Genomic DNA, 576,716 nt, shown 5'->3' on the forward strand with positions numbered 1-576,716 from the left:
AATGCCATGAAGAGAGGTACATTTCACCACATGGATATCCATGCTGAGTGATTAAACTAAATTAACTATGATAAAAGGACTTATTTATAACTTCAAGCTCACCAGTCTGTCCTAAACCTGTGTCTTCAAACAAAAAATGCACACAAGCCCAATATAGAAGAAGTTAGTTTCCATTATAAAGTGCTGACTATGATAACTAATAATCAGAATATTTTAATGATATATAAAAAGTAAAGATGACCAGTAAACATTTTAGGGCCAGTTAAAATTTAGAATGTCGGCAGCTTAACAACATGCGCATTTTAGTTTGTCCTCCAGAACAACTACTAAATAACCAGAAACAGTACAGAACAGCTTCCAGAGCCACGATAGTACCAGACACACAGCGTACCCCAGTCTGGACCAGCTGGACTGGCTGTGAGCACCCCCCAGAACCGTGAGTTCCCAAAGCTGTGACGGCTAGCTCCCCTCCCCCACAGGTCACTTCCCAGAGGGGAAAGGAAAGGACTTTACCAGCAGCAGGGACTGGGCACAATCAAACGCCAATTGTGGAACTAATTAACAAATGCTGACTACTATAAATAGGCCCCCAGCTTAGGTGAACCTGATCAAAGTGGAGGTTGCTCATTTTTGCCCCAGCGCCAAGGGGGCAGGACTGACAGAAAAAGGGGGAAAAAAAAGAAGGAAACAGAGGTTTTTGTGGCTGTGTATCTACAAAGGCTTGACTGCCTCGGGATACAGTGGCAGGACTTTTCAGGTTGCAACTGCCCCAGGCAAAGGCAGAAGTGAACTCTTTTGGGGGCTTATCTGGAGCTTGCACCTTCCCCAGGTGAGGGGTGAAGCCCAACTCAGGTGGAATCCCTCTCTCAAGGAATTCAGAACTCAGGGCTTGGTAATTTGAAGCCATTAAAACCAGCCTACAACCTCTCCTCTGTCTCCACCACGCCCCCAGCAGGGAGAGTCTGCCAAAGTTAAAGGTACCGCATCATCTTATGCTGGTGGGACCTGCAGTCAGACAAGCGCCACACACAGGGCAGGATAAGAAAAACAGAGTCCAGAGACTTCACAGGAAAGTCTTTCAACCTGCTAGGTCTCACCCTCAGGGAAAACTGACGCAGGTGACTCTTTCCTCCTGATAGGAAGCCAGTTTGGTCTGGGAAAATCTGGCTGGGGTCTATAATATCTAAGTCGACCCTCCTAAGTGTATGTGGGGGAAAGCCACCACAAAGCAGGGCAAGAAAACAAGAACTGAAAAACTCTCCTCTGTTAAACAAAACTTAAGCTATAGGTCCAGATAAGCTGAACGGAATGTCAAAGAACAGATAGACAACAAATTCATCCAGCAAGAAAACTCTATATAAAAGAAGTGAAAGCAATCTCCAGATTAAACTAATTAAGGTAATTAAATGCCTAGACGCCAGCAAAAAATCACAACACACTAAGAAAATTGAAGCTATGGCCCAGTCAAAGGAACAAACCAACAATTCAAATGACATACAGGAGCTGAAACAATTAATTCAGAATGTATGAACAGACATGGAAAACCTCATCAAAAACCAAATCAGTGAATTGAGGGAGGATATAAAGAAGGCAAGGAAAGATCAAAAAGAAGAAGCTGAAAGTCTGAGAAAACAAATCACAGAACTTATGGGAATGAAAGACACAGTAGAAGAGATGAAAAAAACAATGGTAGATTTCAAGAGACGGAACATCTGAAATCTGACAAGAAACAGAAACTATAGGAAAAAAATGGAAAAATATGAGCAAGGACTCAGGGAATTGAAAGACAATATGAAGCGCACGAATATACGTGTTGTGGGTGTCCCAGAAGAAGAGAAGGGAAAAGGAGGAGAAAAACTAATGGAGGAAATTATCATTGAAAATTTCCCAACTCTTATGAGAGACTTAAAATTACAGATCCAAGAAGTGCAGCGTACCCCAAAGAGAACAGATCCAAATAGACATACTCCAAGACATTTAATAATCAGAATGTCAGAGGTCAAACAGAAAGAGAGGATCTTGAAAGCAGCAAGAGAAAAGCAATCCATCACATACAAGGGAAGCCCAATAAGACTATGCGCAGATCTCTCAGTAGAAACCATGGAGGTGAGAAGACAGTGGGATAATATATTTAAATTACTAAAAGAGAAAAACTGCCAACCAAGGATTCTATATGCAGCAAAATTGTCCTTCAAAAATGAGGGAGAAATTAAAACATTTTCAGACAAAAAATCACTGAGAGAATTTGTGACCAAGAGACCAGCTCTGAAAGAAATACTAAAGGGAACACTAGAGATAGATATGAAGACAGAAGAGAGAGGTGTGGAGAAGAGTGTAGAAAGGAAGACTATGAGTAAAGGTAAAAAGAAGGAAAATTAGATATGACTTATAAAATCCAGAAGGCACAATTGTAGAAGAAAGTACTACCCATGCAGTAATAATACTGAATGTTAATGGATTAAACTCTCCAATCAAAAGACATAGTCTGGCAGAATGGATTAAAAAACAGGACCCATCTATATGCTGTCTCTACTCAAAGGACACGAGGCCAAGGACACAAATGGACATTTACACACCAATGTTTATAGCAGCATTATTAACAATTACCAAGAGATGGAAACAGCCAAAATGTCCATCAACAGACAGTTGGCTAAACAAACTGTGACATTTACATAAGGTGGAATATTATGCAGCTGCAAGACAGAATAAAGTTATGAAGCATGTAACAACATGAATGGACCTTAAGGACATTCAGGTCCTTATTGTGATTAGCCAGAAACAAAAGGACAAATACTGTATGGCCTCACTGATATGAACTGACATTAGTGAATAAACTTGGAATATTTCCTTGGTAACAGAGACCATCAGGAGATAGAAATAGGGTAAGACATTGGGTAATTGGAGTTGAAGGGATACAGATTGTGCAACAGGACTGAATATAGGGAATCGGAGATGGACGGCGCAGTATTGCCTAGCTATAGTGCAATTGTGTTGGAACACTGAATGAAGCTGCATGTGAGGGTGATAGAGGGAGGAGGGCTGGGGCATAGATGAAATCACAAAGAAAGACGATAAGGATTGAGATGGTGTAATCTAGGAATGCCTAGAGTGTACAGTGATGGTGACTAAATGTACAAATTAAAAAAATGTTTTTGTATGAGGAAGAACAAAGGAATGTTATTACTGCAGTGTGCTGAAAATAGATGGTACTCAGTGTTTGAAAGTTCAATTTATGTTCAACTTATGTGTGAGATTAGGGCAGGGGATGTTTATTTGGTATACATCTATACTTTGACTGGTGCATCTCCTAGTATAACTTATGTGGAGAGTTGTTTGAACACCTTAAGTACATGGAACTTTGTATAGGACATGAGATTCTGTTAGTTTGTCCAGGTGATGCCCTGATGAGTCCCAGAGTGATTTGATCAGTGAGTGGAGAAGTGTTTGCAAATTCCCCTTCGGGGAATGGTGAGAACGGGGGAAACCTCAACTTCCCCAAGTCGAATTCTTGATATTCTCACAAGCAGTGTGGACAGCCAAAGCTATAGGCTGAGCCCCCAGTCTTGGGGTGTGTTCATATGAAATTTAACCCCACAGGGGATAGGTCAAGCCTACTTAAAATTAAGCCTGGGAGTCACCCCCAAGAGAACCTCTTTTATTGCTTGGATGTGGCCTCTCTCTCCAGCCAACACAGCAAGTGGACTCGCCACCCTCCCCCTGTCTATGTGGGACATGACTACCAGGGGTGTGGATCTTCCTGGCAGTGTGGGACAGAAATCCCAGAATGAGCTGAGATTCAGCATCTACGGATTGAGAAAAACTCTAGAATGAGCTGGGACCCAGAATCAAGGGATTGAGAAAACCTTCTCAACCAGAAGGGGAAATAGTGAAATGAGACAAAGTGTCAATGGCTGAGAGATTCCAAACAGAGTCGAGAGGTTATCCTGGAGGTTATTCTTATGCATTAAGTAGATATCACCTTGTTATCCAAGATGTAGAGGCTGGAGGGAACTGCCTGAAAATGTGGAGCTGTGTTCCAGTAGCCATGTTTCTTGATGATGATTGTATAATGATATAGCTTTCAAAATGTGACTGTGTGATTGTGAAAACCTTGTGTCTGATGCTCCTTTTATCTACCTTGTCAACAGATGAGAGGAACATATGGAATAAAAATAATAATAGGGGGAACAAATGTTAAAATGGATTTAGTTTGAAATGCTAGTGATCAATGAAAGGGATCAGTAAGGGGTATGGCCTGTAAATTTTTTTTTTCTGTTTGTTATATTTTTCTGTTGTCTTTTTATTTCTTTTTCTGAATTGATGCTAATGTTCTGGGAAATGATCATGATGATGAATACGCAACTATATGATGATATTGTGAATTGCTGAGTGTATGTGTTGGGAATGTTTGTTTCTTGTAATTTTTTTAATCAATAAAAAATTTTTTAAAAATTTAGAATGTCATAACTACATTTTGAGAAAATGCTTTCAGAGATCATCAGTCCTACCAACTTTATTTTTAAAAAGTGGCTTTTAGGCTCTTTAGGTTTGGATATTGTGAGTCTTGTGGATTTTTTATAGATTATTTTGTATCGTGAAGAAATCCCATTTTAATATTCAGCAAATAATAAGCAAGCAGTTAATTTAAGAAAAGCAGATAACATTTGTGTGGTCTTTATAAAAAGAAGTGTAGCATAGTAGTTAATAGCACAGATTGTAGAATCTTAGCTCTACCACTTACTGAGTGCCCCTGGGTAGTTTACTTAGGATTCCCTTGCCTCAGTTTCCTCATAAGTTAAATAGGAATGATATAGAACCTGCTTCAGCAGGTGGTCTTTGCCTGGCACAAGGGATATGAGTTTTTCAGGAGGAGTGAATTTCTCAGATAATTCTTGACAGATGATCCTGGAGAAGAAAGCAAGTTTGTTTGAAACAGAAGAAACAATTTGAACAAGGCAAAGATAAATAGTACTTTATGTAGTATTATGCCACTATAGCCATTTTGATGTTATTAGAGATGATGCTCATTAATAAGTTGAAAAAAAAGTGATGGAGGAAAAATATTGTCTATTGACAGACAAGGCACAGAGCTTGGGCTCCATTCTGAATGATAAAGAACCATTCAAAGGGTTTAGTAGATGAGTGAGATTCTCTTAGTGGCCTGTGAAAGAAATTTGAGAAGTGCAAACTTACAAAGAGGACAGTAGTTGAGAGAGGATGCAATTATCTGTGTTGGGTTGGTGATGACCAGACTGCTGGAATAAGGAAAAATGGACAGAAGATACTCCTGTAAAATGCAGGGATTTGTTTTTAATTGATTGCAATATTTTATAGGGCAGACATAACTCAACAAAGTACAAATTAAAAGACTTAAAGAAGTAAAAATAATCTGGTAAGACATTAACATTTGAAATATTCTTAAATAAATGGGTCTCAAATCTGGCTACACATAAGAATCACCTGCAAAATTTTAAAAAAAAGCAAAGTTTTTCTCCTTCCCAAAACTAATAACATAAGAATCCCTGGTGATGGGATTCAGGCATCTGTGTTTTTAAAAAGCTTTCCTAGTGATTCTCATGTGCATGTGATATTGAACACCACTGTCGTCTAAATTATTCTCCAGATGTGCTTTTGACTTATAAAATAAGAGTAAATGGGAAATGAATATAGTATTATGAACGAGTTTGCATCATGGAGTTATAATAGGCAGGATATGAATTGCATACTTGAGATCACAATAATACTATGCGGTTGAAATTATTATCCAGATTTTACAGTTAAAGAAACCAAAGTATGGGATGTTTAAATGAACTTCCTAAGGTCGTCCAGTACAGTTAGACTTGAACCAGACTTTACAGTTAGACTTGAACCAAACTTTGTTCAACTCCACATTCCATGTACTAAAACTGCCTCCCTACAGTATTTAAAGCCCGATAATTGGTTTGTTCTGCATTTTATTCCTTGTAATTACTTTTTTAAAGTATACATTTTTTTTGAAGTTTTATTGTTTTCTCCCTGTAGGATTTTTTAAATTCCATGTAAATATTTAATGACTTTTCCCAGCATAGTTACAGTAAACAGAAAAGTAGTCTGGGGAGAAACAAAAGTTTGCTTGATAAGGGAATAACTTTTTCCCCCAAATCCTTAGCAGTATAGAGAAGTTCAAAGAAGAGCATTAAAAATCACCTGTCCAAATCACTGAGAATTAATTCTGTCACTGACTTGGCACATGGTATCCCATATTTCCAAATATGCCATATTTCATGCCATATTTCCAATAGTTCTGTGAAATGGATTTTTTTCTATTTGTTCACTGATTTCCTTATGGTCAAGGAACAATAGCTATTGCACAGTATGTATTACACTGAGCATTCTGTACGAAGTGTCCCTGGAACAGAGTGCATGATATAAAAACTCAGATTTAGTTTTTTTCCTCCACTTATTTAATGCAAATTCCTTTGTAGTATATACTGATGAAAAATCTTTTCTTATCATCCGTTGATCCTCTATTTCAGGAAAACTGATTACATTTTTTTAAGTTCCTTTTTATTCCATATATATGTCTTTATAACTGCTTAATCAATCTGCCTTTTCCAGTTGAATTTACTATGATTTTAAGTCCTTAATTATAATAGCTCAGTTTTCTGTACTGTCATTGCTAATACTTTCTATTTTCAATCCATTTGATTAAATCTTTAATGATATTGCCTTGGTTTTTCATCATGTTTGGAATTTTACTTTTCTTATTTTTGGTTTAATCATTTCATTGTTAAGAATTTAAATGTCTATTTCATTGCCTTACAGAATTTTCTTGATTTCCTTAACTTGTTTTCCTTTTAGGGTAAGGTTTTTTTGTGTATCATTTTTCCTTTCTTCTTTTGGTGTAGGCTGTAATCTTAAAAATATTTTCTATTTTATTTCATTTCATCTTGCTCATGCTTGGGTGGTTATTGCATGCATCATTTTTCAAATTTTGATTCTCTTTCATTGTATCTTATACCAGCTTGATTTTCCCACCAACATGTCATTTGGGCTGGCTAATTTGTGTTCTGTGACAGTTCCATAGCTAAGGAGGGTAGGTGGAAGGGGCATTGCCTATAAAGAAGGTATATAGGCTTTGTTAAAATCCTGGGAATCCACTCTCAACTCTTCTTTGGCTTAAATTTTCTATAAGATGTGAACACCGCAAACTTATGTTTTGTGAACCATACCCTTAGGGATTGCATTGCTTGCTATGAAGACTTCATTTCTTTTTTATAGAATCAGTCTCATTATCGGCTTTCTTGATTTCACCATTTTTCCCCCAGCAGTCAGTTTCAACACTCCAAACATATACAGACCTCCATCCAGTTGTTTTTTTTTTTTCTCATGACTTTGGCATATTATTAAAACTTCACAGATTTAGCCATTTCATGTGGATTCTCGGAATTGATGCATGTAGAGGTCAATTTATTCTCTGGCTTCCTGTGCCAAAATGTAAAATCATTCCTTTATTTCTTTTATCTCTAGTTTTTACAAGTTAAATAAATTATATTTTGCATTTTGGGGAATAGTTGTCCAAATAGGTATTTTTCAATTCTTTGTGTCTTTGTTTTTCTTTTTCACCTTTTTTTCTATTTGGGGGAAGGACATTCTTTTTTTTTTTTTTTTTAACATGGGCAGGCACCGGGAAACGAACTTGGGTCCACTGGCATAGCAGGCAAGCATTCTTGCCTGCTGAGCCACCGTGGCCCACCCGGGAAGGACATTCTTTAAAGTACTTTCACTTTTGAGCTTCCTTTTTTCTGGAGGAGTGATAATATATTGCTAGTTTTAAGAGAAAGAATTAAGTGAGACTGAAAGGTTAAAGTTGTTGAAGGCTCTATAGGAAGCTACTGAAAACCTATATGAGCAGGAAAAAGTGGAATAAATGTAAATGAAGGGGTGTAGGTAAATTTCCAGGAGGTGGTGAGAAATATGAGGGATTTTATGCTTGGATACTTTTTTAAAAAATGAGATGAAGTTGATAGGGAAAGAAATCAGACTGTAGTAGAGTGCAAACTTTACTGTCTCCCAAATTCTTGTACAAATAGCTTTTTTTCTTTCCTTCCCACCCCATCTCTGCAATCTACAAAACCTTTTTTTTTTTTTCTTTTTGTTAATTGCCTCCCTTGCTCTCTCTCTTTTCATTCACTGCTAGCATACCCTATGCCGTTTGGGGGTCCAGACAATCAAAAGCCTCTTTACAAATTGAGATGATCTTAAGTGACATTGAGATATTGCATCATAACTCAATTATTCAACTAAATGGAGGGAAACATAAATGTAATTAAGAAAATAATTTGCTTTTTGCAAGTGTCTAGGGTATTGCTGGATGAAATATTTACTCTTGCAATTATGATTTTCTCAGATGATTATAAAAATTAATTCTCATTACTTAGTAATAGGTTCAATAATGGTGAGGAGGAAGTGAAAACAAATATCAATAATTAGAATAATTAAGAAAGCCAATTATAATATATTTTTACCTAAAATACATATTGAGGAAAGGTTGTAAAATTAGCTTTACACATTAGGAAAAATGGCCTTCAAAACTCAAAAAGATGTAGTAACATTTATATAAAAAGGATTTATTAATATCAATAGTAAACGGTGCTTTTGACTAGGAATATTTAATATTTCTTGTATTCTTAATCAGAGGTAAAACTAATGTAGTCACTTGTTTTCAGCGCTAATACCTTTGGAAAAATCAGGATCACATTTATCTAAACTATATATCTCAGAATTCAGATATTTGAAACATGATCAAGTGCGTTCATTTGTCTTCTTTTACTGCTATTTGAATTCTGACTTTATCCATAGTCTTCAGATGATTGAAATCATGATGCAGAAGAGTGAGACACTATTGCTTGGTATAGTGGCTCTGTATTTTTTATACCCTGCAGTAGAATGGATCTTTGCCTTTAGATTTGTAAAGGGCTGATTTCCACTAGGGAATACTTGTTTTCTACATTTTTTATTCTAGCATTCGGATAAGCTCTGAGGCATTTAATGTGATCTCAAAGGCATTCATCCATTGAAACCTCCTGTTGTGGAGAACAATGAGAATAAGGAAGTTTGTTTTTAAGCTTGAGGCGTACGTATAGGCTATTACTCCAATATTTTTTATTTGTGCACGATGTGAATGAACCATTTAAAACTATTTTGCCAAATTAAATTAATTCTCTGAACCAGATGTGGGTGGAGTCCACTTTAGAAAACATGATATTCTACAAACTGTATTTGCACATTCTATATACACATGGTGAAACTAAACAAAACAAAACAGAGCCTAATTTTTGTGGGTATGGGCACTGTGAAAATATATCTCTAAAATCTTTTTAGATGCACAATGAGAATAGATTGGTTGTTTGCATTTGGGGTTATTTTGCATTGTGTCAGGCATTATCAGAACTTAGATTTATTTTCCAGATACTGTATACATCAATGGAATGAAAAAAACAAACAAATAATTGTAACTGTTTTGCCAAAGATTAGAGATAAAAAGATTTTTCAGATAAATATGAAGGGAACACAGTCTTTCAGTGTGAGCATTCTCTTTCCAAATTTCTGGCATACTTGAGTATGATATGTGCTTTATGGTAAAGGAATATTTTGCAAGTTAAAGTGATCAAAAATCTTTGTGCGTAGGATTATGAGGGAAGAAGTAGAAAATTATATCAGAGAGCAAGTTAGAAAAGGTCATAAAGAGCCTAGAATTATGTGCAATAAAATTTGATCATATATTTCAGTAAATAGAGATTCACTGAAGAGTTTAAAAACAGAAGAGGCACTGATATGGTCAAATTTATATTAGATTGATCTCTTAAATTATATGGTTGAAGATTAATGTGCATTCAGTGAGTCCAAAGGCAAAGAAACTAAGGTATGTTTGTAACAGCCCAGGTAAGAAAATGAGGAACACTGAAAAGAAGGGCTCTAATCAAAGCTAGACTAAAGAAATGGAATCAAATGGATTTAACCATTAATTTTACGAGAGAGGTATCAAGTTTTTGGCCTATGAAGTAAAAGAATACTACTCCATTAACACAAATAAAATATTGGTAGTCTCATGAAATTTCACATAGAAATATTTAGTGGTTGAATATATGAATCTGATACTTAAGAGAGGATTTTGATATGTGGAAATAGATTAATCTTGTGTGTGACCAAAAGGGCATATGGGGCAAGAAAGTATTAAAACTAAGTATGGACTCTGTGCATAAATGGATCACAGATAGGAATACACAGGTGGATGTATTTAAACTTAGGAAATTTTTTATTTCTCCCACTCCATATATCCATTTCCATTTAATTTTTACCTGTCATACCTTATGATTTCCAAGATACCAGTCCTTTTCTTTGCCCACTGTTAAGAGCTACATTGCTTGGATATCATTTTTAAAAGAAATTTGTTTCCTTTAGTTTTGCAAATGTGCTTTCCTGGAGCCTCTACATATTTTTATAAGAAAGGGTACATGTCAGAATGCACTGACCATTCTTTTCTTTGAAATTATTTTTCTCTTATTTATGAGGTAAGCTGTAATGCTGTATGGAATCCTTTTCAGTAAAGTGTTATTCAGCAAAAAGTGATACAGAACACTGGATAGGCTAAACTGTGTTGCTGTAACAAATAACCCCCAGATCTCAGCAACTTAAAACAAATAGGTTTATTTCTTGCTCATGCTACCTGCTGACACTCTACCCCATGTTATATTCATAGCAGAACTTTGTGATGGCTTTAACACATAACTGTTCACTTTCATTCTTCAAGACAAATTGTAAACTAAGCTTATGCCAGTGGCCCATGGACACAGAATCCATCCACTGGGAGAAAGGCAGCAAGTATTTCAAACAAAAATACAATGCCACATATGGTCTGTTCTTATTTCTTCTATTATACCGTTAAAATACCCTCAACATACCTCTTTATCTGATTTGTCCCTCTCTGACCAACTTCCTGTTTTTTCAAAACCAAAAACTTCCAATGATTTGTGGGGCACTTCGCTATTTATCTCTCTTCTAATTACAGCTCTATTATGACTTTTGATAGTGCTGATTTCTTCCTGCAAAACAGAAGGGACGTTTAGAAGCCTTGCCTCATGGTAAACATAGTAACACAGAATCACGTCACAAGTTAAGTCATGACTACAAAAGAGGAATGAAATTTCTCTAAGCCAGGATGTGCCTTACCTTTTGAAAGATTATCGGCATGATGCAGTTCAATTAATCCACTATTCGGCTTTCCTATGAAACAGCTTTCTCCATATATACAATACCTAAAAGCCTGGTTAGGTTTAGCATTCAAGTAATAATTCATTATTGCCTGTTTTTTATTTATCTTTTCTGAATGTGAGTGTAAATGTCCCTTCCACTTCACAGTCTCCTCTTAATAATTAGAATTACCCCAGTGCTCAGTTCATATCCTCACTTATGGAAGAATACCATGGCCAACCCATCCTACTATGGAAATTTTGAATAGATCAAACATGCTGATGCTTATTTCTAAAGATAGAAATGATTTAAATTAATTGCAGAATATTTTTAAACATGTCATGGGCCCAGTCTTTCAGTGATTCAAAAAATTGTCTAATTAAATACGTATCCTTCTGTATATTACCCAAAACATTATTTTGGAGTGCTGTTACTTTAAATCCTCTTACCTCTTCTTGACCTACTTCAGACTTGTCTACTGACAACTATGTGGTCTGTTCCTAACCCAGCCCATTCTCCTTTACAATTTACTTTAAATTGGTTGCCTTTCCATATCAAGTTTCTGACTGGCCTTTCTTTTTCTAAACCTGCCTCTAAATAAAGTGATTTCCAATTTGACTGGATGGAAAACACATTTACTTTCAAAGCACTGAAATAGTTTTGTGTTTACATCTTCCCTCATTTCCCTTCTGTCTCACAGGGCGAAGTATTTGTATTCCTCTCTAAAGCTTTTATTTTGTGCCTTGATCTCAGCCCTCCCGACTCTTGACCTGTACAATCCTGTTCCCTGTTTTTGCTTCCCCTCACGTTTCTCCTTTCATTACCCTTATTTATATGCAAACTCACCATTTCTGATGATCCTTGGTTTTATATTCATTCCCACATCCTCATCCTTAAAATATCAGACGAATATGTGACAAATAATCAAAATTGGAAGTTGATAAAAAATGTATGGTTTAGACAATTGCCACTATTGCCTTTTTAATGTAAGGAGAGCAACATGATAATGAATACTGTATTATCAAAATGCAAATGTCTACTTCACAGAAACTGTAGACAACATAGTTCTTAAAATATGTATATAGCTATTAAATACATTTCTTTAAAAATATTCCATTAAACTCTTGGCAGTGAAGTATTACTCTAGTAGGGAAAGCAATTGGATACAGCAATGGTTACATATATTCTCTAATATTGCAAGGAATTATAAGTGTTATAAAACAAATGCTTTATAAGTTAAGAACAGCTCATATTCTAGCTTCAACTGGCAGGGATTTATAGGGCTTCCTACTTGCATTCACTTTATATAAGGATTTAAAACTCAAAGCACATTTTCATCAAATAAATGATTATTTCAATTTTATCAAAAAGAAAATATTTTATTAAGAAAATTAGGTCACTGTAGAGTACATAGTTATTTAAGCTCAAATTCTTTCTCCAGATGCCATGAAAATGTTGAATCAGTATATTTAAGACTGTCAGAGACCTGAGTTCGATTCCCGGTGCCTGCCCATGTGGAAAAAAAAAATGTTTAAGAGATTCTGGATGGAGTAGTAACTGATTATTCATCATATTTCCAATTATTAGGAGAAACAGGCTAGCTGGATAGTTGAAAAGAGCTGCTTTATGTTCAGAAGAGGTGCAACATTACTTTGGATAAAGGGTAGTGTGGTAGTTAGATTTAGTTGTCTACTTGGCCAGGTGACGGCACCTAGTTCTGTTGCTGTGGACATGAGCCATTGGTACATGAACCTCATCTGTTCTTCATTACATCTGCAGTCACTAAGCGGTATGCCTGCTGCAATGAATGATGCTTGATTTAATTGGTTGGTGCTTAAATGAGACACTCAAAGTAGTACAGCTCAAGCAGCTCAGCATAACTCATCTCAGCACTTGCAGCTCAGCCCAGGCCTTTGGTGATGCAGAAAGAAATCAGCTGGCTGCTAAAGCAAACACCATGCAACGGTTAGCTTAAACAATAGAAATTTATTGGCTCATGGTTTTGAGGCTAGGAGAAGCCCAAACTCAAAGCATCATCCAGGTGATGCTTTCTCCTAGAAGACTGTGATACTCTGGGGCTGGCTGCCAGGAATACTTGATCAATGCCAGGTCTTCCACTTGGCAAATTCTCCTGAGATAGCTGGCCCCCTCCAAATGCAGGGGTGAACCCATCCTTTTCACACACTCTTGGCCCAGGGAGATCTCTTTGGTCCAGACCTGTGCTTTCATGATTCTGCCCTAAAAGTCACTTTTCCTTCAATTTGTCACTTCTGTGTTTTTTGAAGTTGAGGATGGTGGTAGTTTCATTCGTACAACTTCCATCTATACCTTGTCGACTCTGTGTATAGTTTACATGAGCCCCAACCATCAGAGGATAGAAACTTCCACAGTTCCAATCCTGACTCTCCATTAAATGACTGAATGGATGTTCAGTTAAACCCACACAAGGAGCCCAGTCCTCCAAGGACTTGATTAGTATGAGTTTGGATGTCCCTGATAGAACCACTTCTGACCTTTTTCTCAGAGCACACTATCTAGGCTGGCTCAGAATTTTCCAAACCATCAACAAGGGCTTCCATTCCTCTAGTTTCCAATAATGCATTCATTTCCTTCTAAGGCTGCACTGGAAGTATGTTTAATGCCTATACATCTACAAACATCCTGTTCATAATCAATTATGTATTCTCTAAGTCAATACAAACTTTCTCAAGAGCTCTCAATCATTTTTATGCTTATTAAATGTTTTTGTTTTCTGTATTAAAGACAGGGGTTTTTGGAATAATCATATATAAAATATAGGATTCAAATACCCCACTCTATTATTAAAACCTTGCATTGGTGTGGAACATTTGTTTCAGTTGATGATGACACATTTAATAAATATAATACTATAGTCCATAATTTAATTTAGGGTTCACTCTTTGAGTAGTGTAGTTCCATGGATTTCTTTTTAAAATTTTTATCCTGTTACACTAAATACAATCTAACATTTCCTCCCTTTTAATAATATTCAGATATTTATTTTGGTGCTGTGAATTGTATTTATAATTTGGTGCTAATATCATCATCCATTACCAAAAATTTCTGACATTCCAAATAGGACTCATATACATTTTAAGCCTTAATTTCCCATTTCCTTTCCCTGCCCTGTCTCCTGGCAAACTATTTTCTCAATTCTGATTATATGTTTGCTTATTCTAATTATTTCAAATCAGTGAGATTATACAATATTTGTCCTGTAGCATCTGGCTTATATCATTCAATATGGTATTTGAGTGTAGTTGAGTAGTTCCTAATCGAGTAGTCTTTGCAACTTTGTTAAAATAAGTTGGCCATAAATTTTAATTCAATCCCATTGGTCTATATGCCTGTCCTTGCACCAGTACCATACTGTTTTGATTACTGTGGCTTTGTAATGTATTTTAAGATCAGGATGTGTGAGTCTTTCAAAATAGCCTTAGCTATTCATGGCCCATTACTTTCCCATATAAATTGCTTTTTTCCATTTCTGAAAAGGTTATTGGAACTTTCATTGGGATTTCATTGTATCTATAAGTTGCTTTGGGTAGTACTAACATCTTAATGATATTTAGTCTTCAAATTCATGAGCATGATATAACCCTCCATTTATTTAGGTCTCCTTTTATTTCTCTCAGCAATGTTTTATAGTTGTCTGTGTACATATCCTTTGCATCCTTGGTTAGATTTATTCTTAGATATATGATTCTTTTAGTTGCTATTTAAAGTGGATTTTTTTTTTTGATTTCTTGTTCTGATTGTTCATTGCTTTTTGCATAGAAATATTCCTAATTTTTGCACATTGGTCTTGTATGCTCTCACTTTGATGAATTTATTTACTAGTTATATGTGCTTTGTTGTGGACTTTTCAGAATTTTCTATATATAGGATTACATCATCTGCAACTAGGGAAGTTTTACTTCTTCCTTTCCAATTTGGATGCCTTTTCCTTTATCATATTGATGATGTCTCCACCTATTCCTAGTGTTGTGTTTTTATCAAGAAAGGATGGTATATTTTATCAAATGCCTTTTATATATTAATTAAAATGGCCAAGTGTTTTTTCATCATTGTGTTCATTTAGTGTGTTATATTAATTGTTTTTTGTATGTTAAACTAACCCTGAATGCCAAGGATGAATCCTATTTGATCGTGGAGTATAATTATTTAAAGATACTGTTGAATTCAGTTTGCTAGTATTTTTTTTAGGATATTTGCACTCATATTCATAAGAGATATTGGTCTGCAATTTTAATTTATTGTAATATATTTATCTGGTTTTGTTTAAGACTAAGAAAAGTCTAAAATCAAGGACTCATCTAGGTGATGGCTTCTCCCAGAAGACTTTGGCATGCTGGAGCTCATTTCTAGTGGTCCTTGCTCCTTGGCTTTCTGTCACGTGGCAACTCCTGGCTTGTCAGTAATCTTGACTTCCAGCTTCTGGCTGAAACCTGTGGTTTTCGTTCTAGTTGTCTGAATTTCATTCTGTTTGTAAAGAACTCAACTAATAAGATTAAAACACATCTAGATTCAGTTGTGTCATCATAATGACCTCATTAAAAATCCTCATTTACAGTGGATTCACATTCACATGAATAGATTAAATTTAAGAACATGTTTTTCTGCAGTACGTATCTCCAAATCACCAAAGTGTGCAAATGACATCTCACATCCTATTGGTTAGAACTTATGGCTATATGCTATACAATACAAGAAAGACAAAGAAATATTTTCTAGCTGTATACCCAGGAAGAAGACAAACAGATTTGGTGTAGGACTAGTCCTCTCTTTCACAAAGATGAATAAAATCTGGTATCTTAAATTTAAGGAACTCACAATCTATTTGATAAGTTGGCAGATAAATGTTAAACAGAGTGATAGAACTTTAGTAAACATATCTAGATGGTCCAACAGAAAACGTATTCATTCTGTTAAATTGGGTAGTTTGGAAGGTTTGATAAGAGTAAATTGCTTTATAAAAAGAATTTATGGAGATGGTGATTGCTGAACTGAAATTTAATGAAGAATGGATCTTCACTAATCAGATGGCCAGGGAGAAGAAAATTTCAAATCAATGATGAAGAAAAAAATGGGGCGGGGGAGGTATGAAATTATACATTCGGATATATTAAATTGTTCATATTTGTGATAACATGGGAATACAGCTCACTGCCCTAAATCAATATTTGTCTGTAGTTAATAATGCTGTTCCATTTGATTGGGGTTGAATTTACTTGACACATATTTATCAACGCTTTTTGGAAGTATTCTGAGTTATTTTAAGTGAGTCATTGGTAAACAGAATATAGTTGGATTTTATTGCTTTATCTCAGATAAAGATATGTCTTATGAAATAAAATTTATGTCATGAAATAAAATTACTTTCTATAATTTAAATGTTTGAAACTAGTTTGCTGCCTTATTTAGCATCTTTGTATTCTGATCATCTCAATTTTGTATTGAATTTTCTTTAATTATATTTTCTAGTGATTTGAAAAGTGTTGATTATCTATAAATAATAACACTTTTTATTATATATAAATATTTAGTTATGAAGGGATGGAACAAAAGTATATCATTTGCCTTTCCCTTGTATGAGATAATCCTTTTGCATTTTCTATAACCTTCAATAAAAGATTCACTGAATCAAAATGGGGTTGGTGATTTAGATATGTTTATATACCACTACTTTATTAATATATTATTTTTCAAAAATCTCTTAGACTTTTACATTTGATTGAAATTTATAATAATTTTATTTAATTGGTTTTGTTTGCTTCTACATATTTTTGTTTTCCATATGCAGTTCATCCATTTTACCCTATTTTCCCCATCTTCTAATATTCTAATTTTCTCCATTTAATATTTTATTTTAACAGAAGTAATTTTAAAATTAATGTTTTTGGAATATAAATATATAAAGCAAAGTGATCCAGTCTCATTCCCAAATCTCAATATTTAGGTTTCCAACTGTAATTTACTTTCCTTAAAATATCTTACTTCTTTTCTCTGATTTACATAGCTGATGTTCAGTACTTCTCCAATATCTGTATTCTATTGTATTCAATAAAATAACATTCATTATCTAAACCATCTTTGTTTTTGGATGGCCATCATGAATTCACAAACATGGAGCACAGAAAAGCAGATAGCAATGCATGGGCTAGAGTAGAAAGAAGTTCACTAATGACAGGTATTCTTTCTCATAGGGGTAGTTGAACTAGACATTACCAAAAACTTTTATTTATTCTTCCATCCTTCTGTGTTCTAAGCTCTTGCACATGAAATAAAATGGGATCTTTGGGTCACTTTCTTCTATTACCCATCTATTTTGCGGTGTGAATTTCTATCTTGGACATTTGGACTGAATGTTAATAAACTCTGATTTTCGTAAATAAAACTGTAAGTAAAACTGTGATACATTTTTCCCTGAGAAGCTTCTGAGGTGAATGATTCAAAGCTAGCTCAAGGACAAACAGCCCCTAACAGTGAGCTTTCTCTCTGGAGATATTATTTTAAATACAAAATGGCATTACTGGGTTAAATACAAACAAATTTCAATCTTTCGAAGAGCAAGAGATTGTAGTAATAGCCTCTAAATTAGAATAAAATCTCACCAGTCTCACATTTAATTTTGCACTCTACTCCATGCACAAATGAACAAACACCGACAGAAAAAAATGTCATTTTCAGCAGCACCAAGGAGATATTTCGATGTATCAGTTGCCCAAAGCAGAAGTTCCTAATTTTCTCAGTTCATTGACAGAATGCAAATTTGAATTTCCATGTCTCTGAATGCCATAATGTGAGTTTTCCCTCAAAACTAACAGCAAGCAAAGGACCAACTTCCCAGAAACAGTAGTTAGTTGCTTGGGGTTTAATGGTAACTGCCCACAATGTCAGAGTTTCCAATGCAGCTTTTTTTGTATATATCAGAATCTCCTGTTTACATCCTAATATTATGAAGTGATGATCTATATTAGCTGAAACAACAGTGGGAAATTTAAGATTTTTTTTCTATATTACAGAACAGAGGGATGTGTTTTGTCATGTAGCGTATTGAGCTTTATACTAAGAAGGGACAGAACACTAGCGGTTTCTTATTATATATCCCTGGTTTCATAATCAATTCAAACTCCGTTTCTATTTGTTGCTGTTGTTCCATTAATTGAAAGAATAATGTTGGCAAGCATATGCAGACTTTTCTAGCTCAACTGGGATCAGACTAAACCGCTGATATAGTCTTGCTGTATATCTGCGTTGTATAGCTAGTTGGTGCTCTGCAGAGAATAAAGCTGCAGATGGCAGGTGTTCTGTTGATCACCAAAGCTTTGATTCTTGAGGCAGTTATAAAACAAGTAAAGATATCGCTGACTTCCACTATCAGAGTGAATTATATTATACAGAGCAAATCCATTGTTGGTGAGACTGAGGGATGGTCAGTAGTATTTCCTAAGTGGGGTAGGAACACTCTCTTTTCTCTGGAGGATCTTATTATTCTATATGTACAACTCTAAAATATCAGGCCACGCAGCAGAGTGGTGCCTGAGGTGGACATATCATAGTGTCCAGATAAACACGTGTGTACACTTATTAGCATCATTGAAATTCCTCCAACGATGAACTTTTCCATTTATATGATCCGCTGCTGTGCAGTCTCCCTTTGGACGAAATGACTCACATGTGAAGAAATTCTTGATAATGTTTTCTTTGTGGATCAGTAAAAATCGGGTACTGCAGCAACATATTGTCCCCACTTCCAAAGGCAATGCAATTTTGTCACTGGTTTCTGTAACCCAAAATAAAGGATAGGTCCTTCACATCTATTTATTGGCTTGTTGATTTTGTCAGTTTAACTAAAACTAGCTAAAAGTTCCCTGTTTTTAAAAAATTAATCATAACAAATATAGAAGCCTCTGCGTAGGCAAGAGCAAAGAAGGCATAAAGTCTGTGTTCAGTTATGAAATTATGATGTCAGAATGCCATCTATGTAGTCCCACAGTTGAATATGACATCAGAGGAGCAAGCAGCTAGCTGTGAGGTGGTCATCAGGGTGAGCTGGAATCCTCTTACTTTGCTTCTGTCTCTGCAATATGTGTACTTATTCTTTTGTAGCTCTGCCTTTGATAATGGCCTAGGAAATACACCTGGATATTAGCCTCAAGTGGGAGAAATTTGGCAACCCTTGGAAGTTTCGGATTTCTTCTCTGCTTCATTGGATGAGCATCAGCAGAGACCCTTCAGTTACAATCCACATGGAATACCATACCCCCAGATTCTGCTAACTGCAACCACAAAGAACCACTTGAAAGGTGTCCTCCTCCATCATAGCTGCTGAGGTGAGGGAATTTCAAATTCTTAGATTTTGTCACCTGCCCACTGAAAGAATATTATAAGTGTTTCATCTTTTATTTGGGGGCAACTACCCAGTATTAGTGGGTTTTGTTTTTTCTTAAACACTAGTTTATTCTTCATTCTTTTTTCTTTTGTCTTCTCACAGAAGGGGTAGTTGAATGAGACATTACCAAAAGTTTTTATTTATTCTTTCACCCTTCTGTGTTCTAAGCTCTTGCACGTGAAATAAAATGGGGTCTTTGGGTGACTTTCTTGTATCACCCATCTCACAGAAACTACTCACTTAGATATGGAGTCCCTGGGGCATTATCCTTTCCACTGTAAACATTATAGATACTTTTGATGTTTGAATATCTGCTGGCATTTACAGATGTCAGTGAACGTTCTGAAGCCATTATGATTCTGTTTCTGTGCTGTACATAATACGTTTGGTATTAGATGTGATTTTATTGTTTACCCTGGAATCATAATCATACAGTACAGGAAGATTTTCTTCTATTTTAGCTTTATCAACTTTGTTGAAATTCTCCTGCCGTTTGTTTTGAAAAATTGTGTTTCAAAGTTTGAATATTTTTCTCTAATTTTATCTATTATCCCTCCTTGAACATTTACTTCTTGTTTTTTTCTGTTTCTTCTTAGACATGTTCTCATATTTTGTATGATAAAAATAACTTCTATAAGTGACTCAGTTTTCATTTGGAAATATTTTCTCAAAGCAGACTGATTTTGCTATTGTGATTTTACTTTTTTAAAATTTTTTCTTATTTCAACAATACATATATCTTTCCCCTCAACTTATCATGTTCCTGTTTTAGGAAGGCTGCTTGCATTTTTGCAAAATGCTCTTTTGAACATGGGAATAGGCGCAGTTCTTATAATTAAGATAGAACTCTTAACTGTGTTTTATTTTTTTCTTTATTTGTTGCATCATGGACATATTAATGAGAAATAAAGAAAGAGGATGTTTATATTTTAGGATTTTATTTCTATTTAATTCTTTATTGTAAATTAATTTTTAACATGTTATAATATTTGCATTTCTAAATTTTTCTTCATGTTGTATTAAATAATATGCATCCTTTTTGAAGAATGTTCAGACAAAGCAAAAGATGTGTTCATATTTTTAATCTAAAGGCATGCACTAAAATTTAACGATAATTAAAAATTTTCCCTAAATAAATTATATGTGATTAAATTTTGTAAGCAGCATATACTTGGATGGTGTTTCTTAATCCATTCTGCCAATCTGTATCTTTTAATCAGTATGTTTAGTCCATTAACATTCAAAGTTATTACTGTAAAGGTTTTTCTTGATCCACCACCTTATCTTTTTAACTTCATTTGTCAGATCTATATATTCTTTTCCCTCTTTCTCTTTGTATTCTTTAAATTGCCCTTAATGGTGCTCTTCAATTCTGTGCCTCCCTCCAGACCTCCCTCTGCTCTCTTTTTTTTTCTCTGCCAGCAGAACTCTCTTTTAGTATTTCCTGTAGGGATGGCCTCTTGTTGACAAATTCTTTCAGGATTTCTTTGTCTGGGAAAACTAGAATCTCTCCCTCAGTTTTGAAGGACAATTTGGCTAGGTACAGAATTCTTCGCTGGAAGTTTTTCTCTTTCTGGTTCTTGACTATATCATACCACTGCCTTCTCACCTCCAGGGTGCTAGTTGAATAGTCTGAACTCAGTCTTATTTGATTTCCCTTGTATGTAGTAGATTGCTTTCCTCTTCCTGCTTTCAGGATTTTCTGCTTCTCTTCAACATTTGACAGACTGATTAGTATGTGCCTTGGGGAAAGCCTATTTGGATTTATTCTGTTTGGGTTCGCTGGGCTTCTTTAACTTGTATATTTGCGTCCTTTATGGGGGTTGGGAAGTTTCCCCCCATTATATCCTCAACTACTCTTCCTAGCCCTTTTCTCCTCTCTTCTCCTGCAACACCAGCAATTCTTATATTTATGCACTTTGTTTATCATTTCCCTGAGTTCCAAATCTTTTTTTTACATCATTTTTGCCATTTATTGTTTTGACCCTTCGAAGTCAATTATCCTGTCCTCTAGATCATTTATTCTTTCTTCTATCTCTTCAGATCTGGCGTTGTGTGCCTCTAGTATGTTTTTCATTTGGTCAACAGAATCTTTAATCTCTGTGATATCTGCTATTTTACTATTTATTCTTTCAAATTCCTCTTTATGCTCTTCTACTGTCTTCTTGATCTCCTGTATGTCATTTGCTATCCCAATTATTTTATTAAGTCAAGTTGTATGAATATCTTTGATTAGTTGTTCCAACATTTGTGTCTCCTCTGGTGTTTTAATTTGGTCCTTAGGCCAGGCTTCATCAGTCTTCATCGTGATATGCTTAGTGATCTTCTGCTGTCTCTGTCACATGTAAATATCTTGATTGATTTACTTCCGGAGCTAATTTCTTTCAGTAGTCTAAGGCCTTGTGTTTGTGGGATGGTTGTACAGCAAGGAGCAGGGTACGGGGTGGAGCACTCAGTATGGTGCTTTGTTTCAGGGCAGGTATGGGCCCAGGTTGGGGATGTTATGCTGATGCTTGTGACCATGGGTCCCCAGTGGCCAGGGAGGATGTAGCTGTGTGGGTGCACCGGTCTTGGGGGCATAACCCTGGTGTGCACTGGTCTAAGTCATGGGGTCCTTTGTGCACATGCTTAGAGCTGTGGCAGCGGGTTGGTGTTATGCCTTCGTGGACTGGGGGCAGATGTGACCTGGCTGTGCAGGTCGGCACTTTCTCAGAGCTGGGAAATGAGGCTGAGGGCTGTGGGCATGGGTGGTTCTAGCACTGTTCCTAGTTCCACACTCCCGACCGTGCCCTCCTGCAGGCTCCACCACTCCGTACCTCCCTGCCAGACTCCAGCTCTCTGCCTCTCAGTTCCTTGGCCTCTGCAACCAGGGCTGCCCCATGAGGTGCAGAAGGCTCTCCCAGGTCAGCCACACTCCCAAATTGCTGCCCCAGTCGCACTCCTGTCCCTTCTCTAACTTTTCCATGGAGCAGGGCTAATCTCGAGCTGCTCTAGTCAGCCATCTCCCCGGAAGTCCTATATGTGATTAAATTTTAGTTGGCAAATTTGCTGTTCCAAAATAGTTGGCTTAAGTTTTCTCATGTTAGGCAAATGAAAACATTAAAACATTTCGAAGGACCACCTCATATTTATATTACCAGGATAATCTCTCAATACAGATAGAGTTGACAAGTTAACTTAATGAAGACAATGATCGGACTGATTTGTCATAGCTTGTGAGATTATATAAGCCCCGTAAACCAATAGGCATCATAGAAAGCATGCTCCCTGATTTCTTAGGTTTATTCCATAAAACATTTATTTTTCATAGGAACATCACACACACATAAACATACACATACTTCCTCCTAAATTTAATATATTTTAAACTAACTTCTGAAAGTAGTTTTTGGAATTCCTCTCTGAGTTCTAACATGAGTCAAGTTTCACCATTACCTGGCATTGTGTGCTCCTCAATATCTACCTTTAAGTGACTCAATATCTAAATTGGATATGAATAATATGAATAGCCAAATGCTAGATATTTATTAGTATGTTCTCATTGACCAATGGAGCTTATGTGATAATGGGGATGTTCTATGTTAGCACTGTTTGAAAGGATAGTTACTACTATATGTGGCTTTTCAATACTTGAGATGGGGCTGAGAAATTTATTTTAATTTTACTAATTTAATTTAAATGTAAGTAGTCCAATGTGGCTCGTTACCCTACTGGATTGTGCAATCTTAGCTCATTTCTTGACCAATATCAATAGATAAAGAGAAATACAGATCTTACATAGAGACAAAGGCAATATATAAAAAAGTAATATATAAAAGAAGGATTTAACATTACTTAATGAATTAAAATAAGACTTAACAATACTTAATCATGAAGAAGAAAAGGACTTTAGTAGCAATAGGATAAACATTCAATGTAAATAATTAGTTTGAAAATATAATTTAAGAACTATTTACGGGATAGCAAAAATTAAAATAAAACCTTATTGATAGATATCTAGAAACATATTTTTAAAAGGATGAGAACGGTATTGAACAAAAGCGATTATTTTGACTGTTTCTATAGCTACAGAGAGAGAGAGATGCAAGTTCATTTGCAATTAAATATAAAACATAGTTGAAATGCCAATTCATATTATAAATGGATGGTGATGTTGCTACATTTTGGAAGGCAATCCTTTGAGATAAGTTCAGTTCAAATTGTACAGTTGAAATATCTGTAAATTTGTACAATCATGTATGCATTTTGTACCAATTAAATCCGTTTGGAAGTAGAGAGTAACTAATTCCCTCCTTAGAACTTACAGTGAGTGAGACCTACTCTGGGACTTCAAATAAACTCGTAGTCTAACCAAGGAAATCTCATGTAAAGAAGGAATTCACAAGTACAGAATTGTAAATGAAACAATGAAAGGGTGGGACAGAAGAGGAAGGATTAGAATATTCTAGGTGTGAGATTTGGGAATGGTTCACTGGGATAGATGCATCCAGATCACCAAGAGTAGAAAAGGAACACTAGGCAGAGGTGCCCCTACAAAAAAGTAAAGAAATACAAATCACCATGAGTCTTAGACTAGAAATAGTTTAATATGCCTTAAATGAATGTAACATGTGAACTGGTGAGAATATTGCATACAAAACTGGAATATTAAGTATGGGTCACAAATACGCTTTAAATTGAAGGATTTCTGCTTTCATCCCCATAAAAAAGAATGCTGAATCTCCTTAAAGGATAGAAGAAAGATTTTATTGTGCCTTTGTTTGTTTCAATGTTTCAAAACTTTAACATTGTGAAACTTGATATTCATGAGGATACATGTTTATTGTTTCTTTTGCTTTTTTTTTTCCTTTAAGTAACCTGGGGAGGTTGATAGAAATGAGCACCTTTATAATATTTTTGATCATATATTTTACATTTACTTTACATGTTACTGCCATGAATCACTGTTTTCACCTTTGTATTTACACATCCATCCATCTCCCATACACACACAGTTTGTGTGTCTATAAAGCAAAGAGGAGAGAATATATTTTGTATTTTACATCTAAAAATAAATGATTGTTTTCCTTTTTTTGGTAGGGGAAGGGGCAGTGCATGGTCCAGGAATTGAACCCTGGTCTCCTGAGTGGAAGGCGAGCATTCTACCAATGAACCACCCGTGAACCCTTAACGTGTGTGTGTGTTTGTTTTTTAATTTTTAAATTAGTTTTAAACTTAACAACGAACAAACACAAGCATTCTTACCATATGATCATTCCATTCTATGTATATAATCCGTAATTCACAATATAATCATATAGTTGTAGATTTATCATCATGATCATTTCTTAGAACATTTGTATCAATTCAGAAAAAGAAATAAAAAGAAAGCAGAAAAAAAGTCATACATACCATGCCCTTTACCCCTCCCTTTCATTGATCACTCACATTTTAATCTACTAAATTTATTTTAACATTTGTTCCCCCTATTATTTATTTTTAATCCATATGTTTTACTCATCTGTTGAAAATTTAGATTAAAGGAGCACCAGAGACAACGTTTTCACAATCACACAGTCACATTATGAAAGCTCTATCATTATACAATTATCTTCCGGAAACATGGTGTGTTAGTTAGATTCAGTTGTCAACTTGGCCAGGTGAGCATACCTAGTCTTGTTGCTGTGGACATAAGCCAATGGCACGTGAACCTCATCTGTTGCTAATTATATCTGCAGTTGGCTAGGAGGCATGTCTGCTGCAATGAGTGACGTTTGACTTAATTGGCTGGTGCTTAAATGAGAGAATGCAATGTAGCACAGCCTAAGAAGCTCAGCATTCCTCATCTCAGCACTTGCAGCTCAGCCCAGGCCTTTGGAAATGCAGAAAGAAATCACCCCGGGGAAAGTTGTTGGAACCCAGGGGCCTGGAGAGAAGACCAGCAGAGACCATCCTGTGCCTTCCACGTAAGAAAGAACCTCAGTGGAAAGTTAGCTGCCTTTCCTCTGAAGAACCAACTAAATAAATTCCCTTTTATTAAAAGCCAATCCATCTCTGGTGTGTTGCATTCTGGCAGCTAGCAAACTAGAACACATGGCTACTGGAATACAGCTCTACATTTTCAGGCAGTTCCCTCCTGCCTCTCCATTACACTTTAACTAAAAAGGTGATATTTGATGCATAAGAATAAATTCCAGGATAACTTCTTGACTCTGTTTGGAATCTCTCCTTCATTGACACTTTATTTTGTCTCATTTCACTTTTCCCCCTTTTGATGGAGAAGGTTTTCACAATCCCTTGATGCTGAGTCCCAGCTCCTTCTAGGATTTCTGTCCCATGTTGTCAGGAAGGTCCACACCCCTAGGAGTCATGTCTCATGTAAAGAGGGGGAGGGCAGTGAGTTTGCTTGTCATGTTGGCTGAGAGAGAGAGAGGTCACATCTGAGGAAAGAAAGAGGTTCTCTTGGGGTTGACTCTTAGGTCTAATTTTAAATGGGCTTAGCTTATCCTTTCTGGGGTTGTTTCATATGATTACCTTGGTCGTCCCCATTGCTTGTGAGAATATCAAGAATTCTCCACTTGGGGAAGTTGAATTTTCCCCCTTTCTCACCATTCCCCCAAGGAGACTTTGCAAATACTTTTTTACTCACTGTTCAAATCACTCTGGGATTTATTGGGCCATCACTCTGGACAAACCTACAAAATCCCATGCCCTACTCAAGGTTCTATGTACTTATGGTGTTCAATTAAGCTGTCCATATCATGACTATATGCTAGTTGAAATATAAATTTTGTAACAAATAAACATTTTTTTGCTTTAGTCTCACACAATAAGTTAAAGTTATAAAATATCTTAACTTGTGTTTTTAAGTACTGGTTAGATTTAGATAAAAATCTTTTTTGTTTCTGTTGCCTATTATTTCATCTTTCTGGAGGAAAAATATGCTTTCTGGTCTCTACTTTCCAAGCCCCTTTGGTAACAACATGGTGTTTTTATTTTTTTTCTGAATTCCTTTTTGGATTACTATAGACTTCAAATAATCAGGATACAATCTCCATTTTATTAAAGCTTATATGAAAATCTTAAATTTTAGCAAAATATTATGACTTTCCATATTCAGAGATTAGCCAAATATTCATTTATTAAAATATCGACTAACAAAGTCAAACACTGTTTGACTAATAAAATCTTTGGAAATTTATTGCTCTGATAGCCACACATATAATTATATATGTCCCAACATATATGTTTTACATTTCATTTTTTCCCATAGCATTGAGTGAAAAAGGACATGGTCATAAATAGTCTGGGTTCATATTCTGACTTTGTATCATATTGATGTGACCTTGGGAAAATGATTTTTGCTTATATCAGTTGCTTTAACTGCAATGTGGAGATCATAATGTGCCCTAATGTGAAAACTAAAATAAATATTTAGCAAAACACATAGCAGAGGGCCTGGCAAATATTAAATACTTGGAACCTGTTTCTATCTGACAGTCCAGAATTTTGAATTTTTTTAGGTATATAAACCTGGAGAAGTTACCTCTTGTTTCTTCATTCATTTTGTTAAAGCATGTGATGGCTTCCGAATACTTCATTGGCAAATTCCTCAGTAGGGTATTTTCAAGACTCAACCTACATTTTTAAATTCATCTCTTCTTATTCTATATGTGTGATTAATGATCAGTGATGAATACCTGATCCAATTTTGGGATCGTATACCCTTTTTCAGGGTAAACATAGTGTAACCTTGCTTATCTTTCCAGTCACAGGTCAAATGTCATTTCAATACCATTATATTTTAAATATACACATAGTTTAATAGTTTTCATTCTGTGCTACATTTTGTTAATTATCTACATTCTTGTTTGGGCAATAAATTCCTTGAAGGACTGTAGCATATTTTTCACCATTTATTTTTTTGTAACACCTAAGATTGTTGAAAAGTGTCATGTTTGATACATACATGTTACCATATATGTCCAATATTCAGGTGAAGAATTTATATGCATAGGTGCAGATTAGATGCTTAGTAAAATCTATATTTATAGTACAGCTTCACAAAACATCACTAATTTAGAAGAATTAAAGAGAGGACAAAATATTGAAATATGACTCATGAAAAAATTGAATCTATTTAAATATTGTTGAGTTACATTAGATAATTTCTTACAATTTCCCAAAGCATTATGTGACTATGGCACAGATTAATGAGACTTTACTTGACTATATTCTAAGAGGAATACCTTTATTCTATTCTCTACATCAAATAAATGTTTTTTTTAAATACTCATAAAATAAATGCCTAGATAGCCATTTATTATCTCATGGCAGACTTTGAAATCATTTGAAATAAGGAAGAATATTCTGCACCAAACATTATTAACTTAATCAAGTTCTTCAGATGAGAATATATTTAATAGAAACATTATGCATACAAATGAATCTTTAGGAAAAAAATGGAATGACCACCTAAAAGAAACAAAGCAAATGCCTTTGAGAAACTTCAGGGAATAACTTAGAACCACACAGAGCAATAAACCCAATAGTTTCATGTGCAGTAAAGTGGTATTCAGTGAAAGCATTCTTGTTCTGTCAAGGTAGGCACTTCAATATTAGTCTAAAGTTTAAAGTTAATACTCAGAATTTAAAAAATGTGTTCCTATATACACTTGTTTATTTTTCAGCTCTCACTTAAATCAGTACTCAGATGTAATAAGAAAATTCTGAGGCCTTAACCCAGGTAGAGAAGGTACAAAAATTGTCCGTGAAATTACTTATGAAATATAAATATCCATAATCAAGAGTGTTTATGCAAACTGGTTTTATTCAGCTACTGCATATAAACAATTGACCATTTTAAATCTCAATATCTCAGCATTTTAATTTTGTCTTTTTATAGACCTACATGTAGCACGCTCCATCATTGGCTAACTGCCTGAACAATTTTAGCATTGTTCATTTTGAATTACAGGAACATAAAATACACATCAGATAACAGTGCAGGAGCTCAAAATGTAAATATGAAAAGACCCTTAAATATAAAGTTAGCACAGCTGACTATAAATACTTTTTCATACAACCTTTCTTCAAGGTAATCTGCCCTTCCTATGCCATGTGCTGTAGCAATAAAAACTTTAATTGGTATTGCTTGTCTAGGATCCTAAGAAAACTACAGCTGTTCATCAAGAGCATTTTAGTTTTTACCAAAGCTGCAGCTGTAACTCATATAATTCCTGCGGTGCTTTGGCGCTGTCCATCTGGGAGCTGAATTCATGGTTGACTAATCATCTGTAATAGAATTTCTGTCTAGCTGTTTGTGCATAATACCATATTCTAATGACTGCAGATCATTTATCCTGCATGGATTTAGAGCAAAACATCATGCTATTTCCTCTGGAGAAATGGTCTGAAAATAATATTAGAAAGTAATATCATTACAAGTAGAAGCAAAACTCCAGACATTTCAAATCATTCATCTTAGCAGTATTGATCAATTCATCAAACTACTAACATGGACTCATCTAACTTTACATCTTGCTGAAATCATTTCATTCCTGTGGGCTTCCAATACAACTTAATTTGGTTGATAATAGTGAATGGTAGCTTCTAACATTTATTGAGTGCCTATTTCGGATCGGGGGCATGCTATGAATATTATCAATATTGATCTATGTCAATCTTAACAACAAATCTATATTCACTGGTAGTATCATATTGATTATAATAATAATGATAATTAAGACTATTACCATAAATATCTTAATCAATATGCTATTATTATTGCAATTTAAGAAGGAAATATGACTGGAAACGAGGTACAATGATGTGCCCAGTCTAATGTTTCACTCATTCAACAAGTACTTAATTTTAGTTCACCGATTCTTTTCTCCGGCCACTTTGATGTTTGCTTTGGAAGCAACAGTGTGCAGGTTTGGCTCGGGTCCTTTTGTTCCTGTATAGTGAGGCAATTATAATATAATATGAAACCAGAAATAGAAGCTGTTGCAAGTACACAAAAATAAACTAACCCAGTATACTGGAAATTATTTGTTTTTGTGACTCAGTATCTACTTCCATTTTTCTGGTAAAAACATCCTACTTTGTTTAGGGAAATCACCCCTTTACCACTCTCAGTTTACATGGTTTGAAACAAACACAATTATCCTTCAAACATCAGGGATGGCCAGGTAAACTGTGCCTGTGTGATCAGAGCATGCTGTCCTTCTGGGCACGGTGACTAGTTCAGGTGGTAAGCCTAATCGAGCCAAGATGTCAATCCTTGGTTGGTGTTAATATCAAGAAGAATATAAAGTTTGTTTTTCCTTTAGACCAGAAACTAAGAGGATACTAAGCTGGAACTGTCGGAGTCCTTAATACAGAAAGAACTTCTAAGGAAAGCAGATAGCATAGAAGAAAGAGAGGAGAATAAGAGGGAAAAAGAAGCTGAGTCCTTTTAACATTTCTGAAGGATTGGATCCAACTGTGCCTTAGGCCAGCTCTGGGTCTGAAGTTTTTCCTATATTTTAAAAAGAAAAAAATTGTTTTTTTTTTTAACCTCAACCAGTTTAATCTGGCACTTGACTGCTTGCAATTAAAATCCCTGATAATTACATAGGGATTGTAATTAGGCTTGTACAAGGCAAGGGAAAGGCATGAAAGCTTAGATATGAAAACACAAATAATGAGTAGATGAAAAAGGGAGGAATAGTTCAGAGGAAATGAAGAGGGTATGAAAACCTCAGATATGAGCAAGAGAATAAGCCATAAATACTTCTCAGTCAAATATTTCATAAAATAACTATGCAGTGCCATTTATTTGCCAAGATTGTTAGGTGCTGACTAAGGGACACAAATCAAGATAAAGGTCCTACCATCACAGACTTCACAGTTTAGTAGTTGAGTATGAAAGCAAGAAATACCTTACATTCAAACCATCTAAAATTCATTATCAATCTAGTTTACAATTTGAGAAAATAATGGGAAGAAATTAAATGAGACAGATTTCAAAACCTACAGTAACAGCTAAGTCCTGTTGAGGTGGTTGGTTGTATGGCTCAAATATTAAGAAGAAAGTTATTAATCAAAAACATTCTCAGTGATGCCACCAGAGACAGAAAATAATCCACCTGACCCCTAGTTCCGTTTCCTTTCCACAAAACCCTCCTTGAGCTTGTCAGAATTGTTATGCATTTCTGACTTTTGCAAGTGTAAAAAAAGTCAGCCATAACTTAGTAGCTCAGATGCTTCTTTTTTTTATTTTTGTTTTTTGTTCTTTTAGTGAAAATCACCTAAAAATCTCTTTGTACTAAATGAACAAAACTGTGAATTCACTCTTAATTTCTTTCTCTTCTATTTCTCTCACCTTGTCTCTCTTTCATTTCTCACACAAATATTTCTTCTATATAACTCCCCGTTTTCCCTTTATTTGTTCAAATAGTTTAACAATTTGAAATTCATAAAAAATAATAATAATCCATCTTGCTTTCCTATCAATTTTGAAGTATCCATTGAAGGTATGCATGGGATTATGAAACTAGGCATATTAATATAAAAATGCATTTCTGCTTCAGTTAAACTGGATTGCCTGATTATATTCAAATCTGAGTAGTTTTAATAGGTGACACAATAACTGAAAGTCAGGTAGAAGTCTAAAATAAAATTTACAAATATGACAAAACCTACACTCACAGCAATCCCATATTATGTTATTAAACAAGATCATAATGCTGTCTCATTCAGTATGGAATAACTAGGACTTTCAACAAAATCATTATGGTTTTAATTGCGTTTGTGAGAAACTCCTCCAAAAGTCAATGTTGATGATACTTTAAAATTACTAATCAAAATGCTAGCCTCTGGAAAAAAAATTCTGTTTAAAATGTAGACAAACTTGCTTTCACAACAGTTTTCTAGAAATATTCAAATAGCACTATTTGCATAGAACTGATATTTGAAAAAAAAATTTCCTATATAGTTTTTTCAAGCTTCTTAGGATCTCATTAAGAGGTTTTCAGACCTTAGATATGGAAGACAGTTTAAGCTTCCCTTGATATTATGTAGCTTTTGCATAAAGTGTGTTTCAGGATTTAAAAATTTGCAAGGGTTTCATAGCGTTCAATTTTCAATAGTATACTAGAGGCACTAGTTAACCCCACACTAGCACATCTTTTTTTGTTACCTTCTAAAGTAGCATCAATGAGCACAAGTTCGCTTATTTCAGGATCTCTAGATTTCAGATAGTTTCTTATATTGCATTGGCTCATTTCTGTAATTTTATAATAGTTAATATAAACACTAATAGAGTTTGAATGGCTTCTATGAAAAACAAAACAAATAAAACAAACTATCTCTGCCTACCTCTCTCCTCTTATTATCAGACTCCTTGCAGGTTTATCCTCCTCCATGAGATAATTAGGTGCTATCAGATAGCAAGTTTCCGGTCTGAAAGACCTCCTCCTCTCATCCTACACTGCCAGCCTAGGTGATTCCATCTCACCACAGCTTCCAACACTTCCAGTGGCTTCATCTACTTATATCTCCAATCTTACCGTCTCAGATGCAGACTGACAATCCGATCCTCCATTACTGTCACAATGTACTTCAAATTGGAAATCTGCAAAGTAAAACTTAGGAACTTCCTCACCAAAATAGGTACTTCTTCTGAATAGCAGTATCGATCAATTTATCACACTGCAATAAACCTAGGCCTTACCCTTGATATTTACCTATCTCACACTTATTGTATCCATTCTTTGCAAAAATTTCATCTCCTCAATGTCTCTCAGACCCAGTTAGTTTCATCTCAGTCACTCCCCTAGACCAAGCTACCATTAGCTCTCACTAAGATGACTTCTTGTAATGCACTCTTGCAATAAATAACCCTGAATAATTTTATCTCCTCATATCCAATTTCTCCCCTCCATGTCAAATTTTGATAAAATACTTAAATACTTAAATAGGAAAAATAATGCAAGTATTTGCAGAATACAGGCTTGATTTCTCCAGCTTTTTCTCTATCCTTCTCTCTGTGTTTTCAGTTACTGTGGCAGATTGCACAAGATTTCCCATGCCACAGAGCTTCTTACAATGTGACGAATATTCCTCTCAGCCACAAGTAATATCCGTGTTTCCTCTGATTGCATTTGGGCAGACCTCTGACTGTGGTGTTAGTTTTTCAGTTACTGTGACATTATATATTGCACGATGGTCACAATCTCTGCATTGTCTTGCACCCACAATCAATAATCAAAATACTAAATCCACAGTAATATTGATTGCCAAGGAATGGAAAGTAAAGATTACTGCCACCATTGATAAGCAGAGTAGGAGGGTTCCTCATATGTCCCTTTAATTCACCAGTCTGGCCCCTGCAGTGACTGTATGGATCCTATAGAATGAGTGTAAACTTTCTGTCTCAATTAGGTAGTGGCTATGATCACAGATACTAAGCTGGTATAGATATTGGTTCCCAAGCAGATCAATAAGGCCTTAGGTAGATGGGATGTGGCTGTTTATCTGATAAATTTATTCTTTTCTATTCCAATTAGAAAAGAATACCAGAACAGTTAAAATGCTAATTTACATTTTTATCTTTAGGGATCTATCTCCTGTCTCTGTCATAATGTAGTCTGAAGAGATGTGGCTCATTGGAACATCCCACAGAACATCATATTAATGACATTATTTTGAGTGGAGAGGATGAGCAAGAGGTGGCTAGGACACTGGAAGCTTCAGCAGGACACATGTGCCCCATAAATGAGAATATAAACTGTGGGGATTTAGAGACCTGAATTTCTATGATGTGTTAGGAGTCTAATGGTCAGAGGCCTGAGAGGATATTCCCTCCAAATTAGAAGACAAATTGCCATGTCTAGTGTCTCCTACCACAGAGAAGTCTACCCTGACCAACTTATTTAAAATTATTGCCTCCATTACACCTTCTGGCATTGTAGATTCTACTTATGATTCTCAACTTTTGCTTTTGTCCATGGCATATTTCACCTTTCTAACAGGCTAAAGAGTTTATGTCACTGTATCTATTGGGCATTGTTTGCTTTATCCTACTAGAATGTAAAATGTACAAGGGCAGGAATCTTTCATTGGTATTCCATATACCTATATTTAGTGTTTGGGATGCAATAAGTGCTGAGTCAATATTTGTTGAATGAAAGAATGAAGAATGATCTTTAGTTTTTTTCTGATAATCTTTGTTGTTTCCTACAAGTGATTAGGTTAGAATAACCTAGCTTGTCATTAGTAAATTGGAAGTCTTTAATCTGCTTTATTTATAATTAAATTCTAAATTTAATATCGTAGAAAAATGCAAGACACTTATATGCTATATTTAGCTAATTGATTTGTATTCTGATAACAGAAGTTTTGATGTTATGTGTTTTTAGGCAAATATAACATTTTAAATTTTAAAATTATAGTTTACATTATATTTTAAATTAGATTAAAAGTATTTAAAATCGTGTTTTCCAGGCTTGAGTCAGATACTCAGGTAGTTAGCATGAGTATTCCCCAATGAAATTTCTCAAAGTAACCTTTAAATATATCACATTTCCATTCTCAGCCTTGCTTTTGTTTTCCATTATCAATCCCCAGTCATCAAGCCCTTAGTCACTGATGAGTTGTGCTCTAGCAATCTCTTTTTGGTCTATCACTTTTCTGCCTTTCTAGAGACCCTTATCTTCTCTAGACAAATGTATTTTCTGTTGATCATTGGTGTTCTAATTTGCTAGCTGCCGGAATGCAATATACCAGAAACGGAATGGCTTTTAAACGGGGGAATTTAATGAGTTGCTGGTTTACAGTTCTAAGACTGAGGAAATGTCCCAATTAAAACAAGTCTATAGAAATGTCCAATCTAAGACATCCATCCAGGGAAAGATACCTTGGTTCAAGAAGGCCGATTAAGTTCAGGGTCTCTCTCTCAAGTGAGATGGCACATGGCGAACACAGTCAGGGTTTCTCTCTCGGCTGGAAGGGCACATGGCAAACAGGGCATGCAAATCAGGGCATAACGGAGTTATCTGTTAGCTTTCTCTCCTGGCTTCCTATTTCATGAAGCTCCCTGGGAGGATTTTCCTTCTTCATCTCCAAAGGTCACTGGCTGGTAGACTCTCTGCTTCATGGTGCTGCAGCATTCTCTGCTCTCTCTGAATCTCTCTCTCTCCAAAATGTTTCCTCTTTTATAGGACTCCAGTAAACCAATCAAGACCCACTCAAATGGGTGGAGCCATGTCATCCCCTAATCCAGTTTAACAACCATTCTTGACTAGATCATATCAACCAGGGAGATAATCTCATTACAGTTTCAAATATACAGTATTGAATAGGGATCATTCTACCTTTATGAAATGGGATTTGTATCAAAACATGGCTTTTCTTAGGGGGCATGCTTCCTTTCAAACCAGCACAATTGGTCATTTGCAAAATTTTTGACAGGACAGAAAAAAAAAGATTAGTGATTTTTCCCTATTCATTATTGGCAGAACCGGGTCTGAAAGGAAAAATACTCTGCATCAGAAAACCTCAGAAGTGTAAGAAAATGGACTCTTTCTCAAGATGATTTTCCCACTTCCCAGTCTCGCCAAGGGTTTTGCTGTCTCGCACAGACAGTTTCCTTAGTGTATCAGCCTGGAGAAAAGCCTCCGGCTGGAAGCACAGCAATGCACTCAATTACCTTTCTCAAATGTGTTTATGGCCAATAGCTGTCTTTTCATTACAAACACTTAACTCCTTTTTCTCTCTGCCTCGTTTCTGTTTCTATACTTTCCTCCTCAATTCCTCATCTTTCTCTTCTCATCTACGCTTGCTACTCACACTGTAATATTTTGTTATAAATACAGAATCCCACTACCACTTTGCAGAAAAATGGTTCGCTGTAAAAATCGTTTTGGTAACAGTTCATGTAGCTCTGAAATACTTCACTAGAAGTAACTCATACTAGCAGCAAATCATTCAGTGTTCTCTGAATCCATATTCTATTTGGATATGTAATATAAATGAGGACAGGAACACATCCATATAAATAAAATCCGTTAATTGGTTTATGAATCGACAGTCCCCAAGGGTATATCACTAAACTGGATGATATTCCTGGACCCGCTTTTACATTTAGAACTCAGAATTTGATGAAAGATGGGTATAATTACATGGAACCAGATGGCTCTCTTGTGACTACATATTTACAGAAGCTTTTGCAGGTTGTTTACTCCAACTAATTTTGGAATAATTCAACCTCATTTGATTTCTTTCTGAATTTTTAAACAGAAAAAATTGGAAGAAGTTTGTTTATTTGAAATAAGGCATATGTGAGCATGGAACATGTACATTTGTAGTAATCACACATAAAACGCTTTCTGGAAAATTTTAAGTCAGACTAAATTTTTGATATATTGATTATTTCCACTTTTATCCGTAAATCAATTGCTAAGCACTTAAGGAATTTGTACTAGGAAATTAAACTGAAGTATGAATCTTTAAATAGGGTCAAGCTGTTTTGAATTGTGGATAAACATGATAAAAAATATTCATGGTGAAACCAGTTTGTATATACTGTGTTTAAATCTGTTACTTTTACTATTGTCATACATAATTAAAAATCAAAGCATTCTGAATAATTTATATTTTATTGCAGAATATATCTTATTTGATAAGAGTTTAGGTGTTGGTAATTTTTATTAGAAAAGTAGATTTACATAAAAGTCATACAGAAATTATGGTCCACAGATGCCTCTACATCCATACAGTTTTCCCTATCATTGCACATCGTGTTAGTGTGGTAGCTTTGTCACTATTGACGAAACAATATTTTTATAATTATGCAATTAACTTTAGAGCATAGTTTATATTAGAGTTCATTGTGCTATTCTACATAGTTTTTTAAATTTTATTCTGATAACACATATGCAATCTAAAATCTCCCCTTTTAGTCACATTCAAATATATACTTCAGTTTTGTTAATTACACTGCGCTGTGCTACTGATACCAATCCACAGCAGTGGGTTCTCTGCCCAATGTACTCAAATGACCAATTCATGAGCCACTGTGGTTTCAAAGAAAGAATTTATTGCTAAGCACAAAGCAGGAGATAGCTCCCTGAACTGTAGTAATTCTGGTAGTTTTATAATATCAAAAGATGGGCATGTTTTAGGATAATCTGCATAATGGCTTGAGATGACATGGCTAGTGATTATCTAATTATTGAGTATGCCCAGACAGATTACATGCTTAATCACAGAATGCATGTAGGAAACTGTCAGTCTTAATATGATGGGTGTGCTGGTTTGAAATTCTTACGTACCCCAGAGAAGCCATGTTCTTTTAATCCAAACTTGTGGGGGCAGACCTCTTTTAGGGTAAGACCTTTGATCACATTGTTTCCATGGAGATGTGACCCACCCAGTTGTGGGTGGGACCTTGTGATTAGGTTGTTTCCATGGAGATGTGGCACTGCCCATTCAAGGTGAGGCACTTACTGGAGTCATTCAAGAGAGGGACATTTTTGAAAGGACCCAGATATTTGAAGATGCAGAATTAAATGCCCCAGGAGATGCCAGAAAGCTAAGAGAGCTGTTTGAAATCAGAAGCTGGGAGAGAAGGACAGCAGATATCACCATGTGATAGAGAAACACTGGATGTAATCGGCCTTTCTTAATTGAAGGTATCCTCTTCTTGATGCCTTAAATTGGACATTCTCATGGCCTTACGATTGTAACTTGTAATGAAATAAATCCCATTTATAATAGCCATTCCATTTCTGCTATATTGCACTCTGGCAGTTTTAGCAAAATGAAGGAAGAGGTGTTATTTTTAGTATTATAATGAGATATCTGTCACTTACAGATTAAAGATTGAGCTACTGCATATGTCAGGTGAGCCAAACTTGGTTAGAACCAGCTCCATCTGACAAAATAATTTTGGAATTGGGGGTGGGTTAGTTCTGGGCTAATTTAAGACCCATCAGTAATAAACATTAGGTGCTGTCTTTAGTGAGCCAGAAGACTCTAAATTTGAAAAACATGGTAAGGGGGTACAAGTGAGGATCAGCCACAAGAGTTTTATAATTACAAGACAAAGGCAACAGGGTTAGACAACCATTAGCAGAGATCAGGGCAGCTGGATAACAGATGAGAGATTTCAGGTGTTTCCCTCTGGCTATTCTAATATACTAGAAAGTACAACAGAAATATCAATATAATGTTTCAGTAGTCATAATCATTTGTTAAATCCTGACTTCTCAGTTACACCACCATCACCAATACAATATTAAAAATTTTCCTTCATCCAAAACAAAAATTCTGTTCCAATTAATCATGAACACCCTATTTCCTAAACCTTCCACAGTTTGTGGAATGCTGATTTCTGACTCTGTGAATTTGCATATTCTTTATTATTTCCTTTAAGTAAGACCCTACAATATTTGTCCTTTTGTGTCTGGCTTATTTCACTCAATAGGATGTCTTCAAGATTCATCCATGTTGTCTCATGTGTCAGAACTTTACTCCTTTTTATGGCTGAATAATAGTTCATTGCATGTATACAACATTTCTATTTTTCCATTCTTCTGTTGATGGACACTTGAGTTGCTTCCATATTTTGGCAATTGTTAATAATGCTGCTATGAATGACAGTGGGCACATATCTATTAGAAACCCTGCTTTCAATGTTTTGGTTGTGTTCTGGTTTGCTAGCTGCCAGAATGCAGCACACCAGAGATGGATTGGCTTTTAATAAAAGGGTATTTATTTTGTTGGTTCTTCAGAGGAAAGGCAGCTAACTTTCCACTGAGGTTCTTTCTTACGTGGAAGGCACAGGATGGTCTCTCTGCTGGTCTTCTTTCCAGGCCCCTGGGTTCCAACAACTTTCCCCGGGGTGGCTTCTTTCTGCATCTCCAAAGGCCTGGGCTGAGCTGCAAGTGCTGAGATGAGGAATGCCGAGCTGCTTAGGCTGTGCTACATTGCGTTCTCTCATTTAAGCACCAGCCAATTAAGTCAAACGTCACTCATTGCAGCAGACACGCCTCCTAGCTGACTGCAGATGTAATTGGCAACAAATGAAGTTCATGTTCCATTGGTTTGTTTCCGCAGCAACAAGACTACGTATGCTCACCTGGCCAAGTTGACAACTGAATCTAACTAACACAGGGTGTATACCTAGAAGTAGGATGGATGAGTCATGTGGTAATTCTATACTTTGGCTTCCAGGAAACTACCAAAACATTTTCACAGCAGGTGAACCATTTTATGTTGCTACAAATAATAAATGAATGTTCTTATTTCTCCATAATCTCTCCAATACTTATTATTTGTTTTTTTTTTAATAGTAGCAATTCTAATAGATGTAAAAGAGTATCTCATTATGGTTTCGATTTACATTTCCTTAATGGCTGATGATATTGCTTTTCTTTTCATATGCTTATTTGCCACATGTATATCGTTTTTGAAGAAATGTCTATTCAAGTCTTTTGTCCATTTTTTAATTGAGTCATTTGTCTTTTTGTTGTTGAATTGTTTGGGTTTCTTTATACATCCTAGGTATTAACCCTTATCAGAAATGTGATTTCCAACCATTTATTCCATTCTGTAGGTTTCTTTTTTACTTTCAAGACAAAATCCTTTGATACACAAAAGTTTTGAATTTGATGATGTGCTATTTATCTATTTTTTCTTTTGGTGTTCATGCTTTGAGTGTAAAAGTTAAGAAAACTTTGCCTATCACAAAGTGCTGAAGATTTTTCTTCTAGGAGTTTTGTAGTCTTAGTTCTTATATTTAGGTCTTTGATCCATTTGAGTTCATTTTTGTACATGGTGTGACATAGTTCATTTTCATTATTTTGGAAATAGATATCTAGTTATCTTAGCACAATTTCTGAAAAGACTATTCTTTTCTCCACTAAGTAAACTTGGCAGCCTTGTCAAAAATCAATTGACCATTGATGTGAGAGGGTATTTCTGAACTCTCAATTACATTTCATTGGTCTGTATGTTTGTCCAGTGCAATGCTTTTCTGATCATTATAGCTTTGTAATAGGTTTTAAAGTTGGGAAATGTGAGTACTCCAACTTCACACTTTTACAAAATGTAAAAACAGCCAAATTTTTTTGGCTATTCAGAACCCCATAATTTCTGGTATAGATTTGATGATTAGCTTTTCCATTTCTGCAAAGAAAGTCTTTGAAAATTCATTTGGGATTACACTGAATCTGTAAATCATTTTGGGTATAATTGAGAACTTAGCAATATCTTTTTTTCCAAACCATGAACACAATGTCCTTTTATTCACTTAAGTCTTCTTTGATTTCTTTTAGCAATGTTTTGCGGATTTCCATGTATAAGTCCTTGGCATCCTTGCTCAAATTCATTAATAGTTATATGATTCTTTTAGCTGCTAAAGTAAATGGAATTTCTTAATTGATTTCTTCTTCAAATTGTTCATTGCTAGTTAATGGAAACACTACTGATTTTTGCATATCAATCTTGACTTTGCTACTTTATTAAATTTGTTTAAAACTCTAGTAGCTTCGTTTTGGAGTTTTAGGGTTTTGTATTCATAGGATAATGTCATATGCAAATAGGGAAAGTTTTATTTCTTCCTTTCTAATTTGGATGCCTTTTATTTCTCTTCCTTGCCTAATTACTCTGGCTAAAATGTCCAGGACAATGTTGAATGCAGTGGTGACAGTGAGCATCTTGTCTTGTCCTGATCTTAGAGAAAAAGCTATCACTCTTTCCCCATTGAGTATGATGATAGCTGTGAGTTTTTCATATATGCCCAATATCATATTGAGTAAGTTTTCATTTATTCCTGGTTTTCAGAGTGATTTAAAAAATCAAAATCCAGTGATGGCTGGATTTTGTCAAATGGTTTTCTGCAATGCAATTGAAATTATCATGGATTTTTTTCCTTCATTCTATTAATTGGGTGTATTATGTTAATTGATATTCTTATGTTGAACCAACAAGAATTATAATTCTTTTAATGTCTTGTAGAATTCAGTTAAGTATTTTTTTCAATTTTATTGAGATATGTTCACACACCATACTAATCATTCAAGGTATGATTAGTACATACCTTGTACTAATAATCCCTATTCAATACAGTGAAGGTATACAATCACTGACTCACAGTATCATCCCATAGTTGTGCATGCACACCCATGATCAATTTTAGAACATTTTTATTACTCCAGAAAAGAAATAAGAAAAAAATATAAAACCTCAATCCCTCCATATGCCTTATCCCCCTCTCCATTACTGACCCATAGTATTGGTGCAATAAATTTGTTACTGTTGGTGAAAGAATATTAAAATATTACCATTAAATATTGTCCATAGTTTGCAATAGCTATGCTTTTTCCCATATACCCTTCTAACATTATTATTTTACATTTGTAATAGCTCATGAAAGAAGTTATTTACATACATTCAATTCAAATCAAATTTGAATTTTGATCAAATTCACCTACAACATACCAAAAACAAGCTATCATCACCCCTATCCATTCTCAAACATTTGAATTCAACATTGTTAACAATTCTGTCCATATTAGGTAACTGCTGCCCCTTCTCTAGCTACTGTCTGTCTCTAGGTACCCTACATTCTGCATTTTAAGGCTCTGTGTTACATGTTCTAGTTAGTTCATATTTGTGAAATCATACAATATCTATCCTCTTATGACTGGCCTATTTCACTCAGCATTATGTCCTCACATTTCACCCATATTGTCACAAGCTTCAGGACCTTGTCCTTTTTACTGCTGTATAATATTCCACTGTATATATATATATACCATATTTTGTTTATCTTGTCATCTGACAGACTCTTGGATTGTTTCTGCCCTTTGATAATTGTGGATCATGGCATTATGAATATTGGTGTGCAAATGTCTGTTCATCTCACTACTTTTAGAGCTTCCGGGTATAGATACACTGAGTAGCAGAATTGCTGAGTCACAGGGCAATTCAATATATAGTTTTCTGATGAACTGCCACACTGTCTTCCACAGTGCCTATACTATTTTACATCCCCACAAGCATGAATTGGTGTTTCTATTTCTCCAGCTCTTCAATATTAATAGCAGCCATTCTTATAGGTGCAAGATGGTATTTCATTGTGGTTTTAATGTGTGTTTACCTAATAGCTAATAAAGATGAGTATCTTTTCATGTGCTTTTTTAGCTATTTGTATTTCCTCTTTGGAGAAACACATATTCTAATCTTTTGCCCATTTTATGATTGTGTTCTTGGTCCTTTTATTCTTGAGTTGTAGGATTTCTTTATATATACTGGATATCAAAATCTTATCAGATATATGGTTACCAAAAATTCTTTCCCATTAAGTTGGCTGCCTATTCACCTTTTTGTAAAGAATTTTGAAACACAAAAGTGTTCAATCTTGAGGAGTTCACATTTATCAAATTTTTGTTCTTGCTGCTTGCGCTTTTGGTGTAAGGTCTGAGAAGCTACCACTTATCACTAGGTCATGAAGATGTTTCCCTTTATTTTCTTCCAGGAATTTTATGGTGCTGGCTTTTATATTTAGACTTGTGATATACTTTGAGTTAATTTTTGTATAGAGTAATAAGGTAGCAGTCGCCTTTCACTCCTGTGGATAATGATATCCAGTGTTCTCAGCCCCATTTATTCTGTCCCAGTTCCCTGGATATGGAGGTCTTGTCAAGAATCAATTGAGGGTGGGCAACAATGGCTCATTGGCAGCATTCTCACCTGCCATGCTGGAGATCCAGGTTCAATTCCCAGTGCCTGCCCATGGTAAAAAAAAAGATCATTTGACCATAGATCTGAGGTTTATTTCTGAACTCTCGATTTGATTCCATTGATCAATATATCGATCTGTGTGACAATACGATGATGTCTTGACCACTGTGACTTTATAATAAGATTTAAGGGTGGGAAGTCTAAGTAAATGCACTTCATTCTCCTTTTTTAGGATGCTTTTAGTTATCTGGTCCCCTTTCCTTTCCAAAAAAACTTAATAAATAACTTTTCCAACTTTGAAAAATAAGCATCACATTGAATCTATAGATCAATTTGGGTAGAATTGATATCTTAACAACATATAACCTTCCTAACTGTGAACATGGAATATCTTTCCACCTATTTACTTCTTGTTTGATTTCTTTTAGCAATGTTTTGTAGTTGTCTGTGTGCAGCTCCTTTACATTCTTTGTTATGTTTAGTCCTAGATACTTGATTCATTTCACTGCCATTGGGAATGTAATTCTTTTCTTAATTCCCTCTTCAGTTAGGTCATTATTATTGTATAGAAACACTACTGATTTTTGAACATTAATCTTTTGTCCCACCACTTGCTGAGTTTGCTTATTAGCTCAATTAGCTTTGTTGTAGATTTCTCAGGATTTTTCCAAATATAAAATCATGTCATCTGCAAATAATGAAGGTTTTACTTCTTCCTTTCCTATTTTGATGAAATATTTCATATTTCTTTTTCTTGCCTAATTCCTCTAGCTAGAAATTCCAGCACAATGTTGAATAACAGTGGTAATGGTGTGTTTTCAAGTGGTACACTGGTGGCTCAGTGGCAGAATTCTCGCCTGTTATATTGGAGACCCAGGTTCGATTCCCAGAGCCTGATCATTCCAAAAATAAAAAAATGTAAACAGTGGGTTTCCTTGTCTTGTTCCTGATCTTAGGGAGAAGGTTTTCAGTCCCTCACAGTTGAGTATGATGCTGGCTGTGGGTTTTTAATATATGTCCTTTATCAGATTGAGGAAGTTTCCTTTGACTCCTACCTTCTGATATGTTTTCATCAAAGAAAGGATACTAAATTTTGTCAAATCCTTTTCTGAGTCAATCAAGATGATCATGTGATTTTTCACTTTCAGTGAGACTTTCGGTTTGTTAATGTGTTGTATTACATTGATTGATTTTCTTGTGTTGAACCACCATTATATGCCTGAAATAAACCCAACTTGGTTGTGGTGTATACTTCTTTCAATGTACCATTGGATTCAGTTTGCAAGTATTTTGTCAAGAATTTTTGCATCTATATTCACTAGAGAGATGGGTCTGTAGTTTTCCTTTCTTGTATTAGAATGTTGCTAGCTTCATGTAATCAGTTAGGTAGGGTTTCCGTTTCTTAAATTTTTTTTGAAAAGTTTGAGCACAAATGGTGTTAGTGCTCCTTAGAATGTTTAGTAAAATTCTCCTGTGAAGCCATCTGGCCCTGGACTTTTCTTTGTAGGGAGGTTTTGATGACTAAATCTATTTGTGAGTGGTTTATTGAGGTTTTCTACTTCTGGAGGAAGTATAGGTTGCTTATGTGTCTCTAGGAAATTTTCTATGTCCTTTAAGTTGTCTAGTTAATTGGCAGATAGTTGTTCATAGTATCCACTTATGATTTTTTTTTTTAATTTCTTTGGGGTCTGTGGTAATGACCCCCATTTCATTTCTAATTTTTTTTATTTGCATCTTCTCTCTTTTTTTATTTTGTCAGTCTAGCTAAGGGTTTGTCAATCTTCTTGATCTTCTCAAAGAGCCAACTTTTGCTTTTATTGAGTCTTTTTTTTTGGTTCTCTGATTCATTTATTTCTAATTTAATCTTTGTTATGCCTTTTCATATACTTGCTTTAAAGTTAGTTGTTTGCTCTTTCACCAGTTTCTTCAATTACTGAATTAGGTCTTTGATTTTAGTGGTTTCTTCTTTTTTTTTTTTTTTAAGTTTTTAAATTTTGTTTATTTTCTATATTTGTGTGGAAATGAAAACGATCCATTGGAGAGCCTTGAAGATCCAGTCAATTTGGATAGATCATGTTGAATGTCTCTCTTTGAGGGTCTGTTTCTTAGAGCCAGTCCTAATACCAAACATGCTTTCAGTCAGGGTTCCATATGTGAATGAAAATGCATTTTACGCAAAAAAGGGACTTAATGCAGCAAATGAATTCATTACAAAATGAGTGGAGAGACTAGAGGAACAAGCTTGGAAACAGAATTCCTCTGAAGAAACTGGACTGCCAGGAGTGTCACTCTGAAGTGGGTGGTGGGGCTGCTCTCAGCACTGCTCAGTTCAGGAATACACCTCTGTGACTGCAATCTGGTGACCAAGAAGTCAGTATCAGTGTACTAATTCAAACCATATTCCCCCAATGAGATTCATAGAGTTTGAAGTTTATTTGATACACCTAAGAAAACCAAGCAAAAGAGGAATTGCTCTACAAGATGGAAAAAGGTAGGGGATCCAGTAAGCCCTGGGCACTACAAAGGATCAATTGAAAATAATTCCACAGGATAATGATGAAGGGAGATCCTAGGAAGGACCCTGCATGCAGCACATGGGGTCCTGGGAGGAGGGTGCTTGTCAATTGCGTTGCGTGGAAGGCACAGGATGGTCTCTGCTGGTCTTCTCTCCAGGTCCCTGGGTTCCAACAACTTTCCCCAGGGTGACTTCTTTCTGCATCTCCAAAGGCCTGGGCTGAGCTGCAAGTGCTGAGATGAGGAATGCCGAGCTTCTTAGCAGTGCTATGTTGCAATCTCTCATTTAAGCACCAGCCAATTAAGTCAAACATCACTCATTGCAGCAGACACGCCTCCTAAACGACTGCAGATGGAATTAGCAACAGATGAGCTTCACATACCATTGGCTTGTGTCCACAGCAACAAGACTAGGTATGCTCACCAGGCCAAGTTGACAACTGAATCTAACTAACACACCCTCCTTTCCACTTAAGTAAATATCTATTTAGTTTTCATCAAAGGTTAACTTCTCCTTCAGAGTTATGGAATGGAACTGATCTTGTTCCATTGTACAGGGAAGATCCTTGTACAGGGAAGAAATTATTCTCAGGCCATGTATGCTGCTGAAGCCATGTTCCCTGAACCCCTGGTCTAATGCTGCTCTTGCAGTATTCCATCCATGGCTACATTGAACAATGCAGAAACTCTGGACATTACTGATAAAGGCAGGTCTCAGGGACTGCAGCCTTTACTGAGAATGCTGACCAATTTTCAGCCAAAAATCACCCTGGGGAGTGTGCAAACATCAAGACCATCACTGCTGGGAAAGTGTTGGTCCTCATATATACACCAATACATTCTCCCTCACTACCCTCTCCCCTCATATAATTAGGCATGAACTATACAGATCACAGGCTGTACTTATTACATTGAATTGAGTAAGAAATCTAGTCTAATTCCCTTAAGTCTTTGTAAGTCCTTCTTATCCTTTATAGTACTGACAGAGGGAAGGGAGAATAGAAAATAAAGGGTCTTGGTTGCTTTTGACTTTGTGTGTGAGCCCCCAACTGGCCAATTAGGTAGTGTGAGATGTCTCGTTGCAGGTACAAGGGATCCAAGTAGTGCTTTATTTAGGGTGATCAGAACCTGGAAACAGCTCCCATAGTGTTGGTGCTGATTTCTATAATGCTGCTTTTAAGAATGCTGGCAACCCTGGATTCTATTTTTTGTTTGTTTGTTTTGTTTGTTTGTTTGTTTTATTAATTAATGGAAAAAAAGAAATTAACACAACATTTAGAAATCATACCATTCTACATATGCAATCAGTAATTCTCAACATCATCACACAGATGCATGATCGTCGTTTCTTAGTACATTTGCATCGGTTTATGCCGCGTCCTCTTTTTCCTCCCCGGTTTGACACGGTTCCCTGGAAGGAAGAGCGGTGGCAAGGCCTTCAACGCCCCAAAAGAGGACGAGGCATAAAATGGTGTAATAGAAAAATACTGGGATTAACGACACTAATTGTGTGTTTCTTGTTGCTGGTTGTGCTCCAAGCATTATATCAAAACGAATCAGAAAGCAAAAGAATTGGAAAAAATGATACAAATTGTACAAATTGCAAAACCTTATTAATGACTGTTTGGCAAAAATTAGGTTGGGACGCCCCCATTAAACAAGTCATGCTGCAGATACAGCAGGCAGAAGTGCTTTTAGAACAAGTCACAGAAAAGTACCCCATAGAAAGTAAACACTTACAATTAAAAAACCCTGCATTGAGCCATCCTGGAAATTTACTCCCCACCACGGCACCGGTCCATTGCTATAAAACAATAAAAAATCTAAGTAAACAATGTAACCTTTTAATCGAAACAAGCTAACCTTTAACCAGATTAAAATAGGTCTTGACATATTGCCTCACCTGTAGAATAATAGGAAAAGAAAGTCTAAACTCAGAAAACTGCAAACACAATGTCTGTGGTTTAAGCCAATATCTTGCTGCTATTAAAATCTTGTGTAAGTGTTCCTAAGAAAATCAAAACGTGTACTTTCGCTTTGCTTCCCTGAACCTCTAACTTTACCTAAAACGTAAGCCATGACACAACCATGATTCTGTGATACCTGTTTCCTTGCCAAAAATAAGGGTATAAAATCAGTTAAGCAAAAATAAATCTAAGCAACTCTTCTCAGAGGAAAATTCTCTAAGCTGTCTCTTGGTGTTCTTCTCGCGCCGACGACCCTCCACACCTTCAAGCCTGTTCCCTCTGCTGCGGATGGACCGCGGCAGGTTTAGAAGAACTAGCAACACAACAGAAAAAGATATAGAATGTTAATATAGAGAAAAAAATAAAAGTAATAATAATAGTAAAAAAAAAAACCTATAGTTCAGATGTAGCTTCATTCAGTGTTTTAACATGATTACTTTACAATTAGGTATTATTGTGCTGTCCATTTTTGAATTTTTGTATCTAGTCCTGCTGCACAGTCTGTATCCCTTCAGCTCCAATTACCCATTATTTTACCCTGTTTCTAACTCCTGCTGGACTCTGTTACCAATGACATATTCCAAGTTTATTCTCAAATGTCGGTTCACATCAGTGGGACCATACAGTATTTGTCCTTTAGTTTTTGGCTAGACTCACTCAGCATAATGTTCTCTAGGTCCATCCATGTTATTACATGCTTCATAAGTTTATCCTGTCTTAAAGCTGCATAATATTCCATCGTATGTATATACCACAGTTTGTTTAGCCACTCGTCTGTTGATGGACATTTTGGCTGTTTCCATCTCTTTGCAATTGTAAATAACGCTGCTATAAACATTGGTGTGCAAACGTCCGTTTGTGTCTTTGCCCTTAAGTCCTTTGAGTAGATACCTAGCAATGGTATTGCTGGGTCGTATGGCAATTCTATATTCAGCTTTTTGAGGAACCGCCAAACTGCCTTCCACAGTGGTTGCACCATTTGACATTCCCAACAACAGTGGATAAGTGTGCCTCTTTCTCCGCATCCTCTCCAGCACTTGTCATTTTCTGTTTTGTTGATAATGGCCATTCTGGTGGGTGTGAGATGATATCTCATTGTGGTTTTGATTTGCATTTCTCTAATGGCCAGGGACATTGAGCATCTCTTCATGTGCCTTTTGGCCATTCGTATTTCCTTTTCTAATAGGTGTCTGTTCAAGTCTTTTTCCCATTTTGTAATTGGGTCGGCTGTCTTTTTGTTGTTAAGTTGAACAATCTCTTTATAAATTCTGGATACTAGACCTTTATCTGATATGTCATTTCCAAATATTGTCTCCCATTGTGTAGGCTGTCTTTCTACTTTCTTGATAAAGTTCTTTGATGCACAAAAGTGTTTAATTTTGAGGAGCTCCCATTTATTTATTTCCTTCTTCAGTGCTCTTGCTTTAGGTTTAAGGTCCATAAAACCGCCTCCAATTGTAAGTTTCATAAGATATCTCCCAACATTTTCCTCTAACTGTTTTGTGGTCTTAGACCTAATGTTTAGATCTTTGATCCATTTTGAGTTAACTTTTGTATAGGGTGTGAGAGATGGGTCTTCTTTCATTCTTTTGCATATGGATATGCAATTCTCTAGGCACCATTTATTGAAGAGACTGTTCTGTCCCAGGTGAGGTGGCTTGATTGCCTTATCAAAGATCAAATGTCCATAGATGTGAAGGTCTGTATCTGAGCACTCTATTCGATTCCATTGGTCGATATATCTATCTTTATGCCAATACCATGCTGTTTTGACCACTGTGCCTTCATAATATGCGTTAAAGTCAGGCAGCGCAAGACCTCCAGCTTCGTTTTTTTCCCTCAAGATGTTTTTAGCAATTCGGGGCACCCTACCCTTCCATATAAATTTGCTTATTGGTTTTTCTATTTCTGAAAAATAAGTTGTTGGGATTTTGATTGGTATTGCATTGAATCTGTAAATCAATTTAGGTAGGATTGACATCTTAACTATATTTAGTCTTCCAATCCATGAACACGGTATGCTCTTCCATCTATTTAGGTCTTCTGTGATTTCTTTTAACAGTTTTTTGTGGTTTTCTTTATATAGGTTTTTTGTCTCTTAGTTAAATTTATTCCTAGGTATTTTATTCTTTTAGTTGCAATTGTAAATGGGATTCGTTTCTTGATTTCCCCCTCAGCTTGTTCATTGCTAGTGTATAGAAATGCTACAGATTTTTGAATGTTGATCTTGTAACCTGCTACTTTGCTGTACTCATTTATTAGCTCTACTAGTATTGTTGTGGATTTTTCCGGGTTTTCGATGTATAGTATCATATCGTCTGCAAACAGTGATAGTTTTACTTCTTCCTTTCCAATTTTGATGCCTTGTATTTCTTTTTCTTGTCTAATTGCTCTGGCTAGAACCTCCAACACAATGTTGAATAATAGTGGTGATAGTGGACATCCTTGTCTTGTTCCTGATCTTAGGGGGAAAGTTTTCAATTTTTCCCCATTGAGGATGATATTAGCTGTGGGTTTTTCATATATTCCCTCTATCATTTTAAGGAAGTTCCCTTGTATTCCTATCTTTTGAAGTGTTTTCAATAGGAAAGGATGTTGAATCTTGTCGAATGCCTTCTCTGCATCAATTGAGATGATCATGTGATTTTTCTGCTTTGATTTGTTGATATGGTGTATTACATTAATTGATTTTCTTATGTTGAACCATCCTTGCATACCTGGGATGAATCCTACTTGGTCATGATGTATAATTCTTTTAATGTGTTGTTGGATACGATTTGCTAGAATTTTATTGAGGATTTTTGCATCTATGTTCATTAGAGAGATTGGTCTGTAGTTTTCTTTTTTTGTAATATCTTTGCCTGGTTTTGGTATGAGGGTGATGTTGGCTTCATAGAATGAATTAGGTAGTTTTCCCTCCACTTCGATTTTTTTGAAGAGTTTGAGGAGAGTTGGTACTAATTCTTTCTGGAATGTTTGATAAAATTCACATGTGAAGCTGTCTGGTCCTGGACTTTTCTGTTTAGGAAGCTTTTGAATGAATAATTCAATTTCTTTACTTGTGATTGGTTTGTTGAGGTCATCTATTTCTTCTTGAGTCAAAGTTGGTTGTTTATGTCTTTCCAGGAACCCATCCATTTCATCTAAATTGTTGTATTTATTAGCGTAAAGTTGTTCTTAGTATCCTGTTATTACCTCCTTTATTTCTGTGAGGTCAGTGGTTATGTCTCCTCTTCCATTTCTGATCTTATTTATTTGCATCCTCTCCTTCTTTTTGTCAATCTTGCTAAGGGCCCATCAATCTTATTGATTTTCTCATAGCACCAATTTCTGGTCTTATTGATTTTCTCTATTGTTTTCATGTTTTCAATTTCATTTATTTCTGCTCTAATCTTTGTTATTTCTTTCCTTTTGCTTGTTTTGGGATTAGTTTGCTGTTCTTTCTCCAGTTCTTCCAAGTGGACAGTTAATTCCTGCATTTTTGCCTTTTCTTCTTTTCTGATATAGGCATTTAGGGCAATAAATTTCCCTCTTAGCACTGCCTTTGCTGCGTCCCATAAGTTTTGATATGTTGTGTTTTCATTTTCATTCGCCTCGAAGTGTTTACTAATTTCTCTTGCAATTTCTTCTTTTACCCACGGGTTGTTTAAGAGTGTGTTGTTGAGCCTCCAGGTATTTGTGAATTTTCTGGCACTCCGCCTATTGTTGATTTCCAACTTCATTCCTTTATGATCTGAGAAAGTGTTGTGTATGATTTCAATCTTTTCAAATTTGTTAAGACTTGCTTTGTGACCCAGCATATGGTCTATCTTTGAGAATGATCCATGAGCACTTGAGAAAAAGGTGTATCCTGCTGTTGTGGGATGTAATGTCCTATAAATGTCTGTTAAGTCTAGCTCATTTATAGTAATATTCAGATTCTCTATTTCTTTATTGATCCTCTGTCTAGATGTTCTGTCCATTGATGAGAGTGGTGAATTGATGTCTCCAACTATTATGGTATATGTGTCTATTTCCCTTTTCAGTATTTGCAGTGTATTCCTCACGTATTTTGGGGCATTCTGTTTCGGTGCATAAATATTTATGATTGTTATGTCTTCTTGTTTAATTGTTCCTTTTATTAATATATAGTGTCCTTCTTTGTCTCTTTTAACTGTTTTACATTTGAAGCCTAATTTGTTGGATATTATTATAGCCACTCCTGCTCTTTTCTGGTTGTTATTTGCATGAAATATCTTTTCCCAACCTTTCACTTTCAACCTATGTTTATCTTTGGGTCTAAGATGTGTTTCCTGTAGACAGCATATGGAAGTATCCTGGTTTTTTAATCCATTCTGCCAGTCTATGTCTTTTGATTGGGGAATTCAGTCCATTAACATTTAGTGTTATTACTGTTTGGAGAATATTTTCCTCTAACATTTTGTCTTTTGTATTATATATATCATATCTGACTTTCCTTCTTTCTACACTCTTCTCCATACCTCTCTCTTCTGTCTTTTCGTATCTGACTCTATTGCTCCCTTTAGTATTTCTTGCAGAGCTGGTCTCTTGGTCACAAATTCTCTCAGTGACTTTTTGTCTGAGAATGTTTTAATTTCTCCCTCATTTTTGAAGGACAATTTTGCTGGATATAGTGGTCTTGGTTGGCAGTTTTTCTCTTTTAGTAATTTAAATATATCATCCCACTGTCTTCTAGCTTCCATGGTTTCTGCTGAGAAATCTACACATAGTCTCATTGGGTTTCCCTTGTATGTGATGGATTGTTTTTCTCTTGCTGCTTTCAAGATCCTCTCTTTCTCTTTGACCTCTGACATTCTAACTAGTAAGTGTCTTGGAGAACGCCTATTTGGGTCTAATCTCTTTGGGGTGCGCTGCACTTCTTGGATCTGTAATTTTAGGTCTTTCATAAGAGTTGGGAAATTTTCAGTGATAATTTCTTCCATTAGTTTTTCTCCACCTTTTCCCTTCTCTTCTCCTTCTGGGACACCCACAACATGTATATTTGTGCTGTTCATATTGTCCTTGAGTTCCCTGATACCCTTTTCAAATTTTTCCATTCTTTTCCCAATAGTTTCTGTTTCCTTTGGAATTCAGATGTTCCATCCTCCAAATCATTAATTCTATCTTCTGTCTCTTTAAATCTATCATTGTAGGAATCCATTGTTTTTTCCATCTTTTCTACTTTATCCTTCACTTCCATAAGTTCTGTGATTTGTTTTTTCAGTTTTTCTATTTCTTCTTTTTGTTAAGCCCATGTCTTCTTCATGTCCTCCCTCAATTTATCGATTTTGTTTTTGAAGAGGTTTTCCATTTCTGTTCGTATATTCAGCATTAGTTGTCTCAGCTCCTGTATCTCATTTGAACTATTGGTTTGTTCCTTTGACTGGGCCATATTTTTAATTTTTTGAGCGTGATCCGTTATCTTCTGCTGGCATCTGGGCATTTAGTCAGATTTCCCTGGGTGTTGGACCGAACAGGTTGAAAGATTTTTCTGTGAAATCTCTAGGTTCTGTTTTTCTTAACCTGCCCAGTAGGTGGCGCTGGTGGCACACGTTTGTCTGCGGGTCCCACCAGTAAAAGGTGCTGTGGGTCCTTTAACTTTGGAAAACTCTCGATGTGGGGGGGGGGGCGTTCGCCAGCCTAAGCGGCTTGGAAGAGTGCCAGCCGGCCTGGGGGTCTGAACGCGGGGAGGGTCGCCGGCTTCCGCAGCCCGTGAGAGCGCCCGTCTGAATTTACTAGTCGGCCCGGGGCGCCAAGCGTGGCGGGAGGGCGCCAGCCGCCGCGGCCCGGGAAAGTGCACCATTCCCAGCCAGACCCGGGAGTCACGTGTTTGGAAGGGACCCCCCCCCCATCACCGTTCTCCGCAGCCTGGGGATTTCCAATCCAATTCTCTCAGTTGGTCCGGGGGACCGCGCCTGGTGGGGGCGCCAGCCGCCATGGCTTGAGGGGACCACCTGCCCAATTCTACCAGCTGGCCCGGGAAGGAGGAAGGGATGGACTCCGACCACTTGCTGCCCCGCCCGGGGAAGCCTGCACCTTCGGCGATCTCACCGGAGAGGGTTCTCTCAGCCAGTCAGCCATTCTAGGATGGGGTACGCTGTCTTTTTGATCTCTGTCGTGGCTCTGTTCTGTATCGTTTCTACTCCTCTAGTAGCAGTTCTGGAGGAGGAACTAAGATCCGCATGTCTTACTAAGCCACCATCTTCTCCGGAAGTCCTCTTCTTTTTTTAATGTAGGCATTTAGAGCTAAAAAATTTCCCTCACAGTACTGCCTTTGTTGTATCCTGAAGGTTTTGATATGATATATACTCATTTTCATTCATCTCTAGATATTTACTGATTTCTTTTGCAATTTCTCCTTTGACCCAGTAATTGTTTAAGAGGGTGTTGTTTTACTTCTCTATATTTGTGAAAGTTCTAGTTCTCAGTGGCTATTGATTTCAGCTTCATTCCACTACAATCAAAGAAAGTGCTTTGATTAATTTCAATCTTTAAAAATTATTAAGACCTGTTTTGTGCCCCAGCATATGGTCTATTCTGGAGAATATTTCATGAGTACTAGAGAGGAATGTATATCCTGGCTTTGGGGTGCAACAATCTCCCTCCCTTTCTTGATTTCTCTCTCTCTCTCTCTCTCCATATATACATATATATTGTTTTTTTCTAATTTATTTCTTATACTGTTTAGGTTTTCTATTTTCTTATTTATCTTCCGTTGGTTGTTCTGTCTATAGAAGCAAGTGGTGTGTGAAATTGCTCACTCACTATTACTGTAGAAACATCTATTGCTCCCTTCCATTTTGTCAGTGTTTGCCTCATATATTTTAGAGCACTTTGTGTGCATAACCATTTGTGATTGCTATTTCTTCTTGGTGAATTATCCCTTTATTAATATATATGGTCCCTTCCTTGTCTCTTATGACTAAGCTTTACATTTAAAGTCTATTTTCTCTAATATTAGGATAGGTACCCCAGCATTCTTTTGGTTACTACTTGTGCAGAATATCTTTTTCCATCCTTTAACTTTCAACCTATTTGTATCTCTGGGTCTAACATGAGTCTCTTGTAAACAGCATATAGATGGGTCATATTTTAAAATCAATTCTGCTGATCTGTGTCTTTTAATTGGGAAGTTTAATCCATTAAAATTTAAGTTTTTACTGTAAAGGCAGTTCTTGATTTAACCATCATATCCTTGGTTTTTATATAGCAAATCTATTTCTCTCTCTCTCTTTATATTTTAATTTACCCTTTGTGATACACTTCAATTTTTTACCTTCTTCCAGAGCTCTCTCCTGTTGTTTTTTTCCAGGTGCCAGAACTCCCTTTGGTATTTCTTGTAGGGTAGGTCTTTTTTTAAAAAAACTCCCTCAACATTTGTTTATCTGTGAAAATTTTAAACTCTCCCTCACTTTTGAAGGATAGCTTTGATGGGAATAGAATTTTTGGCTGGCAATTTTTACCTTTCAGAATCTTAAATATATTGTACCACTGCTTTCTCATTTCCATGGTGTCCAATGACTAGTCAGTGCTTAGTCTTATGTGGCTTCCCTTGTATGTGGTGATTCACTTTTCTCTTGCTGCTTTCAAGACTCTCTCTTTCTCTTCAATATTTGAAAGTCTGTTTAGTACGTGTCTTGGAGTGGGTCTAATTGGAATTACTCTATTATTTGGAGTTCATTGGGTTTCTTTGATTTGCCTCCTGTATTATCTAGGGTTCTCTAGAGAAACAGAGTCAGCAGGAGATATCTGCAAATATAAAATTTATAAAAGTGTCTCACACAAAAGTGGAGATGTAAGAGTCCAAGATCTGTAGGTCAGGCCATGAGCTGACAGCTCCAAGGAAGGTCCTCAACAAGGTCTCAGGAGAGCCTGGCTGGCTGAGGTGGAAAGAGTGACTGTCTCTTCTGAATCCTCCTTAAAAGCCATTCAGTGATTAGATTAAGCATCACTCATTGCAGAAGACACTCCCCTTAACTGTTTGCAAATGTAATCAGCTGTGGATGCAGTGAACATAGTCATGATTTAAGTGCACAAAATGTCCTCACAGCAACAGACAGGCCAGTGCTTGCCTGACCAGATAATTGGGCACCACCACCTGGCCAAGTTGATAGATAAACCTGACCATCATATCTAATTATGACTTTTATAAGAGTTGAAAAGTTTTCCCCAATTATCTCCTCAAATAATCTTCTGAGTCCTTTACTGTTCTATTCTCCATCTGTGACACCAGTGATTCTTATATTTGTGTGCTTCATGGTGTCAAACATTTCCATGAGATACAATTCAAATTTCTCCGTCTTTTTCATGATTTGTTCTTTTCTGCATTCAAATTTAGTTGCTCTGTCCTGTAATTCACTTCTTCTTTCTTTTACCTTTTCGAATCTGTTGCTGTGTGTCTCTAGTATATTTTTAATTTGATCTAAAGTATCTTTCATTCCTGTAAGCTCTGCTATTGCAGTTCTTCTTTATGCTCTTTTAGTTTCTTCTTGATATCCTTTATCAAGGACCTTTATCATTGGTCTTTAGACAACCAATGGGATTTTATAGGAGATTTGTTCAATCATCTTTAATTATTTGTTCTAAATTCTATGTCTCTTCCAGCTTTTTAATGGTCATAACTTCTTGGATCTTCACATACTCTATAATTTTTATTCGTTTCTTTCACCAGCATTTGATTAATTCGTTTCACCAGCATTTGATTAATTTACTGAGGTTATTTTGAAAGTTGATTTCCCTTGCTTGTCTAAAATTTTCTAGTTGCTTGGGTATCATCCAAGGTCTCCTTTCGCATTTGGCCTGTCAGTTGTTTTCATCCAAACCAGTACAGGGCCCTTGCATAGAGGGTGCAGCCCTTTTTGGAAGTCTGCTAGGGACTGGGCAGAGAGCCATTTTGTCAGATTGCACTTTCCCTGTTTCCCCATGATGGCACCCTTGGGCCAAATCTTCCCCACAAACACACCTCTCCCTGAACTACAGAAGGCCACTTGGCTAGGACCCAACCAGACAATAAACCAGTCAATACTCCATGTTCAGTGGAAGCCATTGGCTCCATGAGTAGGGGATGGGTACTGTACACCTTGACTGAGACCCCACCTGTGGGCACAATGTGTTTGGTGATTCCCAGACATGGAAAGACCTTGGGTTGGGGGGAATGAGAGGTTCAACTTCCCCAGCTAGCAACCAATCCAGGAATGTTCTGTATTTTGCTCTCCAGCAAGACCTCAGTTTGTACTTGGTCACTCAGTTGACATTTGGTTGTCTGTATTTCTCAGCTGAAACAGGGCCAGTTGGGATAGGTCAGGTCCAGTGGGCAGGGATAGAGTATGGAGAGCCTCTCAAATGTTCTGTAATTCCCACTGCAGTTTCAGGCCTGCACAACAGGTGGCACTTTTTGGTAACTTAATCATGCTCAGAAACTGTCTGCCTCCTAGCAACAAAGCTGCATCTGACCAGATGGGCCTGAAACTGTGGGTTGCCTGTGCCCTCACTTCACCAGCCAAAATCTGGCTCAATATGCTGCTGTCTGCCCCAATTTACTTGTGGCAGAGGATTCCCCCAGCTACCCCAGTCTGCAGCCATCCACCAGGCAAGGATCAGGCTGTCAAGTGCTGTTTGCCTCACAGGCTGGGAAAGAGCATCATGACCCAGGACTGGAAACACAATCTCTGTCCACATTTTCTCAGACTCTTCATCCCATATGACCCAGGCCTTGAAATGTCCTCCCCTGTCCCTGGGTCCCAAAACAGTTGATGTGGGCAGTTTCTGCCTGGCTTCTTGCTGCTTTTAGGGAAGATTTTGTGGGTCCCTCCTATCTTAGTTTGCTAAGGGTGCTGGAATGCATTATACCTGAGATGGATTGGCTTTATAAAGTATATTTATGCAGTTACTAATTTGGGAAGGCACATGGCAGCATCTTCTGAGCTTCTCCCCCAGCTTCTGGGTTCAAATGGCTTTCCCGAGGTTGGTTCCTTTCTGCATCTATAAATGTCTGGGTCTGAGCCAGCTCTGAGCTCTGAGCTGCATTTTACTGGTCTGTGCTGAGCTCCTTCTCTCTCTTCTGACCTCTCATTTTAAGCCTCAATCATTGGGTAAGGCACTCCCCTTAGCCAACTGCAGATGTGATCAGTCATAGATGAATTTCACATGCTGAAGCTCTAATCAAAAGTTTCCACCCTACAATATTGAATCATGAATAAAAGAAATGGCTGCCCCCACAAGATTAGATCAGGATAAAAACATGGCTTTTCTGGGGTACATAACAGTTTCAAACCTGCACAATAATTGAATATGATTTCTTTTGATTTGTCCAGAGTAACTGTTCAAGTTATTCTTTTCAATAAATGCCTCAGTAAATATGTATATTTTCCAAATTCTGAGCTAAAAAGTAACAGAGGCAGATTATATAACCATGACTTTCTGAATTCACAGTCACTACTATTATATATTACTTTCTATAGGACTTCTCCATAGAATAATAGAATATACAATGTACTACTTAGGTTAATGGGTGTTAGCAGACTCAGTCGTATTTCCTTTGATATTATTGGATTAAACTGGATAATATGTTTCTAAACTTTTAATCATGTCTACATGATTTTTCTTACTATTTAAGTATTCTTATTTTGAGATTTATGGTTGTACAGAAGTAACGACAATGATACCCATTAATTAACTTAAAATTTACTTGGATAACTAATCTGAGATTCACATTTATATTTTTTATTAAGAATGGCACATATTTCAATATCGTCATTATATTCCAAAAAGTACTAACCTACTATTTGTTCATAAGTACTAATTTAAGTTATTATTATTTTATACAGCTAGTCTTTATGTCCATATCTATGATAGGAGACTCTAACATTCTGTTATTAAATGATGATGTATAAATAAAAAAAAGAGAAAGTAATGTAGGAAACTGTAATCTATTGACGGATACTCACAGAGCCATATAATGTTAGTTTACTGAATTTATGTAAATTTGTTTTATGCAATTTCAAGATTGAGTTTAGCATAAGACACTATGCTTGTGCCTTCACACACATATATGTGCAAAACACACATGCACACAGGGATATAAAATGCCAAATAATTTAGTGGTTATACAATTTGAGAATCAGTGAGTCATTAAGTGCTTTGTTATTAAGCAGGAATATAAATTCCAAACAGATGTATATGTCATACCTAAGATAAAAGAGATAAGAGAAAGCAGATACTATGAAGAATAGTGGGTTGCTCCAACATACTAAATGAAGGAAAAAGTAAAATTTTATTTTTAATAGCCATTTAAAAAATAAAAGAACAATAAATTAATCAAGGAAATATTATTTTTCAACATTTGTTAAGTCTATCATTTTCTCAGAAATATTTATTGAGAATGTACATGTGCCAGATATATTCTAGGCATTGGGGATACATTGATGAACGAAACTACATACCTATTGAAATTGAGTTACCCGTCAAGTGGAGAGGCAAGGCAAGTAAGCAAATAAATATTGTGACTTCATATAGTGGGAAATACAAATAAAAATAATAACATCAGGTGTGATCATGCTTGAGATAAGTAGTTTATATTGGGCACCAGGGAAGGCATCTCTGAGGGAGCAGCATTAGACCTTACACTTGAATCATGAATAAGAGGTGGGGTAAGAAGAAGTGAATGGAGAGCAGCTCTGGACTAAGAAGACCGCAAGTAGAGAAATCCTGTAACAGATACGATATTCGTGTCAGAGGCACAACAGAATGAACAAGCAGAGTCAAGGAGAAGGAATGTGGTAGGGAGTAAGATCAAAATTATGGACACAGTCCAGAACACTTGGCGCGATAAAAGCCATGGTGGAACAGTTTCTACTTCTGTCCCACCCATATTGCCTGCATACACATCTCTATATCTGAAACTCTGCCTGAAGGTGATTTTTTCAGTCACAGGCTCCTCCTCGCCCTGGAAGCACACACAGTTTGAGAGAATTAATCTGGAGCAGCCACAATGAGCAGATATTACATGAACAAATACCCAATTTTGGTTGCTCCTCAGGTGATATAACTCTTAAGCATCTTCTTGACTTTCTCCCATAGTTTCCCAGGAAGATTTATGGCTAGAAATTTGGATTTTTTAAAGTACAGTTTATGGTCATAGAGCACTTTTAAACAGGGAAGTGATGTCATTTATTTTATATTTAAAAATGATTCCAGCTGTGGGTAGAAAATATATTGTAGATCAACAAGCATGAATTTGGAGAAATCTGTTCAGCAGTCTAGGTCAATAATTCTGGCAAGAATCATCAGTGGCTGTGTGGATTAGGGTTGGAGGTGTTAAGAAATGATGAGATTCATAATTTTATCTTCAAAAGAGAACATTCAATATTTTCTCAGGAACTGGATGGGCAGGAGAGAATTGGTAAAATAAAGAAAAGAGATTTTGGTTGGGGTCTTGTGCTGAGGGAATAGATTTTATTTTGTTCCATTTTTGAGCAAGAAATGAGATTTGGGGGGGAAGGGAAAATAATTCAGTTTTGGATAATATATTTGAATTATTTATTGGATAGCCCAGTGGAGAAGTGAAAGAAGCAACTGGTCAAATATCCAGAAGAAAGGTCATATATGGAGATGTTAATTCAGAGTATAGAGCATTGTTAGATCTGTGGTATTGGTTGAAACATATAGAGAGAAGAATGGAGAAAGGAGAGCCCCAACTCTTCAACAGTTAGAGGTCAGTAGAGAAGAATATAGCCTACAAGGACTAAACGTGTGTGTGGACACATAGATATATTAAAACCTCTTTAACTTATCACCCAATCATTTATTTTTCAAATAAGTATTTTTGGTACACCAAACACATGTTAGCCATCATACTATACACTGGACATAAAAATGCTGCTCTTGATTTCAAAGTTAATGGAGGTTATAGATAAAACCATCAATAATATTCAGGAAATGAGAGGCATTTAGAAAGTGAAACATGCAAAAAAAAAAAAGGGTATTTCATTAAGTGCAAGAGCAGGGACCATAAATGTTTGCACAGGGTTATGCTCGTCCTGAGTCTTTCAGAACCTAAAGGAATTAATAGGTGCAAGGATGGAAGTATTCTAATCATAAGAAAGAGCATTTGAAAAGATTGTGACAACTAGAGAGTTCTGGGAGTTTGAAGAGCTGCAATCTGTTTGTGTGGCTTGAGCAGCAGCTGAGTTGGTCCACAGCGTGAATCTCCTGAAGGCTATAGTGATTCACTGAAAGCATTTTGGCAAGATTATGCCAATATTATATTTAGTTTTTTGAACATTATCTGTAAATAGTGTGTATATGGATTTGAAGGGAAGGATAGAGCAAATGAGAGATGAGTTAGAATGTAATTTTGAATAGTCTGGCCAAGAATGACTTTAACAAATAAGGAGACAAGGAGTCGAATGACCAAAATACAGGCATATCTGAGAGATGTTACAAATTAACTTCCGTATCACCACAGTAAAGCCAATATTGCAATAAACCAATTCACATAATTTTTTCATTTCCCAGTGCAAGTAAAAGTTATGTTTATATTACACTGTGATTAAGTGTACAATACCATTATATCTAAAAACAATATATGTACCTCAGTTTAAAAATATTTTATTGCTAAAAAATGCTTAACCATCATCTGAGTCTTTAGCAGGTCACAATCTTTTTGCTGGTGGAGAGTCTTGGCTTGATGTTGTTAGCTGCTGACTTATCAGGGTGGTGGTTGCTGAAGGTAGGGTGGTGGCAGCAGTTTCTTAAGTAAGATGACAATGAAGTTTGACACATCAATTGACACTTCCTTTCACAAAAGATTTCTCTGACTATGAGATCCTGCTTGATAGCATTATTTCAAAATTTGAGTCAATTCTCTTAAACCTTGCCATGCTTTATCAATTAAGTTGTTGTAATATTCTAAATTAATTGTTGTCATTTTGACAGTGTACATGAGATCTTTACCAGGTGTAGATTCCATCTCAAGAAACCTCATTTTTTTTTTTTTTTTTAACATGGGCAGGCACCGGGAATCGAACCCGGGTTCTCGGGCATGGCAGGCAAGCATTCTTACCTGCTGAGCCACCATGGCCTGCCCAAGAAAACTCATTTTTGCTGATCGGTAAGAAGTAATTTCTCATCCTTCCAAGTTTTATCATGAGGTTATAGCAATTCAGGCTCCACTTCTAGTTCTAGTTCTCCTGCTATCTCTATGACATCTGAGGTTACTTTCTCCACTGAAACCTTGAACCCTTAAATGCCATCTGTGAGGGTTGGAATCAACTTCTTCCAAACTCCTGTTAATGTTGATGTTTTGACCTCCTTCCATTAATCACAAACATTCTTAATGATATCTAGAATGGTGAATCCTTTCCAGAAGGTTTTCAATTTACTATGCTCAGATCCATCATAAGAATCACTATCTATGTCAACTATAGCCTTATGAAATCTATTTCTTAAATAATATGACTTGAAAGAATTCTTCCTTGATTACTGAGCTGCAAGATGGATGATGTGTTACTGTAATAAAAACTGCTTCTTTCCTTCAGAATGGAAGAGAGTTAGGGCCTTGGTCTGGATTAGGCTTTGGTTTAAGAGAGTGTTGCAGCTGGTATGATGTTCTATCCAGTCTACTAAACTTTTTCCACATTGGCAATAAGACTATTTTGCTTTCTTATCATCCATGTGTTCACCGGAGAAGGACTTTAAATTTTCTTCAAGAACTTTTCTTTTGCATTCACAAGTGGTCTGTTTGGCATAAGTGGTCTAGTCTTCATCCTATGTCAACTTTTGACATGACTTCCTCACTAAACTTGTGAGCTTAAATCAAAGATTTAACATGAGAGACATGGGACTCTTCCTTTCACTTGAAAAATTCAAGGTCATTTTAGAGTTATTAATTACCCAAATTTTAATATTTTTGTGTTTCAGTGAACAGGGAAGGCTGAGGAGAGGTAGAGTGATGGGGGGATGACCAGTCAGTAGAGCACTCAGAACACACACATTTATTGATTAAGTTCACTGTTTTATAAGGACATGGTTCATGGTACTCCAAAACAATTATAATAATGACATCAAAGATCACAGATCCCCATAGCAGATATACAGTGAAATATTACTATATATAATATATAATTGTGTAATGTTTGAAATATTACAAGATTTACAAAAATGTTGTGAGTAAATGCTGTTGGAAAAATGATGCCAATAGACTTAATGCAGGGTTGCCATAAACCTTTCATTTGTAAAAAATATAATATCTGTGAAGCACAGTAAAGCAAGGACCAATACAATGAGCCATGCAAGTGATAATAAAATTACAAATTGCAAGTTATTATTCTAAAATGTTACTATCTAATCTTTGTATAGTCATTCACAAAGTTCTTTACCTATAATTTTTAAAATTACCTCTAAATATTAAGATGCATATAATGCAAATATCCATGTATTATAGATAGGAAAACTGAGACATGGAAAGACTGATTAACTTACAGCCAGAAAGTAACAAAGCTGGGATTGGAACTTAGGCAGTATGTCATTAATATATATAAGAGGTAGAATATGCATGACTTGGGGACTCTTTGGATAGATGGCATTGAGGCCATTACTGTTGACCATAATCAGGCTGCTTTTTATTGTTGAATGTATGGTGGTATTATTTGTTAAACTATGAGGAATAGATGTAGAGAAATGTGGGTCATTAAATGATTTTCCAATTGGATTAAATGTGCTCTTGAAATATTACACATGAAAGACATAGTAATATAATTACAATAAAATGACATTTCTCTGTAATTTCCATTGTATTTCTAGAGATAGGAAAGTACCGACTGTCCTTTATGAAAGAAACCTCTCTCCGTGTCTGTTGGTTGATTGACAATCAAGCCTTTATGCAAAACAGAAGAAGTACAAATATATTGTTTTAGCTATGTGCCAAATTTACGTACTGTGATAAGTGGGCATGTTTTAGGAATTATGTTGCTGTAAACAAAATATGGTCTATCCTGCCAAATTTGAAAAGTATCTTGTCAAGAACCCTAGACTCTGTGGTTACCAGCTAACCAGCGTGGAAACTTACTAATACTAAGGCACTATACTCTGATGTGGCCAAGTCCTGGGTCTGGAGTCAGAAAGATGGCAGGATCTTGACTTTTATTTTCATTGAAATGATGCATAAAGGGCTGATGTGAGTTATGTGAATATTCTACACGTTCCATACTAGGTAAATTTTTGGAAGCAGAAAGAGTGTATGTGTGTGACTCTTTCTCCTCCTTTAGATCATAATATTGAAGATGGTAGTACTTAGAAAGCTGACAGGAAGAAGGACTTTCTCCCTTATTTTTTTTAAGCTCTGGGATGAGAACCATGCAAAAATGGACAAAAATTGGTGGAAATAATTCAGCAGTGACATGACTTGACTAGATAGAAGAATTTACAGCAGTATTCCCGAGGCTCTTCACCCTTCAACCTGGATGTGATGTGGAAAGGACTCAGAAGTTCCTCTATGTCATCATTTCAGCTGAGAGTTCAACTGACTACCTTTGCTGAACCATGAATGTGTAAGTGATGTGATTGGTCCCCACAGAGGTGGATTTACCATGAAGCTAATGAGGATGAAACTTAAAGGTCCCTCATTATATGGGCTTATTTAAAGGCACAATCCCAATTTTATATTAAAAATTATTTTCCTATTTCCCTTTAAAAAAAAGTCCCCTAAGTTGCACAAGCTTCTGAACCCCCCAAATCTTGGTCTATCTGCAGGTCCAGGAATTGAATGTGAATCATTGCCAAATCTTAGGGGTGTGTGTTTGTGTGTGTGTGTGTGTGTGTGTGTGTGTGTGTGTGTGTGTGTTTGTGTGTAGGGGATCTGAAGCCCAACCCAGCTTCTCTATTATGCTTAGAGACCTCCCATAGGTAAAATATGCCTCATTTATTGCCACCAAAGGTCCCCTATGAAGGGAGTGCAATGGAAGCTGTGTTGGGTCTCCCAGTGAAGATCTCAAGTCTCAGATGCTATATTTGATGTTCCACATTCTTTCTTAAGTTAACCTAGTGATAGGAAAAAGCTTATCCTGTCCTGTAAGTTGGACTGTCAACCTGAATCCAATATGATTGTTCATTTGTGTTTACTATATGAATGCGAGAGAATGAATATACAAATAGACAATGACCAAGAAACTTTGTCCCCATACCTGCAGCACTCATCCAGGAAACTGACCATTTCTATGGCAAATATCCCAAGAAGTCAAACCACAACCCCTGTAACAAGTAACCCAAAATATCCAGGACTTGGTTAATAAGTGACAGCTTCCCTAATTTTTATTCCTACTTCCAATGTAGAACTAGCCAGGCAAAGCTAAATATGCTCTTTAATCAAACACAAAGGATGCCCCACTTCTAGTTGCCTGCCTCCAGCTTCCCTATGTCATTAGTCTCTAATTAGGAAATGCCTGAAATCTTCCCTTTTTACCACTAGAACATTTCCCAATTCCTCTGTTTAACTTTAAGTCTGCCAACCCCAAGTCATGGTGGCTTACTTCCTTGCTATAGATATCTCTGAATAAATAGCCTTAGTTCTCATTTGGATGTTGTTCCAATTAAAGCAAATCTATAGAAATGTCCGATCTAAGGCATCCAAGGAAAGATACCTTGATTCAAGAAGGCCATTGAAATTCAGGGTCTCTTTCTCCAAGTTAGAAGGCCCATGATGAACATAGTCAGCGTTTCTCTGTCATCTGGAAGGGCACATGGTGAACACACTGTCATCTGCTAGCTTTATCTCCTAGCTTCCTGTTTCATGAAGCTCCCTGGGAGGTGTTTTCCTTCTATATCTCCAAAGGTCTCTGGCTGGTGGACTCTACTTCTTGTGGCTATGTCGTTCTTCTCTTCTCTCTCTGAATCTCTCTCTTTCTCTAAAATGTTTTCTCTTTTATAGGATTCCAGTAGACTAAAGAAATGGGTGGAGACAGGTCTCCACCTAATCTAGTTTAACAGCCACTCTTGATTGAGTCACATCTCAGGGAAATGATCTAATTACAATTTCAAACATACAGTACTGAATAGGGATTAGAAGAAACAGCTGCCTTTACAAAATGGGATTAGGATTAAAACATGGCTTTTCTAGGGTACATATACCCTTTCAAACCAGCACAGATGTTCTTCATTTATTCACAAAAATACTACCTTCAAATTTTTATTTCTATGATATGTGTGAAAAATTATTTTACTCTATTTTATGTAGTATGTCTTTAAGTTTTTGACAGATTTTATTTCATAATCTCTTTATTCTAAATTCTAATTACTCTTCTTCTTATAGGAATTGCATGTAGTGTTTTATATTCCATTTCCTAAATTCATTTTTAAACTTTTATTTCTAGTTTTAATTTTATGTTTTCTGATGCATGTTTTAGTTATTACTCTTGACTTCTAGCCACATATATATTTTTCATTTAATCCCATTTATTTAAAATTATATTTAAAAATTCTCTTTTCCTGTGGGTATATTTTATTGCTGTATGGTAAATACTGTTCTGCACATGCATATAACACTTACTGAAAAAGCTGAATACTCAGGAAAATTAGATGAAAACAAAAATTGTCCATAATCTCCTACTGCTATTTTTTCTTGCTCATTTAAACTATAGATAAATTCTTCTGCCCAGAAATAAGTGATTTTAAAGTATGAAGTTTTTAAAATTTTACTTTTTAATATGTTAAATATTCTTTATAAATATTATTTTAAGGGCTGAATATTTCAAAATTTAGGTTCTACTAATAATATATAAAACCTCTAACCAAATTTTGGATTTTATATCATTTCCTTTTTTTTTGCTGTAGAGAAACATAATTGTAATACTCAGGCCTACACAAAAATTAAATTGTGTAAAGTTAATTGGTTTCTGAGTGTATTTGGATAGTGATCAGTTTCCCATGAACTGCTATTTATATGGTTTCCTCTTTCTCACAGATTCTGTTAGTGCAATGGAATCAATCTTCCATATTTCATAAAATTAGAATTTAATTTTTTATACTTAACTAGAATTTTCATAAATTAAATCAATATGTTTTTTAAAGCCCACACTTGAATTATTTGTATTATTAGACTCAATCACAGATAGACTTTTGTGAAGGACAGAATATTGTGTTATTGATTTAGGTTTTGTTTTTATAAACTGAAAGGAATAAGAGGAATACCATTTTCTTCATTCCAAGAAGTTAGTTAAGCTTTGTATTCTGAATCTACTAGTTTAGGGAAGTCTTTAAGATTTTTTTTTTTTCGGGGGATGGGGATGGGAATTGTCAAATATTCAAATGAATATCTCCAGGGTCTTTTGCTTTTTTGCTTGTTTGTTTCAGATAAGTGTTTACTGATGAAAATAGTTTTGTTACTGTGTATTAGTTAGATTCAGTTGTCAATTGGCCAGGTGAACATACCTAGTTCTGTTGCTGCGGACACAAGCCAATGGTACCTGAATCTCATCTGTTGCTAATTACATCTGCAGTCGGCTAGGAGGCGTGTCTGCTGCAATGACTGACGTTTGACTTAATTGGCTGGTGCTTAAATGAGAGAACGCAATGTAGCACAGCCTAAGCAGCTCGGCATTCCTCATCTCAGCACTCGCAGCTCAGCCCAGGCCTTTGGAGATGCAGATAGAAGTCACCCTGGGGAAAGTTGTTGGAACCCAGGGGCCTGGAGGGAAGACCAGCAGAGACCACTGTGTCTTCCACATAAGAAAGAACCTCGGTGGAAAGTTAGCTGCCTTTCCTCTGAAGAACCAACAAAATAAATCCCCTTTTATTAAAAGCCAATCCGTCTCTGGTGTGTTGCATTCCAGCAGCTAGCAAACTAGAACATACTGCTTTTAGAATTTTTTCCTAATGCTGGGAAAATATTTGTATTTTCAGCTTTCCATATTAATAGAGTACTGCCTTTGTTTCTATGTATTCTACTGTGGAAGTGGACATATGTAATATGAAAATGCCTGCAATACATGACTCGGGAAGGTTGACATCCGAGTCCCAGTTTCCAAGTAGACAAATATCCTTGAGTTATTAAACATCCAAACTTCCCCTCAAGCACCTGAGTGTTAATGAGAGCAGCTGTGGCCCAGAAGGCCAGGTACTTCTCTGAATAAGCAAGACTATTGAAGACCCCTGAAGCTATTGGACGATATTAGGTATATGGAAGTCCTATCATCTTTCCATTAAGCAGGCAGAAGTTCTACCATCTCTCTGATGTTGGGAATGTAACTTCTTGTCCACCTGGCAGTTTTATTGATTGAGATAAATTTTTAAATGTGCTGTTGAATGGAAATCCAACTCTGATATGTTATTTTTAAGATCAGAATAATTAACAATTATTTTAGGAAAAGATCATGCTTCAAATTCCAAAGAAACACTTGTTTGTTGAGTAATATCATGCAATCTTAGAACACTCCAAAGAAAAATAATCCAACCTATAAATTACTTTTTGGCAGTTGTTTTCAAGAAGAAAATTTAGTCTTAAGGAAAATATTCAGGCCTATCATATAGCTTGACAGGTTTTTTTTTACAGTTTTTTTTATTGTAAAATATAGTATATTTGCAGAAAAGTGGTAAATTTTAAAGTACAGCTTAACAAGCAGTCATAGAGCAAATTTCAAAGTATGGTATGGGTTACAGGTTGCAATTTCAGATGTTTCCTTCTAGCTATTATAATACACTAACAAGAATATCAATATAGTGATTCAGTGGCATAATCATTTTTGAAATGCCGTCTTCTCTGTTACAACTCCTCCCTTTTATTTGATCCTTCTCCCAATCTTCAGGGTTATTTGGGCAATGACCAGGCTAACTTCTCCATGTGGAAAAGGGGTGTTAACATTATGGGGTAGGAGAATGCAACTAGTTGATGTTCTTGGAGAGACGAGTGCATCTTATTTTCAGGGCTTATCTGGCATAGGAGCAATCAGGACGTTTTAAATTTATGAGAAATAAACTTTGTGAGTGAAACTTGTATAGAGCCTTGGATAGAAGCTGGGTTGTTCTATAGGGTTTTCAGTAGTATTTTTGTTGTGGCTTGGCATGGTGTGGCAATTAGGAATATCTAGCTGAAGCTTGCATAAAAATTAATTTCAGGATAGCCTCTCAACTTTATTGGAGCTCTGTTAACCACTAACATCTTATTTTGTTATCTTTATTTTTCTCTTTTTAGTCAGTTGGGCATTGTCAATCCCATGCCAGAGCCAGGTTCATCCCTGGGAGTCATGTTCCACATTGTCAGAGATTTACACTCCTGGAAGTCATGCCTCATGCAGGGGGCAGGGTAATCAGTTTACTTGCAAAGTTGGACTTAAAGAGAATGAGAGGCCACTTCTGTGCAACAGAAGAGGTTCTCTAGAAGCGACTCTTAGGCATAACTTCCCCATTTCAGAAATAAGTTTCATAAGAGCAAGCCTCAAGATCCAGGGCTTGGCCTATTGGGAATCCCAATGGTAGAGAGAGTAGCAGGGATTTTCCAGGTGGGGATGTTTAATAGTTCCATATTTTTTCTCCAGTCACTCAAGGGACTTTGCCAGTACTTTTTTTTTTTTTTATCTGCCCACTCTACTCTGGAATATATCAGGCTATTACATTAAGCTATACAGAATGACAGTATCTCATTCCCAACTCTAGGTTCCATGTGTTTAGGTTGTTGAACTGGCCAGATGGGTTAAGTTAGAGTGTGTGTTAAAGAAAATTTAAGTTTTGGACAAAATAAATACATCTTCCTTTGGCCTCATAGAGGAATACAGACACTGCCATCCTTTATCCTGTATTCTGATTTATCTTAGTCCCAGCCAGATCAGCTTCATTCTTACCTCTAACTGAAGCCTGATATCTTTTTTGGCTTCTTTAACAGTTGCAATAGGGAGCAGAGAATTCCAACTCTGAGTCTTAGGTGTCCCAGGGGTACCCAAAATTCCAGTGAAATATCATGTAATACACATAGAACACAACATCTCAGAATTTAGAAATAAAACTTAAACTTCATGAATAAATGTGAGTGCTAGAAAAGCTTACAGTCTAGGTCCCAATTTTCTTCTAATTATTTTCTAAAAGAGACCATGCAATATTTGTCCTTTTGTTTCTGGCATATTTTGTTGAACATAATGTCCTCAACCTTCTTTCACCTTGTTGCATGCCTCATGACTTCATTCCTTTCTGCAGCCATGTAAAATTCCATTGTATGTATATGCCACATTTCACCCTTCTGCTTCTCAGCCAATGCATCCTTCAACCACCTCCATTCATGATATCCATTGGGTATCATGAATAATGTCATAAACATCAGTGTAAAAATGCATATTTGAGTCCCTGCTTTCATTTCCTCTGAGTCTGTTCCCAGTAATGGGATTGTCTAATCATAGGGAACACTATATTTAGCTTCTCATGGATTGTGGGCCTACTGCATTGTCCTCTGAAGGAACTGCATCATTCTGCTACCCTACCAACATTGAAAGATATACCTCTCAGTCCACATTTTCTCTAGCACTTGAATCTTTGAGTTTAGTTGTTTATTTTTAATTGGCAGATTTTGTTGAGATATATTCATATAGCATATATTTTATCCAGGATAAAAACAATTTCTCACCATATCCATACTTAGTTGTACAATCATCATCACACTCAATTTTAGACAATCTTCATTACTACAAAGGTGAAAATAACAGACATACCCATACCAAAGAGAAAATCCAAAATACCCCATAACTCTTATCCCCCTCTATTATTTACCTGTTGTGGTATCGGTGATATATTCCTGTTAAATATTGTCCATAGCATGACATAAGTATTTTTCCATATACCATTCTATTATTAAGATTTTGTACAGGTATCATGCCTTTGAGGTAGTTCGTGAAAGGATTTATTTATATTTGTCATGCTAATTAGTGAGATACATGACTTTGAACAACCCCTTTCAATCATACTCACCTTCAGTATGGCACTGTTACTTATAAGCCCACTAATGTACTCCCCAAACCACTATCCGTTTCCATACATCAACCTCGTTGACAAGTCTGTACATATTAGGTAACCACTCCTCTTCTCCAGCTACTGTCTATCGTTAGGTCCCCTATATTCTACCTCCTAAGAGTCTGAGTTTAACTTTTCTGGGTGGGGGGGGGTGGTTCTGATATGTTTTGCATGTGATTACTCTGGCAAAGTTATCTTCTGTTGGAGAGGAAGATGAATTTTGCAACCATATCTGCTGCTCCCAACCAAGGAATTAAGGAGAGACCTCCTTGTTAGACTTCACTCTAAAAATGAAATCCTATCCTTAATCTCTCAGAAATCTCCCTTCTCCTTGGAAAGTCCTTGTCAATCTTATTTGAAAATCAGTGGAGTGTACATGAAATAACTACCACAATGAAAATTTCAGAAAATAATTAGCATGTAAATTGTACCAAACAACATAAACTCTGAGTTTCTATGGAACCAGTGGAATACTTTCTTACCAATGTTTATCTTTTTACCCCAAGACTGTAGTTGATCTCTCTACCTGAGCCTCCTTTGTTTGAAGAAACAAAACTATGACTTGCTTGTTCTAGAGGTAAAACCTTTGAACTCTGGCAAAACTTTCCTCTTAGATCTCTGGTCCACAAATGTTTTTATAGCTTCCTTTATTCACTAAAGTAGAAGTCATCCCTATTTTATTATAAATATGTATCCAACTTTTTAAACTTACTTTTATATAGTCTCTTCCATGATTAAATTCCCTCATGCAGTCTGTTCTCTCTTATCATTTGAGATCTCTTTGTAATCAACTCTGTGGGACAGCTATATTTCATTCGGTTATTGCTCTATTCATTTTATCTCTGTTCAGAGAATATCTGTGTGAAACGACTTGCATTTCTATTAAATATACATAAGGAGCATTCATGTGGACTCAGCAGAAGTCTCTGTCTACAGGAAAAGAGTTGTATATATTTCACATGCATTTGGGGAGTGGATTATTTATCATATTTCCTGACGCATGATGGTTTTTAAAAAACAGTAAGTCCATGTGCTGAGGCCTGCATTGATGCAAACTGTCAATATCTGACACCAAACTAGATAGAAACTATTTTCTGCTACAAGCATAACTGAATCACCTCACCCCAATAAATCTCTTATACTACTTGCATCAGTTGTATTTTAAAATGTTGCTTTTTAAATTATGACCATTTAAATTTTAAAAAGGATTTTTTTCAGCAGGAAAAAAATGACCTGAACTTTGAAAAATGCTATAGCTATACTTTGAAGCTGTACTTTGAAGAAACATTTTAGCTGCACCCTACCTTACTCACTGCTAATAGAAGTTTGGAGTAATGCAGTGGTAGAATAATGCATGAAACATCAAGTGTCGACATATTCACAAAATACTTTCTGGGTTTGGAAATGAGAATCTGGGGTCTTAAGCAAAAGGATAGAACAGAAACTTCCTGTCCTTTGATTTTGCTTTTATGGATCATAGACAGAGAGAAATTGAGAAAAGGGTGTGAGGAAGGGAATTCAAGGCCTCACTTTAGCAAAGCATATGATAGGAAAAAATAAGCAATAAATACCTGTTTATTAAATACAGCTAAATGCTATGTCTCTATTAGATTGTTTCCTAAGGAATTTTATATTTAGGCTCTCCTAAATCTGTATAGTTCATTAATTTATTCTTTTGATAAGGAGACTTACCCTTGATTACTATTCTATTTAATGAACTAACTTCATTCTGCCAGCCGTGACTGCTCACCAGTCTTTGGTCTATTGGCCACAATCTTGGCTCTTAAAGTTGTTTCCAGCATGATCAAAGGCTGTGAAATAAGCCTGTGCAATGTATTTTAATTAATGCTATAACAGAGTCATGTGCAGAGCCTGAATATAACTCTGTCATTTTTACTGTAGCTTGGGTGTCATGCAATCACTCTGGTCTGAAGGTATTTTGTCTCCTTTTTGTACCATAATAAGGCGCTATTGCCCCTGGTGTTCATTACTTCACGTTGTTTGCATGAGGTCCAGGGAAGTGTATCCAATTCCAGGCCCTATGCTTTATCAATTTTATTTCATTACAGTTCTCAAATTCTGAACTTGTTTCCTTTATTGGATAGTGTGTTTTGGTTTCTCATACCAGCATTATAGTCTTGGAAGTTATTTTTTCCATTGTTCCTAAAGGCATATACCCAGTAGTTCCAGCGAACACTTATTCCAGCTTACCTCTGATAATAGTTCTCATCTCAAGTCAACCACAACTAGAGATAAATAGGAAAATGGATGTCAAAAATGATTTCTTATTTTTGTTACAATTCCCAATGTAAGGAATAAAATTAGCTGGTTTATGAATTAAAGCTTTAATATAATCTAGCTAATTAGATTGACAACAATATCTTTATCTGCTACTCCTCTAACAATAAAGCAGTGGCTAGCAATCAAAGATGATTTTTCCCTCCTCAGGGACATGTGGCAGTCTAAAAACATTTTTGGTTGTCACAACGAGGGGTAGGTGTTATTATCATCTAGTGGGTGGAAACCAAGGATGCAGGTAAATGCCCTCCAACGCATAGGAAAGTCCATCACAAGAATTATTCAGTCCAAAATACCAGTAGTACTGAGGTTGAGTAAACCTGCAACAGGTTAATAAAGGTTTTCTTAATATTTCAAAAGATAATTCCCAGCACTTGATCTTGCTCATGTAACAACATTAGCACAAAGACATTGGTATTGTTTTCATTAATAAGAATTATGTTTATAAGGTATGACATATTTGGAACTGGTAGGATGGAACAACCAATTTTACAATAGGAAAAGCCACCTACAGTTTAATTTTTGAAGCTTATGATGAGAAATTAAGTCAACATTAGTTAAAGATTCTAACTTCTCCACTAAGCCAACATTTTTGCCACTTGGTTCAAAATACTACCAGCTATTAGGCTGGCTGCCTAATACAAATTGAGGCTGCTTTGTAAATGCTGCTTTGCAAATATTTATGTGATTTTCGATTGTAGGGCAATATAGAGCACATTCAGAAGTAATTTTTACTCAGCTAGCTCTTTTGAAGGAGCACTCCATAGAACCATATAACTCTTCTCTATGTACCAAAAGACCAACTGATAAGAGTCATTTGAGATCCATCTCATAGAGTAACAATTTTTGAGGTTCTTTCATTTGACTCTTTAGGAAAATGAAATGATTAATTAGCAAACATCACATCAATAGCATGGAAAGAAAACATATTTTTCTCTATGTTGATTACTTTAATAAGGCCAGTAATTGTTATAAGTAATGTATTCAAAATAACAGAAGGAAAACAGCTAATATGCATACCCAATACCTGATTTTGAATGCTTAACTGGTTTAATGTATCTGGATTTTTTAAAATAAGAAGTATGTATATTAACAAAATGAACATACCCACAGAGTGATATGTTAAATTTTTTATGAGAAATGAAGTAAAGCTTAAATAGAGAACCTAAAATCTCCATTATCTGCATTGTCTCCATTTTTACTTTATGCTGATTGTCCTGATTTTGCTGAACCTTTTCTGTGATCTATGATAGAATTCTACAATCTATGTTTTCTGTGCTTTTCATAATCCAACTTGATAAAAATGGAATGATATTTCCTAATGTGTTAAGCAGAGTCCTAAAATGACCCCTGAGAATCTCATGTACTATTTCATGTACTGGTGTACCTACCTTGTCTACTGACCTCATCCTGATTGTGGGTGGGACTATGATGAGATAATTCATCCCTGGGTTGGGTTGCATCTTACAGTAAAGGTGATGGAGCCGTCATCCCATGATTACACACTCCCATGGCTACCCTATATTTTATGACTCCTTTGTAGCAGACTAAAGAAAGACTTTCTTGCTGGCTTTGATGAAGTAATCGCTCAGTAAGTGGCTCTCTTACAGCTCTTCTTTATCAGCTGTTTCACTAAGAACAGTTGTTCTCCTCAATATGGTCTATAAAATATTTCCTGTAAAAGTGTGAAAGGAAGGACATTCCTTTCTTTCTTCACGGCCCTACTTACTTAGCATTTCTGTCTGTGTGTCTCTTGCCCAGATGATTCAGGTCAGCACTTTGGCCACACTGGCATGGGGATAAGAGTCTTTATAGATGAGTTTCTCTAACAAAAAGAATTTACACATTATTGGCCAAGCTAAAAGTGCATTCTCCTGTCTGTACAGAAACAAGGATTGCATTATAATTCATATAAACTGCTATTAAATATCCCATCAGACACTTCTGTCGTCCAGGGAGGTCCTTGTTCAGTTAGTTTGTGCTTAACTCACAGTATCACAAAAAATAAATAATTTCATATTAAAACCATTTTATATTTCACATTAAAATGTATTTAGGTTTTTAAATACTTTCTCTTTCTATCAGAAGCAGGAGAATTAAGGAATGAGTCATTTTTTTTTTTTTTTTTGCTTTTGGGGAAACAGACTACTATTAAATTGTAGTTATATATTTTGGGGGAAATTAAAAATATGTATATTTTATTTCCAAAGATAAAAATGATTTGAAGAGGGACAAAGGTAAATAATATTACCTGATTCCTGGAATCACTTACTAAGTTTCAGTAATGCTGACATTTTGTAACTAAAGTAAAAAGGCATATGATTTTCTTAGCCATGTGTCTTCCTCTTTATTCCCTCTCCTTTCTGCTTACTATACTTTAGATTTATATTTAATAAACTTGATACCCCACACACCGAATGAATCAATTTTGTCAACTGAAACCTGTCCTTAAGCTTTTAATGATACAATGCAGCTTACTTCAAAGAAAGTATGTGTGTGCTTTTTGAGGCCAGTGTTTTTATAGTAATCTAACATGACCCATTACCAAGGGTAGTTTGTATAAATGCCACTGCCCTTGCTCAATTCTTATTAAAGTGCAATTAAATATACAGGGCAGTGCAATGGTGGCTCAGTGGCAGAATTCTTACCTGCCATGCTGGTGACCCGGTTCGAGTCCCAGTGCTTGTCGATGCAAAAAACAAAACAAAACAGAAAAAATGCATAAATATATATACACATGAATATAGACATAAATATACATATATGCACTCAAGATTTTTAATGTGCGAAAAAGTACTCACACACCTACACACATATGATTTCCTTTAAAAGTAAATATATAACATTTGAATATACATCATATTACTCATGTTGGGTGATAATACATTCATTCCAGTAAGTAAAAACAGTGTGATGCAGTAGAGAATGAAGCAGTCTGGGGATAATTGGCATGAATAACTGTCCTCATCTTTCTCACTAGCTTGCTATATGAGGTAGGGTGATTACCTGACTTATCTGGGTCCTGAGATCCACCCCCAAATATAAATTGAGGGGACTGGATAGGACCAGTCCATCCACATGATAGTACCTACAGGACATACATTCCCCTTGAGGTGGTAATAGTGCTTTCTAAGAAGAAAAATAGGGGTTCTGTGCTCAAATAAGTTTGGAAATGCTGAGTTAAGCAAAGTAAAAAGGCTTCCTATCGTGAAAGAGAGCTTAGAGTCCTTATAATGCTAACGTGCCCTGAAACTCTGTAAGAGGAGAATTTTAGTATTCAGTGATTCTCTAACTCATTTTACCAACTCAGTTTAGCACTTTTCTTTTTACATAAAGCCAAATAACATCCAGTAGGACCAGTGTTCTCTGGGACTCACTTAGAGAAAAATGGTTCCAGAAATCTTATTAGTAAATAAAAGACATGTTACACCCTAGAAATAACTACAACTGAAATACACCACTGATATAATGAAGGAATACTTGGTGCCTGCAGGTAAAGGAAATAGAAAATTATGTGTCCTCAGAGAGCATTTCAGTGTTCTTAAACACAGAAGATATGTTCCATAATTATCTATAATTTATTTTTTAGTCTATTTGATGATATCCTATTACATTGAAGTAAAATTTCTTAACTAAGGTGGCGATCATTAACAATTTCTGTGTTCTTTGAATAATCAATTTATTATCTTAAGGTTTCTACTTCAGCTCTGGAATGTGGCTTATCCATTTTATGAGCACAATTGAATACGCTGTATGCAGTCAATGATTTTACAATCACTGTTGATTTTCAATGATTAATCAAACTAGAAATTTATGATTCTTCAAAAATATTTCTCTCTTCCAGTATAGAACTGATAACCTAAGAAATTCTTAAGAAAAGTTAGCTGATAAAGCAAAAAATGTATGAAAGATATTTATAGAAATCTCTTTGTAAAATTTAAGTAACTACTTTAATAGTCATATAAAATAATCCAAAGGATAAGTGATAAAAATGAATTGGAAAGCCAGAAGAGAATAAAAAAGCAGACTAGCAACATAAAATCTGGTGTAAGGCATATTTTAATTTAGATACTTTGGGAAACATCTAAGTTTAGCTCTCATATAAGATGTAACACTTCAATGTGTTAAAATATTTTCAATTGCAAAGTGGATTTCTTATATTTTGAAAGCCCACAAAGTAAAACATGAGCTATGATAATTTAAAAAAAAAAATGTAGTTCTCAGCAAAATTTTTATCAACAGGTGCCTGCTTAAAATATGTATGTTTAAATATATTTGTTTATTTATTATGATTTTATTATTTTGTATATACCTCTTTCCTTGCTTTTTAGATTTTTAAAGAATGTAATATTCTAACTGTGCTATGATTCAACTATCCACCAATGATGTCTCCTGATCAAGGAGGTGATAGCAACTCACATGTAGCTAGGATGGATTGACTTGAGATTTTCTTCAGATCTTAAAACCTTAAGTCAAAAGTCTAGTATAATCAGTTGACTTCATCAGTTGGAAAACCTGATGAATTCATCACTGGAAAAGTCTACCCTCAAAATTAACCACTGGAAAAGCCTTCCTTAGAATCAAATAATAAAAGGACAAACTTTACTTGCTTGGGACTCTGAAGTACTATAGAGATGGAGAAGGACTCCAAAAATGGTGAATCAAAGAGAAAGGAAAGCAAACTCAAAAATCAGGTAGGATATTTCCCTCCCACACCGGCTAATCTGGATCCCCTCCTCACTCAGTGGGAGTTGCACAGAAGCAACACAGCCGGCATCCCTCCTGCCAAGGATGCAGGTGCATTGCCGCTCACAGCAATGAGTTAGAATCCCACACATATCCAGGCACGGGGACCCACGTCTGCAGGGACACAGGGTAGACCACAGTCAGCTGAGAAGTGCTACATAACAGAAGGGTCCCCAGGGGAAAATAAAAGAGAAAGAGAGAAACTACAACAGAATCGTTGGCAGGAGCCATACACAGTCAATCCAGGCTCAGTTGGTGGGACCACATAAAAGCAAGACGGACTTTTAAGGACTGACACATCTTTCTGGATTGACCCAACATAGGTCTCAGGAGTGGGAAACCATAATGGGAAAAAACTGGAGGCAGTAAAGCCCCATAAATAAATAAACAGCTAGCTAGCTAGATAGACAGATTGAGCTGCTGTGAAACAAGAAAAGTCCCAGTACTGAAAAGTGTAAGGAAAAGGGAACACTCAACAAGGGAGAGAAATTAAACAAATTATCATAGCTGGAGAGAAAATTCTGCACAAAACAAACAGAACAGATCAAGAATCCCAGCAAATGAACAGAGGAAAGGAAGCTTTCTCCTGGAGATTGAATAAGTTCACAAACAGTGCAACCTTAAAACTCGTATTTCATAGTTAGGGCAAGAACCAGATGAAGAAGAGCTGAGAAAATATGAACAGTTAAACACAAGGTACCCTAAAGATCCAGAATAAATTGGACCAAGCATCAAAAAAGACCTGTAACAAAATGCCAAACAACATAAATCCCTAGGCAAGATGGAGAAACTGGCCTTAAGTTAGCTCATCAAAATAATCAAATATCAGTAAAAAATTACAAACCATACTAGGAAATAGGAAAATATGACTCAGTCAAATGAACAAATTAAAACTTTAGAGGAGACACAGAATTTGGAGCAACTAATCATAGAAGTTCAAAAAAATCTCCCAAGTCAATCCAAAGAAATGATGAAAAATATGAATATAAAGCTAAAGAATACTAAGAATACAATGTGTAAATATAAAGAAGAAATGAAAAACAATGATGGAGATGAAAAATACACTGCAGGCATATGAGAAAATTTGAATAGGCAGAAGAAAGAATTAATGAACTAGAAGATAGGACAGTCAAAACCATACAGTCAGAAAAACATTGAGAAAAGAATAGAAAATCTGAGCAGTCGGAATTGAGTGACAGCATGAAACACACAAATATATGAATCACGGGTGTCCCAGAAGAAGAAGAGAGGGAAAAGGAGCAGAAAGAATATCTGAGGGAACAGTGGCTGAAAATTTCCCAACTCTCATGAAAGACACAAATAAACATGTCCAAGAAGTGCAATGTATTACAAATAAAATAAATTCTAATAGATCTGCTCCGAGACACATATTAATCAGAAAGTCAAATGCCAAAAATAAAGAGAGAACAAAACTCCCAGGATTTGCCAGGACCTGACATCACGGGATTGAGAAAACCTTCTTGACCAAAATGGGTAAGAGAGAAATGAGACAAAACTAAATTTCATTGGCTGAGAGGTTTCAAATAAAGTTGAGAGATGATCCTGGAGGCTGTTCTTATGCATTATGTCTCTATCCCTTTTTAGTTTGTGGTATATTAGAGTGGCTAAATGGAAGTACCTGAAAGTTGAGTTGTGTTCCAGTAGGTTTGATTCTTATAGATGATTGTATAAAGATATAACTTTTAAAGTGTGACTATGATTGTGAAAACCTTGTAATCTGATGCCTCTTTTATCTAGAGTATGGACAGATGAATAAAATATATGGATAAAAAATAAATAAATAAAAGGGGGGCAAGGGGTAAAATAAATTGGGCATATGGGAATATTAGTGGTAAATGAGAGGGAGGGTAAGAGGTATGGGCTGTATGAGTTTTTTCTTTTTATTTCCTTTTTCTGGAGTGATGCAAATGTTCTAAAGATGACCATGGTGAGGAATACACAACTATGTGATGATATGGTGAGCCATTGGACGCCATGTCTGGCCTGTATATGTGTGAATACTTGTCATTAAAAATACCTAAAAAATAAAGATTAAGAGAGATTCTGAAAGCAGCAAGAGAAAAGTGATTTGTACATACATGGGATCCACAATAAGTCTAACACTTAATGGTTTAGAGTTTCTGTTTGTGGTGATTAAAATGTTTTGGTAATGGATGGTACTGTCCATAGCACAAAATTGTGAATCAGTCAATAACACTTAATTGTATAAATGAAAGTGGTTAAAATGTGAATTTTTGTAGTGCATTTATTTTACCCTATAAAAATTTAAACATATTTTAATAGTAATAATAAACAGAGTTAGAGTGATGGCAACTGAGATGTTTATTCTAATATTTTTGTAAGGAGTACTACATTGCATGAAGGATAGATCTTGTGCAGACATCATTTGGTGAATCGTGGCACTTATCTAGCGTGCATACTTTGAACGCAGGAATTTTGTGTAAAAATGTGGTTTGGTCCCTTTACATTAATGTAACTCTAAGAATCAACACTTCTTTTACTATATATGCCACATTGTAAAATCAATAACTATAAATTAGTCACATCTATTGAATAGTTAATATCAACATAACTCTTTGTACACAAACACTACTGCAGAAAATAAATAGATTTCCTGTGAATCTACTATTAACATCCAATTCTTTTTCCTTGTTAACTGTAAAAAGCAACCAGCAAGGCAGGGCTGGACAAGATGACAACATAATGAAGTATGGAATTTAGTTCATCCTCCAGAGCAGCTAGTAAATAGCCAGAAACTGTATGGAACAAATATTGGGGGGACATCAATAACAGACACACATCCTACACTAGTCTGGAGTGGGTGGCATGACTGAGATCCCACACAGAACTGTAAGTCTCCCAAACTACCACGGAAGGCCAATTTCCCTCCACCGTGGCCACAGCAGGCTGCTTACCTGAGGGGAAGGAAAAAGACTTTATGAGTAGCAAAGAGTTAGCTAAACCAAGCTCCAATTGTGGAATTAATCAACACATTCTGACTACTGAAAACAAGCCCTGAGCATGAATAACCTGAAATAAGCACTGAAGGAAACAAATGTTTTCATAGGGAGGGGGTGGGGTTGATGGAAAGAAAGGAAAAAGCAGAGGCTTTTTTAGTTGGATAGCACAAAATACTGGAAAAGAGCTGGTCCTAAATAAAATGGGGCACTTAGAGCCTGGGAACACATAGAGCCATGTATCAACTCTAACTTTCATTTGGCAAACCTGGGGAGTGGAGGTTTGGCTCTGAAAAGGCTTTTTTTTTCAACTTCTTAACAGCTCATTAAATAGAACTGCAAGCATTAAATCGAACTCAGGCTCCAGCACTGCCCCAGGCAAGGTTGGAGTTAAGGCATGACTGAGAGGCAAAGTAAATAGTCAAGTGGACTTTTCCCTGAAGGGTGTGTCTTCCCCAAGAAAAGGGGGACAGGACCCAGCTGAAGTAGAGGCCCTTCTTTGGGGCAATCTGCCCACACGGGCTGGAAACAGAAGCAATCAAAGCTCACCTACCACATCAGCCTCAGTCTCAACAAGGCATCTGGCAGGAAGAAGCTGCTGAAATGAAAGGTACTGCACTACTTTAGGTTGGTGGAAAGCTGTAGGCAGACAAGCACCACCTACTGGGGAGGATAGGAAAAGCACAAAGTTTAGAGGCTTCATTGGAAATTCTGACAAAGTGCTGGGTCTAACCTTGAAGGAAACTTGATACTGACCACTCTACCCTCTTCAGTTGTGGGCTTGTCTGGTCTGGGAAAATCTGACTGGGGTTGATGGTAACTGAGGAGACTCTCCTCAAAAAATAAAATTAAAATAAAAAGGCTCCATATAGGCAGGACAAGAAACAGAAAAACAAGAAGTGGAAAATTCTGAGCAGATAAATAGGATTAATTAATGTAGAGGTCTACAATAAGTTGAATTTAATTCCAAAGAACAGATAGAGAACAAAGCCATTGACCAAGAAAACCCAAGGTAAGAGGGTGAAGGCAACCCTTAGAATGAATTAATTAAGAAAATCAAATGCCTAGATGCCAGAAAAAATTAATGAGTCATATTAGGAAAACCGAATATACTTCCCAGTCAAAGGAACTAAATGACAGTACAAATGAGATACAGGAATTGAAATCAGGATGTTCAAATAGACGTGAAAAATTTCAACAAAAATCAAATAAAGTGTCTGATGCACCTTTTATCTAGGGCATGGACAGAGGAGTAAAATATATGGATGGAAATAAAAACAAATAATAGGGGGTAGGGTTAAATATATTGGGTAGATGGAAATACTAGTAGTCAATGAGAGGGAGGGAAAAGGGGTATGCTATGTATGATTTTTTTTTTCTTTTTTTAATTTCTTTTCCTGGAGTAATGCAATGTTCTAAAAAATTAACATGGTGATGAATACACAACTATGTGATGATACTGTGAGCCATTGATTGTACACCATGCATGGAGTGTCTGTATGTTAAGAAAGTTTGTGTTTGTTGTTTTATCAATAAACATATCTTTAAAAAATCAAATCACCAAGTTGAGGGAGGATATAAAGAAGACATTGGGTAAGCATAAAGAAGACTGTGAAAGTTTGAGAAAAGAAATCACATAGCTTATGGGAATAAAAGCCACAGTAGAGGAGATGAAAAAACAACAGAGACCAACAACAATAGATTTGAAGAGGCAGACAAAACGATTAGTGAACTAGAGGACAGGATGTCTGAAATCAGACACACAAAATAAAATATTTGGAAAAGAATGGAAAAATATGAGCAGGGTCTCTGGGAATTGAATGACAACATGAAGCACATGAATATATGTTTTAGAGGTGTCCCAGAATGAGAAGAGAAGGGTAAAGGACCACAAAGGCTAATGGAGGATAACATCACTACAAATTTCACATCTCTTATGAAAAACATATTATTACAGAATCAAGAAGTGCAGCATATCCCCAAAAGAATAGATGCAAATAGACCTAATAAAGGCATTTACTAATCAGTTGTCAAATGTCAAAGACAAAGAGAATCATGAAAGTAGCAAAAGAAAAGCAATGCATCACACACAAGGTGCATTGGTTTGAAAGGATAATGTACCCTAGAAAAGCCATGTTTTAATCTGATCCATCTTGTGAAAGGAGCCATTTATTTTAATCCCTCTTCAGTTATGTAGGTTGATGTCATGGTCAGGTTCATGTGTCAACTTGGCCAAGTGGTGGTACCTGTTGGTCTGGTTGGGCAAGTGCTGGCCTCTTTGTTGCAATGAGGACATTTCATAGAATTGAATCATGATCATATCAGCTGCATCCACAGCTGATTTCATTTGCAATCAGCCAAGGGGCATGTCTTCTGCAATGAGTGATGCTTAATCTAATCACTGGAAGCCTTTTAAGGAGGATTCAGAAGAGACAGGTTCTCTTCCGGCTTCAGCCAGTGAGCCTCTCCTGTGGATTTCATCCAGAGCCTCCATTGGAATTGTCAGCTTTACAGCCTGCCCTGTGGATTTTGGACTCTGTTCCCATGCTTAAGTGAGACAATTTTGTAAATTTTATATTTGGAAGTCTTTCCTATTGATTCTGCTTCCCTAGAGAACCCTAACTAATACAGTTGGAAACTTGATTAGATTATATCCATAGAGCTGTGACTTGCTCAACTGTGGGTATTAATTTTGATTAGAGGGAGATGGGATTCTACCCATTCTAGGTGGGTCTTGGTTAGTTTACTGGAATCCTGTGGAAAGAGCCATGAGAACCACAGAGCTCATGCAGCCAGAGACCTTTGGAGATGAAGAAGGAAAATGCTCTCGAGGGAACTCATAAAACAAGAAGCCTGTAAAGAAAGCTAGCAGACATTGACATGTTTGCTATGTGCCTTTCCAGTTGAGAAAGAAACCCTAAACTTCATTGGCCTTTCTTGAGTGAAGGTAACCTGTTGTTAGTGCCTTAATTTGGGCAATTTTATAAACTTGCTTTAATTGGGATATTTTCATGGACTTAGAATGGTAAATTTGCAACTTAATAAAATTCCCCCTTATAAAAGCCATTCTGTTTCTGGTACATCACATTCTGACAGCTACTGAACTAGAATACGCAGGAAGCTTAATAGGACTATGTACGGATTTCTCAGCAGAAATCATGAAAGCAAGAAAGCAGTGGCACTATATATTTAAGATTCTAAAAGAGAAAAACTAAAAACCTAGAATTTTATACCCAACAAAAATGACTTTCAAAAATGAGGGGGGAAAATGAGGGGAAGAATAAAAATATTTTCAGACAAACAGATGCTGAGAGAATTTGTGACAAAGAGACTGCCTCTACAAGAAATACTAAAGGGAGCACTACAGACAGATAGGAAAAGTTAGGAAAGAGATGTCTGGAGAAGAGTATAGAAATGAAGAATATCAGTAAAGTTAAAAAGTGAAAAAATTAGATATATAAAATTCAAATCACAAAATGGTAAAAGAAAGTACCCCCTTTACACTGATAACATTAAATGTTAATGGATTAAACTCCCAAATCAAAAGACATGGATTGGTAGAATGGATTAAAGAACAGGATCCATCTTTATGTTGTCTAAAAAAGAACCAATCACAAAAATAGATTGAAAGTGAAAAGCTGTAAAAGGGTATTTCATCAACCAAAAATCAGAAAAGAGTAGCTATACTAATGTCCAACAAATTAGATTTCAAATATAAATCAATTAAAATAGACAATGAAGGACACAATATATTAATAAAAGGAACAGTGCAACAACAAGACGTATAATCTTCAATATTTAGGCACTGAGCCAGAATGCTCCAAAGTACATGGACAACATTGGAGTAGATACTTCTATCATAATGGTTGGAGGCTTCAATTCCCCTCTCTCATCAATGGTTAGAACATCTAGACAGAGGATCGATAAGAAGCAGAGATTTCAAATAATATGAAAAATGAACCAGACCTACAAGTCATTTACACAGTATTGCACTCCACAAGAGCAGAACACACATTTTCTCCCCAAGTGCTCATGGATCATTCTCAAGAATAGACCATATGCTGGGTCACGATGCATGTCTCAATAAATTTTAAAAAATTGAAATTATACAAAATACTTTCTTGGATCATAAGGGTATGAAGTTGGAAATCAATAACAGGCAGGGCACCACAAAATTCGCAAATATATGGAGGCTGAACCATGCACTCTTAACCAGTGGGTCAAGGGAAAAATTACAAGAAAAATCAGTAATTATCTCAAGGCAAATGAAAATGAAAACACAACATGTCAAAATATATGGGATGCAGAAAAGATGGGGCTGAGAGGGAAATTTATTGCATAAAATGTCTATATTTAAAAAAGGAGAAAGTGAAAAAAATCAAGGAATTAACTGTTCACCTGGAAAAAATAAACAACAAAGTAACCCAAAGCAAACAAAGGGAAATAAACAATGAAGATTAAAGCAGAAATAAATGAAATTGAAAATATGAAAACAACAGAGAAAATCAACAAAACCAGAAGATGATTCTTTGAGAAAATCAATAAAATCTTCGGATCCTGAGAGAGAGAGAGAGAAAAGGAGGGGGAGGATGGGGGGAGATAGATAGATAGAGAGAGAGAGAGAGAGAGAGAGAGAGAGAGAGAGAAAGGGTGCAAATATAATCAGAAATGGAAGAGGAGACATAATCACTTACACTGCAGGTATAAAAGAGGTAATGAGAGGATACTATGAGAGGATACTAATGAACTAGACAATGTGGATGAAGTGGGCAATTTCCTAGAAAGGCATGAGAAAGCAACATTGATTGGAAAAGAAATAGACAACCTCAAAAAAAAAAAAACAACAATCATAATAAAGAAATTGAATAAGTAAATCTTTTTACTTCTTGAATCAACAAACTCCCCAAAAAGAAAATTTTGGTACTAGATGGCTTCACACGTGAATTTTACCAAGTATTCAATAAAGAATTAGTACAAATCCTGCTCAAATTCTTCCAAAAAATGGTAGAGGAGGAAAAGCTGCCTCACTCATTCTAAGAAACCAATATCAAACTATACCAAGGCCAAACATACTACAATAAAAGAAAATTACAGACCAATCACTTTGGTGAATATAAATGCAAAAATCTTCAATAAAATACTTGCAAATTGAATCAAGCAACATATGAAAAGAATTATACATCAGGACCAGGTGGGATTTATTCCTGGTATGAAAGGCTGGTTCAGCACAAGAAAATCAATTAATGTAATGCACCATTTCAATAAATCACAGTGGAAAACCACATGATCATCTTGATTGATGCAGAAAGGCATTTGAAAAAATTCAGCATCCTTTCTTGATGAAAACACTTCAGTGGATAGGAATAGAAAGGAACTTCCACAACATGATGAAGGGAATTTATGAAAAGCACATAGATGACATCATCCTCAATGGGGAATGACTAAAAACTTTCCCTCTAAGATCAGGAACCAGACAAGGATGCCCATTGTCATCATTGTTATGCAATATTGTGCTAGAAGTTCTAACCAGAGCAATTAGACAAGAAAAATAAATAAAAGACATCCAAATTGGAAAGAAGAAATAAAACTCTCACTGTTTGCAGATGATATTATATGCCAAAAATACTGAAAAAAACTGCAGTGAACCTACTAGAGCCAATAAATGAGTACAGCAAAATGGCAGAGTACAAGATTAATGTCCCCAAATCAGTAACATTTCTATACTAGTAGTGAGCAATCTGAGTAGGAAATAAAAAAAAAATTCCACTTAAAATAGCAACAAAAAGAATAAAATATTTAGGGGTCTATTACAAAAGGTCCTAGATTGTAAGCTATTACAGTAGTCACGTCTATTCTGGAGTTGAAACTGTTATTTCTAGATTCTGAGATACTGAGCTACTTGTGTATGACCTGGTTATTCCCTGAAACTTTGTGTATTTGTGTGATACTTGAGGCACAAAGTTAAAGCTCTGAAGCTATGAAAGTCAGCATTAACACATATATAAACTAAAAAAGTTGAAAGAGTGATCAGACTTTAACTAGAGATATGAATGAAGCTGATTTGGATAGGACTAAGGCAAATCAGAATACAGGGTAAAGGGTATGTTCCTTATTTTAAAACTTCAACTTCTGTTTTGCACCAAAGGAAGAGATAATTATTTGGTGCAAAATTTATATTTTGGTTAGCATACTATCCAATTTAACTTGTATGGCCAGTTTATTTGAACACCATAATTACATGAAATCTTTAATAGAGCATGAGAGCTTGTTGGTTTCTACAGGTTAGTTTGATGCCCTGATATATTCCAGAGTAATCTGGGCACAGAATGAAAAAAATGTTTTTGCGAAGTCTCCTCAGGGGACTGGGGAGAAAGGAAGGAAATATTCACTTCCTCTTCACAAGCATTGCAGACAACCAATTTAATAGGCTGGGCCCTCATTCTTAGGGTTTGACACTATGAAACTTATTCCTGCAAAGGAGAAGCTAGGCCTAATTAAAATTATGTCTAAGAGCCACCCCCCAGAGACCTCTTTTGTTGTTCAGATGTGCCCTCTTTCTCTAAGCCAAGTTGGCAGGTGAAAAACTGATCTCCCCCCTATGCAGGACATGACTCCCAGGGGTGTAAATCTCCCTGGCAATGTGGGGCAGGATCCTGGGATGAGTCTGGAGCCAGTATCATGGGATTGAGAAAGACTTCTTGGTGCATTGGAGTGGCGAGAGGGAAGTACCTGAAGTTCTTAAACTGTGTTCCAGTAGCCTTGATTCTTGAGGAAGATTATATAGCTATATTGCTTTTACAGTGTGATCATATGACTGTGGAAACTTTGTGCCTGATGTTCCTATATCCAGGGTATGAGTAAAAAAAAAAAAAAAAGAAGTAGATATATAATAGGGAGGGGTAATGTGGAAAAATTGTATAAATTGAAATACTAGTGGTCAATGAGAGGGAGAGATAATCATATGGAATCTGACTTTTTTTCTTTTTTCCTTTCATTTCTCTTTCTGGAGTAATGCATATGTTCTAAAAATGATCATGATGATGAATATACAACTTTGTGATGATATTGTCAGCCATTGATTGTATACTGTGGATTGATTCTATGTGTGTATATATTTCTCATTGATAATATTTTTTTAAAAAAGCAATCAGCAAGAGCTAACATAGAATTCTGGCTCTCTCTCTTTCATTACCATAAGGTTTTTAATTATTGTCTGATCCAATTCTTTAACATAATTTAGTCTATTTTACACAGAATTGTGTGAGGTTTCATTTCATTATTTTGTCACCATTTAAATGTAAATGCCAGGGAGAACTCAGTCTCACTAGAATTGCTCTAAACTCAATATGAAAAGGCATAGATAAAATTTTCTTTTCTTTTTGGACCAAATTTAATTTCCAATTGCACCACATTGCAATTCTGAAGACACTTCATGTGATGGTTATGTTTATGTGTTAGCTTGGCCAGGTAATGGTACCCATTGATCTGGTTAAGTAAACACTGGCCTAAATGTTATTGTGAGGACATTTTATGCATTTCAATCATCAGTAAATTGATTGCATCTATGACTGATTACATCTAAAGTCAACTAAAGAGAGTGTCTTTAGCAATGAGACATTTAATCCAATCAGTTGTAGACTGCAAAAGGAGAAGTCAGAAGAGTAAATCTCTTTCTCCACTTAGCCAGTCAACCTCTCCTGGGGAATTCATTGAATACCTTCATCAGACTTGCCAACTTGGGGCCTGCTCTATGGAATTTGCAATCATGAATCCCCAGTTTGGTGAGACAGTTTTGTAAAATCTCGTATTTTTTAGATATCTCCTGTTGGTTTTGTTTCCCTAGAGAAACCTGACTAATACACTCTACAAATATGTTTGAACACTTTAGGTATATTTCTTTGTTTTACTGTATTTGTAGGGGCATACTATAATCTCACTGTTACAAACTCTATGTCTGGAATTTTGCCAATAATTTTGTCCTAAAGAGAACCCTATAATATAGGCATCATTAACAAGACAGGAAGGAAGTTTAAGCATTATATACTACACAGAGGATGTAGACTTTTTGGCTCTAGGTGTCAAAATCAAAACAAACTATTTTGTTTGCCTGCAAAATATTTCCTCAGAAGCCCTTTATTCGATCTTTTGAATTCCACATATCTGCTGCAACAAGAGTAGTTAGAAATATGCCCTCTTACTTCACCCATGAATTAAATACTCAATTGCCATATGTGTGCAGAGAAACATGGACATTTTCTATTTTAGATAACATATAGAATTTAATAGAATGACTTGCATTAAATGTCATATACAGATAACCAATTCAATGTTAAAGATGCTGTATTAGTTTGCTAAAACTTCCAGAATGCAATATACCAGAAATGGAACAGCTGTTATAGAGGGAATTTATTGCACAATAAATTTACAGTTCTAAGGCTATAAAAATGTCCAATTAAGGAACCAAGAAGACACTACCTTCACTCAAGAAAGGCTGATGCCATCTGGAACACTTCGATCTGCTAGGAAGCCCATGAGTGACCTCTTCTCATACTTGTTTCTGGTTCTGTTGCTTCCAGCTTCTGATGTCAGTGGTTTCCTCTCTAAGCATCTGTGGACCTTCCCCTAGCTCCTCCATGACAAAAATCTGGGTTCTGACCTACTTAGCATCTCCTGCAAAGGCACATAGCAATGTCTGATGGACGCTGGACATGTCTAAGCATCTGGTCTCTCTGTCAGCACTCCAAGCATCCCCAAATATCTATGTAAAGTCAGCTCTGAAACAACTGTTCTCCAAGCATCTGCATGTGAGGTTTCTCCCTTTTAAAGGACCCTAGTATACTAATGAAACTCACCTTGAATGAGTGCAGCACATTTTCATCCATCAAAAGGGAACACCCAAAATTATACATACAACATCTCCATGGTGATAATCTAATCAAAATTTCTGCCCTGTCATGTTGAATTAGGATTAAAACAAATGGCTGCACCCATAAGATTGGATCAATATTTAAACATGCTTTTCTGAAGTACATAATACTTTCAAACCAGCACATTCCACCTTCTATACCCCCAAAATGCATGTTCTTTTGATTTACAAGATACCTTAATGCCATTATGATATCACAAAAGCCTTAAAAAATACAGTGACAATGTCAATGCAATATAAAGTCAGAAACAATGCAAAATCTTATCAAAGGCAACTACAGGCATGGTCTGTTCTAAGGCAAAAGTTCTCCTATGGCTCTGGACCTGTGATACTCAGAATGAGTTATCTTCTGCCAATATATGAAGAAGAGATAGTCATAAGATATATGCTTGCATTGTCATAGGGAGAAATTGAAAGGTAAACAGGGGTCACTGAATCCAAGCAATTCTGAAAACCTGCAGGGCAAACTCCGTTGGATCTTCTCACTTTTTTTTCTTGGACAGGCACCAGGAATTGAACCTGGGTCTCAGCATGGCAGGTGAGAACTCTGCCACTGAGCCATTGTTGCCTACCCTCTATTGGATTTTAAAGTCTGAGAATCATTTATCTCCAGGTGATAGAATGCAGCAGTCCCATCCTTTCCAATGTCCTACACAATGGATCTGCTCTTTTTCCAAATTCTGGGTGAGTTGCAACACTGGGACATGCTGGATGGACTACCTTCCTTTCACCTCTACCCTCTGAAAGCTTTGGGACAACAGTCTGGATCTCATCCATTTCTGGGGTATATGCTCAACCCCTCTAGATAAATGGGATGGCAGCCAGGCTTCTCCTAGTTGTCATTTTCTGTATTCCACCCTCCCTGGAGCCTGGAGTGGCAAAACCCTTCCTGAGCATTGAGGTGAATGGTCTGTCCTCTGCCTGCAGGACACAATCACCCTCTCCAAGTATATGGGTAGGTCTGCTCTCATGGCCCAAGTTTTCTTGGCTTCAGATATTAAATTCCCTGGTTCTGCCTCTTAAATCATTTTTTCTTCAGTTTGTCCTTCTTCTGTCCCTTTTAGTGTAGACTGAAAGTGGTTCCATTTATACAGATCCTACAACTCTCTTGTCAGTTTTCCATGTAGTATGCAAGGATCATATCCATCAGACAAAAGGACTTTCCATAAATCCTTTCTGTATAACTCTGTGCTAGTTTGAAAGATGTATGTACCCTAGAAAAGCCATGTTTTAATCCTAATCCCATTTTATAAAGGCAGCCATTTCTTCTAATCCCTATTCAGTATTGTACATTTGAAACTGTAATTAGATCATCTCCCTAGAGATTTGATTCAGTCAAGAGTAGTTGCTAAACTGGATTAGGTGGAGGCATGTCTCCACCTATTTGGGTGGGTCTTGATTAGTTTACTGGAATCCTATAAGAAAGGAAACATTTTGGAGAATGGGAGAGATTTCTGACAGAGTGGCACAAGAAGCAGAGGGTCTACCAGCCAGCGACCTTTGGAGATGAAGAAGGAATATGTCCCATGGGGAGCTTCATGAAACCTGAAGCCTGGAGAGAAAATTAGCAGATGCTGCCATAAAATTGTACCTTGAAAACGAACACTTATCCGGCTACTACTACATTTCTATCTTTTCCTTTATTGCAGTAGTCTTCCAAAAAAGCATCCAAATTCATGGCTTCTATTTTTACTTGAATTCATTTTAATCAGCATTTTGACCCAACAGTCCCACTGAAGCTGCTCTTTATAAGTGTTTACCTTATTGTACATATTAACAGAGTTAGAAAAAGCAGAAAAATCATTACTCCTTTTGAAAATCTTCACTCACCTTGCATCTACAGTCATTGTTTGTTCCTTCTCACCTTTACCTTCGCAGCCTGCCTTCTGCCTAGTAGCTGAAGTGGCCTGGGGTTCAGTCCTTCTCTTTCTTTTGTTTATTAACTATATTCATTTCCTTGATAATCTCATTCAATCTCTTACATTATTATTAATTTAATCTCTTTGTATCACAGGTCTATTCAATTTAAATACCACCTGTACTCTGATGAGGCCTATCATTATATCTTAAACCTGGACAAAACCTCCTATCTTCCTACTTACAAATCAATTTACCTGCTTGGCATTCAATTGGATATCTAATGAGCATCTGAACTGTAACATACTCAAAATCGGGGTCTGCTATTATCTTTCTGAATCTGTCTCTCATGTAATTATAAGGCTTAAGTACACTTACATTCAGTTGTTACTCAGGCCAATGTTTTTTGAATTTATTTTTTACATTTATCTAAGATAGAAGCCCTTTAGATTTTACCTTTAAAATATAGTCAGAGCCTGACTGTATCTCATGATTTCCTATAATTACCACCTTGGTCTAAGTCACTGTTATTTTACTCCTAGATTATTCCAATTGTCTCCTAACTGATTTCCTGCTTCTATCTCCCCCACTGGACAATTTGCCCTCAACACAACAGCTAAGGTGATTCTTTTAAACTCTAAGTCAAATCACATTGATGGTCTGTGTATGATTCTTCAATATCTCCTATTTTAAATGCAAGAGACACTTTAGATTCAATGGCACAAATAGAATATAATTAAAGATATAGGATGAAAGGATGAAAAATATATACAGGCAAAGAGTAACAAAAAGAGAGTTGGGACAACTCTTAAACTTGAAGACAAAAAATGTTACTATGATATTTTATAATGACAAAGATGTTGATTATAAGTATATATGTACCTAACAACAGAACTCCATGTACATGAAGTAAAAACTCTCAATAATTGAAAAAAAAATAGACAATTCAAAAATAATAGTTGAGACTTAACTATCCCATTTTCAAAATTAGAGAGAATAACTAATAGGTAAACAAGGAAATAGAAAATTTGAAAAACACTATAAACCAAATAAACCTAATAGAACACTTCACTCGATAACAGAAGAATACACAATCTTAGCAAGCATACATAAAACATTCTCTAAGACAGAATATATTCTAAGCTATAAAATAATATTTAATAGATATAAAATGACTGGAAACATACAAAGCCTGTTCTTTGAACACAAGAGAAATAAATTAGAATCCACTTACAGAAGGAAATTTGGGGAATTTGCAAATACATCAAAATTAGGCAAAGCAATCCAAAATAACAATTGAGTCAAAGTAGAAATATAAAGCAAATTAGAATATGTTTTGAAATTAATGAAAATGAAAGCACAACATACCAAAATAAAAGAGTTGCTTTAGCTAAAGCTGGAGATGGGGTTCGATTCCTGGTGCCTGCCCATGTAAAAAAAAAAAAGTAAAAAATAAAAATAAGAAAGAAGAAAGATCTCAAATAAATAACATCTTCCTCATTAAAAAAAAAAGATGAAAGAATTTCAAGATAGGACTGAGCATGTAAAAGGAAATGGTTAATAAAGATTAGAGAGAAAATAAATGAAATAGGGAATAGGAAACCAATAGAGAAAATCAATGGAACCAAAAGTTTGTTCTTTGAAAAAAAATCAACAAATGCTTTCAGTTAAAAATCTTTACCTAGGCTGACCAAAAACAACAGAAACACCTCAAATCACTAAATTCAGATTAAACAAAGAATATCCCTACCAAATTTACGTAAATGAAAAGGATCATAAACACCATGAACAACTGTATGCCAACCAATTAGATAACTGAGATGAAATTTCAAAATCCTAGAAAGGCATAGCTTAATGAAAATGATTCAAGAATAAATAGTCTGAATAGACCTGTGATATGAAGCGATTAAATTAATAACTGAAAAACTATGCCCCAAAAAATGCTCACTGATGCCTTCACCGGTGAATTCTACCAAACAAAGAAGAATTAATACTAATCCTTCACAAATTCTTCAAAAAATATAGAAGAGGAAGAAACACTTCCAAATTTATGCTAGGAGGTCAGTATTGCACTGATGAAAAAACTACACAAGAATATCACACACAAAAAAGAGAATTAAGGATTAATATCCTTTATGAAATAGATAAAAATTCCATGACAAAATAGATGCAAACAAAAGCTAACAATATAGAAACTGTTCTATACCATGCCCAAATGCGATTTATCCCAGGAACGCAAAATTTGCTCAACAGAAGAAAATCAATGTAATATGATTTGTGCGTGGTAGACTAGTTATGTGTCCCAGAAAAAAAAAAAAAAAACATTTTCTTAATTTTGACCCACATTCCTGTGGGAGGGAACCCATTGTATACAGGACCTTTGGAAGATGTTATTTTTAGTTACGTTGTGGCTCACAGAATCAGGAAGGATATTAATGGAGGCCTTATGAAGGGAATGGGGTGGAGCTAGAAGCTGGAATTCAAAGGAACCTGGAAGAGGAAGAAGGCATCACCAATTGATGTGGCGCCTAGGGTTGTCTGTCAGTGCGAATGCTACTGACCTTGGCAGGAAGCACGCCTTAGAGCATCTGAGACAGTGAGCCAAAGCATTCCTGTTTTTAAGCCAGTCCATTGTGTGGCATTTGTCGTAACAGCCTGGAAACTAAGATACCATAATTACAGACAAAAGAAGAAAAAACATATGTTAATCTCAATTGATGCAGAAAAAGCATTTGTTAAAGTCCAACATTTATTATTATGACAACATTCAGGAAACTAGAATGATAGGGAACTTCTTCAACCTGAGAGTATTTGTGAAACATGCACAGCTAATATGATTAATGGTGAAATGCTGAATACTAAGGGATATATGTTCTTGCTGCTTCTATTCAGTACTATAGTGGAGGTTCTAGCTTGGGGAAGAAGACAAGAATAATAAATAAAATATATTCTGATCAGAAAGGAAGAAATAAAATTATCTCTATTTGAAAGTAAAAATATCTTGTGATAAAAAAAAATTCCAGGGCGGGCCACGGTGGCTCAGTGGCAGAGTTCTCGCCTGCTATGCCAGAGACCTGGTTCGATTCCCGTTGCCTGCCTAGGCAAAAAAAAAAATAATAAAATAAGTCCAAAGGAATCCACTTAAACCTATAACTAAAAGAGAAGTTTCAATATTTCAAAATACAAGGCCAAAATCCAGAAATTGTATTTCTATGCACTAGCAGTGAATAATCAAAAATTGATATTAAGAAACCAATTCCATTTACAAAATATAAAAAAGATAAGATGCTTAGATATCTTCAGGATCTTGCATTGGGCAAATTTTTCTTAGACTTTACACCCCAAGCACAAGCAATGAAAGGAAAAATAGATAAATGAGATGTTTCAAAATTAAAATCCTTTGTGTATGCAAGGACTCTGCCAATAAACTGAAAAGACAAGCTACTTAATGGGAAAAAAATATTTGGAAGCCACATATCCAACAACAACAACAAAAAGGTTTAACATCAAGAATATATAAAGTAATCCCAAAACTGAACAATAAAAACAACCTAGTTTAAAAATAAGAGGATTTGGATAGACATTTCTCCCAAAAAGATATATACATGACTAAAATGTTCATGAAAAGATGCTAATCATCACTAGCTATCAGGGAAATGCAAATCAGAGTCACAACGAGATACCATTTTACACCCACTAGGATGGCTACTATTAAAACAGAAAATTACAAGTGTTAGAGCAGATGAGGAGAAATAGGAACACTCATTGTTTGCTTATAGGAATGTAAAATGGTGCAGCCAGTGTGGAATACAGCATGGCAGTTCCTCAGGAGGCTAACTAAAGAATTACCATATGACCAGGCAACCTCACTACTAGATATATGCTCAGAAGAACTGAAAGCAGGAATGTGAATAGATACTGATGTTCACAGCAGCATTAATCACAATTGCCAAGTGTCCATCAACTGATGAATGGATAAAGAAAATATGGCGTTTTCATGTACAGAATATTATTCAGCTTAAAAAGGAATGAAGTCCCAATGTATGGGACAACATAGAAGAACCTTGAGGACATTATGCTAAGTAAAACAAGCCAGATATAAAGGACAAATGGTGTTTGATCTCGCTGGCATCAACTAATTATAATAAGCAAACTCATAGAGTTAGAATCTAGAATAAAGGTAACCAGGGGATAGATGGAAGGTAGAGAATAGGAACATGATGCTTAATTTGTACAGAATTTCTATTTAGGTTATTGTAAACGTTTGGAAACGGGTGGTGGTGATGGTAGCACATTGTGATTGTAATTAACAGTGTTGAATTCTGTCTGGAGGTATAGTCGAAAGGGGAAGTTTGGGTTATGTATGTTCCTAGAATGAAAGAACATAAAACTCTGGACTGCATAATGCAGTGATCCCTGTTATGGATGCTGAACTGGGGTTAACAGTACAGGTATAAGAATGTTCTTTCATGAATTATGACAAATATATGACACTAATACAAGGTGTTGCTAATAGGGTGGTATATGGGAAAAATATACCTAATGTAAATTGTGGACTCCAGTTAACAGTAATATTTTAATATTCTTTCATCATTGGTAACAAAGTTGCCATACTAATGCAAAGTATCAAAAATATGGAGGAATATAGGAGTCCTGTATTTTTACATGATTTTTCTGAAAACTTGTAACTTCTCTAATTAAAAAATAATATTTTAAAAACTATTATACTAAGTGAAAGAAATCAGATGTACAGTGTTGCATATTGTATGATTCCATTTATTTAAAATTTAAATATAAACAATTCTAGAGACAAATAGATTAGTGGTTATGTAGGGTTGGGGAAGTATAGAGGTGACTGCTGATGGGTTTGGGTTATTTACTTCTTTATTTATATATTAACATGGGCAGGCACTGGGAATTGAACTCAGGTCTCCGGCATGGTAGGGGAGAACTCTGCCACTGAGCCATGGTGGCCAGCCCGGGTATGGGTTTTTTGTGGGTTTTTTTTTTGGAGTGATTATAGTATTATGAAATTGAGTGTGTTGATGAATGTGCAACATTGTGAATACACTAAAAGCCATTGAATACCTAATTTGGATGAATTATATAGTATGTGAATATAGCTCAATAAAATGAATTTAAAAAAAAATTATTTAAAAAAAACAAAATGCTTAGGATAAATTTAGTGAAGGAAGTCTTACATTCTCTATACTTCTCCCTGCTTTATTCACATGCACAGCACTTATTATCATCTGACATACTATAGATTTCATGCTTATTTTTTAGCATTGTCTTTACCCAGTGCGGGGGTAAATATTTTGTCTTCTTTGTGCATTTCTGTAGATCCAAAATCTAGAAACACATGCCTGAAACATCGAATTTCCTCAGTAAATCTGCTTTCAAATACCAAGGGAATGAATGAATGGATCTTGGATGACCATTTAAAATAGCACAATTTGGACAAAAGAGCCACGTTCTTCAATCCTCATTGAATATTGCTTGGTGGGACTATGTTTATTGTTTCTGTGGAGATGTGACCCACAAAATTGAGGGTGGTGAATTTTGATTAGATGGTTTCCATAGAGATGTGCTTCCACCCATTCAAGGTGGGGTTGCTTACCTGAACCCTTTAAAGAGGATACCATTTCGGAAAAAGCTTTAGAACCAGCAGAGCCCACACAGTCAGAGACCTTTGGAGATGCAGAGGGCATGCCCCCAGGGAAGCCTTATGAAATGAAGAGAGAAGGCTAGGAGACATCATCATGTGCCCTCCTAGCTGAGGAAAAAACCCCAAACTTCATCGGCTCTTTCTTTGGACTTAAGGTATCTTTCTTTGGATGCCTTAATTTGGAGATTTTCACCACCTTAGAACTTTAAATTTGCAACTTAATAAATTCCCTTTTTAAAAGGCATTCCATTTCTGGGTCATTGCATTCTGGCAGCTTACAAACTAAAACAGATACCAACTCAGAGCTACTTGGTGTGCATATAAAAATGTGTCTTCATTTCTCGAACTATATGCCTTCATTGTTCTGTTTGTAGAGGAAATGTAATGATAAGCAATGTCTCTGAAGAAGGTTAAAACCTAATATGGGAGACAAATATATGGAGATAATCATAATCTAGGGCAGACTATATTAAATGCTTTCAAAAACAAAGTGCTATCATAGCACAAAGACAATATTAAGAGAAAATGATGCCACCATTGAAAATATAGTATGCCTCTGGGTCTCACATAATGAAAAAAATACTTTTGCCAAGAATGACATATGTTTATAGCCTTCTGCTGTTATATTTATTACTAAGGATAAGTTTTATGGATATAAAATTGCAGTAACATTGTTGAGGATAAATTTTATTGTGCTGATTTTTTAAATAAAAACAAACAAGAATAATAACTCCATTAATCACTGAAAATTGAACTAATACTATTAATAAATTTTCCTACTTCAGGTTTAAAAGAAACAGGAAAATAAAATTTTGAGGTAGTTCTTTTGGGAATATATTTATTTCTATAACAAAAGTACAGTAAAATATCAATAATTCTTAAAAGCATTATGAAAATTCTGTTTATTCATCATGCTTCCTCTCATGTGAGGAAGCTGCCTTTACTAGAGAGTTTTTCAAAATATGTATATATATAGATATATTCATTCCAGTAAATTTAGGTGATGGCACTCAGTTTATCCAGTGTATATTTCCTCCCCTGTAACTTGGTGGCAGTCTTTATGGTATTAGTATCATCAGATGTCCAGCTCCTAATTCACCATTCGCTCAGTGGTTTTAAAATAAATTGATAACCTTCACTTCGACAAAAAATTTCATTAGGGGTAATAAAATGCTAATACTCAAATTGTATCATCTATCCTTTATTAATTAGCTGTCTTTATTATGGAAATTAGAGCTTTCTCTCACCCAAAGGGGCGGTTTGGTTGATCCAGAAATACTGTTCCTGGAGGACAGACAAAAATGAAGGCTTAAATATTTTCCTGTAATTATCAGGCACTAAGTAGAGAGTAGGTTTTTAGCCATGTCAAAATATTCAAAATTAATTTGCATGGATTGCTATTTCTTTTAAATTTCCATTGATGTGGATGTTCAAATTGTCAGGCTTGTCCAGTAGGAGCCTTTTCTAACTGGATTCTGTTTATTTTAACATGATACTAATTAATATTTAAAATCTTCTTTATTCTCTGTCACTAAATATCCTAACTCACCTTCTATCCTCCCTCTCCCTAACCTGAAATCATGTATTTTTCAAAAAAACATTGGCTCTTTATTTTGAGGAAATCTATTACAGTTAAAATCTGAGCACTAAGGGTGCACGTGCTTACTTGTTTATATCATGCCTAGCCATTTCAGAGGCCACAAATTGAAAACATTGAATTTTCAAATGATAACCTTATATTCATATCTATAATTCAATTTACTGAGGTGGTTTTATATATTTATTCAATTTCATAATTTTTAATAATGATATTTTTTTCTTTACACAGAAAAATCTAATTCCTAATATTAAAATCAGGACTTGTTGCTTTTATTATACCATAAAAGTAAATTCTTTCAAATTAACAGAAATGATTACTAAAATAAAAATTGAATATTTAAAAAATTGTATTCTCACTCTCTAGTTTTTGGCCTTAGGATGCATTCAGTTATGAAAACATAGTAAGGTGATCAAAATGCTTTGATAACAAGTGGAGATGTTACCACAACACTGTGAACGTAAAACCACGGAACTGTGTATTTGAACAAGGATAAAATGGGAAATTTAAGGATGTATATATTTTACCAGGACAAAAATTAAAAAAAGAAAACAGTATAGAACTCTATAACACAAAAAGTGAACTCTAATGCAAACTATGGATTAGTTAATATAATTGTAATAATATTTCATCAAGTTTAACAAAAGTACTATACTAAGGTAAAATGTTAATAATAGTGAAAGTTGTACATGTGAGGGGAGGTATGAGTGATGGATGTCTATGTGTGTATATCCTATTCTCCCACACACGAGGAAAGCATAGTATACACACTCTGTATATATACTCTTCTGCAACTCACATTTTTATTCAACAATTAATCCTCATGATTTCCTATATAAGTATGTGTGTCTGCAGGTATGTATACAGAAAACTTTTTTCCCAGTGTTTAGCTCATTATAATCAACACTCCCATGAATACTTGTATATGTGATATATCACATTTGTGCTGGTTTAACTAGCAAGTAAAATCTTAGAAATGGAATTAATGGGTTAAAGAGAAAATGCACGTGCAATATTGTTGGATAGTGCAAAATTCTCTATATTGATTTGTATCCAATGGTTCCCTCCTCCCCACTAACAAAATATAGGAGAACCAGTTTATCCCAATCAAAGCACTCCTGTACTATCAAAGTTTTTTACCCTAAACTAAAAGAGAAATATTATTTCAGGATTGTCTTTAAATTATATATCCTATAGATATAGTTGATCATCGTTTCATATGTGTAAGTTTCATTTGTATTTTTTTTTCTTATGCACTCTCTGTCTACTTTCATTTCTCATTTACATCCCAGGCTGTTGACTATCCTTCTTGATTCATCATATTTTTTTGTATTAGAAAGATCAGTCCTTTCTTGTGTTAAGGGTTTTAATATTTTCTATCTTTTTCAGTTGTCTTTTACTGTCTAGTGTTATCTCCCTATTGCGTTTTTATTTTTACCTTGCAGAAGATTTCTATGTCTATGTTAACAAATTTATCAATATTTTGTCTTGTGAAATTTGAATCATGAGTGGAAAGACCTTGACCACTACTGGCTTTAAATGCAGTCACCTTGTTTTTTTATGATGTGAATATAATTTTCAATATTTAAACAATTGGTCCATTTGTATTTGGTTCTATCTGGACATTTTACTGTGGCCCATTGATCAGTCTTTCTATTGGTTTTGAAACCGGGGCAGGCCCCTGGTTTCAAAACCAATAAAAAGTGAGGATGTTCTCTGTTCCTATAACCTTTTCTCCTTAGCTTGTTTTACATGCAATTAAACATGGCTAGAGGTTATGAATTGGAGCATGTAGAAAATCACAAATCCTTGTCCCTTAGATGACCCTTGAGACAGTAGGAACAAAATTGCCTCCCTCAGAATCAAAATTGAGGATGAGGAGACATTGGGAGCAAATAAAATTCAAGGGGTCCTGCAACAAGGAATATATAGTTTACTGGCATATTATTACCAAATATTAACAATCTATAAAAATCTATCATAATATGCCAACCCAAATTCCTGTCACTGCCTCCACCTCCTTTTGTTTTCATTCCATAAATCTCTGAATTCTCAGATCTAGAAGACAGATTTGAACTTGCCTCCTGTCAGGGCCCCTTGCTGGTCAGTCTTGCAATAAAATTCCTTCTTAAAATCCTGGTGTCACACAATTGGCTTCTGTGTGCGTGGGGAAGCAAGCCCATTGCTCCATAACAGTTTGCCATACCAAACATCTTTTTAGGCTTTAGCAGTGTGTTTTATTAAGCTGTAGTCAGTCTATTTTCATGATTCCAATTTTGCTTTTGCAGAATGTATCATTTTTCTCACTTGTTTATTCTCTATAAGCATATTATAATCAATTTATCTTGTATTCTCAAAACCAATCATTTAAATTATATTAAACTTATATAACATTGCCATGAGAACTGACATATTTATGAGTTCCAGTCTTCTTAATCATGAATCTGATACATAGATAGACAGACAGACAGATAAACTTTCATACCTGTATTTTGGTATGCTTTAATGTCTTCACCATACAAGATTGTAGTTAGTTCCTTTAAGAATTTTTGCATGTATTTTATAAAATGTTATCTTCTGTTGCATTATCTCTTTGAGCCAGTTGTAGATATACCAAGGCCACTGATTTCTGTAGTTAAATTTATATCCTGCCAAATTAATGCTTTCTTATTGATTTTGGTGGTTATTTTTGTTTGTTTGTTTTAAACATAAGTCATATCCAAAATAGTGTTTGATCTTATAATATCCAATTATTTTACCTGGAATAATTTTTACTTACCTAATTTTCTTGGCTCAAAATTACAATACCATTTAAATTGATAGTGATGATAGAAGACATACTTTTACATAAAATCTGGAGATGCTATAGTTTTTCTCTTTAGGTCTATTAAGACAATAAGTTTTATGAATAGACTTTCAAATATTGTACTATTCCTACATTTTAGGGAAAAGTCCCATTTGATCATTATATATTTGATCATGCTGTGATATTGTTCATTGAGTCTGCTGACATCTTGCTAGTATTTTTTCATTGATATTTACAAATGACATTAACATATAAACTTACTTTTGGTGCAATTTTCAATTTGTTTTTATCAATGTTGCAGAATTTACAAGCAATAATTTGATCTTTCACTCCCTTAAATAACATTAGAATTATCTGCTTTTTTTATAATTTATCAGTGAACAACCATGGTAATATAATTTTCGAAAGGTGTACATTTTTGACCATTTACTCTAATTCTGCTATAAAAAAGTTTCTGTTTAATATTTATATTATATCTTGGGTGAAATTTCTTCTCTTGCACTTTCCAAGACAAATGCTTGTTCATATAAATTTTCTTATTTATTTGCATTGCAAAGATTTCAGGGATATAAAATAAGTATCACTGAGTATATCTTGGTTTGTAGATTTGAATTTAGAATTATATAAATATTTTACATAATTAAAAGGCACAATTAAATTTTTACCAAAAATTCTTAAAAATTGAAAGTAAAATTGAATGAAAAAAATCTTAATTCACGTGGAGTTGATGACAAAACATTAAAAAGCACGTTCCTCATGATTTTAAATAGATTAACTTACTATACATAGCTCTTTTTTTATTAATTAAAAAAAATTAACTAACACAACATTTAGAAATCATTCCATTCTACATATGCAATCAGTAATTCTTAATATCATCACATAGATGTATGATCATCATTTCTTAGTACATTTGCATCGATTTAGAAAAAGAAATAGCAAGACAACAGAAAAAGAAATAAAATGATAATATAGAGAAAAAATAAAAATAAAAATAAAAAATTCAAAAATATATAAGAAAAAAAAACAAAACAAAACTATAGCTCAGATGCAGCTTCATTCAGTGTTTTAACATAATTACATTACAATTAGGTAGTATTGTGCTGTCCATTTTTTTTTTTTTTTTTTAGAAATCATACCATTCTACATATGCAATCAGTAATTCTTAACATCTTCACATAGATGCATGATCATCGTTTCTTAGTACATTTGCATCGGTTTAGAAGAACTAGCAATATAACCGAAAAAGATATAGAATGTTAATATAGAGAAAAAAATAAAAGTAATAATAGTAAGAACAAAACAAAACAAAACAAAACAAAACAAAACAAAACAAAAACCTATAGCTCGGATGCAGCTTCATTCAGTGTTTTAACGTGATTACTTTACAATTAGGTATTATTGTGCTGTCCATTTTTGAGTTTTTGTATCTAGTCCTATTGCACAGTCTGTATCCCATGAGCTCCAATTACCCATTATCTTACCCTGTTTCTAACTCCTGCTGAACTCTGTTACCAATGACATATTCCAAGTTTATTCTCGAGTGTCAATTCACATCATTGGGACCATACAGTATTTGTCTTTTAGTTTTTGGCTAGACTCACTCAGCATAATGTTCTCTAGGTCCATCCATGTTATTACATGCTTCATAAGTTTATCCTGCCTTAAAGCTGCATAATATTCCATTGTATGTATATACCACAGTTTGTTTAGCCACTCGTCTGTTGATGGACATTTTGGCTGTTTCCATCTCTTTGCAATTGTAAATAACGCTGCTGTAAACATTGGTATGCAAATGTCCGTTTGAGTTTTTGCCCTTAATTCCTTTGAGTAGATTCCCAGCAATGGTATTGCTGGGTCGTATGGCAATTCTATATTCAGCTTTTTGAGGAACCGCCAAACCTCCCACAGTGGTTGCAACATTTGACATTCCCACCAACAGTGGATAAGTGTGCCTCTTTCACTGCATTCTCTCCAGCACTTGTCATTTTCTGTTTTGTTGATAATGGCCATTCTGGTGGGTGTGAGATGATATCTCATTGTGGTTTTGATTTGCATTTCTCTAATGGACAGGAACATTGAGCATCTCTTCATGTGCCTTTTGGCTATTTGTATTTCCTCCTCTGAGAGGTGTCTATTCAAGTCTTTTTCCCATCTTGTAATTGGGTTCGCTGTCTTTTTGTTGTTGAGTTGAACAATCTCATTATAAATTCTGGATATTAGACCTTTATCTGATATGTCGTTTCCAAACATTGATTCCCATTGTGTAGGCTGTCTTTCTACTTTCTTGATGAAGTTCTTTGATGCACAAAAGTGTTTAATTTTGAGGAGTTCCCATTTATTTATTTCCTTCTTCAGTGCTCTTGCTTTAGGTTTAAGGTCCATAAAACTGCCTCCAATTGTAAGATTCATAAGATATCTCCCTACATTTTCCTCTAACTGTTTTATGGTCTTAGACCTAATGTTTAGATCTTTCATCCATTTTGAATTAACTTTTGTGTAGGGTGTGAGATATGGGTCTTCTTTTATTCTTTTGCATATGGATACCCAGTTCTCTAGGCACCATTTATTGAAGAGACTGTTCTGTCCCAGGCGAGTTGGCTTGACTGCCTTATCAAAGATCAAATGTCCATAGATGAGAGGGTCTATATCTGAGCACTCTATTCGATTCCATTGGTCGATATATCTATCTTTATGCCAATACCATGCTGTTTTGACCACTGTGGCTTCATAATATGCCTTAAAGTCAGGCATTGCAAGACCTCCAGCTTCGTTTTTTTTCCTCAAGATGTTTTTAGCAATTCGGGGCACCCTACCCTTCCAGATAAATTTGCTTATTGGTTTTTCTATTTCTGAAAAATAAGTTGTTGGGATTTTCATTGGTATTGCATTGAATCTGTAAATCAATTTAGGTAGGATTGACATCTTAACTATATTTAGTCTTCCAATCCATGAACACGGTTGCCCTTCCATCTATTTAGGTCTTCTGTGATTTCTTTTAGCAGTTTTTTGTAGTTTTCTTTATATAGGTTTTTTGTCTCTTTAGTTAAATTTATTCCTAGGTATTTTATTCTTTTAGTTGCAATTGTAAATGGGATTCATTTCTTGAATTCCCCCTCCACTTGTTCATTGCTAGTGTATAGAAATGCTACAGATTTTTGAATGTTGATCTTGTAACCTGTTACTTTGCTGTACTCATTTATTAGCTCTAGTAGTTTTGTTGTGGATTTTTCCGGGTTTTCGACATATAGTATCATATCGTCTGCAAACAGGGATAGTTTTACTTCTTCCTTTCCTATTTTGATGCCTTGTGTTTTTTTTCTTGTCAAATTGCTCTGGCTAGAACCTCCAACACAATGTTGAATAATAGTGGTGATAGTGGACATCCTTGTCTTGTTCCTGATCTTAGGGGGAAAGTTTTCAATTTTTCCCCATTGAGGATGATATTAGCTGTGGGTTTTTCATATATTCCCTCTATCATTTTAAGGAAGTTCCCTTGTATTCCTATCCTTTGAAGTGTTTTCAACAGGAAAGGATGTTGAATCTTGTCAAATGCCTTCTCTGCATCAATTGAGATGATCATGTGATTTTTCTGCTTTGATTTGTTGATATGGTGTATTACATTAATTGATTTTCTTATGTTGAACCATCCTTGCATACCTGGCATGAATCCTACTTGGTCATGATGTATTATTCTTTTAATGTGTTGTTGGATACGATTTGCTAGAATTTTATTGCGGATTTTTGCATCTATATTCATTAGAGAGATTGGCCTGTAGTTTTCTTTTTTTGTAATATCTTTGCCTGGTTTTCGTATGAGGGTGATGTTGGCTTCATAGAATGAATTAGGTAGTTTTCCCTCCGCTTCGATTTTTTGAAGAGTTTGAGAAGAATTGGTACTAAATCTTTCTGGAATGTTTGATAGAATTCAGATGTGAAGCCGTCTGGTCCTGGACTTTTCTTTTTAGGAAGCTTTTGAATGGCTGATTCAATTTCTTTACTTGTGATTGGTTTGTTGAGGTCATCTATGTCTTCTTGAGTCAAAGTTGGTTGTTCATGTCTTTCCAGGAACCCGTCCATTTCCTCTAAATTGTTGTATTTATTAGCGTAAAGTTGTTCATAGTATCCTGTTATTACCTCCTTTATTTCTGTGAGGTCAGTAGTTATGTCTCCTCTTCCATTTCTGATCTTATTTATTTGCATCCTCTCTCTTCTTCTTTTTGTCAATCTTGCTAAGGGCCCATCAATCTTATTGATTTTCTCATAGAACCAACTTCTGGCCTTATTGATTTTCTCTATTGTTTTCATGTTTTCAATTTCATTTATTTCTGCTCTAATCTTTGTTATTTCTTTCCTTTTGCTTGCTTTGGGATTAGTTTGCTGTTCTTTCTCCAGTTCTTCCAAATGGATAGTTAATTCCTGCATTTTTGCCTTTTCTTCTTTTCTGATATAGGCATTTAGGGCAATAAATTTCCCTCTTAGCACTGCCTTTGCTGCGTCCCATAAGTTTTGATATGTTGTGTTTTCGTTTTCATTCGCCTTGAGGTATTTGCTAATTTCTCTAGCAATTTCTTCTTTGACCCACTCGTTGTTTAGGAGTGTGTTGATGAGCCTCCATGTATTTGTGAATTTTCTGGCACTCCGCCTATTATTGATTTCCAACTTCATTCCTTTATGATCTGAGAAAGTGTTGTGTATGATTTCAATCTTTTTTAAATTTGTTAAGACTTGCTTTGTGACCCAGCATATGGTCTATCTTTGAGAATGATCCATGAGCACTTGAGAAAAAGGTGTATCCTGCTGTTGTGGGATGTAATGTCCTATAAATGTCTGTTAAGTCTAGCTCATTTATAGTAATATTCAGATTCTCTATTTCTTTATTGATCCTCTGTCTAGATGTTCTGTCCATTGATGAGAGTGGTGAATTGAAGTCTCCAACTATTATGGTATATGAGTCTATTTTCCCTTTTCAGTGTTTGCAGTGTATTCCTCACGTATTTTGGGACATTCTGGTTCGGTGCGTAAATATTTATGATTGTTATATCTTCTTGTTTAATTGTTCCTTTTATTAGTATATAGTGTCCTTCTTTGTCTCTTTTAACTGCTTTACATTTGATGTCTAATTTGTTGGATATTAGTGTAGCCACTCCTGCTCTTTTCTGGTTGTTATTTGCATGAAATCTTTTCCCAACCTTTCACTTTCAACCTATGTTTATCTTTGGGTCTAAGATGTGTTTCCTGTAGACAGCATATAGAAGGATCCTGTTTTTTAATCCATTCTGCCAATCTATGTCTTTTGATTGGGGAATTCAGGCCATTAACATTTAGTGTTATTACTGTTTGGATAATATTTTCCTCTACCATTTTGCCTTTTGTATTATATATATCATATCTGATTTTCCTTCTTTCTACACTCTTCTCCATACCCCTCTCTTCTGTCTTTTTGTATCTGACTCTAGTGCTCCCTTTAGTATTTCTTGCAGAGCTGGTCTCTTGGTCACAAATTCTCTCAGTGACTTTTTGTCTGAAACTGTTTTAATTTCTCCCTCATTTTTGAAGGATAATTTTGCTGGATATAGGAGTCTTGGTTGGCAGTTTTTCTCTTTTAGTAATTTAAATATATCATCCCACTGTCTTCTAGCTTCCATGGTTTCTGCTGAGAAATCTACACGTAGTCTTATTGGGTTTCCCTTGTATGTGATGGATTGTTTTTCTCTTGCTGTTTTCAAGGTCCTCTCTTTCTCTTTGACCTCTGACATTCTAACTAGTAAGTGTCTTGGAGAACGCCTATTTGGGTCTAATCTCTTTGGGGTGCACTGCACTTCTTGGATCTGTAATTTTAGGTCTTTCATAAGAGTTGGGAAATTTTCAGTGATAATTTCTTCCATTAGTTTTTCTCCTCCTTTTCCCTTCTCTTCTCCTTCTGGGACACCCACAACATGTATATTTGTGCAGTTCATATTGTCCTTGAGTTCCCTTATACCCTGTTCAAATTTTTCCATTCTTTTCCTGATAGTTTCTGTTTCTTTTTGGAATTCAGATGTTCCATCCTCCAAATCACTAATTCTATCTTCTGTCTCTTTAAATCTATCATTGTAGGTATCCATTGTTTTTTCCATCTTTTCTACTTTATCCTTCACTTCCACAAGTTCTGTGATTTGTTTTTTCAGTTTTTCTATTTCTTCTTTATGTTCAGCCCATGTCCTCTTCATGTCCTCCCTCAATTTATCGATTTCATTTTTGAAGAGGTTTTCCATTTCTGTTCATATATTCAGCATTAGTTGTCTCAGCTCTTGTATCTCATTTGAACTATTGGTTTGTTCCTTTAACTGGGCCATATTCTCAATCTTCTGAGCGTGGACAGTTATCTTCTGCTGCTGGCATCTGGGCAATTAGTCAGATTTCCCTGGGTGTCGGACCCAACAAGGTTGTAATATTTTTCTGTGAAATCTCTGGGTTCTGTTTTTCTTATCCTGCCCAGTAGGTGGTGCTTGTGGCACACGTTTGTCTGCAGATCCCACCAGTAAAAGGTGCTGTGGGTCCTTTAACTTTGGAAAACTCTCGCCGTCTGGGAGGTTCGCTAGCCGAAGTGGCTTGGAAGAGTGCCAGCCGGCCCGGGGTCCGAACGCAGGGAGGGTCACTGGCCGCTGAAGCCCGGGAAAGCGCCCGTCCAAATTTCCTAGTCGGCCCGGGGCGCCAAGCGTGGCGGGAGGGCGCCAGCTGCAACAGCCTGCCTGGGCGAGTGCACCGTTCCCGGGGATTCACGGGTTTTGAAGGGCCCCCCCCGTCACCGTTCTCTGCGGCCTGGGGATTTCTGATCCAATTCTCTCAGTTGGTCCGGGGGACCGCGCGTGGTGTGGGCGCCAGCCACCGCGGTTTGAGGGGACCGTCTGTCCAATTCTCCCAGCCAGCCCGGGGAGGGGGAAGGGAGTGACTCTGGCCGCTTGCCGCCCCGCCCGGTGAAGCCTGCGCCCCTCGGCGATCTCACCAGAGCGGGTTCTCTCAGCCAGCCAGCCATTCCAGGATGGGGTATGCTGTCTTTTTTATCTCTGTCGTGGCTTTGGGAGCTGTTCTGTATCGTTTCTACTCCCCTAGTAGCTGTCCTGGAGGAGAAACTGGAGAGGTGTCAGGATCCCGGAAACAGCAGTGGCACTATACATAACTCTTAATGGGATAAAATTAGAAAAAAAAGTTGCAGAAAATTAAAACAGCTTTATTTAATAAGCCTATTGCTTGCATTGCTGTTAACATTATTTTGAGTCTGTTGCCTATATTATTTGGCATAAAACAAATGAGAATTAAAATTAATGTAATAAAATTGATGTAAATGGGGACAGATTTCCAGCATGGTTGAAAGATAAAATTTCACATCAACAAGGGTAAATGAATAGCCCATTACTGAGCAAGGACTCATTGTCTGACGTGCACAGAAGCCAGTACTATGATATCCAGATTTTGAAAAAAAAAAGAGTCTTATTGCAAGGTCGACTAGCAATGAGGCAGGAGGCGAGGCTCAAATCTATCTCACTGATGTGAGAGTTAAGGGAAATTTTATGGAAATGGTAGGTGAGAGATTGGAACAGAAATGGGGAGATTTGCATAGTCCTATTGATTAATTACTGAGTTGTATATATGTAGTAGAGTGGATTTTAGGCTGTATCTTCCTTAATTGAAAGCTCTCACATTTAATTTGCTTCCAATATCTCCTTGTCCTTGTAACCATGGCACTGAAAGGGATTACCTTTGTTCCTGGTGTCTCAAAATTCATTTAAAGGGCAAGAATCTGTGTTTCTGCCCATGCACAGGTTATAATTCCTGCAGTTAACTTGAAAACCTGCAAAATAAGCTTGGAGAAGGTTTTAGTTATGAGAAGAGGCCCTGATACAATAGGCTTTACTCTAGTCCTGAATATTTTGATTATTTGTTGTAGTAATAAGGTGAGCTTCTGACTATTTCACCTTGAAAAACGGGCTCAAGACTCCTGTGTCCCCTATGGTTTCAAACCTATATAATCCTGTTTCTGTAGCGGAAGTTTCAAGATAAAGGTTAATAGTTAACCTTTACAAATATTTTATATATATGTCTAAAGAAATATGTAGAAACAATTGATAACAGTGAGTGTTCATAATGTAATCTCAGAATACTAGTTCACACTGCAAAGACCCAGGATTCCTTGGCGAAATTTCTGATTCCAGGAATGAGTAAGGAAATGTACTAAATGAGTTTGGAATATATAACCACTTTAAAAATCAATGAAACTGTTAAAAGCGAATAGATTCATGTCAAAAGGATTAGAAATAGAAGTATGCACAATATATTTTAGGCCAGCAGGACAGGACCTTTTTCCCCCATGATGTGACCAACCCCTGGCAAATATTTCAAAAAGCTTCCTCCACCCCAGTGCATGCCTTTTTACGCTCTAGCAGCTGCATTCTTGCAATAAACTCCCATTATTCAACCTCCACCTATGGTAGCGGCACTCATGTGATAAACTCCCCTTACTCAATATCCACACCCTGACAATTACAACCCTGCATACCAGAGGCAGCATCTAACTTTTAAACTTCACCAGTGGAAGGCTGCCAACTCCCCAAAACCCACCAACGAAAACCTGCCTCATCCCAAGCCCCAACTCCCTACCCCAGAGCCATAAAAACCCTATCCCCCACTACTTTGGAGTAGTTATTTCTCTCTTGAAACACTGCCCAGGTGGTTCTGATTCTTCCTGAAATAAAACCTTTGCCTGAACCCCTTTGTTACTGCCTCATTCCTGGTGAGTTTGCCTTTCAATAAACACATATAAGTACATATGTACACGTATTTTGGGGGAAACAAAATTAAAAACAAAATCTTCTCCCAACCAGAAACTCTTCACAAAGGTAGAAGGGAAAGAAAAACTATTTTATTTGTTGAATAAGCAATTAGAAAGAATGTGCTGTATCACAGGCAACTTGCAAAAACATTGTAGGAACAGAAAGAGAGCTCATCCTTTCTGTATTGCTAAGAAATTACAACACATTACATGCACATTTTTAAGATGTTTCAGAGGTAGGTTTCCAATTTTAAGCCAGGAGTGTCCTGGATGTCATGCTAATCTCTTCCCTGAAAACTGGGAGATAGTGGTGATCGCATTTCAAAAGGACAAAGGGAGAACCTACAATTATAGGTTTCTAAAGTAAATACTAAGATATGAGAAGAAAGAAAACTCTTCCCTTAGATTCAGCAGGGTAAATTAAGCCTTTTTAATTAAAGAAAAAAAAATTTTTGCCTTTACTATCCCCTCTTTGTTACTATAAAATGGTAACATTACGAATTATGTATCTATTGCTCTTTCCACCTTTCTCTGGGCCAGGTGCAGCTCCATGGATACCGTGGCATGCCCACAGAAAAATGCAAAGCAAAGCAATTATCAGGATTATTGCAGGATGAATTAAAAATATCACTACAATATTTGCCTTGGGGTATAACACAAATATACCACTTGTGAACACAAACTTTTTGATTAGCAATATGCAAAACCCCTCCATTTCATAAAGTCATTTTTACTGGCAATTATGGTGTCTTCATTGTTTGTACTTTCAAATGATCAACTATTGAAGCATTATTTTGTAGTTAGTTCTGAAGTCTTACCCTATTCAAGCCTGAGTCATTTTTTTTTCTTTTTGGAGCGCTATAGCCATATATTGAAGACAATTAACAAAATTTAAAATTTGTTTAGGGTTGACAATGTATGCTGATGACAAGATGCAAATTAATTTACAGTTAGGTAACACAACCATGAATAATCTGCAGCTCATAAAGAGGTGTAAAATAGCAGGAAAACAATGAATAGGGCTGTTATTGTCATTGGGTTCCTAGGGTCTTGGCCATGCCATGAGAAAGAATTCAAGGACACAGCACAGATAAAGTAGGCAGGCAGAAAATATATTAAGTACACATGCAGGCGGGCATGCAGGCACTCTTGGAAGAAGAGGCAAGAGATGAGAGGCTCTGGTATTGTGGGCAATCTGCCTTTATAGATTTTTGTTCCTTTTGTAACTTTTATTAATTATTTTACTTCCCTCTCCTTTTTCTCCTTTGTTGATGGTTGATCATAGGTGGCCCACTCAGGTGGGGTCAGTCGGTCCCAGGGAGTGTTTATGGCTGTTCTACTTGTGACCTATCCACTTCTTTGAATTTATCCTCTGCTCACCAGCCAGCTAACACCCTCATTCTAACTGGCCTCAGGACAAGAAGCTGATAACCCACTAAAGCATGCTGTGGTTTTCTATTGAAACATAAGCTTTCTCTCTACTGCACTCCTTTTGATCAAAGATAATGTCAAAAAATATTATTCTTGAGGATGAAATAAGACTAGTTTTACTAGATTTGCTCTAATATTTACAGAGGTTCTGTAAGAAATGGGCTAATTCTGCAGCGTTATTATTTGAATTCTTAGGTAAATGTTTTTCTGGTAAGGTCCAATAAATTTCTTGAGTTTTCATCAATCGCATAAGTAACATCACATTAAATGACAGTTAAAACCCTTCAATAATTTCTCCATCTCACCAAATTATTTTTCCCAGATGTGAGAAACAAAGACACCCCTATCCTTTATATAGAATCTAAGTCTTATTATGAGGCCCTGGTTCAAGAGGGCAGATTGAAAGTTTAGCATTTAATGTACATGGTTCTAATTGTTTTAAGTCTTATGGATGAACAAAACCATTACATGAGCCATTTTTCAGATGGGTCCAATTTAATAATTATATTATTATAACAGTTAACTAAAATCTCAGACATATCTGTTACATATCATCTATTTATCTAGCTAGCTAACTAGCTAATCTCTCTCTCTACTTTATATATATATATATATACACTTTACATTTATTTGCTATTACTTTATATATATTATATATACATAATTTATACATACATACATGTGTGTGTGTGTATATATATATATATATATATATATATATATATTTAAGTTCAGAAACAAAAATTGAAACTCTGGTTCAATTAACTCTGCTTAATTTCAGAGAAAACATAAGTTTCCAAAAGGTCATAAATCGCCACGGCATAGAAAGCCCTAAGGTCACCACTTCATTTCAAGTACAGAACCCATCAATAAACATTATCAATTATGCATGAAATAAGCCACTTTTATCTGCAAAATTTGCTACATTGTAACACTTTACAGTCTTCAGCCGACAACAGATGTCCTGAGTATTGTGTCTCCGTTTGGCAATGTTACAATTTCTCTAGTGAGGCCTTATGCCCTTGTGAAGCAAGGAATAGTAATAAAGTCAAAGTATTAGATATGCATTGCTTTTTAGTTTCTGAGACTCTCAGCAAACCATGAACATTTGAATAATTACAGTGCCCTGTGATGGAACAAATTTCTCTAACTTTTTGTGTAAATGACTAGAAAAAATATTAAGACTCCTCAAGCCTTGAAGAATCCTTTGCCATAAATATTGGACTCTTTTATAAGAAACACAAACAGAACTTAGATTTGTCTGCTGTCGGAACAGAAAAAAAGAAAAGGAAAAAGACAAGACCATAGATCAACTACATGTAGAAAAGAACTTTGTAGATAACAGGACTGAAGTCAGAACACTTGCAGGATTAAGAGTTACAGGGTTCAGTGGAAAAACAAAAGGTATTTACTTCTTTAAGATATCGTACAATTCTATATTGTCGCTGTTTTTTGGGGGGGGGTGTGGTCTGGGAATTGAACCCGGGTCTCTCACATGAAAAGCAGACATTCTAACCACCGAACTACCTTTGCACCCTTGTTGTTGTTTTAATAGAATTTACCTTCCTTCTTTCACTGGGTCACAGGGTAAATCTTCCTTTTTCATTATCACTTGCTTTTCTAATTCTTTTATGACTAGATTTATTTCTTCTAAGTAAGCTCTTGACAAATGATATTGTTTTACACATGACCATAGTTTAGTCTTTATTCCTTTGATAAACTATTCTTACTGGTTCTATAACTTGAATTAAACCAACATCCTTATTCTCCAAGGCCCAAAGCAATGCACTGGCGTGATTCTACACAGAGTGCTTTTCCAGTGTGGTGTAAGAGTAACACTCTTTATCATACCTATTTTCTTTCAGAAAGTACATAATAACTGAATTGGATGCCTGTATTACCCCCAACCTAAGCTCCACAAACACACCCTCTGGAGTAGAGAATATGGTAGCCCTTAATTTGTGCAATAAATCTCTTCCCATTGGGTTGCAGAAGAATTCAAAGAAATTAAGAAAGCATGTTCCTCAGAGGACCTATGTTATGGGAACTACAAAGGAAAGGCAACAAGTAAGAAAAAGTACAAGACTGACCTAAAATACTAACATCTTGCATTGATCTATCATCCAAGTAAAGCAAGGCATTTCTGAAGAAATTGCAGAAAAAGTAGCACCAGTATCATTAATTCTCACCTCCAGGGTTCCCTAAATATGTAAATTTACTCTCAGGCTTTCTGAACTTTCCTGATTCCCTTGTTCCTGGATTTCTGGATCCTCCAGATTCTCTTTCAAATGTCCTGTCTTCTTACTATAATAACATACAGTTTTCTTTCTTCCTTTGTGCTCTTCATAGGTTTATCAGGTTGTGGATTATTCCTTTTATAAAGAGTTCTAATTCAGCAATTTTTTAAATTTCTTCTTTTCTTTTTTGTATTCTCTAGATTCTCCTAAAACTGAACAGCTGCTGATAAGATGGCTGTACTTGCCATCCTGCTAAATTTTCCTTAAGTTGAGTTTGGATAGTCAGCAAGAGAGCCCAGATAAAGGTTAAAAATTGAGCATAATTATTATTATCTATTCCAGGTCCATGCCAGTGAATTTTGAGAAAGCCTCAGCAAACTACTGATGTAAATAAATGCGGTTATCATCTGTCTTCCGGGTACGTCATTGTAACTTTTCCCACCTCATCTTTAGTTGAAAGGCTTCAAAAATGGTGGTCAACAACCCCTCTTGGTGGGCCTCTAGAGCCCTTAGTTCTTTTGTTGTTGTTTTGGGTAGTGACCAGTGAACTTCTCTCTCTGTCACTGTACCTATTTATGTGGTGGGGCATCCTTTGATTCCTGTAGAACTTGCTCCATCAACTGAGCAAATGTGGAACCTTAAACTGAAAATATGTTGCAGAGTATTTCTGCAAATGTCTGTTGTTTTTCTCTGAATACAGGGAATAAAGACTTTAGGTGAATGATTCAGCTGTTTGAAAAGGCATTGGTGCTCCTCTTGCTGAATTGGCCCGAGAGGGGCCTGGGTAGGTTTTCATCATCATCAGCTGTGTTGGCTGTCAGACTAGGAATGGCTAGTTTTCCTGCATTGAGATAGAAAAAAGGTAGAATTACCTGCCACTTTGATTTCTTTTCCCTGTGCTAGTATTTATTGGTTTAACACTTGGTCTTTTCCTATGTGACTAGTGCAGTTACTCTCCATCCAGTTGCCTTCACACTGGAACAGAGCTTTTCATCCAGTTTCTCAATTATTTTTTGATCTTATCTGTTTATCATGTCTACTTTCCTAGCTATGTGGTATGTGGATGATAAGGGACTCACAGAGGTGGAATCTGGGCTAAGACGTGAAGTGAGTCAGGGTTAGGCCACAAGAAACACAGAGCAGATCATTTACTACCAGCTACAGAGATTGTACCGTCACCCTTTTTTGCAGGGAAATCCACTAATGAAAGAAAATATCCGTCTAGAAGATCATCACCTCCGTCTTCCTAGAGGTCAAGTTGAGGCAGGGAGGAATAAAAAGAAGGACCAGAGGCAGTAGAAAAATGAGCGAGGACTTTTCTTTCTTGTATTTCCTCTTCCATTTTTCTCTATCTTTCCTTCTAGCTATTCAAGTCAATTTTTTGTTTTGTCTTGCTTTATTTTTGTTTACTTACTCTTAGAATATGTTCATTTCACAAATTTCAATAATTCACTTGCTTTGGATGAGACCTGAGAATGCCAGCAAATATGTTAATACCCAAAATAAAATAAATATCCATAAATAACTCCAAGATTGGATTTTCATATACTTACTCCAAATAAAGCACAGATTTTAACCCTCTAAGAGAAAGGCCTTCAGAAATCATTCCTGACTTCTGATAATATCTAATGATATGGTAATCTGGTGAGATGTTAGAATCTATATTACTCAGTCTTATTCAATAGAAAACTCTTTCCTTGGAGAAGAAGATGGTTCATTCAAACAAGTGTAGAAAGGAGATATTCTTATAATTGAGGGTCTCTTACCTAGCTATTGTGTGGCCACTGACCTTTAGCTGATCTACTCAAATTCAGAAACTGCCAGACAATTCCATCCTTGTTGCCAAATTGTTGGCAGTGCTAGGTGGTCAAAACCATCCGAAGGGGACATGCTAAGTGATCATGGGTTAAGTTATCCTCCCCCAGACACAAGGTGGCAGTGTGTCAATATAAATTACCAGGACTCACCAAGAAATTACTGCCACCATTAAGGAATTGGAAAAAGTAGGGATTTTAATCCCCATCACAGCCCATTTAATAGCCCAGTTGGCCAGTGAAGAAGCCTGCTGGTGCCTGGCAGGTAACTATAATTATAGAGAATTAAACAAGTTGATTCCTTCTTTGTTTGCAGTTGTCCCCCCCCCCAAAAAAAAAGCTACTTTGTTATAGGACATAAGTACTCAAATAAGCCAATTTCATTTTTGTGTCGGATATTTTATTGCTTTTTAAAGTATTTCTTCAGATCCCTCCAATATCCTGCATTCACCTTCATGTGAGAAAGACAAAGGTAGACATTTACTCACGTGTTACAATTTGCAAAAGATGAGAGAATGCACTATACCAGAAATGGATTGACTTCTACAAAAGGAATTCATTGGCTTACACATTTACCGTTCTAAGGACATGACAATGTCCAAACTAAGGCATCAACAAGATGATGTCTAGACTCTGAAGAAAGGCCATCAAACTCTAGAGCACCTCCGTCAGCTGGGAAGGCACATGACTAGCATCTACTGGTTCTTGTTCCTGGTTCATTACTTTCAGTTTCTAATTCCAGGATCCTCTCTTGGCATCTCTGGGGCAAACTCTGGATTTTGTCTCTTAGCTTAGCATCTCCTTAGCATCTTTCTGTCTCCAAGTGTCCATGCTTTCTCCAAAATGTCTCCCTCTTAAAGGACTCCAGTAAACAGATTAAGACCCACCTTGAATGATGTCATCACATCTCCATGGAAACAATCTAATCAAAAGGTTACATCTTGGTAGCCCAAGATGTAAAAATCCAGTAGAGGTCACTCTTTTTCCATATATTGATGATTTTGTGTTAATAACTAACTTGCAGAATTAGAAATCACCACTAAGACCATAGTAGCCCACCTTGACAGCCATGAATGTGCAGTAAATCAGGACAAATTACAAGAGTCTGGTTGCTCTGTCAAATTCTTGGGTGTTGTTTGGCTGGATAAGACAAAAAGACTATTCCCTGTATTGTTGTTGATAAAGTGCAAAATTACGCCACCCCACATACTCCTAATCAGCTCATGGTTTTCCTTAGCTTGTTTAGTTCTTGGAGACCATTTGTACTCCATTTAATGCAGATTCTAAAACTCTTGTATGCCATACTTACTAAAGGAAAGACATTGGCATGGGATATTATGCAGCAGGCTACTTTTCAGAAAGCTTTACACAGGCTCAACCTTTAGAGTGGTTGGGCCCAGAAGTGCTTTGTGTATTAAAAGTGGCCAGTACCAATATTATCTTTGTAAAGGGCTTGTGCCAAAGGCAACAGGTGAAGCAAGTTCCCATCAGTTTTTGGTCTCAGCTCTGGACAAGTTCTGAGTGACAATATAGAAAAACTACTGTGTGCTGCCTATAATGGTTTACTGTAGTTGAAGGACTAACTTGGAAATGCTCTGTGAAATTAAAAATAGCCATCCCCCTACAGGAGTGGATATAGGATGCTGCCAGTAAGCTTTACTCTGGCAATGCGCAAATGAGCACATTAATGAAATGGAAAGCTTCTTTGCTACAGTGCAACATCTGTAACAACAGTCTTTTAAGCGCAGAAAAATACATGATATCTTAGGACTAGTTTCCTATATGGAAGAAAGTTCGCTCCTCCCTGCTTATCCTCCCAAGTGACTATTTTTGTGCCCATCATTGACAGAAGTGTCAGTACACCTGAGTCTGCCTGGCATGCAGACAGAAGAGCACACAAGCAGCCAGCTACCTGGCCAGCAATAGCTGCTCAATCTAGTAGGGACAGCATATGGTGGGAAACCGGATCTATGCAAAGCAGCCAATGGGCTGAATTAAGGGCTGTATACATGGTCATTGTCCACAAACCAGGAGATGCATTAACTATTTTACTGACAACTGGGCAGTGTACTGGGACCTGACATTGTGGATGGCCACATGGAAACAAAATCAGTGGATTGCTGTAGGCTGCGCCTTATGGGGCAAAGACATGTGGGAAGACATCTGGACTGCCTGTCACAAGTGAAAGGGAAGCATGTCTCATGCCTCTGCCCATAATACTGATTCTTCCCCTGGAAAAATCCAACACCTCTGAAAATCTGGAAAAGAATCTCATTTCAGATTGAATTCACAGGATTCATCACTTTTTAAGGTTGTTATCTTTGCATGGGGAACTCCTAAGGTCACATTGTCTGTTATACTGTTGTTGTGGATCATGGCTGCATTGTCTCCCCTTGGTCAAAGTCCCCTTGGTGGACTTTGAGGACCCAGGGCCCAGACCCTGCCCCCCCCCTCTATTTATGAGAACAAGTCATTGTACGCAGCCACCTTCATAACTGGGACAGATGTTAAAGGTCAACCGGACCCCTCCGGGGGAAACATGTCATTAAACTCTCCTCCTCAAATCAAATCTCATGAGACCCTGCTTCAGCTCCATTTTCACACCTTGTGAACCGAAGCCTGTATAAGCTGCTCCCGTGAAACTCCTCTTTCTCTCTTCTGTGTGCTACACTGACTTCCATTTCCCATCTGGCCACCATCAGGAGGAATCTACCCTGTTAGTAAGTCCCTAATTAAACTCATAAGTAATTCCATGCCAGGTGTGTTCTTTGGTCTTGGGGCTAAATTGTGTTGGAGTACCCTGCCACTCTTAAAGGTGGGGGGCATAGTATTTACCCAAGTACCTCACACTGGGTGGCTTAAAACAACAGAAATTTATTTTCTCATAGTTCAGAAGGCAAGAAGTCTGAAATCTAGGTGTTGGCAGGGCAAAGTTCCTTCTGTGGCCTGTGAGGAAGAATTTGTTCCATGCCTCTCTCCCAGCTTCTGGCAATCTTTTGTGTTCTTCAACATGTAGCATAATTCAATTTCTGCCTCCATTGTCACATGGCCATCTCGTCTCTCTGAGTCTGTCTGTGTCTCCTCTTTTCTTGCAACACCAGTCATGTTGGATTAAAGGCCCACTTTACTCCATTTTGACCTCATTTTAACCTGCCTAATTCCATTTGTAAAGACCCTATTTCCAAGTAAGTTTACATTCTGAGGTACTAGAGATTAGGCCACAATTCAACCCATAACAGTGGGAAATCATATTTCATCTTAGCACACATTTCTTTAGTTACAAAGAGGGAGGATGTCTTCTTACATATTTATTATGCTTTCATTTTATCTTTTCAAATGCCTATTTATAGTTATGCCACTCTTAAATTTGTAATAGCTCTTTATAGATCAAAGTGATCTTAGCACTTGTTATATGTGTTGTAAATATTTTCTGCCAATTTCTAATTTGCCTTGTTAGAGGATTCATAAATTTAGTCACACTCCACTTATTTATTCAAAGTAAAATTAACTTTACTTCTTTGTAGTTTATCTGACCTGCCTTTAGAGCTAACATAAAGCAATGCAAAAATCACCCTAACTAAATATTAATGTTAATCAGTTCATTAAGTACAAGGCAATCATATAAATGATCTCTTTAGTAAGTTGTTAATCTCTCTGCTGTTTAGATTTCTAGTGTTGGGATGAGGTTAATGAGTATATAAGGCATCGTGGGATTACTTTTGATGGCTTCATGAAGGGAACTGTATAATCAGTTTTTCTTATAGCTTCCCCCCTGGTGCTGATTCTTTGGGAGACTTATAGGGCGATTCTAGTAATAGTACTGTGGTGATGGAGTGAAGGATGTGAGTACTTTCCAAAACAGAAGCAAATCTGTGTGCTTCCTTTAAAATCTAAATACTCCATATCTGATAGGAAGGCTCCTAAGGAGGTGCAGTGTAGATGTCTGACTCAGTAGGGTCTTGAGCATTGGTAAATCGATTTAAATTTCTTTTGGATGCATGAGAGCATATTGCTTGTCATATTTCTATTTTAAATACTTGTCGAACAAAGTTCTAAGTTAAACCAAATGTGCAGATGGACCATGGAAAAGTGAATTATGCTATTTAAAGTTACCCAAGCTAACTCCAAAGCCATTCTGCCATGGCAACCAATAGAGAATGACAGCCAAAGGGCCAGACTGTTTTTGTTAAGTAACTATTTATTGCAGGACCCTGTTCAGGAAACTATAGAAGGATATGAAATAATATAACTAGTTAATGTTAGAAATTATATTAACATAAATTTATGACAGCAATTTTGAAATATCATTTTAAGTGTTTATAATATTTACTGTAAATATAGCGAATGTGGCTATGCATATGTGAAATACTCAGCTCTATTACAAATCTCTGAAATCATGCCATTTGTTATTTAAGCTCTAGATCCTCAAGTATAACTACCCAAAAGTTTCCCCTCATGCTCACTTCTCCCAGAAATACATATTTTTTGTTTGACTTTATTATATTACTCTAATTAATACTCTGAAACTGGCATGAGATTTCCGAAACTAGAAGAGTGAGAAGATGGTATGTTTTAGTTTGTAAAAGCTGCTGGAACACAATGTATCAAAAATGGAATGGCTTTTGAAAGAAGAATATATTAAGTTGCAAGTTTATAGTTCTAAGGTGTAAAAATGTCTAAATTAAGGCAAGGCTATAAAAATGTCCAAACCAAGGCATCCAGGAAAAGATATCTTGGCTCAAGAAAGCCGATGATATTAGGGGTTTCTCTCTCGCTGGAAAGGCATATGGTGACCTCTGCTTCTTCAGTGGCTTCCTTGAGGGCATTTTCTTTATGCATCTCCAAAGGGCTCTGGCTATGTGTGATCTGCCTGTCCTTTCCAAATTATTCCCTCTTAAAGGCTCCATTAAGCAACTCCATCATGAATGGGTAGAGATTCATCTCCATGGAAACAATCTAATCAAAAGTTACCATCCATGATTGGGTGGGTCATATCTCCATGGAAACAACAAAAAAGATCCCATCCAGCAATAGTGAATGAGGATTAAAGGACATGGCTTTTCTAGGGTATATTATAGCTTCAAACTGGTACATTGTACCCTTTGGATCTCCAAAAGACATATTCTTTCCAAATGCAAAATACATTCATTCCATCACAATATCACGAAGCTTTAGACCATTTTAGTAACAATACAAATACAATACAAAGTCAGTAGCAGTTCAAAATCTCATCAAAGCCAGTTTAGGAATGGTCCATCCTAAGGCAAAATTCTCTTCTGGCTCTTGACCTGTAAAACTCAGAATAAGTTATTTGCTGCCAACAAACAAAGGATGGACAATCATAGGATATATATTATAATTTCCATAGGGAGAAATTGGAAGGAACACAGGGGTCACTGGACCCAAACAGTTCTGGAAACCTGTAGGGCAAATTCCATTGGATTTCAAAGTCTGAATGTCATTTATCCTTGGGGCTTTAGAACGTGGCTGCCCCACCCTTGCCAAGGGCCTAAGCAGTGACTTTGCTCTCTGCAAACACTGGGGTGGTTGAAATCTTGGGGGACATTGGAACGTCCACCTTTTTCTCAGCTCCACCCTCTGCAACCATCAGGTCAATATCCAGGCTCTCTGCCATCTCCAGGGCATAAGCTCAACCCCTCCATAACAATGGGTGACAGCCAGGCTCTCCCCAATTCCCAAGGAATGTGCTCTGTCCTCTCCAAGGCCTCGGACACAATTCTTCCTGAACAGTGAGGTAGAAGGCCCACCCTCTGCCCTTGAGGCAAGCTCACCCTCCCCAAGTGCTTGGGTGGGTCCTCTCCACTGGTCCAAGATTTCTTGAAAATTTTGGACCTTAGCTTCCATAGTTCTGCCTCTGAAGTAACTTTTCCTCCAATTTGTCCCTTTTCTGTCCCTTTTAGTCCAGACCAGCAGAGGTTCCATTTATTCAGATCCCACAATACTTGTTGGTTTTCTATGTAGTGCTGGGATCATGCCCATCAGACAAAAGGACTTTCCACAAATCCTTTCTGGATCACTCCATCTCAAATCCTCACTTGTTCTATAAGGGTTAACTGCTTCCATATTTGGTTAAATCCTCACATGGGACACTATTCTCTGGGGTCTCAGTTTCTTGAGGTCCAGGATTTTCCAAACTATCAGTTTCTGGTTTCTTTATATCCAAGAGTTCAGTTCTCCATTTATCTCTTTCTTATCGCATTTCATTATAACCTACAAGGAGAAGCCAGGCTGCCATTTCCATATTTAGTTTGGAAATTTCCTCAGCTAAGTATTCTGGGTCATCACCTTTATATTTTAACTTCCATCCAACAGCAGTACTCAGTTTGGCCAAATTATTTGCAATTTTGAAACAAGGGTCATCTTCCTTCCAGTTTGCAATAACACATGCATCATTTCATCTAAGGCCTCATCAGAAGTTTCTTGAGAGTCCACATTTTTGTCACAGTCTCTTCAAGCTTTCTGTCCTTCTCTATCAAGCTCCTCACAACTCTTCCAGAATCTTCCCCTTATCCACTTAAAAAAAAATTCCAAACTGTTTGGTATTTGCAAATTACAACAGCACCCCACTTCTCTGGTACCAAAATCTGTGTTAGTTTATAAGTGCCCAAATGCAATATACCAGAAATTGACTGGCCTTTCATAAAGGGAAATTATTAAATTGTACGTTTACAGTTCAAAGTCTATAAAAATTTCCAAACTAAGGCATCCAAGGAAAGATACTTTAATTCAAGGAAGGCCAATGGGTCAGGAACACCGGTGTTAGCTGGGTGGTCACGTGGCTGGCCTCTGCTGTTCCATTGCTCCTGGGCTCCATTATTCTCATTCTCTGTCCCTGAGGGGTCCTTCACATTGCTTCTCCAGGGCTGGCGTTCCTCTTTTCACTTCCCTTGGCTCTCTCCTATGGCTTGTTAACATCTCATGGAGACATCTGCTGGGGTCCAAGCATATCCAAATATCCATGTTTCTCTTCTCTGCCTGTCAACTCTGCTCTGAAGTTCCTGTTGGCTCTCCTCCTGCCATTTCTGGCTCTCTCCAAAATGTTTCCTCTTTTAAAGGATTCCAGTAAATTAATCAAGACCCACCTGGAATAGTTGGAGTCACAATTGGGTGCGTCACATCTCTGCGAAGATAATCTAATAAAAATTTCTACCTACAATGTTGAATGAGGATTAAAGGACATGGCTTTTCTATAGTACATAATAGCTTCAAACTGGCACATGCTGTGTACATGGATTTGTGGGTATATGTGGATGTGGTTGTGTATATTTGGTGTGTGGGTATATGTGCATGCATATGCATGCATATGTGTATGATATCATGCGTGCTTTTTATTTGTTTATTTATTTATTTTTGGCATGGGCAATCTCCTGTGTCTATAGCATGGCAGGCGAGAACTTTGCCCCTGAGCCACTGTTGCCTGTCTCATGTATGTTCTTTTGTATGTGTTTGTATCACATGCATTGCTTTGAATTTAGTATCAACTTAGCTGCCTGCAGTGGCTATTGCAAACCAACAGAAGCATCATCCTATCGTAATCTGTGCTCAAAGGAACCTAAGGCTGAGTGAATATTTGGTAAAATCAAAGTGTATCCCAGTTACTTGCAATGCTTTGTTTTTATATAATAGCTAAATATTGATGGTATCAATAGACTATCTTTCATCAACTGCAAATGGATAATGTTCTTTTCAACATGAACTTCTTAAATATATGAAAACAGTCTCCCAAAAACCATTTGATAGATAATCACTAGTAAAAAATAAGCTAAAGGAAATATTCTCAAAGGATATTGATATTAATTTGTAGTAATTATCATTTTAATCTTTAACTAAATAATAAAATTTATTCTTTGCAGACTTAATATCACAGGCTAATTGAAGTTTTATTTTCACAGGTGTGTCTTATTATCATATGAAAATAAATACCATAGAGAAAATCGGTCAAGATTTTGAATATATATAGATTTGTCTTATTCTCCTATTGTAGGAAACAATCAACTTGACTTGTTGATTGATTATTCCAATGCAAGTTTTGGTTTTTATTTCTACTTACATGGCATATCATGTACTATAATTGCTTTTAGAAATGTAGAGGTAATTCCTGTTATTCGTCTGGTGATAGCTACAGAAGGCAGAGCTCAAAATCAGCCTCCTTTAATTTAATGCATGAATTTGCCCTAATTTTACCAAGTATCCTTAAAATTATTAAAAGATAATTTCAGTTCTTTTGTTAAGGAATTTTTGACAGCTTTCTTTCAGTGTAGGCAAAAATACAAACTGCTAATTTCAATTAAAATCTACTCTCCCAGTTCATTATGTTTCATATATTTATACCCTTGAAGACATTGTACAGCCATTTTACAAATTGTATAATTATATTCCAAAATACAGGGAAGAGTTTACATGGGTTTACTTAAGAGGGGAGGAACACATCTGGAAGAAAGAGCTATACAATTGCTTAACAGCAGAGGTAAAATTGAGAGCACTTCCCAGTGTTTGGGAGATGTTCTCTTTGTCATGATGCTTATGGCACTATGAGCTCAAGTTCATATCCTTCAAAACTGGGTGAAAGGCACTTAAACAATTATTCTTGCTGTGGGAATTTGGTAGCATTTCCCCTTAGAAATCATTTGCCTGAGTTCAATATAAATTACAAGTGTTCCCTGTAGCATCTCATTTTCTATGAAAAGCAAGAGGTCTCAATGCAAAATGTTCTTATAGCAACTCTGGTCAAACACTTCCCGCAACAGTGAAGCACAGCCAACAAAAGTCTTATACACAGTGTAAATGAGGCAAAACTTGAGTAAAAATCTACCATTGCAACAGGTAGATTATGTTGGTATATGTTACACTACCAGCTTAGATAGGAATTATTAAGAGTCAGGCAACTCTTCAGACCTGGCTAGAATCAACCCAAGGTTCTCTGCTGATTCTCTGGTCTAAGGGTTGAATATGAATATTTCTCTTATTAAGAATTCAGGAGGTAGATTACTTCAATGCGTACAACTTATGTTGAATATTTGCTATATGATCAGCATTATGTGGAAATACAGTGATAAATAAATAGTCCTGAGCACTAGGAAGTTACATTTTAGTTGAACCAACGTTGAAATTTGAACATAAAGTGTCAAGTGTAATGCAGGCTGTAGGATCACAGAGAAGAGGCATACTTAATGATGAATCCTCAAGAAGCAAGTGTTTGGGAGAAGAGAGGAGTTGGGGGTGCTTCCCAAGGCTCTCCAGATGAGGTTTTGCTCCACATGAATTTCAATGGATAACTAGGAGAGAGGCAGATAGCTGTGGGTGGGAATCATATTTGGATGCTAATGATATGCCAAAATCAACTTGACATGGCTTTTAATGTTATATAAATGACACTTTTGAAATGTCCAGTGTTGTGTATTTGTGATTCAATTCTATTCCTCCTATTAGCACTACATTCAGTTTAATGTAGGCATTCAGTTTAATTGGGAAATGTCGATACATTTTCTCTGCAATCCAACAGCTTCTCAAGAAAAAAAGTGTATTGGCAGTGTGGTTCATTTGATTTATCATATTATCTTTTAAATGCTTCATAAATTTACATGATATTTTCATAAAGAAAGCACTGTATATTTCTTATTTTTTGTTTTATTTTAATTTAATTGTAAGCTGTTGAAGCAAGGCATTATGATATTAAAGAATTGTACTTTTATATATTCAAAGTTTATAACAATATACTTGAATAGACATTGATTTTAAAAATAAAAATTTAAATTAAAAATGGGATCCTTTAAGAAAGGACAGTGGGTTGGTTCACTTTCTTTCAAATCAAAATTTGGAAAATATTTAAAATATTAATAGAATGGTGTATATATATTACTTGATATTATTTATATTTATATATTCAATGTATAAATGTGATATTTCTCAGAAAAAATTCATTAACAGTCATTAAAATCATCAGATTTGATATTTTGGGTTGAATCTGAATCTTATATCCAATAATACTATTAACAAATTGACACTGTAGAGTGGCCTTAAAGAAATTGCATCACACAGGTACTTACAGATAAAAAGATGCACTGCTTTTTGATTTATATCTATTTAAATAGAGATTCAGGGAAATAGTACTTTAAGCATACTCGATAAGTCTATATATAATTACATGTTGATTATATAGACAATGCAATCTATCTTTTGTGACTTGAGGATGGCAGAACATGCTCTTTTTTTTTTTTTTTTTTGCATGGGCAGGAACTGGGAATTGAACCCAGGTCTTCGGCATGGCAGGCAGGAACTCTGCCACTGAGCCACCATAGCCTGCCCTCGTTTTGTTTTTATTTAAATTTCTCCAAGTTCACTGAAAATATATTTCTCCATGCTATATAAAATTCTCAGAATTTCTTTCATTTATTTGTGGCAAGAATGATTTTTCAAGTTACTTTTGAAATGTATAGAGAATCTAACCTGCAGTTGGTACTGTAATAGGTGATAAGAATCAGAAAGCATATATGTGGCAGGAGGTTGGATAGCACATGATATATCCACTCAGAACAGTACAATTTGATGAGGACTCCAATGGACTTAGAAACAGATACAATCTGTTACATCTATCTGGAAAAGGTGGGAGTCGCAGGTAGGAGTTAGCTCCAGCGCTGAGGAATGTAGATGCCACTTGATCTGTACCCTCACCCATCACACAAACATCAAGTGCCTAAACCAGCGCAGGCACAGTGCCTGAAGGCATGTTCTACATGGTCTCATAGGTAGTGAACTCAGGCCTTAAGAGCTGTAGCTACCACTTTAAAAGACTGAGCAGAATTTTAGAATTTAGAATAGTAGAATTTTATCCAGCTTGATCCAAGGAAAAGGGAAGAAAAATATTCCAGATAGAGATTTTAATTAAAGGCACCAAGACTATATTTCTATTAGTTATCACTGATCAGAGTTACGCTGATGAGGGTTGCAAGGCTCTAGACTCTATCACTCAAGGTCTTCATTCAGCCTTAGTGAAGCTGCTCCAACAGGACTCATGAACCCATTCTCATTATTGTAACTGGATACTTCCCTGGCCTCCCTATGGCCTCTCTGTAACCTCAGCCCCTTGTGGTTAGTCTACCACAGATGCAGCTAGCTGTAACTGGTTCTCAGGCATTCCCCAAGACCAGGTTTGTGTACTCCTTATTAACGATGACCAAAAGTAATATAATGACTTCTATCCTTTAAATTTCCACCCACTCATCATGCTAAGGATGCTGTTTTCTGGTCATGTATTGTCTGATTCGGCCTGATGCCCATCTGCACATGCTCCTCTTATCTCTTACAAATCGCCTACATCACTCCGTCCTCCACGTTCAGCCTCCCGCATCACCCCCATTAAAACTTTCAGCTCGCTCGATTTGGGGAGACAGAATTAAGTTTCTGTCTCCTCTCTCCTTGCTGGTTGACCTGGCCATAAAAAATACTTCTTTTCTCAAAATTCCAGTGTCCCTCTATTGACTTTTGTGCATGTAGGCAGTGAAGCCTTGTTTATTAATGTTAGGACAAAATTTTCTAAGTCTAGGAATAGTGTGTTTTCATATTTATATTTCACTCTGCTGTAAAGAACAGTTTTTAAGACTATTTAAAGTCCTCTTTTAGTTTTCTAATGAATTAAGATCATTTGAACTAAATTGAAGATGCCTATTTTCTGTTCACTAAAAAGTTGAATTGCCTAAGTTGTATTTTCTTTTGTTTGTTTTTACTTCTCTCAAACTCCTCCCAATTTTCCTCCCTTCAGATCTTTGGGGCCATTTATTGACCTTTCTTTACTGTCATAGTTTTTCTGAGCTACTGAAAGAACAATTCACAAAATAACTTTGTGCACTAATAATTCTGAAATTAGATTTAAATAAATGAGAATGAATAAATAAGAGAGATGAATTTTAAAAATTAAAATTACTCATCCCTGAATCATCAGAGAATTCTCCCAAAGCTACTGGGGAAATTCTTATACTTTACCTAACTTTTGGCCTGTATATTTTTAAATGAATTTGCATTCACCAGAAGGTAGGGATTTTACAGATGACTGATGCCTGTGAAAATGAGATTTCTCCCCTGAACTTGCTTTAATTAAAATGCTCTAAGTAAGGGAATATTTAAATGTGCCAATCTCCATATTTGGTTAGTACTGGCTTTCTAGAAAAGCAGCTTTAGTTTGCATATAAAAGAGCTCTGGTGAAAAGGTTCTGCACTGTTTATACATTGGCTATTTAACACTCCAGGAGGGTTGCACAAATGATAGTCAAAATGAATAAGAGGATTGCATATATTACACACAGTTTCTGATTTTGTTGTTTTTTTGATGTTATATAAAATATCAAATAGGTAATGATAAACTTATATATCAAAGAATTTTAAATTGAGTATAGCCTAGATTTGTAGACCTGGAAAAAAGCCACATCTTCATCTTCCTTTCATAGGAACCAGAACTTTGACAGGTGGCATGCTCTCTTACACGTGGGGATAGAGAAGTCTGCACAGGAGAGTTGCCATATGTTTTATTTAATAGGAACACTCATAGCTAGTTTGAAAAAGGTCTAATTATAAATTAAAGAGAATATTTTATCATTTTGTGATACTACCTTATGGACAAGATCAATAAGTATCATTGGGTATCATCCATAGACTATAGCTATATTTAATTCTTTTAATACATTATTAGTATTATGTGATTATGTATCACTTTTTGGTTAAAATCTATGCTCATTTCCTTTCTCCATGACAATTTAAATTAGCTATTTTGTCCTAATTTCAAAAGTAGTAGCTTACTAAATCTCCCGAAATGTGAAAATAAAAAGAATAGATTTGTAAAATAAATTTTAAAAAGTTCACCTCTTTGGGCGGGCCACGGTGGCATTCTTGGCTGCCATGCCAGAGGACCTGGGTTCGATTCCCGGTGCCTGCCCATGTTAAAAAAAAAAAAAAAGAAAAGAAAAAAGTTCACCTCTTTTATTTGGCTTCTATATTTGTTTCCTAAAGAGTTCAAAAGGCCTTGCTCATTCAGTGTTAGGGAAAGTAATTCTATGACAACATTTTTTCATGTGTTCCTTTTTATAATTTTATTTTGAGTTTTTTTTTTTTTTTTGGTCATGGGCAATCTCTGGCATGGCAGACAGGAATTCTGCCCCTGAGCCACTATTGCACCGCCCTATTTATGTTGAGAGTTTATATTTAGATATAATGTTTATCATCTATATTGTCTAGAAAATTACCCATTTCATTTTCAAATCCACTCATGATATTCTACTACTTATCTATTAAATATTTATCTACTCTCTTTTTGTAATTATTTTTGTTTTTCACTCTTAATTTTTGATCTTGTTACAAATTAGTTGGTTTCTTTTTTCACTTTGGTTAGATTATCCAAATATTCAGACTTTAGGCATATAATATATATAAATATATATATATAACAATATTTTATACTTTATTTTTGAATTTATTTTTGATCCCTGTTCTGGTTTGCTAGCTGCTAGAATGCAACACACCAGAAATGGATTGGCTTTTAATAAAAGGGTATTTATTTTGTTGGTTCTTCAGAGGAAAGGCAGCTAACTTTCCACTGAGGTTCTTTCTTACGGGGAAGGCACAGGATGGTCTCTGCTGGTCTTCTCTCCAGGTCCCTGGGTTCCAACAACTTTCCCCGGGGTGACTTCTTTCTGCATCTCCAAAGGCCTGGGCTGAGCTGCTAGTGCTGAGATGAGGAATGCTGAGCTGCTAGGCTGTGCTACACTGCGTTCTCTCATTTAAGCACCAGCCAATTAAGTCAAATGTCACTCATTGCAGCAGACACGCCTCCTAGCCGACTGCAGATGTAATTAGCAATAGATGAGATTCACGTACCATTGGTTTGTGTCTGCAGCAACAGAAATAGGTATGCTCACCTGGCCAAGTTGACAACTGAATCTAACTAACACAGTCCCTTTTACCTTACTGAAGGTTCTGATTTTATGAATAACAGCATCTTCTAAAGTTCTTGATAATGGTGCTTAATACTTAAAATATGCAATGCATTTGGTGAACTTGTGAATAAAACTTTGATGACATACCATAATATTGATAGCATTGTTTTGAATATGTTAGTCTGTTTTTATTCTGCATTTGTAATCTCAATGCTCATTTTGTCTTAATTTGCCTTGGCTGCTATAACAAATGCTACAGCCTAATTGGTAGGCAATAGGAATATATTGCCTTACAGTTTGGAAAGCTAAAAGTTGAAATCAAGGACTTGGCAGGCCATTTTTATCCCATAGCCCATAGCATTGCGGTGGTGGATCTATCTTTGCCTCTAGCACATGGCACTTTCTCTCTTCTCTGGCCTCTACTGACTGACCGCTTCCAAATTCCCTCTGCTTATAAGGACTTCAGCCATATTGTACTAAGGCCTACCCACATTCTTTACATCCTCACCTTAACGAATAATATATCAATATTTGTATATTAAAATGTTTGTAAATAAAAAAATGGGTTCACACTCACAGGACTTGGGTTTTGACTTGAACAGACCTTTTGGAGTGATGTGATTCAATGTTTCACAACAAATAAAAATCTTTGTGAAATATTTTTAAATTTCTGCAGTCTGAATTTCAGAATTCACTTTTTAACTTATTTTTCATTTCTATTGCTTTTCCATAAAAATATGTTCTTTACTCTTTCTATTTTAGATGTATTAATATATTTCAAATTTATTAAATATTCTTTCTGTATTTTTTCATGTTTATTTTTCTAACTTGTAGTGTTTTGAAAAATACATAATATTTAAACACTGAAATGGATTTACCTTACTTAAAAATGTAACTATGTCACTTTATTGAACTAAAGCTATTGGTTAATATTACCATTTTATTTGCCTAAATTATTAAACTTGGGCGAGCTTGCCTAAATTATTAAACTTGGGTGGGCTTTGAGGAATAACATTTTTAAAATTACAGTACAATATTAAAATTAAAGTGTATTAATTTGAAGCTTTTTTCATTAAAAAATCAATCTAAAACATTTTTAGCAAGTAATTCTTTTTGTTTTTCATAATTTTGAAGACAAGGTGAAAACAGAAAAACTGATAAATGCAGTTTTAGAGTTGCTCTGTATATTTTTTCCCCAAGACTATTTTTATTAAAAATGTTTATTAATATTCAGGGCAAAAAGCTAATCTCTAATATATTTTAAAAATAAGTTAACCTGGGCGGGCAACAGTGTCTCAGTGGCAGAGTTTTCCCCTACCATGCCAGAGACACGGGTTTGATTCCTGGAGCCAGCCCATGTAAAAAATATATATAATAAAAAGTTAACCTTTCATCTTACAAAAAATCATAAAAGCTACTTATAACGTCCTTCACTCAGCAAGCAAATATGTCGAAGGAAATGTATTTTCCATAAAATTTAAATCTGGGAAGAATCAGAAATTCAAATGGATTCTGTTTTATAATATCAATCTTGATAGTAAGCACATTTTATCACAAAGGGAATGCAAAAACAAGCTCTCATGTTCTTCACAAGATTTGTTAAGGGACTGAAGGAAAATATGGGCATACTTCAGAAGTAATAAAGTGAGTCAAAGATATGATGATATGCTTTAAGTTAATTACCATTATAATATATTTTTGTACACTTTCCAGTTCTCTTAGAGTAGCACTTAGAGTAGCATTCATTACTTGAGCAAACATTCAATACCTGATATGGGCCTGACCCAGAAAAGGGGGTAAAAAAATTCTGTATATTTGAAAAATTAAATTTAGCAGGGAAGAATTATTAAAATATAGATAGAAAATAGATAAAATTCTGGATGATAGTGTCCCCAACAAATGTACAGATAACAAACAGATATCTGCTTGGTTTTTTTTGTATGCAAAATATTATATATTCTTGTTTCTAATTGTTTATTTGTGATGGAAAATATGGGCAGCAATTTTTCAAGGCAACATTTATGTTTTAAAATCTCAACATTTAGTCTTATGAAAGATGTTATTTGCATAAAATCTTCTCACAAAGAATTATAAAAGCACTGAGAAAATAAATGCACAGCATGCTTTGCATTTTAAACTTTGACAAAAAAAGAAGTTATTAATAATCATCAATAATGGATAATAGGCATACAATTTTCTACAAATTAGCAATGATTTTACAATAATGTAAAAGTGTTTTATTTAAAAGCATTTATTTTTGTTTAATAAAATGTAATATTTTATTGTTATTGAAAAAGAAAAAAACACCTCTTTCATTCTAAATATTTTCAATAATAGGAATGCAAAGCGGTAAAAGCATATCACATAATGTAGTACCAATTGATGACTTCATTTTAAATAGGCTGTCATTACCATCAGCAAATTTTTGTCTGAAATTCCTTGGGAATAGTTTTATTATGCTTATTCTTCATGGCATGGGAACAATCAAATTTCCTTGAGAGTCGTATTATTCTTATTATGAATGCCAATCATATCTTTTACATTTGAAGATTATTAGTAACAAAAATAACTATAAGCCTTTGTCTCTATCATAAAACTTTTGGTTTTAGATTGCTATATGCTGGACACTCTGCTGTCACCTACTGGTCAGAATATGTCTTCGTCAAAGAAGCCCCCAGGAAATGCTCCGTATATCTTCCAAATATCAACACTTCAAAAATAGATTCTTAGGACAGACCACTGTGGCTCCGGAAGCAGAGTTCTCGCCCGCCATGCCGGAGACCCGGGTTCAATTTTCGGTGCCTGCCCATGCCAAAAAAGGAAGAAAAAATAAATAAATTCCTCTGTACAGAATTTGAGCTTTCGTCATTTAAAAAAAAAGTCAGACTGTATCTTTGAACTAAATGAGGATTTTTAGGACTCCTTTTAGTGAAGAAGCAGAGAGTTTCACGTTATAGGTTCAGGCTAAACCACGCTGCAGCAGCACAAGTGTTAAATACAAAGGACTGAATAAATTGATGATGGATTTGTATTGTGATAAGTTGGTTGGAATATGGTTCATGTTATGTTAATGTCCTATTTTTCGTGTATATTAGGAAGCTCTTTATCTGTCTTCTTAAGCTTTTTCTATCCCATACAAATTTAGTGACTCTGCTTTTTTTGTAAACTGAAATGACTCTCCCTGACATTCCAGAAATCAGAAATCTCATTAAATATCCTTATTTTTCATGCCAATATAGTTATTTATGTAGGTTCAGTAGGCATTTGTCCTTCTTTTTCCATGGATATAATTGAACAAATTGGTCATGCACCTAAGGCTTTGGTGGAGTGTCATGTTTTAGAACGATGCTTATGTCTTCAGAGATGAGAAGCATTTCAAGAAATCCAGGTTAGGTGAAATTATGGAGCAAATGCTACAAAGCCCTCCTAGAAAAGCTGGCCTGATGCCTGGTTTACAGGGTCTCAGCCTGCGAGGTGGTAATGAAGGTCACTTTGTGGCATGCCAGGAAATTTAGGATATTTTGAGGACCTCTATAATGGTTGAATTCACTTAAATTTATAGGTGTAGTATGCGAAATCTGGTGGAAAGAGGTTTGGGGGGCTTGGTTTCCTGGTCTCAATATTGCAAATAATAGAGACATTTTAAAAGCCCAGTCTCAGATTCCTTATAGAAACGTCTAAACAGAAGTTAGTTTTGCTTGACCTTATTAGTTTTTCAATACTGTATGGCTTTTGATTTGAAACAACATTACAAGGAGAGCTATGTAATTAATATTTGTATTACACCTATGTAAATAATAAGCCAAAACAAATGACAGCAGCCTTATTGTACAGTAAAAATTATCTATCGTGAGGTTATTCTAATCATGGTTGGGGACTACAGAGAAAAAAATCTGAAGAATTTTGAAATGTATGGAAGCTCTCCTGATCTGTTTTCCTTTTCTGCTGGGTCATCTGATTTAATGGAAGGGTCTGCACCTTTCTTTGCTTTTGAACTATTCTACCATCAGTTGTCTTTTGAGCTACAGTATTACCAGCTTTCAAAATTGGGTGCCATACAAATGATTATTTTTCCCTGGGAATCTGAATTGCATCTGGTGAAAAGCATTTGATGATTGTCCTGGTGCTAATGAACAATTTTGTGAGTTTTTGCATTTATTTTGTAAGTCAATATTACTTTTCTTACTATATAAATTTTGTGCTTTGACTTCCACTCTGAACCAATTGAAATACCTTGTGCACTGGTTTCCTGTTATTTAATGAATTAAATAAAATCTTTCACATATGAGCCATTTATATTTGAGTGGAAATTGTTGTGATAGATTCTACTTTGTTCCCCAATGATGTCCCACTTTCTAGGGTCTACACCATCATTTAATCCCATCCCCTTGAGCGCAGCCAGACCCATGACTTGCTTCTAACCAACGGTATATGGCAAAAGTAATGGGATTCTACGCCTGTGATTATATTAGGGTACATAGAACTTCTGCTTAGCAGACCCAGACTGGAATGAGAGTTTACCATTGCTGTCTTGATGAAATAAGCAATCACGTGGAGGAAGCCCATGTGGCATGAACCTGCCTGAGGACTCTGGAATCAAGGACTGGCTTTAGAGCATGAGGGTGGCCTTTAGCCAAGAGCCAGCCTACAGCAGGAGCCTCAGTCACACAGGCATAAGGAAATCACCTCTCACCACAACCTGAATGAGCTTTGGTGCATATCTGTCCACAGTCAAGCCCCCAGATCAAAACTCAGTGTGGCTGACACCTGGATTGCAGCCTTATGAGATTCAGATAAGCCATGGCTGTGAGATAATAAATGTGTGTGTTGTTGTAAGGCAACTAAATTTGTGGCGGGTGGTAATATATTCAGCAATACTAGACAAGTAATGCAATCATGATTTTGCTTTTTTTTTTTATTATTGTTTAACAATGTGAATTGGTGGAATTAAGTGGCAGTCATGGCTATAAAAGGAAGCAGATAATAAATGGTGGCTCAATATTTCTCCTCTGTAAAGCAAATATTTTAAGGCAGCATGTTGTTTGAGTCACTAATATGATAAGCAGAATTGAAACTAAGGACCCCAGCTTTGTCTCACAGTAAGCCACATGTTTAGGAAGATTATAGCAATTCTGAGTAGAATTCTACAAGGGAATTTTCTTTTTAATTCATAGTTGAAGAAATTATGTCCTGTAATAAAAAGAATGCAAACAATAGTCATATTATACAGAGGTATAATAATCTGTTGGGATAATGGAAGGGCAAAAACTAGTCATGACACAAGGCCTAGAGGCTTGAACCATTCGAGGCAATGTGTCAGATATTTCTTCCATCTGATTTATTTCGTGCCATTCAATTATTTTAAAATTATTTGCTCCCCTTATGATTAATATTAAATCCTTCTAGCTGAGGAGTTTTGTGAATTTATGTCATTGATTTTCATGAACCAGTATACTGATGTATATTTTTCCTTTTCTGTTTTTTACATAGAAATGTTTTTCAATTATAAGTATTTCTTTTAATCAGAAAAGAATAATAAATAAATAATCCTCACCATCAATGCTCCTGCTTCCTGTTTCCTTTCTACCCACTGACATTTAGCGCTTTTGTCGAATCATGACTTTTCACGGCTCTCTCTTTACTGCTTCGTTTTGCATTTTCTGGCTTATCACTTCCTTTTCAGCACAGCACTGATACAAGCACTCCCTGTAACTGACTCTGTAGCCAGGCCTGAGGTATTCTTGGATAAGACTGTCAATACTAGCATCCATATCAGCATTTTCTGAGTTCAGAGCCTCACTGCTTTGCTCTCTAAATATTTTTCAAATAAATAAAATCAGCTCATGCTCCATTCTCAAGTCTCTCTCTTGCCCTGGCCAGGCACAGTGTCTGAACAGGTCTTCTCTCTTCTTTAATCCAGTCTTTCTCTTCCAGACTGTCCCTTGTCATTCAGAGCCTGTCTACACACAAAGAAAAGGCTTCTTCACCTCTACCTAACACTTTCGCTAGAACCAACTAAATCAAAATTAGTTGCAAAATTGCAAATTGTGTACTTATTGTTCGGCCCCAAATATTGTGCTTCCTTTTATGAACTTTGGTTGAAACCCATTGTTTTCTTCTCTTTTCCCAGTGGCTATATGATTTTAGTGATACATGGTTTGTCTTTTTCTCCTATACCCTACTGAGAATATATCCCTTGCCTTCCCTATTTCAGGAACTAGGTTTGAGAGGTGCACAGCAGTGCAGGTGACATTTATCTTGTATGACAGCCCTTGTGAGGATGCGCAGAGTATGGGCAGATAGGGGAATGCTGGTCATTAAGCCTGTGCCATCTCTGACAGAGATGGTTCAACATGGCATTAATTTTGCAGAAACACTTTAGGGAGTCATAACTTCTTTGCATCTTATTAAGTGTTACAAAAACCCAGAGATATTTATATAGTTTATGGCTTCCACTTTTTAGTATTAGTATGACTTTGATACAAAAGTGTTGATTTGGCAGAACAAGTGCTCATTTTGTTTCAGACAAAAGATTGATACACTAAGATCTCTTTTCATGAGAAATAAAAATTGGAACAAAGGAGAATCGTAGCAAAATGAATCCTCCTGTGATCCGAAATGCTCTATGTGTTATCTAACCTAGTCAATGTGCTCATTATATGTAGCAGATACTATTATTACCATTTTGCACTGAAGAGAAATGTCTCAACTCTGAGGTGAAAGGCTGTCCATATTAATTTTACTTAAAAGCTGGTACAAATGGAATGGATGAGAATTAAATGTACAGTGATGGGAGATGTAGTTTTTCTAAGAACAGAGGATAATAGGAATAAGGAAATCATATTTTAGATACTTCTTATTTAGAAAATTTCAGACCTATAAAGAATTTGGTATCATACTATAACATACCTATTCCCAACTTTAATAAAGTATATCCATCATTTTAAATAAAACATCATTTAACCTGAAATAAACTTTATGTAAACCATCATTTTAACCTAAAAAAAATTCAATATACATTTCTATATTATATGCATGCTAAAAAAAAAACTCTAATACTATTATCACCCAAACATCAACTTTTTTTTTTTTTGGTATGAGCAGGCTCCAGGAATCAAACCTGGGTCTCCAGTTCAAGAAGTCCTCTGCCTCTTATCCAGTCCCTTCAGTGGCAGGCGAGAATTCTTGCCACTGAGCCGCCATTGCACTGCCCAACATTAATTTTTAAGTGTCTTCAAATATCTTTTCTTAAAACAGCTTCTTTGAATCATTGTTTCAGAAATTTCCATACATTGTGATTTGGAGAAATGGCTCTTAAATATTTTTAAAGTTTCGCATTCTCCTTCATCTCTTTTAATTTTCTTACAATGTTTTATTGAAAAAAAATAGTTACCAGTCTGGATTCTGTTGATTGTAGCCAAAATATAGTTTCTTACAACTTAGTAGTTAGATGTAGAGCTTTAATCATAACTACATTAGTTTATTTTTGCAAACTCTGCTTGCCAAAAGTTCTGTGTACTTTCATTTGGGAGATATAAATGTCTGGTTGCCCACCTTTCTGTGACATTATCAACCAGTAATACAGATCATTGCTAGATCTGTTATTTACTCAGATATTGCACAACAGTGATGTTCAAATTCTTTGATTTTTATTTATTTTCTAGAATATTCCTATGAAGATAAAGTTTCATTGACTAATTTATTTACCTGAGATTCTCATCATATTGGAAACCCAGAATGAAGACTTGATTATCTCCCCACCCGCACCCTACTTGTTTTTATTGTGGGTTTGGGAGAAAGACCTGGCACTGTTTTTCCATTTCCCTATGTGAACCGTGATGGGTCGGAATAGATAACGTCAGTGGGTCCTGCGGCCTCTGATAGACTATAGTTTTAGAACCCCAGATAAACAGGAGTTGACTGGGAGTTGGATCATACTGAATCTTGTTGGTGGACGCATGGACCTAGGGACTCAAAGCTCCTGGCATCTCTCTCTAGTGCCTATGCATTGGCTGACCTGGCATCATGTCATCAATGCCCTTTAAATTCACTTTGGGCCTCTGGAGTTTTACTCTTGATTCTATTACACCTGCTTAACCTCAGTCTTCTCCCTTCTCTGAACCTCAGTTTCCTCCCACTTACACAAAAGGAAAGGTAGGCTTTATCAAGCTGACCTGTAAGACTGCTTCTAATCTGAGGCTCTCCACCAGAGGGAGAGAGGCCCAATACTTCTTTGTGTGGGTGTTCAGGTAGCCTTTGCATTTTGTAGGGACTGGATGAGAGACAGAGGACTTCTCTGCCATCTAAAGAAAGTTGGTGGGTTGGTGTTGGAGCTGGGAAAAGAGATAAAGGTGAATGATAGCTAACAGGCAGATATAAGAGAATTTTATTTTGTACTTATTTGTAAATATTTGCTGATTTTCAAACTAGTACAGTTAGTATCCTTATTGATTCTCCAACAGTCACTTCTATAGCCAATCATAATTTATTCCTTTTGGATTTTGATTCCTTTAGGCATGACTTTCATAATGAGTTTTATTTCTTTGTTTCTGCTATGATAAGATGTTCAAGACTCATTTCGTACATGCCTGTCTTGGACCTGAAATCTAATAGTCTCAAGGAGACTTAGATGCTCTTAGTAGGGAACAGTAATTAGAAATCCCAATTCTGACTATGAGAGTTACTCATCCCTATGGGTTTAATGTTACTCTTGGTAATCTTTTCTTAAAGAAAAATCTAAGAAATACGTATTTTTAAAAGACAAAATGCAACATTGTTCACACTGATGTTAGCTTAAGATCTGCAGGGCTTTAACATAATACCGTTAATCATTTATTTGCAGTTTCTTTATACTACTTTAGAAACCTTGGTTTTAAGAGACAAAGACATGATTATTCATTGGAATTAACCCACACAATACATAAAATAATCTCAGAATTGTAATACCAACGACACTATTATCAATAAAATGGAAGAGCTTTTTTTCTTTCAGTTTTCTTTCCTTTTATCCTTATTGTATATACCGCTGTGATATAAAACTAAACCATTCTACAGTCACTTGGAAGAGTCCAACTCCATGATGTGATGCCATACCAGTAGGATTAGGGTTTAGTCTCATGCCCCATTTTATTTTACATTATTAGGATTTCTACAAATTAAAGGTTTTGTAATTCTATAAATTATTTACCTGATTCTGAAGAGAAATATACAAAATGAGGTATATTCTAAGAAGTTTAGCTTCTGTTACCCTTTATCCTGTCACTTTCCATTCCTAGAAAATGATTTTAAAAAATATAGTTTCTTCTTCCATTTTTTAGTATAAGATATTTAGTAGTACGCTGCACACACTTTTTACATCTTGCTTTTATCACTACATGACTTGTGAAGAACGCAGCATAGCACTATAACAAATATATATCTCATATGGAAATTAAGTTTTCAAAATAAGCTTTTGGAGGAAAACATAATGTGCATGGGATTAGCCTTCAAAAACTGACAACTGTGCATGGAGAAAAAGTGGAACAGAAGAAGCTTGGGGAATAGGAATATCAATTAGAAGGTAATGGGTTTGAAAAGATGAAAATGCTTGACAAAGAAAGAAATGGTTAGAAATGACAAGGCATCAAGTTAAAGTAGATGGTTTTGAAAACTCACGGAATGTAGGGAGTAAAGGGGAGGTATTACCTAAGAGGCTCTCAGGATTGCAACATATGTGACTAAAAGGATTATGGTGACATTAAGATGAGCGAGAGATGAAGAAAAGAACACAAATTGAAATCGGATGTTATCCATTCAATTTTGAATCTATTTGTTTTTGGATACTGTTGCTATATTGTTGTTTGTGAAAATTGCAGATAAAACTTAGATAGCTGTTAGAGATGAAAATGAACAATTTTCTTTTCTTTCATTTACATAAAAGGGAAAATTCAATGCAAGAGATGGGAGAGAATCCTGGTGAAAAACAGATTAGAGAAGAGACATAAAAAGGTGAGAGAGAAAAACAAGCAAACAAAAAGAGAACAAATGAGTATCATGGACACCAAATAAGGAAAAAGAAGGAAATAAGTATAGATTTAAAATTTACTTTGAACAGTAATTTAATGTGCCAAATTAATTTTAAAATAATCTGTATTCTATAGAAATCAAGTGCTCATATGTTATCAGTAGTATCTGTATCAGCTTGAAGTAAATTTAGAAAGCATATTGTTGCTATTTGCATGAATAGAGAGATTTTATGCACTAGTTAAATGAAATTTATCCCCTTTGACAGTGTTCCTTAAGGTACTTTAAATGCATGATATAGAATATATTTATACAATGAATATTCTCATTTTAATTTTGTTTCTATACGAATCTCCAAGTGCCTATTCACACATGGAAAATATTTGATAATATATGCCAGAATGATGGAACAAAGCCAATTGAACACGAAAAAAATATTTTTTGTTTTTTACTTATGCACCATAGGGACTGTTAACATGTACTTTCATCAATTACAAGTGTGTTACTCAGACATAAATTGTGCAACAAAGTATTCTTTGAGAATACTAAACTTTAATATTAGTTTTCTCTCTAAATTTAATTCCCGAGATTTCTTTGAAGATATATGTATGTATATATTTACCTGTATATATAGATGAAACATATTTAGATTAAATTACAATTGTATTAGGATTATGTTCTGATAATTTAACTGATAGCTGGATAAATAAAAGATACCCAGCATGATTCTTTAGCTGGAAAGTGGTTAGTATAGTCTTCAGTAGCTAACAAACTGTTTGGTATAATCAGTTCACTCTGACAGCCTTGAATTTATTTTAAGCATAAAAAGCCCTTGTTGAAATAGTTTGCTGTTTGGTCTTATCTCAATTAAAAAAGCTTACTCTCTATTTTCAGAAGCCCTCCCTTGCTCTGCTTGCAGGAATGAAACATCATATGAACTCATATCATACCTTCCTCCTCTTCTTGAAGGATGAAGGCAAAGCACCATGTGGTCAACAAAGAAAGAAGGGCCTGCCAGGTAAGAGGATATGCTGACCAAGTAAAATGAAGCAAGTAAACCCTAGTCGATTTTACTGAATGCTATGACTCTTAGTTTTTTTGTTTTTTTTTAATTTTTTTCTGCTTTCTTTTGTACCTTTCCCATTTCTTTGTTTGCAATATAAAAGCCTAAACTACCCTTCTACTCCTAAGTGGTCTTAGAAAGTTTTTCCTCCAGTTCCTTAATGACGCATCTTCAATCAGCTCACCTTCTCACCAAAACAGAGAGCTCTGATCCTCTCTCTGATGCAGGGTCAGGCGGACCTGACTAGTTAGGACCGTGTTTTCTGATAGTAACAATAGTTCTAAAAATTTTACTTCATGCCAGAATAATATGGTTTCAATCAAGCTATAATGTGTTACTATGATTTAAATGTAATTTAACTTTATCCTGCAAATACCTACATTTCAGTGACTATATTTTTCTTATAGAATATAAGGCTAAAATGGACTTAATTTTCTAATTTATTGTCATTAATTCCACTTCAATTTACTTTAATAAATATTTTATAATTAGCATCAAGGCTTTCAGGAGCCTTGAGGATCTTTCCCCATATGAATTTCGCATAGAAAGTTATTTGCTTTAGTTGTGGAGTTATTCCGATGAATGATATTTATTTTTTTAATTTGAGTATTTCTAGAAAGCATGAAAAATGCAGATCATAAACCTCCTATTTGCTTATAAGAAGAGAAGGGGTATATATAAAAATATTTCAAATAGGTATATATTTCATATAAATGGCATTTTATTTAAGAATCAATTTGCTACTTCAAATTCTGTCAGGATAAAAGTATTAAGTGAAAAGTGTACTGAGCCTTTTCTTAAGAAAAGAATAAAAGATTCTTGAGGTATAAAATTAAAATGCAGAAAAGGAAAGCAGAAAGGATATCTTGAATAGCCAAAATGTGCCTGGCCTCTAGTATGAGCACTTGGTAAACCAGTCTCTGTGGTCAGCTGTCTTCTATGTTTGCTGCATAAAATAGTCTTAGTACTGAAGCTGTACCTCTAGAAACAGGAGTAAAGTTTTCTACATCAGCAGTAATACACCATTGTTGAATAAGGCTTCATTTCTAAAAGTGAAATGACTGCCTCTAGATAGGAAGAAAACTCCTTGTCAGTAACCAAAAAGCATGAGTGACTATTACAAACTAAACGCTAAATATAATATTGTTTGAAGGATTTTGAAGTAATTGCTCTCAAACTGCCTAATAAAGCAGATGTCCCAAAGCCAATATCAAGGGAATAAAAAGGTATGATATTAGGTTACATTAGTTCTTTGTTTACATTAGTAAGTAGTTCCCCTTTAGTTGTGTCTATTTTCTCATCTTTCAATAATCTTCATATTTCAAATCAGATAAATGATATTTTCTTCTTCTGTGCAATTGTTTTATAACAATTGAGATATAAAATTTAAAAATGTTAAAGAACAATGTTCAGTACTATAGTTATTATAACCAATAATGAATAGAAGACTAATATGAATAGAAATAGATACAAACAGTATAAAGAACAATAAAACATTTCAACAATATTAGTCATAAGTTAAGTTTATTATCCCTTCACTGTTTCATTATCATATAGTGTACCTTGTATGCTATAAATAAGTCTTTTCATCCAAGTAAAGGGCAAAAAATAAAGAGATTTTTGGTCTTAATTATAGTGAAACTATTTGGCAAATACTTTAAAATATCATCCATCACGTACCATCACTATTTTATCCATAATTGATTGTACTAATTCAAATTATATACTGTGAAGCTCTTACCCCATGTATACTTTAAGGTAAACAACTTTTGATACATTGCCGTTATATACCCCTGTAAGATTTGCAATGTGAAAGTTTTGCATATTAAATTTCTTAGAAATCCATATAAAAACCTATTCAATTTTTTAACATTGTGCATAAAGAAACTAATAGGTTATAGAGCATTTTTACTCACAGAACTCCCATATACATTTCATGAACTAGCTATTTCAATATAATGTCTAAAACAGGGGGGTAGGAAATTATTTTCAATCCACTTATTTACCCAAATGCTACATCTATATAAAAATATGTTTGCGCACATTTACAGCTAGGGTTTTCTGGAGTTTAGAATGAACTTTGAACATCTCCCTTGCAATGCTTTCTGGTGGCTCCCATTCTCTCCGACTCTATTGTTTCCATTCTGTTTAGTTACTTTTCTAGACCTCCTTATTTTGTATGCGCTGAACTCAACATGCCAATTATTAATATTATGGTGCAAGTTGTTCTAGAAACGACCCTCTCAATTCTATACTGCTAGTTCCAGAAAATCTTTTCACAGATATGCAGTTCATAGCATTCTCTCTGTTATTCATACCTACACAATCATGTGTGGAATTCTACAGTTCTGTCATGACGGTTTCATTGAAAGAATTAATTGTATTATATATTCCCAAACATTAAACTACTTTAATTACTTCCTGATTTGTGCATGGTACAAAAAATCTTGAAGAACCGAAGACTTTTTAGGTAAAACTGTATGTACTGGTTTGAAACTGTTTTGTACCCCAGAAAAGCATGTTCTTTTAATCCAAGCTTGTGGGGAGAGACCCATTGTTGTGTGAGAACCTTTGATTAGGTTGTTTCCGTAAAGATGTGACCCCACCCATTCAGGGTGGGTCCTAATCAGCTTACTAGAATTCTTTAAAAAAAGCCCAGAGAATTTAGAGAAGCTCAGAAAGTAAATGTCCCAGCAGAGGCCATAAGCCGCCACTGGAGACGAGAAAGCCATTTTGAAACCTAAGCAGGAGAGAAGGGCCAGCAGACATCACCATGTGCCTTCCCATGCGGTCTGGTTTGCTAGCTGCTGAATGCAATATACCAGAAATAGAGTGCCTTTCAAAAAGGGAATTTAGTTGCTAGTTTACAGTTCTGAGGTCATGAAAAATATCCACATACCTTGGTTCCAGAAGGTCAGTGATGTTCTGCATTTCTCTCTCAGCTGGCAAGGACAAGGTGAACTTGACAGCATCTCCTAGCTTTCAGTCCAGGTTTCTTGTTTCATCAAGCTCCCCCAGGGGGCATACTCCTTGCTCATCTCCAAAGGTCGCTGGCTGGTGGGCTCTGTGGTTCTCTCATTCTTGTGGCTCTCTCAGATCTCAAGCCTTTTCCAAAATGTTTCCTCTTTTAAAGGATTCCAGTAAAGTAATCATGGCCCACCTGGAATGGGTGCAGTCATGTCTCAAGCTAATCAAGTTCAATACCCACAGTTGGGTCAGTCATATCTCCATGGAGTTAACCTAATCAAGTTTCCAACCTATTGTACTGAATAAAGATTAGAAGAAATGGTTGCTCCCACAAGACTGATTAGGATTAAAACATGCTTTTCTAGGGAACATAAATCCTTTCAAACTGGCACATCATGTGACAGAGAAATCCCGGATGAGATTGGCTTTTCTTGAATGAATGTACCCTCTTGTTGATGCCTTAATTTTGATATTTTCATGGCCTTAGAACTGTAAATTTGTAACCTAAAAATTCCTTTTGTATCAATGAATCCATTTCTGTTATATTGCATTCTGACAGTATTAGCAAACTGAAACAATGTACTTTATAAAAATATTTGAAATAAATATCTAATTTGTAGATCATTGGGAAAGATGTGCTACAATTTATAATATATTTTATAAAATATATATCACCTTCCATACAATTCACTGATGGTTATTTATTAGAACATACTACAACATCTGAGAAAATTTTCTCATGACAAGTACATCTGAAAGTTGAAGACAATAAAAAGTGAGGGTGGGAGAGAGTCTGGTAGAAATGAACAAAGGAAAAAGAAAATATAGTGAAGTATTCTATAAACTCTCATTTAAATTCTTGGCATTTTTAAAGTACGAAGAAAAACTGAATTTCAGTTAGGGTGTTTAATAAAATAGTTGGTTATTTAAAATATAAACATTTTGATTATTTTCTCCACTACATTTAAGATATTTCTTAAATAGTAATAGAATTTTTGTATAGGTGCAAACATTTCTTTGACAGAAACCTTATGATAGTAAAAAGTCCAATTAGAAGGAAGTTTCCTTGCAAATATTTCTTTGTGAATGTCATTTTCCCCATTTCTTTTAAAACTCCCAGTGGTAAAATTTTCACATGCTTCAGCTGCTAACACAGTTACTGCAGAAGATGTGTAAAACATTTATCCTTAATGGGCTATGGATGGAACACTGATTTTAAAGTCTCTGAGGAAAAACGATAATGGGGTTCATGGAATTTAATTGGTTCTCAAGTTGATATCAGAATACATAATTTGCTTTTTTTAAATAGGCACTGTGTGAACTCAAGTTTTAAAAGAAAATTATTTTATGATTTAAAATTTTATTCTATAGAAACTTATTTTATTTTTTACTGTTTCTCTCTTCTCTAAATTTAGATTTGTGCTTCTTATGGGAGAATATTTTAAATTATGGAATTTATAATTGTAATATATGAACAAACTCAGCAATGAGATATCAGCTTTTCCTTAAAAAGTAAAATGTAAAACAACCAAAATTTAGATGAAAATAAATATAAGGAATTAATAAAATATTTTAATAAATCTCTAAGTAGAAATCATATAAGATACTCTGACCTTCTGTCTATAAAACTAACAGTATGCAACAAAATTGAGCAGAAACTTCAGATATTAACATATTTCAGTCTCTTCCAACATATTTTGGGGTTTATATAAATTCTGTTAATAGGCCACAGATAGAATACCTCTAAAATTTAAAAGAAAACACTAAGTTCCTCAAGAATTAAGATAACTAATGATGATTAATTATGCTTAAGCACTGCAGGAAAATTGAGCATCATTACTGTTATGCTGATAGATTTTGTATTACTAATATGTATTTCATTTATTAAAATAGCTTTTCACCTTATTTCAGCAGCTACAAATAAGTAGCTGCTGAAGTAAGCTACATCTTTTTTTTTCCAAGTAGAAATATGATTTCAAAATAAATATTATTATATTTGAATTTATTTATATTATAAATAATATAAATAATTTATTTATATTATTTATAAATAATAAAACAAATATTATTTTAGTAGGTTTTATCATTTGAAACATCTTCAACTAGTCAATTTATGACTATCAAAATATCTTGAAATATTTTATGTCAGAATTTATTTTTAAATATAAAACTATCCATAAAGGAAAGTTTTAACCATTGAAGAAAACAAAAAAGTCTATTATTGACAAAGTTCTTTAGAAACTGCTAGGTCCTTACACAGCACCCATTCATATTATAAACATATAATATTATATATATAATCATTAATATTAAATAAATTTCTATGTAGTGGGAAAAACAAACTATTAAATATAAGACTTGGATACTAGTTAATTGCAAGGATATTTGGGTTTAGACAAAAATGACTCACTGACAACCAAGAAGTCAATATGATTTCACAAAATAATAGACATTTTTGAGATTGTAAAGTAGATTTTTTTTATGGAAAAAAGATTCAAAACTAAAGACTACATATTGTCTTTTAATGACTAGGTTTAGTTAGTAAAGTTATATGCATTTTCTTTTAGACGTCATTTTTATGTGTAAACATTTCCATAGCTGGAACTTTAAGCAAAAATGTTATATCCTATTATAGCAAAAATTGAAAGAGTGTATAAAAATCTGGATGGCACCGTGTCAAAAATTTTGGTTGAAACCCTCTGTTAGAAGCAATGAGTGAGAGATATACAAAGGAAAATAAAAATGTATTTTTAGGCAAAGACAGCAGCTATAATTATTCATGGTTTTCTGAGTGTGCATGTTTTATACAAATAATCGTATATACATGAATGTACAATATCCCTCCCATGTGATGCCACCTTCTCATTAGATATACAACCATGCATAAAAAAAAACAAGTTTGAATAATATTATAAAGTAGAGGGCAAAATGAATAATACGAGCCATAACTTTTCATATATTTCAGTAAAGGGTTTGGAAAGTTAGAAAAAGTTTTGTGCAAAAACCTAAATTACCTAAGTTCTGAAGTATGGAAAGGAACTGGGAAAATGGAGAACACAGGCAAAGTATATTCATGAGTAATGAAAATTAATAAAATACTTTCAGGTGAGGCTAACTTGCATAGTGCATTTTAGGACCCAAATAGGAAGAGGAATAGGGAATGAGAGGATATTCGGGAGGTTTTCAAGAAAGTGGTATTAAATACAGTAGAATATAAGAATCAGTATATTTGTGATGCCTTTGGATTCAAGAAGTGTTACAGTGGGTGTGTTGAGCTCAGTGACTTGGAAAGACAGGGGATGGTGGACACTGTCCAGTTTTGAGAATTTCATATGCCAGGCTAAGGGAATTTGACCCTCGCCTATCTTATTATATGAAGGAATCAATTTCAATGAAAAATGAAATCAAATTATTTTAATTTCTTTAATGGACATTTTAAAATCAAACGTATCTTCCTACTTTAAATAAAAGCATTGTTAAGAATTTTTAGCAAATCCAAAATTTATAATTCTGAGCTAAGGCATTTTCACACACATGGAGATTTTCACTGTTTTAAAGCAAAGATAAAGTTTTGAATTAATAGATGATACATATAAATTTATAGGATCAAATTAAAATATGGGTAGGAATTAAAAATGTTGGTGGATCTGACTTTTTTCAGAGGATCACTGTGATTAGTGAACTCTGCTTATGTTGATGAATGACAAAGAATTCAAATTATTAACATCAGTAATGAAAGTGAAATCTTCTGACAATCATTCTCGTAAATATTCACATTTTTTAATGCCTCCTCAAGCTGCCAGAATGCCTTTATCGTCTGCAGTTCTTAAGTCGAACTTACTTGTAATTTTACTCTTCTCATCCCATTTAGCCCTCTCTAAAGCCAACATAGTTTTTCAGATATCATGGACCCAGGGTGATCTTTGTCTGTCGCAAAGGCTCACACACAATTTGGTTGGCATTACGTTCAAAACTTCTTGCTAAATTCTATGAAATTATAGGTTGATAGCTCGTTTTCTCGGTGACTGCCAGAATCAAACGCATCATTTCTTAAATCCCATTTATCACAGAGCACATCAGAAATTAATTTTCCTTAGGCCACCCTATAGACGTTTCACTATATAGTCCTCATCACATATTTTTTAACCTCTGCCGAAATCATTTTGACAGACCCCACTGAAGTTCTTCATATATCATCTGTGCCGATCAGCTGTTTATTTCAGCTTCTTCCACTAACTCAAACAGGCCCATCCTCAGAGGACACTGATGTCCCCAAATTATTTGTAGAGGAGGCTATTTCTCCTTCCATCCCAATGCCACTCTGAAGATATATATTCTTTTCCTTCCCCCTAAAACACCCTGAAAAGCAGATGTTATTAGATTTTTAACAGCATTGGGCTGTCAGCTCTGATTTCTTGGTCAACCCCTAAATTTTTCATAACATTTTCACATATTTATGATGCTCTACTCCCTGCTATTATTCCTATCTTTATTCCTAGACACCTCAACCTCCAAATATATGACCGCTTCGCCACAGGCAACATCCTAATTTCTAGGTTCTTTTTGTTCCTCTGTTAAATCATGTTTTCCTCCAGTTATCTAGGCTAGCAACCCCCACTATTATACATGGCACTTTGTCATCAACAATAGTTGTGCCACTTCCAAAATCTCACTTTCAAGCATCCCTGTCTTTAGCCACAGTCTTATCTTCCCAGGTACACTGACTCGCTATATATTTACATCATGCTGAAGAGACCTGGAGAGCACATATCAGCAAATACCTCAGGCTAGGTATGATAACAATGGTCCTGTTCCAGAGAGAAGTTAATACCATTATTATATAGAGCCCAATCAGCTCAGTAAGGGTCTCTGTGTGGGCATAAAAGGATCTTGACTGAACCTTGCGTTTATTACCTGTAAAAAGAAGTCAGAGTATTTAAGTTGCCAATGCTTAAAAATGAAAGCATATGCTATATTTCTTCTTTGAAATTTGATAAAGCTGTTCAATATCTCCAGCCTACCATACAAATATTTCTGATATTTGCTCCTTATATGGCACATTTAATTGCACTCAGTGTATATGAACTAAACTAGGATTCTGTTTCTGAACCTGCAGCTAGCCACACAAGAGAATGCCAAACAACCTCGTAGGAGTTTGTCACAAGTCAACTGCTCCTACAAAGTAATTTTTCTCCTGAAAGATTGAAGAAAGGGTGCCAGCTAACACCGAAGCTGCACACCATCAAAAGATATTAAAACACCTATCTAGACATAAATCCAGGCATGCCTTGCAGTCCTTAACCACTCCATATCTAGAAGTGTTATTTATGAGATAAGAACAAATACTTAGGATGCCTAGTCTTGCCAAACTTGCAACTCTTCCTCAAACTGTACCCTTTGCACCATGAGATATTCCTCAGGTCAACTACAGGTTAAAAATGTAAGCCTACTATTATGTTTTTGTATGTTGCTTGTGTATATTCACACACAGGTAGACATACCCCCCATACAAGAGACTGGCTTTGAAGAACAAAGAAGAGGAACTTCCCTTGGAGAAGAAGTGGTCATTTGAACAATATACCTACTTACTCGTTGCAGTAGGTGCAATGGCCCCATAAAGACAACCACACCCTAATTCCTGGAATCTGAATATGTTAAATCATAGGGCACAGGACACTTTACAGGTATAGCTAAGAACACGGACCTTAAAATAAGAAGACTCTCCCGGAATTTCTGCACTGGTCAATCTAATCACATGAATTCATAAATGCTGAGAATTTTTGCAGACTGGAGACAGAATAAAGATGTTGCAAAGGGGCATTCCCTTTAGTAATCCATGCAAAGTGGGAGGACAGAAAGATTTCAAACATGAGAAGTATTTGAAATATCTTTTCTGGCTTTGAGATTTAGGTGCCACATGCAAGGATCAGAGAGAGAAAGACTTAAAGGAACTCTAAGTGGGTGTGTCCCAGATGATAACCAGCAAGAAAGAACTTCAACTCTATAGTCACAAGGAATTGGATTCTGCCCAAAACCTGAATGAGCTTGGAAGCAGATTCTTCTGGGGGACTTTTGATAAAGAACCCAACTGGCCACAAACTTGGCCAGCGTTTAGAAAATTGGAAAAAAAAAAAAAAAGATTAACATCAGACTTAGACTTCTGATCTACAGAGAAATGAAATAACGAATTTGGGTTGTTTTGAGCCACTTAATTTGTGGTGATTTGTTACAGCAGTAATAGCCAGCTAATGTAGCTGTTAAAAAGAGACAGCATGAGCTAGGATATATGTGAATTTCTTGGAATGGGTTTGCTTGAATAGTCAGGGACTTAAATAATATGAGATTGTAGAACTGGTTAAAAAAAACAAAAACAAAACAAAACAAAAAAAGCAAAAAAAAAATGATGCCATGACAACATAAATTCATATTTAATTTTGCTAGATGGTGCCGAATCGCCCTCCATAGGATTTGTAACATTTTACATTTTCTTTGGTAACCCATACCTGTTTGTTTCCTCTGAGCCGTACCAATTAAATGTGGTCAAACTTCTGCATTTTTATCAGTTTGATAAATATGAGATATAGTATATCTATATCATGTCAATTTGTTTTCTCTAATAATAAGTTATTCTCTTAATTATGAGCCTCATATATTTAAGTCCTAAAATATCTGAGGGCCACTTGCATTGCTTTTTCTGTAAACTATGTTTATATCCCTAACTCATTTCTTTTTATAGGGCTCTTGGTCTTTTCATTTTGCTTATGCAGTTTTATTTTTCATGCAATTTTAACATTCATATAATCAAATTAACTATTTTCCTCATTACTTCTAAATTTTGCATGAGTTTTAATCACTTGCAGCTTACAGAGAAATTCACAAATGTTTGTATATATATAATTTCATTTGTTTTTGTATTAAAATGTCCAATTTGTTTGGAATTTTTACTTTCTTTTGGTGTCAGAAGTAGATTCCATTTATATTATTTTTCATATTGTTACACCATTTATTACAATGCCCTCTTTTCCTTTGTGATTTATTGCTGTTTGTTTGTTTCAGAGTGTTGGAATATTTTTTTATATATAAAGGCAATTTTATTGAAATATATTCACACACCATATAATCCATCTAAAGTATATAATCAGTGGCTCCCGATATCATCATGGATGTGTATCATTGGGCTTTTAATTTGAATTCCTCTTATCATAAACGGAGTTAAATATTTTTTGATGTTTCTATAAAACTTCTTCCTGTCAATTGTCTTTGTCTTCTCTTTCATTTTTCTATGTGCTTTTTAAATTTTTGAAATCATATATTGTTTTATATTTCTTTTGAAATTAGGAATATTGGTCGTTTACCTGTGATATATGATGCAAGTTTTTCTCCCAATTAGTCAGTGTCTTTGAAATTTGCCTTTCTTTTTTATTTATGTGTTTATTTTTTGACCATCAGAAGTTTCATTTTAGTTTTATATGGTTAAAACTAGCAATAAAAATTGCACCTGGATTTTGATCTATAATGCAAAAGATTTTTCCAATATTCAGGATATAAAGAAATACTTGGAGATTTTTTTCCCTAGGTTAAATAATCTGTTTTAACACTTAGATCTTTCATTTAATTGGAATTCATTTTGGGGTAAAGTGTGATATTTGGATCCAATTAAAACTATTTCTAAATGGCTATTTGTAAAAGATATTCTTTTGCACCAGTGATTTGAAATGCCATCTTTATCTAAATGTTCATATATACCTGTATTTGATACTCTATTCTGTTCAAAATGCATATTTTTACAAGTCAGAAACATATTTTAGTTGTAAAGATTTTATAGTATGTAAAATATCAACAGTGCTAATTTTCAGCATTTCCTTTGATTTTCATGTTTTTTGTAGCTATTCTTGAATGTTTAGACTTTTCATATGTGCTTTAGAACAAACTTGTTTAGCTCCAGAAAATGAAAATGGTGGTATTTTATTAGTATTGATAGTGGTATTGTTGTAATCATTATGTTGAATAGTACTGAGCCAAAACCAACCTTTTTCCAGATCATGATTCTTCTAGATCATATTCAATGTTTAGATAACTTTATGAATGGAATTATCCAAGCTTAGGATTTAATTAATTTTTAATTTCTTCACTATTTTAGTAGGTAGCCTAAATCATAATTAGCTGTATAATATAGCTCATTTCTACTCTCTACCATATTTTCTTGAGAAGTGGAAATAAAACCTGAACTGAGAATAATTTGGGCTACAAATTAAAAACTTTTCAAGACACAAGGAATATATTTTCATTGTAGCTTGTACATTAAACAGGCAATTTTTCCATGTAGTAGTCAGATTTTTTTTTAATATTCTGAAATACGTGTAATAATATACCCTAAGAGATTTTAGGAATATGATACAAAGTACTTTGGAAAAAAGATCAAACATTACTGAAATGTATATTATTGCTATTCTAAACTCTTCCCTCTTCATATCTTACTAGGTTATTGAAGAGATGATATACTATTGAGAGAATTTTATTTTTAATAACGCCTCACAAAATATGAAAGCTTGCCCTTTCATTAGCTGATGATTCAAGCTATCAGATACCACTACTCAAGAAGAGTGAACAAAGAGGCTTTAATGAAGAGTCTGATTGCATTTTTTGATGTTTACTGGTAATTTTTTAGCATCATCTCTCCAATGTCCTTTTGTGCCCCATATCTGGGCAAGCTGATAAAGCCTGGGGCCTCCCCCTTGGTTACCTTCTGATAGAGCCTGTGTGCTTCCTCCTTGGCTTAGATACTCAAGCCACCCTTCTCTAATGAGCACAGTCACTCAATCCAGCCCCATCCATTAACCAGAATAAAAACCCTGAGCAAGTCTCTTTTATCCAGCCATTTTGGACATGCTTGAGAGGCCTGCCCTGCTATCCCTAGAGACCTCGGTTATGGAAGTGATAATGCTTCTCATACCCCCTTGGTGAGTGTGTGGTGTCAGACTCCACAGCTGAACCAGTTGGTCCCTGGGATTCTTTTGCCTTTGCAGGGCCATCATAGCACAGCTTGATTTAATCTGTACTTAAGAAATTCAGGTGGGCAAAAAAACAGCTCTGTGTTTGGCAAATAATCAGAAAATTTATTTCTAATTATCTAAATCTCATGTGATGATTAACAAAAATGATGAATATACAGTGTCATTTTAAATATATTGCATGAAAGTAAATGGACCCCAGTAAAGTCAAGATCCAAAGATCTGTACAATTTAGAAATCATGAAAATACTGCTCTCTAAACATTTTACACATATGGAATGTTAAATGTATCTAAATTAAAAATAATTTCCCTAATTTATTTAAAAAACTTTAAACTAATATTAAACTTTTGCTATGAAAATTCCAGAAAAAATACACATTTACTAATCAATATTACATCTACCTAATTATTTCCTTCACATAATATTCTGCGTTTTTATCTTCGTAGTTCTAAAAAGCAATGATTATTCTTATGATACATATCTGGGGAATGATTTACCAAATATAATGGCCTCCTTTTTGCTGTGAATGTTCTCGTCTAAAGTGTGTGGAGTGGCAATAACAGTTACTAGAGTATAATGTTCTTTTTCAAAACTTTCAATATCTTTGAAAATATCCAAATATCTTTATTATATTCAAGTATAAAAGTCATAATTGGGTCCCTTTACATGTAAAAAGCTGTAAATTACTGCTTTCAGAATATTTTCAGACTTTTGTGTAGATAGAGTGAATCTTTATGACAAAAAAAAATTCTTCCCAAGGCAATGTTAGTTGCAGCAAGTACTAGATAACAAGAATTAGAATTATAAACAATACATGTCAAATGATAAGTGCCTATAAGAATTTAAGTACTTTGGGGAAAAGAGACTGTTAAGTAAACCACAAATAACTTTTTAATATCACAATTTCAAGTTTCTAATTCAGAGTTCCTTTCTTTATTAAAAGTTGATGATGGAAACCAGTTGCCTCCCCTCTACCCTATAATGCCACACACCTTTTCAACATGAAAGGGATAGCAAAGTCATTGCCCAAATATCCCTAAATATTGAGAGAAGATAAGGTTGAACACATGAGCATGACTACTGAATCAATATATTGATGATTCTTTTTAGTATCCAATGTCTTAGAGCAGCTATAAGGAATTAGCTGAAATTATGTGCAACCCATACCATACTTTGAAATTTGTTCTATAATAACTTGTTAAAATGTACTTTGAAATTTATTGCTTTTTTGTAATATATGTTATATTTCAAAATAATAGATGTTAAAAAGATGTGGATGATGGCGCAAGATATTGGCATAGGGCGGTGTGGGATTTAGTTCATCATCTAGGGTAGCTACCAATAGCCAGGAACTGTCTGGAACAACTGTTTGGGCTAATTTTATGATCCAGACACAATCACACACCAACCTGAGATGATGAAGCGGCCAAGATTGATAACTCATGGCACAGAACTATAAGTACATTCTTCAGTGCTGTGAGGGCTGTTGCCCCTCCCCCACTGGCACAGCAGGCTGACTCAGGTCTCTCTCTGGTGGGAAACAGAAACCCTCTCTATTAGGAGCAAAGGAAGGAGAGATCATCTAAGCCCCAGTTGTGGATTTCATTAACAAATTTGGACTGCTAATACCACCTGTGCTTATTTGAAAATATTACATACCCCAGAAAAGTCATGGTTTAATCCTGATTCAATCTTGTGGAGCCAACTTTTTTTTTTTTAATCCTAATTCAATAGAGTAGGCTGGAAACTTTTGATTGGATTATCTCCATGATGGTGTGCCATGCCCAATTGTAGGTGTGACATTGATTAGGCGCAGTTGTTACTCCACCCATTCCAGGTGGGTCTTGATTAGTTTACTGGAATCCTTTAAAAGTGGAAACATTTTGGAGAAATGACAGAGCCAATAGAGGGAGAGCCAACAGAAACTTCAGAGCCAACAGAGAGAGCAGAGATATCGATTTTTGGAGATGCTTGGAGCCCAGCGGACATTGCTGTGTGCCTTTCCATGAAAAGTTAAGCAAGCTAGAACCTAGAGAGAGCCAAAGGAAGCCAAGAGATGAAAGCCAGCCTCATAGATACAAAATGAGGAGCCTAAAGCAATGCAGCCCAGGAGCAAGGGACCAGCAGATGCCAGCAACATGCCTTCTCAGCTGACACAGGAGTTCCAGACCCATCAACCTTTCTTGAGTGAAGATAACCTCTTGTTTGTGCCTTAAATTGGACACTCTAACTTCTTTAGAACTGTAAACTTGTAACTTATTAAATTCCCTTTTAAAAAAAGCTGTTGTTGGGTGGTACAGCAGTGGCTCAGTGGCAGAATTCTCACCTGCCATGCCAGAGACCAGGGTTCATTTCCTGGAGCCTGCCCATCTCAAAAAGAAAGTTGTTCCATTTCTGATATACTGCATTCCATCAGCTTTCAAAGAAATGCACCACTTCCAAGCACAGATAAGTATATAGCTCAAACAAAACACCCTGGAGATATTTATTAGCACCGCTCACAGTGGGGAGGAAGCAGGGCTGCTGAGAAAAAAAAAGAAAACAGAGGTTTCTGGAGTAGGCTGAGCTCAGAATACTGGAAAAGAGCTGTGCACCAAGAAAAGGGACAATATAGTTGGGTACCAACTTTGGCTGTTGATTGGTGAACCTGGGGCGGTGGGGACCATCTCTGGAAGCAGATATTTCTCTCTCTCTTTCTCTCTCTGGAATCCCATTAAAGAAATCAACAGCCCCCCCCCCCCCCCCCAGCCAAGGGTGGAATTAAGGAATGAGGTAGAGACAGAATAACTAATCAGGTAAAGGATAGAGTTCCCTAAAGAGCTTATCTTCCCCAAGAAAATGAGGAGCACAGTTTAGCTTAAGGGGGGCCTCTCATTCAGAGAATTTAGACCCCAGGGACTAGTATATCAGCAGGAGTTTCAACCTACAGAAATCAAAGACCAGCTTCTGTATCAAATATGCAAAAGTTTCAATCTACAAAAAAACCTGAACCCAGCCTGCCTCAAATACACTCCCAGTAGGAAGGAAAGGGTCTGCATGAGTGAGAATCCTGCAACTTTTCCAGCCTGAAGGGAACCAGGGACTGGAAGAGTGCCCTCCTAAAAAAATCAAAAGAGTAGGGGGGGCCCAACACATACAGTGACTGTTATTTAGACCTCAGAAGCTGGAAATTAGAAACTGTTTAAGCCAGACTTCAGCCTTCATCTCTGTCTTAACCACAGTGCCACTTTATGCCTCTGGAAAACAGCAGGCTGACAAGCGACATCTGCAGGACAGAACATTAAAGGTGCAGATCTAAGAGGTTTCACAGGCTAGACTAGCATCCTGCTGGGTCTCCTCACCTGGGAATTCTTGACACTAATTACACATACTTCTTGAGTCCTGGACCAGTCCTGTCTGAGAAAATATGAAAGGGGTAGATACTCTCTGGGGAGACGATCATCAAAGAAACAGACCTCCAGATAAAAGTTGCTAGAGGTTACAAAAGGAGTTTTAAAATATGTATAGAGGCAAATAACAAAACAAAACAAAATGAATAGCTGATCAACATTTCCTGAAGAGGAAGAAGGAAGACAGAGATTGATCCTGGGGGTGAAACAACTGTACACACAAAAAGGACAATCTAAAAATCTTCCATATAGGCATGGAAAGAATCAGAAAAATAAGAGCTCAAAAATTCTGATCAGTTAAACAGAAGCTATGCTAGAGGTCTAGCATAAGTTTAACCAAATATCAAAGAACAGACAGAGAACAAAACCAACAGACAAGAAAACATTAAGGAAAAGAGAGAAAACAACATTGAAAATAAACTAGTCAAGAAAATCAGATGTCTAAACACAGAAAAAAATCCCTAGTTGTAGTAGAAAGCATAAAGATATGGCCCAGTGAAGGGAACAAACTAACAATTCAAATGAGATACAGGCATTCAAACAATTGTTTAAAGATTTTCAAACAAGTCTTCTAAATCAATGCATTGAAGAAAAAATATGATAAAAGAATTGAGAGATAGAAAGAGGACACTGGATAGTCATACAGAAGAACTGAAAAGTTTGCAAAAACAAATGGCAGAACTTATGGGAATGAAAGGCACAATAGAAGACATGAAAAACAGAGTGATGATATACAACAGCAAATTTGAAGAGGCAGAAAAAAGGCTTAGTGAACTAGAGTATGGGACATCTGAAATCCTATATGCAAAAGAAGCAATAAAGACAATATGAGCAGGGTCTCAGGGCATGGAATGTCAGGATGAAGACTGTGAATATACATGTTACGGTGTTACAGAGGAGAAGGGAAAAGGGGAAGAAAAATAATTGATGAAATTATCATTAAAACTTTCCAAACTCTTAAAAAAAAAGACATAAAATTACAAGTGCAAGAAGTGCGACATACCCCAAACAGAGTAGATCCAAATACACCTACTCAAAGTCATCCACTAAGATTATCAAATGCAAAGATAAAGAGAATTCTGAAAGTAGCAAAAGAAAAGTGATTACATACATATGAAGGAACCTCAAATAAGACTAAGTATGAATTTCTTAGCAGAAACCTTTGAAGTGAGAAGTCAGTGATATGATATATTTAAGATAATGAAAGAGAAAAATTGCTAACCAAGAATTCTATATCTGGCAAAAATGTCCTCCAAAAGTGAGGCAGAGTTTAAAATATTTATGGATAAACCTGCACTGAGAGAGTTTGTGAACAAGACGCACGTTTTACAAGGAACACTAAAGGAAGTATTATGGGGGTGGGGGACAGGAGAGGGCTTGGGAGAAGAGCATAGAAATGAAGATTAACAGTTAGGGTATTAAAAGGGTAAAAAGAGAGAAAAATAAGGTATGACATATGGTCTAGTTTGCTAGCTGCTGGATGCAATATACCAGAAAACAAAATGGCTTTTAAGAAGGAGGATTTAATAAGCTGCTAGTTTACATATCCAAGACTGAGAAAATGTCCCAATTAAAACAAGTCTATAGAAATGTCCAGTCTAAGGCACCCAGGGAATGATTCCTTGGTTCAAGAAGGCCAATGAAGTTCAGGGTTTCTCTCTCAAATGACAAGGCATATGGTAAACACAGTCAGAGTTCCTCTCTCATCTGAAAAGGCAAATGGCAAAAATGGCATCATCTGCTAGCTTCTTCTCCTGGCTTCCTGTTTCATGAAGCTCCCCAGGAGACATTTCCCTTCTTCATCTCAAAAGGTCACTGGTGGTGGACTCATCTTCTCGTGGCTGTGTCTTTCTGCTCTGCTCTCTTTGGATCTCACGTTCTCCAAAATGCTTCCTCTTTTATAGGACTTCAGAAACTAATCAAGACCCACCCAAGTGGGTGGAGACGTGCCTCTACCTAATCCATCTTAACAAAAATCAAATCTCTGGGGAGATGATCTAATTACAGTTTCAAACATACAGTATTGAATAGGGATTATTCTACCTTTATGAAATGGGATTTTGATTAAAACATGGCTTTTCTAGGGGGTATACTTCCTTTCAAACCAGCACACCCTGCAACTGGACAGTAAGGAGATAACTCCGTACTGGCCTAGCATGTATCCGATTATCTTGTTTTTCAACCCTGAGGTACGATACTCCTGTATGGAGCCCCTCGGTGTTTATTAATGAAGTAACATGAGTAAGCCCAGAACTGACCAGGCCAGTTCTAATCAGTGTTGGCCCCCACCTGTCATGTGCAATAACCTAAGCTTTAAACTTCAGTGAGTTAAGTGTGTAATCAATCTGAACATAGACTATCTCTAACCTCTTCATCTAAACCTATCTGCTTTTGTTGGAATGTTGTAAAGCACTGTTCAAGGAGACCGATTTGAGGGACTGTCCTGTCTTCATGATGCTAGCCTTTGCTGAATAAATTTTGTCTTTTCTCAAAATGCCTGTGTCACACCTGTTGCACATTGGATAGGGGCTCTCTTTTGAGCAGCAACATGAATAATTTTAATTTTCGGAGGAATCTTCCTTTGTGAAATAATTTTTAAAATGTCATCATAAAATAATCCATTCTTACTATTAAAATCTTGTGCATTCACTTTTTAAATTAGTTTCTGCTTTTTATCATTTGTCGTGGATTCACCAGATGCTTCTTTATCGTTTTTTTTTATTATCCAAGCACTTGCATCAGTGTCATTGATCAATAATCTTTATTATACATTTCTGCCTCTGTTTTGGTTGGTTAAAGCTTCCAAAATGCAATGTACCTGAAATGGGTGGGATTTCAATAGTGGGGATTTATTATCTTGCACATTACAGTTCTTAGTACATTTACAGTTCATGAAAATATTCTATTTAAGATATCAACAGGTTGACACCTGGACTCTGAAGACAGGCTGCTAGAATCCAGGACACTTCTGTCACATGAGAAGGCAGATGGCAGTATCTGCTGGCCCTTCACTCCTATTTCTCTAGGGGTTCCCTCTATGACCTTGTCTTAATTTCATCTCTCTTATAAAGGACTCCAGTACGTGGATTAAGACCAAACTTGAGTCGGGTGGGTCATATCTCAAATGAGATAACCTAGCCAGAAGGAATCCATCTACAACAGGTCTGCACCCACAGGAAAGGATTAAAAAACATGACCTTTTTTGGCGGTACATGACAGCTCCAAACTACCATAGCCTTATTGCTTTCTTCCTTCATTTTAGAATACATTATATTTTAACTTTTTCTTATTATTTCTTGATTCATTTATTTTTTCATTAGAGATATTTAGAAATAGCCTTTAATTTTTCCAGTTGATATGTTTACTTTCCAATTTGCTTTTTTAATTTATAAATTATATTTATTTAAGTCAGTTAATAAGAGGTTTTGCCCCTTGGAATTTGTTGATATTTACTTGGGCAAAATATATGTCATTTTGGGGGACTTATATAAATGTGTTTGAGGAAAATATATATTTTCTCTTTTATTGGATTCTGTTACATTATATTTTTTAGTTTGTTTTTGAGCTATCAAATTTTGAACTTATAATAGTGAATTAATCATTTTTATTTGCATATATTTGAATAATTATCTGCTTGGGTTTATATGTCCCAGTTCCAACTCAGTATTTTATAATTTTCACATTTTGTCCTTGTTTTCTTGCATCGTTTCTGATACGAAGTCTGACATAAAATAAATTTATCTCATTTATAGAGGATTTGTAAACATATATATTTCCCTGTAAACTTCTAACGCTTCCTTTAGCACTACGGAGAATTTATACTATTAGTAATTGTTGGTCCATTTATTTATTTATTCATTTATTTTGGTGCACACTTTTGGTCCATTTATTTATTTATTTACTCATTTATCTTAGTTCACCCTGCTGGTCATTAGATAGGCCCTTTTAATCTAATGACTTCTGCTTTCCTTAACCATTAACATTTTTCTTATTTTATAAATCTTATCAGCTTCTATCCACCATTTTCTTTTTCAAAATTCATGATATAAACACTGTATTTCTTCTCTAAATTTCTTAATTTTACTTTTAAACATTTGCATGTCTCTCTTTCTCTCTTTTTGAACAGTAATCTAAATGAGCATCTGAGCTCACTAATTGACTCTTGGTGGCATAGTCTGTATTTTAGTGCCTAATTGAGAAGTATTTTATTCGAACATCAAATTTTTAACTTCTAAGATTATTAGATTATTTAATATATTATTGTTAAATATATTTACCATATTATTATTCTGAGGTTTTGAGTAACTTTAATATATTTTGATATATTTGTTTTGATTGTGGAACTCGGTGGCTGTCATTCTTGTTTTAGTTTTTATTTGATGATTCTCTCCTATCTACTCAGAATTGTCAAACTATCAGTTCTGTTACTGTAACTGGTCCCCATTGCTGTGGAGAGGAGGGCATGGTAAGAGGTGCCCATACTAAAGACTTCCTTCCTCTAAAGCTCAGTAGCTATCTAGGGTGCTCTCTTGCTTCACCAACCCCAGTACTCACATCCTATGCTTTATCCAAATGACAGGTATCATCTTGATACTCATTGTATATAGAGTATGAAGCGTCTCTTTTGGAATTGTCATTTGTGATTCAGCATGTCTGGTTTGGGGCTATAAAATATATATATATATATTTTTAACAATGATTTCAACTGACTTAAGACTAGTGAAGTTTGGGAAACACAGTTTTACATCTAAGCCATGGTCAGCAATCTTTTCTCTGTAAAGAGACATATAATACATATTTCAACTTGATGTCCATACTATCTCTAATACCATAACTCAATTCTGCCATTGTAGCATAAAGGCAACGATAGACAATGTGTTCCATAAAAGTTTATTTATGGACACTATTTGAATTTTATATATTTCACATGTCACAAAATTGTTTAACTATTTAGAAAATTTTTAAAAATCATAAATGAAACAGCTTAGACACTGGACCATATAAAAAGAGATAGCATGTCAGATTTGGCTCATGGGCTGTAATTTATTGACTCCTGCTCTTAGGCATAGCACTTAACAATTGCAATATTTTATGATCAGCTCAGGTGTTTTAAAACACATTGATACTTGAGTCCCCCAAACAATTACATCACTATCTTTCAAGTAGAGAGTCATAGTTATTGATATAACTATATAACTATTGATCTAACTTTGAAACTCCCCAAGGGTGCTTACAACTGCATTAGAGAAGGGACATAAAAGCCAAGGTGCTTTTATTCACCCTGATCATTACTCCTGTGTGTGGAGTCCACTTCCATCGTGTTTCTCATCTTTGACGTTCTCTAAGCAGAGAAACTTCTGCAGCAATGCATTTTTAAATGAGTTTCAGTGCATTTTCATGTTCTTTACAGTATATATTTTTATTGTTACACTGTTTACTCATTGCAAATTTAAGCCCTATACATTTTATTTTTGTGGAATGCCTTAAATGTTAGGATCTGCTGCTGCCATCCTACTTGTCACCTTACTTTTGAATTTAGTATTTCTTCATAGTACCTGCCTGTGGAGTCACAAGATTTTACATGTAGGTATTATAGTAATCTCTGTTCAGCTTTTGCTTGTGATTCAATTTCCATTGCTTTTTGAGACAGTAATAAAAAAACTCTGAATTAAACAAGTAAAATAATAGTGAAAAATATTGGCATTATTTATGTAACAAACTATTTGGTCTTTTGTTATTTAATTTTGGAAAATAGTAGAAAATAATGCTTCTAAAATATTTAATATGTAAAGTATAGCAGAAAATAGGAAACATTCTGGAAATATTCATACATTAAAATTATAACAGAACATGACAGATTTTTAAATGAGGAATTAATTTTGAGAACACAAAAACAGTGAGTATCCAAATATTTAACAGATCAAAATACATGACAAGCAATTTTTCATGCATTTTCAGGTCAGAATTGTTTACTTCTAATTTGGAAACTTCAGACTAAATAAATCAGGAACAGGACAGCATTGGAAAATCAATATGTATTGAAACAATTACCTTAATAATCATCTACTGTATTGTATAGAGAAACCTGGCTAAAGAAGCCACCTGAGCCTGGACAAATGACAATGGCTGTAACTGGACAGTCTGATAATTTCTCCCAAACATTCTTTGGTTGCCCACATCCCCCTGGACTGTAAACCATATGACTGCAAGACCCAACTCTTTTTTTTTGTATGCTGTTTGGTGGGGGTCACATTCCATTCTTTTTCCATTTGCGTATCCCCTTATTGCAGCACCATTTGTTGAATTTTTTTAAGTTTTGTTTTTGGTTTTTCATTTGTTTGTCTGCTGGCTGTTTGTTTTGATTTTGGGGAAGTGCACGGGCCCTGAATCAACCCTGGGTCTCCTATATGGCAGGAGAGAATTCTACCACTGAACTACCCTTGCACCCAAGACCTAAGCCTTTTTATCTCACTATTGTTTGTCCAGCACCTAGGACACTGATAAGTACCTAATAAGTGTTCACGTAATGATTGAAAAATGCATAGATAAATGCTATTGACCTATAAAAATATTTTGTATAACATTTACTTCAGATTTTCCTGAGAGGGAGGGGAAAAATTAAAATTAAAACTTCATTTGATGCTAAAAGGAAAAAAAAAAAGAAGGTTGCTAAAAGTTGCTTTCTAAAGCATTAGTCTCTTGTGGTAAATCACTTTGAAGTGAAAATTTCCCTGATATCTCCTCATTTTCTCATGCTGCAAAAATCTTTTTAAAAAGTATATTTACTTGTGGAGACTTTTATCCAGGAATTTGAAAATAGAGAGGGAAGGTGAATCTCCCCTCCTCATCGTTGGTGTACACTGAGGTGCAGTCAGAATCTCGTGTCTTTATCAGGGAGGCTGTTTGTTGGGCATCATCCTGGGTAAATCCTGTAGACTTTATCTAATGAGGCTCTCTTGATGAGGGTGACATTTCAGTTTGTATTTCCTTTGCTTTCACTGGAGTTGAATATGGGCATAGGATATTTCCAATTAATGAGGAGTGCTCTTTTATATTTATCAAGAATTAATTGGGACATGAAAATGAAAGCAAAACCAAACAATCAATACAATAGCATTAACAAAAACCAAAAGCATGTTTCATTCGATCTTCTCTCTTCTACCCTGTGTCCATATACAAATTGTAGGACATACTATGGATGTTTTTGCCCCTACGTTTTCTCTCTAAATATTTCCTTACATCAGATTTATATAATAAGAGCTACCCATGTGTCCACACAGTAGGAGATGCTTTTGGCCTAACAATTATTTGTAAATAGCCAAATGAAGTGTGTAATATGTGTGTGGGGGGGTGGCAGTAAAACTATTAACCTAATTTATTCTTTAGTCATGCTCAACTTTATGATATTCAATATTTTGGTTAGAAGTAGTCTTTCCAGGTTTCTGTAAAATTGTTGATTAAATTTCTTGTTTTCTATACATGGACATTTCGTATTACTTTGTTAATATTTCAAGGAGGAGATGGCAAAGAGGAAGGAAGAGGGATGTATTAGGGTTCTCTAGAGAAATAGAACCAATAAGAAATATATGCAAATAGGAGATCTATAAAAGGGTCTCACACAACTGTGGGAATGGAAGAGACCAACATTCACAGGGCAGGCTGTGAAGCTGGCACTTCTGATGGAGGATCTCAATGAACTCCACAGAAAAGGGTTTTTGACCGAATAAGAAGTGTAAATTCTCTTTTCTCCCTTAAAAGTCTTCATTTAACTAGATCAAAACCAACTGATTGATGCTGTAGACCAAATAAACAATATACTTACAAACACACAACAGCAGATTTGAAGAGGCAAAAGAAAGAAAAAGTGATTTGGACAGAGGACAGGACAATTGATTTTGAACACACAAAAGAGTAAATGGTAAAAAAAAAAAATTAATTGGATCTTGAGAAAATGATGAAGAAAACAAAACACACAAATACAAGAATCACTGATGTACTAGGGGGAGAAGAGAATTAAATAGTGCCAGTAAGGGTTACTTAAAGGATAAAAATAAAAACAATAAAAAGAGAAAAGAATATATAGATCTGACAAATAAAATCCAAAAGATAGGATGGTGAATCCAAGAAACACCTTTACAGTAATAACTTTGAATGTTAATGGACTAAACTTACCAATTAAAAAATACAGATTGACAGAATGGACTAAGAAATATAATCTAGCTATATGCTGCTTATGAGAGACTCATCTTAGGCACAAGGATACTAATAGATAAAAGGATACAAATAGCTTGAAAGTAAAAGGATGGAAAATTATGTTCAATGCAAGCTGTAACCAAAAGAAAGTGGGAATAACAATCATAAAACTTTATGCTCCCAATCAAGGAGTTCCAAGAATATGAGACAAATATTGGCAAAACTGAAGGGAGTTATATATGTTTCAAGAATTATAGTAAGAGATTTTAATACACCACTCTCCTCTATAGATAGAACAACTAGACAGAGGATCAATAAATAGAGAACTTAAACAATTTGACAAATCTAATTAAACATGATAGACATATATAGGTTGTTACACCCCAAAACATCAGGATATACATTTTTCTCTAGTGCAAATGGAACATTCTCCTGGATAGATCATATTCTGGGACACAAAATAGGTATTTAAAATTTTAAAAACATTTAAATTATTCAAAGCACTTTCATTGAGCACAGTGGAATCAAGGTGGAAATCAATAACCACCAAAGAAAAAGAACCCTCACCAAACTATGAAGATTAAATAACGTGTTCTAAGCAACCAATGAGTCAAAGAAGCAATTGCTAGAGAAATTGGTAGCTCTCCAGAGAAGTATGAAAATGAGAATAGAACGTGTTAACATTTATGATGTGCATCAAAGACTGTGATAGAGGGCAATTTATTTCCCTAAATGCCTCTATTAAAAAAGAGGAAAGAGCAAAAACTGAGGAATTAATTGTTCACTTGGAAGAACATGAGAAAACTAACCCAAAAGAAAATAGAAGAAGAGAAATAACCAGATTAAAACAGAGTTAAATGAATGGGAGAGAAAAAGATTAGAAAGAATCAATAAAACCAAAAGTTGGCTTTTTGAGAAAATCAGTAAAATCAATGGCTCACTAGCAAGGCTGACAAGGAAAAAGAGAGAGAGGATGCAAATAAACAAGATACAAAATGAGAAGGGCATCATTAAAACAAACCCTGATGAAATAATTTTAAAAAATCATAAGAAGATACTATGAACAACTGTATGCCAACAAACTAGACAACTTAGATGAAATGTAAAAATTTCTGGAAATACACAAACAAGCTACACTGATGCAAGAAGAAATAGAAGATCTCAACAAATCAATCACAAGTTAAGAGTTTCAATCAGTCATTAAAATCTTCCTACCAAAAAAAAACCCCAGGGCCAAATGACTTCACAGCAGAATTTCATCACACATTCCAAACAGAACTACAACAATCCTACTCAAACTTCTTCAAAAATTGATGAAAAAGGAACACTACCTAACTTATTTTATGAAACTAACACCATTTTACTATCAAAACGAGGTAAAGATGCTATAAGAAAGGAAATTATAGGTCAATCTCTCTAATGAAAAGAGATGCAAAAACTCTCAACAAAATACTAGCAAATCAAATCCAACAACACATTAAAAGAATTATACACTACAATTAAGTGGGGTTTATACCAAGAATGCAAGGATGGTTCAGCAGAAGAAAATAAATTAATGTAATACAGCACATTAACAAAACTCAAAAAGGAAAAATCACGTGATCATCTTGATTGATGTTGAAAAAGAATTCAACAAAATTTAACATCCTTTTCTGATAAAAAAAACACTTCAATAGGTAGGAATCAAAGGTAACTTATTCAGTCTGATAAAGGTATATATGACAAACTGATAGTCAGCATTGTACTCAATGGAGGGAGACTGAAAGCTTTCCATCTAAGATCAGGAATGAGAAAATTGTGCAATAAATTCTAGCTAGAGCAATCAAGCAGGAAAAGAAATAAAATGACTCCAAATTGGAAAAAAAGTAAAATTTTCATTTTTCAGATGATATGATATTGTGCTTGGGAACTCATGAGAAATCTATAATAAAGTTACAGGATCTAATAAACAAAATCATTAAGTGTTTGGGATATAAAGTTAATGTGCAAAAATCAGTAATGTTTCCTATACACAAGCAATGGTCTAACTGAGGAGTCAATTAAAGAAAAAATTCAATTCTAAATGACAACTAAAAGAATCAAGAACCTAGGAACATAAAAGGCTTGTACTCAGAAAATAGTAGAGCATAACTAAAAAAAGAAATCGAAGAAGAACTATATAGGTGTAAAGACATTCCCTGCTCATGGATAGGATGGCTCAAAGTATTTAAGATGTCAATTCTACCCAAACGGATCTACAGATTCAATGCAGCACCAATCAAAATTCCAACAATTTTCTTTGAAGACTTGGAAAAGCTAGTTTCTGAATTCATGTGGAAGGGAAAGAGAACCTGAATAGCTAAAAGCATCCTAAAAAAGAGGAAGAAAGTGGGAGGATTAACACTTCCTGATTTTAAAATGTATTATAAAGCCACAGTGGTCAAAACAGCATGATACTGGCACAAAGATAGAAGTATTGACAAAGGGAATTGAATAAAGAGTGCAGAAATAGACCACCAAATGTGTAGTCATATGATCTTCAACAAGACCCCAAAACTGGGACAAAATAGTCTTTTCAATAAATGGGCATGGAAAAACTGGATATAAATAGCCCTAAGAATGAAAGAGGACCCTTAACTTACACAATACACAAAAATTAACTCAAAGTGTATCAAACACCTACATATAAGAACAAGTACTATAAGACTCCTAGAAGAAAATGTAAAGGAATATTTTCAAGATGTAGTAATAGAAGGTAGCTTCCTCAACTTTGCATCCAAATCACAAACAACAAAAGAAAAAAAAAACATAGATAAATGGGAACTCCTCAAAATCAAATTCTTTTGTGCCTCAAAAGACTTTGTCAAAAAGGTGAAGAGGCAGCCAACTCAATGGTAGAAAATATTTGGAAATCACAAATTGGATAAAGGTTTGATATCCTGTGTACATAAAGATATCATACAACTCAACAAAAGAACAAACAACCCAATTTTAAAATGGGCTAAAGATATGAATAGATATTTTTCTGAAGAACAAACACAGATGGCTGAAAAGCGTATAAAGAGATGCTCATTTTCATTAGATGTAAGGGAAATACAGATCAAGACTATAGCGAGATACCACATCACACCTATAAGAATGGCCTCTGTTAAACAAACAGAAAACTACAAATGTAGAGGATGTGGGGGAATCTTGAAACTTATGCACTGCTGGTGGTAATGCAGAAGGATTGCATGCAGGGAAGGTAAAACCACATATGGAGTAGGTGTCTGTTCCATTTAGAACAAATTGCTGTCTCTGATGGAAGTGGTTCAATGTAATCAACCTGCCAATAGGTAGCATGTTGCTCACCTCAAGGAATGGTGACATATTGGGGCCTAAGTGTTGGTCTCTGTTTCTGACAGATTGGGCACTCAGCAGTGGCTATAGCTAGGTCAGGCTTGGTGAGAGGAAGTTCATGTTGCTGAGTCTATGCAAAACCTCCCTTTCCTACCACCATGCCCACTTTGTTCACGAGCCCATTGGGCAAAGGAAGGAGCAGCTGGGGAAAGAGGATGACTTGTGGCAGCAAAATGGGTCATCTTATCCACTCAATTAAGACCTTTTTCTGCTGAAGTCAAGCATTCACATTAGACACAAATATCTTCATGTTCTTTGTCCACTCAGAAAAGTCTATCCACATAACCTCTTCACAAGACCACTTTGTCACCAATTTTCCTATCATGCTCCTTGCAAGTCCCTAACCAACCATCCAAACCAACAGCAACAATCCATGAGTCAGTATACAGATATACCTCTGGCAAGTTCTGTTTCCAAGAAAAATGAACAACTACACCTGCTGCTCAAAATTCCACCCATGGGAGGAATTCCCTTCACTACTGTCCTTTAAGGACATCCCAGAAAGGGGCTTTAGGGTTGCAGTTGTCCACTTTTGGGTAGTACCTGTATATCATGCAGAACCGTTTGTAAACCAGGTCTGAGTTTTCTCTTCCTCAGTCAACGGACTCTAAGGAACTCCCCAAGATGCCAATGCTCTGGTCTGGAAAGGAGAAGGTAATGTGACAAGAGTAGGGGCCATGGGCATTGGGTCACTTCCTTATGTAACTTACTTGTGCCTTCGTGACCTGCTCAAGCCCTGTCTCTTACATGCCAATTCCATTTTATGATTCAGTGCTGCTATACAAGCCCAACTTTGTGACTTGGTGGGTCAGACAATACCAAGCTCATGATAGAAAACTCAGGACTTATAGTAACTTGGTGACCCATGGTTAAGCATTCAGTTTCTACTGAGGTACAGTAGCAAGCCAAATGCTATTTCTCAAAAGGAGAGTAGTTATCTGCAGAGGATGGTAATGTTTTACTCCAAATTCTTAAGGGCATGCATTTTGATTCTCCCATGTAAACCTGCCAAAGGCTCCAGATAACAACTCTATTTGCCACTGACCCTTCCAGCACCATTGGATCTCTGGATTATATGGCCCAATTGGCAGCACATCTTGCACAGCATACTGGACTTGTTTTAGAGCATCCTTTTTTTCTGGTTCCCTCTCAAAATTAGCAGCTTTCCTTGTCAATCACTTAATAGGACAAAGTAACACACCCAAAGGAGGAATATATTGTCTCCAAAATCCAGAGGCCAACTAGGCATTGTGCCTGTTTTGTGGTCATATGTGGGGCCAGAGGTAAAACTTATCTTTCACCTTAGAATGGATATCTCAACATGCCACACACCACTGGATGCCTAGAAATTTCAGTGAGGTCAACAGTCCCTGTACTATTTTTTATTTATCTCCTATCCTCTGAAATGTTACTGCCTTACAAATAAGTGTAGAATAGTTGCTACTTATTGCTTGCTATGCCCAATCAACATGAAAACATCAACATAATGTGTCAGTGTGATATCTTGTAGGAGGGAGAAACTATCAAGATTCCTGAGGACAAGATTATGACATAGGCCTGGAGAGTTGATATAACTATGAGGTAGGACAGTGAAGGTATACTTCTGACCTTGCCAGCTGAATGCAAGCTGTTTCTCATAGTCCTTACTAACAACTATTGAGAAAAAAACTGTATTTTTCAGATCAATAGCTGCATATCAGTTACCAGGGCATGTGTTGATTTGCTCAATGATAATACATCTGGAAGAAGAGCTGCAATTGGAGTCACCAAGTGGTTAAGTTTACAATAATCCACTGTGATCCTCCAAGGCCCATCTGTTTTCTACACAGGCCAAATAGGAGAGTTTAATGGAGATGTGGTATGAATCACCACCCCTGCATCCTTCAAGTCTTTAGGAGTGGCATTAATCTCTGCAAACCTTCCAGAAATCCAGTATTGCTTCTGATTTACTGTTTTGCTAGGTAGGGGAAGTTCTAGTGGCTTCCACTTTCTTACCATAATAGCTTTTACTACTTGAATCAGGGAACCAGTGGGGGATTCTGCTAGTTACTGAGTATGTTGATTCCAATGATGCATTCCAGAACTTGAGAAATCACCACAAAATTGATCCTGGGACCACTGAACCCACTGTGAGACGGACCTGAGCTAATGCTCCATTGATCACCTGACTTCCTTAAGCCCCTGTTCTGACTGGTGGACCAGAGTGATGCTTTGGGTCTCCTGGAATTAGTGTTACTTCTGTGACAGTGTCTAATAATCCCAAAAAAATTTTATCATGTCCTGTTCTCCAATGCACAGTCATTCTGGTAAAGGGCTTGGGGGAAGATTAGCAGCATAAATATTGGTAGCATAACAGGATCCTTCCCCAAGGGTACCTGATCTTCCCCTCAATTAAGGGACTCTGTGTCTATAAACTATCTCAAGTCTGGGAATTGATGAAAGGGTCATGACTCTCTGTTTTTTGTTATTCAAGTTAGATTTCTATTCACTTGACCTAGAACTCTTCTGCTTATACAGCTCAAACAAAATTGAGTAAACTGCCCATTTACTTCTAGGTGCCTTATGATCTACTAGCCAGTGCTACAAGTCTCTGTGACTCAGATTACTTTGACTGCTGCTTTGAGTCTACTGTCCATTATGGTATCCATGCCCACCTAGTATATGGCAATTAACTGTTGCCACATGTCTTCTGCTAACTTGTGATCCAGTCATCCCCTGTGTGTCTAAGGATTCCAACTCAATGATAGCTCTTCCCACAGTAATATCTGACCTACAGAGAAGGGAGACTCCAGAGCTCTTCGAGGATGATGCAGCTAGTCTCACCAATTTATTCTTCAAATTACTGGTGAAAGATGTGTCCTCTGGACATTCCTGGAGTGCGTGAGCAGGTATTCCATGATAAATCCACCTAACATTCCAATACTCTAAGCCTCTGGAGTCCCTTATCTACATTGTATGGGTGTTCTGAGATTTCAACTTCAGTAATGTTGGTCACTTTTAATCCATGTTTTAGCCAACTATCCAAACAAATTTATAATGCTCATTCTAACCTCTTGAGCTATAACACTGCATCCAGAATCTCTGCTTAGTAAATCCATATCAATAAATTCAGCTTGATCCAACTTTATATCCCTTCCACTATTATTTTGCACCCTTAATATACATTCCTACCCATATTCCCCTGATTTCTGTCTATATGGATTGGGTAATTTATACAGTTCTTTTGGAATATTGCATACTGCCACCTGGGTCACACTTTGTTCCTCACCTTTCCAGTTGGGAAATTAGTCTAATCATGAGTCTTGAAGAAAAGAGACTTGGTGGGGGTGGGTCATGAAAACTATCAGAAGTATCCTTCAAGCCAGTTATCTCAGGACATTCCATTGCAATGTCACCTGGTGAAACAGGATTAATCACTCCAGGCAGAGGAGTGATGGCTATTTTCCAGGGGGAGGTGGTTACCAGTTTAGCATGCACTGAAGGCTTAATCTCTTTAGGTGGAGGTTCGACGGCAGACTCATCTGGATGAACTGGAGTCTGTGAAGCTGTTTCCTCAGGGCAGGCTAGAGGTAGGTTGTCTATTTCCTCAGGACAGACCATTACAGGTCTATCTAGCAAAGATTCTACAGATTCCAAGGTTTCCATGTCTCCATTGCCATCATTATCAAGCCATATGTCCCCATCTGAAGTTTAATCCCATTCTTTTCCAATCAAAGCCCTTACTTTAACAGCAGACATCCTGCAAGTTGGAGATTTTTAATTTAGGTTGTAAATCTGCTAATCACACAATGATGCTCTGTCTTTGGTTTTCAGAGATATCAATTCTGTGACCACAAATAATAAGGTTTTCTTTCAGGGTACACGTGGAAACTTTTACATCTTTCATATAGCACTTAAGTTGTAAATTTGAAGCCTTCAGCTCATCAATTTCTCTCATAACTGTTTCCAGAATGTCTAGTAGCAACCAGCCAACATCATTGTACCTCTTAACTTGATAAAACTCCTTTAAGGTGTCAAAACATTCTGACCCAGAGCCTTGCTTCACATACGTGTACAATTAGCAGAATCAAATGGTGACATTTTGTGTATCTCTATTGCCAACTCACCCTATGAGCTGTCAATACCATCTTGATTGCTGTAAAGAGTTATTAGTGCCTTTGAGTCTAATTAGAGTAGAAAATCAGTTGTAAAAGCCCATTTTTAAGATTCTGTTTCTCAAGAACCATTCCTATTATCAAGCTGTACTAGTCAAGGTTCTCTAGAGAAACAGAACTAACAGAAGATATCTGTAATGGGGATGCAGGAGCCCAAAATCTGTAGCGCAGCTGTGACACTGCCAACTCTGATGGAGGGTCATGTATAACTTCAAGTAAAAATCCTATCTTCACCCTTAAATGTCTTCAACTGATTTGATCAAATCCGACTGATTGGGTTATTTTGTTTGTTGGAGACATGCCCTTAGTTGATAGTAGACATAATCAACCACAGCTGCAATCAGCTGACTGATGATTTAGTAAACCAGTCTTCTGGTTTATCAACAAGTTATGCAATATCGTTACAGGAACAGTTAGTTGATTGTACTTACCTGACCAGACAACTGAGCACCATCACTTGGCCAAGTTGATGCAAGAACATCACAAGGGAGTTAACTATTACTGGGTAGTTCATACTTCAATGTGACATAACAATTGTGGTTTATTCCTTACATAATGGTAATGGTGAGTCCTGCTAAATCAGGGGCCTCAATGAACAAAATTCAGAGCTCAATCATACGTGATTTCTCTTCAGTAATAATGAAAAATGATAGAAATATTATACACATCAGATAGTTTGAATTTAAACATAATAATATGCTTAAATGGTACCACCCATCACAGTAAAATCAGGCATAAATGTCGGGCGTGCATGAGACAGAGGTTACATACTCACTGCAGAGCTATAGCAAAGCTGTCTCTGTGGGAAAGATACCTGATATCCTGAAAAGACTAAAGTGTAGCAAAACTGCTTGAGTCTGGGGCAGAAGGAGGCCTTGGGAAACGGGTAACTTTTTGACTCATGCAGTTACAAGGAAGCAGACGGTTCAGCTCATGCTTCCTCTTTCCCCATTCTTTAGGTACATTTTTTACTTTCTTTACCTTGAAGCCCTATAAAATAAACCATTCTGAACCTCAGCATCTTTGTCTCCATCCGAGCTCAGAATCCCACCTGGTCCCAGCTTTAACTATATCTGTGTCTGGGCTGTTAGTTAGAAGCAATACTGCAATGAATGGAGCCTTGGAGTTATGAACTCCCTGTCACACCTCTTATATATTTAGAGGCTGCTGTAATGAGATCAAACAATTTGTTCCTAGCAAATCATAGCAGAATATGTCAAGCTTGAGATTATCTAGGGAGTGTTACTTCCACAGATCCTGTGGTTCTCAATAGGAGCTGTTCTTTGATTATTGATTTTGGGATAATTTCTTAACAAAAGGGGGCTTCCAGGGCTCTTATACTCCAATCACATTTCTACCAAGCTCCAGAAGAACCAAATCTACCTTGAGCACACTTCTTCACTTTCATTTAAAATCTTAATTCTAGGTATAATTTATTACTGTCACCATTTCCATATTCTTAATTGTCCACATTTTCTATTATGACTGTGACTCAATGACCAGTGTGTGGCCATGCCCAACCTTTTCAAGATCTTGCAACGTTTAAACCTATTATGCCTGGCCAGTCCATACATGCAATAATACACATATTAATGGGTAACTTTGACATAATATGTGTAAATAGTTGGACTAACTACCTTGCACACCGTAAGTACTAAATGAAATTAGCTATTATTAATGACCTGATTTTTCTTATTTTCTTTCATATTTGTTTTCCACCTTTCATTCTCACTTATTTGTTCTATGTATCCATTCTTCAATATGTTTTTCCCTAAGGCAATATATTAAAATTATGATGAAAATATACAAATTTATTTTAGGAAGGATAAATTATGACACGATGGTAAAATCATGTTATCTATTTCTAGTTTATCTATCATTATCAATATAATCCTGGATTACTTTATCAATATGAAAAGCATCATGGAAAATTACTTTAAAGTTGGAAACTATAGTGATTTTATTTTATGTGTTTCTTCGTTAGCTAAAACTGGGATTCTTTTCATAGAGAGTATACGGACGATGCATGCTTGATTATACACTCATATTTTCTTAAGTTACCTAAACATCATGATCATCCTTCATCTCTTTAAAAGAATACACCGAGTCACAGCTCAAATAAGGCAGTGTGGAAATACTATCCAGCTTTTCATCCAAATATTTTTCATCTCTGTGTGATGTAAAATCCTTTAGGATTTTTTTAGGTTTGGGACCTATGAACACTATAGAACATTCTACTTTGCTGCTGTTCTATCTGAGTCCTAGTTATGCCCTCTGAGATCTCCTTCTTTGTTCATTAATCTTCAGAGGAAATGGGCAACAGAGAATATATGCTCCTGGGAATGCACAGTTTGAAATGTTCTTTTTGTGGTACAGTTTTAGATGAACAGAGTTGCTTTACAGGAAAAGAATCACAAGCTATAAAAAATATTTCAGTATTAAAACTTCTATTCCTTCCTATGACAAGAAAATATATCAATTTACTCATTATTTTGAACATAAGAAACCCTTTCCCTAAAATAACCTCTGTTAAGTGTCTGCACTCTGAGACCCTGGTGTTGTTAGTGCATTTTAAATTGGCTTGATGTCCAAACCTCTTACAGGATCCTTTACATACATATGCAATTTTTTTAACTTGATAGTTTGCCTCTAATTAAAATGTATTTTTTTCTTGTTTGGCATTTAATGACTATGCTACTATGTCTATATAATAGAAGCTATATAGCTCTTCACAAAGAGACTAAAGCTCATAATTCTCAAGGACATTCCATTAATTAAAAATGAGAATAGTGTGAAAACGTCATTTAAGTAAAAGTTATCAAATGGTATGACACATAGTTCCAAATCATATATTATTAAATTCCAGAAGAAAAAAACATTCTGAAAAGAATGTATTTTGAACTGTGAAGACTTTTTTCAAACCTGACTAAGAATCTCAAAGAGAGCAGAAATGCAGAAAATGCAATTAATGGTGTACTTAAATGAAAACTAAAGCCTTCTTTCTAATTTATGGGATAATTCACTGTACTCATATGTGTCATCTTACATGAATTATGCGGTCTTTTCAAAATAAAATATTGTGACTCTTAAAATTTGGAGGTAAAAGGAAAAATATTTTTCAAGGAGTTGATAAGTGAAATATTATTCTTACACATTATTAAAAAGAAGAATGAACTCCAACACAGGCGTTAAGTTGGCGTGTCCAAGCAGCCAGTTGCCTCATTATGTCCATTCTGCATTGCTCACATAACCATCAATAAGACTACACTTTACAGCCTTCCCTGCAATCTAGTATGGCCATATGACTAAATGCTATAATGGCAAATGGAATATTTGCCAGAAGTAATATGTGCAACTCTGGTTCATGTTCTTAAATGGCAGAAGGTGTCCTTCTTTACTCTGAACCCCTTCTTGCCAACTAGAATATGGATTAGATGATATTCCGACTGTGCAGGGTAGAAGGAAGATCAAAAGGACAGATGGGATTTGTCCATCTTATTTCAGTTAAATGAAAACATAATTAATAAAAAGCATGATTAATTAAATGGTGTATGAAGTAAGTAATTTAAAATATTGTCCAAAACATATTTATTTCAAAATTTGCATTAAAATTAGTTAAGGAATTGTAGCAAAATATTTACCCTTTTTTTTATGTGAGTTAAAACATAATTTAGATGTCTACCTATAATTTACATTTTGTTTTAGAGATTGATACTAATATTTCCAAATAATGTTTCTGCTGATGTTTTCACATATTTTGCAAAATACAATATTAACATTCAATAGTTTGATGATATGGGAAATAAGTCAACTGTAAATAAAAATGTATGGACCAAAGAATAAAAAAGTAAAATATTCATGATGCAATGATATACTTTTGACAAGGAATGATTTATACATATTTTAGAATTCTTAGAAAGTTTGGGAATGATTACACTTAGAACGTTTTGTGTGGTTTGGTTTTGAGTACTAATGGAGTCATCAGGCAAAAGGAAAACAGATAACTGACATTTAGTCAAAGAAACAAATGAAGACCAAAAACAATATTCAAATAGTTGAAATGATCCTAGAATCTAGTGCTGGAAAGCAAGTAAATTAAAGATTTAAGCAAAAATATAATTTGTAGGACATTTTAAGTAGACAATTTTATTTTATAAAATTCATTTACAAAAAACATTTATACTCCCAAGCATTTAAAGTTGTTTTTATATTTCCCTGAATAGATAACATTTCTTTCATAAAAAAAAGTTACCATTTACTTCACTATTTTTATTAGTCTCAAGCTCTCTTTTCCCTTCTTTTCTACTCTTGATTTCCTTATTGGTTGAGTTCGTGAGTAACATGGAGAAATAGAAATCATTCTTATACAATTATTTTATATAGTGCTGTTACTGAAAAAGTAACACCATCTCCCATGATCCATCAGATTTAATCCAGATACTGTGTTAACCAAAGAATGCTTGCTATCACGTATTGATCAGATCCCTACTTCATAGTTTGAGAGTTTTTAGCTATATTATATACCATTGAGTAAAGGGATATTCACATACCAATATTTCTTTTCTGTGATTTTTTTTCACTTGCATGCATTAGACGTTAGTATAAGAAGGTATATGGTAAAACAGAAACCTGGAGCCTTCAGGAGTGCATGGGCATGGAGAGGTGACCAGGAAGTAAGCCAAGCTACTCCTTGAATGCATCCTCAGGTGCACCCTCCCTGCACTCGCCCTGCACTCACCCCACACCTCAGGCACCTTAACCCAGTCACCCACCCCCAAACTGCACTCCAAGGGACCCTGCCCTAACCCTTGCCCCCCATGCATCCCCTCCCCACACCTTGGCCCACCGTGCTAACATGACTGTCTTAGTGTAACCCACCTCTCCCTCACAAACACACAGTCTCACCCCACCCATCTGGAGACCTGCTCAACCCCTGGGCCCCCACCTCCCCTTCCCTGCCTCCTGCCGGCAGTCACAGGCACATCAACGCTGCTGACACTCACCTTCATATCTAGGCTACACCTGTCCCCAGCCCATACAGTCTCACAACCCCGCCCCGCCCCTTTAGACCTCTGCCCACATGCACACCAGCATCATGGCTCCTAGACCACGCACATGCACAGCCACATCCTTCCAACCAGCGCCCAGGCATATGTGCATCTACCGCTGCACCCCTGTCCCACACATCCACAAATTTTTGCCCCACACACCTGCACAAACACCCTGTTCCCTGGCAAGTACTCATGTGTGCATCTATGCTACATAGACCACATTTTCCAACTCTGCCACCACCCTGTGTACCCGTGCCAGGGCCCCGCCCACCTGACATGACCCACCACTGACCCATGTCTCAGCAACACCGGTGACCTGTGCCCCACCCCTACACCCTCACACATCTGCATCCCTGGGCTCCCTGGATCCCTCCCCTATGTAAGGACACACCTGTGCCCTGCCCTCCCTGTGTTTGGCCCTCACACCCTGATAGTCATGACCCTTGTGCTCCATGTGCCCACCCACATCCTGCCTGCACACCAAACCCTGTGCATCTCCGTGGAGCTCCCATCCACCTCCTGCCATGCCCTACCTCTGTGCACCCTATGCCACATCTGCTCCTGCACTCTAAGGCCTGTCTACTACTAAAATAACTCAACTTCCAAAGTAACCCTATCAAGATATTTACATACCTTGAAGGCAACAGAAGATCACTAAGCATATTAAGATGCAGACAGATACAGCCCAGTCTAATGACCAAATTAAAGCACTAGAGTAGACAAACTTTGGAACAACTAATCAAAGATGTTCATATAACTCTATTAAATAAAACCAGGGGGATGGCTAATGGCATAAAGGAGCTCAAAAAGAACTAGTAGAGCATAAAGAGAATTTGAGAGGATAAATAGAAAAATAGCAGATATCACAGAGATTACAAATGCTGTGGAACAAATTAAAAATATACTAGAGCCCCACAACAGAAGATGTGAAGAGGCAAAAGAAAGAATAGATGAAACAGAGGATAGGCCAACTGATTTTGAATGCACAAAGAGAGCACATAGCAAAAATGATGGGAAATTTTGAATTGGATCTCAGGGAAATGATGAACAAAACAAAGTGCATAAATAAATGAATCATTAGTGTTCCAGAAAAAGAAAAGAAGAGTAAAGGGCTATGAAGATGAGTTGATGATATAGTGGGGGAAGACTTCCCACCCATTATAAAGGACATAAATATGCAAATAAAAGAAGCCCAATGAATTCCAAATGGAATAAATCCAAATAGGCCTTCCACAAGACACATCCTAATGATTGTCAAATGTTGAAGAGCAGAGAAAATCCTGAAAGTGGCAAGAGACAAACATCTATTAAATACAAGGGAAACCACATGAGACTGAGTTTTCACAACTCAACTGGCACTATGGAGACCAGAAGGCAGTGATATAATATATTTAATAGCCTGAAAGAGAAAGGTTTGAACCAAGAATTCTGTATCCACCCAAATTGTCCTTTAAAACTCAGGGAGAGATTAAAATTTTCAAACAAATGCTGAAAGAATTTGTCAATGAGAGAATGGTTCTACAAGAAATGCTAAGTTCTGTTGGTTGGAAATAAACAAAAAAGACAGGAGAGGGAAGTCTGCAGGAAAGCACAGAATTGAAGAATACCAGTAAGGGTAGGTTAAAGGATAAAAAGAGAAAGAGAGAAAATACATAGGCCTGACAATTGAAAATTAAAATCCAAAGGACAATATGGTGGATTCAAGAAACAACTTTGTAGTAATAACTTTGAATATTAACAGACTAAATTTACCAAATAAAAGATACAGAATCACAGCATGGATTAAGTCATATAATCCAGCAATATACTACTTACAACAGACTCATCTTAGACACAAGGACACAAATAGATTGAAAGTGAAAGAATGAAAACAGGTGTTCCTCACAAGCTGTAACAAAAGAAGGCAGGAGTAGCATACTAACATCAGGCAAGACAGATTTTAAATGTAAAAACATAATAAGAGACAAAGACACTGTAGACACTGTATATTAATTAAAGAGCAATTCACAAAGAAAAAATAACCATCATAACTGTTTATGCTCCCAATCAAGGAGCTTCAAATTACATGAGACAAATACAGGAGGGAGACGTTTCAACAATAATGGTAGGAGATTTAAATACACCACTCTACTTTATAGATAGAACAACCAGAGAGAGAGGATAAGCAAGTAAATAGAGAAGTTAAACAATTTTTTAAATGAATTATACCTAACAGACATTTATAGCTCATTACACCCGAAAACAGGATATACATTTTCTCTAGTGCTCACTGAACATTCTCCAGGATAGCTCATATGCTGGGGTACAAAATGCATCTTTATAAATTTAAAAATGATGAAATTATTCAAACTTTCTCTGATCCCACTGGAATGAAGCTGAAAGCAAATAACAACCAAAGAATGAGAACTTTCACAAATATATGGAGATTAAATATACACTTTTAAACAACCAATGGGTCAAAGAAGAATTTGCTAGGGAAATCAGTAACTATCTGGGGAAGATTGAAATTGAGAATACAACATATCAAAACTTATAGGATGCAGCAAAGGCTATACTGAGAGGGAAGTTTATTGCCCTAAATGCCAATATTAGAAAAGAAGATAGAGCAAAAATTGAGAACCTAACTGATCATCTGAGGAACTTGAGAAAGAACAGCAATCTAATCCCAAAGCAAATAGAAGAAGAGAAATAATAAAGATTAAAGCAGAGTTAAATGAATGGGAGAACAAAAGAATAAAAGAAAAAATCAATAAACCCAAAAGTCAGTTCTTTGAGAAAATCAATAAAATCAATTGAGACCCACTGGCAAGACTGACATAGAGAAAAAGAGAGAGAAGATACAAATAAAGAAAATCATTACCACAGACCCTGAAGAAATAAAATAAATCATAAGAGAATACTATGAACAACTGTATACCAACAAATTAGATAACTTAGATGAAATGGAAAAATTCCTGGAAGCACATAAATAAGCTATACTGACTCAAGAAGAAATAGAAGATCCCAACAAACCAATCACAAGGAAAGAGATTCAATCAATCATCAAAGATTTTCTTACAAAGAAGAATTCACAGGGGAATTTTAGTTCAAAAAGAACTAACACCAATCCTGCTCGAACTTTTCCCAAAAATTGAGGTAAAACGAATACTACTTAAGTCATTTATGAACCTAACATTCCTTTAATACAAAAACTAGATAAAGATGATATAAGAAAGGAAAACTACAGGCTAATTTCCCTAACAGACAAAGATGCAAAAATTCTCAACAAAATACTAGCAAATCAAAATCAGTAACACATTAAAAGAATTACACACCACAATCAAGTGGGGTTTATATGAGGAATGCAAGGATGGTTCAACATAAGAAAATCAATTAATGTAATACAGCACATTAACAAATCAAATGGAACAATCACATGATCATTTCAACTGCTGCTGAATAAGTATTCGAGAAAATTCAACATTCTTTTCTGAAAAAAAAACAAACAATCAATTCGATAGATAGGAATCAAAGGTAACTTCATCAATGTGATAAAGGGCATATATAACAAACTGATAGCTGGCATTGTCCTCAATGGAGAGAGAGACTGAAAGGTTTCCCCCAAATATTGGGTATGAGGGAAGGGTGTCCTCTGTAACCACTATTATTCAAAATTGTACTAGAAGTTCTAGCTAGAGCAATCAGGCAGGACAAGAAATAAAGGCATCAAAATTGGACAGGAAGAAGGAAATCTTTCATTATTTGCAGATGGCATGATATTATAGTTGGAAAATCCTGAAAAAATCTGCAAGAAAATTACTTGAGCTAATAAACAAATTCAGCAAGGTGGGGGGATATAAAATTAATGTGCAAAAATCAGTAATGTTTCTATACACAAGCAATGACCTAACCGCATAGTCAATTGAGGGAAAAAAATCGATCCTAAATAGCAACCAAAATAATCAAGTGCCTAGGGATGAACTTAACTAGAGATGTAAACGACTTGTACACAGAAAACTACATAACACTGCAAAAGAAATCAAAGTTCTAAATAGGTAGAAAGACATTTCCTGTTCATTGATAGGAAGGTTAAATGTCGTTAAGATGTCAATTCTACCCAAATTGACTTATAGATTCAACGGAGTACCAATCAAAATTCCAACAACCTGCTTCGAAGACTTGGGAAAGTTAGTTTCCAAATTCATTTGGAAGGGAAAGAGACCCCAAATAGCTAAAAGCATCCTAAAAAAGAAAAACGTGGGAGGATTAACACTTCCTGGTTTTAAAAATTATTGTAAAGCCACAGTGGGGCAAAATAACATAGTATGGCACAAAGATGGAAATATTGACCAAAGGAATCAAATCAAAGTTGCAGCAATAGAACACCTAATCTGTGATCAGTTGATTTTGACAAGTCCCCGAAATCCACTGAATTGGGACAAAATAATCTTTTCAATAAGTGGGCAAGGAAAAGCTGGATATAAATAGCCAAAAGAATGAGAGGACCCTTACCTTACATCCTAAACAAAAATTACCTCAATGTGGATCAAACACATATATAGAACTATATAAGGACTAGCACCCCAAAGCTCCTAGAAGAAAATGTAGGGAAACACTTTCAAGACCTAGTAATACAAGGTTACAAGGTTACTTCCTAAACTTTACACCCTTTAATGTAATTGTGGTGGTATGTAACATTTCAGAAGATAGAAGTGCCAAAAATCCAAAAATGGGAGTAGGATGGGAAGGGACTTACTGATCGCTTATATTTTCACCTTAATGCATGCACAATAGTGGGATTTATAAAACATAAATATACTAACTAAATATATTTTTCAATAAATATAGAATAAACATTTTTAAATAACTAATATTTAATAATTTTCATTCTTTTCTATTTTAATAGTTCACATAATAATTTTTATCTTATATTAATAAAATAGAGAAAATGTAGCATATCTCAAACTTATTCATTTTATTGGGCAGTGTGCTGGTTTGAAACTGTTAAGTACCCCCCAGAATAGCCCTGTTCTTTTAATCCTAATTCATTCTTGAGAGGGCAGACCTATTATTAGGATGCAACCTTTTGATTAGTTTGTTTCCATGGAGATGTGACCCACCCAATTGAGGGTGTAACCATCTGATTAGATGGAAATGTAACCTTGCCCATTTAAATGGATCTTAATTAGTTTACTGGATTCTTTAAAGGAGATCATATACAGAGAAAGAGCCCAGAGCCAATACAGAGAGAGAGCAGCTGCCTAGACAGAGATGTTTGGAGATGCAGACAGCAGTACTCCAGGTGCTAAACTCACAGAAATAGCTAGTACATGGAGGGAGCCGACACAGAGAGCAGAGAGATGGAAACAGGTGACAGATGTTTGGAGATGCTAAGTTAAGAGATGAAACCTAGAGTTGTCCAACAGAAACTAAGTGAGGACCCATAGACACTTAGACAGAAAGCCGCTGGTATCAGAGCCATTTGAAATCAGAACCTGGGAGAGAAGGACAGCTGACATTGCCAGGTGCCTTCCCATGTGACAGAAAATCTGTACAACATTGGCTTTTTCTTCACAGACAAGGTATCCTTCTCTGGATTTCTTAATTTGGACCTTTTCAAAGCCTTAGAATTGTGAATTTGTAATCTAAATACATCCCCTTTTTAGAATCCAATCCATTTCTGCTATATTATATTCTGGCAGCATTAGCAAACTGAAACAGGCATGTATTCAATATCTGTGCTTATTTTTGTCTGCTTGCTGTATCACTTTCTGGGGGTCTGTGTTAAGATAGAGGTCTGTGTTAAGATGCTCCAGAATTTGTTTACTTATTTATTTCATGTTAAAATATATTTTCCATTTATAGAATGCAATTTTATCTATATACCTATTTAGTCTTCTTTGTTGATGCATTATTAAAATCCTCCTGTCCTCGCTTATTTTTCTCTACTTGATCAGTTAAATTCTGAATGTGATAACAATGCTGCACTATTTTTGCACTTACCTGGAATGTATTTTTCTGTATGTTTTCAACATTTACTAGTTTGTTTGAAAAGAGTTTCCTGCAGTTAATGCATAGAAAAATTTTTATTTTAACCCAACTTTCAAACTGTCTTTTAGAATGTAACTGCATTTTCATTTAGTATAACTATGCATAGATATGCTTTCACTCCTTTCATCTTAGTCATATTTAAAATTAGTTTTTATTTGCTGCATTCTCTTTAACTTTGTACTTATTTTTTTCTGGTTCAATTTGTAGTCATTTCCACATTTACTCTAGTTAATTTGGAAGTTCCTCTAAGTCTTCCTATTCATCTAGTGGCTATTTTCACATTCCAAATGCCGGTATTCAATTAATAACTTTCTACCATATCTATGTATATTAACTGCATCCTATATCAAGTGCTGTATGTTTCCATGCCTCCTATAGCCATGCTATGACATTGTATAGATTTTTAATCACTTGACCCTTAACCCTAGAAAATCTTTAAAATGCTTTTATTCTCTATCTCTCCAAACTAATATCCAAATTCTAGATTTGCCAAAATAATTTAATGTTTCCAGTTACAGACTATTATTTTTCCCTTACTTCAAGTAAGTATTTTCAAATTGTAATTCAAGTCTTTGTGAAGCAAATTGCTATAATGGTCAAAAATGGGAACACAGGTTCAGAACACAACAGAAAATGTCAGCAAATGATCTCTTTATTACTCGCACAGTATGAAGAGTCCAGAGCAGCAAATCACCTCCTTATTATTCACATGACACAAAAAGTCCAAAAGAGCAGGGGAGGAAGTCCCATCATAGCTGTTCTCCCGGGGTGGCCCAAACTGCTCTGGGTCGGGTTGGAAGATGGCAGCTCCACACACACCACTTCACGTTGGAGAAGACAGACAAATCTATACCGGTTGAGTGTGATTTTTATCCACCTTGATGGGTACGGGCTAAGGGCCCACCACTAGGAATTGCTGCCTTGTGTAGTAACTGCAATTGCTTGTTACCTGTAGTGGGCGGGCCTTTTCATTTCCCCAGGCTGTGGAATGACACAGGTGGGTAGTAGGGAGACCTGAGGATGGGCGCTCAGCATGTGTCTGTCACTTCCCTAGAGAAGGAGGTTGGGGTGGGTGAAGTCTGGTGATGGCTACTAAAAGGGTGCCTGTGACTTCCTGAATGCCTTTAATCCAGGGGAAATTTCCCATTATTTCTTTATTTCCTCTCTTTGCTCTGTTCCTAAGAGTTTCTGGATACCAGAATCCCTGCAGTTGCAAATGTTAAGAGATCGCCTTTCCTCGTCCACTGTCTACAAACCCTGTTATTTCTTTGGCGTCATGAATATCTAGCAGATATCTCAGATGAAGCCCCACAGCAGCTGGTACCCTACTCAGATAGTGTGCATAGCATTCTGAGGGCCCTCCTTTCCCTGGCAATGGAGAATACACATTGTCACTGTAGGCATCTTCCTTCTTCTCTGTCCCCAAACCATGCATGATTCATAGAACAAAGTTTTTCTTGTGTGTGATCCTTTACAGATAATGACTTGTCACTTTGCTAGCTCTGTCTGCTTTCACTGAAGCATTTAAATATATGTATTTATATATATATGTGATTTGGAAGGAGAGATATGTGAATGAGAGTGTAAACAAACGGGTACTCCTAAGAGATAACAAGCAAGTTAATGAAATTGCATTCTAGGATGTTGTTTAATATTAGGAAAAGTGTTATACATAAAATCTATACATGGCATCCTTACACTCTTGGTCAAAGTATAAATAGAAACAGAAGCTTTGGAAGAAAATTTGGGAATTTCTATCAAATTATTTAGCATAATACCATGAAATTGTTCTAATTTTACAGTTAAAAGTTTATATCAGGAATATTGATATAATGCAAGAAAAGCCTAATATTTTGTAACAATTTAAAAAAATCAAAGTGCCTTTCAGAAATACAAATTCAAACTTGACCTCCCCATGTATCATCATCTACTCTCTGCTTTCCTTTGGAAACAAAATAATATATATATATATTTTTTGCATACTATTTCCCAATGTTATGTGACCTTCAGATAAAATAAATAGCATTTTAATATTTCTAGACTTTCTCACTAAAAATCTCAGTGATTAGCATCTGTAAAATTAAACCATAACTTCTTCTATTAAATATAATCTACTTACTGATATTTCGGTGAACTAACCATAGCACCTATAAGATAGCAATGATTTACTAACATTATATCAATAACTCTTTCAAAACTTTCTTAATGTGAATAATTTTCCATGAAAACGCATGGCTGATAAGTAGGTTTTATCAAAAATGAACATTCAGCACCAGATTCTGGATCATTTCATTGATCTCTGAATTGCTTTTTAGATTCCATATTGTGAAGCTTTAGCAAAATGAACCAAACCACATTAAAAATAGTGAACTTATACTTTCCAGTTTACTTACTGTTAGGCAGAACCCTTTCTCCCTTGAGGTAACCAATCTTTGCAAGCATTCCGGGAAACTTCCGCCATTCATAACTTCCAGGAGGCCCCTGGCAAAACCAAACCTGCCCCAGCCCCCAAGCAGTTTCAGTCCCATGAGTATCCTTGAATCCCCCCCTGGCAGCTGCATTCCTGCTATACTTTCCCTCATCTTACATCTGCCCTCTGGCAGTTACAAACCCAGCAGCTACAATCTTGTGTTAAACTCCCCTTATAGGACACCCACCCTCCGGCAGTTACAACCAGGCCTGATTACAGCTACATTTCAACTTTTAAATCAGACCAATAAAGAGTTGCCAACTCCCAATTTAGCCTCTCCACCCCCGGCCCCAGCTGGCTTCTAAACCAACCAATAACTACCTGCCAATTTCCTGCTGCTCCAAAGCTAGACAAAGAAAGCCCAGCACCTCCCTTTCCCTATTTCCCACCCACCATCCTGTAAAACCCATACCCCTTTCCTGGTACGCGGCTGACACCATCTTAAGCGTTAGGCTGCCTATGCATGCCTCACAATAAAGCTCCTTTAATCAGGTTTTGGTCTCCTCTCCCCCTTCCCAGTCAAGAAACTAACCACTTATTATAAATACTTTTGGAATATAGATCTTAAATAATGCATTATATATGATGATTCATAATGCATATATTGAATTCAAATTCAATATGAAAGGTCAACTCTGAATATTCCCACAGCAGATTCATACTCAATTGATAGCGTTAAGAATAAGCCCACACAATCAAGAGTCTCTGTCGAATTAAAAAGAAAAAAGACATAATAAAAGACAGTATAAAAAATGTAAAGGCACTCAATTTTTTAAGTGGAGAATGATATATCCATTCATAAATTTATCTTAAAGGTATAAATTACATAGCTGATGGGAGAAGATGATGAACACTGTAGTAAGTTTCATTTTCTTTTATTTTCATGATTATGAGTTTGCATCTGAAAATATAAAAATTTTAAAATGTGTGTTAATTATTTTATAATTCCAATTTGTATTGTGACTTTAAATGGAAAAAATTATAATTCAGAATGATTGAGGATTTGTCGCTTATATCAATAAATCAGTTCTGTTATAACTGATTTTATTTCCAGTAAGATAAATATTTGCTTCGTGCTTTCATTGTGCACAGAGAAAGTAGATGGGGATGAATCACAGGTATGTCTTCCTAGTTTCTTCACCTACCGATCGTTCTGGTCAGTTGGGCTAACTGACCTTTTTTACTGGCTAAATGTTTATGTTCTCTTTTCCAGATGATTAAATTATATGGGTAAGGTATTTTCTTTTACTCTGAAACCAGACAACCAGAAAAGATCCAAAGTTCTAAGACTGTGTCAGGGATTGAGGTCAAGGGGTTTGTGCTACAGAGCTCTCGCCTACTATTTCACTCAAAGCTCAGCCAGACACCAGCTGTTTTTAATTGTACATCCGTGGCTTGCCTTGCTTGTCCAACAGATCTGAAGTCAGAGCCCTCATATGTTCTAACTATATTTCTTCAAAATCAGTACATTCTCGCAAGGACATTTCTCATGGAAAATACTTTTATATCAAGGACTTGAGTCCTGGACTGCTGGAGCTGCTGCTCAGAGAAGATTGTACAAACCCACTTTGATTTTCAAAAAATAAAGCTACTTAGAAATATTGCATAGATTTAATTATGTAATAAAAGTTGATAACTACCTTTTTAATTAAATAGGTTTTACTAGGCACCTACCATATGAAATTGTTATATCTAACTGTGTTATATACAAAGAAGACAAAGACAAAAGAACTAAGAAAGAGAAGACAGTATTTTTCTGTGAACATGTATTTGTATTTAAACAAAAATTCCAGCATTTGCTACTTATTTAAATTTAGGCAAGTGGTTTATTTTAAATGTATTACTTACAAAATGCCAATAGTAATGTGTAAAATCTCAGGATCATTGTGAGATTTGGATGTATGTAAAATATCCAGCAAAGCACATGCCATTTTAAAACATTCATATAATATTAATCCTACTTCCTGCTCTTCGTTACCTTCCAAAATATGAGAACATAAAAGTAGAGGGGGATGGGCAATGGTGATTCAGGGGCAGAGTTCTCGCCTGCCATGTGGGAGACCCGGGTTCAATTCCCTGAGCCTGCCCATGTAAAAATAAATAAAAATAAATAAATAAATAAATAAAAGTAGAGGGAAAAAGGGTTAAATAATTTTAATAGAAAAGTACAAATAATTATCTAAGAAATATATATTTTCAAGTGCTGGATTAAAATACATTAGAAAGAAATAAAAATAACTCAATTCCATTTATTTTTTTTTGGGGGGGGGTATGGTCCGGGAATGGAACTCAGGTCTCCCACGTGGAAGTTGAGCATTCTACCATTGAATCACCTGTGCACCCTTCAATTTCATTTTAAGAAATGGAATAGACATGTCTCTACTTCAACAAAATGACAAGGAGAATAAAAATCTGAAACACATGCTCCATATTTTATCAAACTGAGTGAACTGTAATTCTAGTGAAAATAATAGAATTAAAGTTTTCTAAATGCAATAATTCCATCTCCCAGAATTGAGAAAGATTTTGAGGAAAACTAATTCTGCAGCTCTCACCTGAAACCAGTAGAGCATAAGTTCTACCAGTGATGCTTCCTGAAGGTTTAACCAGCAATCTTGCTGATGGTAGCAGGGCAGTGTACACAGGTTGAACTTGAAGTCTTTAGTGGTACTATTAACCTCCAACAGTAGTGGCAGAGATAGGGTTGAGCAAGAAAACACACAGATAACCCACTATTGCCAGGGGTGAGCAAGACGAACTGTGATCTGAAGTTACTAATATCTATAAACTAGTGACAGGAAATCTGAAGACAATTTGTGCACATTCAACCACATTTCATTTGGAAATGGAGTAAGATTACCTATTAGCTTGGAGTACGGCAGCTATACCTACTATTCATGAATCTGTAGCAAGTACTAGGAAAGACTCACAGTATTCAAGTGTATAATAATGAGAAATGACTTAACAGAAGATTTAGATAAAAATAGCAGGTAAACAAAGAGCAAACTTTTTTACACATTTTCAAAGGGTACAAGGCAAATTTAGACAGAGGAAAGATATACCATGTTCAGGGACAGAAATTGTTAATGTTATAAGGATTTTAGATTTCCCTAATTATCTATTTTAAGGGGTTAATTTAACAGGCAGAACTATATAACAATTTTATGACATTCTGAAAACTAGAAATAGTTCACATAGCTTCTTATGCAACAGCACTAAAATTAAATAGAATTAGTAAATAAAATAAAATAAACAATGAAGCAAACAACAGAGCCCTATCATACATACTTGTCAGTCTATTGTAATAAGTAATCTATCGATATACTAAAAAATAAAATGCTTATAGCATTCTCCAAATTGAGGAAGCAGAATTTAATTTATATGTCTAGAAATAAATTTTCAAGAATAGCAAAGACTGTACTAAAAATGAGAAGGAAACCTAGCCACATGTATTAAAATAGTGTATCTAAATTGAATTGCAGTAATGTAGTATTTGAATAAGTCAAAAAAATAGTTCCATGTAAAATAAGAATTTACAAATACATAAAATCCACATATTATGTATAAAAATACCCAAGAAACTGGATAAATATTGCGATATATATATATATATAACAAAATTATGCATTTTAATCACATAAGAGGTCCTATGAATTTTTAAGTAAAATAAGCCAAGAGAAGAGAGCAAAGGTACATTAAAGAAAAGAGATAGTCCTTAACCATTTGAAAGGCTGTTAATCTCATTCAAAATAATATGAATTCTAATAAAAAGACAATGAGAGAAACATTTTGCCATGTATAATATTTTGTGTGCGTGTGGTCAATTGATTTTTTATTTTTTTATTTTTAACTTTTTTATAGTAAAGTATAACATACAAAGAAAAGAAATGAAAAAACAATTGTTTTGAAATCACTCTTCAACAAGTAGTTACAGGACAGATCCCAGAGTTTGTCATGGACTAACATACGAACCACTCATATTTTTCCTTCTAGCTGCTCAAGAACGTAGGAGGTTAGAAGGCTTAAATATTTTTTTATCATCACAATTGACTTTTTTCCTTATTTTTTTTTTGTGAAAAATAGCACGTATACAAAAAAGCTATTAATTCCAAAGCACAGCACCACAATTAGTTGTAGAACATATTTCAGAGTTTGACATGGGTTACAATTTCACAAGTTTAGTTTTTTACTTCTAGCTGCTCTAAAATACTGGAGACTAAAAGAGATATCAATTTAATGATTCAGGATTCATATTCATTTGTCAAATCCTATCTTCTCTATATAACTTCACCAACACCTTTGATCTTTCCACCCTCTCTTTAGGGGTGTTTGGGCTATGGAAATTCTAAATTTTTCATATTGGAAGGGTCTGTCACTAATATGACTTAGGGAGATAGAACTATCTGATATTCTGAAGAGGCCTGTCTAGATTTCAGGATTTATCTGGACCAGGGACTGATCTGGAGGTTGTAGGTTTCTGGAAAGTTACTCTAATGCATGGAACTCTTGTGGAATCTCATATATTGCCCTACGTGTTCTTTAGAATTGGCTGGAATGGTCCTGGTTAGGGGTTGGTAGGTTGTGATAGGTAGCAAGGTCTAACTGAAGCTTACGTAAGAGCAACCTCCAGAGTAGCCTCTCAGTGCTATTTGAAATCTCTCTGCCATGGATACTTTATTAGTTACACTCCTTTTCCCCCTTTTGGTCAGGATGGAATTGTTGATCCCACAGTGTCAGGTCTAGATTCATCCTTGGAAGTCATCTCCTAAATCACCAAGGAGATTTTCATCCCTGGATATCATATCCCATGTAGGGGGAGGGCAATGATTTCACTTGCAGAGTTGGACTTAGATACTGAGGCCACATCTGAGCAACAAAAGAGGTTCTCCAGAAGTAACTCTTCAGCACGCCTATAGCTAGTCTAAGCTTCTCTGTTACCTGCATAAGCTTCACAAGAGTAAGCCTCATGATCGAGGGCATGGCCTATTAATTTGGGTGTCCCTTAAGTTTGACACAGTATCAGGGGATTCCCTGATAGTAAGGTTAAATAGTTCCACAGTCTTTCTCGCATCCCTCAGGGGGCTTTGCCAATACTTTTTAATTATCTGATTAATATACTCTAGGATGCATCCAGGCATTAAAATAATCTATACAGGATTAAAGGACCTCTTTCTTATTCTGGGTTCCCTGTGTTTCAATTGTTCAAATGAGCTATACACATAGGTTGAATTAGATTATGCACTACAGAAAATTTCAATTCCAGACCAAATAAACCTTTCTTCCGTTGATCTCAAAGAGTATGTGTGGTTCTAAAATATAGACACTGTCTTCCTTACCCCATGCTCTGAACTACTTTAATCTCTTTCTTATATCTGAATATCAGGTTATATATATAAAAAAGCCTCTCAAAATCCAGAAATAATAATTACCACTCCGGACTTAACGTGTCTGCTCTAAAATCTTATAATCTAGGCCCCTGTTATCTTATAAGCATTTTCTAAAGGTGACCATACCATTCTTGTTCTTTTGTTTCTGGCTTATTTTGTCTTACTAAATGCCCCACATGTTTTCATTCACATCGTTGCATGCCTCACGACTTTGTTCCTTTTTGTAGCAGCACAACTTTGTTCATAAGTATACACCATCGTTCACCAATCTACTTCTCCATCAGTGCATCCTTCGGCCACCTGCATTCATCAGGCATCACGTAGAGGTCCCAAAGTCCACAGTCCATCAGCATTCTCAATTTTAGATAATTTCATTGTTCCCAAGAGTAAGAAAACCAATAAACACACCCTCGCCAAATAGGAAATCTAAACTTCCTCTTAACTCTTGTCCCTCCCCCCAATTGTTTACTTCTGCTGTTGCTATGGTAGTGCTGATGGTTGAACATAGCTCATAGTATGCAACAGCAGTTTTCCCCTCTTCCATGGGCTTAAACACTCTTTGTACAAGAAACGTTTCTTTGAAATAATTCTTCTGAGAACTAATTCATATATCTATTGCTAATCAGTAGGACACATAGGTTCTATACAACCCCTTTTAATCTTGTTCATTTTTCAATATGGTAATATTATTTACAGACTCACTAGAGAACCACCTTCATGCCTATCTATTCCCTTGCATTGGAGTTCAACCGCATTAGCTAAGTTTCATCCGTCTCTAATTTACATGTATCTCTCAGTCCCCTATATTCTGTATTATAAGCCTCTGATTGTACCATTTTGCTGGTCATAAAAGTGGAATCATACAGTAGTCTACTTTTCTGCTTGTGTGTAGAAAAGTCTACACAATACACTTTTGTGTCTGGCTAATTTCACTCAGCATTATGTCCTCAAGGCTCGTCCATCTTGTCATGTGCTTCAAGACATCATTTAGTATTACTGCTGCATGATATTCCATCATATATATATATCAAATTTTGCTGATCCACTCATCTGTTGATGGGCATTTGGTTTATTTCCATCTTTTGGCAATTGTGAATAATGCTGCTATGAACACTGGCATGCAAATGTCTGCTTGTGTCATTGCTTTCAGCTCTTCTGGGTAAATGCGAGGTAGTGCTATTACTGGGTCATAGGGCAACTCAATATTTAGTTTCCTAAGGAAGTGCCAAACAGTCTTCCATAGTGGCTGCACCATTATACATTCCCATGAGCAGTGCATAAGTGTCCCCATTTCTCCACATCTTCTCCAACATTAATAGTTTCCTGTTTGTTTAATAGTAGCCATTCTTATAGGTGTGCGGTGGTAGCTCATTGTAGTCTTGGTCTGCATTTCACTTACAGCCAATGAAAATGAGCACTCCAGGTGCTTCTGAGCCATCTGTATTTCCTCTTCAGGAAAGTGTCTATTCATATCTTTAGCCCAATTTTTAATTGCATTGTTCATTCTTTTGTTGTTGAGTTGTATGATTTCTTTGCATATGCAGGAAATCAAACCTTTATTAGATATCCAAATATTGTCTCCAATTGAGTTGGTTGCCTCTTCAGCTTTTTGACAAAGTCTTTTGAAGTGCAGAAGTATTTGATTTTGAGGAGTTCCCGTGTATCGATTTTTTCTTTTGTTGCTTGTGGTTTGGGTATAAAGTTTAGGAAGCTACCTCCTATTACTAGGTCTTGAAGATGTTTCCCTACATTTCATTCTATAAGCTTTATGGTGCTAGTTCTTATATTTAGGTGTTTGATACATTTTGACTTAATTTTTGTGTAGGGTGGAAGATAGGGGTCCTCTTTCATTCTATTGGCTATTGATATCCAGTTCTTCCTATTATTGAAGAGACTATTTTGTCCCAGTTCAGAGGATTTGGGGGCCTTGTCAAAAATCAGTTGACCATAGATTTGGGGGTCTACTTCTGCACTCTTGGTTTGCTTCCATTAGCCAATGCTTCTAGCTTTGTGCCAGTACCATGCTGTTTTGATCACTATGGCTTTATAATAGGTTTTAAGGTCAGGGAATGTTAACCCTCCCACTTTCTTCTGCTTGTTTTTTTAGGATGCTTTTAGGTATTTGGAGTGTCTGTCCCTTTCAGATTAATTTTGTATTTAGCTTTTCCAAATCTTCAAATCAGGCTGTTGGAATTTTGATTGGGACTGTGTTGAGTCTGTAGATCAGTTTGGGGATAATTGACATTTTAAGTATATTAGCCTTCCTATTCATGAGCAGGGAATGTCTTTCCACATATTTAGATCTCCTTTAATTTCTTTTAGCAATGTTATGTATTTTCTATGGACAAGCCCTTTATGTCCCTAGTTAAATTCATTCCCAAGTACTTGATTCTTTTAGTTGCTATTTTGAATGGAATTTTTTCCTTAACTGACACCTCAGCTAGGTCATTGCTTGTGTGTAGAAATGTTACTGATTTTTGCATATTAATTCTGCCACCTTTCTGAATTTGTTTATTAGCTCAAGTAACTTTGCTGTAGATTTCTCAGGGTCTTCCAAGTATAGTGTCATATCATCTGCAAATAACGAGAGTTTTACTTCTTCCTTTCCAGTTTGGATGCCTTTTATTTCTTTGTCCTACTTGATTGCTCTATCTAGAACTTCTAGCACAATGTTGAATAATCGTGGTGACAGTGGGCATCCTTGTCTTGTTCCTGATCTCAAGGGGAAAGCTTTAAGTCTCTCTCCATTGAGAATGATGCTGGCTATCATTTTTTTTTCCATATATCCCCTTTATCATATTGAGGTAGTTACCTTTGATTCTTATCTTTTGGAGTGTTTTTATTAGAAAAGGATGCTGAATTTTGTTGAGTGCTTTTTCAGCATCAATTGAGATGATCATGTGATTTTTCCATTTCAGTTTGTTAATGTGCTGTATTATATTAATTGATTTTCTTGCATTGAATCATCCTTGCATTCCTGGTATAAACCACACTTGGTCAGGTGTATAATTCTTTTCCTCTGTTGTTGGACTCAATTTGCTAATTTTTAATGAGAATTTTTGCATCTATGTTCATTAGGGAAATTTGCCTGTAGTTTTCCTTTCTTATAGCATCTTTACCCAGTTTTGGCATTAAACTGATATTAGCTTCATAAAATGAGTTAGGCAGAGTTCCTTTTTTCTCAGTTTTTTGGAAAAGTTTGAGCAAGATTGGTGGTAGTTCTTTTTAGAATGTTTGATAAAATTCCCCCGTGAAGCCATCTGGCCCTCGGCTTTTCTTTGTAGGAAGATTTTTGATGACTGAGTAAATCTCTTTACTTGTGATTGGTTTGCAGAGATCTTCTGTTTCTTCTTGAGGCAATGTAGCTTGTTTGTGTGTCTCCAAGAATTTGTCCATTTCACCTAAGTTGTGTAGTTTGTTGACATATAGTTGTTCAAAATATCCTCTTATGACTTATTTTATTTCTTCAGGGTCTCTGGTCATACACCCTTCTCATTTCTGATTTTATTTTTTTAATCCTCTCTCTTTTTTCTTTGTCAGTCTTGCTGTGGTACAACAATTTTATTGATTTTTCTGAATAAACCAACTTTTGGTTTTATCTTTCTATTGTTCTTTTGTTCTCCCATTCATTTGTCTCTGTTTTGGTCTTTGTTATTTCCCTTCTTCTATTTGCTTTGGGGTTAGTTTGCTGTTCTTTCTCAAGTTTCTCCAGGTGTGCTGTTAGATCCTTGATTTTTGCTCTTTCTTGTTTTTTAATATAGGCATTTAGGGCAGTAAATTTTTCCTCTCAGCACAGCCTTTGCCACATCCTAAAAGTTATGGTAAGTTGTATTCTTATTTTCTTTCGTCTCCAGATAGCTACTGATTTCTCTAGCAGTTTCTTCTTTGACCCACTGACTGTTTACAAGGAGTTGTTTAGTCTCCATACATTTGTGAATGTTCTTGCTCTTTGGTGGTTATTGAGATCCAGCTTCATCCCATTGTGATCAGAGAAAGTGCTTTGAATAATTTCAATGTTTTTAAATTTATAAAGACCTGTTTTGTGCCTCAGCATATGATCTATCCTGGAGAAGGTTCCATGAGCACTAGAGAAGAATGTCTAATTCATTTATCAAGTTATTTAACTTCTTTATTTCCTTGTTGATCTTCTGTCTGGTTGTCCTCCATATACATATGGAGGTATTTGAGGTCTTCTACTATTATTGTTGAAACATCTATCACTTCCTTCAGTTTTGCAATGTCTGTTTAACATACTTTGGAGCTCCTTGATCGGTAGCATATACATTCATGATTGTTATATCTTCTTGGTGAATTGAACCTTTAATTAGCATATAGTGTCCTTCTTTGTTTCTTATTATATATGTACATTTATCATCTATTTTGTCCAATATTAGTAAGGCTACTCCTTCTTTCTGTTGGTTATAACTTGCATGGAAAATCTTTTTTCATCCTTTCACTTTCAATCTATTTGTATCCTTGTGTCTAAGATCAGTCTCTTGTAAGTAGCATCATACAGCTGGATTATGTTTCCGAATCCATTCTGCCAATCTTGTTCCTTTAATTGGCAAGTTTAGTCCATTAACATTCAAAGTTATTTCTCAAAAGACATTTCTTCTTTCCACCATCTTATCTTTTTAATTTTATTTATCAGACCTATACATTTTTCCCCCTCTTTCTCTATGTATTTTTTAAATTACCTTTAGTAGTCCTCTTCAATTCTGTGCCCTCCATCAAACTTTCCTCTCCTGTATTTTTTTTTTTTCAGCCAGCAGAACTCCTTTTAGTATTTCTTATAGGACCAGCCTCTTCTTGACAAATTCTTTCAGGATTTACTTGTCCATGAAAACTTTAATGTCTACCTCAGTTTGGAAGGACAACTTGGCTGGGTACAGAATTCTTGGCTGGAAGTCTTTCTCTTTCAGGATCTTGAATATATCATACCACTGTTTTCTCACCTTCAGAGTGCTAGTTGATAGTCTGAACTCAGTCTTATTTCATTTCCCTTGTGTGTAGTAGATTGTTTTTCTCTTGTCACTTTCAGTATTTTCTGCTTTTCTTCAACATTTGACAGACTGATTAGCATGTGCCTTGGGGAAAGCCTGTGTGGATTTATTCCATTTGGAGTTCATTGGGCTTCTTTGATTTGTATGTTTATGCCATTTATGAGGGTTGAGAAGTTTCTCCCATTATATCCTCAACTACTCTTCCTAGCCCTTCATTTCTCTCTTCTCCTTCTGGGACACCAAAGATTCTTTTATTTGTGCACTTCGTTTTGCCTATCATTTCCCTGAGATCCAATTTATTTTTTTTCCATCTTTTTTGCCATTTCTGTTTTGAGTCTTTGAAGTCTGTTTTCCTGTCGTCTGTCTCTTCAAATCTGGTGTTGTGTGCGTCCAGTATATTTTTTATTTGGTCAACAGAGTCTTTAATCTCTATGATATCTGCTATTTATCTATTTATTCTTTCAAATTCTTCTTTATGCTCTTCTACTGTCTTCTTGATCTTCTTTATGCCATTTGCTATTCTCACTTATTTTATTAAGTAGAGTTGTATGAACATCTCTGATTAGTTGTCCCAATGTCTGTGTCTCCTCTGGTGTTTTAATTTCGTCATTAGGCAGGGCTGTATCTGTCTGCATTGTGGTATGCTTAGTGATCTTCTGCTGTCTTTGTGGAATGTAAACATCTTGATTGATTTACTTTGGGAGTTGATTTTTTTCAGTAGTCTAAGGCCTTGTGTTTGCAGGATGATTATACAACAAGGAACAGAGTACAGGGTGGTGCACTCTCCAGGGTGACTTGTTTCAGGGTGCGGGTTGAGGTTGTTACATTGATGCTTGTGAACATGCATCACAAGCCAGGGAGAGTGGCCAGGGAGAGTGTAGCTGTGTGGCTGCACTGGTCTGGGGGCATACCCCTAGAGTGAGCTGGTCTCAGGCACAGTCCCCTTTGTGTGCATGAAGCTGTGGCAGCAGGTCGGCTTTATGTCTTCATGGATTGGAGGCAGATGTGACCCGGCTGGGCAGGTCGGCACTTTCTCAGAGCTGGGAAGGGTGTCTGAGGACCATGCGCATGTGCAGTTCTAGGACTGCTGTAAAATGTGGTTCCCAGAGCTAAATGAAGCTGTTGGAGGCCTGTGCGCATGCGTGGGCCTTGTACTGCTGTAAACTGATATGCAGAGCAGGGGGAGGGGTAGGCTGGGCATGGAGGTAGCGCCCACAGCCCTTATGCACTGGCAACAGCTGCAGGGAACAAGGAGGGGGAGGCAGTGCTCAGGAGGGGTGCAGGAGAGGTGGCTTGTGCTGCATTTGGGGTGGGGGTATGGAGCAAGTACATGCACTGGGGGTGATGGGGTGGGGACACCTGAAACGCCGGGAATGGGAGCAGGTGACACGTTTCGTAATGGGTGGGGTATGGGGTGAGTCGCCGGTCACAGGGCTGTGCTGGTGAGGGTAGCATGCCCAAGGAATGAATGTGTTCTGGCTTACTTTCTAGTCCCTGGCTCCCATCCTTGCATTCCCACCAGCTCTGTGCCTCTGCACCAGGCTCCAGCTTTCTTGCCATGTATAATTTTGGCAAAGAAAAAAGAGTTACTTTCACTATGAGGTTGTGGGTACAGAAGCATTATTAGTGGGGGCAATTCGGCAATGTTTATCAAAATTTTTAAATGAACAGTCTTTGATCTGATCATTCCATTTGTAAGATCTTTTCTGCAGCTTTTACCCATATATTTGTACAAAACAAACATATACAAAGTAATTCCTTGTTTCTAATATTGAACTATCTCTATAAACAGTACCAGTTAACTAAGAATATTTTATCCAATTCTATGGAATATTTTGTAGTTGTAAAAAGAATGATGAAGTTCTACTGTAGTGTTATGGAACCAGCCTCAAAATATGCTATTAAGTAAGATAATATTGAGTAAGACAAAGAGGTAACAAAACTGCAAATTATGTCACCATCATGGTAAAATATGTTTGTATATTCTTACTGTATATCTGGAAACATATCAAAGAAATATTTAACAATTGTTATCTCTGATGTGGGGAACCAGTTGGGGATGGTTCTGATGGATAGCTTACATTTCATTCGTTACTTTAAAGTACTTAAAATTAAATTAAACTAAGAAGTCACTTGAAAAGAACTATTACATTTACTTGTAATAATTGAAAATAATATGTCATATCTTATTAATGGCTCTTAAGAAGATTGATTTGTCAATGGAAAATCTATATAATAAAGCCTGAAATTCTATGTGTTGTCCTAACATCTTTCAGCCTCACAGGGCTCCAAAGTCCTAGCTGTCAGTTCCCTTTCTCTTGACAGATTTGTCACCAACACAGTGGGAAGGTCTCCCCCCAAGGCTAGTTTCTCTGTCATCTAGACCAGATATCATCCTCAATTGAACAGTTTCACTTCCCTCCCAGCCTGCATACTTATTCAAACAAACCAATCATATCATCCCATGGGAACCAAAGGTTACTCTGCCCTCTGGTCACTGCAAAGTGTGTCTCCCACTTCTCTGCTAGTTCACTCTGCTCAGGAATGCAAGCCAAGTGGGGCCCTGCAGGGAATATTGTGTCAGCAGGAACCTGGAAGAGAAAGGAGAGGACATTGCTCCAGAACCCCAAGACAATGCTACAGTCTACTGGGAGAAAGGAAGCCTTGCTAATATCTTGATTTTGACTTCTCTTAGTCTCAAAACTGTGAACCAATAAATTCCAGTTGTTTAAGTCAAACCATTTTGTAGTATTGTGGTACCAGATATGGCAAAGCAAGACAAATTCTGACTTTGACAAAGGGTCTCTGGTGCTCCAGCACCACGTGGGGACATAGGGACCGTGACCTAACACTTTACTGGGTCAAGTTTAGTTTTGAAAGTTGGAAGGTCTGAATAGAAGTTGGTGAGGTTCTAATTCATCTTCAGACTCACTGGGAAGGATTGAGTAACTCTTAGCTGTCACTGAGGGACAGCACTTGAATCTGTCACAGAAACTGTCACCATGCAGACTCTCATAAGACTCACTCTCCAGACCTCCAGTGCTCTGGTACATGGTCATGAGTTTCTGGGAGTGAAGAGGGAGCCCTGAATGGAGCAGTAGACCCAGGTGGGCAACTGTTCTGCCTTCCTACCCTAGATGCTTCCATTGAGGCACCTTTCTTCACTCTGACTCAGTACTTTTCCATCCTCTCTTTCTATTTCCTCAGCTCTATCAATAACCACCCCCCCCCAAAAAAAATAAGAAATAATAAAAAGACCTCTCAGTTTGGGGCTCCTCAGTGTTGGCACAGTTCTACTTGTCTATGTATGCTACATGTCAGCTACACCTGCCTGGTACCATTTGGTAGTGAATCATGGAACGAGGGAAAGCCAGTGCTTTCCTCTTTTTAGCCTCTTGCTTGCACTGTCACAGTAAGTGAAGAAAAGTTTGATTGTTACATTCACTTTGACTCATTAACTTAAATGACCACCTTGATATCTGACAAGTCAAGAAATAGGTACAACAAAGTAGGACTGTGCCACCACTGAGGAGCCCCAAACTGAGAGGTCTTTTATTATTTCTTATATTTTGGGGGGATGGTGGTTATTGATAGAGCTAAGGAAATAGAAAGGGAGGATGGAAAAGTACTGAGTCAGAGTGGAGAAAGGTGCCTCAGTGGAGGCATCTAGGGTAGGAAGGCAGATAGGCATACGAGGGTATGTGGCCCAGGGAAGGTGGCTCTGTGTCCTTGACTGCAACTTCCTCCAGTACATTGTGATGAATTGGTTGCTCACCAAGTCTTGTGTGGGAGGAGAGGTTCCCCCGATGGGGCCTGCCAGGCAAGGCCTTGTAATTATGTATAGTCAGCCTAAAAATCACACTTAAAATTATGGCCTGGAACTGACTCATAAACATATTTTGACTTAAAATAAGTGTGACATTCATGTGACATAATTGTAAAAGTCTTTAAAAGTTCATGTTATATTCTACTAATCAATTTTATCGTATCTCTTTTCTTAGAGGAATAATTTTTAGTTTCTGACTATGAAAAAAAATACCATACCATGGATTGTCTTAAATGGGAATTTATTGGCTCAATTTTTGGGGGCTAGGAGAAGTCCAAAATCAGTGCACTAGCAAGGCTCTGCTTTCTCTTCAAAGACTGAGGTATTCTGGGCTGGCTCAAGTAATCTTTGGTCCTTGTTTATCCTGCCATATGACAATGCACTTGGCCATATCTTCTTCATTTTCTTCCAGTTTGTTCAGTTGACTTGCAGCTTCTTACTCTTCCTGTGGGTTTTTCTCCATGTCCAATTTCCTTTGTGTATGAAGATTTCAACCGTGTTGGATTAAGGCCCACCCTTATTCAGTTGGGGCACACCAGAACTAGGTACATCTTCAAAGTTCTTACTTACAAATGGGTTCACATCCACAGGGCCAGGTGTTGGGATCTGAATATGCCTTCTGTGGAGAATGAGATTCAATCCCCAAAGGTATCTTTTACATAAAGTACTTTAAAATAACTTTATATAATTAATTGTATAGAATTAATTAGCTGGATCCAGTGAGAAAATGTTAGAGAACATGATTCAATTCCCAAAGGTATATTTTTCATAAAGTACTTTAAAATTATTTCTATAAAATTAGCTGGATTTAGTGAGGAAATGTTGAAAATATGTTGATTTAGCAAGTAAATTAGGTACAGTTAAATGTGGCTTGCTGTGACTTTAATACAAATGCTCAGTTGTGTAGCTGAGTAGAAAGCTACCTTTGAGTTTATTAAGCTGAAGGTCAAAAGACATGATGGTATAGAGCATCACAGATAAATTTATTTCTTGGGGCTTCTTCAGAATAAGTGAGTGATTATGTACTTAAGATGATGGAACTTCAGCTTTCCAGTATAACCTTAACATTTAAACAGATTTATAACTTCTGGAATGGAAAAAGCCTCTGGAATATATGTTAAAACCCATGACTGAAGACTTCCTTCATCTATCTTATTGCATTCAATTGACCTAGAGACCAGGTTTCGACAAGAGTCTTTGGTGGTTCATGGCTACATACCAACCTCATTACATAAGTTTAGAGTTCTAGAATATATTAAGATATTAGTTTGCATGAGTTGTTAACTAAAATATGGATTTCAGCTTATTAAGTTGTTACCCCAGGTGTAAAGAGAAAATTGTACTCAGTTATGAGTAATCAAGAGCAATAGGGCCGAGGGCGGGCCGCGGTGGCTCAGCGGGCAAAGTGCTTGCCTGCTATGCCGGAGGACCTCGGTTCGATTCCCGGCCCCAGCCCATGTAACAAAAACGGAGAAACAGAATACAATAAAACAAGAAAATGTTTAAAAATGTTTCCCTTTCTTCCTTCCTTCCTTCCTTCTCTCTGTCTTTCCTTTAAAAAAAAAAAAAAAAAAAAAGAGCAATAGGGCCGAGATAGATAAAGCTATTCTTCATGCCTGGACCTATATTCTATCTTTGGTGTTCAGCTATTTGTGACATCTGAACTACAAAAGGGAAGTTAATATTTATTCAGCATTTTTAACCTCTCCAAATTGAAGCAAAGAGACGGCAACATTTCAAGTATCAGCTGAGTAATACCAAGATCTGATCCCTATGACCAAAGCAGACTAAACAAGCCTCTGGTATGACATGTGACCAATTACACTAGATTTAGATGACAATGAAAAAAAAATGTTTTGAAGGAGGTGAAAGCAGGTGAATTCCTAGCAGCAAAAACCATTTCATCTGGTTTTGTGATAGTAAATAGCGAAGTATTTTCAAATCATCATTGAAATGTGTTTTATGTGTAAGAAACTCGAGCAAATTCCATTTCTAATATGTATCTTGTCTTAAGAGGTAAAGTAAAATTCTGAGACATATAAGGCTTACCCATATTGTCCATTATTAACACTGAGCATGGATCCTGCCCACATGTCCCCCCAAAAACTCGCCCACATATTGATAAGTGGTGTGGGGGACTGTATCTTGTTTCCACAAAAGGTATAATCAGATCTGAACTCCTGGCCCTATGGGCGTGGATCCATTGTCAATAAAACTGCTTGAAGATCTTACTTCAGTTAGGGTAGGTGCTTTAATCTGGATTACTGGTGTCCTTTATAAACTGAATGAAAATAAGACAAAGGTAGAGAGAAGTCATGAGAAGCAGCCGGAAGCTGGTAGTAATACAACTTGGAGAGAAAGGAGAAGACGTCAACATGTGCACTGCCATATACTAGAAAAGCCAAGGAACCCCAAAGATTGCAGGCCAGCCAGAAGATACCAACCATAGAGGAAGAAATCACTCTATCCTCTGAAACCAATTAGTCCATACTGTAATCCAATCAGTGACAAAGTATTCGCTTTAGCAACCAGGAAATAAAAACAGTTTTTCTTTTTCCTCTCTGGATATTGGGGTGCTGCTCTGTCAAGTACCTGAAAATATGGAAATGGCTGTGGAATTGGGTAATGGGTAGATGCTGGGAGAATTGGGAGATGCTTGATAGAAAAGACATTAATTGCTTTGAAAGACTGTTGGGATGAATATGGGCATCGAAGCTTCTTCTGATGAGGCCTTAAAAAGAAATGATAAATAAGTTATTGGAAATTGAAGGAAAGGCAGTCCTTATTTAAAGTGGCAAAGAACTTTGCAAAATAGTATTCTGATGTCAGATTGAAAGTGGAAATTGTAAGTGATGAGCTTGAACTTGGATATTTAACTGAAGGGATTTCCAAGCTAAGTGCAGAAGGTGCAGCCTGGCTCCTACATAGAGCTTATAAAAAAATACAAGAGGAAGGGTATAACCTTATAACTGAACTCTTAAACACAAAGACATCAGAAACTGATGGTGTAGAAAATTCTGAGCGTGTCCAGATAGTGTTCTCTGAGAATAGGGTCAGAAGCAACTCTATCAATAAAGTTTCTGGTGAGTTCCCAGAGGATAGGACTCCACATAAGGGCTTAACTGAACAAGCTTTTGATAAAGAGAATGTGGTGGAACACAGATCCAATCAGCCATTTCAGTGGAAGTCAGGATTAGAAATGCAGTTATATAGGAAGGATCTGTGGAAAGTTCTATTTTCTGATTATTTGGAGCTGTTTGAACCGTACAAGAAGGTGACAAGTTTGTTCATTTTGTTTTTTGCAAAATTTGTATGAGCAGAGCCATTGCCAACCTGAACTGAAAGGCATAGAGAGGGGTCATCTTGAAGGAAGAATAACTTCAAAGACAGAGCAGAAGTCTGGACTGATGGTCCAGAAAAGTTCTCCTCAGCTCAAGACAGTGGGTCCACCTATGTGTATGGAAAGGCTGGATCTGCCTCTGCATTCAGAAGGAGCAGGTCTTGTTCCCTCTTCTTCAGGGAAAGCAAGGCCAATGCTCATAGATAGTGGGGCCTGTTTCTCAGTGTTTGAGCTTGGCCCCTGCACAAGTGCTTGGAAGGGCTGGAGTTGTCACTACATCAGGGCTTGGAGGACAAAACATCAATTCGTAGATGTCTATCAGCCCTTGAAAGTGAATTGGCATTTTTGCTGCCTGGTTTCAGACTTGTTCAGGACCTGTGACCTGTTTTCCTTCTGATTGAGGCTTTCTGAGTGGGAATATTTATCCTATGCCTGTCTCACCATCGTATATTTGAAGTAGATAACTTGAGTTTTAGGTTTTATGGGACCACAGTTGGAGAGAAATTTAGCCTCAGAATGGGCTATACCCTTAACTGATGTTGATGAGAGTTTGTACTTAACATTGTTCTGAAATGGCTTAAAGCTTTTAGGATACTGTGATGGAATGGATGTATTTTGAATGTGGGAGGACTAGGTTTTTCAGGGGTCCATAGGGCAGACTGTTGGGGATTGAATCATGTCCCCCTATAAAAACCATGTTCGAGTCCCAACCCCTGGACTTATGGGCATAGGCTCTTTTATTAATGATCCTATTGGATCTCTTGAAGATGTTACTTCAATTACAGTGTGGCCCAACTGAATGAGGTTGAGTTTTAATCTGGATTGCTGAAGGCCTTTATAAGCAGAATGAAATTCAGAGAGACAAGCCATAAGGAGCACCGGAAGCTGGAAGAAAGAAGGCATCACAAGGTGCACTGCCATGTGACAGAACAGACAAGAACCCCAAAGATTGCTGGCCAGCGAGAAGACACCAAACCCAGGAAGATGCAAGCCTTCTATTCTCTGAAACTGAGCCAATAAAGTCCTTTTATTAAGGCAACCCATTGTGTGGCATTTGTTTTGGAAAGTGGGAAACTAAAGAGGTAGAATGGAGTATGCAATGAGTAATCATGATCAAGAACATTTAAGCATCTGTTAAGAATGGTCAGAACTGTGTCCAAATGATATCATCCAAAGTTTTCCCCCTGGACATAGTAAATGAGTTGCTATTGACCTTGGTTTGGAGCTCATTAATCATCAAGCCTTCCTAGTGTGATCAACCTGGCTCCATCCTGAACTCACATATTGGATAATAAATGATAATTGGTACAAAAGATAGCACCACCTTTACCAGCCTAAGATTATGATATCACAAGGGAATTTCAATTGTGATACAAAATATTTTAATCAACATAGCCTTTCTGTTCTTTGTTTTTCCTTGCAATTTTCCCTCAGGAAAGACAGTGTGTTGGTAAGATACAGGAAGTTTAAACTTCGGAAGTAACTGGGCAATTTCCATGTGTATTCAATCATGCCTGATTTTTGGATCATTTGATTTTTAAAAATTTGAGTAATTTTATGGTAGCGTGTAATAAGTTTCTAGTCCTTTCTAAAGGACAAGAACCATATCTTAAAAGAACGTTAAAAATAATGTGTTTGCCATTCATCTTTAGCAGTCGAGTATGTTTTTTCTCCTGTTGCATTGATAATTATGGGAGGTAAACAATAAAGCAGCGCAAGGTATATAAAATATAATTCTAAAATAATTAACTAAGAGAAAAGGTGCATGAGATCTTTTGAAATAATGAAGCAGAATAAAGAAGCTCTTTAAACTTTATTTTTATATCCAAAGTTAGTTGAATTGCTACTTTCTCTTAGTGCTGATACAGTAATGCTTTCAATTTTCCTGAATGGTATCATATAACCCTTTGATTTCACTCAGTATCACAGATAAGGCATTGACACCTTCATTCATTTGAGTTAAAACATTATTGTCATTATTCTCATCCATTTCACCCTATTATTTCAATATATTATCAATTCATCATACTATAGTTTTAATTGTTGATATATAGCTTCTATTAGTTTTTCCTTTATATTAATTGCTAATTCTTGATTTCAGGGCAGGACATTTTTTTAACCAAACTATTAAAATTACCTTTTTTATTGCATTTTTACCGGATGTAATGTTTTTAATAGGAATACTTAAAGATTCTAGCTTATATAAAAAACAACTTTATATAAAGACCTATCTGAATATCTCAATTCTTTGAGTCAAACATATATAACTGCAATAAATGAATCTGCATTGAATAAAATACCTGAATTATGTGGCAGTTTATTTATTCAGACACATCAATTTTTTAAAACTTTATTTTTCATTTAGGTGTTCAATGATTTATGAAATCAGTGCAATTTTGGAAATAAATTTAACCTACGCTAATATAGAATGCAGTGTTACAAATTTGCAAATGCAGAGTAAAATTCATAAATTTATTGAACTAAGTCAAGTTGTCTACTTACGGCTTCAGAGAGATAAGTTATCTACATTTCATTTTCATGTTATATATTTATTGTGGCTTCAATTTACACTGCGTGTCACTGATGAGAAGCACATTATCTAAGATAGTACAGGTGACAAACCAAAGAAATCTGACCTTCAACTTTAGTACCTTATTGTCCAGAATCATTGTTTCTATCATCTGATAAGAAAAATACCTTAGGGTACTATATGAAAAGAGAGGACAAGGAATATTATTATTCATGGAAACACATAATAATAATAACAATGTTTTATGCTTCTATTATATTAAAATCAATCTTTTTTATCATCTATACCAACATTTCAATATCCCATATTTGCCAGCTGGGTAAAGTTTATGACAATATGGAAATGATCGACAGGACCTTTACTACATACAGCACATATGCTTTTCCTGAGTAGAACTTCCTGTTTGTACACTGTGCCACACATTTTTCAGCTTGCTGACAGTTACCGCGTTGATAGAGAAACAAGTATGATCATCCAAAATTCTTCATCCACCTTTAGGTCACCATTAGAAAGCACAAGTACAATTAATAAAGCACACAAGAATTTCTAGAGCTCCAAATATATTTTTCCATATGGCATAGACTGTTTTAAATACTACTGCCTTTATCTCCTCACCTTTAGAATTACTGCTAATTTAACTGTCTTCATAGACACTTACACTATATTTATTTTATTTACCAAACATCAATATATAGTATTTATTATGTACCAGGTGTTATTCTGAGTGCTTTTTAGTATGAGGTGAATACAATTATTGTATCAAATTTATAGATGAAGAAACAAATGCACAGAGAGATCAAGTGATTTGCCCAAGAGCACACAAAAGATGCCAGAGTCATTTATATAAATATGCAAAATGGAAGTTAACCCATACCCAGAGAAAACAAAGTGGACCAGAAATTAAACATATTTGTTTTATTAATTCATATTGATTCCTTGATAGGCTAAATAAATATATTAATCCGTGTAAAATTGTTGGCATCATAGAAAAGTATTATTATTAATGAAATATTTCACCAAATTGACAAATTAGGATTTGAAACTGAATGGTTTTTTTCATATAAAAATGGTGCAAAACATTTATCAATTCTTATAATAAATAGAATTTCTCTACTTCCTGTAATAAATGGAAAAAGTACTATCATTAAGTTATGTAAGTGAAAAAATAGATGTCACATATTTAAATGTTATAGTTATTAAAAAATCCCTTTTGTCATTTCTTATTAACCTTAAACCTATCACTACTTGCTTTTAATTGCTTTTTTTTTATCTTATATAGGCAAATCAATGCTTAGATATCGTTTTCTTCTTGGGGTTTTTTTTTTCCTATTTAAGGAATGCAACATTTCTTTTCAAAGTTCATTTGTGTTTTAAGAAACTTGGATTATAAAACATTAAAAATTATCTCTATTCACAATTTTACTACGAAGACACAGAATTTACATTTCTTAAGATCACCATAAACCATGTAAATTTTCCAGTGTTCATTCATAAAATTTATCCTGGACTACTGAAAATAGGACTGCATGCCTTTAGTATCTGAAGGCCTTGCATTTTTAGTCTACTTTAAACAAATCATTATTATTATTTATTTATTTATTTTGCATGGGCAGGTACTGGGAATCGAACGCAAGTTTCCACCATTGCAAGCGAGAATTCTGTCACTGAGCCACCGTTGCACCGTCTCAAAACATTATTTTTTGTTGTCATTATTTAAATCATAGAAACTTTGACCATCTTTTAATATGGATAAGGACATTATATTATATAAAATCAACAATTTTCCACGTGATATTTTCACATTGATGCACTCGTAAAATTTCTAATACTTTACTTAATTAAATATTATCTATTTTTTTCCTCATTTGATCAGTAGAATTTGATACCCTTCTCAAGAAAAGAAAAACTCAATTTTGTTCCTGCAGTTAATAACATTTTAGGGCAAAGCATTTTATTTATCAGACACACAAAAATAGGCACCTTGAAATCTCTAATTAAATAAAGCTAGCATAATTTGCCAACGAAATTACTGAATTTTAATTTTGCTAAAGGGTAGCTTTAGGGCATCATTTAACCCAATAGCTTGCCATCTAAACAACTATCAAATCAAAGGCTATTAGCTCATACTCAGTAGGAAACTGAAGTTTTGAAAAGTTTCTTAAAACATCCCTGAGACAAAGATTGATGATTATGTTATCTAAACAAATAGGAGTAAGATTTATTTTCTTTTAGTGTCTTTGTGACCAGAACATCAAGGGCTATCAATTCATTTATTCTGTAATTTATGTTCAGTATGAAAATGTTATATTGAGAAATTCAAGTGAATAAAACTTCTAGAGAGAATTTAACTGCACTTGAGATTCCATTACATTTCAGGATAAGAAATTTCTACCCAGCTCTCATTATGTAAATGAACTCATTATGCAAATCACTGATTTAAGGCATATGTGTATTCCTATTTTACCAAAAAGTAAACTTCACCCATTCAATAAGCAAAGTTGAATGGAAACACTAAACATCATCACTTGTATTGATAATGTATTCATATACATGAAAATGATTCTTTAATGAGCCATAATTATGATTTGGTATTGCCATCATTCAATTTTCTTGATATCTGCAAGATAAGACAGAACTGGTTAAATTACTTCAGTATGTTCTGAACAGGAATTTTCTTTTTTTTTTTTTTTTTTTACATGGGTGGGCACCGGCAATCAAACCCAGGTCCTCAGTCATGGCAGGCAAGCACTCTTACCTGCTGAGCCACCGTGGCCCACCCTCTTCTTGGTCCTTAAAATTTCTCACTCTGCTCTCTTGATTTCCAGCTGCCACCTTACATGTTATGTCCCTTTGCCAAGGGCTTTCTTTGCCTGTCAGAGCCTGCTTTGGTCACAGACAAGGCATACGGGAAGTGCCTGGAGTTAAATCTCCTATTCTTTGGAAGCAATCCTCAAATGACAGAGCGAACAAGTACCCTACTAAAGGCGATTGTTAAAAAACTCTGCTACCTTCCCCAGCCCAAGACACTTTCTTTATCACTTTCTGTGTTTATGTATGGGTAGATAGTGCTGTGCTGCTGTCAATGTTTTGTTTTGTTTTTTCCCATTTCTTTAATATGGGGCTATACCTTGACTGATATACCTCAGAAGAGACCTAAGTTTTAAAAATTAAAAAAAAAATATATATATATATACATATATATATACATATATATATATATATATATATATATATATATCTCCTGTGATGGAGAATAAGATATTTTCTACCCGGAGTCATTTACTCATTCCTTTTAAAATTCCTAGTAAAATCAGAAAACAGAATTGACACTTTTGGCATAGAGATTGTGCATTTTTTAAGAGCATTCATTAAAATTTTAGATAGGTGCTAACCCTGACAAAAAGAACATGATCCTCTTATGTATTATTTATTCACAATTATTTTTATTACGCTTTATAAGTAGCATCAAATAATTTGTACAAAATACAGACATGTATATGATAAAATAGCATATGGAGAGACATCTCAGTCATTCAACAGTTAGTACTATGAGTGCAATCACCACATTTCAGACAATATGCTAAATGTTCTGGACAAACAAAATACTGGGATATGATTACATAGTAGAATTATATTGTTTAGCATACATATTATACCTGTGGGGTTTTTTTTTTTTCATTTTTATCAAAATAAAATATACGCACATGGTAAAAAATTTAGAATGGGACAGAAAACAGACTAAATGTGCTATAAGCTCCTGCCCTTCACCCCCCCAACCCTCCTTCTAAGGTTAACCATTCATGTCTTTGCTCTCCAAGGGATGTGAATATAATTACGAAAGATCAGCTAAAACTTTATTCTTTCATTTAAAAATGTATTTTAGATGAACTCTCCACACTTAAAAACATGGGACTCAGCTCTCTTTAAAATATCTTCTGTTACGATACTAGGTTGATTACATGCAATGATCGGTCTAATATCAGTACCATGGGTTTTGCATGATGAAGGGCAAGAGCTGGTGTGCTGGTTTGAATTTGTTACTGCACCCCACAAAAGCCATGTTTTCTTAATCCATCTTTGTGGGTGTAGACCCTAGATGGGACCTTTTGCTTAGATTGCTTCTATGGAGATGTGACCCACCATATTTAAGTGGGTCTTAATCCTTTACTGAGGTCCTTTGGGAGAGGATAAAAGACTTTAAAAGCCCAGTGAGTTTAGACAGTAATGCCCTGGGAAAAACAAGCAAGGACCCATAGAGGCCCAGGGATTTCATGGTGAAGGACCAGCGGACATCGCTGTATGCATTCACATGTGATGGAGGAACCCCTGATGGCAGCAGCCTGTCCCCAGAGAAGGTATCTTCCTCTTGATGCCTTCATTTGGACATTTTCATGGCCTTAGAACTATGAATTGGTAACCTAATAAACCTTCACTGAAAAAGACAACCCATTTCTGGTAAATTGCATCCTGGCATCTGTAGCAAACCAAAGTGGCTGATATATTCTGATATGTAAGTAAGAATTATATTCGAAATGCAAGTTACTGATGCTTTAAATAATAATTGATCTTTCTAATACAGCTATTAAAACTGTATCAGTAAATATTGTAATCCACTCAATGTAACTGAAAGCTGATTTCAATAATCCCTAACACATCAACATACCAAGTAGGGAAAAAAAAGATGAGCAATTTACAAAGGACTTGTGTTATTCAGATCATCTACTTTTTGCATGACAATGAAAATAAAAATATAACTCTTTCTTAAAAGTACCGCTTAAGATAATTCTGCTTCTATCTTAGAATTCAGTCACATGTCAAAGCAGAGAAGCTAGAGAGTCTTGGAGGACAATTATTTTCATATCTATTCATATTGCAGATGCAGATAAAATAGGATTTTTATTAGCAAAGCGGGAGAATTATTAGGTGGGCATCTAGCAGCATATGACAAAAGCATTTAGTGTATTATGACTTTGTGGACATTATTCATTACAGGTTCATGGTTGATAAGTGATACTTGAAAAAATTAGGAAAATTAACTAATTATTCCTGTGAAGAAAAAAACTAACATGGAACACTTGAAAATTAATGAGAGATGGTATTGATAGAATTTATTATATATAGTTTAATAATATCTACAACCCTCCTTCTCACCCCAAGCAAATTGATGTGAAAGGATATTTGTAGAAGACACAGCTAAGCAGTGAGTTCTTTCAAAACAATAAAAAAAATGAGTAAATGATAAATGCAGACAATTCACAAAAGAGGAAATAAATGCAATTAATGAATAATTTGAATAGTAATCTCAGTAGTTACAGAAAAACACTCAAAACAAAACAATAATGGAATTCAATTCCTATTGTTAATGTATTTTAAGGTAATAATCTGTTCTTATTGCTGACAAATGATCCTTATGCATTATTTTTGGGAGGATACATTAGTTTGGTCCCTTAAAATTATTGTAATATATATTTTAAAAGCTGTCAAAGTTCATATATTTTGGTAAAGATTTTGTAATTTTATGAACCAATTTTCAGTGAAAATTTGAATATTACTAAATATAACACTGATCTTAAAATAAATGTCCTTCAATGCAGAGGAAATTGAAAAAAAAATGGAAATACCATAAAAAGGAAAAGGGTTTACCCAATTGTGATGCAGTATAAAAGAGAGCAATACAAGACCAGGAAAATCTTGAAATATTTCCTTTCATCAGAACATGAGATGAATGTTCAAAACATAATAACTTTTGAGACAAGTAGTATAAACTCTAGTTACAAAATAAGACCTTAACTTTGTAATAGATACATTATGCATATTTTCACAAATGACCAACTTTATATCTATCACTCTAGTTGAGGCCTTTTCTAATTGTGGATTTACATATATATTTTTTTAAATTCTTTCCAAGTATCCATATATTACAATTGATAAAAACTTAACTAGGTTAATATTTATACCCAGAAAATAAACAGATGTAGGATGTTTTAAAAATGCAATTTAGGGAAAAAAAGAAATCACTAAGAAGCATAGATTTTTCTTCAGTCAGAAATATTTTATGATCATCAACCCAATTTACCTTAGTTAATAACTGGGTTTAGCTTATAAAGTATTTAACTTAGGATATTTAAAATAGTGACATAATTTTTATTAAGCCTGATATAATTTCTTAAATAAAAAAGAACAAAGGCTAGGATCACCACAGAGCAGGAAAATCAAACTAAATGGTTCCCTCATTTTTTTACAAATGATGCTTTTTAAAGTTAGAAAGATTTTAATGTGCATTTCAGAGCTCTGTTATAAAATATTATAAACATGGAAATAAACACCAGAAGCAATAGCTGTACTATGTTTTTTTTTTGTATATTTTAATGTGATTGGAATAAAACTTATCTCTGTTTAGCTGATCAACGCTGTTTTGCTTTTCCGATTAAGGGGCAGAATTTCACCTGCGAATTTTTATAGACTCCTTGGGAAACACTCAACAGGATCTAACTTTAGCTCTGGATAAAAAACATTTCTAGCTCTATGTGAAAGCTCACTCTTTATTTGGCAGAAGAAATCCCTTGGTGAAGTATCTTAGCAGAAAAATACAATAAAACATACATCTTGAGAATGGAAAGCACCAAAGCAGGGAATCATGATTGAAGATTTATTCATCAGCTGTGTTATCAAAAATAATGTACCCTTCTTTAAATAGGATGATAGAACTTTGCAAAAGTATACTTGAATATGAAACATTTAGCTTTTTCTTCTTTGTTGAGTGTTGTTTAGGATCTTATATAATGGCAAATTTAAAACTGGTGTCTTCAAATTTGATGGCAAGTGGGTTTAACATAGAAAATTGAATAAAAATAAATATCTCCTCAACTGCTTAAGGAAATAAGTATTTTTGTTACCAAAAGAAACAAGTAATTATCAAAGAAAGTGCTTTGAAAATTTTGTTTTACAAATATTGAATAAAGAAGAGGTCAGCGTTAATAGATTCTAAATTTCCTAAAGATAGTTAATCCAAGATAGTTCTGACTAATTTCAAAGATTTATCTAGTTATACTTAGATGGATACAATACTATATGCAATTACATCCAGACAATTACTTTATTGAGTTCAGTAAAAGTAAATCTTTCAGGAAAAAAATGGTTTAAAGATATTACCCAGTTTATGGAAGATATGATAAATGTTAAGCTTTGTGTCATTTGATTTACTGTGGCTCATTCTTTTTTTTTCACTACAGCTTTCCTCTCCAATTATTATTAAAGTACTTTCTCCCATGTGGGTGGGTAGTAATTAATGTTAAAGGTGAAAATATTGCTGATCAAGTGAGGTATCAATCAGCTTCAAACAAACTAAGACAAATCAACATAAAAATGAGCAGTTCACAGTCAGCACACATAACAATGAATTATTCTGTATTATATGAAATATCACCACAGGGGGCAATTTTACTGAACATAAGAACAGTGGGGAAGTATGAGGGTGCCTCCTGGGGACCTCTGGCATTTCTACCATTTAATAATAAGAGATAAAGGATTAATGAGGGACTCCAATTTCTTAGTGTAAAATATTCCTGTTCTAACCAGTACATCAGACAACACTATTTTTTCTATTAAACGTACCAAGGAAAAAACTACCCATCAATTGCCCCATAATTAATTGAGGAGATATTGATAAAAATTTCCCCTTTTAAAATGCTCAAAGATTTAGTAAGAGGGGCAGATTTAAAGAATGGATGATAAAATTAAAGATGGTTCAAGACGAGACTAAAGGAAACTGACCAAACTTGATCACCATTCTGCTTACAACATTCACAATAATTTTATTTTATTTATTTATTTATTTTTTTACATGGGCAGGCACCAGGAATCGAACCTGGGTCCTCTGGCATGGCAGGCAAGCATTCTTACCTGCTGAGCCACTGTGGCCCATCCAACAATAATTTTAATGTAGGATATGACCTCTTTTTCATTAATATTTATGCCATCATTTCAATATCTGATATATTTGCATTTTGTAAACTGGCATTAAGACCTATAAAGTTTAGGAGAATTGGAAGGGCAGGAGTAAAAGATAAGGTGTGTTTTAATTCCCTAGGCTGCTTAAGCAAATAGCATGAAATGGGCTAGGTTAAACAATGGGAATTTATTTGCTTATGGTTTTCAGGCTAAAAGAAAGTCCAAATCATGGCCTCATCAAGGGAGTCCTTTCTTTCCGAAGACCGATATTCTGGGGCTGGCTGCTGGCAATCCTTGGCTCTTGGTTTGTCACATGTCAAGGCACATGGTGAAGTCTACAGGACTCTCCCTTCTCTTCCAGATCCCCTTGTGGTTTAGCTTCTGGCTTCTCCCTCTGTGGCTTACTCTCTCTGTATCTGAACTTCATTCCACTTATACAGATTCCAGCAATAAGATTAAGATCCACTGATTGGGCTGGCACACACCCTAAGGGAAGTTACCTCATCTGAAGGTCCTATTCACACCCACAGGAACCGATTAGATTTCAGAACATCTTCTTCTGGGGTACACACAGATCCAAACCATTACAAAGAGTTACCATAATTTTTCCTAAATTGGTTACACAGACTTTCTTCTCTTTGTTTTCTCTTCATAAGCAGTACTACCGTGCACCCTATTTTCTGTGACAAAGATGTTAATGATAATTTCAGAGTGAATAATTTATTTTTTATTGATCATCTGCTTTCAAAATTCCTTTGAAGATCGAGAATATCTTACTTTTTAAACCTTTCCATTCTCTGATAGTTATAGATATTTCTGGTTAATTGCAGATCAGTGTTAAAATAATAATTCTACCTATTATATACTATAGCCATTGAAAATTAATCAAAAGTATTCTTATGTAGGACTATAAACTTTTAAAAAAATTTTATAGACATTTAAAATCTTTTAAAAGTTACCTATTGAAAGCAATAAAATTATAATCATACAAGTTCTTTAGAGAAATTGTACCTGAACTCCAAGTATTCCTACATATTTTGAATCTATATAAAATATTTTCCATTGAATAAACATTTGAAATATCAAAAAGGACACTGAGATGCTTTTCTGACGGTGAATATTTATGAACTAACAATGAGAAAATTATATTAGTTATATTCTTTTCTCCCCCCAAGCTTCAAACTACTGGAACATTTGTCAGTTTTTTTTTTTGAAAGTAAAGAATATGGTTATAAGATATTTAAAAATATTTATATAGAGAAGCTTGTGATTTAAAAAAATAATTTGATGCCATTACCTTATTTTAAAATTCATATTTAACCAGCGAAAGGTACCAGTTTAAGAGATAAGAGGGTGTTATCTGTAGGGTCTGAACTCAAGACACTGAAGTTTGAACATACCCCTCCCAACATCTTCCTCCTGAAGTCTTTCTAGTTGACCTTTTTTCTGTTTCTCACCCTAAGAGTATGGATTTTATACTCTTAACACTACAGAATGGATTGCACTGTGAACCCTCAGTAATTTCTGAGGTGATTTTTTAGTGTTAAAATTGGTTTCACATTTGCCTAATTTTAAATAATGTACAAGCAACTAATGTACAAGAAACTAAGGGCTCTATGAAGCCATATCTTTCATTAGTGTCTTCTTTTACACAGTAATTTTTTTAGAAAAAGAGAGAAACATATCATATAACATGTACGGAATATAGTAATTGGAATAAAACATTGAGTGGTAAATTAAAATCATACTACAATGTTAATATTAATACATGCTATTAATTACAATGAGAGATATGAAATTTTATGTAAATGTAATTAGTAGTTCTAAATAAAGGGAACTTTTTTGAGTTTATTGAACTACTTGATAATTTTCTCCACTTCTACATTTTAAAATGAGGTATAAAACACACTCAGTAAATAAAGGACATACCTGTTAACCGTGCAGCGTGGTGGATATTTACATATGTAATCACTACCCAGACCACGCTATGGAAGTTTCTGTCACCCAGGTACATTTCCTCATGCTCCAGTCCAGACACTATCTAGCCATACCTCCCTAGCCAAAACCTCTATTCTAATTTCTACCACCATCAATTAATGTTGCTTGTTCCTGCACATAACCCTTTCTAGGATAGACATAGTTATTTGTCAAGGTGTCTTCAAAGAATAATATAATACCAGGACACCTAATCAGAGATTGAAATTTCTCTGGCAAACTGTATGGATGTATTGCTGTATTAATAATATTAGTTTCAATGAAATGTCAGACCACAATACATACACAACAATGGGCCTTGCTTTGTTTCATGCAGCCCTGCCATTTGTACATAGAAGGCAAAAACAAAAAGAACTTTCTGGAAAAATCCTCTGTAGGACAAATGGCTATCTGGGTGGAAAGTCTAATGCTAAATTCAAATTGTATACTTCATAGGCTATTTCTGTCATAGGGGAGACTTCCTCGCCTTCATCATTTGAAGCCTACTGATCACAATTCCCATGACCACTGCTTTCTCACACTCTCTTGCCTAAGTTGAGTTATTCACTACAGAATCTTCTGGAAAAATTGATGACCATGACTTTATAAATACATTATGTATTTATAATTTGATTCAGCATATATATATATACAGAATTGAGGATGAAGTTGTAATACTAAAGGAAAGATAAAAAAAGGTGAACTTATATCTGCTCAAGTTTCATGTAGAATCTTACATGAGTAGGGACACTGGAATGTCTGCCCTACATAGAAGAGGGACTGGAAGGGGTCTACTTATTTGTCCAGTCAACTAACAAAGAATCATCCTACTCAGGATCTTAGGCAGAAAGGAAATATAAGTCTTCACTGAAAAATCAAAGTAAATAGCTGCAATAAACATACATGCAGAGATTAATGTTTCATGGTTTCTGAAGTGAAGGTAGTACTGTTCTAGATATCAGCTTTTTAAAACTGCCTCAGGACTGGTGAAATACAATGAAAAATCAAAGACGAAAAGCATACTATAGCAACATTTTGAAGATTATAAATAAGCAATCAGAAATAAAAAGTCAGATTAAACCATTTCTATTAGGAAGCTAATCCTAAAATCCCTCCATGCCAAGACTTCCCACCCTAAACACCATAACTCAGAACATAATGTGATATTATTCTCTGGTTATGTCATATTACACTGCAAAACGGATTTTGCAGGTGTTATTTAAGGTTGCTAATCAGTTGACTGAATTATAAAAAAAGGAGATATTCTAAGTTGTCCTAATCTAATGTATGCCCTTAAAAGCAGAAAAGGAGGTCAGGGAGATTCCAAGTGTAAAAACAGTTTGCTATGCTTCTTTAAGATGCAGGGAGCCACGTGAGGAGGCATGCAAGCAGCCTTTAGAAGGTGAGGGCAATCCCCTGATGACAGTCAACCAGGAACTGGGACTCTTAGATGTACAATCAGAAGGATTTGAATTCTGTGACAAAAAATGCACAGGAGCAGAATTTTGCACAGTCCTTCTAGATAAGAACCCAGTTGGGCCAACTCCTTGATAGCCTTCTGAGACCTTAAGCAGGGAACTTAAAATGATCTACCCACAATTCTGACATATAGAACTCTGAAGTCATGAATGGGTATTGTATTTTTCTGCTAAGTTTATGGTAATTTGTTATACAGCAACAGAAAACTAGTACAGTAGCAAGGGTTTGCTATTATAAATAATAATCCACAACAAAAAATGATTCCCCAAGGAAATTAAGGGGACACAATGAACAAGAATTAGCTCTAATATAACCTGAAATAATAATCTAAACAGTTTATAGACCATAAATGTATTTAAATTATTAGAGAAATGAAAGAAAACATATAGATAATAATGGTAAAAGTCCACCATGGCCAGATATGAAAAAGAAAGAAATAATACAACTAGAAAAAAAACGTAGCAGTGTTTAAAAATTTATACTAGTAGATAGTTAAATAAAGCAGTCAAATATGCTCCTGAGGACATAATTAACAGATAAAAACTGAAACTGGAAGAAATCTCTCCAAATGAAAGATATGGTAGATAGAACAAGGACAAAGATAATTGTACTAGTTTGAGGAGTGAATCAATATCCTTGCGCGACGCATCATCCAAAAAGACAACGGCTGATGACTTTCCAGAAATGTTTCTCCAGAATCTACAAAACATGAAGAATGGAAGCACACATGACATTAACCTAGAGCAACTTTGAAATCCCTCCAGGCAAGTATAATACCCAAATTCATACTGTGATAGTTAGATTCAGTTGTCAATTGGCCAGGTGAGCATACCTAATCTTGTTGCGGCAGATATAAGCCAATGGTATGTGAATCTCATCTGTTGCAAATTACATCTGCAGTCGGCGAGAAGGCGTGTCTGCTGCAATGAGTGACGTTTGACTTAATTGGCTGGTGCTTAAATGAGAGAGCACAATGTTGCACAGCCTAGCAGCTTGGCATTCCTCATCTCAGCACTCGGAGCTCAGCCCAGGCCTTTGGAGATGCAGAGAGAAGTCACCCTGGGGAAAGTTGTTGGAACCCAGGGGCCTGGAGAGAAGACCAGCAGAGACCATCCTATGCCTTCCACATAAGAAAGAACCTCAGTGGAAAGTTAGCTGCCTTTCCTCCGAAGAACTAAAAAATAAAGCCCCTTTTATTAAAAGCCAGTCCATCTCTGGTGTGTTGCATTCCAGCAGCTAGCAAACTAGGACACATACTTATTTTGTTATAGAATATATTGCACTCTCTGGACTAAATTAAACATGCAATTTTGAACTTATTATACTTCCATGGGAAAGAATACTTTTGGTGTCCTTCTACTGAGCACTGTTACAGTACTGAAATGATTCACTCATTTTTTATGAGGGATTAATGGTCAAATTCATCTGATCTCTGTCACAAAACTATTTTAACTGGTCTATTTCACCCAAAGCACTCTTGATTTTTATATTTTTTCAAGTGGAGACAGTTTTATTAAATCCCAGAATTTCTGAAATTATTTTATTCACATTTGTTCCTGCTTAAAAAATGAGCCATTTCCTCTTTTGTGGCTAGCTCTTTATTATAGCATCCTATCAAATGCAACCACTAGAAAGTAACTTGCCTTTAGTTTTCAACTTATTCACCTAAGGTCAAACGTTTAGTGAGTACATTTTATATTGTCCATATTATCACAGACTAGTTTTAACAAAATATCAACATTACATAAATTGGACCGATGTTTTTCTTACATTAAGTAACAATTTCTCACCAACTCCAAACTACTGCCGTAGCTATATTTGTTACAGAAGCAATTCACTTCTATTGTTAATTTCTCTGTCAGTGTAGTCAGGCTATGCAGCAGTAAAATTCTACTTAAAATTTCAGCAGTTTTAAATGAACACGTATTATATTTCTTTCACGTTATATGAACGTAACAGATTGGCTCCAGTTCTACTCTTCTACTTCTTCATTCATGGATCAAAGTAGATGGAACAGTTAGTCTAATATACAAAGTTGGCTAATCTCTTGCCAGAGGAAAAAGGGAAACTAGAAAGAAACCCTGTGATGGCTTTTAAGATTTCAACTAGCAAATGGATCTCTTTTATTCACATCTTTAACCAAAGCACGTCCCATGGCTAAGCAAGGCATCAATGGACGAGGAAGTATATTCCTCCCAAGAGAAAGGGCAGCAAATATTTTGTACAGTATTACAAAATCTGGCAGAGGTGGTGTGATTTTTTTTTTTCATTTCTTGCTTGCTGTTTTAGTAAATAAAATTCACTTAGGGATTTTGTGATGAACAAAAGAAATACATTTCCTGTACTCATGGAGCTTGTGCTTTAATATATAATGCAGGCTTACAAAATGAGATAATTACTCTGAGGATAAAAGGAGGTAATTTGATTAAATATGAGTAAACTTTAATTAAGTGAAGAATGCAGAGGGATTCTTTTTCCTGCTGATTGAATAACTTTTATAAGAACAATCTTTTTAATCATGTAAAATGAGGAAACTGGATAAAATATACAACCTACCCATCTGAGCCACTGCAGAGCCAAAAAACAACTAAGACTCTGGAGAGAAGAAAAATGCATTTTGGTTAGCCCAGCTTTTTAACCAACTTTTGCTGCCAAGGATTTTGCCGATTTATAAGCAGACAGTATATATAACAAGCTAAAAGCACACAGAGAATGCAGGTAAGTGGCTCAAAAGCTGAGTAATTAGCAGTTTCATGAATATAAGGAGGCCAAAAATGAGTTCAGAGCTGAACCATAAGAATTAAAGGACCCAGAGAGAATGGAAGGATGTAGGAACAATTCCAAGGTTGCATCCTGCTTTAAACTATTGAATCCATTCTTGATTGGTAAGCAAAACATGGATGAGAAGTTGAGAAGAGTTTTCAGGAGTCTCATGGAACAATGGAAAAACTAAATGGATTTAACAGCCTATCGTAAAGGAGAGAATATGGTTGAGGACATTGAAAAACTACCTCTAAAAATTAAGTATGAATAGGAAACAACAGCCCACACAAAGAACAAAACGGAGCTCTATGCCATGTTAAAATAAAGTGAGTTGCTACCAAATTGATTGCATATCAGAAACAAAGTCATCCTCATTTTGCAGAAAAATAACGTCATGTAAAATTGGTGATATTATTTTGACACAATTGTCTGGTATTTAACCAAACTTTAGCAAAACAGGGTCATGAAAAAAAATTCAGGTGAGTAGTCCCACAGGTGATCTATCTATGCGTTTAAATATAGGTAGAATTAAAATACATGACAGCAATAATACAATATCATAGTAACTGAATTTAAAATGTTCCAAGAACCTTTATTATCTAGGAAGTAACAAAAGATAATCGGATAAAAGCACTACAAACAGACCAAGGCACAGAGTTAGTGTGATCTATAAATATTACTTAATAAAAAAACAATTACCTCCTAATTTCAATTTGAGATTTATATTAGGTTGTCAAAATGGCTTAGGGACAGAAAAATAATAAATTAAATATATTTTTTTGTAAAATACTTCAATATATATGCAATTCAAAATTAGTTTTAAACAAACTAAAATAACAGAAACACAGTTTAGAATCTTTAAAATTTGAAGCATACTATATACTTAAAAAGAAATAATAATATGGACTTAAGATTTCAAACATATGTCCAAGATCAAGCTATTAAAGATTATAAATCATGAATTAAATCTTTGGCTAGAAGGAAAGATTTAAGAAAACTGAAATATTTAATTAAAAAAAGCTTCCACCAAATTGTCTAATAAAGACTTTATATTTTTCAGGTCAGTTCAAATTCAAAAATTGCTTAGCAATGAAACTTAGAAAAACTGTTACCAAAAACAATCTAGAAATTTTGTGGAGTAGTGTATTGTGCTATATTTAGTGAAGTAAATAGACAAGAGGACCTTGCAAACGTGTTGTTGTTTGTCATTTTTCATTTTTTTGGTCAAATGTGGGAAAAGCACTTTCACTGGTGAATAAGATGCATTTGGCCCTGAAAATGAGCTAAAATATGAAAAATCCTGAATTCAATGATTTATTACAGGAGAATAATTTGAGATTAGATGTCTATGGATTACGTTAACTCAGTAAACCATTTCATTTCATTTAGTTTTTTTTACAGAACCATTCACCAGCAATAACATGAACTGACTCTCAGGGCTCAGTCCATTCACTCTCCAGGTGCAACTTAGAATTCTTCAGTTAATGGGGATTTTATTCTTAAATTTAGAAAGATAGGTTGTAGCAAACTCCTTTTTTGCAGAGAATCAAATGAACAGAATAATCAATCAATAACTAATTCAAATTGATGGTGAATACCTTCCGTTAGTATGCAAAAAGTATTTATTAGCCAAAATAACCTATATTGACTTTTCCCAATTTCCTGCAGCTTTGTATAATGTTAATTCCATTTTTGTAACACTATGTTTTTCTCTGACCTTTCAAAAGCAACTGTTGTAATTTGAGGAGCATATTTTATAAGCCTAAATCAAAGATTCCGTTGCAGTTTAACTGGATGGCGTACTGAGTTTCACTGAATACTTGAGATCTTGTTATGCTGGACTTTTCATTTGGATCTTGCTGTGGGAAATGTGATTAAAAGGTACTGGCATATTGCTATCCACATACCTTTCTTTTCTATGTTCAAACCTCTCTCTCTTTGTTTGGGAGACTGAATTGGAATGAAAGTACATGAGCTGAATATTTCATACTGTGCTGCTATGCATAATTCATGATCAAATTCTTCAAAAAAATAGATAAGAAGTATTGAAAGCTATAAATGAAATATTTTTATACTTAGAGACACTGCATAAAGGTCTTTTAACTCTTGTCTGCATTGATACCATAAAGAATTATGAAAAAATAACAAGCCAATAAGAAACAATCAAAGTCAGACAGAGTGGGGAAACAAAAGAGGGACAAAGAGAGGGAGAAAAAGAAATAAGCAGAAAAAAAGATCATTGTCCATATAATATGCTGGAATAGTTCTCTCTCAAGTAATACATAAAAGTTAGTAAGTTTTTTCCACGGTACATTTGAATCTGTTGTTTACTGCTTCCTTTCCTATGGAGAGTGAAATGTATATGATAACATTTCTAAAATGGGATGTTCCAAAATATCTTTTTAAAAAACAAAACAGAATTAAGGATAAACTATGCTCAGTTCATTCATGCACTTAGTTATTTGTTCATTTATTAATTCCATAAATTTGTACTGAATACTCACCACTTCCCTAGCATCCTGTTAAGGATGCAGGCTTTCTAAGTAGTATGACCACATAATTTATCAGTCAAATCAAGACATTTTTTAGTATGAAAGGGGCTGCCCACACACAGATATTGGAAGAATAGCTCTAAAATTAGGCTGTCTGGCAAAGCAAGATATATAAACACCTTATTTAGCAGGCTTGTTCTTCAACCTTAAGTACTTCACAGTGTATTATTGTTTACTGGCAACTAACCTAAAACTATACATGTATGATGTGGGCAGCTTTGGTGTAGCATAGTATATAAAATGGGACTAATTGAGATAGAGGAGACAACAAAAGCTTTTTGGAAGAAGTGACTTTAAGCTGAGAAAAGGTAATATTGGATGAATTACAATGTGTAATATTTAAATATCATACTAAGTAAAACACTAAAAATAAATCCATAGCTTCAAACTAAATAAATCTCCTAGGATGGGAAGAGATTATACAGTACATGCATAGGGTGAAATGTTAGATTGCATATGTGGTAACAGAATAAAAAAAATTAAGACATCATGAAACTGCATTATACAGTGGACCATAAGTTAAATCCTGGATGTTAGATAATAGCACAATTATAAAAATGTCTATCATCAGTTTTAACAAATGTTCTACCTCAAAGCGAGGTTTTGGTAAAGAAATATGGGAATCCTGCATTTTATGCATGATTATTCTGTAAACCTAAAACTTCTCTAATAAAGAAAAACAAATAAAAACAAATAAAACTCCGTGTGTCTCTGTGTCCCTACAGTCATACAGTATGTAGAAAGAAATACCCAGTCTGAACCCTGAATTATTATGAAAAATCACAAAAATAATATTACTGCTGACAGAGTAATACAATTTGGATTAATACTCTGAGCCTCAAGATAGTACTTCAAAGAATAAATGTAACACAATGTAGTTTCTCTATATTTACTAAACTAGTGAGACTGCTATTGAAATTAGTTTAAGGTACTTGTTAATTTTCCTGGCCTACTCTTCATTTCCAATTGCAGTCAGGCAGTTAAATTAGTTAAAAAAAAATAAAAATAAAATTTTTGTTATTTTCTATATGCCAAAGAAAATGCGGAGCAAACCCAAAAGGAGAAGAAATCCACATAATACAGGAATAGCATCTTGTCTTGTTAATATTAAAAGCTTTTGGTAATTTTACATCATAACACTTCAACACCTGTCACTGGTAAGGGTAAGAACAATATCTCTATAATTTTTCATATTCTAACTGGAGATTATAAAATCTCCTTTTAAAGCTTAAAAGGGATAGCTCTTGAAAAAAATTCTCTCAAAATATAAACATATTTTCTAAATCTCATAACTGTATTCTCAATATTTTAATTTTCCAGTATAATATATAATGATGGGAGATAAGTAAAATTAAATTTAACATTGAGGTGAGGAATTGCATATTTTCCTAGATATCTTCTATTCTTATACAAAAAAAAAAGCTTTAGGTGCTTTATATAAGGTAGCAAAATAATCACAATCAAGAACCCTTGATTTTACATACTGTTCACATTGTATATGTGTATTTTTTAATGTACTTTATGTTCAGTAAACAATTATAGATGTTAAGTTTGTTTTAGCTGCAGACCAGTTAAATAGACACAGCATCCGTTAATAATAGTACTATAAGGTAAACTCTTTGCTCCAAAAAGATTTTGGCTCCAATGCATTTCAGCTATTCATCTGTATGGCATAGTCATAAATTCTGCAACTACAAGAAACTGTTCCACTTCCAAGGTGTTCACTTCTCCTCAAAGCTCTTGACTTTCAAAGTTTATTGTTCTTTGTGATCAACCCAAACCTCATAATTAGCCCATTCAATCAGTTTCCTTCTAGTACTCTAATTAGCCTTGATTTCAATTACCCATTAATTAATATCCCTGTAATCTCCCTAATTTCTGTTCCACTGTAGTGGCCAATCAGCCATGGAGAACACTGCTTCAACTGGCTTGGAGTTGAAACTTATGAAATCATGGGCAAATCCCCCCCAAAATTCCTTAAATCTGACATTCTTTTTTTTAATCTCTCTATAGTAGCTATTGCTATTCTCTTCCTTGAATGCCTCTTCTTTTTTTTTTTTTTTCTTATGGAAAGAAAATCTTTGTTCATAGTATATAAAGAATAATAAGGTCAGTCTACTTTTCAGAGATAGGAAAGCAATTATTAATTTTATTTGGAAGGATAAGGGACCTAGAATAGCTCAAAAGAGCTTGAAAAAGACTAGCAAACTTGAAGAATTTATACTCCCTGACTTTAAAGCATATCACAAAGCTACAGTAGTCAAAAGAGCATGGTACCAAGATTAAGATAGATATGTTGGCCAATGGAATCAAATTGAGAGCTCAGAAATAGACCTTCAGATCTATGGTCACTTGATTTTTGATAAAGCTGCCAAATCCACTCAATTGGGACAGAACAAACACTTCAACAAATGCTGCTAGGAGAACTGGATACAAATACACTAAAAAAATGAAAGGGGACCTCTTTCTAATATATCATATAAAAATTAAATCAAAATGGATCAAAGACCTAAATATAAGGGCCAGGAAAATATAATTCCTAGATGAAAATGTAGGGAAGCATCTTCAAGATTTTGTAGGTGGTGGTTTCTTAGAATTTACACCCAGAGCACAAGCAATGAAAGAAAAAATAGATAAATAGGACCCACTCAAAATTAAATGCTTCTGTACTTCAAAGAACTCTGTCAAGTAAGTGAAAAGAGAGCCTACGCAATGGGAGAATATATTTAGAAGCCACAAATCCAATAAAAGTTTAATATTCAGAATATTGCAGAAGTTGTCGAACTCAACAATAAAAGAGACGATCACCTTAAAAAATGGGCAAGAGACTTGAATAGAAGCTTTTTCAAAGAGGAAATACAGATGGCTAAAAAGCAAATGAAAAATGCGCATCTTCACTAGATATAGGGAAATGCAAACCCAAAGCACAGTGAGATAGCATTTCACACCTACTAGAATGGCCACTATTTAAAAAAAAAATCGCAAGTGTTGGAGAGGATGTGGAGAAATAAGGACATTTATTTGCTGTTAGTGAAAAGCTAGGGTGGTGCAACCACTCTGGAATGCATTTCGGTGGTTTCTCAGGAAGCTCAGTTTAGAATTGCCATGTGATGCAGCAGTCCTGCTATTAAGAAGTTATTCAGAAGAATTGAAAGTTGGGATGGGAATAGACATTTGCACACTGATGTTCATAGCTGCACTAGTTCCAATTTCCATTAGTTACAACTGATGAATGACTAGACAAAAATATGGTAATATATATGATGGAATACTGTTTAGCTGTAAGCAGGAATGAAGCCCTGATGCATGTGATGACATAGATGAACCTTGAGGACATTTTGTTGAGTGAATTAAGCCTGACACAAAAGGATAAATATTGTATGGTCACAGTAATATGAACTCATTATCAGGAACAACCTCATGAAGTTAAAAGCTAAAGTACAGGTTACCAGGAGATAGAATGAGGAAGATAATGTGGAGTTAATATTTATGTTTATACAAATTTTTAAATAAGATTGTTAATGTTTCGAAATGGATAGAGGCAATTATAGCACTTTAGTGAGAATATAATTAATAGTGCTGAGTTATGGTTGTGATTGTGGTTGAAAGGGGAAGTTGAGGGTCAAGAATGTCACTAGAAGGAAAGCTAGAGAATAAAACATGAGATTGTATAACATAGTGAACCTTTTATGGATGGTGACTCTGGTTAATAATATATATATATGTAAAAATGTTCTTCCATGAACTAGAAAAAATGTACGTCACTATTACCAAGGTGTTAAAAAGAAGGTGGCAGCATACTAATACAAATTATGGACAATAATGAACAGTAATATTGTATATTCTTTTATCAATTGTGAGAAAGGTACCATAGCAATGAAAAGTGTCAATAATGGGAGGTATAAGGGATATGTGATTTTTCTTTTCTAAGCAATGACAATGTTCTCAAATTGAATTTGGTGATGAATGCACAACTCTGTGATTATATCAAGGGCCATCAATTGTACACTTTGGATTGATGCATACTGTATGAATAAAACTGTTAAAAAAAGATAAGAGAATATAGCTTTATACTCTTATTTATCCTCCTTTTCAGTCTTTCAGTGAGAAGAGAGTTATTAAGGGAACACAGTTTGTTTGAACACCTGAAATATGTGCTTATAAATTTACTTATATAAGCAGTCTTTCCAGTTAATTCTCCATAGGCTGCATGTTACTATCTAAAGTGCTGGCCTTCAGCTTCATTTGTAAATCTCTGAAATAAAGAATCCCAGCACTAAATTGCATTTTTACTCCCTCTTCACTGTGGGGATGACAAAGGTGCTATGATTGAAGATGCTATTTTCTCTTTGAGATCTTAGGAGGAAACAGACACTCCCATCATTTGCTAATTTTTGTGTACTATTTCCTAAATCTCTTCCAAGCACCAGTGGTCACTGTCTTATGATTTAGCCATCTCTACTCCAATGATCTACTCTAATTTTACATTGTAGCCTACATTTATCTATCATTTTATGCTTAAGGAATATGTTTAACTTATGAAATTTCAGGTATTACCAAAAAAGTAAACATAAACATGAAGATGAATCTTCCTTTTTTCGTTAAAATCATAACAGTTTAGATACTTTTTAGTGGAGTGATATAAGGGAGAAACATGTAGGTTTTAGGGTCAGAAAGATCTTGCTTTTATTTTTATCTCCCCTACTTACCCAGCATCTGTCTTGAATAGCTTATACAATCTCTTTGAACTCTAGTTTTCACATCTGGAAAATGGAATTTAGAACTTTTATCTCACAAAACTAAGAGGATTAATTTAGAATACACACCTAAAATACCTTGCATATGGTTTAGAACATGGTAGGTAATACAAGAAATACAAAAAATTGAAATTAAACCCAAAGTAACCAAAGAAGGGAAAAAATAAAAATAAAAACCACAATTAGTAGAATAGAAAACAATATAGAACCCCATTTCCTAACCTCAGCACTATTGACATTTTGAGTTGATTAATTCTTTGTTATGAGGACTGCTGTGTGCACGGCAGTATATCTGGAAGCATCCCTGCCTCTATCCACCAGATGCCAGAGCATACTTTCAGATGTGACCCAAAAATTCTTCATATATTCAGATATTGACAAATGTCCCCTGGGAGGCAAAATTGTCCCGCTCCCTTGCCAGTGAGAACCATCACTCAAAATTAGGCAAAGATAAAAGATATAAATTACTATTGTAAGGGATAAATAAGTTGCTGTCACATGTAAGATAATAAAAAGGATTATAAATGAATACGCTTAGCCATGTATGCAAATAAGTTTGGTAAGTTAAAGGAAAAGGGAAATCCTTGAATTGCAACAACTATCAGAGCTCACTCAAGAAAAAATATGTAATTGAATGGATCTGTAACACCAAATAAACTGAAACCATATTTCATTCACACACACACAAACACACAGAAACCCCTTCAAGTCAAGTTTGCATCACTAAAGAATCCTTCCTAACAACAAAACCATATATTAAGACAATCTTACATATATTCTTTGGGAACAAAAGGAAAGGAGGGAACAATCTCCAATATATTCAATGAGACAAAAATTGCCTTAAGAGAAAAACTTGTAAATAAAACTATAGACCAATATCATCCATGAAATTTGATGCAAAACTTAACAACACTGCAGCACACTGATACAAATATATAAAAAGAATATTATGAGGCTACATCTAGAAAGAGGGTGGAATAGAATAGGCAGAACTCACTTCTCCACCATGAAACAACTAGAGAAAAGGCAGGAAAAAACTGGGTGAGCAGTTCTGGAGTCCAGGTTACCAGAGAAGGAGAAGAAAAGAGCAAAGGGCTAGGAAGAATATTGAAAGAGATAATTGGGGAAAACTTTCCAACCATTATAACCAACATAGGCAAATCTAAGAAGCTCAAGAAACTCCAAATAAAATGAACTCTGTACTGGTTTGAAAGGATGTATGGACCCTAGAAAAGCCATGTTTTAATCAAAATTCCATTTCATTAAGGCAGAATAATCCCTATTCAATACTGTATGTTTGAAACTGTAATCAGATCATCTCCCTGGAGATGTGATTTAATCAAGAGTGGTTGTTAAGTTGGATTACATGATAACATGTTTGCACCCATTTGGGTGGACCTTGATAAATTCTGGAGTCTTATAAAAGAGGAAACATTTTGGAGAATAAGGAGATTCAGAGAGAGCAGAGCAGAACAGCATAGCCACAAGAAGCAGAGTCCACCAGCCAGTGACCTTTGGAGATAAAGAAAGAAAATGCCTCCTAGGGAGCTTCATGCAATAGGAAGCCAGGAGAAGAAGCTAGCAGATGATGCCATGGTCGCCATGTGCCCTTCCACTTGAGAGAGAAACCCTGAACTTCATCGGTCTTCTTGAACAAAGGTATCTTTCCCTGGATGCCTTTGATTGGACATTTCTATAGACTTGTTTTAGTTGGGAGACTTTCTCAGCCTTATAATTGTAAACTAGCAGCTTATTAAATTCCCCTTTTTAAAAAAGCCATTCTGTTTCTGGTATATTGCATTCTAGCAACTAGCAAACTAGAACAAACTCAAATAAAGCAAATCCAAGATACACACTAATCAGACTGTCAAGTGTTGAAGAGGAGAGAGTCCTAAAAGCAGCAAGAGAAAAGTGATTCACCACATGCAAAATAAGCCACTTAAGATTAAATGGGGGGCGGGCTACGGTGGCTTAGCACGTAAGAGTGCTTGCCTGCCATGCCCGAGGACCCGGGTTCTATTCCCGGCGCCTGCCCATGTTAAAAAAAAAAAGATTAAGTGGGGACTACTCATCAGGCACCGTGGAAGCAAGAAGACAGAGGTACACTATTTAAGAACTCTATACAGAAAAGTTAACCTTCAAAAGTGAGGGAGTTTTTTTAAAAAATTCACAAATAAACCAATACTGAGAGAATTTATTAACAAGAGATATGTCTACAAGAAATGCTAAAGGGACTTTTGTTGGCTCAAAAAAAAAAAAACAAAAAACAGGCAAAGAGGTCTGGAGGAGGGTGCAAAATTGAAGAGTATTAGTAAGGATAACTTAAAGAAAGAAAGTGAGAGAAAGAAAAAATAGATGTGGTAAATAAAAACCAAGGATAAGGATAAGATGGCTGAATCAAGAACTGTCTTTATGGTTAAGCCAACTCACCTAAGACAGAGCAGCACCCTCAATAAATGGTGCTTGGAGAACTGGATATCCATATACAAAAGAATGAAAGAGGATCCATACCTCTCCATACCTCACCACGTATACACAAATTAATTCAAACTGGATCAAATACCTAAACATTAGAGCTATGGCCATCAAACTTTTAGAAGAAAATGTAGGAAAGTATATTATAAATCTTGTAATAGAAGGCAGTTTCCTAGACCTTACACTCAAAGCACAAATATTGTAAAAAGAAATAGAAAAATGTGCACTCTTCAAATAAAACACTTCTGTGCATTAAAGAACTTTGTCAAGAAAGTAAAAAGTCAGCCTACACAATGGGAGACAATATTTGGAAACCACATATCAGATGATGTTTAGTGTCCAGAATAAAAAAAGAGATTCTTCAACTCAACAACAAAAAGACAAACAATCCAATTAAAAAATAGGCAAAAGACATGAACAGACACTTCTCAGAAAAGGAAATACAAAAGAAAAGGAAAGAAGTACAAAAAGAAAATACAAAAGAAGAAAATGGCTTAAAAAATACAAAAGAAGAAGAAAATGGCTAAAAGGCATATGACAAGATGTTCAACTACACTGCTTATTAGGGAAAAGCAAATCAAAACCACAATGAGGTATCATCTGAAACCCACCAGAATGGCCATTATCACAAAAACAGAAAACGACAGGTGCTAGAAAGGATGTGGAGAAAAATCGCACTTATCCACTGTAGGTGGGAATGTAAAATGGTACATCCACTCTGGAAGGAGTTTGGTGTTCCTCAAGTAGACAAATATAGAATTGCCACATGCATCAGTAATCCCATTACTAGGTATATATTCAGACACCTAAGGGTAAGAATGCAAATGGACATTTGCACACCGATGTTTATAGTGGCATTATTTATGATTGCTATGAGATGAAAACAGCCCACATGTCCAACAATGGATGAGTGGCTAAAAGCGATGGTGTACACATACAGTGAAATATTACACAGCTGTCATCAGAATGAAGTCATGAAGCTTGTAGCAATATGGACAAACCTTGGGGACATTGAGCTGAGTGAAATTACCCAGAAACACAAGGGTAAATACTGTACGGTTTCACTAATATGAACTAGCATTAATGAGTGGATTTTTAGAGTTGAAGTTAAGAATACAGGTTATCAGGAGATAGAAATAGGGTGGAAATTGGAAATTTTGTGCTGAAAGAAATACAGATTGTGCAACAGGGCTGATTGTAAAAATTCAGAAATGGATAGCACAATGCTACCTGTCTGTAGCACAATAATATAAGTACACTGAATGAAGCTGAACGAGGGTATGATTGAGGGAGAAAAGCTTGGAGCACATATGAAACCAGAAGGAAAGATAGAGGATAAAGACTGAGACTGTATAATTTAGGAATGTCTCCAGTGGACAAATGTACAAATAAAAAAAATGTTTATGCCTGAGGGAAAACAGATGAATGTCAACATTGTAGGGTGTTGAAAATGGATGGTATATGGGGAAAAGTACAATCAAAGCAAGGTAGAGTCTATAATCAGCAGTAACATTGTAATACACTTCCACTGAATGTAACAAAGTCATTATGCCTAAACTAAATGTCAACGGTGGGGGTTATATAGGAGGGGTATGGATTATCTGTGGAAGAAAAAAAAATGTCTTCATATAGATTATGGTGGCAAAAGCATGTTTATACACTTTGGTCGGATTGTGTGATGTGTGAATAAAACTGCTTAAAAATGAACAGAGAAAAATGAGTGCTAGAGAAAATGCAGAGAAAGAGGTGACCTATACCCTGTAGACAGGAAAACTGAGAGGTGCAGCCCCTTGGAGGACAATGTGGTGGTTCCACAAGAGGCTAAGGGTGGGGTTGCCATATGATCCTGAGACCCCATTGGTCAGTATATATCTGGAGGAACTGAGTGTGGGGGACAAATATGGACATTTGCACACTGGTGTTTATGGCAGCAGTGTTGAGATTCACAATGAATGTAGGTGGCCTAAAGGTACTATGACTGAAGAATGCAAGGGAATACTGTGGTATACTTGTACAATGGACTACTAAGCAGCCAGAGAAAGAATGATGTTGTGAGGCATGCAACTAGTTGTATGAGCCTGAAGAAATGCATGTTGAATGAGATGTCAGGAAGAAAAAGACAAATATTATCATGCCTCGGTCATATGGACTGACTATAATATAAAAACAGTGAACTGAAATCAAGAACATGGGTTATCCGGTTGGGGCCTATTGTAAAGGGTCCTAGATTGTAAGCTCTTACAGCAGTCACATATATTCATGAGTTATAATTGTTATTTCTAAATTCCAAGACTCTGAGCTGTTTGTATATAACTTGGTCATTCACAGAAATTTTAGGCATTTATGTGACACCTGATACTCAGTGTGAGAGCTCTGAAGCTATAAAAATCAAAGTACCCCATACAGGAACTGTTTAAAAAGTTGAAAAAGGGATCAGACTTCTAGTAGAAATATGAATGAAGCTGATCTGGACAGGACTAAGGTAAAGCAGAATACAGAGTAAAAGATGATACTGTTCATATTTTGAAAAGTTCAACTTCCGTGAGACCAAAGGGAGAGATCTTTGGTGCAAAATTTATATCTTGGGCAGTACATTATCTAATTTAACTTGTATGGTCAGTTTAGTTGACATGGAACTTTGAATAAGGCATGAGATTTTGTTGATTTGTCCAGGTTAGTGGGACGCCCCATATATCCCAGAGTAATTTGGGCAATGAATAAAGAAGTATTTACAAAGGCCCCTTGGGGGATTGGGAAGAAAGAAGGAAATATCCAATTTCCCATTTGGAGAATTACTGATATTCTTGCAAGCAGTGGGGACAACCAAATCAATAGAGGTGGAGCCCTTGATATTGGGTTTCACCCCTATTAAACATTCCTATAAAGATTAGGCTAAGCCTACTTAAAAGGAGGACTAAAAGTCACCCCCAGAAAACCTGTTTGTTGCTCAGATGTTGCCTTTCTCTCTAAGCCAACTCAGCAGATGAACTCACTGTCCTTCCCCCACGTGGGACATGACTTCCAGGGGTGTAAATCTCCCTGGTAATGTGGGACAGAACTCCCAAATTGAGCCAGGACCTGAAATCAAGGAATTGTAAGAGTCTTCTTGACCAAAAGGGGGAAGAGAGAAATAAGACAAAATAAAATTTGAGTGGCTGAGAGATTTCAAACAGAGTCGAGAGGTTTTCCTGGAGGTTATCCTTACGTATTATATAGCTATCTCTTTTTAGTTTATGATGTATTGGAATGGCTGGAGGAAAGTATCTGAAACTGTTGAGCTGTGTTCCAGCAGTCTTGAATCTTGAAAGCAATTGCATAAAGATATAACTTTTACAATATGACTGTATGATTGTGAAAACTTTGTTTCTGATGATTCCTTTATCCAAGGTATGGACAAATGAGTAAAAAAAAAAATATGGATAAAAATAAATATATAGTGGGGGATAAGGGGTAAAATAAGTTGAGTTGATGGAAATACTAGTAGTCAATGATAGGAAAGGGTAAATGGTATCTTATGTATGAGTTTTTCCTTTTTCTTTTTATTTAATTTTTTGGAATGATGCTAATGTCTGAAAAATGATCATGGTGAGAAATACACAACTATGTCATGATATTGTGAACCATTGGCTTATATATCATGCATGGAATGTATGTGTGGGAAGATTTGTCAATGAAACTATTTAGAAAAAGAACTGACTTCACAGTAATATCTTTGATATTTCAGTCTCTGTCCTTGTAAGGTCCTCACTTTGCTTCTCTGGGTCTTTTAGCTTCCTCTCGGCTCTCTCCAGGTCCTGGCTTGCTTAACATCTCATGGCGATGTCTGCTGGACTCCAAGCATCTCCAAACATCTGTGTCTCTCTTCCCTGAAGTAACTGTTCTCCAAGCATCTACATCTGCTCTCTCTGTCAGCTCTGAGGCTTCTGGTTTTTTGGGGTTTTTTTTTGTTTTTTTGTTTTTTGTTTTTTGTAATTTCTGTCAGTTCTGAGTCTCTCCAAAATGTTTTTTTCTTTTAAAGGTTTCCAGTAAACTTATCAAGACCTACCTGGAATGGGTGGGGTCACATCTTCCTCTATTCAAAGGCCACATCCGCAATTGAGTAAATCACATCTCCATGGAGACAATCCAATCAAAACTTCTACATGCAGTATTGAATCAAGATTAAATGAAACAGTTGCTCCCACAAGATTGGATCATGATTAAAATATAGCTTTTCTGGGGTACATAGTTCCTTCAAACCAGCACAAGGATTTTAATAATTTTAAAAAGATTGAAATTATTCAAAGCACTTTCTCAGATAATGGATTGAAGCTGGAAATCAATAATGACTTATGAACTGGAACATTCACAAATATTTGGAGGTTAAACAACACACTATCTTTTTTTTTTTTTTTGCATGGGCAAAAGCACCAGAATCAAACCTGGGCCTCTTGCATGTCAGGTGAGAATTCTGCCTCTGAGTCACCATCACTCCACCTAAAGAACACACTCTTCAACAATCAGTGGATCAAAGAAGAAATTCCAAGTGAAATCAGTGAATATCTGGAGATGATGAAAATGAGATTACAACATATCAGTAGCAAAAGAAGCACTGAGAGTGAAGTTTATAGCTGTAAATGACTACACTAAGAAAGAAGAAAGAGCTAAAGCTGAAGACCTAACTGAACAACTGATGAAACAAGAAGAAGAACAGACAAACTAATACTAAGGCAAGTAGAAACAAAAAAATAACAAAGATTAAAATGGAAATAAATGAAGTGGAGAACAAAAAAATATATAATAGAACCAATTAAACCAAAAGTTTGGTTCTCAAACCCTTAGTTAGTCTGACAAAGTAAAAAAACACAGAAAATGCAAATAAATAAAATCAGAAATGAGAGGGGGATCATTACTTTAATCCCTGAAGAAATAAAAAAAAATCATAAGAGGATGCTATGAACAATTACATGCCAACTAGACAACTTAAATGAAGTGGACAATTTCCTAGAAATACACAAACAATGCATAGTGACTTATGAAAATAGAGGACCTCAACAAACCAATCACAATTAAAGAGATCCCATCAGTCATCAAAACCTCCCTATAAAGACATGGACCTGATGGCTTCACATGGAAATTTCACCAAACATTCCAAGAAGAACTAGCATGATACCTGCTCAAAGTCTTCCAAAAATTTGAAGAAAAGGGAATGCTACCTAACTTATTCTAGGAAGATAACATCACTTCAATACCAAAATCTGAAAAAGATGCCACAAGAAAGGAAAATTACAGACCAATTTCCTTAATGAATATAGATGCAAAAAATCTCCACAAAAATGCCTGCAAATTGAATCCAACAGCACATTAAAAGAATTACAAACCATGACCAAGTGGGCTTTATTTATGAAGGATTGTTCAACACAAGAAAATCAATTAATGTGATACAGCACATTAGCATATTTGAAGAGAAAAATCACATGGTCATCTCAATTGACTCTGAAAAGACATTCAACAAAATTCAGCATTCTTTCTTGATAAAAGCACTTCGAAAGATGAGAATCAATGGAAACTTTCTCAATATGATAAAGGGCATGTATGAAAAACCCTTTGCCAACATCTTACTCAATAGTGAGAGACTGAAAGTCTTTCCCCTAAGATCAGGAGTAAGACAAGAATGCCCACTGTCATCACTGCTATTCAACATTGTGCTAGACGTTCTAACTGAGCAATTAGATAAGAAAAAGGAATAAAAGACACCAGATTTGGAAAGGAAGAAGTAAAACTCTCTTTATTTCCAGATTTGGAAAGGAAGAAGGACGTGATCCTGTATTTGGAAAATCCTGAGAAATCTACAACAAATCTAGATGCACCAATGAACAACTTCAGCAAGGTGGCTTCTCATATTCACATGAGAAAGTCAGTAGTGTTTCTATACACTATTAATGAGCTAACTGACAAGGCGATTAAGAAGAAAATTCTATTCACAATAGCATCTAAAAGAATTAAGTATCTAGAAATAAACTTAACCAAGGATGTAAAGGAGTTTTACACAGAAAAATATAAAATATATTAAAAGAATTAAAGACCTATATTGTTGAAAAGACATTCTATGATCATAGATAGGAAGGCTAAATGTCATTAAGATGTCAATTCTACCCAAATTGGTCTACAGACTCAATGCAATGCCAATCAAATTCCAACAAACTAGTTTGCAGACTTAGAAAAGTTGATTATCAATTTATTTGGAAGGGAAAGGAGATTTTAATAGCTAAAACATCCTAAAATATAATGAAGTGGGAGGACTTACACTTCCTGGGCTTAAAGTTACTATAAAGCCACTGTGATCAAAACAGCATAGTATTGGCACAAAGATAGATATATTGGTCAATGAAATATTGAATTCAGTGTTCAGAAATGGACCCTCAGACTTTTGTTGAATTGATTCTTGACAAGGCCTCCAAATCCACTGAACTGGGACAGAATGATTTCTTCAATAAATGGGGCTGGCAGAACTGGGTATTTACAGCCAAAGGAATGAAAGAGGACCCATACCTCACACCATATACAAAAATTAACTTAAAGTGAATTGAAGACCTAAACTAAAAGGCAGTACCATTAAATTCCTGGAAGAAAATAAAAGGAAACTCATTCACGACCTAGTGATAAGAGGCAACGTTTAAAACCTTACACCCAAGGCTTAAGCAACAAAAGAAAAATATTTAAATGGAAACTCCTCAAGATTAAACACTTCTGTGTTTCAAAAGACTGCTAAAAAGGTAAGATGCAGCGCAATCAATGGGAGAGAACATTTGGTAACCATATATCTGATAAGGGTTTGTTACCAGCATATATAAAGAAATTCTACAACTCAACAATAAAAGGCCAAACAACCCAATTATAACATGGACAAAAGGTATGAATAGACATTTCTCCAAAGAGGAAATATGAATGGTTAAATAGCACATGAAAAGATGTTCATCTTCATTAGGAAAATGCACATCCAAACCACAATGAGATATTGTCTCATACCTATAAGAATGGCAGTTATTAAAGAAACAGGAAACTATACATTTTGAAGATGATGTGGAGAAAAAGGAACACTTACCTCTGGTAGGAATGTTGAGTGGTATAGCCACTGTGGTTTGATGGTTCCTCAGAAAACTGGATATTGAGTTATCCTATGATCTGGCTATTCCACTACTCACAATTACCCAGAAGATCTGAAATCAGGACACAAATAGACATTTACACACCCATATTCACAGAGGTATGATTCACAATTGTCCATCAACAGATGACGGAATAGCAAAATGTTGTATATACATACAATGGAATATTATGCAGCAGTAAAAAAAGAGTGAGGTCCTAAAGCATGTGACAACATGGATGAATCTTGAGGACATAATGAGGAGCGAAATAAGTCAAATGCAAAAGGACACCTATTGTCTGATTCCATTAAAATAAACTCATGGTCTTAAAACATTGAATATAGGTACCTAGAGATGGACAGAAGCTAAAGAAGGGGAGACAGTTGCCTAATATGTTCAGAATTAGTAATAAGGTTGAACTTATGTTTGGAAATGAATAGAGGTAAGGGTAGCTCATTGTTGGGATTATAAGGAATAGATTGTATTGTAGGTGATTTTGGTTGAAAAGTGTTGTTTAGAGTAATGTATGTCACTGATTAACACCACAAATATAAATATGTTCTTGCATAACTACTGCAAATGTAAGACACTTGTACAAAGTGTAATAATAGAATGGTATGTGGGGGGGGGGGCAAATTACCTATTGCAAGTTACAAACTATGGTTAACAGTTTAATACCTTAATATTATTTCATCACCAGTAACAGGTGGACCATACCAATGGGAGCAGTCGCTAATGGGGGGAGGGGGGGCAAGGGATGTAGGGTGTTCTTTTTTGTGTGTCCATCTGATATTTTTCTTTTTGGAGCAATGAAAATGGTCTAAAATTGAGTGTGAAAATAATTGAAAAACTGAATGATGATACTGTGAGACACTGATTGTAGACTGTGAATGGAATATGTGGTCTGTGACTACATCACAATAAAGCCTGTAGATTCAAAAAGCTAACAGAGCCACTGTGCAGAAGTGTAGAATTGTCAGAACTTAACAATTAAAATGTTTCCATTTGCAAAAAAAAAGAATATGTCATTACCAACTGATGTTTATCCCAGAAATGCAAAAGTATTTTTAACATTCCAAAATTGATAAATGGAATCCACATATAAAAAGACATTAAAAGAAAACCCATGAGCCTGTCTTGATACATATGGGCAGAGCATTTGACAAAATCCAACATCCCCTCATGATAAAAAAAAAACTCAGAAAACTAACAATCTAAGGGGACTCTCGTAAACTTATAAGGGGTATCTATGAGATTCCTGCAACTAAAAGCCTATTTAATGAAGAAATACTCCCTATTTTCTCTCTAAAATTGAAACCAGCTCAAGTATGTATGTGCTTATCACTTCCTTTCAACACTGTGCTGGACTCTTGGCCAGTGCAATAAATAAAAACAAATAATTAAATTGCACATAGACTTGAAATGAAGAAGTAAAACTGATTTTTACTCACAGTGCAATCTATGGGCATGTACCATTTGCAATAATATGAATACCATGCAATTCTTATGTGAAATTTGATAAAATATATGCAATTCTTGTCCGATGAAAAGTCTGGAAACAACCAGATTATACACAAAGAGTTCTGCATCTTAGAATTTAGAAATAACATTTACAACTCCGAGATAAATGTGACGGTTATAAGAGCTTACAATCTAGGAACGTTTACAAAAAGAAAAGTGATATATGCTTAAAAAATAGTCTGATAACTTATTAAAATTAAAACATTCACAGAACTTATTAATATTTATTTATAATATAAATATTTATATTTGTTTATAATATAGATATTTTAGAAGACATACAAAACCTTATAGCCACCTAGAAACATTTACACAAATTGTTGTTCATAAACTGATTTATCTGTCATAGAAAAAACTAATAACATTACAGATATTTAGAAGTAACTGGAAAATTAAAATCTGTCATATCCATACAGTTGAATACTATACTGCCAAAGAAAAGAAAGAATTATTGAAACATGCAATAATATAGATGAATACCACAATAATCATGCTGAGTTTAAAAAGCTCCCACACACCCCCAAAATATATATGCTTCATCCTTCCATTTATATAAAATTCAAGAAAATGCAAACCAAAAATAACAGAAAACAGGTAAATGGATTACCCAGAAATGGGGAAGGACAGATGGTTTATGAAGGGGCAGGAAGAGACATCTGAGGATTGTGGTGAGAAGATTTTGTGTTGATCCTAAAGATTCCTGCCGCCTAGCGTTCCCATCCATATGTAATCCCCTACCCTTGATTGTGGAAGGACCTGCAATGTTCTTCTACCGAACATGGCCAAAGTGATAGGATATCACTTCAAGTAGCAAGCTTCTACCAGTCCTTTCGCCATAAGTATATTAATTCTGCTATTAACCAGGGTGAGGTTGGAAGCAAGCACTTCCCCAGCCATGCCTCTGTATGATAACTCAGTCTTTGCCGACACCTTGATTGCAGGCTTAGAGAGGACTCGGATAAGTTTGTTCACAGACCCCAGACCCATAGAAACTGGGTAATGATAAATATGCACTGTTTTAAACATGCATATTTATAATTATTTATTAAATAGCATAGAAAATTAACACAGGGATGGCAGATATGTTCATTATCTTGATTGTAATGTTGGTTTCAATTTTCTCTTCAAGAGTCTAAACTCATCAAATTTCACATTTTAATATGTAAAGTTTATTGTGTCCCAATTAAGCCTAAAAAAACTAAAAAAAATCCAAACTTGTCAGAAAAACTGTTTTAAAATTTTTGCATATAATTTATCTTGAAATAAACATATCTCAACATTTGCTACCTGTGTCATAGACACACCTAGTGGCCAATTCCCAGCCCTTGCCTACTCGCTCTTCCCTTTGCTTTTGTGTGCAGATGTTTCAGTATGTTTTTATTTCACAGCCTGAGGAGAGACATCAAATCTAAGGGAACAGCTTGATGGTAGCTAGAATTCGAAACCAAGAGCATGAAGCCCCAGGTGCTTGCCAGAGCAGGAAACCTGCCCAAAGTTTGTTTGATACATGCTTTTTCTTCAGTGCCAAGGTCATATACTCCTGGCATGCAGCAACACCCTACCCTTGGCCAGAATAGATTTGTCTCTCCTCTAGGATGTAAAGCGGGCATATGGAGCTGTCATCTACTGACTCTGACCTCAGAAGGTGTCACTGGAAGGTGGCATCCCCAGGGAACTGGTCACAATGGAATCTCTTTTGGACCCTTTGAGCTGTGTCAGTAATAAAGCAGTCATTTGGTCAAAGTCTTGGTTGTGCCTGAGCCTGTGTTCCTAAGATGCACCATGTGGCAATTTGCTCCACACTATTCTTTATTTGTACCACAATTAATAAAACTGAACTTTAGGTTTCTCTTGTATTCTTCAAGGTTATTTTGATATCAAGGAAAAGACAGTTCCTCAAACTAACTCAAGGAAGGTTTACCATAAATTTGCAGCATGTGGCTTTAAATATCCAAGTTCTTTGGAAGTTGAAAATCATAGAAATAAGCTTCAGGAGGTCAGAAACTGAGTCTATTCCTTTCTGAGGAGTTACAAGATTTTTCCTATCTCCTAGCTTTTTCTGCTTTTCTCTTTGCATCTGTCTATTCTTATTCTTTCTTTCAACTAAGCTATTCTGATTCCTTATCCAGTCCATTCTTCTTCCACCCCTCCAATTTATAACCTAGGACCTTTTCTCTACATTGTGACATTTAGTTTCCAAAACCTCACTATTAAACAACAAACTCTGGACTATAAGTTCAAATTGTTAAAGGGAAGAATACTTATGGCTCAGTTCTTCTAGTTAGATGTAGCCATGCAAGAAATTGTCCCTTCCTTAAAGGCCCACATTCTTCTCAGGCATTCATTCGAGGCTCATCTAGCCACTGCTAGAGGAGACTTCAGATGATGATAGCAATAATAGTTTTTTACAGGTAATATCCATTTTTTCCTATGTGTTATAGAAATGAAGATGCTTTGGCAATATCCCTGTTCAGGGAAGAGCTTTCTGCCCAGCTGAAGGGAGTACAGACAGCCTCTGCATTTTTAGGTTTAGCCTCAGGTGCATACAGCTGCTTTCCCTTTTCAGGGAAGCCCGCATCTGGTGAGTGAGTAAGGTGAAGGTATGAAGGGCCTATAATTTTCACCTGATGCAGGACATTCTGATATACAGTATTCACTCCAGAGTTCCACCCATGAACTAAAGCTTATCTAACTACTGCTGATGCTGACTATTGAATCTGTTAGAAACAGATCAATGCTGATTTCCTGATATCCTGATATGGAATTTTTCAAGAAGTGTTGGCCATCTGGTGGCTGACTACATCGGGCTTTTTCTACCTACAATGCCAGCAATTTGTTCTCACAAAAACAGATATTAATTTCACGTATGAATCTGTCTCTCACGCCCTTAGGGTCTCACACAGTCCTTATTAGAGGCATAGGATCCCACATACGATGGTATCAAAACAGGAGAACCAATTTATAGTAAAAGAACTGCAAGAGCAGGTCCACAAAACCAGAATCCACTGATCATATTAAATGCACCAGAGTCTGTCAGTATGACGGAGGACAGGAATGCCTGCTGATGGCAAAAGTTAAGCACCTGCATTGAGGTAGAACTCTGTTTGCACTGAATGAATTCTTCCAGGATATAGTATATGCATTGAATATATACATATATGCTCTATTATATGCATGCTGTTGTGCTTCCCAAAGGAATAAAACATTTGTTTGGGAGTGAAGAAGTGGGAGCCAGATTAATTGCCTTAACTGCACCCCTAATTACCAACTGTGTGCTCTTGTGCCCCCTATTTCTGAAACTCTTCAAGTGACATATTCATAAATCCCACTGCAAAGGGAGTATAGAGAAAGAGCTATATTGCATTATTACCTATAGCTGCTGCCTGGTTACCTATAGCATTTTGAGCACATTATGTCCAGGGACCAGCAGGCAATGATGTATTTGGGAGCCTCTTGTCCACATGTGACCGAAATTGCCAGGTACAGCAACCCTGCAACCCAGACATATATAGTCATGGTGATAGGTCATGGTGATGTACAGGTCACACCACCATGTGAGCCACCAGGACTCTAGAGGTGATAGTTAAGAATGAAAGGGTATTTGGAATGTGTAGTGGGGAACAAAAATGTGGGGTCCCAAGACCAACTAGAGCAGTGGCAATGTTGGTTTATGTCATGAACCTTCCTTTTCTAGGTTTATTCAAGAAAACAACCCTACCAGCATCCTGGAATAATAGTTCCCAAAATTGCATGGAAAGTGGCCCTAAGCATCAGAAAAAGTGAAGTAAGGTAGACAAGGAAATTTAAACCTCAGATATTTAAGGAAGGCACTTTTATCCGGATACTTGAAGTGGCACTTAAATAAAAACAGCCTCCATATGTCAGCAACTTCAGATTGGCCTCTGCTACAGGGAGCTGCTTTGTCCATGGTCATATCCTTTCCAGCGCAGTCCATATCTAGTAACTGAGCAAATTCATGAAATAAAAGCCCAACACTTTTTGGGCAATATTTACCCAGAGCTTCCTGTATGCCTGGATGAGTCTCTGGGAAGCTAGTGTCATAGATTGAATTCTGTCTCTGTCAAGGGAAGCACTCCCCTTCAGAGGTTTGATTCCTCATAAAGACACTGCACCTGAAAATAGTCTCAATTTCTGGTTCCAAAGAGCAAAAACTGAAAATGTTCATAACCAATTCTTTCTCACACAGCTCTCTGTTTCTGGGGTTAATAAACATAAGGAAGATTATGTAAGTCCTGAAGTTCTTATAGATAGTATGTGGCAATTCTAATTTTAAAAACTGAAATATCTGATTCCAATGTTTCTCTCCATGGCTTTATTATTTTGCTTTGTTTGAAGCATAAGGCTGTTAGTTCCAGTATTAAAATGCTGAGCTATATAGAATCAATGGGAATGGCTAGCCCATTGACTGACATGATGGGTGCAACTCCATCGGTGCTTCCACTCTGTCCTATTATATAATGAAGTCCCTATCTCTAATTCTTAATTTTTTTCTTCCATGGGAACTTGTCTTCAATTATTTCTAACATGCATTTTTGAGAATAATAACATTCTGAAGTATTTTCATTATAAGTTCTCTCTATATTATAAGGCATGAAAAGATATAATTGCTAAGATTTTCCAGTAGCAAAATCAGAAAAAGGGTTTTCAAATTATTTGAGATATTGACTTTTCATTTTGCTCTGAAGTATTTTATAATCTGTATGTATTACATATGTATATATGGTTTTTTCCTGTTGTATTTTAAGTTGGGGGGAATAAGAATCAATGCCCATAAGTCTTTGACTGTGGTCATTAACTTTTACCCTAGTTTTTTCTGTTTACTTATTGATCAAATTCCATTTCTCATTTAAGTCAGTATGAAGGAGGTTCTAATGTAGCTTCTCATGTCAAGCATGTCAAGAACCATGAAGACAAAGGTCTGAATCTGGGAGCTAACAAATATGCCTGTCACTATTTCATGTATGCTGGCAGGACACATAGGCTACCTGGGTCAAAGATTAAGTACTTGATTTTCATTTGGGTTTCCCAACACACCCAAGTCCCGAAGGAGTGACTCCTTTGGGCTGGATGAAATCTGTGCATAGAGTTGATTTGTGTCATAGCTGAAGAACCCTAACTAAGGAAATGTCATTACAATGGGACATAGCAAACCTGCCCAACATTACTCCAGAAGAAGACATTATAAAAGCTTTAGTGAACCAGACAGTAAATAAACCTGCCCTCTGCAGCAGAGAAAAACTCCAAGCCTGTTTGTTATACCAACGTCTTTGAAAAGGGCTGCCTTTGTGAACAGGGTGGAGAGAAATGTGAGAGGTTCATGGAGAAATGTCATCTAATGAGCCAGTCTCCTCTTTTCTCTCTGAGCAGAGATAGAATTGTCTTTTAAAAAATATGTCCTAGCTTTCTGACTCTTTAATGTAGTTGAGAACCTGTAGTTACATGCCTATTAAAGTCCTTTTTAAATATCGGCTATGGCAAATTGAATTATGTACCCCAATTTATATATGTTTTTATTCTTAATCTGTATTCTTGTGGGTATGTAAATAAGATCTCTTGAGGATGCTATCTTTAGCTACCCTGTGGCCTAACTGAATGAGGTTGGGTCTTAGTCTGAACTACTGGAATCCTTTATAAACAGAAGAAATTCAGAAATAATTGGAGAGTATCGTGGGTAGGAGCCAGAAACCAGAAGTCAGTGAAAACTGGAAGATAAAGAAGAGAGCACAGCCATGTGATTCAAGGAGTGATGCAATTCACGGAACCTCAAAGACTCCTGGCAACCAGCAGACAATGTTATGAACTTTGGGGAGAAAGCATGGCTTAGCCAATGCCTTCTAGCTTCAAAGCTATAGACTAATAAATTCCAATTATTTTAGGCAACACATTGTGTAGTATTTTTTATAGTGGCCTGGCAAACAAAGACATTTGCCTATAACTAATTGTGCTTTACTTATATAAGCAGAACTTCACAAATACAAACTTCCCAAAATATAAATCCCACAGTCGTTTTCTCTGCCTATACATCTTTGGGGAAAATGCACAAAGAAAAAGAGGAACTAGTTCTGGGAGCTAAGAAAACAATTTTGCTTTCTAAAAAATAAAAAAAATAATAATAATAATCCAGTCCCCTCAATAGAGGAATTGGTTCTCTTGTTTGTATATCCTTTGTGATTTTGAACCACATTAGAGACTTGGAGATAGCAACTTTATACTCTTTTTTTACACTGGTAATTTTGTACTGTTTTCCAGCAGAGCTGCAAAGACAGGGAAAGAGTTGGGCCAATAAACTCAGCTGTCAGGTCTAGTTTTGAATTTTCATCCTATGATGGATCTTTATGTGAATTTCAGTGGGAAATTATAACAGATTATTTTTGGAGCTGTTAGCCAGATCGCATTTTAAGGAGGAAGTCTTCCTATGTTTTTCTTTTCCTGTGTGTATTCATATATACATGTGCCTATAAATTACAGCGAACACAAACTAAAACCGTACCTTCACTAGATACCTATAAAAATAATGAGTTTTAAAAGGTATTAAGGCTTTACACCACTAAGGCTAAAGTGCCAAAACTTGCCAGATTTCCCTAGGATTATTCTAATTTATAATATCTTCATATTTCTTTTAAAACATTTCTAAGCACAAAAAGTCTAAATCACAGATATCAAAACTTCTCTCTGATTGAAATATTATTCAAACAGGAGCACAGAAACATTTTACCAGGTAGGTAGCTCTGATATGGGTTTCATTATGAAATAATGAAAAACTTAGATATCAAACCTGAAGGAAAATTTATGTCTACTAATATTCTGCACACATTCCCTTTGTCTTTCATGAAAACACAAGAAGCCGTGCTCAAATGTGATGAAAGATCCAACAGGCACCAAGGTAGAGTTTACTCTCACATAGAAGCTGGCCAATTTCCCCCCAAGATCTTTTTTATCAATTCAAGGTAATAACTTTCTTGAGGTATAGAGGACATAGAATAAACTGCATACGACTTAAGTGTGCAATACAATCAGTTTGACATCTGTATTCACTCATAAAACCACCAGCACCGTTTTGACTTTGAATACACTCAGTCTTTAAAGCTTCCTCATGCCTCTTAATTGTCCTTCTGCCAGACCCTTCCCTGCTGCCGCATCCCACCCCATTCAGAGCCAGCCAGTGATGCACTTTTTCTTATTCTAGATGCTTTACATTCCTCGCTACCAAAACAAATACCTTACAATGGTTGGTTATAACAATGAGAATGTACTGGCTCATGGCTTGGAGGGTAGGAGAAATCTAAAATGAAGGCATCATCGAAGCAATGTTTTCTCAGAGGACTGGTGCATTCTGTGGCTGACTGCCGGTGGTCTGATTCCAGGCTTGTCTGCCATATAGCCGTGCCCACGACAGCTTCTCCTGGCATCACTGTCATGCTTTCTTCCCAGGGTTTTCTCTCTGTGTGTCTGTATTCCATTCTGCTTATAAAGGCCTCCAATGATAGGATTAAGAAACATCCTAATTCAGTTGGGTCACACTGTAACTGAAGTAATCTTACCAAAATGACCTCTTTACCATGGGTTCACACCCAAAGGAATGGATTAAGATTCAAAAAATGTTTTCCTGGGATACAAAGGTCTAAGACCCCATGATAGAGCAATTATTTTGCCATCATTTTGTATAAATGTGATCCCATAGGTTGCACACTTCTGGATTGGCACTGTGACTCAGCATAATATTCTGAGATTCATTCATATGTATATATATCAATAATTTATTACTTTTGATTGTTGAGTAGTGCTCCATTTTATGGACAAAGTTTTAAATCCATTTTTCTATTAATAGATATTTGTGTACTTTTCAGTTTCTGGCTTTTACAAATAAAGCAGCTATGGAATTGCTATGTAAGTATTCACACAGATATGTACTTTCATCAGAATTGAATGGCTGAGTTATATTATATTGGTATGGTTTGTTAAAGCCGCTGGAATGCAATATACCAGAAATGGAATGGCTTTTAAAAAGGGAATTTATTAATTTTTGCAAGTTTTCAGTTCTAAAGCCATGAAAATGTCCAAATTAAGGCACCAATAAGAGGTTACCTTTACTCATGAAAGGCTGATACCACCCAGAACACCTCTGTCAGCTGGGAAGGCATTTGGCTGGCATCTGCTGGGGTCTTTGGCATATGGACACCTCTCTCAAATGGGAGGGCACTTGGCAACAACTGCTAGCTTTCTTTCCTCCTTTTGTAAGTCTTCCACAGGGGCATTTTCCTTCGGCATCTCCAAAGATCTCTAGCTGTGTGGGCACTGTTGGCACTAAAGCGTTTCCAAAAATGATTCCCTCTTAAAGGGCTCCAGTAAGCAACCCCACCTTGAATGGGTGGAGACCTCTCCATGGAAACCATCTAATCAAAAGTTCCCACCAACAATTGGGTGGGTCACATCTCCATGGAAACATTTAAAAAGATCCCACCCAGCAATACTGAATGAGAATTAAAGAACATTGCTTTTCTGGGATACATGACAGTTTCACACCAGCATACTTATGTTAAACTTTCCAAAAAAAAAAAGGAAACCATATTATAAAGTGGTTATATATTTTTGCATGGTATAAGGGTTTCAGTTCCATTCTTGCTGACACTTGGTATGACCATTATTGTTAATTTTGTACATTATAATAAGTGTGCAGTGGTAACGTGTTTTTTTAATTTTAATTTCTCCAGGGACTGGTGATGTTGAGGAACTTTTCATTCACCTTACATATATACTCTATGAAAAGAAAGTGCTCCAATTTGCTCATTTGTATTATGTTTTACTAAAAAAATTTAGTTATGATAGGATTTTGCATGGTCTACTTAAAAGTTCTTTGCCTCATATGTGATTTGCAAATATTTTCTCCCAAGCTTTATGTATTTTTTATTTTTTATTTTTGACAGTATCTTTTCAAGAGTGTAATTCTTGCTTTTGATGACATTCATTTTACCATTTAAAAAATTATGGGGAGAGCTTTTATTATGAGATGAAAGAATTTTTAGCATGAACAAGGTCACAAAGATGTTTTCATTGGTTTATTTTCTTCCCTGGAAATTTCTAGTTCTAGGTTTTACAAATCCATATTGAGTTAATTTTTATGGTACAATGTATCAGAGTTTGTTTTGCTGCAACTGATGTAGAACCATTTTGTGAAAACATTCTCTTTTCTCCACTGAATTGTCTTTGCAACTTCTGTGTGTGTGTGTCTATGTCTATACATATACAGATACCTATTTCTGTACTTTATATTCTATTTCATTAATCAATTTGTCTGTCTTGCCACAAATATCACATATGTGATTATTGTAGCTTATTCTGCTTGAAGAAATTCCTTTATTTCTACTAGTGTGGGTATGATTGTGGTCAATTTTTGTAGTTTTTATGTCTCTAAAAATCTTTATTTAATTTTTGAGAGATATTTTCACTGGCTATAGAATTCTAGGTTGACTTTTTTTTTCCTTTAGTATGATAAGGATGTTTTTCAACTGTCTTCAAGTTTACAATGCTTCTGATGAGAAGTCTGATGTCACTCTTATTTTGTTCATATGAGTATAATTTATTTTATGGATGCCTTTAATATTTTCCTTTATCTTTGTTTTGGAGAAATTTGATTATGGTATTGCTCCATATAGCATTCCTTTTTTTTGTCCTTGGAGCTCTTTGAATATATGTGTTTCTAGTTTCAATTTTGTAATGTTTTTGGATATTTTTTCTTCAAATATATTTTTCTTTCCCCCTTCTCTCTTCCTCTCCATAGGTATTCTAATGATACATTTATAAGTATAAATGTATAATACTAATGATAGTATTCTAATATATACTAAAATCTATTCCACAGCTCGATGGTGCTATTTATTTCTTATTATTTTTCCTGTATTTTATATTGAATCATTTCTATTACAAGAGCTTCAAATTCATTTTTTTCGGTGTCTACTTTGAAATTAATTTCATCCATTGTATGTTTCATGTCACACATTATAGCTTTGACAACCAGAAACTCAATTTGGGCCTTTTTTATATCTGCCATAGGTTTTTGCTTTTTTTTTAATTATAAAATACAGTTATAATCATTGTTTTAACAATTTTTTCAACTTAGATTGTCAGTAGATGAGCTGGAACTAAAACAGTTTCTTTAATTGATTTTTCTCCTTATTATGGGTCAAATTTGCTTGCTTCTCTTCTTCATGCATGATAGCTTTTTGTTCATGCCTAGAAACTTTTTATTGGATGCCAGACATTGTGAATTCTACCATTTGGAGCTGAGTAACTATATTTCTATGGATATTATTAATCTTTGTTATTTGGATATAGTATGCTTTCTTTGGGTCTAGCTTCTAGTATTAGTTAGGTGGGTGAGGCCAGAGCAGTATTTAGTTTAGGGTTAAATTGCTCCACAACTCTGGCAAGATTCTACTTCATGCTCAACGAAATGCCTATGGATTATGAGACTTTCTGCTCTGGCACTGGAAACAACAGTATTCCTGCCCACAGATGAACCCTGAATTCAGTTCACTACATTACTTTTGGCTGGCTCTTTTCCCTACCTCGGGGAATTTTCTCATATTCCTATGCTGATTGATGTTAGACTGAATTTTTGAGAAGGAACCTTTATGAGTATTCTAGCTTGCCAGCTGCTGGAATGCAATATATCAAAAATGGAATTGCTTTTAAAAGGGGGAATTTAATAAGTTGCTAGTTTATAGTTCTAAGGCCGAGAGACTGTCCCATTTACAAGTCTATGGAAATGTCCAATCTAAGGGATCCAGGGAAGGATATCTTTTTTCAAGAAGGTGAATGAAGTTCAGGGTTTCTCTATCAAGTGAGAAGGCACATGGCAAACACAGTCAGGGCTTCTCTCTTGGCTGGAAGGGCACATGGCGAACACGGCATCATTTGCTAGCTTTCTCTCCTCGCTTCCAGTTTCATTCAGCTCCCCAGAAGGTGTTTTCCTTCTTCATCTTCAAAGGTCACTGGCTTGTGGGCTCTCTGCTTTTCGTGACTATGCAGTTCTGCTCTGCTCTCTCTGAATCTCCCATTCTCCAAAATGTTTCCTCTTTTATAGGACTCCTGTAAACCAATCAAGACCCACCCAAATGGGTGGAGACACATCTCCCCTAATCCAGTTTAACAACCTCTCTTGATTTGGTTACATTACTAGCTAATTACATATGGTATTGAATATGGATTACTCTGCCTTTATGAAATGGGATTTTGATTAAAACATGGCTTTTCAAGGATACTTTCAAACAGCACAGCTAGTATCTAGAATATTGTCTCTGTGAAGTTCTCCTTTCACAGGTCTGTCTTGTGAATTTCAGCTGCCTTGGTTTCTTTAGATTCATTACTCTTTCCTTTCACCTTAGGGAGAACGCACTGTACTCCGCCTGGGTTCCCCATTCTTGCACTGCATCCTCAAAACTTCCTACATATGATAAGCTGGAGTAATATTTAGGGTTCATTTAATTTGTTTCTCATTTTCTTAGGAATTTCTTTATTCCCTAGCATCATAGGATTTGAGTACCATTGCTTAACATCATTTTTATTTTATTTTGTTGTTGTTGTTTCTTCTGGAATAGTAAATCCCATGCTTGTAACTTCATCTTGAACAAAATCAATAGTCCCATAATAATAATGTAATATTTCTGATAAATATTTAAAGGAATGGGATTGTTGGAACAAAGCCTGATAAATATCTCCAAAGAGGCCTCAAAATTTGATGCTATATTTATTTATTCATTCACCAAAGCCACTAAAATTTATTCAAAATAAAGCAATATCTACTGTTGGGGTTCACAAACATATTTTTTTTTTATTAATTAAAAAAAATTAACTAACACAACATTTAGAAATCATTCCATTCTACATATGCAATCAGTAATTCTTAATATCATCACATAGATGTATGATCATCATTTCTTAGTACATTAGTACATTTGCATCGATTTAGAAAAAGAAATAGCAAGACAACAGAAAAAGAAATAAAATGATAACATAGAGAAAAAATAAAAATAAAAAATACAAAAAATATATATAAAAAAACAGAATAGACAAAAAAAACTATAGCTCAGATGCAGCTTCATTCAGTGTTTTAACATAATTACATTGCAATTAGATAGTATTGTGCTGTCCATTTTTGAGTTTTTGTATCTAGTCCTGTTGCACAGTCTATATCCCTTCAGCTCCAATTACCCATTATCTTACCCTATTTCTAACTCCTGATGGTCTTTGTTACCAATGACATATTCCAAGTTTATTCTCGAATGTCGGTTCACATCAGTGGGACCATACAATATTTGTCCTTTAGTTTTTGGCTAGTCTCACTCAGCATAATGTTCTCTAGGTCCATCCATGTTATTACATGCTTCATAAGTTTATTCTGTCTTACCATTGCTAGGTATCTACTCAAAGGACTTAAGGGCAAAGACACAAACGGACATTTGCACACCAATGTTTATAGCAGCATTATTTACAATTGCAAAGAGATGGAAACAGCCAAAATGTCCATCAACAGATGAGTGACTAAACAAACTGTGGTATATACATACAATGGAATATTATGCAGCTTTAAGACACAAACATATTTTGTCAGCACAAATTAAACAAGCTCTTAGAAACAATTCTAAATCAAACTTCTGGTTTACCAATCTTCATTGAGAAACACATCTGCAAGTTGGACTAAACTATATGTGTTCTGTGTTACATAAACTTCCCCATAGAAAGCATTATTTTATGTTAATTCCTCATGTGTAAAGTATTATAATATTAAGGATTGCATGGGTAATTCCAATGTTTTCTCAACACAAGCACTGGGAACCTGATATATTTATGACCATCATGGGAATAGTCTCATCCTTATTCTCCAAGTAAATTTATTTCTCCAATAAACACTATAATAAATAGCAAATTTTGTGATCACTAATAATATTTATGTATGACACTTATTCTTTTAGCTACTTTTTGACAGATTCTAATTGACATCATCTTCCTATAGTCAAGTAAATGTGCTGAATGATACTGGATGAGATCTTTCTTCTCTAGGAATATTTTTGTTTTGTTTTCTTTTTTATGAAATATGATAGATCCTCAGAGGTTGATTTTGTTTTTGCTTATGTCATTTCTAAGTTTTCCAGCTAGTAGGAGTGCTTCATATACTTTGTGTTCTTAACTTACTAAATCACAGTTTTCATAGAATTTATCCATCATAGAAAGATAAAATTGCATACTGATTTACCAGACATATACTTAGGACCCATTAAATGACGTGTGATGTTCACTACTTAGAAAAAGTTGATTTGTTTAATCAATATATATTTATTTTAATCTTTGGACTGAAAATTGTGAGAAAATCACATCAAATTATAAATAGAAGGAGATTTTTGCTTAGATTGAAAGTAACAAAAGTTAATATGTTCACTGGATGCTTAAAGAAAACAGCATAAAAAGAAATGTGTACTTATTCTTCTTGAAAATATTTATAAAAAAATAAAGAAAAAATATTTGGTTCATTATCTCACTCACCAAGGTCTGTAAGCAAATAATATCTTAAAAAATGAGGCTTCACTAAAAAAAAAAAAAACAAAAAAGAATATTTCATATATTATCCGAAACGTTTTTTTTTTTAAAACTGGCCTTATTGTTATAGAGGGTTATTTAAACAATTGGAAGAATCTATTACTTTACTAAACTTTCTGCTAATTTACTGAAATTTTTAATACTACAAACAATTCAATATATATGCCCAGTACTAATGTACTAATGAGGATGATAATAACACTCAGAATGAGATTTTGCCATTTCTTAGACAGTGGGCTTTATGCTAAAAACATCCCTCTTGCTATGGTGTAAGCAATATGAAGAAGTCAGAAAACTGGCCTTCAATTGTTTTAGAAATTATTGAAATCACACAGTTAGTTAAAATCTGGTAACTGAACATAAGAAGAACAGCTGTTTGGAATTATGGCGTTCTATTTCTTTTACATTTTTTCTAGTAGTATGTGGATGTTAGGGACGACATCTAGAGTCTACAATCCCCTTGATATTTCCTGTGAAATTTAATGCAAATGCACACATTTATGGGTAGATAAATTTTCCTGTTTAACCCAATAATTAAGGAGGTTAATAAGGCAAAAAAATGTTAGGAACTCATATTTGATTAACTCAAAAAATTTCTATTGATAAAAGTGAGACAGAGAGAGATTCTGAAAAATTACTGTGGTTCACTCAATATGTATAGAAGGAAAATAGTGATCACCTAATAAGAGTACAGAAACTGTAACTTTTAATATACAATATTTGGTGACCCTCACAATGATTTTTATCTAAAAATTGGATAAAAAATCATTCAACAAGTTTTATTGAGTATGATCTATTTATTTAACCCACTAAAAGTTCACAGAAATGAAACTAGACCTACAGTCTAAGAAAGATATGAACAACATTACACATGAAAACAAAGGAAATGATTGATTAAATCCAATATTGAGAAACAAAGGAAACTTCACAGATAAAGATATGGTTGAGTAAGTCTTTCTGATTCTTCCAGCTTCCTTGAGCAGGAGGCAAAAAGTAGAACAAAGCTCCATAATTCTCTAACTTAGTATATTTGGCTCAAAGACATTTTAGTCACCAAAGGTGCTGTCCAAGAAAGGAGTAAAAGTAAATCATTTTTTCATATGCAAGAAAATATTGAATATTTTATCCTTGTTGAGCCCATTTTGAATTCAACTGGAGGATCAAATTCAAATATGTGGAGGAAGGTGCTATGTAGTGTGTTATGGGAACACAGGCTCAGGCACAACAGAAACATTTAGAAACTACTACCTTATTGTTTATACAATATAAAAGATCCAAAGGAGCAGGGGAAGAGAGGTCTTGTCATGGCCAGTGTGTTAGTTTGCAATGGAATGGCTTTTAAAAAGAGGAATTTAATGTTACAGATTTACAGTTCTAAGCCTATAAAATTCTCTAAACTAAGGAATTCAAGGAAAGATATCTTAGTTCAAGGAAGGCTAATGTATCAGCAAGACTTCCATTAGCTGGGTAGTCACATGGCTGGCATCTGGCATCTGCTGGTCCCTTGCTCCTGGGCTCTGTTGCTTTCAGCCTCTATCCCTATCAGTTCCTTGCATTGCTTCTCTGAGGATGACTTTGATCTCTTGGCTTCCCTTGGCTCTCTCCAGGTTCTTATGTGTTTAGGGTCTCATAGGAAGTCACACAGCGATGTCTGCTAGGCTCTCCAAACATCTCCAAACATCTGTGTCTCTGCTCTCTCTATCAGCTCTGAGGTCTCTGTCACTTCTGACTCTCTCCAAAATACTTCGTCTTTTAAAGTATTCCAATAAACTAATCAAGACCCACCTGGAATTGGTGAAGTCACATCTCTATCTAATCAAAGGTTATACCCACAATTGGACACACCACTTCTCCATGGAGATAATCTAATCAAAAGTTTCCAATCTCCAGTATTGAATTAGGATTAAAAGAAATGGCTGCTCCCACAGGACTGATTAGGATTAAAACATGACTTTTCTGGGGTACATAATACATTCAAATCAGCAGAACCAGTTTTCTGGGGAGGTCAACTGCTCCAGTTAGGTTGATGAATGGCAGTTTTGCAGGACTCACTTTGCCTCAGAGATGAGAAACAAATCTCTGTTGTCAATGGTGGTTATTTATACAACCCAGGGGCTGAGGGTCTTGCCACTGATAATTCCCACCCTGATAAGCAGATAGGCTTGTTCTGATGTTCAGATTTCAGACCTAATGTCTCCCCAGGCTGTGGAATAAAAATGTATTGAAATATCTGCACACAATAGAAAAGGAGGTAGGTTAGGTGAAGGCTGAGAGATGGCTCCTAAATGTGCTTCTGACATCCCAAAAATAATAAAAAGATTAGTTGAAAAAAATAGAGGGAAACAGGAATAAAGGAATTATTAATTTAATTTAATAATAGTTCTAAAACTAAAATAAATATAGGAAATAAAGGGATATAATAAATGTAAAAGGTTACTTTTGCTGACAATGAAGAAATATTATGAAAGTTAAAAAGGAAGGGAAATTATGTATACCAAACTCCTCATCTTAAACAGATTTGTGTCAAAGATATGTAATTTAAATCTGGGACATCAAGTAAGTGATGCATAATAACTCATCATTCTACAGAATTAAATACAAATTAATATTATTTTATTGACTAAAATGAGGAGGTACATGATTTGGAGATGGGAGAGAATTTGGGTATAAATGTATAAAATTTATATTATAAAGGTTACCATTGAAACAAAAACACAAATCTTAAATATAAAAAAAACTGAACATAATAATAACAATAAAAAAAGGTATGCAAAATTTTTTAAATATAATCATAAAGTAAAAAGTAAACAGAAAGCATGAAATGCAAACTAAGTATAAAAAATCAGTCTAAATTAAAAAACAATAATTAAAAAGAGTTTTTTTCAATATTCTAAAGAATATATCATTAAAACTGTGCATCAAAATTTAAAAGGTTACAGATACAAATGGAAATAAAAGATAAGGTGAAAGTATCCTAGACCAAAATGAATTAAATTAAATCAGGAATTGGGACTTGGTTTGAAATAATTTTGAGTAAAGTCAAATTACACACATATGCACACACATACATACGCATATGTTAAAGGAAAAAGTCACACAAGTAGATATAAAAATCATAAAGGACAAGTAAATACAGTATGTATCAAAAACATAGTGTATATTCATAAGAGAAATTTTATCAGGGAATTCAAATAGACAAACAATTACATTCATAATAAAATATATTAATTTAAGACTCCTGGTAAAAAGAATATCACGTGGGATAAAATAATTTAAAAATTAGAGTTCAGGGGAAATTCCTTTATTAATAAAAGTGAATAAGAAAAAACCTGCTAAGACATATAGTTAAGCGCAATGCTTACCAGCACATATGAGGCCAGGTAAAGAACCGCAAGAAAGGATTAGAAGGAATAATAACAATTTGCATGGTACACACATGCTATAGTTTGTGCTCCCAGCATCAGAGTGGGAAAAGCTCATCATGCATAGAACATAGTAAAGTATAGTAGGATACTCAGAAAGGCATCATTTCTGTACTGTGGTAAAATTGTCCCTAGACTGATGGTTATCTAATATTATCTGAAAATTTTAAAAGCAAGTATCAAAAGTATCAAACTATTCCCAAGTAATTAATTCACATCTCAGAAAAAACTTCAATTTCTTATAGGAATACAAAAATACCCATCAGCCAAAAAGACACAACTTATGATTTACAATACTAAATATCCAATAAAAGATTAGCGGGCATGCAATTAAGTACTAAAATAAGACACATAGTAAAGTGAATAATCAGTCAATAGGAGCAGATCCAGAAATGTCTCAGACAGAAGAATTAGTAAGCAGGCATATTAAAATAGATATTATAACTGTATGTAATAACTTCAAGAAGTAGAGGAAAGGATGAGCTTTCTAACTAAAGACATGGAAGATATATTTTAAAAGAACCAAATAGATTTCTACAGAAGTGTCATGGTCAGGCTCATGTGTCAACATGGTCAAGTGGTGGTATCTGTTTGTCTGGTTGGGCAAGTACTGGCCTGTCTGTCACAATGAGGACATTTCATAGAATTAAATCATGATCATGTCAGCTGCATCCACAGCTGATTCCATTTGTAGTCAGCCAAGGTGAGTGTCTTCTGCAATGAGTGATGCTTAATCTAATCACTGGAAGCCTTTTAAGGAGGAGTCAGAAGAGTGGAGTTCGTCCAGATCCTCCATCTGAATCATCAGCATCTAACCTGCCCTGCAGATTTTGGGCCCTGTGTTCCCATGGTCATGTGAGACACTTTTATAAATTTTATATTTGCAAGTGTTCCCTGTTGATTCTGTTTCTCTGGAGAACCCTAACTCATACAACTTGGTACCAGGAGTGGTTCTTAAGAAACAGAATCTTAAAAATGGGTTTTTATGAATGGTTTTCTACTCTGACTGGCTTCAAAGGCACTAAGGACTCTGATTCCCATAATCAGAATGACACTCCCAGTCCATGGAGTAGGTTGGCAAAAGAAATAGTCAAAATATCACTATTCGATTCTCCTAATACTTCACTTATATGAAGCCAGGTTTTGGGGGATAATGTTTTTGACACCTTTACGGGGTTTTATGGAAATAAGAGGTGTAGAGATGTTGGCTGGTGGTTGTTAGATACACTGGATACATTAAGGAGTGAAAGGGATGGGCTTAAGGCTTCAAACAAGAAGCTTAAGCACCATCTGACAGGTGTAGAAGTTTCTATGCGTATCCAGAAGGAAACTCTTATTTCCTGTAGCTGTAGACTTGAAATCTCTGAAAATCAGACTCAGAATCTTATTGCTGGAGTAGCAACTTGATAATGTAAACTGAAATCTCAATGTTGCATGGTGTCTGCTGTTAAAGTGAGGGCATTGATTGGAAAGGAGTAGGGCCCTGAGAAATGGGATGGTGACATATGGATTGATAATGATGTCGGGGGTGAAGTTGAAACCTTAGGTCATGCTGAGTCTTCTCTAGCTAACCCTGTAATAGTCTGCCCTGAGGACACAGCTGTCCTAACTCCAGCCTGCCTTGAGGAGTTGTTCACCCAACCTCCCCCTGAAGGGATTAGCCCTAGAGTGATTAATCCTGTTTCACCAGATGAAACCACAAATGAGTGCCCTGAAGCAAATGGCTTGAAAGATATTTCTAATTCTTTTCATGGCCCATCCCCACCACCCCCCATATCTTCCAGACCTATAACTAGACTAAAGTCCCAACAGGCCTCTAAGGATACAAAGTATCACACATGAGGAGATACATTATACTCCAAAAGAACTGTGTGAGTTTTCCAGTTTATATAGACAGAAATCAGAGGAATATGTGTGGCAATGGATTTAAGGATATGAGATAATGGTGGGAGGAATATAAGGCTGGATCAGACTGAATTTATTGATATGGGCCCACTAAGCAGAGACTGTGCATTCGTTGTTATAGCTTGAGGGGTTAGAAAAGGTATTAACAGTTTGTTTGGATGGTTGATTGAAACATGGATCAAAAGGCGGCCAACATTACCTGAGGTTGAAATGCCAGTACTGCCCTGGTATAATGTAGATGAGGGGATCCAGAGGCTTAGAGAGATTGGAATGTTAGAGTGGATTTAACATGCAAAGCCTGCTCTTACACCCCAGGAGTGTCCAGAGGATGCACCTTTTACCAGAACAGTGAGAAATAAATTTGTGAGAGTAGCACCTTCATCCCTGAAGAGCTCTGTAGTTGCACTTCTCTGTAGGTTAGATATTGCTGTAGGGACTGCTGTCACTGAGCTGGAATCCTTAAACCCAATGGGGATGACTGTATCCTGAGTTGACAGAAGCCAGGTGGCAGCACTTAATCACCAAAGACAGGGTAGATGTGGCTATTATAATAAATAGCAAACTCAAAGCAGGAGTCAAAATTATATGACTTGGAGAGATTTGTGGCATTGGCTAATAAATCATGGGTACCTAGAAATACAATAGATTTGGCAGTCTACTAAATTCTTGTTTGAGCGGTACACACAAAAGTTCTAGGTCAAGTGAACAGAAGGCTAACCTGAATTACAAAAACACAGAGTCAGGGCCCCTTAATCAATTTCTAGATTTGGGATGGTTTACAGACCCAGAGCCCCTTGAATGAAGGGGAGGCCAGATCCCTTTGTGGGAGAACCCTGTTACACTGCCAAAATTTATACTGTTAATCTTCTTTCAAGCCTTCCCCAAGGAGACCAACGGCTTCTTACCAAGGTAACTGTGCATTGGGGAAAAGGAAATTATCAGATATTTCAGGTATTATTAGACAGTGGTTCAGAAGTGACATTAATTCCAGGAGACCCAAAATGTCACTCTGGTCCAAGAGTCAGAGTGGGGGTTTATGGAAGCCAGGTGATCAATGGAGTTTTAACTCAGATCCATCTCACAGTGGGTCCAATGGGCCCCCAGACCCATTCTGTAGTTATTTCCCCAGTTCCAGAATGTATAATTGGAATAGACACACTGAGCAACTGGCCGAATCCCCACATTGGCTCTCTAATGCGTGCAGTGAGGTATATTGTGGTGGGAAAGGCCAAGTGGAAACCATTAGAACTGCCCCTACCTAGCAAAATAGTAAATCAGAAACAATACCAGATTCCTGGAGGGATTGCAGAGATTACTGCCGCTCTTAAGGACTTGAAGGATGCAGGGGTGGTAATTCCCACCACATCCCCATCAACTCTCCTATTTGGCCTGTGCAGAAAGCAGATGGGTCTTGGAGGATGACAGTGGATTATCGTAAGCTCAATCAAGTGGTAAATCAAATTGCAGCTGCTATTCCAGATGTGGTATCATTGCTTGAACAAATCAATACATCCCCTGGTACCTAGTATGCAACTATTGATCTGGCAAATGCTTTTCTTTCAATAGCTATTAGTAAGGAGCACCAGAAATAGTTTGCTTTCAGCTGTCCTACCTCAGGGGTATATCAACTCTCCAACCCTATGTCATAATCTTGTCCGCAGGGACCTTGATCATTTCTCCCTCCCACAGACATCACATTGGTCCATTATATTGATGATATCATGTTGATTTGACCTAGTGAGCAAGAAGTAGCAACTACTCTAGACTTACTGGTAAGGCATTTGCATGTCAGAGGATGGGAGATAAATCCATGAGAAATACAGGGGCCTTCCACCTCAGTGAAATTTCAAGGTGTCCAGTGGTGTGGAGCATGTCAAGATATTCCTTGTAAGGTGAAGGATAAGTTGTTGTATCTGGCCCTCCTACATCCGAAAAAGAGGCACTATGCCTAGTTGGTCTCTTCGGATTTTGGCGACAACATATTCCTCATTTGGGTGTGCTACTCTGGCCCATTTCTTGAGTGACCATAAAAGCTGCTAACTTTGAGTGTGGACCTGAACAAGAGGAGGCTCTATGACAGACCCAGGCTGCTATACAGCTGCTCTGCCACTTGGGCCATATGATCCAGCAGATTCAGTGGTCTTGGAAGTGTCAGTGTCAAATAGAGATGCTGTTTGCAGCCTTTGGCAGGCCCCCATAGGAGAATCACAATGCAGACCCTTATGAATTTGGGGCAAAGCCTTACAATCTGCTGCAGATAACTACTCTCCCTTTGAGAAACACTTTAGGCCTGGTACTGGACCTTAGTAGAGACTGAATACTTAATCATGGGCCACCAAGTTACCATGAGACCTGAATCGCCTATCATGAGCTGGGTGTTTTCTGATCCACCAAGCCATAAAGTTGGACACGTGCAGCAGCATTCTATTGTAAAATGGAAGTGGTATATGAGATAGGGCCAGAGCACATCCTGAAGGGACAAGTAAGTTACATGAAGAAGTGGCCCAAATGCCCATGGTCTCCACTCCTGCCACATTACCTTCTCTTTTCAAGACCAGAGATATGGCCTCTTGGGGATTTCCTTACAGTGAATTGACTGAGGAAGAGAAAACTCGGGCCTGGTTTATAGATGGTTCAGCATGATCTGCAGGTACCACCCGAAAGTGGACAGCTGCAGCAGTACAACCCTTTCTGGGGTGCCCTTGAAGGGCAGTCATGAGGGAAAATCCTCCCAGTGGGCTGAACTTTGAGCAGTGCACCTGGTTGTTCATTTTGCTTGAAAGGAATATTGGCCAGAGGTGTGTTTGTATACTGACTCATGGGCTGTTGCTAATGGTTTGGCTGGATGGTCAGGGACTTGGAAAGCCCATAATTGAAAAAATCGGTGACAAAGAGGTCTGGGGAAGAAGTATGTGGATAGACCTTTCAGAGTGGGCTAAAAACGTGAACATATATGTTCAATGTGAATGTGCACCAGAGGGTGACTTCAGCAGAAGAAGGTTTTAATAATCAAGTGGATAAGATGATCTGTTCTTTGGATACCAGTCAGCCTCTTTCCCCAGCAACTCCTGTTATTGCCCAATGGGCTCATGAACAAAGTGGTCATGGTGGTAGGGATGGAGGCTATGCATAGGTTCAGCAACATGGACTTCCACTCACCAAGGCTGACTTGGCTACAGCCACTGCTGAGTGCCCAATCTGCCATCAGCAGAGACCACATTCAGCCTGCTATATGGCACCATTCCCCGAGGTGACCAGCCAGCTACATGGTGGCAGGTTGATTACATTGGATCACTCCCTTCATGGAAGAGGAAGTGATTTGTTCTAACTGGAATAGACACATACTCTGGATATGCATTTGCTTTCCCTGCACACAATGCTTCTGTCAAAACTACCATCCGTGGGCTTACAGAATGCCTTATCTATTGTCATGGCATTCCACACAGCATTGCTTCTGATCAAGGAACACACTTCACAGCAAATGAAGTGTGGGAATGGGCACATGCTCATGGAATTCTCTGGTCTTATCATGTTCCCCATCATCCAGAAGCAGCTGGATGGATAGAACAGTGGAATGGCTTTTTGAAAACTCAATTATGGTGCCAACGAGGTGGCAACACCTTAAAAGGCTGGGATAGTGTTCTCCAGGAAGCTGTATATACTCTGAATCAGTATCCGCTGTATGGTGCTGTTTCTCCCATAGCCAGGATCCATGGGTCCAGGAACAAGGGGTGGAAATGGGAGTGGTACCACTCACTATTACTCCTAGTGATCCACTAGGAGAAGTTTTCCTTCCTGTCCCTGCGACCCTGAGTTCTGCTGGTCTACAGGTTTTAGTTCCAAAAGAGAGAGTACTTCCGCAAGGAGAAACAACAATGATTTCATTGAACTGGAATCTAAGACTGCCACCTGGTCACTTTTGGGCTACTCATGCCCCTGAATCAACAAGCCAAGAAGGGGATTACATTATTGGATGGGGTGATTGACCCTGACTATAAGGGGGAAATAGGGCTACAACTACACAATGGAGGTAAAGAAGAGTTTTCTTGGAATATAGGAGACCCCCTAGGGCGTCTTTTAGTACTACCATGCCCTGTGATTACGATCAATGCAAAACTGCAACAACCCAATCCAGGCAGAATAACCAATGGCTCTGAAACTTCCTGAGTGAAGGTTTGGGTTACCCTACCAGGCAAAGAACCATGGCCAGGTGAAGTGCTTGCTGAGAGTAAAGGGAACATTTAATGGGTAGTGGAAGAAGGTAGTGATAAATGTGAACTACAACTATGTGATCAGTTACAGAAATGAGGACTGTAATGCTGTTTTGTTCCTGTTACACTATTTACATTGTAAGATATCAAGTTTAAGAATGAATATTACCCAAGGACTTGCAACCTGTTCTGGAGAGATTTAATGTGTTTCCAGTTATATGCAGGACACTTGAGTACTTTTAGGTGTAAGAAAAAAATGCATTTTATTTTTGTTTAGAAATTAGGTATGGTTTAAGGTGATATGTATAGCTGCCAAGTAGACAAGGGGTGGATTGCCATGGTCAGGTTCATGTATCAATTTGTCCAAATGGTGGTGCCAGTTTGTCTGGTTGGGCAAGTGCTAGCCTGTCTAGCCCAACATTTATAGTCAGCCAAAGGGAGTGTCTTCTCCAATCAGTAATGCTTAATCTAATCACTCACAGCCTTTTAAGGAGGATTCAGAAGAGACAGGCTCTCTTCCTTCTTTGACTGGTGAGCCTCTCTTGTGGTGTTCATTCAGACCCTCCATCAGAATTGTTGGCTTCACAGCCTGCCCTGCGTATTTTGGACTCTGTGTTCTCATGGTCATGTGAGACACTTTTATAAATTCTATATTTGCAAGTATTCCTTGTTGATTCTGTTTCTCTAGAAAGCCCTAACTAATACAAGAAGAAAATGACAATGAGATAAAAAGTATGATGAATAATATTAAGAGATTAGGCACTGCAGAATGAAAGATTTGTTCATATCTACTTGGACTCCATAGGAAGGAATAATAGAGGGGAATAGATGAAAAATGAACAGATACTGTATTTTTTCCCAAATGTTATGAAAAGTGTAAACTCACCGATTGAAGAGCTGAAACCATTTCAAGTACTAGCATCTTCAAGAAAACTACACCTAGGTATGTGTCATGGCCAGGTTCATGTGTCATTTTGGCCACGTAGTGGTGCCTGGTTGTCTGGTCGGGGAAGCGCTGGCCTGTCTGTTGCTTTGAGATCATTTCATGGACCTCAATCATAATTACATTGGCTGCATTCACAGCTGATTGCATTTGTAATCAGCTAAGGGGAATGTCTTCTGCAATGAGTGACGCTCAATCTAATCACTGGAAGGCTTTTAAGGAGGATTCAGAAGAGACAGTCACTCTTCCTGCTTCAGCCAGCCAGCCTGTCCTTTGAGTTTCGTCCAGACCCTTCATTGGAGTCACCAGCTTCACAGTCTGCCCTACAGATTTTGGACTCTTCCATTCCCATGGTTTTCTAGCCAGCGTCTCCTGAGAGTTCGTTAAGAAACTTCATCAGAGTTAACAGCTTGCAGCCTGCTCTAATGACCTTGGACTCTACATTCCCACAGTTACATGAGACATTTTTATAAATTGTATATATATATAGATATCTCCTGCTGATTCTGTTTCTCTAGAGAACCCTAGCTAATACAGTATGTTGTAATCAAAATGTTAAAATCAGTGATAAAGAAAAAATGTTAAGAGAAATCAGAGGAAAAGTTACAGAGGGAAAGAGAAGAAATTCATTATTTTTAATAGAATAGCTTTCCTCTAAATCTTTACTCAGCAATATTTAATATTCCAGTATTTCTTGTAGGAAATAATTCAGGTAGAAAGACATTGGATATGATCTTTTAAGTATAGGGGAAGAGAGGATATGTCATACTATAATTTTAATCTAGTGAAAATATCTTTCATAAGTAAAAGTGAAATGCAAAATTTCTCACACTTTCAAAATCTGATGGAATCAATGGATACAAAATATATTTAAATGCAAATAACAGAATTCTAAAAGTGAAAAAATAAGCTATGGAAAACTAAGGACAAGACCATTAAGTATCTCAGAAACCCAGAATATATCTGGTAAAACATTGATAAATAGAATTTACCAATATGTTGAAGCCAGAATTTTCAAAATTAAGAGGTAAAAATGTAGAAAGAAAGAAACTTATATGCCACAAAATTATCTAATATGCTTCTTATAAAAAGAAGTAAGAATGGTCATTAGGCATATACAACTAATAGGACAATTTTTAAAAATATGGATAAAATTATAACAGAAAAATAGATAACAATGACTATTATATATTTAAAATGCTGCTCTAGTTCATACACAAAAAATAAATTCAAATTAGAACCACATGGAGTTGTTCATCTTTTGGACCACAAAAATATAAAAATCTTGATGACACAATTTTTGGTAAATGGGACCAATACTTATAAAATGAACTCTGCCCAAATCTATCAAAATTACTAATGTGCATGCTATCAAATCCCACAATTCTTTTTAAGTATTTATCAAGTAGATATGTTGGCATATATTTGAAATAACTTATTTACAAATTTATTCTTTGCAGAATAGTAACCCAAACAACCTAAGTATCCCTTAGAAAAAGAAAGTTTAAATAAAGCATTGTATTTTAACAAACTGGTAGATCATGAAGCCATAATAATGTTGAATCTCTTTATGTAATGATACAGAAAGTTCTCCAAAATACATTGCAAAATAAAGACTTATGCTTATTAATCAATAAGGTATTAACAAACCATCGTATAGTATATTTGCCTGTTTGTCACAAAATATTTCTTGAAGGATTAAAAGAAACTGACAATATCAATTGCCTCCAGGGAGGAGAAGTGTTTCTCTGCATGTCTGGGTATTAAAGGGACACTGTCTACTGTGTACCCTATTAATTCTAGCATTTTAATCATGTGAATATAATACCTATATCCAGATATGTTAATAAAAATACATATATATACATATGTGTGTGTGTATATATATGCATTATTACCAATAATTAAACTAACAGTAAAATTTTTCTGTCAAATATTTAGTACACGTGCATTTTTTCTATGTGAATAAATGAGCTCTAAATATTATATTTATGAATATTAAAATCAGTTAACTATGATATTGTTTGGTAACTCTTGATTCTGAAATCATGTAAATGCCTTTAATATTTTTAAATTATTAAAAATGAAGAATTTAAGTGATAAGAAATTACATAAAATTTCAATGGCCCAGAACAAATATGAAGCCAAACTTAATGACATAGGAAAACTAGTGATTGAGTTTATTTTGTGGGATAGCTTCTAGGTGTACTGTTTGGAAAATCTCTATTTCTTTTGAATTGATTATATACATCTGTGGGCAACCAAGTCACTAGCGTTTGAATATTAACATTTGAATGCAAAAGTTAATTATGTAAGATTCACTTTTCAAATGGCTTTCTATTAATATCAGTATATTACTTAAAAATATCATAGCTTTGAAATAATAAATAACATTGTTATTCTTGTCCATCATATAAGCATTCTATAAAGCTATCTACATTTTAAAACCTATTTCAGGCATAAAGATAAAATTTAGAAATTTCTCTAGAATATTTTTCTAGAATAATTTTGATATTTAATTACATTGAGAATAAATTTGTTGAATTTCACCTCACCCTTTCATTTCCATGCTCAATATTGAAAATATGAATGGCATTCTGACTTTTAGAAACCAATTTTAGAAATCAAATCTTTGTGGTTTAGATAACGGTCCTCAAAATTCCTTATTTTTAGATCAGTGGAAAGAAAATAAATGTAGCACTATATGCTGTTTTATATAAATAAATAATTTTTATTGGTTAACTATACAACAGTAGACAATTACATTTTTTCCCCAGCCATTGCATTTAGAAAAATCTGTGCCAGACTCTGTCAAAAAGGTTGTCAAATATAATTAATCATTCCCATAAAGCCTGATCAAAGTTTTTAACTGGAAAATTTTAGAATGCTTGAAGCTGATTTTGCTGCTACGGAGAAAGAAGATTAAATAATGCATTACTGGGCAGTCTGTATGAATACTTTGATAAAATAAGTGCATATGAAAAAATTATTTTCATTTATGTTATTCAAAGTCACTATGATGAAATAAAATATGAACAATATGAAGATAATTTATCATGAAGATAAAGTACTTAAGCATTTACCTATGTTTTTACTTTTACCACTAAACAAATTTCAGATGTCATTTGTCAAAGTATTTGTTACAGCAAAACATTCCCCTTAGCATAGACGTGATATCAACAATGCTTTTAGGATTTACAAAACCAAACTTTTGAGACAATGCCATCATAATAAATGAAATCCTTTAGTTACACTATGTAGTTCCTTAAGATGAATTCCATTAGCATCTTAAAAAGGAAATAATGTCACTTTTGCTAAAACCTATCTGAGGTACCAGTGGAGCAATTATTAATTATTTATTACTTTTATAATACATACAGCCAAATGCTGGGCTCGTATTTCTACAAGTCTGACCACCATATTTTATGAGAAATTATACATATATATGATGTACATGCGTATCTATGAAAAAATGTATATACATTTACAGTCACATATGGCATTATATGGGCACACATGCACATACACATAATCTTTCTCAAGAGTCAGACTCTTTAGCATATAATGAGAAAACTTCACTTAGAAAGTTAGAACTGAAAAATAATTTGAAGATCAAAATTTACCATACTTCTTTGTGAAGTCACAATATAGTCAATATATCTGTTGGTGAGCATGCAGACTAGTTTTTACTGGGTACCAGCAGATTAAGTTTGAAATACAAGATGTCTATTGCTACATATGAGTTAATTTTTTCATAAACATATTTATTGTGACATAGTTCTATTCTCAGGCAAATGGTGATTTTTAAACTTTACTTTTATTTTATTGTTTCACTGAACCAACTGAAGATTACACCTACATGAATTCCAAAACTTATTTTTTGATTAATTAGCTAAACCAGTCACTCCAATAGCGAGAATATTTACATGAGGAGTGCCCTGACCCAAAGGTTACTTCATTCCTAAGAAATCCACTTCACATTCCAAAACGAAATTCACAAACCAACATGACATTCTTAAACAAAAATTGATGTGAAAGATAAAATGTCCATCTCAAACTTTGGGATTTGGAAACCAATGACATATTCTTTTTAGTTAATCAAATAATTCAAATGGTTCAAATCTTTTCTCTCTATCCTATTAAAAATGCAGAAAAATTATACAAAGTGTAAGTTAGCCTTCATGTTTCCAGATTAATACATGCCTAATAATTTATACTTCTCTGAATTCAATGATGACCTGTGAGGAAGGCATTTGGCAATGAATTCTATAATTGTGAACTATGGTGCACATAAACACTATTTGTGAACATTTCTGCTTTTCTTCTTCCGCTTACATAGGAGAATCAACTCCCTCTTCCCTCTTGAAGTTGACTAGGGTCCTGTAGCTTGATTTGCCTAATCACAACTGACAAAGTGTAATTTTCCATGCCCTCATCCCCTGCTGCTGTGATCCTGTAGAGATACTGAGCATCCCATCAGCTTGGGGACCACTGTGCATGTGTACAGTATGCAGCTCGCCTAACTGCCCTGGATGTAACAGCATGAGCGAAAAGTAAACTTCTGTTGTTTGAAGTCACAGAAATATTGGATTGTTTGTTTTGCCAGCGTGGTAGATTAAAATGTGTCCCCCCCCCCCCAAAAGACATGTTCTTAATCTGCATTCTTGTGGGTGTGAACCCATTTGTAAGAAGGACATTTTGAAGATGCTGTTACTAGTTAAGCAATGACCATTTGAGTCAGGGTGGGACTTAATCTAATACTGAAAGTCACGTAAGAAAAAGCCAGAAGCCAGAACTCAGAAACTGGAAGAATAGACACAAAGAGCAAGAAATCACTATCTGATGGGAGGCAGAGATGTAAGCCAAGGAACCCCATGGATTGTGGCCACTACCAGAATGCTACAGACTTAGGGGAGAAAGCGTGGTCTTGCTGGACACATGGATTTTACATGTGACTTCCAAACCATAAACCAATAAAGTCCTTTTATTAAGGCAACTGATTGTCTGGTGTTTGTTATTGCAACCTGACCAACTAAGCGTATATTAGCTTATTCCTACACAGTATTCTCAGGAAATAAAAGTGAAAGAAAAGCAGAGGGAGAGAGAGCTAAAAAGAGTAAGCTATATACATGGAGAGAGAGAGAGAAAGAGAGAGAACACACTATCTCATTTTACCACGGAGTACTCCTTCAGATACTGTAAACAGTAAATATAAATTTTCAAAATTTTCCAAGACAGCCTATTGAAGACCAAAGCAATGCTGAAATGTGAATGAAAATTGTGCCTGTAAGAGAAGGCCACAGATATTCTGAATACATTTCTCATTTGACAAATTAAAAAAAAAAAAAAAGTAGATTCATACATTATATGAAACACTTGAAAGGAAATAAAAGTTATAACTAAAGGAAAAAAAAAAAAACCAGCAATACTCAAAACAGCCAAATACTACATGCTCAATTCTTCGAGGGAGAATCCCTGTAAAAATTTTGGAATATGTTCTTCTGGTCATTTTCATAATGGATATCTCTGTTTTTTTAATGCAGGTCTTGTTTTTTGTTTTTTTTTGCTGTTTTTTTAATGAAACCAATTCTAGATAACAAGAAGAAAAAGATTTTAAAGATACTGAGTGATCATTCAACAGTAATTCTGGCAATCCAAGATCGGAAATAAAGCAGGCTGTGAGACTGGCTATACCAAAACACACGCAGAAAACATCACGCCGCACAATTCTTTTAGGAAGAAGTCACAGGACATTTATTGTCTCCAGCCCCCACACCACTACCTCCAGGGCCTGTCGTTACCTCGGCATTGCAGTAACCTTCCTTAGTAATATATGTGCATGTTCGGGTTACTGAAACAAATTGAAATATTACAGACTAGAGCCATCAAGTCCCAGAGCTTCCAGGGAACAGGAATGGAATTGGCCACTTCTGACCTACAGAGTTAGGGTTCCTTTCCTTAGGAATAGAAAGGGTTTCTGCATGGCAGGCTGTAAATCCATAGTAAATATTCATTACTTGCATACATTGAACATACACACACACACACATCTATGCATGTTTCCAATAAATGTGTAATCATATTTCTACAATTTATCATTTGCCTTTCTTTTGTTTGTCCCTATATGTTATTTTCCTATGAAAAATTACTCTTATGCATCATGATTTTTATGGCTGTGAAATAGCTTAGTGATTCAGAAAGTTATTTAATGAAACCTATTTCTTTAGACGTGGAGTTTTCTTTTTTGCTATTAAAAATCTGCAATAGTACAACATTACGAATTTTTCTTTTTTCTAAAATGCAGACATGGATTGCTGGGTAAAAGGGGAAATTAATCTGTACTCATGTAGAAGTAAATAGTATTCATTCATCTTGATTGTAAACATTTAATTAATAAGCAGAGAGAGAGAATATAAAAATCCTCCCTAGCGTGTACCTCACAATTGTCATTTGCCACCAGTCGGTAACTATTCTTAATAGTTTGGTGCATATCTTTCTATATTTATTCTATCTATTTATAATTGTAATAAATACACTGTTTTGTGACTTGATTAATTTGTCAAGTTCCTACAGAACTAACTCATTATTTTAAATAGCTCTACTGCATTACATAATACATTCTCACATTATTCATGTTAACACTACTTATTGATAACTGTTTTGCAATTTTTCATTATTACAATATTAAATACATTTCACCACATGAAATTGACTATATTCCACCATATTTAATCTAGAGAAATGACAATTTCATATGGTTTAATGTGATACTATTAGAGAAAGACTGCCATAGTTATTTTAACGCCCAATTGTGTGCACATGTGCTTATATGTATGTTTTTCTTGTATAGATATCTAAAACCAAAAATGCTGGAAGAGAGAGTAAGAATATTTAAATATTCCAGATAGCAAATATCAATAAACACATTACCATTTTCTATTCCCATAAATGAGGTATGAAACTGAAACCATGGGCAGGATAAAACTGTTTTGTGGGGAAGATGTCCTCTGTTTCTGTAATCATTTCTTCTTAGCTTGTTTAACCAAACAGACACAGTAAATTTACTTTTGTCCTCAAGACAAACTTTGAAACATCAGGAACAAAAGTCACCTCCCTTAGAACCAACATTACTAGGACAAGGAGACACTGGAAGCAACTTAAATATGAGAGGTCTTTCAGTGAGGAAAATCCACTCGATCACGTATAGACCACTCTATAATTTGCCAGTTGGACTATGTCAAGTCAACCTTCTCCACCTCTGTCCCTACTGCTCACCTCCCATTCTCCTAAAATCTCCCTTAACTCTAAGATCAGGGGGACAGATTTGAACCTTACTTCCTGTCTTCTTGCCAGTCAGCCTCACAATAAAACTATTTCTTGATTCAGAAACTCCCAGTATCATAGTATTGACCTCTTTGTACATCTAGCAGCCAGCCCTTGCTTGATAACAAAACTGCCATTGTTTTGCATCCTCTTTAACATGAGATATTTTAGAATTTTCACTATTTTAAATTTGATACAGAAAATATTGCCCAAATGCCAATGTCATCATAAACTGTCCAGTCCTAGATATTGCCAATTTGTCCATTCTTTTTGATCTGGAAGACAGCAACTTTGATCTTATTATTTCTTTATTATTTCTTTCTTGATCTTATTATTTCTTTCTCAATTTTTTATTGTCTTTTGAGATTCCACTTTTTAAATTACGATTTATATTAAGTTAATGTAGATTCACATGCAGTTGTAAGAAATAATTCAGAAAACTCTCTTGTAAACCTTGCCCAGCATCTCCCATCACAAATAGTTTGCAAAATTGTGTTATATAACATCCTGATCAGGATTTTGATGTTGATATAATCCTCTGATCTTATTCAGATTTCCCCATTTTTACTTGTGCACATGTCATTGTGAGTGTGCAAGTGTATTGAATTCTGTACAATTTTATCCCCTGTGTAGGTTAGTGTATCCTCTACCATGGTCTAAATAGGAGTAAAGATTCCTATTTGTGTGTGTGTGTGTGTGTGTGTGTGTGTGTGTGTGTAGTCACATCCTCTTCCTCTGTGCCCCACACTGGTATCTCACTTTTGGCAACCACTTCTATGTCCTCCATTTCTAAAATATTATCCTGTCAAAAATGTTATTTAGATGAAATTGACTTCTGTCATGGTAGCATGAGAAACATGGCTGATATGCTTCCCAGTGACACTGGTTTAAACTAAAAGAAAAACAACCAAGTGAAGCCTCTAGAAATGGTCTCAAGATCAAACAGAAAATTAATAAGCATCTGTTCTGGAAAATATACAGGAACATTCAGTAAGAAAATTAAGAATCTGTGGTATTTAAAACAAAAACCGTCCCTCTCTCCCTTTCCTACCCCAATAAAATAGAGACTCCTCTCAAAGTGTCACAGCCAACACAGAGCTCCTCTGTCTTCAACATCCATCTGAAACGCTTACTTCACAGCAGGAGCAGAAACTTACTGTTTCTCACCCCATCCCCATCCCTGCCTGCTGCTTGTTGTTAAAGCTAACTCCTGGATGAATGCGGTGGAGAGGTGGAGTTTCCTTTTCCTGCCAAACCCATGGGACATTGAAAAAACTGGGACTCTGTAGCCCTTCCCTCAGTTGTTGAGGGTCTCAGAGGCACACTGCAGCAAGCTCAGGCACACCTCTCCACCAAACAGTCTGTAGCCTCAGCAGAACTGTCACTCATAACGAAGCTTGTTGTTGCCCCCACCGCCATTTCCAAGGCCTGACATAGAGATTTTTTGTTTCAGGGTAGAAGTAGAATATAAAACAGATAACTCCTAAACTCCAAAGGAATGTAATTTATTTATAACAGAGTGTGGAAATGTTTAAACCAGAGGGCATTCTCAAGAAGAGTGAAGATAGTGGTATAAGAATAGTTTGTAGAGGCATTTATGTACTAGGACATTCTTGAAAAAATAGGACAATATGCTAACAACTATTGGAGAGTAACAACTGGGTGTGGTCCGGGAAAAAGTGGAGGAGAGCTCTACCAGTATGCTACCTAACTGAGCGGCAGTGGGCTTTCCCAAACTGTGACTCCCTGAAGAGCAGCATTGGACATTTACACTGTGAGAGGGGGAATAGACTTCACTTAAATACTCAACCATTCATTAATAAACAAGAAAATAATAGAAGCAAGCCCTAGAGGTCAGGGAAGCACTTTCCAAGAAAAAATGTACAAGATGTTAAGAAACAGGTAAATATCACCTGCACACCTCGAAAAAGGCAGGAATCAGAAACTTCCTATGACAGCAACCAGATGTTGGATTTAAAAGAAAATTATTTCAAACAAGCCACTGCCTATGTGTTCATAGAATTAAAGAAAAGCATGAGCAAGCAAGAAAGAAGATATAACAACATCTCATTAAAAAGAAAATATTAATAAAGAGATAGAAATTATTTCAAAAACAATGGAAGCTATGCAGTTTAATAATGCAATAATTGAAATGAATCTTAGAGGGATTCAAATGTAGATCTCAACTGGCAGAAGAAAGCATTAGTGAAATTGAAGATAGACCAATAGCAATCATGCAAGCATAAGAATGGAAAGAAAAAAATGAAGAAAATTAGAGCCTCAGAGAAATATGGGACAACATTAAATGTGACAGAATAAGCATAGTGGGAGTTCCAGAAGGGAAGGAGAGAAACAAGAAGAAAAAGTGCTCAAAGAAATGATGGCTGAAAACTACCAATTGATTGAAATACCATAAGCTACACATTTAGGATGCTCAAGGAACTCCAAGTAGGATGAACACAAACAGAAACATCAAAATAAAAATGATAAAATTCAAAGTCAAAGAGAAAACTCTGAAAGCAGCAAAAGAAAAGTGGCATCAGTTAAAAGGGAAGCCAAAAATGAGACACTAACTTAGCATAGACAATGAAGGCCAGAAGGCAGTAGGATAACATATGCAAAGCACTGAAAGGAAGGAAAAATAACTGCCCACCAAAAATATTGTATTCAGCAAAACGAGCACACAACAATGACTTTTCCAGATAGATAAAAGGTGAAAGAGTTTTTTATAGCAGACTTATAAGAAATATCAGGCTGAAAACAATGATCCCAGATGGCATTTAGCATCCACATGTACAAAAAATTATCACAGTAACATGATACCTATGTTGATATGAGGAAACCAACAGAAAAAAAAAGCAACCTTGATCATGGGTTCCCCAAGTGAAGAAAACCTTAAGTGAACAGCGGTTCAGATGTAAAGCAAGCTTATGTGGAAGAAATAAGCTTTTATTATATATAAGGTGATATAATGTATCACATTCTGTATAAACTTTTGGGATTGGCATTTTTATTTCCGTTCCCCATAATATCATTGAGATTCATTCACGTGTCGGTGTGTATGAATAGTTTCTTTTTATTGCTGACCAGTATTCCACGGCTTGTATGCCTTACAGTCTATTATCTACTTGCTGAGTCCAGTTTTTGACAAAGTCCAACTTAGCATTTTTTCATTTTATCAAAAATGATTTTAGTGTCAAGTCTAGAAATTCCTGCTTAACCATAATCTAGAAGTTTACTTCAATGCTTTTTCTAAAATGTATCGTAATTTTATATTTAACTCTCATCTATTTTGAGTTAACTCTATATAAGGTATAGATTTAGGTTGAAAAATGAGTAATTAAATAAAATTTAGGCCGAGGTTCTGTGTTTATTGCAGCATCCTTTGTTAAAAAAAAAATTTTTCCTCCATTGAATTGCTCTCACACCTCTTTCAAATAGCATAAATATCACATTGTCTGATTATTTTAACCATATTATATGCCTTGATATTGGGTAGAGTGATTTCTTCCACTTTATTCTTTGGTGCCAAGGTTGTTTTACTTCTTCTAGGGTCTCTAACCTTGCATATAAATTTTAGAATAAACCTGTTCATGTTTATAAAATGGTCTTACTGAGATTTTGATAGAAATTGTGTTATACCTATAGATCAATTTGGGGAGAATGGACTTTTTAATTATATCAAATCAAAAAAATGATATGTCTTTTCATTCATCTTCTTTGATTTCTTTTATCAACATTAAAAATAATTCATCATAAAAACTCTGTAGTACCAAAATACTTCATTTTTCTTGGAAAACTGTATTGTGTTTTTATTTTGGTTTATGCATGGTGGTTGTTAGCATATATAAATGTGAATGACTTTTGTGGGTTGATCTTGTATCCCGTGCTTTTGGCGAATTTATTTTTAGTTCTAGGAATTATATATTTTTATTATATTCCTTGAGATTTTCTGGTACTGATCATGTTTTTATATGTTTGTTTTCTTACCCTAATGTAGTGGCTTGATCTTCCAGTACTGTAGTAAAAGAATAGTGCATTTGGATATCTTCCTGTTGTTATTAGTCTTTGAGGGGAAGTATTCAGAATTATACCATTAGATATGATGTTAGCTGTGGTTTTATTTTTTGGTAGATATTTTTTATCAAGTTGATGTAATTTTGCTCTTTTCTTAATTCCTTGTGAAGCTTTTTTTTTCTTTTTTTATCATGAATGCTGTTAGACTTTGTCAATCTTTTCTCATTAACTGAAATTATCATGTGGATTTTTTTCTTTATCTTATTGATATGGTGAGATAAATAGATTGTTTACTGTTAAACCAATCTTGCATACCTGAAATATGCACTTGTTCACAGATTATAATTAGTTTTAAACATTGTTTGATGTAGTTTCCTAATATCTTGTGGAAGATATGTATGTCCCTGTTCATGAGATATCTTGCTCTGAAGTTTTCTTAATACAGTCTTTTTCTGGTTTTAGGATCAGGGAAATTTTGGTCTCATACAGCGAGTTGAAAATATTCTCTACCCTTCTATTTCCTGGAAGATATTGTGTAAATATTTGGTAAAATTCTGCTATGAAACCATCCGAGCCTGGAAATACACTTTGAAGAGGTGTTTTATTACATATTCAGTTTGTTTAATAATTACATAGCTATTTAGATTGTTCCATCATCATGAATTTTTGTTAACTTGACAAATTGGTGGTTTTGCAGAAATTGGCTAATTTCTTCTTAGATGTTGAACATATGGGTAGAGAGATATTTGTTACATTCGTGTGTTCTTTTAGAATTGCTGCAGGATCTGCATTGATAATCCATATTTTATTTCATACATTGGAGATTTGTGGATTCTCTTTTATATTTATTTTTGTTAATCTTGTTAAATTGTTATTACCGTTATTCATTTTCTTAAGACTCAAGTTTTTGTTACCTTGATTTTCTCTATTATTTTCCTATTTCTATCCTTATCTTTATTTCTTAGTTCTGCTTGCTTTGTGTTTATTTTTCTCCTCTTTTGCTAGTTTCTTCAGGTAGGAATATTACCTATTGACTTGAGAGCGTTCCTAATTTTTTTTTTTTTTTTTTACATTGGCAGGCATCAGGATCTCCGGCATTGCAGGCAAGAAGTCTGCCTGCTGAGCCACCAGGGCCCGCCCCTTTCCTAATTTTTTATTCAACAATTTTTTGTTATAAATTTTACTTTTAGCTATATTCCTCACATTTTGATATGTTGTATTTTAATTTTCATTTAGTTCTTTGAGTTGCTGAGAGAGGGGTATTGTAATCTCCAAATATAATTTTGGATTTGTCTATTTTTCCTTTAATTTATATCAATGTTTGCTTCAAGTAGTTTGAGACTTTGGTATTTGGTGTAAGCACAGAATTATATATTGTTGGTGGGTTGATTGTTTCATCTTTATGTAATGCACCCTTTTGTCTCTAGACATTTTCTTTGATGTGAAGTCTAATTTTATTAGATGTTAATATGACAACCCTGCTTTTAATTGATTAATATTTGCATAGTATATTTTCTATTTTTCTACTTTCAATCTACCTTTGTTATTGAATTCAAAGTGATTTTCTTTATAAGTAACATATAAGTCGGTCATCATTTTGCATCTAAGCTATTTGTTGTATTTTTACTATTTATATTCAAAGTAATTATTCACGTGCTAATGCACTTAAGTGTGCTAATTTATTATTTATTTTTTGGTTGTTTTCTCTGGATCTCATTCCTAAATTTCCTTTTCTTGCATTCCTGTGAGTTATGTGAACACATTGTTTGAATTCCATCTGGATATATTTAGAGTGTTCTTGAGTGTATCTCTTTGAAAATTTTTCATAATGATTGGTCTGGGTATTACAGAATGCATATATTGCCTGTAAAAGTCAACTTCTATTTTATTCTATTTATGTCTCTTTATCTCTCCCACATTGAAATATTATATTGTATAAAGAAGTTGTTATAATTTTTTCTATAACTGTCAAATATATTTTATAATACTCATGAGAAAAGCATAACCTATTATATGTATTCATAATTCTACTTTTTTCCTTGCTCCTTTTTCTTTCCTGATGCTCCAAGATACCTTATTTTGAATTTCTTTTCTATTTGAGTAACTCCCTTGAACAAATCTTTTTTTTTAAAGTTTTTGTTTAAATTTTTATTTCATAATCATAAACTTATCTCTGCAACCCATCTAGACTTGAAAGGAGAGGATAATGTAGAGCCCAAAGAATTGCAGTGAGAGCAGAGTGATAGGAGACTAAGGTAGACCAGGCGAGGTGGGATGCTCTCCTGAGCTACAGAAGGAATGATTTGAAGTGCTGTACATCTATAGGTAGTATATTGTTTCTGTCTGAATACTTTCAAGATTTTTTATTTGTCTTCAGTTTTCAAAAGTTAATTATAAGGCATCTTGACCTGAAATTCTTTCTATTTTTCCTACTGGGTCTTTCTCAGTTTGTTGGTTCAGTAAGTTTGTGTCTTTTGTCAAATCCAGGAAGTTTTCAGCCTTTTTTTTTTTTTTTCAAATTCTTTTTCAGTCTCACGCTACTGGGACTCTGATGATATGAATGTTGGATCATTTTTTTTATTGTCTTAGAGTTCCCTAAATCTCGATTCATTTTTTTTTTTCAGTCTATTTCCTCACTGTTGTTCAAAGTCAGTGAATTACATTGTTCTGTTCTCATCCTCACTGATTCTATCCTCTTATCATCTCCACTCTCCTGCTGTGACCATCCTGTATTTCTATCACCTCATTTTTCAGTTTTAGAATTCTGATTTAGTGGGGTTTTTATGACTTCTATTTCTTTGCTGATATTTTCTGTTTGTTTCGAGATAATTTTTTATTGTTGAGGCATTTTTATGACATATCCTTTAAATGCTTGACAGATAATTCCAGCTCTGATCCCATCGCGGTGTTGGCATCAGTTGATCGTCTTCTCTCATTCAAATTGTCATTTTAGTCATTCTCGTTATGATGGGTGATTTTCAGTGGTATCCTGGACATTTTACAATCATTCTAGGAGACTTTGCATTCAATTTCAATGTTGCATTTTAGCCATCAGTCCATCCTGTTTAAGTTTAGAGGATTGCCTGGAGTTTCAATGTTAGTTCACGTTTTAGAGCCTCTACAGTGCTAGTTCAGTCTGTTTGATTTATTTGCTGCCTCTGTGGCTCCTACTACTCTCATCTGGTACTGGCTGAGAAGACAGAGCCAGTTTCCTTTTTCCCTAAGCACTAGACGTCCTTTGATGGAATACCACTGGCCTGATGTCTCTGGGTGTGGAAGGAGTGTTTTGAGTCAGTGGGGATAAAGAGGTTTCCTGTACCAGGATGCTCGCTATGACTGGGTGACTCTGGCATGTCCCCTGCCCTCCACCCATGTCTGTGGAAAAGCAGGCATCAGGCCCGTTGGAAAGGAAAAGTGTTTCCCATGATTATTTATTTCTGTTTTAGTTCCCCTTTGGTCCACCTTGCTGGTGTTGTCAAGCTCATCCTCACATAATGTCAGAGAAACCTGTTTTATCTGGAGGAGATGAGTCTATGTGGTCTAATTTCTGTTGGATATCATGTGTTGGGGAATTTTGGATATAGGAGGTCTTCTTTATTAATTAGGGTGAGTCAAAGTAGCCTGATACATTCCTTCAGCCTTATGGTCCCAAACATGGTCATGACCATGCTTCAGAGTTTCCTTTGGTTGTGTCTTGTAGGAGTTACGTTTCTAGGACTTATATTTGCACGTAGCAGGAAGCAGAGGCAAAGATAGGTCTACAGCATCTTACCATACTGGAACTCTTTATGCATTTTAATACTTATGAAGATGGCCATTTGGATTAATTGTTTGACTTTACTTTGCATATGTATGGTTGTCCATTCTCAATTTGTATGAGCTTTTTCTCTATTAATCTGTAGAACTTTTATATTGATAATAGTGACACTTTCTTCTTCATACAACCCCAAATCTGCATTAATACTTGAGATTGTGATGATTGCTTTTTTTCTATACTCATTTTCAAATTTGTATGCAGTCAAACATGCCAGTTTATGAATACTGCATTTTAGTTGTCTGTGGAAAAAATTTCAAGACATATATTTATTTATTCTTTTACATATACTCTATACAAACAAATCTGCAATTGTGTTAGCATTTACTCTTTAATTGAACTACAAGTTATCTTGGCATATGTTCTGAAGTAGCAAATGAAAATAGTTTTTAACTGGATAGTCATTTTTCAAAATATTTATTTAATAACCCATCTCTGAAACTGCTTTGAATTTATACTTTTCAGAATCTTAAACACATATGTAGTATGGTCTATTCCAGAAGATTCTTTTCTGCACTCTAGAGCAGGTTTTAGGTGTCAGAGCCTTTGCTTCATTCTGAGTCACTATTTTTTTTTTTTAACATGGGCAGGGACTGGGAATTGAACCCGGGTCCTCTGGCATGGCAGGCAAGCATTCGTGCCTGCTGAGCCACCGTGGCCCACCCCTGAGTCACTATTGACACAGTTCAGTGACACTGGAAATATAATAAGGTTAGTCCTGACAGTGGCTCCAATAATTGTCTCTCTGGGTAGAGAACATTACTAGTTACTTTTGGTTTGCAAAATTTATTTTAAGTGAATTCAAGGGAAGATAATGAATATGTGGGAGAACAAAACACACAGAAGTAAAAATCAAAAGGAAAGACATGTTAAAATTGACACTGAATATTATGTTAGCAACTCACTGATTAAAATAACATAAGAGGAAGCTTCAACAATGCTTTATTTAAGGAAAAATATGCTTAGTTTTAAAAGTGGAAACATCATTCTGCCACCCAGATATAAATCATCATTGCAAGCATAACAATTTACAGTTTCCCTGATTACTTAGCTTTGATATATGCAATTTTACAGAAGTATTTGATTTTGCTGATTTAAATAAATGACTTTTTATTTTTTAATTTCCATGGATGCTGAACAGAATGTAAAAGTTCTCTAATTGAAAATTGTGTTCCTTTTTTCAGTGATGGTCAAAGTAACCTAAAATTAAACTTAAGCTTGTTATTAAAATTTTTCTTTTCAGATATTAGAATGTACAACTGTTTAAAATTGAAGTGTAGGCAGATGGTCAATGAATGTTTCATTAAATTCTAAGCCACTCATTTACAATGTTTTCTTGTTTAATCTTTTGTTTTACCTAAAACACTGCTACATCTGAAATTATTAGTTCACTCTAATTATTTTGAAGCCGTTAATTCATAAATGGTTTCCACAAATTTTGCGATTTAGATTTTAACTTTCATCACCAATGCTTATTTTATTCTCTTAAAAAAATACAATTGAAAAGTGTTTTTGCAGAAAACTTCACAAACAAGTTACTAGTTTTTCAGACAATTGATTCTTGGCACTTGGGATAATCATAGAAAGAGTGACAAACTAAATGTAATAGAACATAAATGCAATGATTAATGATGAGTAATTGAATGTGACTCACTGGGCAGGGCAAATCAATGTAGAATTTTTTTGAAAAAATCTATTTTTGCTTTATTGATTTTCACTGCTCGTTGGATAGTTGCTGTCACTTGTTTTACACCCCTTTGGGTAGCATGGTCCCTAAACATGAATAAATGATGGTCAGGCTACCTCCACGAAGGAGGGCCAGTACTTAGATACATGAATGCAGTAAAACTAGGGTAAGTCCAGTCCCCCACCATGGGGTAGCTATTAACAGAACACAGATTGAAGGTCTGAAAGGCCATAGGGCTAATTAGTGCCCAAGTATTAGACTTTCTTGCTCTCTGCACATATCAAGGACAGTTCATCCTACCACTGCCGTTACTATATAATAGCAACTACTTAGCATTGTTCAGTTTTTAATCAACACCGATTTTCAAACGCATATTTTCATATACACCCCTGAAGTCACTCTAGTTTGTTCCGTACTCTTTGTTGCATGTGTTGTGAGGTAAATTAAGTTCTCTCCTGAGGAAAAAATATTAATCATTTAGGATGCCAACTCTGTGAATAGGGAGGATAGTTACTATCTCCGAATATGGGGAATAGTTCTCTTTCTAAGCCTAGTATCAAAAGCATACCTTTCTCTAGAAAAGCAAAATCTCATATTAGACTGGTCAGTTTTTTAAATATTGGCTTAGGTTGATTTTAAGATATATAAAGACTGGAAATTATTTCATTGATAGGTGAACAATTTCTCATTCTATATGGTCTAAATTATCTCCAGGATTTATTATAACATATGAATTATATCCGCTTAGACATCTTTAGATTATTCTTGAAGTTATAGTTCAACAATTATAAAGGGTTTTAATATGAAATAATTAATTGAAAAAAGATTCTATTAGAAAACTCTCTAATTAAAAATATGCAGTTTTTATCTAAAAATTTTAGTATTATAAATTTGTCCCAGGTTTTAATGGCAGTAAAACATAACATCCTTCCAAACCATTCCCTTTCTGACTATTGCTGGTACTATATAACTAAATGTTCTTGTATTTTTGTTTTGTCAGCCAGTATGTTCAGAATTATATTCATTGCTAAATTGAAATAATTATCATTTTTCTAGGTAATAGGAACTATTTTTGTCTTATTAAATATGTGTGGGAGACACCATGGATAAAATATAATAATTCACACCTGAAAAAAAAAAGGCCACAAAATTAAGTAGATGGATGGGCTGAGCAACAGCAGAATGCATTTTGTTTACATGATTTATGACATTGGAAGAAAAATTAGTATTTTGCAAACATATTGATCATGAAAAGGTTACCCATTTTGTTTTTCTCTCCTGTCTTTAGACAATGATGCACTGTTGCTATTTTGTTACCTAAAACGCCAGATTTTAAAGTGCATGTACATTAGTCTACAAATACTTGTCCTAAGACAAAGTGATAAGAAGAATGGGCTACTCTTTTTTTCTTCCTCTCAAGCCCTTAAATATGGTAGGTACATATTTTGTATACAAAATATTTTATTCAGCCTAAACTCAAGCTTAGTGACCAGGTAAAATATCTTCAGTAAAACAAAAGTTTAGTTACTACTTAAAAATGTCTTAAATAAGATAAATCTAAGACTATATAAAATCCTAGTGAATTATAAAACATGTTTATGGTAATATTACTGCAGTCTGATATTTTTCTCTTTACTTAAACCATCCTTTTTATATAATAAACTTACTACTGCCTACCTTGATAAATATCAGCTTTTTTATGCTCCTCTGAGATATATAGGAGGATGTTACAAAGAAATATGTAGAACATAGTTGTTGAAAATCTATTTTCCTATTTTAGAGTTACTTCAAATGAGAAAAGAATTAGATAAAAGTAACTTGTGTTTCTCTGATTTTTATTTTTTAACATTCAGATGTATCATTATATAAAAGCCATTTGAACTCGTTCCACTGTAGTTTTACAAGTACAAGTCTAAATATATTCTAAAAGCAGTAGGAGGCAGATAACAAATGAAAACAGAAACAAGCACTACCCCTCCATATAACCAACATTCCTATGCTAGTAGACAGAAATACATATACGATGTGTGGCAGAATCTGTAAATTACTTAATAGATATAAACATTCTAATCCCAGTTCTGCCAGTTCCTGGCTTTGTACTTTTGTCCCTGTCACCGCACTTCTCGGAGCTCAGTGTCCTTGTCTCTAAGTGGAAGTAATCATGGTGTTATTGTAGTGTGGCCCATCGCAAGAAGATATATGCACTTTGTCAGATACATAGTGTAGTGATTAATAATTACTATCTTTGTCAAGCCAATTTCTGACATTTCCTACTTTTAATATTAGGCCAAATTTGTCGCTAGTGTCCCTGTTGACTTCAGTGACAGTATGCAGAATTGAAGATATTAACACTTCTCCTGCGAAGACTTTGAAAGCAAGACTTTACTTTTCAATCTGTGATCACAATGTGGTCTGACATGCATTTTTTCCAGTTTGCATCAGTTTTTTCAACAAATAGGTGATTCTCTAGGCCAATTTACTTATATATTATTGAGTATATTATTTTGCATTTGCCCTCTTTTCTACTGTGTTATCAGAAAGTGAGTCATGTCCCCAACATTCTCCTTTTCTCTGCAAAAAAAATTGTGTTAAAGAGAAATTAAGTATTTTAGGAAGAATAACTATCAAATTGTAGATTATTCCCAAGAAAATAATGCATACATAGTTTGGGGAAGCTAAAAAACTATGCCTATTTTATACAATTTTGAGGGATTAACAAATGATTCAACCTGATCCTGTGTCTCATCTCTGTGGGCACAAAGATTTCTTTGTAATACCCTACTCCATATCTCAGAGGAACATAAAAAAGGGAGGTGTGAACCCCTCTCTGATATTTATCAGGGTAGGCAGTATGACAGGCTTGCTTCTCACAAGATAGCTACCATGTAAAGATTGCTTCCATCTCAACCCGTGGAACCAAGATGCTGTTGGTGGCATATGGACATTGAAGAGGAAGAGAGCAAGGCTGGAGATCTGTATTTAAGAAATATCCCCTAATATAAGTCCAAATCAAATCCTCATATCATACACTTTTACACCTATGGTTCATAGTGATAAAAGCAACCTTAGAGAAAATTCTATACAGTCTGGGCTACTGGGATGGCATAGATCTATTTCTGGGAAAATTAAGACCAACAAGTAAGATTGTCATTACATGAAAATTCTTTGCTTATGTGGAGACTCAAGCACACTGAAGTGCTGCTTTGTGTCAAGGAATAAATGTATTGGGGGAGTATATTCAAAACAGAGACTTAGATAATTGAGATATGCTTTCCCCTGTAATAGGCATTTGGATGTAGATTAAAATTACTTTGCTTGAACACAAAGATTTACTAAGCAGAATTTCTGAGTGACTGTTTAATTTGTGCATTATTCTAATGGTGTTTTCATTTCCCTGTTCAAGAAAGCTGTCTAGAGCCCACTGTCTGCCCTGTTTCATGCATAGCTCTTTTTGTTTTTTTTTAAAGCTGAAAAAAAAATGGAAGCCATATTTTTCCTTGAGTTTTTCTTTTGCAAAACCTTAAATTCTGGAGTAAATTTTGAAGAGCAAGAATTGAGGGAAGGATGAAAAGACCCAGAGGAAGGGGATATTTTCTATTTAATAGAATGGAGATGGAGAATGAAGTTCTCACAAGTAGTATGTGCAACAGTCTAGGAAGGAGCTGAGAGCACATCTTGAAAGACAAGACTCCAAACAGGGATCAGGGATCTCAGTCTTGGCAGAGCTCAAGTGATTACACAAACTTGAACAGTGATGATGACTTACTAAAATTGAAAAAAGTTTCTCAAATTTACAGGTACAGTTAAATCTAGTTTTGTAGGTGACACTAAATAATGTGACAAAGGTTACAATATAGACTGAGTAATAGGAGGTGATGCATACTATTTATTCTGATTTTATAGGACATTATTTAGCATCAAATCTTCATGAACTGCAATATTTATCACAGTTTTACATATCACTGTATATATCACAGAATAAACCAATTACCCATCATTGACCAGCTATCCTTGACCCCTATTAGATATCAAGGATTCCTTGGAGCATTTGACTCCTTATGTATTTCCCATATTCTTGAGATGTGTTTTGTGTGTTTTATGCCTTAAGATTGTGCATGAGCCTGAAAACAGGTGGCTTAGGGAGATGAATCATCTGAGCAAAGGAGCAAAAATACCAATCTGAACAGTCATGACTGTCTAGGCAAATCTCCTCTAGAATATAGCTCTGGGAATCTTCATCTAGTGCATGTCCTGCTTCAAAGAGTGATGAACAGACTTTCCATTGACTCTAGTACCTCTTGAGTTCTTGTCTTATTCCTGAAGCCAATTTCCTCCTGAGTTTTGTGTCAATTTAAAATCTTATCATTTGTCCATTTTTTTTTAATTTCCCAAAGCCCTACTGTAATAGGTCATTTTATTTCCTATGATAGCAAAATCTGACCGCTTTCTCGTCAATGACATCAAAGCTTAGCTTACTAAATCATAGTATTTACATGAATTAGAATAGACTGTACCTCTGAGGTTTTGCTACCTGGTTGAGCAGAATCTGGAAGAGAGCCCATATACTTTGATTAAATACTGGATGAATGTTTTAAGGAACCAGTTATTTATACTGTCTCAAAGTAGCTTCCTGCCAAACCCTTATCAAATGCTCATCATCTGATAAATGCTTAATGCTTATTAATTTACTTTTCAATGAAGAAACCTGTTAGGAATCCTATCTGTGTATGTCAGTATCAAAAGTACATGACAAATCTTCAATGGAAATTCTCTGATATTTGCACAAGAATAACACAGAATGTCAATTACAAATTCCAATTGATAAAAACAGAAAAAAGACAATTTTAAAATGATCTTTTTGGCCATTGACCTATTCTTCAGTGCAACTTTTACTCTTAAATGGAAATGCATGGTTTATGATTCAGATATGTTGCATTCTGGATGAGCTCCTCAGATATTTTTGTCTGTTCTGTAACCTCATCTGTATCCTGTGTTTATATCAATATTCTACACACAAAATAATAAGAGTTGTTTTTTTTTTTTTAAGATGTCCATCATGCTTTGGAACAATAATGCATAGTAATAGGGGTAACTAGTGGTAACCTTAAGAACTTTTAAATTATCACCATAAAACTAAAAAGACATTACAGAAACAACACATAATTTATAATAATAACTATAACAATATTAGGAACTGTGTGGACTGGCTAGATAATAAAAATTATTTAACTCTACATAGCTTTATTATTTTGAGAATATCTAAAAACTTTTAAGTATCTGTTAATCTTGAAATTAGTTTCCACTCAAGATCCACAGATTAATTAACATTTAAAAAATAAATTTGCCCTGTTGGGCCCTTAAAACCTTGTGCACATCAGACCTGGAATCAGTTCAGTGCAAAAGTTCATCACCAGCCACAGTGAAGAGATGCTCTAAAAACAAGGACTTCGTTTAGGAACATAAAATTAAATAAGCTTTTAATATATTGGTACAGGAACTTATAAACATAAAATTTCCAGAAGTCTAAGAAAATGGATTATGGATAAACCATTATATAAAAAGAGTTCAAGTGAGAACAGTTTAACAGAGAGTGAGATGTCACTTCTCAAGGGAGAGAATACAAGGCCCCATCCTGAGTGAAAAACCTGTAAAGAATAGCTTTCTGGAAGAAGTGGGACTTCTGGGAAGATGGCTGAACAGAGTAGCTTGAGTTCAGCCCTGCTCCAAGAAAAAATTAGAGAAGGAACAGGAGGCCAACTGAGATGGCTATACAAGAGTGCAACTGACCTGGGAGAGCCTTCAGCACCACATAGGGTGCCCCTGGTTGCAGAGGCTGAGGAACTGAAAGGCAAAAAGCTGGAACCTGCCACAGGCATGCAGAGCCCTTGGGAGTGCGCAGACAGGAGCTGGGGACTAGGAAGTAAGCCAGGCCACATTCCTTGCAGCCGAACCCAGTCACCCGCTCCCATTCCTCATGCTCCAGGCACCCCTACCCCACCAGTCCCCAGTGCACATACCTACCCCCCACCCTCACCCCAAGTGCAGTTGAACCCACCTCCCCTGCACCACTTCTGAGCACTCTTCCCCCTCCCTGTTCCCTGCAGGCTGTCATCAGCAAGCGCATAAAGGCTGTAGGCACTAACCTCCATGGCTAGGCCACCCCTGCCCCTGCTCTTAGTGTCACACAGCCTCATCCCTCCCCACCTGAGCTTTATGCATCAGTTTAAGGCTATCCTAGTCCCACACATATCCACGGGGCCCAATCACATCCTTCAGCTCTGGGAAATTCAGTTTATGGCACTCGTAGAACTATGCATGCTCATAGCCCCCAATTATGACATTCAGCTCTTGGAATGTCAGTTTACAGCAGTCATAGAAGTGCACATGTACATGGCCCAGTCATATTTCCCAGCTCTGAGAAAGTGCTGACCTGCACAGCTGGGTCACATCTGTCCCCAACAAATGTAGGCATAATACTGACCTGATGCCACAGCTCTATGCATGTGTGGAAAGGGCCCCACAGCCTAGACCAGCACACAGCAGGATTACACACCCAGACCTGTGCACCCACACAGCTGCATCCTCCTTGGCCACTGGGCACCCATATTCACAAGCACCAGTGTAACATTCCCAACCTGCGCCTCTACCTGCCCTGGAACGAATCACCACACTGTTGTGACCTGCTGCACATCTGTCCTGCAAACACAAGGCCTTGGACTACTGAAAGAAATCAACTCTTGATGTAAATCAACCAAGATATTTACATGCGATGACAAAAACAGAAAATCACTAAGCATATCACAATGCAGACAAATATAGTCCGGCTAAAAGACCAAATTAAGACACCAAGGGAGATACAGACACTGGAACAACTAATAGATGTTCATATAACTCTATTTAATAAAATAAGTGGGATCGCAAATGACATAAAGGAGATCAAGAAGACAGAAGAGCATAAAGAGGAATTTGAAAGAATAAATAGAAAAATAGGAGATATCACAGAGATTAAAAACTCTGTTGACCAAAATATCAAAAAGATTAAAAACTCTGCTGACCAGAAACTCTGTTGACCATCTGGTGACACAACAGAAGAAAGAATAAGCCATATAGAGGACAGGATAACCGAGTTGAAGACTCAAGACAGCAAATGGCAAAAAAGATGGAAAAAATTGAATTGAATCTCAGGGAAATGATAGACAAAACAAAGGGCACAAGTATAAGAATCATTGGTGTCCCAGAAGAAGAAAAGAGGTGTAAAGAGCTAGGAAGAGTAGTCAAGGATAAATGGGGAAAAGCTTCCCAACCCTTATAAAGGACATAAATATGCAAGCCAAAGAAGCCCAACAAACTCCAAACAGAACAAATCCAAATAGGCCTTCTCCAAGACCCATACTAATCAGTCTGTCAAATGTTGAAGAGAAGAAGAAAATTCTGAAAGTGGCAAAAGAAAAATGATCTACTACATACAAAGGAAACCACAAAAAACTGAGTTAAGACTACTCAACTAGCTCCATGAAGGTGAGAAGGCAGTGGTATGATATGTTCAAGATCCTGAAAGAGGAAAACTTCCAGCCAAGAATTATGTACCCTTGGGGTGGGCCGCGGTGGCTCAGCGGGCAAAGTGCTTGCCTGCTATGCCGGAGGACCTCGGTTCGATTCCCGGCCCCAGCCCATGTAACAAAAACGGAAAAGCAAAATACAATAAAGCAAGAAAATGTTTGGAAATGTTTCCCTTTCTGCCTTCCTTCCTTCCTTCTATCCTTCCTTCCTTCTCTCTGTCTTTCCTTTAAAAAAAAAAAAAAAAAAAAAAAAAAAAAAAGAATTATGTACCCAGCAAACTGTCTTTCAAAACTTAGGGAAAGATTTAAGTATTCACAGACAAGTCCTGAAAGAATTTGTCAACAACAGACCAGTGTGACAAGAAATACTAAAAGGAGTTCTGCCAGCTGAAAAAAAAAAAAACAGGAGAGGGAGGTCTGGAGGAGGGCACAGAATTGAAGAGTACTAGTAAGGGTAATCAAAAAGAGGAAAAGACAACGAGGGAAAAGAGTATATAGATCTGATAAATAAATTAAAAAAAAAAGATAAGATGGTGGATTCAAGAAACGACTATTCATTCAATAATAACTTTGAATGTCAAAGATACAGAATGGAAGAATGGATTAAGAAATATAATCCAACTATACACTTCTTACAAGAGACTCATTTTAGACCCAAGGATACAAATAGATTGAAAGTGAAAGGATGGGAAAAGATTTTCCATGTGAATTGTAAACAAAAGAAAGCAGGAGTAGCTATACTAATGTCAAACAAAATAGACTTTAAATGTAAAGACATCATAAGCGACAAAGAAAGATACTATATACTAATTAAAGGGTCAATTCACAAGGAAGATACAATGATCATAAATGTTTATGCTCCCAATCAAGGAGCTCCAAATTATGAGACAGACATGGCAAAACTGAAGGGAGTGATAGATGTTTCAACAATAATAGTAGGAGACTTCAATATACCACTCTCCTCCATAGATAGAACAACCAGACAGAAAATCAATAAGAAAATAGAGAAGTTAAATAACTTGATAAATGAATTAGCCCTAACAGAAATAGGTCATTGCACCACAAAGCACAAGGTTATGCATTCTTTTCTAGTGCTCATGGAATATTCTCCATATAGATCATATGCTGGGGCACAAAATAGGTCTTCATCAATTTAAAAACATTGAAATTATTCAAAGCACTTTCTCTGATCACAATGGAATCAAGATGGATCTCAATAACCACCAAAGAATGAGAACATTCACAAACGTATGGAGATTAAACAGCACACTCTTAAACAACCAGTAGGTCAAAGAAGAAATTGCTAGAGAAATTGGTGGCTATCTGGAGATGAATGAAAATGAGAATACAACTTATCAGAACTTATGGAATGTGGCAAAAGCTGTGCTGAGAGGGAAATTTATTGCTCTAAATCCCTATATTTAAAAAACAAGAAACAGCAAAAATCGAGGACTTAAAATCACACCTGGAGGAACTTGGAAAAAAATAGCAAATTAACTCCAAAGCAAATAGAAGTAGAGAAATAACAAAGATTAAAGCAGAGATAAATGAATGGGAGAACAAAACAATGATAGAAAGAATCAATAAAACCAAAAGTTGGCTCTTTGAGAAAATTAATAAAATTGATGGGCCACTAGCAAGACTGAGGAAAAAAAAGAGAGAGAGGATGTAAATAAACAAAACCAGAAATGAGAAGGGGTGTGTAACAACAGACCCTGAAGTAATAAGAGAAATAAGAGGATACTATGAACAACTATATGCCAACAAACTAGACAACTTAGAAGAAATGGGCAAATTCCTGGAAGCACACAAACAAGCAACACTGACTCAGGAAGAAATAGAAGACTTCAACAAGCCAATCACAAGTAAAGAGATTCAATCAATCATCAAAAATCTTCCTACAAAGAAAAGCCCATGGTCAGATCACTTTGTGGGGGAATTTTATCAAACATTCCAAAAGGATTAACCAATCCTGTTCAAACTTTTCCAAAAACTTGAAGAAAAAGGAACTCTACCTAACTCATTTTATGAAGCTAATATTTCAATATCAAAACCGGGATGCTATAAGAAAGGAAAATACAATCCAATCTCCGTAATTAACATAATGCAAAAATTCTCAACAAAATATTAGCAAATTGAATTCAACAGCACATTAAAATCACGACCTAGTGGGGTGTATAGCAGGAAGGCAAGGATGTTTCAACACAAGAAAAAGAATTAATGTAATACAGCACATTAACAAATTGAAAGGGATAAATCACATGATCATCTCAATTGATGCTGAAAAAGCATTCAAGAAAATTCAACATCCTTTTCTGATAAAAACACTTCAAAAGATAGGAATCAAAGGTAACTACCTCAATATGATAAAGGGAATATATGAGAAACTGATAGCCAGCATCACACTCAATGGGGGAGAAAATGAAAGTCTTCCCCCTAAGATCAGGAATGAGACAAGGATGCCCACTGTCACCACTATTATTCAGCATTGTGCTAGAAGTTCTGGCTAGACCAATCAGTCAGGACAAAAAATAACAGGTATCCAAATTGGAAAGGAAGAAGTAAAACTTTGCATATTTGCTGATAACATGATACTATACTTGAAAGATCCTGAGAAATCTACAACAAAGTTACTTGATCCAATAAACAAATTCCTCAAGGTGATGGAATGTAAAGTTATTGTACAAAAATCAGTAACATTTCTATACACAAGCAACGACGTAGCTGAGGAGACAGTTGATGGAAAAATTCCATTTAAAATAGTAACTGAAAGAATCAAGTACTTAGGAATGAACTTAACTAGGGACATAAAGGACTTGTACACAGAAAACTATATAACATTTCTAAAAGAAATCAAAGAATCTAAATAGGTGAAAAGACATTCCCTACTCATGATTAGGAAGGCTAAGTATAGTTAATACATCAGTTCTCCCCAAATTGATCTAAAGATTCAACACAGTACCAATCAAAATCCCAACAACCTAATTTGAAGACTTGGAAAAGTTAATTACCAAATTCATCAGCAAATGAATCCAAATAGCTAAAAGCATCCTAAAAAAGTAGAATGAGATGGGAGGATTAACATTCCCTGGCTTTCAAACCTATTATAAAGCCACAGTGGTCAAAACAGCATGACACTGGCACAGAGACAGAAGCATTAACCAATGGAATCAAATCAAGAGTGCAGAAATAGACCACCTAATCTATGGTTAACCGGTTTTGACAAGGTCCTTAAGTCATCTGAACTGGGACAAAATAGTCTTTCCAATAAATGGGCATGGAAATGGATATTTCAGCAAATGAATTAAAGAGGACCGTTACCTTACATTCTACACAAAAAATTAACTCAAAGTGGATCAAACACCTAAATATAAGAATTACCACTGTAACGCTTCTAGAAAAAATGTAGGAAAACATCTTGAAGACGTAGTAATAGGAGGTAGCTTTCTAAACCTTACACCTAAAGCACAAGCAACAAAATAAAAAATAGATAAATGGGAACTCCTCAAAATCAAATTCTTCTGCACCTCAAAAGACTTTGTCAGAAAGACAGCCAGTTTAATGGGGGAAAATATTTGGAAATCACATATCAGACAAAGGCTTGATTTCCTGTATATACAAAGAAACCATGTAACTCAACAACAAAAGAACAAATGACCCAATTATAAAATGGGCTAAAGATATGAATAGACATTTTTCTGAAGAGCAAATAGAGATGGCTCACAAGCATTTGAAGAGATGCTCATTTTCCTTGGCTATAAGGGAAATGCCAATCAAGACTACAATGAGATACCACCTCACACCCCTAAGAATGGCTGCTATTAAACAAACAGGAAACTAAATGTTGAAGAGGATGTGGAGAAACTGGGACACTTATGCACTGCTGGTGGGAATGTATAATGTTGCAGCCACTATGGAAGACAGTTTGTCTTTAGGAAACTAAGTATCGAATTGCCCTATGACCCAGCAATAGCGCTACTTGGTATATACCCAGAAGAGATGAAAATAATGACACACAGACATTTACATACTGATGTTCATAGCAGTATTATTTACAATCACCAAAAGATGGAAACAAACCAAATATCCATCAACAGACAAGTGGATCAACAAAATGCAGTATATACATATGATGGAATATTATGCAGCAGTAAGATGAAATGATGTCTTGAAGCACATGGCAAGATGGATAAGCCTTGAGAACATAATGCTGTGTGAATAAGCCAGACATAAAAGGATAGATACTGTATGATTCCATGTTTATGAGCATTACAGTTATAATCAAAGGCTTATAATACAGAATTTAGGGGACTTAGAGATACATAGAAGCTAGAGATAAGTGAATGGTCAGCTAGTGAGGTTGAACTCCAATGTAAGGAAATGGATAGAAGTAAAGACAGTTCTCTAGTGGGTCTATAATTGAAGATGAACAAGAGTTAAAGGGATTTATAGATCTATGCGTCCCACTGATTAACACTAGAAATATAAATTAGTTCTTGCAAGAATTACTTCAAATATATGATTCATATACAAAGAATGTTGACGTCCATGGTATAGGGTGAAAACTGCTATTTCATGCATTGGGCATGAATTTCATGCTATGTTCAAAAGGAAAACATCAGCACCACCATAGCAACAGCAGAGGTAAATAATGGGGGGAAGACCAAGAGTTAAGAGGAGGTTTAGATTTCCTATTTGACAAGGGTCTGTTTACTGGTTTTCTTTTTCATGAGAGCAGTGAAATTATCTAAAACTGAGAATGCTAATTTTAAAGAACACCTAGGGCAATATATAAGATTACAGAGTTCCATGCATTAGAGTAACTTTCCAGAAACCTACAGCCTTCATATGGGTTCCTGGACCAGATAAATCCTGAAACCTAAAGGGCCCAGCCTCTCCAGATATCAGATAGTTCCATCTCCCTACCCCATATTATTGACAGACCCTTCCAACATGAAAAATTTAGAATGGTCATAGCCCAAATGCATTAAAATTAAATATATTTTATGTTTCTCACTTGAGTCTTTCCTCTCACACGTAAAAATGAAAATAAATTGCCTAACATTTTAATTTTCTCAAGGGCTAAAAGTAAATATTGCTATAAGAAGTAAAGGAACAGTAATATTACCTATAGCACTGAAAACTATGAGAAGTGAATAACTTAATGAGTCAATTATGTTCATAAGATTAAATAAACATAAAGGTTTTCTTTATTTTGGTATGCATTTAAATTACCAGAGAAGGTTGAAATGAAAAACAGGGAAAAGGAAAAAAAAATGGCATACTAATTATGTACTAGCATGTATTAGCATGTGTACTAGAATGACAGAGCTCTTTTTTCATCTGGACTATTTTTATCCAGATAACAAATTGATACAACTTTGAAGATTTACATAAATTGGTTCAATACCAATTTATTGAATTCCAAGAATATTAAAAAATAATCATAATGTCCATGATTTTCAGAATGGAAATATAATTTACATCTTTACATTTAAAAGCATTTTGATAATAAATACGTATTCTTCTTGTTTTAGATTAACAATTTATTAAATACCAAATTATATCACAATGCTTGCTGAGTTTTGGCATAGCAAATTGCTGTTTTACAAAATTGCATTGTTTTATAATGGTATCTGATAGAGAAACTCTTTGAACTGTTAATAAAAATAATAGTCTCATCCATCTCCAAATTAAAAATTGAAAATTATAATTCATCATAAAAACTCTCGCCTCTAGTTTCTCTTTTCCAGTCGTTAGAAAACGATGGCAATTGGCCGGCATTAGGCACAAATGCCATATATTATTGAGACTTTCACATTAGTTTTTCCACTCATCCTCTATCATCCCCACCCCGGTGCCTCCCAACTTCTTTAGTATAGTTTGTTTCATTGTTAAAAGGAAAAGAAGCTGGTTAGACTCATTTACTCTCGGGTAGTAATATATGGAAATGTGAACTAGAAACAGTTGTAATTTAAGTTGCATGGTTGCTTACATAAGTAAAAATATCCAATTGGTGTTGCTTCAGGTGCTGGTGAAGGTTTAGGAGAAATTTTTCTATTACGTTGTAAATCCTCATTTTTAGCCAGAAGTTGATTCGTGTAGTTAAATTTTGATGCTATAGACCTATTGTTTCAGATTTTCTTTTGTACAGTCAATATTATTTAGATCAGAAAAAAGTATGATGAAGTGGCTTATTTTCACACATATTGGAGGATTGTGATGAGGGTAGTTACTTTAGGTACCGTCACTAGTTTTTATGCCTGCTCTTCCACTTATCAGCCATGGGACATTTGGTAAGTCATTCAACCTATGTTTCCTGGTAGGTAAAGTGTAAATTAAACTGTGAGCAGAAAGTTTTTATGAAGATCATATACTGCAGTGTTTTTCAAGCTGTCTTGAAAACAATAAGGTGTACAACGTTGCTTTTTAACAAATTATTATATGAAATCCAGGGACATTAGTAAGTTTTATGCCAATGAAATTCTGGGGTCAGCCAGCATTTTCTGGAAAAGTCCAACTAGTGAATGTTTAGACTTCACAGGCCATGCAGTCTCTGTTGCAGCTACTCTGCTATTATAGATTGAAAGGAAACATAGACAATATATAAATGAATGAGTGGGCCTCCTTTGAAATAAAGTCTATTTATGGGCACTGAAATTCAAAAACCATACAACTAATTTGTCATGAAATATTATTTTTATTTTGATAATTTTCACCTCTTTAAAAAATGTAATAAGCATTCTTAACATGTGGCCAACACAAAAAAGCAAGTTGGCTGAATTTAGGGAGAACCCTGGCATTTCTCCTATTCAGTTTCTTCCTCTCTGGCCAATGAACCCTTATCATAAGCCCTAGGAATCTTCATAGAGAATGATTTGAAAGTAAATGATATAATGCATCAAAAGAGTCTTAAAAATTAAAAATACTGCACATTTATAATTTAATTAAATTATTACAAAGACATGTTAGACAGTCTACTACTTATCTTTCTCTTAAAATAATCTGAGATAATTCTATAAATTTAAAGAGTGTCTCAAAGTCAGATCAATAAAATGAGTTTAATTTTTGCTTATATATCAGTGAAAATAACTATAAAAATCTATTAATTGCAATATTTATAGGCTTTTAAATTGATTCTTGAGACAGAGGAAGGACTGAGTCATAATCATATTTGCCCCCACCTCCTTTTCTGGGGAAGTCACAAACACATGCTCAGCAGCCATCCCCCAGCCTTCTGCTACTGTGTGCCATCCCACAATATGCAGAACCTTAAGCTTAATGAAAAGGTCCAGCCAGACCTTCAACTAGGAAGCAAGGAACAAGAAACCCCAGGTGCTTATCAGAGCAGGGATTCTCAGCAGTAGGGCCCTTTCTCCCTGAGGTGGATAAAAACTGCATTCAAACAGTATGGATTTGTCTGTCTTCTCTGATGCAAAGTGGATGGTGCAGAGCTGCATTCTATCAGCCCTGAACCGGGAGCAGTTTGGGCTAGCCCAGAAGACTGGCCCTGCTCTTTTGAACTCTTTGTGCTGTGTAAATGATAGAGATCATTTGTCCTTTATATATCTATAGGTTTTGCATTTTTACATGCAAAAAAGTTTGTACTTTCTGTTCAATAAAAATTGCGCATGTGTATCTATAAATTTTGAATTTATATTTGCAAAAAAAAGTTTGCATTTTAAACTATGCAAATAATAAAGAGATAATTTGTTGCAAATTTCTTTTGTGCCCTGAATCTGTGTTCCCAGAATGCACCATTGTAGCAACTCACTCCACATAGGTCAACCTAAAATAGTTAGTTAAATTAATTTACATAGTAAATATATTCACTTTTGGTAAGTCTGCTTTAATTTATTATTGTCATTATGGTATGTCAGTATGGCAACATTATGTTTACATTTTGCAAACATATGTACATTTTTAAACATTTTTAATTGTGAAATATAGCATATAAACAAAAGCAATACATTTCCAAGTTCATTTTAACAAGTAGCCATAGAGCAGATTTTAAAGTTTGGTATGGGTTATAGATCCACAATTTTTTGGTTTTTCTTCTAATTTGTTCTAAGACACTGGGAGACCCTCAGAAATAACAATATGATGATTCAGCAGTCATACTCAATTGTTAAATCCTATCTTCTCTGTTATGCTCCTGTTTCTCTTTAAATAACATATATACATAAAAGCAATAAATTTCAAAGCATATCACAATAATTAGTTGTAGAACAGATTAAGAGTTTGGTATGGGTTATAATTCTACAATTTTAGGTTTTTATTTCTAACTGCTCTTAGGTACTGGAGACTAAAGGAAGTTTCAGTATAATGATTCAGCACTCACACTCATTTGTTAAACCTGACCTTCTCTGTATAACTCCACCATCACCTTTGATCTTTCTCCCTGCCATAAGTTTTTTTAACTTTTTTATTGTATAATATAGCATATATACAAAGCAAAGAAAGAAAAAAGCAATAATTTTCAAAGCACTCTTCAACAAGTAGTTACAGGAGAGATCCCAGAGTTTGTCATGGGTTTCCATACGATCCTCTCAGATTTTTCCTTCTAGCTGCTCCAGAACATAGGATGCTAAAAGGAATAAATATTTTTAATAATAACAATTGACTTTTTTCTTTTTTGTGAAAAGTAACATATATATATATATATTCAAAAGCAGTACATTTCAAAGCACATCACCACAATTAGTTGTAGAACATATTTCAGAATTTAGCATGGGTTACAATTCCATAATTTTAAGTTTTTACTTCTAGTTGCTCTAAAATGTTGGAGACTAAAAGAGATATCAATTTAATGATTCAGCAATCATATTCATTTGTTAAATCCTATCTTCTCTGTATAACTCCACCATCACTTTGATTTTTGTATCCCTCTGTTTAGGGGTGTTTGGGCTATGACCATTCTAACTTCTTCATGTTGGAAGGGTCTGTCAATAATATGGGGTAGGGGTATGGAATTGTCTGATGTTCTGGAGAGGCTGGGTCCTCTAGGTTTCAGGATTTATCTGGACCAGGGATCCATATGGGGGCTGTAGGTTTCTGGAGTTACTCTAGTGCATGGAACTGTTGTGGAATCTTATATATTACCCTAGGTGTTCTTTAGAATTGGCTGGAATGATCCTGGTTAGAGTTTCACAAATTACGATAGGTAGCAATGTCTAACTGAAGCTTGTCTTGCATAAGAGCAACCTCCAGGGTAGCCTCTCAACTCTATTTGAACTCTCTCTGCCACTGATACTTTATTAATTACACTTCTTTTCCTCCTTTTGGTCAAGATGGAAATGTTAATTCCATGTGCCAGGGCTGGATTCATCCCTGGGAGTCATCTCTTACACTGTCAGGGAGACTTCCACCCCTGGATGTCATATCTCATGTAGGGAGGAGGGGAATGATTTCTCTCATAGAGTTGGGCTTGGAGAAAGTGAGCCCACATCTGAGCACAAAAGAGATCTTCCAGAGGTAACTTTAACCTATACCTATAGGTAGGCTAAGCTTCTCTGCTACCTACATAAGTCTCACAAGAGTAAGCCTTAAGATCAAGGGCTTGGCCTATTGATTTGGGTGTCCCTAAAGTTTAACACAGTATCAGGGGATTCCGTGATGGTAAAGTTTAATAGTTCCATATTTTTTCTCCCATCCCTCAAGGGACTTTGCCAATACTTTTTAATTATCTGCTCAATATACCCTAGGATGTATCCAGGCATTATATTAAACTATACAGGATTAAAAGACTTTTTTCTTATTCTGGGCTCCCTGTGTTTCAATTGTTCAGATAAACTATACAGATAGGTTGAGTTAGATTATGTGCTACAATAAATTTAGGTTCCAGACCAAATAAACATTCCTTTCTTTGGTCTCAAAGATCATGTATGGTTCTAAAATATAGACAATGTCTCCCTTACCCCTGAGTTCTGAACTACTTTAACCCCAGAGTGATCTGCTTCATTCTTATCTCTAAATACTAGGATGTATCTATCTACACACACACACACACACACACACACACATATATATATATATATAAAACGGCCTCTCGAAATCCAGAAATAATAATTACCACTCTGGACTGCATGTGTCGGCTATAACAGCTTACAATCTAGGCCCCTGTTTCTCATAAGCATTTTCTAAAGGAGACCATACCATAATTGTTCTTCCTTTTCTGGCGTATTTGCCTTACCAAATATCCTACGTGTTCATTCACATGCCTCATGATTTTGTTCCTTTTTGTAGCAGCACAACATTCGATCATATGTATACACCATTGTTCACCAATCTATTTCTCAGTCAGTGCATTCATCAGCCAGCTGCATTCATCAGGCATCATGTATAGTGTCCAAAATCCACAGTCCATAAACACACTCAATTTTACATAATTTTATTGTTCCCAAGAGAAAGAGAGCCAATAACACACCCTCACCAAACAGGAAATCTAAACCTCCTCTTAACTTGTGTCCCTCCCCCCATTATTTACTTCTGCTGTGGCTGTGGTAGTGCTGATATTTTTCTTTTAAACATACCTGTAGAATGAAATAACAGTTTTCTACCTGTAACTTGGACTTAAAAACTCTTTGTATATTAATCATACTTTTGAAGTAATTCTTGCAAGAACTAATTTATATTTCTAGTGTTTATCAGTGAGACACATAGGTCTATACAACGCCTTTAACTCTTGTTCATCTTCAATATGGTAACATTGCTTATAGACCCACTAGAGAACCGCCTTCATTTCTATTCCCTTATATTGGAGTTCAAACTCATTAGCTAACCATTCACCCATCTCCAGTTTCTGTGTATCTCTAAGCCCCTTTAATTCTGTTATAAGCCTCTGATTCTACCTTTATCATGCTCATAAAAGTGGAATCATACAGTATCTATCCTTTTGTCTCTGGCTTATTCTCACAGCATTATGTCCCCAAGGTTCATCCATCTTCTCATGTGCTTCATGACATAATTTCGTCTACTACTGCATAATATTCCATCATATGTATCTACCACATTTTGTTAATCCACTCATGTGTTGATGGGCATTTGGTTTGTTTCCATCTTTTGGCAACTGGGAATAATGTTGCTATGAACATTAGTGTGCAAATGTCTGTCTCATTGCTTTTGGTTCTTCTGGGTATATACCAACTAGTGTTATTGCTGGGTCATAAGGCATCTTAATATTTAGTTTTCTAAGAAACTGCCAAACTGTCTTCCATGGTGGCTGCACCATTATACATTCCCACCAGCAGTGCATAAGTGTCCCACTTTCTCCACGTCCTCTCCAACATTTCTAGTTTCCTGTTTGTTTACTAACAGTCATTCTTAGTAGTTTGAGGTGGTATCTCATTGTAGTCTTGATTTGTATTTCCCTTACAGATAATGAAAATGAGCTCCTCTTCATTTGCTTTTGAATCATCTGTGTTTGCTCTTCAGAAAAGTGCCTATTTATTTCTTTAGTCCATTTTATACTTGGGTTGTATGTTCTTTTGTTGTTGAGTTATATGATTTCTTTATGTATACAGGATATCAAACCCTTGTCCATATGTGATTTCCAAATATTTTCTCCCATTGAATTGGCTTCCTCTTCACCTATTTGACAAAGTTTTTTGAGGTGCAGAAGCATTTGATTTTGAGGAGTTCCCATTTACCTATTTTTTTTTTCTTTTGTTGCTGGTGCTTTTAGTATAAATTTCAGGAAGCTATGTTCTATTACTAGGTTTTGAAGATGTTTCACGACATTTTCTTTTCAAGGCTTTATGTTGTTAGTTCTTATGTTTACATGTTTGATCCACTTTAAGTTAATTTTTGTAGAGGGTGTAAGGTAGTGGTCCTCTTTCATTCTTTCAGCTATTGATATCCAGTACTTCCTTGCCCATTTATCAAAAAGACTATTTTGTCCCAGTTCAGTGGATTTGGGGGCCTTGTCAAAACTCAGTTAACCATAAATTTGTTAGTCTATTTCTGCACTCTGGATTCAATTCTATTGGTGAATGCTTCTATCTTTGTGTCAGTACCATGTTATTTTGGCCACTGTGGCTTTATAATAGGTTTCAAAGTCAGGGAGTATCAATCCTCCCACTTCATTCTTCTTTTTTGGATCCTTTTAGCTATTCAGTGTCTCTTTCCCTTCCTGATGAATTTGGTAACTAACTTTTCCAAGTCTTTCAAGCAGGTTGTTTTAATTTTGATTGGTAGTGTGTTGAATCTGTAGATCAATTTGGATAGAATTGACTTCTTAACTATATTTAGCCTTTCTATCTATGAGCAGTGAATGTCTTTACACCTAGATCTTCTTTGATTTCTTTTAGAAATGTTATGTAGTTTTCTGTCTACAAGCCCTTTACATCCCTAGTTAAGTTCATTCTTAAGTACTTGATTCTTTTAGTTGCTATTTTGAATGGAATTTTTTCCTTAACTGACTCCTCAGTTAGGTCACTGAATATGTATAGAAATGTCATTGATTTTTGCATATTAATTTTATATCTTTCCACCTTGCTAAATTTATTTATTAGATCAAGTAACTTTGCTGTAGATTTCTCAGGATTTTCCAAGTATAGTATCATGCCATCTGCAAATCATGAAAGTTTTACATCTTCCTTTCCAATTTGGGTGCTTTTTATTTCTTTGTCCTGCCTGATTGCTCTAGCCAGAACTTCTAGCACAATGTTGAATAGTAGTGGTGACAGCGGGCATCCTTGTCTCATTCCTGATCTTAGGGGGAAGGCTTTCAGTCTCTCTCCATTGAGTATGATGCTTACTATCGGTTTATCATATATTCTCTTTAACATATTGAGGAAATTGTCTTTGATTCCTATTTTTGTGGTGTTTGTATCAGAAAAGGATGTTGAATTTTGTTGAGTACTTTTTCAACATCACTGTCTCTGTCGCCCTCCCATCCCTTCTCTAAGTTTTCCTTGAGGCAGAGCTGAACTCAATCTATCCTATTCTGCCATCTTCCCAGAACTCCATATACACATTTTTAAAGTAAGAGTAAGCAGCAGTAGAAATAACTGTTTTATGCCCTCTTTGAATTTTACTCGGCATATTGGCATTTGACTTTCTGCAACCCACTGAGACTCTTTAACTTCTGCCAGTTCATGAGAAGAGATAATGCCTAATGACTCTTCTTAATTCAAAGACTTTTGGAGATTTCATGTGATATTTGCCATCATAGATTGGGAATATGAAGATTTATCATAATTCTAGATATCACCCCAAGATAAAAATATGTGTGTGTTTTCCACATTTCTTCTCTTGCCTTACTCTCTCAAACTCCTTTACTTTTCCATTATAAATATTTTCACCTTTATGAAATTAGCATCTAGCCAAACTAAACTGAATTAGCATACTCACTTCATCTGAAAGCAGGTTTTATTTGAAACAAAGATCCAGAAGCTGCATTCTGTAATAACATGAGATTGCCTTAGTTGTGATATATCTGGCTTCTGTGGGAGTTCCAAAGTCATGGTGGCTTCATTGAGATGTTTATTTATATCTTCCATAAAAATCTGGAGTCTACTTTACAAGTATAACAGGCTCTTTGCATCTCCTTGCTCTTGTGTCCTCAGGTGCAAGTTCAACTACATAGTCCAAGATGGCTCAAAACAATTCCACATTTTAGCCTATGGGAATAGGAGTAGAGGAACTTGGGAAATTAGACCCTTTATTACAAATATACAAACTAGACATTGTGTGTGTTCTTCCTTGTTCTGCTCACATCCATTGACCTGTAAATAGTCACAGTGGAGGCCTCACTTCAGAGAAGGCTGAGGAAGCACAGTCCTGACTGCTGGGAGCCATGCATTCATCTCAGCATTGAGGTTATATAACTAAGGGGGGGGGGGAGGAAGAATAGATATTGGGGGGCAATTAGCAGGCTTGGCCACCAGCATATGGTGAATTTTATGGAACAGATTTTTGAAGAACTAAGCCACATTTGGGAATAAGTGGAGAATTGAAATTGGCATACAGGAAAATTCAGCTAAAGAAACTGTAATATAAACATATAAAAGGAAGAAATTGGTAAAGATCTGAGTTATGGTAAGATTCATTAGTGTCAAGATTCTGAAGAGAATACTAGTGTTCAATTAATTCATTGTCAATGCATGCTAAAATCTTCCCTAAGTAATTCATTGTCAATGCATGCTAAAATCTCCCCTAAGTGTCTCTAGCATAGAGTTTATGTAACAATATTGCATCTAATTTCAACGTGAAATTAGTATAGGAATGTAACAGATTTAGAGAAAGAAGTGCTGTGATACAAAATTAGTTGCAAAGCCCAATCATAATATCTTCCATAAATTTCATTCACACAAGATGGTTTCTTTTTGCTACATATTATATATATGTTGTCTAAAACCTTTGAGTCTTACAAAATGACACGTTATAAATAATTTGATGTAAAAAAAATATGGTTAGGGCAAATGACTCAATATATTTATAATTTTTTTTAAACATAGCATAAGCAAAAGGATTAATATTCTCAATAATAGCATAGAAAAGAACCATATTAAATTGATAACCAATACATAAAGAAGAAAATTTTCCACCACCATCATCAAAAGTGAATAAATACTCAGGAAGCATATGGCCAAAATTAATCAGGAAGTATTATGTGGAAGGAAGTGAGTATACTGTGCAGTACGTTTCTTTCAGATGTATACATCCAACTGTGTTAGTGTGCTATACCTAGCTGCAGTTATTTGATGCAATATTAACATACTTGGAAAAGTCATATATAAACTGGTACAGATTCCATAATTCTCCTTTATGAGCTGACTCATTGCAGAAATGTACATTGTTAGCAGAGGAGCCTTTAATTATTTCTGTGATATTGTCAAGCAAGACTGGTTTGTTTGCAGCAGTGGCTTAATTCAGACCACCTGGGCTGCTCAAACACTCCTTTCCCAAGAAAAGCTTGGCATCAGGACTGGCTCTTGTCGAGGTCCGGGAAGATGAGTGCTTGGAATATTCTGGTAAGAATGTAACAGGAAGCCTGCTAGTACCTGAGCCAGCCATGGCCCATTCCAGGTTCGGGGTTCTTGTCCCTGGAAAGAATTCAGCAATGAGAGGGGCCAGTAGTAGTAAGTAGTGAAATTTTATTAAAGAAAGAGAGAGAATATATGATAAAGAAGTTAACACAGATGTGCTTGAGATAGAGACAGGCGTCCAGTGGAACGGGTTAGCTTGTTATACAGGAAGGTTTTTCAGTGGCTTCCCATCCCCATCTTTGAACATCAGGTGTCCTCTTTGTTCCAGGAGGAGATAGCTGTAAGTGCTTGTGGGGCTCCATTACATAGTCAAAAATTGTTTTGGGGCAGATGCTTAATAATCTTTGTGACCCAATGATTTTAGTTAAAAACTAAGAGTCTGCCTTGGGCCAGTGTTTTTATAAGCTGTTATGGCTTGGGGAGATTTGGGGGCCTTAGGGAAATTTTGTTCCACGGAGTTTGCAGCTGTGTGTTAACTCTTTCAGAGCTGGATAGAAGACCATGCACCCCAGCCTTAATACTCTATTCTATCCAGCCTCGAGAATGCTTTGTATGCCTAAAACCTTGGGCTGAGGTATCAGATAGCTGAGGTTAGCGATGCAATTTATGGCTAACACCTATTTTTGCTCTAGGAGGCTATGGTCTAAGTAGCTTAAATCAGTCATAAAAGCACTACTGCCTACATGTCTGACCCCCAATAAAGCCTCTGTACACCAAGGCTCAAATAAGCTTCCCCATTTGCCATGTATCAATGCAGGGAGAATTTACTGCCTCTGTGCAACTCCACTGGGAGAGGGCATCTGGAAATCTGAGTCTAGATTTTCCTGAATTTAGCCGCAGGAGTCTTTTCTCTTTGCTGAAATTAATCTATATCCTTTGTTGCAATGAGCGCTAGTCATAAGTATTACATCTTTTCTAAGCCTTGTGTGTCCTTCTAGTGAATCATCAAGGCTGAAAATAGTATTGGGAACCCCTGAAAGAGCTAGAATTTTGCCAGAATGAAATCAATAATACATGGAAGACAGCAAAGAATTTTCCCACAATCTGCGGCTTATTCAACATGCCATGCTGTGTTCTTCTATTGCTTTCTATATGACTCATGCCTACTGCTTGAAAATACACTAGGAAAACATATTAGGTATTCCATTCCCATATCTGTAATATACATCCAATGCTGCTAATCCAGGATAAAAGTAATGTTTGATTCATGTTAGAACATAATTGCTATTCTGTGGAAAGCTGGGGAATGGATCTCCTCCTTAGCTTTGTACTAAACAACCTGAGAACCCAAACTGATTTTATGCTGAAAGTCTCTCAGATTAACTGGAGTTGTTCTGACAGGGTCTGCATCTTCATCTTCTCTCCTCTTAAATCAAAACCAGTAAAACCCAGGTGTGCGCATACAATACTACATTTGTTCAATTCTATATCATCTCTTTCTCCAAGCCCATTTGCCAAGAAAAACACCATCCTCCACCTCCATCACCAAGCAAATTGCTCATCAAAGAATGCACAGTGATGCAGGTATTGGGTAAGATGCATCATCTTGGCCTAGATAATCTAGACACAAAATGCCTGTTGCAATGAGAAAGTCTGTGATTTCTATTGCAATATTTCAGCCTTTCACTATTTTATATTGTCTATTTTACTATACAAGGACCAATACTGTAGTGAGATCTTCATGTTGGACAAATCAGACAGCTTTATTTATTTTTGAATGTACTAAGGGAGAAATATCTATAAAAATCAACTGTCCAAAAACTTCCATTTCTGCCAAGATGGAATATTTCTACTCCAGATCCTTCATCCAACAGCAGCAACAACAAAACTAGAAGTAACACAACAACAAACATGGGTGGGTTCTGACAAGTGAACAGAAAGTGGGCTGCCTGGGGGCCTCAGAACTTGAGGAACAGTGGTGGGACAGCAGTGGGCTCTCTGGGTTTCCTTTTTGCTCCCCATATTTCAAAAGAGTGGACTGCAGAAGAAGTTTTCAAACTGGATCACCAATGAGCAAGATGTGAAACAGAAAGTAAAGTCTAGGTATATAAAGGATGCTCTCCACAAATCTATACATATTTTTTTCTAATGCATAAACTTCCAGGTCACATAGAAACTTTTGCGAAATGTAAAAGTTTAATTTACTTTTATATAATGAATTTTACAGCTCATTTTGTGTGTTATAGGCTCACCTGACCACAATTGGATTTGAGAATTAAAAAGATTGATAATTGAGCAATGGTTTTCAAAATTGGTCATTGAATGTAAAGTTTTCTTTGCTTTTAATTTGTTATGCATGATTCATCCTGTCTGTGAAATCTGCTATAGAAAGGGGTGCTAAATTTTTGATTTCTTACCTCCTCCTCTGCCCTTCAAAATAATATTCACAGGGGGACTTTAACATAGAACGCCTATTCAGTTTCCTTCAATTATCATAATTTTGCTAGTATAAAGGGACATAATAAAAAGAAGTAAAATATTACCTCATCAGATGACTGAGCTTGAGCTTTTCATGCAGAAATAAGAGTGAGTCTCGTGATGAGTAGCCACTTGTAAGTGTGCAAAAAAAAATCACAGGAAAATCATGGTACATTTATTTGAAGTATCAATTTAATCAGTGAAACTCATTGGAAATCCCCATTAAGTACTTTTCATGGTAAATTGACTACCACCACAATGTTACTGGCAGGGGTTCTGGTGCATATTAATGGAAAGTTCAGGTAACTCATCAAGGGTTGTTCTTATATGGAAATTAAATTTATAAATTAAATGTAATTCTCTCCACTGAAAAAATGTTTTAATTCAGCTCTCAATTATTTATGAGTCATGCACCTCTTAACAGAAGACATCAGTTAAATAACTAAGTAATGTTCAGAATTAATTATTATGGGATCCATTCAATAAGAAAAGTGAGTAAGTTCTCATAGGAACTTAGACATAATTTTGTGCTAAAATAATTGCTCACTGTTCCTTCAATAAAAGTACGTATGTGCACCAAAAGGATTTGTCCAATTTTATTATTTTGTGTTTTTGTTAAACCTATAATATTAGTTTTAAATTCTTTCATGTTACACGAATTATTATGGTCTTTTATGGAAAATAAACTATCAGAGGACTGAAATGACCCAACGAAGAAGGTGAGAAAGACTCGTAGCAAGACAAATATCAAAAAAAATTACACATTGACTTGTAAGGAGAGGTCAGTATTTGGATATAAAACATGATTTAAAAAAGTCTCTCACCATTGTGAAAGGGGCCACTTCCTCCCTAAAGTCAGTGGGTTGGAACAGTTTTTGAAGCTTAACTTAACACCCTAGCTTCTCTGTTAAACACTTATTCAGAAAATCTGTCCATAAAACTAGCTGAACTGATCTTTTTGTACTGCTCACTGCACAGAAAGATTCTATGTGCATCAGAGCAATTTCAGTTACAGAAGATAGTATGTACTGGATTGTCAGCTCTGTAAAATCCATGCTTTATTCACAAAGTTAAGTCTAGCCACTGAGTGAAACTTAAAGATCACAGTTTTAAATACAAAAGTTTTAGTTACTCAGAACAATAAGGCAAATGTTAAGAAGAATAAAAAGCATAATTATTAAATACTACTAATTGTCATTTGCTACATTATCTAAGCAGTCAGTCTTTTTTAACCAGTAGCATTGACGCGTAACTTAAATATGGCTTTGGAAATCCTTGTTTTGTAAAATAGCAAAACAACAACAAAAAAACCTTTCATCTGCAAGCAGGCAGAAATCTCTGGTGCCAAGAGGACAGCACAATTGGCAACTGAGATGAAGTAGATAAGAAAGAGTTAATGTGCATTAACCGACTAATTCATTTATTCATTTTTTTAACAAAAAAAAGTTTATTGAGAATAAAAAGCAAGGACCTCTGGAAAGTAACGCACAGAATTTAAATCACAACAATAGCACTGTGAGGAGATCAGGAAGAAAGAGTTCTCTGGATGAGATTTAAAGTTAAATTAGTTGGAAGATAAATGAAGTCTGTACTTTCTATCCCAAAGACTAAACAAAGAATGGCATGAAAGAGGAATTCTGAGCAAATAACATGGCCAGGACTAGGTAGCCTGTGGGGGCTGAGACAACAATGGAGAAGATTCAGCAACACATTTCTTGGGTGAAAGGGCCATTTATTTTTCTCCTTTTGCTGGGGTGCAAGAAGCAAAGAAATTACACTGGGCCTCAGAGCTTTGAGGATCTTTATCCATAGGACTGAACACCCCAAGATTCTTTAAGCTAATGCAATTGTGAGCCCATTGAGGGTCAGGCACCTCTGCCCGCAGAAGGACAGCGGGGCTGTGGAAAGGAAAACACAGCACCAGCACTTAGACAGTGCTAGCCAAGGACTAAATCTAAATTATGGCATTCCATACACAATGCAAAATGCAAAATGCATAAGACAAATTAAATAATGAGCAGTATCTTCTTAGAAACAAAGATTTCATATTTCAAAATGCTTCTGCCTTCCATAAAAAAATGAAATATGACATACTCAAGTTAAGCCAAATTGCCTAGGTTTCTGCTTCGCTCTGCACTGTGGAGACATTGCATCTTATACCACACTTGGAATTTCTAAGTAGATTTATTCTTCTGACTTATTAATATTAATAAGAAGGAAAAAATCCTAAGGTAGAAACTCAGCCAATTCCTGAACCAGTTAGGCTTCTTGCTTTTTTATTACATTTGTTACATTTGATGAAAGCATATTTTTATAATTGTTCTATTAACTAGAGTACTTCCTGCTTTTAATGAAAATGTTTTGACTAAAATACCCTTTTCAACATCTCTTCTGCATCTCCACATGTATTCAGATATATTTTTTCCTGGGGAAAAAAGACTTTTTTAAATTAAAAAAATGAATTAAATTAAATGCTAGAATAGAAAAGCACATAAAGAATTTTCATCTTCATTTTATACTTTTCAAATATAGTAAACTGTAAATGCACTATAACCAGAGGTACCATGTACAAGATTGGGAGAGTGGTAATAAAAAGAAAGATATGTATTCCCAGATCACTACTTTGGATAATAAATATAAATTGTATTCAACTTATACTCCTATAATGATTATATCCAATCAGTTAAAGCTAAATAATAAAAACATCCTATGTTTTTTTCATGAAAACATTTTGATTGCCCTCTGGAAAGCTTGTAATAATATTTAGTCCCCTTGGAAGTATTATATCTAATTCCATTTGGCTTTGGGGATATAAGATAACCAATGGAGGGCAAATAATATTTTGTCTTGGTTTGTTTGGATACCTTTGAGTGGTGGCATTCTGGCATGTCTCATTTGCAGCCTCTCAAATCTTTTTTGCAGTCTCTCTCTGTCCTGCAGCTTGCCCCACAAGCTGGCCTCTAGAACTGCCAGCTGGATTTTGTGTGATCTATTGAAACTTTCACTCCTCTCAAATTTCATATTCCCGTGGTTAGGGCACTTACCTGGATCTCTTAGCGTAATTCATTCCTTTACCCTTCTAAGCCCAGGTTTGGCGACAGTTTCCTATGGTTCTGGTCTCTGCGTTCCTTAATATTTCTTGGTAGTTTCCTTAAAATGACCATACCTGTGAATATAATCCTTCTTAAATTTTATTTGAAATCTAGCCATGTATGTCTTCTCTTTTTTCAATAATTTATTAATTATTTATATGAATTGATTTCTGAATTGTCAACATTATTCCTGTTCCATAATTTTTAAACATGAATATTTACCTTTATTGGCCTTTTTTCTTCCTCTCTCACATTGTTCTTTGTAGTCTAAACATATATTTCAGCTTTTTGTTTTATTTGCTTTGCTTGCTTTTTGTTTTTTTTTTTGCTTTGCTTTATGTTTTGCTCTAAAAAGTTTTGTAGTTTTATGTAATCACATTAACAGTGAATAGTGTACGGAATTTATTTTGGAATAAGAAATGGAATTATTTCCTACTACTCAGCATCACCACTCCAGCCAGTTGTCTTAAGATCATTTATTGAATAAGTTTGTTTTCTCATAATCTCTAAATATAGTATATAACATAATATATATATATATACACATATATATATAGCATAATAAATTAGGAGTTTATCTTTTTATTTAAAAACAGGTGGCATTTACTGTATATTTTAAATGGCTATTTTAAGTCAAGAATTATGAAAATTCCTGAGATTTTACCTACTTACTAGGTAACAGATTAACCTGCCACAATTTCATCAATGTTTGTAGAAGTTACGAGACTCCTGGGACAGAGAAAACTACTTTATTACTCATGGCACTTCAAGCAGTCAGAATTTCACGTGTGTCAGATCCCCTTGATGCCAAGTCCTAAGGGACTGAAGCAAAATGGTCCCGGTATCATGTGCATGCAGTAGGTTTGCATCACAACTGAGAAACTTCAGTGTTAGTGAATTCTGAATTGTTTATAAATGCCAGGAGAAAGACATTTTCTTTATTATACTCTACAGTAAACAAATATGACCTTTTCTCCAGAGGATGACATAACCTTAGTCTTCCAAGATCGTTTGTCACACAAATGTCCTTGGAAAGTTAATCTGAAAAATAAAAAAGTAGTCAATATCACTGTTTGCAAGATGTGCAGAAATTTAAGAGACTCATGGAAAACTATCTGCAAATAATAAACAAAAGTAAGAAAAAGTAGATATAGAAAAATCATCTAACATAATGATATTTTTTGTTTCCTGTTAAAGAAACTCAAAGAGTCAGAATCTAGAATATAGGTTACCAGGGGACAGGGTAGGGATAAGGAATGAGAAGTTAAAGCTTAAAATGTACAGGTTCCTACTGAGAATTATGGAAATATTTTGATAATGGATAGTGGTAATGGTAAGCACACCATTGTGAACATAATTAACAGAACTGAAATATCTATCTGAATATGATTATAAGAGGAAGTGTTAGATTGTATATATGGTAACAGAATAAAAAATTAAAAATCTGTGGAACTATATTGAACAATGAATCTAAGTTAAGCCATGGGCTATAGTTAATACTACAATGATAAAAACGTGCTATCATCAATTGTAGGAAATGTTCCACATTAGTGAAAAGTGTTCATAATAGGAAAGTATACTGGAATCCTGTATTTTATGCATGATTGTTCTCTAATAAAAAAAAATTCTCTAATTAAAAAAAATTTACAGAGCTCAATATTGATATTCTTATCTAGGTGAAGTAAACAGAATTCCCAAAACCTAAAGATTTTAAACATTGTATTGTTAGTGATCATTAATTATATGCTGTTTACTTTAATGAGAATAAAACTATAATTCACTGTTAGGCTTGTTGCTACATGCATGAAAGCATACACACATTCATTTATCAGTCTGAAGTTCACTCTGCCCTTCAGATGCTAAAATTTTATGTGGGTTCTTAGGCAAAGATGAAGGAATATCTCCTTTCACTGTAGCACATCACTAAATGTTTTGATTTTCTTAAAAGATATAAAACTAAAGGTGTTCTTACTTTCAAGTAGTGTTTCTTCATCACAGGAAATCTTATTTCTAAATTATCATTGTTGACATCTCCTTATAGTGTTAAAAAAATAGAACAGAAAACAGTAAGTTTGTGGCCTTTTAAATGCATATTTCTATTTCTGAAATATGTGTTGATGGTCTATATATCTTGAAAGCATTTCGTGCTAACACTTCCTTTCATATGTCATCCACCCAGTTCCCATTTTGTTAGTGAAATTATTTGTAATGGCATAGTTTATAGTATTTTCATATTCTTATATAACTGTAATTTATAAAGATATTAATTTTTATTTGTGTCTTTTATGTAAATCTGTGCTCATCACTAAGCACGAGTACTTTATTTTAATTCCCTATTTTTATCTTTTCTTGATCTGATTCTCTTTAATTGTTTTAGTTTCATTCCATCCTCAAGAACAGTTTGTATGTATGTTTGTGAATGTTGTTAATCTGCCCTCATGTTTTTTCATGCTATTTATTTTAATCTTTCCTAGGCATAAAAAACTGTTTGGGTATTCTATTTGTTTTGAACTGTGAGGATGGTTTATTGACTTCCTTTATTAACAAATATAAGGTCCCCCCTCCATCAGGATTTATGATTTCAAGGTTAATTTTTATCCGCACTTACTAGAGCCTTAAAGAATGGAAGGAAGGCCTTAAAAGTGTTGCTGTGGCAGTGTTAATTCTCATTTCTGAGCACCAGAGTTTATGTGCCTCTTTGAGAGATGAATCTCAATTTTAAATAGAGGTATTTGGTAGCTTAATACCATGTCCTTAATTCAGCATATAGATATGTATGTCAGAGAAAATTCAGCATTTGGATCGTCTCTCAGAATCCACATGTTCCTTTAAGGCAGTAGCTTTTTACACTAATCCAAAAATGAAACATAATTTTAAACACTTTCACTTTTAGGTTGTTTCAGAGGAATTCCTAGAATATTAGTATGACTTCTGAAGACCCAGGGCAAGGTCAGGAGCTCTGGCCCTTCGCGGTGACCTGCTCCAAGCTTCTTGGTTGGTTTTGGTCTTTCAGTGGCTGTCACTGTTCTTGTAGTCACTTCTTTAGCATTTCTAAAGGCATCCCTGCTTGAGTGGGGAACATTGTTAGTGTTGCTATTGTTAGTCAAATCGTTATGAAGCACAGATTTTGTTTCTGGCTTTTTCCCTAGCATTTCTATTTAGAAGGCTTCTCAGAGCTTCTCTCCAATATACAATTTTTATTTGGTTTTATAAACTTTAATTTATAATTTCAAAAATCTACATTTTACTCGATGTTTATGTAATTTAAATAATTTACTGTCCGTGTTTTATATTGCTCTCAAATAAAACCTATTTCCAAGATGTCATTTTTATATAAAATGCTCTGTATTATGACACAAAATGCTACTTTTCACTGATACCTGGTTTTTCTTCTCCTTCCGAACACATGAGAAAATTGCATTTCTCTTACCCATTGGAGTTGTGTCAGGCCAAGCTATAGGATTTTAGAAAGATTGCAAATGTGACATGGTTTACTTACAAAAGTGCTCACTTCTCCACCTGTTCGTCTTCCATCACAGCTCTCATGAAAGCATGTTACAAAGACCTATACAAGGAATGCTTCTGTACAAAGAAATACTTTGTGTGAGTAGAAGTGACCATATTTAAACTCAGTATTATGGGTTGAATTGTATCCCCCCAAAAAAGAAATGTTCAAATCCTAATCTCATCCTGTTAATGTGACCTTATTTGGAAATGGCGTCTCTGAAATGTCCTTAGGTAAAAGGACACCTTATAAGAAGGACACCATTGAACACAGACGGATGAGGCAGCACCCCATGTGATAAGTGAGATAGAGAAGACATGGATTACTAGCAAACTACCCAAAACTAGGAAAAGCAAGCAAGTTTCCCCTACAAGCTTATGTGGAATCATGACCTTGCCAACAATTTCATTTCAGACTTCTAGCCTCCAGAAATATGAGACAAAAAATTTATATTGTTTTAAGTTATCCAGTTTTTGATGCTTTTTTATGGCATCTTATGCAACTAAGACACTCAGTGAGATTTGAGATAATATTAGGAATCATGGCACACAACTGAGATCTGCTCTCACATCTTCCCTTTGGCCATTGCTCTTCTTTGGGTATTGCTTTAGTGTGCAGTACCGAGCCTGTGTTGCTAAGATAGTCTTCGTGCTATTCCTAAATTTTCAGGGAGAGAGCAGAGAATAAAATTGTTTATAGGTCTCTGGTTGTTGGGGGTGGCATTTCATGCTTCTTTTCTTTGAATAATATCAAGTTATACCTAAATAGACTATTTGACATCCCTATCCCCAAATAATGTAGCTTCCCACCCTAATTTTCTAGCACTTAGTGATTTTAGAATAACCTTCATTATGTTTGATTTTTTCCTAGCAATGATAACTCTGCAGAATCACAAATGTATCTTAGACCTTTAGGGGAGATTCCTTGGAATCTCATGTGCAGCATTTCTTTAGCATGAGTTCAGAACTCAGTTCAGAGTTTTTATTTTCAAATGTCTCAGCAATTCTTGTATGTTTATTCCATTATGGTCATTCAAATATGTGAGTGTGTATGTGTATGCATGGATGGACAGACATAATTTTATTCCAAAATAATATTTTCCTCACATCTCACAGCATTAATAATCTTTAGAAGAAAGGAATTTACACATTTCCTGGTTCAACATGTAGAAGGTTAAATCTGAGAAGTTTCATGTTTTTTCCTGTATTATGAATCAGCGTTCTGTTCTCCATATTTTTCATTTTTTTATACATTTGATAAGTTTGGTGGAAAGTTGCTTTCATCATTAATATTGTTGCTGAAACAATGTTTAATTTGCTATATTTCCAACAGTAGAGAAAGCATAAGTATTGAAGACATGAGAGCATTGCTGTGCTTTAAAAAGAAAATGAGGGAAAAAGAAGACAGTGAGGGAAGTGAATTGCTTTCTAAATACCGCAATTTTTGTGTTTCCATTTGAAGGCAATTTTTCAATTTAACTTCAGTGAAGTGCGCTGAAATAAATGATTGTATATTTCAAAATATAGATAAGCATTCTTTGTAAAACATTAATAAATAGATTATAGTGTCCTGATGCCCGCATCCCTTTCAAAACTTTCAAGTTTTCAAGTACTTAAACTAAAAATGATGGTAAAATTTCACAGGGGTAGCAGTATAGAAATACAATATAAAATATACTTATGATCACTCTTAAATGTAAGTGACCTGTCTCCAGGTACTAAGCCAACTACTGAGAAAAATCATATTTGAATGTAGATCACATTTTCACAGCTCAGCTTGACAAGTAAATTTTCCATTTATACTTACATTTATACCAGAATATGAATAATTGAAAATTGTCTAATGTTTAAATGAAAACAATATAAAGGTGAAAAAGGAATTTGTGGAAAATAACTGAGTGATAACAATGCAGTTTTTTAGAAAATATCTAATTAGAAGAGAATGTTGAGTCAGATAAAATTTTCATGTAATTTCTTCATTTATGTCATCATTTAATAATATTAACACTACAATATTCTTCCCTAAGCATCTCATTTGGTATTTTCTCAATAACTAAAGACTATCATAAAAATATATGATCATATTATACAATGCTAACTGAATTACTATAGTATTCAGACTTAGCCTGAAAGCAATTACATAATATATTAAATTAGTCAAATCTTTCAATGCCAGACATAGCTTGAAACTGTTAACTTAACTGTTAACTTTCTCTTAACCTTTGCTAGTTTTATCCTTATTCTTATCTTTCTGGTCATGATAGAAATGATCCAAAAATCATTTAATGATCTAAAATCATAAAAATGATCTAAAAAGGTCATGATCTAAAAATAGATCACTTTTCTGCTAATATTTTTGTCCATATGTCATCAAAATGAATTGTTGAAAATGGATGAAAAATGATATAATCCGAAAACAAATAAATAATATGCTATAGTAGGTTTTTAAATATAAATCAAACTTTCTGAAAGATACATAAATGTTATTTTATGTATTTGTTATATTGGAAAGTACATTACAAATGGGTAATCTTAATAATACTTCACAGAAGAAAATATTTTGAAGTAGTTTGAGAATATATCTTGCCTCCCTAAATGTTCATTTTGAATAAAATGAATATCCAAATGAACAAGAAGGGCATGTGATAATTATTCAAGGTTTGTTTCACTCCACTGAATGAAAGAATCATGTGTTAATTGCATAGTTTAGGAATTTTTAAATCTTTTTAAAATACTTGAAGTTTTGGGTTTTAGCATTTCCATTTTTTTCTAAAGATTTTACCTCCATCTTGGATGTGGAGGAATATTGTCCAAAAATGTATCATTAGTCAATAAAATAATTTAAAAAAAAATCTTCAGAATTAAGGGACCTGATCAATTATAAATGAATTTGGATTCTCTTTAGTTTTTACCCAATAGCATCTGTCACAGTAAACCTAATTCAACATAGCTTTGTAATACGATGTATTATATAACATTTTTTAAAAATTGTCTTTCTTTCACTATTATAGTTGAAGGAAGAGAGAAGATATTTAAACACATAGTCAAATTTTAATATCATGTTAATTTCGTAATATACCACTTAAAGACAGTGAACAAATCAATGAAATTTTCTATGAGATTTCTATTTAAATTTCTAATTTAAATATATGTGCTATCCATATATTTCTTTAATGAAAAAAATGCATAAAATCAAAACAAAATCTTTTTAATTAGTCATATAAGGAGATGCTGTTATAGACATGTCATAAAATTTCTAATGCACTTTTTTCCTTAAAATACTTCTATCTCTCACAGACACCCCTGGTTTCCCAAATAAACAGTAACAGCATTTATTGGACACTAAATCTTAGTTGGTTACTGTTCCAAATATGCTGTAAGCCTCACTCCTTAAATCTTCCTCTTTTAAGTTAGCTATGTTTTCTTTTCTTATATGTGAAAAACTTCAGATTCTAGGGGTCATCATTCCTACCCAGAGTTTCACACTGGTAAATGGCAGAGCCAGGATTGGCTTCTACAGCCTTTTGCAAAGTGCATCACCTTTACCACTACTGTACAGCAGTAGGCAGAATAATGGCCCCCGATGATGTCCACTCCCAAATCTATGGAAACTCTGAATAGGTAATCTTGCTTGACAAAAGATTGCATATGTGGTTAAATAAAGACCTTGTGATGCAGATATTGTTCTGGATTATCTGGGTGGAATCAAATCTAACCACAGAGTCCTTATAAAAGGGAGTCAGGAGGCTGAGAGTCAGAGAAGCAGAGGTTGGAATGATGTGGGGCCACAAGCCAAGGAATGTGGGCAGCCTTCAGAGACTGGAAAAGGCAAAGGTACTGAGTCTTCCCTAGAGTCGGCAAAAAGATCTGAGCCTTACTGACCAATTTTCAACAGAACTTTAATATGTGATATCCATATTTTTTCTTTAATTAAAAAAATGCATAGTCAAACTGCCCTCCAGAACTATAATAAATTTGTGTTGTCATTTTTTGTGCATTTTTAAGACTAACACATTTAAGATAATTTCCAAATAGAAAGTTTCTTATAAAATATGTCTCATATTTTCTAATAACATGTGATTACCATACAAAATAATCAATTTTTTTGGAAAGTTTTGTAGCCAAACAACAACCTATAACCTGACAAAAATTATAGACTGAGAGTTTTGTAACCATAAATTAAATATTTCAGAATTTTTACTTTCTTCTGATTTTTTCCACCTCCAAAAATGTTCATTTAAAATCAGATTTGGGGCAGGCCACGGTGGCTCAGCAGGCAAGAATGCTTGCCTGCCATGCTAGAGGACCCGGGTTCGATTCCCAGTGCCTGCCCATGTAAAAAAAAAAAAAAAAAAAAAAAAAAACTATAAAATCAGATTTGCCTCTTAGAGGAAAAATGAGGATATAGTGTATAGTGCTACAATCACAGATGACTATAATTTTATAACAATATGTTTCAAATATGCCTTTATATGATGTGTTAAGACATGTGGACCAATATTTCTCACTTTTATATGCATGCGATCACTTGGGTGGGGCCAGAGATTCCTTCATTTCTATTAAACTCCTAGATGATGAATGCTTCTCATCCAAAGGCAAAAACTTGGTAGCAGGAATGGAAATGACTTGCCATTCCAGCTCCCACTGATACAATTTCATGGTTCCCGAATAAGAAACAAATGCACTCAATTGTTATATTGGTATAACTACAATCATCACTGAGTTCCATTTTCGGCCACTAAAATATCAAAGTTCAGAACTTGGCGCCTTGTTTTATGAATAGAAAAATATCTTAACAAATAGTAGTAAATTAAAATATTTAGCTGAAAATAGTATTTCTCCAAATGTTTATAAGAAATAACAGAGATAGATACCCTGAGTTATTATTCTCTTTGAAATTTGATCTCCTTAATGAAAAATAAACCTCAATCATTTCTAATGGCCAGGAAAGAGACTTTTCAAGTCAACTGGTAATCAAATTTTAGTACAGTCCTAATCATTTTGAATATCATTTAATTTAGATTGAAATTAGTAGTCTTAAAGCACTTTATGTAATGTCTAAAAATTAGATTAACTTCCCTTGAGAGTTGTTTTTAAGTGATTACCATGATTTAAAATCATAAGTAATGACAAAAAGCTTTAAGAGAAAACACTATTTGAAATTACATATTAACAGGGCCATTGGTAGAATTGTCTCATTTTTCTTTAAATAGTTTCTGAACATCAAACTTGTGAAGACAGTGAAAAGCAGATAAAACTTTATCCTTTACAAAGGATAAAATCACTGTGGAAATACTCATAACAAGATCAAACTAGATTAGATAAAATATAAGTGGTATATGTTCCTATAATAAAAATTTAAAAGCCATAGAACTGTACAACACAAACTGTTTACCCTAATGTAAACTATGTTACAGTTAATAATACAATTACAGTAATTCCCTCTCATCATTTGTAACAAAGGTACTATACTAATGTGAAATGTTAAAAATGGGAGCAGGTATAGGGGGACACTGTAATTTCCGCATTTTATTTCTGTAAACCTACAAGTTCTCTAAAAAAAAAATAGAAAGAGGACAAATGACAATATTTTAAGTGAAAGGAAAGCTAAATAGTAATAATGTTTTTGTGTCTTCTACTACAACATAGCATAGAATCATGACTTTCCATAATTATGCATAGGCAGTGTTCCTTCCATGGTGAATTTCTAAGGTAATTAAAAACTTTATATGTTCTTCAAAACCGCTTATTTTGCCTTTAGGTCTTACTGTTGTCACCAGAAGACTAGTGATGTCTCCTTGGAGAAGATTAGGAGCTACAGTTTCAGACAAATAAAAAAAATGCAACTATTAGTCATAATTGTATGAAGAAATATCATTATTTGTTTATGCAAACAAAGCAGATGGAAAACTGATGTCTTATTTTATATGAAGTGCACAGAAACAGACTAATGTATGCTGTCATTATTACATTGATTACTTTCGTCATGCACATATTTTTACTTTGCTACCAAAGCAATACACATATTAAAAAATAAAACATAAAAGAGCCTATTTAGATTCCCCTACCAAACTTCTCCCTAGTTCTAATGTCGTTTCCCCAAAGCAATCAGTTCTGCTTGTTTTATTTTTTAAATGATTAGGTTTGGCTTTGCTTATATCTTTTTGTATCTTGCTATTTTAGGATATTATGCATAGATTTTATGACCTGAAATATGAGAACTTAGCCTATTTACACTATTCTCTCCTTTTCCCCACTCCTAATTTTGATAGTTACCTAAGCTGTTGTTTTGTCAAGATACATGCCTTGAAATCAGTGGCCTCAACTGATTGAGATATTTTTCTGCAGGGGGCATTTGGCAATATGTGGACACCATTTTGATTCTTAGGACTTGGGCAAGAGTGCTACTGGTACCTAGTAAGTCAAGGTTAAGGATAACTGCTAAACGTGGAAGAATGCACAGGAGAGGGTCGCTCCTCCACAACAAAGTATCATTGTCCCAAATGTCCATATTGCCAATTTTGAGGAATTCTGCTTGGAATGAAATGAAAATTCAATTTCTTGCATCAATTTTATGTATCTCTCAAGTATGTTAAAAAAGCATTGGTCATCTAGATATCGTTTACATCCCATCACACTTTGCATCTCCTACACTTTTCAAGCACTACATGCCAGAGTTAAAATATTTTCATTACATTCTGTAATCATGATAAATTCCACTACAACAATTATTTTTGCTTCTCGGTTGGTAAAATGCCAAAGCCTCTGTATTATTGCCAGCATCCAGGACAAATTAAATTTTTCTTTTTTTTATGGATCCATCAATTGTTTAAAAACCATAAAATATTTAAAACTTATAATTTGCTAAATATATTGACTATGGCTTTTTTTGTATTCTAAATTAACTTTCTCCCCTTGTGGGAAGAAGAAACACATGCTTTATTTGCCATAAAGATTATCATCTTGCTCAATAATTATTTTCTTTATTTTACTGAATGCATCTTTTTTTTCGTGAAAACATTTCTATTGGAGTCCAGTAACTTCCTATTCTAATTTTGACCCAGTGATTGTCAAGTATGCTACACAGTTTTATTTTAACTCATTTTTATATGTGTATTTATATCATTCCATGTCTTTTGTTCACTCCATTTTGACTTTTAACTTGCTGAATTTATTTTTACTAACACTTGTACAAAAGTTTCAATGAGTTCTAAATTTCAAAAATTGGTTTATACGTGAAAATGCACTTTTTTGGGGGGAGGGGTATAGAAGAGAGTCTGGTATTTACTGAATAGTTTGAGTACAAAATTCTTTTTCTGAAATACTCACATTCCAGACTTGAAAGGTTTTACCTGATGGCACTACCTAGCATTACATCCAGTATTGCTGACTAGAGTTGTAAAACAACCCACAACCTTGTTCTCATTCCTTTTGTTGAAGTTCTAAATTCCTGTCATTTGAGCCTTTATCATCATATTTTGCATTATAGGAATTTGACATTTCATAAAGCATTAAGCTGTTTTGTTTTGTCCTTTTGTTTCCTGTTAACATAATGGGCTAACACAATTTGAAGCACTTAACATAATGGGCTAATACAATTTGAAGTCCTATGTCTATCTTTGTAGGACACAAAATGCTATGCTCAGTCCAGGTCCTTGAACTGTTCATTAGCTGATGACTTGATTAGGAATTTAAATGATGTAATATATTGAAGGTATACAATAAGGGGACGTCGATGAACTTAATTTTCTTAGTTGTGGCATGCAAATGAGACTGCTCTAAATTTATTTGTTATAAATAAAGTATCAGATGTTGAATTTCAGTAGCATTTTTTTTGCCCTGTTGACCTAGTTATTCTAGCTTGTTTTTTTTGTTTGCTTGTTTAATCCTCATCTAATATCTATTTAGTTTACAGTTTAAAACTTGGGACACTTAACTTCTATTTAATTAAATTAGAAGAATAAAGATTGAAAGTTCACTATTTTCAAAGTTTAGTTTCAGTGCTAAAAAAGAAATGAATACCAGTTCACTATTTAACTAGGTGGTTTATGAATTAATAGATTTATTTTTATTTTTCTGAGTACTCAGCTGCAACCAGAAATGAATAATTATTTTGTCTTTATGTGATATTTCTTTGAATTAATATTTTAGATGTATTATACAATGGAGTCAACAAATATCACTTTTTTTATGTCTAGCCATTTCTGGAAAAAACACTGATAAGCTGATTCTGTATAAAAGACATACTTTCACATTTCTCTATTACATGAGTCAACTTATTTATTAATAAATAATGCATGAACAACTTAAATATTTAATAACATGACATAAAATTTATACAGCCCAAAACTTTTTGTCACATGCCCTGATTATCTTACTCAAAACTTCCGAAGACAAACATACTGAGATGAAGGACTGAAACTGACTAAATAATAAAAACAGGGCTGTTATATTCAGGAAGATGACACACACACACACACACACACACACACACATTGTCTATATTATAAAATTAATAACTTCTGCCTATTTTAGGAGTACTTTTCTCAATTAAGACCTGATCTGAAAGTGACTTTTCTCGTGCCCAAACAGAGCCTTTTAAATCCCTTACTCATCCCTAGTACAGCTCAGAGGCAGCAGCGGAGGGAGAAAGATGCTTTAGATGGCACAGACAGTGCAAACTGTTTTTTCCCAGAAAGTTATAAAGTTAAAAAAAAAAATGGCATCAGAGAACAATGAGAGCAATGAGCAGACTAATGGACATTTTTCTAGACTATATTGGAAAACCGAGAAGCACTTTTTTGCAAAAACATTTCAGAGTTCTGTTCAAATGGGGAATTAGCTTGAGAGAGTGGAAGAAATACTTGATTACAATTCATCGATTAAAATATGAACTTAAAATTGATAGAAAATCTCTAACAAAAATAAATTGACATTTAGGCAAAGATTAGCAAGAAAATAGTAGTATAGCTATTCAGGAAGGCAGGTCCGGTTTAGCACAGATTTGCATCTGATGAAGGCACCCTACTCTTTACCACATCTGGATAAAATAATGCAAGTCATTCCACAGTTGTTTCTATAGCTTCAGCAAAGCCAAAATGGAAAGTGACGCACTCATGCAGTTTCTTCTCAGGAAAAGAGGAAATGCTGTACTTCAGAAAATGAAAGGTAGATTTCAGAGATTCCACATTTAAAGGCAGTAGGTTAACTTTTATGCATACTTTCAGTAAGATTCGTGACTTGCTGAGAGCCTACTAATTTTCTCCAATTTCCCCAGGAACTACGCTTAATTTACTCTTGCAACCTCAATCAAAGCACTGCTTTCTGCCCTTCCTCTTACAAGCATAGTCAAATTCGTCTTTCAACAAACTAGAAAGTTATTTATTTCTATTGTTACTGTTTTATCTTATTCACATCTGCACTGGCAAGCATCCCTAAAGGGAAATTTTAGTGCATATGTTTTCTAAATCTTAATATCTGAAATAAACCTTAACCCTCATTAACTTGTGTTCCATATGTCATGAAACAAATTACTTTTTCAATTAAATTGTCGTTTAATTGTTAAATGTAATTAATAGTCATGTCTCAACCTTTCTCTTGGCTTTTCTGCTTCATTTGACAAAGTTTCCCACCACATCCTTACTGAAATCCTCTTCCACTGTTGACATCCACATATCCACTCATTTTCCTTTTTCGTTTGACATCTGTAGCAACTTCTTATTAGGACACTAGCATAGATTCTGCTTCTTCCATGTATCCCTCAGCCATAAGTATTTCCCAAGCTTTCTCTCACATCATGCACTTTTCCAAAAGAGAGGTTTGCTATGCCTAGGATATACGTGAACACTTTTCATGTCGTTGATTCCAGAATAACTGTTTCTAAGTAAAATTTCTTTCCTCAACTCCAGATCAATCCTCAAATGTTTATTAGGCATCTTTGCCTGAATATGCATAAGAATTTGAAAGAACGCTCAAAACACTTTATTTTTGAAGCCGTATTATATAGACACTTTATATTATGTTTTCAATCATTTGAGATCATTATCCACATTTTACAAGAAACTGAACAGAGAGACATGTCACTTTCTAATGACTAGTGGTACTTGGTTTAGGGTTCAGTTCCTATCACATTTCCTTGTTTATTCTTTATGGAATTTGTCATGACCTGCAATTATTTTTCAGTGTTTAATTTGAATGTTTATTTTGTGATGCTTTAGGAACAACATAATAAAGAGAACAGTTACCTTGTCTGTTTTGATTTTAATCTATCTTCAGTGCTTAGACTAGAGGCAGGCACACAATATGCACTTAAACAATGCATTAATCCAGCAAGTCTGTGTGTGTTCTAGTTTGTTGGCTGCCAGAATGCAACACACCAGAGACGGATTGGCTTTTAATAAATGGGGATTTATTTTGTTGGTTCTTCAGAGGAAAGGCAGCTAACTTTCCACTGAGGTTCTTTCTTATGTGGAAGGCACAGGATGGTCTCTGCTGGTCTTCTCTCCAGGCCCCTGGGTTCCAACAACTTTCCCCGGGGTGACTTCTTTCTGCATCTCCAAAGGCCTGGGCTGAGCTGCAAGTGCTTAGATGAGGAATGCCGAGCTGCTTAGGCTGTGCTACGTTGTGATCTCTCATTTAAGCACCAGCCAATTAAGTCAAACGTCACTCATTGCAGCAGACATGCCTCCTAGCCGACTGCAGATGTAATTAGCAACAGGTGAGGTTCACGTACCATTGGCTTATGTCCAAAGCAACAAGACTAGGTATGCTCACCTGGCCAAGTTGACAACTGAATCTAACTAACACAGTGTGTAAAGCCCTTGCTTTTATGTTACCCCTGTATGGTGCTGCTCAGATGCATGTAGTTGATTTCTTTTATGGATGTGTTCTCTTATCATAAAGGATTTTATTTTTGGTGACCTGTAGGTAAGGTACCTTTGGATAGGTACCTTTTAATCAGCTGTTGTCACAATATCACTGCGAAACAAGTGACCCCCAAACTCAGGACTTAACATTGCAATAATATATTTTCATTTTCACATATGTAGGCCACTCACGTGCACTAGGCTGGGCTTAGACTCCGGGCATTAGTCTCCAGGTTGAGTTTGAATCTATTTATGCCTTTTGTCGTGTGATCTATTCCGTATTTCTCACTATAGGGCACAGTTGAAGGTACAATGTTTACCTTTGGTATATTATTCTCATGGTATATCACTGGTAAAAAGAGATCAAGTCATGCCCACAAGTATGTATATTTAGTTTTTATTTTTATTTTTTTGCAAATGCAGGCTCTGGGAATCAACTGTTTAATTTTTTTATTATATTTTATTTTATTTTTCCCACAAGTATATTGAAGAATCAAGTCATGCATGTTCGCTAACACACCTTTGTTAAGGATCTCATGAAGTAAATTAGGCTCATCTTAATCTGAAGGCCTATAAACTAAAAAAGAAAAGTAATCTGACCCATCTCAACCAAAATAAGATGGCACAACAGAGGCAAGATTATCATAATGAAACATTCATTTTAAAAAGAAAAGAGGAGGAGGGACAGAGCAAATACTAATCCATAGGACAGTCATATCCATCTTGGAAACTGCCCTAAATTGGGGAAAGAACTGCTTTTTTGATTAAACATCATTTCTGCTCCCTAGAAGTGGTTCCCATCTGTTGCTGTCCAAGGGTTTTCATTTTACCTTTCGGAGATAGATCCTTTTCTGATACCCTCCATGGTTCATTTTGAACTGGGCATTGAAACACATCTGCTTGTTGGCTGAATAATTTTATAAGACTGCTTTCTAAAGCCTGAGGAACATTGGGGTCGGGAGGTCTTTTAATAAATCAGATAGTCACGTCACTTTTAATCACTCTGGCAGTATCTTTGTTCATACAGAGTTCTCAAAACCTTTCTGGGATTTTCACTGTGTTTGATTTTAGTCCACTTCAGGTGCAAATGTCACAAATATAATCATTTTCAAGGATATCTCTTCTTTTTCTTTTTATGGCTATTTGAAACATAACTAGTTTCCCTAGAACTATACCTTCCATCTTTCTAGAACTACTTTTATCTGGCTAAAATGACCTCTTAGACCCAACTTTAATAATTAATGCATAAACGGCATGTGAGGCATGCCCTTGATTCGGTTTTGCTCTGATGCTTTGTTCCTCCAGATATAAACTTGCGTTTTTCCTCAAATTCTTCAGGTCTTTCCTCAACTGTTACCTTCCCAGTGAGGCCTTCTTAACTGTGCATTTAGAATTGCAACTGCCAACACTTACAACATTCTTTATCTAGGGCTCCCCATTTGGATTTTCCCATAGGACATATTGCCTTATAAAAATTTCTTCATCAGCTACATTTGACCACTTTGCTCACTTGAGTGACTCCAGTGCTCAGAATGGTGCCAGACACAGAGAAGATGCTCTTTAAATAGTTTGTGAATGAATGAAGGAGTGAGTGTACCTAATGAAGATCTTACCTTATATCATGAAATTATGAGCTAACACCAAAAGAAAAATATATACTGGTTCCCAAAGGTAAGGAGGGAGACTGTGAAATATCATCTCATCACTCATTTCAAGACTTCTCCTGTGTAACTGTCCCTCAGGCAGTCTCCTTCATTGTGGTTAGGACAAGTTTAACCACATTTTACCTGAACTCAAAGAAGTACCAAGTAAGAATATATCCTTTTATATTTAAAGTTTCAAAAGTTGTCTAACAACTTGCTCATACAAGACTGAGTCTAAAATCTTTCTTGATTTTGGTATAGACTTCTTTGGAAGGGGTCAAGGATGTAAATGTTCTTGTAATTGGGACTATATATTTCCCTCATTAAAAATAATGAAAGACTTTTTGGTTTAGGTGTCAGTCTTTTTTTAAATTAATGTTTCAATTACAAGAATTCCATGATTTCAAGCTCCTGACACATCCCAGTTATTAAGGAACGAACCTTAAAAAATACTGTCATGCATAAGGTTCTCTCTGCATGAGGTCGCTAATACTAAACAATAAATGCATTTAGAGCTTGCTGTATGTGGGCTTAAACTTTTTAGTAATATCTTATCAGTCATTGAAGTTGTAGTAATTTACGTAGTACCAGCAATGTGTAAGGATGATTTTTTCTAGGCTACCCACCAAGACAGCTTGTTATCAGGCTTTGGGACCTTTAACAAACTGATTTGCAATGCTATTACATTTAATGAGACTGAGTTCCTATATGTATTTAAGAGCAAATTATATTTTCTACAATGGTCTTAATATATTTTTATTAAAAGAAATACTGCAGGATAATTTCTTCTAAAGATCCAATTACAGTGTTACTAGTGTTCATTTATAATGAAATTCTTTCCCTGATTTGGAAAGTTCTTAAAGCCTAAAACACAGTCATTTGGTTGTTTATTTTTTTAAAAGAAAAATCTGAATACTTTACAGAGCACCAATTCAATATTTTTCACTTTTATGCATTTTAGTATGTCTTATTACGAAAATAGGTACAGTTGCTTTACAAAAAAGAAAGAAGCAAGCACATATTTACATGAATTGTGATGATTGTATCAGAAAGGTTCTTAATGAACTTTTCTGTTTCAGCCCATTAAATTTACACTAATTTTTATCATGGAAAATCACATATTCCATGATATGTGATTTATAGCTGCAATATAAATAAGTTGATTGCTATGAGAACTAACCTAAACTCTTCCAAATGGAAGACATTTTTAGTAAAATATTCATCTCAAACATTACAGCAAATTGAGAGCAAAATTACTTAAATACATTTCATACCTAATAACAGGGCATTTCTGTAATATCAGGGGCACCATAGCCTTTAATGAGGTTCATAAAGTACTAGGTGCTGCTTTAAAGGATGTTAAAAAACATTTTTGTGTGTGTATGCTCTTTTAGATTGCAATACAGTTGTGGGATGTTATTTCCTCTGATATTGCTTTTTCTATTGAAATTTTAAGAGTGGGTGGAAGTAGAGAGATCAGAATGGGAAATTAGAAATAACTCTTTGCATTTTTTCATTTTTTTTCTTGCTTACATTTTCAACCATCCAGAAAAATAATTGTGTCATAGTCCACAAAGGCTTGGGAAAGCTAATTGCCTAAACTGTCAACATATTTTGCAAGAGCTTAAAACTGTTGGGGGAAGTTACCTAAAAAACAGAAAATACTAGTGAGCAATGGTGGCCATATCAATAAAAACCGATAGTGTCATATTTAGTGGTTTTGCAATGTATGTCAAAAGAAACAAAGAAGTTCATTACCACATTAAAAACGGGACATTTATACTTGGCAGGATATTCTGTTTTTAAAGGGACAGAAAAAAGAATACAAAATTAAGAATCTTATATTTACTGACTCTTCTGAAAGATTTTGCTATATTATGACAAGGAAACAAAGATTTCAAGTGTGGAAATTAAATGATGTTTTAACTTATTCAGGAAAGTTTTTGTTGTTGAGAACCTACTGTATGCCAGTCAGTGTACCACAAGTAGGCATTTAGTTAGTAATAAACAAAACAAGCTAAATTCCCTGCTTTGCAGGGAGTTTACATTCTAGAGGGAAAGACAGAAAATAAACAATTTTTGTAAACATTCAGTAGGTTACTTAGTACTAACTGCTGGGGGAAACATAATTATGGGAAGCGGGTAAAAATGTCAGTTGGGTGTTGTTGATATTTTAGGTGAGATTTATAGAAAAGTTCTTACATGGAAGGTAATTTTCAATTAAAGCTTGGAAAGAAGTGAGGGATATAGCTGCATGGACTTCTAAGGGAAAAACACTCAAAAAAGAGGCAAGAGTAGGAACAAAGACCCTAAGCATATAATGTACCTGCTGTTTCCAAGAAATAGAAAACAAGACTGTGCACTAGAACAGAGAGTAAGAAGGGAGAGGAATCAGATGAGGACAGATTAGAAACCAGGGCCATTTCTCTGGAACTTTCTAGGTCCTAAAAAGGGTGTTGACTGTCACTGTGACAGGGGAAGCTTCAAAGGGATATTCCAGATATAAATTTTACATTCTATTTAGACATGCAACTAAAGCAAATTGAATATATGCATAGTTGAACTGAAAATGAAATATATAGTCCATATCAAGACGAGATTTTTCTCAGGGCTCTGTGCTATGTACGGAGCTATGTGCAATGTGAGTTTTCCGAGTTCACAAATAAAAGAGGTTGGTCTAGGCAATATCTGGGCTTGACTATGATGAGTTACTTATGGGTTAGAATACATTCCCCATATCAATGCTCACAATGTATGTTCTAAACACCTGGAGTATTTAAAACATCATGATGGGAAAAGCTCTTGTGAAAATCACAACACTAAAATTACAGTAGGCATTAGGAAGTCTTCTGATTTCACTGAATTTTAAAATCTTATTTTATAAGGTTGAAGAAATATCTCTTCTATTTAGCCATTCTCAAGCATGAAAGAATCATTTATGATGATGATGTCCTCTGTTCTTTACAAATGGTTTTGCTTTTTATACATGTTTTGAAAAAAAATCTCTGATGACTTTAAAAATAATTTTTGGAAAATATCAAGAAAATTAATGAAAATTATATATGCAAAATTTAAGAATAATGCCTTTTATATGTAATATTGAGAAGAAGAAATACTGAAAATTATTAATATTAGTGAAGAGCAATTGGTAAAAAACCGCAGGAATCACAAGACTATTTAAATAAATGAATGTACTTTTGTTAATTTATTCTGTTAAGCATAACTGAATTTTAATTATTTTGTGAGTTTTCCGTATGAGATAGGTGCACTGTAATGTACTTTGTAAAACAGTGAAGTATTCTTATTTTGGATACACTTCAGACCGCTCTTATTGACATTATTCTTTCAAAAAGGAACACAAATCTCAGATGCCTTTTTTTTTAGCATATACTGTGTTTGGAGCTTAATTAATTGGACAATAATTCAATATGTAACTATCATATGGCTTAATAAATAACAAAATGACATTTATTAAGATGTTCCTCTTCACTTACCTCAAGTTAGAGGAAAAATGTACTTTACTTAAATGTACTGGTAACACCAAGCAGAACTCTTTCAAGATGGAAATTACTTTTCATAAATTCATTTAAGAAGCATATATTTCAGAAAAACATTTATGTAACCTTATCGTTAAAACTGTATCTAACAGTAGGTGAATTGATCATGTTACAGAATAGTTGAAAGGGATATAGAGGTTTGAGTAAATAAAAGGTAATAATATTTACTTAGCAAAATACTCCAATAATCCCTTAATATCAAGTTAAAGAGACCAAAGGTGAAAATACCTTCAAGGAAACTTCAATACAAGAATGAATAACAGGGCTAAAAGAGAGGTCAGCCCAGTAATATATTTTAAATTTGACAGGCTATGCTTTATTTACCACTTGTCTTCAGAGACAATAGAATACTAATTAAACTGAGTTGATAATGTCCTTCTTTGTGTCTCTAGTGAGCCATGTTCTTTCCAGCTGATAAAAAAGTCTAATACATTAAGTGAGATTTATTATTCTACCTGACTGGATTGGCTACCCACTAAGTTATGAGTTCACTGAGAGTTGAAATGATGTTTTATTTAACTGTTCTAGTACTTCCTTTACTCTCTGGTACACCAAGGCAAAGTGGGCCAGTAGTGTTGTCATAGCTCCTTAAGGCGAGCCTAAAGGACCTGTCTGAATCACTGTCTCCCTTCTCTCTTACTCATTTTAGTCATCTTTTCCCCTTGATAAGTCCTCTAAAAAGTTCACTAATAGAATCAGCTCACTAAAAATCAGCTGTTAATTCTATGTTCATAGTTTATTTTGCCCATCGGCAACATTTGCAATAATTTAATGTTCTCTCTTGGGATTATTGATTTAGGAGCTGTCTACTGTGATAACTTCCTTTCACTTTTTAAGGGAAATTTTTTGTTTGTTTTCAAATGTCTTCTTCAGTGTGTTTACTCATATCCACAAATGTGAATATAAGAACTTTTAATTCAGTATGGAACGTTGCTTGATACATTTCTCCTCCTTGTCATTGTGGGAGTGACGTTTGTCTGCTGAGTAATTGGGATTCTGCTTTTCTATTTTTTTATAATGAATTATATAAAAGATGACAGTTTGCACTTTTTTTATTTCTGTGGATTTGGCTATCAGTTTCATTTAGCTTACTAGATATCTAGTTCTAGAATACGACTTTCTTTCAGTGTAGCAAAGTCTGATTTCTTTACAGGACAACGATTTCTTTCAAGGGAAGGCTGGAGAGATGTTATGTTTCTTACAATTTTTAATTTTCTTGTGTCTTGTGGTGTCCTAAATTTCCCTCTTGTGACATCTTCCCCCTTTTCTCTGCTCATTTTCCATAGGGCACATTACACTTAACTATATTTCTGTCCATCCCAGGTGGCGCTGTTGCTGCAAGGCTGCCTCCCCACGTCCTGTACTCCTTTAATCCCCTTCTCGGCATGCTGTGATCTGCCAACAGACTCTGCAGTGCTTTAACGCATAAGAGGATCTTTCTTTTTCTACTGATGGTTTTTTGATTAGTCCCAATCCTGCTCCCTGTTCCCTTCTCCTTTTTCTGTGCAGTTTCTCTGAATTTTTATTACTCTCTGTGAAGGCATGCAGCAGAATTGCGGTAGAGAGCTTGCTTAGCTCAGTGAAATAGTACATGAGAGTTTAACAAAATTCAGATTCCTACTGAAGCACTTGAGAGTCTGCTAAAAGCTATAAATTTATTTTTTAATGAACATCCAGCTTTAATTCTTAAAATAATGTTCCAATTCTTAAAGCAACTTCAGGAGACAAGTAGTAGTATGCTCATTTTACTTTTAGAGAGAAAATGGTTTCACACAATTGTTCAGAAAAAAAAATAATCCAATTCTTCGAATTTCCTAAACCAGTAGTCATTTCCTTGTTTTATACTTTTTCCCAGATACCAGATTATGTGTGACTTTAACTTTTAGCCTTCCAACCTGCTTTCATCTCAGATAAAATTCAAAGGTTTAGGGCATCCTCCTAGGAAGAGCGACTTGGCACAAAGTTCAAATTGAAAAATTTATTGCAACTGGAGTTTTGCTGAGATGAGATTTCAGTATGTACTTAAAATTCCATTTGATATCTGAATAATCTTGGACAAAAATCATTTGCTCTGAGTGGCAGTGAATTTAAATCAAAGTGTTAGTTTTATTTCTTTATAAAAGAAATTATGCCATGTGGAAAAGAAAATTTGTCAAGATATTATATCCCACAATAACAGATATACATATTTAATGGTAAAGTAGAAAATGTTCCTAAAAAGACTTGGAGATGCAAATTTTGGAAAATGTTGCCTGTCTATCATCTATTTCTCTACACAGAGAAACTCATGGATCCTCATATTAAGCAAAACTATCACCATCAATGTGTGAATAATAGAAAGGTTAGGATCATATTTTGCTATTGCAATCAATTGAGAATTAGATTGAAATGTTTTCCATTTGTGATTTTCTTGGACAATTTTACAGTCCCATTTTAAATCTTCATTCCCTACTTTTAGTATTCAGTACTATGCAGCAGTTTTCCTGTAAATACCTGAAAATGTCTGAAATTTGAAGAATACTCTTCAAACTTGAGTCCAAACTCTAACAACCATTGTCCAGGTAAGTACGTGTGTGTACACATGTGGACCATGACTCTTCATCGCTCACAGAACTAAATCAGGCTGTCCTAGCTCAATGTTTGCCACAATTTGACACAAAGGCAGTGCCTTCCTATGTAGCCTGAATGCCTCTATACCTGATGGTTCCACACTGTAACCAGAAACCTCTTGCTTCTTTCATTGCATATTTGCAGCTCACCTTCCTCCCTCAAGCTGTCTCTTGATTTCAAATTAATCACTATAGTCAAGAAAAAACTTTTATTCAGAATTAAGGTCTGCCTAGATTTTACAGTCTTAGACTCCAAGGTGCTGACATTTTTGCTCTTGGTGATGTTTCTTTCAACCATTCTAGTTGCCATTACTATCAAAATATAGGTCTGAACATTTTTGTTTGCAGTTGGTAACTAAAGCTAATTGAAACACACGAATAATTACAAAATATCTTCTAATGCTAATCCCCATGCTAAACACTTCCCACACAATGCCTTATTTAATCATAATTTAAAAGTTCACCTCATAGATGAAGGAACTGGTATGCAAGGAAGTTAAGTACTTGCTCAGAATGGTATGATCATTAATAGTTGAACTAGTAGTCAAAGCATTATATGTCCAATTCAAAACTAATACTTTGTGACTTCTAAAACTCTTGGTTTCACCTTTATCATTAATCTCAGATTTCAGGTCAGGTTTTCCTTCTGTAATGGGGATTTCCTTGAACATTATCAAAAGTATCTGTTCTGGATTAATAAAGGGGTGGCATCATCTGCACGGGGATGTAAGATAGCTACTGAAAACCTCTCCCCAACGATTCAGCAAAATAAAGGACAAATCTCACTTGTTTAGAACTCTGGAGGAAAGTAATGACTGCATAAAGATCCTACAAATGCTGAATAAAAGAAAAAGAAAGATGTCAGGAAAGAAACTTCCATCCCAAATCAGCTGGTTTTTTCCTCTCCCTGTTACTTGGTTCCATGCAGCTTAGGAAGTGCCCAGAGGTAGCAGCGGGGATCCCTCCCACCTCCCACTGGGGACAAAGACAAGAAAATTTCTCAGAGCAGTGATTCAGACCCCCAACCATATCCAAATACAGACGTCCAAGCTCAAAAGGATCCATGGCAGAACACAAGCTGCTGGAGAGGATGGAATACAAAAGGACAGCAAGGAAGAGCTTCCAAATGAGGATTAGGGAAAGAACCACAAAATCTTTCCCCAAAGCAGCCAATAGCTGGGCAGAAACTGTATGAATCAATGTTTTGGAATCCAGGAGACAGGAGAGGACATTTAAAGGTCCAGATCAATGAGGGACAAAGAGTCTGAGAAAATGTCGACAACAACCATAACTTTTGATGTCTGTCACCCACTCTTGAGGGAAACAGCAGAAGGCAGCTGTGTAAATCAGGAATCTCTAGAGAAACAGAACCAACAGGAAATATCTTTAAATATGAGATAGAGAAGATTGTCTCATGCAACTGTCGGAATGGAAGAGTCCAAAATACCTAGGGCAGACTGTGAAGCTGGCAGCTGCGATGAAGAGTCTCAATGAACTCCACAGGAGAGGCTCACTGGCTGAAGAAGCAGTGGAAAGTCTCTTAGCTTCAATGTCTTCAACTGATTGAATTATCTCATTTGCAGGAGACACACACCCTTAGTTGTTCACACATGATCACCCTTAGTTGATCACAGCTATAACTGCAATCAACTGATTTATGATTTATTAAACCAGCCTTCCAATTTATCCACCAACTGCAAAATATCCTTGTAGCAATGATCAGGCCTGGGCTTGCCTAACGCTTAACCAGATAACTGGGCACACCACTTGGCAAAGCTGACACCAGAACTTAGCCATCCCAGTTTATTGCTTGTCAACTTGGTAGCTATGCACATCACCTTGAAACATGCTTAATTTCCAAAAGGAGCATAATAACAGACATATATTTTACCTAACAATATTCACCTGTCCTGTACACAACTGGAAATGTACTAAATCTCTCCAGAATGGGGTATAAGTCCTTAGGTAACATTCACTCTTAAACTTCATATCTTATGACTTAAAAACTATAACATGAATAATACAACTTCTGGCATGTGATAAGGGGAAAACAAGATATTTACCTATGTGCAAATGCAAACAGACTCATAATAAAACTGGGAGGAAACATTCATACCATCAAAGTCCTATGGCTGATCACGTGGTCATACTTCATATTTATCACTACCTTTTTCTACCACCCATTCCATGTTCCCATTACCCTCAAGCACTTCAGCTGGCCATGGTTCTTTTCTTGGTGGGGTGGCCCAAACCTTCATTCCTGAGGTTTCTGGGTCACTGGTAGTATTGCCTGGATTGAGTTGTTGCAGTTTTCCATTGATTTTAATCACAGGGCATGGTTGGCACTAAGCGATGCGTTCAGGGAGCTCCTGTATCCCAGGAAAACTCTTCTTTACCCCCACTGTACAGTTGAAGTCCTATTTCCAAGTGATAAGATCAACTACCTCAGACAGTACAATAATCCCTTTTCATGCCTGTTGATTCAGTGCCATGAGAAGCCCAAGGTGGCCAGATGGCAGTCTTAACTTCCAGTTCAGTGGAATCATTGTTTCTCTAGGAAAGAAAACTCTTCCTTTTGGAACTCAGACCTATAGACCAGCAGAGCATAAGGTTTCCGGGACAGGAAGCAAACATTTTTCTAATGGCTCACTAAGGGTGGTAGTGATGCCATTCTTATTTCTACCCCTTGAAACCTTGACCCATTAACCCTGGCTATGGGAGAAACAGCACCATTTAAGTGATGCTGATTTAGAGTATACACAGAGTTCTGGAGAACACTGCCCCAGCCCTGCAAGGGAATGCCACCTAACTGACACCATAATTGGGTCCTCAAAAGGCCATTCCATTGTTCTATCAACCTAGATGTCTCTGGATGATGGGAAACATGATAAGACCAGAGAATTCCATGAACATGTGCCCATTCCCACAATTCATTTGCTATGAAGTGAGTTCCTTGATGAGAAGCAATGCTGTGTGTAATATCATGATGATGAATAAGGAATTTCATTTCATGAATGGTAGTTTTTGTGGAAGCACTGCATACAGGGAAGGCAAACAGATATCTGGAGTATGTGTCTTTTTCAGTTAGAACATATTGCTGGACTTTTCATGATAGAAGTGGTCCAAGGTGATTAATCTGCTAACAGGTAGCAGGCTGATCACCTTGGGGAATGGTGCCACTTTGGGGACTTAGTGTGGGCTTCTACTACTGACAGATTGAGTACTCAGCAGTGGCCATAGCCAGGTTGGCCTTGGTGAGTGGAAGTCCATGTTGCTGAGCCCATGAATAACCTCTTTCCCTACCATCATGCTCACTTTGTTTATGAGCCCATTGGGCAATGACAGGCATGGCTGGGGAAAGAGTATGACTTGTATCCACAGAAAGAGTCATCGTATCCACCTGATTATTAAAATATTCCTCTGCTGAAGTCACTCTCCAGTGTGCATTCACATGGGGCACAATTATCTTCATGTTTTTTGCCAACTCAGAAAGGTCTAGCCACAACCACTTTCCCCAACCTCTTTGTTACCAATTTTCCAATCATGCTCCTTCCAAGTCCCTGACCATTCAGCCAAACCTTTAGCAACAGCCCATGAGTCAGTATACAAACGCACCTCTGGCCAATTCTCCTTCAAAGCAAAATGAGCAACCAGGCGCACGCCTTGAACTTCCATCCACTGCAAGGATTTCAACTCACCACTGTCCTTTAAGGACATCCCTTCCAGAAATGGTTTGTGGTGGTGGAGCTGTCCACCTGTTAGTGGTCCCTGCATATTCTGCAGAACCATCTGTAAACCAAGCCAGAGTTTTCTCTTCCTCAAACAACTGACTGTAAGTAACTACCCAAGAGGCCATTGTTCTGGTCTGGGAAAGAGAAGGTAATGTGACAGGAGTGGGGACCATGTTCACTTGGGCTACTTCCTCATGTTACTTGTACTTTCAGGACCTGTTTGAGCCCTATCTCTTATATAGCATCCCCATTTTATGATGGAGTGCTGCTGCTGTGCAGGCCTAACTTTATGTCTTGGTGGGTCACAAAAACCCAGCTCGTGATAGGCAACTCAGGTCTAATGGTAACTGGGTGGCCCATGATTTAGCCTTTACTAAGGTCCATTAGCAAGCTAAAAGCTGTTTCTCAGAAGGAGACAAGTTATCTGCAGCAGATGGTAAGGCTTGCTCCAAAATCCTAAGGGTCTACCTTATGATTCTCCTATAGAAGTTTTCCAAAAGCTCCAGATAGCAGCCTTATTTGCAACTGACACTTCCAGCAACATTGGATCTGCTGGATCATATGGCTCAAATGGCAGAGCAGCTTGTACAGCAGTCTGGACTTCTCTCCTCTTTTTGGTCCCCACTCAAAACTAGTAACTTTTTAGTCACTTGGTAAATGGACTGGAGTAGCACACTAAAATGGGGAATATGTTGTCTCCAAAATCCAAAGAGGCCATGTGCCTCTCTCTTGGTCATGGGGGGGAAGCAAGTAGATGTAACAGCTCATCTTTCACCTTGAAAGGGATATCTTGACATGGTCCACAGCACTGAAATTACCATTAGAAATTTCACTGAGGTGGATGACCCCTATATTTTTGTTGAATTTATTTCCCATCCACTGACAGGTAAATTCCTTACCAATAAGTCTACAGTAATTGCTACTTTTTGCTCACTAGATCCAATCAGCATGATAACATCAATATAATGGACTAGTGTTATGTCTTTTGGGTGGAAAAAAGATGAAAAAAAGATCAAGTTCCCTGTGGACAGGATTGTGACATAGGGCTGGAGAGTTGATATATTCCTGAATGATGACAGTAAAGTTTTGTCATGATTTTACTGTCTGGCTTTGTCAGCTGAATACAAAGTATTTAAGGTGGTCCTTACTGATAGCTATTGAGTAAAAAGCATTTGCCAGATCAATAGCTGCATACCAGGTACCAGGGTATCATTTGCTCAAGCAATGATACCACATATGTATCAGCAACTGTAATTGGAGTCACTTTACAGTAATCCACTGTTATCCTCCAATTCCCATATGTTTTCTGTGCAGACCAAGTAGAAGAGTTGAATAGGGATGTGTTGGGAATCACCACCCCTGCATATTTCAAGTCCTTAAGAGTGGCACTAATCTCTCTGATCTCTCCAATAATCTGGTACTGGTTGTGATTCACTATTTTGCTGGATAGGAGCAGTTCTAGTGCTTTCAAATAGTTCTAATGATCCACACTCCACAAGTTAGAGAGTCAATGTGAGGATTCTGCCAATTGCAGAGTAGGTTGACTCCAGTTGCATTCTGGAACTGGGAAAATGACCACAGAATGGGTCCAGGAATACACTGGATTCACAATGAGATGGACCTGAGCCAAAACTCCATCAATCACCTGACTTCCATAAGCCCCTATTCTGACTTGTAGAACGGAATGTTGTTTTGGGTCTCTTGGAATTAGTGTTTTCTGAGCTCAGTGTCTACCAATCCCCAAAATATCTGATCATTTCCTTTTCCCCATGTGTAGTCACCTTGGCCAAGTTGACACTAGAACCAATGCATCACAGCATCCCAATTCTTCCATGGGAGATGGCTGCAGACAGGTGGCTGTGGGAGTTTTCTGCCCAAGTACAGAGGGCACAGAGCCCCACACTGAGCCACATTTTGGCCAGTGATTTAAGATCACAGGCACCCCACAGTTTCAGTCCTGCCTTGTCAGATGCAATAGGATTCCAGGAGGTAAGCCATTTCTGAAGATGAATGAGTAATCACCTGTGGGAAGGTTGCAAAGTGCAGAAGAAGAGAGAAGAACTTTTCAGAGCCTCTTCAGACTTTATCCCAGACCCATGAGAGCTGGTCTTCATTCCATGGATATATACCTGGTGCTATTTTGGGTGAGAAATAATGACAGCCTGATTATCAAAGCAGTGTCTTAAATCAACCTAGGCAACACCTAAACCCAAGACATGAGAGAGAAACAGACCTTTAGAAATGACCTATTGAGATAATCAAATGACCAGATATTAGTAAAAAATCACAAGGTACACTAAAGCACAAGAAGAAATTTCCCCGTCAAGGGAAGAAATCAAATAGTTAGAGGAGGGTGCTGCAATGGTGGCACAGTGGCAAAATTCTTGCCTGCCACGCTGGAGACCCTGGTTCAATTCCTGGAGCCTGTCTATGCCAAAAAAAGAAAAAAAGATTAGAAAAGACACAGAATGATGAACAACTAATCAAAGATGTTCAAGTAAATCTCCTGATTCAATTCAAGGTAATGAAGGAAAATGTGTATAAAGAAATAGGGGATATTAAGAAGACACTAGAAGAGCATAAAGAAGAATTTGGAAGGATACACAGGAAAAAATAGACATTATGTATATAAAAGGCACTGTAGATGAAATGTAGGTATGATTCTACTAGAGACATAGAATCACAGATTTGAAGAGCCAGAAGAAAGAATCAGTGAGCTAGAAGACAAAACAATCAAATTTGAAAAGCCAAGAGAACAGATCAAGAGATAAAAAATGAAAAATAATTTGAGCAAGGTCTCAGGGAAATGATTGACAACACAAAGAACACAAACATATGCATCATACCTCAAACCACCATGCATAAATGTCCGACCCTGAGCAATCAGCAGCCCTCCACCAGTTAAAAGATTATGAATCAGTGAAGACACAGATGATGGTCAGCAATTTTTAAAAGGAAAGTGTTTAAAATTAAGGTATGAGCATTGTTTTCTTTAGACATAATGCTATTACACACTTAATAGACTACAGTATAATGTAAATACAACTTTTATATGCTCTGGGAAACCAAAAATTTCATGTGACTCATTTTATTGAGATATTCACTTTATTGCTATGATCTGGAACTGGTGTGCAATGTCTCTGAGGTGTGCCTGTAATTTGGCTTATAATCCAGCATTACTTTATTTAGACTGTTCCACCTCTGGCCATTTTATTTGGCTTCTCTGTCTCTTTGATATACACTATCAGTTTGGTTTTCTTTAAGCTCATCCTTACTTTCTGATGCTAGGAGATTCTCCAGGCTAATCTTGTATATGTCTTGCCCTGGGCAAAGTTTCAGCTACTACTCTAAGGAGCTCTGTTTCTTTTTAATTAAAGTGAGGTATTATAAATAAAGATCTGGATCCTCCCTGTGCATAATGATATTTGGGTATCATAGTTTCTAGGCCCTATTAGCTGAAGAGCAAGGGAATATACATGTGTGTACTTACCCATGTGTATACCCATATCTATAATTAAATCTATGTGCAACAATCAATATCTGTATTATGGTAAGAAACAGTTCACACTGATTCCTCAAACTTTAATCATTTACCACATGAATCATTCTATCCTCATCCCATTTCTGATGTGCAAACTCCCACTTCAACAGTGAGAAACTTCTCTCTGATCATACACCATTCATTTACTTTACATTCAATTCCAGTATATATATGTATAGTGTATGGTTCTATCAGAATTGCTAATCGATATCCACATGGGAAACAACTTTGACAGCTACAATGTGTTACTATGCACAACATATTTTTACTTTTCATTTTATAGTTTCCACTTATTTCCAAAATTCCTAAGTTAAGCAACTTTTTCCTCAAAACAATTCATTGAGACCTATATATCTGTAATAGAACTTATATTTTTTGTCAATATTGCAATTCATCTTGGTATCCCTGATGTTCTAAGTGATTTTTTTATTGTATAGATTAAGATTTGTTCTTTGTGTTGTAATGTTCTATGAGTTTTGACACATGCGTATTGCCATGTATTCACAATTGCAGGATCATACTGAAAATTTTCATTGTGCTAAAATATCCCCTGTGCTTGACCCATCCAACCCTCTTCTTTTCCCTCTCCCTATTCTACTCTGACAACCACTAATCTTTTTAAAATCTCTATAAATCTGCCCTTTCCAGAATGTCATTAAAATTGGAATCAAACTGTAGCCAGTCTTTTCACATTGGCTCCTTTCACTGAGGAATATGCATTTTAGAGTCATCCATGTTGCATCCTGATTTGATACCTCATTTATTTTATCAGTGAATAATAATGTATTATATAATATATACTAGAAATTTTTATCCATTTACCTATTTTAGGACATACAGATTGCTTTTACTTTTAGGCAATAATGAATAAAGCTGTTATAAGCATTCATGTGCAAGTTTTTGTGTGGACATATTTTCAAATCAATTGGATACATACTTAGAGGCATGATTACTGTATTGTACAGTAAATTGTTTAATTTTGTAAGAACCTTCAAACTGTCTTTCACAGTGGCTGTAGCATTTTTTTCATTCTCATCAACAATGAATAAGTGTTCATGTTGCTTCATATTTTTATCTGCAATTGGTATTAACAGCTTGTTAGATTTAATAGGTACATAGTGGTATCTCGTTGTTCCATTTGTAATTCCCTAATGACAAATAACGTTGGCCATTTTTTCATATGACTATTTAACATCTGTACATCTTCCTTGATGAAGTATCTGCTTGGAATTATTTAGTTTCTTTTAAAAATATGGTTGTTCTTGTCATTACTTTTGTTGTTGAGTTTAATAGTTATTTTTGCATATTTTAGACACACATCCTTCATCAGATAATGTTTTGTAAATGTTCTCTATCACTTTGTGGCCTATTTTTCATTCTTTGAACAGGGTCTTTCAGGGAGAAAAAAATTGTATTTGTAATGAAGTTCAAATTAACTTTTTTTTTCTGGATAGTCATTTTTGTGTTTTACCTATAAAAATCAGAACTGTGATAAGCCTACATTTTTTTCCTGTGATTTCTTCTAAAACTGTATACTTTGGCATTTTTCATTTAGGTTTATGATCTATTTTGAGTTAATTTTTATGATAAGGTTATGTTTGAGTCTAGGTTCATTTTCCTCTGACTTCTTTCAGGATTTTTTTCTGTTTTTGGTTTTCAGCAATTTGAATATTATATGCCTAGGTGCTGATTTTTTTTGTTTTTCCTGCTTGGTTGGTATTCTCTTGGTCTGGTATTCTTGATTTTGAATCTGACATTAATTTTGCAAAATTCTGAGCTATTCAGAATACCTGAATTTCTCCTACAGTTTTTTTTTTCCTTCTGTATTCCAATTACATATGTTACTATTTTTGAGATTGTCCCATATACTGGATGCCCTGTTAGTTTATTTTCCTCTATGCATTTCAGTTAGGGAAGTTTCTATTAGCCTGTTTCCATCTCATTTATTCTTTCCTCAGTTACTTTTATATACTGATGAGTCCATTAAGGCATTCTTTGTATTTGTTTTTTTTTTTTTTTTTTTTTAATTTCTAGCCCTTCCTTGTGAATATATCTCAGTTTTTATCCCTTCGCTTAACAGTTTAACCCAACTGTTCTTGCATGTTGTCAAGCTTTTTAATTTTTCATTAGTGCCCTTAACATATATATTATAGTTATTTTTAAAACCCTGTCTGAAAATTCCAAAACCTGCACCATAACTGAACCTGGTACTGTTGCTTACTTTGTTTATTCAGGCTTCCCCCACTCCCATTTATCATGCCTTGTACTTTTGTTGAAAGCCAGATATGGTGCACCAGGGCTTTAGTATGAAATTTTATGTTAATAAGGCCAAGAGTGAGCTTATGGATTTAATATTTGCTTTAGCTGTACGTGCCAGAAATTTCATATGGCTGCTTGTTTTTGTCTTCACTGTTGTCTTTGGACTTCCCTAATATCCTTGTCAAAATCTGTCTCATGAAGCTCCTCCAGCTTTATCTATTGTTATTTTCCTGGGACTCTGCTGATATTGTGGTAAAGTATGGGGAAATTAAATGATAGTCTATTCATAGGTCTGTGTCCCAGTGCTGTTGTGATATTCACAAGTGTTTCTTAGTTTACCCCATGTACTCACCCACCTCTGCATTCCGTCCTTTAGGTGAGACAGAAAGGTTAGAGGGGCTTGAGTTAAAAAAAAGTGCCCTACCCTCAGGTGGGATAATTGATTAAAGCTCTGGGCATATTTCACGATATTTACTCTTCCTCTGACTTTCAGAGCCATGAAAGGATATAACTTGGCTCTTCACTGTGAGAATCTGTTGGAGTTTCTGAAGGTAAAACATAAGTATGGGATGCCCTCTCACACTGTGGTCCCCAAGAGTTTCTCACTCTCCAGCTAGCTGACATTCAGTTTCCAACAATTTGTCAAAATGTCAGTTTAAACCTTTCTGCCATGTTATGACTCTAGCAGTTACTCTTCCATGTAAGCAAATCTCAACTGTGACCTATCTCCTTAGCTCATATTTCCAAGAGTCAGTTTGTCTGGTACTTTCAATTCTGTGATGGGTGAGAGAAAAGTCATTGATTTTCAGTTTATTCTGCTCTTTCTTATTGTAGGAAGGGAGCATTGACTTCCAAGTTTTCTACATGTTGGAGCTGAAGCCAGAATCTCATTTTTAAAATTTTTGTTTTATTCTGCGCTTGGGTATATCTTTAGCAGATTTAAAATCAATAGAATAGTCTGTCCGTTTGTCACTACTCTATTTCCAAATTGTTAGTGGTTGGTTTTATTTTATTTTTTCATTTATTCATATGCATTCTTTTCCCAGGTGACATGTAAATACATTTTCAAGTTACAAAAATAAATTTTTGGAATTTAACATTTATAAACATAAATCCCAGTGTTCCAGAATTGAGATGATTTTTTTCTTTCTAAATCTTTTTTTTTTTTTCTGGAGCCTATGAGATTTTTCTCTCTATCCTTCATTTCCTAGGATTTTACCAGAATATGTTTCAGTGTTTGTCTTTTTTCATGAATCCTGCCTGAAAATCAGAGGGTTCTTTAATTCTAAAGTTTCAAATCTTTAGCTCAGGGAAACATCTTCTACCATTTTTATTCAGTTTTATTTTCAGGTTATGGAGGTACAGTTATGTAAGTTCCTATACCATAAGCAACAAATAAACCCCTCATCCTACCCACCCATATGTGTCCATTTGCCTGCACTTTATTTTTCTTTATTAACTCCATAGCTTATCCTAAAAAGATAATATAAAGTAACAATAGATGCAAATAAAAAATGAAGGAAAAAGTTATTGGGTTTGATTTCACCCTTTATCCAAGCTTATAAATTACTCTGCTCAGGTCTAAGAGATGTCGGCAGAATAAATGTGATAATTGGTTCAAATACGAAGGACTGTATTACTGATAGTACACCTAATGGGGGCATCAGCATATTCCTTTTGATTCTACATGCCCACTACTTCTTCAAAATTGAGGCAATTGGACTCCATGGATTTGACTGTGGGAGTCAAGTGCAACCTGCCACCTTCCTGTGACCCACAAACAAACCTTATGCTCAGGACAAGATGTGTTTTCCTGAATTCTAGAACAGGATTATAAATATGCCCTTCTCAAGAGCATGTTGCAGTTAGTGGTCCTTCCACTTTTGCTCTGGACACATATAAATATGCCGAGTACATAAGCTTTATGGCACCTGGCCAACTCTTTGCTATGATGTGTGTTCCCAGCAAGATGAGGCAGCACCTCTCCACTATGGCACAAGCTAGGTGGGGGTGCACGAGTCAACTATCTCCGTATGTTGGCCCTACATAAAGACTCATGGAACATGGCGGACCTCTTCCCAGTAGCAAAGCGGACCTTGATTTTTTTTCTTTGGGTGAGTAAGCATTGTTTCATCCAATGCCTGGGTGAGTTGTGTTTTTGTTGGTATCACCAAGACCTGCAAATTGTTGAATGGGTTGGGACCCACGGACTGCTGTGGCAGACATTGTTATGCTCTTTGCTCCTCTCCATGGATTAAACTTCCTTCTTGGGAAGTGGTAACAGGATTTTTTCTTTCCAGCAGTTTGGGGCAGTGCGCAAGGTACCAGCAATTACACTCCCAGTGCGTTTGCATGGGAGCTGAGGAGCACTGGATATGGAAGCCCACTGCTTTTATAGCAAATGGTAAATGAGCATGCTTTTAGTCTGGGAGGAGAAGTTACCTAATTTCTCAAGGTTATAGGTTATATAAACAGCTGTGAGAAATTGCCTGGGCCAAGAAGAAGTGAAGCATAACCATCAAGTCATGTCTGGGTACAGGGGACCATGGAAGACTTTGTTTCCAAAAAAAACAAAATATGTGTATAGGAGTCAGGATGGAAGAAAATAAATCACTTGATATTCGCTATACCTAAACATTATTTGATTTAATCTAATTTGAAGTGTATCCCAGTGGTTGGCTTTGAAGAAAGCTGTATTCCAGTTCCTTCCAAAAAATAACAACCTTACCCACACTCTTGAAATTATTCTGTTCACCTTCTTTTCCAAATCTAATCCATTCAATCATGTTTCTTTTCTTGAATCTTCAAATGTGGGAAATGAATGCCACTTCCTGTATGACATCCCTGTCTCCAGCCTTTTTTTCTACACCTTCTAGAGAATGTAGCCATGAGATAATATATATTAGACATTCGGATTAAAAATTAAATACCTTGGTGTGATGGTTTGAAGCTGTTATAAGAGGATAACACAGAGAAAAAAAAAAACAAAAAAAAACCACAGAAGCTAAGAGAGAAAGAAGCTAAGAGAAAGAAACATGCAGAAGCTGAGAGAGGAAACCACTTAAACCAGAAACTAGAAGCAACAAAACCTGGGAGGGAAGGGCCAGCAGACATCACCAGATGTCTTGCTTGCTACCTGACAGAGGAGCCCAAGCTTGCTAATCTTCAGAGAAGGTATCATCGTGTTGATGCATTAGTTTGAACATTTCCACCGCCTTTGAACTGTAAACTTTTATTTCTGGTATATTGCATTTATTCAGTTTTAGCAAGCTGTAACACTTGGCATTATTCCTAGATAATGTTTAATTCCTTCAAATAGCTTTTACAGTAATTAATTAACTGGCCAGTTCTCTGAGCTTCGTGGGTCTGAGATTTGGTATCTTCAGTTAATTTTGAAACATTCTCAACCATCATTTTTTTCCTCTGTTCTACTTCATTTGCTTTTTCTTCTTATTCTAAGATTTCAAATATTATGATTTTAGGACATTACATATTGTTCCACAGAATTGATTGTGTTGTCATTTTTTTCCCTTTGTTCTTCATTTTAGGTGATTTCCACTGACAGCTCTTCAAGTTTACTCATTCATTTCTCAGCTGGTTTGAGTTCACTTGTGAGAGTCGCAAAAGTATTCTTCATTTGTTTTGCTATGCTTTTCTATTTCTGTCATTTCCACTTATTTTCCTCTTACAGTTTCCAAATTTCTTTTGTAATACATCATGTCTTCATGCATGTTGCCTACTTTTTCTAGTAGTGACTTTAACATATTAATCATAGCTGTTTTAAATTCCTTATGCAATAATTCATAATAAAGGCATCCCTTATTCTGATTGGCGTGCTTTTTCTCTAGACAGTATTTTTTCTCTGCTTCCTTGTCTGTCTAGTTGTTCACAGACAAGTCTTAAATCTGTCATGTTTCTGTACATCTTACTAGCAGAGGCACTAATGGGATTAGTGTTAAGTATCATTTAAAGGATATATATAGCTGTTGTCTAGTATAATAGAGATGATGTGTCCCTCTGGACCAGAGGTCAGGCAGGTCCACTTGTAAGCCCTTTAATGGGCATAATTTATCTTTCTACCAGTTATATATGATGTCAGGTTTAGTGAGTTTGAAATATATTTAATAATTTTCAATTAATTCTGGCATTATAAAACACATTGTGCCTACCCTATTTAAAGATTTGGGCATGGTTTCTAAAACCATTTTGTGCACATGTAACAATTTAATATTATTTCCTTGGGTCACATCTACACCAATATAGTTCTATGAACCATGATCAAGCCTCTAAATATGCCAGCTTTTATAAGTTAAATATCTTCTTGTCTTATAATGGACTTAAATCACCTCCTTTTATTCCTGCCATCACCTGCATAGTCATAAAACATGTGAGAATAGTTGTTGAACAGTAAAAACAAGAAAAGGAAACTATGAAAGACAATAGAAATTCTTTGTCATTAAAACGCCTTTTTGGATTCTCCCTAACTGATGGCCTCTTGCTTAGTAGGTCATCACATCCAAGCTTAATAAATATGATTTTAATAGATGTCTTAAAGGAGAAGTGTATTATTTTTGGAAATACATATTTGAAACATGAATGAAATGTTTCAAAAATAAAGAAGCAGAATTTTAAAAGCCTGCACACCACTACTATATCCCGCTTTTCTCATATGGAGTTGGGAGAATTTCCTGAAAACATTGCCGCCACCCTCACTCCAACACCTCCAAAAGTATGTGTGTGGGAGATCACACGCTCTGCATGGAAGATGGAAAGCCTGATTTGGGAAATGAAGTCTTTGTTGGCATACCTGTGAAGTTCACTTCCTTTTTTATTTGAGGATTACAACTTTGAAAGAGAAAAGACTATATGAAGAGGTAACAGTGGCCATAGATATTGTGACAAAGAATAGTTCACTTTCTGGGCTACAGCTTTGTTGTCTAAAGCATAATAACTTTTTGACACAAGATTTATCATCAAGTTCAGAAATAATGTGTTTAGCTATAGAATTTCAATTCCGTTGGAGACCTTAAATTGAATATGAGGTAAATTTTGAGAAATAACCAGATGGAAACGTAAAGAATCACATAATATAGATGGCACGAAGAGCGTAACAACAGGTCTTGTAGAAATCTAAACAGTGGGGGATATAGCTATTATTCATAATAAAATGCAAACCAAAATGTTGGCAAGAAAAAGATAATATAGACTATTGGAAAAAACTTAAGCTTGAAACCTTAACATGACTAAAATATGACTGTGCTGATGCCAACGTGATTGAGAGGCCTCATAAGCAAACTGGCAAGGAAATGTGATTGTGAAAAATGGAATCATAGGTCAAGAATAGTATACATCAATGCAAATTTTTTAAATGGTCAAAACAATATTGGAGCATATTTAAAGGAAGATTAAAATAGTATGTTAGTATACCTCACTTAGAAGAGAGCAATACAGACGCCATTAAGTTAGCACTAAAACTATCGGACACCAAAGGATATCGACATTGATATACATTTATACCGTATCATATATTATAATACATTCTCTCTTTTGGTGTCTCACATATATATATTGTAAGCTTAAAAAGCCAAAGTGGTTGCTTAGTTTCACTATCATTAACCAAGGAAAAAGGAACCCAAGGGGAAAAGGTGGAAATCTTGAACTGAAATGATCAGGAAATATGTATTCATAATTTCAAGAGAAATAAATATTAAATAATAATAATTATCATTGGCTAGTTGCTTTTTTGTGGCAGTTAATTACAAGTATATTACCATATCATGCACATTCAAGTGTTCTGGGTTCGTTGTTTTTATCTTTATGAACTTACTTTATGAAAATGAAGAAGCGAAAGTTCAGGGAATAATAGGCTCAAAAAAAAACATTCAAATAAAATGTCACACTGATGTTATAAGGTAGTTTTACATAAGTTTTACTATCTTAAGGTACAATTTATGTAGTTGGTCCATGAATTCAAAGTTTATGATTAATCAACAAATAGAGTAAAAGTTGTTGCTATCTCATTAATTTTTGTGCTAGCATACAGCATGAGTCATACTCATTCGGACAGTAATTGTACCTGGACCCAGCTTGATGCTCACAAGAAATTAGCTGAAGAAACTCAGTCATGAATTTTGTCAAGAAACTAGCATTGTTTGCAAATTAAGTATCCAGACAATATATTCACTTTGAAAGTAGTCTTATAAAATAATTTAAATCATATATTAATTACAGAGAATACTATTCATTGAGTTAATAATTTAGCAGGATTGGAATACATTAATCAGGAGAATATTGAAGCATTCGCATGAGTAATTGCTCTTCTCCTGGAGAATTTTTTAATAGATATGGATTAAACTGGTTTATTTTATTGGTGAAAGGATTTGATTTATAGAAGATGTGGAATAACTTTTATTCCTTTTATGATGGTTTAGCAGGTATTAGTGAAAACACAATTAAAGAAGCTTAAATGAAAAAAGCAGATTATGGCAAGTGCTGGAGAGGATGTGGAGAAAGAGGCACACTTATCCACTGTTGGTAGGGATGAAAAATGTTACAACTGCTGTGGAGGGCAGTTTTGCAGTTCCTCAGGAAGCTAAGTATAGAATTGCCATACGATCCAGCAATACCATTGCTGGGTATCTACTCAGAAGACATGAGGGCAAGGTCACAAGCTGACATTTGCACACCAATGTTTATAAGCTTTATTTACAATTGCCAAGAGATGGAAAGAGCTCAAATGATCCACCAACACACGAGTGGCTAAACAAGCTGTGATATATACATATGATGGAGTATTACGCAGCTGTACGACAGAATAAAGTCATGAAGCATATAGCAATGTGGATGGACCTTGAGGATATTATATTGAGTGAAATTAGCCAGAAACAAAAGGACGAATACTGCATGGTCTCACTGCTATGAACTAACATTAATAAGTGAACTTGGAGAATTTATTCTTATGCATTATATAGATATTCCCTTTTTAGCTTATGGTGTATTAGAGTGGCTAGAGAGAAGTACCTGAAACTATAGAGCTATGTTACAGTATCCATGTTTCTTGAAGTTGATTGTATAATGATATAGCATTCCCAGTGAGACTGTGTGACTGTGAAAACCTTGGGTTTGATGCTCCTTTTATCTACAGTATGGACAGATGAGAAAAATATGGATAAGCAATAAACAAATAATAGAGAGAACAAAGGTTAAAATAAATTGAGTAGACTGTGAAAAAAAAAGGACAACCTGGCCTATACACTCTAATAGAGAGTGGGCATCCCTTGTTTTCTTGAAAAGAAATTAATTCTGCATGCCCACTGCCGTATTCATTTCATTCATGAGCAAACATTCATTCAATAAAAATTTTTACTAAGTGTCATGGCCAGGTTCATGTGTCAACTTGGGCCAAGTGGTGGTTGGGCAAGTGCTGGCTTATCTGTTGCAATGAGGACATTTCTAGAATTAAATCATGATCATGTCAGCTGCATCCACAGCTGATTCCATTTGTAAGCAGCCAAAGGGGTGTGTCTTCTGCAATGAGTGATGCTTATTCTAATAACTGAAAGCCTTATACAGAGGATTCAGAAGAGACAGCCTCTTCCTGTTTCGGCTGGTGAGCCTCTCCTGTGGAGTTCGTCCAGACCCGCCATCGGAATCGTCAGCTTCACAGCCTACTCGGCATATTTTGGAGTCTACGCTCCCGCAGTCACGTGAGACCCTTTTATAAATTTTATATTTGCGAGTATTCCCTGTTGATTCTGTTTCTCTAGAGAACCCTGACTAATATACTAAGTAAAAACTAAAACAAAAAAGATATTAGAGGCCTAAACATAAGAGCTAAAACTTAAATTTTTAATAGAAGCAAATCTTTATGATTTTAGGCTAGGCAAAGATTTCTTAGATATGACACAAAAAGCTTTTTTAAAAATTATAAATTCAATTTCATCAAAGCTAAAATCTTTTGTTCTTCCAATGATGCTATTAAAGCTGTGGATTGTGAAAAATATTTGTAAGGCATGGATTTGATAAAGGGCTTGTATCTAGAATATATAAGAATTCTTACAACCCTACAGTAAAATGGCAACCCAATAAAACACACAGCAAAAAGATTTGAACAGTCACTTCACTAAAGAAGACACACAGATGGCAATAAGCACATGAAAAGATAGTCAGCATCATTAGTGGGTAGGCACATGTGAATTAAAACACACTGAAAGCCCACTACATACTAGAATAGCCAAAATCTATGACTGATAATACAAAGTGTTGGCAAGGATTTGGATACACTGGAGACTGTTCACATTGCTGATGGGAATGTAAAATGTTATAGCCATTTTGGAATGGTTTGGTGGCTTCTTTAAAAGTTAAAAAAAAAAAAAGAAGAAGGAGAAGAAGGGGCTTAAATGAAAGGGAAATGGATATATTAAGTAGTAAATCGATAGTAGGATGGTTAAACTTGGCTAAGTCATTGACTCACTCAAAGAAGCCACTAAAGACCAAATGTGTCTCCTACTTCTGCTCTGCTATTTTCATCATGCTGGCAACACTATTCATGCTTGCCTGATGGCTGTACAGTAAATAGGGGTTACATCTACACAGATTTGTGACTGCGGGTGGAGGACAAGAAACACAATCCTAACATATTGCATCTAATTTTTAAAACATTTTATTTGATGTAATCTTACAAAAATTTCCAAGAATAACAAAAATAAATAAATGCACTCATACACACATATAAACACACATTTATTTTACTTTTATTTTTCCTGAACTTTGACCACGTTGTTATTATGGTTTCCATCATGTTTCTACAATGTAGATTTGTTATTTATCTCTTTATTATTTAACAACTAAATTTTAGGGAGATGGTTTGAGTTGATCTAGATGCCATTTCCACATCAAATTACAGCACCAAATTTTTTAATGAAATTTTATTTTTTCATAATGTACCAGCCTTTCTGCATTTATTAGCCAATATTTCACTTTAATGAGAGTTTTATTTTGTTATCCATTTTACTTATACATTTGTTTAAATCAGGAACAATTCAGTGATTCTGTTATTTAATATAATATATGATATAATAATTATATTTATTAATTTTGATGGTCATATCACATCTGAATTTGCCAGTGCAAGCTCCTCAAACTGACTTCCATTTCCTTTTTTGGCATACTACAATCACGTACCAAGCACTTTCTTAACTTCTGACAACAAGATTTCCCTGCCCTAGAAAAGACCTGAAATCAGCCATTTCTCTCAGAGTTTTGGTTCCTTCTAAACGTTGTCCTCCTTATTCTATGTCTTTTGCATTCCCATATATATTTTAGAACCAGGATTAATGTCTACCTAAGTCTTCTGGAATTATGACTGGAACTTAGTGAGTCTATATTCCAAATTAATGAGAGTACTTATTTTAATAACATGGCATCCTCTAATTCAGAATATTGTATATCTCTCCATTTGTTTAACTCTCCTTTAATTTAGGTCCGCAATATTTTCTTTTGAAGGTAGGGTTTGATAATCTCTGCCATTAATTGTACTATTTCTTCCATTTCCATGTATGTACTTATTGAGAACATCAAATTTAGCTCTAGACATTTTTTGTTTTCTATTTGTCCCATCTCTTTTTTCCTTCGAATCCTCCTCATTTTGCCTTATTTTAGGGAGTTGGACATTGTTTGAGGATTTCATTTTATTTCCATTACTAACATTTTAGGTGTATTTCTCTATATTATTTTTATTATTTGTTCTAGACCTTGTTACAAGATATATATTTCACTTATCATACTTGCAGCTATTATGGCACAGAATTTCCCTAAACTATAAGAATTTTGCAACTGTATATTTCATTTAAATTTTCATCTAAATGTTTTATGTGTTTAATATCGTGGTAAGTGGACTTATATTTTAACCTCATTTTTCAGTTGTTCTTATTCGTATCTAAAAAGAAAATTTATATTTGCAACTAATCTCATATCATGCAAATTTACAAAATAGACTTACTACTTTATTATTGGAAAATAATAGATGTTATTTTCCCCCGAAGTTTGTGTTTTATTTCTGTGCATTTCTTTCTTGCAGTATCTAAAAATGTCAATTAATTTTCAAAGCGGTGGTCAGAGTGGCCATCTTTTTTCTTTTTTTTTGATCATAGGAGGAAAAGCTTTGGGCTTGCTGAATTTCTTTGAATTGGAAATTGGATGTTTTAATCAATGTTAAGAAATTCCCCATTGTTTTCACCTGTTGCCCTCTCTTCATTTATCCTGGGACTACAATTAAATACTTGCAGAGCACTTGATATTTTTCTGCAAGTCACTAGCGGCCCTGTCTTGTATCTGTGTTTTTGGCACATCAGATATTTTCTTCAAGCAATCTTCAAGATATTCAACTCTTTCTTTTTCTTTTTCCAAAGGGTTGAGAAAGTCATGCAGTGATTTTTTTGTTTGTTTGTTTTGTTTTAGAGACCACAGTTTTCACTTCTAGAATTCTGGAATTTTGTTTTTCTCCTCTTCTCCTCCTCACCTTCCTTCTAAATTTTCATTTTTCGGTGGCATTTCATCATGACTTTGTGTTTTTTTTTTAGTTGTTGAACTTATGTATAATTTTAAAATGCATTTTCTGCTAATACTAACATCTTGGCCATCTTTTGGTTGGTTTTTACTGACCTAATTTTCTTATGTCTATGGGTTCACATTTTCCTATTCCTTCATATTTTGAATACTTTTATTTGCCTACTATAAATTGTGGATGATACATTATAAAGTCCCTATTTCTGTTATCTTTTTCTGAGGAATATTGATTATTATTGTAGAAGCTATCACTTCAGCTAGACTTAAATTACAAATTCTATTTTACTTCTGGGAGGGGCGGAGGTAACAGCTGAAAATCCTGCCCTTTTTTTTTCATGCATTGAGCTATATTTTCTGCCATTGGAGTATTTCCTGATTATGTTCATGGATCATTCAAATATTAAGCATATTTTTATGCAGATTGTAAAAATACCCTCTGCTTTCTTTATCTGGGGCTTCCCTTCTGAAGGTACACAACTATAAGAACAAATATAAGCCTCTAAATCCTGAATCCAATAATTATTGTGTTTGAAATTTAGCCACACCATATATTTTGTTTCAGCTATGACAATGACGTGGTTCATGGACTGGATACAATTACTTCAGGTAAAAATGCCACATAAATGTGAACATAGGGTTTTTTCCTGTTTTCACAGGATATACACTCTCCAGTCCTTTCATTATTTTTTTAATCCAGAGACTATGTGAGTTGCTTTGTTACTGGGCTAGGACTTTTTTTGATCTGGTTTTAACAAGAATTCAGACTTTCTGAGGCTTCATTTGCAGAAAGATGTTGTATGCCATCCATAAACCAATCAATTGTGGAGAACGATGACTGATAGTCTCTGAGTCAGGTGTTAGCTTTTCATTCAGCATCAGACTCAGCTTTCTCTGTAGCATCTGCATGTAGAGGCTGAAGCAAAACAGAGTCTATAGGCCATAAGAAGGGAGCTATAAAAAACATTTTAAAAAATTGTTTAGTTTGCCACAAATATAACAGTAAGAACTGAGTTTAAACTGATGTTTATATAGGTTTTTCCTTCTTAAACTGAATTTGAGGTCATCCCAGAAAATATTTATTTAAAAATTAGGATTCCAAGACCACTGTATAAATACGACACATTCTTCTAAAAGTTCAGTTATACTTACTAGTGAAGAACTGTGAAGACATTACTTTGATGTTAATTTTGGAAAACAATATTTCATTAGAGTATATATATGTGTTCAAATTAATTTTGTGGAGTAATTATTATAACAGTTACACTGAACAACATTCAGCCTTGCAAGACATTCAAAAGAGCCAAAATATGATTAATAATGCGATGAATAATTTATCTCTGATTATGAATATCTCCAATATTTTATGAATACTGAACTATTGATTGATTTTAGCACCAAAAAACTACATTTTCTTGGAATGCTGATTATCAGTGAAAGTTTTAAAATATGTCATTGTGCATAAGATACCTTTTTATGTTTTAATTTTTCTTCTTTTCATATATGCTGCCAGCCTTGATTTAAAGACATTATTCTTTTTTCTTCTGTTTCACCTTTCCTTTCATCTTCTCTAAGTCCTAGTGTTCTTTAATGACTCACATTATTAATACTGACAGGAATATTGACAAATATAAATCTGATCCTTGTGTGGAAGACAAATTTGTAAAGTCAAATTATCATTATTTCATAATTTGCAAACTGGATAAAATATTGCCACATGGCATCTTGTTGATTCTTTGCAACACAATTTTAATAATCAGATATTAGTAAAATAATTGACTGTCTTGAATATCATTATGCTGTGCTATTGATGTACAAAATTTAAAATGAAGCAATTGTTTTAAAGTAGGAAATTTGTAGGCTCAAGAGATGTAAGGCAATTAATGATAACGTTTGTTGATTCATCTTCTTCTTTGATCAAAAGCCGAAGAGTTATGATTTATTACAGGAGTTTACCTGGGGGAAAAATCTCTCCATTTTTTTCCTCTTGACAAAAACCAGTTATTGAAAGGCCATTTGAAGGCACATTTGTCAATGCCTGCTCTGTTGTGAGCTAATTCTACTGAATTAAAAAAGTATCACAGACTTGCTAAAACTATTAGAATTACAGACACAGGATTTAAGTAAAAAGAAGTGTGCACACGTCAGTTTTTCCTTGTATTATATTCTGTGGTTCCATCTTCCCCACAGCTGAGGTTATGTGATGCCAACAGTAACTCTGCTTCTCTTCATCTTCACGTATGAATCGTTACTTTATTAGAGGTGAGCAGAATTCAGTGCCTTTTAACCCAGTTACTCAGTCCTGTGCACATTCATTAGTAATCTCTGCTTTCTTCTTACAAGAGAAGTTTTACATGGTTCTTGAGATTTCACCACCATTTTCCTATTTCACTTTGTAGACTTCAACCAAAGCCTCAACCCATTTTAAAAGTTTTACTAAAAGGAATTTAATTGTATGCCTTAATCTTGCATTGTATCTTATTCGTGCTTTTGGAAGTTATAAGTCCTTATTTCTTCACTCTATTCAGATCTTCCACCTAGTATGCATTAATGGTTTTAGATATATAATATGTATATATATGTTTATATATTTATATATTTTTAAAAGTTTGGCTTGGCTTTTTTGGTATATATATATATATGTATGTATGTCATACATATAGTTATATAACTATATATAGCTATATAACTATATATATAATTATATAGTTATATCATTACTAAACATAAATAGTGAAACACTAAGCTTAAGAAAACATATCCTTAAAATGCATGGTTAAACCCAAATAATCTCTCTCTCTCTATCTTTCTTTATATCTATATCTATCTAACATGTTTTCTTAACATTTAGTGTGTAAGAAAGCACTAAATGCAGTATCAACTTACTTATCTAGTATTTTAGACTTAGCTATTCTGTTGAGGTATTGCTTATGTAATTAATAGTTATCCCTTTAAGTACCAAAGTAGGCATTTATAAAAATTATATTAATACAAATAATTCTAAAACATATTATTTACTTTCTTGAATTAAGGTAAATATACTGAAAGACTGTACCAAAGATTAATATGATCATTTCTAGATAGATAAATGCATAGTGGATAAATAAGAAGCTTTGGAATCAAATAGACATGTCTTGAAATTTGGCTTGGGAATTCTTAAATGTAAAAATCAGGCCAATTATTTAACAAATCCCAGTGTCAATTTCCTCATTTGAAAATAAGAAATTAAAAAAATAACTATATCACAGTGTTCAGAGCAGAGATTCTTGGGATAATTTGCATTGTCATTTTGTATATATGAATATCTGTCCTCTTCTTTGGGGTACAGTATACTTTCTTGCTCCATTAGTGTGAAGCTTGGCTATCTAATATACTTTGGCTGATGGAAGATTAGTGGTTATGTTTCAAGCAAAGCTTAAATGTGGTTGCAGAGTTTGTCTTGGCTCTTTTGATTCTTCCATTTGCTATGAGAACAATGTATCTCAGGTAGTCAATTGTCCAAGGATACTGACATTCACATGGAGGGGAGGTGATGTGAACTTAATCCACTGCCTTGAGTAAAATCTATCTTGAACCAGAGCTACTTAGCCAACCGTAGCATAAATCAGTCAAACTGCAGACCTGTGTGAGAATGAAGCTTGATTTTATAAGTTGCTGAGCTTTAGAACTACTGCAGCCTTAGATGCATAATTATAGTAATAGCTGGCAGATTCAGTTGTTAATTACTTTTTCCATTAACCACTTTGGCAGTCTCATGAAGCATATGGACATATTATTTTCATAGTAATGTCTAAAAATTCTTAAAATAAAATTAATATGATTACAAAGACAGCAAGTACATTTTAATACAGTTACAAAAGACATTTTTAATGGCATTTGGAGGGGAGTATTATAAACTTTTTTTGATTAACACATTAAATAATAGAAACTGTCAGTAAGTCCATTAACTGCCATAATTTTTAGTATGTCTTTTGAGGAAACAATATGTTTAAATATTGACAATACCTATAATATAATTTGAAAATATCTGTGATTTCTGTTGGTGACAAAAATACTGAATGTTAATATTCCTATCCCTAATACTAGATCTTGGGGATGTTTCCATCTATTTTCTTCTAGTTGTTTTATGGTACTGGTTATTATACTTAGGTCTCTGTCCCATTTTGAATTAATTTGGTATATGGTGTGAGATAGGGGTCTTCTTTCATTCTTTTGTTTATGGCTATCCATTCTCCCAACACCATTTATTGAAGAGTCTGTTCTATATCAGTTGAGTGGACTATGTGATACTTGTAAATGTTGTTTAATGCATAGTTACTCAAATTGGAAGAAACAAATAATTCACAAACTGATGTTGTCTTCAGACAACTCTTTGAGTAGTCCTGTTTTAGAACTCGTGTGCAAACATTTTATTTGGAAGTGGGATTACTGAGTCATAATAATTGAACATGTGTTTAATTTTATGAAATTATACCAAAAATTTTCCTAGATGCATATACTAATGTATATACATACGTCTTTCTCCATATCCTTGCCAACACTTGAATTTTCCAGCATTTTGTACCATATATATTGTCATAGATTTGTACTGATATGCTGTTATGATATTAATCAGCATTGTTCTCATTATTAATGAGATTGAAAAGGTGTCATTTCACCAGAGTATCAAATTTAGAATCATTAATGGCAGAAAAACTGACATCAGAGGCCCATAATATTATGTATTGTAAAATATACATGCACTACCTATAACTGACTCTTACCAAAACTACTTAACCTGTATCTAATCAAGACTTAACAACTATCAGTTAACAGGAAATAGTAATTAATAGAACAAGTTAAAGAACAGCTTAAGATAAATTCAGACAAATTCAAATTGTGAAAAGTTTATGCTCTAAAATTCAAGTGACCAAAAAAAAAACAAACTCAAGTGACCACTTATCAAAAAAAAAGTCACTTGGTGGTAGGTTCAAAGATGAAAGAACCACTGTAGATTAAAAGAAACTAAGAAACCACAATCCAAATGAAATCCTCGAATTTTGATATCATCTTTTAATGAAGAAAAGCTATAGATGACTATTTGTTTTCTTGTTTTCTGATTTGGGAAAAGGAAAGGAAAATTTAACATGTGGGCTTATCAAACTATACGTATATCTTACCTTCCTTACATGATATTTCATTTAGATTTTTGTTCAATTATGTAAAGGAAAATAATTAAGGTCTTGATTATTTTACACTCCCAAATACTCTATTCAATGCCAGACCATTTCAATTAGTGCCATTTTTCTTTGAGAATAAAAGCATCTTTTCATACATAGAAGTGGCTTGTCTTCAATGCCTTACTTTCTTCCATTATGATATAGTTCTTTGCAAGACAGAGTACAATAGCCTTTTAAAAGGTCAGGGAATTATATCAAGAGCCACCCTCTGTCAATTTTGTATTGCTGCTCCTAAAAAGAAACTCGATCATATGTACTATAATTCTCCTTCTGTGAATTCCTGCTGACCAAAAATGAATTACATGCCTAATTTTTAGGTCATAATGGCAGTCATTCATGTGCTCAGTTGCCCTGAAATCTTGACATTTACAACTTGAAAATTGCTAGAATTTAACCCACTGCATATCATTTCCTTTTCAGTGAACTTTCCACATTTTTTTCATTTTCTATTTTCCTTTTCAGTCTTTACGCTTTCACATTGTAATTTATAATGCTTCTGTTTACTTATTCAACCTCAATTGCAATGTCCTTTTCACTATATGCATTTTTCCATACATATTTTAGTCTCCTCTTTTTCACTCTGCATTCAAATTTCACCATTGTCATATAACTAGCTATAAGATATTAAAGTATTTTTATTTATTAAAGCAAAGCAAAATGTCAAATAATGATGCTTGAATGTAGCTCACTATTATTTCTATCATTGTCTCTAGAAACCTGACCAAGTGTGTGTTTGTGTGTGTGTGCATATGTATGACTGCATTGCATCAATTCTAAGTGGTATGTTTTTCCCTTTGAAAGTGGATGCCGTTATTTCAATTATTGTTCAGATGTCTATAATGATACAGTTGTCATTGCTTGTACGTGTGTAAAATTAATTATGGCTTGTCATAATTTTGTTTTTCAATTGACTCATGTTCTTTGATAATAATACAAATGTTGCATCTACTTGTCAAATAATCTGAAAAATTGATCACTTTTGATTCAGCTTTATAGCAGAAATTCATAGTGTGTTTAGTTTCCCAGGATTGCAATAAAAAATTACCACAAACTGAATAGCTTAAACAATGGAAATGTATCATATCACGGTTCTGGAGGCTAGAAATCCAAAATCTATATTTTGTAGAATATTTCCTTGCCTTTTCATAGCATGTAGTGTTTTGCTGGCAATCCTTGGGCATCAATCGCTGCTTCTGTCATCGCTTGGTGTTCTAACCTTCTGTGACCAAATTTTATCTCCTTTTAAGGGTTCCATTCATACTGGGTTAAAGGGCAACCTTACTACAGCCTGCCCTCATTTTCCTTTGTCTAGTTATACCTGTAAAAACCTGTTTCCAAATAAGGTCATATTCTGAGGTGCTTGGGATTAGGACATCAATATTTTTTTGGATGGTATAATTAAATCAATAATATTGGGTAAGCAGTACAGCATCAATGTCTCAAGATAGAAATTAGATCCTATTGATGCAAATAGTCATCATTGTAATAGTGATGAAAATTCTACATTTGCTCTCAAAGCAACAGTCAAATGCTTTATATTGTCTATGAGTACATAAAATTTTGCTATATTATAGTTAATGGTCTACAATCAAAATTATGGCTTTTAAAATATCATAAGGCAGTAGATTCAAGGTAATCATATTTTAAAATAATAGCAATTTTTATGATCTAATTGTATCCCAACGGGAATGAGTTAGCAGAGTGGAAAAAACTGATTATATAGGGAAAAAAAGAAAGTAATTCCGGGAAGGAAATTCTTGAGAAGGAGAGAGGCGATGGAACACAGGCATTACCTGGAAGCACTGGCCTTAAGAATGTAATTCTAAGGACATTACCCAAGATTAGAAGACATGAAAATAGTGCCTGACCTTAGGTTACGGTTCCCACATTTCTTCATTCAACAATGTATGTTGAGCATTTATTGTGTGCCAGATCTTGTTCTAGGTATGTTACATAGTAAAGAGAGTCTGCTCCCCAAGTTGTCAAATGCTAGAAAAGTCATCACACCTGTAAAATATAATTACACACTATTTGGTCCCAGGCCAAACTCATTCAAAGCCAAGAAAGATGTGGCTGCTAGGCTGAAAAACACACCAAGCACAGAAGTGGACATGGGTTTATTGGGACTTATGAACAAAGAAGTTTTCCAGTGATGGCCAGCCTGATGTTAGCAACCCATAAAGTGACAGAAATGTACAAAACAATGTATAATTTCAGAACAAAGAAATTCCATATATTGTGAAGACACTGGGTCTCTGGTATAATCATTAAAGGAGTCTAAAACCAATGTTTACTAAGATTAGTGTTGAAAACTAAGAAACAGTCAATGCTGTTTTTTGCATACAAAATGACATGCTTCCCTCCTACAGGGCGGTTGTAGACTTTCTTGATCTTTGTTCTTGACCAGAGCAGATTTGTCACAGGCTTTAAGGAAGGGACCTGGGCATTGAACTGCCACACAGCCCTTTTAAAGTACCATAAAATAAACGTATGGGGTGCTATGACAGAATGTTCTAGAGAGACTGAACGGGGGGTTTGGATTTGGAAAAGGCCTTTTTGAACAATAGTGGAAGAAAAAATGTTCTAGGTAGAGGGAGTATGTGTGCGGAATCAACTTAAATATAAGAGCTTAATATTTTGAGGAAATGCAGAAAAATCAAAGTGGTTAGAGTGCATTTATGTGTGGGTGGCTGTGTGATGTGAAGCAGAGTCCAGATCATACCTGACACGTGGCCAATTATTGAAGGGTTTTAATGAGGATGTCTTTTCCTGTCCTACTTAGAAATTTCCCTGTTTGTGAGTCAGATTGAGTGCATAAATGTCTGTGTGAGGAGGTACTGGGTGCATATCCCAACACTAAGTTCCGTAACAGCAATGCTTCCAGGATTCTTAAAATCCCACACATGAAATAAATTAATTTGCTGTTGAGGATGAAAGACATGGTTTTCAATATATCTCACACACTGCAGGTTTATATTGCATGTTGTAGTTAGTCCCCAAATTGAAATGAAAATATAACAGAAAAGTGAAATGATAGGGTTGGTAACTGGACAATTGTTCTGACAATTAGAAAAGTACTCTGTGGCTTTAGTGAAGCTGCCATAAACTCTAAGAATGATAGACTGTGCAGAAAGCAAATAAAGAATTTTGATGTAGTCAAAACTACTTTTGGGTGGTCCATGCTACAAAAGGGACAAACAATGAATGTAAGGACACTGACGACATGACATAAAGCTCTTTAGTTGTTGTTGCTGAGTTGATTTTTGCACAAAACAATGAAAAAATTAAGAGGATGTTTTTGAAAATCTGAAACAATGGCTAGAATCCTTGGAGATAGACTCTTAAAAATGATTTAAAATCTTGTATTAGGATCTTTAAGAAATTCACTGTTGAGGATCATGATTAATAGAAATTAATGGAAAAATAGTAATAAAAACATGTAACAAATATTTTTAATGATTATACCCAAAGCTAGAATGGCTAGTTTTAAAACCTCCAGTCTTTTTGAAGCAGATTAAGTGCAAGTATTTGAAGGCCATTTGAATGATGAAGCATCTTCCAAACTGAACAACCAGCAGATTGAAAGGAGCCACCAGCAGATCTGATGAGGAAGACAGTGCAGCCAGAGAACCTGGATTTTGTGCTAGATATAATCAGAGTATGTGAATTTGAGTTGTCTCCCTTGGGGATAGGGGTAGCTAACAGTTAGGTGTAGGCTTTGGATGTAAAATGGTGCCCACAGAAACAGATTAGAGTATGTACCTTTCCACTTGAAAGAGAAACCCTGAACATCACTGCTCTTTTTGAACCAAGGTATCTTTTCTTGGATACCTTAGATTGGACATTTCTATGACCTTGCTTTAATTTGGACATCTTTGTGGCCTTAGAATTGTAAACTAGCAACTTAATAAATCCCCCTTTTTAAAAGCCACTCCCTTTCTGGTATGTTGCATTCTGGCAGTTTGCAAACCAGGACAGATGTAGGTACTGGAGAAGTGGGTGCTGTTAAGGTTTGCAAACATCAAACATGTTGAAACAGCTTTTTAAATGGATAAGGGGAAGATTTGGGAAGAATTGTGAGGATCTTGATAGAGAAGAATGCTTTGAAGAGACAGCTGAAAGGAATGTGAACTCTAAAGATACCTTTGATAATGTTCTAGACAGAAATGAGGTACAACTTATTGTAAACTGGGAGGAAGGTGATCCTTGTTTAAAATGGCAGATAATCTGGCAAAATTGACTAGTAGCTTTGGCTGGAAGCAGATTTTAAAAGCCATGAGCTTGGATATTTAGCAGAACAGATTTCCAAATTAAATGTGAAAAGTGCAGCCTGGTTTCTCCTTGCAGCTTTTAGTGAATTGCAAGAGGAAAGAAATAAATTAAGAACTGAAGTCTTGGGTACAAAGAAACCAGAAATTGGTAGTCTGAGAAACTCTGGGCCTACAGAAAGCAGACCTGAGAGAATAATGCCCCACATAAGGTTTTAACCAAACATGAAACCAGTCAGCCTTTACAGAAAAAGGCAGCATTGGAGATGGAGTTATCCTGGAAGGACTTGTGGAAACTCCTTTTGTCTGATGGGCATGATCACAGTGTACTGCATAGAAAACCAACAAAAGTGTTGTGGGATCTATATAAATGGAACTGCTGCCAGTCTGGACTAAAAGTCTCAGAAAAGGTACAAAGCGAAGGTAAAATGTCTTCAGAGGCAGAACCATGGAGTTGAGGTCTGAAGTCAAGAAACCTTTGGCCAAGAGAGAAGGACCACCCAAGTACTTGGAGAGGGTGAGTTTCCCTGAGGCAGAGGGTGGGCCTTCCACTTGGCAGTGGGAGAGTTGTGCCACTTCAGGCCTTGGAGAGGGTAGAGCACATTTCATGGGGATTGGTGAGTCTGGCTGCCACCACAATGAAGGGTTGCTCCTAAACCCTGGAGATGGCAGAGAGCCTGGGTATGGCCCTGATTCTTGGATAGGGTGGAGCCGAGAAAAAGGTGGTCTCCCTAATCCCCTCAATGTTGCATTTAAAGAAGGCGGGCCATTGCAGAGGCCCTTGGAAAGGATGGGACTGTTGCTTTCTAAAGCCCTGAAGATAAATAACTCTCAGACATTGAAATCTAATGGAGTTTGCCTTGCAGGTTTTCAAAACTGCTTGGGTCTAGTGACCCCTGTATTCCTTTCAATTTCTTCTTATGGAAATGGGGGTATTTATCCTATGACTGTCTAGCACTGTGTGAAACATTTTTTCAATGCAAACAGACTTCTATCTAGACCTCTGCACTATTTTAATTCCCAAGTGTGAACTTTCCTCTTTGATAAGATTTTAAAGAAATTCAACAGCTATCAGTTGACTTGTCTGTGGTTAAAACAATCCTCATCATTTAATAGCTGTTCAATTAACAGTCATTATATTAATTAATATATTAATTAATGCCATTATCAAAAATTCAAAAAATAGCCAAAATTAATGAAAGGTAAAATCTTTCCTATTGCTTGACTAAAGTTACGTTATATGCAAACACAATATTCAAATCTGCCTAACTTTTAAAATATTTAATATAGAAAGGTTTGTAACTGTCTAGTGTAGAAGAGAAGTAAACAGAAAGGAATGATAGCCAATATGACCACAGGCTAAAGGGCCAGAAAACAGAAGGAAAAATTAATATTTACAAAATGAGCATGAATTATGATCATACAATTGCGAAAGTTTGTAGTGGAGAGAATGTAAGTCTTTTGAAGGCAAACACTGTGTTTTATTTCACCCTATAACTTCCAGAACTATAGTAGGGTCCAAAACATAGTTAATGTGAAATAATATATATTTTAAATTTTTTATTAATTAAAAAAATTACGAGAAACACAAACATTCCTAACACATACACTCAGCAATTCACAATATCATTACATAGTTGCATATTCATCATCATGATCATTTCCCAGAACATTAGCATCAATTCAAAAAAAGAAATAAAAAGACAACAGAAAAATGTAACAAAGAAAAAAATTTTACATGCCATACCCCTTACTGATCCCTTTCATTGATCACTAGCATTTCAAACTAAATCTGTTTTAACATTTGGTCCCCCTACTATTTATTTTTATTCCATATGTTCCTCTCATCTGTTGACAAGGTAGATAAAAGCAGCATCAGACACAAGGTTTTCACAATCACACAGTCACATTGTGAAAGCTATATCATTATTCAATCATCCTCAAGAAACATGGCTACTGGAACACAGCTCTACATTTTCAAGCAGTTCCCTCCAGCCTCTCCATTACATCTTGGATAACAAGGTGATACCTACTTAATGTATAAGAATAACCTCCAGGATAACCTCTCGACTCTGTTTGGAATCTCTCAGTCATTGACACTTTGTCTCCTTTCACTCTTCCCCCTTTTGGTCGAGAAGGTTTTCTCAATCCCTTGATGCTGGGTCTCAGCTCATTCTAGAGTTTTTCTCAATCCCTTGATGCTGAATCTCAGCTCATTCAGTGATTTCTGTCCCATACTGCCAGGAAGATCCACATACCTGGTACTCATGTCCCACGTAGACAGGGGGAGGGTGGTGAGTCTGCTTGCTGTGTTGGCTGGAGAGAGAGGCCCCATCTGAGCAACAAAAGAGGCTCTCTTGGGGGTGACTCTTAGGCTTAATTTTAAGTAGGCTTGACCTATCCCCTGTGGGGTTAAGTTTCATATGAACAACCCCCAAGACTGGGGGCTCAGCCTATAGCTTTGGTTGTCCACACTGCTTGTGAGAATATCAAGAATTCAACTTGGGGAAGTTGAGATTTCCCCTGTTCTCACCATTCCCTGAAGGGGACTTTGCAAATTCTTTTCCACTCACTGATCAAATCGCTCTGGTGTTCATCATGGCATCACCTGGACAAACCAACAAAGTCTCATGTTCTATACAAAGTTCCATGTAATTAAGGTGTTCAATCAACTATCTACATAAGTTATATTAGGAGATGCACTAGTCAAAGTATAGATTTGTATCAAATAAACTAAATTTTTTTTATTTTTAAAAAAAGCATTTTTTGCTTTAGTCACACATTAGTTGAAATTTTAAACTATTAAGTACCATCTATTTTCAGCACACTGCAGTAATGACATTCTTTTGTTCTTCCTCATGCAAAAGCATTTTTTAAATTTGTACATTTAGTCACTATCATTATACACTCTAGGCATTCCTAGATTACACCATCTCAATCTTTATCATCTATTTTTCTTTGTGATTTCATTTATGCCCCAGGCCTCCTCCCTCTATCATTCTCATATGCAGCTTCATTCAGTGTTTTAACATAATTGTATTACAGTTAGGTAATATTGTGCTGTCCATTTTCTGAGTTTTATATTCAGTCCTGTTGCACAATCTGTATCCCGTCAACTCCAATTACCCAATATCTTACCCTATTTCTATCTCCTGATGGTCTCTGTTACCAAGGAAATATTCCAAGTTTCTTCACTAATGTCAGTTCATATCAGTAAGACCATACAGTATTTGTCCTTTTGTTTCTGGCTAATAACACTCAGCATAATGTCCTTAAGGTCCATTCATGTTACATACTTCATAAATTTATTCTGTCTTGCAGCTGCATAGTATTCCATCTTATGTAAATGTCACAGTTTGTTTAGCCAACTCTCTGTTGATGGACATTTTGGCTGTTTCCATCTCTTGGTAATTGTTAATAATGCTGCTATAAACATTGGTGTGTAAATTTCCATTTGTGTCCTTGGCCTTGTGTCCTTTGAGTAGAGACAGCATATAGATGGGTCCTGTTTTTTAATCCATTCTGCCAGACTATGTCTTTTGATTGGAGAGTTTAATCCATTACCATTCAGTGTTATTACTGCATGGGTAGTACTTTCTTCTACTATTTTGCCTTCTGGATTTTATATGTCATATCTAATTTTCCTTCTTTTTACCTTTACTCATAGTCTTCCTTTCTACACTCTTCTCCACACCTCTCTCTTCTGTCTTCGTATCTGTCTCTAGTGTTCCCTTTAGTATTTCTTGCAGAACTGGTCTCTTGGTCACAAATTCCCTCAGTGATTTTTTGTCTGAAAATGTTTTAATTTCTCCCTCATTTTTGAAGGACAGTTTTGCTGGATATAGAATTCTTGGTTGGCAGTTTTTCTCTTTTAATAATTTAAATATATTATCCCACTGTCTTCTTGCCTCCATGGTTTCTGCTGAAAGATCTGTGCATAGTCTTATTGGGCTTTCCTTGTATGTGATGGATTGCTTTTCTCTTGCTGCTTTCAAGATCCTCTCTTTCTTTTTGACCTCTGAAATTCTGATTATTAAATGTCTTGGAGTATGTCTATTTGGATCTATTCTCTTTGGGGTACGCTGCACTTCTTGGATCTGTAATTTTTTTTTTTTTTTTTTTTTTTTTTTTTAAAGAGAGAGGGAGGAAGGGAAGGAAAGACAGAGAGAAGGAAGGAAGGATGGAAGGAAGGAAGGGAGGAAGAAAGGGAAACATCTTTAAACATTTTCTTGTTTTATTGTATTTTATTTGTTTGTTTGTTTTTTACATGGGCTGGGGCCGGGAATCGAACCGAGGTCCTCCGGCATGGCAGGCAAGCACTTTGCCCGCTGAGCCACCGCGGCCCGCCCTGGATCTGTAATTTTAAGTCTTTCATAAGAGTTGGGAAATTTTCAGTGATAATTTTCTCCGTTGGTTTTTCTCTTCCTTTTCCCTTCTCTTCTCCTTCTGGGACACCCACAACATGTATATTCGTGCGCTTCATATTGTCTTTCAATTCCCTGAGTCCCTGTTCATATTTTTCCATTTTTTTTCCCTATAGTTTCTGTTTCTTGTCGGATTTCAGATGTTCCGTCCTCCAGTTTAGAAATCCTATGTTCTGTCTCTCAAAATCTACCATTGTAGGTTTCCATTGTTTTTTTCATCTCTTCTACTGTGTCTTTCATTCCCATAAGTTCTGTGATTTGTTTTTTCAGACTTTCAGTTTCTTCTTTTTATTCTTTCCTTGCCTCCTTATAGCCTCCCTCAATTCATTGATTCAGTTTTTGATGAGGTTTTCCATGTCTGTTCGTACATTCTGAATTAGTTGTTTCAGCTCCTGTATGTCATTTGAATTGTTGGTTTGTTCCTTTGACTGGGCCATATCTTCAATTTTCCTAGTGTGAGTTGTTATTTTTTGCTGGTGTCTAGACATTTAATTACCTTAATTCATTATTCTGGAGATTGCTTTCACTTCTTTTATCTAGGGTTTTCTTGCTGGATGAATTTGTTGTCTATCTGTTCTTTGACATTCTGTTCAGCTTTATCTGGACCTTTAGCTTAAGTTTTGTTTAACAGAGGAGAATTTTTCAGTTCTTGTTTTCTTGTTTCTTGCCCTGCTTGTGTGGTGCCTTCCCCCACACACACACTTAGGAGGGTCTACTTAGATATTATAGACCCCAGCCAGATTTTCCCAGACCAAACTTGCCTATCAGGAGGAAAGAGTCACCTGCATCAGTTTTCCCTGAGGGTGAGACCCAGCAGGTTGAAAGACTTTCCTGTGAAATCTCTGGTCTCTGTATTTCTTATCCTGCCCAGTATGTGGCATTTGTCCGACTGCAGGTCCCACCAGCTTAAGATGATGTGGTACCTTTAACTTTGGCAGACTCTCCCTGTTGGGAGCATGATGGAGACAGAGGAGAGGTTGTAGGCTGGTTTTAATGGCTTCAAATTACCAAGCCCTGGGGTCTGAATTCCTTGATGGAGGGATTCCACCTGGGTGGGGCTTCACCCCTACCCTGGGGAAAGCACAGGCTCCAGATAAGCCCCCAAAAGAGCTCACTTCTGCCTATGCCTGGGGCAGTTGCAGCCTGAAAAGTCCTGCCACTGTATCCAGAGGCAGTCAAGCCTTTGTAGATACACAGTCACAAAAACCTCTGTTTCCTTCTTTCCCTCCCCCCCCTTTTTCTGTCAGTCCTGCCCCCTTGGCACCGGGGCAAAAATGAGCAACCTCTGCTTTGATCAGGTTCACCTAAGCTGGGGGCCTATTTTTAGTAGTCAGAATTTGTTAATTAGTTCCACAATTGGCGTTTGATTGTGCCCAGTCCCTGCTGCTGGTAAAGTCCTTTCCTTTCCCCTCTGGGAAGCTGCCTGTGGGGGAGGGGTGCCGGCTGCTGCAGCTTTGGGAACTCACTGTTCTGGGGGGTGCTCGCAGCCAGTCCAGCTGGTCCAGACTGGGGTACGCTGTGTGTCTGGTCACTGATGTGGCCCCAGGAGCTGTTCTGTACTGTTTCTGGTTATTTAGTAGTTGTTCTGGAGGATGAACTAAAATGCGCACATTGTTAAGCCGCCATCTTGACCCGGAAGTGTGAAATAATATTTTGTTAAAATGAATAAATAAATGGAATTGAACAAATGCACAGCTCAGGAAAACAAATAAATCATACTATATAAATTATTCAAACAGCCAGTCACCCATAATCCTACAGATCTTCAAGTCATTTTAGTCAAATGGCACTTAAACACAGTTGTGCTATAGCCTTGTTTAGATATTGAATCCCTAAATATTTCATATTTTTTCCCTGTCTCTACAGCTTGAGAAATATTGATTTAGGAATGCTTCACTGACAGCATAATAAAGGGAGAATGTTCTGCTTAAAAGACTGTAAAGTGATGGTAATTACTTGGCTTTTAGTATTAAATTTAAAAATACAACTGTTGGATAAGTAATTATGCGTATAGTTTTAAAAATATTAAACTTTAACATTTATATTTCTTTTAATGTTATAATTCCATAAGAGAAATCATTATCCAAATTAAAATAGATTTTAAAACATCAATATGCGAGTGTAAATATGCACTAATATATAAAGGAAAATCATTAAAGTATTTGTGAATTGGGGCTTGGATCATAGTTATATTATGAAAGATAGTCACTCTTGAACAAAAACAGTGAGACATTTCTTCAATTAGATTAAACAGTCTTTGGAGCTAGACAAGTCTTGTACAACTTTGAATTTTCTACAGTATTTATGACTGAGTTATGCAAATAATAAATACTACTAAGTACATTTTTAATGGTGGAAAATTGATCTTTAATAGTAATTAAAGATGTGTGGAATTTAACTGTACATGTGATATTCAACTCCTGTCCTTCACTTAGTCAGCATTTATCAATCAAGACAAAACTTTTATGTAGGCAATAGATGTATACTAAGCATGTGCTTTGCAAATTAAAAATAATAATCTTGTGTGGTTTGTGTATCTGCTTCCCACACCATTGTCAATAAATGCATTTCAATGTTCTTAGCAAATGTTCTGAAATTCAAATACAGTGAACCACGCAGGAAATTAACCATTTCCTACATTGAGACCAGTGCCACTCACACCACTTGTTCTCCATTTGAGTTACATGAAATAATCAATAGTGTCAAGAGATAAATCATGAAGCTGAGGGAGCAGCCATGCCCATGTAAACTGTATGATACACAATTGGGAAGAGCACAAAACATGTTAGAGAGAAATCTCAAGACCCACTGTAACATATGGCAATAATGCAGAAAAGAGAACAATAGTAAAAGTTCAGTGTATACACATGAGCGATCATTTCATCAGAAAAATTTCAGAATAGATTTTTAAAAATAAAGTTTGATAAAAAAGTATATCTTTTGTACATTATAGATACAGATATAGATACACACACACACATATAATATTGCCAGGAATATAGCTCCAAATGAATAAAACCTGAAACAATTAAGGTTCTATTAAGGGGCTGCTTTTATTTTTTTTTATGTTTACATCAATTACTTTTTCTTTGATGTTTTATTCATTGATAATGCCAAAATAATGTCAAGAAATGAACTAACGAGAAATCAATGGTAAGAAAATTGATTAACTTAGGTGAGTGAGAATGTTATTTAATACAGGAACAACATTCATATTTTTAAATATTTGAAATGAAGTGTGAATGAATTATCATTTGGTCCTTAACATGCTAATCAAATTTATTTTTAGGTTTTACTTTTTTACCTCAGTGTGAGTGAGAGAATATTATACTTTATATATGCAGAGCACTCTAGTAAGTAGATTTTGTTTGGTATTTGCTTTGCCAGTGTATTAGTCAAGGTTCTGTAGAAAAACAGAATGAACAGGAGATATCTGTAAATAGGAGATTTACAAAAATGTTTCAAGTAACCACAGAATGCAAGAGCCCAAAATCTGTGGGGCAGGCTATGAAGCTGGCAATTCTGATGAGGGGTCCCAATAGATTCCACAGGAGAGGCTCACTGGCTGAGGAAGAAGTGAAAATTCTCTCATCCCCTGTAAAAGTCTTCCACTGATTGGATCAAATCCAAATGATCGGTGGAAGCATTGAGTGCAGGCAAGGCAAACCCATATCCAGAGTTTGCTTCCATTTCAGTTAGAAAAAATTACTGTCCCTTCCATGATAAAGTAGTCATCCATGGTAATCAACCTGCCACCAGGCAGGAGGCTGATCTCTTCAGGAAATGGTGCCATGTTGGGAATTGAGTGCAGGTCTCTGTTGCTGGCAGATTGGGCACTCAGCAGTGGCCATAGCCAGGTCAGCCTTGGAGAGTGGTAGTCACATTGCTGAGCCCATGCATAACCTCTATCCATACCACATGCCCACTTTGTTCATGAGACTATTGGACAATGGCAGGAGTGATTAGGGAAAGAGGATGACTTGTATCAACAAATCAGTTCTTACCCACTTAATTATTCAAATCTTCCTCTGCTAAAGTAACCCTCTGGGGGGCATTCACATGGGACACTTTTTTGCCCACTAGGAAATGCCCATCCACATACTTTGTCACCAATTTTCCAAATATGCTCCTTCCAGTTCCCTAACCATCCAACCAAACCATTAGCAAATGCCCATGGGTCAGCATACAAGAATACCTCTAATCAATTCTTCTTCCAAGCAAAATGAACAAGCAGGTGCACTGCTCAAACTTCTGTCCACTGGGAGAATTTCCCCTCACAACAATCTTTTGAGCACATCCCAGAAAGGAGGGTAGTGCTGCAAGAAAGGAGGGTGGTGCTGCAGCTGTCCCCTTTCAAGTGATGCCTGCAGAACATGCAGAACCATCTGTAAACCAGGCTTGAGTTTCATCTTCAGTCAACTGACTGTAAGTACCTCCACACGAGCTGTACACTTGACTGGGACAGACAAGGTCATGTGGCAGAAGTGGGGCCCATGGGCATTTAGGCCACTTCCTCATGTAACTTGCTTGTGCCTTCAGGACCTGCTCAAGCCCTATCACTTTATACCATTTCGATTTTATGATGGAGTATAGCTGTGTATGCCCAGATTTATGGCATAGTGGGCCACAAAACACCAGAGCTCATGACAGGCAATTCAAATCTCATGCTAACTTAGTGGTCCGGGGTTAAGTGTTCAGTCTCTACTGAGGCCCAGTAGTAGGCTAAAAGTTGTTTCTCTAAAGGAGAATAATTTGGGCAGGCCACAGTGGCACAGTGGCAGAGCTCTCACCTGCCATGCCAGAGACCCAGGTTCGCTTCATGGTGCCTGCCATGTATTAAAAAAAAAAAGGAGAATAATTTTCTGCAGAGGATAGTGAGGTTTTACTCCAAAATCCTAAGGGCCTGTGCTGTGATTCTCCTATACAGGCTTGCCAAAGGATCCGACAGCATCTCTATTTGCCACAGACATTTCTAGTACCATTGGATCTGCTGGGTGATATTACCCAAGTGGCAGTGCAGCTTTCATAGCAGCCTGGACATGTCATAGAGCCTCCTCTTGTTCCAGTCCCTGCTCAATTAGAATATGTTGTCTCCAAAATCCAAAGAGGCCACTAGGCATTGTGCCCCATTTTTTGCATAGGAAGGGCCATGTAACAGCTTATTCTTCACATAAAAGGGATATCTCGACATGCCCCACACCACTGGACACCTAAACATTTCACTGAGGTGGAAGTCCCCTTTATTTTTATTGTATTTACCTCCCATTCCCTGACATGCAAATGCCTTACAAATAAGTCTAGTATAGTTGCTACTTCTTGCTCACTAGGAACAATCAGCATGATATCATCAATTTAATGGAGCAGTGTGATGTCTTGTAGAATGGAGAAATGATCAAGACCCCTGCAGAGAAGGTTGTGTCATAGGGCTGGAGAGTTGATGCATCCCTGAGTTAGGACAGTGAAGGTATACTCCTGGCATTTCCAGCTAAATGAAAACTGTTTCCGGTGGACCTTACAAAAAGCTATTGAGAATAAAGAATTTTCCAGATAAACAGCTACATACCAAGTGCTCTACTTTGTTAACTGCCGGAATGCAATATACCAGAAACAGAATGACTTTTGAAAAGGGGAATTTAATAAGCTGCTAGTTTTACAGTTCTAAGGCTGAGAAAATTTCCCAATTACAACAAGTCTATAGAAATGTCCAATCAAGGGCATCCAGGGAAAGATACCTTGGTTCAAGAAGGTCGATGAAGTTCAGGGTTCCTCTCTCAAGTGAGAAGGCACATGACAAACACAGTCACAGTTTCTCTCTTGGTTGAAAGGGCATACGGAGAGCAAGGCATCATCTGCTAGCTTTGTCTCCTGGCTTCCTATTTCATGAAGCTCCCTGGGAGGCGTTTTCCTCCTTCATCTCCAAAGGTCACTGGCTAGTGGGCTCTCTGCTTCTTGTGGCTATGCCATTCTTCCCTGGTTCTCTCTGAATCTCTTTCATTCTCCAAAATGTTTCCTCTTTTATAGGACTCCAGAAACTTATCAAGACCCACCCAAATGGATGGAGACATGTCATCAACTACTCCAGGTTAACAACCATTCTTGATTAAATCAGATCTCCAGGGAGATGATCTGATTACAGTTTCAAACATACAGTATTGAATAGGGATAATTCTGCCTTTATGAAATGAGATTTAGATTAAAATATGGCTTTTCTAGGGGACATACATCCTTTCAAACCAGCACACCAGGTATAAAGAGATGTGTTGATTTGCTCAAGCAATGATTCCATACCTGGGACTGCAGCTGCAATTGGAGCCACCACCGGGTTAATTTTACAATACTGCACCATTATACCATTATGCTCCAATGCCCATATGTTTTCTGCACAGACCAAATAAGAGAGTTGAATGGGGATGTGGTGAGAATTACCACCCCTGCATCCTTCAAGTACTTAATAGTGGCACTAGTCCTCATAATCCCTCCAAGAATCCAGCATTGCTTCTGATTTACTATTTTGCAATGTAGGGGCAGTTCTAGTGGCTTCCACTTGGCCTGTCCTACCATAATAACCTTCACCCTGAGAGTCAGGGAAGCAATGTGTGGATTTTGCCAGTTACTGAGTATGTCAATTCACAATTATGCATTCCAGAAGTAGGGAAATCACCAAATAATGGAGCCAAGGACCCACTGGACCCACTGTGAGACAGGCTTGAGCTAAAAATCCATTGATCCCCGGATCCCATAAGCCCCTCTCTGATTGGTGGCCAGAATGATGTTTTGGGTCAGTGTCTTATAATCCCTGAAATATCAGATCATTTATTTTCTCCAATACACAGTTACCCTAATAGATGTTTGTAGGTCTCCTTAGGGAAGGCTGGGAAGAAGATAACAGTATAAATTTTGGGCGGTGTAACAGGGTCCTTCCCCATGATCATCTGACCTTCCCATCATTCAAGGGACTCTGGGTTTGTAAACTGTCTCAAGTTTTGGAATTGATTAAGGGGCCATGACTTCCTATATTTGTAATTCAAGTTTGACTTCTCTTTACTTGACCTAGAAGTCTTCTGCTTATACAGCTCAAACAAAATTTAGTGTACTGCCTATTTATTTTACTTCTAGTTACCCCATGATCTACTTTTACTAGCTATAGCTACAAGTCTCTGCAAGTCAGGTTATTTTTACTGCTGCTTTGAGTCTGCTGTATATGGTGGGCATAACACACTTTCTTAGGTGATTAGCTGTGGCCACAAGGTTTCTGTCATCTTGGGAGCTCATCATCCCCAGTTGTTTCAGAATTCCAGATCAGTGATAGCAGTCACCACAGCAATATCTGACCAACAAAGAATGGCATCTACAGATCGCTTAAGGAATGATGGAACTCGTCCTACAAATTTATTCCTCAAAGTTCTGGTGAAAGGTATGCACTCTGGACATTCCTGGGATGTGTGAGCAGGTCTTCCATGATAGATCCACTCTAACATTCTAATTGCTCTAAGCCTCTGGATCCCCTCATCTACATTATACCAGGGGAGTTCTGACATTTCAACCACAGTAATATCACTGACTTTTGACCCATGTTTCAGCCAATCATCCAAACAAACTGTTATTGCCTGTTATTACTCCTCAAGCTACAATACTGAATGCAGAATCTCTTCTTAGTGAATCATATCAATAAATTTAGCTTGATCCAACTTTATATTCCTTCCAGCATTGTCCCACACTGTTAATATCCATTCCCACTCATATTCCCCTGATTTTTTGTCCATATAGATTGTAAAACCCATGCATTTCTTTTGGAGTATAGCATACTTTCTCTTGGGTCACACTTTGTACCTCAGCTTTTGGGGCCTGTTGGGACTTTAGTCTAGTTACAGATCTTGAAGAAAAGATGGGTGATGGGTGTGGGTCATGAAAAACATTAAAAGTTTCTTTCCAGCCAATTACCTCAGGTCATTCCACTGAAGTTCCACCTGGGGAAATAGAATTAAGTGTTCCAGGTAAGGAGTGAAGACTGTTTCTCCAGGGGAGGTGGTTATAGGTTTAGTGGGCACTGAAGGGTTAATCTCTTTAGGTAGCGGTTAGATCGCAGACTTCTCTGGGTGGAATGGAGGCAGAGAAAATGTTTCCTCAAGGCAGGCTGGAGGTCAGAAAGCTCTTTCCTCAGGGCAGACTGAAGATGTGGTGACTGTTTACTCAAGGCAGGTTGGAGGTGGGGTGGCTGCTTCCTCGGGACAGACCATTACAGGTCTATCTGGCAAAGACTCAGCTGAATCCAGGGTTTCCATGTCCCCTTTGCCACTATTATCAACCCATTTGTCCCTATCTCAAGTTTCATGATCCCATTCTTTTCCAGTCAAAACCCTCACCTTAAGGACAGATACTCTGCAAGGTTGAGAATTTAGTTTACATTGTAAATCTCTTACTTGTAAAATGAGAATCTGAGTCTGGTTTTCAGAGATCTCAAATCAGAAACCACAGGAAATAAGATTTTCTTTCAGGGCATACATGGAAACTTTTATGTCTTTCATATGGTGCTTGAACTGCAAATTTGAAGCCTTCAGCTCATCCCTTTTCCTCATAACTGTATCTAATTTATCTAACAACAATCAGCCAACATCATTATACCTCTTAATTCCACAAAACTCTGTTAAGGTGTCAAAAATACCCTCACCCAGAGCCTTGCCTCATATAGGCATACAGATAGCAGAATCCAATGGTGATATTTTGTATATCTCTGGACTCATGCCCTGGACTGGTCAATGGAAACAAAGTCATTAGTGTCTTTGAGTCTAATAAGAGTAAAAATGAATTGTAAAATCCCATTTTTAGGATTCTGTTGCTCAAAAACCACTACCAATACCATACTGTATTAGTCAGGGGTCTCTAGAGAAACAGAACCATCTAAAGATATTTCTAAATATGAGATTTATAAAGGTGTCTCATGCAACTGTGGAATAGAAGAGTCCAAAATCCATGAGGCAGGCTGTGAAGCTGAAAATTCCGATGAGGGGTGCCAACAACCACAGGAGAGGCTTGCTGGCTTGAGAAGCAGTGAAAATTCTCTCTTCTTCCTTAAAATTCTTAAACTGATTGGGTCAAATCCAAATGATTGGATTATTTCATTTGTGGGAAACGTATGCTTAGTTGATAGTAGATGTAATCAGCCACAACTACAATCATCTGATAAATGTAAGGTTTTGTTAATCATTGGATGGTACTAAGAAATGGTGGAAGTTGAGTGATGGGATATCACACTGATTTTTGTTTTGGTATTTGGGTAATAATTGGCAAGAAAGCAACAGTCAGTCAAAACTACAGGATGTTTGACATTTTCACCATTGTGATTCAGTATTTCCTGATTCTTATTAGAAACCTTCTTTCCATTATTTCATAAATATCACGGTAAGGGACTTTAGTGAAAATAGTGAAGTATGACCTCAGAAATTCTCTTCAGCATAAAAGAAACAAGCATACCAGATAAATGGTCAGCATAAAGTTCTTCAGAACTCGGGAAATTAATAAAATCTTATAGCAATCCAGGGGACATTTACTCAAGAAAAATTGCTGAAAATGGTTATAAAAGTGAACTCTTTGACATTTTAATTCACTCTATTATTATATCTCTGCCTCCCTAATTCTGCAGTAACCTGGAAAACCCCATACATATCCTGAAATTATGGTGAATGGCAGCACCTTGGATGCCACAGGAAGGGGTAAAATGGGTCTGAAACTCCTTCAAAGCCATATTCCCACAATTGTCATTTTTTAATTGACAATTTAAAATGTCTGGTTGTTTCTTGGAAAACTTAACTTGAAAAGCTGCCTTTGATCTGAGTCAGAGTTTCCCCAGTATGAATAGCTTTTACTGTGTACATTTGTCAAAAATAACAAAGGTAATTGTTGAATGTTATGACTGCCTGTGGCTGTTGGTAACAAGGTAAAGGTCATCACTAGGATAACCAAAACTCTTAAAACAAAAAGCTGGGGAATAAGATGTCCCTATGAGTTTTTAAAGGGTCCAACATATTTCTGGTAAATTGGAAGTTCATATGAATGCATAGATCTGTGTGCACATGTTGAAGAAAGTCCTCATAAGGCCCTAAATTCTCACCTCTGGCTAATCTTAAGGGTCTAAACAAACAAGAACTGAAGGCTAAGGAAAAGTGACAAAATACCTGCTTGAATGCTGAATGCATGCCACAGCACTCTCACAGAGTCCACTGGCAAAAGCTTGGAGGCATTTTGGTACCAGACTCTAAAGAAATATCTGTTCATTCATTACTTGAGAATTAAGCTAACTAAGGAAACTTGGTGATCATGTATGATTTGAAAGAATCAGCTCAGAAAAGACATCCAAATAGCAAGCAAGCAAACAAATGAAATTCCAAAGTAATAGTAACAAAAACAAAATAGAGCAAAAATAACACCTTCTGGTATGGGTGGAGAATCTGATTTCTTTCTAGATTGCCACATTATATTATTTTAAGTGCTTATGTTTGAACAAAAAATTATGAGACTTGCAAAGATACAAAAAGTGTGTCCTATATACAGGGAAGAAAAGTCAGTAGAAACTGTCTTGAAAGAAGTTGAGATATTGGACTTAATAGGCAAAAACTTTGACTCTGTTAATTGAAATATGTTAAAAAAAAGCAAAGGGAGATCATATCTAAAGAGCTAAAGGAAAGTGTGTGAATAATAACTCACCTAATAGAGGATATTAATAAAGACACAGCAATTAGAAAAATGAAACAAATAGAAATTCTGAAGTTAAAAAAGTGTAATAACTAAAAAGAAAAAAATCATGAGAAGGTTTCAAAACTGGATCTGAGCAGGCAGAAGAACCAGCCAACTGAAGATAAATGGATTGAGACTATCCAGTCTGAAGAAGAGAAAAAAATGAAAAACTGAACAAAGCCTTAGATAGCTCTTGGCTCACATCAAACATGTCAAGCTGAGTGGGAGAATCAGAAGGACAGTATAAAGAGAATGGGACAGAACAAACTGTAGAGAAATCATGGTCACAAAACCTTCCCAAATTTGATGAAAGACAAAGATTCTATGCATTCAGTAACCTCAATGCATTCCAGGTACCATAAACTCAAAGAGATCTACACCTAGGCAGGAAATAATCAAACTGTAGGAAGACAAACATAGGAAAACAATCTTAAAAGCATTATGAGACAAGTGGCTCATCATCAAAGAGATCAATAAGAATAACAGATAATTTCTTATCATAAGTCATGGATGCCAGAAGGCAACTCAATGATATATTCAAGAGCTGATAGAAAAGGTCTGCCAGCCAAGAATTCTATTTCCAGCAAAACTGCCCTTTAAAAATGAAGGAAAAATTAAGACATTCCTAGATTAAAAAAAAATAATAACTGAGAGAATGTATTGGGAATGAACTAGCCCTACAAGAAATATTAAAGGCTGAAATGAAAGAACATTAGACAGCACATGAATCCAAATAAATAAATAAATTATCTCCAGTAAAATTAACTACAAACATATATGTAGGAGAAAACAAAATGCATTTTTGTTTGAAACTTTTTATTCTTTCTGATTGAAATAAAGCAATAAAGAAATAATAATAAATCTGTTTTGATAGATATACAATTTGTAAAGATATAATCTGTATGTATGAAAATGACAGGGCAAAGGAGATGGAGAGAATGGAGCAATCTGAATACAAATGTTTTCATTCTATTTAAATTAAATTAGTGTTAATCAGAACTAGATTGATTAAGTTCAATGTTAACTTCAATCCTCTGGGTAATAACTAAGAAAGTTAAAAAAAAATCTATACTAAAAGAAATTACAATTAAATTACTAACACACACTAGAAAAATAATGATATAATTTAAAATAATGTTTATTAAGGACATATTTTTTTTTTTTTTTTTTTTTTTTTTTTTTTTTTTTTTAAAGGAAAGACAGAGAGAAGGAAGGAAGGATAGAAGGAAGGAAGAAAGGGAAACATTTTTAAACATTTTCTTGTTTTATTGTATTCTGTTTCTCCGTTTTTGTTACATGGGCTGGGGCCGGGAATCGAACCGAGGTCCTCCGGCATAGCAGGCAAGCACTTTGCCCGCTGAGCCACCGCGGCCCACCCCCAAGGACATATTTTAAGACACACATTAAATGTAAATGAAATAAACATTCCAATTAAAAGGCAGAGATTGACAGAATGTATTAAAAAAAAACAAACTCCAACTATGTGCTGTGCATGAGACTCATTTTAAATATTAAAAAATAATAATTTGAAATTAAAAAAAAAGAAAAACATATACCCTGTAAACCAAAGTCAAAATAGAGTTGTATTACCTTGCTGGGAAAATCTAGAGCACTCAGAAATCATCTCCCTATTTTTGTATATCCCCATCCTTTTTCCCTTCTAGTTTATGTGCAGATGTTTGTTATGTTTCTATTCTTGCTTGTTTGCATGCAGGTGTTTAATTTTGTTTCTATATTTCAAGAGACCACACAGGCAGCCATGGGAGCCTAAATCTTAACCAGATCCAGCTGCTTGCCAGGACACAAAGGTTGACCTTCGACAGGACCACCTCCCCCTGGAGTGCTTAAAGCGCAACACTTTAGTAGTGGAGGTATTCTTCATCTCTGATGTCTTGTAGGACATGCCGATATGCAATCCACTCACCCTGAGCTTAGCAGTTGGCCTCCTTTGAAGACTGACCATGGTGAGATTTTTTCTCCTGCTATGCTGGACACTTTGTGCTGTGTAGGTAATAAAGCAGTCATTTGCTGAGAGGTCTTTGTTATGCCATGATGCATCATATAGAAACTTGTTCCATATGTCTGTAACAGAGCACTAAAATACAAGAAGCAAAAACAGGATTGAAGAGAGAAATAGGCGTTTAAAAGCAATAGTTGGAGACTTGATTATTCAACTTCCAATACTGAATAGAAAAACAAGACAGAAGATCAACAAAGAAGTAGAGGATTTCAGTAACATTACAAGCCAATTAAACCTAGCAGACAAATACAGAGCACTATACCCAACAGAATAGAGAGTCTTCCCAAATGTGCACAGAATATTCTTCAGGATAGACCATAGGTTATGTCATAGAACAAATCTCAATAAATTTAAAAATATTTAAATTATCCAAAGCATCTTTTAAAATCACAATGGAATGAAGCTAGAATTTATTAACAGAAGGAAAACTGGAAAACTCAAAAATATGTAAAATTAAATAAAACAGCCCTAAATAATCAATGGGTCAAGCAAGGAATCACATGGGAAATAAGAAAACATTTTCAGAGGAAAGGAAATGAAAACACAACACATTAAAACTTATGGTATGAAGCTAAATCAGTGCTTATAGGGAAATTTATAGCTGCAAAAATATATTTAAATAGGAAATCTCAATTCAATCATCTATGCTTGCCAAGTTAGAAACTATAAAAATTAGAAAAAAACTAAATCCAAAGCATCAGAAAGAAAAGAAATAGTAAAGATTAGAGCGGAAATTGATGAAATTGACCTACAGAGAAAAGAAAATGAGAAAATAATAAATATCAGAAATTTGTTGTTTGTAAAGATCAACAAAATGACAAAGTTTTAGCGAGAATGATCAGGAAAAAAAGAGAGATTCAATTTACTACCATCAGCTGTGAGAGAGGGGACATTTTACTGACCTTTACAGAATTAAAATGGTATGTAAGGAAATATTGTAAAAATTTGATACCAAGTTAGATAACTTAAATGAAACACCTGATGAGGCCCTAACTCCAACCTCTGTGTTTTGAAGGTTCACCATTATAGAACTAAAGTAATAAATGCTATTTAGTACTGGCATAAGGAATCAACTGAATAGAATTGAGTCCCTAAATAAAACCATAATTCATTAATTCATTTTTTGACAGGTGCCAAGATAATTTAATGGGACAAATAGATTTATCAAAAAATGGTGCTGGGACAAATGGAAAACCACATGAAAAAAATAGGTACCCTACTCCCTCCCACACACACAAAAAACTTCATTCAAAAGGTAGCTTTAAATGTAAAAGGTAAAACTACAAAACTCCTCCAGTCAAATATAAGTACAATGGCCTTTTTTCCCCAGTACAAGGCATTTCCTTCCACTACATTCCATTGCATTTCATTCCAAACACTTCTTAAAGATGCTCTCATTAAATGTTCCCTTTTCAATAGAGAGTTAGATTAGTGTGCTTTCATGGGGTCAGGGAGAATTTGAAAACACCAGCACCTTGGATAAGGGTATTGGTTCAAGGGGCTGCCTTGAGGATAATTATGATAATTGAGGGATTCTGCAAATCCAACAATACTGCAGTAAAGTTGCCAGATAAAATATGACACCCAGTCAACACTGAATTTCATATCAACAGATTTTATTTTAGAATAAGTATGTACCAAATTGCATGGGGTACATTTATCCTAAGAAAATTGTTCATCATTTATATAAAATTTAAAGTGAACTGGGAATCTAAGGGTACCCTGCAAATACTTTATTCATTGTCCAAATCACTCTGAGATTTATCTGGGCATCAAACTAACCTGGACAAAACTCACAGGGCATTTTTAACCATCTGGATTTTTAATTGTCCCTAATATGCCACACTGATTTTCCAGGCCATAGAGTGAAGTATTTGTGATCTCATTTACATAGAAAGAACATACTTTTAGAGTTACACATTTAATCTGGATCTCAATCCTGGGTCTCACCACAATGTCCAAGGCTGTATTTCCTCTCTCTCTCTGTGCATTATAATTCTAGTTCCCTTCACAGGAGCTAGCATTCAGAGCCAGTCACCATTAATCAATTTGATATAAGCTTTTTGTATTCCTAGGCTACCTAAAGAAAATACAATGAAATGTGTTGGGTTAAATCATTGGAATTTATTTTCTTATGGTTTTGAGGGTGGGAAAATATCCAAATTGAAGTGTCATGAAAGCAATTCTTTCTTCCCAAAGACAAGTTGCCAGTGATCCTTGGTTCTTCTGCCACATGGCAAGGCACATGGCAGTGTCTGCTGGTTTCTCCCTTCTCTTCTGGGATCCATTCCTTTCACCTTCTTGCTTCTGTGGCTCTTTCCCTCTCTCTCTCCCATTCCTCCCTCCTTTACTTTCTCTGTTTCTCTCATTCTCCTCCTTCCTCCCTTCCCCTCTCCCTCTTTCTCTGTTTTCAGTCATTTATAAAGAACTCTAGTAGTAGGGTTTAGAACCATCCTGGATGAGGTGGGTCACACCTTAACTGACATAGCCTCAAAGGTCCAACTTAAAATGGGTCCACACACACAAGAATGATTAACTTAAGAACATGTTTTTCTGTGCTACATACAGGCTCAAATCATTACACTCTACCCTCTGAAACATAAAAAGACAAGTTCTTTCCATATGCAAAATACATTCATTCCATTACAACCTTCAAAATTCCTGAATTATTTTGGTAACAATGATAATATAAAGTCTCGTCAAAATCAGTTATATGTGTGGTCTGTCCTGAGGCAAAATTCCCCTCCGTCCATGGACCTGTGAAACTTAGAGAACAAATTATCTGTTTCCAATATAATGGAGGGGCAGATAGGATGCACATTCCCATCCCAATATGGATAAATTAGGATAAAAACAAAAATCACTAGTCCCAAACAGTGCTGAAAGCAGGGTATACTCCATTAGAGTTCAAGGTTTAAGGTGCATCTATGCGATGTTTTTTTTTTCTTCTAAGCATGATGAATTGGCAGCCATACCCCTTGCAAGTGCCCTCATAGTGACCATGTTCTCCACAAACACTGGGGAGAATCTTCTACCCTCTTCAAGCAGCAGGGTGGCAGTCAGTCTCCCCACAATCCTCCATGCATCTGAGAAAACGGGGGTGGAGCACTCTTCCTGAGCAAGCATGCTCAACCTGTTCACACACATGGTTGGGCCTACCCATGGCCCAAGAAGATTCATATCTCAGCTTCCATGGGCCTGCTCTTGAAATGTTTCTTCCTTCAATCTGTCCTTTTTCTACCCCTTGTAATCCAGGCAGTGGTTCCATTAACAGAGATCTTGGAAAAAGTCTTGTTAGTTTTGCATGTACTACACAGGGTGCAATCCATCAGACAGTAGGATTTTACACAACACATTTCCTGCATAAGAGTACCTCTACTCCCGACATGCACTTAAATGGTTGACTGTATCCACTTTCTGTTAAACCCTCATATAGAACACTATTTTCTGAGGGCTCACTACTTTCTAGAAGTTTGTAATTTTCCAAGCCATCGATTTCTGGTATATCTGTGCTCAGAGGTTAGTTTTCAGTGTATCTCTTTCCTCTCACATTTTACTATAAATTGTTAATAGCACCAGACTGCATTTTCCACACTTAGCTGAGGAATCTCCTCAAGTCATCACTCTCAAGTTCTGCCTTCCATCTAGCATCAGCACTCACTTTTGCCAAGTTCTCTGACACTTTAAAACAAGGATTGCCTTTCTTTCAGTTTCCAATGACACATTCTAAAGCTTCGTTGGAAGTACCTTTAGCATCCATATTTCTACCATCAGTCTCTTCAAAGTGATTTAGGCCTTTACTATCAAGTAAAGTGCCTCACAATTCTTCCAGACTCTACCCATTACCCATTACCCCATTCTAAATCAGTTTCCACATTTTTGGTACTTGCAAATATGGCACTCCATTCTCTTTTACCAAAATCTTTTTCTTTTTTCTAGTCTGCTTAAAGAGAATACCAAGAAATGGGTTGGTTTTAAACAATGGGAATTTGTTTGCTTATGGTTTCAAGGCTTGGAAAATGTCCAAATTGAGACATCATCCAGGTGATGCTTTCTTCCTAAAGACTGGTTGCTGGCAATCCTTGGCTCCTCTGCCACATGGCAAAGCACATGGCAGCATTTGCTGGTCTCTTCCATTTCCAGGTTTCACTGATTTCATCTTCTTGCTTCTGTGATTCTCTCTCTCTTTCTCTACCTCTATCTCTCTCTCTCTGTCTTTCCTTTCCATGTATAAAGTGCTCCATTAATAAGACTAAGACACTTCTTGAATGTGATTATCACACCTTAATTGAAATGCTTCATCAAAAGTACTAATTACAATAGGTATAAACCACAGGAATGGATCAGATTTAAGAGCATGTTTCATACTGGGGTATACACAACTTCAAACCATCACATTTATGAAGTTGCCTGCATTAGAGTTATTGACTGTCACGTCTTAATTCTTAAGTTACTAGATCTCTCTCTTACCGTTAGGGCTCCTTTTTCCTCTTAGGCTGTCTTTCTTCAATCTCCATTGCTAATTTGCTTTCTTCTATACATAATTTAATTATCAGTGCTCCTCAGATCCTATTCTGTAAAAAGTACATATCATGGAAATCATGCTCTCCTTTATTTTCCCTCAACTTTTTATTTTGAAATACTGTCAAATGTTGGAAAATAGGTTAGCAAATATTTATAAACCATTAAAGTAAATTCACTCCTCTCATTTTCTATTTTTCGCTGATTTGAAAGCAAGTGCTTTCCCCACTGATACTGAGTTATGTTCATTTTTAATACTGTGTATCTTTACACCACAAAAACCACCCTAGTCATATGTATGTACTGAAAATTCCTAGGTCTATAGCTATAATACAGACTTTAATTGCAGATCTATATATTCAATAGATTGTCCTCTCCAAAGATGCCCACCTCTAAAATTTGACATATAGCAGCTTTAGTATTTCCCTGACTTTGTACAATTATCAGAACCAGTATCTAAACTCTAACACAATATCAGTTTCTAAATTAAATACTCTATTGGAATTTCATCAGTTTTTCAGCTATTGCCCTTTTTCCCCCTGCAAGACACCAATCAGATTCCTACATTGAATTCATCTTCTTCTTTTCCTCCTTAGTTTTTGGTAATCGATAATATTCCTTAAGAACATCTTTCTCTTTTATAATTCTGCTCATTTGAAGTGAACTGACCTGGCATTTTGTGAATGTACCTCAGTGTTGATTTGTCTGATGTCATCACGTTATTGGACTCAGGTTATGCATATTTTGGCAACAGTAACAGAGAAATAATACCATGTCCTTCTTTGTGCATCCTGGCATGGGCTTCATGATGTTGGTATGTCTTACTTCTTTGTTGACATTTACTTCCATCAATTAGTTAAGATGGTGTCTGCCAGGATTCTGTAGTTCTGTAGTTGACAAATTTCTTGAGAGATATCATGAGGCTGCATAGACCCTGTTTTGCTATTTGCCTTTTGATCATGTTGATTTTGTTTGACAACCCCATGTCCAAACCTTCTTGTATAACTTGATTTATAAATTTACTCTGTGATATCTGCCTCAGGATACATGCTTAAAAAAGAGTTTTCTATATTTCTGTGGGTTCAGTTTCATCAATTCATTTATTCTCTTAGATTTTACAACTTCACATTTAAAAAAAAGATGTAAATGAAATTTAAGTATCTCATTTCGTTTTCTGGGAAAAAAATATAAATGCTGGAAGGCTAAGTAGTGAACCCAAATAAAAAAATTAATAAGATTAACTTTTTAAAATAATTGAAACAGAAAAAAATAAATCTCAATTTGAATTTACTTGAACTTTAGCTCAAATTAATGAATTAGCTTCAAATTGTTTATCATTTCCGAAATAATCAATTACTTTGTGTTTACAAAATGGTTAATTTGTATTTAATCAAAACTAAAAAAATAGTACACATATTCATGATTTGATTTTTATGAAGAGTTAAAATATAGACGTGTAAAAAGGATAGAGGTTTTTTTTTTTGTTTTGTTTTGTTTTTTTATTAAATTGATCCTCAGATCATGTTTTCCATGAAGGGTTTCCTGACCCAGCTTCATGTTAACTGTTGATATGTTAAATTTCCTTGATATTCAATATGGAAATACCAAATACTTAGGACATTGTGTTGCTATTAATTGTCATTTGTTGAGTGGTTTTGAGGGCTTCTAATCCCCTTCTAAGTTCAAAGTGAATTTATTATCCCTTTCTCATAAGATTTAACCTTTTAATAAACTAATTTACATCTGCTCCCGCCTTTCTCCACCTAATTCATAAACATGGATGAAGCTGGGACTCAAACTGATTGCTGTGATAAAACGAATTCAATCTATACATAAGTAATGCCTGGTTATTCTTTCAACAGATAATTTAAATCACCTTCTCCCTTCCTTAACTACCCACTTAATAAAATAAGCAAATCCCTTTCCAAAAGAAAAATGAAACACCTTGCGCTTTACTTTTTTCTTATGTCTGTTTTCTCTAGTTGGATTTTGCTTTACTTAAAAGGAAACTAAACAAATAACATGAAAGTCACTTACTTTACAACCTCATGTTTGAATAGAGAGCTTTGATTTCCTGATGCCTTCCAGCCTTAGTTTTACTGATTTTTCTACACCAAACTATTAGTAGTTGCCTCTACTTTTTCTATCAAACCAGTTTAGGAAGCAGTTTGATGCCCCATTTGCATCATAGGTTGTCATTGTGCAGAATTTTCATCTTTAAAGAGTCTGTTTGAAATTAATTCTGAATATTTTAAAGCATAATATTCCAAAACTCTCTGAGCTCATTTTTTTCTTACTGGAATCATGTCATTGTGTTATTATTCTTTTCTAAGCAAGGTATAATCGTTTACAACTATCCCTAATAATCATAAAATGCTAAACTGTTCACTCATCTATATAATGATACTCAGGTTCATTTCCATAAGATTTGTGTGATAATTTCTCTTTGAGAGGAAATGTTTATAGGCAAACCTTATCTATGTTTGTTACTTTCTTGGAAATCACATTTAAACACCATGACTAAATATAATAGGTTCTCAGTAATTATAAGTGCACTCTACTCAAAAGTGGGAGAGGGCGGTGCCATGGTGGCTCGGTGGCACAGTCCTCCCCTGCCATCCTGGAGACCTGGTTCGATTTCTGGTGCCTGCCAGCGCAAAAGAAAAAAATAAAACTACTAGAAGGAAAAAATAAAGAAAACCGAGTTGCTCAAATGCAGCATTCTAAAAACATAAATAAGGCAATAAGTAAAATAGGTTCTCAATATTTGTATGTGCAACCTACTCAATGGTGGGAAAAAGTAAAGAAAACCATGCTGCTCAAATGCAGGTTAAATAAAATGTAATGACCTCCAAGTTTTCTGCAGCACATATGTTTGTTTTCTTGTCAGCCATTAATAAAACTTTTATCAAACTAGAAATAAAATGAAGCTTCATTAAAATGGTAGAGGACAGCTATAAAATCATACAGTTAGTATCATACTTAATTGTAAAATACTGAACACTTTTCCCCCTAGGTCAGGAATTAGGCAAGAATGCCAACCTTCACTAATCTTACTGGGACAAGCCAGAGATATCTGTTCTCATCATTTCTATTCAACTTTTTGCTAGAAACCCTAGTTAAAACTATAAGGCAAGGGAAAGAAATAAAAGGCATACTGGCCAGAAAGGAAAAATAAAACTATCTCTTTTCACAGAAGACATTATGATCTCCATTGAAAATTTCGTCAAATCTTAAAATAAGCTCCTAAAACTAATATATAACTTTAGCAAGATCAATATGTATGAAATCAGTATGTAAAAATCAACTTTATTTCTACATACTTGGAATGAAAAAGTGGGAAATAAAATAAAAATATATACCATTCACAATAGAACCAACAATGAAATGCTTATCTATAAATAAAATAAAATTCAATATACAGATCCTGAAAACTACAAAATGCTAATGAGAGAAACCAAAATAAATGGAGGGATATATTGTGCTTATGAATTGATAGTCTCAATATTGTTGAAAATTTCTGTTGATCTAAATTGGTCTGTGACTTCCAGTGTTAGCAAGGTAATATCAATGCAGTTTAAAAGCTGTGTTGTAGTGAAAAAGTAGATGAAAATTTCTGAGCACACACTAGCTGACAACCTGTATTTTCTCTCTACATTCTGATCTTTCAAATCTAATTAGTTGGTGGATTGCCAAAAAGTGAGTTTACACCCTCCAAAAGCTTCTTTTTTCCCTGAAGTGGCTAACAGTGAAGCACTGGCTAAATTAGTTGTATGGTAAAATGGAAGCTCAAAGAATGGTTGAGCTATGGTTTGTCACTGTGTGCTGCTGAAGGCTCTTCTAATTGTGGCTTACCCCCTTTTCCTCAGTAAGTACACCTGGAGAGGTGCACGTCAGGCAGGGCTTTCAGGCCTTCTGCATACAGAAATGTGCAGAAGTGACATAAATCGACAGGCCAAAATACTGTGACATAAATCGACAGGCCAAAATACTGTGACACTAACATAGTGCAACCTGTAAAACAGACAGAAAGCAAAACAGCAATATTTTCAATTTGAAGCATAATTAAAGGAATGGATAGGGAAAACTGTTAAATAGGTATGGTGAATACTTAAGGAGATGGAAAAGATTTTTTTGAAAATAAAAAGCCAGTCATTAAAAGCAAACAAAAATCTGAGTGATTGCATAATAAGTGAAATAAAGGACCAAATAAAGGGGTAAATATTAAGATATATATAGTAGGATAATAAATTAGTATTCTGAAATTTCAAGTTAAGGACTTTACGAATAGAATATCACAATATATTACCAAGGTTTCCAAAATGTGAAGAGATTTCAGGCAGGGTGACTGTTACTAGTGGCTTGAACTATATTAAAGGAAGACTTAATTTCAGGAATGGAAACTCTGGGTCTCTATAGGATATGCTCCATAAATCTGGTAGCTTTTGTAGCTGAAGGAATAAAATAGCTGAAAGTAAAATTCAGAGTCTTCTTCTATAAAATTTCAGTTTATTTAACAATTTCATCAAGAATATGTGAAAGTTGGGACATGTAGTGGTAAATCAGATGGGCCCAATTAATGGAAAGGGATATCTTAATAATTTGGAGGATGCTAAATTTCCCACATATTCCCAATTCCTCCAAAATACTCTTACCAATTAGTTTCATTTGCCCAAGGAAACCTCTCAGTCCTTGTAAGGATGGACCTATTCTCTCATTTGATGACATTAAACTCTCTACTGAGAAAGTTCTCTTGCCTGAAGAAGTTAATAATTCTTATCATCGGAAATCACAGGTGAGTATACGGAATCAGGCTTTTAAAAAAATCATACATATGTAAAGAAGGCCTGCATGATAAAAAAAAATAACTTAGGAATTTACAAATTATTATCTGCAAATTTCTGAAGACGTTTGTTAAGATGAGTTTTCGATGTCTTAGTTCTGCCCTCTAGAGCATACCTTTATTTTTATGCCTGAATTTGTGTATATGGGCGTATATACCAGAAATTCTCTCAGTAGACTTTCTCATGTAGCTAAATGTGTTTTAGTTTGCGACACTACCTAGTTTAGAAAAATCATAAACTGATTCTGAACCATGCTGAGATACCAGCACCACATAGAGTAGGAAATTCTAACACTTTGAGAATTAGGAATCCTACACAGTTCTATTTTTGCTTCATGGTCATCCACCCCAAATTGTAACTCAAAAGTAAATCCAGAAGAGGCTTTGAAATTCCCATGGCGAAGAAAGCAGAATTATTTTTGGAACTGGTTTAGATCTTCTCTGCTTAGTCTATGATGTTAATGGTGGGACTAATATGCTTGAGCTCAACAATGGTCAGACGATAACAGGGTTGGAAGAGATCAGGTAGAAGTACCTACTTGGTAAGTGAAGTGGATAGGGTTTCCGTAAATGGCAGGGAGACATGGGTAGTACAATGGTCTAACTCTGTGCTTTTTTCCTCTCTGATTAATTATTCAATGAGTTCAAAGAATAAGAAATAAATGGACCAAGTTTTCTTAATTTTATATAAAAAATTTAATCCAGGTATCAGGAGCAAAAACTTGACTTGAGTTGTCAAAACAGAGAATCATTGCATCTCACCCAATACACAACCCTGGGTCAGATAACAATTCAGAGTTCGTTAATAAAGTTTAGGTCAAGTTTCCTTCTTTACTTTCTCAAAGGAGACTCTGAACATTTACCTTGATAATTTGTCCATTAAGCAAAAGGAAATAGCCAATTTGGTGTGTGAAGTAGACTATTGATCACTGACTCTAAGCTTCACTGATATCTTGGAAACAAGAATAATTTTGCACTTGAAAAGCCAAAATGCAATATAAAGAAAGTCATATTGCAAATTTGCTATTTTCAAAGACATACATGGTGCATAAATGGTGCCATTTTAAATTCTTGAATCTCATGTTAGGAAGTGATTTTAATTGTAGCTGCCTTTCTATATATTCTTCCCACTACAAGAAAACAGTAGAGACCCATTTACTCAGAAAATATTGCAACTGCATACGTCTTCATTGGTGCTCACCTTTACCAAGTCTTCCATAGAAATATTTAGCTTTGAATGGGGTCTAGAATAACAGTAAGCTATTCAGTTGATCCAGGCAGCAATGTCAATATACCAGCCAGACTTGTTTATTTCTAATTTATACCCATGCCATTTTTAACTTGTGGGAATCTGAAGCTGTTTAGGACACATGGGTCAATGAGAACTAAACAGGGGGAGATGTTTCCCTGACCAGCTCTCTAGCAACCAGAATGTCAGAAACTTAACTAAATTTAAGTAATTATGTATTTCTGTGTGCATCTTTAAATTTTTCTCTTCTTGGGGCTTGAAATGTCCATTTTCTGAGCAGGAAGAAACTTGATAATAGATACTGAAACAAACAGATGAAGCAGAATCTCAGTGCTAACGCCTAGGGTTTTAGAAAAGTCATGCCTCCCTCCGTCAAGTATCCAGCTTTCTTACAGGAAATAGCCCTTCGCTTACTTTCGGGCTAGGTAGAGAACGAATATCTGATTAAGGGACATAGGTGGCCTTTCAGTCCAAGGAACAGTTGTGAAAAATACACATTATGATCCTCCAATATAAAAATTTGGCCTTTTTAGCAGCATTCCTATTCCAAGTTTAGCAATAGAGTTAAACTAGAATTTAAAATAAAAATAAAATACATGAAAATATTTCCCTCACCTCTACCATGCTTATTTTTATCATGTTTAGAAACATTATTATTAAGAAATTGCAGAAATTCAAGCATAAAAGAAAAAGCCTTAAATATTTCTTAAAAAAATATCAAATACAAAGAAAAAAAATCAAGGCATCAGAATTCTCATCATCAAAATTATAACAAAGATTTCAATTTACTTAATTTAAAATTTGATGCCCAGCCAACTTTCAATCAAATAAATTTCAGGAAATTTTCAGATTAGTAGATCTCACAAAATTAACTCATCTCTACTGCACTCTCAGAAGAACTTATTTACATGAGAATGAGCTTCAGAAAGACAAGATAGTAAACTAAAAAGGAAGTAGCAGGCATGGGACCGGTAAATCATGCATCTACTGTAGGAATACAACAAAGAAAATTCCTGGAATGACAGCTTTAATATATCTAGAGAAAAATAATTTTAAAATGAGAAAGAAAGATGAGAGTGGAAGAATCTCAGGTTAGAATTATTCAGGAAAATATTCCTCAGAATAGATAATCAATTTGATATGCAAGCATTTAGGGACACGATAAAGGATGGAGTTACATGACAAAAGAAAAAACTGAAATAACTGTGGTATGAGGAAGGAAATGGAGCTGTAACATTTTATTTGAATATTCAGTTTCTTTAGGGTGGATTAATTGTCTAAAAAAAAGCTTCCTTGGATAGCCTGGACCAGAAAGAAAGATGTATGGAACACACCCAGTCTGAACTTGTGACATGCAGATGAGACTAACTGATGTCACCGCTGTTGTACTGAACTCCAGCTAACTTACAGATGAGTGAACAAGAAATAATGCTTTTTACTGCATTCCACTATGGTTCTCTGATTGCTTGTCACATATAGTAGCTGTCTGATACACCAGTGAACATTATATTAATAGCCATGTTAAGTAAATTGTATGTATTCCTTCTCAGCATTTAGAACCAACATTTAGACAAAAATTAATATATTTATTCATTTTCACAGAAGTCTTGTTTTTTTCAACTTCGATATCATAAAAGACGAGAAAATCAGGATATTAAGGAATGAAGAATTGAAATAAAGTGCACTATAGGCAAAATCTACAAAATGGAGAGGGAGTGTACTACACGTGGTAAAATACAAATAGATGATTATTGGGCTTTCAAATTTTAATACTATAGTGGAAAGAAGTGTTATAAAAGACACTCCAGAATGTGTTCCAGAAAATTTTAAGTATTCTATCAAGGGAAGGAATAAAGAAATAGTAAATATAATCAGGAGGTAATTGCTAAGGATTTTGTTGACAGGAGATATTTCCAACTGGATTAGGAAAGGAAGAGCTTTTTTGATGTAAGCCCAGCAATGATCAGATCCTATAACAATGTCGTCTCTTGACAAGAATGCATGTTTGAGAACGAAATAATAGCATAGGCATTGCATATCTCAAAAGCATTTGGTCACATGAAATAATATATGCAGGTTGAAAAATAGAAGGAAATAAATCTCCCAAATCACTGATTTCTGGTTTTAAATTGCATCCTGTCAAATATTGATGCTTTTCTTATAATTTACGTTGTCCCCACACACATTATTAACCACTCCTTGTAGACGTCCACGTTTCATGTGTAGATATAGTTGATATTACATTTTTTCAAATTAAAAGGCAACACCAAGGGCAGTGCCACTGTGGCTCGGTGGCAGAGTTCTCGCCTGCCATGCCGGAGACCGGGGTTTGATTTCGGCACCTGCCAATGCGGGGATAAAAAAAAAGGCAACAGGCAACAGCAGCTCCTAGCTCCTAATTGAGTCTTAAGAATAAGTACACACTTTTTGAAAGTTCCATTGATCTACCATGAGCTAGAAAACAAAAACCGGATATAATACAAAATGATTACTATTATAGGAATAATATTCGACCTTCCTTTTCCATATAACAAATTGGAGTGTACTTGCAGACCGTGAAAACAATATATTTAGTTGATTTATCATGTCTTAATTAAACTGTCTTTCAATTTGAACCTTTAGGTTGCATATGACTTAAACTTTTTATTATTTTTTAAATATTTTTCTTTATTAGAGAAGTTGTGTGTTTACAGAACAATCCTGTACTAAATACAGGATTCTTATACACCACTCCACCATCAACATCTAGCATTGGTGTGGAATAACTGTTACTATTGATGATAACATGTTTTTATTGTACTAATTGTCCATGGCTTAAATTAGGGTTCTCTGCTTGTATAATGTAGTTCCATGGGTTTTTTTTAGAAGTTTTTATTCTGTTATCCTCTATATAATCTAACGTTTCCCTTTTAAATCATATTCAGATATGTATTTCAGTTTTGCTAATTGTGTTCACAATCTTGTACTACCATCATCAATACCATCCATTACTAAAACATTTCCAACATTCCAAATATGAACCCTGTACATTTGAAACCTTAAATTCCCATTCCCTGTCCCCACCCTGTCCACTGGTAACTTGCATTCCAACTCCTGACTCTATGAGTTTTCTTATTCTAATGGTATCAGAATAGAGTGTGCCAGTGTGAAGCTATTATGTACCCCAGAAAAGCCATGTCCTTTAATCCTCATTCAATAATTCTGGGTGGGATTTTTTTTATTGTTCCTATGGAGATGTGACCCACCCAATTGTGGGTGGTAACTTTCAAGTATATGGTTTCCATGGAGATGTATCTCTGCTCATTAAAGTTGAGGTTATTATTGGAGTCCTTTAAGAGGGAACCATTTTGGAAAAAGCTTTAGAGCCACCAGAGTGAGGAAAGCTCACGCAGCCAGAGACCTTTGGAGATGCTGCAAGGGACATGTCTTTCAGGGGTGAATGTCCCCCTAGTGGTAAAGGGTATGGTTCCTGGGAATGAGTCTGGTCTTGGCACCATGGGATCTGCAGGGCTTTCCAGACCAAGGGGAGGAAAAGAAGCATTAAAAGATGACTAATAGGATGAGGCATCAGTTGCCAAGAGAGATTGGGTGGAGTCGAGAGGCTATTCTGGAGAACTCTTGTGCAAGCTTCAATTAGATAGTGCTGAGTGCCATGGCTTGCTAAACCACAACCAGCATCACTCCTGTTGACTCTTGAGAACACCTCGGGCTTTAACTGAGACTCTGTAAAAGGTTTCATGCACTAAATTTGCTTTTCTGGAGCCTATAATTCCTGGAGGGTTCCTAGGTCAGACAAATCCTGAAACCCAAAGGGGCCAATCTCTCCAGGATTATCAAATAATTGCATTCCCCTATCTTTTAGTGTCTATACCCCTTCTCAACATGAAGTCAGAATGGGCATTGCCCATGGATCCCTATGGATTGGGAGAGTGATCAGGGGAGAGGGAGGAGATATAACCTAGAGAATAGGATTTAACAGACACATATGACTGCTGAATCAAAATATAATATTGCACATAGCCTCTAGTGTTTATAGTAGCTAGAAGGAAGAATCTGAGATGGTGGAATTTGCCAAATATAAACTCTGGGATCTACTCTGTAACTACTTGTAGAAGTGTGCTTTGAAAATTACTGTTTTTTTTTTCTTTCTGTGCTTTGTATATATGTTATATTTTACAATAAAAAATATTTAAAAACGCTATTGGTTTTGGGGTTTTGATCTTGTACCCTGCCACTTAGCTGAATTAATTTATTATACATAGGAGCTTTCCTGAGGCTTTTCCAGGATTTTTTTTTTTTTTTGTATATATGATCGTATCATCTTCAAATAGGAAGAGTTTTACTCCTTCCTTTCCTATTTAGTGCTGGATTTTGTCAAATGCCTTCTCTGTATCAATTGAGATTACCATCTGTTTTCTTTTTTCCTTCATTCTATTAATGTGGTGTAGTACATTCATTGATTTTCTTATGTTGAACTACCCTTGCATACCTGCAATAAATCCCATTTGATTAGGGTGCATAATTCTTTTAATATGCGGTTGGATTTGTTTTGCTAGTATTGTGTTAATGATTTTTGCATATATTTTCATAAGCTATTTCTCTATATTTTTGTTTTGTTGTGATATCTTTATCCAGCTTTGGTATGAGGGTGATTTGGGCCTCATAGGATGAAATTAGGGAGTAGTCCTTCCTCAATTTTTTAGAAGAACTTGAGCAGGATTGGTGTAAATTCTTGGGATGTTTGATAAAATTCACCTAGGAAGCTATCGAGTTCTGGACTTTTCTTTGTTGGGAAGTCTTTGGTGACTGATTCAGTCTCTTTATTAGTGATAGGTCTGTTGGGATTTTCTTGAGTCTGTGTAGGTAGTTTGTGTGTTTCTAGGAAGGTGTCCATTTAATCTACGTTGTCTAATTTGTTGGCATACAGGTGTTATAATATCCTCCTATATTTCTTTCTTTTTTTCTGTGGATCAGAAATAAAAGCCCTCACCTTTAAATTCTGATTTAAGTTATTTTTGTCTTTTCCCTGTTTTGCTTTGTCAGTCAAGCTAAATACTTGTTGGTTTTAACAATATTTTCAAATGACCAATTTTGGTTTTGTTGATGTGCTCTATTTTTTGCTTTCTATTTCATTTATATCTGCTATATCTTTGTCATTTCCTTCCTTCTGCTCACCATGTGTTAGTTTACTTTTCTTTTTTGAAAGTAAGTCTTTTTTGTATTTTAATGTAAGTATTCAGATCTATAAATCCCCCCCCCAGCACTGCTTTCACTGTACCCTACAAATTTTGGTACATTGCATTTCATTTTCATTCACCTCAAGATATTTCCTAATTTTGCTTCTGACTTCCTCTTTAACCCATTGATTCTTTACCGGTATGCTGCTTAATTTCCACATATTTGTGTATTTTCCATTTCTTCCTCTGTTATTGATTTCTAGTTTCATTCCATTGTGGTTGGAGAATAGACATTGTATGATTTCAATTTTTTATGAAATTATTGAGTCTTGTTTTGTGACCTAACAGTTGTTATTTCCTGGAGAATGATCCACGTGCACTTCAGAAGAATGTGCATTTTGGTGTTTTGTTTGTTGTTTTGGGAGAAGTGTTGTGTATATGTCTGTTAGATCTAGTTGGTTTAAAGTATCATTCAAGTCTTGTACTTCCTTACTAATCTTCTGACTAGGTGTTCTATCCATTATTAAGAATAGCATATTAAAATCTGCTACTATTAGTGTACTTGCATTTATATTTACCAATCCTTTCACTTAAAACATACTTGTTTCTTTTCATTTAAAGTGAGCCTCTTGCAGCAACTTACACTAGAGCCATGCTCTTACAGCCTTCCTGACTATCTCTGCCTTTTGGCTGGAAAGCTAATCCATTTGCACATAAAGTCACTACTGAAAATACAATGTTTTCTTCTGCCACTTTTCTGTTTAGACTTTGTAAGTCTTATGCCTTTTTTGTCATTCACTTTCATTAATGCCTATGTTTATATTTATTTGCCTTTGTGTCTTGTGCCACATTGACTGTCTTCTCATTTTTATCTGGATATATTTTTCATCTATTTTCCATGTAGTTTCTATGGAGTTAAAACATACTGTCATAAATATGTAATAACAATGAATGGTTTTATGCCAAATTAACTTCAATAGCATGTACATATAATTTTCCTATACCCCTCTGTTCCCCCACTTTTTTTTGCACTGGTTACCACATTTATCTTTGTACATTTTGTGTTCAAAAACATAAATTTAGCATTACTTTTTATGCATTGACATCTTAGCACTATAGGATGTAAGAAGTGGAGTTACATCCCAAACAATTCACTTTTATAACACTGGCGTTAATAATTACCCAAGGGCTACCTTTACCGCAGGTCTTTATTTCATAATGCAGCTCTGAGCCACTGTCTAAAGAACTCCCTTTAGTGTTGCTCATAGGGCAGGTCTAGTGGTGATAAACTCCCCCAGCTTTTGTTTACCTGTGAATGTCTTAATCTCTCCCTCATTTTTGAAAGAAATAAAATTCTTGACTGGAAGTCATTTTCTTTCAGCCCTTTAACTATTTCAACCCAATGCTTTCTGGCCTCAGTGGTTTCTGATGAGAAATCAACACTCAATCTAATTGGGGCTCTCTTGCATGTTATTTATTTATTTTTTTTCTCTTGCAACTTTCAGGATTCTCTCCTTGTCCTTTGCATTTGATAGTGCGATCAATATATGATTCCTCGTGTTTATATTGTTTTATATTCTCTGGGCTTCGTGGATGTGAATATTTACAACTTTTGCTGAGTTGGGGAAATTCTTTGTCATTATTTCTTTGAATATTCCTCCTACCCCTTTCTCTCTTTCTTTTCCTTCTGGGACTCCTGCAGGGCATATATTGGTGTGTCGGATCGTATCACAGAGGTATCCAAGGCTATTTTCACTTGTAATAACACTTTTTTTTTCTTTCTCTTCTTCAGCCTTACTCATTTCAACTATCTTGTCTTCAGGTTCACTTATTCTTTCTTCTGCCAGTTCCAATCTGCTCTTGAAACTCTCCTGGGACTTTTCCTTTCCAGTTATTGTGGTATTCTATTCCTGTAGTTCTGTTTGCTTCCTTTATAAAATTTCTATCACTTTATTAAGACTCTTATATTGTTCATTCATTGTTTCCTTAATATCCTTTAGTTATTTCTCTCTATTTTCCTTCATCTCCTTGAGTGATTTTAAGATTTTTTTTAGAGCTTTATTCAGTATGTCCACATTCTCATCTTTTTCATTGGCATTTCTGTATTTTTATCCTCTTCATTTCAATGGGCCACTATTTACTGTTTCTTTGGATGTCTTGTGCCTTTTATTGCACACTATGCATTTTAATATTTTAAAATGTTAACTCTGGGATTTATTCCCTGGTATGTCTGTTTTGTGATTTTGCAAGCAGTTGGTGATGAAACAGAGACTTTCCTGTACTTCAGTCCTTCTATCAAGAAGGTCTGTCTAGGCCGTATTCAGTGTACGGGGTTTTTCCTGACTTTCTGGGCCCCTGTCATGGGCTTTTGCTTGCTGATTGTTTTGGAGTTCCCCTGTTTATAGGAGTTTATTTGTCTCCAATGTGGTCCAGGAGACACACCTCCCTCTCCAGCATGTTTCAGTTGACAGACCTTTGCCCCAGACTGTCTGCCTCTATAGATTTTTATTCTTCTTTCATTGTCTTAATCTGCTTTTGCTTGGTGGGCAACTTTTGGTAGGATGGGCCCACTAGAGACCACTTCCCAAAGTTAGTCTTTCCCTGCCAAGAGGGGACCAGAAACTCATGAAGAGACTGCAGACCGGTTCCAGTGTACACCAAGAACTTCTCTCACAGTTCCCTAAATTTGAGCTTTCTTGGCCTGCCCTGCAAATGCCAGTCTTCAACTAGCTGTCCCCCACAGCTCTGAGTGAGCACAGCATCTTTCATCTCCATTCCCACCACGGCTGCCCTTTTCCAGGGAGGGTTGAAACTGTGGCTGTTGCCACCTTTGTCCAGGGGACCTGGAAACAATAGTCATCCTCAGAGCCTGGCAGCCAGCAATCAGAACTCACTCATCAAAAGTCATGATCAGGTGTTCCACAGTGTTCTTGGAGGATGAGTTTTTTTTGTCTTTTCCTTTCATGAGCAAGCTAATTAGGCGTTGGATCCCTCAGCATCCTGCTGTGAGCTGGGATGGGTACTAATAGCTGCCACATGGAGAGAGCAACTTACTGTTCCTTACTATAATTTATTGGCCTCTTTCCTGTATCTTGTACAGTGTTCTTCTGGCCTCCAGAGTTTCAAAATAGTTGTTTCAAGGGTGCATGGGTAGTTCAGTGGTTAGAATGCCCGGCTTCCATGCGGGAGACCCAGGTTTGATTCCCGGACCATGCACCCAAAAAACAAACAAAAATAGTTGTTTCAGACAGTTTCTTCCTGTTTAATAGTTGCTTTGATGGAAGGACTGAGTCTGGATTTCCCTAATCTGCCATCTTCCCAGAATCCCTCAAACTGTTTCTGAAATAATTTGCAATTTGTGTTGGACTAATATTTGGTATCTCTAGTCGGCACAGCTGCTAGGGGCTAGGGTTCATACACACTTGAAGAAGTCGACAGCTGCTAAGCTCACATCAGCATGCCACTGTCAGATGAATTATTATTCAAAATAGTGTCATGTAACTAGTGATATATTTTCTCTAGCCTATTATCTTGAGTATCATAGGTGGCAAAGTCATTATCAAACTTCCATTATCTTTAATTACAGTAAAGTAATTGGCATGGTGATTATAAGAAACTTAAAGATCTCAAATTTCCCAACAGAGCAAATGATGAACTGTTACAACCCTTACATAAAAGATGAGCAGTTTGGTTGAAGAACAACTTTTGAATGATCATCAAATATAAACAACCAGCTTTCATCTAGGATAATTTAGAAAAATGTATGACTACAGACAGACATTATCCAGGCAGAGATGAAATCGTCTCCAAAATATTACACACAAGCACTTTATATTTTATTCTCTCAGCTTCAAGAAATAAACTGGTCGAGTTCTCCTGCTGCATATGGAAATTTGGAAGAAAGAAAAGACTTTTTCTCTCAGTAGGATGCAATGAACCAGCCAAGTCATTACTGCTAGGATTAACAGTCTGATCTCAATAGACTTATAAGCAGTCCACAAATAATAAATTGTTTGTAGTTATTACATGAAACAAATGCTATTCTCTTTTATATACTGATCTTAGGTAGTTCTTTCATATTTATACACACACACACACACACACACACACACACATATATATTACAATTTTACAGAAAGTACAAATATATATGACAGGATTATTGCCATAATATATAACTGATTGGTTTAAATAGAAAAATTGTCATGCATTGCCCCTATCTGTGTCAAATACAGTATACTTAAAAAATTATGCTGTGTTTTTTAGAATGAAGCATAAGTACTTAGCATCACATCTGAAGAATTCCTGAAAAAATTAAAATATAGAATCAAATCAGGAAAAATGAAAGACGAACCTAAATTGAGGGCATGCTATTAAGTAAGTGCTTGTTCTGGTTAAAAATGTCAAGGGCATGAAAAACAGGAACACTAAGGAGCTGTTCCGGACTGAGAGGGAGAAAACAGACATGGCCACTAGACAAAGCACGTGCGTCTGGATTGGCCTCTGAACATATACAGGAAATATGAGGATCATCAGAAAATATTTAACGATGTCTCTGGAATACAGAATAAAATTTTACCAAGGAAAGTGTCCTGATTTTTGATGATTGTACTGTTGTGATATTATAATACACCCTTGTTTGTAGTGAATGAACACTGGAATAATTAGTCGTAATTTTATAGCATATTTGAAACAAACGTTTCGGGAAATATTTTGTATGTATATATCTCTCCACACAAATGCACACATTTAATATATTTGTATGTAGGAAAAGTGAAAAGTATAAAGTGAGGATGGTGAAATGCTCAAAGAGAGCACATGTAATAACTATTTTAGTTTTGCAAATTTTCAAAATTTGAAAATATTTTAAGATTAAAAGGTAAAAAAACAGAATTATGTTGAAAACCATGAGAACCCATACATTTGGAGATGCAAATAGGGGAAGAACCTGCAATTTATAATCTGAGAATTCTATCCAGTTTTACAGTCAAAGGGAAAAAATATAAGAAGGTGGGAGGAAAAGGAACAATAATTTACTGTAATTTGGAAATTGATAGACTGATTCAGAGCCAATGCAGAGAAGAATCATTTTCCCACCAATTTTTAGTAAAATATTAAATATCTGCTATGTCTAGTGCACTTTGTACAGTATAAAAGCCAAGGGAGGAGCACAGATTCCTACACAAATGCACACAAACACAGACGAACAATCAGACCAAATCCTAAACACAACATATCATTAGAATAATTTGAAGTATGTGCTGTTCTGAGAGTAACCAGTTGCAATAAACCTTAAACTCCCCATAAATCCTAACTATTTAAATTCAACCTTCTGCCTTAAAGACTAGTAAAAGGGAAACTATTCTATATTCAAACATTTAAAAAAATCTATTCACCTCCACATCCATTGTCCTAAGCTAAATATTCGACCTTAAAAAATTCACAAAGCTTACAAAATCACAGGAAGTAAACAACTCAACTATTAACGATAATGCAGTAATCAGAATCAAATGTGACAAAGGTTTTGGGAATAACAGGGGGGATTTAAAATAATTATGTTTAATAGATAAAATAGGTGCTCTCAACAGAGAATGGAAACAACAAAAAATGATAAATTAGAAATAGAAGAAATGAAAAAGTTGCAGAATTAAGAAAGTTTCTAATGGACTCACCAGTAGACTCTTCATAATCTTGAAGATAGTTCAATAGAAATTATTCAAACTGAAATATTATTAGAGAAAAAAATTTGGAAATATCTTGAGGTGAAAAGAAATGCAAAGCACAGCATACCAAAACTTATGGGATACAGCAAAGGTAGTACTGAATGTGAAATTTATAGCTCTAAGTGCTTACACTAAAAAAGAAAAAAGACTTGAAATCAGAGGCACAAACTCACAATTGGATGATTAAGAAAAAGGAGAACAAACTAAACCCAAAGTGAGTAGAAGGGAGGAATTAACTAAGATTAGAGTGGAGATAGACAATAAAAATACAATAGGAGAGAATCAGCAAAGCCAAAATTGGTACTTTGAAAATGCCAATAAAATCAACAAACCTTTAGCTAGACTGACAAAGCAAGAAAGAGAGAGAACAAAACTAACTAAAATTGGAAATGAAAGATGGAGGGTATTCCTAATGATCCCCCAGGAAAAAAAAAGAAGTATAAGTGGATACTTTATACACTGAATGCCAATTAATTAGATAACAGAGATGAGATGGACAACTTCCTAGAAATACAAAAACAACTTACACTGACCTAAGAAGAAATAAAGGATCTCAACAAACCTATAATTAGTAAAGGGATTGAATCAGTCACGAAAAACCTCTCAACAAAGAAAATCCCAGGACCAAATAGCCTCATAGGTGAATTTTATCAAACATTCTAAGAAGAACTAACACAAATTCTGCTCAAACTCTTCCAAAGAATTGAACAGGAAATGCTCCTTAACTCATTCTATGAGGCCAATATCACCGTAATACCAAGCCAGATAAAAATGCCCCAAGAAAATTTCAAGTCAATATCCCTTGAGAATATGCATGCAAACATCCTCAACAAAATACTAGCAAACTGAATCCAACAGAACATTACAATATATATATACACCATGGACAAGTGGGATTTATCACAGGTATGCAAGGGTAAAGCAACATAAGAAATTCAATGCATGTACTATACTACATTGGCAGAACAAAGGAAGAATCTATTCAATATTTTCAATTGGTACAAAAAAGTCATTTGACAAAAATCCAGCATTCCTTCTTGATCAAAACACTTAGAGAATACAGGGAAACTTCCTCCACATGTGAAAGGGCATATGTGGAAATTCCACCACTAACTTCATTCTCAATGGGATAAGACTGAAAGCTTTCCTTCCAAGATTAGAAACAAGAGAAGAATACCCACTGTCGCCAGTGTTATTCAACATTGTCCTGGAGATTCTAAACAGAACAAAGAAGGAAGAAAAAGAAGTAGAATCATCCAAATTGGAAAGGAAGAAGTAAAACTTTCCCAACTTGAAGATGATGTGATCTAATACACAGTGTGCTGGTTTGAAAAGAAGCATGCCCCCTAAGAAAAGCCATGTTTTAATATAAATCCCATTTCATAAAGGTAGAATAATCTCTATTCAATACTGTATGTTTGAAACTGTAATGAGATCATCTCCCTGATTGATGAGATGTAGTTAAGAAAGGTTGTTAAACTGGATTAGGGGATGACATGTCTCCACACGTTTGAGTGGGTCTTGATTAGTTTCTGAAGTCCTACAAAAGAGGAAACATTTTGGAGAATGAGAGACTCAGAGAGGGCAGAGAATGCTGCCGCACCACGAAGCAGAGAGTCCATCAGCCAGTGACCTTTGGAGATGAGGAGGGAAGATGCCTCCCGGGGAGCTTCATGAAATAGGAAGCCAGGAGAGAAGGCTAGCAGATGACGCCGTATTTGCCATGTGCCCTTCCAGCTGAGAGAGAAGCCCTGACTGTGTTTGCCATGTGCCATCTCACTTGAGAGAGAAACCCTGAACTTCATCGGCCTTCTTGAACCAGGTGTCTTTCCCTGGATGCCTTTGATTGGACATTTCTATAGACTTGTTTTGATTGGGACGTTTTCTCGGACTTGGAACTGTGGGCTAGCAACTCATTGGATTGTGGCATATTTCTCAGGGACTGGAGCCTAGCCATGCTTAAAATTTTTTAATCCTTCTCTCCCTCTCTACATTCACTCTCTGCCCTCCGTACCTGTAACCCCCCTCTCTGTTTCCCCCTTCCCCCTCTTGTTGTAGACCGCCCATTTCCGTAGCTCACCACTAAACCGCAAGCCTTCCTGTTATTCTCTTCACTCCTCTATACCTAACCTAAGCCCTGAGCCTAGCAACTGCCTCCTGCCTTGTGTGATTGGCTGTCCCTTCCTGACGTGTGCGCCCAAGACTCCACCCCTCCCCAAGAGTACTTAAGCCCCACGCTTACCCCGCTCTGGGTCGTCCGAGCCCCGGGGTCTTCGGACCCCAGACGTCTCACTCCTCGGGTTCCCGGGTGGCCCATCCCGGAGTGTAACAATAAAAGCTTAAAACCCGCATCTGGCCTGAGTGATGACTTCTCGCGACCGCCGGCTGGGGAAAGCGCCAGCTCCAGCTTACCCAGGGTAATTCCTGCGAGCTGCCCCAAACCCACCCAGTGTACCGGTCGCGCGGCCCGGCTGAAGCTATCAGCGGCATTGGATTCCCCTTTTTAAGAGCCATTCCATTTCTGGTGTGTTGCATTCCAGCAGCTAGCAAACTAGAACACACAGAAAATCCTGAAATTTCACAAAAAGACACTAGTACTAATAAAAAAATTAGGCAAAGTAGTGGGGTACAAGATAAACATGCAAAAATCATTCTATATATATTAGTTATGAACAATCTAGAAGAAATTAAGAGAAAAAATCTATTTATAATAGCAACCAAAAATATTTATATCTTGAAATAAATCTATCTAAGGATGTAAAGGACTTGTACACAGAAAACTAAAAAATATTGTTAAAAGAAATCATAGACCAAATTAAATGGAAGGACATTCTGTGTTCATGGATGGAAAGACTAGAGATTGTAATCATGCCAGTTCTAACCAAAACAATTTACAGATTCTTAGCAAACACATTCAAAACTCCAACAGCCATTTTTGCAGAAATAGGAAAGCCAATCATCAAATAAACATGGAATGAGAAGGGGCCCCAAATAACCAAAGCCATCTTGAAAAATAAAAATGAAGATGGAGGACTTACATTTCCAGATCTTAAAACTTGTTACAAAGTGACAGCATTCCAAAGAGCATGGAACATATAGACCAATGGCATGGAATTGAGAGTCCAGAAAACAACACTCACATCTATGGCCAAGAGATTTTCACAAGACAGCCAAATCCACTTAACTGGGAAAGATAGTCTCCTCCACAAGTAGTACTGGGAAAATTGATGCTCATTTGTGAAAGAATGAAGGTGGACTCTTACCTCAGACCATATACAAAAATCAATTCAATTAGATAAAATCCTAAGTATAAGAATCAGAACTATAGAACTCCTAGAAGAAAACATAGGGAAATATGCTCAGGAGTTTGTGTTCAACAACGACTTCTTAAACTTTACACCCAAAGCATGAACAATGACAGCAAATAGATAAATGGGACTTCATGAACATTAAAAACTTTTCCTCTACCATTTTTCCTTTTGTATTTTATATGTCATATCTAATTTTCCTTCTTTCTACACTCTTCTCCACACCTCTCTCTTTTGTCTTTTCATATCTGTCTCTAGTGCTCCCTTTAGTATTTCTTGCAGAGCTGGTCTCTTGGTCACAAATTCTCTCAGTGACTTTTTGTCTGAGAATGTTTTAGTTTCTACCTCATTTTTGAAGGACAATTTTGCTGGATATAGAATTCTTGGTTGGCAATTTTTCTCTTTTAGTAATTTAAATATATCATCCTACTGTCTTCTTGCCTCCATGGTTTCTGCTGAGAAATCTACACATAGTCTTATTGGGTTTCCCTTGTATGTGATGGATTGCTTTTCTCTTGCTGCTTTCAAGATCCTCTCTTTCTCTTTGACCTCTGACATTCTGACTAGTAAGTATCTTGGAGAACGTCTATTTGGATCTATTCTCTCTGGGGTGCGCTGAACTTCTTGGATCTGTAATTTTAGGTCTTTCATAAGAGTTGGGAAATTTTCAGTGATAATTTCTTCCATTAGTTTTTCTCCTCCTTTTCCCTTCTCTTCTCTTTCTGGGACACCAACAACATGTATATTTGTGAACTTCATATTATCATTCAATTCCCTGAGTCCTTGCTCATATTTTTCCATTCTTTTCCCTATAGTTTCTGTTTCTTTTTGGATTTCAGATGTTCCATCCTCCAGTTCACTAATCCTAACCTCTGTCTCTTGAAATCTACCATTGTAGGTTTCCATTGTTTTTTTCATCTCTTTTACTGTATCTTTCATTCCCATAAGTTCTGTGATTTATTTTTTCAGACTTTCCATTTCTTCTTTTTGTTCATTCCTTGCCTTCTTCATGTCCTCCCTCAATTCATTGATTTGGTTTTTGATAAGGTTTTCCATTTCTGTTCGTATATTCAGAATTAGTTGTTTCAGCTCCTGTATCTCATTTGAACTGTTGGTTTGTTCCTTTGACTGGGCCATATCTTCAATTTTCCTGGTGTGATTTGTTATTTTTTGCTGGCATCTAGACATTTAATTACCTTAATTAGTTTATTCTGGAGATTGCTTTCACTTATCTTACCTAGGGTTTTCTTGCTAGATGAGTTTGTTGTCTATCTGTTCTTTGACTTCAGTTCAGCTTTTTCTGGGCCTCTAGCTTAAGTTTTGTTTAACAGAGGGTAATTTTTCAGTTCTTGTTTTCTTGTTTCTTGTCCTGCTTATAGGGTGCCTTTTCCCTCCCCACCCTTAGGAGGGTCTACATAGGTATTACAGACTCCAGCCGGGTTTTCCGGACTAAACTGGCCCCCTATCAGGGGGAAGGAGTCACCTGCGTCAGTTTTCCCTGAGGGTGAAACCCAGAAAGTTGAAAGACTTTCCTGTGAAGTCTCTGGGCTCTGTTTTTCTTATGCTACCCAGTATGTGGCACTTGTCTGTCTGTGGGTCCCACCAGCAAAAGATGTTGTGGCTCCGTTAACTTTGGAAGGCTCTCCCTGCTGGGGGCGTGGTGGAGACAGAGGAGAGGTTGTAGGCTGGTTTTAATGGCTTCAAATTGCCAAGCCCTGGGGTCTGAATTCCTTGAGAGAGGGATTCTACCTGAGTTGCATTTCACCCCTCCCCTGAGGAAGGCTCAGGTGGGAGACAGCCCTGAAAGCAGTCTGTTTCTGCCTATCCTGGGGAAGTTGCAGCCCGAGTAGTCCCACTGCTGAATCCAGAGGCAGCCAAGCCTCCGTAGAAATAGCCACAAAAGCCTCTGTTTCATCCCCTTTCCTCTTTTTCGGTTAGCCCAATAGGCGACCTCCACCTTGACCAGTTTCACCTGAGCTGGGGGCCTATTTTTAGTAGTCAGAATTTGTTTATTAATGCCACAATTGGTGTTTGGTTGGACTCAGTCCCTTCTACTGTTAGAATCTCTTTCCTTTCCCTCTGTGAAGCCGCCTGTGGGGGAGGGGCGCCGCAACTTGGGGAACTCATGGTTCCGGAGACTCGCAGCCGGTCCAGCTGGTCCAGACTGGGGTACGCTCTGTGTCTGGTCACTGTCGTGGCTCCAGGAGCTATTCTGTACTGTTTCTGGTTATTTAGTAGTTGTTCTGGAGGACGAACTAAAACGCGCACATTGCTAAGCTGCCATCTTGGCCACATTAAACACTTTTGTGCATCTTAGGACTTTATCATGAAAGTAAAAGTAAAAGTAAAAAATAAGAACCCATAGAATGGGAAAAAATATTTGGAAACAACTATCTGATAAAGGTTTAATATCCAGACTATATAAAGAAACATTACAACTGAACAATCCAAAGATAACTTGATTTTTAAAATGAACAAAATACTTGAATTGACATTTCCCTAAAGAAAATATGCAAATGGCCAAAAACACATTTAAAAACTGCTCAACATCATTAGCCATTAGAGAAACATAAATCAAAATTGCAATGAGATACCATTTCACACATACTAGAGTGGCTAATATTAAAAAATGGAAAATTGCAAATATTGGAGATAATGTGGAGAAATAGACTGATTTTTTTTTTTTTTTTTTTTTTTTTTTTTGCTGGTAAGAATGTAAAACTGAGTGGTTCTTTAGAAGGTAGAGCAATCCCACTTCTTGGTTTATGCCCCAAAGATGTGAAAACTGGGACCTGAACAGATATCTGCATACCAGTGTTCATAGCAACATTATTCACAATTGTCAGAAGATGGGAGCAACCCAAGTGGCCATTAACTGATGAATGGATAAACAAAATGTGGTATATAGATGCAATCAGATATCATTAAGCACTCCCAGGTTGCTTATATATTCAATGTAGTTAGTATGTATCAAAACCCTAGCTGCGCTTTGCACAGAAATTAACGAGGTGATCGTATAATTTATATGGAAATTCAAGAGACCCAATATAGTCAAAATAATATTTAAAAAGAAGAATAAATTTGGAAGACTCACAAATATCCATGGGAAAACTCACTACAATGTTAAAATAATCAAGACAGCATGGTACTGCCATAGGTTTTTTTTTTTTTTTTTACAGATACTGTGTGATTTTATTATTATGACTCTGGTAAAGATAATCTCAGAGGTTACACTGTAGAGTATAGCAGACCTACACATACTTAGAAGCTAGAGATGGAGGAAAGGCTACCCAAAGAGGCTGAATCTAACTGCAAAGGAACAGATAGAAGTGATAACTAATTAGCGGGTTTATAAGTAATATTGTCATATTGACGGTGAATGTAACTGAAAGAAGATGTATAGTGCCATATATCCCAATGATTAAGTTTATGATTATAAATGAATTATTTCAATGGTTTCATAGTTCTCAAGGAGTCGATGGTAGAGGGATATAGGGGGAAAACTAAAAATGTGTGTTATAGCCAATAGTTAACAGGCAGTTAGCTAGCGCTGATGGTCATAGTTTGCTAAACCTCAATCAACATCACTTCTGTTGTCTCTTGAGAGCACCTGGGGCACAAGCTGAGACTATATAAAGGCTTCATGAACTAGGCTTGCCTCCCAGAAAATTACAATTCCCAGAGGGTTGCTAGGTCAGACAGATCCTGAAACCTAGAGAGACCAACTGTATTAGTTAGGGTTCTCTAGAGAAACAGAATCAACAGGGAACACTTGCAAATATAAAATTTATAAAAGTGTCTCACGTGACTGCATGAACGCAAAGTCCAAAATCCACAGGGCAGGCTGTGAAGCCGACAACTCCAACGGAGGGTCTGGATGAACTCGGCAGGAGAGGCTCACCAGCCGAAGCAGGAATGGGACCTGTCTCCTCTGAGTCCTCCTTAAAAGGGTTCCCGTGATTAGATTTAGCATCACTAATTGTAGAAGACACTCCCCTTTGACTGATTACAAATGGAATCAGCTGTGGATGCAGCTGATGTGATCATGACCTAATCCTATGAAATGTCCTCATTACAAGAGACAGGCCAGTACTTGCCCAATCAGATAAATAGCTACCACAACTTGGCCAAGTTGACACATGTCCTTGACACCAACCTTTCCAGAATTATCAACTGATTGCATCCCCCTGGTCCCTCAGGGTAGACACCCCTTCTCAGCATGAAATTGGCAGAATGGGCATTCCCCAAGGATCCCTATGAAGTGGAAGAGGGATTAAAGAAGAGGGAGGAGGCTTAGCAGAGAAAACGGAATTTAACAAATAAGTATGGTTGCTGAATCACTATACTGATATTCCTTCTAGCCTCCAGTGTTTTGGAGTGGCTAGAAGGAAAAATCTGCAATGATGGAATGGTAGCCCATCACAAAATCTGGGATCTGTCCTTTAACTACTTGTTGAAGTGTGCTTTGAAAATTATTGCTTTTTTCTTTCTTTGCTTTGTATATATGTTATATTTTACAGCAAAGAAGAAAATTTTTAAATTATATGGCTCAATAATGAAAGAACAACCCAATTATAAAATGGGCAAAAGATATGAATAGGGCCACGTTCAGCAGATAGAGTTCTCACCTGCATGCTGGAGACCTGGGTTCGCTTCCCAGTGCCTGCCCGTGCCAAAAAAAAAAAAAAAAAAAAAAACATATGCCATAGGTTTTCATGACTATGCATTAAGAAGTCAGTGAAAGATTTAAAGCATGGATTCTATGAGATGAAATTTATATTTCGATAACTATAAATAAAGTTTCTGGAGTGCTTGCTGTTAGTGTGGTCTTTTTTGTTCTGCTGATACAAGTGTGTTTGCTTTGTGAAAATTCATTGAGCTATATATGCATGCACAAGTATTTTTCCTGAATGTATAACTTCAGAATAAAATTAAAGGAAAAAAAAATACCAGTGTCATACAAAACAAAAAGGAAAATGAGGAAACTACCAAGACAGTCTAAATGAGCAATAGGTAAATAAAGCCTGGACCGAGAATTTTTTTTCATCATAGATTTCCCAGGATATGCTACAAAATTTTCCAAGAAAAAGGAAGAGAATGCTAAAGTTTATTATTCTGAGAAACATTTATACTCTTTTATAGCATTCACACAATTGTATATATTTCCATTTCTATAAAAATATTTTCAGTTATTTTTAACATAGCTGTTTCATGTTGAATATGCTAAAAATTATATCCCATAAGGTTATTTCAGAATCTTTAATATCTGGCTTTTGACTGGGCTATACCTCATTTTCAATTTTCTGCTGAAAGTTGACTAAAAACTGAAAAGAAAATATGTTACAAAGTACTCTGAATTATTTTATTCCCTGCCTGTTATGATGCTTCTTATGAAAGTCTTATGAATAAATATGCATTGACTGATATTTATGTTTTATTTTTATTGCTAGACCCCTTCTGAAATTTTATTTCTAACAAAACTTCATAAAAAATTTAAAAGGCTGTTAGTTTGTAAATCTTGCATTATTTGGACTAACTTAAAAGAATTTCTTTCTCTTCACTGACAAATAAGAACTGCCTCTCTCCCTTATTGGTCATTTAAAGTTTAATAATAGAGGAACCCAAGAGAAATGATCTTTACACCCTGACAATAATCTGTTTATTTTTTCCACCACTCACCATTTATTTTGTGGAGTATGATTTCATATAATCTTATCTGCTGATGTCTCATTGTTTCCCTATTATAAAGAGTAGAACAACACAGAAAATAGAGGAATAAGTTAAATTGAATTCCGTCTGCTCTTGGTTTACTCATAGAAATAGTTACTGTCTTGGCACGATTCTAAAGATTGAAATGTTCTAATTGGATTGCTTTGGCTCTGTTTCTTCCTCTGACCTTTCTTGTCTGCTCCCACAATCCTGCTTGACTACTTTCTCCTGGTTGCTTCTCTGTGCCAATACTTGTGTCAGTGTTGGAGAATTGTGCATGGAATGATGAGATTTTAGAATAGGATAGAGAAACACACAGCTTTAATCATCCATGAATGAATAATTATATTTTGATTAGCTTATTATTATGATTTGCTAACTGGAATGACAGGACAGTGATTCTGAATGTGAAGTTGTGTTTTTTTAATTTTTTAAATACAATAGCCGAAGGACATTTTAATTTATAATTTTCCAAGTGTAATAAAAAGAATATTTATTCATAAATAGCTAATTTAGGTAGAATTATGTTTACATATGCACACAAACCAAATCATAAATTGTTTGCAGATATTCTTATGCTACACATTTTAAATAGATGAAGAAATAGCTGATGGGTCCACGCCACTTTCAAAAGAACCCCTTTAAAAAATAAGCAGTCTAAAACTCCCTCTGTTGTCCTGATTTCAACTCAATCTCTGTTTACTTCTCAATAGCATGCATTTGAAATCTCATAATCTACTCAAGATATCCCCTGTTGGGTTATCGCACTGCCTATCTTCCAATGTGCGTGCAAATTTATTTCCTTACAGTGTTCCGGTCTTATTCCAAGATGTTGACCAGATTGGACCGAGCCAGGATAAAATTAGTCCTTGATAAATCATGGCAAAGACTTTGCTGAACTTATGTTATCTTTTCTTATTTTTACTATTGTTGAGGTTTTCTGTAGTGGTAATTTGGTTGCAACTGTATGGTTTGTTTCTCCTACATGTATTATTACAATTTTTATGTTTAACAAGTGTTTACAGAGGACCTATTTTTTTGAAACACTGAACCATAATAAGTTGACTCCTCACAACCGAGAAAATTTAGACTTGGAGGAACTAGTTTTCTAGAATCAAACGGCCGGTAACTGCTAGAACAGCAATGAAAATCCAAACGCATTCACTTTCAACATGCCTTTGTAACTACTGGGCTAAATTCCATCTCAGTATATGAAAGAATAGCTTTAACTAACATATGATTCAAATTTTACCAAAGCTACTCACTTGAAAACAAAATAGACTCTTACCAAGAAAAGTGGTTTGTATTCTTGATGTATCATGTTCTGTGTTTCCTCCTTTTATTTAAAAAATAGTATTATCATATTTCTAACTATCACCTGTTTCTGAATATTAATTGCAAATATAACTTTCTTAAAAATGAAAATTCAGTATGCTCAGCTTTTTTAATTGTCCTATTTTGTTTCTGTTTTTATTTATAACACTGCAGGAGGGTTCATTTCTTAGGCTGCAAGCAATGGAAATTGATTAACTATAGGCAAAACTAGAAAAAATGGTTATACTGGAAGAATATGGGAGAGAAAAAAGAATCAATTTGACTCTTAATGGGATAAGAATTGGGAATTCTATTAGAATTTTCTGTTTTGCTATGCCTTTCCGATGACACAGCCTTCTTCTGAGCTTCTATATATTTATTCACAGCTCAAATTCCTTGGAGAGAGAATCCAATAAGCATAGCTTAGGGAAAGGGGTTACCTTTGGGGCCAGGATGTCAGGGGATAGGCTTAGCCGCTTCACTTGAACCACAGGGATTACTCAGGACAGGTATCAGAAGGGAGGAAGGATATAGGAAGATAAGAACAGATTCCCACTAAAACCATGCATATGGTTAGCACATATGTTTATGCACAATTAGTGTACACTTCATGTGCATATATATTTATTTATATATTCTCTTGATGAACAAAAGAGAAACTATTACTATGGTAACTTAAACATTTTGGCAAAGAATTTTTGCTACACCTGATTCATTTGTATATATTTAATTAACTGCTAAGAAAACTGATTTAAAAACTCATAAATTCCCACATTTAGAGTTTAAAATATTTGAATGTATTATAGTTGATCATATAATTCCATTTGACCAATAATTAATAAACCACAACAATGTACGAGATGTGTATCAGGCACTTAAAGAAATAAAGGACAAAAAAACGCACGGATTGATTTTTAACACTTAAGGAAGGGAGCAAATTAAGAGCACACACAAATAAAATGTAAAACAGGGTTCAAATAACATGAAAAACTAGTTTTAAATGTCTTTGTTTTTGGATGACTTTATCAAACTTGGGGGAGGAAACAGCGATTATTTTGTTGTAAAGGCAAAGCGCTTAAATCAAATATAATACACTTATGAAAATTCGGTTTCTCTGTCATGTTTTCTGGCCTCCCCTTGTCTTTTCTATCCCTAACTTTGTAACTTGCATGCACACACAGAGACACACACACACCATTAACCACAACATCAAAGACACAGGAATAAAGTACCAAGCCATTCTTCCAAATTACTCATGGGACCACTTCAATTCTCGCAAGTTTCTTCCCAGTTCCTCCGAACTTGTCTTCTTCCTGTGTATCCAATTACCTTTTAGTGTATTTTAACAAAAATGCTTTAAGAATTGGAACTCGGGGGTATCTAAATCTCTCTTTTCCCACCAGTAAAGAAAACATAAATCATGGAAGGCACAGCCGAATGTTAACCATGATGGTGTAATTTAAAAATTATGTGCAAAATTACTGAATAAATTAGACATTTTACTTACAGCTTCTGAGTCCAAGTCAGTGCTCTAAATACCTGATACCAATAAATGATGCTTAGTATAGACTTTTATACCTAGAAAGTGGGTAGAATGAATGTGAAGATTGCACAACTGAGCATGGAAACAGAATAATAACAGAAGTAAACTAGTCAAATTCTATGAAGTAGTCACCTTCTGGACTTTTTCAATGTTTGAGCTGAAAGGATTTAAATACTTTTCCTTGGAGTTTTACATTTTGGTATAAGACATGAGAACAGTTAATATGAAATTCACGTGCCATTTGTAGTTCTCCATGTGTATGTGAGTGGGAAGTTTTACCTTCCTTGTGAATCTTTCTGGGAACTAAGAGAATTAACAAGGTGGGGTTTGGCATTTCTACTAACATAAACAAATTATATCTAATAGTAGCCCAAGGCCCATAAAATCCTCAGCAAAAGCATTCTGAGGGAATAAATAAAATTTGATGCTAGGATGGGTTTCAGAGTAGTTAATGCATTAATAGGACAAGGAGATTAAAGGATTGGTGCAGCTTTATATAATATATATACTATAAAATGGAGGATAGATCTATCTATTAAGCTATTGTGAACTTTTTCTTAATTTTATGAGTATCTTTGATAATTCTATATTCTTTCCAATTACCTGCCCATAGTGCTCCTAAAGGAGAGAGTGTCTGCAAATATATTTTCTATGTGTACAAAAAAGCAGTCTTATGAGTTCTCAACCTGTGAAAAGTAAGCCTGCATCAAGAAAAGTAAAATCCTTTCCTGAATGTTCCCAGATCTGATAGGATTTTTCTGTAAATAATAGGTAACTTTATAAAACTTCCAAATATCTTAGATTTTTTTTTACTGATTATAAGTATGTATTTACTTAATACGAGACAGGTTGTTTTTCTTTCTTTTTTCTTACAATAACAAATTAAAGGTGATAATTAAACTATCATCTTAAATATTGTCAGGAATATTCCTTGCTATAATTTGTTCTGCCTACTAGTTTTTTTTTTTTCAAAAGCATTTGAATATTTGCAGGGAAATTTAAATATAGTTACTATTTGTATTGGTTTGATAAAGCCGCTGGAACGCAATATACCAAAAATGAAATTGGTTATATAAAAGGAATGTATTAAGTTACAGTTTAAGTTCTAAGGCTAGAAACATATCCAAATGAAGACATCCAGGTAAAGATACTCTGCTTCAAGAAAAGCTGATGTCTGTCACATGGGAAGGCAGCTGGTGGTGTCTGCTGGTCCGTTTCCAGTTCCATTATTTCCAGCTTCTGATGCCAGTGTTTTCTCTCTAAGCACCTGTGAGCCTCCACTTAGCTCCTCTGAGGCACGACTCTGCCTTCCAGCTTGCTTAGAATCTCAAGGGAAGGCACATGGTGATGTCTCCTGGGCTCTGCTCACGTCTAGGCATCTGTCTTTCTGTTGGCACTCCAAGCATCTCCAAGCATCCATGACTCTCTCAACTCTGAAGCAACTGCTCTCCAAGCATCTGCATCTGAGGATCTCCAAAATGTTTCCCCTTTTAAAGGACTCTAGTAAACCAGTCAACATCCACCTTGAATAGGTGGAGTCACATCCCCATCTTATCAAGAGTTCACACCAACAATTGGGAGGGTCAATCTCCATGGATACAATCCAATTAAAGGTTTCCATCCTAAACAAGAGGTCTGGCCCCACAAGATTGGATCAGGATTAAAACACAGCTTTTATGGGGTACAAAACAATTTCAAACTGGTATACTATTTTTCAGACGGTAGAATGATTTTAATATCTGAGACTTTAGATCTTTTAGATAATTAGGTATCTCTCCTCTAGCATTGTCTCTTTCAGGACTAAATGATCATTGACTTGAAGATTCTAGTATTCCAGGCAATCCATTCCAATTTTCAGGCTGAAACAACAAACAAAAACAACTTAGAGAATTACACTAGTTGTATTCAGAATATATGGAGATAGAATACGTGAGAAAAATCAAGTGGTAATTAGTCAGAAGTTTAATAGATTGTGAACATCTACTAATTTTTCCAGTAATGGAATAAGAAACAATCAACTGTGGTTCAATTTTTCTCCAGAATTTTTCGGGAAAAATCCAATACTGGAAAGCACAATGCAAGATTTCACAACAATTTTCCAAGTCACTGATGGAAGGAGTCAACTTTTTAGTGATTCAATTAATGAAGAGGGTACAATATGCCAATATTTATTGAATAAGAAATATATGAATAAGAGCTGGACCCCAAATCAAGGTACTTAGATATTAATGAAGAAAATAATTTATTTGTATAAGCAAATATTTATTAAAATTTATATATTAATGAGTAATTGTTAGATTTTTTGTGAAAATAAAACTATTAACATCTATTATTTAGTTTTATATATCCTACTGTTGGCTTCAAGGAGAAATGAGGCAGAGGCTCTGACCTCAAAGTTCTCAGAATCTACAGGAAAATATAAAATTAATGTATAATAAAGTACTTGACTTTAATCTTATAAAATCTTCACTAAGAAGCAGCCAAATACAGAATGTGAGAAAAAGAAGGAAATATAGAAAAATTTCCAGATTCCTGGTTTTGGGTGACTATAAGAATTATAAACTTACAACCAAAATGTGGAAAATTAGAAGGACAGATGGAAAAGATATTGAAGCCATTTATGAACATGTTGCCCGTGAGATGCTGGAGGAAAATCCAAGTAGAGAGATGCAGTGATTGTGAGAGAGGCAAAATTTAATTACGTTAAATGATTTTACTTATGATTTCATAAAATGTAAATAAGCACCAACATTTGTAAGGTGAAAGTTTGTAGACAGGAAAGAATTTGGTTATGGGAAATATTGTATTAGATCTTGTATGGTCTTAATGTTAAAAATGAAATTATAGTATATATTTAATTCATTTTAAGAAAAGAAATAATCTTAGAATTTCTATGTATTCCTATGAAATTTTTATACATTTCTTTTCCTAATTCTCATATGAGCTGGGTAAATTGTTAATTGGACCAATTCTTACAAACAATCAGTGCAAAATACAATTAAGATATTGAAGTCTAGGATGCCTGGTATTACGGTGTGCTGTATGGTCCCCCTTCTTTCTGATTATATATACACATGCGCATACACATGCATGCACGCACACATATATGAATTATTAATCATTTCACATGTAGGCAAAGAGGGTTTGGGGATTATATTCATATATGCATGTACATATAAATATACTCATACTGCTCTCCTTTTGAAAAAATGGCAACCCTAATAAACAGGTGGTGAAAAGTTTAAAATAAAATTTCATTTCTCTTTTAATAAGAATTTTAATGAGCATTGATTCTTGTATAACTTCTCTAATTAACCATCTTCATTAATTAAAAATTTTCCCTGACAGAGATATAAAATATAAGGAAATGCTATATCTTCTAAAATATTTTCTAGTATAAAAAATCATGAAAACAGGAAAATGTCATTTTTGTGTAAAACCAATGGTTACTTTTATTTTTAATGAGATGCTCCATCTTATTGAAGAAGAAAAACAACAACAACAACAAAAAATGCAGACAACAGAAAAAGCACATCTATACTAAATTAACATGCAGTCAATTTCCTTAGGATAATTTAGTTTCAAGTTTAAAATTACTTCAAACTGTACGTTTGTGTGTGTATTTGTGTGCATGCAGGTGCTTCTGTGTGCAGATACTGTGAAACAGAAATTCAGTGGCATTTACATCATATGATGAATGTATACTCAACGCATCCTCACACATTTATATGAGCCCACACAATCACACTTTCCCCGTCATCCAATAAATACTTGCAAGCATGTATATTCTTCTTTATTTTTGTTTTGTGCTCCCAAAGCATGTAGCTCATCAGAATGTAGTGCCCCTCTATCTGTCAGTGGCCTCAATTTCAAGCAACCTTGAGGCTGTCAGAGGAAGACAAAAAAAATAAGTAGAACAGGAGTGCATTCAAAGGAAAGGGATTTATCTTACAGAAAAATTGGGAGGGCTGGAGGAAAATGCTCAAGGTTAGGTTATCAGGAATCAGGCATTTGCAGATTTGACATTAAATCAGCAATGCTTCTGCCACTGCCACTGTGACTGCTGTGATCACAGAGCCCCAGAAGTGTCAATAAGCACTAAAGCTATATCTGCATCATGCCATCTCGCAACCACTGATGTCTCCAGAATTCAAGTGCTTCGATCTCCACCCACCTTCAGCCCTGTTCCTGTTTCTAATACTCCTCGATGGCATATCGAAGTTTGTATCACCTTCTAATGCCCAACTGGAGTTTGCATCACCTCCTGCAGAATCTTGTGGAAGCAAATGTTCTAGCTTCTCCCTTGGGAAGATAAGGTGAAAATTTTCCCAGCTACAGAAAGGTGTTAAAAAATAGTGGACAAATGAGCGATACTGGTTTACTGTGTTGAAAAAGAGGGATATGAGTACCTATCCATTGCTGTTTGACAAGTTCCTCAGCTTCATGTTGTGTGATGGGAAAATATTTGAAAAATACTCATGTTATGTGATGGAAAACTTTGCTAGATGTATTAAGATGCAAACAATTACTCAATGATGCCATAGTGTAGGTGAAAGGGTATAAAACAAAAATGTAACAAAATATTTAGTATTATATTATGCTTTTGCTAATTTTTTTGTCACTGTCAGTAATAACTTAGAAGAGACAAATGAAATGAAACTAGAATTAACCTGACTGCCAGCAGAGATGAGGTGGAGTAAAATCAGCTTTGCTAAGAGATGCACCCTCTGCTTGTAGCCTGAAGTGTAACTTGCTCAATAGCTCAAAGTCTTGCCAGATTGTAAAAGACACGAACACCACATATACTGGTACCTACTGGCTGTGGAAGAAGTAGAGGCTGAAAAGCAGCAGAAGCATACACAATAAGGACTTCTAATATTCTTTAAGCAACATCCATTTAGGATATTCAGCAAGGGAAAATCTTAGGGATAAATAACAAAATTATTTATTTACATTTTGTATTGGAAAAGTAGAATAATGTGGTCAAGACAGTGGCTTAATCTATGGACTCACAGGCAGAACGAAACATTAGAATATTCAGATTTACAGGCAATGCTGATATAAGAATTTGGCTGTATATAGAGATGCAGGCAAATAATTAGACACTAATAGATTATGCTCTTTTAATGTTTTGGGGGAATTGTTTTGCCAATATGTAACCTCAGATCTGGTCTCAACAGCCTATCATTGTTCAATTCTTAAAGCAACTTGCAAGACCCCAATTTCCATCCAACCAAAGTGGTCTCCCAAAGCTGGTCAGAAGACTGTCCTTCCCAATGACCCATACAGGAATGGTGATGTAGCTGTTATGAGGGACAGTTCTTCCAAAGGCAGAACCAGTGCTAAAATTGCTAAAATTGGCTAAAAGAGCAGGTTTTTCTTACAGTCCCATATACTGAAATTCATATGTACAGCAAGTAAGTGACTGCTTCAGCATCTTTCCGTGACCCCTTTGAAATGTGAAACTTGTTCTGATTTTCCTCCTCCTTTTCTACCACTATATACTGTGTGAATTAGCTGAAGATAAGTTGTATTTCAGATTATAGGTTGCCAGACTTTAAGAAACAAGAACTAAATTTGATGGAGGTGTCCTGATTGCAAGCTAAATGCAATAATCACATGAGACTTTAGGTCAGTTTTATCTGGGGAGGGAGGTGATATGTTAGTTGTACAGGGGAAATGAGTGAATGTGGAAAATGGAGAGCAAGTAGGTGGGCTTTGGCTTGCATTGTCGGATGGTTGACTAAACCCCTAAATACAACTCCCCTACCAGCTGCCATGTAGCAAATGTTGTCCATGTAACACAGTATAGAATGGCATAAAGTGGTTGAGAGTTCCTCGGCAAAGCCTCTATTTTTAATTTTAAAAGGGAATTTTTTCTAAGAGAAAGGTTTTTATACTTGCCCTATATCCTTTTGTCCTATACACAACATGCAGCTGCCATCTGAAAAATATGAAATGAAAATAAAAATTTGCATATTACAAAAAGCAAAGGGGGAAAATGGTTTGAGACAAATAATTCTTTGTCAGTTTCAGCCACTGTTAGGTCTTTTTTGCCATAGTCAAAGGCATTTCACTGATACGGTCTCCCCGTAGGTGATAGGTTATTTAATTACTAGTGCAATTTTTAGTGAAAATATAACAATACTTGAGTAGTTTGCAAAACAGAAATCATCTCAATTAGCCTAAAATTTTTCACCAACCAAAGAAAATTAGAGTAAATGTTATCAAATAGGATGACAATCAAGGGTATCATCTCATTTCTTAATGATCAAAGAATTTATGCAGGTCATAGTTTTCAGGCTATTATCACAACTATTACAAATTAGTTTTGGCTTAACCTACACAAATTTATTAGCTTTTGGTTTCAGAATCTAGAAGACTTACTTTCTTGGTGGATCAGAAGAATTTAGGCTGGCAGGCAGCACTTGGATTCCTTAGTTTTCCTATTATATGGCAAGTGTCCTCTCCTTTCTCTAAAAGGTTCCATCAACTTCCAGCCTCTGGTTCCTCCCTGTGCCATTTTATTTCTAGATCTGAATTTCTTCTGTTCATAAACATCTCCAGAAAACTGGATTAAGGCTCAACCTTATTCAGTTGGGTCACCGCTTAACTAGAACATCTTCCAGTGATCATATTTATAATGACTTTATACACATAGGAAGGCAAATTGAGACCAAGAATCTGTGTAAATTGGGGTGTATAATCAACCCATCACAAAGTGTAATAAGAATACATTTCGTATGATTTCATTGTTTTTGAAAAGCTCTAGTGCCCCAGAATCACCTGAAGTTCTTATTTAACTGATTATTGAACATATGTAGAAGAGCCGGTGAAGGAGCATTTTATCCAGTTGATTATGATGGAGATTGTCAAGGGACCTACTTTCCACTGTTTTTGTGCTTTAGAGAGGAATATCATATTGACTGAAAGTACAACTCTGGAGTGGAGCACTTAAGCCTAATTCCTTGGTCTACCTCTTATGAGGTATATTGCCAGGAACAAATAAATATTTTTGGGCCCGAAATCCTCATACGTGCATGTAGTCATAGATCCTACTTCACAGAACTTTTGCAAGGATTCAAAAATGTAATATTTTAAGGAACTGAAAAAAATCCATTGTGTATGGTAAACACTATGTGAAATTAGCTATAATTGTAAAACTGTCATATCTTTATTGATTGAAGATAGAAAAGAGGGTAGACAGAATTGGCTTAAACTGAAAAAAACAGCCCATACAATTAAACAAATTTGTCCACTTAAGAGACCAAAAAGAACCACTTAGGCACAAGATGGATTCAATAATTCATCTAATTTGCAGTGCTAGAGGCTAGCTAATGTTTGAATAAAGAAGAGGAAACAAGCCAAATTAGCAAATACTGAAAATTATGTAAAACTCAGAAAATTTAGAATATATCTACTTAAGCATGATATTAAATGATGATTTAATATACATTACAGTGCCCATTAAATTCATGTTATAACTTCCTTTCCCTCACTGAATGATAACTTTACAAGCACCTCTACTAATTAACTTTTAGTTAGTATTAAATTTTCTATTTAGTAATTAAAATGTCCTGTCCCAAAATATCAAACAGCAACCCAAATTACAGTTAGTCCCCCGCACTCGCTTATGTGTGTAGCAGGCAGAAAGACTTCCTTCTTTACCCTATACTTGCACTCCACATCCCCACTTGCCAAGCCACCTATGGAGGGAATAGGATAAAGGTTAGAGCAAAGAGGTAGAGGAGGCCAAAGTTCTTACTTAACAGATATTACTGAGACTTATAATTTGGCTTTGCTTTTTTGTGACTCAGCCAATGTTAAATCCAGAGCCTTTTCTCCTGGGTATTTTCATCAGTCCTTCTGAGTTGTTTCCTCACACTTCTAGGACTGTTATCTGCAGGGATTTTTGTAGTTGTTGCTGTCACTGGCAAAGGCAAATATATGTCTATTACAGCTGCTCATTTATGATGACTTTTGTAGTCCTTAAGCATCTGAGAATCTATCTCTGGCTACCTTCTTCTGAAATTTCATTTCTATCAAAAACCCTTTCTGGGCTTTCTCTCAAATGTAAACTGTCTGGCCCCCATGGAAGTATTTTTTTAACTTTTAAACCCTTTTTTAATTTTGAAATATAACATAAATACAAAGAAAAGAAAGAAAAAGCAATAGTTTTCAAAGTATAAGTCAATAGTTACAGATTTCAGAGTTTGACATGGGTTACCATTCCACTATTTCGGACTTTTCTTGTTTTTTTCTGTCATAGCCCATTTTGGACAGTCTCTCACCATCTTAGTTGGAGCTCAAGTATAAGTCTATGTTTCCCAAACTACAGGAGATTCCTAATAATCTCTTTGATATCTCTCCCAAAAAGCATGTCTTCAGTTGGCTTCATTTTAGAAGGTAGCACACACAACCTTCCCTAAGGAGTGTGAAGAATCTCTGTACAGCTCTCTCCAAGGAAATAATTTAATCTCCTATACCTTTTCATCCCTGAGATTTTTGAGAAAATTAAGGGAACACTATGAATTATTTTATGTCTATAAATTTGATGATTTTGGTGAAATTGACAGATTCCTTAGGAAAAAAGCACAACTTACAAAAATTGACTCAAAGATGAAAGAGAAAATGTAAATGGTCCTATAGCTATGTAAATTTGAAGTTAATATACATACACAAACACAAACCATAAGATTGCTTCAGTGGTGAATTCAATCAGCATTTAAGGAAAAATTAATCCCAATTTCCATAAAATATTTCAGAAAACAGAGGAAAGGAATGCATTCCCCCTTCTCATTCTCCATTTTGTTGAGGCCAAGAAAACAAAGATAAGATACTGACTATAACTTTTAAAAAAATAAAGAAATATTACCAATCCATATCTCTCACAAAGAAAGAAGCAAAAATTCTCAATTATTATTGCTGAATTGAATTCACTAAGGGTACTGTCTCATGTGCAAATGGGTTTTAAGTTTTGCTGTAAATTTGTGAAGATTCAGTTTCCTCCAATTTATCTATATAGTCATCTGTAATGATTTCATACAGCACACATGATTTTGAGGTGATTACTCTCATTAACACAATTACTTCACTGATATAACTGTAAACATTCCAAAACAAGAAATCTCAGGGAAAGTTACCTAGTTTTTGTTCAAGAATTAAAATAAATATGCAGCACTATTTTCTGGCTCTCTAGAATCAGGAACTCCAAGTGCAACATGGTTTAGTGAATAAAAATATTTAATGATAGAATCTAGGAAGATTTTCACTTGAAAAATAACAGGCATACTAGGTTTTAAGAAATTATTCATGCACAGGTCCAATTGTAAGGTGATTGCAGCCTTCCTCTTTGTACCCCTTTCCATCCCAATCATCATGCAGAATAAATCAGTTTAAACGTGATCTGGAAGCAGGCTCAAAGAGTAATGGAAATGCCTGGAAGTGCATTCGAATTGCAAGATAGGAACGGGGGGTGACTAACATGGCTCACTACTGTTATTACACTGTTGGAATTTATGGGATGTTTGGTTCATAATGGTTCCAGGACAGATTCTGCAAAGCTAATTTAGGGCCACCTCTTTCTCCATGCTAACTCCCTAAATTCCTGCTCTGACATCACTCTCTCTTTTTTTCCCTTGGTTTCCCCCTCCAACAAAAGAAGAAAAGTTACAAAAAGTGCTTTATAAATTTTGCCCATTTTTGAAACCTGCATTTGAAACTGTGACATACTCACTTCATTCTGTTATTCCTTCTTTCCTTTTATGCATGATCAGTGTGTTCCTTCATAAGTTTCACAATTTTGAATTTTTCTGATTTTCAGTTGAACTTATATAATTTCAGTTGAAATTACAAAACACATGCAATAAATTTATTTGTCTAACTGGATTCAGAGATTTTTACATTTACTCAGAAATGGCCCTGAGATAGTGTTTTAAATAGTATTGAACTTTTTACTGTTAGAAATATAGTAGTTGGGATATAAGCTACAATGTATTATTAAATCAAACATTTCACTATCTTCATGCCAAATAATTGTACTTAATTTTTATAATTATTTTTTAAGCAAGTCATTAAATGGTACGGAAGAAAAACATACTTTGGATTTGGGTCAACTATTCTAACATGTATAATTCACTCATTAAAAACTTTGTTTATGTCTTAACAAGGGCTGATATACAGTTATAATCATGTAAAACATAATTTATTCTAGCATAGAGTTTGCATTTAATGCATCACTCAACATTCCTTACATATAATTTCATATCTGTCAGATTGTGTAGCTCTAAAGAGAATTTACATAAGCTCGGGAAATTGCATTTTATCATTCATCTTGATTGTTGTATCACCACAGCTTGATTTAATGTGCACTTATTTCTTAACTAAAGATGAAAATATCAGACTCACTAATGACCCAAAGGTATGTTATCATTGTTTTTATTTTTTGTAGAAATTGCAGTATGAAAACCAAGCTTCAAAGCTCTTTTATTTATTCCTGTAAACTTTCTCCTTTTTGATGAAACATGCTTTGGGGAAAATTATAAAAAAGTAAGAAAAATTACTATAAATATACCTCCAAATTTAGGTATCTTTGTGGAAACCATAAGAATTAGTGGACAGATCTGTGAACTGTTTGCAGAGTGACCAGGTATTTTATATAGGTATAAATATTGGGTATTAATTGTCTTTCCCAAACTAATAATGGTTGAGAATTGTATCTTTATTATTCAAAAGGCATAATGGTAGCCTATTAAATTTAACTTAATACTGTAAGCAAGCTGTGAAGTTGAGCTCTTAGCTCCCAGTGGAGCAATGTGGAAATGTGAAGTCTGCACCCAGCTATGACTAAGCTTTCATCTATCACCCCAGACATGGGGACACCATGCCCAGATGTCACAGAGGATGTAAATCCTAATGGAAGTACTAAATAACTCAGATAAGGAGCTAATAAAGTTCTCCAGACCCTTTACTTGCTACCCAAGATGATTATCTTTCTTTAGTCTCTAGCTTGTATAGAAGCCGATTGAGATTTAAGGGGAGGTTTGGATTTTCTATTTGGTGAGGGTGTGTTTATTGGGTATCTTTCTCTTGGGAACAAAGAAATTACCTAAAATTGAGAGTGTTGGTGGACTGTTGACTTTGAACATTATACATGATGCCCAAGGAATGGAGATGTTTGAAGGGTGCACGGACTGAGAAGTAGATTGGTGAACAATGGTATATGTATATATATATATATATGATTGAAAATTGTGCTGCTATGAAAAGGAACGAAGCTGTGAGGCATGCAACATTGAGAATGAACCTGTGGGACATTTGGTGAGGCAAAACAAGCCAGAAAAAAAAAAAGTAAACATTGTATGGTCTCATTTAGAAAATACTTATTAAAAAAAAACAGGGGCCTAGACTGCAAAATCTTACAGCAGTCACATTTAGTTCAGCATGGTAATTGTTGTTTCTGGATTTTGAGATAGTTTTATATATATAAACACATATATATGCATTACCTGGTATTTAGAGTTAAGAATGAAGCTAAGCAGGTCAGGATTAAGGTGATTCAGAATAGAAGGGAAAGGAAGACAATGTTTATATTTTAGAACTTCATCTACTCTTTGAGACCAAAGGAAGAAAGGTTGATTTTGTCTAGAACCTAAATTTTCGGTAGCACGTAAAAACCTGCCTGGATAGATCATTTAAACAATTCAAACACAAGGAGCCCAGAATAAGAATGAGGTCCTTTAACCCTGCATAGCTTAATGTAATGCTAGATAAATCCCTGAGTATATTAAGCTGAAGGAAGAAAAACTATGAAACTATTAAACTTTACCACCGGAGAAATCCCCAATACTGTGCCAGACATTAGGTAAACCCAAAACAATAGTCCGACCCCTTGATCTTGAAGGCTTGTTCTTGTGAAGCTGATGTATATAGCAGAGAATCTTAGCCTACCTATAGAGATGCCTAAGAGTCACCTCCAGAGGACCTCTTTTGCGGCTTAGATGTGGCCTCTCTCTAAGCCCAACACTGCAAATGAAATCATTGCCCTCTTCCCTACATGGGACATGACACCCAGGAATGAAAGCCTCCCTGGCAGCATGGGAGGTGACTCCCAGGGATAAATTCAAAGTCCTGGCACCATGGGATCAACAATGCCATCCTGACAAAAAGGGGAAAAAGAAGTGTAACAAATAAGGTATTTGTGGCTGAGAGAGTTCAGATAATCAAGAGGCAGGTCACTCATTTGCAAGCTCCAGTTAGACATTACTACCTATCATAGCTTGCCAAACCCCAACCAAAACCATTCCTGCCAATCCTAAAGAACACCTAGGTCACTAAATAAGATGCTACAGAGGTTCCATGCACTAGGGTAACTTCCAGAAACTTACAACCTCCAGCTGGATCCCTGGACCAGATAAGTCCTGAAATGCAGAGGGGCCAGCCTCTCCAGAACATCAACAATTTCCATCCCCCATCCCATATTATCGAGAGCCCCTTCCAACATGAAAAAGTTAGAACGGGCACAGCCCAAATACCCCTAAAGAGTGGGAGAAAGATTAAAGGTAATGGTGGAGTTATATGAGAAGGAAGGGTTTAACAAATGAATATAATTGCTGAATCATTATATTGATTTCTTTTAGTCTCTAGTACCTTAGAGCAGCTAGAAATAAAAACCTAAAATTGTAGAATTGTAACCCACACCAAACTCTGAAATCTTTTCTACAACTAATTGTTGTGATGTACTTTGAATGTTTTGCTTTTTTGTATGTGTGTTCTTTTTCACAAAAAAGAAAAAAAGTCAATTTAAAAAATCACTTTGGGGAGGCAGATTTGGAAAGTTTCCTCCGCTCTCTCACTCATGTAAATAAACCTACCTTCCCTCCTAAACCCATTCAGTGTTTCTGTAAATTTAAGCCATACTGACCAAGGAATGCAGATTTGGGGGGAAGCTCATCTACCAAGGTAGGAAGGAAAATAGCAGGCGTTATTGGATTGTTAGTGTGATTTAAATATTCAGAAGATAATTTCAATGTACATGAACTATAAATATCATATTGGTATCTGTATTACAAAACAATGTCAATTATCCTTTTTTATTCTTTTACATGACACCTTGAACAGAAATGGCTTACAACTGGCTTGAACTAAAATAGCTTACAATATTTTCTTTTTGAAATGAATGGTGTGTTTTTGAATGCTTAAATTATGTGAAAACCACTTTAAGAATTGACAGCCTCGTTGAAAAAAAATTGAAATCTTCTTTTCAAACAAAGGCTGAAAAATAAATTCATGCCACTTCAATAACACAAAACAAGTAGGAAAAATAGGATTAAAAAAAACTTCGATTATTAGATTTTCGATTTTCTATAAGGAAATTTTATAGCAATTCTTTGATCTATGTTAATGAATTTTACCTTTTTTTTATGGTCAGGAGACTAACCTATGAAAGTAACAAATGCAGACTGAGCTTCAGAAAGTGAAATGGTCTTGAAAACTGCTTGCAAAATGCCTCCAGAATCATGATATAAAACCATTATCTCTTTGGGACACATGCTATTGTATAAATGTGAGTACCAACACCTAATTTTTATGTTACAGATTAGCAGCATTTCAGAGGAACTAACTCCTATGAATGGCATAACCTCGCCTGCACTGGCCGCTTCTCTAGTATGGAGTCCAGGGCAGCTAACTGTACCATCTCTTGGGACTTGTCAGAAATGCAAATTCTCGGCCCCTGGCCAGACTACTGGGTTAGAATTTTGTGAGGTTAGACCTAGAAATCTGTATTTTCAACAACTTCTCCAGGTGAATATGATGCAGGCTAAAATTTACACCCTCTATTTAGTTACTCTTGAACCAAGGTTAAGTGTTTCAACTCAGTAGTTCTGCCACAGGTGGCTAGTCAGTGCACTCACTTTCAAAACCTCTCTTTCCTAAATGAAGACGTGTTGTTATTAGTACAGTCACATCAGCTGTACATATAATCAGCTTTAATAGAACATTTTACAAGAAATCTTGGCCTAAACAATAATATTCTTATGATAAAATAGCTTCAACCAAAAAGAATCAATAAAACCTTACAAATTATTAAGTCATGTGGCAGATAAAATATGTTAAATAGACTTCACCTAAGTTTTATGACTCTTTATAATGGCTCTTATGTTTCACATAGCTAGTAACACTTCTGAAGCAATTGACTTATATACAGATACTATACTTGATATACATGCCTTCTGAAATTCCACTGTCAGGAAATAGCTATAAAAATTAATAGACAATATCTAAATATATTCTGAACTTAATCAAAATTTGTTTAGATGGACTTAGAAAATATTACTATATATCATTCATAAATGTATTCATAAAGAATCTAGCTTGGGAAAATTACTCTGGTTGAAAAAAATATGAAGTCTATAGAGATTTATAAGAGATAGAGATGTGCTTTATATTATATCAATAATGTTGAATAAAATTTTCAGAGTCTCAAATTTCAATTTTTTTAAGGAAGTTGGCTTTTTAACTCATATTCTCTTGATTAATTCTCATAAAAACAAAACCAAGAAGATGCTATCAAACTTTTCCGTAGACATTTATACTTAAAGAGCATCATGCAATCTTACACATTTGAATCATAAGACTATCTGGACTCAGATCCAAAAGCTGAGGAAAATGCGAATTTGAACACATGGTGAGAAAATTATAATTGAGATTGTAATAACATAAATCAGCCAATTGTATGTGTGTTTTTAAAAAAACAATGCTACCCTTTCCCTCTGAGGTCTTCTTCCCCCAAAACACATAACCCAATCTAATTATGACAAAACAAAAACATACAAATCGCAATTTAGGCACATTCTACCAGATGCCTGCCTGGTCCTTTCCAAAATTCTCAAGATCACTGAAAACAAGGAAAGTCTAAGAAACAGTCATAGCCAAAGGGAGACTACAAGACATGACAAATAAATGCATTATATTATGCTGAATGAGATCCAGGAACAGAAAGAGGATATAAGGTAAAAACTAAGGAAATCTGAATTAAATATGAACGTCAATGAATAATGCAACACTATTGGTTTCTTAATTGTAACAAATGTGTCATACTAATGTAAGATGTTAATGATGAGGGAAACTGGGTAGGAGGTTTTTAAGAATACTCTGGACTAACTTCACAATTTTTCTGTGATTCTAAAAGTGTGCTAAAATTAAAAGTTTATTTTAAAAATGTGGCTGCATTATGGATACTATGTTTGGTATGAACTACTAAGTGGTAAGTACCAAATTCTAACTACAGATGCAAGTTCTTCTTTACAAAGCATTTACTTTGGAAGTCATAATTCTCTTCCCTTAGTTCCTTAAAACCACATGATAGATTTGCTACTGCAAAGCAGTCATTTCAGTGAAGCAATGAATTGAAAACAAAAGATAATATATCCTGTTATATAATTTTATTTTTTTCTAAAATGGCAAAATATAGCTTTTTGGTGCTTTCTTCAATTTATAATCCTATTTGAAAAATAAAAAGTCAGGAACAGACACATCGTCAAAGAGTTACAAAATGTTGCATCATATGTCAACACACCAAGCAAACAATAGAGTTCAATACTTGGTGATCTCCTGTTATTTCTGTGTTATTTTTGTTCACTGAGAAATGAATTTTCACTTTACAACACATGAAATGTTCCAACCCTTAGTTTCACTCTACCAATAACCTGGTAACAGAAGGGAAACTCACTCTTATTTGAAGTGAAATGAAATACATTGTCAAGCATAGATGTACTAAGTAGATATTAAGGGTTGAAGGAACTCTCCATGTGTGTTTTTAACATGACTGATTCCATCGCCTTTACTTGTACTTTTTCAATATAGAGTGTCAAACAACACACGAATTACCCAGATTGATTCTTCCAAAGTTTGATTTTGTGGTCAGAATTTTGTTGTAAGCATGTTTATAAAATTGCAATTTACAAGTCATTTTTACTATTTTTGTTTTGTCTTTGGGGGAAGTACCATTTCATTGTTCTAGTCTTTGAACTGCTGAGCTAAGACTCCAGCATAATGAAAAGTAGGAAATCAAGCAGGAAAAGGCTTATAGCCAATGGCTTTGCAAAGTGTTTCTATAACTACCTTACAGATCGCTAATGCTAGATGTATAAATGCCTCCTCAGATTGGCATGAAAATATTGAAAACTATTCAGCTGCTAGCAAGTTTTAAAGGAAAAGCAAGGGATTAGAAGTCAGGACACCTGAATTTTATTCCAAATTCTGCCACCTTCATCTCTTGCCACTCTGGTTACTAAAGGCTTCTCATGTAAAATGAAGGGATAAAGAAAACAAATCTCTAAATACCAAATATTGTTTGCAGCTTCCAAAGAATTGCCTGAAAATATGTTAATGTCATTGACAAAAGAAAAACTCTGAGTTTCCAAAATAGATACAGACTTTTCATAATTTAGGTCACATAAGGAAAAAAAAGGAGCTACAACAGGTGTTTAGTTGTGAGGGCACTTGCCTAGGGCTTTAGACAAACTTGACTAATTAATTACAAACAACATAGCATCTGTTACACAGATTTTAGAATATGCTAAATCTGTTCACCACTATTCCAAGTAAAGCAGATTTCAAATGGAAAAAAAATACAAAAAAGAGTAAATCTTTTAAATATAGTCATTTTAGATATGCATTGATTATCTTGAGATTTCTTTAATGATATTTTATAAATATACAACAGTCACCCAGAAGAGGATAAATGCAAACGATAAGCACATTTATACATTTAATAAATATGTATTATTCATCAAGGTGAGGTTGTGCAGTAAGGACATAAGATGGCAAACAAATGATAGCTTCATTTGGTCCTTCTGCAGACCAGCTTTTGTTGAACTCCTGAAGACTCATATTCTTGAGAAGTTAAAGTTCCTTAGCAGTTAAGCCAAAAATACATGAAACAATGACTACAAAAATGTGTTTTTTTGCATGAAGCAATGACTAGAATTTTTTAAAATTTTACATAAATTTGTCTATTGCATAAAGTAAAATATATTTACAATGGTTTAGCAGTTTTCACTGAAGTTCAACCCTAAAGTAAAATTCATATTGAAAAATCAATGTTGCTTTATTTAAAAATTGTAACAGAAGAGTCTTAATAGTGAACTTAAAATTAATAGATATATATAATGGTTGAATATTGTCTGAACAATTCAATCTTCTGTTTCATCTGTCATTGAATATCAAGATTGGAAATCAAGATTATTCATGGGGGGAAAAGATGAATCATGTCTGAAATCTAAATGTTCCCCAAGTAAATGAACACCAGTCAGATGTTCTCCAACTAATATTTTTCTCTTATTTTTCTGTGACATTGACTGTGATGGAATGAAAATATTTTTATTGCTCGTATCTCTTTCTATTGTTAAGCACACTCTTTGTACATATAACAATAACACCAATCACGAGATTATACACAAGATATATTATTGAATATATTCATTGTGGTAAAGTTTGATTGTGATTCATAACACCACAGTTTCCTTCTAACCAAAATCTTACATTTCCAACATGACTAATGAGGTTTACCAGCACACTCATTAGGCGAAACAGAGTGAAACTAACTGTTCTCAAGAGTGAGTTAAACTTTGCCCCAACCTGGTTAACAAAGTATTAAACAACTTGGCCAAATAGTTGCAGGCTACTTCACTTTCTAAACCGTTGATAAACTCATCAAATCATTGTATTTTCTAAATCAGATCTACTGATTCTATGTCTTCCATCAATGCAACAAAAGTCTTGCCTGTATTTTCCTGAGTTTGCTCCACCAATTTGATGTTTATATAACTAAGCTTTGAATTTCTTGACTCATATGTCATTGGCTTATTGTGAAGGACAATAAACTGAAATTAAGAAAATAGAAATACATTGTAGTGTAGATTTCATTGGCTTACTTGTGGTATTTAGATTTTTTAATGTCATTTTTAATACCCATAATATGTATTTTTAGATTCATACTTATTTATATAGAGATATATGTGTGTGTGACATGTATGCATGAGTGAAGCTCTGGAGGTCTGGAAACAAATGACATATTTGTGGTTTGAAAACAAATGATAATAAATTCAAGTAAATAGATTTTGACTTTTTTTTATATGGGCAGGCACCAGGAATCGAACCCGGGTACTCTGGCATTGCAGGGAAATATTCCTACCTGCTGAGCCACCGTGGCCCACCCCAGATAGATAGATTTTTATAGGGTTCTGTAGTTTCCTCTATATTCAGATTAGGAAAAAATATGATTGAATAGGCACTTGGAATTCTGAAACCTGTTACATGTGTGACATTGGGCATGTTAATTAACATCTCTGAACTTAGTTTACTCAGGTATAATGCAAAGCTTTATAACATAGTTGTTATGCAAATTAAATACAATTAAGTATGCAAAATTGTTGTGGTGTGAGAAAAAAGATCGTCTGTCTATGACTCTGGGTGTTCATTCTAAGGAATATAGAGAGAAGCTACTTAACCTCAGTTTTCTGAGGGACTAGTGACTATTTTTTTTTCCTGAAAAAAGAGATTGTGCCTAAACTTAAGTTCTCTTGAACTTCAAAATTCAAAGGTACTGATTTCCTCTAAATCTATAGTACTGAAATCCAGATGATCTATGTCCCAGAATTCTACTTTCCTCTCCTCTGATATGCATGCATTATTACATTATGCTTTTCTTGTGGGAAGACAGAAAATTTGGTAGCGAGAGAAGGTTTCCCCAGGGAATACATAAATATCCCACTTATCAAACAAGATGCCCCAGCTCCAGCACATGTGTCTCTAGAGACAATAGTGGGATTGAGAATCTGAAAGGTCTCTTCTTCTGATATCATTATAAAGTCTATTCCTTTCTTGTAGAACCCTGTTGCAGGAGATATAATAGCCTAGAAAGGGGCCTCTTTGAATGTTAGGTACCTACCACAGTGCTTGGCACACAAGTGATTCATAAATGCTAATTGTTTTCTCATGATTTATTACAGGTGGCAATAATATAAGTACTATATTATCATCTTTGAATAAATTCAAAGAGTGGTGGGAGTAAGTTGGAAGTTAGTTTCTTTTGCAGAAAATTCACAAAATAATTTCCTGTTAATTTGAGACTGAACAAGCTGCCTTGCTTTCTTCTAAAAATAGAAACAGATTATCTATGGATATATAACATATTTACATTCATAATAAAAGCCAAATGAAAAAAAAAGTCAAATGAATTATTTTTTCACATAAGGAAATTAAATTATACATCAAAATAATTTGACAGCATCATCTCTTGCTTCTATGTGTGTCATGATCTTGGATACATACTTATGTTCCTAAACGATAGATTTGAAGTATATCACTATTTTCAACAGCCATTAAGAGGAAGAATTTCATAAATTTGCTTACCTCACACTGAAAGCCCGATCAAGAAATGTTTTTCACTTATTTTACTTTATATTTAATACCTTATAAAAGTAGAGAAAAATGTAGGTAACATGTAATTTAAAAAAACACAAAATGAACAATGGACATCCATGCACCCACTGACAAGGTTAAGATGTAGTTTTTAAAAACACCAATGTATGTGTAAAACCATACGTATTCTAAGTGCTAAGCATTCTTTTTTCCAGTCTCAAAAGATAGTTTCTTATTTTTTGTGTGTATATATCTTCCTATTGCTTTTCTTTGCTGCTTTCTGCATGAGGTAAAACTGCTAGTTATTTCTCCCAAATCTTATGTCCCTTTTCCCTTGGTCAAGAGCCCAAGTTTTATTACAGGTGACAGTGATATTAGTAATCCATTTATTAATTAATGCATTTCCCAGCTACCTTTGAAAACAAAGGTAACCACTGAGTTGAAAGATCCAAACAAAAACCTGGTTGGGGCTCCCAAGAGAGGTCTTTGCCATTTATACTTTTTGTTTCCCATCTCCTTATTACTTCCTGGAATATGGTCTTGATGTCTGAGCTTCAACAAATATACCTTGAACTTAAACATAGAGGACAATGCTGAGGATGGGACAACATCAAAAAGAAGGCAAGAATTTTTAGTGGAACCTCCATGCAATTCCCGGAGTACTCACCTCCACTCTTCTCAGAGGGAAAATAAAATATCAAAATAGGTGAGATGTCACAATGAGACTTATATTAGGTAGAGTTTAACACAATTCTTAGCTGCTATCTTCCATATACATTTATGTATAAATAATATATCCTTTTGTTTCTCATGGGCTTTGCAGTTTATCTAAATGGAATAATACAGACTTTTGTGACTTCTTTGTAACTTTATAGTGATATATAGAGACTCATTTAGTTACCTAATTTCCACTATTCTGTGAGATTCTCTTGGATTATATATATATAAAATCCAAGAGAATCTTGGATTATATATATATTATATATAAATACCAGTTAATTTATCCATTTTATTATTGATGTGGAATGGAGTTTGGTCCCAATTCTATATTTTTTAAAATTTTATTTTATTTTATTTTATTACAGGCAAGATTATTAGAAAGAATATTGAAAATCTCTGTGATTACATATGAAACTTTTTTTTCTCAGTATATATTATGAATGGAATTACGGGGGCACTGGTTATTGTATTTTCTAATATGAATAAAAGAAAAGCTGATTTTTCTAAATATTTATACATATTGCTGGAAGTGAAAGATCAAAATCCCCCTTTCTTGTCTCTCCTACCTCCAGAATTTCTTGGTTAATTTTAATCTTTTGATCTTATATATAAAATATAGAATAATCATGGCAAGTTTCATGAAAATCTTATGTATGTGTTTGATTGGAATTGCACTGAATCTACAAATGGATTTGGGGTTGTGAACAATTTTATGATACTGCAACAGTTTCTATAAATACAGTATATCACATTATCTAGGTTTTTAAAAATATCTTTCAAAAAACTTTTGAATTTTTCTGAATAAAATCATGCACATATTTTATCATACTTATTTCAGATAATTTTTTACATATATATAAATGGTGTGTCCTCTTTTTTATTTATTTTATCATCCCAAAACTTCATTAGCCAATGCCTAAAAATGCAATGTTGAATATAGTAAATGGCATAAAACAGTTTTCTTATTAATGATTAAAAGTAATACTTTTAAGTATTTTTATACATTGAGTTAAATTCTGCTATAGGCTTTTCTTAATAGTTACCCTTTTCAAATTAAGAGAATTTCATTTAATTTCTAGTTTATCTGTGAATACTTTTATCAGATTTTTATATCTATGTTCAGTGTTGAGACTGGCCTATGATAATCCTTTCTTTTACCTTGCCTATGTGAACAGTGGAGTTTCCATTATCCCAGTCTCATTATAAGAACAAACAAAAATCAAGTTGTGCTAGTTTGGACATACCTGTTCTCTGAGTATTTGTTAAAAGGCCAGATAGAAATTCTGGGAACTGTTTTTCCTTTTTGATGATTCTCAGTGTTTATCTTTCTAAAATTCATTAGAATGACCCCATGTAGGTCATTTCCATACAAAACTTGAGTATATAGTCCACTTCTATTCTTGTTAGTCTAACCTTCAGTTTTGCTACTGCTCCCTACTCTCTAACCCCGTGGTAGCAATCAGTACTCTGCTCTCTCTCCACCTGCTTAGGGTATTTCTCCAGAGCCTGCCTTTCTTAAAAGACCCCCCAGGGCTTCAGGATTTACTTGACTCTATTAAAAGCATATTGCTCCAGTGCTCGCTTCGGCAACACATACACTAAAATTGGAACTATACAGAGAAGATTAGCATGGCCCCTGCGCAAGGATGACATGCAAATTCAAGAAGCGTTCCATATATTTTTTAAAGAAATATTTTAAAAAATAGAAATAAGTACATTGCTCCATTTGAGCAATTATTTATCACTATTTTTGATGAGTCAATTTTGGCAGACATTTCAGAAGATAACATGAGAGACTGATGAAAAGAAGAGCAAGATTTATATGTTACATTTTAAGGCTATTGTTTCATTTATAAATAATATAATACATCTATTAACAATTTAATCAATGTGTGGCTGATAATGGCTTGTAGTGTTATCATTTCCAGAAAGTATATTTAAATTCTAACTCTTACCTTTTTGGCTTTAGAGCTGGCATTTAAGCAGCAACTCAAGTCTGTAAGAAAGCATTCAGGGACTGAAAATTCCTGACAGTCCTCAAAAGGCAGCGTGTAGGAAGTTGTCTGATCTTCACCTTAGGAAATTCCTACCAAGTCAGCAAATTTGCCAGCAGAATCTACACCCTTAGTTTCTAATTTAAAACAGAGTGTTTGTAAAAGATGAGCAACATATAGAATATAAAGCATTAGGGTGTTATTTTGCTTCCTATTTAAGGATTTTAGACACTGTTCTCACTTTTTTGTGACTATACTTTTGATTAATAAGGCATTGTATCATTTTGGGAAACTTGTTACGGTTAGCTTTGGCTTACAGTTAAATAATATAAATTTAAAATACATGCACAGAATTGTTCATAAGTACTGCAGAAAATATATATCCCTTAAAAAAAGAAGTTTTGTTTGTGGATTGTCATTTTAGCCATGACTACTTTTCCTATTTGATGATGTAGTATATTTAATGAACCTGGTGTGAAAGTTCATGAGCCAATTGGCCAACTTCCAGTGTCCACTTGTTTGATCAAGCAAGCACTGGCCTGACTGTTACAGTGAAGACATTTCCTGGATTTAAATCATCAGTAAAACAATTACATCTATGGCTGATTATGTCTACAATGAACCGAACAGACTGCCTTCAATTATAAGAGAATTTCATGCAGTCAGTTGAATGCTTTAAAAGAAGTGATGATTTCAGGAGACAGAAGAGAGAATTTCCATCTCGACTTCAGCCAGCCAGCTTCTCCTTGGGAATCCATGGAAAATCTTCATTGGAGTTCTCAGCTTGCAGCCTGCACTATGGCTTGCCTGCCCCCAAAGTCATATGAGATTCTTTCAAGAATTTGATAATATTTACACTAGACAGATAGATAGATAGATTATCTCCTGTCAGCTCTGGTTCCTTAGAGAAAGCTGACAAATGCACCTGGGAACAGAGAGTGTGATGTGATAAGAACAAAACTATGGTGCACCTTTGGGTTAGAATCTTGATCCCACACCTGGCAGCAACAACTTAAAAAGCTTCGTTCTGTCTCCATTTCCGGCTCTGTAAATTAGCAATTACTTTTAGTGCCAAACATCAGAGATTACTACTAAGTGAATATTAACACTAAGAACACTATAAAATCTCCTCAATATCCTATTTACATATTCTCAGCTATTATTACTATTAGGATGATGTGATTGTTATTGCTACTGCTATTACTATTTATTAAGCCTTCAGAATTTTGTAATTAACAATATCTATTTAAGGGACTGTAAGGTGACTAGATATATACAAAAATTGTAAGATAACTATTTAAAATCAGCTTAGTGTATACATTTATACATTCCCTGGTTTGTCTTACTAGTTAAGAACTTGTGCCTTTGAGTTAACTTCTCTGTGTGCAGATCCAGCAATTTCACTTTTTGGAAATACAGTACCAGATTTGAATGGATTGTGTGGAAGTTCACAATGCCAGTTTCCTCATTTGTAAACTGATGATAAAATATCACCAACCTCATTGGATTGCTGATAGGATTAAGTAAAATAATGCTGACACATGATTTAGGATAGCTATCTAGTAAACAAAGAATTTTCACTAATCCAAAATAAATGTATTATGATCTCTCTTTGTGCACTATTTAACATATCTGCATGTGCATTTTAAAAGTTTTAAAGAAGGTTATACATATCAGCCAGCAAATATAGCTATAGATAGATGTTCCCAGTATAATATTTTATTTCAATTTGAGCTAATAATATAAATCAGAATTTCCTTTTCAACCGTAGTGAGCTAAAATAATCCATTTTATTACTTTACACCTCATAGTCCAATGGTATTGCAAATGGCTTTACGAGGGATCTCCTCCATATCACATCATTGTGATGTATAGTTTCTTTCAGTCTTAGTCTTTCACCATCCTGTATATTCCCTTGCAAAATTAGACCAAAAGGGGAAAGTGTGGGGCAAGATCCTGCATAGGATATATTTATAAGCCAGGCCTGGAGGTGGTTTTCATCACCTTTTCTTACATTGCATTTAGAAAAACCAGATACAGGCAGACTGGGAAATGCGTCCTTTCTCTGTCCTCAGGAGGAAAATGACATGAATATCATGGGTTCACCACATTAACTCTGTTATAAATATTAAAACAGTATGTCAAATCTCATATTGAATTTTCAAGTCATCCATCTTATCTAATATTGATAAAACATGTGAGGACACCTACGTAATCATGTAAAATATGGATCAAAAAGAAATGATAATGGATGCATTAATACATATGAGGAATCCCTAGTTATGTTAACAATAAATTGTTTATCATCCAGGCTAAGAGTTGGCGGGATAAATCAGTAACACGAAGTTCTGAAGCTTGCTGCCTGGAAATAACGTTATATATTATGATTGTGCAAATAAGCTAACAGAAAATTTGTTGGCAGTCATCATACATTTTATGTATTTTTGAGAGCTCTGGCATGTGATCGCTCCATAAAGTAATCACTTAAAAAAATTGTATTGCCAAAAACAACATGTTTTTCTTTTAAGTATACCATTGTCAAAATGAAATGATTGGAAAAAAATCATTGCTGCAGTTTTATAGCACTAATGTTCACAGAAATGAATAGTAGCTGCCATATAAAGCCAACTGCTGCAACAATTCTTTCCTTATGCAGTAATTCTCTGAAGTGATATTATTTGTCCCAAAACATAAAAAGTGATCCATATTGTAATCAGTTACTACTTGCACATATTTAAAAATTAATACTACCTGAATCAACTTATTTTCCTCAACTTTTAGATTCTGATTACAATAACAGCTTTATTTTGATGTAATTTCTATATCATAAAATTCACATGTAATATTTGTACAATTCAACACAATTTAGTAAATTTATAGAGCTATGCAACCACCACCACAGTCCACTTTTAAAGTGTGTCCATCATCCCCAACAATTACATTGAGACTGTTTGAAGCCAGAGCCCACTTGCACCCCCATGTCTCTTTAAATACGTCTACTCTGGAAATTTCATACATATGAAATCTTACAATGTAGGTCATGCTGTGTCTGTCTTCTTTCACTAAACCTGATGCATTTTCAGTCTATCCATATGATACATAAGTAGTTCATTATTTTTTCTTTTTCCTGTATGGTATTCTAACACATGGCTATACCATGTTTTGTTTATCCCTTTACCAAAAGGATTGTTCTACTTTTAGGATATTATGAACAATGGTGCTCTAAGCATTTGATTAGGGGAATATGTGTTTTTATTCATTTTATTCCTTTTATTTCTCTTGTTACATTCTTAGGAGTGGAATTGCTAGGTCATATGCTAAACTTGTGTTTCACTTTTTTTAGAAACTGGAAAACTGTTTTCCAAAGAAGCTGCACCATTCATTCCCACAAAAAACTCAGTGAGAGAGGTTTACAATTTCCTGAAATCCTCATAACATTTGAATAGTCTGTCTTTTTTACTATAGTAATACTGGTCGATGTATAAAATGATATATCATTGCGGTTTTAATTTTTATTTTCAAATGCTTATTAAATAATTCGCATGTCTTCTTTGACCAAATGTACAAAAATGATTTCTGTGAACTACATACATACATGAATCACTTATTTCTCTTTTATCTAGCTGAGTTTGACCTGAAAACCTAGATTCCTATGTGCTCCAATAGTTCACTAACCGTCCCAAGATTTAATTAAGTATTGATTTGATGGTGGCAGGGAGACAAGAAGTTAGAGTCCTGTGATCAGAGTTGCCTCAGAAAACTTGCTTCTAATGAATTACTTTAGTTTATGAATCCTTCTGCTATCCCAAACATGGTATTTATATTTTCTCTTACATCAATCGAGAAATGAATCTTGGAATGTTCACACAAAACAAATAGATAAAAACACTCTCTAGAGCATCTATTTCAGTTTTCTAAACTGCCAGACTGCAATATAGCAGAAATGGGTTGGCTTTTTAAAAGGGGAATCATTAAGTTACAAGTTACAATTTTAAGGTCCATTGTGGAGATGAGGAAAAGGAGTTCTTGGCAGAAGGAACTACAGAAAATCCCTATGCCAAGTAGTTTCTGCATGGTGGAAAAAGAATCAGGAGAAGGCAGGAGACAGGAGGAGAAGGAGTACAAGCCCAGAGATAGCAGAAGGTCAGATCATGAATGGCCTTTATACTAATGCAAGGATTTTAGGAAATAATATAGTAAAACCTGGTGTTTTAGTTGCCCAAATTAAGGCACCAAAAGAGGATACCTTCTCAGTGCAAAGGCTGATCGCGGCTGGGTTCCTCTGCCACATGGGAGGGCACTGGCAACCTCTGCTGGTCCCTCTTTCTAAAATGTCTGTGGGCTTTTGTGCGTCCTTGTTTGTACTTCCCAGGGCATTTCCATCTCTGAGCTCTCTCCAAAATGTCTCTGTCTTTTATCTTCTCATAAAGGACTCCAGGAAAGGCAATTAAAACCCACCTTGAACTGGGTGGCTCACATCTCCATGGAAACAACTTAATCAATGGATCCTGTCCACAATAGGTCTGCACCCTCAAGAACGAATTAGAAGTCCGTGGCTTTTCTGGGGAATATAACAGTTTCTAACCAGCAGCACTTTTATGTTTTAAACTTGCTAACTCTTTTTTACAATCATGTAAATAAAATTAAGCCCAAATTTAACATTGGTAATCTCTGTTAGATAGCTTACACAGAGAATTCAATCTCTTAGAAAATTTCCCAAAGCATCTGTGCACCATTTTCTTCCAATTATTTTTTTATTTATTAATTAGAAAATTAACAACAAACAAAAATATTAACATATCATTCCATTCTACATATACAATCAGCAATTCTCAATATCATCACATAGTTGCACATTCATCATTTCTTAGAACATTTGCATCAATTTAGAAAAAGAAATAAAAAGACAACAGAAAAAGAAATAAAATGATAACAGAAAAAACAAAAAGATTAACCATACCCCTTACCCCTTGCTTTCATTTATCACTAGCATTTCAAACTAAATTTATTTTAACATTTGTTCCCCCATTATTTATTTTTATTCCATATGTTCTACTCTTTTGTTGATATGGTAGATAAAAGGAGCATCAGACACAAGGTTTTCACATTCACAGAGTCTCATTGTGAAAGCTATATCATTGTTCAATCATCATCAAGAAACATGGCTACTGGAACACAGCTCTACATTTTCAGGCAGTTCCCTCCAGCCTCTCCACTACATCTTGAACAACAAGGTGATATCTACTTAATGCGTAAGAATAACCTCCAGGATAACCTCCTGACTCTGTTTGGAATCTCTCAGCCATTAACACTTTGTCTCATTTCACTCTTCCCCCTTTTGGTTGAGAAGGTTCTCTCAATCCCTTGATGTTAATTGTCAGCTCATTCTAGGGTTTTTCTCAATCCCTTGATGCTAAGTCTCAGCTCATTCCAGGATCTCTGTCCCACGTTGCCAGGAAGGTCCACACCCCTGGGAGTCATGTCCCACACAGAGAGGGGGAGGGTGATGAGACTGCTCGTTGTGTTGGCTGGAGAGAGAGGACACACCTGAGCAACAAAAGAGGCTCTCTTGGGGGTGACTCTTAGGCCTAGAATTTAAGTAGACTTGACCTGTCTTTTGTGGGGTTAAGTTTCATATGAACAAACCCCAAAACTGGAGGCTCAGTCTATAGCTTTGGTTGTCCACACTGCTTGTGAGAATATCAAGAATTCCACTTGGGGAAGTTGAATTTCTCCCCATTTTCACCATTCCCCGAAGGGGGCTTTGCAAATACTTTTCCACTCGCTGATTGAATCACTCTGGGATTCATCGGGGCATCACTCTGGACTCTCCTCCAAATCATTTTTTCTTCTTTTCCTACACAGAATATCCTAACTATCTTTTAATTCTCAGTTAAACCTTAGCAATAGCCTCCCTAAAAGAATTCTGGCACCAATAATTAAAAAAAACAGGTTTGGACTTCCGTAAGCTGCCAGGATGGATTAGCTGAACTCCTCCTCCTTTGCCAGGTGACCAGCCCAGAAGGCTGCGCTTGGTCTTAGGGAAGGAAGAGTCAATTTCATGTGCCTTGATTTGGACTTCTTCATAAGCTCAAACCATAAGCCAATTATTCCCCATTATTTAAACAAAACCAATTCATTGCATTTGCTTTAAGCAGCCTAGGAAAGTAAAACACCAGGTTTTACTATGTTATTTCCTAAAACCCTTTCATTAGGGTAGAGGCCATTCATGATTTGACCTTCTGCTATCTCTGGACTTGTACTCCTTCTCCTCCTGCCTTTGGGACTGATCTCTGTGGTATCTGCCTCCTTCCTCTTTTGCCACCATGCAGAAACTACTTGGCATAGCGATTTTGTGTAGTTTTTTCTGACAGGAACTCCTTTTCCTGATTCCCACAAGCTCCCCCCCCTCAGTTCCTTATATCCTTTGCTAAGTGTCCATACCCTCTGGATCAACCTAAACCCCACCGCTTCCCACGTCAGCACTTCTTATCCAACTTACCCTGTTTTATTTTTCCTCATAGCTCTTATCCCTTATCGTATGATATCATCAATGCATTTATTCGTTTATAATCCATGTTTTTGCAATAGAGTATGTGTTCAGTGGGGTCAAGTACTTTTATTTTTAATATCTATCCAGAATCTACATCTGTGTCTGATGATATTTCATCCTCAAATAAACATGTATCGCTGAATTAGCAATCAATTAGTAATCAATCAATCCCAGAAGTGCTGACAATAATCAGATATTACATTTTCAGCAAAGATTACCTGAGCATCTTTTCCCAGTTAAAATCCAAAATCTTCCCTGAGATTTATTTGAATTTCCAGCTGCTCATAGTTACTTCTAGTTAAGATATATTCTTTTGAAAAACATAATTAGTTTGTACGTCATCACATCTGTAAAAGGATACTATTTCTATTTGTTTTGTATTTGTCCAGATTTGAAAAATATCTCCTGTTTGAATATATTAAAGAGAGAAACTAAAATGTGACTACATGTAACAATAATTAACAAAATGAACTAAAAGTCACACTAACAGGGCATTTGATTTTAATGCAGACTTGATTTGTGGAGCCAAGGGATTTTAATCACCAAAATGCAAAATAACTTGAGCGCTAGATGCCCATATATATTTTTTAAATCATTAATGATTTAAATTAATAGACCTTTAGTTTTAGCCCATGCTTGCAGCTTCAGTCTCACTCTTAGTTGTTCAAATGAAAATTTTAAATTTTCCCATTTTCTTACTGTGAACAATTTAGCTATCTCCCTGGTTATGTTGTTATGCCTCCTGATCACCATATTTAGATTGTTTACCTTCCACTCCAAATAATAGCCCATTTTCTCCTGAAAAATGAGTATCTCCCTAAGAAGGAATCTTTCTCTAGATGTCAGAAGAATACATATTAACGCTTTATCTCATTCTACTTTTCATTTATTTGTCTATTTGTCTTAATCCATTCTATCTATCTATCTATCTATCTATCTATCTATCTATCTATCTATCTATCTATCTATCTATCAGCTATATAGTCTATCTTCTGTCTCCTGTTTATTGGACTATTTAAATAACTGTGTCATTCTATTAGTCTGGTTTGTATCTGTCTGTTTACCTCTCCGTGTGCTTCTACCTTTCTGTTTATTGCTACCTGTATTAAACTGTCTAATATCTGTTTTTCTGTGTCTCTGATTCTGAATTTTTGTCTAAATCTAGTCCTATCAATTTGTCCATTCATCCATGTTTCTCTTTGCTTGTGTTTATCTCTCTGCTTGTCTACCTCTAGTTTACCCCTTTATATGCATAACTCTTTGCCTGTCTACATACTTCTATGAGCATACATACATATATATATGTATGTATCACTGATTTATTTATCTATCTATTGTTTGTTGGTCCGCCTATCTAGTTATTTGAGTCTCTGACTTCTGCCTGAATATGCATCTGTCTTCCAGTTACATGCATGCGTGGAGGTGTGCACATTCATATTATATATATATATATATATTTGTATATATATATCAAATATGGAACATAAATACAAATTTATACATTTATATAGTATTTAGTGTTTATATAATTTCAACTAAAATAATTCATATTTATGTAGATTTTTTTCATCTTGTTTTTTCACTTCAGAGCATATGGCTGTCATTTTTTTCATCTACTATTATATTTATTATTCTACCTGTCTTTTTAAAGGTATTATTTTTGAATATATAAGATATATATAATAGCACAATTCTGAAGGTAGAAAAGTATATGTAGTTCCATGTGGACTGGAATTCTGTCTCACATGGAAGCCTCGGAGGAAACTTGTAGAATAAGCCTCAGTATTTCTTCCTGGAAGGCAGGTGGCAGAGCCACGTATCAACACACACCAGTCTGTCACCAGTTTAGGGATGTCGCCAATGGTCTCAACTCCCCTGCACTTATTTTTGGAAAAATAAAATTACGAAAAGGGGAGAAGTATAGAGTACAGATTGTCAAAAGAACAACAGAATATCAATTTTTTTAAACAGAATTATTCATCAATTTCAGTAGTGACCATTCGGGTCAATCTGGTCTTAAGCAAAATCTACAAAATGGTTTCTGACTATTTTAAAAGCTACATAAAAAGAATGTAGCTGTTTGAAACATGCCTCTATACTCTAAATTATGTATGCATAGAGACAATGACTAAGAGAACACCATTATATAATTATGATTAATCACAAATATTCCCAAGCATTTATTGTAAAAACACAAATTTAATATTATTTGCAAAAAGGTTAACCATTTTTCAGCACCTCTATTTCCTTCAGATATAAACTTTACACATGTTTAATGGAGAATCCAGAGAAAACTTAATATTAAGTCTCTCCATAGTCACATAGGAGAAATGGAGAAATAAGAGTTTGAAGCCAGTTAAATTAGATGAATTAATTGCAAGTGACCTCACCTAGAGAAGTCAATTAAAGAATGAATAATCTCCTCAAGAATAGTATTAATTATATGCAAAAGAATTCTATTCTGCTATGACCTATTCCATGTAAAGGAATAAAGATATATTAGATATGCTTTTGAAAGTTGTTAATGATGAGAATCAATGCAAAATTATGATGAAATTCAGAACTGGATAAGGGGATAAATTTAGACAAATTTAAATTAATAGCAATGTAGGTAAATATTTGGACGTATAGTCACAAATATAACTGCAAAATTTTGAAAGAAAATTAGTCTGAAAATGCTCAGTTTTGCAAATGATATATTCAGAAATGCATAAATTCATTCTATAATTATTTATTTAGTACCTGTAATAATTCTAAACACTGATAGAATGTATGTGGCCACTAGACATATTCATGGGGTTGATTCATTAACAGTTGAATAATCTGTAATTAATTATGTCTAAGTGAGATAATCTACTCCAAGAAGAGTTTCAAATTTCTGTAAGATATAGAGCTATCACGTTCTTGTTTCAGGGTTTCAAACGAAAGGGGGACATTCGTAAAGGACTTCCAAGGGGATTGATGAAAGGTAGTCTGGAGCTTTAGAGCCTGTTCTTTGAGGGATCATTAAAAGAACTAGTAGTGGTTAGTTGGGATAAGTGAAAGTCTGTAGAAGGTTCTCAAGCAGATGATAATCATCATGAGAATTTTGATGAATAGTAGAAAAAACAATTTCATAAAAGTAACTGATTAAAAGTAATTTCAGCTTTAAAAATTAAATTTGCTTTCACTTATAAAAGATAAGAAAAAAACAGTTTAGTTTTTATTGTCATTTACTACTAATGATGTATAATCTTGTCTTATTTGAAAGTTAGGGGATAAAGTCTTAGATTGCAATTTGTTCGATCATCTAATCAGAACTTGTAAAGTATGTTACACATTTATGAGTGTTGAACATTAATAAAATAAAATGCTGTTTCTAACTTGAAAACTAGAGAAGATGAATTAAAGCCTGAAGATAGCAGAAAAGTTAGATGAATGTTAAGTGTATTATTTTGCATGCTGCCGTAATGCTATATACCAGAACTGGAACAGCTTTTAAAAAGAGGAATTTAATAAATTATAAGTTTACAGTTGAAGCCTATAAAATTGTCCAAACTAAGACATCCACGGAATGATACCTTTATTCAAGGAAGGCTGATGTGTCAGGAACCTCCATCAGCTGAGTAGTCACCTGGCTGGCATCTGCTGGTCCCTTGCTCCTGGGGTCTGATGCCCTCAGCCTCTGTTCCTGTCAGGGTTCCTCACTTTGCTTCTCCAGGACTGGCTTTCAAATCTTGGCTTCCCTTGACTCTCTCCAGGTTCTGGCTTGCTTAAGATGTCCATGGCAACATCTGCTGGGCTCCAAACATCTCTTAACATCTGTGTCTCCGTTCTCCAAGTGTTAGCATCTATGTCAGCTCTGGACTCTGTCAGCTCTGAGGTTTCTTTTGTTTCTGACCCTCTCCAAAATGTTTCCTCTTTTAAAAAATTCCAGTAAACTAATCAAGACCCACCTGGAATCGGTGGGGGCGCATCTCCATCTAATCACAGGTCACACCCACAATTGTGTGTGTCACATCTCCATGAAGATAATCAAATCAGGTGTCCAACATACAGTGCTGAATCAGAACTAAAAGAAATGGCTGCTTCCACGAGATTGGATCAGGATTAAAACATGGATTTTCTGGGATATGTAATACTGTCAAACTAGCACAGTAAGACTTTGTTTTAATTTTATAAGGTATGTAATAAGTTAAATCCTCCTGGAATTTTATTGATAATCCTACCAATGGATTTTTCTTTGTTGATACCTGTGGCAAATCCCTATCATAATATTTGTAACACTGAATAGTAACTCTGTGCTTCCTTGTTCCTAGACTAAGCTCATTCAAAGCAGAGACAATTATTCATTATTAATTCTACAGTGTTTACCTAGTGGCACATTGTAGACACTTGAGAAATGAATTTTGAATGAGAAATACACTTCTATCCTCTTGTTAGTTTATAGTATCCTCAAACATTGAAAAAATATTCATATTGTTTCAACTACTCACCCATGAAAATCATGCAAATTATTCTGGCATTTTTCAATGTATGTGTAATGTTATTTTAAGATACAAATTATTATTTTAAGCTCTTTTAATCTGTGGCATTCATAAGCTCATTTTTCTAAATCAATGCTGTTGATGACGAAAATAGGCATAAGGAGGATTTATATTAACAATAACACTGTACATTTTACTAAACACCCAATTTGATATTATTCTATGGCATATTTTGATGTTTTCCATCAAATTTTCTATTCTTAGGTACCAGAATATAGAGGTAAGAAAAATGTCTGTGTGAAAAACATAAACTTAACACGTGAATCATTGAGAGTGTTTATCAATTATGAAAATAATCATTGATAAAGATAGCTTTAAGTAGAGGATCACGCTGTTAATATATTGCTGTAGAGCAAGTACTAATAGAAATTGCATCACGCGAATAGAGATTCTTAACAAATAACCACTCTTTTACTTACACAGCACAAAAAGTCCAAAAGAACAAGGGAAGAGATTTCACTGCAGAGTACCATAGTCATGTCAGTGACTTACCCAGCAATTACATTACAAAAATAAGAGTAAAAAAAGTAAAAATGTCTTTATTACCCTCACTCACCACAACAAACATTTTGATATTGGATATTACTATAAAAGACTATGCAACAACTTTCAAATAAATGCTCTTATTTCAATCTATTGTTAGTAAAGCTACCAGAAAAGCTAGCTATTTAATAAAGGACAGAAATTTAGACAAAATTTAAAATTTAAAGAAGTGATGACCTACAATTAAATCATATTTAAATATAATGATCAAATGAAACTATGTCCAGTAAGGTAAAAGAGGTATAATGAAATAGTCACATTCTCAACAATGTTTATTTACCAAGTGCATCAGTGGCAGTTCACAATTCACAGATTATATTTGTCCTTAAGGGCTCTACAAGTTAAACAAAAATTGTGTAATTTGAATTAAAATATAATTACACCTATATTTATATGCATGTGAGAAGAAAGAAGCATATCAGTTCTTTAAAATTAAAGTCACTTATATAAACATTAAAACATAAACCATAATTGATTTGTATCTGTGCCAGTTTGAAAGTATTAGGTACCCCAGAAAAGCCATGTTTTAAACCTGATTCAATCTTGTGGGGTCAACCATTAGTTTTAATCATAATTTTAGGGCAGAAACTTTGATTAGATTATCTCCACAGAGATGTGATGCGCCCAATTGGTGTGAACTTTTGATTAGATGGAAATGTGATTCTGCCAATCAAAGGTGGATATTAATTAGTTTATTGGACTCCTTTGATAAAGGAAATATTTTGGAGAAAGCAGAGCTAACACAGATACCGACACTTGGAGAACAGAGATGCGGATGTTTGCAGATGCTTGAAACTCAGCAGATGTCGCCATGAGATGTGAAGCAAATCAGAACCTGGAGAGAGTCAAGGGAAGCCAAGAGATGAAAGCCAGCCCCAGAGAAGCAAAGTGAGGAGCCCCCACAGGAATGGAGGCTGAAAGCAATGGAACCCAGGAGCAGAGGACCAGGGCTTGACTTCCTCATGACTTCCCAGCTGACAGAGGTGTTCCTGATACATTGACCTTCCTGGAATTAAGGTATCTTTCCCAGGATGCCTTAGTTTGGACATTTTTTAAGCTTAGAACTGTAAACTTGTAACTTATTAAATTCCTCTTTTAAAAGCCATTCCAGTTCTGGTATATCACATTCTGGCACTTTGCAAACTAATACAATGTCATAGATATTGTCTCAATTCTCTTTGACACAAAAGAAAAATATTTATTTGGGAGCAAAAATTATTGAATTCAATCTATGGTTTTATGATGTAGATGACAATACACAGCAATTAAAACTACTGCTATTTTTTCCCAGAAATGCTACATTAGAACAATTTTCTGGACCATGACCAAGAATTATTCCATGCCATCCATAGGTACCATATTTAACTCATTTGTCGATGAGCAAGGAAAAGTAAGGTAATTTTTGATTCTTGAAATTCAAAATTCCCTCAAATTAATGGTATATAAACACAGAATATAAAATTGATTTAAATAAAAGAAAATTAATGTGTTTGTATTCTGATAGTGCTTTCTACTATCATAGAATTTTCCTTCTCACTTGCTTTCAAGTACTTTGTGTATCAAATATCTACAAATCTTATTTTCACTCATTAGAAAAAAATCAAAATCTTATTATTAAAATGGCATATAGATAAAGTGAATATACCAATTTTGTAGCATTTATCTGGATGTCAACATAAAGTTCATTTCATTGTAAATAGGAATTTGAATAAAACTGGGGATGTAACTGAAAAAAATATGGCTTAAGGGATTCTTTTGATTACTAAATCATTATATAAATATTCCTTTTTGCATTCTGGTATACTGGAATAGACAGGGAAAGACCTGAAATCCCTAAAGTTTAATTCAGCAGCCCTGATACCTGACACGATTGTAAAAGCCCTTATCTGGTGTCCTTGTGACTGTAAGATCCCCTACTCCATTTATCTGGTCATTTTCTTGTAGGGCAAAGGCTCTAATTCCAATGAAGAATTTGAAGTAAGTCATTAACTAGTTTTGGCCCCTTACATTTGTAAATTGCATCAGCTACACTCTGCTGTTGGAAGATAACTTGTCTCCTTCCTTTCAGCTTACACCTTTTGTATTGAAATGATAGTTCTGCCTTCCCTTCTTTCTGATTATGTCCTCCTATAGAAATGATAATAACACTGACTCCTTTTCTGCTTAGAACCTGTTATTTGAAATTATAATGATTTCATCTTCCCTTGCTAAAATCCATGAAAACCTTGAAACCCCTAAATTCTTTGATACCTGGTGTCTCAGGAATTGACTATTGAGCTCATCGGGCAATGAAAGAAGCCTGAGTGCCTGAATGGAAGTCTTGGCAAGTTTTTGTTAATGTTGTGAAAGTTTATGCATTGATTAAGGATTTATGATAGTTGAAAATTTTTTAATAATTTTGGAAAAATATATGTTTTTGTCTGATAACAATTAAACTCAAAAAAATAAATTAGGGCGGGCCACGGTGGTTCAGCAGGCAAGAATGCTTACCTGCCATGCCAGAGGACCTGGGTTCGATTCCCAGTGCCTGCCCATGTAAATAAAAAAATTAATTATTTAAGCAAAAATATAAAATAAATAGTGTGGAAAATACTTTGAACCTAAACGGTTAAGGTTAAAAGTAAAAGTTATCTAAAGGAAAGGATGACATGGAGGTAAGGCAAAATTAGTTTGTTTGCTTGTTTTAGAAACATCCAAAGGTTCATTTGAAATGTAAAGAACATTACCCAATTATTAGGTGTATTCCTTGCAGGAAAAAGAAGCAAATTTTCCATACATTACAGTCATTGAAACTCACAGTAGCAATCATTCAAGGAAAATAAGAAGTGTGAGGTATGTGTGTGAATGTGCGTGTGTACATTCACATGTAAAAATTCCATAGTTTCAGTGTAAGGAGAATGTATTTCAAATCAGGAGTGACTTCTGTAAGTTATCTCATAGATCCCATGCAGGTTATTATCAAAGCCAGTCGTCTAAGTAACTGGAAAACATGTGGCCTATTGAAATGACAGAAAAATTGGGGTCCATACAATATGTCCTCAGATGGCCATCAAGCATTGGGATCTGTTTCCATGAAGCTCTCTACTGCAAACATCAGTAGGCAGCTTTGCCTTGATCCACCACACCTTTGGTGCACACAGCTCTTTCCAAGCCTGATGCCCTAAAATTTGCTCACAAAGACTTTAAATAGAATGGAACATATTCTTTCTCAGCTTTCTATGATGGTTAGGTTCTGGTGTCAACTTGGCCAAGTCATTATGCTCAGTTGTCTGGTCACTCAAACATTGGCTTGCCCATGGCTACAAAGATATTTCATGGCTGGTTGATAAACTGAAAGGCTGGTGTATGAAATCATCAGTCAGTTGATTCCAACTGTGGCTGATTACATCTGTGAATGACTAAAAGTGTCTCCCACAATAGGATAATCCGATCAGTTGAGTGCTTTTAAGGAAGAAGAGAGACTTTCACTGCTTCTTAAGCCTCTTCTGTGGAGTTTGTCTGACCCTTCATTGAGGCTGCCAGATTCACATCCTCCATTACAGATTTTGGACTCTTCCATTCCCAGGGTTGCATGAGACACCTTTATAAATCTCATATTTACAGATATCTCCTGTTGGTTCTGTTTCTCTAGAGAACTCTAACTAATACAGCTTAGTAATGGGAGTGGTTCTTGAGAAACAGAATCTTAAACAATGTTTTTTGTTTTTTGTTTTGGCATGGGCAGGCACCAGGAATCGAACCTGGGTCTCCAGCATAGCAAGCAAGAATTCTGCCACTGAGCAACCATCACACTGACCTAAAAATGGGTTTTTACCATTGGTTTTCTACTCTGATTATACTCAGAGGCACTAATGACTCTGTTTACAATAATCAAGATAGCTCTGGCAGTCTGTGGGGTGAGTTGGCAAGAGAGTTACTCAAAATATCACCATTAGATTCTGCTAATTGTTCACTTATATGAGGCAAGTTCTGGGTGAAACTGTTTTTGATACATTTATGGAGTTTTGAGGAATTAAGAAGTATAATGATGTTGACTGGTGTTGTCGGATATGATGGATACAGTGATGAGGGGAAGGAATGAGCTGAAGGCCTCAAATTTGCCCCTTAAGTACCATATGAGTGATGTAAAAGTTTCCATGTTTGCTGTGAAATGAAATCATATTTGCTGTGGTTACAGACTTGAGAGCTCAAAAAACCAGACACAGAGCCTCAGTGTGCAAGTAGAACATTTACAACGTGAACTAAAATCTCAACCTTGCTGATGTTTGCTGTTAAAATAAGGGCTTTGATTGGAAAAGAATGGGATCCTGGAATGTGGGATGGGGATATATGGCTTGATAATGATAGTGATGGGGAGAAGGAATCCCTGGAATCTGCTGAGACTTTGCTACATAGAACTGTAATGAACTGCCCTGAGGAAAAAGCTTCCTAACCTCCAGCCTGCCTTGACAAAACCATTTTCCAGCTTCCAGTCTACCCAGAGAAATCTGCCATCTGACCTCCACCTAATGAGATTAGCACTTCAGTGCTAACTGCCTCCCCTAGCGAAACAGCCTTTACTACTCTGTCTGGAGCTACTAATACTGTATCACCAGGTAAAACTGCAAAGGTATGTACTGAGGTAATTGGCTTGAAAGACACTTCTATTCCTTTTCATGACCAACCCCCATCACCCTTCTCTTCTTCAAAACCTATAACTAGATTAAAGTCCCTGGCAAGGTAACATACAAAGTGTGACCCATGAGGTGATACACTATACTCCAAAAGAACTGCATGAGTTTTCCACCCTATATAGAAAGAAATCGTGGGAATATGTGTGGTAATGGGTATTAAGGGTGTTGGATAATATTGGAAAGAATATAAAGTTGGATCAAGCTGAATTCATTGATATTGGCCCACTAAGCAGAAATTCTGCATTCATTGCTGTAGCTTGAGTGGTTAGAAAGGGCATTAATAGTTTGTTTGGATGGGTAGCTGAAACATGGATCAAAAAGTGGCCTACATTACTATGACATCAAAATTCCAGAACTGCTTTGCTATAATGTAGATGAGGGGATTCAGAGGCTTAGACAGATTGGAATGTTAGAGTGGATTTATCATGGAAGACCTGTTCACACATGCCAGGAATGTTCGGAGGACATACATTTTACCAGAATATTGAGAAATAAATTTGTGAGTCTAGCTCCCTCAAGCTGAAGAGCTCTGTAGTTGCCCTTCTTTGTAGGTTAGATATTACTGTAGCAACTGCTGTCACTGAGCTGGAAGTCTTAATCACAATGGAGATGACTGGATCCTGAGTTGGAAGAAGTCTTGTGGCAACAGGTAATCATCACAGAAAATGTGATGTGCCCACCATAGTAGAGAGCAGACTCAAAGCAGCCCTGTGGCACAGCTGATCACCTTAGAAATGTGACATGGCCACCATAATAGAAACCAGACTCAAAGCAGAAGTCAAAATAATCAGACTTGCAGAGACTTGCAGCATTAGCTAATAGATCATGGGGTACCTAGAAGTAAAATAGATGATCAGTAGACTAAATTCTTCTTCTAGCTGTGCTGTATAAACAGAAGAATTGTAGGTCAAGTGACCAGAAGTCTAACAGTTTACAGATCCACAGCCCCTTGAATGAGGGGAGGGCTGGGTATACTTGGGGAAGGATTGCTTCACACTATCCAAAATTCACTGACTCAGAAGTAGCACTTAATCCAGGAGACCCACTCTGGTCCACCATTCAGAGTAGGGGCTTATGGGGGTTAGGTGATTGAAAGATTGTGACATAGGGCTCAGGTTCATCTCACAGTGGGTTCAGTGGGTCCCAAACCTATTCTTTGGTCATTTCCCCAGTTCCAGAATTCACAGTGGGAATCGACATACACAGCAACTGGAAGAATCCCCACATTGGTTGTTTGACTTGTGCAATAAGTGCTATTTGGTAGGAAAAGCCAAGCGAAAACTATTAGACCTGCCCCTGCCTAGCAAAATAGTGAATAAGAAGCAATGCTGTATTCCTGGAGGGAGTGCAGAGATTAGTGCCACTCAGAAGGACTTGAAGGATGCAGGGGTGATGATTCCCAGCAGATCCCCATTCAACTCTCCTATCTTTCATTTACAGAAAATAGATGGGTCTTCGAGGATGACAGCAGAGTATGATAAGTTTAACTAGTGGGTGACTCCAATTGCAGCTGCAGATGTGGTATCATAGCTTTAGCTGATACGCAGCTATTGATTTGACAAATGGTTTTTTTTTGCTTGTTTGTTCTGTTTTTTTTTTTTTTTTTCTCAATAACTATTAGTAAGCACTACTAGGCCAGCAGTATGCCTTCACTGTCAGGGGTATATCAGCTCTCTAGCCCTATGTCACAATCTTGTCCACAGGGACCTCGATTGTTTTTCTCTCTCACAAGATATCATGCTGGTCCAATATATTCATGATATCATGTTGATTGGATGTAGGGAGCAAGAGGTAGAAACTACTCTATATTTACTGATAAAGTATTTTTGTGTCAGGTGATAGTTGATAGATCCAACAAAATTACAGGTGCCTTCCATCTCAGTGAAATTTCTAGGTGTCCAGTGGTTTGAGGCATGTTGAGATATCCCTTCTAAGGTGAAGGATAAGTTGTTGCAACTGGTCCCTCCTTACGACCAAAAAAAAGGCACAATGGCTCATTGACCTCTTCGGATTTTGGAGACAACATATTCCTCATTTTGGCGTGCAGCTCTAGCCCTTTTACTGAGTGACTGGAAAAGCTGCTAGTTTTGAGTGGGGACCAGAATAAGAGGAAACTCTGCAATGTGGCATATTGCTATGCAGGCTGCTCTGAAGCTTGGGCCATATGATCCAGCAGATCCATTGGTGCTGGAAGTATCAGTGGTAAGTAGAAAAGCTGCCTGGCACCTTTGGCAGATCTCTAAAGGAAAATCACAAGCAGATCCTTAGGATTTTGTAGTAAAGCCTTACTATCTCCTACAGATAACTATTCTTTTGAGAAACAGCTTTTAGCCTGCTAATGGGCCTTAGCAGAGACTGAATGCTTAACCATGGGCCACAAAATTACCATGAGACATGAGTTGCCTATCATGAGCTAGGTATTGTCTAACCCACAAAGCATAAATCCAGGTTTGCACAACAGCAATTCATCATAAAATGGAAAGGGTATATAAGAGATAGGGCTCATGCAAGTTCTGAAAGCACAAATAAGTTACATGAAGAAGCAGCCTAAATGCCGATGGCCCCTATTCCTGCCACATTACCTATTCTTTCTTATCTCAGAGCTATGGCTTCCTGGGAGATCCTTACAGTCAATTGACTGAGGAAGAGAAAATTTGACCTGGTTTGTAGATGGTTCTGCACAGTATGCAGGACCACCTAGAAGAAGACAGCTGTAATACTACAACAACCCCTTTCTGGGCTATCCTCAAATGACAGTGGTGAGGGGAAATTCTCCCAGGGAATGGAACTTCTAGCAGTGCATCTGGTTGCTCATTTTGTTGGAAGGAAAACTGACCAGAGGTGTGTGTGTTTACTGAGTCATGGGCTGTTGCTAATGGTTGACTGGATGGTCAGGGTCTTAGAAGGAGCATAACTGAAGAAATGGTGATAAAGATGTCTGGAGAAGAGGTATGTGGCTAGATCTTCCTGAGTGAGCAGAAACAAGAAGTGTCCCATGTGAATACTTACCAGGGAGTGACTTCAGCAAAGAAACTTTGAATATTCAAGAGTATAAGATGACCTGTTCTTGGATACAAGTCATCTTCTTTCCCCAGCCACTCCTGCCATTTTCCAACAGGTTCATGTAAAAAGTGGGCATAGGGGTAGGGATGGAGGTTATGTATGAGCTCAGCTACACAGACTTCTGCTCACCAAGGCTGACATGACTACAGCCACTGCTGAGTGCCCAATCTGCCAACACCAGAGACCTACATTCCTTCCTTTATATGTCTGAGGTAATCAGCCAGCAACCTTGTGGCAGGTTGATTACATTGGACAGTTCCATCACGGAAGGGGCAGCGATTTGTTCTAACTGGAATAGACATGTGCTCTAGACTCAATGCTTCCACAAAAACTACTACCTGTGGATTTTTGGAATGCCTTATCCATCATCATTATGGTAATTCCACACAGCATTGCTTCTGATCAAGGGATCCAATTCACAGCAAACGAAGTACAGAAATGGGCACATGTTCATGGAATTCTCTGGTCTTACCAGGTTCTCCATTATCCAGAGGCAGCTGGATAGATAGAAAAGTGGAATGGCTTTTTGAAGAGCCAATTATGGAGCCAAATACGTGACAATACCTCGCAAGGCTGGGGCAGTGTTCTTCAGGAGGCTGTGTGTGCTCTGAGTCAGCACCCAGAGGATGGTGCTATTACTCCGCTAGCCAAGAGTCACGGGTTCAGGAATCAAGGAGTGGAAAAGGCACCACTCATTATCACACCTAGTGACCCACTAGGAAATTTTTTGCTTCCTGTTCCTCAAACCTTAAGTTCTGCTTGTCTTCAGTTCTTGTTCCAAAAGGATGAGTATCTCTGCCGGGACACACAACAATGACTCCATTGAACTGGAAGTTAAGACTGCCACCTGGCCACTTTGGGTTTCACATGCCTCTGGATCAATAGATACAAAAGGGGATTACTGTTCTGTCTGGGGTGATTTATCCTGATTATCAAGGGGAAATAGGGCTGAACTAAAAAATGGAGATAAAGAAGTGTTTTCCTGGAGTGTAAGAGATTCCCTAGGGATTTTCTTAGTACTACCATGCCCTGTGATTAAAGTCAGTGAAAAACTACAACAACCCAATCCAGGCAGGAATACCAGTGGCCCAGAAACTTCAGGAATGGAGGTTTGCGTCATTTCACCCGGCAAAGAATCACAGCCAGCTGGTGTGCTTGCTAAGGGTAATTGGAAATGGAATGGGTATTAAGAAGAAAGTAGTGATAAATAAGAACTATAACCAAGTGACCAGTTATAGAAATGTGGATTCTGATTGTATGAATATTTTCTCCCTGTATTGTATTATGTTTGCATTTGTACATGAGCAAATACCTTGTTTTCTTCTTACCATATGATGTAAGTCATAGTATTTAAGTTATAGGATAGGAAGTTTAAGAGTGAATGTTATCTGAGGACTTGCACTGTATTCTGGAAAAATGCAGTGCATTTCTGGTTGTATGTAGGATAGTTGAGTACCATTAGGAAAAACATATGCTTATTTATTGTGCTCTATTTGGAAATTAAACATGTTTCAAGGTGATGTGTATAGCTGCCAAGTTGACAAGGGGTGGACTGTGATAGTTAGGTCCTGGCATCAACTTGGCCAAGTGATGATGTCCAGTTGTCTGGTCAGGCAAGCAGGGGACTGACCATTGCTGCAAGGGTATTTCATGGATGGTGATAAACCAGAAGGCTGGTGTATTAAATCATCAGTCAGTTGATTCCATCTGTGGCTGATCACATCTGTGATCAACTAAGGTGTGTCTCCCACAATAGATAATCTAATCAGTTGAAGGCTTTTAAGGATGAAGAGAGACATTTTCACTGCTTCATCAGCTTGTGAGCTTCTCCTGTGGAGTTCATCCAGACCCTTCATTGGAGCTGCCAGCTTCAGAGCCTGCCTTAACTATTTTGGACTCTTCCACTCCCATGTTTGTGTGAGACACTTTTGTAAATCTCATATTTACAGACTTCTCCTATTGGTTCTGTTTCCCTAGAGATACTTGGCTAATACACTTTTCTTCAGAATTTTCACTCATTTTTTACTTAGTTCTCAAGGAACCTCATTTGCAAAACAACTAACAAAAATAAAACAAAACAAAAGTTTTAAATAACAGTACTTACTTTACGTAAGCATCAAGAGCTTTTTTTGGAGATTATAAAGCTGAATATAACTGCTTTTTTCACGGTATGTCTGCTTTAATAATTACATTTCTGCTACAGACATTGTAGATCTCTCTTAGTAGGTATAAGTTCACATAAAGGAAAATGCCAGAAAGTAAAGCATAACAATTAATATTTCAAGATATTCTATTTTGAGTTTGAGACTGCATATAAGAAGAAAGATATGGGGAAGGAAGTGATAATTTATTCTGCAAATTAAATACCATTTCTCTAGGTTGATTTTATATTCAAAATGGTTGATCAGAAATTATATTATCTCAATTGAGTGGGTCAGCACTGGATTCTTATACAGTGTCATATTCCTGAAGTTTATGTCAGAAATGGGGTTGCTACCTGCATCTGAGTGTGGGGAAGAATATCAAGGATCTCTTCCCACCATAAAATTTACTTATTGTATTAAGTGGAAAGATGTCAACTCAAACTCTTAAAATTGTCCTAAACAGACAAGTATGTGCTTACAAAATTAATCTTGATGAGATTATAGTAAACTTGCAAACATAAATGTAAAACAAATGTAAAAATTGAATAAATTTTAAAGAATCTATTCCAAATATTTTGAGAGGACATGATGCAGAATAGAATGACGGATCATAAAATATATTTTTCTCTTTTCAGACAATATGTAACAGTGGGGAATAATTTTCTGGTTTATCTTGTATTTTCAGTATGATTTGAAGCCCTTTATAACAAAATAACTCTTTAGGTTCATGTGAATTAAAAATAAAAATTTTTGAATAACTGAAATAGATTTAAGATTAGCATATTTGAATACATATTGCTTTTCACTGGAAATAGTAGGCACAATCCAGAGAGATAATAAAGTGAATTTTTTTTAATTATACACCATTTATTTTTCTTAAAACAAAATGAATTCAAATGTTTGGAAAATACGTATATATTGCTTAATTAATCTGTCACTTTCAATTTCATTTAACACTTGTCAACCTGAGTAAATATGAGTTTATTTTCAAATATATCTACAACTCAGATTCCTTCACTACCAAGTTGCTGAATCATGAAGAGTACTTTAGCTTGTAAAATGTTACTTTTCATAAGCCAACATTAAATAATTTCTACAAAGACCTTGATTTGAATTTTATAACCAGATCTTCCAAATCTCCCATATACATTTTAATATATTATTATATTAAAATTAAAGTATAATAAAATATATGCTTAGTCACATTTGAAAAGCTGATGATGTTTCTTTAATCTTTGCTATGTTTTAATATTGGAGCCTAATTAAAATAGAAATATAATCTTCTAACTAAATCAGATATAAGATTATGTCCACATTTTACAAATGCTGCACAAGTAGAAGACTAGATATAACAGCTTGTGACTCTAGATGTTTTGTTTCTGTTATACCATGCTGTCTGTACTTCGCAGAGGTCATAACAATACATTTTGAAAGATATCTCAAATTGAAGACATTATTAATGAGATTCAATCACTATAATGAGTATTACGTAAAATCTATAATAAATAAGTGTTTTGCTACTTATACTATCAAAAAGTTCCATTAGTTCACTTTATACTTCAGAAATATGATCAAACAGAATATTATTATCTGAGAGATACACAAAATTCAAAGATAAAAACAACATAGGCTTAAGTCATACGCTCAAAGAATAAGAATAAAACAAATCCAGTGTTCCTCCTGAATCTTTCTTAACTTGTGCAATTTGTCCTCATACTTCATTTCCAGGCATGCATTGAAACTTAGTCCAAGGTTGGAAAAACAGATAAAGGGTGAAAAGTAAAGAAAGGAGGAAATGTGAAAAGCAAAACATTATTATTCTTTCTAGATTGTTTTAAATTTTCCCTTTCCTTTTCCTATATATCATACACACGGGCAATCAAATTATATTACATATTATATATTTGATCATGTTTCCATATTTTTGAAAATGTTCAGTGCCCTGTTTTCATGTGAAGAATTAGGAATTCAGGATAATACAATGCAGCTTTAATCTGCATTTCCAGCCATGTCTTCCTTTGATCTGTTCCCACCTCCCTCAACTGGAGTTAAAAAGAAGTGCATATTATTTTTCCCTTTCCATTTTCATTATATGCAAAATGTTATTAATCCTGATTGAAACAATGTAGTATATATTCAAAATATTTCTGGACTATGGATCACAATTATTCTCACTGTGTCTTTAGCTTTGAGCATTTTGCTTGGCATATAGCAGGTGCTTTTATTTGTAAATATTTGTGGAAAATAGAAAAGATTTTTATCTATCATGTGCTCTTCCAAGACATAAATGCAGATGGAGTCAGATGTCCTAACCTAAAAACAGTTGTATATTCCTCTGAGGTAAAATGTGACCTTCTTTGTTTGTGTGTTCATTTTCCTAAAAAACTTGTAAAAGGAGTGCTATTCCTTCAAGGTTCTAAACTTCTTGGGATATGAAAGACATTGGGGCAGTTTGAAAGTAGAATGTCTTAGTTTTTAGAAAATTCTTCAGGCCAAGGAATTAACCTAAGCAACATAATTTGATAGCTGTGAACAGGAGCTCAAACTATTCAACCTAGCTTGTGTTTACTGATACTATAATACCACTATTATTTGAGGGCATTTTGGAATGTCATGGGGTTTGTTCGTTTTCCCTTGTAAATTTGATTTCTTATACATTTTTCTCTAAGCCTGTCTTCTATTCCTGGTGATTTAGTTGACAAATCATTTACAGAATACCAATAAAAAATAAATGTCAATAATTTACTTTACCTGATCATGATGACCTAGAGGAATTGAGTACATTTTCAAGCCAATCTTATAAAGTAAACACACCCTAGCTGAGCATGAATCTCACTTATTTCAGATATTAAAAAAAATATTCTCTTAGGAATTATAGATTCAGCTTTTAGAATAAACACACTCCAGCACAGGGTATAACATAAAAGAAAAAAATGAGTCTAATGTTGCATATTATAGAACCATACTTTTGGTAATGCTACTGTCATAAAACATGGACCTAAACAGTCAGCCTCACCTGATTCTGCTTCAAACAGAGAAACAAGTCTCTTTATTTTGGTGAGAAGTTGACTTTATTGAAGTGAGTTTATTGAATGTTTTTTCTTCAGTTCGTCCAGTTACTTGATGAGGCATCTCCAATAAACTCAGCTCTCACCCAAGTAAACAGACTTGTTTCTCTGTTTGACATAGGATCTAGTGGCTCGACAGTTGAGGACCATGTTTTCTGAGGATAACAATCTGGCAACCACGAAAGGAACTCTGAGGCTTTCAGCGCAGCCCTGGTCCATGTCTTGTCTATCCCAGGGCTGTCTCCTGGAACCCTTGGTTCTGTGCCCAGCAGCTACCCGGGAATTTTTCCTAGAGGACCAGGACTGGAATGGTCCAGGTGGAGACAACTGCCATGGATGGACACCAGACACCTATGGGTGAAGGTGACTCTGCAATCAAGACTTTCCCTGCGCTGGGTGAGTGTGTGATCTTTTATTTGTCTGTTGTGTTTACTTTGCTTCATTTTGTTTCAATTAGCCTATTGTCTAAAAGGCCACTGAGTTGATTGGGGTGGGGGTTTGAGCCCCACCTCCCATGACCTGGTTTTGTGATTCTCCTTTTGATTTTGTACAGTTGTGCAGTTTGCATTTGTGTGGGGAACTAGGTGTCTTAAGGAGCTCCTCTCCTGACAGTCTGTCCTGGTGGTTTCTGTTGGTATTGCCCAGCCATGGGTAACTCTGAAAGTGTGCTGGCTACATCTCCCTTGAGAACTATTCTTAATGATTAGTCTAAATTTGGAGAATGTCATTTAAATAAGGAATCATTAGTACATTACTGCAATTCTGTGTGGCCACAATGTAAATTAAATAAAGGTGTGAAGTGGCCAGAGATGGGACTCCTGACCTTCAAGTAATTATTCAATTAAAAATGCATAACAAGAACAAAGAATGAAATTTAGTAGAGATAAAGATGCACTGCTGCTGTAGTCATCTGGCTGTTATGTGCCATATGGCAGCTATGGCAGACTTCTAAAGAAAGACAGAAAAACCTGCAGGTTAAAGAAAGATTTACAATTAAAAAGAAATATGCAGAATTCCACCCTTGCTTTAATGACAGGCCTTCCAGAGCAATTAAGTTAAAAAAAAAGATGACATAGAAGTGCTGGAGTATCAGTTTTAAGTTAGGAGGTTGGAAAAAACAAAAGACCTGGCCAAAGGTTAAAGCTATCTTAGCTAAAAAGGATTGGCATCCAAAAACACCTGGAATCCATGGGAAAACATCAAGAAATAATTGATACAATTTTAAAATTGGCTAAATTGTAAATTAGCTGCCCTGTTTGGCCAGTAAATAAAACTGTAGTTAAAAGGGAATACTCTGCCAGGGAATTCATAGAATTGGAAAACCTTCTCCTCTTGAAACCAAGAAGCAAAAGCTTTAGCTCATAACCTCCTAATATTCCTCACACCCGCTGAGGAGGCTGCCTCATAATAATATTTTAAAGAGCTGGGCATAGAGAAGCAGTCACGGGGTAGCAAATGGCAAAAGCATTAGGAATCCCTCTCAAATACTCTGATTTAATAACCGTTATACAAGATGGTAAAGCTTGTTCCCAGCTTCATCCTGGTTCAGTACCTAATAGTAGTGGACATATCCATAAAGACAATATGCCTCTAAAGGATTTAGCAAAACTGTGAAGACAAAAATGCTATCATAAATTTCAAAATTCATGCAAAATTAAATGACTGTTTGTTTTTTTGAGAGCAATATAGTACCTATATGTTCCATTGATCCTTATCAAAAGATTGTATATTACTATTTCACAGTGCATTGAATGAAGTGTCTTATGTACTAAGCAATATATGTACAGGTTTGTTCTTAATGGTAATTTTATGTTATAAGATGTTGGCTTGATGAAAATTTCCAGAATTATTTTAATAACTTTAGTTTATAAAGTATAAAGGTTGTGTTTTTGTTAAAAGGAAAGCAAATAATTTTGTCTTAAATAACTGGTTATTACAAAATATGAAAAAATGAAAAACAAAACCTGAACAAATATAGTAAGTCAAAGAAAGTTCACAGAAAAAGAAATTATAGTCGAAGTTAGGAAAGATTTGATGGTTCATTCTACAATTTTTTTTAAAACCTTACCATCAAATAATACATATTGAGCAAATAATAATTTAGTTTTTTTTCTATTAAAGTGACAAAATTCGCCTTAATTATTCATCTGTTTAAATAAAAAGTCATTTTTTTTTTCGAAATAATCAGTATAAAGACCAAAAAGTCTGTGCTTTTTCAGAATAATTTCTTGTACTTTGTGTTAACTTTATCATGTCCTTGGTTCTTTAAATATCGAGTCTTCTCACTTTTAAGTCTTTTTAAATTTTAGTTAGAAAACCGAATATTGTTTCAAAGCTAACAACTTTTAACATTTTGCTTTCTCAAGATCAAATCCTGGAAGATATATTTTTATTCCGAACATTTGCAAAGAATTTTTTCTTTCACCTTAAAAAAGTGGTAAAAATAAAACAATCAAATTGTAAGTTGCATAAGAAATATTTACAGAATGTTATAGAAATTAAAATAAACTTTTTAACCTTCTGATAATTACTGATATAAAATATAATACAACAATATAATGTTGCTAGTTACACTTTTAATTATTTTAAAAGATGTTATATGTCACAGAAACAGCCAAATTTCCTTGTCAGATGCATTGTTTCACTTTTAATGCTTTACTAAAAATTCTTGCAGCTGTAGTTACAGCCACAGGTCAAAGTTTCATCTTCAGCACAAAGAGACTTTCAGAAAGAAGCATGGCACATATATAAATTATGTTCTAACCATTAACTAACTAATATGAAAGGAAAATTAGACCTTTGTTTTAACTGAAGCACTTAAATGTTTGGTCTAAGCTCTAGTGCTGTGCATGTGTCTCCCCATCTGAATTACTGGTAAGTCCTGTTTCCGTGGTCCCTAAAACTGTAAAGATATCAGCCACATCACATGGACATGCTCCAGAAGTAGATGAGAACATGCTGTTACTGAAAACACCTTGTTACTACAGAACCTTTAGCTCTGCCTGCTGGAAAAGGCCAAGTTGCTTTAGCTCTTCAGTAGACACTGCCTCCAGACTAGCTTTGGTGCATAGTGCCAGAGGGTGCTGTGAGATAGGCCAATGGACCCCTGGAGCCCACCATCCTGTTTTTCAGAAAGACCAACGATGCTGCACTACCACAGCTGTACAAAGAACATTCCTTCCAGAACTATGATTGCCAGAGTGGCTGGTTAAAGCCTAAAAAGACACAATCAGCTCTAAGGTCTGCTCCCATGAGGGGACAGCATGTACAGTATCATAAGCTTAACATCCAACACACCTCAGAAAAAAAAACAAAAACAAACTTGTGCATTAATTAGCATTAAATGCTGCACAAGTATATACCAAATGAATATGTCAATATCTCTTCAATACTAAATTGTTTGCAGAACGATAATCTTTAGATTTCGTTTCGTAATCTTTAGATCACCCATTTCTTAAGTGATCAATGAACTTACCTATGAAATAAGGATATCTTTTATTAGCATGGCTTTTATTTTGCTTGCCTTCTGTTTGTCTTACTGGTGCCTGTATTGTATCTATGAATTTATGTTCAGAGCTTCTTACAGATTAATAGAAGAACTTCTTTGTCCTTGGAAGCAGGAAGTAATTACAGAAAAATTAGGATGTTACCCATTTTCCCTTCATAAGAAATGCTTTCTTAAGAATAAGAAAATTTCACATAAAATAGGGGGATTTGATGGCTGGATAAATAAAAAAATGCTCAAGATGATCCTTTAACTGGAAAATGCTTAATATAGTCTTCAATAGCTAAAGAAAACCTGTTTGTTATAATCATTTCACTCAGGCAGCCTTGAATTATTTTAAGAATAGAAAACCCTTGTTGAAATAGTTTGTTGTTGGTCTAATCTCAATAAAAACAAAGTTTACTCTCTATTCCCAGAAACCCTCCCTTGCTCTGATTGCAAGAATGAAACTTCGGGGTGCACAGATGGTTCGGGGGTAGAATGCTTGCCTTCCATGTGGGAGACCCGGGTTCGATTCCCAGACCATGCACCTAAAAAAAAAGAATGAAACTTCGTGTGAACTCACATCAGCGCCTTCCTCCTCGCGAAGGTCAAGGGCAAAGACCTGAATGTCCGGCCAAGAAAGCAGGGCGGGCCGGCTAACGGGATACGCTGGCCAAACAAAATCAGGTGGGTGACCATCACTCAGCTTTAATGAATCCTGTGTCTTTTACTTAGTTTTTAAATTTTGTTCTGCTTTCTTCTGGACCTTTGCCATGTTCTTGTCTGTTTAGGGTTATAAAAGTCCACACCACACTTTGCACTCTGACCCTGCCCTTGGAAAGGTTTTCTTCTACTTCACTGATGATGCATCTTTATAAACTCACTGTCGCATCAGAATAAAGAGACTTGTTTCTCCATTTGATGTCGCATCAGGTGGGCCTGACTAGGACTGTTTTCTGATGGTAACAGCATTACAAGCCTTTATTTAACAGTTGCTGGAACAGTACTACCTGCTCATTAAACATCAGTATAAAATAAAGAAAAATTTATTATGAAGAAACTGACTTAACAAATGAACTGAGATGTAGTATATGATGTATTATAAATGCAGGAGAATGCATGATGTATATACTTAAGAATGCACATGTTAGACATTTAAATCAATGTTCTTCAATATATAATTCTATTATATATATTTGTGTGAATGTGTGCTTGTGATTGTGCTTAAAGAGATTAATCGGCTAACCAACATCATATGAGTTGAACAAGACTGTTGGCATTTCTCTCAGAACTTAGTTGTTCTAGCAGGCTATTAATTTCTATACAGTTATAACCTTTTTGCTTGGTACCAAAATATTTTTTCTGGGCACTGAGATCAACATGCAATTTATTGACATGTTCCATTAGAGAACTTCCTCTATGTCCTGCTTCTCTATCTCTAAAACAACTCAGCTTCATTCACAGTATATCTGTTTACTTACCTTTCATTTCATTAAGAAATATTACCTAGTCCTGTTCTGGATCAAGTCATCCATCTATGAATACTCCATGCTTATCTCTGCACACTTCCTCGGGGTTCTCCCTTGACTATTTTTTCTCTTTACTGTCCTTCATTATACCTGTAATTTTTCAAAATTGATTATCTCTTTACCTTCAAGTCTTTCTCATGTTAAAATAATTTCTTTTTTTATCTCAAAATCACCATTCTATCTCTTGTCATCTATTATTTGTGTTTATTAAAATAGCTAGTAGATTTTCACAGGTGGAACTGTTTTTTTTTTTTTTTTCTCAAGTTAACTACTCAAAGCAGAATCGGATTATTTTTTTCTACTACTCACTGGATGTACTCTACCCTAGGTCAACAATTGATTCTTAATTTACAAATATTTTGATCAATTTTAATTTCTTTTCTTACTTGGCCTTGCTGCACTGTTTGCCATTGTCAGCAACTTAAGAACAAACAGTGCCACCAAAAGAACCTCTTTCCATTGAATTCCACAAAAATTCTCATGCCCAACTCCGCTATTCTCCTGTATCTCTGTCGACTCGTTTGTTTGTTACCAGGCATATCTTCCTGGGCTTGTAATTTAGAAATTAGGATTTAAGGGACAATTTTGATTACAATTTTGAATTATTGTATAGATGGTCCATTTTGCTTTCTGGTGTATTAGAGTAGACAGAGAGAAATATCTGGAACCTTTGAATTGTAATCCAGCTGCTTTGATCTTTGATAATGATTGTATAGCCTTTATCTTATTGCCCTTGTGATTGTAAAATCTTTGTGATTAACCCTCATATGTATCCATTTATCCAGTTTTTCAGCTTTAGAGGCATGGGACCAATTCTAAATGAAGGGTCCTGGGTCAGTCGAGAAATAACCCACCCTAAGTCCACAGTTATCTCGGTAACTGAGACTGGTCCCACCTGATATCTGCAGTAGCTTAGACTTTAACCCATAAACCACATGAACCTCGTTATAATACAAAAATCATACCCATCATATTAAGGATGCCATTTTCTTATATACATTCTATGACTAAGCATGTCATCAATCTGTACATGCTCAATGATTACATCACCTCTAATTCCATCATCTGGGGCCATCATGTTCATCATCCTAAAACCTGCCCATCTTTTGGTGCTATGAAACTATCAGAATTGCTGCAGTTTGGGGAGATAGAGTCTTGAGCCAATGGCCCATCTGATCTCCCACTCCAGGCCTAGTGATAAACTTTTTCTCCCTTTGAAACCTCAGTGTCACAGGAACTGGTCATTTGAGTATATCAGGCAAAAGAATCTACCACCTTTGTCTGGTAACAAGCTGATTCCTAAACTTTTGGTAATCTTCAAGATTCCATATATGTTCTTTTCCTTCTAATCTTCATGAATTCTTTCATCCAATCCTGTAAATTCAACTGCTGCACAAAACCTGTTCATTTTCAACATCCCAAGCTTAAATTTAATACTGAGCTTTGGTCCAGTATGTCAAATATCTCTACTCAGATGTAATAAGGCAGAAATACCTTAACATATTCAAATGAGAAGTCATCATTTCCTACCCCATACCTCAAAGCATGCCCCATAATATTTTCATTTTCTCAATTCCTACTTGTTGAGTACTTTCCAGGTATTCAATAAAGCAGAACCCAGCCTGTCTCAAATATGCTCTGGCAGGGATGGCAGTGGGCTGCTTGAGCATCCTGTAGCTTTGGCAGGCTGCAGGGAGCAGGGACTGAGAGGGAAGTCCTCCCCCAGAAAAGAGGGAGAGCAAGACCCAGCACACACATGCTGGCTGTTATTTAGAAAACTTAGACTCTGGAGCTGAGAAAACAACAAGAGTTTCAAATGGCTCCCCCACAAACAGCCTTGTCTCAAGGAGACCATTAGCAGGGTGTAGTCAACTGAGAATTAAAGTCACAGAAACACTCAGGCCTGTGGGGAGAAGTGGGCTGAAAAGTACCATACACTGGGCAGGACAAGAAACTCACAGAATCTGGAGGATTCACAGCAAAGAGCTGTGAATTTCCCTGGTCTCACCCCCAGGGAAACTTGGTACTAATGTATATTGCCTTCAGGAGACCTGGACCTGTCTTTTCTGGGAAACTGAATGGATTAGATCCTCTCTGTGGAGACCCTCCTCCTGGAATCAGCCTTCCAAATACAAATATTTAGAGGTAAATGAAAGGAGTGTTAAGAACATATAGAGGCAGCTAAAAAACTAAAAGAGCAGATCAGCACTCCCTGAGGAAGAAGAGGTGAGAGAAAGCTTTTTCCTGTGTATGAAACAAGTTCACAAAAAAAGGGAAATCTCCAAAAATATTCCATATACAGAGTAAGACTCAGAAAAATAAGAGCTGAAAACATTCTGAGCAGTTAAACAGAAGCTATGCTAGAGGTCTAGAATAAATTGAACCAAATGCCAAAGAACAGTTAGAACATCAAGACAATGAACAAGAAAATCCTAGCCTAAAGAGAGAAAACAAGCTCCAAATAAACAGACACACAGGCAGTCTGCGATCAAGGAGTGCTAAAGACTGATAGGGAAAGAGTAGAGAGAGAGGCTTGCAGGAGAATGTAGAAACTAAGATTATCAGTAAGGGTAACTAAAAGCGTAAAAAGTGAAAAAAAATAAGATGTGACAGTGTTAGTTTGGAAGCTGCCAGAATGTGATATATCAGAACTGGAATGACTTTTATAAAGGGAATTTAATAAATTACACATTTATAATTCTAAGGAAGTGAAAGTGTCCAAATTAAGACACCAACAAGAGGTTACCTTCACTCCAGAAGGGCCGATGGGTCAGGAGCACCTCTGTCAGCTGAGTAGTCACGTGGCTGGCATTTGCTGGTCCCTTACTCCTGGGCTCCATCGTTTTCAGTCTGTGTTCCTATGGGGGTTCCTCACTTTACTTCTCCAAGGCTGGTTTTAATCTCTTGGCCCCCCTTGGCTCTCTCCAGGTTCTGGCTTGTTTAACTTCCCATGAAAATGTCTGCAGGGCTGCAAGCATCTCCAAACATCCATGCTTCTTTTCTCCATGAGTCCACATCTGTGTGAGCTCTGCTGTGAAGTTTCTGTAGGCTCTGAGGCTTCTGTCATTTCTGACTCTCTCCAAAATGTTTCCTTTTTTAAAGGACTCCAGACCCACCTGGAATGGGTGGAGTCACGTCTCCATCTAATCAAAGGTCACACCCATAATTGGGATAATCAAAAGTTTCCACTTACAATACTGAATCAAAATGAAAAGAAATGGCTGCCTCCACAAGACTGAATCAGGATTAAAACATGACTTTTCGGGAGTACATAATGTTTTCAAGCTGGCACATTCCACCATCAATAAAATTGATGGGTCCTTAGCTAGGCTGACAAAGAGGATGTAAATTAATAAAATCAAAAATGAGAATGCGACATTACTACAGACAGTGCAGAAACAAAAGAGATAAAGAGAGGACAGTAGTATTAACAGCTCTATAATAACAAACTAAAGAACTTAGATGAAATGGGCAACTTCCTAGAAACACAAGAACAGCCAACTTTGACTTGAAAAGAAATGAAAAAACCTCAACAAACCAATCACAAATAAAGAGATTGACTGTCATCAAAAATCTTCCAAGAAAGTAACGTCCAGGGCCAGATGGTTTCCCATCAGAATTCTAGCAAGCACTCAAGGAAGAGATAGTACAAATCCTGATCAAACTTTTCAAAATATTTGATGAGAGAAAGCTTCCTAACTTAGTCTATGAAGTCAACATCATGCTAATAACAAAGTCAGGCAAAGATACCATAAGAAAAGAAAATTACAGACCAATTTCTCTCATAATGTAGATGCAAAAACATCCTTAACAAAATACTTGCAAATCAAATCCAGAATCACATTAAAAGAATTATATGCAATGATCAAGAGGTTTTTATTTCAGTTATGCAAGGATAGTTCAATATAAGAAAATCAATTAATAGAATGAACCACATCAACAAATCATAGGTGAAAATCCACATGACCATCACAATTGATGCAGAAAAGGCATTTGACAAAATTCAACATCTTTCCTTGATGAAAACATTTCAAAAGACTAGGAATAGATGGGAACTTCCTCAACCTGATAAAGAGAATATATGACAAACCCACAGTTAACATCATATTCAATGAAGAAGAAATAAAAGCTTTCCCTCTGAGATTTAGAACAAGACAAAGATGTCCATTGTTCCTATTGTTATTCAAAATTTTGCTTAAAGATTAGCTAGAACAGAAGGCAGGAAAAAGGAATAAAAGGCATCTAAATTAGAAAGGAAGAAGTAAAACTTTCCCTGTTTGGGAAGACATGGCTCTATATGTAGAAAATTCCAAAAATTCTACAGCAAAGGTACTAGAGCTAACAAACAATTTCAGTCAAGTGGCAGGATACAAGATCAACATGCAAAAATCAGTAGTGTTTCAATGCACTATTAATGAGCAATTTGAGGAGGAAATCAAGAAAAAATTCATTTACTGTAGCAATAAAAAAAATCAAATATTTAGGATTAATTTAACTGTGGACATAAAAGACCTCTACACAGAACACTACAGAAGATTGCCAAATGAAATCAAAGCCTGAAATAAATGGAAGAACACACTATGTTCATAGATTAGAAGACTAAAAATAGTTAAGATGTCAATTCTGCTCAAATTGATTTATAGATTCAACAGAATGTCAACCAAAATCCCAACAACTAACTTTGAAGAAATGATCAAATATCCAATAATCAAATTTATTTGGAAGGGCAGGGACATCAAATAGCTCAAACATTTTGAGAGAGAAATAAAGCTGGAGGTCACTAACTTCCAGACATTAATGCATATTACAAAGCTACAGTCGTCAAAACAGCATGGTATTGGCACAAAGATAGATACACTGACAATCGCATTCAAATTGAGAGTTCAGAAATAGACCTACTTATCTATGGACAAATGATTTTTGACAAGGCAGCAAGTCCATTCAACTGGGACAGAAGAACCTCTTTAATAAATGTTCTCGGAATACTGGATATCCATATCCAAAAGAATGAAAAAGGATCCCTGTTCTCACCTATATGAAAACAAACTCAAAATGGATCAAAGACCTAAATATTAGAGCTAATACCATAAAACTCCTAGAAGACAATCCAGGGTAATATCTTAAATCTTTCGTGGAAGAAAGTGATTTCTTAGACTTTATAACCAAAACACAAGCAATGATAGAAGAAATAGATAAATGGAATATCCTCAAAATTGGATAATCTTGCACGTGAAATGACTTTATCAAAAGGTAGAAAGACAGCCAGCTCGATAGGAGACAATATTTGAAACCACATATCCGGGTAGGGTTTAATATCAAGAACATATAAAGAGATCCTACAACTCAAAAACAAAAGACAACCCAGTTAAAAAATGGGCACATGACATGGATAGACACTTTTCCAAAGAAGAAATACAAATGGCTCAAAAGCATGTGAAAAGATATTCAACTTCACTAGCTATTAGGGAAATGCAATTCAAAACCACAATGAGATTCCATCTCATATCTACTAAAATGGCCATTATTAAAAAACCTGAAAACTACAAGTGCTAGAGAGGATGCAGAAAAATAGGTAAACTTATTCACTGTTGGTGGGAATGCAGAATGGTGCAGCTGCTCTCTAAGGCAGTTTGGCAGTTCCTCAGGAAACTTAAGTACAGAATTGCCATATGACCCAGAAGTCCCATTACTGGTTATACTCAGAACTGAAAACAGGGATATGAACAGACATTTTCACTCTGGTATTTATAGCAGTGTTATGTACAACTTCCAATAATGGAGACAGCCCAAATGTCAATGGACAAGAGGATAAACAAACTGTGAAATATGCATATGATGGAATATTATGCAGCTGTAAGATAGGGTAAAGTCATGACTCATACAACAACATGGATGAATCTTGAGGACATTATGTTGAGCAAAATAAGCAGAAACAAAAGGACAAATACTCTGTGGTCTCACTAATAGTAACAAAGTATAATGAGCAAACTATAAGAGTTAAATTTGAACTCTTACTCTGGTAATTTGAACACAAATTACCAGAGATAGAAAGAGGGTAGAGACTGGGAAGTTGATGTTTAAGGAGTATAGAATGTTTAACAAGATTGATAGCATAATACTGTGTGACGGTAGCACAATATTGTAAGTGTAATGAACAAAGCTAAATGTGAATATGGTTAAAAGAGAAAGGTTAGGGGCATGTTTGGTACTAGAAGGAAAGGTAGAGGATAAAAACTGGGTCTGTATAACTTAGCGAGACCTAAAGTGGACAATAATAGTGGTTGATTGGACAAATATAAGAAAGATTTTTCATGAAAAAGAACAGATGAATGAGGTGTTGCGACAGTGGCTTAGTGGCAAAATTCTCACCTGCCATGCTGGGAACCTGGGTTCAATTCCTGGTGTGAAAAAAAAAAACAACAAATGTGTGTCACTACTACAAGGTGTTAAAAATGGGATGTTATGTGGAAAAATACGATTCCATGCAAAGTAGCCTCTGTAGTTAACAGTGACATTGTAATATTCTTTAATTAATTATAGCAAAGGATATATAGCAAAGCTAAATGTCAACGAAAGGGGAAATAAGGGAAGGCCGTGGAATATTTTTTTCTTTTCTCCTTTCTTTTTGGAAGAAATGAAAATGTTTTCATAAAATTGTGGTGTGAATGCATAACCAGGCGATTATGCCAGAAGCCATTGAATGTACACTTAGGTTGGATTATATGGTATGTGAATAAAACCATTAAAAAATTAATCCAAATGGATAAAAAATTGAAATGACAAAAGGAAAATTTTGAAACATTTAAAAAATATATACGCAAATATCTTTGTTAAGTCTGGGTAGAAAAATATTTCTTAAACAGGACAAAAAAAAAAAAAACCGTACCCTAAAAGAAACAACTGATAAATTTGACTCAAACAAAATAAATTTTAAAGAACTTTTTAAAAATTAATGAATAAGAGAACATATTTGCTTAACATATAGGTGACAAATGACTACTAGCTATAATATATTAAGAACTCCTACAAATTTACATTGAAATGATAGGCAGTCTGACAAAAAAAGAGACAGATTTCATAAACAGGTATTTCAAAAAAATAGGGAGTCTAAAAGGCCAATAAATGTCATGAAAGGATGGTCAGGTTTTTCAATAATTCGGAAATGCTAAATGAAATAGTAATAAGATACCATTACAATCCCAGAAGATTAGCTGAAATGTTCTGACAATGTCAAGTTTGGAGAAGGATTTGGAAGAGTTTAAATGAGTATCACCATATAGAAAAATAATGACATTGAAGTGGCAAGTATGCAGACAGTATTATGATCCAAGCAATTGCCTCTGAAACTATTTAAATATCCAGCAATTTATGTTATGTTTAAACATCGATTGTGCCATCATCCCATCCAGTGGAGTGGTTAAAATATACCAAGCAGTTGTTTATGCTTCAGTGTATATTTTATTTAAAAAGGTAAGGCCCAAAACACTATAGTATTTTACGATTTGTATTAAAAGACTCCATGTATTCAATCTATATGCAAAGAAATCACTGTAAACCTGTGCACAGCCAAAAAATGGGAACAATGTTTACTTTGAGGGAGAGTACTTTAGTGGCCAGGGCAGTGTTGTGTGAAAGATTTAATTTTCATATCATTTTATATATTTTCAAAAATTTACCATGTGTTTGGCAACTAATACATATTGGAAAAATACCAATTCATTCAGAGAAAAAAAAGAGTGCTATTACAATTTAGAAGTATAGGTAGAGGAGAATTATTATTCTTATGAGTTTTTTTAAATAATATGTGTTTCTAGCCATTTCTGTATATTATTATTTTAAAATTACAAAAATAAAATGAAATATATCTCTAAAAAAGAATGTCAGTAAAAATCTTGCCTATCTTATGACCAAATAAAGAATTATGAATAATTGGAAAAGAAAGAATGAATTACCTTAGATATGATCCATTTCTTTCCAATTGGGGAGAAAGGGAGAATGCTCCAGAAAGGTAAGCTATCTGTTCTAATATATTTGTAAACAAGTTGCTAGCAGATATCCTAGTAAATAGAAAATAAGATTCTCAAATTATGGTCTCAGGAATCCTTTATATATTCTTAAAAAGCGCTTAAGGTGTGATAAGGGTATTGTTTGTATAGGTCATATTTACTGATATTTACCATACTTAAAATTAGGAAAAGTTTTAAATTTTACATATGAATTCATTTTAAAATAAAATTTAAAAAAATTGCATAATAATATAATGTATACTTTTATGAATAATGACTATGCTGGTTTGAAAGTATTACTATGTACCCTAGAAAAGCCACATTTTAATCCTGATCTAGTCTTGTGGGAACAACCAATTCTTTTAATCTGTACCCAGCATTGTAGTTGGATAATTTGATTAAATTATATCCAAGGAGATGTGACACACCCAATTGTGGGTATTAACCTTTGATTAGACAGAAATGTGACTCCACCTATTCCAGGTGGGTATTGGTTACATTACTGGAATCCTTTAAGAGGAAACATTTTGGAAAGTCAGAAACGATAAAGACAATGGAGCCTACAGAAAGGACAGAAGCCTCAGAGCTGACAGAAACTTCACAGCAGAGCTGACACAGATGTGGGCACATGGAGAACAGAGACATGGATGTTTGGAGATGCTTGGAGCCCAGTAAGCCCCAGAGAAGCAAAGTGAGGAACCACCACTTGAACAGAGACTGAAGGCAACAGAGCTAAGAGCAAGGGACCAGCATACCTTCCCAGCAGACAAAGGTGTTGCAGATGCATCAGCCTTCCTTAAATTAAGGTATTCTACCCTGGATGCCTTAGTTTGGACATTTCCACAGGCTGAGAACTGTATACTTGTAATGTGTTAAATTCCCCTTTATGAAAGCTAATCCATTTCTGGAATACTGCATTCTGGCAGCTAGAAAACTAACACAATTACTGTATTTGACAAAACAAAAATGGGATAGGTGATTTTGTGTTTGACACTGTGCAAACTTTTTATTTTATAACAGCCTTATTAAGATATAATTCACATGCCATAAAACTCACCATTGTAAAGTGTATGATTCATTGTTTTATAGCATATTTACATGATTTGCAAACATTTCAATGATCTATTTTTAGAACACTTCCATCATCCCCCAAACAAACCTATTTGTTAGCAGACATTCCCAACTAGCCTCACATCCTATCCTCTATCAAACACAAATCTACGTTTTGTTTCTGAATTTGCTTATTCTGGACATTTCATACATCAATGAAACAATACAATATGTGGCCCCTTGTATCTAGCTTCTTTACCATAGCATAATGTTTTCAAGGTTCACTCGTGCTATATATCAGAACTTCAATCCTTTTATAGTCAAGTAATTTACATCTATTGCAAAAATAATATCACCTGGGACTTGCTTAAAGTTTTTTAACCAGTGCTGGTTTATGGATCATACATGTTGCTGCCATTATGTATTCATACAAAAATGTTGAGTTTCCTAACAGAGGGTTGTGTGGTTGTAAATCACTCCTAAACGTATAATAGTTTCAATTTTATGGATATACCACATTTCATTTCGCCATTCAACATTTTCTGGGCATTTGGGTTGTTCTACTTTTATAGATATTTTGAATAGTTCTGCCATAAACATTTATGCATCGGTTTCTGTTTCCAATTCTCTTGGGCATATATCTAGGAAGGGAATTGTTGAGTCAAATGGAAATTAGCTTGTTTTTCATCATTATCAGTATTATCTTGTTCCTCTAAACAATCAAATTGATGTTATCATCAGTATTACATCTAACAGCAGTTGTTTTATGGATCACATTAATGTTATTGCAAAATAATCAGTTAAATCACATGAGTATTATTGTTCTTTCTCAACAAATCAATGTTTACTCATCTATGAAATGCTATTGCAGAGTAAAGTATATATCAAGGACCACATTTCAGTAAGTTCTAAATTCAAGGTTGTTTGTGGGCACTGCCAGGGCATTTTTTTTTATATAAATGTTATACTGATAGAGATTCCCAATGATTACAACTCCATAATTCCCATAATTCTTCTTCTGATGGAAATATTCTAGTCAAATTTAATTAATTTCTTGTTACTTGCCAATTGTTCAGTCGGATATGTCTCATTTTTATTTAAGTGAGGGAATTTAGCTGCAAGAAAGTGCCTATATAAATTGCATTCATCATTTGTGAGGTGCAACATATCAGATGAGCCACACATTTCCCATGATTTATATCTTGTAATCCAGCTGCCCAAATCCCTGGCAATCTTCTCTGAGTGAGTTCTAATTCCATTGGATTAAGCATATTTAATAAAACTTTTAAGTTAGGGTAAAATTTCATTCCCATCTGTCTTCCAAGGTACTATTTGTTGAGTTTATTGTACTCATTTTTCTAAACCTAAATTTTCAGTTCAGGTTGATTTCTGTAATTTGTCTTCCTCCTGGACTAGCGTTCCTTCTAGGAGGGCTAACCGAGCTAATACGTTTGCTTGTTGAGTGTGTTTTACCCACCATAGGCCCAATTTGCAATTTTGGCTTCTACTAATTGTCTGAGTTTAATTTGGATGCATACTTTTTGTATCAAACAAATATTGAAATTCCTCATGTAGAATCACATGATTATATCACACTCCTAAATACACTTTAGTCTCATGTAGAATCACATGATTATATCACACTCCTAAATACACTTTAGTTTGAATGTGATTCCCATTCAAACTGATGACACTTTCCTTGAATGACAGGGGTTTCAATTATGATTATGTGGCCCTACCATGCTATACTTAGGCACAAATTACTCAGACTTTGGTACATTACTGTTATTAAACTGCAGACATTTTGGATTTCACTGTTTTTTTCCACTAATGCCATCTTTCTGTTCCGAGATCCAATCCAGTTTAGCACATTGAATTTAGAATTTAGTAGTCAGGCTTCCCCAGTCTCAGCTAGCCTGTGGCAGTTTTTCAGTCTTTCCTTATTTATCATGATTTTGACATTCTGGAGGAGAACTAGCTATTCTGTAAAATGCTCCCAAATCTGGGTTTGTCTCATGTTTATCTCATGCTTAGACTGGAATTATGTTTGTTTATTTTTCCTTAAGAAGACCACAGAGAAGTACTTTCATCATTGCATCATATCAAGAAATACACAATGTCACTATGGTATAACTGATATTGTTAACCTATGTTAGTAGGTGACATACTGTTTTCCAGGTTTCTCTTACTTATTCTCTGGAAGCTAGTCACTGAGTCTAGCCTAGCCTCAAAGGCTGGGGGTAGGCATTGATCTTCACTTCCTTGAAGGAGGTAAAACTGCATAAATTTATTTGGAAATTTTCTGCAAAATATAATTGCCATTTATTATTAATTTATTCAATGTTTTATTCATATCAGTATTGACCCATGTATATTTGTTTCATACTTTGTGTTATAATCCAATATTGCATTACTTGTTGCTCAGATTGTTCCAGCTGTGGTCATTGGGAGCTCTTTCCAATTGCCTCCTGCCCCTCTTTGATGTTTCCCCATTCCTGTCATTTTTGAGCACTTCCTTACTTTTTGGAAATACAGAAGGTTCCAGGCTCATCTAATATTTTCCCTTTCTTGACTCTAGATCAATGATTTCCCTATGGAGCCCTAATTCCTTTTCATTCTAAAATGGTACTTAGAAACCAAATTACAAGAGCCTGGTGTGCTCCTTACTATTGGCACACCTTGACTTTTAACTTCCAGAGAATCATCATTTTATCCTTCCAGTGTAATTGCATTTACCCTCAGACTTTCATTTACAAATTTAGCTAAAACTGTAAATTAAAAAGCAGGTCCAACAATTGTTTGTGTGTGTGTGTGTGTGTATGTTTCTTTTATCACCCTCAGACCATTTATTCATATCAAAACAGAAGGTTTTGGTTCAAGGTTTGGCACAAAAAGTCCCTGGTCTTCCAAATAATCAAAATCATAATCCTCTTCGCCATCTCACACTGTTTTAACAGGTGCACCAGTAATGTACTGTAGAGTCTGTTTTGTGTGTTCACTAGGTCATTTACATTTTTCAAAACTTAGGTAAATTGAAAAAAAAATTGGTATAAAATACATTTTTTCTGGTTTTTAATTAATTTTTTTAATTTTTAAAAACATAACAAAGAAACACAAGCATTCTTACCATATGATCATTCTATTCTACATATACAATCAGTAATTCACAATATCATCACAGAGTTGTATATTCATCATCATGATCATTTCTTAGAACATTTGTATCAGCTCAGAAAAAGAAATAAAAACAAAACAGAACAAAAATCCATATATACCATACCCCTTACCCCTCCGTTTCATTGACCACTAGCATTTCAATCTACTAAATTTAACATTTATTTCCTCTATTATTTATTTTTAATCTATATATTTTGCTTACCTGTCAAAAAGGTACATGAAAGGAGCATCACATCTTTAAAAAATTAAACATCAGGGTCAGATACTTCCACTTCATTTAACTATACCTTTACTTTTAATGTTACCTTCCTTCTGAATTATCCTGATCGTTTCTCATCATTCAACTTTACTCATGGAAACTGGACTATTGGGTGCATGGCAGCCTCACTCTTGGTATCCTGCACTCAAACCATAAGTGTCACATAAGAATTAGAAGAAGAGGAAAAATCAATCCTCAATCATAACTTGAATCAGAAGCAAACAGAGTTAGGAGAATCCTTAGTATCATTATATCGCCTATCCAAAGTGGTTAGAATGTTCAACATTTCAGCAGCCTCAAAGGAGTATTACCTTTAACATCTAAAGAAGAAGTAGGGATATTTTCTCTCTCATTGGGTACTTTTTTTGTACTTTAAACATTATACCTTCAAAACAGCTTAGGTGTTTGCCTAGTCACATTTTTGAAAAAAGTTGCAGGTAACTGAAGATCTGGAGTAAGATTAAGCCTTCCCTTCCATTTAGCACAATCCATTGAACGTAAAATAATCCCTTGGTAATTGGGGAGTTAAATCCATTTGAGCAGTGATTCCCCAAGAAACGCTTTTAACCACTCCACATCTTGATTTAAATCTTTGATTGACTATCACTGTGTTTATGTTGTCTCTTGATTCACTCCCCCAGCTACCTACAGAAACTTTTAAAGTGATTTCAGTCAGATAGAATTCCAGTCCAAAGAAATAACTGTCCAACTTTATCTTGGCATTTTTACCCTTTACTTTTCCAACATAATTATTACCCAAAGCTTGGCAGACTTGGCAAACTCAGGCTCCTTCATACTCACAAAATCTACCAAAACCAGCCAGGATACAGAATTACTGGATTATGTCTCCTCTGTCTGAATTCCTTATTCAATCCCTTAACTATTTTTCCTGGCTCTGCATCTATCATCTCCAAGTTCCTTTAATGTGTGCTTCTTCCTGAGTGGTGGTAGTTCTTAAACTTCAGACTAGGATGAGTCAGCAGCCAGTTTACCCTCAACACTTCTAAAGAGAATTGGCTTTCATGAAAACTATTGACTGAACAATTATTTCAATGAAACTGTTCTCAGTGTCAACTAGAGCAATTAAAGCATCAGATAATTGAAAGCACTCTTGAGACTCCACAAAGCAAATTCATATAAAGTGTTGATAAGGAGCAAAGTTACCATTTAGCAGGGGAAAAAAGCATAGACAAACATCACGGTGCTCCATCATATTCAGGTAGGAGCAGCTTCCAAGATCCTCATAAGATGGGCTATATCTCTGAGTCATAATACCTGCACTACCATGTTAGGTGAAGGTATCTTAGTCTCAGGGAATCTAAGGCAGGAGTGTACTGAGGTAACTTTTATACAGCCAAAAAAAAAGAACAAACAAAAAATTGATGAAACCTAATAAATCAAGCACAATGCATCAATTTGTACGTTTACAATAAAAAATGTGCAAAAGCTCATATAGGGTTCCTCCCACTGTATTTCAGACTTTAAGTTAGCATACATTACCAGCCAGTGCATTTCATCTCTCTTCTTTAAGGGTTAGTATCTTGTTCCGGGTATTGTTGGAGATAATCATGGGGCTACCAACATATCAGTTGCTAATTAACCCTATCACATATATACTATTAATTACTGCTGATGTATTTAGAGATATTTGAACATTAAGAGAAAAATATATAAAACATAGTATTTCACAAATCTGTTATTCTACCGAATTTTGTATCTGCATACCCCAATGCCATGTTTGATATTCAGTGAAAGTTCTTAAGAATATCAGCTGAAGAACTCCATGAAGTAAGTAGCAAATAATATTACATTGCAAGTTCAGAAGAAAGCATAAACTTCCAAAAAGGTGGAGATTAAAGCTCCAAGTAATTTAAAAATTGCACAACAGGAGAATAGTCTTTCCTTATTTATAAGCAAAAGCACCACGTGAGTTGTGTAGACTGTTTCATTAGAATACGCTACTTGGTTTAAGAAAGCCCATCTAGTTATTTCCTATTTTTCCATCATGTTTTCAAAGAAATAATTGTATAACAACTTTAGTGATATAAAATTCAGATAACATACAATCCACCTATTTGCATGACACACTTCAATGGGTTTTAATATATGCACAGATAAATGCAGCCATCACCAAAATCAATTTTAGAAGATTTTCATTCCTTCAAGAAGAAACCGACTCCCTAAATCCCAATTTCCCCCAGCCCTAAGCAACTACTAACCAAAGAAATGTTTGAGTATGCAGACTCAGTGGAGCATATATGATATTGTTCTTGATTCAGCCGCAAAGGTACAGAGTTACAGCTTTCAGCAATAAAAAAAAAAAATCTCAAAAATTTCCGAAAAGTTGCAACAATAGTTATATTCAAATACCATGCGATTTCCAAAATCCTCCCAGTTACTTCACTTCTAGTCTGAAAAGCAATCCTCATTCATTGATTATTGGAAATAAAAGAGATTTTTGATATTGAAGCTTGTAATCTATTTAATTTATTGTGTCTTCTCTGCTCCAGTTACTGTACTACACGTGAAAGTGCAGATGAAAATAAGACAAAGTCTGTGTTCTTATAAAGCTTGTATTCTGATGGAAGGGAAAGAGGAGCAATAACCACAAAATTTATATAATCTTAAATAACTATTAAGAGGAAGAATAAAGAGAAGGAGAATATGGAGCAGCCCCTCTGAGAAGTTGAGGTTGTATCAGGAAACAGAATGAGGTTAGGGACTGAGGCATGAGAAAGTCTGAGGAAGAATTTCCTCTGTACCAGAAGCAGTACTTACAGCTTGGCATTCACCATCACAATAATTAATTCTTCTTGTGTATTGATGATATCTTTAGCATTCATAGGTCAAAAATAAGAGGAAAGTATACTCCATTTATTGTTTCCCCTATACTATTAATTACAAGAATATTTGATAAATTTCCACACTGAAAGAAAGCCTTAATATGACAATTTTTTGGCATTAAAGATTTAACAAGTGAACATAGAAGAAACAGGAACATTCAGTCTTGTGGAAAGGATGCCCTACTGTTCTGGCATGAAGAACAGACAAGCAGGAGTTGTTAACTCTCTTTCCCTTCACATTTTCTCACATTTTCTGATTGAATTCTCCTCTTTCTAGTCCCACGTGACTAAGTTTCTTGAAGATACAGCATCAACAACGAAAAACTATATCATAGTATAATTTCTGATGTATTAGCTATGTGGCAATAATAGTGTTGTAATGAGTGACCACAAAAAATTAAAAAGATGTGCCAGAGACAGGATTCCTGGTGCCTGCGCATACAAAAAAAAGATGTTTACACTTAAGTGAAAGTCATGCAATTTGGATATATCAACAATGTATATAATATATAAATATATATGGGATTTTTTAGGGATTCCTTTTGGCTAAGTATTAATAATAGCATTTTAATGGAATGGATTGTTTTTTTCTTTATGAACACGTCAGGAGGCAGACTCCAGGACCTGGTCAGTATCTCCACAATGACCTGAGGCTTCCTGTCAAGCAGCAATAGCCTGGCACTTTAACCCCTGGGCTTACACAGTGAGTGTGCATCTTCTGGGAATCATAGCCTTCTCTGAGGCAGGCAGGAGACGTGTCCTAGTTCAGAAAAGCCACTTTACATTAATTAATTAGGAGAGCTGCAGATTTTCCAGAAATCTTATTTTGGCTTATATATCATTGTTCAGAACTTGTTCAAAGAGACTCTCCTTTTACTGCAAGGGACTAAAGAGGCATTTTTGTTTGTTTTGTTTCATAAATTAGGTATACTGCTAAACTAAACAAAATTCAAATTCTTTTAGTAAGTATGTAGGGAAGAAGAAATATTGAGGAAGGAAATATCAATGACTGCCACACACAAAACATCAAAATCCAAATTAAAAGTTTCGGAGTTTTTTCTCTTTTTCTCTGTGCTTCAAAATTTCTCATCAGCTTCTGATAGAGCAGAAGACAATGAAACCAGCCTTAAATTTCTCCGAGCCTTCTGTGAAAAGTGTCTTTCTGATTGGCAATTTCATCCAATGACACTGAGAAACGTATCATTCTGCTTCTAAGACGTTTCAAAGGGTAAATCGATATCCTTCAAAAGCATGCCTTTCTTTCACTTTTACCCAGTCTAGAGCATCTAGCCCTTTATTAATGAACCCTGCTCTTATAATTGTAGAAATCAGAGCTCCAAGTCTAGTAACCTCAAGTTAGAGAAAAGGGAGGACATTATCTGTGGCACATTGTTTGGATTCTGATGGTTTATTAATTTCTACTTTTTGTTTTTCTGTCTTCACTTCCTCATTTCTTATTTGACTATGTTGAAGTACTCCTTTCTGTTGTTGTTGTTCTTAAATTTGTTCATTTATAACAGTGTTATTGAGGTGTAATCTATATACAATAAAATGCACCGAGTTTAAATGTACAATTCAATAATTGTCAGTGTATTTACTCAGTTGTGTAAACATCACCACAGTTCATCTTTAGAACATTTCCATTTCCCTATACATCACTCCTGACTATTGATAGTCAATCCCCTCTTCCACCTCTAGCCCCAAGCAAAAACTAATTTGTTTTGTGTCTTTATAGATTTGTCTTTTCCGGTCAAATAAATGGCTTCATACAATATATGTAGTCATTGCATCTGGTTTCCTTCACTTAATATGTTTTGGAGATTCATACATGGGATAGCATGTATCAGTACTTCCTTTGTTATTGCTAAATAATAATCCTTTGTATGGATATGTTACGTTTTCTTTATTCATAAGCCCGTTGATGGACTGGTTCCACTTTTTAGCTATTGTGAATAAGGCTGTAATGAACATACGCATACAAGTCTTTATGTGGACACCTGCTTTTATTTCTCTTGAATAAATGAATAGAAATGGAATGCTGGGTCAGTGGGTAAATTTGTGTTTGACTTTATAAACACATGAGAAACCATTTCCCAAAATGGCTGTGCCATCAAAAATGTATAATGTTTTTAGTTCCTCTGCATTCTTTTCTACATTTGTTGTGTTGATCTTTTTATTTGTAGTCAATCTAGTGTGTATGTAATGGTATCACATTATGGTTTTAATGATTTGCATTTCTATAATGACTAATGATTTAAATGTCTTTTCTTTCTCTCTCTCTTTTTTTTTAACATCCTAGAAGTAGTGTGGGCATGAGTCAGGTGATGGCAGTGGGTGCTGCTGGCAAAGTCCTCATGAGTGCATGACCCACTTTTTTTCCTAGGGCTAAGACTGGTCCTTAATTTGACCCCACAACCCTCTGGGATGAGGCAGTTCTCAACCATTTATCTTCAAATGCATTACCATTAAAATTGTCAGAGCCTCACTTCCTCAAGATATGGATCTTCTGACAGTCAAGGGACTTGAACTTGGCCCTGCCTTAGCACCTCAATCACACGCTCCCTGTTTTAAACTTGACGGGTGTGGACCCTGGCTACTGTACCTGGGCTTTCAAAAGGCCCTTTGTGTACCTGTCTGGAGCTTAGACTGGAACAGGCAGGAGGTCAGGCATGAACAACAGGAAAGGTCTGTCTCCAGGGTCCCTTAGGGCACCTCACATGGCAGTAGGTTGCTGTCTGCAGCCCACCGAGAGCCCATGGGGAAAGGAGGACCTTTGGTTTAATTGGCTGCAGAGCTCTTAGTTTTTTTTTTGTTTGTTTGTTTGTTTGATATGGGCAGGCACCAGGAATCGAACCCGGGTCCTCTGGCATGGCAGGCAAGCATTCTTGCCTGCTGAGCCACCGTGGCCTGCCCAGAGCTCTTAGTTTTTAAATCTGACTTTGGAAACTTCACCTGGATCATCTCTCTGACTGCTATTTGTCCACTTTTTTTTCTTTCCTTGATTTCTAGTCCATTACTGATGAACTGTTGAGCTATGTAGATGTTTTGTTTCCTTAGATCTATTATTTTCTCATAGCCACGGTCACTCCTATTTCCTACATTTGCTTTTTTTGCCTTTTTTGGGGGGGCAGTATGGGGTGCATGATCTGGGAATCGAACCTGGGTCTCCCACATGGAAGGCGAGCGTTCTACCACTGAACCACCCGTGCACCCTTATTTCCCTACGTTTTTTCCCCCTACATTTTGATATGGCAAATTTTTCATATCCAGTAGTCACTAAGGTTGGTATTTTGAAGCACCAACCTATAGTTATAGGATTTATTATTCTTAGAAACTGCATTGCTTTACAAGCACTTCATTTTTTAAATTAATTGGTGCTATAATGTTAACCTCTTCTTTCTCCTTAGTGTTTATAAAGTGCACATGTATCTAGCCCATGGGTCTTTTTGATTGAATGGCTCATTTCATATTGTGCGGAAAAATTATCCTCAAGGAATTTTACTTTTTGTTAGAGTGGCTTTAATGCAAAATTCTCTTCTACTCAGGTTTCAGTTGTTAAGAATCAAATAAAGAACTCTCAAAACTTACTTTGGGAGCCACTTTATAGGTTGGGAATTATATTAATTTTTTAATAGAAACCTGGTACTGAATGCATTTGCCATTCCTAAACAGACATCCTGTGAACTATTTCTGAGCATATTCTTATATAGACCACTTGGGGGCTCTGAAAAGGGAGCATGATCAATTGAGAGAAGAGTAGTGAATTTGACCACTAATTGTGTGCAGCTGTGCCTGGGGGCAAGCTCTCCTTTTCTGGTAGATGATGATAACTTGCTCATTATTTTTCCAAATTACAAACGAACACCTTATTCTTTCCTTATTGTCTATGAAGCACCATGAAAAATGTCAGTTGGAGCCAATATTATAAAGTAATGGAATTCCTGGAGGTGACTAAGGGAAGAAAACACATAATTAAAATGAAAGAGTAAAGCAAAATGCTTTTATTAGCCACAGTAAGAGAGAATATGTGTAAATCCCCAACGCAGGTCTTGGATTAAAATGTCTTTATGTCTAATATAAACAAAGGAGTCCATTTCTAAACTGTCCCAAATGCACCATCATGTAGTTAAATCAGAACAGTTTTTAATGACGTTCCATTAACTGCAATGCTAGAAAAAAGACTCACACCAAAGCCCCCTCTCTGCCAAATAAATACAGTAATGTTTCCTCTTGAATAAAGCAGTTATAGTGAGATTTTATTTTAGCTCTCAGCTAGAGGTGGATTCTTTATATTTTATGAAGTAAAATCAAAGCCATACCTCTTTTGACATTCACAATCCAAAGAAATTGAGATAAAATGTGTAGTGCTAATTTCAATCACATTTCAAGATAAGAAACTGAGTTCCATGAAATTGAAATGACTTGCTGATGGTCACACTCTAGTCAATTATGTTTAGAATCTACTTGTATGGGTTTTAATTCTGAATGCCACTCCTTCCAATCTTGTCTCTGCTCAACTCTCTACCCGAGACCATTTCCATCTTGAGTCATGTATGGAAACAGGGACACTGTCCCGCCATACTGTTAGGCTAAAACCCCATCCTTAACTTCCAGGGGGTCCCTTGCAAAACCAAACCTGACCCTGCTCGAGGGGCGGTCCCAAGATTGTCCTTGCCTCCACCCTCAGGCAGCTGCATTCTTGCAATAATGCCCTTTATCAACCCTCTGCCCTCCAGCAGTTACAGCCCCCAGCAGCTGCGGGCTTGAGATAACTTCCCACTTAGCCACCAACCCCCTTCTAAACTGACCAGTAAACCACCTGCTAACTTCTCACTCCCAAGCTTGACAAAGAAAACCCACCACCTCCTTTTCCCTATTTCCCGCCAACCATCCTGTATAAGCTGTACCCCTTCCCCTGCTCAGAGCTGGTGCTCACCTGCACATAGCCTCACAATAAAACTCCTGAATCGAGCTGGAGTTTACTTTTCCTCTCCTCACATAGCTAGGTAACTTTTCCGCCTAATAAGTATTTCCCATGAATCCAAACAGACCTGTCACTTTTCAGGGTTATTTAAAAAGAGAAGGATAAATCCATGGCTATAACTGAGCTTTTTATAAGAGATTTGATAACTATTACATAATTTATCTCTCTTCAACAACATAAATTATAGGGAATCCTGGTTATATTAAATTACTTAATGTTAAAACAAGAGAAAGAGAGCCCATTTCACCCATCAGATATATAAAATGTAAGACATAATTTAATATCATTACTTGACAACATTATAAGGAAAATGTCATTTTAATACACCACTTTTGAGAGTATGATTTTACATCTCAATATGGTAGGTAGCTTAGCACCATCTCTTAAAATTAAGAATGCCTCTATCTGTGGCCTAGAGCTTCTACCTCTTGGTATTTAACTTCCAGAAACACTTCCAACTATTCAAGATGTCCTGGATATTAATTGCCTCATTCAGTACTTAAAAAAAAAATCACATGCAAAAAGAATGGCAACAGTTGATGTATCCATCAAAAAGTAATGCTTAATTGACATGTGATACATTCAATTGATTTAATTCCAAGAATATTTAAAAGGCATATTAGAAGTATATGTTTCAATATGGAAGATTCTAAAGCAAAGAAAAAAAAAGTTGGCTAAAAAATGTAAGTTCCATAAAAGTATTAAACTGAGGTACCATTTATCTGAAAGAACATAGAAAATATTTAGCAATAAGAAGGAATGAAGTGCAGTAGCACACGGCAACACGGATGAGCCTTACTGCCATAATATTCAGTGAAATAAGTCAGACAGATATTGTATTATTTTACTAATATAAATTAAATATAGTATATAAACTCAGAGAATAGAATCTAGAATATAGGTTACCAGGAGTTAGACTGAGGCTAGAGAATGGAGGGCATTTTCTTCAGATGTAAAGAATTTTTAATTAGGTTGAATTTAAATTAGCCGAAATGGACAGAGGTGATGGTAGCATATTATTGTGAGAACAGTGAACAGTGCTGAATTGTGTGTGGATGTGACTGACAGGGGGAGCTAAGAGTCATGTATTTTACCAGAAGGAAAGCCAGGCGTTACATGGGACTGTATGACTCAGTAAATTTTGTGGTGCATGATGACTTTGATTAACAGAACAAATATTAAAAAGTTCTTCCATGAAACAGAACAAATGCATGGAATCATCATAGGGAGTTAACAATAGAGTGGCACATGGAGGAAATAAAAGCTATGGGCTATAGTTAACGATATTATCTTAGTATTATTTCTCCATCAGTAACACACCAATGCTAAACGCATCAGTGATGGGGGTCCATGGAGTATGGAGTTTGAGATGTTTTGGGTCTTCTCTCTTTTTTTTTCTTCGAGTAATGAAAATGTTCTAAAATTGATTATGGTGATGAATGCACAACTAGGTGAGATGATACTACGAACCATTGGTTGTTTACTTCCGGGACGAATTTTATGGCATGTTAATATATCTCAATATAATCACATTAAAAAGGAAAAAATATGCAAGCTCCTGAACAATATTACAATCAGATACTATTTATCTGAAAGAACACAGACAATATTCAGTATATTTTATAATTGTTTTAATATACGTAAAAGCTCAAAACTAAGTTAAGAAGAGAGCCAAAAAAACAGTGGCCATCTCAGTAAGACAGGGAGGTGAGTAGGATCTGGGATGATGATTAGAGAGTGATTTTAGCTTTGTTAATAATATTTATATGTTATAAAGGAAGACATACCTGTCTATTACTTACATAATTAAAATTTAATAAAACTGGGTAGTTATTAATATTTGATACTCATTAAAATTTATGAACACTTTCCTTGGAAACTGTTAAGTAAATATCATGTCTGTTCTGTATTCACTGACTCATTTTAAGGATTCGGGTATAGTTCCTGTCCTTATAGATTTAATGAGGAGACCACTTTGGTCAAGCTTGTATACTACAGGTTAATGCTCAGATATATTGTTATTACCCCAGTAAAATAGCTATATAATCACTTTTACTTGTAGCTATCTATGAAGAAACTACTTATCTGCAATCTCTGATTAATATTTATATCATTATCTTTAACAGCAAAGTTGCATGTATAATACGACTGACTCTTATTCTAGGCCCTTTGCTTGCATAATAATGAGCTGTATTCCGCTTTATGCTATGCAGAGAGCTGTGACTCTGAAGAGGAGCACGCTGCCAGGTCCCTTCAACCCTCCCACAATTTTGATCCCAGAAATTCTCACACTTGCATAAATTATTTTGTTTTAGCCATTATAAAGGTTATCCTGCTAATATCCATAGCCTTTAATAAATTAGGAAAGGACTGTTTGAATGTGCCCTGGGCCACAGCAAAAGCCTGATGGGATGAGCACTAGAGTTAACAAGTTTGAAGTCGAAGGTACATCACGATAAGGATTCAAAAGCAGAGGTGAATGTCTTCACTTACAAGGGGTGATATAACAAATACTGCAGCCTGGTTGGTTTAAACCACAGGAATTTATTGTTTCACAGTTCTGGAGGTGAGAAGGCCAAAATCAACGTGTCAGCCGGGCATGATTCCCCCAAATTCTGTAGTGTGGTGGCCTTTCCAGCAATCCAGGACTCAACTGCCTCCGCCATATGGTTTCCTCCTTCTCTGCCTCTGTCTGGGTCTCTCTGTCCAAATTTCCTCTGTATAAGGACACCAGTATTATTGGGTTAGGGCCTACTTTGGCCTCATCTAATAAAATCGTCAATTCTCCTACTTATAAGTGAGTTTATAAACAAAGCACAGGGCTAGGAGTTAGGGCTTGAACATGTCTTCATGGAGGAAACAATTCAGTCCATAACAGCGAGGAAGAAATGCCTTGGCAGGGAGGGGGAGAGAGGTCAATAAAGGATGGTGGGGAAGCAATCACGAGAGGATGATCAGCTTCGTAGGTTTTCTGGACAAAGCCATTGTCTTAGCCTAAAGCCATGAAAAATAAATCAGTATACACACATTAAAAATACAATGTCTTTTTCTAGTAAAAGAGATGGATTTTCCTTTGAGGAAAACTTAGAATGTTAATGCCTCTGTTTGTCTGATTTTCTTGAAACTTTTAAAAGTATAAAATGTTCCACAGCACTGCACAGTAGAAATATATTGATAAAAATCACTTTAAAAATCAATCTTGGTACTCTAAGGTAATGTTTTACCTGCCTATAAATATAAGTGATATATTACAGTAGCAGAGTAGCTCACAGACCTAAAATCATATTTATGGAAAATAACATGCAAAAATTTTAATTTTCTAGCCAGTACAATTAGAAGAAGGAAATAAAATGATGAGTGTAATAGTCTATAGATATTTTGATCCTTTAAAAACTTAAGCCTGAAAGAGAGAGGGTCAGATGTCACAGCTATAATATAGGAAAAAAACCAACTTCTAGTGGTGTCCTTCCTCTTTCCCACATTACCTGTATGGATCAGTGTTTTGCCTCTTTCTAACATTTCAAAAAAGCACAAGTTGTCAGCTAAGGGCAGCTAAGGGCATGGGGGGAATATCATGGCTACAATGAGGCAGCTTAGCTTGGGCAGACAGTTCAGACCAGCTTTCTAGCATCATGTTTCCATTTCTCCCGTGTTTTACCTTTTGAGCAATAAAATTATAACTGAACTGGAAAATTTTTTGGGAAGTAGCCGGGGTGGGCCTGACATAATTAGTTGAAAAGCCTTAAAAGCAGAGCTGAGGTTTCTCTGAAGAAGGTATTCTTCCGACTCAGCGTCAGCTTTTGCCAGAGAAATCGGTCCGCCCTTCCTGGCAGCCTGTCCTATAGATTTTGAACTCATTTAGCCAAATGCCGCAAATGGTAAGTGGTGGCATTAAATCTCTTAATATTTCTTCCTTCTAGCTTTTCTTCCCTGCTTGAATCCTGGCTGATATAGCATAGATAGATCATTCATTTAAAAAAAAGTAAACAATTAACTCAGCCACAATCCATAGAATCCATCATAAACCGATATACTCTGATCCCAACACAAAATTAGAAAAAACGTTTAAAGAATGTTTTAAAATCCCATATAATTGTGAACAATTATCTAAATTATGAACAGAGAACAGTAACAATTATTATTTTATATAAATATTTTATAAGATACATTTATAAAATAAAATATATGACAAATTGAAGAAAGGATCAAAACTATGAAAGAAAAACAAAACAAAGAAGGAAAAGTTAAAAAAATCTGGATATAATAGATTTACAGAAATTAAAATATACATTTGAATAGCTATTTTTACAAATTAAATCCAAAGTATTTGGAGATATTACTACCTGCAGATACTAAGGGCAATCAAATCATTTTAAAAGCTGTTTCTGTTAAACTTTCAAGGAAAAAAAATCTAAATGTCTCCTAATGTTGAAATTCCCTCTGGATAATATGATAAGGAGCATCACCTAATGAATTTTAGTGGCAAATATAACATTGTAAGCAATATAAGATATCTATAAATACACACACACACAAGATACATGTGTATATGTATATAATATTATATATACGTATGTGTGTGTGTGTGTGTATATATATATATATATATATATATATACACGTGTATGTATATATAGAAAGAGAGAGAAAGAGAGAGAGTTAGTCTATATCAGTGTCCAATCAGAAAGTGTGAAACTCCTCTGGTGCGAGAACTGAGATGCGTCAGCGCTAGCCAGCCCTTGCCCTTATGGGCTGTGGATGCTGCTACAGACCCCACTGCTTGTGCCACCACTGCTGCTGCCACTGCCAGAAGAGAGAACAGAAGCTAAGTCTATGACTTCTCTCTTTCCTCCTTCCTCTTTCCGTAAAACCTACTGATGAGGATGTCTTTGAACTATGGTTTGCAGACTTACAAACCCAATAGAAAAGAAGCGAGCATAGTGGGGTTAAATGGAGAAGCAAAGCTATCCAAAGAGTTTAAATATTTAGAAATGCAAAATCTAGACATACCTTTTTTTCCTTATATTTAAATGTGAATATCATAATAAAATTCATAGTTTCAAGCCCATCCCCTATCCAGATGAAAACAGTCGTCCCCAATCACAAAAAGAACACATGAAGTCACTTTATTTAATATAGTCATCACATGATGATAATTCCATTTAAATTCAGTCAGAACTCTCCCTGGGGATTTTGCAACTTCAGGCTTAATTTGTAAAAGTAACTGCCAACCACATTCCTTGCATAGAAGAGCAGAAAAGGAGAGAAAATTTGTGTCTACATAAAAAATACTTATAAATTGTAGTCCCTGTTTCTCAATCTTATCAAGAGGTGTATTTGATAGTTATAATTACCTTTTTCCTCTATTCGTATTCCATTTTATATTAGCCATCACGTAAGCTGGTTGGGGTGACCCAGACTTTGTTTCCTGAAGACTAAGTTTGTCTTTAAACAAAGGGCTGAGTTTATCTAAAGGGCTTTTCCTGCATGGACATGTTTTTATCTGAAAAGTGAACACTTCCTTTGCCATGAGAGCTGTTTTGTCTTCACATAGGATGCAAATATTGCCATAGTTTCTGCCAATTCTGACAGAGTCATCATATTTCTCTTATCCATTTTCCTTGACATCAACTCCAATCCCTTGAACATCTTTCCAAACCATTTGACAGTACCTTGTATCAAGGCAAAACTTTTCCTTTGGCCCTACTTCCATCCAGGAATACTAGACAACCAAATACATTGCTAAAAGTACTACTGTCTGGGAAGTTGAGAGGGTGCAGTTTTCTTTTTCCTTATCTTTCAAGGACAAATCAATCATGATCAAATTGCTGGAACAATACCTTCTGGCTGATGCCAGCATGTAGTACAAAACCATCTGTAAACCAAAGCATAGTTTTTCTTCCTTCACCAAATGGCCACAGGGCTTCTAAGTTGCAATTATAAGGTCATAAGTGAAAGGATAAATAAGGGCAATATACGTAAAAATGGCGTGAGAAGTTGACTTATCAGCTCATGATGCTTACATGTTCCACTGACACATTTGTGATATATATATGTACCATATAGCTAACATTTTAGCTAAATTAATGATAGGATGCCTAACTGATTATGGGTACTGAGGTTATACTGTCATTTGAGCTCTAAGATGAGGCAATCAATCCTCTATCAGGGCCCAGTAGCAAAAGAGAACTGTTATTTTTAGGTGTTTATTTTACTTTCTTCCATAGTCCTAAATGCCAAACACCAGGAGTAAACAAATACATATATATTTTTCAAGAAATATTGTAGAGTTTGAGCACTATATGGTTTGTCACAAATACTCAACTCTACCATTGTAGTGCAAAAGCAATCATGGCCAATATGGAAGCAGATGGGTATGGCTCTCTTCCAAGAAAACTTTAAGTGAAAAAACAGGTGATGCATTGCATTTGGCCAAGGGTGTAAATTCACTAATCACTGCCATAGATAAATTGAAGTGTCTTTGAATCTACCCTGTCCTGTGGTTCAAATGAAAGACAGCTTGCACCAAAGTCTGGACTTGCTGCAGAGCGTTCCCTGATTGTGGGAAAGCTGGAAGTTTTGCAGGTTAGATAATACATGACTCAGAGAAACACAGTCAAACAAATTCTAGCCAGTCTCTGGGATTTTTCTTGCTGATAGTGTCAGGTGTTACTTAACAAATTACTGAATTTCTAAAAACTTCACGAAAGAGATTGGTAACTAAATTTTTATTACATTTTGTTTGCCCCCCTTTTGCCATTCATGTGACTTACTAAGTCTTCTGGGAAAGCCTTACTTCCTGCTCTCCAGGTCTAATAAGCATGACTGTTTTCAATACATATAGGAACAACATGAATAAATGCCATTGTTGACAAAATCTGGAAAAGTGAAAGAGAGTTGACATATCACTGACTGGGAAAATGTACTATTTGAAACTGGACCTTTTACTACCATGTGAAATAATATTGATTTTAGTGTTTCTTGCCAACAAATACAGGGGTAAAATATTTGTCAGGAAAAAAAAAGGCTGTATATGAAATTCCAGTAGATTAATTTTTTACAGGCAAGAGACAATATCATGAATAGTAGCTGAAATATTAGATTATGATAATCTATACACATTCAAAGCTTAATCAAATAAGAGAAATGAGGAAGTGAAAGTAGTCCTCATAATGTACCTTTGAAGGGTAGAGTATTGCCTTTGGTTTACAATTTGAAAAGAAAAGTCTAGTTTCATAGACTACTAATTTACCTCTCCTACCAAAAGAACATCCCCTCTCTTTGGGGCGAGGGGGTCAATGTGTGACTGAAGTAAATTTTATATAAAAAATAGAAATATAGTTGTAAAATAGGATATTCATTAAATGAAATCAACAGCGTATTTATAAAATAATATACTTTGGTAAAATACCGTTTATCCCAGGTGGGAAAGAATGATTTAATATCAAAAATATATCATTGAAAAATCTCTTCACCAATACACTTCAGAGAAAAATTCCAAGTGATGTAGTAAGAGCATTTGATGAATTTTAATTCATTAAACTAAAAATAGAAGAAAATGTGATTTGAAAAAGTGGTGAATTGCAAAATATCTTATAGGGGCAAGTGATTAACTTTTCTATATAGAATATATATGAGATTTGTGATTTTTATCTACTTGTAAGCCAACATTTTAGTCTGTCAGTTTCATAGAAGCTGGAAGAAAATATGAGACTCTTAGATCAAAGAAAAAGGACCTCTGTGAAAAATTACTCACAGCACAGCAAACAGCATGAGCACCAACATATTGCATCAGTTCCTTTATTGCCAAGTCCCGCAAGAACTAATGTATGGGCCCAGATGGAATCTCCTAACTGAAGGAGATTGCTAAAAGAGAAGAACTCTGGACTTTGGGAGCCAAATCTCTAATAGTGGTTACTAAGCATACTTGCCCTTTGCTACACAGAGAAACGTTATCTTTCTTATACTGAACAATATGAATGTCTTCCCTTTACTTTGGAAAACAACACTATATCTCTATCTGTATTTTCCAAGCCTCTCTGTTAGCAAATCCACATTTGCTCTCTAGGGACCTTGCTTCCAAGGTTTCTTGCCTTACAAACATCCTGTACAAAATAGTATACAACAAATTAAGTCACAACTTACTTTCACAGGACATACAGAAATGTGTGAGACTCAGCAATATCTGCTCAACAGACCTATATCATCTTGGCTTCTGGTTAATTTTTTTAAGAGTACACCACATTATCAGCTACTCTTATTAATCTGATTCATTAGATTAATTAATTAATTAGCAGTTGGTATCAAGTCCATTCAATTTTTCTCATACAACATTCAATTAAGGCTACTATGAACAGGATGCCATGTGGCAGGAAAAGGTACAACCTTGAGTACTGAACTCAACCATATCCCTAAGTTTCTGAACCCAAGCAACTGAAGAAAATCCCATTGACTATCAAAGTATTCTCCTTAATTTTTGTATTTATTGTTTATGACCTGTAGCATTAACTGTATTAGCTATACACTGCCTTGACATGAAGGATGAAAGATTAATTCAATTTTTTCATCCATAACAACCCTGGCCGATGAGTAGGAGCTGACATGAAAGCCTGCCAGGGATGAGGTGGTTTAATTGATCACTTCATCAAATGTCAGGAATAAATTTCATTCCACCTTTTCCTAATTGGATAATTCCTTTTTTAAAGATAATGAGTCATTGATTGCTCCAAGAAGCCAGGAAGCTCTTCTGAGTAAGGAGCGGTGGCCTCATTTTGAAGATATCTGCCAATATCTGAGGACTATATGAAATACTGTGGCACTTCCTTAGGCATTTGAAAGTCATTTAGAATTACTCCTAAGGTGGAAATCATCATGTTTTAGAGGGGAGAAAAACTGCAAGTGAATAATACCTGCCTTTCACACAAAAAGTACAGTCTCAGGAATGTACATGTGCACCTAGAAAGAAAACATTTTCAATATTTGTACCCCTCAAATAGGATTACCTCAATCAATGGACACAGGTTGACAGTGCACCTGGCAAGACTTCTGATTGTTTGGTGGGGATTAGATTTCCCTGCATATCATGGACGAATTAAATCTAATTCTTGATTTAAAGGAACTGCTTAAGCACATTCAAATCCAAATTGCCCTGTTTCTCTATGCCACCAGCTAGGGGCATTCATCTGTACAGTGATAGGGCTGATGTGTCTGTAGGAGCAGCTAGAGGGAAGACATCCAGAGGTGTTGAAAAGTGTTTTGCTGAGTAAGTTGGGAGTTCCTTGACTGAGAAGACACAACGAAATTGCCTTGCCAGTGGGCAAGGAAGGCTTGCTGCCCTATTGTCATGGGATTTGTGGAGCAAGTTGCTTCCAAGGTGCATTGTGGGAACACAGGTTCAAGACACAACAGAAACTAATAGCAAATGATCCCTTTATTGCTCTTTTCTTTAGCATTAACATCTCCCCCATGTTGGGAATGGCACATAATAGAAAAGGAGGTTATAGGATGTCCATTTAGTGTGTGTTTGTGAATTCCCCAAGGAAGAAGATGGGCATCTGGGCTATGGTCCCTTAACAGGTGTCTGTGATAATAGCTCCCCCTCTTCCTGCACAAATTATATAGAAGGAACAATAACAACAACAACAAAAATCTGAGCAACTTGCTTCATTTCTTTCTTTTCTTTTTCAGCTTGTAAAGATGCATTTACAGGTAGAAAAGAAGGGTAGAGCAGGAACTCCCTGGTAGGGAAGGGAAGGGAAGGGAATGGAAGGGAAGGAAAGGGGAGGGAAAGAAAGGGAAAGGGAGGGAAGGGAAAGGAAGGGGAGGGAAGGGAAGGGAGAGGAAAATTCAGAAAACATTGTGACAACTATATAGTTCCTATGATAAAATGCAATTTTGGATGATAAGACATGGATATTGAGAAGCTGTGATTTTGACATCCAAATTTCCTATGTCTTTGTCAACATGTAAATGTAATGGCTTAGTTTTTGTACTTTTCTAATTCAGGGGAGTTCTAATTTTATTTTGAGTGGCTTCCAAATCTGCAAATCTTTGATTTGCCAGAACAACACTAATTTTCCTGGAATTAACAAATCTGTGTTTAAAGGATTATCCAGCATCTGTGGAATTGGGTCCAAAAATTTAATACCTGAACAATCACAACCTTAAGCCATGTTATTTCATTTTTCCCTCCCAGACCATGTGAGTTCCTTTGTTTTCTTAGGTGTTTGTCAAAATCAAGGATTCCTCAGCTGGCTGCCCCCATCTTAGGCAGTACAGATAAGAAACGAGGTTTAAAGTAAATTGCTGTGATGGTAACATAGCATACAAAATAGCATACATGTATTCTAACCCTAACAATTCCCATTGTCTCATTTATAAGGGAAAATTTTATTCATTGATCAAAGCAATTTTTATAGAATTGCTTTGCTCACTGGAAAGAAAAGAGTGGGTGTAGAAATTGTCTATTGGAAGAACTGCAGAACTCAGAGGAAAATTTTGTACTGAGAGCTATCTTTTATAATATTTGGGAAAATCTCAAGCTGATATGGAAAGCAGTAATTTCTCTTTTATGTCCTACTGACATATTTCCTCAAATGACTGCATTGAAAAGCGTAAATATTTTCCGCCTGATAATAAAAACTAGAGTGGACTTTAAAGGATTCTTGGAAAGAACAATGTTGGATATTTGGTAAATTGATCACTATAAAATAAGAAACGTATGGAAATAACAGTTTATTTTTAAAATGTAAAAGGTGCCTTCTCAGCAAAATGGATATCAAGTGTAGCATGCAGATTCTTACGGGAAAAATATTTGGGTTTGTGACAATAGTGTTCTCTGTCCAATGTCAAGTTATATTAGGTTTTGGAGGGCCCCAAGTGGGGGCTTCCACACCTCTCAAACCCCCCCAAACATTACCTGAATACCAGCATAAGTATCATATTTTATGATTGCAAGTGCTGCTTTTGCATGTGAATAAAGTTGCACTATTTGTATGCACGCACAATCTGTTATCTACAAAGTACGCCAAAATATCCCATCGTTGGCCTTTGAATGACTTATGTCAGGAATTCAAATAATTCTGAACCTAGCCCAAAGCAACAAAAACATTCAATACGACATAAGAAGTTTTCAGGAATATATTATAACTTCCCTTTAGTTTGGTAAACACAGGAAATTAAAATTAATGTTTGTTCATCAATGATTTTGGAGGTTCAGTTTTCATTATCTATGCAAGATGGGGAAGAATAGTATTTAAAGTCTTCTTTTATTATAAAATGTAAAGAACTGTATAACTCAGATGGCAATATAATACTTATGAGATTATTTTAATGTGCTACTAGTTATGCCTTCAGAGGCTTTTGAAATGTTTAAAACAATTTTGCCAATTTTTAGCTGACATTTATTGAATACTTACCATGTACCATTTTCTACCAGAGCACATAATATTTATTACTGAGGTGGTTTTAATCCATTATGTACCCCAGAAAAGCCTAAGCCCTTTTAATCCAATCATGTGGAGGTAGACCTATTCTAGGGTGCAACTTTTGCAGAAATGCCCTGGTAGATGCTAAGCAAGGACCCACTGAAACTGAAAGAGTGGGAGATGAAACCCAGCATGCCCTAGAGAAGCTAAGAGAGGTTCCACAGAAGTTTAGAGAGAGAAATATTCTGGAAATGCTAAGAGAAGACTTATAGGATGCAGAGAGGAAGCCACTGGAATCAGAAGCTGAAAACAATGGAACTGGGAACAAGGATCAGCTGATGTCAGCCACATGCCTCCCCAGGTGACAGCTGTGCCAGATATCAGTGTCCTTTCCTCAGAGTCCAGATATCATCCTGTTAATGGCTTAATTGGAACATTATCATGACCTTAGGAGTGTAAATTTGTAACTTAATAAATCCCCTTTGAAAAAGCCAACCCATTTCTGGTATAATGGATTCCAGCAGCTTTAGTAAATTGAAACAGTTGTCATATTGAATACTCATTAGACTATCCTCGCTTTTATTTTATGGATAGGAAACTAGAGTTGAAAGATAGAAAAAAATAGTTTGATGTTACACTACTAATATGTGGTGAATCCAAGCTATTGTTTGATTCCAAAACCTTTACACATTAGGCAGTGTGTATACAATTCTCACACTAAAATGACTTAACCTACTTTTAGAATTTTCTGTTTTTGTAACTTATACTATATGGTAATGAATATATATGTATATTCATGCACACATCATACATGTACGTATATATACATACATGTACATATATTCACATGCATGTACAATTGTTTATAATTCACTCATTCTGTTTATTGTTGGAAAGCTAAATAACAAAACTTGCTGCTTAGATGGTTGAACTAAAAAGAAATTTATTTTCAAGCTTTAAAATATAGAGAGTATGGAGTTAGAACAAAGCAGAACAAAGGGCAACTGAGGAGACTTTTTCGCGTATGCCTTCACAAACGTGTTCTAGTGGGTTTAGGTTTAATTATTAACAGAAGAGTTCATGAAACATTTTCTTCTAAAATGGCCTTTAGAAACAACAACTAAGCATGGAACAGGAGATATTTGGGGGAGTACCATGTTCATCCTCATTAGCGTCAAAATATTGTGGTTTATATTACAGTAGGATAAGTAGAATATCAAGTATTTTCCTATTAGTAATATTTTCAATATAGGTGCTAGTCATTACCTAAAAGTAGCAGTTGTTTGTTTATCACGATAAGGTTTTTCCTGAAGGCATTTTAGAATTGCACATGAATAAATGAATCAATTTGAAAGGCTTTTCATAGATCAATTGGTATTGCTGAAAGAGGACAGCTTACTTCATAGAAGCTTCTTTCAGGAAACTTAAAGAATCCCACTTTCTCACCTAGTTAAAAAGGGCATTCATCACCACTTGACAGGCAGATGCTGTAAAATAAATGTGCTTCCACAGAACTCGATATCTAGTTCAATTTCATCCTGACAGTAGCTTTCAGTAATTTGCCTGGTAACTCGTGTGGGTCAACAGATAGCATTGTAGAAGTGCTAATTGACAGGCACATGCCCCAAGTGACAGATGGTTACGGAGAAGCAATTGTCTGAGTGCAAGAATATAGTAATGCTAACTGTCAGAAATGAGAAACAAACACAGCAGCAATGTCTATTACACACACGCTCACACACACTCACTACACTGGACCATATATAAAAAGCTCATATAACAGAAGCCAAATATCATCCTTAAGATGTACAATTAATGAGCGTTATAACTTAAACACTATTTGGAGAGTTCTCTAAAAAGAGATACTAGCTTCTCAAAGTGGCATCTAAAATGATGCTGCAGTAACAGAAATGGTTCTGTGGACAGTTCCACAGAATTTTGATGGACATTGTTAATGTGTGTTTAACTGTTCTTAACCATCATAATTCACTAAAATAAGTTCAGGATGGAGAGAAAAAAATTCTGCATTCAATGTAACTTCTAAACAGATGCTTGCATGATTTTAACCTTATTTGGAGAGATGATGAATGTTCATAGTATGAATCTCAAGGTAATAATAGTTTATATAAAGTCATATTAAACTTAAATATAATTCTCAGAATTCAGAGAATAAATCCCTACTGGTTAGCTGAACATTAGGCTGTGTTTTAAGAATTTATTTTAAAATGCTCATACTTAAATAAGTCGATAGAAAAGCTGGGACAGTGGGGTCTTAAACAATCTACTTTATGTTTCTACAAATTTTTATTGTTGTGACTGCTAGTTAATCTATAAAATAGAGATAGTAATAAACTATCTTACATTGCTACTGTGAGCAGCAAAAGAGATTATCCATGTAAAAGCCATAGTCACCGTGCTTGCAGGAAAATGCATGCTTAACTAATTCTAATTATTATTGTTCTATTATAATGGACCTGTTTTTGTAAATCCAAACAAAGTTATTCATACCGGCTAGACCATTTTCATTAGAACATCAGCTGGAAAAATATATAATCTGCCTTATATTTTCCAAGTCTCCTTAAATATCTAGACTTCTCAATGAAAATATTTAAGCAAAAATTATTGAAATTCAACTGATTATGGCGAAATGGTGAAGCCTTCTTATAAATGTCTATCTCAATACCTTTAGAAAGGAATTAATCAGCCATTACTACTAAATTCTAGGACTGAACACTTGCAAGAATCTGGGAGGATTTACCCTTAGTGGAAAAAAGGGGAAGAGAGGTTAGTGTGGGAGTAGGCAGTTGTGTGCTTTGGATGGTGATGAAATCAAACACCCTTTACAGCAGTGCATGATGACAGAACCAAGACCTTTACACTTTCTATTTGTTCTATGTCAGAGGACCAGAAATGTGGGCTAGGAATAATGTTATCTCAGTACAGCAGAACTGCATTAATCATAGGGAATTGGCTGGAATCTTCCACATGTACCTGACTTTTTGCTGTGACTGTAGATGTGAGAGGGGATTTGATCAATAACCAAGTTAAGACAGAAGGGGAACATGTCTCATCTACCTCTCAGCTTGTTACAGAACACTAGTTTAAGCTATTTCCTAAGGTGAAAAATAAGCTGAGTGCATAGTTCAAATGAGCTCAACATATTTTGGGTAAAATAAATGGGAAAAATGTGGAATATAAGTGTTTGTTTTATTTATAAGATTAATTGAATTTGTCCATACCAAACTGGGGGACGGGGAGGATTTTCCTATTATGTAATTAAAGTCACGCTTTCCTTGGACTTTTCTTTTTTCTCTCCCACAGTAAATGCCAGAAGTCAATGTGGCGTCTATTGCTGGGGATGGGGAGGATAATATCTACTCCCCGGGGGCTTATTCTGGGGCTGGCAGAGCTGGTCCACAACAGATGCCCTGTTGGGTAAGAACTATTGTTCTCTCTCCACAGGAAATGAGAACGTTGAAGCACAGACGGACTGAAAGTCTTGTCTATAGACAGACCCTATGACGTGGATGAGGCAGGCATTATAACTGGGAAGTTAGGCTTCGGAGCCCGACTGCCAGCTGGAATGTGTCGTGCTCCCAAAGAATCTTAATATTTGCACGGAAAAAGAAAAAGACAGGCTTTAAAATATATATTTATAAGGTCAAAATTATATGATCCATCTCACTGACCCCAGAAGTAATCAAAGCTTAGAACTTCAGAATGGGAAAGTGTCGAACAAAGTAATTGGTCGGAATCAATGAAACCATCATGAACACGAGGTATATTATGTAAAATATATAAATTGAATAATAATATTCAGCATCAAAACTCCTAGGTAGTCTTAAGCCAAATCAGGAAATGTGGGAAATGAAATAAATATATGTGGAAATCCTTGTTTTAGAAAGAGCAAACTTTTATAAAATCATTTTATTCTTGACATTTGGTAGAGAGTTATATTAGAGACTTACATTCAAGGAAAAAGATACACGTCCATAAAAAAGGAAAATAGTGCTGAAGTTTTCAGACCAGCTCATTTAATTATTATTAGACTTCAGTATTTCAATACAGGTGTCAAGATAATATATTGAGATAATATTAATTATATTATACATTGGCAACTCAAGTAATAAATAGGTATAGGAAAAACATCAGTGGTCAAAGGACTTATATTTCAGTCTGGCTATTAGCATTACTGCTTAAATATTTGTAAGTACTGGTTGAGGGTGTAAATATTTAATGCACAAGAACAAACCATGACAATAAGTTTCTACACAACCAAGAAAACAAAAAACCATAAGTCAGAATAATGCACCAACACCCTCATACTTTCAAATGTGCCAATGATGGGTTGAGAAAATAATCATTTTTTTTAAGTGAATAACAACAAAATTTTCTTTACGATCATCCTTTGTACCATATGAGAAGCACAGTCTGATGTAATGTCTGAATCATTTGTTCATTGTGATTAAAACGGAAAAATAAATAATTTTCAGCATTGTTAAAGTAGCACAGCATTCATATATTTCTGGCTGTGGAAGAAATTCAGATTACATATCTGCACATTTCTATTGTAATGCTTTGCAGTGAATAAAGGAGATTTTATTTTTCTAGTCCAAAGCTGGTTTCTAGCTGTCAATTACATATAAAATCCAGGAAACAGCAAAAACACATATTTTTCATAAGGAAATAGAAGCTATTCACTAGTTCTGGTTAAACAGTCCAATCCTTTTTGTCAAAGTGGCAACACAAGATCTCTTGGATTTATGATAAGGAATCTGGTAACAAAGTTTATCTGAAAGAATGTAGGAGTTCTAGGGAACAATTGGGACTTTTCTAAGCACTTCACAAAGTGACATGGCACACAATACTAAGGAAATGGCAGGACCAGTCAGTTTGTCAGTCTTTTCCTTCTGTCTCATATTGCCTTGCATGTTGTGAGCACAAAAGCAGCTGTAGGGAGAGAGTATTATGTGACAATCATCATGTCACTTTACATTCGAATTCTCCTGAGATTGATTTATTCAACTTCTAACTCTGACATTCCTACTTAGTATAAGCAGCTGTGCATATTCAGCCTACCTATTCATACTTGTAGTGCAAGGAGTAAGCTTTGCCTTTTGAGCACAGTTTCTACAGAATATACTTCTGCTTCTGTCATAAGAAATTAGGATTCAAACGTCAATGTTGTGGCCACTGTTAAAGGCAAACTCTTTCAATGCATGAATGTTGAATAATTTCAGTTATATAAAGATCATGTAAACAATCAAATGCTTTGCCAAAAACATGGCATTTGTTTTTAATAGTCTCTTGTTTGCATGCCATTCGAATCACTTCACCTTGCAAAGTACTTAATGCACGGAAAGTCCTCCTGTTAAAATAAAAGGCCATAAGGAAAAGAATAAGATACAGATCAGTTTCTAGTTACTTCTTGATTTATTTTTGTGAACATGCTGGACAAGAGGCAGGTGTGAAATGGTTCTAGAGCAATAGAAATCATCAGTTACTTTACTATATATCAAAAGTAAAAGCTTAAGTACAATTTCTATTTTGAACCAGAAGGTTTTATTATGGACTGTGTTCTCTCTAAATATGTAATCTTTTTGAATAATTATGTATGTTTCTACATAGAAAATTTTCATTAGTCAGGTATTAAGGTGAGTCCTACCTTGTTTAAGTTCTTTACTTTAACTGTTCAAGTAAGTCAAACAAAATTTAATTGAGAGCCTGTTGTGCAATATACTTAGAAAGTGGTAGGGGACAGAGGTGAGTAAAAGAATCACTTTCTACATTCAAAAGTATCCAGAATAGATCTGAATTTAGTGTAGAGTGGGTTGCTACAGCAGTGCAATGTGGGGTCACAGATTGAGAACACAACTGAAACTTTCAGAAAATGATTGCTCTATTATTTGCACAAAATAATGATTCCAGAAAGGGTAAACAGTTTCTTTGTTCCTCCAAAAGAGCAGGAGAAGTCCCATTAAAGCCAGTCTCCCAGGGTGGCCAAAAACTGCTCAGGGAGGTCGTCAGAAGATGGCAGCTCCATAGGTCTACTTCATGCTGGAGAAGTGAGACCAATCTATACTGTTTGAATGTAGATTTTATCCAGCTCTGGGGAACGGGCCATGCCATTGAGATTTCCCGTTTTGAAAAGTATCTGGGGTTAGAGTCCGGCAGGGCCTTTCATTAGACTTAACATCTCCCCCAGGTTGTTGAATGCCATGCAGTAGAAAGGAGGTGAGGCTAGCAGAAGGCAGGAAGACGGCTGCTTATGTGGGTTCCTCACTTCCCCAGAGAATGAGGTGGGGGTAGGTGAGGGCTGCGTGATGGCCGCTCAACAGGTGTCTGTGATTTCTCTGACATTTAGTGCTGAGTGTTACATGGCTTCAACCAAAAAATGGCAGATATTATATTTCAATGTTGTCTACTCTAAAATTAGCAGTCTTTAACAGATTAAACTACAACACTTTCTCCCCTCCTCTTTTTCCACTATCAGCTCTTTGGGAGGAAAAATAATGCTTATTTGGACTGTCTTTCATGTTCCTTTTCTCTGTCTAAGTGTTCTTTGCAGACATATCTACTTTTTCTGAAAAAACATGACTGATGCTAAACAAAACTCACTCAGATCTAATTATTTTCCTATACTCATTTTGCCTAAATTCAGCTTTTACTAAATGTGTTCTCTGCGTGAAATGCTAATCTAGATGCTAGTAATTCAATGAAGAATAAAACATACTCTCAATGAGTTGAAGACATCTCTGATTACCTCATGGAGAAGCTGGTCTTCCTGACCCCTTGAATCCGAATTCTCTCTTATAGATCCAGATATTGGGTTCACATAGATTTATAATAAAAAATCACGTCTACTTTCAGAACTCTAAGTGGAGTGTTATTTATGAACTTTATAGTATGCATAATTAATTATCAAATGCATTTTTCTTCTTCTCAGATAGTTATTTGCTGACTTAGCTATGGTAAAGGGCCATGATATTTTATCTTTTATTCTTTCCTGACAGAATGCCTGGAGTTCCTTTTACAAGTTCACTTGAGGAATGATTCTATGCAAAAGTTGATGAAGCAGCATATTCTTTGCCATGTTTGTCTTCTTAATTATATAGAGAAATGTACCATATAACAACTCTGAGCAGTTGTATTAATGTGAGTATGGCTTTCCAAAGCAGTCTTTTCTGACAGGTTATCATTTATGTGGCTCCACTTGCATTTTCAACAACCAGGAGGAAATGGAAGACAAGCAAACTATGGCCAATATATCATAAACTTTATTTACAAAATTTCCACAGGCAAGTCTGCTGCTGGACATCAAATCACTAGCATTGGCAAAATGTAATTTATAACCACTTTCAGGCAATGTAGAGATAAAATGCTTATTTATTAATGGAGGACCAATTAATCTTTTGAAATGTTTTCTGTGTGGATGAGGAATAAGGGCTTTATTTTACAAAAACAAATATCAAGTAATTAGCAGTATAAAAATTGTTTTCAATGGCAAATAGTTTGCATTCACACTTGTTGTCCCAAATCTCTATGCAACAATTCTGACACCTAATATATTCAGTCTCTTTCTCTACTGCTAGAATTGATCTAGAATTTACTAATAGGGGCACAGATTTTTTGACTTAAAGACCATTAAAAACAATTTCCAGGCCTCAATTTGATTTTTAGAAACCATGTATATCACACCCACACATGCCATTACACACATGTACATATACATGTGTCCTAGCTCAGACAGAGGTATTCGTCATTATATCTTTGCTTTAATAAATGAATAAAATGTCAAGTACTATGTTGGCAAATGTTCTTTTAAGAAGTATCTCTCCAAAATATTAATTTTATGAGATTAATTTAGATCTGATCAGAGTAAAGGAGAGAAATCATCTCATTTGCCGTTGAAGAAATGATTTGCAAATCTTGCTCAAGGTGACACACTGAAACAATGGAAGGTAAGACTTACCATGATGATAAGTTGTCTTCACTCAAGCAGACAGTAGATTGTCTCTCTGAAAACTTTGCTCATGCCTCTTGGGTTTTCCTAGGCTTCACCTTTTTTGTTGGTAAAACCAAATAACTACATCAGATACACTCTGAGGCCCATTTCATATCCTAAAAGTATAGCTTTGTGTACATTTCCAAAGATTGTGTTTTTTGTTGTCTTTTTTGCGTATAATTTAAAGGAGAAAAATGTGGCCACTTGATATACGTTGTTTTTAAATGGCATACACTAAGTTACAATTTCAAATTCAAAAAAGGAGATAATGAAGTTACCTATAATACCAGAGAGAAATATTAGGAGCAGATGGGGTTTGGTTCTGACTTAGAGAACATAGTAGGATCTGGATAGACAGAAGAGAATCAAGAAAGCATTTTCATTGCAATTTTTTGTAGTAGGGAAAGTGAAACTTAAGCAAAGATATGAAAGTAAGAAAGCCAGGCTTATACTGAGAATGAAGAGAACATCAATGTCACAGCACTTGAGAACTTGCTCACCTAAATTGTCTACTCATATATTGCAGGGCAAAAGTTAATTTTTCTCACAACTTGTATCTTTGCGTGTACATGTGTGCATAGTTTAAATAAAGAGCTGATCATAACAAAACCGACATAGATTTGACTACTAAGCCTGGGAATTATTTTATTCCCTTTTTTACTATCCTGAATTGCCTTTCAGAGGTGGGACCCTTTTCTCAATATAAGGAAGTAAAAACTGAATTAAGTTGCTAGTTCAGAATTTCTACCTTGTCTGTCTTCAGGCCAATGAAATGGGAAGGTCTGGTGGTTTGAACCTATGTTTCCCAGAACCTACATATTGTTAAACTTAATCCATTCCTGTGTGTATGAACTCTTGTGAACTCTTATAAATAGGACATTGTGATGAGGTTACTTCAGTTAAGTTGTGGCCCAGCTGAATCAGGACTGGTCTTAATCTATGACTGAAGCCTTTATAGGGAAGGTCACAAAAAGCCAGAGGAAGAAGCCAGAAACCGAATGTCAACAGAACCCAGAAGAGTAAGGAGAAACCAAGTGAGGCTGCTGTGTGCACTGCCATGGAATAGGAAAGTCAAAGACCAAGAACTTTCAGAAGGCATCCCCAGAATGCCACAGTCCTCAGGGGAAAAACATTACCTGGATGATATGTTGATTTTGGATTTCCCCTAGCCTCAAAACTGTGAGCCAATAAATCCCCATTGAGTGAGCCAACCCTTTCATGGTATTTGACTTAGTAGCCAGGAAACTAAAGCAGAGAGTAACATGGAAGACCAAATGAGAAATATTTTAGCGCAACACCAGTTTCAGAGGGAAAAATTATGCGTGCACATAATTACACAAAATAATAAATAAAACAATAATTGCAGCCTTCCAAGAACATTAAACTTTTTTTTTTTCATTTAATGCTCAGAACGGCTCTTTTCTTGGTAGTCTAACAGAGGAAAATAAATCATAGGGTGGTTCTGTAACTTTCTCAATATTCCCTAGTGAAATGGGTTGAGCCAAGAATCAAACTAAGCAATTTCATCTTTTATTTATGTTATTATGTTACGTCAAAGGAAAGAACTGTAAAACCTAGCTTCTCTTCATAAGGGTCATTATTGCTCTTTTAAAGGAAAATTACATCATAAAGTGTCTATAGATTTTCAATGAGCTTCGAAAAGCTTTTATATGTGTCACAAAAATACCCATCAGGATATTTACTGCCTTATAAAGTTCCCACATTTTTGGTAGGCATCCATTTTTGCCTTGCATCATGTGCCAGTTTGAATCTGTTGTGAACCTCAGAAAAGCCATGTCCTTTAATACTCATTCAATATTGTTGGCTGGGAGATTTTTAATTGTTTCCATGGAGATGTGACCCACCCAATTATGGGTGGTCACTTGTGATTAGATCGTTTCCATAGAAATGTTTTCCTACCCATTCAGGGTGGGGTTGCTTACTGAAGCCCTTAAAGAGGGAAACATTTTGGAAAGGGCCACAGTAGCCATGAGAGCTCACACACCCAGACGCTTTGGAGATGAACATGGAAAATACCCCAAGAGGAGCTTCATGAAACAAGAAGCCTGGAGAGAAAGCAAGCAGACTTTGCCATGTCCCCTTTCATCTAAGAGAGAAAACCTGAACTTCATCGGCCTTTCTTGAGTAAGGGTAACCTTTGTTGGTGTTTTAATTTGGACATTTTTATGGCCTTGCCTTAATTTGGACGTTTTCATGGTCTTAGAACTGTAAACTTAACAAGTTCATAAATTGCCCTTTTAAAAAACCATTCTGTTTCTGGTATATCACATTCCAGCAGCTTATAGACTAAAACACATCATTATACATTAATTTTTCTGTTCTTGAACTTCATACAAGTGGAATTGTCAGACTGTAGACTTTTGGATACAGAATCTTTTACTCAATAAATTATCTTTGAGATCTATCTATGCTGTTGTTTGTAATAGTAGTACATTATATTTTCATTGCTGAGTGGTATATACCTTTGTTGGAATTTGCCAGTTTGATGCAATGTCTTGACATTTTATATTTAAATTGCTCCCATTTGTGGCTATCAATTAAGCTCCTGTTCTTTTTTTTGTGAAAGATTCTTGTGTAAATATTTTCACTTATTTGGGGTGAAGTCATTGTTATATAGGAGTGAAATTGTTGTATTCTAGATTAGGTGTGCATTGACCTTTTTAGGAAACAGTTCCAAAATGTTATTTCATTGTAATTTATATTTCCATGATGATTGATGGTGTCATCTTTTTAGGAGGTAGCTGGCCATAATATATCTTTGTGTAATGTCATTTTCCTATGTTGTAAAAACTGCTTTCTTTTCTATGTTATGATTGATAGGAGGTAGTTTTTCATATATTCTGGATATGGGAAATTTGTCAAATAGATTGAATGCAAATATTTTCTCCCAATCATGGCCTTACATTTCATTTCCTTGTCAAGCAATGGCAAGACTGACAGATGCAGCTGGTTAAGAATCAACGAGCCCCTGTTAAATTTAAATAGTAGATTACTTACATAACATAATCAAGGAAACCTAAGGCACCGCCTTCCTGTGACCCTTTGCCACAGGGCAACACCGATACAAAAGAATCTGGGTGATAGCAACATGAACGGGTAGATAGCTGGGCTGAGGAGCTGAGTCCAGGGACACCTAAGCTGATTTGTAACCTGACGTTGTACTCTAAGAGAGGCGAGGTAGAGAACGTCATACCCTATCAGAATCCAGTAGTGATGAGAAACTTACTCATGGCAGTCTCTCTGAAGGCTGACAGACAGTAGGAAATGGTCTTATAGAACTTCGTAATAAGCCTCTCATGCTTTCATTATGCTGGGAGATCATAGGACATTTTGACAAGACTCAGATCAGCTGTGGTTAAGCCCTTCTCGTGAGACCCATGTGGAGATGTGCAGTCACCGAGCTGCCATGATGAAGCTATTCCTCCAGAGAATTTCATTTTATCAGCCAATGTTTTCATTTCTGATGCACACCGATGTATCATTTATCTTATTTTGCTGCTAATATTTACTTTTTTTGCAAAATATTGCCAACCAAAGGTTCCCCAATATTCTCTAGTTTAATTTTGAAGCTTTATATATTTACACTATAAAAAAAATTAGGGCTATGACGAATCTTGAAATAATTTTGCATATAGAGTGAGATCAGTTTTGAAATTCATTCTTTTTCCCATACAGACATTTTTTTTTCCTTTGAAAGGATAAGTTTAAAGCAGTTGTAAGCTTGCTCTGTGTTTGCACATCCTCAAGCAGTGGGAAACCAATAAGCTTGTCTGCTCATTTGTCTGCTCATAAACCTGGTACTGAACATGGTAAGTTCTTTAATTACATCCTCATTAGTTTTCTCAATAATGTTTTATATTTATTAGAAGAGAGGTTTGGGGTATATTTTGCATTTGATGCATATATCTATGCATTTTAATATTGATGCACATAGATATATACATACATTAATTACCATTTTTAAAACACCTGTGGGAGATGGCTAGAGACAACGTGATTTATAAGGTTCAGATGTATTGTGTTACTATGGTATTTCCTTTTAGGTATTGCATTTTGGTTATAAATTGCTTAGTACTTAAATCTTAGTACTCTCAATACAAATAATCATTTATGTAGAGACATCATCTACCTTTCAAAATCCAGTTTTATTTCATTTCTGCATTTTTGTACTTGACTTGGAACTTCAATACAATGTTGAGTATAAATGGAGCGAGTATACATTCTGGCATTTATTTTTTGTCTCAGACAGAAGACATTCAATATTCATCATTGGATAAAATGTTGGTTACAGGTTTTTCATAAATATTTTAAATATTTAAGTATTTTAAATCAAGGGATACCTTTCTGTTCTTAATTTGCAGAGAGTCTTTAACAAAAATAAGTGTCAAACATTTTCAAAAGTATTTTCTGTATCAACTGATATCATCATGTATTTTAACTGATGAATTAGATTGGTTGATATTAGAATGTGAAAACAAACTCACCCTCTTGCTGTAAACTATATCTAGGTGATGATTTACCATCCTTTTCAAGATATCATCAATTAATTTCCCAAATGTTTGGTTGGGAATCTATTTAAGTTCATGAAATATATCTATCCATATGTTTTCCTGTAATGTATTTGTCATATTTAGTTCTTTTCTTGGAAATGGCTGTTAATAAAACCTTATAAAGCTGGAGTAAACATATTCTAAGACTCATAAGTAGACATGGTAAGAGTTAAAAGTTGGGAAGTATGCTAGGTTATGAAGGATTATCAAGACCTGATTAATGGAACTTGAAAATGCTACCTTATTTGGAAAAAGAGAAAATATTACCTTTGATGGTAAAAAATTGATTAAATTAAGGATATTGAGATGAGAAGATTATCTGAGATTAACCATCTGTTACCTAAAAAGCATCACAGTTTTTGTCCTTGTAAAATAGCTGCAAATGGAAATGAGGTCAACAGAGAAGGAATGTGAAGATAGAGGCAGAAATTGCAATGACACGGCCACAAGCCAAGGAATGCCATGAAACACCTTGGTATAGATAAACTGGAAGAAATAAGGAGTGGATTATCCTCTAAAGCCTTCAGAGGGAATGCAACCCTGTCTACATTTTGATTTCTGATTTATGGCCTAAAGAACTGTGAGAAAATCAATACTGCTTATTTTATACCAAGTGTGTGATAAGTTTCACAGCAGGCCCCAGAAACTAGTTCAGGGAAGAAAAATAGTGTGATGAATAAAAGCGTAAGCTTTGCAGGAATTTAAATGACATAATCCATACAAAGACCTTAAAACCAAGCCTAGTTCCTCTAGATTGCATTGTATTGAATGCTTATGGTTAAGCATATTCATGGAACAAAGAGTGATTCCTCCTGCATCCTAAGAAGACAGCACAAGATCAGTGGCTGAGGCACAGAAGCCTCATGCCTAACCAATGCTCCTGAACAGTTTTCTGTGGAACTGTACTCCTCAGCCATCAAGGCATTTCCTATGGGGTTTGCAACCATGGTCTGGACCTGTAATCAGGCCTGGAAGCACCTTACCTCACCTCCATTACAGAAGATGGGTAGTGCTGGATGAATTTGACACTTTCATCCATGCTTCACTTTCTCTCTCCGTGAGGAAGGAGACTAGTAAGAGTTGGGAGGGATTATTTAAAACTTCAATTACCCCATCCAGCACACAACCGAATCCTATTCCTGCTATTTGTTTTTCTCCAAAATACTCATTCTCTAACCGAGTGGTTCTCAACCATGGGCAATTTGCCCTCCATCCACAGGGTCATTTGGAAATATCATGCCATTTTTTAGTGTCATGGCTGGAGAGCGCAGGGACCTGGCAGTTAGTGGGTAGAAGCCAGAGATGTTACTGAATATCTTATAATGAACTGGACAGCACACCACAATGAGAATTACTGATCGAAACTGTCAATTGAACCAAGGTTGATAAATCCTGCTCTAACCTAATGAATAGTTTATTTACTTATTTGTTCGTTTGTTTTCTGTCTTCTACCTGTAGAATTTAAGGCCAATAGAGGCAGGGATGTTTTACTGTTGTCCTTCACTCTATTGTGAGGATTTAAAAGTACAAAGTTAGGAAGTCAATAATATTTTATTTTAATGACTGCTGAAGGATTCTCTGAACCAGGTCAAGGCTACTTAAGATACCTGAAGAGATTTCTTGAGAAATGGACTGAATTTGTTTGTTACCAATAATGTGCATCGTCTTTTATATAGCATATATATCAACCAATATTTAAATACATGCACTCTTGAATAAGCTGAGCCATTCTGTGGTTCATACTATTTTGGGAGAAGATGAAAAATATTAGTATAGACATTATCTGACACCCAATACATGTATTTTTCATTTTTATAATTGAAATATATAAATCATTAAAATTATAACACAGCAACATGATCAATGATGCCCAATTCCTGAAGCATTTTAACTGATGTATAATGTTCGGAAGGAGAGAATAAATTGTTTTACTATAATCCATTGAAGACATAATTTTTTTTAACATGCTTACACATATTTTACAATATGAGTTTTATCAAGGAGGGTCCATAAATAACTAAGAAATCATATGATTTTACCTTTGATATTTAGAAAACTTGCCATTTTTTTAAAGATTAATAAAGTTATTGAAGGAATAAAGTAGGGAGGAAGCAGGCAGGAGAGCAAAATGAAGAAAGCAGGTCGGAGCCTGAAATTGGCTCCCACTTGGGGACCCAGCAGGAAGGAAAATGAAAAAAAGGCTCCCAAACTTGTCACTTTTGAAAGTATACATCATAATAGATATGATTATCCTCATGGAAATTTATCATTTTTTAAGCTTGCTTGAATTAAGCAAATATGTAATACATATCAGACATTTCTCACTTTTCTCAGAATCTGATCAAATTTCCTTAGCACATCACACTTCAGATTCCTCATTTGTAAGATGAGAAGAGGAAAACTTTACTGTTTTCTTTAATGTTTGAAGGATGAATGAGATACTAAAACACACCGGAGGGTGGAACAGGGCCTGTCATACAGTAGGAGATATGTAGATTTCAGCTATAGCATCAATGTTGAATTACACACTTAATTCATAACGTCAGTTTCATTTGGTGGATCATGTACTTTCATGGTCACTGTGATGAATGTGATATTAAATACATTTCTTAAAAAATGATTACAACCATGCTGCAGAAATTTATTTCAAACTTACAACAAAAAATCCCTGATGAATAAGGAAAACAGTAGAATACAGGATCTGCTTAAAGATTATTAAACTAGTCAGTAGTTGAGTCAATCAACCCTAACTTCCTAGAAGTCTTTATCTCATTAGAGTCTCTCAGAATATTGTTCAAGTCTTTAATTCAGAATAACAATTATGCCCACAAAGGGCTGAGTTACATCATGCAAAAGTGTCTCAGTCACCAGGTTGAGGACAGTATTAGAAGTCCCCATGCGGAAAGCTCTAATTGTGTTTTTATGAGAAAAATATTAATAGAATGTATTGTTAATTCAATCGTTTATTAAATTCCAATACAATTGTTAAGAATTAGCCACAAACTAATTTATAAAATAAATGTGCTATCATAGTTACCAGTAACATTTGTACACACATTTATGACTCCTTTAAAGACATTTCCTATCTTAGAGAAGCGATTCCAAATAAAATCCCATGGTGGTTCAGTTACTGTGATAGAGATTTCATTCATTCTTTGGCCTGATATTTGATATTTTGTATGTTTGATTTATTTGCCTTGTTTTTTTTTTCTTTCTCTCTGTGTGCGCATGTGTGCATAATGTATGTGAGTACAGTAAAAGCATTATTTAATACACATAAACCTCCTGGTTGGGTTCTAAAGTAAGTTATGCCTCCCAAATAATGCAAGAGAATTAACTTTGGTCAGGAAAACTCCTAAGGAAAGAACCTAAAGCTATAATTTTCATTATATTTAATTCTATTTAAATTCTATTTAAAATGGAATTTTCCAAGAAATTATAATTATATGTACATATTTATATAATGTATATATTATATATACATAATTACATGATGAATTTTATGTATTTTCACTGCTCTTTTGACCTCCTGTGTTTAGAGGGGTTGAGGAACCAATGATCATCCTCCAGTTTTCCCGGGTGTTTGTTAATGTGCGTTCACATCATTTTTTACTACTGGGATCTAACTAGATCTAAGGTGAGTCTTAATAGGAAGATATCTTAGTAGGGACTTTTAGGCACATATATGCCCACAAATGAAAGCTGGTTGTTTCTCTGCACTGGTAGTTTCTCATAGCCAATCAATGAAACTTATCTTTAAGTGTCACTTTCCACATGAACCTGATTTATCATCTGAGTAATAAGGAAGATTCACTCTTATTAAAAATATGAACACAACTCTATTTCTGTGAAGAGTAAAAAGAACTTCAAATAATATTTGCATTATTTTTGGTAACAAGGTTGTATTTTAACTATAATTTTGACAATCAGTGGCACTCTCTAGAAATATGTTTGTTTTCAAACGTTGTATAGTTAGAACTTATAATAAAGTTTACCATAGTGCCATTTCATCAGTGGTTTTTCTAAACTTAATCATTGTAAAACACTCCTCGGAATTCCAATTATTATAGCATCATGCTTCAATTCTCTTGAAAGACACTTATTTGTGCTAGTCATTTTTCACTTTAAAGCTTATTACAGGATAATTTCCTTTCTTATGGTCCCACCAAGGAAAATCTATGTATTTCTTTGATTGTGATGGATTGCACCAATGTGAGAATTATTCAGAGAAATTTATTCCCTGACTTCCTAAATGTGGATCATCTGAGAAGCAGATATTATTCTTTAAAAGGATGCTGAGGTACTCACCACAGCAATAAAGTAATCAAGAAAGGATTTTAGAGAGTCAATAGCCAAAGTGTTTTAAGTTTTTGGCATTTTAGCCATGGGCTCTAAAAAAGAGTTTCATTCTATGTTGCATACTTATAGCCTGGGAGATAGAAGGTCAAACCTGAAGTAAATAGGGAAAAAGAGAGGAGAATGTTATCAATCATTAGAAAATATAACACTGAAATAATGACGGCAGTCTCAGAAGAATAAGCACAAATTAAAACTTCTCAGCAGTCCATCCAGTCCCAATCAATAAACTTTGTTTTGCTGACCTTGGGTCAGTGGAAAGATTTTTTTAACAAAGTCATATGCTTCTATCTAAACTATTTATAGATGCTAGATCTTTTGGTTGTCTGTGTATCATCATGATGTCTGCTTACTCTGGAAGCACTGTCCCAAAGTCATCCTTTGCAGTATCAATAGTTGAGCATAGCTAGTGGTGCTCTCTCAGGAAGCCAGTCTCTACCAGCATCTAGCTCAGAGAAGGGGCATTCTTGTAGGTGAAGAGACTGAATACCTCAGGTTAAGTTATCTCAGTATCTAAACATTCAGAATTGGAAAATTGGAATCCCCTATTACGGGTGCATTATGTAAGTAATTTTACTTACATTTAAGAAGTTTACAATAATTAGGTAATGTTTAGTTACCTTGAAGAGTAGAATGCATGAAACATAGAGACTGTGATTTTTCTATAATTATCAGCCTTCATCAGTAAAAGTACCTCATTTATGGTAGTGCATAATCTGATATTTTGAGATGGAAAGTCTATTTGACTTTCAAACCCATGTGGTTATTTTGAAAACTGTTACAGGTTTGTACCACGTTGTATACAACTACGTAGGAGGAAGGGTTAAAACAAGACCTGTGGAATTGGTTGAAAACAGCTGGCTTCAGAGTGGCGGCAGTAGTAATCTGTGGAGATTGTTGTTTGCTTAATGGAGAACAGTCTGGGAGGGAGATAATGTTTGTTTTGTCTTAGCCCCAGATTCTTTACGGTCATCTTAAGTAAGCACTCTGTATTCTTGCCAGGTGCATACATACTCTTTGTCATGTGAACTGTACAGTATATAAGCAGAAACTAGTTAAGAATAAAGTTGTCTGATGCCATGAGCTTCAGACCCCCTGACCTAGTCTGTCTCGCTCGTCATTCCTTAACATCCCTCGTGCTCCGCACCAATGTGGAAGCAACACAACTACTGTGATAAATTTTTGCATGACCCCATAAAAAATTTATTTTGTATCATATGGTGTATCAGTGAGGATATTTCTTTCAGGAGCAGAGAAGAAATAAATTCTCAAGTTTTATATCTCTGATGATGGGAGGTATTTCCTTACTCTACCTATAGGCTCGTTACCCACATATCCTTGTTGTCAGGGACGATGAATGTGGTCCCATCGTGATACAATCACTGGGCTTGTTATAATCTCAGGTCCTGAACCCCAACTCAACTACGTGAAAGTTGAAAACTAATATGCTAAGACACAAAGCTGCTCTATTGAATATATTCAGAAATAAAAATTTCCAGAATATTATGTAGGATTACTTTGGCTCTTGGTTCTTTTTATTTAAATAGAGATTGAGAACATTATACCAATTTCAATCAAAACAATTCTAAAAAACTAGATACAATGCTGACTTCAACGCCTGGCACTTGGTATATGTTAAATAAATTGCTATTTCATAGCTAATTATGATTAATATTAACATATACCATTCACTATTACATGCCAGACACTGTGCAAGGCATTTCAATGATATTTTATCTGACTCCCTGTGCAAATCTACAAATGCTTTTTTTTAAATTAGTATTGTTTTTGTTACCCATCCCGCTACCTCTTCCTCCTCATCATCCTCCTCTTTTCCCTCCTCCTCCTCCTTCTTTTCTCTCTCTGTCTCTTTGCATTAAAAAAAAAAGGTAGTGAACATGAGAGATTAAATTAGTTTGCCAAGTCCACACAACTACTGAGTGAAGAAGCACAGTTACAAAGACAATCTGTCTGATTCCAAAATCCTGTCTGTCTACTATACAGTTCACTTGTACTCTCAAAGAGAATTTGGGAGATGAATTCTGTCATCCTTAAATCCCTTAGACATGTGACAAATTACAGAATTTATTTAATTACTTGTGGACTTTTCTTAAATAAGTTTCTATTATAGCTAAGGATTTTTCAGAAATCTGTCACAATAAAATAGGTTGAATTCTCACGTTCTCTGGTGACTATAAAGAATTTGAGGTTGCCTATATGTCATATAAAATATATTAATAAATCATATAAAGAAAAGTCAATATGTTTGCATTCTATTTTATATGTATACATTTCATATGCCAAAGAAATCAGCCAGAAAATGAAATTCATGAATGTGTTTGTACATCTATAATGTAATTAAATTCTGCAAAGTCAGTGTAGAAAACTGATATCTGGGTATGCAAAGGAACATTTGTAAAGTCTAGGGAAAAGTGCCACAGGAGTATCAACCTTTTGCCTGGAGGAAAAAACAATGTTATACTCATTTCCTAGTCATGTGAGTGTAAGGCTATATTGCAAATTTATTTATCTCTTTTCTATTTACATTCACTATAAAAAATTGTTGAACGTGATGAAATATAAATGTATGAAAATTTTCTTAAACAATGTGAAAATGACAATGATGAATGCCCTCAAGTTTGTCATTTTGTTTGTGAGGTATGTGGTATCATTATCAGAAACGTTGCAAATTGTATTAAATTAAAAGTAATAAGAGAATGTTCATTCTACACAATGTGAAATATCTATCTTACATTAAAATTACATAAATTTCAATATATCTACTGAATATAATTGATTATTTCAAAATTATTTGTACTCTATTGTTACCAATATAACTCTTAATCAATATTTTTTAGTTTTACCAATTCCTGTTAATAGTATTAATTGTGGATATGCATTTTTTTAATGTCAGAGTATTCTTCTCCTTTGTGTGACTCTGAAAAATATCCAAAAAATGGGCTTCTCTCCCTCTCTCTCTCTGTCTCTCTCCATTTCCAACCTCCTTTAACATTTGGTTATTATTATACAGAAACCATCTGTCCGTTCTAAGGAAGCTTTCATTGGACACTAATGAAATATTTGTAATTCAATCAGCCCTTAAGTGTGATTTTACTCTTATCTTCTGCAGTTAATTTTCCACTTCATAATCATAGAAGTCTTGTTAAAAATATAAGTCAGATCATAACACTTGCCTCCTCAAAATGCTTCAATGGTTTAAATTAAAATTAAAGAATAAAATCCACAACTCTTTAAAATGGTTTCAAAGGAAGCATACTAAGTGACTACATTCCGTCTCTGTGACTTCTCCCACTTTGACCTTCCTCCAGCCACATGAGCATTTTACGTTTTACTTCAGTCATAGGACCCCTGACGAAGAGCCTGTGGCCACCTCAGGAGTCTTGACTTGCTCTTCTTTCTGTCTAAAACATTCTTCCCTAGCCCACATAGTTGTGCGATTTGCTCCTGCATATCATTTTGGCCCCAATGTCAAGAGAAGCTATTCCTGCCGATTCTGAATAGAAATCACTACACACCGTTTATTGTTTATCTTGTTTTACTTTTCCTTGTAATTAGTGTTAATATTCACATACCAGATGTTTTGTGTTTTTTATTAGCTATTTATCCCTTTGAACATAAGCCCCATGAGGACTTGAGCCTTCGTGCTTGTAACGTAAACTTTGTTGAATGTTTGAATAATGCATTTTACTGTGAGCTAGACACCCTGCCTTTTGCTGAAGATACTGACATGAATGAAGCATACCTCTAATCTCACAACATATGAATAGGTAAGTTACAGGCAGAACAACAGGCATAAAATACTGAGCGCTGGTCACAGAAGATTATGAAACTGTATGAAGTTGAAGTGTTAAGACTCCATTAAATACTATCTATACGATCTTGGGCAACTTACTTCCCTCTTAAAGCCTTAGTTTCCATCCAGAAATTGGGGAAATAAGAAATCTGCCTTGGAAGATTATTTTGAAGACACATGGTACTTAGTATGCATTCAATAGATGTTTATTATTATTATTATTATTACTTTTATACTTCTGCTCTACTGAAGCTCAATTTTGAGTCCTAGCCAAGGTGTAAAGTACATATCTCCTCTGTCATATATCCAACTCTATTCCCTGTATCGGCCTTATGACCGTCCCCATAGTGAATCAGAGAAAACGTTTACAGTAAGAGAATAAAAAGAACCCAATTGAATTAGACTGGAGAATGAAAAGTAAGCAAAACAATATAGTGGTGTCCATAAAATAAACGAATTTGTGGCACAGACCTTACAATGCATTGAAAGCACTACCTGCCCCTTGTCCAGCTCTGTCAGGCACCATTTACACCACATTGCTTTCATAGACAATCAAATGCAAACAATGCTCGATTGTACAACATTGGGTCCTGAGGATTGAACAAGCTATTTATAAATCTGTTTATATTATCTAAAGTGAATTTTATCCAGTTCCATGAGTAGATTGACTAACAAGACTAATAAAGGCCTTAATAAAAGAACATTTTATTATAAAAGGCCAAAATGAAAATAGAATCATATTTGAAAACAGAAAAAAATTGGCTAAACATAAATAACACACTGAAATGGAAAAGAAAAATTACACTTGTTCATCTGTCTGTTGAAGAATTTTCATCAGTTATATGCTGAAGAGAGTAGAAATGCATATAAAATTTGCTCGTTATATTCTTTACAGTTTATAATATGAATTTATGTTCAATTTTAGCAAACCATACACTTATCAACGTGTGGCTGATTCACTCGTTTCCAATTAAAATGCTTGTTATCTGTAAATATTCCCAACAGGCACCATTGCAGAAATCACTACATCCTATCCCAAAGTGGCAGTCAAATTTCAGGGATCCAGTTTTTCCAAGGCTACTAAAACCATGCCCTTTAGGAACTATTGTTTAAACAATATTTATCTCTGCCTGGAGACATGGTACACTAAATAGTAAAGGATGTGTGTGAAAAATTGAGGGGTAGCACCAAGCAACTGATTACTATAATTGAAGATTGGTCAGGAATGGATACCATGAGGAGGTGATTTATAAGTTGGGTTATGAAGAATAAAAAAGAGCAAAAACAATGTAAATCTAGTCTCTGTCATACCAGCTGTGTAATTTGGACTAGTTATTTAAGTTTTAGGTACATCGTTTTCTGGATATGAGGGAATGATAATGCATGCTTCACAGTGCTGTTGAGAGGCTACAAAAAGATACTTTGGAAAGCATCTAAAACTATGTTGAGAACATATCACTGATTTGCAAAAAATCTTGACATCAATTAAGTTTAGATTCGCTTATAAAATTAGATTCTTTCAGATGTGGTTTATGATATCCAGCTTTCTTGAAATGAATTTTACATAGAACATGGTGGAATGGTTCACAAATTGGGAGCAGGTAAAGTGGAAAAGTGTTATTATTTTCTTTGTTTATTTACCAAATATTTTTTAGTGCTATGTGTCAGGGACTGTTCTAGGCACTTGGGATGCATAGAAGAATAAAACAGAGAAAATCCTTCCACGTGTGAAGTTACCTGCTTCTAGAAGGAGATAGACAGAAATAACAATAGTGAAAAATATCTTGGTAATTGATGGTGGTGATGGCACAACACTGTGAATACAACTAACAGCACTGAAATATATATCTGAATATGAATAAAAGGGGAAATGTCAGATGGCCTAATCTAACTAAATGAATTTTTTAAAAAAAAATCTATGGAACTACGCTATACCAACAATGGACCCTTAGTTAAACCATGGACTTTCATTAATAGTGCAAGTATAAAAGCAAGCTGTTATCAGTTGTAAGAAACGGTTCACACCACCGAGGTGTTTGGCTGTGGGGTGGAGAAAGGGAATCCTCTGCTTTATGCATGAGTGTTTTTGAAAACCACAAGTTTTCTAATAAAGAAAAAAGGCTGATGGAAAGAATTAAAGGTAGGACAGCGCCAGTGGGAGGCCGGCAGTGCTGGTGTGATGGGATGGTATAGTTTAGGTACATGTGTTGTTTTTGTTGTTTCTTCCCATTTCCCTTCCATGCTCCCATATTCCCTGCCTGCCTTGCTCTGGGTCCCGAGTGCCTGACCTCCACAGGTGTCGCGGCCCAGGCTCCCTTACCACCCGGTCTGTGGTGGGTCCAGGGCACGGGAGTTACCATGAGAAAATCACGGTATTTCATGGCAGCACAGCACTGTGAACATAATTAATGGCACTGAAACAATGTGCCATTTCAAAGTGGTGAAAAGGGGAAAAATTAGGTTGTATATATACATATACATATTACTAGAATGAACAATTAAACATATATATCCATAAGACTGTACAACACAGACGGTAAACCTTAGCACAAACCAGGGAATATAAAGTAAAAAAAAAAAAAAAAAAAAAAAAAAAGTACAATTATAAAAATGTTGCCTTCATCAATTGCAGTAAATATATCAGATGAATGCAAGGGGTTAATAATTAGGTGGTATAGGGGAACTTTGTATTTTATTCATGATTTTTCTGTAGACCTACAACTTACCTAATAAAAAAATAAAAATTAAAAAGTTCAGTGCAATTTAAACCCTTCAAATGATTTTGCTTTGAAGTCTACATTGCATGTCAAATAATTTAGATACCCTAGTGTAAAATGAGATCAAAATTTCTCTATTTTGACTCTTTCAAATCTACCAAGAAATGTTAAACTGGAATATTCATGAATATAAATGTTTTTGAGATTATTTCATTTAGAATTTTATTTTAAGATAGCATTAAATCTGTTTTGCAATTACACTATAATATTAATGATAATAATAATTTAGAAATAGGGACTGCTATCCAGAACTTCCTTTTACTGCTAATTTGCTATTTCAACAGTTTCCTCTTTGTAATTGTCGGATAATGTTATTTGGTCTAATCTAACAAAACGCAAACTTTTCCATCAATTTGCTTGGATTAACTCACTGATAATATGTAGGCTAAAGAACAAAAAAAGAGTGAGGATTTCAACTTCCTAATGTAATATGTAATATATCTTGTGAAATGAAAAAAAATTATGTGTCTCTGAAATTAGATTATAATCAATGACCCATTATTTGATAAATAAAATTCTATAGAGATTACGGTTTTGAGAAAAGATTACTAGGTTTTTAAGAATACATTTTTATAGGAAAATTTTATTTTGAAAAAGAGGAAACAGCACTACTAAAAAATCATACAAAATACTTTGATATTACCAATTGCAATTAATTACTATGAATATATTTAAAATTTATTTTGGCAGCTGTTCTAGTTTGCTAGCTGCTGGAATGCAACACACCAGAGATGGATTGGCTTTTAATAAAAGGGGATTTATTTTGTTGGTTCTTCAGAGGAAAGGCAGCTAACTTTTCACCGAGGTTCTTTCTTGCATGGAATGCACAAGATGGTCTCTGTTGGTCTTCTCTCCAGGCCCCTGGGTTCCAACAACTTTCTCCAGGGTGACTTCTTTCTGCATCTCCAAAGGCCTGGGCTGAACTGCTAGTGCTGTGATGAGGAATGCCGAGCTGCTTTTGCTGTGCTACATTGCGTTCTCTCATTTAAACACCAGCCAATTAAGTCAAACGTCACTCATTGCAGCAGACAAGCCTCCTCCTAGCCGACTGCAGATGTAATTAGCAACAAATGAGGTTCACGTACCATTGGCCTGTGTCCGCAGCAACAGAACTAGGTTTGCTCACCTGGCCAAGTTGTCAACTGAATCTAACTAACACAGCAGCTAATAGAATATTGTAAAATTTGTTCTCAAGGTTTATGGGAGGCTCCTATATAGAGATTAGGAGAGAAAATATATCTGAATTAATGTTCAAGAAAACTTATAGCAGAGAGCAATTTTTTTCTTGTAGCACCTCTCTCAAGCTAATTTGATCTCATACTAAGGAGAACAATTTTATACACATATACAATCATATAAAACTGTGCAAGTCCCACAGAAGGAACTGATGGGCACTTCATTGTCTATTGATAGATATTAGCGGAAAACAACGTATAAATATAGACTTACAATGTTTTAATGGGAAGATTTAACAAACTGTTAGTAGAAAAACTTGGCTGTCTTCTTTCTCTCACCTCTTCCCAAAAGTATAACATATATGACACCTAACCATGCACACTACATGCTTAGCTCTTGCATTTTTGTTGGCTGTATTGGTGATTGATACCCAACCACATTAACAAGTTGATTGAATAGAGAAAAAGAGTGAAACAATTTCTAATATCCTCCAGAGAACAATCCAAATATTGCTTCAAAATCAGGTGTCACCCAAAAGGACAAATGTTAAAGATAAGTGGGATAAATAAATCCTTATTGTATCAACTATGTGGATATACCAGAATGAGGCAACTTCCAATAGACAGTCTGAGAGTGAGCAGAACAATCTCAATAGGTTCATTAATTCATTTATTTATTCATTTTTAATCAAAAGTTTACCTCTTATTTATTTAACGACTATCTGAATTAGTACTAAAATTACTGCTGTCGAGATGAAAGTAATAGTGAATAGATTTTACAGCCCCAGCTCTCAAATACTAATGTTGTCAGTAATTATGGCATTTTGTTGTCTTCAAAGCAATAAAAGATGCACAAATATAAGGCAGGGGTTAAGGACAAACATTCTACCTTCAGCTTCTGAGGATTCAAATTCCATGTTTTTGCTTGTTTTTGTCAAATGACAACACGACTTACCTCAATTTATATCTGAGTATACTTATTGGTAAAGTTAATAAAATAGTACCCACCTCATAGTGATATTTATAAATAAAGGGGATATTTTATACAAAACTCTTGATGTAATTTATTATGATTGTAACTAGAACTCAGATTTTTATTTTATTAGCACATGCTGTTTTCAGGGCTTAATGAGATTATGTTCCATCAGTTATCTTGAAACAAATAAAAATGTTTCTTTATTAGCTTGTCATACACAGTGAGAATCAAGATTCTTTCATTCCTTAAATAGATCAGATAAAAATAAAAAAAACTGAATTGTCTTAACGTTTTGGTCAGTTATGAATTATAAAATAAAAAGTCTAAGATCTAGGCTATCTTAGGCTTCCATGTGATTTGAAGGCCAAAGGGACCTTGAAACTAATTAATTTCCATCCAATTCTTTTTCTCAGTTTCGTTCTTAGTATATCTCTAGCTTTTGTTCTCCATTCTTTGTGTTACAATGGCTTTGAAAATAATAGTCAGCATGTTATATGGCATTTTCTCCTGTTCTCCTTTTAAGGAGAAAGCTAAAAGGTCAAAACAATAGTCTAAAAAAACACGGAGTAATTATACTATCTTCTTCTGGAGAGAGGATGTTATCATTCACCTTGAGGCATCTGCTGTGGAAAGAGAAGTGACAATGACTGGACTTTTTACAAAGGGGAGTAGAGAGCATGATGCTAAGGCACTGATTCCAGAGTCAGAACGTCCTGCCTTAGATCCCAAGTACCAAAATTGAGTAACTGCGTGAGCTTAGATAAGTTATGCCTCGGTGCCTCAGTTTCCCCTCCTATGAAACAAATGGGTATAAGAATTTTACTTGTCTCATAAATCATTTTTGATTATTAAATGGAGAAATGTTAGTCACATGCTTAGAAAATATAATAAAGCTTAAGCGATGTTGGCTATATTCAGTTAATAACTTGGATTTTTTCTACCTTTTGAGTAATCATCCAGAATCTGTTTAGGTTACTTAAAACCAATGCTAACTACCAGAATACCTCATAAAAGTGCATGACATTTAAAGGTAACATAACATAAAAATCACTCTCCTTTCCATGAATAAAACCTCTCTTGTTTTTCACAGACAGGATAAGCAGTGTTCAGAGGAGCCGCCCAGCATGGTGACACTGTTTTGTGAACATGCCTGGGGAGGTGCTAGGAGGGACAAGCTCTCAGCACTTAAGACATTGAAAGGGAAGGTGGCGAGGGCCAAGGACCTCAGCGACAACCACTGGAACAACTCACTAACAAAGCAGAGGAGACAGGCAAGGTCACGTTGGCATTGCCGAGCAAAAGGGAGTGGATATATCAATAAATCTTAGTAAGTAGAGCAAAATATTAAACATGCAGTTAACATATAAAATTTTAAGAATGGCACTGTTCCTTCACTAGCAAGCCTACCATCCATTATCTAACATTAAAAGTTAAAGCAAAACACTTCTCCTCTTTATGCCATTCCTCAAGAGATGAAATATGAATGGCAATTGGATATCAATTGCCTCTGTATAAAGCACTCGAGAAGGGAAAAACTAACGTATATAATGCTTTCGCATGTCATCTAACAATGTATGTAATGTGCCTTACATATATTAGGCATTCAATAAAGATAGTAAGTTATTGTTGGTATCATCAGAGTCTATACATAATCACATAAGAGTCATATTGCCAACTTTTCTTTAATTCCCACTCTTTTCGTTATATCAGGTTTGGGGGAGGGGAAATCATTATCTCTTGAACCTCCTTTTTAATAAATGAACTGTTTAAGAATGCAAAAATATACATCGTAGTGGTATTGGCTAATTTGTTCTTCAATACAATATTTGCCCACTTAATCTCGTTCTATTTCTCCTGGTTCTTTAAACTGATTTTACTAGTCATATATCTGTCACACTTTTTGACAATATAAAATCATTCCTTTCCTCTGTCTTTTTCTTGCACTCTTTCCTTCTTTTCTGTCATTTCTTACTAAACCATTGCCCTGGAAAGGCTTGCATATTATGGAAAAGCTAAAATATTTATTAACTTTTTTCAATCTTCTTATCAGAGAATGATAAATGGACTCCTCACATAAATCACCTTTGTGATTATGTTGAATTTTTATTCTGCCCATCATTTGATCTCTTCTATTTTTACTGTTTTCTTCTGATAAAGTTCTGTCTAGTTCAATAAGTCTACTAAATTTATTAAGGAAAGCCAATATGACTGAGTGAATACATCTCTTCCTTGTAAGTGTTTAATTTTTGATAAATTAATTTTAGATTTTCTGAATCAATCACCCACATCAGGCATAACAAAAGTCTGAGAGGTGAGCAAAGATTTAAAACATGATGCATGGGATGTGTCTTACATATACTGGGCATACACTAGAAATGAACAGTTATTATTGGTATCATCAAAATCTGCATGCAAGGCGGTGTAACGGTGGTTCAGTGGCAGAGTTCTTGCCTGCCATGCTGGAGCCCCAGGTTCATTTCCCCGGTTGGTTTCACGGAACTTATAAGTGCAAAATATAAAAATAAAAAATCGACATGCAATATCCTAATTGTTCTTCTCCAGTTTACAACTATGGACAGGACACTGACTAAAAGTTAAACCATGTTCAGATTCTTTCCTCATTTAATGCCTTCTTAGAGCTCAAGGTTCCATCCTGCCTTACAATTTATACTTTTAATTCAGATTTTGTTCATATTAAACAAGTTTACAAAAAAAAAAATGCTGACATACTCATGTGTGTGTGTGTGTTTATGTGTGTGTGTGTATTATATTCATCGAGGTATGACAGGTTTCAGATTTGGTTAAAAGTCAGATGGCCTGGGCTCAGATTAAGTCTGTGCAACTTTGGGCAAATCAGATGAACTGATGTGCAAAGAGGAAAATAAATAGAGTTATATCAGATGATTAAATGAAGATTAAATGAAATAATATTTATAAGTCACTGTGCAATTTCCTTAGCAGAAGAAATTACTGAACAAAAGTCACCTTATTTATTTATTTTTTTTTCAGGGTTTCAGGAAAGTCCCTTGCTGCCTCTGGTCTGGCAGACACTGTCTCTCCTGTTACTTTTAAATTGCATAGGCGAAGCCATTTATCTTAATTTCCAAACCAGGCTTTGCTGACCTGAAAATCTGTAAGGGTAGAACCTTCACCTTCATTTTCCTTTAGGAAATCATATAAGGACTTAGCCTTTTCCCTATGGTGCCAGAGTTTACCGGAATGCCTCTTTGATAACAATCCTGCACCCAAAAGAATGTTGCATTTTCTATATGAGAGAGATGTGGACCTTGTGGTTTATGCAAATGCTTTGCAGCTGTGGGTGTAGCTGCAGCAATGATGTTTTGGATCTTCTTCTCTTTTTCTTGTTATGTTTAGCTCATTAATATCAAAATGGTGGCCAACTGTGGCCGCCATTTTGCCTGAACGAAGCGTATCTAACAATTCTACTTTTTCCTTCAAGTTTGTCAGTTTGCTTTATTTCAGGGAGCACTTTCTGAACCACTAGGAAGACCACACTTGGAACCAATGATTTTATAGTGTTTATGACATTTAAATGACACAAGATATGAAAAACTTGAAATTCAAAGATCATTGCGAGAACACCATGAGATCTCACATGAGAGATAGCCATAAGCGCAATTGACATCCCCAAACCAGTACACAGAACTGCAGTTTTTTTTTTTGTTGTTGTTGTTGTTGTTGTTTTTTGGCATGGGCAGGCCCTGGGAATCAAACCTGGGTCCCAGCATGGCAGGCGAGAGCTCTGCCTGTTGAGCCATCTCTGCTTGTTGAGCCAGAACTGCAGCTCTTGAACAACAAATTTAATTTTAAGGAAAAAAAAGTAAAGTTCTTCATTTTTTTTATTAAAGTGCATATTTACAGGTAAAATCACACATAACAGTAATACACTTTATGCATTTATATATTAATAAACATTAAGCTCTCTATTTCTAGCCTTTATGTGTCATCAGCTGGCTTTCATATGTCATCTGCAGCTTCTGCAAAATTCCCCCTAATTCCCTTCAATTTCCCATCCTGACCTGCAATTTATCGAAACTGCGATAGGCAAAGCCGCAATGTGGAAAGTTACAATGTGAAAAGGTTAACTGTATTTAGAAAACAGAGTCTTTGAAAAGGTGATTACTTAAAACGAAGACCGACTTGGTTAGGGCAGGTCCTAACCCAAGTATAATCAGTGTTCTTTTAAGAAGAGGAGAGATAGACAAGAGAGAAGACAGTGGGTGACAACTGAGGCTGAGACTGAGGTGCTGTAGCCACTAGCTATGGATGCCAAGAAAGGGCTGCCAACCGCCAGAAACTCAGAGGAGGCAAACAACGTTCTCCACGACGCGTCTCCAAGACAGTGCGGCTCTTAGGCATCTTGATTTTGGGCTTCTTGCCTCCAGAATCTTGAGAGAATAGATTTCTGTTGTTTGATGCCTCCTAGTTTGTGGTATTTTGTCAGGACATCTCTGGGAAACCAAGACAAGGGCGTAATTAGAATGAATGACTTTGCTCATGGTTCTCCTGAGATCTTCTTCTAGTACCAACCTTAGCCATATCCGCTAACCCTGACAGAGCACAAAGCATGGGAAGATACACTTCCAACATTATAAATATAATTTTTTCACTGCTCTCTTATGTTTTCAAGGTGACTAACAGCAAGCACCATAATTATAAATTTAAAATAAATTAATAATGCAGATACTCTGAATATTACAATTTTTTAAAGGCATGTTTAGGTAACTGACACTCTTGTTTTTTGGTGGATATGCTGAAAAAGTTAAATTATAGACTCTACCCTTCCAAGAAATAAATAATTAAAAGAGGGTTAAAGGAAGTTAACATAATTATTCGGGGCCCTGAGAGTTTGCTGAATCCAATCATGCATCAAGGCAAGTTTTCTCAATGTCTTTGATCCTACTTCAGTTTGGGCATTTAAGCAATTTGCACAATTTTACAGGAAATGTTTCCTGCCACCAACATATTTCTGTCCACAGGTTCTATAAACTGAACGGAATCCAAATTTAGAGCATTTCAACTTACACTTCAATTTTGCTACTTTCGTAGATTCATAGATTCATAGTAGGATATGTTATTTTATTTTGAATTCATGATAAATTATTTAGCTTCCAGGTAAGTACTAACTAACTATGGACGATGACCAAGAACTTCTCACAAATTTTTCAGTAGAACACAGAAAATGGGCTCTCCATAAAGCATGCACATGAGTTTTATAGGGACTCACACTTGCTATATGATATTTTATATAAATCAAGGACACTATAATTCAATTTTGTAGAAGTTCAAGATATCTTATCTATAAAGATCACTCAAAATCAATTAAAATTAAGATCAGAGCTTATCATATTTCGTTTACCATAAGCAGAAGATGGAAGTCAATTGTGCTTGTGGTTCAAACAGAACCTTCTACAATTTTACCTCAAAAGGCCTCTGACAGGCCACTCAGACCCATACACGCTCACAGCCACATCCTCCCCACTTCTGGGCACCCATGGATTCCTGCAGAGACTTCTTGACTCCTGCACTCTAACCCCCTACCCTGCACACGTGCACCCTTGCCCCACCTCCGGCACAAGCATCCTGCTTCCATACCTGGCAGGTGCTCATGTGTGCATCTGTGCTACAGAGGCCCTGCCCTGCACATACATTCACACCTGCTCCAACCCCCTCCATACCTGTGCATCCATGCCAGGGCACCACCACCCGACAACACCTCCTCACCCACCCACCCACATCCCGCAAACCTCGTGACTTGTCTCTGCCTCCACGCATTCCCACATCTGCAACCAGGGCCCCCTGGAGTCCTTTCCCTGTGCAAGGACACACCCGCACCCTGTACCCCGACCTCTGTGCCACCTACTCTACACCCTGATACCCTTAACCCTCATGCTGCATATGTCCACCACATCCTACCAGCACACCAGCCCCCGTATATCCCCACAGCCCTCCCATCCACCTCCCACTGTGCCCTACCTCTGTGTCCTGCACACTGTGCCCTGCTCCTACACTCCAAGGCCAGCCTGAGCTGTACCCGGTCCCCACAGTCCTCACACTGCACCTCCACAACCCCACGCCCTGCACCTCATGCCCACAGGCACCAGTGTACCATCCCTAACCTGCGCCTATACTTGAGCAGCTACTCAGTACTGCGCTGCTGTGCCCCATCCGTGCCCACCTCCACATCCATCCCGCAAATGAAAAACTTTAGAGTACTGAAGGAAATCAACTTAATCAACTTCCAAAGTCACGCTATCAAGATATTTACATGCCTCAAAGACAACAGAAGATCACTAAGCATATCACAATGCAGACAGATATAGCCCTGCTTAATGACCAAATTAAAACACAGGAGGACAGACTTTTTGGAACAACTAATCAAAGATGCTCATATAACTCTACTATATAAAATAAATGGTATGGCTAATGACTTAAGGAGATCAAGAAGACTCTAGAAGAGCTTGCAAAGGAATTTCAAAGAATAAATAGAAAAGTAGCAGGTATCATAGAGATTAAAGATGCTGTAGAGAAAGTAAACGATATGCTAGAGAAACACAACAGCAGATTTGAAGAGGCAGAAGAAAGAATAAGCAAACTAGAGGGCAGGACAACTGCTTGCAAACACTTAAAGCAGCAAATGCCAAAAAAAAGATGAAAAAATTTGAATTGAATCTTAGGGAAATGATGGACAAAACAAAGCACACAAATATAAGAATCACTGGTGTCCCAGAAGGAGAAGAGAAGAGTAAAGGGCTAGGGTGAGTAGTTGAGGATATAATGGGAAAAAAACTTCCTGAACCCTTATAAAGGACATAAATTTGCAAATCAAAGAAGCCCAACAAACTCCAAATAGAATACATCCAAATAGGCCTTCTCCAAGACACACAACTGTCTGTTTCCTCAGTCTGTCAAATATTGAAGAGAAGCAGAAAATCATGAAAGCAGCAAGAGAAAAACAATTCACTACTTGGAAAGGAAACCACATGAGACTGAGTTCAGACTACTCAACTGGCACTATAGAGGCAAGAAGGCAGTGGTATAATATATTTAAGATCCTGAAAGAGAAAGATTTTTAGCCAAGAACTCTATACCCAGCTGAATTGTTCTTCAAAACTGAGGGAGAGGTTAAAATTTTCACAGATAAACAGATGCTGAAAGAATTTGTCGATAAGAGACTGACCCTACAAGAAATGCTAAGGGGAACTTGGCCAGCTGAGAAAAAAAAGAAAGGAGAGGGATGTCTGGGGAGGGCACAGAATTGAAGAGTACCAGTAACGGTAACTTAAGGGATAAAAAGAGAAATAAATAAAAGAATATATAGATCTGACAAATAAAATCCAAAATAAGATGGCAGATTCAAGAAACGCCTTCTCAGTAATAACTTTTAATGTTAATAGACTAAACTTACCGATTATGATCCAGATGGGCAGAGTGGATTAAGACATATATTCCAGTTATATGCTGCTTATAAGAGACTCATCTTAGGCACAAAGATACAAATAGATTGGAAGTGAAATGATGGGAAAAGATATCCCATGCAAGTTGTAACCAAAATAAAGTAAGAGTGGCTATATTAATATCAGAGAAATTAGACTATATATTCATTAAAGGGACAAAAAAAAAGATCTCTGACAAAGGAGTTGACAACACCATCCAAACTTCAGAGGCACAATGGTCATACATCTGACATTGCTAGAATGCTTTTGTAGGAAATTGGAGTATATATGACGTCTGTCAAATGTTGGCTTACATTCCTAAAAAACTCATGAAATGAAAATGGCACATAGAATGAGAATTAAGTCAAGAAATGTATATCATTAAAACTACTTAAATATAAAACATTGTTAATAGGCTTGAAAGTCACTGTTTAAGAAACCGTTAAGCTACAGATTAAGCCAACGCTATTCCATTTAGATGATGTTACTGAAGAATTTCATTTAGGTACATGCAACGTTCTTGAGTATACAAACTTGTATACACATTGGCTTAGGCAAATGTGTAGGCAGGAAATTTACCAGGCTAAATAAATCTGGAACTTATGTCTAAAGACACGAAAGAAGAAATTTTGGAGAGTGGGCACAGACACCACTAAATATAATCTATCTCTTAAGAGAAAGGGTGCCCTGGAACTATCCCTCCACCAACCTAGAAATATGATCAAGACCTAGTTCACAGCTCTACCAACGTGACTTGGGTACACTTTATTTACGAAGCTAGCAAAAATATGTATTTCAGGTCCATGATGCCATGTTTATTCCAGGCAGAAGCAAATACAAATATTCTGATAATATATATCTGAACAAAACAATGGATTTCCGAGGATAAAGATAACTGAAGGGGAGATTATAACATTAAATTACAAGAATAAAATATTAAAAAGGAAACAGCTATAAGCAGAAGCAGGAGACAAAAGGCACAATGAAAGAGCAGAAGAAATTCAAGAATCCAAAAAATAAAAAAAAAGTCTAAAAAATAAAATGCGGCTCAATATCAATAGTTATATTTTAAAAGGAAATTCAAATTAAAACATCGAAATTCAGATACCAAGGACCACCAGAGTGACTGAAATTAAAGTTTATCAAGATCGGGTGTTGGAAGTGATATGGAATCATAGGGATGCTCATATGCTCCTGATGGGAATGTTAATTTGTGCATCTACTTTGACTGGCTAACATAGCCATGCCATTCCTGGTTGCATAGCCTACATGAGTACTTACTTCTGAGCAACAGAACACATGTTCAAAGTTATTCAAAGCATCCTTTTCCATTACATCCTGTGATGAATTTGTACCATGTCTATTAAGCGAAACTGGAACTCAGTTTCTCAGAATCCCAGTCCCTGTATTGTTCTTAGATTAGGTTGGCCACAAGACAAAGCTTTGTAGATCTTAGAAAGCAAAGGCAAATCGTTCTTTTGTTATAACTGCGGTAATTGGAAGGTTGGTGTGAAGCCCTGAGAGGCACTGCAGCTGCTCTGCTGGATTGCCTGATTTGGGGGGAGGCAGCAGCAGCCAGGCACTCAGCTCTTCCACTCTCTATGACAACCTTCTCATTCAACTTCTCTGAACCCTGAAGCATCAACCTGTTCAACTTTATGCTGGGGAGAGCCACATTATTTTGCAGCTCATATGCATCACTGAGTTTAGATACAGTGAGAGGCAGATATTGGTTTGGTTCCAGTTTGTCCTCACAATTCCATATTTTCCTTGCTCTTCTCTGGGTTGCACTTTTCTTCCTGATTGCTTGTCCTACTGACTGTTAGCATCTCCAAGACCATTTGGGAAAGTAAACACTCTCCAGGGACTTTTACCAGCCCCCTCAGTTAATAACCTTTACTCTGTAAACTCTAGCCCCTATAACAAACCCCTTGTTCCATATCCTTCGGTAGCTCTGCTTCCCTGATCAAACCATAACTTAGAAACTTGCAAACTGGAAATAACCCAAATAACCATGAATGGTAAAATAGAAAAGCAATCTCTAGTGTATTCATAGGTGCAAAAATGAACAGAATGACTACATGCAAAATGCATTAAAACCATGATGTCAAACTTAATAAGCAAGTATTTGTATAAATACATGTTTTTGTTATCTCTTCCTGTAAATTTTTTACATTTTATGTAAATTTTCAAATTTGCTGCAAAATCATTATTCACGATAACCTCATATTTTTCATATCTGCATAATCTATGGTGATGTCACTTATAATAACTAAAAGTGTTTCCATTAAAATACCTGTTTGCAATTGTATACTTCTGTGTTTAATTGATCAGTCTTGCTATGTAAGTAAGCCAGTGACAGCCCCAGTGCATTGACCCCGACTCTTCTTTCCTTTCTGGCCGCAGTCTGGGTCCCATTAGCCCAAAAAGCCTACCAAAGCCAACTTCAAGTTCTTACACATTCAATTGCTTTGAAAATAGCGCAGATCCAGCAATTTTTAGCCATTTAAAACTGACCTACTTTGCACATCACATGAAACTATGCCCATCTGTTAGCCCCTATCCCCACTCATCTCTCCATCCCACCCCTACCCTCCACCTCCATATAAAAGACCTTAGTGCTAAGACCCCAAGCCACATCTGCCCCCTGGTGCTCTCTGATCTGGAAACTCCCCACCCTTCTTGACGCTCAGACATCACCTAGCAGGTAAGAACCCCTCCCCTACCCAGGAATTTCTCTTTTGGATGAGCCTTTGCAGCTTTGACTCAGGAAGGTTGCCTGCTGAGTAGGATGGCCCCCCACCGCGCACCCCATGCAACCTAAGCACCGCCCAAGTAAATCTTGTGTGTTACTGCCATCTAGTGGTCCAATCTTCTTCTTAATCAGCTCCAGAATTCTCCAACTCACTAAATGTCTGACCAGGATTTGATCTATGTAGCAGGGTTTTCCACCACCAAAGAACAAATATTGGACTTGCTGATCCTCTCTATTACATATTTTTAAAATTTACTTATTTATACTTGTTTGCATTCGTTGCTCTTTTTCTACTTTGTGAGGATGAAAGTTTAAGCACCTTAATTTTTATTAGCTCTTACGTAATATGTATTATTCATCACATATATATATTTATGGATAGGCATTATCCTTTGTAGATAATCGAGCTATGTATCACAAATTTTTCTATAAGTTATTGCTATCTTTAACTTAATTCTTAATTTCCATTGTTATTTATTTTCCAAATAAATACATTAAATCCAAGCTGTGGCATTTGCTAGTTGTATTTTTGTTATGAATGTCAGAAAACATAATTCTTATGATCTAATTGTTTTGAAATTTACTGAGATTCCTATTATGGCCCCGTAGGTATTCTGCAGTTTGGGGTGCAGATTTTATAAATGTCAATTTTGTAAGTGTTTATGATTTTTTCAATTCCTCTATTTATTTATTTACGCTTTCCAGCATTTGATATAATTTTCAACCAGTTTTCAAAAATTTCCCCATATGGCTATGTACGTGTCTATTTCTTCTCATAAAATGTGTATTTGTGGGTTAAAACATTTCCAGAATATATTAAGTAGAGTAACATTTACAATTTTTTTTATCATTTTGGCAGCTGACACTTTTTCCCTCATAAAGTGATGCAATATCCTAGTAGCATTGTTATTGCCTTAGAGACTATCTTATCTGATTTTATACAACTGCATCATCTTTAATTTGCTTAGGGTTTGCATGACATCTCTTTCCATCTTTCTTCTTTCAAACTTTCTGATTATGTTAGCAAACATGAACCACACAGAAGTGTTCTTACCCTTAAATCTGACCTCTTTTTCTGTTAAATGGTAGATTTAATATGAGTATATATGAAGAAAATACTAATAAATGTTTAAATGTGTTATCTTAAAATTAATTTATATTTTCTCTTCTTTTAGTTCATTTTCCTCCTTCATTTTTTTATAGTTCACCTTTTTTCTCACTATTAACTTGGTTGTCCACATTAGTTTACTGGGTTTTTTTTTTTTTAGTGATTAGAGATTGCATGTAACTTTGACTTCTCACCCTCTATTATTTGATATTGCTATCATTTATTGGACAGTGTAAAGTCCTTAGTTCATGTTAGACTCCTGAATTCATGGTAATGTTAGAATGATTTAAGATACGTGTATATTTTTAAAAGTATTATGCAATAAATTGATATGTTAAGTATTTAATTAAATTCATTTAGATTTACTTATATGAAATTGTCCTTGTTTTTAAACACTTCCTATCTCTCTGATGCTCAAGCTTTTCTTCTGAATGACTCTGTAGAATTTATTTTGGTGACTGATTGCTGGTAACATTTCTCCCAGTTTGTGTGAGTCTGAAAATGTTAATTTTACTTTCAATCTTTATATTTAATATTGACAATTATAGTTTGTTTACACTTATTTGAATTCCATTGTTTCTGTTGAGAAACAAAGTTAGTGGTCTGTTACTTTCAATGTAAGCTTTCTTGTTCTTATTTTTGAGATTTTTTCTTTGTCTTTTCTTTTACTATATTCTGCTATAATGAGAATTGCTTTTTAATTTGCCTTCTTTCAGTTCATGAAGTCCTTTAATTGTAACAGTATACTATATTTTACCAGATTTTGTCATTATGTATTCATTATCATTTCCAGTACTAATTCTGTTCCATTTTTCCTCACCTCTTCATTAAGGATCCCAATATACAATATGTAAGGATTTCTTACTGGATCTTCTTTATCCACTACTCACAATTCTGTATTTTTATCCTGTCATTTTTCCATGCTTCTCTTTGGCTATATTTTTAATCAATCTTTTACTAATTCTCTCCTCATCTCTGTCTCATATGCGCTCGAATTTGCTAACTTAATTATTACCATTAATTATTGCCTTTTTCAGTATTATAATTTCTATTTTTTTTCAATTTTATTGGTTTTACAGATTTCATTTTTCGGCTGAAGTTCTCAGACTTAGTATTTTACTTCATTTACTACAGTAATCAGAATATTACTTTTAGTTAAACTTTTATTTTGAAATAATTATAGATTCACATAAATTTGCAAGAAATTACATTGAAACATTTCATGTATCCTTTACTCAGTTCCCTCCAACGGTGGCATTTTGCAGTGCTATAGGATGATATCACAAGCAGGATGTTGGCAGTGATACAGGGAGGGCTCAGAACAAGTCTCTCACCACCATCACCCTGCTATTGCCTTTTCACCCACTACCCACATAAGCCCTCCCAGATCCTTAACCACTAATCTCTCCTGCATCTCTGTAATGTTGTCATTTCAATAATGTCATACAACTGGAAAATACAGTATTTAACCTTTTGAGGTTGGCTTTTTTCACTCAATACCATCCTCTGAAGACCCATCCAAGTCACCCCATGTATCCACAGGGTATTCCCTTGTTACTCCATGATATGTGTCCATCACAGGTTTACACATTCATTCATAAAAGGCATCTGCAATGCTTCCATTGTTTTAGCTACTAAAAATAAAGCTACCATGTGCATCCATTTGTAAGTTTTAGCTGAACGTAAATTTTTACTTCTCTTTCAGCATAAAATATTTTCTATCCACTATTGGGAGCTCCCCTCTGGCCAGTGAATTATCTGGAGGCATGTTGTTTAATTTTCAAGTGTTTTGTTACTTGCCTATCATTTAATTATCGATTTTTAGTTTAATTAAATTATGTTCAAATGAAACAGTTTTGTTATAATTATTTAACTTTGTTAAGATTTCTTTTAATGTTCAGAAATGGTTTGTCTTGGTAAATATTCCTTGTGCACTTGAAAAGAATATTAATTCTCCATTTGATGGACTGTTCTATAAATTTCAATCAGATCAAGTTGACTCATGGTGGTATCCAGTGATTTTCATCCTTAAAAATTACTATTTTTTAAATTTACAAGTTCCATCTATTTTTGAAGGAGCAGTGTTGAAGTCTGTAGGTGTAATTGTGGCTTTTCTTTCTCTCCTTTCAGTTCTGTAAGTTTTGCTTCTTATGTTTTGAAGTTCTGTAGTTAGGTACATAGACACTTAAGATGAGTAATATTATTTACCAATCCACCCTTTTATCATTTTGTAATGTCTACCTTTATCCCTGGTTACTATTTTTGTTTTGCTCTGAAGTATACTTTGTATGATGTTACTATAACCACTCAAGCTTTCTTTTAAATAGAGTTCGCATGTTACATCTTTTTTCTATCCTTTTACTTTTAATCTATCTATATTTATATATTTAAAGTGAGGTTTATTGACAGCATGCAGTTGAATACTTTATCTTTTAATCCTTTCTGACAATCACATTTAAATGCTGTTTTAGACCATTTACATTTAATGTAATTGTTGGTATGTTTGGACTTGCATTTACTATTTTATAAAATACATACTTTCTGTTTGTTCCTCTTGCTTTTTGTTTCCCTTGTTAAACCATTTTCTCTGCCTTCTTTTCAGTTATTTGAACATGTTTCATATTCGATTTTAATTTATATTTTAATTTTGACTATATTTATTTTGTATGGTCTTCATGAATGTTTTCTAGGTTTTAAAATATGTATATGTAACTTCTCATGCTCAATTTAGGGTCAATATTTTACCATTTGAAGTACCACTTAGAAATGTTACCACCATCTAGATCCTTTTATCGTCTACATTTACACTATATACTACTGCTGTTAGAGTTGTCATATATATTGCACCTGTATTCACTTAAAACCCCATCAGACTATTATTCTTTCATTCCTGATGTTCCAAAGGTATTTTGCTGACCATAGAATTCTGGATTTACAGTTCTGTTCTTTCGGCATTTAACACTACCTTCTGGTTACCATGGTTTCCAATGAGAAATCTAAAGTGATTGGAATTATTTTGCCATATAGACAATGCATTGTTTTCCCTTTTTTCATTGTCTTTTCATTGCACTGTCTGATCACAGGCTCCTTTGGACTTGTTGTATTTGGGATTCACTGAGCTGGTTCAATCTGTAAATTTATATCTTACATAAAGTTGGGAAGTTTCCATCCATGATATTTTTTCAAATATTTATAAACACTGTACTCTTTCTCCTCTTCTTCTGAGACTCCAATGACACAAATGTGAACAGATATTGTTATTATATCATAAACCCCTGGTGTTATGTTCAATTTTACATTCTTTATTGACTTTTTCAGATTGAGTAATTTATTTTGATCTGATTTCAGTTTTACTGGAGAAGTTTCTTTTTTCCAATTTTCTTTCCTCTGTTGTTCCCATTCTGTTAATGAGTTCCTGCAGTGAGTTATCATTGTTATTATTATTTAGTAATGTGGATCTTTCGTTTCTTAGCCAAAACTTTTTTTTTAATTTATCTATTGGTTTCAAGTATATTTGAATTGTTTTCTTGATATTTGTGTAATAAAAGTGCCTTTAAAGTCTTTGCCTAATAATTCCATTATGTGTCATCCCAGCACTGGTTCTCTTAATCATCTTTCCCCATATAATTTGAGATTCTCTTGACTCTTGATTTTCCAAAAATTTTGTGCTGTACTGCAGACATTTTGTATATTTTATCATGAGGCTCTGAGTCTTGTTTAAATCCTTTCAATGTTTGCACCAAACAGTATCCAATCTGGGACCTGAACAGTGGTTTTTCTGCTCAATTATCAAAGTAGTTGGTATGCTGATAGGATCAGTGTTCTGCATGCAGAGTTTGAAGATGAGCCCAAGGACTCATAAGCAACTTTATGTACCACATTTTGAGCTCCTCCATCTCCACAGTTTCCTTTGTATTTCCTGATTTTCATGAATTCATCTTTCCATCCTCCAGAGAGAAAGCTGGGCTTTAAGCACCATTGTCTTGTTCTGTACATTTGAAATTGCTCCTGAACCCAGAGCCAAGCACAAAAAAAATCAATGGAACTTTTGTTCATTCTTAAGGAAACACAGCTCCATTGAAGGGAAGAAGAGTTCTTTTCCTTAGAATTTTGCCACCTGCAGGGTCCATGGCAGCCATCTGTCAGTGCTAAACAGGAATCATTTGGGGGACTGGAGCAAGCAAAATGGAAAAAAGAAAACCAAAACGAGAAATGTATACACTATTTCTCACAGTTAGGAGTTCTCTTTCATGCTCTGTGAGTCAGGCCTGGTGGATGGCTCTTGAATCCCATGGTGTTCTGGCAGCTTCTTCTCAGAGGTGGAGTTCAAGGAGAGATAATGGAGGGGAAAGACATGGTCAATTCACCAGAGCTTTGATGGTATTTTGAGTTCTGGCCTTCTCTAATCTGTCTTTTCTATTTATTCTTTAGATCCCCCATTCAGTGCTCATGAAGGCATCTGCAGTACTGAGCAGTGTGTACTTCTGCATCTTAACCAGAATCTGAACCTTCAGTGTATATATTTTTGTATATTTAGTTTTATTTTATTCTAAAACCAAAGAGGATAATATATAAGTGGAATAAAATTGTCCAACTGCATTTATCCAATATTGATATTTAAAATCCTAAATAAGAAGTTAGTATCTTGAATCAATGTAATGTAAAATTAAAAAAAGCAGAACAAAGCACTGTTGTATGGGCTCTTATACTAAGCATTAAATCATGCAATAAAAGAATAGTAGGAAATATGGAAATTATACCAACTTTTAGGAATGTGGTTGCCTCTTGGTAATGCTGAAGTAAATGAGAAAGAGAAAAGTAAGGTCACGTAAGGCTTTAATCTGCCTCTGCAAGATTTTACTTCTAAAAGGAGGAAGAAAATCAACCAAGTAATGTATGATTATTTGTAATATTTAACAGATAGGAATATATCACTTGATTTTTTGCTCTTTCTCTCTGTTTGGAATGTGTCATAACTAAAAATAAAAATATTAAATATGATGAAAAATAATTAAATTAATTTTACTATCAAGTCACAATTGTGAATAGATGCATTTCGGAAACCATATCTCACAATGTTATCACAGTAACAGCAATTCTTCATGATCACAGTAACAATAATTCTTCATGGAGAGAATAACAATATGGACAAAAGGATTAACAGTAACCCTAGGTTAACAGTTTCAAGCCTTATTTGTAATAATTTGCAATGGTAGACTTTGTCATTAAAAGATATCATTTGTTCACATAAAAAGTGATGACAAATATACCTTCAGATACAAATTATAAAGTTCTGGGGTACATATATTTCAGCTGAATTTAGTGGACTAGTGAGCTAGCTAAGTATGCAACATGCTGAATTGATAAGTTTCTCACTTAAATGAATGCATACTAATTAAGGACAAATAGGCAAATGTCATTAGCCTTTTAACGTGCTTGAGTACCCCTAATGTACTAGTTACAAGTTTCAAGAACATCAAGTGGTTTGGTAAATTGAAGGGATGATATTAATTTTGGAAAAGTGAGTTAGCAATTAAAACTCTCACTAATGAACCTATAAAAAAAGGAACAGAAATTTTACCAAATGTCCCATACAGGTGGATCTGGAAACTGTTCTTTGTTAGTTTTATTTGAAACCTTCTGTAGAGAAATTCAATGTATAATTATGAGGAAGTTTACAGTGTATAAAGTATTTATACGTATTGTATCTTTGAATTGCAAAGGCTAATCATAGTAGAGTAACCTACTTGGTACCAAGTATGATTCCAAATTGTGGGATATTTATGCAGCAATCATTTCCACTTGTTTTCTTTTACCCTACTTTAAATTTATACATCCAAACTGAAAAAAAAGAGACTTAGTAATTACCATTATCATGACATTTTTCAATATTATTTTGCTGAGGAAATGCACAGTAATTTCTTAAGAGCTGACTTATCTGGCATGCACTGAATCATATAAATCCCCTTCAATCTCTCTTTTAAAGGGACAGAAAAATAATGAGAAGAAAAAATTGTTACCAGTTTGACCCTTTTTAAACTAAATTATGTTAGTATTATTTCATTATTATTGTTATATCTTAGATTTCATAGCTTTTTGTTAACAGAATTGTCTGAGTATTTATTAATTCTCCATAAAATTTGTGGAAGAAGCAGCAATTATAGATAGAAATTGTTAACATTTAACTCACACTTTTGTTTTGGGTTGTTTTATATAAATTGGCAGAAATATAAAACCCTTTTAGTTTTTAAAAAAGTAAGAGTCATTTCAAGGCACATTATAGAAAATGATTCCCTCGTTTGCTAGAAGCGACATTTGGAAAGTGAGTGCATGTCTTGGATTTCTTTTTTTCCTTTATTAGCGTTCAATAATCTAGCTGAGATTAAAGGTTCTCAACATGCTGAAAACCATGTAATTGGAAGAATATTTTATCTTGCCTTTACTCTGAGTCTATGAGTAGGTGAACATGGCTACCAGAATAAATGTGAAAGTCAAAGCTTTGTTAAACTCTAGTGACCCAAACAGATACGTTCACTATGCCCAAGGATTAACAAAGATTATGCGTTTTACTTCCTTCTAATGCTCAAGTAAGTGAATAAGTATAATGGGAATAAAGTCAGATCTGCTTTAATGCGCCTACTTAGATCCATTCCTAATATTAGGATGTCTTATGTATACTATTTCCAAAATTTGCAAACAGGAACTAAATATGAATTTATTATGAAATAAGCACGTTGCATAGAAAAATAAATCACTAGAAAAATCTGAAATCAATTGAAACTGTTTTCCTGTATTATGAAAGTCTGTATTAATGAGGCAGAATCAGTGATTAACTGATGTTTTTCTAACTGATGTTTTTCATCTTTTAAGGAAATATGGAAAAGCTATAGAGCAAACAATAAGAAACAGAAATTCCAAATGTTTTTATCTGCTTTGGACGGTGCTGATTTAGTTACAAAAATACCTTTTCTTTTGCTATTGGTTATTTATGATGAGGCCAACTTGAAGAACATTCGTATCATCAGGACATAAGGTTATGGGCAAAGAAATCATCAAAAAGCTAAGTATTTCCTAAATGTCAGATAATGTGCTAAACACTTAGATGAAGTGCTTAATAACCGGACCGACACCAAAACCATTATTGTTAGGCACAGTGTCATTGAGGATTCCACATGTGATAGCGAGTCAAAGCTTAACAGATTTATTGAGAGAGAAAGCAACAGTGAGCAAGAGGAGAGCAGGCAGACGGGAGCCAGCGAAACCAAAAGGAAAGAAAAATGGCTCCAGTTCTCTTTCTGACAGCTTGTGGTTTTAGAGGGAAAAAAAATGTGCCAAGAGGGGTGGGGGTTGATGTGTGGCTGCAGATATGCCCGGGAGATATCAGGCTGGTGCAGATCATGATTTTATGCTCAAAGTTATCTGGTCTGGCCTCTGGCGGGTGGGGCATTGGCATGTCAGTGCTCATTTATCTTGCCAGCACATCAGGTCCTGTCAGAGGAGCTGCTGAGGGAGAGGAAGTGAAGGGGCCCCCATGCCACAGATCCATTTTGCATGTAAAGTTTCATTTTCTGAGACCTGATAATTATAACAATCACCATTTACAGATGCTAGCTAAGATAGACTGAATACATTTTGTTTTGAAAATGACAGGAAATGATAAAGCAAGGACAAAAACCCAGGTAGTCTAGCTCTAGAACTTAAATTGTATTAGGAAGGCATCAGGTCATGTTATCTGGCAGAAGAATCTAGTAAGATTGTAAATATTTACCATGCAAAATGGGTAGTTGAATAATCTGGAGTAAATTTTAGGGCAAGATCATGACAAATAGTGTAATTTAACTAGGGTTTCATAGAATATTATTTTATTCAACTAAATAGCTAGATGATGAGATATAAAATCAAGAGAAAGAAATCGTATTTTAGTGACTTTTCTTTTATTGGAAGGGAATTGTTTAATGACATCTTATATTCTACATTTACATTTCAGACTACTGCTATACTACTTTAATATCAGTATATGCAAATCAGATGATACAAAAATGCTGAAGTAGAGCATAAAAATTAGAATTATATTACAAGACAGTTTATCTTAGCTAAATATAAAGAGGCTAAATATAAAGAAATTAGAAGTGCCAAACGTCATGCTTTTTCAACAATCCTTCGCATAAAATAATTTGTAAAATCAACTGGTAAAAATATATGTTGAAATGATTTTTTGAGGATATCTATATAAATGAGTAAAACATGAATCTATTATTTTAATGTTAATTGCTCCAATATATTATCAACAAAACTGTTATCATTTAAAGAAATATTTACTTTTTTAGAGACAAATTAAACTGACTCTTGGAATAATATCTTGCTCATAAGAAATGATTTTCTGTTGCCTACTGATATCTTTGAAGAAAGCTTATAAATAGATCTTTCCACAATTATTTTAAGCAATTGAAACTTCATTGGATAAGTATAGATTATATGTGAAAAACAAAATGTTGGAGAATAAACAGCTTTGCAAATGATACCTTAATTTACTATTGTAAAGAGCACTTTTAAATGGGCTAAACAATTCTCATTGTTTTATAATCACATCTCTGTACAATGGAAACTACTGTTAATTTAGAAATACATAAAATTAAATTTGGTACAAAATCTGTTTGTTTTGGTTAGTATCCATAAATGTATAGTTACTGAGATGAGAGCAAAGAAAATCCTGAAGCTAACCAAATTAAAAAATAATCTTCCCCTTATAACTTTAATTTCACCTATTTTGAAAAATCATTCCTTCATCATCATTAACTTTGCCATCCTCATAAATTATCTTCCTAGATTTTGTTGGGAGATGAGAAGCAAGTTGAAAATAAATATCTGAAACTTTTTAATCGTTCTTATATTCACAACCTATTTGGTTACTAATGTTGAGGTAAACATAAAAATGACAAGCGACAGTTGGAAAAATAGTGTTTGTCATAAAAATAGACTTAATACATGACAGGGATTGTTTTTCTCATCTACATAATTTATAAAAATTATAGTGTTCTTTTTTATGATATGAGATCCTTCCTTCAAAGAGAATATATTTTATACATTAAGTGAACATTCAGGTGTTCATTTGGTTTAGTGCTTTGCATAAAGATAGCTTTGAATCAGTAATTTACCTGTCAACTCATTGAGATGTCCAATTATTGTATTGAGAAAGACTTATGTCTGTACATATTGGAAGATTTTGAAATTAAACAAATGAATTTATAAAGACATTATAAATCCAATATGGCTTAGAATAGTGCCATTTCAAATCAAAAGGAATAGAACAAAAAAATCAATGAAGTCAAAAGTAAAAGAAGTAAAAAAAAAGTATTAACAGTTTTTGTTTAATATGCTATAGTTGACAGATTTTTATGATTTTAAAAATTATTGCTGTATCACATAGTTGTTCTATGTTTAACTTTTTGAAGAATTCCCAAACTGCTTTCCACAGACATTGCACCATTTTAAATTTCCATCAGTCATTTACAAGGGTTCCAATTACTCCACATACTTCTTGTCAACTCTTATTTTCCTTTTTTTTTTTTGGTACTGTAGTCATCATCGTAGATATGAAGTCATATCTCATGGTGTGCTGGTTTGAATCTTGTATACCCCAAAAAAGCCAAGTTCTTTAATTCTCATTCAATATTGCTGGGTGAGAGCTTTTTGCTTATGCATAGAGATGTGGCCCACCCAGTCATGGGTGGTAACTGTTCACTAGACAGTTTCCATGGAGATGTGTCTCCACCCATTCAAGGTAGGGCTGCTTGCTGGAGCCCTTTAAGAGGGAACCACTTGGGAAAAAGCTATAGAGGCCATGCAGCCAGAAACCTTTGGAGATGAAGAAGCAAAACACCCCAGGAGAGCATCATGAAACAAGAAGCCAGGAGAGAAAGTTAGCAGATGCCGCATTGTGGTCACCATTTGTCTTTCCAGATGAGAGAGAAACCCTGAACGCCATCAGCCTTCTTGAACTAAGGTACCTTTTCTTGGATGCCTTAGCTTAGACATTTCTACAGACTTGCTTAAACTCGGATTGGACATTTTCATGGCCTTAGAACATTCAAATTTGCAAATTAATAAATTCAACTTTTTAAAAGCCATTCCATTTCTGGCATATTGCATTCTGGCAGCTTGCAAACTAGAATAAATGTTAAGTAGTAAGTTTTGTTTATATATTCTGGGTACTAAACCCTCATAAGGAATAAGATTTGCAATTTTTTTTTATCTTAGAAGAGATTCTTGCAGTTTTTCATCATTAAATATGATAGAAGCTGTGAGTTTTTCATATATATCCTTTAATATGTTGGGAAAATTTCTATTCCTAGTTTATTGTGTGTTTTTATCATAAAGTATGCTAAATCTTTATGAAATACTTTTCTGAGTCAATTGCTATGATCCTTTCATTTTTTAAAATTCATTCCATAAATGTAATGTATCACACTAATTGACTTTCATAGGTTGAACCACTTTTGTTTTTTTACTATGGTAAATCCCACTTAGTCATGGAGCACGATTATTTTAATATGCTACGAATTCAATTTGCTAGCATTTTGTTGATTTTGCACCTATAAAATTAAGGGATATTGGTTTGTAGTTTTCTTTTCTTTAGTGTATGTTTTTCTGACTTTGTATCAGGATAATGCTGTACTCATAAGTTAGGAGGGAATTCTTCAACTTCAATTTTTTGGACGTGCAAGAATGGTTGGCATTAATTTTTCTTCAAATGTTTAGTAGAATTTACTAGTGAAAGTGTCTGATCCTGGGCTTTCTTTGGTGGAAGGTTTTGGGTTAATGATTCAGTCTTCTTTGTATAGTTCTTCTGAGATTTTCTTTCTCTTCTTCAGTCACTTTTGGAAGTTGGTGTTTTTAAAGAATTTTTTCCGTTTCATCTCGGTCATCAAATTTGTTAGTATACCATTGTTCATACTCTCTTATAATCACTTTTATTACTATAGGTTTGATAGCTATGTCTGATATTTTATTTACAGTTTGAATAATTTGAGTCTTCTTTCTTTTTTTCCTAGTCAATCTAGCAAAGAAGTGTCAATTTTGTTTTTATTTGAAGGAGAACCAAGTTTGGGTGTCACCAGTTTTCTCTATTTCATTTATCTCTGCTCTGATATTTATTATTTTCTTTCTTCTGCTACCATTGGATTTATTTATTCTTCATCTCTATCTTGTTCAAATGTACAATCAAGCTATTTATTAAAAATCTTTCTTCTTTTTTAAATATAGGTCTTTACAACTATAAATTTCCTCCTATGTCCTGCTTTTGCACCATCCCATGAGTTTTGGCCAGTTGTGTTTTTTATAATCATTGATTTGAAGGTATTTTAAAATTTGTCTTATAATTTACTCTTTGACCTATTTGTTATTTAAGAGTGTTATTTAATTTCCACATATTTGCAAATAGTCTACATTTGCTTCTGTTATTGATTTCTACTTTTATTTAATCTTTTATAAATAGATTGCAATCTTTTACAATTTACTCATACTTGTTTTGTGTCCGGACATATGGTCTATCCCGGAGAATGAATGTGCCATGTGTAGTTGAACAGAATACACATTCTTTTGTTGCTGGTTGGAGTGTTCTCTATATGCTTTTCAGGTTTAATTGGGATGTAATGTTCTTCAAGTCTTCTATTTCCTTGTTGATCTTCTGTTTGATTGTTCTAGCCATTACTGAGATGCAGTATTAAAGTTATCCGCTAGCACTGTAAATCTAATTCTTCCTTCCGTTCTGATAATTTTTGCTTCATATATTTTGCAGCTCTGTTGTTATGTGTGTGCTGATGTTTAGAATTTTGTCTTCTTGATGGCTGAAACATTTATCACCATAAAATGTCCTTCTTTTGTATTTTGTAGCCTTTTTGGATTTGAAATTCGTTTTGCACGATAATAAGATAGGCATTGCAACTCTCTTTTCTTTATCATCTGCATGGAATGTCTTTTTCTGTCCTTTTATTTTTAAAATCAAGTGTTTGTTTTCTTTTTTATACAATTATCTCAAAATTATGATTATCTAGTTTGAATAATACCAACTTAGGTTCCATAGTATGCAAAAACTCTGTTCTTATACATCTCTTTCCCTCCCTATATGTGGTGTATTTCACATATTATATCTTATACATCATGTACCTATTAATATAGAATTATTATTGTTGCTTACTCACTGATGTTTTAATAATTCAGTAAAAAAATGGAGTTGCAAACCGAAGTTACAATTATACTGACTTCTATATTACTTATGTATTTACATTTCCCAGGATTCTTTCTTTCTTCTTTGGCTCTAAGTTACTTTCTAGCGTATTTTTTGTTTTAAAGCCTGAAAGATTCCCTTTAGTGTTTCTTGCAGGGCAGGTCTACTAGCAAAAATATCCTTAATTTTTATTCACTTCAAAATGTCTTAAATTTTTCTGTCGTTCATATATCAGCTCCCTAATGTCCTTTAGCTATTTGTCCATGGTTTCATTTAGCTCTCTGAGCATATTAAAAAATGGTGATTTAAAGCCTGTGTCTATTAAGTCCAATTTTTAGGCTTCCTCTAGATTGCCACAAATTTTTCCTTTTTTCTCTTTCTTTGCATAACTTAAATATTTTTGGTTGAAACTGTATATTTGAAATTATAATACAGTAACTCTAGGATATCAGATTCTACCTCTTTCTGCAGTTTGCTATTCTTGATCATTGAAAGATTGGCTTATGTTTAGTCAGTGTTTTAACGCAGACTTCCTTGAATGACAGGAGTTTAAAAGGTTAAAATAAATAAATAAAATTTTCTCCCCTTCTTCTTCTTTGTCTTTGCTCTTTGCTGTGTACTGGTGCCCTTCTTTAGCACTTGTCCAAACCATTTACAACTCTGCCTTGGCCTTCAATTCATTGCACCGAGCTGAGAGCTCTGCCAATGGTGAAAACTTAGGGTCTTCTCAGGTCTTTTCTGAGCACTAGTCCTGCTCTGAGCATGTGCATGGCTTTGTAAATTCCCCAGCATATCTACACATTTCTGATTGCCTTTATTTTTCAAGAAATCGATTATCCTGGCTAGTCCTCCCAGGCCTTGGGCTTTCTTGTATGCCAAAAATAAATCTTTTGCTCCAGGCACTTCTGGTTTTTTCATTCACCTTACATCTCAGAGCATAGTCTGTCACTTTTCTGTCCTCAGTGGGTTCCAAGGTAGGCAAAATATATGTGCACACTTTCAATCAGTCCTTCAGATATCACCCACATATTAGAACAGATAAACATAATAATTTGCAAATAAAGCCTGCTCTGCTCTCCCAGAGCTGGGGCCAAGAATCAAAACTGGGATCATGGCTCACATCTATGAGACCGTTGGTGAGCGAGGGGGCAGAGATGGGCAAAAGTAAGTAAAAGGCAGGCCACGGTGGCTCAGCAGGTAAGAGTGCTTGCCTGCCATGCCCAAGGACCTGGGTTCGATTCCCGGTGCCTGCCCACGTAAAAAAAAAAGTAAGTAAAAATGCCCAAAAGTAAGTAAAAATTGATCATTCCTGCTGTCTGAAGTTGCTTGCTTCTTGGTTGAATGTTTGGTTGCCATAAAACTTGAACTGCTTTCCAGAGTTCCAGCCAAGTTCCTCTGACAGTGTGTGTTTTTCACTGTTCCTGTGGGAGGATAGAGGTTTGGAGCTGCTTACTCTACCATTTTTCTGATGTCACTCCATTGAGTGGTTACTTTCATTTAAAGAAATATTTCTGTGTTGTTTAATGAAACTTCCAAGTGACTTTGTTAATATTTCATTAATAAATGATTGCATATTATTTTTAATGTTTTTATTGGGAAATAAGTATACAAAAAAGCAATAAATTTCAAAGTACATTTTAACAAGTAGTTATAGAAAATATTTTAGAGTTTGATATGGGTTACAGTTCCACAATTTCAGTTTTTTCCTTCTAGCTGCTTCAAGATGCCAGAGACTAACAGAAATATCAATATAATGATTCAGAAGTCAGTCACTTGTTAAGTCCTATCTTCTCTGTTGTAACTCTTTCTTCTACTTTGATCTTTCTCCCAATCTTTAGGTATATTTGGACTGTACCCATTCTAACTTTTTCACGTTGAAAGGGGTGTTGATAATATAGGAAAGAGTAATGGAACCAACTGATGTTCTTCGAGAGGCTGGACCTTCTGGGTTTCAGGATTATCTGGCCTAGGAACGATCTTTAGGTTATAAGTTTCTGGAAATTAAACTTAGTGCATGAAACTTCTGTAGAATCTCAGATAGAGCCCTAGGTGCTCTTTAGGGTTAACAGGAATGATATTGGGGTTTAGCAAACTATGGTAATTAGCAATATCTAGCTGAAACTTGCATATGAGGAGTCTTCAGAATAGTGTCTTGACTCTATTTGAACTCTCTTAGCCACTGATGTCTTATTTTGTTGCGTTTCTTTTCCCCTTTTTGGTCAGTAAGACACTGTCAATCCCACGGTGCCAGGTCCAGGCTCATTCCTTAGAGTCATGTCCCACATTTCCAGGGAGACTTTCATCCCTGAATGTCATGTCCCATGTAGTGGGGAGGGTAATGATTTTCCTTGCAGAGTTGTGTTTAGAGAGAGTAGAAATCCCCCATTTGGTCTTCTTAAGAATGAGATATGTCTGATAATTTCATCTTCTTTTGTTTTCAGTTTGCTCCCTACCTCTCACTAAGGTTTGGAAAATGTGGTAAAATCAGTTTTTTATTACATGGGTGGGGGTAGGGCGGTATACTCTTAATCTTAATCCAACTCCCATAGAGGTGAATGCATTGTAACTAGGACCTCCCGAAGATGTTATTTTTAGTGAAGGTGTGGCCCAACCAAATGAGAGTGTGACTTAATCCAGAATACTGGAGGCCTTATAACGAGGACCCTAACTCACCCAGTTAAGAAAGGAGAGGGCATTGCTGTGTGATGGGAAATTTGAGGAACCCCAAGGAGAACCCACAGTCTGCGCTGGAATACTGCAGTCTTCAGAAAGAAAGAAAACCTTGCCAATATCTTGATTTTGAACTTTTACTAGCCTCAGAATTGTGAGCCAATAAATTCTCATTGTATTTTAGACAATATATTTTGTGGTATTTGTGATAACGACACAGGCAAATTTAGAAACATAAGAGTCAATGAGATGGTTGAACCCCTCTATTATTTATGAATGTATTAAAATCTATCTCACTTAAGGTGAAAACTAGTCATTTCAAGGAGCAGTTTAATGTATGGTTGTTTGCAGGAGTGAGCCACCCCTTTTGAGTAGTAGTTTCTCTTTGTTCTTTCCATTTGAATGCTCAAAATACTCAGGATCTATAGATTTTTGCTTTACTGACAGTAGCAGATAAATCCTGAAAAAAATTGAATAATGTCTGTCATGGTTAGGGACAGCTGTCAACTTGGCCAAGTTGTGGTACCTGTTCATCTGATTGGGCAAGCGCTGGCCTGTCTGTTGCAATGAGGACATTTCATGGGATTGGGTCATGATCACGTCAGCTACATCCACAGTTGATTCCATTTGTTATCAGCCAAAGGGGAGTGTCTTCTGCAATTAGTGATGCTAAATCCAATCATGGGAAGCCTTTTAAGGAGGACTCAGAGGAGACAGGTTCCATTCCTGCTTTGGCTGGTGAGCCTCTCCTGTGGAGTTCATCCAGGCTATCCATCGGAGTCGTCAGCTTCACAGCCTGCCCTGTGGATTTTGGACTCTGCATTCCTACGGTCACGTGAGACACTTTCATAAATTTTATATTTGCAAGTGTTCCCTGTTGATTCTGTTTCTCTAGAGAACCCTAACTAATACAATGTCTTTCCTTGAACTTTGACATCTGGTTTGTTGAAAAGTAGAAATAAATATTGGTAACTCACAGTTGCCTCTCCTACTTTTTTCCCATCTTTCTCTAAGCAAGACCTTTAAATCCAGAAGTGTTTTAAAGGCTTATCCAAATAGATGGATAAAGCTAGTCTGAAATAAAAGAGAGTAAAGCTTTTATTTACTCAATCTAATAGTTATTCATTCATTGAGGAGAAATAAAGTGACAGAACTTTACAAAGTAATTTATATACTTATGTCACTTTATGTAAATAATATGTATCATTCCAAAATATCGGAATAACTGTAACTATAAATATGTACAGCATTAAATTCGATTCACTTCCCACCCAACTTCCTGCAGTTGAGTGGTTGCTTCTCAGATCAGATGTTAGAAAATCAAACTCTATGCAAGGGCTCCTCAGGGACTGTGCAGTTTAATTGAATAAGCTTAAGAAATTCATACAGCAGTTGTGTCAACATAGAGCATTTGAAACCCTTGCTGATCGAAGTCTAAACAGATTTCACAGATGATCACTCATCGCTACTCATGCTTTTTTGGGCAGGATTTAAAACAGTAACTTCAGATGCCAATCAACCAAAAAATACACTGCAATTCAAAATCTAAGAATATATGATTATAATAATAGAACTATGGTAATTGAACTTAGCATTCAGGTGAAGAAGGCAAATAATTTTTATTTGTTCTTTTGCATGGGTATGCTTGGTTCATACGCGATTATTCAGTATACCTTAATAGATAAAAATTCTATAAATCTGGAGTTTTTCATTTATTCAACTAATGAGTGTTAAGTATTTAATATGTGCTGGTTATTCTTCCAATCTAACAGATAAATCAATTAAAAATACATTAATCAGATATCAGCAAGATGGCAGAGTAAGGCATGTGCAGTGAGCACCCCCCACAGAAACATCACGGAAAGAAGCAGAATCTGTCCCAATCAGCTTGCCTAGAAATCACCACCATGTGACCGCTTATCAGGAAGGAGGAGAGGAAAGCTGCAAACACTTGCCCTGTTCCCGTATGATCGTTGTGTCTCCTTGATGCAATAGCACTTTCATATTTACGAATTGACTATCTCTGGTAATATTTTTTGTCTTGGTGTTTATTTTATTTAATGCCAAAATAGCCAATTTAGTTTTTTTATGCTTATTCTTTTAAATATGTATCAGTTTTCATCTTATTACTTCCAAATATGCATCTTTAAATTTAAAGTATAGGGCGGGCCACGGTGGCTCGGCAGGTAAGAATGCTTGCCTGCCAAGGCCGAGGACCCGGGTTCGATTTCCGGTGCCTGCTCATGTAAAAAAAAAAAAAAAAAAAAAAATTAAAGTATACCTTCTAAAGACAGGATGTATTCGAGACTTGCATCTTATCCATTCTAATAACTGCTACCTTTAGTTGATGTGCTGTGCAAATTAACATTTCTTATGGTTACAGATATGGTTAGATTTCATTCTACATTTAATTGTTTTGTATTTGTACCCTTTATTTTTTGTTTCACTGTCATCTCCTTTATTTTCTCTATTATTCTCTTAGATTATTATTTTTTAATTTATAACTTTTTAAAAAAATTATGTCTTTTGCATTATTCTTTCTTTTTTAGTAGTTGCTTTAGTTGTTCTATATTAATACTGTATGTAAAAGGTAGATTTTTTACATCATTGTATATTATTTTAACCAACTTTTATCCATTCCATTTTGATTACCATATATGTTATCTATACCTGAATTATAAACCCCATAAATCATGATTAGTATTTGTTTTTGTCATGTTTACTGTAAAGAATTAAGATGACAACAGTAATCTTTTATATTTAGTCATATGTTTATCATTTCTGAAGTTCCTCTTTAAACTCTTAAATTTCTAGTTTCACTCTAGCATCATTTCCCTTTAACTTCAAGAGCTTAGCATTTTTTCCATGCAGTTTTCAAAGCATAAAATGTCGTAGCTGTCTTTATTTGAAAGTACCTTTAATTCACCTTTACTCTTGAAGAGTATTTTCCCTTTATGCAATAGTTTTATTGTCGTTGACGTTACTGTTTTTTCTCCTGAGCACTTTATAGACATTGCCCCCCGTACTTCCCTGACCTCCCATGGTGTCTTAACAGAAATCGATAGTCATTCCAATACTTGCTATCTTGTATTTAATGTTTTGTTCTTATGCGGCTTCTTTGAAGTTTTCACTTTATTTTGCATATGACACGTTGCAACATATTCTTTTTTAAAAATTTATCCTGTATACCATGAATCTATAAATACACATTTCACCAAGTTAGGAAGGTTTTCAGCTATTATTTTTTAAAATAGATTTTTGTCCCCTTCTCTCTCTTTTTTCCTCCTGGAGCTCCAATCGTATGCATACTATGCATTTTGATTTTGTCCCTGACTTCCCAGAATTTTTGTTCATATTTATTCTAAAATATTTGTTTTTCTTTTCTCCAGAAGATATTTTGTACTGATTCATGTTAATGTTGACTCTATATTCTGCTTATTCCAGTCTACTCTTCCAGTGATTTTTTTTTAATCTTAGGTATTGTGATTTTCAGTTCTCCAATTTGCATTTGATTTCTCTGCCTGTTTTTTCCCTTGGCTGAAAATTTTTATTTTTTCACCCTTCATGGACATTTTTCCTTTACTTCATTAAAAGCTGCTTTAATATTCTTGTCTGATCATTTCATCTTGAGCTATCTTGAAGTTGACATTTTTGATATTATGTCCCCTACAGAATGGAGTGCAGTTTTGTCCTTTGATCTGTATGCCCGTTGATTTTCCATCGTAACCCAGTCATAGACGTTATGTCATGGAGACTCTGTGTTCTGATACATTCCTGGGAAGAGTCTTGATGTGTTTACTTAAGCAGGCCAGTACCTTGATTATATTCAAACTGCAAAATTTGCCTCACTTGGATGGTGATAGTGGAGGCACATCTCCTTAAGCCTTAGTTATCAAGCTTCTCAGTCTACCCGGCATGTCTACCTCAGGGGAGAATCAGAGACTTGGTAGAGCTAAAACAGAATTTAGGATTACTTACCTTCAGCTTTTTTTTTCTTTTCTTTTTTTTTTTTTCACTAAGTTCCCAATCTCAGGTTTTGTATGTCAGGGTTGTCCTAAGTCTTGCACCCTCATTCTTCAGTCCAGAAAGATGATGGACTTTCTCTCTTAGATTGTTAGCCACTGCGTGTCACATCTGCAGCTCTTGCTCAGCCTAAAGCTGCATTAACTAAACCCAGACCAGCCCATTCCTCCAAGGTTCAGCTCTCCTCCAAAACTGGCCTACTTCATCTTATTCTCCAAACCTCTTCTACAGTTTTTCATTTGTCTGTTTTTTGTTGGCTGGTTCTTGCCCAAAGTTAATATTTGTTATCCATGAAAGAGTCACTCTGTTAAAATCTTACAAAGTCATTCTGGAAGCAGAAACAGTACTTACATTTTAACAGCCTCTTTCTTTTAAGAGGATGTAAAACGAGAAGGCTCTGGAATATTCATGAACAATTGCATGTTAAAATTTCAGTTTGGAGCTACTAAGCTGTTAGCTTGTGGATGGGGAAAATCTTTTTGTGTACCAAGGGGAATACAAATGAACAAATTCTCAGCGAGATAGTATTCCACAACTTATTGTTTTGAAGTTTTAATGAGGAAAACATCTTTGTATTATGAGAGAAACAGGCTTTAGATTTTGTTTGCCCCAATTTCATTAGCCAGGCAAACACAGAAGCCTGTTTTAGTTTTTGAGTAAGCTCTGGACAATAAATCACTGTGAGTACACAGTCTCTGTGTCATTATAAGGGGTAGAGTCAGAATTTTGATTTAACTTTCCTTTTGCCCAATTTGAAAATCATGGCCATCTAAATGACAACTGACTCTGCTTATCAGAAATGTCATGACACGGTCATTCCTCAATTCCCTTAAAAGAGGGAAATATGCATTCCATGTTCTAAGGTAAGGTCTTCCATACTCATCAGAACCCAGTAAACATTATTGCAGCAATGTACTGTCAAGTGTGAATTCTGAGTCATGCTTCCCTGGCAGCTATTGCTTCTGCTCACTGAGAGGTATATTACAAAATAAAATTGTTTTGTATTGTAGGAGATGTATATGTATAGAGAGTAAATGAAAGTTACAGCTCTGCTTAATGTATTTTTAATAATCTGTGACTGATTCCAGGGCTCTAGCCTGGAGAAAAAAACATCCAAATGCCAAAGGACCATATCCTGGGGGGAAGGTGGAGGGAAGGAAGAAGCTGACTAGTGAAAAAGGCTAATGAAAGGAAATGATCCATTTATACCTAAAGCCCCTGGAGAGTTTCCATAATTGAACTGCCACTATGATTCAGAGAATCTCTGCCATTTTCTTGGCAAAGAATTCTGTGTTTCTTACAATCATGTATTAGGGACTTTGGAGTCTCTAGAAGGAATGGTTATAATACACAGAATATGCCAGATATTTTTCTTCAGTAAAAGTTGATATCTATGAATAATGAGTTTTTGCGGGGCTGGGTGTTGTGTTGGGATGCTTGAAAGTTGGTCTTAGTCTCACCACTAGTCTTAAGAAATTGTTTGAAATGAATTTTTTAAGTTCCTTTCTATTATAACTTAGGTAAATAACTGTTCTGAATAAGAACTAGACAATTATTATTAGTCTGACACACAGAGATACAAAAGGGAATCCTTTCTATATTTAGAATATTCACTTGAATAGAAAAAATAGGTTTGAAAAGTAGTAATTAAGGTGAAAACTACTTAGAAAAATAAAAATATGCTGGAATTATGTATGTAGAATTACAGTGGACAAAGAACATTTTAAATTGGTATTTAGAAGGGGCAAGAACAAAATCAATCAATAGGTAGAAAGGCACTACTAAGCACTTTTAGTTTAATGAGAAAACTTTGGCTTAGAATAAGACAGAATGAAGCTTAAATCTTGGGTACAAGTACAGAACTGATTGATCTATAAATATCTAAATTCAACCCTCCACAGACTCAATGTACTGACAGTAGATGTTTGCCTGCCAGAAAAATTGCAGTCTTCTTTGGAATAAACATCTTTGAAACAAACTTACATAATCCACATGTGCAAATATACAAGCATCTACAAATTTCATTCAAAATGTTTGCATACATAATCCTTATTGATTTTTATTATGAAAACTTTCCATTTAAATGCACCTTTTATACCTGAGAGATTTCCCTTTCTTTAGAGCTTCACATTTATCTCATTTATTTGCAGTAATATATCATTGATAGTAAATGGCCTTGCTTTTTTTGACTATTGAATATTTGACAAGTATTGTGTTTATTTCAACAAAATCTTAAGACAAATTTAATAGTGCAGTAAATCTTTGTAAAACTCTTCCAAGACCCAACCAATGGGCTTTGGAAAAGAAGTAAAATTAGTAATTTCATTGTCTTCTATTTTTTCAGCAGTTGCATTCACTGTGACATTTCATGTCATCAGTACATAAATACTGGACTTTTATTAAAACTGGATACTTTTCACAGTCATAAACATTTTCATTTCATATCATATACACAGTGAAATATTTTCATTATATATCAGAAGGAAAATCATCAGTCTCTTCTTCCAAAATTACAAATAACTCTGTTTGACCTACTAAGGATTATCTATCACATTAGAAGTAAACTTTTTCATATTTAATTTAAGTATTTATTGACTGATGTAAGTTATTAAAAATATTGATAACAGGGTTTGGTTTTTAACATTGTGAATTGAAGTTATATGAGATATAACAAGTTACTAATCGGACAGTGTGTTACAATAAATGCCTAATTGAAAAGAAAATAATAAGTTTTCAAATTTTGAATCAATTGATATTTGATATTTTTGGAAAGACTTGTATTCTACCAGCAAATATTTGTTGCTTAAAAGGCTTTCAAATTTTATAAAATATCTTTTAATATTAAACATAAATTTCCAAGAAAACTTTCAAAATTGAAGACATAATTTATTTTACCATATCCCCAGAAATAATGGTTTTCTTTTTCTGTGTAGGAATCCAAGCTGACCAAACTTACAATCTCACATCCTGTCAAATTTAAAGATTTTTGTTGAACGGTTAATTCTGATCTTAGTTTTACTAATTTTATCAATCCTTCTTGGACTTTTGAGAAAACACTTCTTATAAAATTTACAATGTATTTGCTGAAAAATCTCTTAATATGTCTACACTATTTTCAAAATATTTTATACAACATGCAGTTTCTTGTTGGGCTATTTCACAGCAATTTGCTATTGCCAATTCATGAAACTGGTGACATACTTTTTTCCATTCTTCTCACTTCTAATGTTCTGGAGTCCATAGTTGCCTCTGCATTTCTGCTTGGTTAACTACTAATGGTATGCCTTCATTTTGAATCTATAAGAATGTGTTTATGTTTATATCTTTAACCAGAAAAATTAATTTAGTTATATTGTAGTTAAAATAATTATTACTTCAATTTACTTATCATTTATGATTTTCATCAGTATCATTTTAACTCATGCTGTTTGAATAAAACATTCAAATCATAACAAAAATTTTTCTTTGGTGCATATAAAAAAATTACTCAAACTAAATCGATCAGTTGGCAGAAAATAGATAAGCAACACAGTTTCTGTGTAATAGTGGAAACAAAGCATCATCTGACAGACACACCACCACACAGCAGTAACATCCAATGTAGCAGTTAAAGTGAAATGTCGTCCTGCCAGGACAATAATATTTTGTTTAATAGGAAGATATTTTATACTCCTTCAGTTTCTAAATTTAAATTTACTAAACAAGTGAAACTCACAGTTTAATTCCTTATTTGTGCTAGCCACCATTTTTAATGCTCACTATTCAGGTGTGCCTAAGGTAGAAATGTCTTCAGCAATGCGGATTTAGATCCTAAGAGAGACACATAAATACCGTTTTGTAAGTTGTTTCTTATTGAACATGGTAAAAATAGGCTTCTGTTCAGAGAATTCATGACTTTATGCATTTAAATTTATTATTAATGTAATAATTCAGTGGCATTTAGTACATTCACTTTTTTTACTGCTAGAAAAGTGACCAAATTTTTTTCCATTAAAAGGATAAAATATTATACCGCTGCTTTCTGTTTCCCTCTTTTGATGCTTGATATTCAGTAACATTTTCTGTAGCTAATGTTTATCAAACAACTTAATGAAAAATTTATAACAAGAAAGAATTCCTCCGAACACACACACACTGCTCCCTCCATCAGTAAATTGCTCAGGTCTGAAATATGTTTTCTTTTTACTTCAGATGATAAAATGCAATGAGTAATGTCACTTTTGAAACTACTTGGTATTTAGGTGTTTTCTTTTTTTTTAAACAAAATTCAATTTCAGGGTTGAAGGATAACCTGGTGTCTGCCTGTTGTGGTTCTCTTCTTGAATCAGTGTTGTTTTGGAGCTTGTCTGAATGTTCTATATGTATGGAAACTGTACCCATGCTGCACAAAAATAATTTGTCTCTTCTTTTAGTATACTCTCCCTTATGTTGGCAGCTAGAAATTTATTTTTAATTCTACAGTAAAATATCTAAAATTTATCTTAACAAGTTGTCATGGAGAACTTCTAAAATTATATTTTATGGCATTGAGAATGTAGTCATTTTACCTTGACCTGACACTGGACTCCGATTATTTTAAAATCCTGTGACACTATTTGTTTTTATTTATAATCCACTGCTTTAGAAAAATAGACCTCCTATCAATTGGAGTGAAGCCTGGAGAAATAGTAAACCATAAAAGATATTCCAGCGTAGAAGTGTCAAATGCACTGATCAGCAAGACAAATGGGCAAGCCTACAGGGGGGAAATTAAATTAAATTGTATTGTAATCCACTTGGGAAAATAGATAGCACTTACGTTCTGTCTCTTTTCTTGTCAGCAGTGGGAAACCAAACCTTGTGAGCATTTTCCAGATATTACATTTTAGAAACCGAAAATATTTTACTTATTGGGCAATACAACTTTCCATAGAGCAGTGAATGACATGAAATATGTAATAAATAATTACTACTTGTTCTAGTTTCCTAGCTGCTGGAATGCAACACACCAGAGATGGATTGGCTTTCAATAAAAGGGGATTTATTTAGTTGACGTATAGTTCTTCAGAGGAAAGGCAGCTAGCTTTCAACTGAGGTTCTTTCTTACGTGGGAAGGCACAGGGTGATCTCTGCTGGCCTTCTCTCCAGGCCTCTGGGTTCCAACAACTTTCCCTGGAGTGATTCCTTTCTGCATCTCCAAATGTCTAGGCTGAGCTGCAAGTGCTGAGATGAGGTATGCTGAGCTGCTTGGGCTGTGCCATGTTCATCTCTCTCATTTAAGCACCAGTCAATTAAATCAAACATCACTCATTGCAGCAGGCACACCTCTTAGCTGACTGCAGATGTCATCAGCAACAGATGAGCTTCACATGCCATTGGCTCATGTCCACAGCAATAGAATTAGGCACCTTCACCTAGCCAAGTTGACACTTGAATCTAACTACCACACTACTGAAGAAGCAAAAGGCACTAATTGAGTTTAAAGGGGTTGTCTCCATATCTGCTTTTCTGCAAAAGAGTATATCAGCACAGAATTATTAATTCAACCATACTCCCAAGAGAGAGTAGCCAAGTCATAAAGTGGACAGAAGTGCCTTAGATTTTAATTTTGATTTTCAAATTACATAATTATAAGAAATAATGTTTTAATATTTTCTTCTAAAGCCTAATTCTCATGTATATAAAATTTTTCACTCATCAACACTTGTTTCCTTCTTAAATATGTTTCTTAAATATGTTTCCTTCTACTCACTAGGTTTATACTTCTGGTAGCAACAGGATAAGGAATTCAAACTGGCAAACATAAGCTATCAGAATGTACATTAAGGACATCAGAGCAATATATGTTTACAATGAGCACTGAAAACAATGAAGACAAGTTTACAAGAGCTAGTACAAAAATGTTTCTTGGAGCCAAAAAAAAAAAATGCTTCCTAGAGTGATGGACTCTAGGAACCCAGCTGCCAATAATACAGTAATTATTCCTTTGGATTTCACCCAATTAAAACCAAGTCTCATCAGATGGCACATGTGAACTTTCCCTTTAGGTTATCTTCCCATTACATATTCTTAGTGACTATTCTGTGCAGAGTTATAAATAAATTGAATAAGGGAGTAGAGAAAGTTCACATTTTCTACATATCCTGAATCATGTCCCATCCCACTTAATCATGTGTTATGTGATCACATTTATCCTACTTTTGAAGGCAAGTCAAATGTATGAATAGCTGACTAAATACGATTACTGACATTTTATTTACCTCATTGCTTATAAAGACATTTTCAAGATTATACAACATCTTTGATATGGCAACCAAGCAACATTTTTAAACTGTTAAAAATCTATCACGTGTTTAGATGTAATTCTCAATTGGCAAATAAGAGTCAGGCTATGCCTTCTCTCTGTCAAAAATAACAACATAATCAAGTGAATACATAAAGACTATTCTGTGTGTATGTGCATAACCTGTTGGTATAATTCTTGTTTCAACCATCAGACATGAGTTAGCAACTCAAGATAATAAGGGAAGTCTTTTGTATTTAACAATATTTTTACTCTCTCCATTGTTTCATTTTCATTTTCATTTTGTAAGTCATCTATCTGATTCAACAACTTCTATTAGCCATGCTTTTAGGGTAGGTTTTATGGCAACAAATTATCTCAGTTTCCATTAATCTGAGAATGTATTGATTTCTCCAACATACTGAAGGATTTTTTCACTCTATATAGAATCCTGTGCCTCCTGTTCTTTTCTTTCAGCACATGAAAAACATTATCTTATTTCTTCTGGACCTGATAGCACTGTCATTTGGATTGTTTTCCCTCATAAGTAAGGTGTTTTCAATTTTTTCTTTGTCTTTAGTTTTCCAAAGATTGAATATGTGTCTTGTCATGGCTATTTGAAGTATAAGATGTTTGGGATTCACTTAGCTCTTGAAGCTCTAAGTTCATATCTTTTGCCAAGTTTAGGAAACTTCCACGCTATATTTCTTTAAATAGCTTTTAACACTATAGTTTTTCCCTCTCCTCCTGGGATTCCAATGACGTGCATTTTGCAACTTTTATTATAGTTTCACAAGTGTCTGCAGCTCTATTCATTACCCCTACCAACCCCCATCTTTCCTCTATGTTTTGCTCAGATTGGGTAATTTCTATTGTCCCAGCCTCATGTCCACTGATTCTCAGATTAATGGAAACTGAGATAATTTGTTGCCATAAAACCTACCCTAAAAGCATGGCTAATAGAAGTTGTTGAATCAGATAGATGACTTACAAAATGAAAATGAAAACTTCCCATTATTCTGTTGAGCTCACTCACTGAGTTCTTATTTTAGTTTTTCATTTTCTAGTATTCTCATTTGGTTCTACTAATTTTTGGTGAGCATTTTGATTTCTTGTTGAGATTTTTTTTTCAAGCATGTTCATAACCATGACCTTGATAAAACATTTTTTTTTTGATGGCTGTTTTAAAAACCACCGTAGATTCTACTAATGCTGGTGTCATCCTGGTGTTGACTTCTCTTAATACTATTTTCTCAATTGAGTTGAGATTTTCCGGGCTATGGCCATGATAAATGATTTCTCAAATTATACCCTGGGCAAATGGGGTACAGGGTATGATACTCTTAATTTTATTTACATCTTCTATTTTGCCAGTCATTCTTTGAATCTGTGCTGTTTGGAGGCGAGAACTGCCATCTCGTCAGTGCCAGCTTGGGAGAGAAGTCCACATTCCTATTTCTCTACTTTCACAGTCTGTGCAGGGGAGGCAAACCTCAGCCCTGCTGCGTGAGGATTGGGGGCCAGGCTCCCAACCAAGCCTCCACTGAGCTCATTCTGGCTGCAGGAGTGAAGACTGCCTCAGTACTGCCACCCGTATTGCCTTCTCTAATGCCATTGTCGGGGGGTGGCTCAGTACTCCTGGGTGGGAATCAATGTCCAGGCTTCTGCTACGTCTCCTATGAAATCACTGTTAGGGGGCTTGGACACCTCGCTATAGCCTGGTAAATGTGGGGTCTAAGCAACCCATTCAAGCTTTGGTAATGTATCCAATGTGGTTTGCTAATGAGGTTTCAGTTTTTTCTGTGTGTTTGTCTGAGATAGAGGCATCATTGCCTAGAAGTTTTCAGTCTTTCCTGTTAGACCATTTCCTGAAGCTTTGGTACGGAGAAAAGGCTATGTGGGGCTTTTTTCTCTGTGTCCATTAGTGTTTATGGGTTGTAGGCTTCTTTAGCACCCAACTTGGGATATATGAGGCAGGAAGAAAATACAGGACACTCATCACCTCAGAATTCCCTGGATAGCGTATCCCTAGGTGGTATGTCTTCTTCTTTCCACTTTTCAGAGACTTCTTACATATTTTTTATGTATAACATACAGCCGTACTTAACTGTAGGAATAAGGAAAGATTTTCTATATCATATTGTCCAGAGCTGGAAGGCCCCTCAATGCAATTTTATGAGAACACTTTTTTGATGCTTTACCTAGAAAGAAGTCCTTCACAAAATATGTGATCAATTTGAAAGATAACGAACGCATATCAAACATATCAAATTTAAGAATGCTTTAAATATTAAATTATTTTAGTATTTTACCATTGTCTGTGTTTTTATAAAATTTTTCTGACCATATTAACATATAAAATGTGTATCTATATATATATATACACACATGTATGTATATAATCATACGTATGTTTTCTTTGTTGATGGATATTTTATTCTTTTTATCTTTCCCCTGTTTCTTCCTTCCTTACTTTTTTTTAGGGAAGGGTCAATGTAAATGAGTATACACAAAACAGTCTTGTGCATGGATATTTGTATAGCAGTGTTTTGTTTATATGTGTTAAATTTGAGGAAGTGGGATTGCAGCTCTATTCTATGGATTTTGCTGTTCAATCTTCCTGTCTGATCTTTCTCTCTGTGTTGCAGAGCTCTTTGACATGATTGTCACTGATTAGATTTTTTTATTATTCATATATTCATTTATACATCAGGACTCAGATCTTGAAGCTGATCACCCTAGGTGTCTGCGTTCCTAAGTGGAGAAGGAAACAGGTCTCTGCCCACTATGAGCCAAATGTATAGAGCATGAAGCACTTCATTTTCTGGATGAATTATCTTGGAGTAAACCTCCTTGTTCTCTAATCACTGTTCTGTAACACTCAGGGACAGGAAAGACTCGGCACATTCAGTCAGCAATTCATGACATGTAATGCCAAAGGAATCAGAACATTATTTGCCACTGAAGTCCCTTCTGCCAAGAAAACATCTGGGGAGAGACAGATGTTTGCAGATCGTAATAGAGGATGAGGAAGCCAGGCTCAGTGTGGCATGTGTGGGAAACTCTAGAATATTAACTCAGTCACTAGCCTCATCATCTATTTTATTAAGAAACCAAAAGAAATAGAGACACTGATTTTATCTGTTGCTACATGCAAAATATTGATGAAATAAAATAAATATATACATATCCAGTGGCCACAGATCTAAATTTAATGACAAAATAATCTTACATGGTTCGTGTTATACTATTCTGACCCTCTAATCCAAATGTAGTCTTCCAAAAAAATGTCATTATACTCAATTCAAAGTATTTTTTTTCACAATTCATGGTATTCAACCATACCATATTGAATACCATAAAAATATATTTAAAAAAAATTCTGACTTCCCAAGGCCTAGATCATTTTGATTATAAAACAATGACTTAATAAAGGACATTCTTTATGCTTTTTAATCCTCTAATATGACAGATTGATTATATGCTTGGTAATGGCCTATTCTTTGAACTCTTATAAAATGAATCTGCCACTATGAATGTTATTAATACATAATCCAAGAAAATAAAATTCTTAGATCTATGCTAAACTCTGAAATGATTATGCAAGCCCTATTACTCAGAATAAAACAGGAATCTCATTACACTAAAAATGCTGATTCGCTCAAAAATGCTAACATCCAATTGTTAAGCACTTCCTTTCAAAATAACGTTTTGGTAAAATCAACTGTTCTAACAAGATTTGACATGAAAGAAATCTTCAAGTGAATGAATACTTTAAAATTATCCTATTGAATGCCAGAAAATTCGATAGATTTGACAGATTTGTTTATGCGAGATATATTTCTTCAAGCAAAATTAAATCCCTATTCCTAATGAATTATCTCATTTGTTTAGTGATTATGTTTGTTAACCAGTTCATCTTCCAATCTTAGGCAAAAAATATAAAATAGGATAAAATTAATTCATTTTCAAACCATACAATTATTATTCAGTTGGGTTAATGAGAAGGTTAGATATAAATAGAAGAAATCCATGAATGAGTAGGTTTGCTGAAATTAAAATGTGGAAGGCTTTAACTATGCTTAGAGAAATCGACTTTTAATGTGAAATCTTCAGTGCTTCCTTTAAAGAGAAAGTATGCACCCAATCTTATGCCTCTAATTAGCTTTTAAAAACCTGCACACAGAGAATTTATCAAAAAGCCATCCTATTATTTAATATTTTTTTATGGTTAAAAGTTAAATGCCTGGAAGCTGGCGGAGCAGAGTGGAACGACCCAAGAGACTGGGAGAAAATGTTCAGGACAGTAGGTCCCGGGGAGTGAGTGGTCTAGGGGGTCTTTGGCAGTTTTGGGGAGGAGGGTGGGGGGCGGGAGCGAGTGCATCCTGTGACCGGGATCCCCATGAGGCAGGCTGCGGTGACCAGGGCGGTGCGGCAGGAGAGAACTGAATCTCCAGGGCTGCAGCCTGCACAGCTGCCGGCTGGGGAAACCTCCCCGCGTGCTTGTGGTGGACACGCCCACGGGGAGCCCAGAGACCAGTGATCATCCACCGGGTGGGCGGGCCTTGGGGGGGGGGGGGGGTAGCGGGAGTGGTCACCCCATTGGGTGCAGGGAAAAGCCAGCCCATAATCGTGCTGTCTGGCACACCCACCAGCGCTGCGGATCAGCGAATCAGCACCCAAGTCCCCCCCAGAAGAAATTACCACCGAGGCAGCCCCCCTGCTGAGCACGCCTACCTGGCGTGTCACGGGCCAGGAGGGGCGGGGCTGAGGGAGGAGAAGACTGAAGCCTGCCGTCTACTGGCCAGATGTGGTAAGTGCAAGTAGGCTGCTCCAGACAGGGAGGGGCGAGCTTGAGGGAGGAGGAGCCTCACGGTCACCACCTGCTGGAAAGAAGGGGTAGGTGCAGACACGATAGCGCCTATCTGCCTGGGTCTCTATTTTTATTTTCCATTTTTTATTATTTTTTCTTCTTAATATTCTTTTTTATTTCCCCCCTTTTAAAACAGTTTCTTTCTACTCGTTTTTATTAGTACTATAATTGTTCTTTTCACTATTTTTAAAAAATTTTTATGGATTTTTATATTATATTTTTACTCATTTTCTATTTATTTCACATATTATTTTTTATTATTCAATTTCATTTATTTTTATTATTACTATTATTGTTTTTCTCTTAAATTTTCTCTTCCCTTTTGTGGGCATCAACCTGACTTCACTCCTAGTATATCCTGGGGTGTCTCCTTTTGATTCTGGACCCTACTACTGCTGATGTGTATTGTGCTGTGGTTCTTGTTTTTGCGTTTCATATTTTTGTTATATTATTATTCTCTCTCTCTTTTTTTTTGCATAGGCTGGAACTCGAGCCTGGGTCTCTTACTGGTAGTCAGCCATTCTGCCACTGGAGGACCTAAGCACCCAGGCCTAGCTTAAAATAGGCCTTTACATTGAATTGTATCCCCTTCATAAAATACTGACCTTGATTTGGCAGAGACTAACCAATAAAAGGCAAAAGGAAACATTCAGCAAAAACCAAGTAAAAACAAAACTTTAAAAGAGTGAAGGAAACCAACTTGCAACATAACCGTGTCAAGATAATTAAATGCCCTGAACACAACAGGAAATCACAAAGTACATGAAGATCCAAACAGAAATGGCCCAGCCGAATGATCAAATCAGAATTCCAGAGGGAACATAGATTATGGAACAACTACTCAAGGGTATTTATAAAGAAATAAGACACTAGAGAAGCATACAGAAGAATTCACACAGTTAAATAGAAAAATGGCAGATCTCATGGAAATGAAAGATACAATAACCAAATTAGAAATATGCTAGAGACACACAATATCAGATTCAAAGAAGCAGAAGGAAGAATAAGTGACCTAGAAGACAACAATTGAGCTAGAGCATACAAAAGAACAAATGGCAAGAAAAATGGAGAAACTGCAACTGGGTCTTAGGGAGATGATGGACAACAAGAGGCAAGCAAATATAAGAATTATCGGTGTCCCAGAAGGAGAAGAGAAGCATAAAGGGTTGGGAAAGTTAGTTGAAGATATAATCAGAGAAAACTTCTGAACCCTTATAAATTCTGAGCCCTTATAAAAGACACAAATAAGCAAATCAAAGAAGCCCAGTGAACTACAACTAGAATGAATCTGAATGGGCCCAGTCCAAGACACGTACTGATCAGACTATCAGGTGTTTAAGAGAAACAGAAAATCCTGAAAGCAGCACAAGAAAAGCAATCTATTACATACAAGTGAAAATAAGTAAGACTGACTTTAGACTACTCAACAGGTACCATGGAAGCAAGAAGGAAATGGTAAGATATTTTTAAGATCCTAAATAAGAAATGCTTTCAAGCAAGAATTCTTTATCCAGCCAAGTTATCCTGAAAAATTGAGGAAGAGATTAAAATCTTCAAAGACAAAGAAAGATTGAGAGAACTAGTTTCAGCCCTAGAAAAATTACTAAAGGGAGCCCTGTCATCTGATTAAAAAACAAAAACAAAAACAGGAGAGGTAGGCCTGGAGGAGAACACAGAATTGAAGAATGTGAGTCAAGGTAGGTGAGAAGAAAATATTGTACACATCTGACAAATAAAACTAAAGGACACTCTGGGAGAGTCAAGAACTATTTTTACAGTAATTACTTTGAATGTTAATGGCTAAACTCACCGTTTAAAAGATACAGACTGACAAAAAGGGTCAGAAAACATAATCCATCTATGTGCTGTTTACAAGAGACACATCATAGACTCAAGGACACAGAATAAAAGTGAAAAGGTGGTAAAAGATCTTCTATGCAAGCTATAATCAAAAGAAAGCAGGAGTAGCTATACTAATAGCATACAAATAGACTTTACATGTAAAGACATCATACACACAAAGAAGGACACTACATATTAATAAAAGGGATAGTTCACCAAGAAGAAATAAAAATCATAAATATGTATGCTCCCAGTCAAGGAGTGTCAAAGTACATGAGGCACATATTGGAAAAACTGAAGGGAGCTATAGACATATCAACAGTAATAGTGGGAGATTTCAATACAACACTCTCTGCTATAGATAGAACAACCAAACAGGATCAACAAGGAAATAGAGATCCTAAATAAAAAGATACATGAATTAGACCTAATATATATATATAGGCCATTACATCCCATAACACCAGGGTACATATTCTTCTCAAGTGCACATGGAATGTTCTGCAGGATATATCATATACTGGAACATAAACTGAGTCCCTATAAATTTAATACTATTGAAATTATCCAAAGCACTTTCTCTGATTGCAACATAATAAAGTTGGAAATTAATGATCATTAAAGAACCAGAGCTTCACAAATATATGGAGATTAAACAGCATGCTCTAAAATAATCAGTGGCTCAAGAAAGACATTGCTAGAGAAATCATTAAGTATCTGGAGATGAATGATAATGAGAATGCAACATATCAAAATTTATGGGATGTGACAAAGGCAGTGCTGAGAGGGAAATTTATTGTCCTAAATGTCTATATTCAAAAACAAGAATAAGCAAAACTTGAGAATTTAACTGCTTACCAGAGAATCTAGAGAAAGAACAGCAAACTAAACCTGAAGCAAATAAAATGAGAGAAATAATAAAGAATAAAACAGAAATAGACAAACTGAAGAACAATAAAACAATAGAAAGAATCAACAAACTAAAAGTTGGTTCTTTGAGAAAATTAATAAAATTGGTGGTCCCCTAGCTAGACTAGCAAAAAAGAAAAGAGAGGACACACATAAGCAAAATCAGAAATGAGAGGGGTTGTCACCACAGATCATGCGGAAATTTAAAAATTCTTAAGATAATATTATGAACAACTATATGCCAACAAACTAAACAAGTTAGATAAAATGGACAAATTCCTAGAAAAACTCAAATTACCTATACTGACTTCAGAAGAAACAGAAGATCACAACAGACCAATTACAAGTAAAGAGAGCCAATCACGTGTCAAAAATTTTCCCACAAAATTAAAAAAAGAAAAAGCCCAGGACCTGATAGCTTCACAGAAGAATTTTATCAAACATTTCAAAAAGAACTAATGTCAATCCTGTCCAAATGTTTCAAAAAAATTGAAGAAAAAGGAACACTACCTAACTCTTTTTATGAAGCTAACATCACTCTAATACCAAAATCAGATAAAGATGATACAAGAAAATAAAACTACAGACCAATCTCCCTAATGAACACAGATGTGAAAATTCAAATGATATCCAATGTCACATTAAAAGAATTATACATCTCAAGATCAAGTGGGATTCATAACAGGAATGCAAGGGTGGTTCAACATACAAAACTTAATCAATGTAATACAGCACATTAACAAATCAAAGGGCAAAATCATTTGATCATATCAACTGATGTTGAAAAAGCATTCAACAAAATCCAGCATCCTTTCCTGATGTTAGGCATTGAAGGAAACTTTCTCAATATCATAGATGGCATATATGAAAACCCATAGCCAGCATCATACAAAATGGTGAGAAATTGAAAGCATCCCCCTTGATATCAGGGATGAGACAAGTATGCCCATTGTCACCACTATTATTCAACATTGTATTAGAAATAGTAGCTGGAGCAATTAGACAGGAGAAAGAAATAACAGCACCCAAATAGGAAAGGAAGAAGTAAAACTTTCATTATTTTCAGATGACATAATCCTATACTTAGAAAACCCTGAGAAATCTAAAGCAAAACTATTTGAGCTAATAAGCAAATTCAGCAAGGTGAAAGGATACAGGGTTAATGTGCAAAAATATTGTGTAATATTTCTATACACAAGCAATGACCTATCTGAGTTGACAACTAAGAAAAAAATTCCATTCAGAATAGTAACCAGAAGAGTTAGGTATCTAGGAATAAGCCTAACCAGGGATGTCAAGGACTTATATACAGATTACCAAAAAAAATTGATAAAAGAAAAAAAATGATCTAAATAGATGGAAAGATATTCCATGTTCGTGGATTGGAAGGTTGAATATCATCAAGATATCAATAATACCCAAACTGATCTACAGATTCAATGCAATACCAATGAAAATCCCCACAACCTACTTTGAAGACTTGGAAAAAGTGGCTATCAAATTTATATGGAAGGGAAAGAGACCTTGAATAGCTAAAGATATCCTAAAACAGAAGAGCAAACTGGGCAGTCTACCACTTCCTGACTTTAAAACCTATTATAAAGCCACAGTGGTCAAAACCGTAGATACTGGCACAAAAACAGAAGGACTAACCAGTGCTGCAGTGATTCACCACCAAATTTATGGACATTTGATCTTTGATAAGGCCCCCAAATCCACTGAAGTGGGATAGAATAGTCTTTTCAATAAATGGGCATGGGAGAACTGAATTGCAATAGCCAAAAGAATGAAAGAGGAGCCCTACCTTGTACCCTATACAAAAAATTAATTCAAAATGGATCAAAGGCCTAAATGTAAGAGCCAGTACCATACAACTTCATGAAAAAAAAAGTAGAGAAACATCTTCAAGATCTAGTAACAGGAGGTGGTTTCTAAAACTTTACACCTAAAGCACAAGCTGTGAAAGAAAAAGTAGACAAATGGGAACTCCTTAAGATCAAGAGTGTCTGTGCCTCAAAGGACTTTGTTAGAAAGGTAACAGGGCAGCCAATTCAATGGGAGAAAATATTTGGAAACCATACATCAGATAAAGGCTTAATATGCCGTGTTAATAAAGAAATTATACAGCTCACCAACAAAAGACAAAAAACCCAATTACAAAATGGGCAGAGGAAATGTATAAACATTTTTCTGAAGAGCAAATACAGATGGCTAAAAAGCACATGAAGAGATGCTCATCTTCATTGGCTATAACAGAAATGCAAATTAAGACGATAATGAAATATCACCACACACTTATAAGAATGGCTGCTATTAAACAAACAGGAAACTATAAATGTTGGAGAGGATGCAGAGAAATTGGAATAGTTATTCACTGTTGATGGGAATGTAAAATGGTTCAGCCGCTGTGGAAGTCAGTTTGGCGATTCCTCAAAAAAACTAAATATTGTGTTGCCCTAAGACCTGGCAATACTAATACTCGGTATTATGAGGGCAATGACACAAGTAGATGTTTGCACACCAATGTTCATAGTGGTGCTATTCACAATTGCCAAAAGATGGAAATAATCCAAGTGTCCATCAGCAAATGAGTGGATAAACAAAATATGGTATGGAATATTATATGATGGAATATTATGCAACATTCAGACAAAATAATGTCCCAAAACATAAGACAATGTGGGAGAACCTGGAGGACATAATGCTGAGTGAAATAAGTCAGACACAAAAGGACAGATATTGTATGATTCCCTTATTATGACTCTGATAAAGCCACCAGTATTGTAGAGCAGATGGAAGGAAAAATATGAGATGAAGGCATAGCAGCCCATGACAAATTCCAGGAACTGTTCTGTAGCTGCTTGTTGAAGTGTGCTTTGAAAATTAACTTCTTTTTCCTTCTTTACTTTGTTTATATATGTTATATTTTACAACGAAAAAAGTTTTAAAAAAACCTATAGCAGTTATAGTAATATTAGATAAAGTAAATTCCTGAAATCAAAAATTTGAAAATATTAACAACATAGCTCACTACTTTGGCAAAGTTGATATTCGTAATAACTTTTTCCTTGATGTTTTGAGGAAGCACACAGTTTTTATAGTTAATCAAACGGTATTTAAAATAGTATTTAATATTTAGAATTCAAGAAACTCTGATATATATATCTATAGATTTTTTCTTCCTTGCTTTAATTTTAAGTTGATTTATGAAACATATTGTACAAACAGATTTTACAATAATTTCTTAGATTTTTTTAAATATGCCTGTGGATAAGCTAAGATTTCTATTTTAGGGGGTTAAGATTTCCATATGTTAATTGTAAAAATATTTGTATCTTCATATTTTCCTGAAATCAGGAAAATATTTTGTAACATAGGTCATTATTATTGCAGGGCAGATATTTGTAAGAACTTTCTACAAATATTTTGAGAACATTCAGTTTTGACAGCTGATCAAATGACATCTAAATTAGTGTTTAATACTTAGAATTTAAGAACTTTGCTATCTGAATTTTTAGTTTTTTTTCTTATTGCCTTCCTTTTAAGTTGGTTTATGAAATTTATTATTAAAACATGGCTTTACAATTATTATGTGGATACTTTATTTAAATATGCCTGTGGTTAAGCTAAGATATCCATTTTTGGTGTTCTAAATGTATTGTTTATTTTCTTAAAAGAAGTTAAATGTCTTATTAATTAACATGGAAAAATATAGAAGTAAAAGATAAATAAAAACTAAAATTTTAGCAAATGAGGAAAGAAAATGAATGTGAATTATAAGTGTGTGAAACCATATTTTATGTGGTCTTTCTAAGATAAAAAAATTGCTCTTAGTGTTTCTTAATGAGGATCAATCAACTCTGTGTTGGAATAGAAGTATGTTTTATTGGTGTAAAAACTTGTGATTAATAGAGAGTTGATGACAGCTTCTCTTATTCCATGGACATTTCTATTGGGAAAGAACTGCAGCTATTTCATAGGAGAGAGAGCTCTCACAGTACCTTATCACCAAATGAGGCAATGCGATTGCATGTAACTAGTCAAAGCCATTGTGAATTTTTACCTATTTTACCATATGATTCTAGTATTTTTCAGTTATTTACATTTAAAGAAATTGTCCTTGATTAAACATTGGATTCCTTTTCAAAAGATATTCTTGGGAGATAAAATATTGTGTGTATAATATGGATATTGGAGACAGAAATACTTATTTCAAAATTGCTAGGGACTACATATTAATTAATAGCATTACATATTTACGTAGCACAACAATGCTTACATAAGCCAAGTAGATCCCTGCTCATTTAATTATAATTTGATAACTCTTTTGAATAAATGTAGCAACAATGGCAAAATCCAGTAGACTATATTAGCATTTTACAAATGAATTACAAAGTTATGAACTAGAAAATTATTTTTTGTGACTTTAGGGTCATAATCAAAATTCCACATGCTTGAAAAGCAAGAATAAGTGGAATGTTTTGCCAGTTGTCATTTATATTAGTTAAATAAATCATGTTACAGTCCATGTCTCATTATTATGATAATAAGACTTTAACACAATTAAGCTGCCATTTCATTGTCCAGTTTGATGCAATTTAAGTGTCCACTGAGTATGAAAGCATTAGATCATTTAAAGGATGAAATATTTGAATTTTTATTTATATTTTTATTATTAAACATTTCTTTTTTGAAAAAGCATATAATGAATTAAATATCCATTGAAGCCAAGTAATTATGGGGTGAGCACAGGTAGGGAATGAGCACATGGTAATTTAAATATGTTATTTTATATTCAAGAAAGCTTGGGATGCACTTATTTAATCCTCACTGGCATTTTCTAATTTATCCCTACAACAACTTTGTTTTCTTTTTTGTTTTTTTTAACTGTCTGTTTAAGTGTTAGCGTGGTATACTTTCACTAGCCTTTTACTTTTTTTGGGGGGGGCAGGGTGGTGGTGGTGCATGGTCTGGGAATCGAACCCAGGTCTCCAGCATGGAAGGTGGGCTTTCTAACTACTAAACTACCTGTGCACCTCCTATCCTTTTACTTTTATCATAGCTGTATCTTTATATTTAAAATGGGATTCGTGTACACAACATATAGAAGAGGTCTTCTTTTTTCAACCACACTGACAATTTTTTTTAAAAAAATAATTTATTTAGACTATTTACATTTAAAGTAATTATTGATATAATTGGATTAATATTATATTATTTCAAAACTTTTTTATACCCCAGAAAACCCATATGCTTTAATCCTGATTCAATATTGTTGGGTGGGATCTTCTTTTTTTCGCATGGACAGGCACAAGAATCGAACCCGGGGGTCTCCAGCATGACAGTCAAGAACTCTGCCTGCTGAGCCACTGTGGCCTGCCCTGGGTGGGGTCTTTCTGATTAAGTTGTTTCCATGGAGATGGGGCCCACCTTTTCAAGGCTGTTCCCTTACTAGAGTCCTTAAGAGAAAACCATTTAGGAAAAAGCTTCAGAGCCTACCCAGCCAGAAACCTTTGGCGCTGCAGAAGGAAAACACCCTCAGGGGGGCCTTAGGAAATGAGAAGCTGGGAGAGAAAGCTCACAGACATTGCCATGTGCCTTCCCAGCTGACAGAGGTGTTCCAAATGGCATCAGCCTTTCTTGAGTGGTGGTAACCTCTTGTCTTCCCTTTTAAAAACCATTCTGTTTCTTGATATATTGCATTCTGGCAACTTTAAAAAGCTAAAACAAATGTCTACAATATTTGTAACTGTTTTCCACTGGTTGAGCCTATTTTTTTTGGTTCTCTTTTGTATTTTCCCTTCTATGTGTTTTATACCTCTATGGGTGCTGTTCTATTTTACTAGCTGCTGGAATGAGATATACCATAAACTAAATGGCTTTTAAAGGGGAAATTTGTTAACTTGCAAGTTTTCAGTTCTTTGTCCATGAAAAATGCCCCAATTAAACAAAGGTATAAAAACGTCCAAATTAAGGTACCACCAACAGGTTAACTTCACTCAGGAAAGGTCAATGAAGTTCAGGGTTTCTCTCTCAACTGGAAAGGCACATGGCAAATGTGGTAACATCTGCTAGCTTTCTCTCCAGGCTTATTGTTTTATGAAGCTTCCCTAAGGGTGTTATCTTTATTCATCTCCAAAGGTCTCTGGCTTCATGGGTTCTGCAGTTCTCATGTCTCTCATGTGTTGTGAAGCTTTCTCCAAAAGGCTTTCTCTTTTAAAGGATTCCAGTAAGCTAATCAAGACCTACCTGGAATGGGTGGAGTCCCAACTCCATCTAATCAAATGTTAATACCCATAGTTGAGTAAGTCACATCTGCATGGAGATAATCTAATCAAGCTTCCAACCTACATTCAGACTGACACAGTTGCCCTAGAGTTTTAAATATACCTTTTAATACTAAACTAAGTCCACTTTCAAGTAAATCTTTATCAATTCACAGGTAGTGCTGGTAACTGTAACAGAGTATTTCCAATTTCATCTTTCATTTCTGTTACTATATTTTTGAAGCACTTGGTTTTTACATTTTGTAGCATTTCCATCTCTCTTCTTATACTGCTCAAGTATTCTTTCCTGTTATCAACTTGTTCCATTAGAGACCTTGTCATTTTAATTATAAGTATTTTACACTCTCTGTCTGATAATTCCACAATCTATGCCATTACATGATCTGCTTTGTATCTTCAGATAGTGTTTTTACTTGCCATTTAGCATGCCTTGTAATTTTTTGCTGAAGGTTAGGCATGATGTACTGCATAGTAGGAACTAAGGAAAGTAAGTCATTAGTGCACAGTTCTAAATAATTTACCTAGGAGTTAGGCTCCATGAAATAGTTGTTGCAGCTGTAGGGTACAGAGGCTTACATTTTCTCTGGTGTCCTATATTTTTTTCTCTATATATTCCTGGGGTTTCTTGGCTTTTCATCTCTCTCTCTCTCTCTCCCTGAGATGAGAGAGGAAAGCTAGAGGTTGCTGGTGTTCAGTAATTTTTCTTCTTCCAGGTTGGATATGGTGTTGGTAAAATCTATTCCCCTCCCGAGTAGGCCTTTATTATGGAGAATGCTCTGAGCCTATTTTTAAATCATTACTTTGTTCCCTTCCCTGCCAGAAACAAGAGGATTTTGTTGTTGTTGTTGTTTTTCCTTTGGTTCTTTAATGCTGGGGCCTTTCCAGGCAAAACCCATGACAGTGTGTGGGGCCCCTAAGACCACCTTTCCCCAGTATTTCCTCACTTTCATTCTGGCCCACACTCAGCATCCAACAATTTGTCCAAGTTGCCACTTAAACATTTCAACTGGATTCTGGATCACAGCAGCTTGTGATCCAGGTAAAAACTGATCATCTCTGTGATTCTCTGTATTAAATGGTCTTTCTAGATTTCAGGGTGACACATTTTCTATATGGCCTCAATTTTCTGATATGTCTGAAAAAAATAATTGGTGTTCAGTTTATGGTTTTTTTTGTTTTTTTTCCTTGTAAGGACAGGATAACAAATTATAAGTTCTTTACATGTCAGAACTGAAACAAGAATTCTAAAGTAACTTTTAGGAGCATGAATCCATTTCAGAAAGTTTCAGACTAAATAATCTATTCAGGACTTGAACTATGTAATATTTTTGCTTTTCTGAACAAATAGGACATAAAATAAATAGAGTAATTAGGTCTGTTGAATTTTGTGATTAAAACTTTTCAAACAAATTTAATTTGAATAGTACATTTATAAATCATAAAAATTTGTTTATATATGCATGTATATATATGTGTGTGTGTGTATGATGCATGGATGTATGTATGTATACTTGCATATTTCAAATCAAAATAACTTTGCTATTTTCCTGTCATGAAATAATCAAAATGGAAAGAAAATGTCCAGCAAAAAGACAAAAAATGTACAGGGATCTCATCACCTATGACTATTAAGAATTTGATTTAGATACTTTAATGCTGTTATCTCTTTTTAATTAAAAATAAATGCCCAAACATTGTATATGCCCATTTTCCCACTACAAAATCATCCTACATTATAGGTAATACAACATACACACCCATAATAGGTGGTTCATTCCATCTCCTCAGAGACATCAGCTATTAATATTATGCTTTATATGTTTCCATTCCATTTCTTGTCTGATGTATTTATGTACATACACACATATATACACATGTTTATGTACCACTGTGCTGTGGTGGGTTTTGTTGTATAAATTTTATGATTCTCTATTTATTTTACCATAATATACTTTCTTAACAATAATCTGCTATGTTCTTCCTACATCAATTCAAGTGAATTATTTCCTTATATTTCACCTCTTAATGATATTTTCTACCATGCGTTTTCTCTGTTTAACTGTAACTCTATTGATGAATGTTAGCATTTCGCCCAGTATTTATTTATGACTGAATAAGTACATGAAAAATTTACTCTATCTACATAGTCTATTTTTTCCATTTAATTATCAGCCTAGTTTTCACTTTATAAAAATGTACTACTTGACCAATAGCTGTGCTACTCGCAGACATAAACCAGTTCAGGATTTTTAAGTAAATATTGAGGTAAAGCTCACAACAAAGGTTACTAACTTGAAGTAAGTTTTATGGTACTCACCCCAAATCAAACAACAAAAAATGGCATCAAATGTTCAAGCATTATTAGAAGGAAAAATAATAAGTTAAATCCAAGTCTCCAGTGGAGGTACTTAATTTGATTTTTCATTTTATAGATGCTGCAGAGGAGTTGGAAGAGAAAGATGTGTTTGGTTCAGCTTTCCTTGAGAATTACTGGCCTTGCTTACATTTCAGTCAGTACACATCCATATGATATGCTGATTTTTAAGATGCGGTCGTTTCACCCACTTGGAAAACAGAGCCATATTAGTTTCCTGTCTTCTAATCACACAGATTATCAACTCTTCCCCTCTTTGAAAGCAACCTTTAAGTGAGTTGGAAAAATGGACACAACAGCCCAAGAAAGTGCTGAAAAAAATCATTTCCTCAGTAGTCATAATCATTATCATTTAAGAATTCCATATACAAAATATATTTGTCTCACATGCATATATAATACACTTAACTACTTATTTTTCTAGATTTTTCTCAAAGTTTACTTTTTGTAAAGAGACTCAAATATATTTAGATTGCTAGTAAATTTGTTGCAATCATAGGATAATTTAGCATTCCACAAATGAATGACAGATGACCAATGCAAAAATTGTTTTCAGTAGAAAAGTTGTGAGTTTAAAAAATATTCATGCATAAAATACTGGATTCTTGTACACCACCCCACCACCAACACTTTGCATTGGTGTGGAACATTTGCTCGTGTTGATGATAGTACTCTTTTTTCAATAATTCTTTTATTTTTTAACAGTTGTTACCTTTTTTTCTGTTGATGAAAGTTGATTAAAATATTTCTATCATCCATAATTTACATTCGGTGCACTTTTCCCATACCCACTCTACTATTATCACCTTGTCATACATAATGATCAGTGAAAGAACATTCTTTTACTTCTGCCCATATTGATTGACAGATTCAAAGCAATGCCAATAAAAATTCTAACAGTCTACTTTGCAGAATATAAAAGCCAATCATCAAATTTATTTTGAATGGTAAGAAGCTCCAAACAGTAAGAAAACATCTTGAAAAAAAAATTTGAAGGACTCACATTTTCTGAGTTTAAAGCTTATTGCAAAACTACAGTGGTCAAAACAGCATGCCACTGACATGAAAATAGATATATTGACCAAGGAATTTGATTAAGAATTCAGGAATAGTCCCTCACACCTATAGACAGTTGATATTTGACAAGCTGCCAAGTCCACTCAACTGGGAAAGAATAATCATACCAACAGTGATAAATCAGATTTTGGCACATTTCCACATATGCACAACCATATCTTCTGTAGTATCAGCGAGATTTTGGTGAGTGTATGTATTCCAGGTATGAAGACTTTAATATAGGTATTGAGACCTTCAACAGACTTTGAAGAAGCAGAGGAGTGTGATCACAGAGTCCTCCTATGAGTATCTCTACCTCAAGTCAGGAATTGTTTCATTCTCAAGACTCCAAATGAAAGTTGCTACAATTTTCAGGTATTCATCATAAGCTCTCATTGCCTACTTCAGACTCTAAGGTAAGTCTCTTATTTCCAAGAACTTTTAAGAAAGCTACTGTGATGGAACTGGTCTAGAGAATAAAGTCCTCTCTTACAACCACCCAAATTGCTTGTGAATAATTTACAATGACAAACTATAACCCAAAACCATAGCAAGGAGGGAATGTTGAAAAGTTATACACTTCATTATTTTCCACAATTCGGGAGAAACCTTAGAAGGGAATATAGATGCAATATTGAAGTAAACCCAGAGTGTAGTGTACACCATTTCCAATCCAGTATTATATGCAACTCTTTAATACAGAGGTGGCTTCAGAAGGAAGAGAACACAACAATCATGCTTCTGTCTGATCTAGCAGAATTATTCTTTATATGACTAGAGAAATTGTTACTCTTTTCCTAAAAGGGGCAACTTTATCTCTGGCCCAGTCACAAGTCATTTAAATTCAGAATAATAGAGCTGAACATAGTACAATTTACATTTATTATTATATAGAGGATAATGGAAAGGGAAAATAATTAATGTGGATATATTTCACAACAAAGAAGAAAATATGCCCTGTTACTATAGTCCTCATATTTTCAATTGGTTATTAGAATAGTGTTGGTATTCAAACTTCACTTTTCCACTAATAATTCCATGTTTGTTTTGCCCTCAGCCAACACTTCAGGGGATCATGGCATTAACCTGGCAGTCAGAACTTAATTTTCACACCTATTGAGGCCATGCCTTTAGCAGTCTTTCTACTTGTGGATTGTTATAGTTTTCCTTTTACTTCTAAGTAAACGGTAAGCCCAGAAGGTCTTCAAGGGCTCATATATTCCCTTTCTCCCAATCCTATTATGTAGTAGTCATATCATTGTCTTTTTTGTGTGGGGGGGAGGGTGCATGGGTCCTGGAATCAAACCCGGGTCTCCTGCATGGAGGGTGGACATTCTAACCACTGAACTACCCGTGCACCCTCCATATCATTGTCTTTTTTTTTTTTTTTTACAACATTGTCTTTTCAAAGTCAAAATCAATTCTCTAACTAGTAAGGTAATCACTTTCTTTCCTTATTGATTCAGTGGAATGAGGAATTCAAAGTGGCAAAATGGAAGTGTTAGCTTCTGGTTCAACTGACACTTTATAAGATTTGTCACTGTTTGAAAGGCAACTGAGCTTTCAATATGCCATTCCATCATTATATTAGGCCAATATTTCAAGGTGATAATGTGTGTGATATAGCCAGTGATTTATCTGGGTGTGAATCTATTGCTTCACTTAATTCACTATAAAATAAGCTTTTTGGCTAGGAATAATTTTGTATAGATTACCACAATGAGAAATACATATTTCCATGTATTCACTGAGAGACTTTCCTAAAAGATTGACAGGCAACCAACAAAGATTTAAAATTTTAAACTTTAAAATTTCCAGTTTCATTTCTTAATTTCTAATAAACTTGGAACCTAATGCATTAATAGCTAAACCCTTTGTCACTCTATATTTATTAGATCTCTACTTCCAGTCATTTTTTTTTCCTTTTAGGAGCAGTAAAAACTGTATACATTGCTCAATTTCTGACCACTGAGATGATTTTTCTTTCTCTTTGCCCATTAGTGACACTCCTGAGTGGGACAGTAATGTTGCACTTTTCTCTTTTCTAGTGGAACCAACACATTGTATGCAACAGTTGCCAAGTATTTCTCACCTAAATGCCCCAGAACCTTTTTTAAGAGGCATCCCTCTGTGAACTCTCTAATCACACAGAATGCAGTTTCTCTATCATATGCTGCAACCATTCCCTGTCATGGCAGCAGACCTTGTTATATCTCACAGTTGAGTTTGACAGAAATGGAAGATGAAGAATAAATTGATGCTAAGAGAAAAATGCTCACAATATATAAATGAATGTGACTGTAATTGTTTTTGTTGCTGAGCTCATATGTTCCAGCAACAACAATTTTAGGTCTTTTAGCAGATTTTCTAAACCTTTGTCATTCTTCAGTATCCATATTTAAAGCATTATTTAAAACCTCTTACCATACAAACTCTCTTCCATTCACCAAGAAGTGCGGGTCCCTCTCCTTGAATCTCCAATTATAAGATTTGTACACTTACATCAATTGTTTCTATGTTTACACACATCCACAATCCCAATATATTTCCTTATCTCCATATTGCCAAAGATCTGGTGCTCTTCATCTGAGCTAAGATCGACCCTCCATTCTTTTCCCTGTGGCATTATCTTCACCACCTTTATTCTTTATGTCCTTATGTTTGGGAGCATTCAGCATCCCTTTTGGAAAGTTAAAGGGAGCACACACAGGCCACAAGATCTCACTTCTGACACAACTGCAAATTCAGATGGGCCCCAAAAAGCACCCTGCATTTTGTTAATTCACTAGATGAACTTACAGAACTCCCAGAAAAGATGTTGCATTCACAGTTGCGGTTTATGACAAGGAAAAAATGCAGATTAAAACCAGCCATGGGAAGAAGCACATGGGCACGATACAGTTGGTCTCTCCTCATGGAGTCATGGTCAGGGTCACTTTCCTGGTATGAATGTGTGAGCGCACGCACACAGTACTGTCAACCAAGATAGCTCACCTGAGCCTTTATGTCCAGAGTTGTTATTGGTTTCCATGGTCACCTGCCCCATGGTTGCAGGCAGTCTCCAGTCCCTACAGTTGTTCAGCTGATACCATGTGACACACAGTGCCTACCTTAAATCACATTGTTAGACCATCTGCTCAATCCAATGCCCAAGATAAACAAAGCCACAACTCTAAGTTTGGATATTCCATGAATAATAAATTACCTCCCAGAAACTCAGGGCAAAGACCAGAGCTGTCTTTTGAAAGGGTTACATACTTTGCCACGTATATTTCTGATTTCTGATTTTCTCTCAGTCAATGTGCATGCTCAAACTTGCCTTTATAAGCATATTTCCTGAGCATCTATATTTTAGTTTGTTAATTGCTGCAAGAATGCAATACAATGGAAATGTGATGGCTTTTCAAAAGGAAATTTATTACATTAAAGTTTCCAGTTCTAAACCACGAAATTTTCCAAACTGAGGCATCCAGAGAAAATTACCTTGATTCAAGAAAGGCCAATGTCTGTCATGTGGAAGGCATGTGGTTGCATCTGCTAGTCCTTGTTTCTGATTCTGCTGCCTCCAGCTTCTGATGCCAGTGGTTTCCTTTCTAAGCACTTGTGGGCCTTCAATTATTTCCTCCAGGACACAGCTCTGGGTTCTGGCTTGCTTAGCATCTCATGGTAAGACATGTGTTGCCATCTTCTAGATTCACTTTTCCAAACATCCCTATGCATCATTTCTCTCTGTTGGCACTGCAAGAATCTCCAAATGTCTGCATCTCTGTCAGCTCTGAAGCAACTGCTCTCCAAGCATCTGAGTTACCTCCAAAGTGTTTTCTTTTTTAAAGGACTCCAGTAAACTAATTAAGACCCAGTTTGAATGGGTGGAGTCACATCTCCATCTAATCAAAAGGTCACACCCACAATTGAGTGAATTTTGCCTCCATGGGAACAATCTAATAAAAAGGTCGCATCCTAAAATATTGAATCAGTATTAGAAGAACAAGGCTTTTCTGAGGTGTATAACAATTTCAAACCAACACAATCTACCTCTAGCCAATCTTTCTTTACTTCTTCATCAAACTTCTTGAAGTCATCAATCATTCACTTGATGAGTCATCAATCATCATCTCTCACTCACTTCTCAGTGCACTATATTCTTATGCCATGCTTCCCCCATCAGTGGAATGCTCATAATATTGTTTCCAATAATGTTTAACTTGCAAGATCTCAGGCAATCTCATTATATCTGATCTCATTTCTATTCTGCCATCAAAGAAAATTACTTGTAAATCCTGAAAATGACAGTTTTCTATCCATAGGCCTTTTTTTAAATCTCTCTCTCTCTCTTCTCTGTCTCTGTGTCAGTCAGGATTCTCCAGAGAAACAGAACTGGCACAGCTGTATGGTATTACATAGGTGTATTATGTGACTAGAAATGTATAATGAAGAATTGGCTCATGTGACTGTGGGGGGTTGGACAGTGTGAGCTATGATGGGCAGCAGCCATCTTGAAACCCAGATAAAAATGATTTTGAAGTCCAGCTTGTTCAAATTCTCCAAGGGAAGCTGGCTAACTAAATCTTGAGGAAGAAAATCTTGCTGATTTCTGAAATCCTCGCCTCTGGCTTTTAATACCTACAACCGATTGGATTAGAAGACTCCCTACATTTCTAAGGGAAATCTCTTTTGTTGATTTTAGATGCAATCAGCTGCAGTTGCCATACAAAGATTACAGATGCAGATCAATCTAGGAAAGATATTCAAAGTATTAATCACATTAGGGCTTCTGTGACAAAAAAACTTTTCACCAAAACATAGACAGGGTGATACATGAAATTAACCGATAGTTTCCTGTAAGTGTTTTAAAATCAAACAATAAGATTCTACTTATTCTGTGTTTTCCTCTACCTCTGCTAGTTGTACTTCAATTATTAAAGGTTTATCATTTTATCTTCTACCTTACATCTTCATATTACAAATACACATTAATTTAAATCACAGATAATTTTATGATGGGCTTGTCTAACCCATTACATTGGAAATACATTGATGTATTTATTGATTACCAGTGTTAGCTGGTATTGATTACACTGA

General features: G+C 35.4%; 2 long non-coding RNA genes and 1 other non-coding gene across 7 annotated transcripts; 2 read left to right on the forward strand and 1 right to left on the reverse strand.

Moving 5' to 3' along the window:
* The first annotated feature begins 19,251 nt into the window (after positions 1-19,251).
* On the forward strand, positions 19,252-315,764 carry LOC143654803 (uncharacterized). Of its 5 annotated transcripts, none has more exons than XR_013161969.1 (5): positions 19,258-19,303; positions 63,180-63,389; positions 138,858-138,925; positions 139,835-139,958; positions 315,593-315,764. It is a non-coding gene; the product is annotated as an uncharacterized LOC143654803 (long non-coding RNA). The 5 variants fall into 5 exon arrangements; XR_013161972.1 differs by having other exon boundaries at positions 139,860-139,958; XR_013161973.1 differs by lacking the exon at positions 63,180-63,389 and adding an exon at positions 113,524-113,599 and having other exon boundaries at positions 19,260-19,303; positions 139,860-139,958.
* LOC143654802 (uncharacterized) lies at positions 167,487-171,576 on the reverse strand. Its single transcript, XR_013161968.1, has 2 exons — positions 171,529-171,576; positions 167,487-167,583 (listed from the first exon to the last, which is right to left on the reverse strand). It is a non-coding gene; the product is annotated as an uncharacterized LOC143654802 (long non-coding RNA).
* A 114,603-nt stretch (positions 315,765-430,367) lies between the features above and the next one.
* On the forward strand, positions 430,368-430,474 carry LOC143656701 (U6 spliceosomal RNA). Its single transcript, XR_013162604.1, has one exon. It is a non-coding gene; the product is annotated as a U6 spliceosomal RNA (small nuclear RNA).
* Positions 430,475-576,716: the final 146,242 nt, after the last annotated feature.

This window comes from Tamandua tetradactyla, chromosome 14, assembly GCF_023851605.1.
Source record: "Tamandua tetradactyla isolate mTamTet1 chromosome 14, mTamTet1.pri, whole genome shotgun sequence".
Lineage (NCBI taxonomy): Eukaryota > Metazoa > Chordata > Mammalia > Pilosa > Myrmecophagidae > Tamandua > Tamandua tetradactyla.